General features: G+C 37.8%; 2 protein-coding genes and 1 non-coding gene across 16 annotated transcripts; all 3 read left to right on the top strand.

Moving 5' to 3' along the window:
• The first annotated feature begins 7,185 nt into the window (after positions 1 to 7,185).
• Positions 7,186 to 66,571, top strand: CWC22 (CWC22 spliceosome associated protein homolog). The gene is made up of 20 exons (XM_044242463.1): positions 7,186 to 7,244; positions 25,279 to 25,419; positions 29,958 to 30,025; positions 31,814 to 31,924; positions 35,043 to 35,288; positions 38,128 to 38,256; positions 39,646 to 39,814; positions 40,204 to 40,257; positions 42,240 to 42,375; positions 42,472 to 42,678; positions 42,779 to 42,841; positions 47,069 to 47,173; positions 48,700 to 48,781; positions 52,600 to 52,660; positions 56,332 to 56,409; positions 57,073 to 57,225; positions 58,651 to 58,778; positions 60,910 to 61,011; positions 61,117 to 61,334; positions 65,727 to 66,571. Exons 2-20 carry the CDS (start codon positions 25,393 to 25,395, stop codon positions 66,311 to 66,313), a joined length of 2,724 nt encoding a protein of 907 aa, XP_044098398.1. The 5' UTR covers positions 7,186 to 7,244; positions 25,279 to 25,392; the 3' UTR covers positions 66,314 to 66,571.
• Positions 66,572 to 149,010: 82,439 nt separating this feature from the next.
• On the top strand, positions 149,011 to 550,771 carry ZNF385B (zinc finger protein 385B). 14 transcript variants are annotated; one of them, XM_044242447.1, is made up of 11 exons: positions 149,011 to 149,081; positions 238,311 to 238,462; positions 239,995 to 240,312; positions 462,466 to 462,608; positions 484,542 to 484,580; positions 491,424 to 491,534; positions 520,248 to 520,410; positions 545,886 to 546,131; positions 546,990 to 547,168; positions 547,736 to 547,837; positions 549,294 to 550,771. In XM_044242447.1, exons 3-11 carry the CDS (start codon positions 239,997 to 239,999, stop codon positions 549,510 to 549,512), a joined length of 1,518 nt encoding a protein of 505 aa, XP_044098382.1. In that variant the 5' UTR covers positions 149,011 to 149,081; positions 238,311 to 238,462; positions 239,995 to 239,996; the 3' UTR covers positions 549,513 to 550,771. The 14 variants fall into 14 exon arrangements, with proteins under 14 accessions (XP_044098382.1, XP_044098383.1, XP_044098387.1 ...); XM_044242448.1 differs by lacking the exon at positions 484,542 to 484,580 and having other exon boundaries at positions 149,020 to 149,081; XM_044242462.1 differs by lacking the exons at positions 149,011 to 149,081; positions 238,311 to 238,462; positions 239,995 to 240,312 and adding exons at positions 450,786 to 450,877; positions 458,976 to 459,037.
• Positions 493,529 to 493,635, top strand: LOC122903782. The gene has a single exon (XR_006384008.1). It is a non-coding gene; the product is annotated as a U6 spliceosomal RNA (small nuclear RNA).
• Positions 550,772 to 576,716: the final 25,945 nt, after the last annotated feature.

Here is a 576,716-nt window from a genome sequence, read left to right as displayed (position 1 = left end):
ACAAAGAGGCAACCCATGGAATGGGAGAAGATATTTGCAAATGACAGTACAGACAAAAGGTTGATATCCAGGACCTATAAAGAACTCCTCAAACTCAACACACACAAAACAGATAATCATATCAAAAAATGGGCAGAGGATATGAACAGACACTTCTCCAATGAAGACATACAAATGGCTATCAGACACATAAAAAATGTTCATCATCATTAGCCATCAGGGAGATTCAAATCAAAACCACATTGAGATACCTCCTTACACCAGTTAGAATGGCCAAAATTAGCAAGACAGGAAACAACGTGTGTTGGAGAGGATGTGGAGAAAGGGGAACCCTCTTACACTGTTGGTGGGAATGCAAGCCACTTTGAAGAAGTGTGGAGATTCCTTAAGAAATTAAAAATAGAGCTTCCCTATGACCCTGCAATTGCACCACTGGGTATTTACCCCAAAGATACAGATGTAGTGAAAAGAAGGGCTATCTGTACCCCAATGTTTATAGCAGCAATGGCCATGGTCGTCAAACTGTGGGAAGAACCAAGATGCCCTTCAACGGATGAATGGAAAAGGAAGATGTGGTCCATAGACACTATGGAGTATTATGCCTCCATCAAAAGGATGAATACCCAACTTTCGTAGCAACATGGATGGGACTGGAAGAGATTATGCTGAGTGAAATAAGTCAAGCAGAGAGAGTCAATTATCATATGATTTCACTTATTTGTGGAGCATAACAAATAACATGGAGGTCATAGGGAGATAGAGAGGAGAAGGGAGTTGGGGGAAATTGGAAGGGGAGGTGAACCGTGAGAGACTATGGACTCTGAAAAACAATCTGAGGGTTTGAACTGGCGGGGGTGGGGTGGGACGTTGGGGGATCCAGTTGGTGGGTATTAAGGAGGGCACGTATTGAATGGAGCACTGAATGTGGTGCAAAAACAATGAATTCCGTTACACTGAAAAGAAATTAAAAAAGAAAAGACATTGATGAAAGAAATGTAAAACAACACAAATGGAAAGGCATTCCATGTTCATGGACTAGTAGTACAAATATTGTTAAAATATCCATACTACCCAACAATGTAATCCTTATCAAAATACCAACATTTTCATAGAGCCAGAATAAATAACCCTAAAATTTGTATGGAACCACAGAAGACCCCAAATAGCCAAAGCAATCTTAAAAAAGAAGAAAAAAATCAAAGATATTACAATTCTAAATTTCAAGGTGTACTACAAAGTTGTAGTAATCAAAACAGTATGGTACTGTCACAAAAACACACAAAGAGCAATAGAACAGAATAGAGGTTCCAAAATAAACTCACAATTGTATGTTCAATAATCTTTGACAAAGAAGGCAAGAATATTCAATGGGAAAAAGACACTCTCTTTAACAAATGCTATAGGGAATACTGGACAGCTACACACAAGAGAATGAAACTGGACCACTTTCTTACACCTTACACAAAAATAAACTCAAAATTGGGTAAGGATCTAAATGTGAGACCTGAAGCCATAAAATCCTACAAGACAGCACAGGCAGTAATGTCTGACATCGTCCATAGCAACATTTTTCTAGATATGTCTCCTTAGGCAATGGAAACAAAAGCAAAAATAAACTATTGGGATTACAACAACATAAAAAGCTTCTGTACAGCAAAGGAAACAACCAACAAATTTTAAAAAACAACCTACTAATTGGAAGAATGTATTTGCAAATGACATATCCAATAAAGGGTTAATATCCAAAATATATAAAGAATTTATACAACTCAACACCATAAAGACAAATAATCTCATCAAAAATGGGTAGAAGACATGAACAGAAATTTCTCCAAAGAAGACACAGAGATGGTCAAAAGACAAATGAAAAGATAACCAACATCACTCATCATCAGGGAAATGCAAATTAAAACCACATGAGATATCATTTTGCACCTGATAGAATGGCTAAAATCAAAAACACAAGAAACCACAAGTGCCGGTGAGGCTGTGAAGGAAAAAGGAAGCCTCTTGAACTGTTGGTGGGAATGTAAATTGGTGAAGCCACCATAGTAAACAGGATGGAGGTTCCTGAAAAAATTAAAAAATAAAATTACCACATGACTAGTAATTCTACTCCTGGGAATTTACCAAACAATATAAAAACACTAGTTTTAAAAAATATATGTACCCCTACCTACATTTACTGTACATTACTTAAAATAGCCAAATTATCTACCATCAGAATGGAATCATATGCAGTCCAAGTAACAAATGGAGTTATGGCCAAGTCTGGCTCACACCGGGTCGACTGGGTTCACAGATCAACTCAGTGGTCATTTACCCAATCCCATGTGTATAATTAGAATATATATACCTCACATTTGAAGTCATTTCCATTTACTGTCCTTGGCCTATGGAGTAAGAGCTGTCACAGTGGGAAAGACCAAGTAGACATCTTTGAAACTGTCTCTCCTGGCTAAGAGAGTGTATCTAAAATAATATCACAATGCCAGAAGATGGTGGAAATTAACAACACCCTTAAAGATATAAAGGATGCAGGAACAGTAGTTCCCATCACACCTTCATTTAATTTGATACTCTGGCCTGTAGAAACCAGGTAAATTAGTAGAATGATTGTTGACTACTGGAAGCTAAACAAAGTAGCAATCCCAACTGCAGCTGCCATGCTGAGCTATCATTTTTAAAGCAGGATAATATGGCCTGAGGTACACAGCCACCAATTTTGATAGTGGATTCTTTTATATGGCAATCAATAAATACAATCAGAAATATTGATATACAAATGCAATAAACAGGCAACAATATGCATTGACAGTTTAGCCCTGGGGCTATGTTAACTCTTCTTTCTCTCTCATAATATAGTCCAAAAAGATGTGGATCACCTGAAAATCCTGTGGGGTATCATAATGATCCATTACATCAATGAAATCATGCTGATTAAACAGGCTAAGCAAGAAGTGGCTAGCATGCTGGAGGTTCGTGCTCCAAAAAGTAGGAATTAAACTTATGAAGAATCAGGAATCTGTCCCTTCATCAAAGGGTTTAAATGCCCAGGGTTCTGAGGAGTGCTAGAATATCCCCTTCAAAGTAAAACACAAATTTCTGCCTCTTGTATCCCCTACAAGAAAGAAAAAAGCATAGTGCCTAAGAGGGTGCTTTGAGTTCTGTAAGCAACATACTCCACATCTAGGAATATTTTTTGGGCCTTCATGCCAAGTGACATAAAAACCTGCCAGCTTTACAACCTGGCAAAAGAGCTCTACAGCAGGTCTGAAGTGGTGGCACAAGCGGCCTTGACACTTGTGGTGTAGGATCTGGCACACTCTAGGGTGTTAAGAGTTGCCACTTTTAGAAAAAGACCCATTGTGGAGTTTATAGAAATCACAGTAGGAGAATCACAGTTCAGGAGCCCAGAATTCTTAAAAAAAATTAGATCTCAGCATGCTACTGGGAAAAATAAAGGGAATGTTTGACCATGGGACACTAAGTGATACAAAATGAAATTTGTGTTGTTGAACCCATCATGTCATAAATTCTGCAAGGTCCCACCATAATTCATCATAAGATGAAAGTATTCTATTTGGGATGGAGTGCAAAGAAGATGAGAAGGCACAAACAATTCACATCAACAGACAGTCCAGACCTTGATGTCACCCTTCAGTTGCATCAACACCCCTCTCTCAGCTTGCACTGATGGCTGTATGGGTAGGGATGGTGTCTTGAACAATAAGCTGAAGAAAGAAAATGGCTGAGCTTAGCTTACAGCTGAATCGGTTGAGTCTGTGGATGAAACCTGAAACTGGACAGCAGCTATAACATAGCCTCACTCTCAAATTGCCTCGAAGACAGCAGTGGGACAAGCTTCCTAATGGGTAGAGCTTCAGGGGGTGCAACTGGTAATCCACTTTGTATGAGGAGGAAAAGTGGCTTGATGTCAGAGTATAAATAGATTAACAGGAAATGGCAAAAAGCTTGGCTGGCTGGTCAGAGGTCTGATAAGAAAGAGATTTAAAAAATTGCAGACAAAGCGATCTTAAAGGGCTACATGTAGGTGGATATGAGTATTGTTGTGGGTCAAAAGTGTGAAATTTTGAACACACATCAATATCCACAAGAAAGCATACATTATGGAATAAGCACTAAACAACCAAGTAAACCAAATTACTCATCTAGTTGATGTTAGCCTTTGTTTGTGGCCACTCCGGTGATGGCACAATAAACAATTGAGTGAAATGGTCATGGTGACAAAAATGGAGTCTATGTATGGAACCCATGAGCATGAAGCCCATTTACCATAGGTGACCTACCCACCGCCTCATTTGCACATTCTGCCAGCAAAAGAGCACAATGTTGAGCTTCTAATACGTCTTCACTCCTTTAGGAGATGAACTAGCCATTCCATGGCAAGTTGACCACGTTGGAAACTTTCATCCTGGAAGGGGCAGGAGTTCCAACCCATGGGAATAGATTAGCTATATTGGGTATGAGTTTACACTTCATACCCACCAGTCTATCCAGCACCACTATTTGGGAACTTATACAATGCTGGATTCACAGACGTGGAATACAATACAATATAGCATCCAACCAGGTAATCACTTCACAGTAAAGGTAGTGTAGGAGGGTGCCTGTTGACCATGGTTCCACTAGTTATATCACATGCTGCATTTTCCAGAAGTTGGAGGCCTAAGAATTTTACCTAAGGGTAAAATTCAAGCACCTAACAGGGGACAATACAAGGAAGAGGTGCTGTTCCCCAGGGTGCAGGAGACTCTGATATGGGTTAAAGTCCCCAGTAGGAACAATACATGGGTCAACACGACAGGGATTAAAACGGGATTAGCCCCATTTACCATCAATCCCACTAACCCATTCCTGCAATTCTGCACTTTGTGGAATTAGAGGTCCTAGTCCCCAAAGATGTTATATTCTTGATAGAGGACATAGCAAGATGAAATAAGCTTCATCATCTGCTGCATAGGCACTCTGAACTTCCAGAGTTCAGAGACAAGTAGGCAAAAAGAGGACTCAACACCCTGGTAGGAGAAGTTACCACTGATCAGGAGGAGAATGTAGGCTTGATGTTACATAACAGGAACAGGTAAGAAGATGTGTGTGGCACATAGGTGATCCACTTGGGCATCTCTTAGTGCTACCTTGCCCAGTAGAGACTATAAATAGGCAAGTACAGCAACACCTGCATGAGAAGACAATTATTAATAGGGGCTAAAATTTCTTAGGAACTAGGGTTTTCACACCACCAGTTTAACTACTGAGACCAGCAGAACTGGTAGCTGAGAGGGAGAGGAATTTAGAATGAATAGTGGAGGAGAAAGGTTCAGCGACGGCTCAAGGCCACCTGCAAAGATGGGGACTTTAGTTTGTTCTACTAACTTTTCTAAGTTTCTCTTCAGGAAGAGAGGCCACTGGAATCCTGGAGGAATTACTCTCTAAGTGTATATACAGAGTGGATCTGAATGATGCAAGCAGTGGACTGTGATAGTTGAAAAGAGATACTCGGCTCAGATATCTTTTCAAGAAAAAACTCTGCGAGGAGTATGGTTAGGTGACAGATTTCAACTGTTAACACTTCCAAGCACATCTCAGGTTTTGAATTGAGGCCAAATTTTTCTTAAGGGGGCTCCAGCCAATCATTGAGCAAGAATGTGTTATGAGAGCTGAGCCATTTTATCACAGTGTAGGACTCTTCATCTTTGCTCTGGAGTTACCCGTGTCCAATTCCATTTCCTCCCTTTTCCTTTTACCATCTGACATTCTGAAACCTATATCACAGTTTGCTTCCTGAAGCAAATTATGAAAGGACAAACTTGTCTTGTCCAGCTCCATCTAACTCCCCTAGTTTCAACTCTAACTTTCTTATATCTATTGATAATTGTAGGGGTGGTATTGTGCTTTTTATTCAGATACAGATACAAATGTTTATAAGATTCAGCTCCTGTGCCCTGTGTTGGTACAACTGAAATCTATTCACTTAAATATTTAAAGACACAAAAATGTGCTTTAGCTGTGGTCAAATATGTTAAATATGAAAAAGAATAGATAATACTGTTATGTAGTAGGAATTAAGTCACATACAACAAGTGTATCAACTAATTCAATTCTTGAAAGTATTCTATGGGGTAGGTACTAATTTTTTTCCCTACCTAACAGAAAATGGGCACACAGTGTTGCCCAAGAAAAAATCATCCAGGAGTACCTCAATAGAAAGAGTTAAACATAAGTAGGCCCACTCCAGTGTCTTTATCCGTAATTGCTATACTCTTCTGCCTCAAAGAAAGGGTCAGTAACGTAAATTCTTTAAAATTCTAATAGAGAAATGTTCGGAGAAACCAGGCCTGATGTATAGAAGTTTGAGTAACATAAAGATACAGTTGCTATAGCAAAAGATAATTTTTAAAACAGTAAGAAATAGTTGAGCTTTGATTTTGTTACTACTGTAAGGACTAAGAAAACTATTTCACTGATTACCTCTGATCTCTGCACCGTCTGCTATTTCCAAGTTGGCAGGCCAGTCTCCTTACCCTCGGGATGTCTTGCCACCTGGTACCTTAAACTCAAACAGAGGCATCATCCTCTCTACAAAATTAGCTTCTCCTCATTACTTCACTTTGTTTGTGGTCCAATATTCTCCCATTCCCGTAGGCTTGAAATCTTGGAACATAAAAGATACTTAACGCTTCTGACATTTTCGCTTATATAGATTCTTCATATAACTACTGAAAAGAGTCTGAAAAAGGTGTCTGTTACTTAAGATTTTCACATAAAAGTGACTAGAAAGGTCTATTTTTTGCCAACTGTAGAGAACTAGCTTTAGAGTAAATTTTGCCAGAACCTCATCACTGAGGAGGATGTCCTCGGATGTCCCCGGCTCCTATCAAGAACTACAATTCCCGCCGTACATTGCGATCTTCACAGCCGGGGGAGGGGGGGGAATAGTACAATTGTGACGTAATTTCCGCCCTCCCTGGCGGTGAATGCCGGACTTTGTAGTTTGAGTTAACTTCTCTTTTGTCGCAGTCTTGGAAAGAGAAAATTAAGGCCAGACCAGCTGCTCTAAATTTGGTATCACGAAAGGACTAAAGTAAGTTAATAGGATAACGTTTTAAAGTGAATTTAGCGTCAGGTTTTTAATGTATTTCACGTACCGCCTTCCTCGTACGCCGGACCGGGAAGGGGAAGTGACGTGAATCCGGTGTAATGGCGGCGCGGTGCAGCTCCAGGTAATTACCGAACTCTAGACTCGCCTCAGGCAGCCAACCGAAGTGGGGTTGACGGGTTGCCGGTACTGGTGGGAATTTAAAGGGGACCAGGAATGGATGCCGCCTGGCTGGGACCGCCGTCGGCAGCGCCAGGATATGCGTGGCTTTCCTCTAGGCGCCTGGGGCCCGCGAGGCCGAGGTGTGAGAGCCGGTCGGGCGGAGGAGTCTGAGCGGGTGGGAAGTGCGAGCGTGATCTCCGTCCCTGACTGCGCGGACGAACCTAGCTCCCTGGTGAGGTTCCTGGAGCTGTCTCTCCGCGGTGTCTTTGTTGCGGAAGTCTAGCGCTTAGCTGGGCCTCTTGTCCTGTCTGCGCGGATTACCTAGAGCTTCTCCAGTCGTTTGGACTTCCCAAGGCCCCTTTTTTAGTGTCCGGGCTCCAGGGGGTGGGAGTGGGATTAATGAACTGTAGTTAATTAGAAAATAGCGGAAGTTCCACTCTTATGCCCCTTTCTAGCGTAATATACCTGTACAGCTTCTTTGGAATTTCATTAGTCGTTTCTGTTCCATTCATTTGCCCCATGAATGCCCCTTTTTAAATGAGCTCTCTGCCCTCTTTTATCCTTCCATAAATTGATCTATTTCCAGTAAGGTGATACTCCCCAAGTTGGGTCTCCAGTGTGTCCAGCCATCGAGCTTCGGATCCTACTATACACTTGTACATGTCGGTAATAGTTCATTTCGCTGAGTCTGACTCTAGTAACCACTTTACTTATTTTGACTTAATCCTCACAACGACTTTTGAGATTGAGAAGGAATATTCCAGATGCAAGAAATAAGTGGTGATTGAAAGCATAGTAAGAGTTCCCTTTACATTTTTAGGTGTCCCACAGACTGGCAATAGCAGATAGAAAAACGAGCAGATTTGGCCTTCAGAAAACTAGTTAACCTACCTCCTCCTTCTCCTATTTAAGTTTGTTTTAGGATTGTCTGTGAACTTGGGAGTCAACGTCAATTATGGTCCTACTGAGAAAAGCGAATTTTTTTAGAATTGGCATTGAAAATGTGACTTCGTTCACAGAAGCATTGTGACAAGCATCATCTGTAGGAGGAGGAGACCTACTTGTGTTGATGCTGGATGATGGACTAGGAAGCCAAGACTCCAGTCTTGATTCAGCCCTTACTAGGTCTGTCACTTGGGGCACCTTACCTAACATCTCTAGTCTCAGCTTCTTCATCTGAAAAATGTGAATGATAATATCTAACTTAGTGAGTTGTTTTGAGGATAAAGGAAAATGATGTGTATAAGGCACTGTGCACAATGCCTGACATAGTGTAGCTATTATTGTTACTACTGTGATATAGTTGATGAGTTCTCTTGCCTCAGTTCTTGTCCTTTGGTTTTGAATGTTGCCCTTCCACTGGTAAGTGCTCCTGCTGCTTTCATGGAGCATTTCCCACCTCATTTGGCTGGGGTCTGGTTAACTGTTCTCCCTGATGATTGTACGTTGCCAGGTGGTATACATTAACTTTTTGTACCTGAGACCATCTAGGAGCGCACACATTTATAATGTTTGTGCCCTAACTTAAATATTATCTTCTGTTTGTTACCCACTTGTATCTAGAGATTGAATTTTGTACTACCTGATATGTCCCTAACTTGGTATAAGTTATGGCTGGCCTAGAGCTAGTTTAAGAAAGAGGTGGTTATTTGCAATATGTTGATCCTACTGATGACTCTGTGGGCTTCCTTGTGGCATTTCTCTACCATCTAAACTTTGAAAATTTTAGCATGGGAAGGTGATAAAACAAAAAGGCCTCTGGCATGTTAGTTTCAGCAAATTTCTGGACTTACTAAATGTGTAGCCTAAATATTTTATCCGTGTATACATTTCCCAAGTGGACACTGGAAGAGATAATTCATTGCCTACAAGAAAGTGCAAATTTTCAAAGCATTTTCTTCAAAAATAATACATCAGGAGAGGAAGTGGTGGATTAAAGCAAGCCTTTGCTATTTGTAGCCAAGTTAGTAAGTCTTTTCCCAGAGAACAGATACCAAAAAAATACCATAAGCTGCCTCGGTCTGGAGACATTAGGGCTCTTGTGATTATAGAAGCTAATGGGAGCAAAATTACAAAAGAGCCCAAATGTCCACTGAGTGATTAATGGATAAAGAGGATGTATTATATATATTATATTGTGGTATATATATTACTCAGCCATCAAAAGGAATGAAACATGGCATTTGCAATGACATGGGTGGAGCTAGAGTGCAATATACTAAGCAGAATAAGTCAGAGAGGGACACCTGGGTGGCTCAGTCGGTTAAGCCTGTGCCTTCAGCTCAGGTCATGATCCCAGGGTCCTGGGATCAAGTCCCACCTTGGGTTCCTTGCTCAGCAGGGAGCCTGCTTCTCCCTCTGCCTGTCCCCACTGCTCCTGCTCTCTCTCTCTCTCTCTCTCTCTCTCTCTCTCTCTCTCTCTCACAAATAAATAAAATCTTAAAAAAAAAAAAAAAGACAAATACCATATGATTTCACTCATATGTAGTATTTAAGAACCAAAACAGGAACATAGGGGAAGGAAGGTAAAATTATATAAGACAAAAAGAGAGAGGGAGACATAGTTAAGAGACGCTTAACTATAGAAAAAAGCTGAGGCTTGGTGGAGGGGAGGTGGGCAGGATAATGGGCCAAATAGGTGATGGGCATTAAGGAGGACACTTGTAATGAGCACTGGGTGTTATATGTAAGTGATAAATCACTGAATTCTACTTTTGAAACAAATACTACACTTTGTGTTAACTAACTCGAATTTAAATAAAAACTTGGAAGATAAAAAATAAAATAAAACTCATCTTGAGGGAGAAATGAGGGAGGAAGAAACTCAGTGAAGATTCATATTTTTCTTAACTTTGGGCCTAATTCAAATGAATCAGGATAGACAGAGTTCAGCTCTTCCAGGTGAAAAGTCACCCTGTGACTCCTTCCCTCAGTTATTTTATCAAGACAGTTTTATTCTAGATTTGGTGACAGTTGCCTCAGTGATGGAATATAGTGCTTTGTATCTGGGGGCTACTTCCTAAATTTCTCAGTGGAGGCCACCACTTCCAGGTTTTCTTTAAAAACTTAGATTATGGTTGACTAAATGGCCCTTTAATTAATAATCAGGCCACTTTCAAAGCTGTGCTATGAGTGTTGGCAGAATATCAGCCCATATACTTACTTGGGCAAGCAGAGGAGCACATTTTTGGGGACAAGGAATAAAGTGGTATGAATGTTTGAAGGCATGAAGTATACTCAATAATAGACATGGTTTCGTAAGTTGAAGTAACTATTATGTTCAGGGCCAGATTTCCTCTTGCAGTGCCTTTAAAGGAACTGGTTTGGTTTTTATTTTTTGTTTGTTTTGTTTTGTTTTTTTGTTTTTTGTTTTTTGTTTTCATCTCAGTAGGGAAGTTTATTCAGGGAGCTCTACAGGTTAACATGGATTAAAGACAAGGGATGATGCTTGATAATAGTGCTGTCTTGATGCAATTGATGGCAAACATTTTGGGGGTTCCTCGAAATCAGGGTTGATAGGTGAGACAAGTCTGTTGTGGTATTCTTTGGTAAAGCATCTGTCAAAATATCATTATAGGGAGTTCTGTGTAGGAAGCAATAGGGATAATCATTAGAAATCGACACACCCTCCCCCCATATTTAATTTTAGAATTGGAACCTATTAAGTGGCAAGCACAGTCTTAGGTTCTCGATACACAGTAGTGACCGAGAACCTCAGAATCCAGGGATCTCATGCAAGGTCTTTTCATGCTTTAGCTTTTTGAATCTCATGTTCCATCTCATTTCTGCTCAATCTTCTGTACATACTCTGTACTCTGCTCAAACAGCTGAGAATCCCCTAAACTCTTTTATGTCTGGAGTCTTTACACATGCTGACTTTTCCCCTTTCCATAGGGGAAGTGACCTTTCTTCTCCCCCACCTGTGCTCCTACTTGTTTTAGGTTTCATCTTCTAGAACCACTTCTTTCTGTATGCCCTAGATCCACTTAGTTGCACTTCCTCTTTTCCAGAAGTACTATGTCTTCTGGAAAGCAATTAACATTGCTACAGCACTTGGACTTTTCTTCTCTGCCTGAGGATAGGAACTTTCATCTCTTAGACATTAGTACCTTGTGTGCAGCATAATGTACGTATCTCCTCACTATTCACAGACACTGCCTTTAATCTCTATTCTTTTTTTTTTTTAAGATTTTATTTATTTATTTTATTTATTTATTTGACAGAGAGAGATCACAGTAGACATAGAGGCAGGCAGAGAGAGAGAGAGGGAACCAGCATGATGACCTGGGCGGAAGGCAGCGGCTTAACCCACTGAGTCACCCAGGTGCCCAATCTCTATTCTTGATTCCAAAGAATAGGGAATAAAGTAAAAAACTAGAAAGAAAAAGACCATGACCATACTGCTCTTTCTCTTAACCTTATATGTTCTTATTTTTTTCTGTAAGTACTTTACTGTACAACTTCTCAAGGTGTCAGTTTTCACTCCATCCTCATCGATTTTGTAGTCCTGTTTACCTGTTTGTGTTGTACAAAGTTTCTCAATTTTTATGACCTCACGGAAGAGTCTCTTCTGAACAAATTTGAACTTTAACACGAAATGAACAAGGAAGCATTCAGTGGCTAAAAAGAAACACTAGAGCTATTTCTTGACTACAAGTCTATTCCTTTACTATTAAGCGGTGAGGGTTACAGTATAGATTTGAAATTTAAGGTTTTGTCTCTTTTTTATATTGCTGAAAATTGATATAAACTTAGTTTAGTCACTAGACCAAGAAAACCCAGAATGATAATATTTGTTCAGTGAATGAAGATGCTGGAGTTAGTGAGGAAAGTTAAATCCTGTTGCCATGCAGTTGAATTGTGAACCAAGGGGTATATGGGCAAGATGAGGTGGGCTTTGGAGAATATAAATACAAGTGATTAGGGGTACTGTAGGTGCAGAGAGCTCCCTTAGGATTTGTTTTTATTCAATTACAGGAGCGCTACTGAACAGTAATTATATGTAGAAATAGATTGTTGATAATTGGTCCATTGAGACAGAATTTCCATTTAAAAGCTTAAAAGGTAACTTGAAAAACATGAAATAATATTGAATATATTGTGGTGGAATGTGCTTTTACTTTAAGGACAAGGTTTCCCTGTGGGCAGCTTTGCAGATATTTAAAGGAAACTTTTGTCCTGAATGGGTGAAATATAATGGAAATGGACAAGTTTGATGGATACATAAATAATTAATATTTTAGAAGCAAGTTGGAAAAGTTCTTACAACCTAGACATAAAAAAGACCTTATGAGAAATGTTACTAGAAAGGTCAAAAAAAATTGCCTTCCTCTGAAATGAGATTAAGGTTGTCTAATTATGGAAGCATTTGAAACCGAGCCTTCCCCATATCTTCTTCTGTATACAGTAGCAGAGAGAATGAGGAGGGGGAGTAGATTTGATTCTATGTCCTATTTATAAACTTGAAGGTAGAAATATTAAGATTTGGTACTAATTGGGAGGAAGGAAAAGGAAATTGTCACTTAGCTGGCTTTGTAGGTAGTATCTTAGAGGAAGAGAGGTGGTTTGAGAAGAAGAGGAAATGATAATTACCAAAACTTCCCTAGTTCTGAGGGCCTTTGAGGCGTCCACATGGATTTATTTTTTTTCCCCCTATAGACGTTTGGACATAAAGGTTTGGAACTCTGTAGAGAAGATGAGGCGAAAGTAAAAGTCATTCTTGTAAATGCTAGTTGAAAGTGTGAGGATGGAGATAGTCTTCCAGATACAGTATGGAGAAAGAAAATATAAAGACTGTTCATTTGTTCATTTAACAAATATAGATTGAGGGCTTTCTGTATTAGGAAAATGGAAATGAGCAAAACAGTCAAAATGCATAAACAAAAAGATTAAACTCTACAGGGTAGTAAATGTTAGAGGAGTAGACAGGAGAAGAGAGGCAAGGAAAACCAGATAAATGTGGTCTTCTCAAGAAGAGAGATTTAGCAGTACCGGTTGCTAGACCAGTGTCAGGTAAAAGAAGGAAGTGGCCCCTGGATTTAGCAAAAGGAAAGTCATTGTGTAACTTTAATAAGTACTATGGACTAGTGGGAGTGTAAAAGCAAACTGGAGTGTAAGAGGGGTTAATGGAAGATTAAGAATTATAGGCATCAAGTGTAGACACATCTGTCAAAATAAATATTAATAAAAATTTGACTCTGTAGGAAAAGAGAAAGAATGGAACTTGAGAGGGAGCAGGATAAAGGAAATTTGCCCCATAGATGTCATAATTTAGATTTAAATGAATCGGTAAAGAAGTTCAGTATGTAGAATTTTTCTTCAAAACCAACTCAATTGGAAAATAAAGAAAAAGCCGATAGAAATTTTGAAATTAAAAAAAACTGACAAATTCCTGTTCTTAAAGAACCTACATTCTGGTGAAAAGGAGCACATTAGAGAATCTTCCTATGTACCAACAAAAGAATTTTTTTTTAATTAAGTAGCATGCTGAAATGGTCATCTCCCTTTTCGATTTATTTGGTTAAGTACAGACCATTTTGTGCCAGCTTCGTGATACTGGGAAATGAATGAAGGATAATAACTCCTCATTTTATAATGAATAATTTTAGTATGGCTGTTGGTATCACTGAGTTCATTAAAATGTTAAGAAATTCTATATTTCTCTACACAGAGTCAGAAACTAATCAAAGTCTTTTATATTTTGTCCATTCCTATATAAAGAAAAACAGTAATGCGGGTGCTGTCTGCACAACTTTCATCCCTGTACTTGAACATGGGAATCTTCAGTCATTCAAATGGTTCTAAGTCAAAAAGCACACCTGATTTATTCATTGGCTAGGAAGCAAACAACAGAGAGTACAGGTCTCCCAATTCTTTATTTATAATTCTTGGAGCCAGAACTATTTTGACATTCAGAGTTTTTCAGATTTTAAAGAAATATAATGCACATGTATTTATGAAGTAATCACTCTTTTGGTGGGATCCAGGGAAACATCTTCTAATCAAACACATTAGTATTTCTGGGAAGAGTCACCTTAAGTCTCAGGTTGGTACCAGATGAGTTTCCCTTGAGCTTAAAAATCTTTGGAAGTTTTGCTGACCACAGCATAATGTATAGAGTTGTTAAGTCTATATGTTATACACCTGAAACTAATATAACATTGTGTGTCAACTATACTTCTATTTTAAAAAGGATAAAGAAAAACCTTTGTGTTCTCAGAGTTTTTCAGATTTTGTAATTGCAGGTAAGGGATTGTTACTTGTACCTGGTGACTTTTTCTAAAAATGATAATAGTGTTTGGGGGCTTTTATTTTCTTGAAATTGTAGAACTATGCTGAATCAAATCACAAAATCATTTTTCCTTATGTGACATATTATGGGGCACATTTCTTATTAATATGTGCACATTTTTAAAAATAGCAAGAAAAAAACAGTAGGAAAGCTGTTTTCTTACAAGATTTTTTTGTTCAATACAGATATGTAAAGGCCATAGCAATCTTGTCATAGTTATGACATTATAAGTTAAGAAATGTGGTCAAACCTGTTTGTCATATCTGTTGCCTGGGAAGAAAAATCACCATGTGGAAGGGCCAGGGGCTTGGGTCCTATTTGGGGATTTTCTTGAGGATCCCATTACCACCTCCCACCCCCATTCAGTTTTGCATTTAGAACATATTCAAACTAGTTTTTCTTTTGAATACTGTTTAATATTATCATTTTCCCAGTTGAACAACTAAGTTGGGTTTGTTTGGGTTTTTTTTTTTAACTCTTTTACAATGGTTGAAGTTTGCCAAGTGTGCTGCTATGTAGAATGCAGGAAAGCAAACTAAAGGGAATCTACTTTGTTGGCTCCCTTTTAATTTTTGATAGTAAGTTATAGCAAGTTCCTTTAACATTGGTTGAGGACACCTAAGGGCCAATCGTAAGAGTATTCAACCAAAGTCTTTGAGAAACCAGTGCATTTCAACTATTAGTTGAGTATGAATTTTTGAGATAATTGCAGAATTTACAATTTCATAGTTTCCCGTTAACGGCCTAAATTGCATCCTACAGTTGTTATGAAATATTTTGCATTCTGATGCTTGCTGAACTGATAGGAAAATTATTTCTAAACTTCATCTCCTTATTATAAAATACCCTTGTTCAGGGGAGCAGGTGTGGTTTTGCTGAGTTTCTTACTTGTGACAGGAGAGAGAAATTTAATAATTCATCATAAAATCCACACAATGATACTAGGAAGAGCAGTGAGAGCTATAAACTCTAGATAAATTGCTCTCATTGCTGGAATTTCCAATTAGTCTAAGCATTAAGCATACACATGTTGAACTCTCAGAATTTCCCTATGGGCATATTCTGTATAAATCTGGACGATGATAGGACTTTATGCATTTTGTGTTAGAACTGTAGTAGCAGTCTACTTGATAATACTGTCAATTTCGCAGTTACATTTTGGGACATGGAAATCTAACAGATTGTGTTTGATTACCAGAAAATTACTTGCTGATGATGGGTGAAGGATAGAAAGGGAGAGATGATACACACTGATCAGAAAGAAAACTCACCAAGTTTAGATAAGTAAGGTAATTTGAAATAAAATACACAGAAGATTGCTGTGTATATATATGTTTAGGTAAGTTGAGAAGAGAAGCCAGGTTTCAGAACCAAGGAAAATGTTAAATTTTGCACAATAGAGTTAAACTTATTTGCTTAAAGAGTGAATAATAGCTATGTTGATTAAAGGAATCTTTAAAATATTATTTCGCATGTTTAAAAAGAAGTAGGTAGGGCCTTATATTAATATCAGTACCTCTGCTCTCTGGAACTTTGGACAAATGGATCAGTTTAGGATAGGAAAATTTTCTGTATCTGTTTACATTGTGTAGTTTACCAATTTGGTGTCAGTATATTAATGTTACCATTTTTTTTTTCTTTAAGATTTTTATTTATTTATTTGACAGAGAGAGAGATCACAAATAGGCAGAGCAGCAGGCAGAGAGGGGGAAGCAGGCTCCCTGCTGAGCAGAGAGCTCGATGCTGGGTTTGATCCCAGGACCTCAGGATCACGACCTGAGCTGAAGGCAGAGGCTTTAACCCACTGAGCCACCCAGGTGCCCCATTGTTACCGTTTTCATTGGGTTGCAATACCAGATGGTTTGGGCATCAGAAAAACCTTTTGGATTTTAGCTCTGCCATTTACCAGCTATAATTGACTTGGACACGTTGTTTTAAATCTTCCAACCTCAGTTCTCCCACTGAAAAATGAGGTTAAGGGGCACCTGGGTGGCTCAATGGGTTAAAGCCTCTGCCTTCAGCTTAGGTCATGATCTCGGGGGTCCTGGGATCGAGCCCCACATGGGGTTCAGCAGGGAGCCTGCTTCCCCTCTCTCTCTCTCTGCCTATCTCTCTGCCTACTTGTGATCTCTGTCAATAAATAAAATCTTAAAAAAAAAAATAGAAAAATGAGGTTTAAAAATAAACAAAGCAAGATAATTATGAAGATTGAGTAAGAAGATACAAATGAAATGCTTAGTGTTATATCTTTGTGGCTGCAGTAATTTATCATTCTTTATTGTTGCTGTTATTATCTTAATATAAATTATACATTTCAGAATTCTAAAATGGAAAGTATATGTACTTAATTGGTTAATCTCTGGATATCTCAGGAATCTTATTGTAATGTGCTCTATAGTGTCAATGGTAACTTAGTTTGTTGAAGAGCTACTGTATACATTGACAGCTCTCCTATTGTCTGGTTTTAAACAGTAATGGTTAGCCTACATTCACCAGTGCACATCAGCTTTGGGACACCAACCATTTTATTATTTTTAATGGACTTTTGTATCAATGGAACACGTTTATATAGTTGAGGAAAATACTTTAAAAAATTTTTTAAATTTCTTTATATTAGAGAGCCCCCATGCGTGAGAGTGGGGGAGGGGCAGAGAGAGAGAATCAGCCAGACACCCCCTGAGCATGGAGCCTGATGTGGGGCTTCATCTTACAACCCATGAGATCACAACCTGAGCCAAAACCAAGAGCCAGATGCTTAACTGACTGAGCTATCCAGGCGCTCCAGAAAATACTTTTTAGGGGCGCCTGGGTGGCTCAGTGGGTTAAGCCGCTGCCTTCGGCTTAGGTCGTGATCTCAGGATCCTCGGATCGAGTCCCGCATCGGGCTCTCTGCTCAGCAGGGAGCCTGCTTCCTCCTCTCTCTCTCTGCCTGCCTCTCTGCCTACTTGTAATCTCTCTCTGTCAAATAAATAAATAAAATCTTTAAAAAAAAAAAAAAGAAAATACTTTTTAAAAGTTTGCATATTATTGGCATTAGAGCTGAAAGTATCTCCATTATCAACTTGGGCACAGTACTTAGGTAGCAGGTGATTTTAAAATGAGTCTTATTTCAGGTACATACTAAGATAAGTCCTCACAAATAGAAAATATGTAATAAGGATTTAAATAATGCCAAGAGTCCATATCCAACCCTATCTTTTCTTCCCCAAAAAACCATGATGTGAATATGCTAATAATTTCAGCAAGTTCACAATCAAGTTGGATTAGAAAATGTTCATTCTTTATGCAGAAATAAGAACTTCATCCCATTTTAGAGAAGGGAAATTGTTCAACTCGGGATCTAAACAAAGGCCGCACATTACATTAACTCTGTTAAGTCTCTTTTGTTCTGTAATAACTATCCTGCTTTTTTTTCCTTCTTTTTCTTCTTTTGTCCCCCTGACATTGAATTGTTTGAGAAACTGGGTCATTTGTCATATATGTTAAAGCTCATCAGTGAGTAATCAATCACCAGTAACATACCTAATTAGTAATCAAAGTCAAATTTATTAATTTGATGCAGCAAGGGAGACAACAAACATACTCTTAGGGACCATGGGGTACCTCAAAAAGGGGGTTTAAGAAGGGAACTTACACTTTTGAGAGTAGAGGTAGTTATCAGAAACTCCTGTGGACAGTGAGTTACTGATTAATTTATGTGATAATATTAGAATATTAGAGAGTGGAATCCTCCATGGAAGTATAATATAGTATCAGTTTTATAAGGACTTAGTAATTGATTATCCTGGACATAAGAACAAATTAAGGACACTGACAATTCTCCAGGCTTTTAATTTGTCCATAAAGTATTAGGCAGAAATTGTAAACTAATGAGTTGCTAGAACAGTAGATGTCATATCTTTAGAACATACTGGTTCTTGCAGACATTTCACAATCTTACTTTGGAACAGATGGATCTAAAGTAACTAGAATTAAGAATTTGACCATAGATAATCCATGATAAGTATATAATGACTTAAACTGGCATATTTCTGATTTGCAGATTAGTGGAATCCATTTTACAAGTAGTGATTTACATTTCTTTTGTTAGTTCTCTCTTCATAGCTGTCATCAGGGTTATTTTAAAATTTTATTAGTACCCGTGTTTACTCAGCCTAAGCTGCAGAATAGACCATTATCTTCTGGAGATGCAATCAGTCCATATCTACACTGTTTTTCAGTGGGTCATGATCCTGTATCATGTTTGTGATTGTCATAATATCTCTAGTGGCAGATTTTCTTGCTGTTTGTGTTAAATGATCATTTGACATTATGGTGACTGCACTGCATTTAAGACTCTGGAGATCCCATATTGGTGATTGCAACATAGACCAACTGTACCGGGATTATTATATTGTTCCTTATTTTCCGAAATCTGAACCTTTTAGAAAATAACCAAGTGACTTTTCCTGTAAATTGGATATGAGTTATTTTGCTTTGTCAGTATCTGAAGAATTAACACCAAATCTGGAGATTGTCAAGGACAAGGATCTTGAAGTACCATGATGAAAAGGCCTAAATGTCTATTAATCATTTAGAAATATGTTGTCCAGTATGTAAAACTCTTTACAAAAATGATTTTCTCAAATCCACTGGGCACATTTGAAGTGCTCAATAGCCACATGTGGCTAGTAGCTGTTGTGTTAATGAAGTGGTGATTGACGGTGTAGAATATGAATTTTTCCATCAATGCAAAAAGTTCCGTTGTACAGATTTAGAAGCATCAACCAGCAGAGAGGGAAAAAATAAATAAAAAAGAGGACGAAAACCAAAAATATGCAAAGAAATAACAATGCTAGTGTCAGGGGAGGGAGAGCCTTATTCTGATAGTGTTAGGCAGTAGTAGTTTTCAGTGTTTTCTGCTTCGGGACCCAAAAAGTCCTGGAAATCAGTCACGGGTGATGTGTGGTGGTGATCACAGCAGCAGTGTCCATCAGGTTATTTCCTGTAAATAGTGAACAGTACTGAGTAGAGTCTTTCACACAGATTTCCTTTGATGTTCCTTCTGCATAATTCAGTTCTTAATGTTAGTTTATAGAAGGAGTATTTAGGTGAATGTAGGGAAGCAGAAACTCCTGTGGACAATAAGTAACTGATTAATTTGTCTGATAATATTAGGATATAAGAGAGTGGAATCCTCCATGGAGGTAGAATATAGTATCAATCTTATAAGGACTTAGTACTCATTATCCTGGACATGAGAAAAAATTAAGGACACTAACAATTCTGTAGGCTTTTAATTTGTCTATAAAGTATATTCCAGATCTCACTAATTAATAAGTATATTTAAACCTATAGGCAAAAAAATTTTTACAGGAATTTTTTCAGTCCTTATATATGAATATATGTGAAATTTGTATCGAGTTTACCTAGGAAGGTAGTTAATATAGGTTTTTTTCTCTTTTCTTGTCTCAATTTTTCATGTCTTATATTCATTTTAAGAATAATAAAAGCACTTTATAAACACATTTTGTCATCTGAATTACTCCATTTCAGTGCATAAATTTGTGCTCTTGCCCATGTTGCAGTAGATAATGTTACTTAATTATTATGGCGTAGATCTTAAACTCCCAAAGAACCTGTGCTGTGGTTGTCATTGCATAACCAGTGAGAATTTTCCCCCTATGAGTTGTTGCCAGAATGTCTCAGATTTAAAAATCACTGATACTGATATTCTACTGCATCCATATATACGCTTCTTACCAGTGAGTTAGTATGGATTAATACATTTGGAATGTATGTGTCCCTTTCCAAATGATTGTTGACTTTGTATTTCACTGTTAGGTAGGCTATGAAGTCTCTGTATTTTATCTAACTAGTTCATGGTTTACAACAAATTGAGAACCAAGATTTCTCATCCAAAATTGGAAAGCTGAGGAAACCTGGGGAAGAGATGGATACTGGAAATACCTTGGGGATGCTTTCATAGAATCAGCATGCCTAGGCATGCCCTCTGCCCACGCATATGTATATGCATACACACCTGATGTAGTAAGTCAGCTGAGCCCCCATATAGGTACTAGTACTTATATCAAACAAATGTTCATGATGTAATATAACATAATGACTTAGGGAACCAGCTTTACATTGAGTAATGATTTGAAACTTGCATGTGCACCAAAAAAACAAAACAAAACAAAAACAAACAAAAAAGCCCACAAGCTACTGTGCTTGAGCAGGCTTAATAAAGCTTTGCTTATCAATATAGATTTACTTTTTATAACTAGAATATAAGCTCCATGTAGGGAGGGGATTTTGTTATGATTGCTCACCACTGTCTACCCCATATCTAGGAGATGCCTGGCAAAATAATAGAAGTGTAGTAAATATTACTTGTTGAATGAGTGTATATATAAATAATACTGGTTGATAAACATGATAAGGATTTGTTAGTCATGATATGTTGATTGTGCTGCTAGGGGTAAAAAAAATAACCATTACCTTTAGGCAAGAGTTAATTGAGTAAAATTTTGAATTTTATGGCTCTGTACATTCATAGCCATAAAAACAGGACCTTTGAAGAAAGTCATGTAAAAAATGAAGAGTCCTATGATTTGTATATTTTGGCACAAAGTCATCTTGTTGTGGCACATGGGACCTAAAACCCATCCCAGACAAGGTCTGTGCCTTTGGGGTTGCCTCCACCTGAGAGGAGGGAGAACTAGCTTCTGTTTGTTAGACATGTTTGTTTATTAGTATTTCATATAATTAGCAGCTAGATTTAGGTCTGCCATCCTTTTTTTTATTTGTCCTTTCTGTTTTTTTGTTCCTTCTATCCTGTCCTTTGAAATTATTTAAATATTTTTTAATTCCATTTTAATTTATCTACAGAATTTTTTACATTACTTTTTTAGTCATTGCTCTAGGAAACACAATATGTGTCCTTAACTTCCCACAAGTGTCTTAGAGTTGGTATCATCACTTCACAAAAAATTTAGAAACTTTAGATCATGTAGGCCTATTTTACCTTGTCTTCCTATATGCTACATATCATGTATACTCCCATGTACATACACTGTAACCCTTCAAGATAATAATTTTTGCTTTAAAGAGACCACCATATGTTTTTTAACTTTATTTTTTTATTTGACAGAGAGAGATCACAAGTAGGCAGAGAGACAGGCAGAGAGAAGAGCGGGGGGAAGCAGGCTCCAGCTGAGCAGAGAGCCCGATGCAGGGCTTGATCCCAGGATCCTGGGATCCTAACCTGAGCTGAGCCACCCAGGTGCCCCGAGACCACCATATTTTAAGTGAAGGAAAAAGTAGCATTTTATGCTTCCTGAGAAAGTTACTGTTTCTTCGTTCCTTTTTCAAGTGTCCAACTGGTATCTTTTACCTACAGCTTGAGAACTCCTGCATTTCTTGTAGTACAGGTTTGCTAGTGATACATTCTCGTACTTTTTCTTAGTTTTCTTTTGTTTCTTTTAATTAGTAAATGTCTATTTTCATTCTTAAAATTTATTTTTGCTGGAATTGTTGGGTAACAAGTTTTTTATCTTCAGCACTTTTAAGATTGTTTGTCTTCTGGTCTCCCTAGTTTCTGATGAGAAGTCAGCAGTAATTTGAATGGTTATTTCCTTGTATGTAATGCATTTTTGCCCCTCTTGCTGCTCTCAGGATTTTCTGTTTATCTTTGATTTTTAGCAGTTTGACTATTGACCATTATCTATGACCATGTCCATAGGTGTGGTTTTCTCTGTATTTTTCCTACCCAGGATTCTCTGAGCTTCATGAACCTGTAAATTGATGCACTTTGCCAAATATGGGAGAAATTCCCTATTTTTTGAAATTTTTTTAATTCCATTTTTCCTCTCTTTCCTTCTTGGACTTCAGTTACACAGGTATTACGTCCTTTGATATTGTCCCACATGTCCTTGATATTGTTCATTAAATTTTTTTGTCTGTTTTTAGATTGGTTAATTTCTTTTGATTTTACTTCACATTCATTGGCTTTTTTTAAATCTCCATTTTGCTTTAAGTTTTTAATCAGAGAATTTTTCACTTCATGTATTTTTCAGTTTTAGAAATTCATTTTGGTTGTATTTTCTTTTTCTTTTTGTTTTCTTTTGCTTTGTTTCTGCTAAACTTTCTTATTTTTATTCCTTACAAGCATGTTTTCCTTTGCACTGTTGAATAAACTGTGAAAACCTTGTGTGCCAATTCCAACATCTGGGTCATGTCAGTGTTGGTCTTTGATTGTCTTTTTTTTTTTTTTTTTTTTTTTTTTTAAGATTTTATTTATTTATTTGACAGACAGAGATCACAAGGAGGCAGAGAAGCAGGCAGATAGAGAGGAAGGGAAGCAGGCCCCCTGCTGAGCAGAGAGCCCGATGCGGGACTCGATCCCAGGACCCTGAGATCACGACCCGAGCCGAAGGCAGCGGCCTAACCCACCGAGCCACCCAGGCTAGACCACGGTTTTCTGATAAGTTATTTTTAATTGTATCCTGGGCATTGTTACTGTTACGTTAAGACTGTAGATTCTGTTATATTCCTCTGAGGAGTGGTGACTTTTTAGGTAATTAACTTTGTTAGTCTTAAATTGTAAGTTCTCTTAGGTGGCTGTTCATATCACAGTTCACTTCTTTGATCCTTAGTAATACTCTTGCACATGTGTTGGTTTAGAGGTGGTCAGAGATTTGGGCACCTTGGGTTCCTCTCCTCTGGCTGTTTCCCTGATGGGCATGCCCTAGGGGCATGTTAGTCTGACTGTAGCTACAAATACGAAGTGGTAATGTGCTTTAGATTGCAATTATCTTTTATAGATTATTTGTAAATAATCTCATATATATTGTTTGTAAGAACTTTGATGCCTTGCCAACTGCTGTAATAGAAATTTTTCGTAACCTAATGATTTGTGTACTTCCCTATCTGCATTAAATGATAGTCGCTCTATGTCACTTCATAGTATCAAGATTATTTGTGTATGTGATCTAGTGGGAAAAAAATTTGAGTATCTTTAGGCTAAGTTTCTAGTTATAGGTTCACCACTAACTGGTAGTATAGCTTAGGACAGTGAAAGGACTTACACAACCTTCAGTATTTTTGTCTTTAAAAAGGAATTGCCACTTTGGAGAACAGTGTGGAGATTCCTCAAGAAATTAAAAATAGAACTTCCCTATGACCCTGCAATTGCACTACTGGGTATTTACCCCAAAGATACAGATGTAGTGAAAAGAAGGGCCATCTGTACCCCAGTGTTTATAGCAGCAATGGCCACGGTCGCCAAACTATGGAAAGAGCCAAGATGCCCTTCAACGGATGAATGGATAAGGAAGATGTGGTCCATATACACTATGGAGTATTATTGCCTCCATCAGAAAGGATGAATACCCAACTTTTGTGGCAACATGGACGGGACTGGAAGAGATTATGCTGAGTGAAATAAGTCAAGCAGAGACAGTCAGTTATCATATGGTTTCACTTATTTGTGGAGAACAAATAGCATGGAGGACAAGGGGAGTTAGAGAGGAGAAGGGAGTTGAGGGAAATTGGAAGGGGAGGTGAACCATGAGAGACTATGGACTCTGAAAAACAATCTGAGGGTTTTGAAGGGGCGGGGGTTTGAAAGTTGGGGGAACCAGGTGGTGGGTATTAGGGCACGGATTGCATGGAACACTGGGTGTGGTGCAAAAACAAGGAATACTGTAATGCTGAAAATTAAAAATTAAATTAAAAATTTAAAAAAAAGGAATTGAACTGGATCTATAATCCTTATTCTATAGATAAAGGATCTATAATCCTTTCTGGCATTCAAATACAAACATTTTCCTAGTTGTATTCAGTTATTTTGGTACTAGGGACAGTTCTTTCTGTATATTCTCTACCTCTTTTATTTCTCTTATTTTCTTCTTGTTTGATTTTTGTGATTTCATTACGGTACACCAAACCATAAACCACTTAGATATGCAATTACAATTAAGTACTCAAATGGTAGTTCTCTGTTAACATAAGCAACTATTCAGCATTTTTCAAAAATTCCTAAAATATTAACAGATGGATACTGAAAAAATTTTTGTTTTAGCATTTAATGTTGATGACTAGGTTTATTCTGAGCCAAATAACTTAGTTCTCACACCTGCATCACTAAAGTCATGTGCCTTTGATAGATTACGTTAAAATTTAATTATTTTAATTTAATACCTTATATTTTTACTCAGCATATTTATTTTTGAGTGATCGTTATAAGAACATAGGATAATTCATTCTTAGTTTATATAGAAACATGGGGTATTTTATACTCAGTTTATATAGATTTTATCTTATATAATTATTCTGTTCACTTATTTTTTTATAATATCACAGTACTTTCTTATAATGTGGGTTTAGGTGTCCCTCACTGAAAGCAATTTGAATAAAGTTATCTGACTTCAGTTACTAAATTAATTTTTGTTCCTCTCAGTCATTAGACTAAAATACCTTATGGTGCTTAATAAGCCCTTATTATTTGCTCTCTTATGCAGAGTCTTTTCTGTGATTGTGTTCTTTATACATTGGTATGTGAAACTGTTTAAGGAATTTTTGAATTTTTATTTAATTATTGATTGTATATCTGTGCCTACTAATTAAGAAAAATGGTCAGATGTTCATTGTGTGTAAATAATAAGCTGTTATGTCACATACATTTTATCACTGTTAACAAAGCTTTCTTTGGTATACCTTTCAGGTGACATTTGCAGACAGAAAAAGTTAAACTGTCAAGGAATTCATACCATTTTGTACCTGTTACTTGGAACAACTTAAGGAGTCTTTGATTTATCAGATCAATTGGCAACAGAAAATGAAAAGTAGCGTGGCACAGATAAAAGTAAGTGTTTGAAATTTATAATGAAGAACATAAACTTGTACCTGTCCTTTAATCAAAAAATGCATTTCATAGAATTAGAACATTAGAACCAGACAGTAGAAAGGCATCATACACATATCTAACTTACACAATTCCAGGTGTAGCCACATGGTCACATAGAAGCAGTAGTGTGCAAGAGGGCAGGTGAGAGAACGTGGAAGATGTGTGATGTGTGTGTATCCATGTACATGTATGCATGTATGTGTATCATTGCCTCCACAAATCAAGAAAGTGCAGGTGAGTGAGCACCTGCAAAAGAATAATTAACAGGGCAGGGAATTCCGCCATTCTTCTTAAAGATTATACTTCCCTGAATGAGCATGAAATGGAAGACAGGCATCTCCTTCCTTAGTTAATCATAGTTCCTGCATGTCTATCTACAGGGGAGACTCTTATTGAATTTTAGTGCATAAACAAGCTCTTTATTCTGTGCTCTTCGTTAGACATTATACACTCATTTATTCAACAAATATTCACTGAATTCTTATGTCCTAGTGACTATTCTAAGCACTTTACATAAAATGGTAGACAAAACAGAAATCCAGTGGTCTCATGGAGTTTGTGTTTTAGTGTGGGAAGACAGAAAATAAATTATAAACTTAATCCATAAGTAAATGGTGTAGGATAGTGGTATTGAGAGCTAAGACTTATGCTACAGACAAAAGATATGGGGTAATGCTGATCATTAGCATTGGGGGTTGCAATTTTGGATAGGGAGGGCCCACTGAATAGGTAGTCATTTGAGCAGACTCTTGAAGGATATGAGGAAGTTAGCCACTAAATAACTGGGAAAAGAGTATGCCAAGCAGGTAGAACAGCAAGTATAAAGACAAAGAGTCTAGTGTGGCCGAGGCAGGTTATAAGAAAGGGAGAATAGTAGATGCAGACAGAGCAGTAACAGGAACCAATAACTCCGTCTACTCAGAACTGTTCCTCTGCCTGTCAGTGGACTTAGCAGGAGAGCAAACCATTCCACTTCTATTCAACTGCACAGATCTATAAGCAGACACATCACGCCTTGGATCTTGGAATCAGTAAAGGGGAAGGTATATTTTTATTTAATTACAGATCTAGGCCCTGCTCCCTTCCTCTCTCCTCCACCAGTTCTGCACCCCTAAACCTCCTTCTTTAAAGAGAAACGGTAAACTGAGCTTAGCAGGGGACACTAGGAACTAGCCCTGGTGCCTGGTAAGTGTTTAATAAACAGAATTGATGGACTTACAGACTGGGGCAGGCTCTGCCACCATCTTTGCTAAATTCTGTAGGGTATAAGGCTTTGGTAGACACCCAGCCCATGCTTGCATATCTCTTTTGGTGGGAGTTCACTATCTCAAGCTAGACCCATCTGTCAGTAGATACTTTCATATATTGTTCAGAAATCTGCCTCTTTGGGGCTTGTACTCATTGGTCCAATGGCACTTAAGCAGTTAATTAATTGTGGACCTAGTAGCTGGTAGACTGTGCTGAAAGTTGGCGACATAAAGAAAGCGAAGAACTGGTGTGGAACTGGCTCTTGATTGAACCACGTTAGACGAGAGCACTCAGATTTAGCCGGATACCTTCCACAGAGGGAGGTGTGTCTAGTCTTTTCAGAATCCTCTTCCTGCGCCTCTTACACTGTGCTTTCTCCACCTTTACCTCCTGTGGTCCTGGTGGGTCCTCGATGGCACCGTCCCATCCTAGGAGTGGGTATCTTCTTCAGTCAGCATGCCCTCCAAGCTTAGTGGCTCAGCCCTGTCTACCAGTTTGTAGCATAGTCTAACTCCTTTTCTCTATCCTGTTAGCCACAGGCAAGTCTGCTAGCTGGGTGGGGCCCATTTTTACCTCAGGTAAAGCTCACATCTTCCCTTCAATGTTCTCAGTCATTTGCTAGATTCAGGAGGATTCAGCTGAGGATCTTTGTTTTTCCACTGATCTTTAGCTATCAAGAACCAAGTTTCCTACTTGTTTCAGCCCTTCCTCTCCTTGCTCTTAAAGACTGGTTCCTGAGCCTAGTGGTTGCTCAGAGGTCTGGACTCTGGCTCCCTGCTCCACTCACCTTTTCATACTGCTGTCTTTATATTGTTATATAGGTAACCACATGGTATAAACATTTGTTTTGCTTAATGTACAATTTGGAGAATTTTTAAAGTAGTTTTGACAATATATTATTTTCAGTGCCTACTCTGATTTATAATCTGGACACTATGATTAAGAAAAGAGGAAAATTCAAGTTATTATTTGAATCTCATCTCAAAATGATATTTTACATAGTGAAATCCTGTTTATCTACCAACACCTAGTTCAAATCCCTCTCTACCCACTGTCATTCCTCAATATTCAGTTATTGTTCCCTACTCAGGATGTCCTGTTAGCACGTCTCTGTGTGCCAGTCACGTTAACTTAATCGTATTTACAAAATCCTGATTCACGACTTCAATATTTTTGGTTTCCCCCCTTGCTTACAACAGATGTTGCGGAGATGTGTTAAAAATCATTAGCACAGAACTGAGGCCTTTTCCCTAATGTAATCAAAATAATTGCTGTGCCTTGTAAAAGAAAAAGTAGACTGCAGTTTTGTTCTCTGTCTCTCCCCTTCCCCCTCTTCTTCCCCTCTTCCTTCTCTTCCTCCTCCTCTTCTTTTCTCTCTTACTCTCTCAGGAACACATAATCTGATACGTTTAATTGTGGAAATCTTTATAGCCATCTTTCCACTGTAAGATCATAAATTCCTTGAGGGTTTTTCCTAACTTGTATCCTCCAGATAGTCTACGCAGGACAGGCTGTGTCTTACAATAAATGATCAGTAAATACTCTGTTTGGTGTTGCTATGGATCAGATGAGTCTTGTATTCCATATTTGTTTTGGAATCTTGAAGTCAAGTTTTATAGAAAACTAGATCATACATGTTGAACAGTTTTACCTCATTTGGTTGCCAAGTGAAGTGATTTTTAAAACTTTGTTATATACATGAGAAACAGGATTTTAAGGTGGTTGCATTCAGTATAAAATAGCATCCAAACTTTGGCTATCGTAAATTATAAATTTTGATCAAATGCTTATTACTCATCTAAATAGATTAGTCTAGTTTGTATATACTATTAGAAAAATTCAATAGTTGATGAGACTGTTTGGCAGTTTACTTGTGATAAAGTTAGACTCAAACTGCTGTTAATTAGTCATAAAATAAGAGGAAGTTGGAGCTTGTTTATATTTCTGTGCAGTATAATTTTCTATCCTTAAACGTTTCTTTTTCTCATTAAGGAGCAAGCATCTAAATGTGCAGAACAAGTTGTTCATTATTTTATTTCCTTCTTCTTAGCTTTTAAGGTAAAGCTACTTTTAAAAAACATACTGTTTTTCCTTTCTTATAGTTCAGGTTAGTTAAAATGGTTTTAATCCTTTAAAAAAAAAACTGGACAATATGAATGTTCATCAGTGATGTAAAAATGTTACCTATTTACAGAGATAAATATTTCGCTTTTTAACTATATTTGGATTTTTAAATTAGGATTTGTTCTCCAACTGGATAGTTCATATCTCTGTCTGTGTGACATTTCTCTTCAGTTTCATGTTATAGTGAGTTATTTATTTGTATGTCTTGCTATTTTTCAAAGGACTTGGCATAGGATCTCTCTCTCACAAATCATGTTTTTCAAATCTGTAGAATCTGACATAGTGCCATACAGATCAGACATTTGAACAGTGTTTCCTGAAAGTAAAAATGAATTTTCATAAATATATTAGAGTCGGTTTCTAGAACTAAAGTTTTTTTTTTAATTTTTTAATTTTTTTTATAAACATATAATGTATTATTAGCCCCAGGGGTAAAGGTCTGTGAATCACCTGGTTTACATACTTCACAGCATTCACCATAGCACATACTCTCCCCAGTGTCCGTAACCCCAACACACTCTCTCTAACCCCCCACTGGCCCTCCTCAGTTTGTTTTGTGAGATTAAGAATCTCTTATGGTTTATCTCCCTCCCAATCCCCTCTTGTTCTAAAGTGGTTTTTATAAGCCAAAGTGGATTCAGGGAGATAAGTGCAATATTATAAGACTTTGATATAACCACAAGAGTGAACTCTTCTTGCTAGAAGACCTCTGGCCCTTAGTCATGTTTTTCACCAAAAAAAAACTTTGGTCTTGCTTCTCACCAAAAGGTGTTTATAAAAGTGATGTTCTTTATATTTAAAACAATATAAAGGAATAAAATATCAACTAAGTGGCATTGAAAATTTGAGAATTATTTTCTTCTACTTTGAATTTTTTTTAATTAAAAAAAGTTCATGGTCCATAGTGAAAACATTATCTGCCACAGATACTCACCTTGGAGGGCCTAAAAATACTGTTTTGTCTTACATTCTGTTTAGATAACAATTATTCTTATGATTAAAAAAAAGTTTTGAAAAAATTTGTAAAGCGCTACCAATTTTCTGAGATGCATATTTCATTTTCTGTGTATTTTTAACATAATTTTTTAAAATAACCCCTCCCCCTTTTTCTTTTCCTTTGAAAGCATTCTTCTGGTCATGACAGAAGGGAAAATTATAATTCCTATCAGAGAACCTCTTCTCCAGAAGACAGGTAAATAATTTTATGTGCTCCTGCAATTTAAATTTTTTATAATAAGTTTTTAAAAATTATTTAGCTCTTAGGTTCTTCATTTTAGGGTGAACAATTTCTTTTAGATGGTTTTGCAGTATTACTTGAATAAGCTTGAGGACAAATCATTTTTGAATGGCTGTTCTAGGAGTTTCTAGTAGATAATTCTAGATTTTATCTAATTTTGGAGGTGAGAGAGAATAATTTCAGCATGCCCAATACTCCATAAAAGTTTTATAAAATGAAATGAATCCTGAATGAAACACTGAATGGAAGTTTATAAAATGGAAAACTGAGTTGAAATCACCTTACTTTGAAGTGCTGCTTTTATTGGTACTACTATCTTTTACATAGCTCTTTATAGATTTTAGAGTACTTTTACGTATATATCATATCTTATAATTGTGTTAAGATAAAAGATCTAGAAATATTACTATTAATGTTCATCAGGCATTCATAGTAGTACTTCAGTTATTTCACTTAGTGAGCTATGATCATTAAATAATTTTAAATTTTAATAAATGATCATTAAATTTAATTTTTAATTAAATTCAAATTTTAAATTTTAATAAATCATTAAAATAATTTATGAAGGTAGAAACAATCTCTGAACTTCCTTCCAATGGTTTTCATCTCTTCCTTACCCCATGTGTACTTTCTTCTTATTTCACTCTGTTGTCTCTAAAAACTTTTGTTTCATAGACATTGAGTTAATTGTCATGGTTTGCAAGTACTTAGTACCTTTCATCAATCACCTACTTCCTGTCTTTAAAAGAAAAAAAAAAACCTCTCTACATGCACAGAAAAACATGTATATCTATATGTTATATACATTACTTATAGATGTATACAGCTGACCCTTGAACAGCCTGGGGGTTAGGGGCACTAATGCCCCCCCGCCCAGTTGAAAATCTGCCTCTGTAGCTTTTAACTCCCAAAAAAACATAGCTTCTAATATCCTGCTGTTGGTAACATAAACAGTCAACTAATATTTTGTATATGTTACATATATTATATACTCTATTCTTACAGTGAAGTATAAGCTAGAGAAAAGAAAATGTCATTAATAAAATCATATGGAATAGAAAAATACAATTGTAATTCTGTGCTGTATTAAGAAAAATTCGGTAAACCCACACAATTCAAACCCACAACTGTTCAAAAGGTTAGCTGTATATAAAATATGAGTTAGTATATTTATTACTATGTATATCTATTACGTGCATATGTATTTAACTTCTCTTAAGGTTCTCTGACTTTATTGATATTTAAAGTTCAAATGGCAGATCTTATACTGTCATCCTTGTTTGCTAATCATTTCAATCCTTTCTCACTGCTATTCAGTAAAACAGGTTCAAGAATAATAGCCAGTGTTTTTTGGATATCTCTTGGAATGAGTTAAACGGGTCTTTATAAAGGCCAGCCAGTGACATTGATCTCATTTGTTCATTGCTTTGATGAAGCATTTGCGGGGTGGGCTTTTTTCATGCCAACTGTATATGATGTCCAGATATAGATCTTTTACTTTAGACAGTGTGAATCAGGATGACAGGTTTGGTTATGTGAACTCCCGTAGTTCTTTTGTACACAAGCTGAAAGCTTTTATAATCAAGACTAAATGAATGATGTCAACAAAATAAGCTGTTGAGAAGTTCGGTAAGACATTGTTCAGTCATAGAGTTGCTTCAGCATTATCAATATATGATTTTCGTAGGTATCTATAATATAGCTTTCATCTTATAACTTTGGTTTTCTTATTTTATGTGTTAGATATGCAGAACAAGAAAGATCCCCTCGGGATAGAGATCACTTTGATTACAACAGGTCAGACTATGAGCATTCAAGAAGAGGGCGTTCTTATGATAGTAGCATGGAGTCACGGTTAGTATTGGAAATTTTAACTACAGAAAAATCATATTTGTTTAAATTTTCTTTATGCTTCTTAAAAAACCGTAAAAGTAGCAGCTAGCATTAAATGGATGTTCTTAAGGACCACGCTTTCTAATAAGGACTTCATGCAAATTAACTCCTTATTGAAGTATATGAAGTAGTAATTACTGTGTGTTTTATAGATGAAGAAACTGAGGCAGAGAGAATTTAAGTCATTTGTTTTTGTTTCAGAAGCATGTCAGTGGAAAGTCCTGGTCTATCTGACATTGAGCCTAAGCTCTTATTCATTATATGGGACTGAATTGCATGAGGAGTTGGCAGTGTGAGGTGTTTTTTTTTTTTTTTTGGTTTTTTTTTTTGCGTTTTTTTTTTTTTCCAATTTATTTATTTTCAGAAAAACAGTATTCATTATTTTTTCACCATACCCAGTGCTCCATGCAAGCTGTGCCCTCTATAATACCCACCACCTGGTACCCCAACCTCCCACCCCCCCGCCACTTCAAACCCCTCAGATTGTTTTTCAGAGTCCATAGTCTCTCATGGTTCATCTCCCCTTCCAATTTACCCAAAAGCACATACCCTCCCCAATGTCCATAACCCTACCCCCCTTCTCCCAACCCCCCTCCCCCCAGCAACCGGCAGTGTGAGTTTTTTAGATTCCTCACTGGATGAAAGTCATTTACATCATATGACATAGAGTGATCAAATATACTTTCCTACATGATGGCACTGGGACAGTGAGAATGACGTTACCAGTCTAGTTTTTATCTAAATAGAACTTACTCTTTCTTGAGCCTTGGAGAATTTGGCTACCCACCCTGTTAGTCATCCAGTTTCAAAAACTTGTTTACCAAATGTTATTGTTCACGAAGATCTGTATCCTTTTGATGTCTCCCTCATACTACCCATTCCATGACTATCAAGGCTATACTCCCACTAAAATTTTGATGAAACTCCTCTGCAGTTTGGAGCTAATCACATTATTTGATATCTGCAACCTAAATTTCCTTCTCACTACTCTAATATATACCTAAAAGTAAAATGTCAGATTAAATTAGCCTCCAAAAGCCAGGCTCATCTGCTGTCACCTTAATGACCCCTTGGGAGAACCAGCTACCATAATTGGTGAGCTAAGCATCTTGCATTCTTTCTCAAATACTGTTAAGACTCTTACAAACTAGATACTATTTTTCACAATTTCGCAGGGAAAAAAAAAAGTGAAGTGGGTTTGAAGTGATTATGTAACTTACCTGAGTTTGCAGTTGCCTACCTGGTAGACAATGAAAGTGAGATTTGAACTCAATTTTGACTCCCAAAACCCATTTTTTCTTCCATAATCTCTGACTGTATTACTTCATTGTAACTGTGTTTGGTCCAGTATATGTACATAAGTCTCATTTGATCCATACACTCACACTGTGAATCAAGCAGACTGTGTATTATGTAGAAAATAAAAGCTAATAGTATGAAAGCATTGGAAGAGAAATTTAGACTTGACGAAGACTCTGTTATCTCTGCACTCGACAGGAACAAACAGTGAAATTATAAAGATGCAATTTTATCAGCCAGTTATGTTATGTCTTACCTAGTGTTTCTTAGAAGAATCATAACCAATGCCAGTAAATCCCTGCTGTAGTTACTCTCTTGAAACATTCTACACTCAGTTACTGAAGCAACTCAGTTACAAATCAGTGCCTAGATTGCACCTGCCTTTGTAATTAACTGGTTTGTCTATTTGGAACTACTTTTTCCCCCCTTCTGTTCACTCTGTCTTCCTGTATACAGTGGTATACTTCAGTTTCAAAATAGCTCCTTTGAATCTACCTGGCTAAGTTACTCCTTCTCTCTTTCTTTGTAAGTTGTATTACTATATATTAAGACAGACTATCTCAAATACAGACCCCCCCAGATCTAGCTAAAATCTATCGAACGGTTTCCTGGTAATAATGATAAATGACACTTGTTTTTATTTACTGTATTCATTTAACTAATGGTTGCACAAAGCATGAGCAGAATGATCTAAGTTTCCAAAGCAGTATAGGTTTAAAAAAAAAAAAAAAAAAAAACCAGCTAAGTAGACAAACTCTTCTCTCAAAAATGATAGCGAAAGAACAAGAATTTACTCTTCCTGTTAGTTCTTGATAGTTTCAGAGAGTAATAACCTTGATTTTTTTTAAAAATGTTACCTTAAGAAAGGATACTCAACTACAATAGTCAGGAAGAGTTACAGCAGGAAAATAGTTATTTTTTTCCCATCTCAAATAACCGCATATTTCTGATATTCTGAGGTTTTAAATGCCAGTTCTGTCAAAAAGTAATTTCAAATGTTACAGTTTTTTAGGACATTTTTTATTCCTGAATTGCCATTATTAGAAATACGCTCTGGTTTCTTCTTTATACAGTTTATCATGTACATCATGGTCTAAACAGTCTTCTTAAAACATTGTTTCCATGTCACTCTCATACTCAGAAACTATTAATGAGTCTCCATTGACTATTATAAAAAGCTTAAAGTCTGTTATATCTTAAAATTTCATACCTTAACTCAAACTCATCTTGCCAACTACCATTATACATGATTCTTTATTGTTTCCTGACAGTACTGCTTAATAACTTGAACATCCTGCTCCCTTTTCCAGTAGTTATTCTGTTCTCCACTAGTTGTAGAATGCCCTCCTTCATCCTCCACCTTCCCACCCTTGCCCCAGTATAAATTCTGTCAAGCCTTGAAGCCCTCGTTTAAGTTCTATTTTTTCTATGAAGCACTTCCTAGTTTGGTAATTCCAAACCACTTGCCCTTGTCTGAATTTGTGGCCTGCAAATGGTCTTGCTCATTTGGTATGCAGCTCATTTAAGTATGTAATTTATAGGGCACCTCGGCGGCTTAGTGGGTTAAGCCTCTGCCTTCAGCTCAGGTCATGATCCCAGGGTCCTGGGATCAAGCCCCTCATCAGGCTCCCTGCTCAGCAGAGAGCCTGCTTCTCCCTCTCCCTCTGCCTGCTGCTCTGCCTACTTATGCTCTCTATCAAATAAATAAAAACCTTCGAAAAAATGTAATGTATGTAATTTATATTATCTTTTCTCCATTAAAAAATTTTTAATATTACAGAAGTAGGGACCGAGAAAAACGCAGAGAAAGAGAAAGAGATATGGATCGTAAAAGGTCTCGGAAATCCCCAACTCCTGGGAGAAGAAGCCCAGAACCATCAGTAACCCAGAGTTCCTCTGCTCAGGATGAACCTACTGCAAAGAAGAAGAAAGATGAGCTGGATCCTCTTCTTACTCGCACGGGTGGAGCATATATTCCTCCTGCAAAGCTCAGGATGATGCAAGAGCAAATTACAGATAAAAACAGGCATGTCAATATCACTGAGTTTATAAAGTAATGATACCCTCACTGAAAAAAGTCAACCATGGTCTAATTAACATGGGCTATTGAGAGTTTACATTATTAGTCCACAGTGGTAGAGACCTCAAATTAGGTTTTTCTTCTTTACTCCATAAGCTCCCTTGGAGCTCTGCTTACTGTTTGCCCTGACATTAGCTCAACTTCTTTAAATGAGTGTGGCTCTGTTCCTATGAAGTTTTCTTTACACAAATGGGCTGTAGGCTGCATTTGAGTCATGGATGTAGTTTGCCAACCCCTATACTAATCTATGAAATGAAGCTGAATCTTCTCTACTCCATAGTTTTCTTAGACCATACCATCTCAGACCGTAATTTTTTGCTAAGGCAAACAATCAAGATTCATTTATGAACATTCACCCTCAAAACACCTTCACTTCCTTTTCAAAATGATTGAGATGAGAGGAGCTATTCGTGAAAGTATAGCTAAGTTTTCAGGACCTCTTTCTTTAGGGGCATGAGAGAAGATAATTACGGAAAGTGTGGTCCAGTACTGAAATGGTCACTCAGTTGCCAGTTAGGTAACAAAAGATTGGGACAAAGGGTAGCTACACTTTGTGAAAAATAGATTTCAAAGTGAGCCAACAAAGACTATTCCCACATCTTTCATAGGTATTTTAATGGCAACTTGAAAGTACTTGAGACCCTTATATAAATGAAATCTAAATTTACTTCATGAATTAGTTTGAAGTAGAAATGTCATGTATATAAAGTATAAATATTTGAAATAAAATTTTTAAAATTTATGAGCTAGAAAGGGACATTAGATGACATTAAATTTAAAACTAATTAGTAAGTTTCTCTGTATGTGTCATATTCCATTACATAGTAATAATGCCTGCAGTGTTATGTTTAGAAGGAGTTTGGAGATGGCTTCTGTGGTTAGCAGGAGCTTCGTGAGCATGTAGACCTTCTGCTCTCTGCTCTTAGGAGGAAGCAGTGGTGGCAGCATTAGTGAGAGAGTCACAATCTCCAATCCAGCCCAAAGCAATCCTGATTATAAAAGACCACAGAAACATTGTTATTAAGCCATGTCTTACTTACTTCCTTATAAATAAAGTGGGTGAAGAAGAGTCCCCAGTACATGTAATTTTACACTGATTCTTGGAAGATAATTTCATAGTTTAAATCTGCTCATAGTCTTTAAAGGGGCCAAGGTGAAGTAGAAGTCTCTTAAGAGAAGTCTATAGACTTTACTTTTAGTAGATACTAAGTCAGGAGAATTGTAGGCTTCTTAATTAGGAAGTGCAGTTGTACTTGATTATAGTTTTTGTTTGTTTGACCAAAGTTTAATAGGAGAGATTGTGATTATATATCAGCAGTCTTACTCATTAGGCTAGTTTTTAAGCCATTGATCTTGTTTCTCAAATAGTAGCATACCAAGGGGTTGGGTTGGGGGCCCCTGGAAGTGTTGCACCCAGGCATTTAGCAAGTACATGATCTATAAGGAATTTTAAAACAATATAATTAACTGCAGATCACTCTGCATTTTGTCCTCACTGTCTGCTGAGGACAATGTCAGTGATAAAATACTCTTCCCACCAGGGTAGACTGCTCTCCCTTCCTCTCCCTTAGTATACCACTCCAGAACAGGGATCCTTAACGTACAGACCTTCAAGAGGCCAATAGGTAGAATTTGGCAACACATGAGTGTAAATGGAAAGAAAAAATTGCATCTTTATTTTTACTTTCCTCTAACTAAAATTTAGCATTTCTTTCTATGAGGAATGTAGGCAGCAGACTATAGCATTAACAAGAGTATTTCCTGCAAATATATGAAAATATTGCTTATATCCATGCTACTTGGAAATTAAAGAAGTTATTAGTTCTACCACCACTTCTTGTTATTTAATGTGTTAAGAACCACATAGAATTCTGTATCAAACTTTTTTCTTTGCATGCTTTGAAACATATTTAAATATGATTGATATCTTTGTAATTCTATATATTTATATATATTACTCCAAAAAGTCCTTCAGCTTCACGAGACTACCAGAGAAGTATAAGGAAGATGAGAAAGATAAGATGCTCTACAGCTGAAATCATATTCCACGGAGAAATAAATACGAAACGCATAGAATTACAGAGCTTTAGAAGACCTTAGGTGTTACCAGGTTAAACCTAAACAAATCTAGTTAGGCTAAATTATTTGCCTATGGTGTGAGTTAAAAAACAAGCAATACAGATGTGGGACTACTGCCTAAATGTGGACATGTTCTTTAAAATACAACAGTCCTTCAGCCCCATGATTTCACGTGACTCCATTCTCCTGTATTTGTTGCCATTTCTTTACAGTTTAAAATATTTAATCTTGTTTTCCTTATCATGCTTTTATAAAAAAGGATATAATAAAAATCTCCTTTTAAGGCTTATACTTGGATACTTCATATTATAATTTAAAATTTTTTAAAGTTGTCATTTTAAAATATTTAAAGACAATTTTAACTGAAGTATTATAATGTAAAATAAGTATATATTGAATCTAATAAATGAATGTTATAATTTCCAATATACGTGGATGTAAAAACAAAACATTATACTTATATATCCTTATATAATTTTATTATGTTATTAAAGAGAAGTGATCTGTAGTTGAACATTTATCCAGAACATCAAATATAGGTTTAGGTATTCATATAGTCATTTATTTTACTGCACTTTGAGGTCATTTTGTGAAAATAATGTTAAAAACAAAGGAAACCTAAGTATTTTTTATGTTCTTATTATAATCTCTGGTTACTGTAATTGTTGACTAAGTTTTCATGTTTATTAAAATCAATTCTTTTTAGCTTAGCATACCAGAGGATGAGCTGGGAGGCTCTAAAGAAGTCAATCAATGGTCTTATCAACAAAGTCAACATCTCTAATATAGGTATTATTATTCAAGAACTTCTTCAAGAAAACATAGTTAGAGGAAGGTAAGCATCAGCTATTTTATTTATAGTATTTCATTTATAGTATTTATTTATAGTATTTCATATAGTATAGTTTTTCAAAGGAACATAATACCTACATGGACAATAATTGTTGATTTATGGTGCTACTTCAGTAGTAGTGGAGAGTAATTATATAAAATGAAATTCTTTCAAAAATGTATGGCCACTAACATAAAACTTATACTTCACCATTAGAAATTGTGCAGTTTTTGCTTTTGAAAAGGTCTGATGTCACATAATGATTTTTGTGTAGACATTTGTTTACTGAATACTTCCAATAATTTAAACTCATAAGGAATAATGAACATTTTATTTATATATGTATATATAATTTTAATTTCTAATGAAAAGTGGGAAGGTGTAAGAAAAAAGAAAGATCAGTGATCAATGTTAGAAAAGCCAAAGGGAGGGGCACTTGGGTGGCTCAGTGGGTTGAGCCTCTGCCTTCAGCTCAGGTCATGATCCCAGGGTCCTGGGATCGAGCCCCGCATCGGGCTCTCTGCTCAGCGGGAAGCCTGCTTCCCCCCTCTCTCTCTGCCTGCCTCTCTGCCTACTTGTGATCTCTTTCTCTCTGTCAAATAAAATCTTTTTTTTTTTTTTAAAGATTTTATTTATATTTGAGAGAGAGAGACAGTGAGAGAGAGCACGAGCGAGGAGAAAGTCAGAGAGCAAAGCAGACTCCCCATGGAGCTGGGAGCCTGATGCGGGACTCGATCCCGGGACTCCAGGATCATGCCCTGAGCCGAAGGCAGTCGTCCAACCAACTGAGCCACCCAGGCGTCCCTCAAATAAAATCTTTAAAAAAAGAAAAAAGAAAAGCCAAAGGGAATGACAGTCATTTTTTGTGTAGTTTTAATTGGTTGTGATTTTAAAAGGATCAGGAAATAAAAATATGTCATATATTTTTTTTATTTTGAAATCTGAAGGATATTTTCCTGTGTCATTTCACATGACTCTGATTTATCATTTCCAAAACATTGGTGATGGAGCAAGTAAAGTAAGATATAACATGTTGTGGGGATATAGAAAGTTGAGCAAGAGGCAGCTTGTCCTCAAAGGTAGGTAGGTAGAGTGCTCCCGTTTTAGTCAGAAAACAGCAGAGGCTATATGGGTTGCTTAAGATCTCACAGTTTATATAAGTTGGGTTTTCTTTTCTCATTTTCTACTTTGTTGATTCAGTTGTCAAAGTTAAACCTGGTAACTATTAAGATAAACTGTTTTCCTGCCTTTTGGCAGTCCAGTAATTATTTGTCATTACATTGCTAGAAATAACTTTGCATCTCTCCCTTTATCAAATGCGTATAGAACCATGGTCATTTCAAAATGAATTAGAAGTGGAACCTTGTTGACTTTTTTTTCTTTTATAAACAGAGGCCTGCTGTCCAGATCTGTTTTGCAAGCGCAGAGTGCTTCTCCAATCTTCACCCATGTTTATGCAGCGTTAGTGGCAATTATCAACTCAAAATTTCCACAGATTGGGGAATTAATCCTTAAAAGGTTAATTCTTAATTTCCGAAAAGGCTATCGAAGAAATGATAAGGTATATATGATGGGCGTGTTAAGTCGACAGCTACATAGGGACAGACTAATAATCTAGTATCAACAGTGATAAGCAATGTTGATTGCTACTTAGGAATTCTTTTTAAAAACTGCATTTCATGAGAACATTTTGTTCCATTAAATATCTCTGGCCACTAACAGTGAGCCACAGAAATGATAGCTATAACTGTAGGATTATAATTATTTAGCCAGAAATGACACTATTTCACATTTAATAGTTTTTGTCTTGTAACTTCTTACATCATAAAAATTATCCTTGTGTGCTATGTATTTTAAATAAAGTATGTAATAAATAAGCTCTAGATTTAGTAGTTAAATGAAAATTGATTTTAGTTTATAGTTTAAATTGTCTCTACCTTCACTTTTCAGCAACTTTGTCTTACTGCTTCAAAATTTGTGGCACATCTTATTAACCAAAATGTGGTAAGTAATTCTCAAAATTTGGTACCATGCAGTGGCATTAGACATCACATGCTTGATGCCACTTCATTGACACATCTCTATCTTTATTTTGCCTTGTGGTCTTTCAGAAAAGAATCGTAGATGATATTTTAGTTTTAAAACTGTAATAAATTTGTTTAATATTCTTAAATATAAAAAGGAACTCAGAACAAATATTTTACCAAATTGATCTGACTCTTAATATTGTACATGGTTATTCAGCTACAAATTATTCCTTCAAAGAATGTAATTTAATCATATTTATAAGACAATAAAGTTAATATTTCCTCCACTCTTTTCTCCCGTATCTATTGTTGAGAATGTACTATCTGATATTCTATAAAAAATAATCTTTTCTCTGAAATAACTAGTATATAGTCATATATTCTTAGAATCAGTTTATAGAGGCACCTGGGTGACTCACTGAAACGTCTGTATTTGGCTCAGGTCATGATTTCGGGGTCCTGGAATCAAGTCTCACATCAGGCTCCCTGTCTGGCAGGGAGCCTGCTTCTCCCTCTCTGTCTCTCCACTGCTTTCTCTCACTCTTACTCTCTGTCTCAAATAAGTAAATAAAATCAAAAAAAGAATCAATTTATAAAATGTAAATGAAATAATTTTAATCTGTTTTAATTGCAAGTAATTTTCTCTCTATGTTCAGGTTTTGTGTTTATTTCGTATTCTTTCACCTATTTGATGGTTTTTTTTTTTTAATTTCAGAGTTTTGAATTAGCTTCTATTTAAACTAAAGAAAAATAGGATTTCTCTTATTCACACTCAAAGCTTTCCTTCAGATGTATATTATGTTTAATTATATATAAGAGGAAGAATTGTGAAGTCACATTTAATCTTTATTTACCATTATTTTCATTCTTTCCAAATGAAATTCCCATGTTCATTCTTAAAAACCCATTAGATTTTAACATAATGAGTTAAATTATTATTATAATGATAACTTGTTTCTTAAGACCATGGGGACTTAATTTCACACATCTATGTGAAAGCACAGAAAGCAAGTTTTGGTTTTTGAATGTGTATTCATTTATGTTGAAAATATTTTTGGCATTGCCACAAAACTTACAAATGTTAATTATGTTAGGTCTTCCAGCTGTGGTACAGGGCAATATTTTCTTATCACTGATACAAGACTAAAACTATTAGACCTAGCCACCATACCACAAAATAAAAGCAATATGTATTTTAGATGTTGTGCTCAATGGAAAGAGTGTCTTCCTAAGTTAAGACTTAGACTGTTTACTTCCCCATTTCAAAAAAGTATCTGACCTTAGGAAGACGTAGGTACTGGTGGCTTGAAAATGCTTCCTAGTACATTTCCTTTTCACAGCAAAGCTGCTCAATAGAATTTTATTCCCATCCTACCTGGCATTGTTTTTAAGTACTAAATTTTTAACTTGGCCAGTGTCAATTACTTGATTTAGTTTAAAAAAAAAAAAAAAGAGAGAGAAGTATTTTAAAACCTTCCTTGAGTCCCAGATATTTTCTTTAAGAACTATTTGCTGTATAACAGAATTGCTGAGAGAATGAACTAGGAAATGGATGTAGAGTTGTGGTTGTGAAGAACGGCATTAGAAAAAGTATAGCATAATTTTTAACTTCTATTTTGAAACTAATTATGGCATTTCCTGTAGATATTTTATTGTTTCCTATATATAATATATAAGAATTACTTCTTCTGGAGATAAATCAAGTAGTTGTATTTAATGTAATCAATTTAGATTTTTGGAACAGTCATCTGGAAATTTTTAACAGACATAATAAGTGTGAAAGAAAAATTGTATCCCATATTTGGAGTATTTCTGTATGCCTTCTAAAACTTTGCTCTTCGTATGTATAATATTATTGCTGCAAAAACCAGATTTGCCAATTTTTTAAATTACTATCAATAGTAGGTTAATATATGTAAAAGCATTTTCTCAATTCCATATGTCTTCATTCTATTTAAGGCACATGAAGTTTTATGCCTAGAGATGCTCACTTTGCTCCTAGAAAGACCAACAGATGATAGTGTTGAAGTAGCTATTGGTTTTCTCAAGGAATGTGGCCTCAAATTAACACAAGTGTCACCAAGAGGAATCAATGGTAAGTATATTACCTTGGTTTGATATTGAGCTTTTGTTTGAGTATTATAATATCTTTTGCTTATTTTATTGCTTTTTTCTTTCATTTTAACTTTAGCTATATTTGAGCGCCTCCGAAACATTCTTCATGAGTCTGAAATTGACAAAAGAGTTCAGTATATGATTGAAGTGATGTTTGCTGTACGGAAGGATGGATTCAAGGACCACCCGGTTATCCTAGAAGGCCTTGACTTAGTGGAAGAAGATGATCAGTTTACCCATATGCTCCCTTTGGAGGATGACTATAATCCAGAAGATGTTCTTAGTGAGTTAGAGTTGGGGAGGGGCAGGCTACAGGGTGAGTTGGGAAGTAGGGTACCAACAAATGTAAATAGAGAAAATAAATAATTTTTAATTTTTTTAAGATGTTTTCAAGATGGATCCTAATTTTATGGAGAATGAAGAGAAGTACAAAGCTATTAAGAAAGGTATGTGGAATTTTATAATCTATTTTGGATCAGTAGAAGCAATTCATGTAGATATGTAATACTGGTAGGAAAACTTAAATCACTGACCTAATGAAATCTCTGCTATTATGATCCCATTCTCTTCACTGTTTTCCCATACATTATTTTTCTTTTCATTATTGTTTCTTGTTTGTGGTATTACTTCATTCTCAGTTGTTTACCTCATTGTCCACATCCTCTTTCCCTCTATTTAAATTGTACAGCACTTAAGTCTCATTCCTCTTAAGAAATGTCCATATTGGGGTGCCTGCGTGGCTCACTGGGTTGAGTGTCTGACTCAGTTTTGGCTCAGGTCATGACCTCAGGGTCCTGAGATTGAGCCCTGTGGCAGACTCCGTGTTCAGCAGCGAGTCTGGTTGAGATTTTCTCACTCTCCTTCTGCCCCTCTATCTGTGCATGCTCTCGCGCTCTCTAAGATAGATAAATAAAATAAATGAATGAATAAATCTAAAATATATAAATAGATCTTTTAAAAAAAAAAAGAACTGTTCATATATTACTAGTAGCCCTTATTTTATCTTCACTACCACTTAAGAATTGGTGCTTAAATTGATGTCTGATTTAAGATTCAACTAGATGCTATACTTTTATTATAAAGTGCTATACTTCATTATTTCTTGAGAGCAGATTGATAATCCTGATAAAATCACTCATAATTCCAGATAGGCTATCAGTGCTCAATAAATTAGTGAATTGATTATTATTATCATTTGTACATCATCAGTATATTACAAGCACTAACTTTGGACTGATTTGGGGTTGTATTTTGTCTGTGCCATTACTAGAGAAGTGACCTGGTCATTTCTGATATGAAGTTACTTGTTTGTTTAAGGATAAATAAAATATAGTGCTTTGTATTATCATAGAGCAAGGATTTAGGCAATGCTTTTTTTATTTTTGGACATTTGTATGGTTTTTCTTCTAAAGCTAATTTTATAATTATGATTTTATGAGTTCATTTCCCTTGAGTTGTGATTTTTTTTTTTTTTTTTTTTATGTGAGAAGTACTTACTGTTCTGAAAGCTCGGGAAGACAGTAGGAGGCCTAGAGCTCTGTCATTTCCTGCATTCTGGCTTTAGTCAGACTTGGAAGTAGAATGAAGTAGAAGTAAGGTGTAAGCAGCTTTCCATTTCTATACATTATTCTAAAAATCTGGTACAATAAGTAGATTGCTCTCCTTAGGTGCCAATTTCCTAGGGGCATTTCACTGCATTAGCCAGATTCCTTTTGCTATTACAATTTAGTTTCTAAACATGGAGAATTCCTTAGACCCATTTTGCCTTCTTATGAACTTCTTTTTCTACAGTATCACTCAAAGATTCTAAATGGTTTTATGGAATTTTTATCATACCTAGTAGGATTTTTTTTTTTTTTTTAACTTGGAAACTCCACATCCATTTGTTTAGGATATCTGTGGTTGAGCAATGCCAGGAAAGTAGTACTCTTCTTTATTGTAGCACTTAAACTCTTTGAACTTAAGTTCCCTTTATACTCTTGAAAATTATTTAGGACCCCAAAGAGCTTTTGTTTGTGTTACATCTGTTAACATTTACTTTATTAGAAATTAAAACTGAGAGTATCAAAATCGTTTCAAAGAGTAATAAACAGTGTTATACATTACGTACTTTTATGAAAATAACTACTCGATGAAACAAATTTAAGAAAAATGCCATGTTTTGTATATTTTATACAGTTTAATGTCTGACTTAATAGAAATGGATTTTCATATTGTTGGTGATTTCAATCTTTTGCAATAGGTTGTTTTCATTGAAGTATATGAAGAAAATTGAGCTTCATAGATAATATGTATTTGGAAAAGAGAGAAGCATTTTAATAACCTTTTCAGATAGTATGTATATTCTTCCTTAATACTGTGCCAGTATTTAAAAGCTAATTGTTTCTTCAAGATAAATTGCAGTGTGAAACCTGAAACAATATTCATGAATTTTCATACTCTATTACCTTGAAACCCATTGGCCTGTCACTTTGAGTGCATCTTTTACCCATGTATGATTTTGCAGCATGTTCCATTGGTCATTTAGAAAATACCCATTCATCAGTTATGCATATCTTCTAAGTGTTAACGTTTTAACATTATCAAAATTAAATTAACACATTAACACAGTATCAAGAAATCACATTTATTAGTATTCCCACCTACCTCATCAGAGAAGTCTAAGTATTGGGAAACTATTAAGCTCACAGGAATGGATCCAAGTTCTCTAAAATTCTAATTTTCTCTTGAGAACTCCTCTATTTTATAATGGTAGTAAGTACTGTTAATTATTTTCTCTGAAGTGACAATCTCACTTTGTTTATATTTGAGAAAATGTCTGCCAAATGCCTGACAATTCTAGTTTGCCAGCCATTCTTTCACTAATTGACCTTACAAGTCAAAGAGTCACACAAATGCTTTGTGTTGAGGAAAACATCACCATTGTGCATCTGTCTTTAACAGAAAGGCTGTGTATGAATTCATGTTTTGCTACTCAAATTATTTGTGCTTACCCTTCAGAACTGAGATTCAGTGAAATTAGTGGTTTTCTATTTCCTCCTCGAGGGCATCCTCAGGTCAAACTGGCTCTTTTCCCGCCTCCAACAACATGGCAGTAAAGAGCACAGTGACGGCTGGTGCAGTCTGGTGCCTTGATTTGTGCTCGGGTTGCAGCGGTTTCAACTCCCATTGCTTTCAGACCCATGTAGATGGCAGCACAGAGAAAAGGCAGATAATGTCTGGGTGTTGTTAGGAAAATAGTTGTGATCTCACAGACCACCTGTCAGGTCTAACCAATCCCCCAGGGACTCACAGACCACACTTGAAAGTGCTGCTTCATTCAGTTAGTGAAATACAGTTGTCATTGCCTAAGTGATTTCAGTAAGTAGATTCTTAAGTGGAGAGATGAGGAGAGGATGATGTAAATGACTAGACAATTCATTTGACCTTCATTCTTTCATAAAATGTTCTTCTAGAACTGGCATTAAAAAAATGGCCACAGCAGGAAGTGGGCACAGCTTTAGTAATTAGCACCTTAGCATGACCCAGGTGCATTTGTGTTTTAGGTTTTACAGCATTTGGGAAGACAGCAGGAGTGCCTGTCTTCCTACTATTGAATACTAAATAGTTTCCTCTCTCGTCTGAGCCACATTATGTAATAGGAAACTAGACACTTCAGATTATTTCTTGAGGTCACATTTGTTAGAGATATTCCTGGGATTTTTATGTCAGCTAAGGGCTGAATGACAGCTCTTTGTTTGAATAAAATGATTTATTTTTCATGGTATGATGTTTTCTGATAGCATTAAATATTATATGTGTCTCCTGATTTATAATGCTCAGTTAAATATAAGAAATTAGAATTTCCCTAAAAGTAAGTTCACCCTAAAACTTTATCTTAGAAACTCCGATTTTAAAAGAAATACAGAAGTGAAGTGTTAGACGGGTTTGTAAAATCTTTTATCAGATCAACAGCGTACACAACATTGGGCAAAATATAACTTTAGTTTTTTTTATTTGTTTATTATTAATGTGATGAGTAGCCTTAGGTAGTCTCTTATTTACATCACTGTTTTCATCCAGTTCTAGATGTAAGCTGTATTTTAAGAAGTGATTTTCCAGTGAAGTGCTCATCTTACCAATTTTTTTTAAGGTTTTTAGACTTCTGTTTCTGATATGGAAAATTGTAAGATTAATTATAATATTCTATTTAATAGGTACACACTAGAATAAAAATCTCATTACTGTTTAAAGTAAACACTAAATTATGCAATTATTTTTTCTCCCTTTGTCTTTCATAGCCTAAATTCTTGTTTTCTATATCTACCTTAGTTTTGTATAACAGACTGTCTTCTTTCTGATGCTGAACTAATAATATTTTGACTCCAGTGTACTAGTTTCCAATCTTAACTTGTTTTTCCGGTGCTCTTGCTCTTTTGGAAAACTTCATCTACTTTTTTTTTGTTCTTGTTCTTCTCTTCCTGCCCTTATTTTATGACCATTTTCTGCTTGGCAGAAGAATGATACAGATGGCTCTCTGGCCACCGAAACAATAACACAGGCCCGTGTGCTCACTTTGTTGGGTGATAAACTGTAACCATTGTGGATTTTGGTGAACTGAGAATTATCTTCTCAGAATGAGATTCACGTGTATCACTTGCTCATTAATATTTTCCCATACTTTGTTCTGATAGAAATTCTTGATGAGGGAGATAGTGACTCAAACACAGACCAAGATGCTGGAAGTAGTGAAGAGGAAGAGGAAGAAGAGGATGAAGAGGGAGAAGAAGATGAAGAAGGTAAAAGTATAGCTCATTCAAGTAATATTGTGAAATACTCTGAAATTAAATTAATTCTAAAGTAGTCCTCTAAAATAGTGGTTCCCAATCTGTGGAGGGCTGGGGGCTGCTCCTGGCCTCTAGTGGGTGAAGGCTAGGGATGCTGTTCAACATCCTACAAATCACAAGACTGCCCTCACCACAACAGAGTGTTCTGTAGCCCAGAATGTCAGTATTGCTCAGGTTGAAAAACCCTGTTCTAAAAGTATTAAACAAGGAAATCATTTTGTAATATCAGCATAATTTTAGTTTGACATTTTATGCCTTTGAGTATAAACTGTGAAAAAGATGCATTCGTGTTGAGTGCATGTGATTCTGTAGCCCAGACATGAATGTGACCAATGAAAGTGGCCAAGTATTTATTTGCTGTTCATTTTGGCAAAATAGAGTGGGGAGGCCAAAAGCTGTGTCTGCACAAAGCAGGCATGATGTTCTTCTTCAGCTTCGATTGCTTTAGTTCACAGAAAAATAAGCTCAGACCTTTATTTTAGTTAAATCTTAGTTAAAACATCAGAACATACATAAGACTGGCCATTATTTACTTAAATTACATATTTGAAAATATTAAAAGTATGTCTTTACCTTTTAGGACAAAACATATTTTAGTTCTGTCCTAAAATGTAATTATTCTTCTACAACATATTTTATAAAAAGTTCAATTTTTTCCTGGTGTCTTTCTTACTTAAAACATTTCCTGTGTACTATATTTAGTTTTAGAATTTCTTTACATGAAAATACTGTTCAAATAAGAAATACTAAATATAGGAGAAGTTGTCATGCATTAGATAAGAGAAAATTTTGACAAATACACATATTTATATTGGACCCATCTAGTCTGTCATGATGATCCAGTGTTTTCTGAGACTAAATTTCTAACCATAATTTACAGTTCTTCCAAATTATCAGGCTACTGTTTATAATTCTGGAAATAATATTTTGCCAAACAACAGCATGAGTGCTGCCTTTTATGTCTAAATGAGCAAATGACACAGAAACAAAAATAATATTTCTGGCTTGATTTCGGACTTCTTTGAACTGACAAAAGCTATTAAAATACTTTAAGATATAGCAGAAGACTAGAAATGGCTACTTTGAGCACGCAAATACTATTTTACACTGTAGAAAATAGCATTACTGTTAAACTCATGGATTCTAAATACTTATGAAAAATTAGGGGCGCCTCGGTGGCTCAGTGGGTTACGCCTCTGCCTTCAGCTCAGGCCATGATCCCAGGATCCTGGGATCGAGCCCCGCATCAGGCTCTCTGCTCAGCAGGGAGCCTATTTCCCCCTCTCTCTCTGCCTGCCTGTCTGCCTACTTGTGATCTCTCTCTGTGTGTCAAATAAATAAATAAAATCTTTAAAAATAAATAAATAAAATCTTTATTTTAAAAAAAGGAAAGAAAGGTTATTATCTGGAGATACATTTTTAGTCCTTCACATTTATTTTTGTAGTTTCATAATTTTGTTATGTTTAATTTCTTTCAGGACAGAAAGTAACTATTCATGACAAAACAGAAATTAATCTAGTCTCATTTCGTCGTACAATTTATCTTGCTATTCAGTCAAGGTAAGATACTATAGCCAGTTCATCTTTATTTTTGAAAGAGGATGGACAAGAAGATGGGATTTTTTACAATCTGATGACAGAAAACTAGATGGCACTTTAGGGATTCTCAGACTACCTGCCCAACTTCATAGATCCCATAGATCCCTGCTGTTGATTCTTTGTTTCAAGAGAAAATTATCTTTATTTGTTTGGAAGGTCTAATTGTGTCACAGAATTTAACGTTTTTTTCTTTTTTTTTTTTTAACTTTGTCATTCCTTATAGTTAAATATCACTAATAAAAACCTGAAGACAGCTTGGTGTTACAGAGCTGGCACAGTATTAATTGTAGTGGAAATTTAATATTTTAAAATTTGGTTTCTAATTCTGATTCTAAGCAGAGAAGCACTGTTGTGATAACTTTTGGACACTGATTTTTTTGTGTGTGCAGATGGAAATGAATATATATGGAAATAGGAATTAGGAAGGTTTTGAGGACCCTTTGAAGTAATGTTAAGTAAGAACTACTGCAATGTCTTATGAATATCTTATTCCCTTTGAAGGCTGTGAGTTTGGTTTGGAAGAGAAATAAATGAAATATTAAATGCTTAGTACATCTGTTGTTTTTTATGCAAATCAGCCTATTGATTTAATGGCACAGTGTTTACATTTTGCACCGGAGGAGGAATGTTTTCTCAGTTTTGTTTTCTTACTAGGTTTTGTATATTTCCATTTAGTATGATGTAATAGCAAAAATGATTCATATGTAGGAGTCATCCTGTTTTTATTCTGTCTGAAAACTTTTTGGCTTGGATTCATCTTCAGAAAGAGAAATGTTACAAAGCAAAACATTGGCTAGAAATATTTTTGGTTTATCCTTACCTATTTCTTTGCCTTTTGCATGGAAGAAAAATCTATTAACTATGTTTTCATACAAACTTAAAGTGGAAAATGAAAATTTTTTGTTATAGGTAAAAATTCTTATAGTTTGACCTTTCATTTATCCTTTTTTAGAAATTCAACAGTAATCTGTTGTAAACAGCAGATACACTGTTTTAATATTGGTGTTAACATTAACTTTGAAGAGTTACAGTGGAGCTGTTTGGATAATTACTTAAAGGAAACTGTTTTTTTTTTAGTTTACCAAACCTTAATAGTCCTTGAACCACAGAAAATATTTTAAAAATGAAAGCATTAGACAGGTGACAGTCGGAATTACAGAGTGATACCAACTCTAGTAACGGCAATACCATTTCATGTGTTGGTATTTGTTAAGCGTTTTGAACCCCTAAATGTCTGGTAAAATAACTTATATATGACAAAGTTTACTATACTTAAAAATCTCATACATATTTTAGAAAGAACCACAAAGACTTTGGTAGACCAGATGTTTAAAGGACATGGTTGAGGGATTCATGTAATGGGATCCTGAATCATAAAGTTACTAAACAAATATCACTCTAGACTAAGAAGTGCTATTATTGGTCATTAAAACAGCTGAAGTGATTTACTGTGTGTTGCTTTTTTTTTCTTCAAAGCAACAGCACTCAATATTAATGACTTTAGGGAGATACAGGTAGACATTGGTGGGAATTTAAATTGATATGCTCTTTATGGAAAGTCTTTTAGTAACATGAATTAAGGGCTTAATGTTGATGCCATTTGACCATTTTTCAAAATTGACAGAATTATATAGAGTTGTTCAGTACAAAAAAGAAAAAGACTGTCTTGTCCAATACAAATAATCAAATGTCTAGTTTATGCCACTAGTGAAAGTTAGGCTAATGGGGAATTATTATTGGTATGGTCAAGTGGTCTGATTTAATGTGAAATGGGGCAAAAAAGGTATAGACTATATAGTACTGTACCAGTAGTATTTTTTATTAATTTTATTAATTTTTTTATAAACATATAATCCAGTAGTATTATCTTAAGTGTTTAGATAGGTAGACAGATTCTAGAAGTGACACATTAACATATCAACCATGGTTGCCTTGAGAAGAGGTTGGGTTTTTTGTGTCTGTGTTTTCCAGTTTTTTTGTATTTTTCAAAAGTCTTATGTTTACAATACACCAGTCTCTACCAAATATAATATAAATCAAGAATGGAATATAATCATCTAGTCAGATGGCAGTGAGGGCATTTTATACAGTTTACTTTTGGAAATCTTGCAGAGAGAACTAAGGTCTGACAACTGAACTACGTGGTGATTTTATTTTTTTAATTTCTTTTCTTTTATATTTGTTGACTGATCTCATCAGTACTCTTCTTACTGTTCTGGTTCTTTAATGACCCTCATTTATATAAAACAGAAAATATGTTGGTTTTGTTAATGAAACAGATTTTTTATTGAAAAGTAAACATTCCTGTTTATTCTTGCTTTCAAATGATGCTCCACTCTGATTTTTCATTATTGAAGCTCTAGCATCAGAGTGGTGGGTCTATCATTTTCCCACCAAACTTTCTTAGATTGGAAACATCAATCAAACCATTTGTAAACACAGCTGGAAAACTAACATCACGTAAAATCATTTTTCTTTGCTCTTCCCCTCAGTCACTCTTTATTTGTATTAAACCTGAAATTTATTTGACTTAGCAACCTAAGATAACTGAAATATCAAGCAAATTTAATTCATTTAATATTTACATTAAGTGCAATTTCAAAACAGTCTTGTGTAAGGTGTTACCAGATACTTCTCAAATAAAACAAGAACAAGGAGAATAGACTGCCATACAGCTAACTTTTTCTCACTGGTACTTATTAGATAAGCAGAAAGTTATAAAGTATTTTTCTTAATTAATTGACTCATTTTTCAGATTTTGCAGCGTTTTTTCCTGCATACTAATTCTGTTTTTAAATCAAATCTAGGAAAGTGTCACATCTTTCAAAATACTTTTTGGTAATATTGCTGTATTGTTGAAGTTTATCGATTATAGTTTAATATTTTAATCTTAGTGCCCGATATTGTTTAATATTACCTGTTGCAGAAATGCTTTCTGATATATTTCTTTCTTCATTTTAGTTTTTTTTTTTTTTTTTTTAATTCCTTTACATTGTACCATCCTGGGTTATTACTCTGTTATGCTTACAGAAACTCAGTATCAGAAGCTGAGGAATTAGATGAACCATAAAACTAAACTCATAGTCATTCTATTTCAGTGACTATTTATTTCATACTGCTGATATCAAAAGAATGAAGATTTGAACATTCTACCCAAAGTACAAATACATTAGCATTATTCATGTATTGAGCGTACATTAAATTTGGTAATTCTCTTAAGTATATTGGAAATATTTTTAATGAAACTTAATGAATGTTGTATAAAAGCAAATTTTTTTTCCTTGTAAGTGATTTTGATTATTTACTATTTTTATACTTAGTTTTTGAAAATGTAGAAGCACTGTGGTTGGGTATGAATCAAGATAACTTGTAAAGGTGGTGATTAAGTACTAGATGTCAGGCTGGGCTCTGGAATATCTCTTCCCTCTTCCTGTCTTGGGTCAGAGATAAGTGGAAATATTTAGCAACATCATAAAAATTTGTTTATTTTCTGTCTATGTATTTGCCCATTCTGGACATCTTAAATAAGTGGAATCATACTTTATGTGGCCTTTTATTTCTGACTTTTTCACTTCACGTAAATCAGAGTTCATCCATGTTGTAGTACGTCTCAGTACTCCATTCTTTGTAGATTTAAGAGCTATGTCTTTTCTACAGACACGATGCAGTACTGTGAAGTTATAGTTAAAAAGTTATTTTAAACAATTGTTGAAGTAAGATCCTTATTTATGAAAGAGCAAGTTTTTAACCTAACTGTTGTGACCACTTTGTCTCTACAGTTTAGATTTTGAAGAATGTGCACACAAATTGCTGAAAATGGAGTTCCCTGAAAGCCAAACAGTAAGTCACAATAATATTGTTTATAAAAATGTTTAAGACTGTTAATATAGGTTTTATGAATTGAAATAATAACTCAGTATTGAATATTCATTTTTTAATGTAGATATTCTAAAATTTTAAAATAACTTAAAAATTAGTTCTGGGGTGCTTCATTAATGCTCCTCATTGCAGTGAATTAAATGGGCTGCTTAAACGGGATGTAGGAAAAGGAGGAAGTCTCTTTGATCCATTGCACTTTACAGAAAATTTTGAGTGGTTGCCCGTAAATCAAATGGTAGCTTAAAATACAATAGGAAATTTGTTCCTTAATGAATTGCCTACTCTATATACTTACTGTACTCTATCTCTATCTACTTACTCTACTTACTGTACTAAAGCATCTTTTGTGATAGAAATTATACTGATCACCATACATGTTGTTATATCACTTAAATTGGATATAGAAGACTGTCATTTTTTTCATTCATTAATGCAACAAAATATATTCAGCATATACTACATGTCAGACTCTACAGGATACCAGGGATTCAATAATCCAGTAATGTTAGCCCCCCCCTTAGTCCATGGACTCATAATCTTACAATTTAGAATATACTTCACTGTTCAAAGTATCATAGAACCCTAATGCCAAAAATGATAAAGACTGGATTGAGTAGATTATCTTGGATGTTTTTTCTAATTGCATTTTTATTTAGATTGTTCCCTGCCCATCTCCATTGAGCCAAGGTTTTGGGGGTTTTGTTTTTCACACCCTGGTTTACACACGGTGGACCCAGCAGAGATGCTAGAGTGAATATATCAACTCTAGGCTGTTTCTATTTCTAAACGATTTTGACTATCTGAGCTGTTACCGTTAGGTGTAAGTGCTTTGTCTTAAGGCTCTTAATATGATCTGTTACGGGGATTGGCAGACGGTGGCCCAGGCCCACTATCCATTTTTGTAAACAAAATTTTATTGGAATACAGCCATGCCCATTGATTGGTATATTGTGTATAGTTGTTTTCACCTTATGACAACAGAATTGACTGGTTGCAATAGGCACTTTATGGCCTCTAACTTCTGAAGTATTTACTCTCTGGCCTTTGAAAAAGTTTACCAATCTTTTTCTAGATTATAAATTTCTTCTTGAAATGACATGGTATGTAATTTTGAGAAGAAATTATTCTTTTCAAATTTAAAAAGTTCTTTTTCCCCCTCTTATTAAAGTTTGTTTATTAGTATATTAGTAACAGTGTACCTATTTGTATCCTGGGTGCACTTGATTTGTTCACTTTTGAAAGGAAATAAATTAGTGAATTAACCTTTAAAATTATAATTGAAACTGAAATTACTATATGATCTTGTCACATTATTAGAGGAGTATAATTAAGTCATTTTAAGTTTTATTAATATTAATTCAGAGGGTAGTTGTTCTAGAACTAACCTCAACATATTTTGATAGCATTTGGAAGAATGTCTTAGTGCATCTATTTTCATTCACTCAAAAGACTCTCCTAAAATTGCTGTAATATTTAATTAAAATGTTAAAATATTTAATTATTGTAAGCCACAGGGAATAACTCTTATAATTGCATTTAGTCTAGGGAAGAAAGTAATTTGTTTTGCAAGTAGCATTGGCTTATTTAGCAATGCTCTCAGCATATTACCATGTTATATTGTTTAAAACCTGATTAACTGTTATGTGATTGTAAAATACAATGTTAGTAGAAAGAGTTGAAAATGCATTTTAATACATCAAATTAACATAATGTGGCAGAACTCAGAAAACCTCATTTTAACTTTTTAGTACTATATTAATTTTGACATAGTACATTTTTTCAGAACTTATGCATTAATAAGCATTTTCTTTAATTGAGGTGACTTGTGATTAATCATAAAAAAATAATAATTTAGTAATGTAATGATATCTGAAAACAACTTCAAATTGTGAATTAAGGCCTTTTAAGTAGATTGTTTTATAAGAAGATTATCAACTTCCAGAACAGCGCTATCCAATAGAACTTTTGCAATGATGAAAATGTTTGTGTTCTACACTGTCTAGTATGGTAGCCACTGGTCACATGTGATTTTTGAGTACTGAAAATGTGGCTAGGATGACAAAAGAATGAAAATTTTAATTTTATATAATGGCATTTAATTAATTAGCTAGGGGCTAGCATGCTAAGACAGCACAGTTCTAGAGTATTTGTTCTGTGCTTCTTTAGGACCCTTTTCCTCCCTCTTGCACATGGATATATGCAGTAAATATAGATAGACCTAAGTTTTAAAAATAGTTACAGTACGGTGCCTGGGTAGCTTAGATGGTTAAGCGTCTGCCTTCCGCTCAGGTCATGATCCCAGCGTTGTGGGATTGAGCCCCACATTGAGCTTTTGGCTCAGCAGGGAATCTGCTCCTCCCTCTCCTACTGTCTCTCCCCCTGCTCATGCTGTCTCTCCCTATATCTCTGTCTCAAATAAATAAAAGAAAAGAAAATATATTTACATATTTACTTAGGTTGCATCTCACATTGTTAAATATGACAAAATGTCAAAATTGCTAATTGAAAATACTCAGGTGAAATTAAATAGAAGTAAAAATGAACTGAAAGGGTATATATTATATTTTATATAATAAATATTATATTTATATTTTCCATTTATAGAACACAAATACATTGCAGTTACTATATTTGGAAAAAGAATAATTTTTAACTTTTTGGTAAATGTTTTGTAGAAAAATATATACTTAGTCAATTCTACAGCTGTGGTCAAAGAATGAATTTAGGCCTTTTTAAATTTTGTCTCCATTGAGATGTCCATGTTGTCTGAGTTTCTTTGTCTCTGAAATTGATATAATCAACACATACTTCATTACAGTATTTTAAAATTATAAATCATTTGTGATGATGGTATTTCTGGTCCTGGATTAACTCTTGCATTTATTAGCTCAACAGAATTTTTGCACAGGAGTTGTCAAGGCACAAAAATAGCTGATTAGATTGTATATTACGCCAGTAGTTATGGAATGATTTGATCTATTTGTATAGATTTATCAATGGTTCATACTTAATATAAATGTGTAACATTTATTTTGAGGCTAGAAAATCCAGCCACAGAGGTGTTTATTTCCTTTGTTCTTTTAAAAAGACCTTTTATTAACCAGAGTATCATTTAAGTTAATGTTGTAACTATGCTTATTTATGCTTCTATGAGGACTCATGTTCTACCTTTTCCATACTAATTAAATATATTCCTTAATAATTGAGTTTAAAGGTATATAACTGAATTATTAGGTGGCATATGGATGAGCTGTATTTTTAAAGATTTTGTGTAGACTCTTTTTAGAATATAGTCTATTCAGTAGTCTCTTCATGGTATATCTGTTTCATATAGTAGATATCTTAAGGTGGTTCATACTTAATATAAATTTACAATTTTCTAATCAATCTAATTAGCATGGATGACTATGGAAACTGTCAGCCAGGCTGAAGGCTTTGAAAAACTATACAGGTTTGACATAGATTGAATTTCTTAATTTTGTCCTGATAACTTAAGCTCACAAAGCTTTGGAAGTTTTGTGTATTTAAACCCTTATTTAAAAATTCAAACTGTCTCTATCATATTGATAAATTATCATACAGCATGGATTCATTGTTTTATGAATCACTAATGCAATTTTTTTTCCAAATAGAAAGAACTCTGCAACATGATACTTGACTGTTGTGCCCAACAAAGGACATATGAGAAATTTTTTGGCTTATTAGCTGGGGTGAGTTACAGCCTCATTTTTCTTGTTGGAATTTAGTAGAATCACTAGGGGAATCCATAACATGAATATTGTGAATTAACGTGTCTGCTTTTTGGTCTTGTCTAATATAAGAGCAAGTCTTCGCTAAGAGCTTGTTGCTCTTCCCTCGGGTTTCCCATCCTCTGTAGTTTCCTCCTTTCCTACTTCATTTTGCTGTGCCTTATTAACATTGCTTATGACTCTTCCAGAACTTTTTGAAATTCTATATGCTTTGTAACAGTTTCCCAAAGAGGACAATTAAATGTTGCCTTTTCAAAATGTCAAAGCATTTTCTGAAGTCAAGTACATGTTCAGGCAACACAAATAGAGCATGAGCTAAAATAAGTTTTTAAATCTAAACTCTACCCACAGAGAAATATATTTGCATAGTATATAAATGTATGTGTCTATGATAAGCTACTTGTATAATTTTGTTTTAGTGTATAAATCCCAGGTAAATAGGGATGATATACATTACCTTCTTTTTTAAGCATTCCATCATATAGCACAAAAAGATTGAATGATATTATATGCAAAATATTTACTAATTTTTGATTCAATAAATTTAGAAGGATCTAATATGCTCGTAATGGTATTGAGAGTCAGTTTTTAGTGCTACTGACCTTCAGTTTTTTTATTTATTAGCGATTTTGCATGCTAAAAAAAGAATACATGGAATCCTTTGAAAGTATATTCAAAGAACAATATGATACCATCCATCGCTTGGAAACAAACAAATTGAGAAATGTTGCCAAGATGTTTGCTCACCTTTTATACACTGATTCACTTCCATGGAGTGTAAGTAGATGAACCGATATTTATTCTTCCTTCCTCATCGCATTATTCTCGAATAGGTATTAAGTATAATATAACCATAGTTTTCCTATGTAGGAAATGTACTTTAAAATGAAATGTATAGCAAACTTTTATCGTAATGGCTATTTTTGAGGTTATATTCATACAATGTGGGATTGAGAAGTTAGGTAAATAACGTGAGTGTAAGAAATACCACCTGTGATGATTTTAACAGCCCTTTTTAATAGTGTTTTTTAGTAGTGATGGCTAATGGTCTTTTCAGGGGAAAATAGAGATTTTCCTCTTCTCTGTGTGTGCACACGTGCATATATACTCATACCCATGTACACGAATAGCTTTATGGTCCATGCATCATGTAGTCAGTTCTTTAGAACAAGATAAGATATCCTTGATACACAAATAAATACTGGATTGGAATTTAAAATACATTCGTGATGCTGGAATTTATTGTACAAATGCTGTTCATCCAACAGCCATTCATTTAGTTACCAGCTCTGTGCCCAGTCACTTGAGAGAGATACTGGGCATCCAGAGTGAACTATATATGATCTCTGCTTTAAAGGAGCATACCATATAAGAAATACATAAGGTAAGATATGCCCATAGCGCCAGTACAAAATAACAAGTGATAGGTTATAAGAAAAGTGAAGTTGAAAGAAAGAAATTACATCCAAGAGGAAAGAAAGAAAGAAGAGGATCACATTGTACTATACCACAACCTGATAGTAGAATGAGGCAGCAAAGTGACCTTATAAACGTTAGGTAGATTCTTGTAATATTGTAAGGACTAAGTATGTCTAGCTGCATTAATAGGTATTTTGTAAGCTGGCCTAGGAGCCTGATTATAATAATATTTTTACTACTTTTTTCCCCTCTGGGAATGAAAATGAAATCAAGGTTTTAAACAATCGAAGCAAATGAGTTCCTGGAACATAGAAACTGGAGATTACTTTTAGTTTTATTTGTCCTAAAACATCTCTGTGGCTTCAGTTTTTAAGGCTTAATCTTGGTATTCAGAACAAACCATCACTCTTCCTGTCTTTACCCTTACTGTATATGTACTATTCAAAACTGTAGCCTAATGCATTAAGTGGCATTTTGCCCCAAACCCCTATATATATCCACATTTTGATGAGTGAGTTTTAGGAGCTAGTAATCTTTGCTTCAGCATTATATACTTACAGCAGAATATAAAAGCACATTACTCAAGAAAGAATGAACTCTATTTCTGTAGTGTCTTAGCATTATGAAAATTAGCATAGAGAGATAGTCTTAAACTTTGCCAAGAAATAATACTTACTAGGACAAAGAAAGATACAGATAATTCTTTAGAGATGCTTAAAGTTATAAGTGTTGGTCATTTTGTCTTATCTTTAGAACAAAATAAAATTGTCTTTTAATTTTCAGGTTCTTGAATGTATAAAGCTAAGTGAAGAAACCACTACATCATCCAGTAGAATTTTTGTTAAAATATTTTTCCAAGAACTGTGTGAATATATGGGTCTTCCTAAACTTAATGCAAGATTAAAGGATGAGTAAGTTTATCATTATGCATGTTTTATTCTTACTGTCCTCAGGAATCTTCCTCCCATTGTAGCAACCTAAATCCACACTTGGTTGTAAAAACAAGAGTTAAGCCCCTAGGTCTTTCTTCTTCCATTAATTACTACTCTGAATCTCATGTTCTGTAGCACAGGACAACATGCGGGGTTTTTTTGTTTTGTTTTGTTTTGTTTTAAAGATTTTTATTTATTTGGCAGAGAGAGATCACAAACAGGCAGAGAGGCAGGCAGAGAGAGAGGAGGAAGCAGGTTCCCTGCTGAGCAGAGAGCCCAATACGGGACTCGATCCCAGGACCCTGAGATCACGACCTGAGCTGAAGGCAGAGGCTCAACCCACTGAGCCACCCAGGCGCCCCCAATATGCGGTTTTTAATGTTGGATTTTAGTTGCAGGAGAGTAAACACAGAATCAGTGCCTCTTTTAATTTAGTTAGAACACACAATTATTTTGCATGTTCACTGGAGTTTTCTAATGAGTATTACTTACAGTCTTATTTTCTTTTTTTTCTTATGATTTTATTTATTTATTTGACAGACAGAGATCACAAGTAGGCAGAGAGAGAGGAGGAAGAAGGCTTCCTGCTGAGCAGAGTACCCTATGCGGGGCTCGATCCCAGGACTCTGGGATCATGACCTGAGCTGAAGGCAGAGGCTTTAACCCACTGAGCCACCCAGCCGCCCCTTTATTTTCATTTTTAACCCAAATTTTGAACCTTAGAAAATTAATTAATTTTTGTTATCAATGGTAATTATTAAAAAAATAAATAAATAAATGTATTTAGATGACTCAGTCATGTAGTTGTTCAAATTATTACACTGAATGAGAATCTTGTTCCAGGACTATCATGTAATCCCTACACCAGCTTTCTTATTTCCAATTTATTCAGATTACTGTTGACTTCTACTTCATTCACACTGCTGAATCATCCTTTCAGATTTCTTAGTGACTGCCTGCCAAGTCAAGTACTTTTTCTCAATCTTCCTGCCCCCGGACTTTCTGGCCTTACTAATGCAGTTGGCCACTTGCTCACTGTGGCTCCTCACTTTCTTTTCATTCTGCCTCACTCTTCATGGTCTCTACTCTTCAATCTACCTCTCCTCTTTGCCACAGTTTCCATTCTGGCTTCAACATGCCCTCTCTGGGCTAGTCCCTATCTCCTCTTGGTTTCATAGACTAACCTTACCGGTCCCTGTCTACTTCACCTCTCCTTAGACTTCACCAACATTGCTCAGCTTGTTCATGCTTCCTTACCTCCATTTCCAGAGCTAGAAATCCTCTCTTTTGGTCTGTCCAGCAAAACTCTTAATTATTTTTCCTGTATGTCACTTTTTTCTGTGTTAACAGTTTGTCTTGACCCTGCTGGTTAGTCATTCAGTGTGGCACTCAGAACAACATGTCCAGACCACCTTGTATTGTTCCCATCCCTGGAAATTAATGATTGTATGCAGTCTTCATCCATGATTTCGCCCTTTTGTTGACTGTTTTTTCCCATCCCCCAGTGCTGTGTACAGTGCTGTGTGTGCATGTGTGTGTATATATATACAACAGAGATCTGTTTTTACTTTATTGTATACATTCACAGACTATGTGTATGTGTGTGTGTGATTGTGTATGTTATACAATATGTATGCATGTGTGATGTATAAAAAAGTTTTTAAAAACTTCTGTGGAGCGCCTGGGTGGCTCAGTCAGTTAAGCATCCAACTCTTGGTTTCCACTCGGGTCATGATCTCAGGGTTGTGAGATCAAGCCCGGTGTTGAGCTCCGCACTCCTTGAGGAGTGTGCTTGAGATTCTTTTTCCCTCTCTCCCTCAGGCCCCACACCCTGCACTACCGTGTGCTTAGGCTCTCTCTCAAATAAATAAATCTTTTTTAAGAAAAACCTCCTTTGTTGTAAGTTTAGTAAATTTTTACTTGACCCTACTTATTTCATTTAAATAGCATGTAGCCTAATCTAATAAATTATATAAATCTCTTACTTAATTGTATTTCATTTACCAATTTAAAAATACATAGAAAAACTGAAAAATGATTATATAAGAAATTTGCCTTTTTATCTTTAAGCAATGTGTTCTCTTTTGTTTATTTTCTTTTCTTGTTTTAGAACCCTACAGCCATTTTTTGAAGGGTTATTACCCCGAGATAATCCAAGAAACACTCGGTTTGCCATCAACTTCTTTACTTCGATAGGTCTTGGAGGTTTAACGTAAGGATAGTTTTCAAAATTTTAATTATAATTTAATTTTAATTATAAAATTATCTCATAGGTGCCTTCAAAGCAGAAACTAACAGAGATTATATCTTTAATTAGGGATGAATTGCGTGAGCATCTCAAAAATACACCGAAGGTCATTGTGGCGCAGAAACCAGATGTTGAGGCAAATAAATCCCCTTCCTCTTCCTCTTCCGCGTCCTCCTCTTCAGAGTCGGCCTCCTCTGCCTCTGACTCGGACAGCAGTGACAGTAGTTCAGAGTCTTCCAGCGAAGACAGTGGGTCTTCATCCAGCAGTAGTCAGAGCTCTGCCTCAGGTATGGAAACTCACTTCTAATGGATTGGGCTCTTTGCTAACAAGTATATTGCTGGTGACGTTTACAGCAAGGGAAGAAAATAATTTGATTGCTTAATTATTTTAGAGTTCAGTTGTTTAAAAGCCACAATTAATAATATAAATGATCATCTGTCCCTGCTGGAGCCTGTAGTGAATTGCATCATTTATAATGCTAGTATTACCTATTGGAATCCTCTTCATAGAAATGAAGATATTTCATTGCAAATACTTGTTTGAGTGACGACTAAAATGCCATTCATTCATAGTGCCTATAGTCCAGTTTATAGCTTTTCTAGTAGTTCTATTTTTTAAAAAAATTTTTAAAGAGTTTTTTACTGTAGTGAGGTCATGTTAGCTACTGATAAATGCCATGCGTTCATTGCACACATCGTAAGTGTAAATGTTCATGAAGAGAACACATCCACATGCTAGCTACCCATTACCAGAGTTACTAGCTACTGCCGCTCCTCCCATCCACTGCCTCAGGGCAGCTACTACTCTTATTTGTAATTCTGTAATTCATTGTGCCTGTTTTTAACTTTATAACTGTGTTTTGTGAACTTCTTTGTGTCTGGCTTTTCTTTCACAATTTTGTGAGATTCATCTGTAATACTGCATTTAGTTATAGTTCCTTCAATCTTATTGCTGTATAGTTTTCCACTGTATGACTAGGCTACAGTCTATTTAACATCCCTTTTACTCAGAAGCAATTGAGATATATAAATAATATTCCTATGAATATCCTTATTCATACTCGGTAGGTATGTACATATATGTAAATGCACATATATGTACATGTGCATTTCCGTTGGGTTTGTCCTGGGAATCACTGGGTTGTAGGTTGTGTATATATTTAGCTCTAGTAGTTACTGCCAGCTTGGCAAGTCAGTATTTCAGTTTACACCCCCATCAGCCATGTTTGAGAGTTCCAGTAGCTCCCATCCTCTCAGCACTTTGGTTGGATATCTTCTTCATTTTAACTGTTCTGGTAGATATGTAATGGTATTGCATTGTGGTTTTAATTTGCATTTTCTTGATCATTAATGAAGTTTAACACTATTTTATAATGTTATTGGTCATTTGGGTATTTTCCTTTTTGTGAATGTCTTTTCAAATCTTTTGCTACCTTTCCCCTCTTTCTGTTGTTTTATGAAGTTGTCTCTTCTATAAATTTGTTGTTCTTTAGGTTTTCTGGATATGTATCTTTTGTCACATGTATGTATTGCAAATAGCTAGTTCCATTCCATTCTTGTCTCTCCCAGCCTGTGCAGCTGCCAGAGCTCTGTTGGTCTCTCTGTCCCTCAGCAATAACCCTGGATCAGCAGATGCTCATAGGGAGAAAGTGGCTGTAGAATGTCAGCTTACTTCTCCATGGTTCCGCCCTCTCTAGAATGCTGGCCCTTAATCAACTTAAAAGAAAGTTGCAAATAGTACAGAAAATTCCCATATAGCCTTCACTCAACTTTTCCTAGTGTTAGTATTGTATGTAACCAGAGTTCCATTACCGAAGCCAGGAAATTAACTTGTAACAATACATTAAACATATTCTTACTTGAATTTCACCAGTTTTTCCATTAATGTCCTTTTTCTTATTCCAGGTTCCTACTTGGATTGAACTGAGTTTCTTCTTAGTCCTCTATAACCTATTCCTCTCAGGCTTTTCTTGGCTTTAATGGCTCTGCGACTTTTGAAGTCCTCTGGTCACTTATATTTTAGAATTGGTCCCTCAACTCGGATATCTGTCTGATGTTTTTACATGATTAGAATGAGGTTATGCATTTTTGGACAGAATACCATAGAAATAATGTATTCTTAATGCATCTTATCTTGGAGTTCATAATATTGATATGTCTTATTGGTGACATTAACTTTGATCACTTGGTTAAAGAGATATCTGCTCAATTTCTTTTGAGCAGAAAAGGACAGAAACTCCTTTTCTCTATAAATTAATGTCTTGTAGGGAGATAATTTGATACTATGCAAATCTTCTCTTTCTCCTCTACCTTTCGCTCTTTAATTTTAGCATCCATCTTTGGATCTCTTGTCTGCAATACTGAACTACTGTGGTGTTTGCCGAATGTGATTTTTCCATTTGTCTTTTTCTTCTGCATTTAGTGATTGAATTTCTTCTGCAAGAAAGAATTATCCCTCTCCCCCACCCCCACTTATTTGTTAACTTTACATTTTATCAGTGTGGACTCTTGGGTATTTATCTGAATTAGTTAAAATCCATTACTATAATTTATTTTGTTGTTCAGGTCATTTCAGCTTTGGCAGTTAGGACTCCTTGAAGTTGACCCTCTGTTCTTTCAACATACACTATCCTGTCGTTTTGTTTTTTTTTTTTTTTTTTTTTTGAGCACTGCCTTTCTTTGTAATATCTCAGGCTGTTCAAGATCTTTAGTGCCTTCAAGCAGAAGATTTTAAATTTTTATCTGGCGTTTCTAGTTGTTTTCAGGAGGGGCACTGGCCTTCCACAGCTTTTTCCATCCTTCCTAGAAGTAGAAATACAGTAGTAAAGGATTTTTTTAAATGTGCCATTTTCTGAGAAAGTCTGTTTCGTTTTCCCCAGGATCAACTCTGTTTTCTTCCATCACAGTATCTTAGTCTGAATGAGAGATAGTCTTATTGGCCAAAATGCATATCATTTCTTACTTTTTAATGCATATTTAGTGGCAGGATAAAGTAGTTGGAAGGTTGATCTTTATACTTTTGTTCTCTGGCTTATTGCACTTAAAAGAGTGTGTGTGGCAGCCAGAATTGTGGGACTCTCAGTATTTTATATTATTAGAGCAAGATTGCATTTGCCCACAGGAAGTCTTATTCTTGAATTAAAATACGTTAACATTGTTCATTTAATATTCACCTCTTAATTCTAAAGAATTTGTTATTTCATGATATCTGTTTTGAGAACAGATGATAACACAGCTTGAATTGCTGCAGTAAGGAATCTTGCTGATTCGAAATAAATTTGCCTCATCATACAATTTCAGTAGAGAGTTTTCTGTTTTATTAGTAAAATATTAAGTAGCATAAAAGCAATAGGAACTGTCCCAAAATTAGAAAATTATAAAGCAAACACCCAACAGTGGGTTGGTTGCCTACTATGGTAGGGCTCAGGGTTTTATGTCAGCACCGTCCTGAGAGTGGTGAATAGTAGGGACAGAGACGTTGATTTAGCACACATCCAGATGGTTTCTGCTTGGGTAGCTGCAGCTCAGCTGAGCTGCTTGGTAGGAACCAGAGAAATAAATCCTTATTGGCAAACCAATGGACTATGCCAAGGGTAGGCATTTGGCAGAAGAAATACAGGTTGGTACAGTGAGATTTAGGTGGAGACAGGACGAAGGTAGGCAGTTTTCTACCATATTTTTTTTCTGTATATGTATGAATTTGACAGAACTTTTAGTCTTCTCAGCACCTTTGATTTATGTACGCAAAGGAAATAACACAGATAAACTGATTAAATTTGTTTTATAGCTTAAAATTTCACTGTGATTATTTAATATTTATATTTGTGATTGTATCAGTAAGATTGAATTGTTCTCAGCCATTTCAAAAGAGTTTTCTCAGAAATCAAGATAAGGCCTATGATTATATGTCTTTTTTTTTTTTTTAAGATTTTATTTATTTATTTGACAAAGAGAGAGATCACAAGTAGGCAGAGAGGCAGGCAGAGAGAGGAGGGGAAGCAGGCTCCCCACTGAGCAGAGAGCCCGATGTGGGGCTTGATCCCAGGACCCTGAGTTTATGACCTGAGCCTAAGGCAGCAGCTCAATCCACTGAGCCACCCAGGCACCCCTATGATTATATGTCTTAACAAGCTTGTCTTCCTGGTGTAGATACTGCTTCTCTGATAGCACTGGAGAGCAGAACTATTGTTTTTGTAGGAAGAGGTTCTTATTTGAAAAATACATATTCATGCTATTAAACACAGTAACCCCACTTCCCCAGCTTTAGGAGTGATGTTGCTCACATGTGTGCTCACTGTGTTTTTATTAACATGTCAGATCTGATTACTATTCCATATGACATAATGCACAGGGCTGGAATTTCTGTTTTTGAATAAAATTTGTAAGTGGAAATGTACCTGTTAGTCACTTTATAAAAAATTTTACATTTGCTATAGTTTATTTAAAGTTTCTGTTTATAGCTTTGAGTCTAAGGATCAAAACAGTACTTTGGTGATAAGATACATATTCTTAAAAATTACTCATCTTGTAAAATATCCCGTTGTAAGACTTTCCATTCAATTTAGTTTTGCATCCAGTTTGTCTGAATTAATAAACCTACAGTGGATTAATAAATGTAATTGTTAAATTATTAAATTAAAGATTAAAATAAAAGCTAATGATTTCTTTTACATATGCAGATAAAGATAGAAGAAAGAAGGGACAAGGAAACACCAGAAGTAAGGAAGTAGATAAATTGATCAGGAAACAACAGAGCCATGATAGGAAACAAGAAGAAAGAAGGCCAGAGCAAAGGCATCGGGAAACACGGACTGAAAGAGAAAGAAGGTCAGAAAAACATAAAGATAAAAATTCAAGGGATCCAAATTGGAGAGATCCCATAACAAAGTACACTTCAGACAGAGGTGTTCCTTCTGAACGAAATAGTTACAGTAGAATCATGAATGACAGAGACCAAGAAGCACACACAGATTTGGAAAATAAGTATGGTGATCCCAAAAAGAAGAGAGGAGAGAGAAGAAACTCTTTTTCTGAAAATGAGCACAGACACCGAAATAAAGACTGTGAAAATGTTATAAGAAAAGATAGATCAAAGTCAAGAGAAAAGAATAGAAAACATTCAGGTTCTAGAAGTGATGAAGATAGGTATCAGAATGGTGCCGAAAGGCGATGGGAAAAATCTAGCAGATACTCTAAACAATCCAGAGAATCAAACAAACATCAGGACTGGCGAAGAGAAAAGTCTCCAACAAAGCAAAAAAAATAGTTCTACAAAATTACAGAAACTGAACATGCCTTATATTCAGTTGAAACAAATTATTTTCTACATTAACGAACTTTATAAGAATTCTTGTATAAAGTACTGGTTTGTATTTGTACATTTAAAAAAATTTTTTCATTTTAACATGTTTTATAATTGATACATCTCAAGGCCCTCCACTTAAAATTATTTGAGAAGTTTCACCAGAGAGGGATGTAATTCTTGCTTATATTTTGTTAATAAAATGATCAAATGCTCATTGAATCAGTGATTTTTTTTCATTGACAAAATTTTTTTTCCTGATAATGTTTCCAGTTGTTTATAGAATTATTATAATGAATTATCAGTGGCTTTTTTTTCTTTTTTAATAACTAGAGACCAAAATAGATGAACCATTTCAATGTAATATTTTTGCTTTGTCAGTGAGATGCTATGAACCTTTTTAGGAGTCACTTATTTTTTAAATAGGAATTATTTCAAGTTTCATATTACTTCTTGAACAAAGTAGATATGTATAATTTTTTTAACAAGTGTTTTGATGAAGCTAAGGGTATATTAGTCTTTTAAACAGATGCATAGCTATATTATTTAGGATTAGGACTTCTCTCATCAGTAACATTTCTTCTCTTTGGACTGCTAGATTAATGTTTAATTGAAATTCTTTGTGATTAGTGCTTTTTCTCAGCCTTGAAGTTATATCATTGTTGGTAAGGTAATGTGTATTTAACTTTTAATTTAGGTTAATAGGTCATTGGAAAACATAGTCATGAGAAATGTGAACAGCCTAACTGTGAAATAATTCCAATTTTTTAAAGAATTTTGAAGGTTTCTATCATTGTAACTCTAACCAGTTAACATGTGACCATATTATTTATTACTTTTGAAATAAAATACTGCCTCTGAAATTTTAGATTTGCTGACATTTAACCTACTTACCAAATAGACTGATTATGCTTGTTCACTTTTAAAGTACATAAAGTCCATTTTAGCTCATGTCTGGTTTCAAGAATAATGGGACCACCATCTTCAATGTTTGACTTTTAGGCATTCTCTGATTCAAAATGTTTTTTATTTTTGTTAAAAACTTGAGTATAAATAACAATAAAGTCCATATAAATAAATAAATATTATCCTCTCCTCCTATCCTCCTACCCCTGCAAGAGGGGAAAGAAAAAAAAAAGAAGAGCATTAATTGAATATGACAGCCTGAAAAAATTCTTAGTGTTTTCTCCTACTGTGGTGGTTAGAAGATGCTGAGTTGTCATTAGAAGGTACTGTCATGGACGGAGTGCATTTCATAAAACTATAAGCTCAGCAAATCGGATTTATTTACACGTAGGCTATGAGCCCTAAAGGAAAATAAATGAGAGTTTATTTTTGTAACCGAACACTGGTCTTTGGGGGTGGTAAAAAGGAATAAAAATGGAATAGAAGTTTTAGCTTATTTTCTTCACTTTAAGTTTATAATTTCTAAATGGAGAAATGGGAAATCGTTTGATTTATTAAGTCATTAAGACCTTAAAGATTTGTTAAAAATAATTTTTTAAATGCAACAAATATTGAGCTTCTATTATGTACTCAGACCTATTCTAGGAATATAAATAAACCATGAAGAAAACAAGAGTCTCAACTCTTAACAGGGCTGATACTATGGTAGGGAGATCTGGTGGTCATGATACTGGGGGGTTTGGGGTGGTTGGTAATTTTCCATAGGAAGGTCAGAGATCTCTGATAAGGTGATGTTTGCCCAGATTGTTGGAGGAAGTAAGACCTTGAACCATGTGGATTACTGTGGGGAGAACCCAGGCAGAAGGAATTCCTGAAGTATAGATGTTTATTTATAGCAAATATTGCCTGGGAATTTATGTTAACGTTTCCTATCCAAGTAGTTGGATTTTTCTTCTCACTATCTTATTTACTTTTAACAAAAGCAGTTAATACCTAACTCCAAGGAGAAAAATATCTGAGTATAACTGAGTCATATCAGGGCACAGTCAGTAGGGGCCTGGAGCAGAAATGGACTTTTTTTTTTTTTTTTTTTTTTGCCTTCAGGGTGCATTTCTAGCACATCAAATGTGATGGGCTCAGATGCCCTGCCCTGCCATTTGAGCAGGTTTTTCCACTTTCATCCTTTTAAAATGCAGACAAGAAACATGTTGACTATGTGTGCTGTTTCTGAATTTTTACTTATTAGGATTAGCATTTTTTGAGGATCAGCTGAGTCCTGTGTATTTTGCGTGCCATTACTCACTGTTTTTCAGTTTCTCAACTTCTCGGCGTCCAAGGTTTCTCTATCCCTACTGTATCCCCAACCACCTGCACCCATGGTCATTCACCTTATGTTGACTTCAAAATCCACACCATCTCGGAAAGCTGTTCTTCAAGCATCGTACTTTGACGACTGCCCATCCCACTCCCTCGCTCTAGTAGTGCTGCTAGTCTAGGAATCCGATCATTTCATCAAAATTTCAGATGTACTGACTTTGTTAAAATTTATCATTGCCCCCCCCCCCAATTCTTTCCCTTGCTTTTAGGAAAAGACTCAGGTTCATATTGAGGAGTTTATTACCATTTCATTTGAAAACTATTTGGCTACCTGCACATTTAAGTCTTACTAGGTTTTTATCTGATCTATACCACTTGCTGGCTGTTGCCTTGGGCAGGTCCTTTACCTTTGGTGTCTCCATTTGTGTCCATTTCCTCCTGTGGACAGTGGTAGAATGGTAACTCCCTTAAATAGTGAATGGTCTCTGTGGCATGAGCAGGGCCTGGAGTTAAATGCTCAGTGTTACGGTTTGGGGGGTTTTTTGCTTTGTTTTGTTTTTTGTTTTTTGTTTTTTGTTGTCAATAAATGTTGACATAGTACCAGTAGACCAGGAATTGCAAACTTGAATACAGGGGATAACACAAATAAGATAAATCAGCTTGGGGAATGAACTGGAGTGACTGAAAGACAGCAGTAGTTACTCAGCTCCATCCAGTTTTGCCTATAAAAAAGACCAAAGATTGACAAAGCTGCCTGATTCTCAAGAGAATTGAAGAAGACTCCTGATTTTTAAATGTTGACAGTGATTTTTTTTTTAAGATCAAAACGGCCTGAAGTTGTTAAAAGTCCAAACAAAATGATCCCTTCAGGTGAACTGCCTTTTGAATAGCTAGTTTGTGGTTCCACTGTAGCTCCTCAAAAGCTATTTATTATTTAATCTTGAAATGACAGTGTTCGTTATACAAACCTCATCACCATTTCATTTTCTGCTCTTCATTAGAGTGGGAGGGTAAGTCCTATCATCTTTCTTAAGAAAACCCATTTACTTTGCTAACCTCAGCAGTCCCTCTTGCTCTAAAACTTTTGCCAAGTTTTAGTTCTGTATTTCATTGGCCTACTCCTTAAAATTTCGTATATCCAAAATATAATTCATTTTTCCTCAGATCCTCAGCCTTTCTAACTGCAGCTGATTCCACTAATCTCCCATCACTTTTGAGTTCCCCTTTCCCCAAACCACCAAACTGCAACAGTATCTTTTTAAAAGATCTTTCATTTATGTTAGAGAGGGAGAAAGGGAGGAAAGGGCAGAGGCAGAGGGAGAGAATCTTCAAGCAGACTCCCTGCTGAATGTGGAGCCCACTGTGGGCTGGCTCTCCTCTCAGGATCCGTGAGATCACGACTTGAGCCAAAACCAAGAGTCTGATGCTTAACCAACTGAGCCAACCAGACACCCCTGGATTTGGACAGTAGTTTATGCATCATCCTCCTGTGTACCAAGTACTGCTCCAAGGAGAGAGCAAAAAGCAAACAGGCCCTGTCTTTTTTTTTTTTTTTTAAGATTTTATTTATTTATTTGACAGAGAGAGAGATCACAAGTAGGCAGAGAGGCAGGCAGAGAAAGAGGAAGGGAAGCAGGCTCCCTGCTGAGCAGAGAGTCCGAAGTGGGGCTCGATCCCAGAACTCTGGGATCATGACCTGAGCTGAAGGCAGAGGCTTTAACCCACTGAGCCACTGAGGTGCCCCCAGGCTCTGTCTTCAATTGACCCTAAATCTTCGCAAGGGAAAACAAAGCTTAAAAAATAAAAACTTGGGGCACCTGGGTGGCCTATCCCTAGGTCAACTATCCCTAGTTGACCACCGTAACCATAGACCTAGCACTTAGGAAATACTCTTCAGTGGATCACAATGTTAGTGTTTGTTCTGGATGAACCACTGTGCCTATTCATATAAAGCTATGTCTATTATACTGCCCTCTTCTTTTTGCAAGGGCAAGATTTGTTTTAAGAGACTATTTAATACTCATTTAATTGAGTAGTGGACAGTAATATTCCAATTGTTTTTGTTTAGCAAAATTTTCTGATATTCTAGGGAAGACATTCTAGTTGACATTTTAAAAGGAGGTTTTCTGCAAACGGTAGCATGATTATTAGCCTGTTAATATGATTGAGTCCTATAGGTTCTGGTTTCTCACTGTAACTACTTATTATAACCAACACATTTCAGAAATGGAAAACAATGAGCTGTGACTATTTTATTATTTTTAATCCTACAATACAGAATTAGATTATCTAGTATCCAAACACCTTAATTTTTGATCAAACACTTCAATGACCATCAAATGGTTGCTGAAGTGAATTAACTGGACATTTAATCAGTAATTTCATGTCTTATAAGGCCTAAAAGTTTAGCCAAATGGGATTTTATCTCTGCCAAGTAAGACTATTTCCTGGAATAAGTATCTGGTATGAATTAAAAGTCCTTATGAGTCCCATACTCTATATAGCACTGTAACCAGAGATCTTTCCCTACTATTTCTGTGACCAATACATGAGAAGTCTCTGTGAAGGCTGTACTGAACATTTGCTGTTTCTGTCGGAGGATGATTTCTTCTCTCTGATCCAATCATTTGGGGAACTTGCCAACAAAATCCCTCCCTGGCTGGGCCATACAGAATATCCAACTCCCTGAACAATGGAATTGGTTCAGGAATGAGCATGTGACCCAAGCTGGTCCATTCAGAATCCTTGCCCAATTATTCTTTACTTCGGAGCATGAAACACAGGACCATGTCTAAGGTTACACAGATCAAGAAGGGTGGTTATTAAAGCTGGAGCAACCATAGTCCTGTGGAAAAGGCCAGTCCACAGACCAGTGCACTTAAGAGCAAGCAGCGCCCCCACTGGGTGAGGAAACCATTCTGTTTGAGTCCACAGATAAACTGAACTGTGGCAGAAGCTACACTTCCCAGGTATGAGTTAATGAAGCCTTTTTCTATTTAAACTACTTTGATTCCGATTTATACCACTTGTGATAAAAAAACATCTGTATTAATTCATTGTGATTCCTCTTGATGGACAAGATGGAATCATTTGGGCAGCTATTCCCACCTCACCAAATTTTTGCTTGCATACTTTTACTTACAGAAGACTTGAAGGAAATAAATGTATACCCACTAAAGATGACCTATGGGAAAAAATACAACAAAGTACCTGTGGGTGGCTCTTAATAATTCACAGAAACATCTAAATGAGTGATTTAAATGAGGTTAATTTTATTATCAGTGATTTTAAATGAGGTTAATTTTAAATGAGGTTAATTTTATTACTAATGACCTATTTTTATAAATAACAGAACCTCACTTTTCCTACAGGACTCTCCTCGGGCTTTGAAATGTATTGCACAGATGCAACAGGTCGATTCACAAACAAAAATTGGTTTCATATTACCATGAAAAGGACCAACTACAGCTATTTTGAGGGCTACATTACCTCCCTTAAGCCACAAAAATACTTTACCTTAACAACTAATGTATCCTCCTGATCTTTTTACAATATGAAATACTGAACAGTAAGAACACTGCAAACATTTGCAACCTTACACATAAGCAGCCTGAAAATCCCATTATATACAAATACCTGCAGACTCTTCCTTGAAATATAGGAAAAAAATGTGAAAAGTCAATATTGCCACCATTCCTCAAGTTTTGGGGACAATTTTGCTTGTGTCCTTATATTAATTTTTGTCTAAAAATGGAGAAGATGAAACTCCTAGGGGTATTTAGCCCTAAGAGGGAAAAGAGAGGAGAAAAAACTGTGTTTGCGCTTAATGAAAAATCCTGAATTGCTCATCTAGGCTAGAGGTAAATATTGGAGAAGTGATAGGAGAGGTGGGAGGCACTGGGAAGGAGCTGGTAGCTGCTGATAAAAAAGAGTCATCTTGGGGACACCTGGGTGGCTCAGTTGGTTGGACGGCTGCCTTCGGCTCAGGTCATGATCCCGGAGTCCCGGGATCGAGTCCCGCATCAGGCTCCCAGCTCCACGGGGAGTCTGCTTCTCCCTCTGACCTTCTCCTCACTCATGCTCTCTCTCACTGTCTCTCTCTCAAATAAATAAATAAAATCTTTAAAAAAAAAGAGTCATCTTTTACTGTACATATTTCTCAGAGGTCAGAAGTTCAATCTTACATTCCTTTGTATCCCCAGATTCAAATCTAAAAATCTCCTGTAGATGCTCAATGAGCATTTGAAGAAGGAATGAGGAAGCAGAATATTTTGGTTTATTGCTAAGCAGAATAATCTTATGCACTTCGGGGTTCTTGGGGTTTTGTGAAATTTTAAATGCAGATCAACTACTGTTAACTCAATTGGAATCCAAATGTAACTATTTTGTCGTAGAGCATGAGAAACTAAAACTCAAGAACATATTAGCTTAAAACCTGGGACACAAAAATGAAGATAAAATTTATGCATAAGAGTGTATTAGAGGTAAAATATATAAAATGCTGAGGGAGTATAAATGAGTAGAATCATTTTAAAAAATTATTTGACAGTATCAGCTAATTTTGAATGTACATGTTCCCTATTTACCAGCAATTCCACTCCTATGTGTTCAACAATATAGTAGAACACACATGGCAAGTGGAGAGAGGTTGGTGGAAGGGTACACACTTTCAGTTATAAGATGAATGAGGTCTGAAGGTCTAATGTATAACCTGGTGACAATAGGTGATAATACTACATTGTGTAATTGAAGTTTGCTAAAAAGGTAGAACTTAAATATTCTCCCACAAAAAAAGAAGCGGGATGATAGGTTAATTATCTGTGAGGAGGTACTCACAATGTAGACATAATCCAATTATCATTTTGTATACTTTAAATACCTCATGATTTTATTTGTCAATTGTCAATTATACCTCCATAAAACTTAAAAAAAAAAAAAGAAAGAAAAAGACACTGCATCTTGGGTACCTAGATACACAAACAGTAAAGAACACTGTGAACATTTTCAATCTTTTTCTTCCTAACAGAAATGTGTACACATGTTCACCAAAAGATGTTTACAAGAATGTTCATAATAGCATTATTCTTAATAGCAAAAAATTGGAAACAGTTCAAATGTACAACTACAGTAGACTAGATAAATAAATTAGTAGTTAATTCATGCAGTGGAATACTGTACAGAAATAAAAATGAGACCATAGCTACGTCCAACAACACAGAAATATCAAAAGAGCGTACATGGTGAACCAAAGAAGTCAAACACAAAGGAGCACACACTATATGTTCTCAACTATATGAAGTAAGAAAACAGGCAAAATGAATCTAGTCAGAATAGTGGTTACTTTTGGGGAGAAGGGTAGGAAATGTTGAAAGAAAGAATAAATGGGATTATGGAGATGCTGGCGTTGCTCTAATTCCAGACATAGGTGTGAGTGTCACATTGTCTTTATTTTGTGCCAGTGCATTGACTTGTAAATGCTTAAGATTTGTGCACTTTCTTCACAGTAGCAAAAGCAAGTTAAAAGAAAAAAGATATAGATGTATAAAATCTCCTGTAGTAAGCTGTGCTTTTGACCTTCTTCCCAACTCAAATACAGTAGCAATTATTGCCTGATATTTACCAAAAACAAAGGTGGGTGATGTGGGAGATTGCATCATAGCCATTTCTCTAATCCCTTTCTTCGTGTCCCTTACCATTAAGAGGTATGTTCTGTTACTGTTCTGTTGAGACTAAATGAGATGCCCAACACTGAAGCTGAGTTTTTAATCAGATCCTAGTTACAGTTTTAGCCTTTTTACACTAAGAATCTATTTTACACTAAGAATCTACACCTCTGCAAGAGGTTTGAATGTAGGTATATGACTTACTCTGGCCGGTGGATTATTACCAAACATGGTGCACAGGGAAACATGAATAGTCTTAGGCACTGGGGCTGGTCCTCTCCTGATGCTAGAAATCGTTCCTCTATCAAGTGCATGAGCCCAGGCTAAGCTTGCTGGATGATGAGCAGCTGTGGCCATCCTGTTAGCTGACACTGAGCCAACTGTCACACATAAAAGTGAGCTCTGCCCCGCCACCAGCCCCTGTGCAGATCAACCAACCTGCCAAGCACCAAACATGAGTGGGCCCTGACCTCACAAAACAGAAAGTGACACTCAGAGCTTTAAGAATTAATCAGTGTTTCCTCTTTTAAGTCATCGGTTTTAGAGTAGTTGGCTATAAAACAAAAGATAACTGATGTATACAATAACGATCCCTGAACTTCTTTTAAAAAAAGATTTTATGTATTTATTTGAGTTAGAGAGTGTGAGGGGGAGAGGATCAGAGGGAGAAGAAGACTCCCTGCTGAGCAGGGCGCTCAATGCTGGACTTGATCCTGGGACTCCAGAATCATGACCTGAGCCAAAGGAGCTGTTTAACCAACTGAGCCACCGAGGCACCCCGATCCCTGAGCTTTTTGCACAGAAATTAATATAATACCTACCACACCACTATTACACATTTAACAAAGGTTCTTTTTTTGGAAAATTTTTAAAAATTTATTAATTATTTTTATTAACATATAATGTATTATTTGCCCAAGGGATACAGGTCTGTGAATCGCCAAGTTTATACACTTTATAGCACATACCATTTCACATACCCTCCCCAATGTCCATAACCCAACCACCCTCTCCATCCCTCCCTCCCCCCAGCAATCCTCAGCTTTGTTTTGTTTTTTCTAAAGATTTTATTTATTTATTTGACAGACAGATACCACAAGTAGACAGAGAGGCAGGCAGAGAGAAAAGGGAAGCAGGCTCCCTGCTGAGCACAGAGTCAATGCAGGGCTTGATCCCAGGATCCTGAGATCATAACCTGAGCCAAAGACAGAGGTTTAACCCACTAAGCCACCCACATGCCCCAACCCTCAGTTTGTTCTGTGATATTAAGAGTCTCTTATGGTTTCTCTCCCTCCTGGACCCATCTTGTTTGATTTTTTTCCTTCCCTACCCCTCAAACCCCCACTCTTGTCTCTCAAATTCCTCATATCAGGGAGATCATATGATAATTGTCTTTCTCTGATTGACTTATTTTGCTCAGCATAATACCTTCTAGTTCCATCCACATCATTGAAAATGGCAAGATATCATTTCTTTTGATGGCTGCATTATATATATACATATATATATGTATATATATACATCATCTTTTTTATCCATTCATCTGTTGATGGACATCTAGGTTCTTTTCATAGTTTGGCTATTGTGGACATTGCTGCTATAAATATTTGGGTGCACGTGCCCCTTCGGACATTTGTATCTTTAGGGTAAATACCCTGTACTGCTGGGTCATAGGGTAGCTCTATTTTCAACTTTTTGAGGAAACTCCTTGCTGTTTTCCAGAGTGGCTGCACCAGTTTGCATTCCCACCAACAGTGTAGGAGGGTTTGCCTTTCTCCGCATCCTCCCCAACATCTGTCATTTCCTGACTTGTTAATTTTAACCATTCTGACTGGTGTGAGGTGGTCTATCTCACTGTGGTTTTGATTTGTATTTCCCTGATACCAAGTGATGTTGAGCACTTTTTCATGTGTCTGTTGGCCACCTGGATGTCTTCTTTCCAGAAATGTCTGTTCATGTCCTCTGCCCATTTCTTGATTGGATTATTTGTTCTTTGGGTGTTGGGTTTGATAAGTTCTTTATAGATTTTGGATATTAGCCCTTTATCTGATATGTCACTGGCAAATATGTTCTCCCATTCTGTCAGTTGTCTTTTGGTTTTGTTGAATGTTTCCTTTGCTGTGCAAAAGCTTTTGATCTTGACAAAGTCCCATTAGTTCATTTTTGCCCTTGCTTCCCTTGCCTTTGGTGATGTTTCTAAGAAGAAGTTGCTGTGGCTAAGGTCAAAGAGCTCGCTGCCTGTGTTCTCCTCAAGAATTTTGACGGATTCCTGTCTCACATTGAGGTCTTTCATCCATTTTGAATCTATTCTTGTGTGTGGTATAAGGAAATGGTCCAGTTTCATTCTTCTGCATTGGCTGTCCAATTTTCCCAATACCATTTGTTGAAGAGGCTGTCTTTTTTCCATTGGATATTCTTTCCTGCTTTGTTGAAAATTACTTGACCATAGAGTTAAGGATCTATTTCTGGGCTTTCTATTCTGTTTCATTGATCTATGTGTCTGTTCTTCTGCCAGTACCATACTATCTTGATGATGACAGCTTTGTAATACAGCTAGAAGTCTGGAATTGTGATGCCACCAACTTTGGCTTTCTTTTTCAACATTCCCCTGGCTATTCTGGGTCTTTTCTGGTTCCATATAAATTTTAAGATTATTTGTTCCATTTCTTTGAAAAAAATTGATGGTATTTTGATAGGGATTGCATTAAATGTGTAGATTGCTTTAGGTAGCACAGACATTTTCACAATATTTGTTCTTCCAGTCCATGAGCATGGAACATTTTCTCATTTCTTTGTGTCTTCCTTCATTTATTTTATGAGTACTTTATAGTTTTCTGAGTACAGATTCCTTGCCTCTTTGGTAAGGTTTATTCCAAGGTATCTTATGGTTTTGGGTGCAATTGTAAATGGGATTGACTCCTTAATTTCTCTTTCTTCCGTCTTATTATTGGTGAATAGAAACGCAACTGATTTCTGAGCATTGGTTTTATATCCTGACACTTTCCTGAATTCCTGTGCAAGTTCTAGCAGATTTGGAGTGGAGTCTTTTGGGTTTTCCACATAAGGTATAATATCATCTGCAAGGAGTGATAGTTTGACTTCTTCTTTACTGATTAGGATGCCTTTAATTTCTTTTTGTTGTTTGTCTGCTGAGGCTAGGACTTCTAGTAGTATGTTGAATAGCAGTGATAATAGTGGTGATAGAGGACATCCCTGCTGTTTTCCTGATCTTAGCGGAAAAGCTCACGGTTTTTCCCCATTGAGAATGATATTTGCGGTGGGTTTTTCATAGATGGCTTTGATGATATTGAGGATTGTACCCGCTATCCTTACACTTTGAAGAGTTTTGATCAAGAAAGTATGCTGTACATTGTCAAAATTTTTTAAAAAACATCTATTGAGAGTATCATATGGTTCTTGTTCTTTCTTTTATTAATGTATTATATCACATTGATTGATTTGTGGATGTTGAACCAACCTTGCAGCCCAGGAATAAATCCCACTTGGTGTGGTTAATAATCTTTTTAATGTACTGTTGGATCCTATTGGCTAGTATTTTGGTGAGAATTTTTGCATCCATGTTCATCAAAGATATTGGTCTGTAATTCTCCTTTTTGTTGGGGTCTTTGTCTGGTTCTGGGATCAAGGTAATGTTGGCCTCATAAAATGAGTTTTGAAGTTTTCCTTCCCTTTCTATTTTTTGGAACAGTTTCAGGAGAACAGGTATTAATTCCTCATTAAATGTTTGGTAGAAGTCCCCTGGGAAGCCATCTGGCCCTGGGCTCTTTTTTTTTTTTTTAAGATTTTATTTATTTATTTGACAGACAGAGATCACAAGTAGGCAGAGAGGCAGGCAGAGAGAGAGGAGGAGGCAGGCTCTCTGCAGAGCAGAGCTGGGCTCTTTTTTGTTGGGAGAGTTTTGATGACTGCTTCAATCTCCTTCCTGGTTATGGGCCTGTTCAGGTTTTCTATTTCTTCCTGGTTCAGTTGTAGTATTTTATATGTCTCTAGGAATGCATCCATTTCTTCCAGATTGTCAAATTTGCTGGCATATAGTTGCTCATAATATGTTCTTATAATTGTTTGTATTTCTTTGATGTTGGTAGTGATCTTTCCTCTGTCATTCATGATTTTATTTATTTCGGTCATTTCTCTTCTCTTTTTGATAAGTCTGGCCAGGGGTTTATCAATCTTATTAATTCTTCCAAAGAACCAGCTCCTAGTTGCGTTGATTTGTTCTATTGTTGTTGGTTTCTTTTTTTTTTTTTTTTGGTGTCTATTTCATTGATTTCTGCTCTGATCTTTATTATTTCTCATCTCCTTCTGGGTTTAGGCTTTCTTTGCTGTTCTTTCTCCAGCTCCTTTAGGTATAGGGTTAGGTTGTGTACTTGAGACCTTTCTTGTTTCTTGAGAAAGGCTTGTATGGCTATATACTTTCCTCTCAGGACCACCTTTGCTGTGTCCCACAGATTTTGAACAGCTGTGTCTTCATTATCATTTGTTTCCATGAATTTTTTCAATTCTTTAATTTCCTGGTTGACCCATTCATTCTTTAGAAGGATGCTCTTTAGCCTCCATGTATTTGAGTTCTTTCCAACTTTCCTCTTGTGATTGACTTCTAGCTTCAGAGCATTGTGGTCTGAAAACATGCAGGGAATGATATTGGGATTGGAATCCCAATCTTTTGGTACTGGTTGAGACCTGATTTGTGACCCAGGATGTGATCTATTCTGGAGAATGTTCCATGTGCAGTAGAGAAGAATGTGTACTCTGTTGCTTTAAGATGGAATTTTCTGAATATATCTGTGATGTCCACCTGGTCCAGTGTGTCATTTAAGGCCTTTATTTCCTCGTTGATCTTTTTCTTAGATGATCAGTCCATTTCAGTGAGGGGGATGTTAAAGTCCCCTACTACTATTGTATTATTGTTGATGTGTTTCCTTGATTTTGTTATTAATTAGTTTATATAGTGGGCTGCTCCCATGTTAGAAACATATATATTTAAAATTGTTAGATCTTCTTGTTGGACAGACCCTTGAAGCATGATATAGTGTCCTTCCTCATCTCCTATTATAGCCTTTGCCTTAAAAATCTAATTTATTTGATATAAGGTTGCTACCCTAGCTTTCTTTTGAAGGCCATTAGCATGGTAAATTCTTTTCCACCCCCTCACTTTAAATCTGGAGGTGTCTTTGGGTCTAAAATGAGTTTCTTGCAGACAGTATATTGATGGGTTTTGGCTTTTTATTCATTCTGATACCCTGTGTCTTTTGATTGGGGCATTTAGCCCATTTACTTTCAGGGTAACTATTGAAAGATATGAATTTAGTGCCATTGTATTGCCTGTAAGGTGACAGTTCCTGTATATTGTCTCTATTCCTTTCTGGTCTACTACTTTTAGGCTCTCTCTTTGCTTAGAGGACCCCTTTCAATATTTCCTGTAGGGCTGGTTTGGTGTTTGCAAATTCTTTTAATTTAATTAGCCCTGGAAGCTTTTTTTCTCTTCTTCTATTTTCAATGATAGCCTAGCTGGATATAGTATTCTTGGCTGTATATTTTTCTCACTTAGTGCTCTGAATATATCATGCCAGTTCTTTCTGGCCTGCCAGGTCTCTGTGGGAAAGTCTGCTGCCAATCTAATATTTCTACCATTGTATGTTACAGACTTTTTGTCCTGAGCTACTTTCAGGATTTCCTCTTTGTCACTTAGACTACTGAGTTTTACTATTAGATGACAGGGTGTGGACCTATTTTTATTGATTTTGAGGGGGAGGTTCTCTGTGCCTCCTGGATTTTGATGCTTGTTCCTTTGCCATATTAGGGAAATTCTCTATTATAATTTGCTCCAATATACCTTCTGCCCCTCTCTCTCTTTCCTCTTCTGGAAAAAAAAAAATATATATATATATATGCATATTTGACTAGTGAATAGAACAGAGCCACCCACCTGATTTTGAGTGTGCTTTGATCTCTTAGAAAAAACTACCTCCCTTCTTTTAAAGAAAGAAAAACTTATATATACACAAAAATAAGGGTAAACCAGTGAAGGGATGGACTGTAACTGTAAAAATGAAAGATATTTTTAAATATCAGTGAAATCAGTGAAATAGAAAATAGACAAAAACAGAAAATTTTTAAATGTTTTTAAAAAAAATTCTAAAAAAGGAATTAATAAGGGTGCCTAGGTACCTCAGTGGGTTAAAGCATCTGTCTTCAGCTCAGGTCTTGATTCCGTGGTCCTGAGATCTAGCCCCATGTCAGGCTCTCTGCTCATTGGGGAGCCTGCTTCCTACTCTCTCACTGCCTGCCTCTCTGCCTACTTGTGATCTCTGTATATCAAATAAATAAATAAAATCTTATTAAAAAAAGAATTGATAAGTTGGTTGGAAAAAGAAAGAAGAAAAAAAAGTGTGGGGGATGGAATGTGCTCAGGCTGGAGACTAGAACAAAGCCCTATGCTAGATTTAGAGTCTATTTTGATCTACTAGAAGAAATTGTATCCCAAAATTTTTAGGAATAAAAAACCCTGTATGTATACAAAAAATAAGTTTAAATACAATGAAGGATAAAATATGACTATGATAATGAGTGTTTAATAAGTGTTTGTTTTTTTTTTTTAGAAAGGTATTGTTAAGATAAACTAGTTAAAGAACGTTAAAAGAGGAAAGAGGAAAAGTTTAAAAAATTAGAAGAAAAAACTTTTTAAATTTAATTTAATTTTTCAAGACTAAAGGATCATTGGGAGAAAGCCATGAATTCCATTCTTTGCTTTCCCCTCCTCTGGAATTCCACTGTTCTCCTTGATCAGTGAGCTTGGTCTTGTCTGGATGTTCTTGCTGATCTTCTAGGGGAGGGGCCTGTTGCTGTGATTCTCAAATGTCTTTGTCCGAGGCAGAATCGCACTGCCCTTGCCAGGGGCCAGGCTAAATAATCTGCTTGGTTTTGCACTTAGGAGCTTTTGTTCCCTGATCACTTTCTGTAGAGCTCTGGAGGATGGGAATGAAAATGGCAGCCTCCCAATCTCCAGCCCAGAGGGGCCGAGAGCTCAGGGCCCCACTCCTCAGTGCCAAACCCAGCAGATTCCTGCCTTCAGAGGAGGAAGGTGAGTCTCCCTGGATCTGCCACTTGTGGGGATATATCAAATAAAAAATAAAATATCAAATAAAAAAGAAGAAGAAGAAGAAGAAGAAGAAGAAGAAGAAAAGAAAAGAAAAGAAAAGAAATATATTCCTTTCAGAGAAATGCCAAACAAATTTATTGTAGAGGGTGGAGGAATCTACTTTCCTTTAAGCCTTTGGAAGAAAGACTTCTCTCCTTCTCAAACATATCTAAAGGTAATATTTTGATCTCTACTAATCCAGTGATTTCAGTTTATGCCCCAAATGCAACATAAAGATGAAAGCTGAGGAAAAATTGGCATGCATTTTTGCAGTGTAGTGAGATGGCCAGTAATTTTTGCAATGTTCTTAATCCTAAGAGACTTGTGGTTTATAATTTGAGTTTTAGGAGAATGCTATGTTATCAGTTCTGTTGACTGTACCATTGTGGGCCAAACACCTATCTCTTGACTATTGCCATTCTGGTATGTATTGCCAATCAAAGACACAGAAGAGAGAAACTCTGGTGAATGATTAACACAACTACATGGCCATAATAGGAAGTGTTAGAAAAACTCATGAAAACAATGAACAATATAGGTGAAAAGATGGGAAAATTCAGAAAATATATGCAAACTATCACAAAGAACCAAATGGAAGTCCTAGAAATGGAATTATGATGACCAAGATGAAAGATTCATCAATAGGGTTATAAGCCCAGAGGATGTACCATACATAGGAATGAACTAAAGAACTTAAGGATAAGTCAATAGAAATTAAAGTGAAACACAAAAAGAAAGAAAAAAAAAGGGGGAACACATATCTGAGTAAGTCAATAATACATGTAATTGGAGTTTTAGAAAAAGGACAGAGAGAAAATGGAACCAAAAAAAATCCTAAATTGATGAAAGTCATTAATCTACATATCTGAGAAATTCAGCAAACCCTAAGCAGGATAAATATAAAGTGAACTAAAAGAAGGCACATCATAATCAAACTGCTGAAAGACTCAAAGGTAAAGTATTGAAAGCATCTGGATAATAAAATACATGGCATACAGGTGAGCAGCAATAAGAATGTTGACTAACTCCTCATTAGAAAAAAATGGAGGCTAGAAGAGTATAGAGCAATTTCAGGTGCTGAAAGGAAAAAAAATGTCATCTAATATTCTATATCTAGCAAAAACTATCTTCAAAAATGAAGGTTAACACATCTATCTATGAAGAAAAACTGAGAAAATACTCATCTTCATCAGATCTGCAATAAAAGACATGCTAAGAAAGGTGCCTGGGTGTCTCATTCAGTTAAGCATCTACCTTTGGCTCAGATCATGATCGCAGAGTTTTGGGATCAAGCCCCATGCTTGGCTCCCTGCTCAGCAGCAAGCCTGCTTCTTGCGCTCTATCACGATCTCTATCCCTATTTCTGTGACTGTTTCTCAAGTAAAATAAACTCTTTAAAAAAAAAAAAAAAAGACATGTTAAGAGAATTTCTTGAGACTGAAGAGAAAATATGCCAGGTAGAAATGTTACCAGATAAGGAAAACACACACACACACATACACACACACACACACACACACATTCAAATGTTATTTTGGAAGTTACTGATTCCTTAAATTAAAAAAGTATATTGTGTGGTTTATATAATACATAAAATTAGACATAAAAGAAGAGTAGCATAAAGAGAGGGAAGGGAGGCAACTCCACTGCTATAAGTTGCTTACACTATTGATGAAATAATAGACATTTTGAGGAGATACTCTGTGGAATTTAAAGGTGTGTATTGTAATCCCCAGAGCAACCACTAAGAAAACCACAAAGACACATACATCAGACTCTTCAAAAACTATTCCTAGATAAAAGACATTTCCTAATAATAAAACAGAAGATAATATGTAAAATGCTTGAATTAATTAGTATGAAATAGACAAATCTAGTGGGAAATTTTAGCATCTCCCGTAAGTGAGAGAGCAAGTAGACAAAAAAATTAGTAACGATACAGAAGATTGGGGAAACTCTATCAACTAACTTAACCCACTGAGCCACCCAGGCGCCCATCTATCAACTAACTTGATCTAATTGTCATTTATAGAACACTATGGCCCAAAATAAGAGAATATAAACTCTTTCCAATTGCACATAGAAAATTTATCAAGATAAAAATAAAGAAAATTGGACGCCTGGGTGGCGCAGTTGGTTGGACGACTGCCTTCGGCTCAGGGCGTGATCCTGGAGTCCCGGGATCGAGTCCCACATCAGGCTCCCAGCTCCATGGGGAGTCTGCTTCGCTCTCTGACCTTCTCCTCGCTCATGCTCTCTCTCACTGTCTCTCTCTCAAATAAATAAATAAAATCTTTAAAAAAAAAAAAAGAAAATTTATCAAGATAGATGATATATTGAACTATAAAACAAGTCTCAGTAAATTCCAAAGGTTGAAATCTTTGAAGTATATTTTCTGACCACAAGAATACTAAAGTAGAATTAATAACATTAAGATGTCATTAATGTTATTAATCTAAAAAAAATCTCCAAACATTTTGGAAAATAAACAACACATTTCTAAATAACTCATGGACTGAAGAGGAAATCACAAGAAAAATTAAAAATATTTAAAATGGAATAAGAATTAAAAAACAGCATTTCAAAATTTGTGGCATGCAGTTAAGCTATGCTTAGAGGTAGATTTATATTTCAAATATAAATGTTTAAATTAGAGTATATATAGTCATAATAGAAGGCTGTATTGTGAGCTTATTTTATTTTCTTTTATTATTTATATTTTTATATTTATTTTTATAAGATTCAATATCTTAGGGGTGCCTGGGTGGCTCAGTGGGATAAAGCCTCTGCCTTCTGCTCAGGTCATGATCCCAGGATCCTGGGATCAAGCCCTGCATTGGGCTCTCTGCTCAGCAGGGAGCCTACTTCCCCCTCTCTCTCTGCTGCTGCTCTGCCTACTTGTGATTTCTGTTTCTGTCAAATAAATAAATAAAATATTTTTTAAAGATTCAATATATTAAAAAGAAAGATGAAATAACCTATGTTTCCAACTTAAGACTTTAGCAAAATTAGAGCAAGTTAAAATCAGCATAAGTAAAAGAAATGATCTAGTAAGATAGGAGTTGAAATCAGTGAAATAGAAAATAGACAAAAACAGAAAAATGAACAATGTTAAAAAAATTGGGTTTTTGTTTCCTTTGCCTTTGGATACATATCTTGGAAAACGTTGCTGTGGCTGATATCGAAGAGATTACTGCCTATGTTCTCCTCTAGGATTCTGATGGATTCGTGTCTCACGTTGAGGTCTTTTATCCATTTTGAGTTTATCTTTGTGTATGGTGTAAGAGAATGGTCGAGCTTCATTCTTCTACATATAGCTGTCCAGTTTTCCCAACACAATTTATTGAAGAGACTGTATATTTTTTCCTGTTTTGTCGAAGATTATTTGACCATAGAGTTGAGGGTCCATATCTGGGCTCTCTACTTGTTCCACTGGTCTATGTGTCTGTTTTTATGCCAGTACCATGCTGTCTTGGTGATCACAGCTTTGTAGTAAAGCTTGAAATCAGGTAACGTGATGCCCCCAGTTTTATTTTTGTTTTTCAACATTTCCTTAGCGATTCAGGGTCTCTTCTGATTCCATACAAATTTTTGGATTATTTGCTCCAGCTCTTTGAAGAATACCAGTGGAATTTTGATTGGAATGGCATTAAAAGTATAGATTACTCTAGGCAGTATAGACATTTTAACAATGTTTATTCTTCCTATCCAAGAGCATGGAATGGTCTTCCATCTTTTTGTGTCTTCTTCAATTTCTTTCATGAGTGTTTTGTAGTTCCTCGAGTACAGATCCTTTACCTCTTTGGTTAAGTTTATTCCCAGGTATCTTATGGTTCTTGGTGCTATAGTAAATGGAATCGATTCTCTAATTTCTCTTTCTGTATTTTCATTGTTAGTGTATAAGAAAGCCACTGAAAATAAACTTTTGGGACTTCATCAAAATCAAAAACTTCTGCACAGCAAAGGAAACAATCAAGAAAATAAAGAGGCAACCCACGGAATGGGAGAAGATATTTGCAAATGACAGTACAGACAAAAGGTTGATAAAAACAGTCTGTTCAATAAATGGTGCTGGGAAAACTGGACAGCTATATGTAGAAGAATGAAACTCGACCATTCTCTTACATTGTACACAAAGATAAACTCGAAATGGATAAAAGATCTCAACGTGAGACAGGAATCCATCAGAACCCTAGAGGAGAATATAGGTAGTAACCTCTTCAATATCAGCCACAGCAACTTCTTTCAAGATATGTCTCCAAAGGCAAAAGAAACAAAAGCGAAGATGAACATTTGGGACTTCATCAAGATCAAAAGCTTCTGCACAGCAAAGGAAACAGTCAAAAAAACAAAGAGGCAACCCACGGAATGGGAGAAGATATTTGCAAATGACAGTACAGACACAAGGTTGATATCCAGGATCTATAATGAACTCCTCAAACTCAACACACACAAAACAGACAATAATATCAAAAAATGGGCAGAAGATATGAACAGACACTTCTCCAATGAAGACATACAAATGGCTATCAGACACATGAAAAAATGTTCATCATCACTAGCCATCAGGGAGATTCAAATTAAAACCACATTGAGGGGCGCCTGGGTGGCTCAGTGGGTTAAGCTGCTGCCTTCAGCTCAGGTCATGATCTCGGGGTCCTGGGATCGAGTCCCGCATCGGGCTCCCTGCTTGGCGGGGAGCCTGCTTCCTCCTCTCTCTCTCTCTCTGCCTGCCTCTCTGCCTACTTGTGATCTCTGTCTGTCAAATAAATGAATAAAATCTTAAAAAAAAATAAAAAAATAAAACCACATTGAGATACCACCTTACACCAGTTAGAATGGCCAAAATTAACAAGACAGGAAACAATGTGTGTTGAAGGGGATGTGGAGAAAGGGGAACCCTCTTACACTGTTGGTGGAAATGCAAGTTGGTGCAGCCACTTTGGAAAACAGTGCTTCCCTATGACCCTGCAATTGCACTACTGGGTATTTACCCAGTAAATTAAAAATAGAGCTTCCCTATGACCCTGCAATTGCACTACTGGGTATTTGCCCCAATGATACAGATACAGTAGTGAAAAGAAGGGCCATAGGTACCCCAATGTTTATAGCAGCAATGGCCACAGTCGCCAAACTGTGGAAAGAACCAAGATGCCCTTCAACGGACGAATGGATAAGGAAGATGTCGTTCATATACACTATGGAGTATTATGCCTCCATCAGAAAGGATGAATACCCAACTTTTGTAGCAACATGGATGGGACTGGAAGAGATTATGCTGAGTGAAATAAGTCAAGCAGAGAGAGTCAATTATCATATGGTTTCACTTATTTGTGGAGCATAACAAATAACATGGGGAGTTAGAGAGGAGAAGGGAGTTGGGGGAAATTGGAAGGGGAGGTGAATCACGAGAGACTACGGACTCTGAAAAACAATCTGAGGGGTTTGAAGTGGTGGGGGGGTGGTAGGTTGGGGAACCAGGTGGTGGGTATTAGAGAGGGCACAGATTGTATGGAGCACTGGGTGTAGTGCAAAAATAATGAATACTGTTATGCTGAAAATAAATAAAAAATAAACTATAAAAGAGTAATAAAATTGATAATTATGAAACAGGACTGATTAAGGAAAGAGATAGAGCACAAATAGCTAATAACAGGAATGACAAAGGGGACATCATTATATACTCTATAGCAATTAATGGGAAGAAAGGGATATTAAAATAATTTTATACCAGTGGGGAGCCTGGGTGGCTCAGTGGGTTAAACCTCTGCCTCCGGCTCAGGTCATGATCTCAGGGTTCTGGATCGAGTCCCGCATCAGGCTCCCTGCTGAGCAGGGAACTGCTTCCCCCTCTCCCTCTGCTGCTCCCCCTGCTTTTACCTCTCTCTTTATCTCTCTTTCTCTCACTCTCTGTCAAATAAATAAATTCTTTAAAATAATAATAATAATAATAATTTTATATCAGTAAGTCTAACAACTTAGAGGAAATAGGCAAATTCAAGGTAGATAGAAATTATAAATTACAAAAACTAAGAGGAGAATACATAGAAATCTTTTATAGATCTGTATCTATTAAAGAACTAAAAATATTCATATAAAACCAAATACAAAACTTCCCACAATTTCAGAAATACAGGAAGAGGAAATACTTGCCAGCTTGTGTTATGAGGCCAGATTTCCCTGATATTAAGATCAGACAAGAATATCCAAGGAGAGATAATGACAGCCCACCACACACCCACTAAAATGGCTAAAATGAAAGTGAGTGACAATACCAGTGTAGGCAAAGAGAGAATTAACTTCTCTTCTCTCATACAATTCTCTCAATGTATGAGAGAATCAACCAAATCTCTCATACATTCATGGTGGGAAAGTAAAATGGTACAACCATTCTGAAGAACACTTTGGCAGTTTCCTTTAAAAAACATATTTGTTTATAACTCAGAAATTCCACACCTGAGTATCTAAAACAAATTAAAATATAGTGTTCACTAATGCCTTGTACAGAAACATTCATAGCAGTTTTATTTTAGTTGCTAAAAACTGGAATCAGCCCAGGCAGCCATCAACAGGAAAATGAATAAACAAATCATGGCATACAATAGAATAAAAGGCATGAGGCAATTTATAAAATATGCCACATGAAAGAAGCCAGACACAAAAGAGTGAATATCACATGATTCTTTTTTTTTTTTTAAATTTTTATTTATTTATTTGACAGAGAGAGATCACAAGTAGACAGAGAGGCAGGCTGAGAGAGAGAGGAAGGGAAGCAGCCTCCCCGATTCTTGAAAGATCAAATTCATTCACTGATATTAAAAATCAGGACAGTGGTTGCGTGGGGTTATGGGTTGACAGCATAGAGGTACAAGGGAAAGTTCGGGGGGATGGCAGTGGTGGATATCTTTGTAAGTGATGGAGTTACACAGTTATGTGCATTTGTTAAATTGGGTTGAACTCTATGTATATGTACATTTCACTGTATATGATTATACCTCAATAAATATGGCTGGAAACCAAAAGAATATTTAAGACGACTTAATTTAGGTCACTTAAAATAAAAATTGCAAGCTAAGCTACACTTTTCAAATAGGAAACAGTGTTCACCCTTAGGCATATTATAAGATAGCTTACTTTTTTATGTTAGAAAGACTGAAGCAACTCCCAATGACTTTATTTTGTTTTAATTTTTATCTCATTTTTTCCCTTACATGATTTTGTAGACTCTAATTTTATAGTAAGTTGAATTCAGCACTTCAAAAGGTCTTTCCTCTTTTCTCTTAGGATTTGATTTTTCAACTAGTTATCCAAAATTCTTTGAAGCCTAAGCAAATTCCTTGTCTTAAAACCTACCAGTGTTAGTGCTTCTCTTACCAATGGGCCTTTTTCTAACCCTTTCTTTCTATAAACACATTATGTCCCAAATTAAATCACTGTTATCTTTGCCACTGACTCTGTTTGGAACGAGTGTAAATCTCAGTAGTCTTATTATAATTTCACCAGTCCCAGATCTCTAATTAATTTGTCACTAAATATAATTAAGAAACTGAAGTAATTCAGTTTAAGAATCTGCATAAGTGCCAAAGAGTAATTTAAAAGCTTCCTTGATTCACTGGAAACTTGATGCTATGTTTTTACTCACCAGAGAAAAAAATAACCTAAAGAAGCCTTCCCAACTTCTGTATGCAGCTTTTAAAAAATTATATTTATCTGTAAATAAAAGACAAGGTCCCAGAAAATTGGATCACCTGAGTTTGCTATTTTATGCAAAGACATTTATCATGTTAGGAAACCATATGCTTCTTTCTTTTAAAGTGTGCTTATCCTTATATTTTTATTGTAAATTTAATAGTTTCATGAAAGAAAATTTTTAAGTATCAGAAAAGATGGGAAAATAAAAATACCCATAGTTTGAACTCAAATGTAACTACAATGAACTCTATGGAGTTTTCCCTTTCAGGCTACTTTATAAATAATAATTAAATATTGACAACGTAAAAAAGAGTATTTATTATATACTTTCAGAAAAAACTGAGAAGGAACACTTGTGTACCCACTGACCATTTTTTGTTGTTGTTCTGTTTTGTTTGTTTGTTTGTTTGCCTCTGTGGCGGCTGCCCACACCCTGCGAGGCCAAGCCATTGCTCCCTCAGTTTGCCACCGCTGGCTGCAGCCACCCAGCACCTACAACACTGTCCCCACTGCTAATCGTAGAACAGAGAATATATGGTAATATATTATTTTATATATATATATAAATATATATATATATTTTTTAAAGTTCTATATGCACATGACCCAATGCTTCACTGTGTCCCACACGTAGCTATTGTCCTAAATTTAATACTTATCACCCCCATGCTTCTGTTTATAGATTTACTCCACAGGTATCCCCCTAATCATTCTGTCACATCTCTTAACCTCTCCTACACATTTGCACTTTTGTGACATGTTTTGCTACATTTTGGATACTTTCTTCAGATCTGCCTTCTGATTTTCCAAATGAGCACTGTCTTCAGCTGTGTCTAATACTCTGCTTGAATTCTCCACAGAGGTTTTAGTTTCTATGATTGATTTTTTTAATTTCTAGAAATGTTGTTTCCTTCAAGTCTATCTTTTCTTCTGTTTTAGTAACTCTCTGTTCTCCTATTTACAATTCTTTTATTTCTTTATTTATATTAAACTTGTTTCTAATTTGTGCCCAGCTTAAGTATTTAAAACTTCTGGAGATCTGATTTTACTGTCTTGTTTCCTACTGTCTTATTTTCTTGTGTGCTATTTTCATTCTTTAATATGACCTAATATTTTCCCTTTGGGATAATTTTTGAGGCTGAGTTATAAGTGTGTTGCCTGAGATAGGATTTGCATTGGTATCAGCCAGAAGCCTGGGGATTCTATCAACTGGGACCACACTTTTGAATTTTGGCTTAAAGTTTTGTGAGCCACATAAGCAGTATGTGTTTCAGGTCCTAAAACTTTGGTGACATTGAAGTTTTCAGGGAAGATATCTTGCCCTCCCACCTAGCATCCAGTTTGTTTCCTTGTTGATTCCTTCTGTGGAATAAACTTATTTCTACTTCTTTCTCCTACTAACTGTGGAGCTCTTTGGGGCCTCAAAGCTATGCAGTCCACAATAAGACTCTCAATCATTTATAGACACTTGGATTTGTTTCCTAAATTTGGTAAATGCATAAGGACTGGTCTCTGGGTGGGGCGGGGGGTGGAAATTCCTGATCTGTATCACTTGTCAGTTTTTATGTTACAAACACTCTGAAGGCTGATTTCTAACTACCAGTGTGAAATATTGAACATGAAGTTGGGAAGAGATATGTATAGTCAGCACTCACGGCTGGTGGTAGGAGCTTCACACTCCACTGGTCACATTATACATGGCTCAGAAAATGGAAGCTTAATTGACTAGTTTGGCATATCCTTCAGAGTAGAAAGACCGGTGAATAATTGCTTACCATCGTGGATTTCCTCTTCGGTCTTGTTTTAGGCTATTTCTACCATCTTGGCAGTATGTTTTAAAAGGAGGAGTTTAATATACTTGTTTCATATATTTTTTACCCCAGAAATTTCTCTTTACCCAAGGGACTATTGAGGGTATCTACTCAGCCTTATTGTCAAAAATAGAAGTTCTGTTTGTCTTCTTCCTCTCCTTTGAAAATGCAGAGTATTGGGTCACCTGGGTGGCTCAGTTGGTTAAGCATCTGACTCTTGGTTTCAGCTCAGTTCATGATCTCATGGGTGGTGGGATCAAGCCCTGCATGGGGCTCCTCGCTCAGTGGGGAGTCTGCTTGAACGATTCTCTCCCTCTGCCCACCCCTTCAAATAAATAAGTAAATCTAAATAAATAAATAAATACATAAAAATGCAAAGTATTGTTTTTATTTTGTAATTATAAAGATATTACATGTTAATTATAGGAAATTTGAGAAGTATACAGAAGTACAGAGAATAATGTTAACTCTCATCCATAAGCTCATTACCCAGAGCTAAGTACCAATAATGTTTTGGTATTTATTTTTTCCCATCTTTATATTATGTATATGCATATCTCTGTGTTTTATCTAATTTTTGCCATATTGAAACTACCACTTTGTAATCTGTTTTTTATTTCTTCATAATATTGAATGAATTTTTCTCATGTCATTAAATATTCCAATATTCCTCTACAACCTATTTTTATGGCTACATAATATTCTCTCATATGAGTGAACCATAATGACTGATCATTTATATTGTTTTTAAGTCTTTGCCATTACAAATAATGCTGAAATGAACATAAAAAGTGTGTTTCTGGTCAGTTTCCTGGAGCAATGAATTTTTTCCTTGAGCTTGGCATTGAAACAATCTTCCTCCATGGTGTTAGACCATTTTTCTCTTATTTCTGCCTTGCTCAGCTGTACCTCATTCTGCAGCAACTCACTTTTTCCTATTGTATCTTCAATTCTTCATCATTAATAATCCTTTATAGATCTATATTTTTACTTTGTCAGCCAAACATATTAACCATTTAAAAAAATGGTACCATGACGAGATACATAGTTAAATGCAGTTTTTTAAAAGGCCAAAGGAAAAATCTGCTAAGTACTTTTTCCAGTTATGTATTCACTAAAATCAATTTTGCTTCTGGGTATTGATGACTCTATTAACTATTGATATGGCCACCTTGTAAACTATCAAAAGTATTGCTTCCCAGCAAATAAAGATATTTCCAGTCCATTGTGGCCATCTTTGGCAAAGCTGTAGAGATATAGAACAGCAGCACTCAGTAAAGCCGGTATTTGCAACAGAAGTGAGTCATTGGCTTATGAGATATTACAATGGAGGTCAGTCCTTGCTCACTGAACACTCTACATCTTTCCTTTTGCCCTATGACTTATTTTTTTTTAAGATTTTATTTATTTTATTTGACAAATAGAGATCACAAGTAGGCAGAGAGGCAGGCAGAGAGAGACGGAGGAAGCAGGCCCCTGCCGAGCAGAGAGCCCAATTCGGGGCTCGATCCCAGGACGCTGGGATCATGACCTGAGTAGAAGACAGAGGCTTTAACCCACTGAGCTGCCCAGGCGCCCCCCTATGACTTGTTTTGATTGAATCTCTCTTGGTGTGAATCATCTATCAGGAAAGGACAAACCAAGAGAAGGTGAAGAAATGATTCCAGGTTGACTCCTGTGAAAGAATATAATATTTAATATGATACAAGCTTGAGATAGGAAGAGTAGATGATATTTCCCTAAAGATTTGTGATCAAAATGAGAACATTTGAGATTGTTAGTAGAATATCTCTTATGTTAAAACTAACTCATCTCAAAAATTCAAGTTGTAGAAGTAAATGAAAGTAACTTCTCCAATAGAAATAGTTGGCAAGGGGTGTCTAGGTGTTTCAGTCAGTTAGGCATCTGGTTTCAGCTTGGGTCATGATTTCGGGGTCCTGCAATCAAGTTCCACATCAGCCTCCTTGGTCAGTGGGGCCTGCTCCTCCCTCTCCCTCTACTTGCCACTCTGCCTATTTGTGATGTCTCTCTCTTTCTCTTTCAAGGAAAGAAAGAAAGAAAGAAAGAAAGAAAGAAAGAAAGAAAGAAAGAAAGAAAGAAAAGAAAAGAAAGAAAAGGGGAAGGAAGGAAGGAATAAAGAAAGAAAGAAAAGGGAAAAGAAAGAAAAAAAAGAAAACAAATAGTTGGCAATCTCAGGGCACCTGGGTAACTCAGTCCGTTAAATGTCTGACTCTTGGTTTCAGCTCAGGTCATGATCTCGGGGTCATGAAATTAAACTCCCCCTCAGGCTCCAGTCTCAGCAGGGAATCTGATTGGGATTCTCTCTCTCATTCTGCACCTCCCAGGTGCTCGCTCTCTTTCTGTCACTCTCTAAAATAAATAATCTTAGAGAAAAATAGAAATGGTTGGCAATCTCATATGAAATCAGAAGTTGTTTAAATATCAGGCTTTATGGGGGCACCTAGTGGCTCAATTGGTTAAGCATCTGCCTTTGGCTCAGGTCATGATCTCAGGGCTCTGGGATCAAGCCCTGCATCAGGCTCCCTGCTCACCATGGAGTCTGCTTCTCCCTCTCTCTCTGCCACCCCACCGCTGCTGCTGCTCTCTCTCTCTCAATAAAATCTTAAAAAAAAAAAAAGTTATACTTTAGTTTTAGAAGGATTACAGAAAATATTTTTGACTAAATTCAATTTACTCTACCCCAGGTGAGTGATGTATTTATGAAGACTCTCTTCTACTCACCTCCTTCTCCCCTATCCATGGTAAATGTTAAATTGCTAGTCAGTCTTATCCCTGATATTCAGTTCCATGTACTTGGATATATAGTATGTAACAATGATACATATTTCCTATTTGATCAGTTCTTATTCACCCTTCGTCCAGAAGCAAAAACAACTTTGTTAGTATCACTTGCCCTAGCCATGTCTTAATATAACAGTGTACTAGATGATAAGAATATAGATTTTTTTTAGACAATTTGGATGGAATCCCAGACTGCCACTGGTTATCTTTGTGGCCTTGGTCGAATTATTTGATATTTCTTTCCTTTTCTTCATCATAAAATGGTCATCATGAAGCTTATTTCACAGGAAGTAAATGAGGATTAAATGAGGGTAATAGATGTAAATTACTTAGCATAACTGTGCTAAATATCTTATAACCATCTCAATACCTGTTTTACACAGTCACACTTTATTCAACCGGTATTTATTAAGTACTTATATTTGAGGAAGTGGTTAGTAAATTGGAAGAGTATATGGCACACTTTTTGTATGTATGTATTTTTAATAAAAGTATGTATTTAAGGTATACAACATGATTTAATATAACAGTGAAATGATTACCACAGTTAAGCTAATTAACATATCATCTAACCTAGTTATCTTTTGTGTATTGTGATAAAAGCACTTGAAATCTACTCTCTAAGCAAATTTCTATTGTTTAATATAGATTATTAATTATAGTCATCACGCTGTACATTAGATCTCTAGATATATTCATCCAATATAACTGCAACTTTGTACTCTTTGACCAAAATTTCCCCATTTCCCCCACATCCCTGCCCCACCTCCCTAACCACCGTTTTGCTCTCTGCTTCTTCTAGGTATTCAGCTTTTTTGGAACCTACATATTAGTGAGTATCCTGCTTATTTCACTTAGTATGATGTCTTCAGGTTCATTGCAAATGGCAGGATCTCTTCCTTTCTTAAGGCTGAATCATATTTCATCATATATATTTGGATATATATACAGATATAACATATATGTCATATCTTTATAGATGACATATATGTATATATGTGATACATGTTATATATGAATACATGTGTATATGTATATATGACATATGCATATGTATCTATACCACAATTTCTTTATCCACTCATCCATCAACAGACACTGATGTTGTTTCTGTATCTTGACTATGTTGCAATGAACATGGGAGTGCAGGTATCACTTTAAGGTAATTCTTTCATTTCCTTTGGGGGAAAGCAGGTTGTTGGATCATATGATAGTTCTATTTTTCATTTTTAAGGAACCACCATACTGCTTTCCTTAATACCTGTATTCATTTACATTCCTTCCAACAGTGTACAAGGACTCTTTGCATCCTCACCAACCTTGCTATCTTTTATTTTTTTTTTGATAGTAGCATGGTACATATTAGACATAAGCCAACCTTTATAAAAGTTTACAGTCTAGTTGAAGAACAAATTTTATACACTTCACACATGTATGTAACATTATATAGACCAATATATAATAACAATGTTATATACATGGAAAAAGCTTGGGTTTAGGAAAGGGAATGAGATTTGTGTGGGCTGGAGAAGTAAGCAAGTCTTTTGAAGGAGATTTAACAATTAATAGTACAATGAGTAAGAACTCAGGATTTGGATTCAAAGAGATATGATTTAAATTCGCTCGCACCTTTAACTGTGATCTAGAACAAATTTTTAACTTTCTTATGCCTCGGTTGCCCCATTTGTGGCATGTTGAGTCCTTAGACATAGAGTCATCTCGAATATTAAGGAAGATTATGCATTAGAGTGATTAGTGCTGTTCTTGATTCATGGTGGGTGCTTTACAAACGTAGTGGTGGTGTAGAAATTGCTATAAATGAAGACAGGGATGAGATGAACATAGAAGCTACACTCAGATCAATTTTTAATGCACTCCTCTTTTGTTATTTATGTACTTGATATGATTTTAAGGGAACTAGACAGGAGCTTAATAAATACCAGTTGAAGGGTGTGATGAGCATGCTTTATTTGCTATTCCTTATTGAACTTTTTAATAAAATACCAAGGATTTTTCAGGCTAAATTATTAAATTTAAGTAAGTTTCAGAGCCGAAACACAGCTGTGAATCATTTTAATTTTTTGTAGGGTATACAAATTTTTTAAAACCTTGTGTATCATAATGTTAATTTTAAAATAAATTTACTTCCTAAAGCCCTGTTTCTATTACTAATGTTTACTTTATCCCATTACTTTTAGATATAGTTTCATTTTATGTAGTTTTGTCTCTTTCTTTCATAAAATTATATTTATTGTTCTCATAATAACAAACATACATTTGAATGCAAAACACAAAAGCCTTCAACAGTGAGGCTATTAATATACCTACAAGATAAACATGATTGAATTAGACATTTCCATCTCTGATGGATAATCCAGAGGCAAATATGTTGAATAATAAAACCTGCTTTGGTGCTATATTAAATTATTGAAAATCTGAATGGTAAATGTTAGTATATTATAAGGCTTGATGTTTATTATATTCCTTCCACTTTTATATTTTCTTCTCATTTGGCAAAGTATTATCATCATTTCCATAACGCTGACTATACCAAATATCAGAAAGAAGTATTTTTGAGAGTAATTTCTATCATCAGAACCTGGGCTCTTTTCTTTCAGAAAAATACCAGCTGATTCTTCTTTTAAAAGTTTGGGTAATATCAGCAATTACTCCCAAATCTTTTGGAAACTGAGAAGGAATTAATTAATCAGAAGTTCATAAGTGGTACTTCAGTAGATGAAAGGAAATTCTTCCAGGAGACAGAAACCAATGGCTTAAAGTTGTAATACAGCGTGAATAAAGGAAAATGAAGATAAGCCAGTCACAGACAGTGTTGGGGCCAAGAGCTTTAGATCCCAAAAGGTAAAGGTGACTCTTCAGGATGGTAGTGTCATAAGCAGAATATGTGAGACTTTTTGATGCTCAGAGTCAGCACTGGCTACTGAGACAACAGTAGTCAGACATCATAGGTGTTGCTTTGACAAGAATTAGTAGCAGCGTTTGAACTTTCACTGTGACAATTCATTTATTTTTTGTGTAGCCTCATCACTAATATTGACTTTTATGCTTTGACTGTTCTCTGAATTAAGATGGGATATTCACTCCTCAAAAAGGTAATCTTTGATTTGGGGGTAGGCATCAGGGTCAGAGGGAGTCCTTTACATCTAAGGAGTCTAGAGTTCTATGGACTGGGTACACATACATTTCTTCAGCTCATTATTATCCTTCGGGAATTATCTTTTCTCTGAGGCAGTCCCTACACAGCGGTAGCTGTGTCCTTGAGTCTGGCATTGACAATTGTTTCTAAAATCCTGGCTCTAAGACACTCTTTGGTAATCCATTAGACACACAAGGGAAAACATTACTCTTTCAGGTCACTGGGACTACATTTATTGAATTTCTGTTTTAAGAGATTAAATGCTTAGTCAGTCAACCTTTATTGAGCACACATTGAGTATCCAATACTACATTAGATGCTGTAGGAAGGCAGAAAAGGTATAATAGATGAGGTTCATTCTAATTTTGACATAGGAAAAATAAAAAGACAGAAGAGCCCTTGAAATAACATGAAAACATGTAAAAGCATATTTTGTGTATGCATCACAGTCTATCACTGATCACACATATCATTCGTTTAGCAAATAGTTATTGCACACAAGTTATTGCACACACATGATGTGTAAGACTACATTACTACTATGGTGTTATGAACTGAACACAGCACAGCCTACCTTTAGATTGTTCCTAACCTGGAAAATAGTTGTGACAAATATACAAGGAATTAGAATATGTGCAATGTGTCAAGTAACTGGTACAGATCTGAGATTGTTATAACTAAGGAAAGCATTATTAGAATATGTGATATTTGTGCTGTCTCTTAAGAGATGAGGAAACTGCAATGGAAGGACATATGCAAAAAGATTCCACATGGAAGAAAAACAAAAAGAAGACAAAGCATAGCCTATGTATTAGTCATCTAATGCAGCGTAACAAATTCTTTCCAACCTTACTTCCTTAAAACTATAATAATGTATTATCTCTCATGGTGTCTGTGGGAGGGGAATTGGGATTGGCTTGGCTGGCTGATTCTGGCTTGAGATCTGTCGTGAGTCGTCATACCCTGATCAAGGCTGCACTTATCTATGTGTGACTAGGGCCAGAGGATTGGCTTCCAAGGTGGCCATCTTATACAACTAGTAAGCTCTGGTTTGCTCTGGCTAAGGGTCTCAGTTCCTCATCAGGTAGACTCTTCATGGGCTATGCTAGTGTTCTCATAGTAGGTGGCTGGTTGATGGGCAATTCAAGAGACCAAGGTAGAGACTGTGACACTTTTATGACCTCAGGAGCCATTTCTGTTATATTTTGGTCATGCGGGCTAGCACTGATTTATTTGGGAAGGGGTCTTATAAGAGGATAAAGATCAGGGGGTGAGGACATTGGAGGCCATCTCACAGTTTGGCTATCACTCCATTCAAAGTGAGGGTGATTTAAAAATAATATATGACAGAGTCGGTTTTGGAAACATCTGCAGACCTCTATCAGGGGTTTGTCTACCTTCTCAAACTAGAATGTGAACACCTTGAAGTAAAAATGGTGTCCTTTATTCTGTTTTGTTCTCAGTGCCCAGACACCCCTAGTAAATAACAGACACTTCATGCATGTTTCTTGAAGAAGCGAATTAATAAGCATATGATGAATATGATCCAAGAGATAAAAATATCAGAAGCACAGGGTGAAGTCTTGATTCAGAAGGTGAGAAGCCATGTAAATGAGCCAGGGTTTGCATGGAATCTGGAAAAGCAGGTAAGGTGGCTAGTAAGAATTGTAGATGTTAGCCAGCTTTAGCCAAGGCTTCCTCTGGCAGACATGATTATTTCAGTCATTCAAAAAGTCTATGTTAAGGGGTACAGGGGAACCTGTTGGGTAAAATAGTCCTCGTAACAACTAGGGGGTTTGGATTGTCAAGACAGGTCTCTGAATCACAGCTCTGAATTAGCCATCAAATAAGCCTTGCTTAATGTTATCACAGAGGTCACTGCACTGGTACGTTTACTGTACTGTGATAGATTGCTACTCTTCACCTTAAAGTATCTTTGGTAGAAATGATAAACAATTTGGAGTCCATTACTTGTTTTATTATTTATTCTTCACAACTGTGATAGACCATGGCCAAGCCAGTTGCACTGAAGTCCCAAGTAAACCCTGTGGCTCAAAAAGAAACAAAGGGGGACACAGACCTTAATATAGTTGCAATGCATCAAGATATCCTAGGAGCGCCTGGGTGGCTCCGGCGGTTGGGTATTCAACTCTTGATTTCAGCTCACGTCATAATCTCAGAGTGGTAGGATCCAATCTTCTTGTTGCTCTCCCATTCCCCCACTTGTTTCTCTCTCTCTCTCCTCAAATCAAGAAATAAAATCTTAAAAAAAAATAAAAGAAATCATAAACCTAGAACCTGGACCTTAGGTCTGAGTGTTGTAGGCTGCTAGGTTCCTGCAGCTCACACCAAGCCCATCCCTTTTAGAAGTATAAATGTTAGGTAGCATATCTACGGGATCTTTGACCTGTTGGATTCCTCACTCTGCACAGCTTCCAGAACTCCAAATTTTGGGAACACATCTGCAGAACAAAGGAGCCCTGGGAGCTAAATCTATTTCCACCATTGTGTGTCCTTCATGTGGGGCAGCCTGGTGGCTGGTTCTGCACTGAAACAAAGAGAACTTAGCCCTGAAAGGGCCCTAGGGGGCCACTTGCCCAGCCCTGGAACGTGGACCAGACTTGATGTTCTGTTCTCACTCTACTCCTGAGCATAGGACTAACTAAATTAGACCCCATCTATGTACAAACAGAACTGCAAAGTTACTAGAAACACAGAAGGCTCTGTATCATTCTTTTCTTCCCCCCAACCATCATCTATTTGAAGAAAGTGGCTACAGTTGTTCTTGATAACACCATTAAAATAGGAGAGGTAAAATAGTTTCCTTGTACACATGAGATGCTATTGGGAAGCTGACAGGGATGGCATCTGACAGGTGAAGCCCTGCTTCCCACTCATGCTTCCCTCATGAGGTGTGCTAAGGAGCTACATCCTCTCCCTGATGCAGCCTAACTGAGCAGAGGCGAAGTCAGAGGATGTAGGAAGGAGGCTGTTCTGCTGGGGGGGGTAGGGTGTGGTGAGGGGCGGGGGTGTGTCCAGGTTAGAGTAAATAAGCACAAGAGCTCAAACTTAAAGGTCTAAATGTTCTTTCATTGCTAACAAAACTGAGGAACTCTTCTCATGTGATAGGGCTGCAATTTGCTTTTGACAGTGGTGTTATCACTTTTTAAAAGAAGGAAGTCCAAAGGCAGTGGCAGGAGTGCACATGTTGCAAGGAGAGAGCATGCCCAAGCCTGGGCACAAGGTCAGAACGAGCTTCCTCTGAAACCCAAGTGAACAGAATCAGCATCTATTCATGTACGCCCTCAGCCGGCACCCACGCACCCTTGCTCAACTCTTCCCTGCAACCCACTCTGCGCTGGAAATAGATCGATAGAGTGTGCTGTCAGACTTATGCAAGGCTTCCAGGCTCTCAGCCCTCTCTCAGCCTGATGTTCACAGTGAGAGTTTCCCGATGAGGTCAAGAGTTGAGGTTTCACAGTGTTTCTTTGTAGAAGAAGAACATCTATGGAGTTGAGATGGTAATAAAACAAAGCATATTGGAGACTGTAACAGTATTTGGGTTCTCCATTTCATAAGTCACCTGTCTGGTGCCCTCCCCTTCTCCCTCTCCCCACAAGTTCAGTTTTGCTCCCTTGTTGGGACCAGTTTTGTCCTCTAAAGAGGGCTAGGAAGGAACTCTGGTTCAGCATCATGCCAGTGATGCTGGTGGTCCTTCTCTAACTTTGGTGACCCAGGCTTACAGTGACTATGCACCTGCCGTGGACCCTGAACATCCCAGCGCCAGGTGTGAGTCCCTGTCCGAGGTCCCCTAGAGCGTCCTCCCTGGCCGTGGCCAAGGTGGTCTCTTCCATGATTTGCCTGACCTGCCTTTGCCTCTGGCCTTGGACCCTGTTTAATCCCTCTTTCTCAATTCCGTTACATAGCAGCATTGCCCAAAAAGGGCTTGTGTATGTGTATTTGTTTTTTTCCTCAGTTTTTTTTTCTTTCTGAGAAACAATTGCTATACATCACTGTGGAAGTAGAAGATATACAGCATGATGGTTTGATTTCTATATGTCGTGAAGTGATTACCACAGTACATGTATTAACATCCATTTTTTGTTTTTATTTATGGCAAAATATGCATAACATAAAATTTACAAGTTTAACCACTTCCAAGTGTACAGTTCAGTGGCATAAAATACATCGGTGTATAACCATCACCGCCATGTATCTCTAGAACTTTTTCATGTTCTTAAACTGAGATTCTGTACCCATTAAACACTCACTCTCCTTCCCTTCTCTTCCCCAGACACTTTTTTTTTTAAAGATTTTACTTATTTATCTGACAGAGAGAAATCACAAGTAGATGGAGAGGCAAGCAGAGAGAGAGAAGGAAGCAGGCTCCCCGCTGAGCAGAGAGCCCGACGCGGGACTCGATTCCAGGACCCTGAGATCATGACCCAAGCCGAAGGCAGCGGCTTAACCCACTGAGCCACCCAGGCGCCCCTTCCCCAGACACTTTTTTACTGTCTTCATGGATTTGATCATTGCAGGTACCCTGAGTAAGTGGAATCACACAATATTTGTCCTTTCACGCCTGGTATCATTTCCCTTGGTATAACGTCTTCAAGGTTCATCCCTGATGTAGCATGGGTTGGAATTTCCTTCCTCTTGAAAGCTGAATAATGTTTTATTCTATGTTTATGCCATATTTTGTTTATCCACTCATCCACCTTTTGGCTGTTGTGAATAATGCTTCTATAAACATGGTACAGATATCTCTTTGAGTTCTTGTTTCCAGTTCTGAGTGGATACTTAGAAGTAGTATCGCTGGGTCATGTGGTAATTCCATGTTGTTGTTTCTGTTGTTTTAAGAGGTGACATAGTGTTTTTCACCAGCAATTCACAAGAGTTCCAATTTTTCCACATCCTTGCCAACACTTGCTATTTTCTGTTTTTTGATAATGGCTATGAAGCGGTGCCCAGGGAGTTTAAAAATTATCAGTGTCCATGACTTAGTCCCAGAGACGCTGACTTACTTATTTGGGAGTGAGGTCTTGTCAACAATATTTTGAAAACTTCCCAGACGGTGTTAATATGCAGCCAGTGTGGATAACCTCTAATACATTCTTGGCTTATGCTAGCTGACTCTATCCCATATTCCTAGGCTGCCTTCCTGGTCTCACACAAAGAAACAAAAGCTTAGAAGGACACTCCAAGTCAGCAGTAATTAACAAGGGCTGTCTGACTCCAACCTGTGCTCTGTCTCCTTTACCCTAGCTGTGCCCTAAAGGGCTATTTTCACAGGGTTCCCAATGTAATCTGCCAGCACAGAGCACACTAAATCCTTGGATCTGGAATGTGAGGTGTAGTAGTAGTTCCTAGGGCTGCTAAAATAAATGGCCATAACCTGGATGGCTTCAAACAATGGAAATTTAGTCCTTCACATCTCTAAAGTCCAGATGTCTGAAATCAAGGCATTTGCAGTGTTCGTTCCTTCGGGAGACTCGGAGAATCCCTTCCTTGCCTCTCTCCGCTTCTGGTGGCAGATGGCAACCCTTGTTGTTCCTTGGCTTATAGATGCACCCCTCCAGTCTCTGCCTCCATCTTCACATGGCCTTTCCTGCTTTGTGGATTCTCTCCTCTGTCTCTTATAAGGACACTGGTCATTTATTCAATGTAGGGCCTACCCTGAATCTAAGATGATGCCCTCTTGAGATCCTTAAATTTATTTTATCTGTAAGGATAATTTTTGTTTTGTTTTGTTTTGTTTTGCAGTTAAGTTCACATTCACAAGTACCTAGGGTTAGACCTCGACAGATTTGGCGGGGTGACACATACAACCCACTACAAGGATTTTTCTGTTGGTCTTTCAAATTGTAATCAGTTCCATCACGAGTCAAGAGTTCAGCATTTACCAAAGCTCGATTTCTTAGAATCAAGGCTGCAACTAGACTCACACTGGCATCAGATTACCAAACTAGCTGCATAAATCTTTACCTCATGTCAAAGGGGTTGCCTGATTTTTTTAGTCCATCTCTAAGGGGCTCTGAGGCAAGGTCTAATCCCTAAAATAGCTTTGAGACTTCCTTGGAGCCAGTGAGGCAGTGCCAAAACCCTAACTCAAACTGCAACAGAAACACCCAGACTAGAGCACACACACTGCTTGTTCTCACATCTTGAAAGGATCTGCTAGAGTATGGGATGTTGAGGCTGCTCTACCATGGAAGTATCCAGAGCAAAAAGCACCAGTCATTGGAAGAAACTCCATAGCATTTAATGCCTCCCTGGTTGAGCTCCAAGATGACTATATTTCCATGGTGTCCTCTCTCCCTGTCTCCTTGCTTAAACTTATCCCATGGAGGCTTTGGTATCCACATAGCCTCCTGATGATTTCCAGGCTTCTTGGAAAGGAAACAACAGCAACAAAATAAACCTTTTTCTCATGGAAGAGTCCAGGGCTGCCGGCATGCCCTGTGGTGAGATGGGAAGGCTCCTATAAGGCTATCTCCCTCTTCAGCTAATTTTACCATCCTGTCTGGATGAGAAAGGCCCATCCCTAATGGTCAGTCTCTCCAGACCCTGTGTAATCTGCAGGCAGTTTAGGGAAGAGGAAATTGCATTTTGTCTCATAAATAACTCCACTGTGTGCCAGAATCAGGCCAGCCCCACTTTTCCAACTGTGCAGGCATCTGGGATGTTGGGTATAAAATCCTGAACTGAATTATTTTCAGTTTGGGAATGTTTGATAAGTTGTCTAAAGTGAGAACATTTTCTTTTTCTCAGCTTTGCACAGAATTGCACACGTGATCCTTATTCTCATTTTCTTTCAATATTTTGAATGATTTTATTACAAACTATGACTCCATTAGGAGTGAATAAATCTGAGAACACCAAATGCAGTCTCCCAGTGGACTTAGACATTTGTAAAAACATCAGAGAATCTATAGGCAAAGGTTTTAAGAAGTGAGAGAGGCAATTCATTAACTCTTCATACATATTCTCTTGAATGCCAAGGAAGTTAAATCTGTTTTCACCTACTGAAAACCACAGCACATTTTTATTAGATAAATATAATATGTGTTTAATGCTAATATGCAATCAATTTACCCATTATGGTGAAAACCTAGTCGTACGTTTCTTTTCTCATGAAAAGTTTTGTCTCAGCATGTCCATTGATGATCTAATTTGTGGGTCTATATCCTAATGTTTTTGTCAATTTACAACTTTTTATAGGGAACTGCCAAGTTGATGATTTTTATATTTTATTTTCTCCTGTTAATATGTTATATGGAAATAGTACAAGTGGGTATGTGCCTTATTTATAACACACAAGCTTAATCTCCCCCAACATTTCATTTTCTATTAAAGATTTTTTTTTGAAATTTATTTACTTGACAGAGAGACAGAGGACAAGTAGGCAGAGCGACAGGCAGAGGGAGAGGGAAAAGCAGGCCCTCCACTGAGCAGGTGCCCAATGTGGGGCTTGATCCCGGACCCTGGGATCATGACCTGAGCCGAAGGCAGCTGCTTAACCAACTGAACCACCCAGGTGCCCCTCATTTTCTTCATTTTTAATAGTTCTAAATGAGTTCTTTTATAAGTCCTTTCAAATCTTAGTAGGGTATTTTTGTTAGACATATACAAAACAACATAATATATAAAAGTTGTAGTGTACAAAGTGTTAACTGATATATGTAAAGATGTTCTGTCATATTAATAATAACATAAATAAATGCAAATTAAAACTGCAAGGTAACATCTCTCAGTTTGGCACAAGTGTAAAAGTTTGATAACATTTTGATCATTTAGAGCTGATGGAAGAAATCCTATACATTGTTGATGAGAACTGAATCAGTACATAATTTAAGGAATAAAAATGTTCATGTCACTTAAGAAAGCCATCAGCATTAGAAATCAAGCCTGCAAAAATAATTGCGCAAGTCTGTAAACACACACATACAAAGAACTTTGTGAAAACAAATGATTTGAAATGAGTTCAGTGCCATCTCTTGAGGCATAAATAAAGAAACTGTGGTTCGTACAATAGAATATAATACAACATTTATACAGAACAAGGTCAATCTATATGGCCCAGAAAGATGACCAAGGTATATTGTTACATAAATTATGTAACCAACATGTAGAGAAAGAACAATTTTGGTTTTTTTTATTATTTATGTATGTATGTATTTATGTATTTATTTGAGAGAGAGAGAGAGAACATGCTTGCACAACCATGGAGGTGGGGGCAAGAGACAATCTTAATCATACTCCCTGCTGAGCACAAAGCCCAATGCAGGGCTCAGTCCCGGGACACTGAGATCATGGCCTGAGCAAAAAATCAAGAGTTGAATGCTTAACCAACTGAGCTACCCAAGCACCCCAGTTCTGTTTTTTATTAGAAAAACGTGTTTTTATATATGCATAAGTGTGAGTGCATATAGGAATAAATCAGAAAAGTAGTGGAAGATAGGCCATGTACAACTCCTTCCAATTTTGTCTTATTAGAGTACTGTTTTTCCCACCTTTCGATTTCAGTGTTAGAAGAATAGAAATAACTCAGAGCAAATAGCTAATTTGATACAGTGATTATTAGAAAAATCATATATTTTCTTATACTTTTGATAGTTTTCTTTTTATGGTAAAAAGGCCATTTTTTTTCAGTGTTCCAAGATTCATTGTTTATGCACCACACCCAGTGCTCCATGCAATATGTGCCCTCTATAATACCCACCACCAGGTTTGCCCAACACCCCACCCCCCCACTCCAAAACCCTCAGTTGATAGGTTTTTAGTCACTTATTCTTTAAATCATCTTTAGAATCACCGAGAAGATTTGGGAGTCTGGAAGTTATACAGTCATTAAGAAAGGGAGGATAAGTGAATGTTTTGCAGGGAACTGTAGAGATTACAAAGAATGTTGGAGAAAATTAGGGCTGAGATAGAGGGGCTAATAAATTACAACTCAAAGATGTTTTAAATTCGGTATCTAGTGTTAGAACTGTTCTGATAGGGCTCAGTGATGACCAAAACCAGCACAGTCTGACTGCTAAGTGTTGTGGAAGAGATAGGCTCCTCTTCTCTACCACTTCCTTCTGAGCACCTCCTACTCTTGATCTTGTGTGCACTGAGAATAGGTCAGGCAAGGCTGCTGCTCCTGTGAAGCTGGTGGGAGTATCTGGTGAGCAAATAAACATGGGGTGTTTCTAGTAGTGACAGGTTAGGAAGAAAACAAAGCAGGGACAGTGAGGGAGTGAGTAGGTTTAGCTGAGTTTATGTAGCTACTTTCGATAGAGTAATCAGAGAAGGACTTTCCAGGAAGGGCATTTGCTCTGAGATCTGAACACTGAAAAGGGGTAGCCCTGTGAGGATTGGAGAGAATGATGTTCTGGGCAGAAAGAAAAGTACAAAAAACATACATATATATGTAAAATCCCTAAAGTTGTTGTGGTCAGATGTGGTGGTCACTGTGGTCCTCTAAACAGAGATATTAAACCTCTAACTTTCAACATAGCTATATTTGGAGATAGGGCCTATACGGAGGAAATTAAGGCCATAGGGATGAGACCCTGATACACCAGGAGTGTGTACTTATAAATGCTCTCTCATCCAGCTGTGTGAAGACACAGTGGGAGACTGGTGTTTATAAGCCAAGAAAAGAGCCCTCACCAGAAACCAACTGTCCAGGAACTTGATTTTGGTCTTCCCAACCACCAGAACTTTGAGAAAACAAATTTCTGTCATTTAAGCCACCTAGTTGATGGCATCTTGCCATGGCAGCCCAAGTTGACCAAGACATTAGGTTTAGGGTATATTAAAGTTAGAGCTTATAAAACTTCCTGACAGGTTAAAAGTCCAGAATAGGGGAAAAAAGATTAAAGGTAACATTGAGGTTTTTTGCTTGAATGACTGCTAAGATGCATTAAATTTGATGGGAAGATGGAGTGGGAGGGGTAGTACAAGAAGGGGAAGAGGCAAAATCAGGAGCTTATTGTACACTCATTAATTTTAAGATCACCACCTGTTTGACATTATTATGGAGTCAGACATACAAGTTGGGGCCAAGTTGAATGTCATCAGCATTTAGATTGGGTTTAAAGCTGTGGTACTGGAGGGGTCCCTCTTGGCAGGATGTGTCCACAGGGAGCCCCATGGCATTCCAACAGTTTGAAGAGCACTGAAGACAGAGAAGCCAGCAAAAGTAGAAGAAATCTGTGACACAGGAGAACACCAGAAACCAAGAGCGGGTAAGTATTGCTAAGAGGTTGAGTGAGATGAAAACAGAGATTGCAGCCTGTGTTGGGCAGGCAGAGGTCCTAGGGCCTTTAGATGACAGAAGTCTCAGTGGAGTAATGGAGTATAGTAGAGTAGAAGCCAAAGCCTGATTGAAAAGAGTGAGAATGGAGGTAAAGAAGTAGAGACGAGTCATGTGTGGAATTGTGCTCCAGTGGGAAGCAAAGGAATGAGGCTGTCCATGAAGAAGTTGAGGATCAAGAGACAATTTTAAAAAATATTTTTGTGATGGAAAATTTTAAATGTATAAAAAAAGTAGATCCAATAGTACAATAGACTTCTCATGTATCAACAGCTTTAAGAATGAACAATCTTGTTAGTCTGTACTGCTATGCACTTACATAGTTCTGTATTATTTTGAAGCAAATCCTATGAATTAATTCATCTGTACTATTTGAGAGTATATCTCTAAGAGACACAGATTCTGGCAAAGAAATATAATCACAATATCCTATGACACCTAAAAAGAACTGATAATAATCTCTTAATACCAAACATCTAGCGTGTTTAAAGTTCTAATTATCTCACAAACGTCACAGGCTTGAATGATTTGTTTTAATTAATTCCCAAATAGGATCTACACATTGCAAGTTCTTTTGGTTTGACATTGCTATGTCTTTTGTTGTTGTTGTTTTGTTTGTTTTGCTGTGTCTTTAAAATCTTTTAGTCTAAATATTCTCTCTCCATCTTTTGTCCCCCTTGCAATTTATTTTCTTTTTTTTTAAGATTTTATTTATTTATTTGACAGATAGAGATTACAAGTAGGCAGAGAGGCAGGCAGAGAGGGAGAAAGGAGGAAGCAGGCTCCCTGCCAAGCAGAGAGCCCGATGCTGGGCTTGATCCCAGGACTAGGGGATCATGACCTGAGACGAAGGCAGGGGCTTTAACCCACTGAGCCACCCAGGTGCCCCGCAATTTATTTTCAAAGGAACCAGTATCTCCTGTAGAGTTTCCTATAGTCTGAGTATTCCTGATTGAACTTCTGTGATTTTGATTAACCGAGTTCTCTTCTTTTGTATTTCCCCCAAATTGGTGGTTGGATCCAAAAGCTTGATCAGAATCAGGTTTAAATATTTTGGCATGATTAATTTAGAGATGATGGTATGTTTATCCATCAAGAAGAACATAATGTCTGCTTGTCTCTCTTTTTGTGTTGTTAGTAGCCATTGATGCTCTCTGTCCAGATACATTAATTCCTTAGGGATTGTAAAATGGTGACATTCCAATTCTATCCTTGCTTCTTTATTAGCTGCAATACTTCCCTTATCAATTTCTGGTTACTTACTTACTGTTACAGTTTGGTTAGGAAAGACAGAAAAAATGTTTGATTCTTTCTCTTTAACAGTTCTCAAAAATAATGAGTAAATTCTCTAGTATCTTCCAACAATGAATGATTTTTTAAAAATAATACAATGAACTCATGGATTTAAATCTACTCATTGTGTTTCAATACAGCTTAGTTAGCACCCTGAAGTTCAAATTGCCCCATTGTGGACTATGGGAGCTTCTTCAATTTGGCCCCAGAATATTTTTGACATATCCTGGTAGTTCTTTATAGATTCCTTGCTATCTAGTATTCTAGGCTTATCTTATATGATTTCTATCTTATATTATAATCAGCTGTTTCTTCAAAGAGAAGAATTTTCATTTTAAGTATGAGATACTGAAGCATATTTGTACATTGAGGGGGATAATCCAGATGAGAAGGAATAGAGAAGCACAATCCTCAGTAGGTAAGGGAGGATGGGACAGGTGGGAAGGTTAGCTATAGATGGAACAGAGGCAGTTAATTCATTGTAGTGGTACACGGGGCAAAGCAAAATGCTCTAGAAATATAGGAGGTGTATGGGCGACTAAAAAATAAAACTGCCAGTATAAGTCTGCATTAAGTTGCCACGTTTCCCACTTATAAATTCTACACTTACAGGTATAAAACTCATCTGGTTATTTCCTCAGTCACTAACATGTTGAACACTTTTGTTGCCCTGTAAATAACTTCTACAATCAAAAATCTCAAAATAGGAGCTCCTGGGTAGCTCAGTTGATTGAGCTTCAGACTCCTGGTTTCAGCCCCAGTCATGATCTCAGGGTCATGGGATCAAGCTCCACATGAGACTCCACACTTTGTTCAGAGTATGCTTGGGATTCTCTCTCTCCCTCTCCCTCTGCCCACCCCCCCAACTCTCTCTCTCTCTCTCTAAAATAAATAAATAAAATCTTTAAAAAGAAAACCAAAAATATCAAAATAGATGACTAGCCAACTTTTGAGATTTTTCATGGATTGTTAAGTTTCCAAACTCAAAATGAAAATACTTAGCTTTCCAGATATAAGTAGTGTTTATTTAAAATTATTTTCCTTTTAATTTCCAAGCTGAGTATTCATTTACTCTTGATATATTTGAAAAAGTGAAAAATATTGATCTTGTGGTTTCTTTGCTTTTACTGACTTGAATCATGACAATAGGAGGGTCCCTCTGTAAGTCACAAAGTTCCCGACTAATGAATGTCACTGACATACAAAAGCCTATCCTATCTTCTCTGACTGGGCTAAAGAGGTATCCCCACCCCCTTCCTTCATACTCATTACTGCTGATAGATCTATTCCATTCCTCTCTTTACAGGGGCTGTAACATCATCTCTTCTCCCCATTTCCTTCTCATGTTTGTTTCACTACATTATTAATGCTTTCAAGGAATGTCCAGATATTATAAAACAAAACAAAACAGAAAAATGTGAACAGAAAATAGTGAAGGTCTGTCTTCTTTAGGCCTGTTGTAGATGTGCTACATGAGATGAGCACTCTCTCCTCTCCCCACCAGAATCCCTTCTCCCTTGGATTCTTGTGCCCAGTTGGATGAAAGGGCAATTTGGAAGACATAGGATGGGTTTAAGTCATCTTGAAACCTGAAATATATCTGTTAATGCCATTCAAGCAAGAGACTACAAAAAGATAACCTTAGAACAAGCCCCTGACAAAGGAAGTGGATAGGAAAGGAAAAGAGAAATGTAGGGAGGAGAAGAGTAATGATGGTAAATGTTACAGTTGTGAAATATTGCTTAGAATTATCAAGCAAAGATTGAAAAAGGAAACTGCTCTTCTTTCTTTCTGTGACATCAAGTCTCCCTTGCCCCAGGATCCTGAAATTGATCTAGTTATTTATGATACTAATGTGCTACAGGGCAGCAGCACTAGAGTTAAAAAGTATGATTTTTGACTTGGCTAAAATGATTTGAATGGAAAAATTTTATTCCAATTTTTTTGTAATCAGTTTTCAGACTATCTTTGGAGCCCAGTGTAATCATAAATTGCAAATACATACATAAGCTGTTTATGCAAAGTCAAATTTTCAAAGTTCAAATTAGAATCTAATCACTTAGCTTGCAGAAGTATTCACCCTAGGATTCCTTTACAACGGGAAGTTCTTTAGTGTTTGGTTCCAGACCATTAACTACTTAATAGAGAATCTATGGGTGGGTTAAGCAGCCTAATGTATGAAGTTGGAAATTGTTAGACAAAGATAGAAGAAAAATGAATCTTAAATAAATTATAGGGAGATAAGAAAATAGAATTGATTTATTGATCGCTTCATCTTACAAATAAATCTATTTGTGAAAGTGAGGTAGAGCCTTAATTGCTGTTCACCAGGCACATGGTATAATTTTGTTGTAGTCTGTTACAGGGAAAGAGCAAGTATTTTCTTCTTACAACATGAAATACTTACCGACATTTCCTTATTTCATCCTATAGATTTATCTGAGTATTATATTACACATTTAACTGAAATGTTTATATATCTGCATGCTCCTTGGGAAAGGAAATGCAGTGTCACTGCCACACATATCCCAGAGAATTATTAAAATTTAATGAGCATCAGTTAGTGATAAATCCTAGAGCGATAATATAAACAAGATGGTGAAGTTAGGTAGTTATCTAGGTAATCTGGGAAAATGCAGAGTTGTTTTGCTCAATTCTCCTAGATTTCTGAGAATATTCCTCTAGAATTTAATATTTACAACCCTGAGTGATTTGAAGGGGGGCAGAAGTTTAGCAATCTGTCCACAGAGAGCCTTTGTTCTGAGCTGGCAACTGAATCACATGCATAGAAGGAAACCTCTCTCATTTTACATGATCTCCAGCTGAAGGTTGAAAGCCAATAAACACTTCATAATACTAGTTCATTCAACTCGACAATAGTGAGCTCCAATCAACTGTGCTAGATGCTGGGGTTACTGAGTCTGGAGTCTCATGGGGTTTATGATCTAGTGAGGAACACTAAAATAACAACACATTTTAACTTAAAATATGACATACTCTAAAAGCAGTGTCTAAACAAAATTCCATGGGTATAAAGCAAGTAGACACATTTGTTCAGAGAAGTCTTTGTGGAAAATGCATCGTTTAAGATTGGCCTTAAAGGACATGGAAGTTTTTAATAGGCTGAGATGGTGAAAGATACTTTTCTAAAAGAAAAGTACAGAGGCAGGAAAACACAAGACATCTTTAGAGAACTATGAGATGTCCTGTGGGACTAAAACTTGGGCTGTGGGAATTTGCTGTGGTATTCAGAAATACAGTTCAAGACCCGAATTATAGGTTTTGGCAAACTAAGACAAGAAGACTGCTTTCCTAATTGGCAATAGGCAGCTGGGGAAAGTTTTTGATCATAAATTGTTCTGCTTAGTGAAAGTAGCTCTTGTACCAGTTTGGAGGATTGGAAGGAAGAGAAACTGGCGTGGTGAAGATCCAATAGAAAACTTGCATTTGCCTAATGAGGAGCAAATGGGGCTCTGAATTAGTGCAGGAGCAATGGGAATGGAAAGATGAGGTGTTTCTAGGTTTTATCAAGGTAGGATTATGATAATCTAGTGACAGACTGGGGAGCATGGGAATGGGGGTGATGCAAGAGCCCGCACATTTATGCAGAGGAAGAGAAAGGGAAAAATATGAAGATGGCATAAGTAAGGAGAAGACTTACCCTGTATCTCAGAAACCAAATGAGGAGAGGATTTCAAGAAGAAGGTCAACAGAAAAAAAATTATTCAGAGAAACATATGAGGACAAAGAAGAAATACATAAATTTAACAAAGAAGAAGTTGCTGCTAAATTTTTTTAGATTTGTTTAGAACGATTTTGTTTAGATTTGTTTAGAAAGAGAGAGAGAGGAAGAGAGTCTTAAGCCAACTCCATGTTGAGTGCAGAGCTCGAAGTCAGGCTTAATCTCACAACCCTGATACCATGACCTGAGCTGAAACCAAGAGTTGGATGCTCAAACTACTGAGCCACCAGGTGCCCAAAATTTGCTGTTAATTTTTTATAATGTGATGAGATCAGAAGCTGGATTGCAATGGGTTGAGAAGTAAATGAAAAGTCATGCCGTGGAGAAAACAAAGAGTAGAGAATTATTTTTGAGAAGTGGTGATGAAGTGTAAATGAAAGAGAGTTGTTATTCTTTGAAGAGCATAAGACTGAAAAGGAAGTCTTATTAGGACAAGGAAATCTGATTCTAAGGAGACAGCAAAGGGGTGAAATGGTAGTCTGTTACACTGATGACCCCCTCGCCCCCAGTGAGCTGTGTCTCCCAGTATTCGTGTCCTTGTGTCCCCTTGAACCTGGGATGGCCTGGTGACCAATAGAATGTGATATTCTTGGAAATACTTCCAAGTCAAGGCATTAAGAAGACCTGACAGCTTCTACTTTTGTGTTCTGGAGAAGCCAGATACCATACAAGAGCTTGAACCTGACACTATCCTGCTGTGGGGGAAACCCAAGCTATCCACATGGAAATGCCACATGGAGGGAGAGAGAGATGTCCAGCCAGCTCCCAGATGGTTTAAACATTCCATCTGTGGCACCACACGTGAGGGGAAAAGCCAGTTTAGGCTTTCCAGCCCCAGAAGATGTTACTTGGAGAACTGAGGAGCCCTGCTCTGCCCAAAGTACAGACTTGTGAGTACATGAATCCTGTTTGAAGCCACTAACGTTTTTGAATGCTTGTGATGCAGCAATAGGTGCCTGGAATATGTGGTTAAAGAAAGAAAGAAAGAAACAGTGGGTGCCTGGGTGCCTCAGCTGATTAAATGTCTGCCTTCAGCTCAGGTCATGACACCAGGGTCCTGGGATGGAGCCTGCGGGCTCTCTGCTCAGCAGGGAGTTTGCTTCTCCCTGTCTCTCTGCTCTTCCCCCTGCTCCTTCTCTCTTTCTCTCTCTGTCTTAAATATAACCTCAGAAGGATGGAAGGAAGGATGGAAAGAAGGAAGGAAGGAAGGAAGGCAGGCAGGGAGTGTGGAAGGAAGGGAGGGAAAGAAGGAAAAAATGTTAAGGAGACTGGCTGGCCCCCCTAAAGATGAGGGGAGACAGGATCAAGTGGGAAAACTGGTCTTCAAAGTGAGGACACTGCTTTTTTTGAGGCAGAAATGATTGAGAGAAAGATGGATAAAAATTAGGGGGGAAAGGAAAGCTAGACAAGGAGGCACAGTGTTGAGAATGAGGGTTGCACAAAGGAGCTGAAAGCTAAAGAGGGGCAGGAGAAAATACCAATTCTGCATGAAACAGGGAGTTCATCCAGGAAGGAGTAAATAAAGGGCAGAGTGGCTGTAAGCACCCCCCAGGTGAGTATGGTAGCCACGAATTGGTAATGAGGCCAACCACTCTGGGATTTTCTTACCCACTCTTACTGAGATTGGCTTACCTCAGAGACCAAAACCTATTGGTTAGGTGGGTGAATAGTAATTCCATTTGCTTTAGGAGATGTGGACTCTAATTATATAAACAAATATGAAAAAATGTAACCCAACTGGAATGTTCAAGTGTCTCAAAGTCTTTTAGAGACTCTTCCCACTTTTATAAAAGAATCTATGCACTTGCTACTTTCCCATTTGCAATACTGGAAATGATTTCCATTAGCAGTTGCTGAATCATATACCTGAGATTACAGACAATGCTATTTATACTAAAGAAATTGAGTGCACATCTATTTTAGCTTCCTGTCCTATTTTCATACTTCCATCCATTTGGATATTTGTCCCATATGTTGTCCTCAGCACTCTGTCTTAAACTGCTGTCTAGTTACAGCTGAAAAAAGCTTCTGTTCCAAATGGGACTTTATTTCAGTAGGGGGCTGTACTTCCTTTCAATCTATTACTTAACTGACAGATTCTGTGAAGGTTAATTAGTCAGTTTTTAAAAGCTCTCTGTGGGGGCGCCTGGGTGGTTCAGTGGGTTAAAGCCTCTGCCTTTGGCTCAGGTCATGATCCTGGAGTCCTGGGATTGAGCCCCATATTGAGCCCCACATCAGGCTTTCTGCTCAGCAGGGAGCCCACTTCCCCTCCTCTCTCTCTGCTTGCCTCTCTGCCTACTTGTGATCTCTGTCAAATAAATAAATAAAATCTTTAAAAAAAATAAATAAAAGCTCTCTGTGATGGCAAAGAGAAAAAAGCGAGTTTTATACCCTTGAATGGTACAGAATGACTTGACCTTTTTTAAAATTTATTTATTTATTTATTTATTTAATTTTTTTTTTTTAAGATTTTTATTTTTTTTTTAATTTATTTGAGAGAGAGAGACAGTGAGAGAGAGAATGAGCGAGGAGAAGGTCAGAGAGCGAAGCAGACTCCCCATGGAGCTGGGAGCCTGATGTTGGACTCGATCCCGGGACTCCAGGATCACGCCCTGAGCCGGAGGCAGTCGTTTAACCAACTGCGCCACCCAGGCGTCCTATTTATTTATTTTTTTAATAGCTCCTTACGTGAAAGGTAAACTACTGGAGAGGTTTGGAATATGAATAGTTGTGGAAACCCAAAGCTAAATGATCCAATGACTTCAAAACTCTGATGGGAGTATATGACATGCCCATGTCACCAGTGAATAAAATCCAGTTGCTTCCATCTGGTCCCTCACCTTCTCTTGACCTCTAGGGGCTCCCTGTTCCCTGACCCCTCACTTCTCTGAGCCTCAAATTCATGGTTAGTTTGATAGTTGGCTTTGAACTCCTGATCTTACTGATTTTGGGGCCAGGACCTAACTGTGTCGCTTCCTTCAGTTCTAGCTGTTCATTCCGACTCTGTGACACACTGCCATCAATACGCCTGGAGTTTCACACTTTGACGTACTTGCCACTAGGATGTGACCCCACAATAAGGAAAGAACTTGTGTCAAGATGCAAAATCCATTGACCTGTATCATGCAATGGCTGTTGTCATGGCTGAACACAGAGGGAGTCCAGTGCCCTTCAGGTATTTCTAGAAGCTACTAATTATGTTGATCACCAGGAAGTTCCAACGGGCCCTTTAAAACATGAGACAGCATGGGTTGTTCCAGTGGTTACATAATGTTCCAGTTACATTCAGTGGGAAGATGTGAGTTAGAATTCTAGAATTCATTACTGGTTCTTTCAGTCATTAGCTGGGAACTGATTTAGGACAGCTTTATGCTCATACTTACATGCCGGAAGTTATATATTAGGACAAACATAGACTGTCAAATTAAATGAATATCAGGCTGAAGGAAATCGAGGGTACGTATCATAGTATGTACCATGGATGAGCAAACAAAGCATTTCAACTGAAATAAAAACACATTTTTGCTATCCCAGTCAAACTACATGCTAAATAGATCGGGAAGGAGAAAATAGCATCAAACACATCTATGCTTGGAAACTGGATTGGCATCAACATAGCCGGGGAAGTTCAAGCCAGATTTGAGATGTGCTGAAAACCAAATTTCCTAAAGGCCTGGGAGACTTTGGCACATAATACTGAGCTGTTAAATTCTAGAGCAATTTCATTTGTGCCAGCTACTTACCATCACCAACATCAAACTTGCCTAACTACATTGCAGCTTTACTGAAACTGAACTTTTCTTGGCCTGAATATCTGCAGAGGGTAAACGGCAAGAAGAGATCTGGTCTGCTGTGCAGAAAGCCAAGGAGTAACAGTCGTAGGAGGCTCGAGCATAAAGATCTCCTCAGACATTTGGCAGAATGATTTTCATGTATGGGATAGCCATTACCCCGTTTGCAACAACAGATAAGCAAACTCACTTCATATGAGGCATTCTGAAACCATGATTAGGAACCAAGATGTCCCAAAGGTCCTAAAGTGAAGAGTGATGATCTCAGAGAACCACGTAAGGACAGATAATTGCTACTCTCTGGAATGAAAAGGTCACTTTTGATACATGCTTGCAGTGGAGGCTGTTAGAGACCACCCAGATGCCCCTTTCAGGGCTGGAGTGTTCTTTCCCTCAGCTGCATGGGACCTTGGCTACTATTGGCTCGCAACCAATTTCCTAGCCTTTTGCCATAGAGAGCTGCCTTTCCCAAGGTCATGTCCCCTCCTTGGACAGCCCACATCCAGTGACTGTCCAGTGGGGGCTACAAAGGCCTCTCTGCCCTGTCTTGATTCAAGAACCCTGAAGGGCCATCCCATCCCAGTTAATTAGTTCCCCAGGAGGACCATGGGAGACTTCTTTTCTATCAGCCTCATGTTCCTTCTCTCTCTGCCCTACTAACTTGCTCCCCACATGCCCCAGCAGGTGCTGTTCCTGAGAGCTCTCCTCAATAAAGCTTGTGCAGGCAAATCTCTGTCCCAACCCTTTTCCCCAGGAACCCAACCAAAGGCGATGCTAATCTGATACTAACGGCACGTGGTGGGACAAAAATGATCAGCAGATGTTTGTTCCTGGCTTTCTTTTCTCCTACTCCTCTGAAGAGGAGACAGACTTTTCCTGTTTCATTTCTTGCCCACCTCCCCCAACTTCTTCCCAGCAGCATACTGCCCGGCAGAGTTTTGACAAAGGGAGAAAGATGGTGGGGAGAAGGGTGAGAACACTACGAGAAGAGGTATAGGAGAAGCTGTGCCAAATAATGAAACTACTGGGGGTGGAAGGAGGGGGTTTAAGAAATATCGTTGTGCTCGGCCTGGCCCTTCCGTGGCATTGAATCAATGGAAGCACAGAACATGGATTGTTCAGAAATTAATTTTTGAGACTAGACTGCCATTCCACCCTGAGTTTGGATCACAGCAGTCACAATTTTTAAGCTTTACATGTGAATATAGGCAACCTCATCTTTGGATGTCAATGGTGTTTCAGGAGTGTTTTAAGATGGGGCATAGTTTTACTGAGTATAACCTACATTCTTTGAATGCAAGAATTTAAGTCAACAAAAATAGATTTACAGAGTCCAGGGCTTTAAACAAAAATTTTTATAATAATAGAAAAATAATTATTGTTTCAGCCTTTATCACGAGAGACATATAAACAACTAACTATTAACATATTCTCCCAAAACATCTACACATGTCAGCCATGTGCATGTGGGAGCTGAGGACAGCCAGACCGCAGACTCTAGGTTGTCGGAAATTACGTGCAGGAGATGCTCCACAACAAGCCTTTTAGATTCTGTAAGTTAAAATGTTTGCTGTAAAGCCCAAGACCAATGACACATAAATGGAATTAGTGAGGAGTTTGGCCAGGCTGGAGTACACACAAGAGTACCTGTGGGGGGTGAAAGCAGAGGTCCCTGTCACGATAGGCTCAGCTGGCCCAGGACCACAGCCAAACTAGACTCAAAGTGGGTTTGAGTTGGTTGTAAATCACAGCATCTTGAGTTTAGAGGTTGGATGTTTTTCCTATTTTCTCCTTTTTTTTTCTATTGAGAATTGTCAGTGGTTTTTCTTAAGGGTAGAACATTTCCAAAAATAAGCCTTAAAATACAATTAAGTATATTTTAATGATGAGCTTAAGACAAGTTTTCCAAACATACTATTTTCATTGGGGTATAGTTCCAAAAGCTGGTAGTGATCATGAGCTGTTAGCAGTCTAGGAATCAGATGCAGTGATGTTCCAAATTGACCAAGATGCTCCAATCTGTCATCCTTGGACTTGTTCTTTCAAAGCCTAATAGACAACATGTCCTCTTGAGGTTCTCTGTTCTTGAGAATGGTTGCTAAATCCAGGGACAAAGGACCAATTGGGGAAACTTGGGACAAGAAGATTAAACATTCTTCAGGGAAAGGTTGGGGTATGCTGTGTTGCTGGTGTCCCTTCTGTGGCCTGTGCTCCTGGCACCTTTGAGGTCAATCATTAGCAATCAATATAAATGAGCTTTGATGTTTACTTTTATAATTTATCTTGTAATCGAAATTTTAAAAAATTAGAACATGGATGGAACTAGAGAGTATCATGCTTAGCGAAATAAGTCAAGCGGAGAAAGACAACTATCATATGATCTCCCTGATATGAGGAAGTGGTGATGCAACATGGGGGCTTAAGTGGGTAGGAGAAGAATCCATGAAACAAGATGGGATAGGGAGGGAGACAAACCATAAGTGACTCTTAGTCTCACAAAACAAACTGAGGGTTGCTGGGGGGAGGGGGGTTGGGAGAAGGGGGGTGGGGTTATGGACATTGGGGAGGGTATGTGCTTTGGTGAGTGCTGTGAAGTGTGTAAACCTGGCGATTCACAGACCTGTACCCCTGGGGATAAAAATATATGTTTATAAAAAATAAAAAATTAAAAAAAATTAGATCAGAAGCATTGACATGTCTTTTTATAATGTTATCTGATACATGACATGTGTTTCTGTTCCAAAACAGAAATATGTAGAAATTTATCTCTTTGAATCTTACTTTAAAAAAACCTTTAGGGATGCCTGGGTGGCTCAGTTGGTTGGACGACTGCCTTCGGCTCGGGTCATGATCCCGGAATCCTGGGATCGAGTCCCACATCGGGCTCCCAGCTCCATGGGGAGTCTGCTTCGCTCTCTGACCTTCTCCTCGCTCGTGCTCTCTCTCACTGTCTCTCTCTCAAATAAATAAATAAAAATCTTAAAAAAAAAAACCTTTATATGGAAGTGTAAAATATATATATATACATATATATATGTATATATATATATAAAAATAAAATGGTAAGTGAACTTTTTCCTAGTGTATAGCTCAATGAATTTTCATAAATGAAACACATCCAGTTCAAGGAGCAGAACATGATCAGCATCTGGTAGCTTTCCCTTCACTCCCTTCCAGCCACTGACATTCCCAAGGGTACTTACTCTCTTGACGCTTTATTCTTGGGGTTAATATTGCCTGTTCTTTTGTATTGTATGTAATTGGATACATAAAATCCAGACAGTCCCTGACTTAGGATGATTCAACCTAAGATTTTGCCACCTAAGATTTTGCCATTTTACAATGGTGCAGAAGCAATACACATTCAATAGAAACCATTCTTCACATTGTGCACTTCGATCTTTTCCCTGGCTGGCAACATGCAGCTCGAAATTCTCTCTTGATGCTGGGCAGTGGCCGCCGCTCCCAATCAGCCACACAATCACAATCACGAGGGCAAACGACAGACACACAACTGTTTTGGTTTTCACTTTCAGCACAGTTTTCAATAAATTTCATGAGATAATCAACACTTTACTATAAAGTAGGCTTTGTGTTAGAGAACTTTGTCCTACTGTAGGCTAATATATGTGTTCTGAGCTTGTTTAAGGTAGGCAAGGCTAAGCTATGAAGTTCAGTATATTAGGTGTGTTAAATGCATTTTTGATTTATGATATTTTCAATTCTTAAGTCCAGGGAGATCTATGCATACTTTTAGTATCTGGCTTCTTTCAACTGACATCATGTTTGTAAGAGCCATCCTTCTTGTTGCAAGTGGCTGTGTATGATTCATTTTTATTGCATAGTATTCCACTGTATGAGTAGACCATAACTTATTTATAAAACTTCCACACTTATTTGTAATTTCTTCTTCTAGTAACATTACCCCTAGGACCAGATGCAAAAACCTAACTTCAGTTGCTTTGTCTGAATCTCTGAGGCCTAACGATGCCCTCTGGAGGAAGAGGCTACCCTCTCTCACATTTGTAATTTTTTCAGTGTCAGAAAGCCATTCTGGTCCACTTGGATAGCCCAGAGCTGTACTGTTAATCCAGTATAGCTCCTGGCCAGACACAATTACCGAGCATTTGAAATGTGACTGGTGGGAGTTAAGATGTGCCACATAGGTAAAACACACATTGTGTTTCATAGACTTGGTGTGACGAAAGTAATGTAAGACAATCCAGTAATTTTTACATTGAATGCTTATTGAAATAATAATTTAGGCCAAATGAAATATACTATTAGAATTAATTTCACCAGTGTGGTTTTTGTTTTGTTTTGTTTTTTTTTACTTCGAAAACCATGGCTACTAGAAAATTTGGAATTGCATAGGTAGCTTTCATTTGATTTTTACGGGATAGAGTTGACTGGGAGCACGGTCTCATTTAGGTGGCTCATTTAGCTTCTGTTAGATTCAGAATGTTAGACCAGATGATCCCCAAAGTCTTTTGTTCGAAAAATCTTCTGAAGGTCCAGGTGTCCTTTGGTCGCAGTATGTGGATGCTCTCAGTCAAGGTACAATTGGCCGGTTAGCCGGTTGAGGTTGGTGCAGGTGAGAACAAGTGCACGCCTGCCTCAGGACATGAGCGAGGCCCATGCGTTTTGGGGAGCCAACAAGCGTGGGTAATACATTAAGCACCGCTACCACTTTAATTAAAAATGTGACAAGAGATGTCAGTTATAAAAGTATAGGAGACTTCACATTTCCAGCATTCATAGAGAGACCTCTTTTCGCTTCACTTAACACTGTTTATAGCTGCTGTTGGTTTATATGGAAAACGTGGCAGCTAAAGTTCTAACGATTTATATATGGCAATATAATTTATATGAAGTCATTTTGGAGGCCATGTGAATAATGAAAGTGTCAATTAATTTTAACTTTTTGACGACGTGTTTAGGTTTTATCATCCACAGGCCGCGTTTTAGATCAATTTCTAGCATTCATATTAAGGTGGCCCCACAAGTCCCAGAGCCATAAAGAAATTAAGATGATCCTAGTGAAATAGAAATATGATGTGTAAGAATTGTTTCCAGAATGGAGATAGGTTTCCTAACAACTTTACCGAATATCGTATTCTACTCATATGTGATGTTTTATTCTCACTTACTGCTTTTAGCCTGGAAGAATTTGGGACTATTAAAAATTTCACTGGACAGATTTTTAAATTTCTTGGTACATCTGAGTTATCAGATTTTTTTACCCACATTTTCCTATTCTTCTCCAGTGTCATTATTACTCATTGTTGGCAAATACGCCCACATACCTCTTATCTTTCAAGTCATAAGAGCTTTGAATTATTAAAAACCTATAGAAATACGGCCTCTTGATTGTACATTATATTATATTCCTAATCCCCAGTTGCCCTAATCCCTTAATTAAAACTGGAGCAATTTAAATCATTGCAATGATGTTTTTGTGATTCTATATTTTAATTGCATTTAAATGATGAATATTTGATGCTGTATGTTTGTCAGGCAAATAGGAATAAGCACCTTAATTCCCCTGAAGAGAGTTAACTGCGATTTAAAGTTAGGAAAGCCTTGATTAAATGAATTAGGAAACTAGACATAACATGTAAATGTGTCCAAGGGGCAAATTCAAGGACTTCATTCTAAATACCTTTATGGGAAAAAGAAAAACCATGCTGATTTCAGAAAAGATTAAAAATTGAACAGGCCCAGAGTTTTCATCAGGAAATGATCTGGTTTTAGAATCTCCATTATTTTTTAAGCTACTTTGGGGACTATTTTAGAAACAGCTCAGCTTCTGTGGAATGATCCTCTGAGTAAAACACTGACTAGAATCTGTTTTTCTATCATTGGGTCCTCACATAAAAATCAGCCCATTAAAGTCCTTCTCACCTAATTTTGAGGGGGAATTTAAAACATTTCTTCAAAGCAAGAACAGGAGGTGAAGAATGGATGTCTTGGGTGCTCCTCCAGCCTTGTCACCCACAGCGCTGTGCCAGGGAGGTTTGCAAAGGCCACTGAAGACAGAAAGCAAAGGATGCAGCCATTTGGCATTCTTCTGCAGGCATGAAAATAACCGTCTACACAGAATCCAGAAATGTTAGAGCTGGAAAAGGACCTTAGAGATGATTGTATCCAACTCGCTCTCTTTATGAGGAAGCCAAGGTCCAAAGGGGAGGTGGCACACTCATTCCTGGCAGAGCATTTCCATTTAGAAAGTACATTAAGACAAAGGCAGGAAAATGCACACATACTCTCTCACATGTGCATGTGCTTGCACACACACGTGCACGCTCACGCTCACGCTGTCCTTCTTACTCTTTCACTCTCTCACATGTGTGTGCTCGTGCACCCTGCCCTTCTGACCTCAGTAAATTCCCGGGATGATATTCTTGTGAGGAGAGGAGGCAGCTCTTCCTATGTTAAATTTTATTTTATATTTCCTACTTCATTTCTGACAAATACAAATTGTACATATTTCAGGTGTACAATGGGATGTTTTGATTTATGCATATATTGGGCAGTGATTATTACAATCAAGCTAATTAATACACCATCACCTCACATAGTTACTTTTCTTTTGTGGTGAGAAACACTTAGGATGTTCTCTCTTACCAGATTTCAAGTATATAATACACTGTCATTAAATATAGTCACTGAGTTACCCATTACGTCGCCAGAAGTTATAACTATCTTATAACCAAAATTTCATCTTATGATCAAAATTTCTACTCTTTGACCAACAACTCCCCATTTTCCCTACCCCCTAACAACCACTCTTCTACTCTCTGTTTTTATGAATTCAACTTTTTTAGACTCCACATATAAATGAGATCAGGCAGTATTTGTCTGTGTCTAGCTTATTTTACTTAGTATAATATTCTCGGGTTCACCCATGTTGTCACAAATGGCATGATTTCCTTCTTTTTTAATGGTGAATAATATTCTATTGTTTGTATTGTATATCATATAGTGTGCGTATATGTGTGTAGGTTTGTATACACATACCTACATACATACATGTAGGTACCTACATAAGTGTATATATACCTACATACTTATATCACGTTGTTGGTGAGGATATGGAGAAAAGGGAGCCCCTACACACTGTTGACAGGAATGTGAATTGGTGCAGCCATTATGGAAAACAATATGGAGGTTCCTCAAAAAATTTAAATGAAGCTTTCATATAATTCAGCAATTCCACTTCTGGGCATATATGCAAATGAAATAAATTCACTTGAAGAGATATTTGCCACTCCTATCCTCATTGCAGCATTACTCACAGTAGTCCGGATATGGAAACATCTTAGATGTCTGTCAACACAGAAGGGAACTCCTTAAATGGACTTGGAACTATCCTTTGAAAAGTCACTCATGAGAAATCCTTCAGAGGAAATTTTTCAGTTCCAGCGCTGCAGTCTCGAAGGGAGAAAGACACCTCATTTATCTTAAGCCCACAGTTGTCAATACTGTGTTGTATGCAAAGAAAGATGTGTAACCTTTCTTATCAGCGTTGTCTGTGGCACAGAGGACACAGGTTTGGTTCGCTTACAACTTATATACTGTCTCCTTCCAGAGGGCCCGTGTGTTTGCCTTTGTGTTGCCCCTCTCTGTACACGCACATGTATACGCAGAAAATGAAAGTCTCAGTTAGAGGGAAAAGTCATTAACTACAAGCAGCCATAAGAGAATACTCAAATTTTTACCAGCAATTCGATAGATTGTCCAGTTCTGAAGTAAAATATTCAGTCAAAAACGTCCCACCTTATTTTGAGGTCTCCAAAGCCTCTGAGTTTGACTGAAAATGTCAAACTGCTGCCTCCTCTAGGACTCTCTGATGTATTTGGCTCCCACACATTCTACTTCTCCTGTCCCTCAAATCTCCATGCCCTCATTCCCTTCAGCACAGGGTTTCTCAGTCTTGACACTATTGACTTGTGGGGACAGATCAGTCTTTATGGGGGAAAGGGGGGCTGACCTGAGTGTTATGGATGTTTAGCAGGATTCTTGGCCTCTTTACACACTAGACGTCAGTAGCACCCATTCTTTCAATCATGACAATCGAAAATGTCTCCAGACATTGCCTCCACTTGAGAACCACTGCTCTAGCATGATTGCCTGTGGGGGGGGAGTTGACTGTATGATCCCTAATGTCTGCATACCTTTACCCAGTACTTGTGCCACACCTTGCAGGGGTCTGCAGCAGCCCCAGACCCTTTAGGTATGCCCACGAAGGAACTTGGCAAGGTCCTTTCCTGGTCTTTGGGATTGCTGTGTTTTCCTGTAACACAAGAATTTCTGATTGAGAAATTGCCCTCATTAAGGACAAGAAGAATGTCTGTAAGGATGGAGACCAATGGAAAGAACTGGTATATTGGCACCTTCCTTGGAGGAGTCCCAACCCCCACCACACTTCCACCACTGACCCCACTTCTCAAGCAGGCTGAGCCCTGGGACCCCAGCAGAAGAGAGGACCTCTTTTGGTCTAAGGGCCTAGTTTCTGATTCTCTGGGTGTTGTCCACTCTCCCTGATGGTGACAGAGTTCCCTCGTAGATGGCATGGGGCAATGGCAGTGGGTGACACATTTATAAAAACACACAGTGACCCACACCTTCAATATCATGGACTGCAAACATGTCACACAACAATGAATAAGGACTATGGATATTGGCTCGTGAAACAAGTGTTGATTTCCGCCATCCTAAACAAATTACCATTTCCTTCCTAGCTAACTCCCTTGGTGAGAACAACCAGTTCACAAACCCAAGCAGCTAGAGAAGGTGTGTGGGAACAGGAAAAGAGTGGGAGAAGCAGTTTGCACTCTATTAAAATCCGAGTATCAGCATCTCTTTTTTTGATTAAAAAAAAAAAAACAAAAAGCAATGCATATATTCATGTTTAAACATTTCCTTCTTCTGGGCCATCTCCCAGCAGTAAAGACACATCATTTTATAGGGTTTGTGTTTCATTTTTTTTTTTTTAACCTCAGTGTTTATGCTCAGATTCACAGGGCTGTTGGTAGGTTGGCAGGTACACAGATGAAGAAAATATCAGCAGGCAGAATCTTTCTCTTCCTCCCTCTCTAAACTCCCCCTTTTCTATGTTGGAATGGAGCTCAGTGCTCACAAAGAGATTCCAAAGGCTAAGCCAGGTGAGTGCAGTGAATAAGTTAGTAGGACAGAGGAACGGCCACTGATATGGAGAGGGAATAAAGCTTCTAAGACAGCTAAATCTGTTTGCATAACTCAGTACCTCTCCTGGGACCAGGACGCCTAGCAGGGTCACAGAGATGCTGCCGAAGGGGCACAGAGCCAGGACCCTGAGGGTACCTCCTGCTGCTGTTTGATGATGGCATCTCCAAAGGTAGGTGGTCTGAACTGGATGAACCCTCTCTCTGATACTGAATTCTGTTGCTAGCTCCTTTCCCTGGCTTCAGCCTTGTGTCCGCCCTGGTGTCGGGAGGGAGGTTAGATTATGATTCCTCAATTGTAAACTTTAGTGCGTTAACGGAGATAGTAGAGCTATAACTGAAGTTTTAGCAGCTTATTTATATCTAATGAACCTCAATACAAAGAATTTTTAGCTTTTTTGAAGCAGATATTCTGAATTCCCAACCCCCATCCCATCCGTGGATGGGCTTCAAGGGGTTAAGAAGCCCCTTGAAACTGAATGCATATGCATTTTCCTGAGGCAGATTTCATATCTTTCATCTGATTCTCCAAGGGATCTGTAATTGATGAAAGATTAAGAGTCACTGTCTCAGAGGCAGTTACAAAGGTCTCCTTTTCTGTTTTGTCTAGAATTTTGGCTTGTTTCTTACTGTGTATGGGTGAGTGTGTGTTTGGTTTTTCAATTTTTTGAGACCAGATAATTTCACTGGTTGTCTCTCCGCAGAGATGCTTTCTTTTGTCGTGAGCCAGTTTGGGGTTGTATGATCTCTGAGGATTCAATTCTTAGTTACAGTTGGTTTAGGTCTTGTAGAAAGCTGTGCACTGAAGTTCAAGGGTGATTTTCTGCTAAGATAATGTCAGGCTGAGAAAGGACGTTGAGGAGAAAAAAAAAGAAGGGGGAAGTTAGGTAGTGAGGATGCACAACCACTTTTGTACATTTTCTTCAGTCCTCCTGAGGTAATTAGGTTCCTTCTTGTTGTCTGTTAGGATTACTGCTCCCATTCATCTTCCCTCATAGAAGTGAATACATCAAATGGTATTCCAAGACCAAGGAGTGAGGGTTGAAAGTTACAATGATGACTCCAGGCCTGGGAGACATAGCTTTACCCTCCTATATTGATGGCCTTGATGACAACATCACTACTTCCTTCTCCAAGCACCGTATCCTTTCCTGGAGTCCGGAAACAGCCTTGGGAAGCTAGTTCTTCTTCTCTTCTTTATAAAAGAGTGACTTCTCACTAACCCATTCCCTGATCTCACACCACAATGGCCTTCTTACTGATTTTAGACACACCAAGCACTTTCCTGCCTTTTGCATTTGCTGGGCTAGATTTGTCTGGAATGCTTTTCCCCAGATAGCTTCATGACTGATCTTGTCACATCCTTTGGGTCAAGATGCAGAAGTCATTGTCTCAGCGGGCTCTTCCCTTGTCACCCTAATATATAGACCACACTCTATATGTCATACCTTTATTTCCTGCTTTATTTCTGCCCTTCAGCACACACCTTTATCTTTCCTATTCTACATTTTACTTATTCACATGTTATCTAGTGGAAATTTGGTTCCTGCAGACTGTAAGCTCCACGAGGGCAGGAATGTTTCTCTGTTCCATTCAGTATTAAAATTATAGAACAGTGCCTACTTAATTATATATACTCACTAAATATTCTTTGAATGAATAATCTCAAGAGATTTGGGGATAAAGCTTGCTAAGGAAATAGAGTACTGTGTGACCTTTCAATCCAGTGATTTCCTGATCAAAGCAGTCAAACTAATAAGGCAAACTGATTTAAGGGGCCCAATAGCTTCTATGTTTACATCCATCAACATGCTTATCATCCTTATACCATAACCTATAAATTAGCTGTTGTCCTCAGCAGGTTAAGTTCTGTAGAGGAATGAACTTTAACTCAGAGATGAAGTGTGGAGTGCACAGACACGTTCAATAAATGTGGAGAAAAATGAGGGAGTGAAAGAAAATACAAAAACAGTGAGACCAGCCTTTGAGGCAGATGTACATATCCAATCACAGGATAAAGAATCTCTTGGTGAACATGTGGAGCTCATCCTTATTTGTTTCGATTTAACAAATCCCCTAGAGAGTTGCTAGCAAGATAAGGAAGAAGCTCTGGTGTCTGAAGAAATCTCTGGAAACAAAATTAGGCAGGGTATGTTAGCCACATTGGATCAGGCGTAGACTGAAGAGCCCACGATGCAGAATGGGGGCAGGTGCCATTATAGGAGTCGGAGAGATGGAGATGAAAGTTCAGGCGATTGGGTGGGTGTAGACCATCTTGGAGCAGAGTTCTGAGCTATATTAAGAGTCTTAAGAAAAACAGTGGGGGTGAATACAGCTTGGTTTTATGACATGTTCTTTTTGTCTTTGTGATTTTATGGCTTTTAAGGATTACTTTGTTTTGGTGGAGAATCTCTAATCAAAAGTCCCTAGAAACCACTTTATTAAAGGTTATCACTCAAAGCAGAACATTGTAAACAAAATGAAAAGGGACTTCAAACAGATTAACACTGGTTACTTACAAAGAAGTAACTTTGAAGGCCCACTTTATAATTTGGGACATCACCTTCAACCACTGGGGTTCCCTGAAGGACTAGCCCAGGTAGGTTTTTAAGTCCATACTTAATAAGAGACAACACACTGACAGGCCAAGAAATGCTTAAAAGCACCCTGCCAGGGAGTCTGAATAAATGTTATCTGAATCTAGAATAAGACTTCAATATGGCTTCTCTTTCCCTCAATGCCCTTCTCTTCCCCTGAACTGTTCTGCTGCATTGTGGTTCTGTAATTCATGTATAATAAAGACATACTCAGAAGTAAAAAAGAAAAAAAAATAAGGCTTTCTACAGTGGCTTTGGCTTCAACCTTTTACAGAGGGGCTTGGATATTCCATCTGTATCATCCACACAGTCGTCTTCCAATGCCAGTCAGGACCACTGAGACCTGATAGGGTATGGCTGGTAGATTCACTCACACCAATGTATTTTGTGAACTCTACTATCTTCTACTTCAGCCTTACAATCAGGCTTCCAAAACTGGTTTTATTTAATAGTATGCCCATTATAAAAGTACACCCATGGTTATTAGCACATTCACTTTTCCCTACTCTCTTCAGCATTCCTATTTATATCTTTGCAAATGGCATTTCCTTCAGAAAATACGAAGCTGTCTATCACTTCCCTTCTATACTGTTGTCACTTGTGTTTAAAAAACTTGTGTTTAAAAACCTTTTATCCTGCTATCTTGGGAAAGAAAATATCTACCACACATAAAGGCCCCCTGATCAAGATTTAGAAATCAAAAGGTGGGCATATCAATCAAGAAGTTTCTGGGCCAATGTAGAAGGTTTTTTTCCCCCCTTCTTAGTCTTCTTCTAAGCTTTCTCTTTTCATTAAATCACAATGCCAGGCAAAGTCAGGGCCATGCTGTGCCTGTCATTGTGGTTTATAGATCAAATGAAAGCCAGTATTAATCATCTTTCTTGATTCTGGAACCTATTAATTTTCCAAGAACAGTATCTCAATGACACGAGTCCTTCATTCTGTGATCTGATGCAATGTCATTTGCCTTTCCTCCTCTCAGAGTAAATCTCAGAAAACGTTAGTTACATAAAACCATTTAAAAGTAAACCTTTATCTTTTCACTGGTCAAGTAGATGAAAGTTCCATTTAACAAATCTATACTTTGTAGAGTGCCCGGGTGGCTCAGTGGGTTAAGCCTCTGCCCTCGGCTTGGGTCATAATCTCAGGGTCCTTGGATTGAGACCTGTGTCGGGCTCTCTGCTCGGTGGGGAGCCTGCTTCCTCCCCACCCCCCAGCCTGCCTCTCTGCCTACTTGTGATCTCTCTGTGTCAAATAAATAAAGAAAGAAATAAAATCTTAAAAAAACCCAACAACAAATCTATACTTTGCTTCAATTTTCCTCAGGGCTTTTTAAAATTGAGTTGGTATTCTGGGTCTAGACCTAGTAACTAGAGATAAACTTGAGTTTCTTGACCCCTTATTATCAAGGGCTTTATGAAGGATGGACTGTGATCCCTTCTCAGATCTGGGTCCTCAGTTTTTTTGGTAATGACAGTATTTTTCAAAGTTCTTCCAAGTCTTGAAGTTATGGAAAGAAGGTGATGCTGAGAAAAAAGTCCTCATAATATCAACGTTCTTAGAAGAAAGTCTGCATAGAGTAGACGCTAAATAAATATTGTTCAGTGAATGAGTGACACTGAGGATGGGACATCCTCTCCATCCTCACCCTTGTCCCCAGCAAGTAGAGGATGGTAAAGCAGCTGGGGTAGGCTATCTTGTAAGACCTCAGTATGCCTTCATTAGAACCATTATGTAGTTAGATCAATATTGAATCCTTTTATTAAAGCTTAATTCCGGGTAACATATTGTCAGTGTATTCTCTGGTGAAGCATTTGCTCCCTTTGATCTGACTCTAAATAATCTGACTCTAAATAATCTGACATTATTTAGAGTCAAAGGGAGCAAATTAAACATCCAATGGTGCAGCTCCAGAAAGTACAAGTCAAATGTTTGCTCATTACAAAGTTAGTACAACTCTTAAGTTGCAAGAAGAATTAAGTCAGAACTGGACAAACAGAACGGAGGTTTTCAACCAGGGGTTTATTCTGTATGCTAAGGGCAATTCTGTATGCATACGATATCATAAAAAGTTCAATTTAAAGAACGAAGGTCCAATTATCTTCCAGAGTTATCTATGCAAAAAAAAAATTACATAGCTTTGGTTGTAGTGCAACTGTATCATCTTGTTGAGGTGACCACGTAGTAGAAGAACAAAGTTAATCTAATAATGCATCTGGTTTTCATTTCAGCTTCTTTCTGTCTCTTCGTTTACTGTTATGTTTAATGCTAGGTTCTGTTTTTAGCCTTGAAAGAGGGGGAAAGTTTAGAAGACACTTGTAACATCTGTAGCAATGGACAGAAGAATGGATAATAATAGGAAGTGTCTACATACCATCTGGTATAAACACAGATGTGTGTTTTCTTTAAAAATAAAAATCCTGCATTCTAAAAAAGGAAGATTTACAACACTCTACAGAAAGTCAAGAACCCATTCTTGAGCGACTCTTAATTAACAAGATGCAATTCTCCCTGTTCATTGCAATTTATTTATAGAACTCCACTGGTAGGCGCTGCTCATTTTGTCTACAAATTCTGAATGCAGAGGTCATGATGCTGTCCGAAATCAATGGCATTCCTGGGCAAATGATTTTATATCAAGTATTTCATTTCTTTACCTCTTAATGCACCTTGTACAGTAAAGTCAGAATGAGGATATTCTATCTTTCCTCTAAAACCCCATCATAGGGTCTGAAAGCTTCAAGGAAAAAAGCCTAAGGTATAATTGATAAGGGAGATTAGACATATTTTATAAAGTTACATAATTTTAATTCTTAAGTACACAGTAATTTCTACATCATAAGAGAAGTCTATTTGCAAAACAACAAGCCAGTCATAGGGAAGTTTGTCTTTTTTTTCTTTTTGTAACATTTATACATTTAGTGCCAATAACAAACTTAAATTCATGCGGTTTTTTTTTAAAGATTTTATTTATTTATTTGACAGACAGAGATCACAAATAGGCAGAGAGGCAGGCAGAGAGAGAGGAGGAAGCAGGCTCCCTGCCGAGCAGAGAGCCCGATGCGGGGCTCGATCCCAGGACCCTGAGATCATGACCTGAGCCGAAGGTAGAGGCTTTAACCCACTGAGCCACCCAGGCACCCCTAAATTCATGTTTTTAGTAGGCAACTCATACTTCTCAGATTTGAAGGAGTCTACAATGTATCTTAACAGAATAAAATTTCTTTTTTTTTTTGAGATTTTATGTATTTATTTGACAGAGATCACAAGTAGGCAGGGGAGGGAGGGCAGCAGACTCCCTACTGAGCAGAAAGCCCAATGTAGGGCTCGATCCCAGGATCCTGGGATCATGCCCTGAGAGGAAGGCAGGGGTTTTAACCCACTGAGCCACCCAGGTGCCCCCAGAATAAAATTCCTGAGGATATATCCACTGAGAGAGCACCAACAGGTTAAATTTTTCCTGAGACAAAAGAGTAGATGTAGTTGTAAATATTGATATGTTGAGATCATCCCAAGGGCAATCTGGAGGACTTCCATGGCCCTATCTCTTTGAAAGTCACAGTATGTTGAAATATCTGATAAACATGGAAAACAATAAGAAAGAATCATGAAATGCCTTCTATTATGAATGTTCATAAGCTTCACTCACCAAAGGAAAGGACAGGATCAGTCTTGCATGGATAGGATATATGCTTAGGAAGAGGTCTCTGTTTTTACCTTCCAAAATTTGTCTCAGTGCAGTTAATCCATTTGGCTTGGCCAAAATAAACTTGATATCATTTTAAAAGCCTCTTTGTTTCCTCCTCCCTCTGTGAAAGATAAATTACAAAATTAAAGAGCATTTTCTAGTTATTCAGGTATATTAGTCTGAGTTAGAGCCATATTCCTCGTACTATTTACTTTTGGCACTCTCCCCTGTAACAGATAATGGACATAATTGCAGCTTCATGTTCTGTCTGTCCCCTCTAGGTGTGGTCCCTCTGCTCACCCAGGAGCCCATGAGATCCAGTGGTACATGGAATCTCATTGAAGTCAGAAGATATTCGACAATGGTAAAAATTGGATACTCGGTCTCTAACCTTTTGGCCTACTGCTTTTTGTTGTCTCTGTGTTCTAATTCTTTGATTCTTTTCTAGGCTGTTCTTCATTCCGCAGGTACCTGCTAACTATATGCTCATTTGATGTATTCAGGACTGACCTGTAAAACTGACGTCATCTCTGTTCTTGGATTGTCTTGTTTTGTTTTCGCTGCAAAAGAAAAAAAAAGATACAAAAACAAATCAAAACAAAAAACAACAACAACAAAAAAATACAACTGGTCTCCATAGATAGAATCTATTTATCTTGTTTCTTCAGAGATTTATTCTTTATTGTTTCAAGAACTTCTGACAAATGAACATTAGAGGAAAAGTGCTGACAATTTCAACTTTATTAGTTCAAATGTTATTTTCTCAATTTCAAAACTTAAAAAGCTTATCTGGAAAAGAAATGATGCAAGGCAGTTGTTACAGAATAATTACAGATTTACTCTTAGAGGAAAGCATAATTGCCCATGTACTACATTAAGTGAGTATACACTCCTTCTACATCATATAGTTAAAATAAACCATATACTCTCTGAAAATTACAGTATGAGATTCCTTCGTGTCTACGGGCTCACCCTGGTGTTGCTCGGCCAGGCCAGGAATGATGGAATAGGAAGGGGCCACAGGACCCCTACGTTATTGCTGCAGAGAGTTGCTCCAAGTTGAGTAAGCTGAATGGAGATTTGAAAAATGGGACAACTTCTAAATTGATGCCAGAGCTATAAATACCTGGGAAGCTGCCACCAGAATTCCCAGCCTTGCAAGTCATTACAAGAAACAGGGAAAGTTCTTTTAAACAAAGTTTGCTGCCCGGCTGCAAAAACCGGGAAAGACAAGGCAACAAAGTATGAGCCTATCAACGAGTGGCTAGAGCCAGACCTTGAGAAATTGTCACTGTGTGCCTACAGGACAGAAAGGGCCGTTGTTCTTGTACTGGACTTTTCAGCCAGCTGCCCAGACCTTTTTGTGGCTCAGTTTATCGTGGTTTAAAGTAGTGGTTTTCAAACATGTTTGATGACTCTACAGCAAGAAATACAGTTTACATCACAGCCCAGCACATCCCCACACATATAAAATCATAGAAGTAATGGAAATAAAAATTTAATAAATAGACACCTATTTCCCATTTTTAGTATATGCCATGCATGCACTTTCTTTTGCACTTTATGAACCATTTTATTTTATTCTATATGGATAGTAACTAAATCTGTAAGAAAATTATCTACAAATTACAGTTAAAATTAAAGGTCTATATCTTAGAGACCTATATTACATGAATGTAGATAACATACATCGTTTCTATTTACATGAATGTTAAGCATAACTTGCCAGGGGCCCGAGACTCCAGTTTGAAAACCAGTGAGAAGTTACAGTAAATCCTTCCACAGTAGAGAAAGCTGTAGGGAGCTCCACTGCTTCTCACCTGCCAAAGGGGCGTCTGCTGCTTTGCCTGATTTCTCAACACGGGTGTGCATAGTTTTAACAGAGTTAATCTACGCTTATTATTCGGAGTGTTCTGACATTTTCTCTTTGGTTCATTTTGTACTCTCAGCTTGAATGAAAGCTAGAACAACAGGGGCAGGACTGCTTGGCTCATGCACCTCCTTTCACAGCCCCTCCCAGGATCTAGCAAAGTGTGTCCATTCCACCAGACGGCTGATGGATACTGCTGACTGCCAACACAATTATGTGACAGTGCAAAAGCAATGTCATTGGATTAGCTGTATGGAATTGTATATGCAGGCATTTTCTCCCAATGGAAGAATGTTAGTGCATAAGACTTGTTCAACTACAGATTCAAATTTAAAAGTATAGACTCTGTCCATGATGCTCTCCACCACTCCATCCTTCACTTGTTTACTCATTCATGCCTCAGATATGCATGGAGTGGCTACTGTTTGTCAGACATTCTTTTAGGTGCTGAGTATACACAGTTCATGCCCTCAAAAAATGTTAGTTGTGACACGTAACAGGTGTTTCTCAAAATTTTGGTTTATTAAAAATTAATAGTTGAATTGTCTAATTTTGATTTGGCTGGTGCAGATTTCTTGTGTTTACTTTGTTTTCCTCAAGGTCATTAATGATATAATCTAAAATAATACCTGACTGAAAAAAAAACTTACCTTACCAAAAATGCACTCAGTAGTATTCCATTTACTTCCTGTTCACGGCAACTTTTGAATCTCAAGTGCATAGAATTAAGTTAAACATAATCCTGGGTTCATGAAAACTCTCATTGTTGGTCCACTTGAGGCTCATTCACCTATCTACTTATCTACCTACCCACACTATGTAAACGATCTATAGATTTAAAATGGTGCCAAATATAACAAGACATGATACAGTTATTATAATTAAGGCAGCATTTGTTTTATTTTGTGTTTTTTCGGTGATCATCATAAGCACCATTTTACATTTATTCAGTCACAGGACAACTGAAAGATGCCAGAAGATATATTACATATGTGTCTGGATCTCAGAAGAGACAAGGACTATGTTTTTATATAATAGTGTAGTATAAGATGATTACAGATCAGAAGAAAAATGATTATTCACTAAATTGTGCCAAGAAAATTAGCAAGCAAATCTGAGAAATTCAGATACTCTCCTATTATTTCAACCAAAAATAATTTTCAGCAGGATCAAGTATTTTAGAAATACATGTTCACGTGGCACCTGGGTGACTCAGTTGGTTAAGCGTCTGCCTTTGGCTCAGGTCATGATCCCAGAGTCTTGGGATCAAGCCTGCTTTGTGCTCCCTGCTCATTGGGAAGCCTGCTTCTCCCTCTTCCTTTGCCTGCTGCTCCCCCCTCCTGTGCTCCCTGTCTTTCTCCCTCTCTATCAAATAAACAAATAAAATCTTAAAAGAGAAGAAAAAAGAAATACAATATTCTTCAGGTATTAGAATGGAAAAGGACAAAGAATGAAACTTAGTCACAATAAAGAATAAAACTATAAAGTCACAATTTAATAGCTCCATGAAGTTGGAGTCACAAAAGTCATTACTTTCATGTTATAGAATCTGTTAGGTAAAATTTAAAAAAAATTGGGGGAAATATTTGGACACATATGATATTAAAGGAGTTAGTTTCTTCAACATAAATGTGAGACTGGTAAATCAATGTGACAAAACTCATATTCTATCTATGGGGATGGGGAGGAAGAACATCTCAGCAAAAGTTCAACTTCAAATAAGGAAACCTATGTGACAATTTTTTGCCTGCCCTAAATCACTTTTTCCCTTCCACTGATGGTTGTTCCCTACCTTCTCCATTTGGAAAATGCTTCTCCTCAAATTCATGTAGTTCTTTGGAGGCTCTCTCTGCCCCCTGGGTAGACCTGTGATTCAGACCTGGCCCGTGGGAGACCTGTCATAGAGCCAAAACAATATTAAGGCAGCATTTCAAAGTTTCAGTGGTCAGGGTTATTACTTTTTCAATGGCCAGAAGAACAAAACAGAGAGCCTGAACTAGACTTGTGTAACTGGTAGTATATGTAACTATCAAGCATATATAGTAGATCACTGGGGAAGGACAACTGAATCAGCTGAGCCAAGAAAAAATGTGGACCACCAACACTGATCACAGATGGACGAAGAATTTAAATATCGATAGCTAAGCTTGAAAACTTTTAGAAGAAAATATAGATGAAAGTCTTTCTAACCTTAAAGCAGAGAAGGATTTCTTACAGAAGACACAGAAGTGTTAATCATAAAGAAGAAGATTGATAAATGTGACTACTCTAAAATTAAGAACTTGTGCTCATCAAGTCATCTTTAAAAAATGATAAAAAATGATAGAAGACAACCTAAAGACTGGGGGGGTGCAGCACACATAACTGACAAGGATCAGAATCAATATTACATGAAGAATTCCTACAAATTAAAAATGATAGGCTCCTCTCTATCTTTCTCACAAACTTACCCCTGTTTTCTCCATGTCCACAGACTCCAATTCCTTTATTCATCCAACAGCAAATTAGATATCATCTGAACAAGTTGTTCTCTTCTATCTCTATGTCATTTCCTCCAGCTGGAATGCAGCCACTACCTGCTGGACTACTGACATCCTAAACACCTCCCTGAGTAAAGCCCATTGTTCCGAAGAAACTTCTTTGATGATGCCAACCTATCATTGCTTCTTCCTTCAGAATTCATAGAGTCCACTCATACTTGCTTACTATATTTACATGTTCCTTTTTGAATTCTGATTTTTTAGATATCCTACCTACCCCGTTACATTTTAACTTTTCCTAAATTTAGAACCCCCTTTTTTTGTTTTCTTTGTTAATTGTTTTTGTTAATTTTTTTTGTTTTTTTGCTTTTTGTTTTTTTCCATTTTATTTTATTTTATTTTATTTTATTTCTTTTCAGGGTTCCAGCATTCATTGTTTATGCACCACACCCAGTGCTCCATGCAATATGTGCCCTCCTTAATACCCACCACCAGGCTCACCCAACCCCCCACCCCCTCCCTCTAGTATTCCATTCTACTTCTGTGGTTCTTCCTTCTGCTTGGCTTTTCCATTCCCTAGCTTAGCACCGGGGCGCAATGTTGTAGCTGTCATGGGTACCTAGCAAGTGGCTGACTGACTGCAAACATTAAGATTTTATTCAATTTTATCATGAGCAACTTCAAAAAAGTAGGACAAAATTAAGGTGGATTTATCCAAGGAAATAAAAAGAAAAAGACAGCAGTTCACACACATAAATGCCTAACGGAGATCTTAGGCCAGTTAGAGAGACATATGGAAGAGATTTAAAAATATCCATTTACGAAGAAATTGTGAAGGAGGAAGAAAGCAATGTAAACAAGCCAAATTAAGGAAAAATTACATATTGGAGAAAGATAATAAGCAGCAAGTTTCAGAAAACATTTCAAATGGCAGTAAAAAGTTCAAATGGGATGACAACAAATAAAAGTAAATGACTGAACTAATTAGGACTATAAGCAAAAGATTGTTTAGAAGATAAAAACACAAATGTGTTTATATCTCTTACTTTAGAAAAAGCATGCAGAGAGCTACCTTTATCAGACAACAATTTTCCTGGGACAACAGATGTAGGCAGTTAAAAAAAAAAGTTACCTGCAAACAAATTAGATAAGACAGAAATTCTAGATAGTCCATGTTCATGATTTTTATAAGAAAGAAAAAAAGTGACAAAGCATTAATTTAGAAATTTTTAGGTGATACCAAGGTGATAAGGTTTCAGAAAGATTAGAATATAAGTAGGTAGGAATTAATCCATTGATTACAGGTTACATAGGCTGAGATATCAACAGTGAATTTAGTTTGGGCATTTAAGGTGCTCCAATTTCATTGATTACTCAAAAACACTTGAATGAAGATGGTTCTATGTAAATTGGAACTTCACTAAAATATTACCCTCTAGTAGTGAAATATGTTAAAAGGGGGAGTCTACCTGTTCTTCAGCCTAGAGCTGCTGGGATACTCAGGCACCAAAAAAAATCCCAATTATAAAGCTCAGTCAAGTCTAAGGTTCTTCGGTGACAGGAATCTTGGGGAGAGCATTTCAGTACAAGGAGGCACCATCTTCCCCATCCAGGTGCCCACGGTCAGCAAGCATTTGGTGTTGAAAGCTAGACAGCGACAGTTAATGGGCGTTAATCCCATGCTTGGTGCTGCGTGATGTGTTGTCAGATTAGGTCAGAGAAAGACAAATGTTTTCTGACATTCTGCATTCTGTTTGCACGCAGTTGATTAATATAGATGCACCCAATCATTCCTTCAGTTAGCCATGGAAGGCAGCAGGAGCAAAGTTAGAAGCATGGAGGCTCTGGAATCTGAAACGACGAGATCAAGTCTAGGCTCTGTTGTGCATTTGCTGGGTGACCTTGGGTAACTTATTCTTCCTGAGCCTTATCTGATAAATGGGAGTGGGAGTTTGGGATTGTGGCACGATAGCTCCTTTACAGGCTTCTTGTGAGAATAACTTTTGAGCATACATGTGAAACACTTTTGTAATCATTAACATCCTCTAAAATGAGAAAAGCCAAAGAGGACGAGAACCAAGAAGGTTTGAAATCTGGGATCCGATAGATCCCTGGTTTTATTTGAAGTGGAAATTTGATTGAGGAGAGGATGGGGAAGTTCAAGCAGTTTTTTCTAAGAAATTTTTTGTGTATTTGCCTCCCCAAATTGATTAGGCTTTTTAATCAAAAACTGTATTTTATCTTATTTTTTTTTAAATTTTATCTATATATTTGACAGAGAGAGAGAGAGAGAGACCACAAGTAGGCAGAGAGGCAGGGAGAGAGAGAAGGGGAAGCAGGCTCCCCACTAAGCAGAGAGCCCGATGTGGGGCGCGATCCCAGGACTCCGAGATCATGACCTGAGCCGAAAGCAGAGGCTTAACCCACTGAGCCACCCAGGCACCCCTTTTATCTTATTTTTTTGAACATCTAAAGCCCTGGGGCACCTGGGTGGCTCAGTGGGTTAAAGCCTCTGCCTTCAGCTCAGGTCATGATCCCAGGGTCCTCCGATTGAACCCCACATTGGGTTCTCTGCTCATCGGGAAGCGTGCTTCCCTTCCTCTCTCTCTGTTGACTTGTGATCTCTCCCAAAAAACAAAACAAAACAAAACAAAACGAAAAAAAAACTAAAGCCCCACAACAGAGCTACATATCAGGTTATCCCATATGAATAGTTGCTTAAAATTTTAGTTAAATAATTGTTGATGACAAAAGAGAGAATGAAAAGAAGACAACAGCTTGGGTGAAGCAAAATCAAAGGAAGGTTTTCCATCTATTTTCTTTTATTATTTTGAAAATAGGAGACCCCTGAATATATTAATTGTAAGAGAGCAGACTGAGAAAAATAGGGGAGATTAAAGGTATTTCAGAGATGGAGGTATTATCTTGAATGGTGGAGCCAAACAAGAGGAAATGAGATCAAGAATAAAGAGGACCCCATACTGAAAGAAGCAAGAGAAATTAGCACCAGGAGAGATAAAGGCAGAGAAATGCCAAGGTGTTCCTTGTGATGATGAAGAAGGTTGATGATGCTGAAGACAGGTGGCTTTCACCTTCCAGGAATGCAAGAGATGCATTTTTCCTGTTGGATAAGATGGTGGGTTTGGGGATTTGACATGGTTGAATGTTCCACAAAAAGTTAATATGAGATAGGAAATGGATAGTTGAAAAGGACCTGGTATAGGGCTATCAGGATATCAGGAGTGATGAAAAGGAAGACTGAGTGTGAATTACAGGTTAGGAATCGTGGAGAGGGAGGGCTTAGTGGCCAGATATTTAGTCATCATCTTTGGAGTATATGTGGGGCAAGAAAGGTTTGCTTGTGCCTTGTCAAATGTATACTTCAAACGGCCCAACCGGTTGATAACATTTTTTTCTTTAAGTGGAAAAGGAGAAGCAAGATACCTGATATGCAACTTACAAATTGCTTAGAGGAAATAAGCTTTTGAAACAGAAATGAGGAAATTAATATGTAAATTTGGAATTACTTTGAGGAGGAAACATTGAATAATTGAACCCGTCTAGAGATGGCAGGGTTGTCTTGAGAAGGGTAAACCTCCCAGCAACGGGAAGGTTCCTGTAGGCCAGAGAATATGATGACTGGCTGGGGATTAAAACAAATGTTTAATTTCATGATTCTTGGGATAAGTTTAAGTGGCATCCCAGTGTCAACCTAGAAAGACTATGCCTCTTCCTTCCTTCTCCAAATGGTGCTGAATATTTTTTTATTAAGGAAAAAAAATACATAGATAGGAACTGATAGAATTTAGGTTTCAGAAACTCTGATACATCAGCAGATTTTTGAACTAATTTGAGCATCACTACACGGCTAAACCCAAGTGCATATTACTTCATCCCCTGCCCACTGCTTTTTGAAAGACATTTATTAGTTTTATAATAACAGTTAATGTGTGAATACATTATGCTTATAAAATGTTTAGTTAATGTATAATAGAATAGTTTATTTTACCATTTTTCTGTTGCTGGGCACTTAGTTTGTTACCAATTTTTTTTCTTACTCAAACTATAATGTAATGAATATCTTTGGATCTGCTCCTTTGCTTAGATGTGTGTCTCTGGGATAATGTGGGATTGCTGTGTTGAAGGATATGCACATGAAGAATGTACCTTTCTGAGAGGTTGTATCAATTACAGTCCCATCAATAGTGCATGAGAGCATGCCTGATTGTTTAATAGTCTCATATAACATATAACTATGTCCTTAGTCTGAAGAAGAAAATAAAAAACAAACTCTTTGCTTTCTTGGGCTTTTAAATCAGGAGAACTTCACATATGTGAAAGAAATGAATGGTATATGCCACAAAATACTAGTGAAGATATATCCAAGTGTATTTCATGTGATTATATAGTATGCTTGAAATGTATCAGTCAAAACTTTGTAAATCAATTTATATGGATGGGTTTTACATTTCTTTCAATCTTTTCATGCATCAATTTATTTTGCTCAGTTGTGATCATGCTATATATGTCACAGTTATTTTCTCCTTTCTTCTTTATGTTGCAATCAATAATTTCCCATGTTACTCACTACAAAGTCCTAACAAACATTATTAAAAATAACTACATACTATCCCCTTAACAGGATGTGTTTAACTATTCTTAGATCATCTTCAATATTTTTTTTAACATGAGTAAAGCTATAACAATTCTCTTTGGCCCATTTTTTTTAACCTCTGCATTTTAGCATTATTTCCATAAGATATAGCCCTATATGGAACTGAGTCAACAAGAATAATCATTTTAAGAGTTTGGTAAAAAGGGCAAAATACTGCTTGTAGGAAAAGTTGCACAAAGAATAAGATAACCATTTCACCACACCTTTGCCACAATGTGTTATGTAAATTTAAAAAGTTTGCTAATTTGATGTTACTGCATGCTGTTTTAAATAAATGTTTTTAATGTTTAGTGAGCATGCACACTGCATATACCTGTCTTTTGTCTACACAAGATTGTCCTTGAAACTAATCTCTCTACCTTGGCTATTATTGGATAATCTTTGTAGTGGAGGAATGTCCTTTATGTTGTCCTCTGTATACTATATGCCAGCAACATCCTTAACTTGTAACAACCAAAAAAGTCTCCAGGCATTGCTAATTATCTGACTAGGGACAAAATCAGACCTTCCGAACAATCTTATTTTTAGCAAACAACTTTTCTTTCTTATTTTTAAAACAAAGATTTATTTATTTATTTGAGAGAGAGAATTTCAAGCAGACTCTGCACTGAGCATGGAACCCTACCCGGGGCTTAATCTCAGGATTCTGCGAGCATGACCTCAGCTGATACCAAGAATTAGACCTTTAACCAAATGAGTTTGGTTAAACTTAGCAAGCAAATTTTCGATAATATAGTAAACTACCTTTTTAGTTGATCTGTTTTGAAAGTTCAGATGTTTGTATCTAAAGTAAGAAACATTTATTATGTGCAAAATAACTGCAAGTGAAGACAGACTAAAAAGTGAAACTTTTTAAAGTTTCTTAAAAAGCTAACAGAGGCTCATTGAGGTCAGTCTGGAAAGTCTGTGATAGTGCCAAAGCTGAACAGATAGGGAGACAGAAGCTCGGGGAATTTAATTCAACTGCTCAAGTTCACTGAGTAGTCCGCACTAGGTTCAAGTCTCCAAGCCCCAGGCTTTCGGTGTTTTCATTATCCCAAGCTATAGCTCAGGCCATTCTGCTCTCCACTGTAATTCAGCTGGGTCCATCTCCTTTAAGGAACTCTGTCAGAAAACCTAAGCTACAATGATTTCAATGTCTCCACGGGAATAGGCCTCCTTGATTAGCATGGAATGCTTCAGCTAATGTTTGATGTCCAAGTAATTGCTACACTTGTACTTTAGGCTTGATCCCCATAGCTTGAAAACTCCTGGAGGGTAGTTGGATCAAGGGCTCCGACCATAAAGGGTCCTCACAAAACTGTATCAGCAAGGGCCACTTCAACAGCGTCTTGGATTATTCTGTTAGGATAATGATGGTCCTTTATAAAAAGGAGAAGAGCTTTGACAGGAGTAAGGAAGAAGAAAACGTGGACCAAAATTATTCTCAAATTGAGTAGGTTATTAGTAAATTATATTTAATGAGATATAGGAATAAGTATTGATGAATTAGAAAAAGAGGGGAGGAGTAGGGACTGAGAGGCGAACTAGAAATGTTAACCTACTAAAGGGAAAACAACGGGGGGTTAGTGTTGGAGGGGAAATGGGTCCGGTAACCATTGCTGCGTCTATAGACAAACCATTTTATTTCTACGGATCGTAGAACTCCGAGTTGCTCTCCATTGTATCCCTGGGGCCTAATACAGACTTGCGTATCTAACACATAATATTTGGTGAATCAATGACTGGATGGCTAGATGGCCTAGGCTTCCTGAAAATCACTTCCTCTGCTGCAGCTGAGGCAGGGCTGAATCTGTGCACAGCTGTCGTCCAGCTCACATGGACGCCAACAACCGCTTCATTTCAGTCTTAGGCATTGCGGGTGGGGGTGAATGCTAACAAAAACCAAAAACCTGTCTTTGGCTTTAAGAATGAGACAATCTTATTGGAAAGATATGCTATGAGATAGCTATCATGCGTAAGGCTTTGTTTAGAGAGGTCCAGATGGTTGTCCAAAATAGAATCGTGCAAGGTCAAAGGCTACAACATATTTGGAATTTGTCAAGAAATTAGTCTTCCTCCTCAGCCCTCTCAACTCCTTTCCCCCAACCCTGCCTTAAGGGGACTGAGCTGGAGAATGGCTTCACAAGGTCTATTGATAGGAGTTGCAGCAAGTGCGAAACACAAAGTCAGCAACCGCATACTCTGCAAACAGAAACTGAGCTGCTCTTGGTAAGGTACTGTTTATTAAGTATCATAAGGGACTAAAGAACAAGTAGTATATGAGCTTGAGTCTCAGTAGAACTTATAGTTAAATCAGTCGTTTTGATTAACATCAAACAGCAGCATATAAAGAACCTTTTAAAGATAAGATAACCTTGAGGGGCACCTGGGTGGCCCAGTCATTGGGTGTCTGCATTTGGCTCGGGTCATGATGCCAGGGTCCTCCACATCTGGATCCCTGCTCTGTGGGGAGCCTGCTTCTCCCACTCTCCCTGCTTGTATTCCCTCTCTTGCTGTGTCCCTCTGTCAAATAAATAAATAAAATCTTCTAAAAAATAAGATAAACTTGAATTTTGGCTCGCCAATTTGTGACGTTGGGCATATCACTTCCCCCTCTGTAAAATTGGATTAATTATTTCTCCCTCATAGGATTCTGTGAGAAAATAACGTGAGACGGTGCATGTACAATACGTGGGACACAGTGTTCCTCAGTAAAGACTACACTGTTAGCTATTCAGACACTGAAGCTTTTTAAAAAAATTATTCAACACACCAACTTCAACATTAGTAATTTCTCTGAAATCATGACATAGGTTAAAAGGAGAAACCTTTTTAAAACTATAATTTTAAATCAAAAGATTCTCCTCATTTGGGAGCTTCCCTAGTTAGCAGACAGTTGTGAGGTAAGTGCAAAAGGGAGAGAACTGAGCCTCAGGAGTAAATCAACGTTTGTGAAAGGAATATTACTACATCTTCAGATTGAGAAAAAGGGAAAGGAAATCAAAATTGCTAATGTAGTTCAGAGAAGATTAATTTTTATATCTATCTCCTAGCAAAGAGCCAAACAAGGGAATATGTGCTAACCAGGGTAATCACCTTGCAATCTAATCAGGAAAGGATTTGGGGAGATCGGAAGGTTGGTGTAACCACTGCTTTGGGGCCCAAGGCAGTGCTGGATTAAGTTTCAAAAGGACAGAGACCTAAGAAGAAGCATAGTTATTATTACAAAGCCTGGGTTAAGGTCTAGAAGGAATACGTTTACAATATTGATCATCTCCCGACACAAAAGATATTATTGCCTTGCAAGGGGGCACAGAAAGGCAAGAGTTCACTAGATCTCGACAACATACATTTTTATGAGGGAAGGGTGAAAGCAAGCAGATCTCGGTCACACTTGGGAAAAATACCTAAATAATTAATTTTCAAATATCAAGATAAAGAAATCATAATATGTTCAATGCAAAAGGGGAAGACATATTAGTTAGCAAGGAATTCAGACGCCTGATGCTACTCTGCTGACAGTATTCAAATAAAATAGAAAGGTAAAAGGAAACAACTCAATCTCCAGTTAAAAAAATAATTGCAGACCAAGAGGGCAAATCTTTTTCACAGAATACTAGTGATTCACATAAAAACAATCCCTTAAGACAGGGAGAAAAAAAGACCAGCACAGATCCTCAAGTAAGCCCAAGATTTAGCAATGGGTTTTATATCTTTTCTCCTTCCAAAAGGAGGTACTTCAGTTATATTTAAAAGATACTATTAGGTTCAAAAATGAGACAAATGTAAATCACAAATTGATAGCTCAGAGATCACCTTACAATTTCCATTTAAAACAAGCTTCTTACACTTTGTTATATTGATTTTTTTTTTTTAGATATAAATACCTAGGTCCAATTGGGAATTTCTACATAAAGCCAACTCATTGGCTTTAAATATCTATCTATTCCATTATTTTTTCATCAAACATGAGAAAATGATATGAAAATCATCTGATCAAAAAAAAAAACCCTCAACATTTGTGTTTCAGCTGTTATCCATCTTAAGTAAGCAGACATCCTTAAAATATTATCATGGCTTTGAAGAAATATACATTTTTTGCTGAAATCAAGTTGGCGCTTTTAAGAGAAAATTTCACTACAACGTGGATGGACCCAGAGGGTATTATGCTAAGTGAAATAAATCAGGGAAAGATGATTACCATATGATTTCACTTATATGTGGAATCTAAAAAACAAAACAAATGAGCAAACAAAACAAATGAACACATGAACAAAAAGGAGAAACAGATCTATAAATACAGAGAACAAACTGATGGTTGCCGAGGGAAAGGGAATGAGCAAAATGGGTGAAGGGGGAGGGAGATACAGGCTTCCCGTTATGGAATGAATAAGTCACAGGGTTGAAATGTATAGAAAAGAGAACATAGTCCATGGTATGGTAATAGAATTGTATGGTGACAGATGGTAGCTACACTTGTGATGAGCGTAGCATAACGCACAGAGTTGTCAAATCATTACGCAGTGTACCTGAAACTAAATATAGCTTTTGTCAATGCTACTGCAATGAAAAAAAAAAAAAAGCAAAGAATAGGGTGCCCTTCCCACAAGTCAGGCACAATGACACAATGAGATATAATGAGTTAAAAAAGTCAACTGAAACAACTATTCCATTAATTTCTCATAGTATGTGGAAGTTGAAATAAAAGATTTTCTGGTATTTGTAATATTCAGGTATGCATGTAAACAAATATAATTTAGTAGCCTATTAAAACAAGGTTTACAGTCTTTTATCTAGTTCTAAGTTGTTCTGAAAGTCCCAGATACAATTTTGTTGTTGTTGTATTTCTAAGACGCTTAAGACCTTATTGCTCAATATGGAAATAAAACTCCTATTTACTTCCCAAAGAGCTATGGATATAAATCGCAATGGACATTTATCAGATATTGCACAATTTGCAAAGATATTCTCCTATTTGCTTTGCCCCTCGGGATAACCCTATGAAGACAGGATATTTATTTTCCCATACTACAGATGAGGACACCGAAGTTTAGAGGGAATGGGGCTAAAGCCCTGCTTCTCCAACTCTAGTATGTGTGCTTTCCATGTTACACCATACCCGGGCCATCTGAAAGCATTTATAAGGAAAGATTCATAGCAGAGATTATTAAAAAACTAAATAAGAGTTACAGGATATTCTGAGGGCAAGTTTGCAGGATGCAAAGGTGGAAGAGCAAAATATGAGCAAGACAATTAGTGATCAGTGGTACCTGCATTCCCATAAGGTTTCCAAAGTATTCCGCATAGCATTGCCTCCCGGGGATCACAGTGACCCATTGAGACAAGGCTGCTCCACTTGTTCTGTCTTACAGATGAAAAAACTGAGGTCCCCAGACTTAAAGGTGACGGCTGAAATCAGAATTTGAGTTTTCTATTCTAGTTCCATTTTCTTCCACTGCAAGAATGGGTTTCAAAATATGGCCCTCAGCCCTGAGGCCCGAGTGTTGCTGATGACTGCAAAGCATCTCAAATAGCTGTAGGGCCCTGTTGTATAACATCTTATTGTGGAAACTCTTACCCATATCTTATTGAGTAAAACTAAGTGACTTATGAAGTCTTCTAATTAGTTAATGTTCTTATCACTGAGTTCTTTATCCAGTGGGTAGGCTGATTCTGTGGACATAGTTTAGTTAGGTTTTCTTTTTCTTTTTTAAAGTAATCTCTACACCCACCAAGGGACTTGAACTCATGATCCCAATCTCAAGAGTCTCATGTTCTACTGACTGAGTCAGCCTGGTGTCCCATATGTGGACATAGTTAAAAGGCGTCTGTCTGTTTTCAATATTTAGGAACCAAAACACCACACACCACGTAAACACACCTAGTAGGAAAAAGGCTTAAATTAATATTTCTGCTACATTCCGTCTTACTATTTAGGGACCTCTTCTTGCTACACGTTCCTGTGTTGCTGCTATACTGACAGTCCTCCCAGAGCTCCTTGCCTACAACTAATAGTCCCTCTGTTGGTTTACACCGTCATTGCCAGGAATGAATATTGGTGGTTCTAGGAAAATAATGGTGCAAGAGTTTGAGGACAGGAGGACCCCCCCCCCATATCAGACACCACCGGAAAGGTGGAAGGCGGGCAGGCAATGCCAATGTATCCAATAAATACACACCTGCAGTCAGAAAATCGAGGGAGAAGCTGTTATTTCTATATATTGAAATTTTGTGTATTTTTAATTTAACATTGTTTCCATATTGCACTATATTTAGAAGGGAGGCACTGCAATTGGTTTTAGTTTGCCTGCAGAGACTTGACTCCTATTCTAAGGACACGAAGACACAGTTCTTAGTGGTGGCACAGGTAAGAAATAGGGAGTTGTCTACATGTATTTTATGCTTCTTTCAGCTGTTGTTAGGAAATGTAGCCCTCAAATAATTCTCCACCGTAAGTCTCTGCTATAGGTGATTAAAAATAGAAGGGAGGAGAGAAGGATATAGTTGCAATTTGCAGGACATAAAAAATGCACATGCTGCTAAATTGTGCAAGCCACAGAGAACACTCCTCACAGGTGTTCCACTCGGCAGAGGTTACTTATTTGCCTCCAAGTGCAATCCAAGGTGTTGACTTCAGGCTTTTAAGGGCCCCTGTCCCTTTCCCCTGTACCTTAGAAAGCTAGAGACACCAATACTTATCTGAGCTCAGTAGCAACCACACTGTTCCCAATTCTGACGTACAGGGCACTGGAAGCTGGGTGTTTTTCTCAAGGAAGGTTTTTGCCTCTGGAATTTCCTGCCTGTCCCAGGCTGCCAGAACCCCACCTTACTGGACTGTCAGGGACTCATGAAAGACTTGTTTTCAGTATAACTTTCACTGATGGGAGGAGACCTCAAAGCCATCATTTTGTAGAAGATAACTTCAGCAATTATCATAGCTCATGATATGTGGGTTCTAATAATTCAATTTTGGTGCTTGCTTCTTGTATATAGCAATTTCAAATAAGAAACAGTTTTAAGGATGAACAGACCAGTAAGTGTCTGTCCTTAGTCATGAGTGAGAATGCTTAGTTGTATAGGAAGGTATTTAGAATTCTAAATATATAAAAACTATCTGTCAGATTGATGCTCCTTCTCACGCTGATTGCTCAGGTGTGCTGGTGCTTGTAATAACCCTGAATTCCAAGGTGGGAAAAACCACAACCTGCTCCTTGAGAGAGCTCTAGGATGTTGTGCGTGTGCCTGTCAAATCTCAAACCCATCCTGGAGATCAGTACTGGCTTTGGCTGGACCCTAAGATATTTACTCTGGACGATTATGCCAAGACATTAACAGCGGCAGGCTTAATTATTGATGGTGTTAGTGTCAATCACCTGAGAAGAAAACCAAAGTATAATATTTTAAAATCATTCTGTAAAAAAAAAAAAAAAAGTCTCTGCTGTATAACGCAGCTTTCTTGTCATTTATTGCTCTTGAATTTCTCCAGCCAAAGAGGTAATCTCAGAAAACTGCTCTTCTACAATTATTTTTCCTTTCCTCTTAAATGTTGTTTTCTCAAGCGCTCTCCCTTTCAGAACCCAGCACCTTGGCCGTTGGCACTACTTTTCAGCAGATGCCCCACATCGGGGGTAACCAATGACATGTTTTAGTTTTGAAAACTTAAATAAACACGGAAAGAAATCCCGAGGAGCAGAAGCCCCCCCCCCCCCACCCGCAAGCCTTTCCGATCCGCGGCGTGGCTGCGATGCTTCCCGCGCTGCGGGCCTTCCCGGCTCCGCCAGAAATGGCCAGGCGGCTCAGTGTGGTCTCCGAGCCGAGAGCTGGTCGAAGAGGAAAAACAAATAGTTGGTTTGACGATCTCCAAGAAGAGAGTTTCCCTCTGGCTTGACTAATATTTGACAGATCCGCCCCACCGCGCCTCTTGGCTTCCCGGTTTTGGGACCCCGGCGGTTGCCAAGAATTCTTGCAGGGGCTAGAGCCCCGAGGCCGGGGACCGCGCGGAGCCCAGGTCCGGACGGAGCCTCCTCTCCCTCGCAGTGCGCGCACGCCTGGAAAGGCGGGATTTAGAGGCGGCGATGCTGCGGGAGACTCTGCAGTGGCAACGGGCCCCAGAACGGTCCCGCCTCATTCGCCCTAGTGTGTGTGCCTCCCAAGTCCCTGCCTGGTAAACCGTCACCAGCTTCGGCGCGCGGCGGTGGCGTCGGCGGGTCCAGACCCCGGGGTCGTGAGCCGGACGGGAGGGCCGGGTCCGAGCGCAGCCCCTGGCCGGGCGCGCCCCGCAGGCTCCAGGCACACGCCCCTCACCTGGGCGAGGCAGGGCGCGCAGGCGCTCAGCGCCGGGGCCGCAGCCGGGAGCCTCAGCCCGGCGCCCGCCAGAGTTGGACAGTTCCGGGGCCGCGCCGGGCCGAGCTACCGCCGGCGCCGGCGCCGCCGCCGCCACCGCCACCGCCACCGCCCCGGCTGCAGCAGATAGCGGGAGAGCGTCTGCGCGGAGCCCAAGCGCAGCGCCGGCGGGACCGCCGCAACCGCCGGAGCTCGAGCAACAGCTTCCCGGCTGGAGGAGCCACTGCCCCACGCGCCAGCGGCCCGCGCGCCGAGGTAAGCTCCGGGCGCCCAGCCCGGCGCCCCTGGGACCCGCGCCACCTTCCCGCCCCAGCCCGCCCGCCTCCTCCCGGCGAGCCGACCCCGGGGCGCGCAGCCGGAGAGAATGGCCGGGAGCCCCCTCCCACTGGAGTTTGCACTTTGTCCGGCGGTCCCACTTGTAGAGGAGGATGCCGAGCCGCCGCTTGCCGGACTGGGGCGTGAGGCTCCTGTGAGCCCCTGGAGTTAGGAGTAGGTCGTGGAAGCCAAAGGAATGAAGGAGTCCCCAGTGTGGGCTCCGGGGCTCTGATTGCCAAGGATGAGGGGAAAATGGAGAAAGGAAGAGGACAAGGAGAATGCCCCTCTGTGGTTAGCCGCAGTGCCTCCGCCACCTGGGCGGGAAGTTTGGGGCTGGGCGTCTATCTCTTCATTACGGGGAGATGGGTAGTTTGGGGAGATGTGGGAGGAAGATAGGAGTCAAAACTTGGGGTTCTGAGAGTTCTGCAGCTAAAAGAAGGTGAAATGGGGGCGGTGAGGCAGAAAGAAGGTCCCCAAAGTTTGCACTTGCTGGGAGCCTGGGGTGGGGTGCAGGGGTGCCCGGTGAAGGTGTCGGTGCACGTCGGGAGGACACTGTGGGACTGCGGAAGGGACAGGGAGAAGGGGAGGGGGAGGACCATCTGTTTCGCCGCTGTTATTTGCGGAGGCCCATGGGGGAAGAAGGGAGAGCTGGCAGGACGATGTTCCCCAAATGTTTCCCCAGGCTCTGGAGGACAAACAGTTTTTATGGTGAACCTGGATGACGGAGTGTTGTAGTCTTTCAAGGAAAATAAATTGCCATCAAGCCCTCGGCCCCCATGAGTACAAAATAAACACAGTTTTGGAATGCTCTCAGAAGTTCTTGGATTAGAAAACGTCATCTTCATTTTCTTTATTTTCGTACAGAGATGTGGTTTGCATTTCTCTTTGGTTTTGCTTTGCTCAGGAGCATCACACCAAGGTGAATGCAAACTTAGTTAAGATGTAGCAAACGATGCTCAAATAGAAGAAGTAAAACATTCGTGTTATGTAGGGTCCAGCTTCAAGCTTGGAGACTGGCAGCTTCAGAACAATGCATGAAACTGTAGAAAATGCATTTATCAAATTAAAAACAAGGCTTTTCATAAAGTCAGTAAGCTACATCTCAGATAAAGTGAAAGGTTTTGTCTTGAAAGAGCTCCCTTAAATATTTCAGGACCCTATTTCACCGGTTTTCATAGTCCTTTCATCTTATTTTGACGCCATCTGTTCATTGAGTATGTGCTGTCCCTTCCCTGTGCTAGATTAATGCCCTTAGAATGCAAATGCTGTATTGGAAGTTCTGTTGTTACTTGAGGCTCTTAAGGTAAAAAAAAAAATGTTTATTTACTCAAAAGTGTTGGTTGTAGTTCAGATTCTCTATCCCCATAAATCAAATATTTGTGGATTTATAATTCACACTGCTCCTCATTTCCAAAAGTGATTTGAGGAAGCTTGGAATAAAAACCACAAATCAAATAGCTATTCTTGTAGATCTCCTTGACCTCTCTTGGATGCATTTGAAGTAAAATGCTTTTGAGAAGGTGAGTTCTAACAAAGGAAAAATTCCTGCTCTCCCTGGAATCATCCTAGTGATATCAGTGTTTTGCAGCACAATTCCTATGTATTTCATTTACATTATATTATTTTACATTACATAAGTCATGATGTCTTTATAGAAGTTTAACCACTAAGCAGCATCTATATTAAAGAAAAGTATGTCAGTATTTTAGAGCATTTTACCAAACATACAGATTCACAGAGCAAAAAGAGAACAGTGAACTTAATCTATCTTTCTTGAACTGAGGCAGAAAGGAAACCAAGGGAGGTGTCTCCTTTGCCCTCAAACCAGAGAAGGAACTGTCATTAGTACTCGTCACCCAAACATGGACAATTAGTGAGACCTGGCAGCAGTTAGAGGATAACTTTACCTACCAAGTGTTAACTATTATATGAGGATTTATAAAGCCTTATCAGGTGTTCTCAGCTTTCTTTTTCTCAGCTTAATGACCTGGCTCAGGGAGGGGAAAAAAAAAAAAGCCCCCAAACACCCATCTCCAAAAGGTAAAATGTCTACGTAGAGTAATGCTGTGTGGAGCTCCCATCATAGAAGAGATAAGAATCTTAAATCCCTCAACTGCCTCCCTTTAGATTTTTTTTCTTCCAGCTGAGTTTGAAGATATCATTGCACGATTTTTAACAGCAGCAGTTTATATGAAAAAATATGAATAGTTTACTTCTCACAGGAGGAATTGCTTCATTTATGAAAATCTTTGCTCACAGAAGAGCAAAATTGGCTTTCTGCTGTTCCTCTAAGATCCTATATCTTCCAAGATCTAAAGAACAATGAGCATGTATGTCCCAGTTTCCCACTGCTTTTCCCTATATGGTTTTATTGTAAACCCCCCACCACCATTTCACCATCTCTATTTTGCCATCTCCCCCTGTCCTGTGTCTGTCCCCGGGTGTCTCAATATCACCTTTTCATCTTTCCTTTGCTTTTTTATTTTTTTCTGCAGTTTTCTCTTGATCCTCTTTGCTTTATAGATGATCTCTTTTTTGCATGTTACTTTTTATTCAGTGATGTCCTTTTATTAGTGCTGGATTATATTCCTATCCCTACTGTCCCTCCTAAATTTTATATTGACAATTTGAATCATCTGCAAGATGCCTCTGTATTCCTCTTAAGTGCCTTAAACAGTTTTAAACTCTAATTGACATCTTTCTTCTTACATGAAAGGGGGTGGCTCTGTCAATTTCTGTATTTTTCTCCATCACCCAGGACCTTCCCAATATCATTGCTTTCCTATAATTTTATATATATATGTGTGTGTGTGTATAAATTTTCTAATTTTCTATAAATTTCCTATAATTCACAGATAAACCCTATGGACTTGATGTCTTATGATACCCGCTTCTCCACATTTTTATTCCTATAGGGACTATCTTTCTTCAGACTTTTGTTTCTAGAGACTCACTTGATGTCTTCCTGACTAGTCTCTCAGATCCAGTCTTTCTCACTTCCAATCCATTTTATACTTGGTTTGCAGAATAAGCTTCTTAAGGCAGAGCCGAGCTCAGTCACTGGCTAATAAACTTTTCTCCAGTGCCCCACCAAATAATATATAAACCTCATCTCTGACATTTTAAGACCGTTTGCAGTCCAGGCCAAAAATGGCTTCACATTTTTACTTTGACTTCATTCATTCATTCATTCATTCAATGAATATTTGATTGCCTGCTGCATGCCAGAAACAGCTGTAGGTAATACTTTTAGAAGTGCCTTGTGTATTAGTTCAGTGGTATGCTGCACATTTTATTTTTCAGTGGTGGGACCCGCTGTTAAAATATAATCTTATGGGCCCCAGCAACCCCACTGACCTCTACATTCCTACCCTTCGTAGTCTCTGAGGCATCATCACAGAGTCCTGAGTCTCCTTGAAACAGTTTGAAAACACTGCTTTGGCAGAAGGCAGTATTCCCTCAACACACAGCAGGCTTCTGAGTTATGCATCTTTGCTTATGCTGTTCCCTCTTCCTAGACTCGGCCCTCCCACTTCTGCAGAACCATTTCTACCTGCCAGAGAGTCAGTGCCATTGCTCTGGCATCTCCGAACTCCAGGACTGCAGTGTTTCCTCCTCCAAACCTTGTAACACTTTGGTAGGCATCTTCTTGGAGCACAGGCCAAGTTGTCTCCCTCATTTATCTGTTCCTTTTGCATTCTCCCCTCAGGGCATCCTGCCAACCATGCCTAACCTCAGGCCTTCATTTCCTGAAATACCCAGCTGAGGGCCTGGCAGGTTGTGGGACATCAGCAAGTAATTTAATTAGACTGAATTCTACGTCGCTCTCTAGTCCCCACTTGGGCCTGTGATAGCTACTTGTTTTCAGGATTCAGTGTCTTACAGTAGAGCCAGTGCTTCTCGAATTTGAATATGTATCTCGATCATGAGGAGATCTTATTAAAGTGCAGAGTCTGGTTTAGCAGGTCTGGGATGGGGCCAGAGGTACTGCTTTGCTAAGGAGTTCCCAGCTTACGTTGAAATAGCAGAACCTTGAACTTGAGCAAGGTAGTAGATGTTACTTCACAGTTTGGGGAGTTTCTGGCAGCCCCAGCTCTCTGTCTGGTGGTTTTCCTCCAGTTAGTGTTTGCTTCCATATTACTTTGTATCCTGGAAGTATTTTAGGCCTTGACATGCTTCCCAAACTGAAATGGAAGATGTGGTGATGCCCTTAAGTTTTCCTTATTTTGCTGACCCAGTGTTGCAATGGCTCGTTCTCCCTCTTGTATTTGTCTCTGGCCAGTTTTATTTCTTTGTTGTATATTACTTCTCATTTTACCATTATATCCAGACTGTGGTGGTTCTCCTTGCTCACTCTGCTGATTCTTTTTCTTTCCCGTGCTCTCTTTGGTTCTTAAAATTCAGATGCCTTGGCTGACTCCCCGCCGCAACTGTTTTCCTATTGCTTCCAAAATTTATCTGTGAAAGGAGCACTGAAATCCGGGGCAGGAGACTCCAGTTCTCACTCTGCCTTTACTGTGAGCATGAGATATTGGGCAAAGCTGTTTCTTTCTGGTCTTTTCACTTGTGGATGGAGGTTGTGGATTATACAACTCCTGGCATCTCCTTTAGCACCAGGAGATCTTCTTTACCCCGTGAGATCTTCTTGTGGGGCAGAAGGAGCAGGTTGGGGGAGGAAAGAAGGATCATGTGGTGCTGGTGATGCTGGTGTGGGCCCTCATCTAATGTTTCTGTTTTAGATAAACAATTTGAACTTTTGTTCTTGCACCATTCAGGGACTTATGTTTCTTAAGAAAAAAAGAGCAACAACTATACCTTGGGGTTTGCAAATCCTGTTGTTCTCAACCCTGGATTCACACTAAAATCAATTCAGGAGCTCACAGAAAATAGTAGTGTTGTTAGCTCATTTCAAGGGAATTATTTGATTTATCAGTATTTTTGAAATGTCCCCAAGTGATTCTGATTTCCAGCATGGGTGGAGAACTTCAGTGTCTGGTCTGTAAAGGCAGCTTGGAATGATGGTTAAGAGCACAGTATTGTGCGGAGTCAAATCCTGGCTTTGCTACTCAACAAACTTGAGAGCTTCAGGGGGTTACTTCATGTCTTAGGCCTCAGTTTCTTTGTCTGTGAAATGGGTTGACTTTGTTATTGTGAGGATAGACAGGCGCCATCAGTGGAATACTATGCATATTGTGGTTGTTGAAGAAACAGTAGTGGTTGCCTATCCTGATAGTCATACCATAACAATTTAAATCCACTGAATTACTTAAGGGTCATTTTGCCTCAGAGCTAACACTCTCCTTGCCCCCTGTTCAGTTTCTAGGTATTCTGCATAGTATAATCACTTTGAGGAGAAATTTATGAGCTTATTTTTCAGAAGTCAGTGAAAAAAATACGGAAGAGGGCATATATATTAATAAAAACCAACCACCCTTGTATTTTTGATCCATTTGGTGCCACATCAACTCTATTAGCTCATAAATAGCAGAGATAGATTAAAACACATATAAACTGATACACAAAAGATGGCCAGGCTTTCATACCTACGTCATGAAAAATGATTTTGCTCTTTAATAAAGACAGTTCTGTCACCAACAAATAGAAAGGGTTGAAATTCATGGGCCTAAGAGAGCATTTTATTTTGGAAATAAATATAAATGGGTTAGGCATTTACATTTCTGAGTTTATAATGGGAAATGGAATTTAAAAATTAAAAAGCGCACACAAAGCGATAATCTGTCCTGTGCAGGCTAAATCTAAATCAACCCTTTCTTCTCTTTTTTTGGCTGATATTCCAGAACAGCCGTTATGCTATAATGTTATCATCATATCAGCAAAGCAAAGATTGGGTAAATGGATATAACCCATATTAACTGAGGACCCACAGACCTTTTTTTTTTTTTTTTTTTTCCTGTATACATCTGAAAACAAGTAAAAGGGTGCTTAGTAATTCCAGTGGGCCTGGCCTAGGTACCTCACAGCAAACTTCAGGGGTTGTCATTACTGATGGCCTTCGTGCATAAAAGAAAGACTCCTGGGGACAGCGTCTCACTTTTTTCTCTTAGAATGAAATGTTTCCTTTCTGTATTATTTACTTTTTGATCAGGAAAAGTATTTTTTAATTAAACTGATAAAACTTTTCCAAAGTTTATTTTTCATATTGTGGTGTGTACTTTTTAAATAGCACAATTAAGAAGATACTATGACATTTTAGGGGCGCCTGCGTGGCTCAGAGGGTTAAGCCTCTGCCTTCAGCTCAGGTCATGGTCTCAGGGCCCTGGGATTGAGCCCTGCATCAGGCTCTCCGCTCAGTGGGGAGCCTGCTTCTCCCTTTCTCTCTGCCTGCCTTTCTGCCTACTTGTGATTTCTCTCTCTGTGTCAAATAAATAAATAAAATCTTTAAAAAAAAGATACTATGAAAAAAAAAGATACTATGATATTTTAAAAAGAACCTTTGAGCTACAACTAAGAAAAGGTCCATTGTGAGCGATGTTTAGCTAATTCTTTTTGCAATCTTTGTTTAATATACTTGTTAAAATTGTGTCAAATTCTACAGAGAGCTGTGACTTTTAGTGTGTATTGATTAAAGTGGTCAGTCTGATGGTTAGTCAGCCTGATGGTTAGTCCATTATGTAAGGTTTTCAGAGTCTAGAGGTCTGGATCCTTGATCAGCTTATACTCGTTGCAAACCAGGATTCAGATTCTGATTAATCTCAGGCTTAATAGATTGTTATTTTTGTGAAGTATGAGTTAAGTATATAAGTTAAGGAAATGAGTTAAGGATAATTTAGGGTGAAAAGGGCTCTTTGTGCAAAATCCTCATTGACAAATTGGAGAAATGAGACCTGAGAATATAGATTATTTAAGATTTGACCCTAAAGAAATTAGACATCACAAATAAGGAAGGAAAAGTTCTCGTGGTACTAACAGTGAAATTTAAACTTCACATAACATTTATATAGACCCTGTGATGTCCTTCGAGATGATATGTGAGAGGTGGGAAAACTGTACCTCACAGACTTAGAGAGAGAGGTATTACTTTATATTTTACCTAAAATATAATGCTGTAAGTAAGAATACAAAGCACAAAATGCCATTGTTTGTATATAAAAAAACCCACACTTATATATAAAAACAGGTGTTTTGATCTTATATATATGAATATTTTTATTTTAATGAATTGGTCATTGTATATCATTTTACACGATACCTGGAAATGTTGATGATTGTATTTAATCATTACCCGCTACTGCACTGTACTGTAGATACTGTACATATCTCATTACCAGCATACATTACACTATTGGAGATGGAAAGAAGTATAGCCTAATGGTTGAGTTCAGGCTCCAGAGTCAGACTTTGTGGATGCAAATTTCAGCTCTTCCACTTATTCACTGTCTAACTTTGACCAAGTTACTCAACTTCTCTGTGCCTTAGTTTCCCAAGTGTAAGAGACAATGAGAGAAATTTTCATGGGATTGTTGTCAGAAAAAACAAGTACACATAACATACTTAGCAAAGTTCTTAGGACTTACTAAAGTCCAGTACTCCTAATGGTAGCCATTATTGTACATTATATGGTTAAATAATACCAGATACCTCAAGGATACATTGATTTGTTTGCCAAGAGAACTTGTGCAACTCTTAGGTTTTGCACCTTGAGTCTGAAACTTACTTTGTATTTTTCTAATATATATTATCTCTCCTCTGTCTTTCCTTGTTTACTTTAGGAGAACAATGAAATGAAAGAGAGAATAGAGGTGTGGAATTTTAAGCCCTAAAAGGGCTCCAGATTATTTAACCATGTGAAGCACAGACAGATTTTTAATAACAAAATATATAACTCAGGCCATAGGGTTTATGAAAAGATCAAGTGGCTTAAGATGTAGCTTTCATATGATGTGCTTCCTGAACTTGGTACTCATGTATGAACCTGGAATGTTTGGAAGTGACCTAAATCAGAGTGACCTAGGTATAGGAGCCAGCAAATGGAGTTAGGGTCTGTGACCAGAGTGGACTTATTCAAGGACAGTCTCTTGGGCATTTGAATTGTAGTTGAATCCTCCTGGGTTCACATGCATTTATTTTAGCACTTGCATTGGATTTTCCAAATTGGAATTTAGACAACAAAATAATTAGCAAAACAAAACAAAACAAAAACCCCACAAAACCCACAAAAAAAACCCAAAAAACAAAAAACCATAATTGATAAACTAAATGCAGGATTACCAAGGAGTTTAAGTCCATATATATATATATATGTGTGTGTGTATATATATATATATATATATGCTACATGTATGGTTCTTAAAGGTCAGTCTCATTTCCACAGCAATAAAATCATCAGGACTTGGAAAATCTTAGTCTTGTTCTTTTGCATAAACTTCTCCTTGTGTCTCATGCTTGCGGTCCTGGGCTGATCCTAAAAAATGTCTCTAGTGCAGTGATTCTTGGACTTTAGCATGTAAGGGAATCCCTGGAGGGCTTACAAAAAATGCACATCTCTATAATTCACCCTTGAAGTTTTCTGACTTACCAGGTCTTGAGGTAGGACCCACTAATCTAAATATTTTACGAAAATATTTTGTAAGTGTCCCAGTTGATTCACAGATCAAACAGCCTAGTTCTCTGGATGAGCACTTGTTCTCAACTTGGGATGCCTTTCACAGTTATTGTGGTTCTTTTAGTAAAAGTCCAGTTGAACAGGCCAAGCTCAGTTCTGTGATGCATTAACCACAGGGCTTTCCTTGCTTAAGCTGCTTTGAGTCCCCCATATGAGCCTGTCATGTGCAAAGTCTAGAGAACAAGGCTCTGTTCTCTCATTGACTACCTGGGGCCTTCAGCCACGGGTTTTAGTACACTGTGGTTCTCCGTAGCTGTAGGGACCACTGGTCACCTGCCTCAGTATCCCTGTGAGCTCACTCGGGATAGTCAAATTCCAGGGCCCAAACCTAATACTACTAAACTTAAAAAAAAAAAAAAGAAAAAAAAAAAAAAGAAGAGTTGGGATGTGAGGTCTTAGAGCCTGGATTTTCCCTTGCTTTGCAGAGGATGATGATTGCCTTGAAGTTCTCTAGCTGGTGCTCTGTGGAGCTAGCCTTTGCCTGCATGGGTCAGGGCTTCAGATGGCTCCGGTGCTTGTGGTGACCACACTGGCTGCAGCGACCATAAGGCCAGGACCGGGACCGCCATGACTCCTGAATGTCAGCAATGTCTCTTCCTTCTCACACCTCCAGGCTTCTCCTTTTTCTGCAGCCTGCGAACAGCCATTTCTCTTGTCCTTGTGGTTTTATAATGGGAAACACAGGCTCCTTTCTCTCTGGGCTCTTCCTGTCTTCTCCTTTCCACAGCTGCCAAAGAGAGACCCAAACGATAGTGCCAAACATACGAATGTGATGGCACACGTTCAGGCTGCTGCTGGCCTGGCAGAGAGACCCCGTTAAGCCTTTTCCAATCCTTGAAGGCTTTCTTGCCTCCCTGTGTATGGCTTACATAAGCAGGGTTTAAATTTGTCGAGAATTTCACAGGTTCTCAGATCTGTTGTCTTCCTCTTAAAGTGCTTTGGAAAAAGGAACAGTATAATGTACTCTTGGCTGGCATGGGGGAGAGGCAACCCAATCTTTAGAAATATTTGAATTCTTGAAATCGTGTTCCTGAATTATCAAGAATTGTAGCAAGAAAATTACTGTGTATGTGTAACAGTTCTGTCTCCAGGCCGTGTACTTCAATAGACCCATATAAAAATGTAAATTAGAGGATGTTTTAGTGTTCCTATATAAAATAATGAACAAAAGCGACATTAAAAATTATTAAGTATTATATTGTGAACAACTTTGTCATTGATTGCTTTAAAATCTGAGGAATAGTTTTCTGTCTTGTTAAATTAACCCTTTATCTATAAAACTTCAGAGAATGATTAAAAGTAAGGTGACTTAAAAGTCAATAGTTTGACATCTCCTCATTCCAGGTTCGTATTTTGATGGAACCCTGTTACATCTGACACAGTCCTGACACAGTCCTCCTAGATGTTAACATCTTTCTTCCACAATAAGGAAGGCTCCCTGGTAACCAAAGGAGGCAGGGGTTAGTGAGGTTGGGTGACTGGCAAAAAGGTATTACATCTACCTGGAATCCACCACCAATCAAATTAGATGCGAGAGGGAATTATGCTTCGAGGAGATAGTAGTGTCAGACTTCAAGGATCTTTTCAAGAGATGATTACTGGTGACATGGCAAGCTTATTTTTCTCACATTAGGAAAAGCATTTAAAAGACAACATCTGAACTGTTCCATAGGACGAATAATGATACTTGATGGAGGGGCCCTCCATGGGATGGATTTTTCATCATCTCTTGGACCTGTGCTTAGTTGAGGAGATTGTGCTATCCCAAAGGCCTCTCGGACTAGACCACTTTTTTGTTTCCGTGAAGCCTTGTTATGACCATAAGACAATGAGCACTAAGAACATGATTTCAGCACTGACTGAAGCCACTTGAAGCAGCCTAGCATGAGGAAAGACACAAAGTAGAATTTTTGTGAGTCTCCCCACCACCATGCCGCCATTGTTAACCTCCTTTAGCAATAGGACAAGGCACATGTTTCACCATCTGGTGCAGGATAAGAGGGCTTTGAACTGACACGGAAGCTGCCTACGAACCCTCAAAGGGATGACATGTGGACAAAGACACAGATTCATTTTTCTGAAGTTCCAGCAGGCACAATTAGATTCAGTGGGTGGGATTGGAGGGAGGCAGATTTCCATTCAGTGTGAGAGAGAACTTTCTAATGATTCATACTGTTCAATAGTGGCCTTGAAGTTTCACACTTGTTCCAGAGGAAAGTATGTGACACGTGAGAGGATCAGCCACCAGAAACAACATATAAGGAATTCTCAGATTGAGTGGAAGTTCAACTTGGCTGACCACTGTAATCTATCTGCTTTTCGGATTTTTTTTTTAAAGATTACTTCTTTATTTGTCAGAGAGAGAGTGACAGGGAGAGCACAAGCAGAGAGAGAGAGACGGACTGAGAGAGAAGCAGGCTCCCCGCTGAGCAGGGAACCCGATGTGGCACTCGATCCCAGAACTCCGGGATCATGACCTGAGCGAAAGGCACCCACTTAACCAACTGAGCCACCCAGGTATCCCCGCGTTTTGGCATTATTGGCAAAATAATTTGAGGAGTGCCATAGGCATGGGAGGGGGACATATAAGAAAATAGGTAGGTGAAGAGGTAGGTGTTTCTAGACTCCCTAAAAGATAAAAAAATAATTACCTCATCTTCCCCCTGACTTTATAAGCAAGTTACACTTGAGCACCTATCATGTCCAGAACATCATCTCATTTAACAGCCAAAAGACCCAAATCCCAGCACGTCTTATCTTAGCCAGAGTTCTGCAGTTGCTTTCCTGCATCTTTGATGACGTCACAAAAGGTGTCCTGCATACACATCTTCCCTGAGCTAAGCTCCTGGCTAACCTTTCATGTCACTTCTTCTGTTTCCTCTCTGGTGCCTGCACTATTAGATTGTGGTGATCAGGTTTGTACTGATTGTACTGATTTTTCTCACTAGATTGTAAGCTCTTTGAGAACAGATCCCTTTGACTGATGCATCTAGTCAGTGTCTATCCCAGTATCTGGCAAATAGTAAAAGCTGATGTTTGTTAACTGAGTATTATATTTCTCCTCCCATCATACCTCTTCCCCTAAAGAAATACCTTGGATGACTTTTATCCTCAAGGTGAGGAAATACAGTAGAATATTCTTTCTCCTCCCAACCATGCCTTTCCATTCCTAATCACACCCTAATTACCTATTCCATTTATTCTGTTTCAGGGGAAAGCTAGTGAAGAGAGTGAGGTGAAAAAATCCCCAAAATTAGAGAAGGGAAAACCACCTTTTAGGCAACCCCTTCCTGAGCCCAACTGGATATGTTGCCTTTGGCAGCATTACTGGTGGAATGAGGAGGAAATCCTGCTCCTGCTGTTAACTAGTTCTATGAGCACCTCATTGTTTCTTCTCAGTAAAGTGAGGGGTTTATCCAGACCATTTACAGGGGCTTATTCTGAAATACTGTAATTCCTAATCTCTTTTCCCTTCTGAAGTTTCCTGAGGTCCTTTGCCTAGTATTCTCTGCTTAATATTCTCCTGGGTAACCAAGAATCCAGAACAATGAGGAGAAGCAATGTCAGGAGGTGACACTGGGATAAAGCACTGTTCTCTGTGCTCTGACACACTTGGGTCGAGTTCAGGCTCTATGGCTTTGGGAAAACTATAAACCTCTCAAGGCTAAAGATGCCTTTCCTGCAAAATGGCCAGAATATTCTAAACCTCGAGAGCTGCAAGGCCTCGGTAAGATAACATATATGAAATGCTAATCTTGCCCCTGAAACATAATGAGCCCTTAGAAAATGATAATGGTTATTTGGAAATAGTCCCCTGTCTCTTTTTTCCTTTTCCCTCCAACCTCTGAAAGACACCCACATGCAACTCCTGAAGTTTTCTTGGCATGATTCTGTTGTGTACAGTGCATCCTTTCTCCTCCATTGAGATTTAGTAGAGGATAGTCAAGGTCCCTTCCTGCTGAGGCATTCTGCTGTAGCATGTACAATGGCCAAAAGAGCAACCCACTTCACAGTGATGAGGAATAGATTTATTTTATTTTAACGTTTGCATGGAAGACATGAATGTTATTGAGGAGACGCAGGAAGTGGGTGTGGGGTCGTCTGTCATATAATATATCACATCCAGCCAAGATTCTTTTATTTGAAGAAGCGTTGACTGAGCAACAATGACACAGCAGCTCCTGAGCCTGACAGTAAATAGACACCTTATAAAAATTTATGAAGTTCAGGTTGTAAAGAGCAAACTGCACATACCGAGGAGTAACACTGCTTATTAAAATAATTTCCTCTTTAAGTCTGTTGTCTCCGTATCGCCTATTATGGAAGCTCACGCCATGGCTAGATACCTCAACAGCCTGTAAACTTTTATATGGGCTTTTGGAAAGGGATGATAGTTTTACGAGATGTGATTTTCTCATCTCACCAAATTAGATTATTTGAGATAGCGTCCCTGGATGTAAAATTTCAATCCTGAGTAAATCTGCACCTAAGAGACCCTGTGCAGCCTGCTAGCAGAGTGGAAATTGAGCATAATAAATCTTCCCTGAGCCCATTTCTCTCCATACAACTCCATAATTCATTCCATGCTTGGGACCCATGACCACTTTCTCGCAGCTAATCAGTCTGCGTCCAGGCTGGCTCCTTTCATGAGCAGCTCCTCCTTCGAGGTCCAGATCTTGCCTCTTGCTTATGGGCTTCTTTCTAGAGCTTGTGTGCCATCATGGACCTTGCATCCAAGCTGTTCCTAATAATACGGCAAGCAGTTACCCTAGTTCTAGGGTGGCCAGTTTGTGGTGGTAGACTTCAAAAAGATCTTCTCTTGAAAGCGGATTAAAATAAATGACAGCGTCTCTGAGCATAGTCCTGGAAACCCAGGAAGTATTTTGGTGATTCTTTCCTGAGTCTCCTCTGAGGGGACAGATGGGGGAACGACCTGCTACTGGTTCCAGTCCCTTCTGCTTCATTTATGAGGAATGCTTCTTTCTTGCTCCTGCAATTGTCTTCTCTTCCTGTGGCTCAGTATTGCTCTGGTCCAATGGCACCAGCACCATCTGCTGCCAAAAAAAAAGAGAATGGCTGCAGGTAACTTTCAAGGAACTTAGAGAGAAGGAAGAGGTGAGGAAAATGTCTCTCAATGTGGAGCAGAGGCAGTCAGACTCAAAAGGGAATTAAACACAGTGCTTCTAGGCCTGTTTCCACCCTTACTGATTCTTGTGGTAATGGGCAAAGAGTTTATTTTGACCAGGTCTAACTTTACCCACACGTAAAACAAGCAGGTAGTAACTGGTAAACTTTAGTAGACCCAACTACATAAACTATAAATTATATAGGCATGGAAAGTTAGCTTCTGTTCCTTCCAATGATTCAATTTAATGACTTAGTGTCTTGAGACTGTTTTAATGGAGCTCAGGACTTCGGAAGAAGAATTTTCCAGAGGACCGCTGCTGTGCAAGGTTAGTGCAGGGTCCACTCAGAAATAACTTTGTGCTGAAGGCCAGGTAGTCAATGGGAGCCTGGTGCAAGGGCAGCCACTAGAACAGCAGTTTGAGGCCGAAGTAATGGCATCCGGATGGCTGGTTTCAGGAGCAGTTAGTTATCTTTATGGCCTTCCGTGATTTGAAAGTCATTAATTGAGTAGCCCCTTAAACTTTTTTCATAATGCTTACACCTAAAGTTATTCATCCACATTCTCTTCCACTCCCTGAAGTCGCTAAGGGCCTCTGAGTTTTGTCTGGTTTCAAGAAAAGGAAACAGAAGCACTGAGAAGCTACCTGATGTGCCCAAGGTGGTACAGCTCAGTAGTGGCAGAGCAGGACTGGGTTCTGGCCAGGGAGAGTGGAGTCCCAGCTGCCCAGGGTTGGCCCAGGGACAGGCAGTGTGGGCGTTACTTGGAAGCTTGATAAAAAATGCAGAATCTTAGTCTCCACGTAGGGCCTATTGCATCCAAATCTCCATCTGAAACCTTTCTGTGTGTGTCTTGCACATCAAAGCTGAGGACAGTAATGGGGTGGCACCTTGTGCTTCCCCTGAAGGTTCCTCTCTGCTTCATGCTTCTGACACAGGGTCCAGCCTTCTAGGTTCACGGAGAGGCCATTGTATAAAGGGAAAAACATGCCAAAGCGGTCTTGGGGCAACTTCCTTGATTTTATATGTGAAGTAAAACAGACCAAGTTTTCTTCCCAAGCCTTTTGAAGAGTTATATAGAACCCCACAAACAGGTAAGCAGGCTATAGAGTGCTCATCTCTTCTAAAGGTTTTATAATTTAGCTCCTGAGCAAACTCCTTCCTAATATCACCATACAGCAGCAAATTCCCACTTAAAAATATGCAAATGTAACAGGACAAGTGGGCAGCATCTCTGATTAGACATCCGAGTCATTAGGATGATTTAGATTAAATCTGAACTTTTCTGTTTCTGAGATGACTTTAGAATCCTAAGGCTGTTGGACCCCCTTAAGTTCCAAATTTTGAAAATAGGCATGCTAGATATTTTTTTAAAGATTTTATTTATTTATTTGTTAGAGAGAGAGGGAGAGAGAGCAAGCACTGGCGGACAGAATGGCATGCTATTCTGCATGCTATATTTTACAAGAACAGTCTTAAAATGTAAACATAAAAGTAACTGAATAACACAAAATTTGGGACATAACCATGCGCAAATTACTATTTTGGATAGTCAGCAAGTCATTAACTCGTCTCAGGTGAATTTCTATAGCTAAATGTCACTACCGTGTGCAAGTATATCACAGGAGAGAATATTGGCTGAGAAGAGAATCTTTGAAATGTTCTCTTTGTCTTTCATCATCTTGCAGAAGAACACGTTGGCTTTGAAAAAGTCCTGGCAGCCACAGGACATGACAGCTGTCAACAGTGCTGAGATAGAATGGGACAGATAGTAGGGATGCATTTTGTTTGAAGATGTCCAAGAGCACTGTAAACATACTTTGAATTCTAGGGCACCTGATGTCAAGTTGTAAACAGGGATCACAGATGATTGACTTCTTGCATTCCTTAGGAGGTCCCTGGGATCCCCCAAATGGGGAAACTCTTGCCAGTTTCCTAGCGTGACCATCTGAGAGGGTCATTTGTGCATGTGTGGCTTTGCACTCACAAGCCCAGAAAATAGAACCAGAGCTGCAAGTCTTCGTAAATATGATTTGAAAATATGCATGTGATCCATATAGCTCTTCTATATGAGAGGCAGCTGTGACATGCCCTTTGTATGATCCCTGGCCCCATCAATTTCAGTGACACTTGCTTTCACCTGTATAGGCAGAATGACATTTTTGTTGTGGCTGAAGTACCCTGGGTCAACTGCCTTCACTGACCGCAGTCCATTGATTGCTTTTGCATCTCTTGAGGGTGGCACATTATGCAGGCCCTGGTTTACTTATTTATTTTCATTCTTACCTGTCTTATATTCTGTCACCTTCTTCCATTCATTGCATCATATTCAGTCAGATCATTCACTCACCAAAGAATTGAACTGGGATAAGGCTACGTATTCAAGTCAATTATGTCCTCAGTTTCTACCAGAGCATACCATCTATACAGAGAAAAATATTCTAAAATAGCCTAGGTTTTTCTTCTTCTTCTTCTTTTTTAATATTTTATTTATTCATTTGACAGACAGAAACCACAAGTAGGCAGAGGCAGGCAGAGAGAGAGGTGGAAGCAGGCCCCCTGCTGAGCAGAGAGTCCGAACGCTGGGCCAGACCCCAGGACCGTGAGATCATGACCCGAGCCGAAGGCAGAGGCTTAACGTGCTGAGCCACCCAGGCGCCGCAATATTCTTCTGAGAGTCTCAAACCATTACAAGTAGTCTCTGGATTGAGAAAATCATTTGACCTGAGATAATCCACTTTGTGTGGTGTTGTAGTAGCGAGCATTGCGCTTTTCATATTTGAAGGAAGGAATGGCCTTCATATACGAACATGGTAAATGTCACCAAGACAAGACCATAAAGAAAAGCAAAGGACAAATGAAGTCTTAACATGGTTCTCCAAGTTGAATAGTTGATCATTCATTGGAGAGTTATGATTGTACCCAGTGCTACTTGTATTTGGAATGCCCTTCGTTATTAGATTTTTATTGAGGTTCTGAGAGTAATAGAGCTTGGGATCAATAGTGTTACCTTCTCTTTTTTCTTAAGGTCACAGTTAAACATCCTGTGCATTTTTATGCACCTGGAGGGTCATACTGATTTTTTTGTCTATCCTTCCCCCATGTCTTTGAACTAATGATAAGCCAAATGGATTGATCTTCTTAAAGCATTCCTTTGACTAAAAAAAAAAATGATGTTTTCACCTCGGCTTCCTTCTTTCCTTTCCTTCTTTTTCTTTAATTTCAAATTATGTTCCATATAGAAATAACAACAATAACAATAGCAACCAGAGACCATAGGCTGCCTCACTGTGTGTGATAGTGTTTTAAGCACTTAACATGTATTATATCATTTAATAACACAATAAGCATTATTGTCATTCCTGTTTTACACATGACAGAACTGATGCTTAAGAAATTGAGGCACTTTTCTAGGTCATTAGACTAGTACCAAAACAAACATGACCTTGAACCAAGGCCTCGCTGACTCTAGAACTCACCTTTATCACAAAAACCATAATGCAAGAGTAGAAAAGAAAATTTAAACATCATCTAGTTCAGACTATTCTTTCCACAGACAAATCAGTTAAAAGAGCTTAAAAGCCTTACCCTTGGTTTTATAACTAGCAAGTGAAAGAGCCCATCTCAATGGGTACCACCTTAATGGCAGTTACAAAGGCATGTTCATTCTGTCTAACTGGCTCGCTTGGGTCGGCTGTCTTCCCTGGATCAATGTCCTGTTGTTGCCACAAGGAGCGTGGGCACACTGTACAGAACCATTCAAAATGGCTGCTACCTCACTTGACCCTCTTGCTGCAGGTCAAGAGGAATCTTCACGGCTGGGCAAGGAACAGCTGCAAAAGCTGTTCACCGTATGGGGTTGTTCTCGCCCAGGCTGGAAGCTCCATTCTAGCCAGACTCTCACAGAGCCAGGAAGCAAGACCCTGTTAGGGAATTTTCCATATTATGAGGACTCCTCCTCCCCTCAAAGGAGACCAAATCCAGGGCGAAATCAGTCTGCCTTCGTTGTTCTTTGCTCAGCCAGCTCTCCAGGCCCTGCCTCTCTTTTGAAGATAGATTGAGTTTGACAGATGGAAAACCAGCAGCAGTCCTGAGACTGGCTGCCAAATGGGACAGAGGAGAAGGTGATCTGATGTGTTGTGGCATTGAACTGAAAGGGTATGGACATGGACGCATGAGTGAAGACAATGAATGGTGACCCTCTTGGGGAAAGAGCAGCATTTTGATCCCAGCATAAATGGCGTTGAGGATCTGGAAAAGCAGGCTGCTGCTGCGTGTCGGATACCTGTACTGCAGCTTAACTTGCGTAACGGCTCTTCCACATAAATGCGGGTCCCGATCAGACTTTTTTTTTTTTTTAGTGGTATATTCTTACCACAAAACTAAACCTATTCATGAAAATACGAAGAAGGAAGTGGTGATTCTCCTGAGTCACCCATGCTGGTAGAATTGTGATTCCCCGTGAGACAGTTTGTTTCGCTCTAGGTGTGTACTTCTTTTCCCTTTCCAAGCAGGGAGCCAGGCCTATGTGCTCTCCTGGCCTCAGGGGAGAAAGGTAAGCAGGGAACTAGAAAAGAAAGAGGTTGATTTCTTAGAGTCAGTGGATCCAAGGGTGGTCTGCATCTCCAGGGCACCCCAGGGTTGAGCCGGACGTTGTGAGGGAGTGTGATATGTTTGGGGAAACAATGTATTTTATCATAGGGATCCCCAGCCTTGGCCAAAAATCCTACAGCATGTGAAGCAGGGCCCCCAGCACCAGAGGAGAGGCCTCCAGTCCGGGAGTTTTTCTTTTAAAGATGCAAATCAGCATATTTCTCAGCAAAAGATCCCTTCAATGATAGCACATCTGTAGGGGATAGAGAAAGGTATGCCAAGCAGGTGAACTGGCATGTGAAAAACCATGAAGTTAATAGAACATGTGCTCTCTACCAGTGATTTTCTTCATCTGGATCCTGGGGTTGTGTTTATGAACAGCTGTAAGGATGGGCAAGTCTGCTCATGGGTGGGTTTGACTGCCATCTGGTGGAATCTCTGTGGGCCAATGATTTTCAAATGTTTTTTAGGAACACAGATCACTTTTTCAAATAAAACTTTACATAGAAACTCAATGAACTTTGATGCCATACCCTCCACCATAGAGCCTTGAACTCCTGGGGCATCTCTGTGTGACCACAACTGATCACATGCCTGTTACCTGATCAGATCTGAGATATAAGTGGTAATCACAATGGTGGTATGAGGATACATGGAGGGATAGAGACAGAGGTTAGACAGAGGTTAGAGGTTCGAGGTTTTTTTTTTTTTTTTCAAGGTTCCTTCTTTTGCCTCAAAAAGTGACATTTATTCAAAGAAAAAAAAAAAAAGAAAAAATGACAAGATGTCCATCCCTTGGCTCCCTTCCCTTCCCCCTCCTGCTGCTCTTCAGCCCCCCAGACTGAACCCTGAGGGGCCTAGTAACAGGACAGCCCCTCAGATGAGGTCAGCGACATTGAGGGGCATCTCCTCAATGGAGGTGTTGTAGAAGGTCTCGATGTCTCGGAGAGTCCTCTTGTCTACTTCTGTCACCATGTTAATAGCCACACCCTTATAGCCAAAACGTCCCCCACGACCGATTCTGTGGATGTAGTTTTCCCTGTTGGTGGGAAGGTCATAGTTGATGACTAAGGAAACCTGCTGCACATCGATGCCTCTGGCCAGCAGGCCGGTGGTGATCAGCACTCTGCTGGAGAGAGCTGACGTAGTGAGAAGCAGTTTCTAAACACAAATTGGTAGTGTGAAAATAACTTCATTTTTTCTAGGAATTTCAGTTTCTCTTGTGAGCCTCGTTTGATGTGATGGTAGAAACCAAGCTATATGATTCAGGCTTGTACTCTCCTTCTCTAAGATCTAAGTCCAGGGATTGCTTGTATACATGTAAAAGCCGCCACTTATTCAAAACTTAATTATGTAAAGAGCACGTCCTTTACAAATTTGAATTAATTTAATTACTATAGTAACCCTACATGGTATATGCTGTTATGATCTCCATCTTATAAATAAGGGAACAGGCCCAGAAGTTGAGTGATTTGCCAAAGTCCAACAGCTCTTAATGCCTAGAGCTGGGATTTGAACATGGTTAGCGCACCAACGGCTCTGCTCCGGGATCCTTGTTCTTAACCAGTGCAGATATGATTTGGAGGTATCCATGGAGCGTACCATTTTGTCCTTGGGAGGGATAGTCTTCTCTGGCATCCACAGCCAATGATTTCTGTTTCTATCCCATCTGATTCTAATGTGTCATCCATGCAGGTTGCTCTAGAACCTCCAGAATGTTCCATTCAGCTATTTGCAGCCCATACTGTGCCAGGAGGAAAGTTTTGAAGCTCTTTAGGACTCTCTGTACCTGGCTAGTTGTTCTTAGCTGGGAATCCCATCCCCCCAAGGACATTTGGCAGTGTCTAGAAACATTTTGATTTTCGCAAGTGGGGAAGGGGATTATGTTCCTGGCATCTGGTGGATACAGGCTAGCAATGCTGTTAAACATCCTATAAAGCACAGGATAGTCCTTAAAAGCAAAGATTTGGGGGATCAAAATGTTAATATTACTGATACTGAGAAACCCCTATATAGACATGGATATAGTACATTTTAGCCATTTATTTAAAAAGTTATAATTTATTCTCAGGGCTCCATCTTCCCAGGAAGGTACAGATTCCCAAACTTCTTAGATCCACCAAAGTTCCTAGGGTTTCTGTTACCTTTCCTTCCATCAGGGCTCAGTGAAAGTCTGGTGAGTGGGCTGGGACCTGGGCCCCCTTTCCAGGTACTCATTTACATCAAAAGTTTCTGTGATTACTTTTTTTTTTAATTTAATTTTTTAAAAATATTTTATTTATTTATTTGACAGAGAGAGATCACAAGTAGGCAGAGAGGCAGGCAGAGAGAGGGGGAAGCAGGCTCCTTGCCGAGCAGAGAGCCCAATGTGGGGCTTGATCCCAGAACCCTGGGATCATGACCTGGGCCGAAGGCAGAGGCTTTAACCCACTGAGCCACCCAGGTGCCCCACTGTGATTGCTTTTTAACTATTTCCCTTTCTCTCCCTTTTATTTAGTCTGAATGTCGGAAACTTTGTTCTTACTCATCATATTCTTCCAAATCTGTTGCCCATGAGTTCTCCTAATGTTTGAAACTCAAAGTGCATGAAATGATTACCTTCTTTTCTGCTTTATGCTATGTAATCTCTTTCCTGGGAACAGTAAATACAGAAAAGTCAGCAGACTCAATGAATATTTACTGAAATACAAGAAAAACCTTAGTTTGTCCATGTCAGCATTTTGCAGTCTGTATTCTGAGGTGCACCACTGACCCTGGAGATGTCCCTAGGTTTTCTATGAAAAGGGAGAACTGCTGCCTTCCGTCCCCCTCTCTAGGAATTCATAAGTTGTATAAATAAACTATTTAAATTTGTTTATCTCAAGATTTCCCCAAAGTCTTTGTCAAGAAAACAATTCTTTTTCATGGTAACCTCAAGAAGAGTTTATACATAATTTGAGAAACGCTAGTCTCGTGGTAAATGTGGTCTTTATCAAAGCATTGTCAGAGAGAAGAGATAGGTTCTACAGATGCTAAAAAAGATCAGACTCAACAGGAGTTGGTGAATGACTGGTGCTAGGATTCAAGAAACAAGAGAAATAAATGAGAGGATATAGAAACTTCAAATTTTAAAGAACAAATTTTGTATCATTCCTTACCTATCACAAAGTTTTAGGAACCAGGGATTTTCAAAAGTATAAACCACAAAATGACAATGCTGAACTTGTTTCTCCTGGATGATTGTAATGGTTTTCTGTGCAGTCTCCTACTTTCATATGTGTCCTCTTCTAATCTCAATGCTATAATGCCATCAAAGAAATTTTTTAAAACAAAGATACAGTCACGGCATTGCTCTGATCAAAGAACTTCTGTAGTTCAGTCTGCACATAGACAATCCAGACTTCTTTGCATTGTGTTCAGAGGACCTTGTCAATATCTTCCTGAATATGGATTTCACCTGGTATGGCAAGAAATGAGCAACAGTTTCTTACTCAGCAACATTGTGTAGCACTGCTAGTGCTTATGTGCTTATTTTAGGGACCCTGACAAATAAGACCAGCCATGATGGGGATCTTGCATCTGTTCCTGTCCCATGGGAATACCTTGATTCTGTATATTTTGAAAATATATCTATAATCTAATCTAATCTTATTTCTAAGATTAAGAATTAAGATTAAGATTAAGAAAGTATTGTGTGGTTTGTTTCTGCCTGTGGTTACCTTCCATTTGTCCCTCTGGATCCATGCTAGGCCTGGAAGTCCAGGAAGTAGTTCTGGTCTACTTAATTCTCTGCTCTAGTAGACTGACTTGTACGGACCACATCTATGGAATCCTTTGTTTTCGGTCTTACACTTGGGTTTGGTTAATGGAAAAATGCTGGCAGAAGATAGGAGAAGGAGGAGAGTGAGATCAAAGCATTTATTTCCTAGACTCTACCCTGAAAAGGTACCTCAGGCTGACTGTCCTGTGTTGGTCACTGCCTCTCTCAACATGGCCTCCCTCAAGGTCTTTTCTGCTCTCAGGGTTTAGGTAACTGACTTTTTCTCTGGGGGTTGTAACACCATTCCCACTCAGACCCCTTGTTTCTGTGTATCCTTGTGGTTCTTTTACATCTGACTCTACACTTGTAAATGGTCCTTTAAAAATAAACTCTCTTCAGATTTTCCCTATTTGAATATATTATTTCTTTCCTATTGAGACTCTAATGGCAATCTGAAACAGATTTTTTAGCATCTATGAAAAATCTCAATGATGAAGAATTGAACTAAGCACAGACACTTATCACAAAATGTCCATTTTTGTATTTTACTTTATATCATATGGTATGGTACTTTATATCATATGGTATGGTACTTTATATCATATGGTATCATATCATATATCAAATGGTACCATAACATTATAAAATAGAATATTATATTTAAAAGTAACTTTAGAATAAGGATAAGATTCATTTTCTGGTCAAGAAGGGCCATTTCTTTTGTGATCCATTGACTGGAAAATTTTCTAGTTCACTGACTAATGAAAATTCGTGGAAGAGAGTTCTAAGTTGATTTGGTTTTGGGTGGTAGGAAAGACTCCATCTATGCACAGTTCTCTCTAATAAAGTCCACAGGGATAGGCACGTTGGGACGTTAATGGAAGAAACAGACCAGGATTCATTGAATGGCTCAGTGGTTAGAGCTTTTGCAGCTAGTCTTTAGTTAAGTCCCCAAATGAGGGACACCTGGGTGGCTTAGTCACTTGGGTGTCTGCCTTTGGCTCAGGTTGTGATCCCAGGCTCCTGGGACTGAGTCCCCCATCAGGCTCCTTGCTCAGTGGAGAGCCTGCTTCTCACTCGCCTATGCTCCCCCTGTTTGTACTCTCTCTCTCTCTCTCTCTGACAAATAAATGAATAAAATCTTTAAAAAAAAATAAGTCCCCAAAGAATTCTTAAGCATGAGTGAGAGGCTGTTGACCACAATTAAGCAGTTCTCTTTTAGAGTTGGGCATTAATCTTCCTCAGGAAAAGAATTCTCCAGAAAGAACCTACGTATGAATACCAATCCTAGATCATTTTCCTCCTCCAAATGGTTGTGTTCTTTGAATTAGTATAGAGTACATAGCACTGAAGCTGAAAGGACTTTCACATGAGCCTTTGCTAGGAGCAGCAAAAAGCCTTTTTGTTTGTTTGTTTATAGTAATAACTCTAACTCTTAGTCTATTATTCATATTATTTTTTTCTTTTATGCAAAATTTTAAATGTAGTTTTATGTAAATTAATTTCCTCTTTCATGATTCTGGCCATGAAAACAAATGTCAAATTGCTGATTCTTTTCTTAGGAAGAGTGTATAGTGCTCCAAGATGACAGACTAGAGAAATCATGAAGCTTCCAGTATTCTTCTTTGCTATTTTCTGCTGTAGATCCAGCCATATAGATATTTATATATCTATCTATATATAGCTTTGCATCCCATAGAAGCATGTGCTTTCCTTTTCCTGAGGAAATCTACTTTTGGAAATGGCAATGCAGTAAGCATTTCCTTTAGAGTTGTAGAGGTGATGGAAGCCTGTGTATTACAGCAGTGGTATTGGGGATGTGTAGCCAAGGATAATAAGCACACTTTACATGGGATCAGAAGTGAGGCATTCCATGTGGATGAAAATTTGGGTATGAGGGCTAAAAAGAGCACTCTATTGTGTAAGCAAGGCTTGTGCAGATTTTCTTGGTTTGTACATACTGGAGTACTGGTGTTGTGAACAGCGGTTCAGGCTTGGGCCGTAAGATTAGGAAGGGTCCAGGCAATCTTTTGAATATGTTGTCCTCAAGCTGTGGATTGTTGATTTTGTTGCATTTCCTATACTTGATCAGAGAAAAGTGTGTATCATGTTATGTGGAAAGAGGAACAGCTTTGGAACCTTGATCCATGTAACTCACTAATTCCCACCTTTTTCACCTCTGCCAGAGGGAAACATTTATTTTTCTACCCTAAGATTTGAAAATATTGGAGATTTCTGTTTTTAAAGAATTGATAAATAGGCTGTGGATAGATTTACTATGTAAAATTCTCATTTCCTTTAGCTGGGATTCTGACAATATCAAATTTGATAAAATTCTAATAATTCAAGAACTCTGAAGCTGTACCTTATTTTTTAGGTTATTAAATTATGGTAATGATAGAAAGTTAGTACCTTTCTTTAAAAACTGTAACCTAGTATTTATATCTGACTGTGCTGTCTCAACATGTTAGATCTCAAGCTGTATTTTATAACTACAAGGATCTTTAAAAGAAGGAAAGTTGTCTTGATATTTATTATAACGTCTAAGAAAGATAGTTTTTTTCCTAACATGAAAGCTCCTCATCATGAGGAATGCAAATATAAAATGCATAAACTTGAATATCCTTAAAATACCTTTCAGATGAAGCAGGGTATTTGGAAGAGGGAAACCACGGTGAGTCAGCTGTCTCTTCAGTTTCTGCTCTCAGAACAGTTAGTGACTTGTTTAGTGACCTTGGCCATCTTGGTCTAACTCCATTTTCATTTTCCCTCTTGACAAATGGAGTTTCTTTCTACTAACCTGCTTTCCCTGAACACGCTTTGGAAGAAATATGCAATGAAATACCAATTAACAATGTTTCCTATCTCAGGAGTGAACTTCAATCTGAAATGAAAACACAATTCACTCATATTTTTTGTGACCTTGTAACTGTTAGCAAAAAACAAAAATTAAAATCTCAGTATATTTTAATGAAGTACTCTAGGATAAATGACTGAAATTTCGTTACCCTATAAGAGTTATATTCAATATAGGTTCCTTTATATATGAAAATGTGGCTTAGCAGGTTGGCAGCTTGAAAATTCTTGCTTTATTAGTTAACAAATGATTCTGGGTTTTATCACATTTATTGTCAATCTCAGTTTTTGGGTGCCTAGGAATTCAAAATTACATGCTCAGCTGACCCTTTAATTAGCTCTCATTCTGTCTCACATGATTTATAGCCTGGCGGCTCACATGTAAAAATGATCTATGATTTAATGAAGTGGAAAGGCAGAATAGGTTCCCACCTCTGATGGTTTGATGCTTTCTTCTGTCTGGTGCATGGGACTCTAGGGGCAAACGAAGAACCAGTTCCATCCCTTCGCTCATTTAGCCTCATGAGGAGAGGGACGTCCAGTTTGCTATGATTCATGATTGCTTGCAAATATACTTTTGTTTCACTAGAAAACCCAAGAGTGTTGACTCAGGTTATCTCGAAATTGTCTTTTAAAAGTAATATGAGAGAGGCTATTGACTCGGAATCTCTTGTTTTGCATTTTTGTTTTACTGTTCTAAATGCAAAGATTGCAGGAGAAGCCATATAGCCTTTACTCCATTGGATTGTGCAGTGTTTTAGCACCTGGGTCCATTGAGTCCATTAGTGTTTACAGAGTACATTAGGCACTGACCAAAGCCCTGGGTTACAGCAGTGGCTGAGAGAGACAAGTGTCAAGGGAGAAGAGAGAACAAACTGATACATAAATGCGTAAGTAAAATGTCTGACTTGTGGTTTGGGGTAAGTGCATGAAGAACAACTCTAAGCAAGGTGCCCTGGGGGAGGGTGTGGAAATGAAAGGCTGTTCCAAATCTGCTGGTGTTAGGGACGGATCCTCTAGCTGAGGCGGGACCCCTGGCCAAGACCTACATGATGTGAAGATAGTAGCGTACAGGGATCTGGAGGCAGAGCTCCCCAAACCGAGGACACAGAGAACACAAGTCCAAGGTGAGAAGATCTTGATGGTTATGCGGAATAGAAAAACGAAGAACACATAAGGGCAGGAGAGGGAGGGTTTGAGAACTGAGGTGAGTGGATAATACAGGGCTTTGAAGACCCCAGTAGAGAAGGGACAAGCGTTCCAGCAAATGCCACATTCTGGAGACCTTTGCCGAGGCCCTCCCAGCCCCCTCCCATGCCAACACCCTCTCGAGCACCGTGGTGCACCTGTTTCTACACACCCCATTAGGTTAAGCCCCACCTGAATAACATGGACTGTAGAGTTCCGGAACCAAGCACATATGAGAGTGTCCCATTACCTCAAATGTTCCAACTCTCCTCTGATGATTTTTTTACTTCAAAAAATTGCCAATACACAGAAAAGTTGCAAAAACTCTTCACATGGAGCCATTCAGTTGGTGGCTACTTTTTGCCTTATATCTTTCCTCTCTATAAACATTTGATTGGTTTTGTTTTACTAAAGCATTTCAAAGTTAGTTGCAGACATCATAACATTTCACCCTCAAATACTTCACCATCTGTCTGATCATGTCCAGAAAATTTAGCAATGTCATACTTTTATCTACTATATAACCTATATTGAAATTTCCCAAATTATCCCAGTTATGTACTTTGTAGATGATTTTTGATGGTCATATTTCTTTTTCTCCTTTAATTCAGAACAGTCCCCTAACCACTGCTGCCGCACCACCTCCTCTTACTTCTCCTCCTCCTCCTTCTCCTTTTTCTTCTCTTTTTTAATGGTATTGATATATTTTTTTTTGGTATTGATATTTTTGAAGAGCACAAGCTGGTTACTCCAGAGGGTCTCCTGTGATTTGGATTTGACTGATATTCCCTCATAATTATATTTAGGTTAAATATATTTGGCAAGAATGCTCCACTGGTGGTGATGTGTCCTTCATAGTGCATGATATCAGGTCTTTTATCAGATGTTAGTTTGTTCTAATATTGATGATATTAAACTAAATCATTTAAGATTTTTAAAAAAATTTTTATTGTGTTATATAAGTCACCATGCAGTATGTCATTACTTTTTGATGAGTGTTCCAAGATTCCTTGTTTGCTTGTAACACCCAATGCTACATGCAATCTGTGCCCTCCCTAATACTTATCATAAGGCTAACCCTAAATTTCATCATTTGGTAAAGGTGTATCTGCTCTATTTCCCTATTGTAAAGGTATCTTCCCCCTTGACAATCAATAAATAATCTATGGGGAGATACACTGAGACTCTGAATATCTCGTTTCCTAATGGCCTTTCACTTAATGGTATTAGCGCCCACAGATAGAACTTTCCAGAATCAGATATTGCTGTGGTGGTTGAGAAAATGGCTTTCCATTTCTCTTGGTTTTTCCATCCTCATTAGTTGGCTTACTTTTGTAAAGAAAATTTTTTCTCCCCTTCCTCCCTTTAAAAAGATCAGTATGAACTCAAGGATTTTTAAAGAAATTCATAATGTTTTAATCCACTCCTATCATTATACACTTTGATGCTCTAAATTTCTCAAATTTGACTACTGAGAGCCCATTCAGGCTAACACTTTCAACCAGTTTTTGAGTATTTTTCCTTTTCCCCAGCATAGAATCCAGGCTTAGTTTGTTATTTTCTCTTCTCCAGAACAGGAATTAGTGATTTCTCCAAAATTTCATGGTTTCTTTGAGTGCAGCGTGATATTCAGAAAACAGCATCTTTGAACTAGATGTGTTCATTTTTACCAAGATATCATTGCTTTCAGAATGATGGTATCACTGCTTCTAGAACCATTTAGTGGACAGAGCAAGTAAACACACACACACACACAGACACACACAGACAGGTGCATGCTCAAGTTTTTACTGATACTGGTAATTCTTTTTTTTTTTAATTAATTTATTTTTTTCAGCGTAACAGTATTCATTGTTTTTGCACCACACCCAGTGCTCCATGCAATCCTCTCTAATACCCACCACCTGGTTCCCCCAACCTCCCACCCCCTGCCCCTTCAAAACCCTCAGATTGTTTTTCAGAGTCCATTGTATCTCATGGTTCACCTCCCCTTCCAATTTCCCTCAATTCCCTTCTCCTCTCCATCTCCCCTTGTTTTTCATGCTATTTGTCATGCTCCACAAATAAGTGAAACCATATGATAATTGACTCTCTCTGCTTGACTTATTTCACTCAGCATAATCTCTTCCAGTCCCGTCCATGTTGCTACAAAAGTTGGGTATTCATCCTTTCTGATGGAGGCATAACACTCCATAGTGTATATGGACCACATGTTCTTTATCCATTCGTCTATTGAAGGGCATCTTGGTTCCTCCCACAGTTTGGCGACCATGGCCATTGCTGCTATATACATTGGGGTACATATGGTCCTTCTTTTCTACATCTGTATCTTTGGGGTAAATATCCAGTAGTGCAATTGCAAGGTCATAGGGAAGCTCTATTTTTAATTTCTTGAGGAATCTCCACACTGTTCTCCAAAGTGGCTGCACCAACTTGCATTCCCAGCAACAGTGTAGGAGGGTTCCCCTTTCTCCACATCCTCTCCAACACACGTTGTTTCCTGTCTTGTTAATTTTGGCCATTCTAACTGGTGTAAGGTGTATCTCAGTGTGGTTTTAATTTGAATCTCCCTGATGGCTAGTGATGATGAATATTTTTTCCTGTGTCTGATAGCCATATGTATGTCTTCATTAGAGAAGTGTCTGTTTATGTCTTCTGCCCATTTTTTTACATGATTGTCTGTTTTGTGTGTGTTGAGTTTGAGGAGTTCTTTTTAGATCCTGGATATCAACCTCTTGTCTGTACTGTCATTTGCAAATATCTTCTCTCATTCCGTGGGTTGCCTCTTTGTTTTGTTGACTGTTTCCTTTGCTGTGCAGAAGGTTTTGATCTTGATGAAGTCCCAAAAGTTCATCTTCGCTTTTGTTTCCTTTGCCTTTGGAGACAGCTTGAAAGAAGTTTCTGTGGGTGATATCGAAGAGGTTACTGCCTATGTTCTCCTCTAGAGTTCTGATGGATTCCTGTCTCACGTTGAGGTCTTTTATCCATTTTGAGTTTATCTTTGTGTACGATGTAAGAGAATAGTCGAGTTTCATTCTTCTACATATAGCTGTCCAGTTTTCCCAGCACCATTTATTGAAGAGACTGTCTTTTTTCCACCGTATATTTTTTTCTGTTTTGTTGAAGATTATTTGACCATAGAATTGAGGGTCAATATCTGGGCTCTCTACTTTGTTCCACTGGTCTATGTGTCTGTTTTTATGCCAGTACCATGCTGTCTTGGTGACAACAGCTTTGTAGTAAAGCTTGAAATCAGGTAACGTGATGCTCCCAGTTTTATTTTTGTTTTTCAACATTTCCTTAGCATTTCGGGGTCTCCTCTGATTCCATACAAATTGTTGGATTATTTGCTCCAGCTCTTTGAAAAATACCCGTGGAATTTTGATCGGAATGGCATTAAAAGTATAGATTGCTCTAGGCAGTATAGACATTTTAACAATGTTTATTCTTCCGATCCAAGAGCATGGAATGGTCTTCCATCTTTTTGCGTCTTCTTCAATTTCTTTCATGAGTGTTCTATAGTTCCTCAAGTACAGATCCTTTACCTCTTGTTAGGTTTATTCCCAGGTATCTTACGGTTCTTGGTGCTATAGTAAATGGAATCGATTCTTTAATTTCCCTTTTGTATTTTCATTGTTAGGTTATAAGAAAGCCACTGGTTTCTGTACATTGACTTTGTATCCTGCCACGTTGCTGAATTGTTGTGAGTTCTAGTAGTTTTGATACCGGTAATTCTAATCCAACAGCACGGCCTTTTTTTTTCTCCTTCCCCTCTTCCGTTTCTGAGTTTCCCTTCTCCTACAGAGGGAAGCCTATGTCCCAATAACATGAGTGTATTAATAGTTACTCATTTGTAGCCAACAATAACCCTACCCAAATTTTAGAACTGTTACACCAATACCAACATCAGACAAAGGAAGTTCAGGGTATTTTTGCTCTTCTTGTTGTTCTTAGAATGTATCTCATTGAAGTTATAAATAAGTCATAAGTTGTGTTCAGAAATGGCCTGTATTCTTTTTGTATTTTCTTCTGTAAAGGTATGTTATCTATTTGAGATACAATTAGGTTTGTTTCTGTTTAAAATAAATTTTGGGGCACCTGGATGGCTCAGTCGTTAAGCATCTGACAGCGCCTAACATGCCCCACATCCGGCTCTGCTAGGCGGGAAGCCTGCTTCTCCTTCTCCCACTCTCCCTGCTTGTGTTCCCTCTCTCGCTATCTCTCTCTCTCTCTCTCTGTCAAATAAATAAATAAATAAATAAATCTTAAAAAAATAAATTAAAAAAAGCGAACTTTTGTTTTCTCTATCCTTTCTTTTTTTAAAATTTTTATTTATTTATTTGACATAGAGAGATCACAAGTAGGCAGAAAGGAAGGCAGGGGGGTGGGAAGCAGGCTTCTCACTGAGCAAAGAGCCCGATGCAGGGCTCGATCTCAGGACCCTGAGATCATGATGTGAGCTGAAGGCAGAGGCTCAACCTACTGAGCCACTCAGGTGTCCCTCTCCATCCTTTCTTCCTTAAATTTTTAGTTTATTAATATGTAAAACATTAACATGGTTTAAAAGCCAGAGCTATATAAAAGGTATATTCATTACTTCTCAGTTTTAAAAATACCAGATATGATTTTTATCTTTAATAAGACAGCAGTGTGTGTACTGACCATTAGTAGATAGGACAGCTTTATCAAAATGGCATAATGGGTATTAGTACACTTATAAAACTTTAAAGGACCATGCAAAGAGTAATATTTCTTCTTGTTTTGATTCTGGCATTAATACTTACCCCACTTCATTTTAAGCCTTTTAACTTTATATCTGAGAATTGTATCCTGTTTTTTAAACCAGATACTGTGTGCTTGTGTGTGTGCATCTGTGTTTTACATTGTGTGTTTCCACTGGTTTCTTTTAAGGGTGCATCCTCTGTAGAGCAGTGTTTCTTATGGGTACTGTGTCTTACTGTGAGGTCTAGAAATAGTTTCAAAGAAAAATAAAATTATCATTTTATTCATATTATTTTCCTTTGTATTCTCCTGAAATAGTAAAAGTAAGGGTATATCTGGGGAAACAAAGGACCAGGAACTGGAAAATGCAGTCAAATATTTAATTGTGGCTATACAAATGAAAATCGCACAAAACATCTGAGTGTTTGAAAAGTACACACACACACACACACACACACACACATTCTTCAGTGTATCCGAGGTGGCTTAGCTAGAGAAATGTGAAATAATGGGTTGTACAGAGTTTAGAGAAGCCATAAAATAATTTTAAAGGACTTTTTATATGATGTTGTCATTTTGGACCCAAACCAGAGAAAATTCAAATGAATGAAGTATTTCTTACTGGAGATAATGTCAGCACACCTTCTGCTGTTCACACGGTGCATTTGTTCATGCAACAAAAGTTAATTGCAGTTATATATTGAATATTTTCTCTAAGTATATCTTAACTTTAATTCTTGGGTGCCTTAATTATCAGTATGGAATGTGGTAATTATTGTAAAATGTATACTTGACATCATCTAGGCTGATAATTTAAGTTGTTAGCCTAAAGAACACACATACCTTGCCATCTTGCAGGGTGGCTTAGATTTGGCTTGGCCATCTTTCAGAAGTGGGTGGTGGATTGCATGGTGTCCAGTTTTGTTTTTCTGATTTGGTCAACTAAAGTGGGCTGGGTAATAAAGACAGGAAATCTTAGAATAAAAAAAAATCTTTCCATTACAAAAATCTATTCAAAAAATTTTAAAGTCCTCAAGACGTCCTCTTATTTTCCAAATTTCTCCTTTGGAAGGTTTATGTATATTAACATATTAAAAATGCAAATAAGAGCTGGGAAAGGTTAAGCTCCTTTCAGCCATTTATTCTGTTGTTGGTTAATTTTATTATTTATTTATTTATATTAATTCATTTGTTTTCATTCATTCATTTATTTTCATTCATTCATTCATTGACTCATTCATTTGGGGGGGGGGAGAAAACATGCAAGCAGGGTAAGGGGCAGAGAGAGAATCCCAAGCTGAGCTTGGAGCCACGTAGATGCAGAACTAGATCTCATGACCCCGAGATCATAACTTGAGCTAAAATCCGGTTGGCCACATAACCAACTGAGCCACCTTGATGCTCCTGATTCATCTTAATTTATTTGCTTTCCTTCTAAATCCTAGAAGAGCTGTAGTGATGGTGCATTTTTAAAAGAAGAGGTGAATTTTTTGTAGCACACAGGAAACTTCAAGGAATATCCTGGGATGGGTGCCCAGTAAAGTGGGGAAGCAAGGGAGTAGGCAGCTGAGGAGGGCATTGGTAGGAAGAGGGAGATTCCTTTGCAAATGGAGCATAAGGCCAAACTTTCCCTCTTTTTCTGTTTTACATAGGGCCTCGATTATCCAAAATCATTTGGGATATCAGATGGAACTCATCTTCCTGATGCTAATGCAGGCGAATTAATCTGTATTCCAAGACTGGTCTATGGAAAGAGGCTCTGCTACAGAACTTCAAACGCACTGACCATGTTAGGCTAAAGCAGTCTTGCTTGGGTTAAAATGAAACTCTACACTCTATTGTAATTTGTTTCTGCCTTGTGACTGAGTTATTTTTCTCTGTCTTAAGAATCAGTAATCTATAAGAATCAGTACCAAATCCATGAATCAGAGAACTGGAAGATACTTAGAGATTTTTAGTCTCTTGAAATTGAGGTCATAGGAGACAGATGTGTTTGGCACAGGACCAGCAGAGCTGACCCTCCAGCTCTGGTCTTCTGACTCCTGGCCCAGGGCATGGACTCATGACCTTTGTGTCTATTACTTGCCATAACCAAAGTGACCTCTCATTTTTTCCCTTGGTAGGAGCATTAGAGCAGACTTCTGGGCCATGAAAGCATTGGGATCTGCTTGAAAGAAGTCTGCTTGTAGAAAATTGGAGATCATTCTTTCAGTTCATACGAGTATTGCCAAGTATTTGTAGGTCACAGATAGATTTAAAAAAAAATACGCAATTCAGGTTATAAGCTCATTTTTACTTATTTTTTTTTCAAGTGAATGAATCTGATAAAGTCAAAAGCCTTGAGAGATATTCATGTAATTTTATTGGATCCATACTTTGTAGTAAAATGCAATGTTGCCCTGTGGTCTGAGATGCATAATGGAGTTGGTCAGCCTGCTTACCATGTACTAGCTAAGTGAATGGAGAAAGACCCTGCTTCCTTATTTGAAAAATAAGAATAACAATACTTACCTCATAAGGTCATGTGAGGATTAAATTAGCAAATGAGTAAACTCCGAAGCATAGTGCCTGGCAATTTTTAAATGCATAGAAACTGTTATCCATCATCATTATTATAACTAATACTGCCAGAAAATGACATCTGTGTAGACCAGGCACCTTAAGTTCAGGATTCAAATGCAATTTTCCTGTTTTCCATTTCATGAGTATTATATTTTCCAAAATATTAACTGCCTAAAAATAAAAATCAGTTTCTTTAACTTTTTTAATTAATGGGCTTTATTTTTTTAGAGCAGTTTTAGGTTTACACAAAATCAGAGGAGAAAGTATATGGTTCCCTATACTCCCTAACTCAGTTTCCCACCTTGTTAGCATCTTGCATTGGGGTGGTACATTTGTTACAACTGATGAACCAATATTGAAACATTACTATTAACTAGATTCCATAGTTTACATTAGGGTTTGCCCTTTGTACTGTTCTATGAGATTTGCCAAATGCTTATTATTAACCACCATTACTGGTATCCTCCAGAATAGTTTTTACTGCCCTAAAAATTCCCTGTGTTCCACTTATTTATCCCTTTCCCTTCCCTCCCCAACCACTGAAAATCACTGATCTTGTTCATTATCTCCACAGTTCTGTCTTTTCCAGAACATTATATAGTTGGAATCATGTTGTATGTAGCCCTTCAGCTTGGCTTCTTTCACTTAACAATATGCTTTTAAGGTTCTCTCTCCACATTGTGTTTTTGTGACTTGATAGCTCATTTATTTTTATTGCTGGGTAACATTCTTTCATCCAGATATAAGACCATTTCTTTATCCAGTCACCTATTTGAAGGATATCTTGGTTGCTTCCACATTGGGCAATTATGATAAAGCCATTGTAATCATTTGCATGCAGGTCTGGACACAAGTTCTCAACTCCTTTGGGTAAATACTTCAGCATGATTGCTGGGTCCAGTGGTAGGACTGTGTTTAGCTCTGTAAGAAATTGTGTGTCTTCCAAAGTAATTGTACCATTTTACATTCCTGTGAGGATAAGTGAGCATTCCTGTTGCTCCACATCCTCTGAAGCTTTCGGTGTTGTCATTGTTTCTGCCATTATAATAGAATCACAACTATTCTCAAAGTTATGTAGTATCTCTATGTGGTTTTAGTTTGCATTTTCTTAAAGACATATGATGTTGATCATCTTTTCATAGGTTTATTTGTCATCTGCCTATCTTGTTTGATGAGGCTTCTGCTCAGATCTTTTGCCCTTTTTAAATTGGGTTGTTTCTTACTGTTAGGTTTTGAGATTTCTTTGTATTTTGGGGACACATGTTCTTTGTCAGATACATGTTTTGCAATCATAGCATATGATTTGTCCTTTCATTTTCTTAATGGTGTCTTCATGGAGTAAAAGCTGTTAATATCAATGAAGTTCCACTTATCAGATTTTCTTTTATAGATTATGGTTTTGGTGTTGCATCTAAAAACTTATTGCCCAGTCTAAGGTCACCAAGATTTTCTCTGATGTTATCTTCCAGAAGTTTTAGTTCTGTGTTTTACATTTATGTTTATGATCTTAAGTTTCTGTTTGTGAAAAGTATAAGGTTAAGTGTCTAGATTCAATTTTTTGTATGTGAACATCCAGTTATTCATTTAATTTTTCTCTAGTAAGTGAGTTGACATTTTCTTGAAGATACTTATAATAAGATTTTTATTTTGTAAGAAGATATTGTAATCACTGAAAACCTGGGAGAATATTTAATCCTTTTTCAATGAATGAAGTGTCTTCAACTTTGTGGAGAAATATTATTAAGGACATGGAATTGTTTAATGAGTGAAGCATTTTAACATTTGGTCTTTCATTATATTTTAGAATGATTTGGAAACACTGGGATGGTGTATATGATTTATAGCTGGTTGTGTTTCTTAACTAAAACATAGTTTTAGTTAGATAAAATGTTTTGAGTAGTTATTATTCAAATACTCTCACTCTTTTATAACTTGTTTTTAATTTATTTCATAATTTGAGCTACTGTTTGGGGGACTGTTGAAATGCTTGATATTCTTTCTTTTTCTCTCTCTCTCTGCCACTCTCTCACTGTACTTGGCTAGGAAGCCTTAACATCTGCTGACATTATTGATCCTAGGAATAAAAACATGAGATGATCTCTGGGAAAATTTCCAGGCTTAGAGTGCAAGCAATCCATTAAACCCATATATTTCAGATCATTGTAGTCTTGTGAAATATTTTCAGAAATATAGTTGCCAGTGATTTGGTTACAAAGGCCTGTTTGAAAGAAAACTTTTAAAGTTCTTCAAATGATGTGTATTTTTTCAAACTCAAACTTCAGGAAAAATCAAGAGCCATTTCTTGTTAGATTCTCTGGGTATGTTCTTTTGAGCAGTAATGTATGTACTCACAGTATGATAGCTTGCTTAAGGTATCATAATTGAAGCAAATTACCTGAAAGACAAAATTGAAATTTATTTTTTTTTTTAGATTTTTTATTCATTTATTTGATAGAGAGATCACAAGTAGGCAGAGAGGCAGGCAGAGAGAGAGAGGAGGAAGCAGGCTCTCCACCGAGCAGAGAGCCGGATGCGGGGCTCGATCCCAGGACCCTGGGATCATGACCTGAGCCGAAGGCAGAGGCTTAACCCGCTGAGCCACCCAGGCACCCCAAGGATTTATTTTTTTTTTAATTCTACTTAATCAAGTGACAAAACAGAAATGGGTTTATGTTGTACTTTAAATAAAGAGTTGCCCAAATAAAAGGCCATTATCCCTAAATGATGTTTGATAGAAATATCACAGTGAAAGAATGCATATTTTAAGAAATAATGTTTAAATTTTGGTCTAGATGTTCTCTGGAGAATGTGTTTATGCCTCTTATGTTCTTTTGTGGTTTCATACATATCCCTATCTTCTATTTGCTCCCTGTTTGAAAGTATCAGTGTTACAAACAGTAAGTGACTAAGGCAAACCCAGCACTTCCACAAGTATGTATATCTATGTCTGCAAAGCACAGAGTGTTTACAGCAACATCATTTGTAATAGCCCCAACTGGAAAATACTCAAATACCAATTTGCAGTAGACTGTATTCTCAATGAAGGCAGCACTTAATATTAGGCGGCCAGGAAATGTGGGAAGTTCTGGTATAAGATATGTGTTTAGGTTAGTTTTTTAAAAAGTATATTCAGTATTATTTAAATAGTATTGTGAATTATTATTTTATATGTTGCATGTCAAAATTCAGTATTTCAAATAAATTATTTATATTTTTAAAATATAAATATAAAATACTAATCTCCCACTGAGTCATCATTTCCTTAAAATGCTATATATGCTGTTATGAAATCAGCTATTAAATTTTTGAAATTGTGGAAGAGAGATATTTTCTTAAAAGTCTTTAATGATTTACCATTGCCCATAAGATAGAATTTTAATTTTGAGGGGAAGCATGTAAGGACCACTGTGATCTGAACTCTTCCTGAATCTCTGTTCCCCCTTCCCTCATAATAACTCCTGTCATGTTGTCTTCAAAATACTTAGCTGTTTGCAATTCTCTGAACACCATTTTCCCCCCAAATCTTTAAGACTTTCCTCTAGCTTTCCTTGTGCCTTCCTTGCCCGCCAAGCTCCCATCATATTTATGTATTTTTAATCACTGTATCCCTGGTACTTAACATGATATGGGGTACATGGGGGGGCTGTAGTAAATTGAGGGTGGGTTGAAGAGTTTATCATTCTTTTGTAGTGTGTTATATCTTTTTATCTCCTTAAATAATTATATATCTCTCTTCAATTAGGATGAGCTTCTAATTTGTCTTCTGCACACTATAGTACTTAGAACATGGGAAGGACTTAATACGTGTTGATTGGATGAAGGGTTTGATTGTTCAGAATTGATCCATAAACGAGAAGTCAACTAAATGGGTCTCTAATGTGTGCCTTATAAAATTTTAGCTTCAAACTTACCTTTCTTATTACATTATCAATGCAGGAGCCATTGCTATTTATTTTTAGCATATATTCTGTGCTAGGTGTTAAGCACTGAAAGGAATCTAGGCAAGAATTTTAACCTGGATGCTATATAAGGCAAATGAAAAAGAAACCCAACCCATTCATCTTAGGTACAGATCCATTCTGTGTATTGTGAAGAAATATTTTGCTACTGACCTCCTACTCTAAGGGGGTGTGCTAAATGCCCTCAAGGCTCCGCTGAAGAATAGTTTTGCTTTTCAGAAGAGCTATCGATAGAGCTCTTTGCTTCATAGAGATGGATGGGCATGGGGAAAGTGGTGTCTGAGTATTGTAACAGGAATGAAATGGGTCATCAAGTTAGAGTGGAAGTGTCTTTTTGTTCTTATGAATGAGCCTGGCTTTCACCTCCATCTCTGAGGAAGAAAACCCACGAGTGTGCCAAAGCCCTTGTTAGTTTTGTTGTTGTTTTATTTGTGGCTCTACGGAGTTGTGTTAAGAACAGAGCATCTCAGTCTTTGTGGAAATACTCTTTCCCTTCCTGATGCCCTAGCAAAATTTCTCCCTTGTTCATTTCAAATATTGAACTCCATTCCTGCTTGACAGTTTCAAACCCCAACGTCTGATGAGTGTGAGGGTGGGTACATTCTGGAAAACTGTTTTCCATACTTCAGTTACTTCTTTGTCTATCTTTTCTCTTCTAATTTTAGACTCTCATTTTCAGGTCATGAGAAAATGGCTCACAGAGACAATGCAAAATTTTAAAAGGAGGATTTCCCCAAATTCAGTCTCACTGCAGCCTGCAGAGCTGAGGAAGGAGATGGCATCAGGATACTGACAGTGAATTCTAGGGTCCTGGGAAGAAGGGGATGACAGTGAAAGGGAAGGTTGGGGCTGGCAGATTGTGAAAGCCATGACTTACTTTACCCCCACATGTCCTTGAAAATAGCACTGAATCTCAAGATTTCATGGTTAAGTAGGACTTCACCGTAGTGTAAGGAAATGGCAAAAGGCAGAAAGGTGCATTCCAGGAAGGGTCAGAGAGTCCTCTTCTGGAGACTTTGGCTTTAAAACATTATTAGGGCTTGGGGCACCTGGGTGTCTCAGTGGGTTAAAGCCTCTGCCTTCAGCTCAGGTCATGATCCCAGCTTCCTGGGATTGAGCCCCACATCGGGCTGTCTGCTCCGCAGAGAGCCTGCTTCCTCCTCTCTCTGCCTGCCTCTCTGCCTACTTGTGATCTATGTCTGTCAAATAAATAAATACAATCTTTAGGGAAACAAAACAAAACAAAACAAAACCATTATTAGGGCTTAACTGATAATGTATAGGTGCAGCTAACTAATCTGGGTTTTAAGATAGACTCTCAAGTAATTTAGAAAACGGGAAATTAGATGCTTTTTAAGCTTCGCTTTATTCTTTTAGAAGAGTGGGTGTAGTTTATTTTGTTAATCTCTATTCTTTAGGAGGAAAGGAACCCAAGAACTGTATTTTTATAATAGCCTGTTTGAGGCTATTAAAACAGTGCTTTAGCCACAGCTCAAAACCTCTGAATATTTAGACTAAATTTAGACTGAGTGAATTTAAATTTTAATTTCTGTCACTTAAAAATTTAAAAAAATATAAATGACTAGATAGCCAGCAGAGACTGGACTGGCTTTGCTTTTGTAAATGAGGGATTAGGATTTGTCTGTTCTATAAAGGACACCCCGCATTTAGATTAGACATAATCTGATTGTATTGCAATACAAAGGCCATTCAAGTCAGCTCAGTGTCCAGGGTCTGTAAACACCATATGACCACTGATTGGTCCAGAGAAGGGTATTAACAGAAAGATAATGATGATTTTTAATCCACATCCTAAAGCACAACAGCTGTGGCTTTAAATGAGTTTTCTTTCAGACTTTAGAAGTGATGTTTTATTTCTTATAACATGATAAATTGAATTACTTTTTTTTAACTTATGCAAAGAGTAAATACTATTTGACATTATTTTGATTTGATTAGGTAGTTTTCTTGTTTCAATTTTATTTAGAACACAAAATAGATGTCTGACATTCATTCAAACTTAGAGTGACCATGTAATTTATTGTACAAAGCAGTACTTGCTTGAGAGTGGAAGTATTAATAGATCCCCAGGGACAAAATGCATAAACCAGGAATCTTCAGGATAAGCCCATATGTATGGCCATGTTATTTAAAAGCCATATTTTAACTTCTATTTTCATCTTCCAATAAAATTATAAAATCACAATTAAAACATTAGAGAACCAAATGTTTTTTCCAAGTGTGATTCAAAAGGTGTGGTGCTTTAAGTGTAAAAAAATAAGAAAAAAAATGGGTCTCTGCTCACAATGAGTTTTTTAAATGACAGGTTCGTTTAAATCCAATTTCCAAATTTTATTTTCTTTGCATCTTGAGATTCTCAAATGTATTGAGTTTTTACAGCAAGCATGTCTTCAGCATTTAATCTATGTATGTGTGTGTTCTAATATCATTATTCGTATTGCACCTGCTATATAGAAAATGTTATGCTGTTCTCTGTGGGATGTTGCAAGGAATAAAAAGTACAGAAGAATCACAACCTGATAAATGTCAAGGATTTAGTTTTGTAGTCAACATTTGCTGGTTGACTCTCAGACATCCCTTCTCTCTTCCAAATACAGTGGCCCAAATATCCTAACCATGAATTCTGGGTAACACTGACCTCTCCTTCAGCTCCGAAAGGGCACTGACTGGTTTAAGTAATCCATCTTTCCCATCCCCTTAACCACTATGATATTTTTAGGGATGGCCATGAGGAACAGATGTGTGCAACTACACTGGATACTGGGGTTTTAGTTGAACTACTGGGGAAACAGACTATGAGTTTTCTACTGAAAGTAATTGAAACCATAACTGTAGGAGGTGCCACAGATCATCTGAAGATCAAAACAAGTATTAGGACATCTAAGCGCAGAGGGTTGGCGTAAAGCTAGTGGTGGTGGCATTGTTCAGCTTCTGGATCAAGCCAAATCCTGTCACTGGAGTTCTTGGTTACATGAAATAATGACTTTCCTCACTTTTGAAAAAAACAAAACAGTTTGTTTCGTGAGATTAAGAGTCACTTATGGTTTGTCTCCCACAAACTGTGGGTTGCTGGGGGGAGGGGGGTTGGGAGAAGGGGGGTAGGGTTATGGACATTGGGGAGGGTATGTGCTTTTGGGTAACTTGGAAGGGGAGATGAACCATGAGAGACTATGGACTCTGAAAAACAATCTGAGGGGTTTGAAGTGGCGGGGGGGTGGGAGGTTGGGGTACCAGGTGGTGGGTATTATAGAGGGCACAGCTTGCATGGAGCACTGGGTGTGGTGAAAAAATAATGAATACTGTTTTTCTGAAAATAAATAAATTGGAAAAAACAAAACAAAACAAAACAAAACAAAACAACAACAACAACAAAAGCCCTCTTATTGCAGTAACTTCTGTTAATAACTTCTGTTGCTCAGGGCTTTGAGTTATAGTTTCAGTTAATTACAATCAAAGACTTCCTAACTAATACATGCTTTAAAAATAATTGCAAACCATTTTGATTTGAGAACCATTATTTGAAAAGAGGAATGGCATGCTCTTTCTATAACTGGTACAGGAAAGTCTTCAAGTCTGGGTATTGGATTAGGGAGGTCAAGACAGGATGAACAGTAAAAATGCAAGGAAAACTATCCAAGTCAGGATGCTTCTGTAAAAGGGAAACAAAGGGAACAGAGAGAAAGGAGTGCTAAGGAAAATGTTTCAGACTCACTTGATAGTGGGAAAGCAAAGAAGTTGTTAAAAATGATAGCAGGTTTGTGGCCTTGAGTGTCCTGGAAGGGAGAGCTGGATATGAAAGTAAACTTGACAGGGGCATCTGGGTGGCTCAGTCATTGGTTAAACATTTGACTTTGGCTCAGATCATGATTTTAGGGTCCTGGGATTGAACCCTGTTGGGGCTCTGCACTCAGTGGGTAGTCTGCTTGAGGATTCTCACTCTCTCTGTCTGCCCCTCCCCCCACTCCTGCACTTTCTTTCAAATATATAGACCTTTAAAAAAATTTTAAAAAGTGGGCGCCTGGGTGGCTCAGTGGGTTAAAGCCTCTGCCTTCGGCTCAGGTCATGATCTCAGAGTCCTGGGATCGAGCCCCGCATTGGGCTCTCTGCTCAGTGGAGAGCCTGCTTCCCCCTCTCTCCCTCTGCCTGCCTCTCTGCCTACTTGTGATCTCTGTCTGTCAAATAAATAAATAAAATCTTTAAAAAAATTTTTTTAAAAAGTAAACCTGCCTAATCATAGCAAGCATCTTCATCTTTTTATCCATAATTAAAACTCACCTGTTTATGAGACTTGTATACTACAGCTATGTAGCTGAACACAGCACTTGGACTCAGTATTTTATGGTAACTGAAGAATTTGATATATGGGGACAAGTTCCAGGCAAAAGAATATGTCTCACTATCATTACCTCAACTACTTTATCTCCCTTATAGAATCAAGGTTAGTAAATTAGAATATTCCTTCGGCCAAGACTTCATGACCATTATAAAGTTACCTTTTGTTTCATTATGTATTCTGAGCTCTTAAATATTAGATATTTGTATTGTTTTTAAAAATTTCCTTCTCAAATAGGGAGAACTCATCTGTAGACATTTTCCTTATATAGGCCGAAACCTGCTTTTTTCCCCCTTATAGCCTCCAATCACTAACAGAACTTTAATATCTTCATACCCTTCTGTTCAACAAATTTTTACAAAAAAGTATGAAACTGGTATCATGTCCTATAGACAATTGCTGGCTTATTCCCCACAAGCTTAGAATTTCCATTCTGATGTGTTCATTTTTGTGTGTAAGAAAATAATTCTTTAGAATGGAGTGACTTAATTTTTTAAGGCTTGATGATCTGGGATATTTGGCCTTTCAGTTCTGGGAGAGAAGTCTGGGTTTACTCTGTTCTCTCTTGATAGGCAAATGGTAGTCACTTGCTAACCTCAGGTACAGATGAAAGTTAAAAAATCAGGTCACCTGGGCGACTCAGTTGGTTAAGCATCTGCCTTTGGCTCAGGTCATGACCCCAGGGTCCTGGGATAGAATCCTGCATCAGGCTTCTTTTTTTTATTTTTTATTTTTTTATAAACATATAATATATTTTTATCCCCAGGGGTACAGGTCTGTGAATCGCCAGGTCTACACACTTCACAGCACTCACCAAAGCACATACCCTTCCCAATGTCCATAACCCCACCCCCCTTCTCCCAACCCCCCTCCCCCCAGCAACCCTCAGTTTGTTTTGTGAGATTAAGAGTCACTTATGGTTTGTCTCCCTCCCAATCCCATCTCGTTTCATTTATTCTTCTCCTACCCCCTTAAGCTCCCATGTTGCATCACCACTTCCTCATATCAGGGAGATCATATGATAGTTGTCTTTCTCCGCTTGACTTATTTTGCTAAGCATGATATGCTCTAGTTCCATCCACGTTGTCGCAAATGGCAAGATTTAATTTCTTTTGATGGCTGCATAGTATTCCATTGTGTATATATACCACCTCTTCTTTATACAGTCATCTGTTGATGGACATCTAGGTTCTTTCCATAGTTTGGCTATTGTGGACATTGCTGCTATAAACATTCAGGTGCACGTGCCCCTTTGGATCACTACGTTTGTATCTTTAGGGTAAATATCCAGTAGTGCAATTGCTGGGTCATAGGGCAGTTCTATTTTCAACATTTTGAGGAACTTCCATGCTGTTTTCCAGAGTGGTTGCACCAGCTTGCATTCCCACCAACAGTGTAGGAGGGTTCCCCTTTCTCCGTATCCTCACCAGCATCTGTCATTTCCTGACTTGTTAATTTTAGCCATTCTGACTGGTGTGAGGTGATATCTCATTGTGGTTTTGATTTGTATTTCCCTGATGCCGAGTGATATGGAGCACTTTTTCATGTGTCTGTTGGCCATCTGGATGTCTTCTTCTGCATCAGGCTTCTTGCTCAGCGGGGAGCCTACTTTTCCTTCTGCCCGTTGCTCCTTCTGCTTTTACTCTCTCTCATTCTCTCTCTGACAAATAAATAAAATCTTAAAAAATAATGAAGTTCAAAAATCTAGAGAAGTTAGAGTCAGTCTCTGGAGATGATATTCAGAACTCAAATGTCCTTTATGGCTTTGGAATGGCACCTTCCATAAGTACAGGATTCAACCAGACCCTCTTGACCACTCAGGTTTATATTGTTGCTGCTGCTGCTAATTAGAATTATGCTGACTCGGACAGAATATCAAAATTTTCATCATTATTATCTTTATGCTCTTTTTGAGCTTTAAAATACTTTACTAAAGGAAATTTGTTTTACGTGTTAGTCGATTGCCTTTAGTTCAAAGTTAGTTTTGAATAAAGTGATGTACTAAGCTCCATTAGTTTAATAACTATAAATTGTGGAATGGCCTCACACTTAGAAAATGTAGGCTTCATGGAGTGACAGGCACTCCTCTTTGAAGGAGAGACATAAGAAACCTAGAGAAGGACGAAGTCCTATTAGCTCCCTTGTTCCCACTGTCCTTCATAAATCACTGTTTAGTAGACTTTTACTTAACTCATTACCTCAGTATAATATGTAGTTTAGAAATCTATTGTGTAGATTGTCTTTCATGAAAAATCAAGCATTTAATTATTTAATAAGAATTCTGTCTGCTTCTTTGGAGGTGACCACAGTGTGTGTGTTTGTGTGTGTGTGTGTGTGTGTGTGTGTATCGCTGTTACTTTTTTTTATAGGAAACCTTGTGTTATTCAGCAGAACATGGTGAATTTCAAGTGTATTTTATCACTAATGAATTATCACAGTTTTGTCTCTTAGGACATGATAGAGGTACTTTTTTTTTTTTTTTTTTGCAGCCTCTTTTGTCACTCCAGTCAAATTAATGAATTAAGAACTATACCATTTCATTAGGGTAATAAGAACTGAGAGAAGATGTTTTCCTAGGGGACCTCTGCTTGGAATATATCCTTGATCATATTCTGCAAGAACTATAGTCAAGGCTGAACTGGGAATGTAGTTTATCTGGTTTATACCAAGTGAGGGAGCAGGTTGTTCTTTAGTCTATCTTGGGTAAAGTATGTCTGAGAAAAATGGCTAGATAAGGAATGACCCCTTAAAATTGCCTCTTATTTTGATCTCTGTCAGAGGTCTGAAGAGTTGCATGTGAAACTGTGAAGTATTCTTAACAAAAAGTCAAAGTCATTTAAAAAGAGTTTGTTTTTAGTTCCACGTGTGGTTTTTAAACCAAGAAATATAAAATGTAAAAATGACAACTCGGTGTTGAAGGTTTTACTTACTCTCTGAGCAGCTTCTACCCTGGTCCCAACTCCCTGAACTTCCTATTCTTCCTTTGTTGGAGGAAACCCAAATCTCTAACAGGATATTTTAAAAGATTAACATGAGCAGTTTTGATATTGAATCATTTTAAAGAATTTAAATCATGAGGATCTTCTTAATTGCTCACAAATGACTCACTTTGTGATTACTACTTAAAAAATGGTGTAGCTAGGTGGAAATAGAAAAAGGGAATGCCAGAGGGAGAGAGAATGAGCTGAGCTCTGACAATAGGAAGCTTGTGTCCACTTATCAGTTGCAGAGCCCAGTAACTGAAAAGATTTTTTTTAAAGATTTTTGACAGAGAGAGACACAGTGAGAAAGGGAACACAAGCAGGGGGAGCAGGAGAGGGAGAAGCAGGCTTTCCATGAAGCAGGGAGCCCGACCATGAACTGAGCTAAAGGCTGATGCTTGAGGACTGAGCTATCCAGGCACCCCTGAATAACTGAAAAGATTAACAATCTTTCCTTTAATAAGTAATTTGAATATAAAAAAGGAAAAAAAAAAGTTTTGTAGAAAACATTTGCAAAAAATTCCATTTGAAACCTTTTATTAGTTTTGATGGGTTGGATTGGTAAGCACAAATAGGAAATGTGGCAGTTGTTTCTAGGATTGAAATATTTAAAAGAGGCATAGAGTTGTAAGTTGAGATTTATCAGCAGTTAATAATATTATTAGAGTTTTAATATCTCAGATGCCCCCCCATTCATAAATATCTTTTTTAGACTTAGAATATTTATAGGAAAAAGGAAACATTTCCCCCAGGTCAAAGATGAAACAAAAATACAACTGTGGACTTTTAAGAAAGTAATTAAAGAACAGAATTGCATATCAGAGTTATGCTTTTCAGTCAAAGACATAGTCATAGATACATTTACAACCCTAAGATTTCTTGTTGCTTAAAAATAAAATTTGAAAATTTATGACTGAAATGAGTGAAACATTCAACTGTGGTTATTTGGGATGAAAAGAATCCTGAAACAGAATAACAATAATAAACTAAACTTGAACAATAAGAATAAATTAATATTAGGAACAAAACACAGAATTTAATGTTAGAAGATGGACAAACAATAGAACTGATGAATGATGAATCTAAGATTAGTTTAAAATGAAACAATAAAATAAACATTTGGTAAATGGAATAAGAAAAGAGAGACAAAAACACAAACACATTTAAGAATGAGAAAAGGACTATGGCCACAGTCAGAAGAGATTAAAAACTATACCAGTACCCTGTGTAAATTCATGTAGATACACCTGAAAATCTTGATGAAATCAGCATGTTAATTCCCATTAGTAAAACCAAACCTGCGTAGTAAACCAGAAAAGAGATTTTTTTCAGTAACTATTATAGAAAAGTATCAAGCCTTCATTTACAAAGGAATTAAAAGCTCTTATAGTTCAGGAAAACACATCAGTGGGACATTTTGATTGATATAAACCAATCTACACACACACACACACACACACACACACACACCCTCACACACATTTACTTATATATACCTATATGCACACTACCAGGGCATTTGAAAAGTCTGGAAACATAAGATAAACTCATTTTCAACAGTATGCTAATTGCATTATCAAAGAATATTTCCAGTACATTTTTTTTAACCTCTAGACACCTTTTCGGGGTAAGTACCTGAAGCAATCTGTCTAATTATTAATCTGAAAAAAAGTACTGTCTGTATATCACAGAATGCCCAGAAAGTCTGTAAATTCAAACAAAGCAGTATATTAATAGAATGTCAGCAATTGTGGCTGCTGTTGACTCAAGTGTGCTTATTCCTCATTCTTCCCAGGAAGAAGAGGCCATTGTTATTTATCTTTTTATAAGATTTTATTTATTTATTTGACAGAGAAAGACATAGCGAGAGAGGGAACACAAGCAGGGGGAGTGGGAGAGGGAGAAGCAGGCTCCCCGCTGAGCAGGGACTTTGCAATTATGACCTGAGCCAAAGGCAGATGCTTAAGGACTGAGCCACCCAGGCCCCCTGCCCCTATGGTTATTTTTTAAGAATCTGAGCATCTCACATCTCACTCCTCTCTCCAAGGGGAGAACAAAAACTTTGGGGTTTTATTCCCCGGGGTGGGGGAAATATTAAAGTGGGCTTCCCAAAAGAAAGCTGCAGTTTTAAGACTTGAAAGAGGCATAATGGCCCCATGTAGAGCTGTGGGTAATGAAAGAGTAGAGTGGCAGCCCCCCACCCAACTCCCAAGGGGGATCTTGGAGGTGGTAGGATGATGAGCGAAGGCTGATGGACAAAGGAAATGGCTGAAGAGGAGGTGGGACCACAAGCAGGGGAGACCACTGCATTCTAGGCACATAAAGATTTCAGTCTCCCACTGATGTGGACGGAAAAGTGGGACCCCTACCTTTAATCTGTCCTTGGGTTTTTGACCCCAGATTCTCAGTGGTCATGGCAGACTGAAAGCCACAGCATATCCTCAAGTTTGCTGAATTTCTTGGTGCTCTTGTAAGACTAGGATGGGAAGGCATATGAATAGCAAATACTGTTGGCCGACAGATTTTATTTGATTTAGAAAAACAAAGCAAGGTGACATTAGATGGTGGAGCAAATTTTTATTTGTATGTGTGTGTGTGTTTACAAATGTGCATGTATTTATGCACACATGTCTCTGAGATGCTGGCAGAAAACACTCTGAAATATTAGCTGAGTTCTAAAAAGAAAGCCTGCCTTTGCAACTTTCCTTCTGATGAAGAGACTTTCGGAGCTGGAACTTCGGGAAAGCACTGCTCCCCTGGATGAGTTTGATGTTCTACCCGATTTAGCTTGGGGGTTTTAAAACCTGATGAGCACTAAAGCCAGCATCGAAGATGAGAGCGTTTTTATCTTTTCCATTGACCTGCATGTGGTACATCCCCTCCCAGTCAGCTCTGGGGAGGAAAGCAGAGTGAACTGACCTGAAGTGTGTTATGGAAATCAAAATTCAGTTATAATCTGGCATATGGAGCAGTGCTTCATGGTACTTACTTTTTTTTTTTTTAAAGATTTTAGTTATTTATTTTACAGAGATCACAAGTAGGCAGAGAGGCAGGCATGGGGGTTGGGGAAGCAGGCTCCCCACTGATTAGAGCAGAGCAGAGAGCCTTATGTGGGGCTCGATCCCAGGATCCTGAGAACATGACCTGAGCCGAAGGCAGAAGCTTAACCCATTGAGCCACCCAGGCACCCCAGTACTTACTTTTAAAAGTTGAAACATTTCTGGCAAGGGTATCTTTTATATTTTACGTATAACACTAACATACCAGGGAAGGATTTAATTGTGATCACTCAGAGATTACTTGTTAAGCCCTAATTTAAAATAAAGTGGTGTTTAATCAAGAGACAATCAATTACAATACTGACTTAAAGAGTCTTTTATTAAAAGGAAAATTAGTTCATTATATCAGGTTATTTTAAAGTGAAAGAAAAATAGCATTCTGCCGGTTTATGAAGCGGTCATGTTTAAATCAACTGAAATCTACATGTCCTGCTGCTAAATCAGTTTAGGATATTTTTCACACCTAAGTTCTATTGAATTTAATTAAGACATTTGGAGGTACCTGCCCTTATATAGGAATGGCAAATTTTGATTAAACTATCTTTGCTTTCATAATTTTTAAGAAAACGTTCCCATTATGCAGTATGCAAGAAAATGGAGAATCTAGTCCTTCCACACACACACTCACACACACACACGCGCGCGCGCACACACACACATACACACACACTTGCTCAGGCTAACATACCCATATGGGCATACACATACATGTGAATCCATTCAAGCCAACACACTCTCATAAGCTTATTCAAATTCACACACACACACACACACACACACACACACACAGCAATACCTACACATAGAGGGTTAAACTTTTGCTCTCTTTTCCTCCCCACTGTTTTGTAGCTAACTTCTGACTTTTCTGTCCTTGTTTTATGCATTTCTTTTGATCTTTGACTGGAAGTGGGTGACTCAGACCAATTATTTCATGTGATTACCTTTGGGGTGAGATTGATGATTTTGATACTGGTTCATTTTTATTATTTGCATGTCGTTGAACAGAAAGAACTTCATGAACTTACCCTGCTTTCATATGCCAAAGCAAGTGTTGAGGAGAAGATTATAAAAGTCGAAGAGAAAATTGCCTTTCACACATATTTTTTGAGTTAACAGGGTCAGATGAGAAGGTGGCAAAGAATATATCATGAAACTCAAGAAATAACTCTTTGTTTTGCCATATTGCAGATAAATGTTCTCTCTGTGTCACTTTGTGCTGTGTTTTATTACTTGCTTTCCATGATTATGATAGTTTACTAATGAAGAAATAATGTGGAACGAAATAGTAATAACACCTAGTATTTCCATAGAGGACAAATAAAAAGGTGGGTAATCAACTTGCCTTTTTGAAATTAAGAGCTTTCTGTTTGTGAAAGTATAAGGATAGATATAATGTCGTTGTTCTGCTTTCAACAGAGTTGGAAATGCCCACTGTTCTTCACAGTAAAACCTTCATTTTTGTGTGTAAAAGATTGGAAGGCACCATCTGGGACATATCGTATGTTCATGTTTCTCCAAGAGAATCTGGAAATCATACTTTTGGGATTTTTTTGCTAATGAAGAAGAGAAAGGGGAAAAAAGCTTCCATAAATTGCACCTGGTCTATTGGTGCCTTTCTTGTAAAAATCGAAATGAAATCTAAGAATGGTATTTAGAGTATCCTATGGTATAGCCAGAAGGATACCATTAATATTTCTGAAGTTGCATATTTAAAATTGTGGGACTTTATTTAGATAAATATTTTGTTTGGCCACTTTCCTGGTCTTGCTAATTGGTTAAGAAAATTTGGGGAAATGTGCCTAGGACAAACATTGAACTTTTATTTGGGAGCCCCTATTTGATGTAGTCTTTAGAGAAATTGTTGGTCTCCCATATAGAAACCTAAACAGAAGGAAGATCCTCTTGTTCTCTACTTCCCTCCTTCCCCAGCCGTACTAGAAAAGCCCGACTCACCTTGCCAATAATTCCTTTTTTTTTTTTTACAAAGTGTAGATTTGTTTTCTATTATTTATGATTAAGAACCCTGAGCTAAGTAGAAATCATCAGAATAAACTACTAAATTTCCTATTCCAGCACCCAATACAGTAGTTTCATACATAGTTGGTGCTGAAAAATATTTCATTCACTTCCTCATTCAATAGATATTTACCAGCACCTACTACATAATAGGCAGATGTCCAGGTACTAGGTTTATCAGAGTGAACAAAACAGAAAAGCATCTACTGTGAGGCTTATAACTGGCTGGGAAAATGGGCAAATATATGTATATATAATATATGGGGTGGTGATATGTGCTGTGGAAAAATACATTGAAGTAGATAAAGTGTGATCAGGGAATGAGTTGCTAGTTTTTTGTATAGGCTAATCTTGGAAAGCATCTCTGGAAGGACTTCCTTTATAGGTGCTGGTGTAGAAGGACCCCTGGGTAAATCTGGAGAAAGAGTGTGCTAAATAGAATAAAGAACAAGGGCATGTCCTGAAGCCATAAAGGAGAAAGATGCTTGGCATGTTGAGTGAAGGGGAGAAACGTGGAAATCTCAAGGTTAGACATTGCAGGGCTGAACAGATCATTTGGGCTTTAGGGCTTTTGTAAAGAACTTGGCTTTTACTCTAACTGAAATAGGAAGTCGTTGTAGAGGGGTGAGCAGAGGAGTGATGTGATCGAGCGTATGTTTTTTTGTTTTTGTTTTTGTTTTTTTAATAGAATCCCTCTGGTTGCTATGGGGAGAAAAGACCATGGGGGATAAGAGATGAGGGATAAGGTCCACTGGGGGACTAAGACATCCCAGGTGAGAGATATTACGGCTTGAACTAGAGTGAAAATGGGAAGAAGTGATCAGATCCTGGTGTATTTTGAAAATGGAATAGTTAGGATTTGTAGCTCTACTAGAACAGAGAGCAAGAAGAAACGGGGACCTATTAGGGATGACTACTAGGTTTAGAGCATGAACAACTAGCTGGATGGAGTTTCCATTTAGTTAAGTGGCTATGTAATCGAGGAGTGAGGAGTAGTCTGAGAATTGTTTGTGGACAATTCGACAGACATTTAGAGTAGGCAATTCTTTTTTTTTTTATTTTTTAAAAGATTTTATTTATTTATTTGTCAGAGAGAGAGAGCGAGAGAGCGAGCACAGGCAGAGTGGCAGACAGAGGCAGAGGGAGAAGCAGGCTCCCTGCCGAGCAAGGAGCCTGATGTGGGACTCGATCCCAGAACCCTGGGATCATGACCTGAGCCGAAGGCAGCGGCTTAACCCACTGAGCCCCCCAGGTGTCCCTAGAGTAGGCAATTCTGTATGAGTTTGGAGTTCAAGGGGAAGATTAAAATGGCCAGACTGTAGTGTGTGTGTAATATAATATACATGTAAGTTGTCAGTGTATAAAAGGTATTTAAAGCCAAAAGCCTGGATGAAATCACATCGTGAGTGAATGAGTATCTGGAAGAAGCAGAAAGACTGGGCCTTGGAGCACTCTAACATTTATAATCACATAAATGAAGGGCATCCACCAGGGAGTCTGTGAAGGGTTAACTAGTACAGCAAGAGAAATACCAAAGGAGAGCAATGTCCTAGAAGGAAATGAATTATAATTTTCAAGAATGAGGAATTCCGAAATGTGTCAAATAATAGTAAAGTGAAAAATAACATGAAGCCTGTGAATTGACTGCTGCACTTGCAAATGTGGAGGGTTTTAGTGACCTGCTTATGGGCTTGAATGAGGTCACATGAGTTAAGAAGTCTGAATCAAGTGATCAATCAAGATATGGCATAGATATGTTAATAGAATTGTTGGTTGATGAACAAGATAGTAACTGCACTGTTCCCCAGAATTAAACAATTTCATGATCTCAGTGCGTATTTAGGAAAGCAGAAATACCAAGATAGTTCTTTTTTTTTTCCAATTTATTTATTTTCAGAAAAACAGTATTCATTATTTTTTCACCACACCCAGTGCTCCATGCAAGCTGTGCCCTCTATAATACCCACCAACTGTACCCCAACCTCCCACCCCCCGCCACTTCAAACCCCTCAGATTGTTTTTCAGAGTCCATAGTCTCTCATGGTTCATCTCCCCTTCCAATTTACCCAAAAGCACATACCCTCCCCAATGTCCATGACCCTACCCCCCTTCTCCCAACCCCCCTCCCCCCAGCAACCCACAGTTTGTTTCGTGAGATTAAGAGTCACTTATGGCCAAGATAGTTCTTTTCAGGTTTTTGTTTTGTTTTGTTTTTAAGATTTTATTTATTTATTTGACAGAGGGAGAAACACAGAGAAAGAGGGAGCACAGGCAGGGGGAGTGGGAGAGGGAGAAGTAGGCTTCCCGCTGAGCAGGGAGCCCCATGCGGGGCTGGATTCCAGGACCCTGGGATCATGACCTGAGCTGAAGGCAGTCCCTTAACCAACTGAGACACCCAGGCGCCCCCTTTCACTGTTTGTAATTGGCTCTCTCTCACTCCCCTTTCATAATCTTTATCATTCTTCTCAAATTCCCCAGCCATCCCCAGCCTGTTTGTGTCAGCCTCTGAGCTTGCCTCATGCTTGATTTAGATAGTAAAAGGGAACATTTGCGAGCTCCATGAATGTCCCATTCCCATTCCCTGCTTATAAAGCTACCCTATTTGCCCTTACAGGGTACTTCTTACTTATAAATACCAACGTAAAGCTATTCCTCTTAAACAAGTCTCTCCACCTGTTTTGTGGTTGCCTCTTCCTCACATCATCCTTGTAGCGTCCATTCCCTTCTGTTAAGCCTTTATCCTGTCCCTTTATAGCTTCTTACAGCTCATAAACATGTTTGTTCATAGTTTTCCCATCTTAAAAAGACCGGCCATGCTTAAATTTATATTCTTATCTAGCTAGATAAAAACAATTGAGACGTGTTGTAAAGTATTTTGGAACTAAGGAAATGAAGAAAATAACAAACATCCATAATCTCCTTTCGCAGAGATGATCGTACATGTGCTTACATTCAATTCCTTTGCTATGTGCGTTTTAACTGACTAGGATCCAACCATGTATAGACTTCTTAAATCTTTCTTTTTATATGACAAACATTACATTGTAAGACTTCTTGCATACAATTAAACGGTTTTGGAACTATTTTACATAGCTAGAGTATTTAATATTATTGCTATGCTATGATTTGCATATTTGCAATTTCATTGTACTTTTACCTAGTCTCTATTTTTCATATAAATAAAACTAAGGTGAGTATCTTTATACATAACTCTTTTACTACATTTCAGATTATTTTCTAGGATACAGTCTAAAGGAAAATGCTGAATCAAAGGATATGTACTGTTTAATGACTCTTGTTAGATATTGCCAAATTGTTTTTTAAAATGATTCTGTCAACGTATATACCAACTGAGAAGTGTAAGCATGCCTCTCTCAGATTCTTCTGAGGGCTTTTGAAAAACAATTATTTTATGAAAGTCTTTACTAATTGAACATTTTAGGGTGATCTCATTTCTTAAACTAATGTGTGATTATTAGAGAGGTGGAAATCACTTTTTAATCTTTACTGTTTTTGTTTTTCTGCTGTTTAATGTTTTTCTTTTTTTATGACTTTTCCTTCATGTCCTTTGCCCATCTTCCATGCCCTCCCATTGGATCTTCAGCAGTTTTTTGTTGACTTGTATGATTTATCGTATTAATGTTATCAACCACTTGTCTCTCATATTCACTGCAATAATTTTTCTAATTTGTGGCCTTTTATGATTTATTGATTTAAAGTTTTAGTCAGGTGACATCTTAAAATTAATTAGTGGCAGAATGTTAAGGCCCAAAATAGACCCAAGCAGATGTAAGAATTTGGCATGTGTTCAAGGTATTTAATTCACCGGGGACAAATGTCCAAATTTTGAAGCAAACATTGTTAGAATTCTTTCTCATACCTCATATCAAAATAAATTTCAAGCAGACTGAGGTTTCAAATATTTTTTAAGAAATCATACAAAACATAACAGCATCAGAAAGTGTTTAAATGGAAAGATGATCTTTCTAAGCATGTCAGTAAAGGTAGAAACCAGTAGAGTAAACACTAACAAATGGGACTAATTTAAAACCTTCTACCCAGTGAAAAATACACAAAGATAAAATACAAATGACAAACAGGGAAAATGATTTATAACATATATGGAAACTATTAATTTTGTAAATATTCTAGAAAAGATCTCTTACAAGTGGAAAAAAAATTCCAAGAAGGAATTTAATCAAAGAACATGAAGGGATAACTTAGAAAAGAAGAAATGATGAATAACCATTTAGAAAATCCAACCTGACTAGCTTTCAAAGAAGATAAAACAGATGTGTAGATGTGATACTTGAAATTATAAAAATCTGCTTGACTTCCCAATACTTCTTAGTATATGAGCAACTGTACTGAGCCAGAGTCACCCATTAACCTAAGGAATTTGTACACTATTTAAAGTAGAAGGAAAAAAAATAAAGACTTCCAGGATCAGCTTTTGAAGTCATGTAGTGGAAAGAGGAAACTTTGTGCTTGTGTTTTTTAATTTGAAAGTGTTGCTTTTAATGGAGTAAGTTATATTCTAACCAATGACAATAATGTTAATGACAATGTACATCAATATCTGCTCAGTGCAGAAATTGAAAACTTCAAATTACAAAGCAATAGAGCTTTTCCTGGATGATGAGGAAAATCAACAATCTTTCTAATTTCTTTTTTCATGTATTTAAGATTACTAAATGTCCCACATACTACTTTTATAATTATTAAAAAAGCATTTACATTTTGAAAAAAATCTTTTTTGGGGGGGTTATTTTTCTCCTTACGCCATTAAATAAATAGGTACCTTTTAAAAAGTGTTTTTTTTTATTCTTCCTGTTGGAAATTTATTTAATATATGTTTTGAAAAAAATATAAATCCTCCTAAATAACCAGTATTCAAGTAGTTGAACAAGTGTTGTAGTCCAGTTTATTAGATAATACTTAGATTGCTGATGCTACTCTTATCAAAGATCATTAACTTCTGTTTCCTACTATCTATTTAGTGTAAGTTCTATTCCATTAGGTCACTTGTCTGTTGTTGTAACATTATCTCACTCTTTTAATTATTATTTCATTACACAGTGTTTTATTACTGATAGGACAAATTCCCTCGTTACTTTTTTTTTAGAACATTCTTGTGGATTTATTTTTTTCAGACGAATTTTAGAATCAGAAGCTTAAAATTCACTTCCTCATGCTTCTTAATCAATGTATGCTGAATAAATATCACATTTTTTTCTTGACAATCCAGGGCCTTGACTATGGATGGACTAGAAATAGTGTAGCATTCTTGTGTGTTCTTTAAATATGATAGATCATTGCTTGTATTATAAGTGACTTTAGATTTAGGTTTTATAAAATTTCTGTGACAAATTGTTATTTTCCCAATATCTTCCTTTGCTAATCCCTCCAGATATTATGATCTATCTATGCCTTTTAAGTCAACTTCCATTTGTATCAGTCTAGGATATCATATTATTTTTTTTAACAATTTATGTAAGATAAGAAATTATTGATTTTTTCCCCCCTCCATTCTATTTTTCCCCCCTCCATTCTTTGTCTATTGGTAGTTCCTGGGCCCCTTATGTATATTCTTATTTTGGCTACATAGACTGCCACTTTAACGACTCTGGTTAAGGGTGGTGTTACTATGTCTACACATGAATAAAAAGACATACAATTTGAATAGGCTACAAGAGAAAGGGGATATCTCAGTGGCAAGAAAGACAATGATAAAAAGGGTTTTTCTGAAATCTTGAGTTCTTTTCAGGAGACTAATTACCTTTTGTATTATGCTTCTTCGTCTGGTTTTCTCTATACCTGAATCTCAGAATTTGTAACTGGATCGCTAGTTATCCTGGAATTAACTAACTAACTAATTAATTAATTTTTAAAGCCCTTATTTATTTGAGAGAGAGAGAGAGAGAGCACGAGAAGGGGGAGGGTCAGTGGGAAGAACAGATTACCCACTGAGCAGGGAGCCTGATGTGGAATTCCATCCCAGGACTCAGGATCATGACCTGAGCTGAAGGCAGTTGCTTAACCAACTGAGCCACCCAGGTGCCCTGGTTATCCAGGAATTTATGTGATGGGATAGGAATGCATAGTAATAGGCCAGTGAACTCACAGCCACAAAGTGCCTTTTTTTTTTTTTTTGTCTCTAAGCTTTTACCTTTTGATATTCCAGAGATATTAATCACAACTTGACAGTTATCAACCTGATTCAGAATCATTAACCCTGAATGTTTTCTCTCCTGTTTGAAAGACAAACTACCAAAGCTCTATAAAAAGGTGGCGAAATATATTTTTCATATTTCACTTGCCGTGATCTGTCTTGTGGTGTTTTGCAAGGTGAAGACAAATATGTTGCTGATATTTTTCATAAACATTTTGTCACTAATTTTATTAAGCTGTTAATCACAATATGTGTCTTGGGATTCCTCTTACCTTGTTATTCTGTATAAAACTGTAATGTTATTGCAGTAGTAGAAGTCATTTATTTTGTTAAGTCTGTAAAGGGAAGCAGGACCCATCAAAGTAAAGGACCTAGACTCAGAGCAACAGATGCTCCTGTAAAGCAGTGCATTTCTCAAAAAAGGGCTTTGATGAAATATATGTAAATCACCTCTTTTTAAGTTTATTTTTGAAATGCTCTGTTATGCCATATTTTATTTGTTTTGTATTTTTATTATGAGATACTTTGAATGTAGAGACAAGTATACAAACTAGCTTACCACCATGCACCTGCCACCCAGTTTTATTAAATGTCAACATATTTGCCTTAGCTATTTTTTTTTTTAAGCCAGGACTGTATTACGGATATAGTCCTGTGTGCATTGCCTTATCCCTTTCTCTCCGAGGCAACCATGCCTTGGAATGTAGTGTTAATCATCTGTATTCATGATTGTGTACTTCTTTATACATTCATATATCATTGAAAAATACATATACTATTTTTTCATGTTGTTTAACTTTATAGAAATGGTAGCCAACAGCATCATTTTTTAACTTTTTAATATGATACAATTGTTTAGGATTTATTTTTTATGAAGCTGGGAGTTCCAATTTACCCTTATTAGAAGCTGAATAGTCTACACCAAATTTATACAGTTTTTCACTTATAGACATTTAAATATATCATCAAATATATATAGTTTTTACTATTACAAACATGCTTGAAATGAGCATTTCTCTACTTACCTCCTTGGCAAGTATTTTCCTTTCCATGTATTTGTAGAAGTGAAGTGGCTGCAGCATAGAGAACACACATCTTTCATTTGAGTAAAACCCTAGCAAATGCTCCTGAAATGGTTTGCACCAATTTGTAATCCTTCTAAAAGATCATAGATTGCCATTGCTTTACATCCTCATACAGTCATTGTTGTCAGACTTGTAACGTTTGCTACTCTGCATATTCTATGAAATTCTATGTTGCAAATTTACACTTCCCTGATTACTAGCAGCATCGAGTATCTTTTTTGTATGTCATATGTTTAGAGGCAATAATAACATATGCCTCAGAGCCAGATATAATAATAATGTATAGATGTTGGAGCCAGATAACTCGGGTTTGAATCCTGAGTCTTTTACGTGAACTAGGGCTTGTCACCATTTAGTGGTTCTTTGGCAAAATGGGAATGATAATCAGATGGACCTTGTGGAATTGTTCTGAGTTAATATGTGAAAATTTTATAGAGCCCTACCCAGATCTTACTAAGATGATGTTGTCAGAAACATTTTCCAAAACATGGTAAGTGAGATTCAAAAAAATTAAACAATGTAGAATGTCAGGTTACATTATTGAAAGGTTTATGGCTCTAACCAGCCTGATCTGGAAAGGTTGGGTTGGAAAAATTCTGGAAATTGGAAGACCCAGCCTTCTCATCCCCATCTCCCTGATTCACCCACATTCTTCTCTTCTATGAAGAAGATAACACTAGGTCAGGGCCCAAGCAGAGGATAAGAAGCCAGTTACCAAATATGCAATATCGTGTTTTTTTTTTTTAAGTTAAAGGGCATGGTATCTTGAAGTTTTATTGAATTATATGAGTAACCATTTGCATTTTCCTCATCCAAGCTTGTTTATCATATTGCCCATTTTGTATTGAGTTATTTGGTATTTATTATTGATTAGTAGGCATTCTTTATATATTTTGGACACTAATCCTGACAAAATTCTTTTTCCCAATCTCTGGCTTGTCCTTTAACTTTGTTTATGTTATTTGTTTGTTTGCAAAGAATTTTAAAAGTTTAGTGCGGTCAGATTTAGCAACCATTTCTTAATAGTTTGTCCTTTTAATATCTGGCTTAAGATTCTGTCCCCCACCCCCACCTCGCCAACCAAACCAAGCTATTAAAGACACTCTCCTACTTTTTTTCCCTCTAAATGTTACAAAACACAAACTTTTTGTGTTTTATAAGTAAAATTCTCTTCGGAATTTATTTTTGTTTCAAGCATAAGTTACAGAGCTAGTTGTTGAACATTATTTATTGCCTAGTTCCAGTGGTTACTTTGTCTCTCCATGATCTGAAATGAGAATAACTTCCTTACCTTGCCTTTATGGTAGGAGGAGGAACAGCAGTACCAGCTAGCCAGCCTTACTGACTGTCAGGCACTGTTCTATGTGCATCTTATATACTGACTCATTTGATCCTGAACAGTGTCCTGTGCAGGAGGTACACTCATTATCTCTGTTTTATCAATAAGGAAACTGAGGCACAGGTAAGTTAAGTAACTTGCCATACAAATGTGCAGGGACAGTTCAAACTCAGACTATGAGGCTGAATTTAAAACCCAATCAGCCTGGCTCCAAAGTCCACATTTATAATTCCTTTATTATCCTGCCTCCAAAAAGTCTTTCTGCTTAATAAAACAAGTTTCCTCTCCTTAGTGTTCTTCTTAAAAGATAAATGAGTAAGATAATCTTGGCTGACTTTGGTCACTTTCTCTCCTTCATTTGTTTTTATTTTCTGCCTCAGTTATCAGAAGAAGGTGGTATATAAATAGAATTTTAGATAGAAGTTATAATATTAAATCATCTGCTTATTGTTTTAGGGTGACAAGTCTCACCCTTTCTATAACTTCAAATCTACAAAGGGTTAGATATTGTCAAAACAATAGGTTGGAGCAACTTCTGAATTTTTCTAGTTTGTTACACCTTTGTTCTTTATAAATTTTGTTATTTTTCTTGGAATTTATTCTGAAAACATTTTTTCCCCTTAAGTTCTAGTTACTAGTCTTGAGACTTGTAGTAGAGGAGATAGATGAAAAAATAAATAATTACAATTCAATTTGTTAAATTACAGAATAGAATTATGAGAGCTTAGCCCAAGAAATACCCATTCTGTCCAGCAGTTTCATGAATGATGTCTCTTGGTATTGCTGTAATAAACAACCAATATTATTACTGTAATAAAAAACCAAAATAGAGTGGCTTGAAATAATTTTATTATCCCATTTCAAGCCACTATCATATTACTTTACTATCGCTTATGTTTCTCTGGGCTAACTAAGCTCAGCTGGGTACATGGTAAAGCCTAAGGCTGCAGTTATCTAAAGCTTGACTGGGCTGGACCATTTAAGATGGTTCATTCACATGGCTGAGGGTTGGCACAGGCATCAACTGAGAGGTAAGTTAGGACTGTCCACTGGTGTGTCTGGTTCCCCCTTATGTAACATCTCCATGTGGCATGAGTTTCTGATAGCATGGTGGCTGGGTTCTCAGAGCAGGAAGTGAAGGCCTGGATTTGAGAGTTTCAGAATGGACTTCTACCACTTTCTGTTTGTGGTCCAAGCCAGGCCCAAGGCCAGCCCAGATTCAATGAGAGGACATTAATGAGTTGCCCACCCTTGGTATGAGGAGTTGTGTGAGCATACATGACCAGAGGAGTTTCTGGAGTCCCCCAACTAGACTCTGAACCAGAGAGAGCATCACTCAGAGAATCCACACATTGATACTATGTTATTTTTATTATTTTTTGTTAAGATGAAAACATTATTTTGGAAGTGTTCATATTTACTAAATATGTATTACCTTAGCAGATATATTTCCTATGTCACAAAGATGAATCTTCTGAACCATCACCAATATAAGTCTTGATTAATAATATGGACTCTGGAGCTGGATGCCCTGAATTTAAATTCAAGCCAAAGCATGCATGACTTTAGGAAAGGTACTTAAAATCTCTGAGCTTCAGTTTCTTCATCTGTAACATGAAGATGATAAAAAATGTCTCCCTTACAGGAGCATCCTAAAAATGGAATGGGTTAATATAGATAAAGTATTTACAATAGTACCAGTATCAGAACCAGTGTCCGTACAGTCTAAGGGTTAGCTATTGTATTGCTGTTATTATTTACTATTGGTTTCTAAGGTTAAAAAGGCATTTTCATTTTAGTTCTATTTTACCAGTAGGTTTATTTGCCAAACATTTTGGTAGCAGTAAATGAAAGCAGAATAACAACCCTTCTAATAAGCAGCATAGTACTGTGAACACTCTCCTGGCCTCTTTCCCTGGGACCACTTACCTCACCTCCCAGAAACAGTTCTCAGATTCGTAAGTTGTAAGCAAGGGCTATTTGAATCGATATCATTCAGCTTCAAACCAACTCTACGGTTCTCAAGTATCGCAGGGTGACATGATGGCAATGCTTATAGAAATACTTGAGAAGTGATTTTGTTGAAGTCTAATTTGTGCTAAAAATTCATCAACACATTTCCAGGAAGGCAAATCTTCCCAAGACATATGGAAACTCTTTTAAGGTTTGTTTCATGATTCTGATTGGAGCTGTTTTAATTTTATCATTAGGCACTTCAGAACAAGGAATGAAATGTAAGGTGAATTATTATATTATCTGTCTGTTCAGATGTAGAAAGCAGAATGCCAATTCGATAGGGGAAAGACTTAATGTAGTAACTTGAACTAGAGACATTAACAGAAGGGGCTTGGGGAGAGGTAAAGTTAAGGAATGTAGCAAAAAAAATAAGTGGATGATTTAATATGATGAATTCCATAAAGGATCATTCCCAACAGAATGCATAAGGAAGAGTGTGAAGAGAGCTGCATTATTTAAAGACTGGAATAAGCAGTGCAAATTTGGAGGGTCTCTGAGTATATAAAGAGATCTGCTTAGCATGGCGGCCAGCTGCTCACCTCTCATGATGAGAAAGAAGAAATGTGCTTAAGCTGAAGTGTAAGGGATTGGGGTTCGACTTTCTAAACAATGAAGATTGTTAAACATTGATCTGAATTGTGTTATCTCAGCCGTGCTAAAACTGAAAAATGGCTTACCTGCTAATCAGCCAGAGATGTTCCTGCACAAAGATAGTTATGGATCTGTGCCCTCTATTTAACTAAATTTCACTTGCTCTGTGTTTTAGTATTTTAGAAAAATTTCTTACTTGAAATTATAAAATTTCCCCTTGGACTCCTGCCCTCTGCCACATTTTCCCTTTGTTCCCTTCATAGTCTATAATTTTATGTATTGCCACTTTTCATGCCTCAGTTCCTCTATAGAGGGCTGTGATTTTGTCATGGATGCATTTGAGGAAATCCTCTCAAATCAGTGATAACCTGTCACTTATACATATTCTAAGAGTGGGATGTATAATTGATTCATTTTTTTTATGCCACACATTGTTGTATGTTAGGCAGCGTGGTAAGCCCTGGAGATTTAAAGTTGAATAAGGCACAGTTTTCTGTTGGAATTTACTGTATAGTGCATTGAAGATAGATATGACTACAATTAAAATGCAAGAAGTGTTGTGATAGACATGTGACACAGCATCATAGCACAGAGAAGGGAATTAAGAACTTTGTTCTTAGGAGGATATGTCTGTCAACAAATATGCCCACAACTTACCTTGCAAGGAGCATATTCGTAGGTGAGGGGAAGTTACTGGGGGCATCTGTCATTGGGAAGGGCTTTCACCCAGGCTTGACCCACCTGGCTCAGACTCCTTGGTAAAGCCTTGGTTGGCAGCTGCTTTTCAGCAAAACTCCATACGATGGGGGAGAGAGAAAGCCCAAATTTTGGTAGATAGGTACCTGTGACTGTCACATTATCAATGAGGTTATTTTGAGACCAAATTAGGTAATAAATGCAAAAGTATCTAGCAAGAAATAGGCACTTAAGAAATGTGTATTTTTATTTATTTGACAGAGAGAGATCACGAGTAGGCAGAGAGGCAGGCAGAGAGAGAGAGGAGGAAGCAGGTTCCCCGCTGAGCAGAGAGCCCGATGTGGGACTCGATCCCAGGACCCTGAGATCCTGACCTGAGCCAAAGGCAGTGGCTTAACCCACTGAGCCACCCAGGTGCCCCCCCCCTTTTTTTTAAAGAAGGGTTTCTCATGTCAGTGGCATGGGGAGATATAGAAGCGGCACATTTCTGGATTAAAACAGTCTTTGGAGATGTAATAAATATAATGTGTAGAATTAATTTAGCTCCTAATTTGAACATACCAACCCTGCGATGACTATTTTGAAGCATTTGGGAAATTTTGATTATGGACTGGGTAACAGATGAAATAAAGGAATAATTGGCAATATTCTTACGGTGGAAATTACATTGTAGCTATAAGAAAATGCCCGTCTTTTCTAGAAATGTGTGCTGACGTGGGTCTAAAGTCTGAGATTTGTTTAAAAGCCTTCCCCAAAGCAATAAAGGGAAGGTGGATCAAATGTGGTAAGTTCTTGATATTGTTAAATCTGGATGATAGATATGTGGAGGTGCATTGACCTATTCTCATTGTTTTTGCATGTCTTTGAAATTTTTCGTAACTGAGATCCTCGGCCCTTCCTCCCCCAGTGAGCTGGCCATGACTAGATTGGTGGTGTAGACATATAGCTGTTGGCAGCATGCGGGATTGAAGTGGAAAGAGGAAATAACATGCATTGAGAGTGAAACAATGTATATATGGCATTTTTTGATTGTTACATGTAAATTTGGCTCTAACTCTTCAGTGTGCACTTCCCAAGGCAGATTTTGGGTTAAAAGCAGAGAACCATGCTCAGAATTCATTGGCAAGAATGAATAATTTCAGCAAGGTATGCTTTGTAACAGCCAAAAAAGGGCCAATATGAGCATAGTTGATTTTTAATGCAGTGTCATAAGTCTCTTACTTATTCTGGTTGCTTTATCATTTGCTGAATCACATTCAGAAAGTTATGTCATATAATATTCTTTCCTTAATGAAGTTTATGTCTAAAAAGTTTTAAGAGAACAAGTGATTAATTTTAGGGTTTTATTTTCCCTCAACATAAAATATAGGTACATTTCCTCTCCAACTTAGATTATATAAAAGCTTTGGAGATGAGTTCTCAGAAATGAGTTTCTATCTAAAGATATGTTACTATGTTGAATAATCAAAGTCGGAATTAAAAGTCACTTGAGATTAACAGGTTGCTCCCCCCGCCCCAAAATGTTTTATCTACTTTTAAGGAGTTTTAGCTCTTCGATGTCAGATTAAAATTCTGAAGCATGTTTGATTTGTCTCAGAATTGAATGTCAAATCCAAAGACAGATATTTATAACTGAGTTCTGTTCAGGCAAAAAGTCAGTTTCCAGACAGCAGCTTGGATGATCATAAAGCTCTCGGATGTTACCATCATTTTAAACAAACAAATTCAAGCTTAAGGATTGGATTTTATCAAACCAGCCATTCTAGTCCCTGTTTATTATGCTTTGCATTTGCAGAGTGTTGTGGCGTTTATGTGTTGTATTCAAGTAATTATTTCTTTCTCGTAGCAACACTTTGGCATTAGTAGTATTATCTGTACTTGACTGGTGAGAAAATCGAAGTTCTAAAAGGTGAAGTGATTTACCCAAAGTCATTCAACTAGTTAGCAGGTTGGCTAAGATTTCTAATAAGTCTTTCTGGCTCCAAATTTTTCCATTATAGAATTTCTACAAACAGAGAATGGCAAAAAGAAAAATAACATATGCATTCTCAGACTTCTTACAAATATTTCAAGATTCTAATTGATGAGATACAAATATCTAAAGGGGGAGATAAGAATTAATATGCTAATTTTCCACAAGTGTTCCTGTAAAAGAATACAACACTGACTAACAAAAATAGCCAACTTTTGAAAGAAATAGGTTTATGAATGTTCCCTTTTAACACCGACACTTTAAATGAGGGTGTAATGTATGCTTTTTTATAACTGAGGTATAATTGATGATTTGACATATAACATTTTATTAGTTTCAGTTTTTCAACATAATCATACAATATTTATATATGGTATAAAATGATCATCACAGTAAGTTTAGTTACTATCCATTACCATATGCAGTGAAGCTTTTTCTTATGATGAGAGATTTTAAAATCTATTCTCTTAGAAATTTTCAAATATGCAATGCAGTGTTACTAACTTTAGTAACCATGCTATATATTTATCCCCAGGACTTACTTATTTATAACTGGAAGTTTGCTCTTTTGACCCTGAAATGTGGGTGAAATTGGTGAAGGGAGTCAAAATGTATGCTTTTTTTAAAGCTAATCATGATTGGTCTTTCAGCATGAGACAGGATGCCTATTTCATTTGTCTCACATGGGTGACAGTAATATCTGATAATCATTAGATTACCTTAGCCAATATAAGTAACTGTTCCAATATAATGATTGAGGAAATTTATTTGATGCAGGAATTATTGAGTGAAATAAAGAAGATGTATAAACACATGTCCAGGATATTACCGTTATTCTTTTAAGAAGAAGACGTATTTACTTATATTGAAAGTGTAGAATAGATAAACTATTAAAAATAAGATATGAGGGGCACCTGGGTGGCTCAGTGGGTTAAAACCTCTGCCTTTGGCTCAGGTCATGATCCCAGGGTCCTGGGATCAAGCCCCCACATCGTGCTCTCCGTTCAGCAGGGAGCCTGCTTCCTCCTCTCTCTCTGCCTCTCTGCCTACTTGTGATCTCTGTATGTCAAATAAATAAACAAAATCTTAAAAAAAAATAAGATATGAGTCTTAGAGAGGATGGTGGGACAAGTAGATAAGAATTTCCTAAGTATATTATACATATTATTTTGGAACAATGTAAATATTTTAAATACATATAAAACAAAATTAAATGTGAAAACAATCCCTTGAAGTCAAAAGCAAAGTGAAACAAGTCACCTGTGCAAAAAATTGGTGGCATAACCACATAGAAAAACCTTCTTAATAAATGAAACAGGATGGGATCAGGAGGTAGACAAACCATAAGAGACTCTTAATCTCACAAAACAAATTGAGGGTTGAGGGGAGAGAGTAGGGAGAGGGATGTGGAGTTGTGGACATTGGGGAAGGTATGTGCTATGGTGAATGCTGTGAAGTGTGTAAACCTGTGATTCACAGACCTCTACCCCTGGGGCTAATAATACATTATATGTTAATTAAAAAATAAAAAAAAATTAAAAAATTCTTAAAACTTTAAACCACTGTAATTTGACTATCTAAACCTAGGGATACAAGAACATCCCGAGAACAAGAAATGCAAACAGTTTTTAAATTATTTACTCTGAGTGTATTGTTGGGGGTAGTAATCATATTGTGGTTCTGAAACTAGAATTGTGAGATAAAACAAATGAGTTATTATGTTGGAATCCTTAAGAACTGAAATTTGGACTTTAGAGGAAGAAGATGAAGGTGCAGATCCATGAAGATGAGTGGAGTTCACGGAAAACTTGTGGCACCAGATTTGAATTACAATATTAGTAAGAACCTGTGATAAGTTTTATTTTTTAATTTTTAATTTAATTTTTATTACCAACTCTAATTTTTTTATTTAAATTCAATTGACCAGCACATAGTTCATAATTAGTTTTTGATATAATGTTCAGTGATTCATTAGTTGCACTAATGAATTTTAACACCCACTGCTCAACACATCATGTGCTCCCTTAATGCCCATCACCCAGTTTTTTTTAACTGAGGTTTTTTAAATTAATATTATGTTTAGTTAGCCACTGTATAGTACATCATTAGTTTTTGATGTAGTGTTCCATGATTCATTAGTTACATATAACACCCAGTGCTCATCACAACATGTACCCTCTTTAATACCCACCACCCTGTTACCACACCCCCCACGCTCTCCCCTCCAAAACCCTCAGTTTTTTCCCCAGGGTCCATGGTCTCTCATGGTTCATCTCCCTCTCTGATTTCTTCCCCTTTGGATTTCCTTCACTTCCCCTATGGTACTCTGTGCTATTGCTTGTGCTCCACAAGTAAGTGAAACCATATGATAACTGTCTTTCTCTGCTTGACTTACTTCACTTAGCATAATCCCCTCCTGTTCCATCCATGTCAATGCAAATGGTGGGTATTCATCCTTTCTGATGGCTGAGTAATATTCCATTATATGTATGAACCACATCTTCTTTATCCATTCATCTGTTGAAGGACATCTCAGCTCCTTCCACATTTTGGCTATTGTGGACATTGCTGCTCCAAACATTGTGGTGCATATGCCACTTCTTATCACTACATCTGTATCTTTGGGGTAAATACCTAGTAGTGCAATTGCTGGGTCATAGCATAGCTCTATTCCTAACATCTTAAGGAACCTCTGTGCTATTTTTCAGAGTGGCTGTACCAGTTTGCATTCCTACCAACAGTGTAAGAGGGTTTCCTTTTCTTCCCAATCTTGCTAACATCTGTTGTTTCCTGCCTTGCTCATTTTTGTCATTCTAACAGGTGTAAGGTGGTATCTCATTGTGGTTTTGATTTTATTTCCCTGATAGCTAATGATGTTGAGAATTTTCTCATGTGTCTGATAGCTATTTGTATGTCTTCTTTGGAGAAGCGTCTGCGTCTTCTGCCATTTTTTAAACTGAGTTATTTGTTTTTTTAGTGTTGAGTTTAAGAAGTTCTTTATAGATCTTGGATACCAGCCCTTTATCTGTAGTGTCATTTGCAAATATCTCTTCCCATTCTGTGGGTTGCCTCTTAGTTTTGTTAACTGTTTTCTTTGCTGTGGAGAAGATTTTTATCTGAATGAAGTCCTAAAAGTTCATTTTTGCTTTTGTTTCCCTTGCCTTTGGAGACATGTCTTGAAAGAAGTTGTTGTAACTGAAGTAGAAAAGGTTACTGCCTATGTTCTCCTCTAGGATTTTGATGGATTCTTGTCTCACATTGAGGTCTTCCATCCATTTACAGTTTATCTTTGTGTATGGTATAAGAGAATGGTGGAGTTTCATTCTTTTATATCTAACTGTCCAATTTTCCCAGGCCCATTTATTGAAGAGACTGTCTTTTTCCCATTGGATATTTTTTCCTGATTTGTCAAAATTAGTTGACCATAAAGTTGAAGGTCTGTTTCTAGAGTCCCTATTCTAACAATGAGGATAGAGACTCTAGACTCTAGACAATGAGGATAGAGACTCTATGAGGAGAAGGAAAGGAAAAGTGAATTGTGAGAAATCAGAGTGGGAGACAAACCATGATAGACTATGGACTCTGAGAAACAAATTAAGGGTTTTAGAGGGGAGAGGGGTGGGGGGTTGGGTGAGCCTGGTGGTGGGTATTAAGAAGGGCATGTATTGCATGGAGCACTGGGTGTGGTACATAAGCAGTGAATCTTGGAACACTGGGGCAAAAAAAGATGGAAAAACATTCCATGCTCATGGATTAGAAGAATAAACATGTTAAAATGTCTACCTGCCCAGAGCAATTTACACTTTCAGTGCCATCCCTATTAAAATATCATTGGCATTTTTCAAAGATCTGGTACAAAAACTCCTAAAATTTGTATGGAACTAGAAAAGAGCCCAAATCACTTATAATAATGACAAATGGCATAAAATAAGCAGCCCAAGCTACCAGACTGTGTTATCTAAGTGCCATTTCTTCCTGCAAGGAACTAAGATCCTTGGAGAAACAGTTGATTCTCCAACCATGGGCTCTGACAAGGAATAAAAGAGAAGATGAAAAGCAAGGTTTACATCAAAAGGAGTCAACTTGAACAGGCTCTTATTAAGCAAAGACAGAGTAATTTAATCATCAATTAGAATAATATCAATAATAGATTGAAACACATCGTTAAATACACGAGTTAATAATGATACTTAAGAAAAAAGTGGTCCCTCAGTGGCCACCTGTGTAGGATGCTAGCAAACAAACTCAGTATTCTGGGGAAAACAAAAACAAAAACAAAACAAAAACAGAGGAAATGTAGCAATTTTCCTTGCTTGGAAATCAAGAATTGATAATCAAGACTTGATGACAGGGCTTTTTTTTTTTTGGTAGGACTGTATGAGCTAATAAATATAGGATGAATGATAGAATATTTCTATTTTGCAACAGTGGATTTAGGTAGTCCCCACCAAACAGCTGCTGATGTTACAAAGAGAGACAAGAAGTGTCATATGCCTTCTAATGGAAGTCCACAGTATCACCTGTGAATTACTCATGACAAAGATTGGACCTCAAATTGACCAAGCCGTTAGATCTGATTGTCCGTTTCAGAAAGGAGAGAAAACCAGAATGCATTAAAAGATACCGTAGAAATGCAATGAGAGGAAGTGTAACATTAAGATACCTCTATAGCATGAAGAACATGGTTTTCTCAATAAATACATTTAAAAAAGAAAAAGAAGGAAAAGGGGATTATGGCTTGAAAGACATACCAACAAATTTCAGTGTATGGATCTTACTCAGATCCTAATTCAACAAGCTGTTATGTAAAAACCAAAACAAACAAACAAACAAAACCATACAACTGTTAAGGGAATCTGAACACTTGCCAGATATTTGATGATATTAACAATTATTTTTTTTGAAGATTTTATTTATTTATTTGACAGACAGATCAGAAGTAGGCAGAGAGGCAGGCAGAGAGAGGAGGAAGCAGGCTCCCTGCTGAGCAGAGAGCCCGATGCGGGGCTCGATCCCAGGACCCTGAGATCATGACCCGAGCCGAAGGCAGCGGCTTAACCCACTGAGCCACCCAGGCACCCAATAGTAACAATTATTATTAACTTTAGAAGTGTGGTAACAGTATTGTGGTTTTATGGAGTTTTTTTGATCCTTATCTCTGAAAGACATACTGAAATACTTACAGATGAAATAATACTATTTCTGGAATTTGCTTCAATAATCTGGGGGGAAGAAGTGGAAGGGAATAAGGTGAAACACAAGATCATAATTATCAACACTGGGGAAGAACTATGCTATTCTCTCTACTTTTGTTTATGCTTCAAATTTTTTATGATAAAAAAAGGGACTATCACAAGATCAATCTCAGAGATCATATTGTGGAGAAAAATAGTCATTTATGTGAAATAATTACTATAGTAAGAAGGGCTTCAAGTTAGGGGTTTTTTCACTCCATTCCCAAAAGTACATTCCTAATGAGATGCAATTAACACTTGTTAAATATTAAGTTATGTGCCAGACCATTGTCGTAGTCATTTTACAGGTGTTATCTTCACATTTACCAGAATCCTATAAAGAAATTCTACTGGTGAAAAAATAATGAATACTGTTTTTCTGAAAATAAATAAATTGGGGAAAAAAATAAAATAAAAAAAAAAAAAAGAAATTCTACTGTCTTCACTTTTCAGATCAGGCTGAGATATTAAATATCTTAAACCAAGACACAGCTAGCAGAGGATAGAGGCAGGCTTGCATTGCAGCCCATTTGGTTTTTATTGCTGGCATGCTCCCCATACTCTGTTCAGTCTGAACAGTTAACAGGAGCAGAGATTTTGAGTGACGGTGTCTGCTGGTATGTATGTGTGTACGTACGGAAATATATATATGTATATAATACATATATATGTATGTATATTTTTGCCTTTTCTTGATCAGCATTCTTTGCCCAAATTCAAGCCTTTTGAGGGAGATTGTAATTTGCATGTTGGCTAAATACAGATTCCAAAACTTGTCAGCCTGCTCCAGGCAATACTAGCCATTCTGAATCTTTAATGAGGCAAGCTGCTCCCCTTCCCCACAAGATGGGGTGGGGGGGGGAGAACAGTTCTGTTTTAATATTCTTCTTAATCACTCGTTCCAAGGTGGTTTTCCTGGGTGTAGTGTATTTGCATGGTGTATGGCTGGCAGGAAGAGGATAGTATGTCCTAGAGTGAGACATTTTCCTTATCATGCATATAAACAAAGGAGGGGGGAATCCACGGCAAATAAGAAATGGTGCCTTCATTCTGAAGAAACAAAAACAACCCCTGGATCAAACTCTGATGTTGCCCCAGGAGGATTAAGTCCCTCATCTAGGATCTGGGGGAGTTTATAAAATCTTCTAAAAGATGAACGCTCAAGTCCTCTGTGAACTTTCAGAACATCTTGAATAAGTAATTTCTAGACAAGTAAATGAAGAGCCTCAAGTCAGTAAAACCATTTGTAAAATGACCCTCTCTGTTTCTTGAATCAATTATAATTTGTGATAACTGAAGCTTTATTGATAAAGTAGCAGCCCAGGAGGATGACTACAGTATGTTTTTCTGCTTCCAGCAATTTGCTGACTGACCTCAACCACACAAAACTGTGGGGATTTGGGAAGCTTTGACTGATCCAGGCATCTTTCATCTCCCACTTTGTTGAAATGGAGGCAATTTGGACACTGTTCCTTAAATAATACGTATAAAACATAATAAAGCAGTCCTTTAAGGAAGTTAAAAAAAATACTAGAAATGCCAATTCCTAGTTAGCCAATGACTATTATTTATTGGCTACAAATTTCCCTAAGATTGATATGAGTACATGCCCTTCAAACTTCAGGTTAGTTGCTTCTCTGCTTTTCTGTGGATGGATTCCCTATATCTCCAGCAAGAATAACTAGTTAGACTCTTCATAGTTTCTGTCTCGGGCAGAAAAGAGAGAAATAAATTAGTGTGCTCTATCGCAGTATGTTTTTTTGGTTTAGATCTAAAACTTAATATGCCCATAGATGCTAAGAACTATGTAGTTGTTGAACATCTTCCTGATATATGGAAGGTCATAGAAAACCTCAATTAAATTAAGAATTATTTCATACTTTAAAATATGGTTACTTTTATCAAGAAGTTAATGTTAGCTCTCTGATATTAATGACTTATAAAGTTTGTATGTCACTTATTAAGCTATGGCAACCCAAGTCACAAACACCGTTTTTTCATTTGAAACATTGTGTTATAACAACTGAAATTAGCAATTTTTTTTAAAAAGTTGGCTGACCCATGGAATATAAAGTATTTTAAAAGAATGAAAACTGGGATTTCCTTCTAGACCTTGAAATAGATCTATACTTTATATTATTTACACTTTATGATCTTGAGGGAGAAGCTGTAGCTCTATCTTTATATAAAATATGGAATCTCTATAAGAATAATTTATATAAGATTTAACACCCAGAACAGTGTCACCATGGATGACGAAGATGGCACGGACACCCTGTAAAACTCACCACCACAGTTAACCAGACATTCTCATCTACCCCCACTTCCCTCTTGCCTTTAGGAGCTGATCTCACCTCCCACATGATGAACATGATGGAAACCAACTGGGGTGGGCTCCTTCCTTGCCTCCCACTTTCCCCAGCAGTTTTCTGATCTATATCTCCCTTCTGAGGCGTTTTCTTCCCCCTGAAGCTCTCCTGGCCACTATATTCTATACCCTATCTCTAAATCCTTCTCCTGGGGACTCATGCTACTGTAACCCTTCTCTCCCTTCATTGCTGCCTCTTTGTGTTTGTATCTTCAAAGTCTTTTCTCTCTAGAAGACATTTTTCTATTGTCCTCAGTAGTCTATTCCATTATTAGCCAGGCTCCTTGGGTGTGAGATTTATACTATTCTCTCTTATTCTCTCATTTATTTTCTTTATAAACTTCCCTCCACACATAGTCTACCCATTACATACCTTTTATAACCAAGTCTTATTTTCTTGTTTGGGCTGATGACACCCCTGCATGGACTTCCAGCTTTCACTTCTCTCTCTGTTTCAGGCCACATTTCTTCCCCTCTCCACCCAACCACATTCTGCCCACAAGTGTTCCCATCTCATCCAAGATGACTCTTGAGGTCCTGTTGATCCCTCCTTCCTCTATTCTGATTGTAGGTTCAGTGCAACTTGGCCTAAAACTATGGATATTGGTTTTTATTTCCTCAGTAAGATATTAAGCTTCTTGAGACTCTGTTGAGACACTTCTCACTTCCACCCCTACTCCCAGCCAGATCTAGAAAAATAGCAAGAGTCTAATGGTTATTAAATATTATAAGTCTATAAATGTATTCTTTTAGGGGAGAAAGCTCACTTTAATGACAAATGAGTGATAACATTGCAGATATATTGCCTTACAAAGTTCTGTTTTATTTTTATTCTTTAGTAAGTGCTCATTGACCTTTTTCATAGTACATAGCATTTTTCAGGTGATAGAGTTTCAGTAATTAAATTTTAGAGTATCCAGACACCTTCAGACCCTGAAAATCAGTTTACAAATCTAGCCATGATCTAGATAAATTATTAAGCCAAACAATATAGGGTGCATAAATAATACGTATGCTATACACAAAAGTGTAAGCACAAGTGAAGATTGGTTGTACATAATGGTAATTTGTCAAATATTGGAATGATATGAAGTTAACCAGAACAATTTCCCCATGGGAGATGGATTTCAAGTAGGTTCTGGCTTTAAAATATACAAATGTTAGACTGGCCCAGGAAGAACAGCTTGAGTTCAGGATTAGAGACAGAAGGCACAGAAAGGCAGAATGGGGATAAATCCAGCAATGTAGTCTTAAACTGGAAAACAGGCTCAATCCAAGATTTTTTTCTTCTCTCATCAAATTGTATTATTGTCATATCTATAAATATATTATGTCATTTGTTCATATAATAGCTAACATTGACATAATTGTTGTAGTTCTCATTTTGAATTTCAAACTGCAAAGTAAAATCATTGTATGTGCAAAACATTACTTGCTTTCTGCATCCTGAATTGTTCTGCCTCCCTCTACTCTAGCATATTTTACCCTTTCTTTTCACCTGTGCATACCTCTGACATCTGCCCCAGCCTCCTGCCTTTGCAGCTGTTGACTACCACCTTTAGCTCATTTAGATTTCTTGATATGCTCTGGTGTCCCTGGTACCTGAGAGCAGTCACCTGACAGATGCATCCCTGCCTTTCTCATGAAGTCCCAGAATACAGTGGAACTGCCTGAATCTAGAGTTTGATCAGGGTTCAATTTTTATTTTTCCACTTGCTACCATGTAAGTTTCTAATTTTCTTATCATCTTGGATTCTTCGCCTCGTATGTAAAGAAAGGGGCATTCATTCTTACCTTGAAGGTTATTTAAGGGTGGGGGATTATGAGAAGATGCATTTCAGATATCTAACCCTGTTTCTGGCAGAATGAGTGCATCTCATCCATGTTTCTTAGTGTGTGGTCCCTAGAACACCTGCATCAGGAATCTCTTAAAATGCAGATTCTCAGAGTTACCCTAGGTCTTATTTAATTCCAACATATATGGGTCAGCCTGAGAATCCACATTTTAGACAAATTTACCAGATGAGTCTATATACTTTCAGTTTGAAAAATCCCTGGGATGTGTATTCATCCTCCTCTTTTCTTCCCTTTCTTTCCCTCTCCTTCTCTCTCTCTCTCCCCCTTGATCTCATTTAACAGTGCAATGTACATGAGGCATGCCCCTTGTCAGGTTATTTTCACCTTTCAGAGTTTCATTTTTCTTTGATGTAAAAAGAAAATTGCCTACTTCTCCAGTCACTGCTAGAATAAATTATTAAAATGGTATCAATCACTTAGAAAAGGCACATACACAAATGGTAACTGTAATAGAAATCATTAGAGTTATTGTAGGGGACCCTGTTTATGAGGAATAGTATGCATTAATATTTGTGTGTAGCTTATAACAGAAGGTAAGTTATTTCAGGGCAAGAACTTAGATGAAGTAAAGAAAGAACTTTCCTTGGGCACAAACTTTAAAGCCTTAAAAGAATGCCTCCAATTTCATAATCAATATAAATAATATTTTAATATATCAAAAATATCAAATTCAATTAAATCCACTATGAGCAAAATAGTAAAATTTTAAATAAAGATAAGATCATTAAGTTTCTTTCCCCTTTTGTGTCAGGTTCAAATATGGCTTCCCATGGTACTGTTACTGATTTAAAATATTGCTTTAATGCATTTTTATTTTAATTATGGATATTTTTGGTGCCCCCTTAAATTCCATACCTGAGACAAGTCTCCCTTACCTTACTGTAGTCCTGGCTGACTTATCTCCATGCTGAATCATTTTAGTGTTTAATTAGTTAAGACAGAATGATCTTTTTCCTTTTTTTGCACCAGAATTTCCACTTACGCTTTTAAGTGACATTTGTACAAATACTCCATTTTTAAAAATAGTATTGGGAAATACCCATATTTTGAGACTGTCAGTGTAGATATGAGGGGGTCCAGTGGGTATCAGAAAGAGACATCATTTTGCAAACACAGTGTCACCTTAAAATTCTATTACATAGAGGAAGAAGTAGCAAGTCTATAAATCTAATGTTGGAGGCCCATTTCCGATTATTCTCAATAAGAACTGGAAAACTAGGAGTCAACAAAAAAGGAGAAATGTTCAAGTAGATCAGAATCAGCCTGGCAAGAGACGTGATCGTGGAAGGAGATTTTTATATAATTAAATGTCAGTTTGCATTTTGAAATATTGCCTACTGCCTCCCACTCAATCACCAAGTGAGATGAAAGGGAATATTCTCTACACAAACCTGAAACTGACAGCAGCAACTGTTGGGTTCTCTGTTAAGGATGAGCCTTAGATCAGAAGGATCAGAGCAGGCAGTAAAATTTTGCCAAAAAAATCAAGTCAGACATAATTTTCCCCTATACAAAAAGCAAATAAACAACAAACAAAAATGAAGCTGTATAAACTTCTGGAATTTTAGAACAGAGAGGAATTTAAGAGGTCATCCAGTTTATTCTCCTCCCTTTATGAAAGAAGAATTTGATGCTCAGATAGACAAGTGATTTCTTAACTATCAAGTGACTGACAGAGCTGACACTTTCTTCCACATGACGCTGGGGAATTGGTTAGGTTGAGAAGCAGGTGAGTGGTACAATTAGGAGTAGTACTGGTCTCCTGTTCCCTGTAGGCAAATGGCTTAGAAGTCTTTAGAACTGATGTGGTAAGGCTAGGAAGTGGAGAGATATCCTTGGATAAATGCTCAGGATCAGCTGAACACATAAGTTTCCTAGGATTTTAAGAAACGTTTTACTTCTTTCTTTTCTGTTCTACTGCTACATAAATGCAAAGGTACTGAATCAGAGTCTACGGAGGTAGAGCCAGGACGTACGGATTTTGGCAAAAGTTCCCTGAGTGATTTTGTTTCGTGTCTCCATTAAACACAGTTGTATTGGAGGTTCATTTCTTTCTGACAAAGAGGTCTACATCAGTCAGTAACAACTTAATGTGAACCTACAGATAGGTTCAGAAGGAAGCATAGGAGACCAGAAAAGCAGTTTATGAGAAGGCAAAAGAGGGACATTCTTGCAAAGCAAATAGAGTCTCTTTTCAATCTTGTCCAGTCACTGTAAGAATGGGAGGAGCTTACTTAGATCCATAGTTAACAGCTTTACAGGGACTTTTCTTTCCTTCTCAATCCTCATAACCAGACTAAGCTCTTGAATGCCCCTCTGGGATCTACTCGGGAATCTTTGATGATCCTGTTGTCATGGGACATAATACCTCATTATTCATCATCACAGAGTAATTTCAAAACAAAAATTGTTTTTTAACCTTTGTTCTAATCTTACATATAGAGGGTTGAGTTAATTACTCTCCTCAAGTCATGGCATGTTAACACTCATCACTTGTTCGTGAGAGACTGCTTTCTTGGATTTATTTATTTTCCTCTATTCCCATTTCTTCCCCTCTCATCCCCAATAGGCAAACATTCTTGTTGTTTGGCATAACTCCTTCTAAAATTACCCCAATATACTTTGAATGTGTTTACTACTTTGGTACATTCCTCATCTGGGTCTTTGAGGTGAGAGGAGAGAGAAAGAAAAAACTTGATAGGTGTTTCAGTGCATTTTTTGAACAGACAGACATTTGTGATTGAAAGATGGTCCCTTTCAAATTGCTTGAGGTTCTTCCTTAATTTTTCTTGGTGTTATAATCCTACATTAGTTTTTAAAAATATTTTATTTATTTATTTGATTGAGATCACAAGCAGGCAGAGAGACAGGCAGAGAGAGAGAGAGAGAGAGAGAGAGGAGGAAGCAGGCTCCCCTCTGAGCAGAGAGACCGATGCGAGGCTCAATCCCAAAACCCTGGGATCATGACCTGAGCCGAAGGCAGAGGCTTTAACCCACTGAGCCACCTAGGCACCCCAATCCTATCTTAATTTTTCTTGTTGAAGTAAATGTAGTGTTCCAAGAGTTCAAACTAACAAATCTCGTCTAGCCCAAGTAGTTGAATCCTACCATGCACTGCCCCATCATCTTGCCTGTCACTTTAACCACAATCCCTACGTACATAGGAGGGTTGACTGCCAGCAACTGATAAAGCAAAAACACCTTCTACCCACTTATGCATTTGAAAATGTGAAATTGATCCAAAGTCCACTTTGGTTACCAGTAGATAAAGATTTGGGTAACTAAACAAATTGCATACAGGCTGCTCTTTTTCTGAGTCTTTTCTGAATGTAAATTGGAGTGATTTTAACAAACAACTTCATAATTTTGAAATTAAGAAACTGTCTAAAAATAGTTGGGGGAATATGCTTCATGAACAACTTATAGAGTAAATTTAGCAATTTTGCTTTGTGACAACAAATAAATTTGGTTTTCTTTATCTTTCCACTTTTCTCCTATGATAGAATTAAGTCAGAGTCAGTTATTTCCTTTGCGGGGAGAGGGGATAGTAAGAAAATAAATACTTTAAATATAATTAAATGGAACATCAGAAGCAGTGCAGATATTTATCAAAGAACAGTTTTTAAGATCAATTTTAATAGGACAAAGACCATTTAAAAGAAAATAATATGGAAAGAACAGTTAGAAGAGGCAATAAATTAAAAAATTCAACAAAATCAAGATACTTGTCATCAGACTCTTAGTCTGCACATCCCTTTCTTGGGTCACCTTCACTTGTCTTCTCTATTTCATATCAGTTCCACCTAGCAGTGGAGTGATGACATAATGAACATGGACGTTCTTCTTTCTTTTGAAACCTGCAAGGCTGTTCTTACCCCCAGGAGCATCAGGACACTGATTTTCTGTAAGGCATTTTATTCTTCTCTCTCTGAGAAGTTTCTGATTTTGACTTATAATCAAAATCTGACAATCTCAGTTGTTCTGATATTTGAGTCCTTGTGGCCTGTTCTCATCATTGTCTTTTATATACCTGACCTTCTTCTCGGTAATTGGGTCATCTTCTGCCTGTGGTACCTTTGGGATTAATTTGCCCAACAGGGCTTGTGGGGTCATTGCCTGGCAGCCATATCACACCCACTGAAACTGTCAGCTTCAAATCTTGACCTGGTGTTCTAAATTCTTAAAGGAGCCTTGGGAATTGTTATTTTCTTCTCACATTACTCTTAAGTACAGTACGCTTGCTGTGTGCTTTGACCCAATAGAATGCAATCCCTTGTCTATATCTATCTTTGTTCCCTATTAGTGACAGTACCTCACAATAGGATAACTACAAGGGGAAGATAAGAACCTGCCTAAGGACCAGTTAAAATTACCCATAGAAGGTATTGACTTCAAAGCCACTGATGACTCCATATTAACTGTTACCTAAGTGCATTGTTATGTGTGTGTGCCCACTAGACTATTGCATTTTCAATTATTCCAGACCAAGTTTTAAAATACTCTAACAGAAGAAAATAATGAAAATCACATTACTGTTATAAGCTACACTTCCTAGTGTGAAAAAGTAATCATCAGGGCTGGAATCCTTATAGGAAACTTTTTATTCTGTTATTAAATACCCACAGATGTTAAAACGTTGTACATACTGCTCAAATAATATAATTCTTTTGGCTTTTGAAAGGACAAATGAGAAATGACACCTAAGCTTGGTTCCAAGAATTAATTACAGTGTCATTCCTTTATCTAACAGTTGCTCCGAGCTCCACAGGCAATTTGGATTTCAGCTTCAGAATGGTGATATAGATAAACCTCTAGTATCCACATTTTGTAGATGAAGTAAAGAAAAGAAGTCGACTGGAGAAGCTGGATTGCAGTTATTTACTGAATGTGTGTTCTGCTCCTCTTGAGTCAGAGCACAAAAAGGAAAGCTGGGTGGACTGGTGCTCCTGTCTCTGATAAGATTATACAGGAATGGTCTCCAAGATGTAGTCCCTTTCAGGAAGTTGAGGAGGAGAATAGTTCATCATCATGGCCTTTAAGACTTTTGTCTTTTGACTTCATACTGACTTTATAAGTAATTAATCTACTACCTTTAAGATATTTTTCCTTTTCCAGTGAAATGTATACTTTCATGTATTTTCTTGTTACTAATTCGTGCCCCTTCTTTTCAGCTTAAAGAAGTCCTTTTAACTTTTCTTTTAAGGCCAGTTTAGTGGTGATGAAATCCTTTAGTTTTTGCTTAGAAAACTCTTCTCTCCTTTAGTCCTGAGTAACATTGCTGGATGGAGTATTCTTGATTAGATTTTCTTCTTTCAGCATTTTGAAGCTATCATGCTACTCTCTTCTGGCCTGCAAAGTTTATGCTGAAAAATCTGCTTAGAGTCTTAAGGAGATTCCCTTGTATGAAACAAGCAGTTTTTTTTTTTTTTCTTGCTACTTTTAAGATTCTCTTCTTGTCTTTAACTTTTGATGTTTTAATTAAGTGTGTTTTGGTGTGGATTGCTTTGGATTCATCTTATTTGAAACTCTCTAGGCCTCCCAGATCTGAATATCTGTTTCTTTTCCAGGTTAGGGAAATTTCAAGCCATTATTTCTTCAGATAAGTTTTCTGTCTCTTTATCTCTCTCTCTTCTTTCTTCTGGCACTGTTGTAATGCAAATGTTCGTGAGTTTGATGTTTTCCAATAAGTCCTTTAAGCTATTTTTACTTACTTTTGTTCTTTTTTTCTTTTTGTTTCCCTGATGGGTAAGTTCCTCTGCTCTGTCTTTGAGTTCACTGATCTTTTCTTCAGCCTCATCTAGTCTCCTGCTGAAACCTTCTGGTGTATTTTTCAGTTTAGTCATTGTATTCTTTAATTTCATTTTTTCTCTTAGAACTTTTCAATATTTTCCACCCCTTTGTTGAAGTTTCACTGTGTTCATCTCTTCTTCTGAATTCAGTGAGTGTCTCTGTGGCCATTATTTGGAACTCTGTATCAGGTAAAATATTATCTCTACTTCATTAAAAAATTTTTTTGGGGGGGCTTATCTTGTTCTTTTGTTTGGAACGTGTTCCTCTGTTTCTTCATTTTGCTTGACATTCTGTGTTGGTTTCTATACATTAGATAAGACAACCACTTCTTCCAGTCTTGGAAGTAGAAGCCTTGTGTAGTTGAACTTTATTATTCAGTCCTGTCCTAGCTTTTTATTGTGTCTTGAACTTTTTTGATTGTCCAAATAGACTATTTTATTTTTAATTGCTCCCAGTAGTTGAGGTTATTCCCTATTAAAGGTATTCACATCACTGTTTCTCTTCTTTAGAACACCTTATTATAGTTACATTTGGTTCATATCAGAAGGTGAAAATTGACATCTTGTTCATCAAATTGCAAGTAAATATAATCAATTTAAGAACTCAGAAATGATGTTTTCAGGGGTGCCTGGGTGGCTCAGTGGGTTAAGCTGCTGCCTTCGGCTCAGGTCATGATCTCAGAGTCCTGGGATCGAGCCCCACATTGGGCTCTCTGCTCAGCAGGGAGCCTGCTTCCTCCTCTCTCTCTGCCTGCCTCTATGCCTGCTTGTGATTGTTCTTTGTCAAATAAATAAATAAAATCTTTAAAAAAAAAAAAAAAGAAATGATGTTTTCATATAATTGAGCTCTTATCAAGTATGTACTATTTAACCAGAATTCTGTGAGAATAGTATGTACACTTAAAAAGACTAGAAATAGGGCGCCTGGGTGGCTCAGTGGGTTAAGCCGCTGACTTCGGCTCAGGTCATGATCTCAGGGTCCTGGGATCGAGTCCCACATCGGGCTCTCTGCTCAGCGGGGAGCCTGCTTCCTCCTCTCTCTCTCTGCCTGCGCCTCTGCCTACTTGTGGTCTCTCTCTGTTGGATAAATAAATAAAATCTTTAAAAAAAAAGAAGACTAGAAATAAACAAAATGTGAGGGGCACCTGGGTGCCAAATTGGTTAAGTGGCTGCCTTTGGCTCAGGTCATGATCCTGAAGTCCTGGGATTGAGTCCGGAATCAGGCTTCCTGCTCAGCAGGGAGTCTGTTTCTCTCTCTCCCTCTGCCCTCCCTCCACTTATGCTCTCTCTCAAATAAATAAACAAAATCTTAAAAAAAAATAAATAAATAAAATGTGGCTAACTTTGAATAATGGGAACATGGAGATTTTCCTCCAATGTTTTTCTGCTCTTTATAGTTCCCCAAATTTCTAGAATGATACATTATTTTTATAATGAGTAAAAAATCCAGTATATGTAAAAAATGTATCTAGATGGTATATAAAGGGATCATGACTGGAACTAAAACTAAACTGTGTGATGTGGTCTCTTGAACTATAATTTTCCATGTAGCAAACCCCCCAAAATACCATTCTTATTTATAAACTTTTAAAGATTATCTAAGAATTCAATGAACTGAGATCTGTCCTTGATGGATGGATCTGGCTTGGGTGGAGCCATCTACTAAAGGGCTGCATTTTCTTCCACCCTGGGACGATGCAATAACAGGTCCCTCAAGGAGCCAGGAAAGCTTGTTCTTGCTTCACATAACACTTCACCTGTTGACTGCTGGAATGGCTTCCAGGCTTGCTCTGGATAGTGTTCCAGGTCGCACTCCTGCCCTGGCAATGCTGTAGGAAGAGTAGGGCTGCAACATCTGCCCTTGCCTAGGATTTTATGTTTTGAAGTTTTCTCACCTGACTGCTGCTGACTTAGGCAGAGCACAGGACAAATGGACTCCAGAGTTCCTCACTGTAAAGAAGACTGAATAGCTCAACAAGCATTGTCCTCTCTTATGGCTAGAGGTATACCTTATGTACCTTTTTAAAGCCAAGAATTACAGTCAATAATAGCCTAAGGCTAAAACCTAATACATCAGTAAAAATAACTTTTTTAAAAATTTATTTGACAGATAGAGATTACAAGTAGGCAGAGAGACAGGCAGAGAGGAGGATGCAGGCTCCCCGCTGAACAGAGAGCCCGATGCGGGGCTTGATCCCAGGATGCTGGGATCATGACCTGACCCAAAGGCAGAGGCTTTAACCCACTGAGCCACCCAGTTGCCCCAAAAATAACTTTTGAGATAGGAAACAGAAAATTATATATTATGAGTTTAAGTATTATTTAATCATTTCTCTTGGAGGTAATAATTTTGAGATAGCAAAACTAGCCTTTTGCATTTACTTCATTTTCAGAAGATGAAGAGAATTCCCAAATAGGATTTTCTTTTTTTGTAGACAGGTTCATATCCTAATGGAATTAAGAAATAAAAACTAAATATAGTGCTTCAAGTTTACTTGTGTAATATCATGAAAGTTAGTACACCACAGAGTTCTACAGAGATTAGAATTCTGATCTGATTTTTATCACAACATTGTTAAACTGTTTATAAATATTTGTACCTCAAAATAAGCATGTTTCCTCTATAGCCCTATAGGTAGTGCTAGGTTTAGTTGTCAGTCAGTTTCTCTATATAACTAATTGAAAATTTTTAGTATTTTTAAATCTAATATTAATAGCTTTCATAATTAACATTATGACAACATTTTGTCCTTGCAATAATAAACATGCATTTTTCCTTCTACTGATAAAATCTCAATGTATTAAACATACAAGGATATTTTCAACCCTGACATTATCTGAAATGCACATATATATTTGAAATTGATATTATGACAGAAAAAAATATAATCCTTATTACTATTATTTATTGATATGTATATGATGGTATTTGGGACCACTCAGAACATCAAAGTTGCCAGAAAAAACATTGATCTACATAGTCTTTCAACTATTTAGCCCTCTTAAAGCCAAGATTTAGAACCTATCATAATGAATTAGAATAAAACAACCTTGTTTTGTTTATATTTAGGTAACTCAAATGTCCTACCCTATTTACCCATCACATTACCTAGTTCAAAACATTTCAAATCTCTACCCTACTCGATGCAAGAATTTCAATATTTTACCAACTTGTCCTTCTTACGTATTTTTTGAATCCCTAAGATCTTGTAGCAGTAGTTATTCAACATCTTAAGTAACTGTCTCGTTCTGAGCCACAACTTTTTTTTTTTTTTTTTTTGCCAGTCACTAATATCCTTCAGCACTGTGCTGCAGTCTATGATGTATGGTTTTACCCCAGGTGCCATTCCAGGCTCTTGTACAATTCCCTAAAGTAGTAGAAAGATTGGCTGTGATATTTGCATGATTTTACTAATAGCTTTGAGTTAAAAAAAGGGGGGGGGATCGGGAATCACACAGTTGTTATTAGATACAGAGGTTCTGTGAGTTTGTAGACTAAAACCCTCTGTAAGCATTCTCTATTATGCAGAATCTTCTCTGTCCAATCTCAGGCCTGTCTATCTGTTTCAGGGATCAGTTTATCTCCTAATAGAGGGAATTCCTGGAACAAGTCTCTCATACCTGGATCACAGGTCCCTGTACCCCAGGCCCAGAGACAATCACAGGCTCATTCCTTTCTGTGTCTACATCTTGCCACTCTAAATCTTTTGGTAAGACTGACAGTGGGAATGTCTCTTCCTTTTGTGGTAACACTATACCCATCCAGAGAGGTGTGGTCTTTCTTTAGTTCCAAAGATAATTTAGAACAACAGTACTTTTCCCAAAGTTGAGTTTATTAATCTGGAATGACCCCAAATATGGGGCTTATACAGGATAATCCAATTTGAGCTTCAGCAATCCCAGGCCGTTCTTCTGTCTAAGGTAAGATGCATTCACATCCTTCCTGTGGCTCCCAGTCTCCACTGATCTCTGGTGGTTTTTTGCTTGAACAAGAAAACACATTTATCTCCTAGTGTCTAACCAAAATGCTTTCAGAGACAATACGATTTAAATCCATTTATAGGAAAGAAATATTCTGTGAAAGAAAAGATAATTTGCAGAGATGCAGCTGTGCCACAATGAAGACAACCTTTTATATGATTATGAAAAGCAGATTAAGGTCTTTGGAGCCGTATTATCTGCAGTCTCCATTATAGAATAGAGTGCATGGTTTACCTACACATATTCACATACTCAGAAGATCAAAAGATCTTCTAGGATGTTTTCTCTGAAACAAAGGAGTAGTGTACCCCCAAAACTGAATTCAAATCTTTTTCTCAAGAGAAACAAACTGTAAGAAGCATTTAAATGTCAGTTTTTCTTACTCAGTAATTAGTGTCAAAATCTCTTGGGATTCACATTAGGTCAGGATACCCCATTACAATCTGCTTCACTAACACTCAGCAAAGTGCCAGTAGGTGATCAGAAAAAAAAAAAAATCTGATACTGATGAACTGTCTAGTGAAACAGAAAACTAAGCAGTAATTTCAATCCAATGTAATAAAGCTGACGTGCTGTAGAAGTATGCTGAGTACTCTGGGAACTGTTATGCAAAGAATCTCCACAGTCACTCTCACGAACAATGAGCAGCAGAAGGATTGCTTCTTCTGATTTATTTTAAGCTCTTTATTTTATTCATTCTTTTGGCTGCCATAGGGCCAAAAGATAGTGTGTTGGATATAGTCAATGTTTAATAAATAATTGCCTAGTTGAATTGAACTAATTACAGCCTCCTGTATCTGGATCCTATTATGAAATAGTAAAATATTCCACAAAATGCACATTTATACAGCTGACTTCTTTTTTTTTTTAAGATTTTATTTATTTATTTGACACACACAGAGAGAGAGAGAGAGAGAGAGAGATTACAAGTAGGCAGAGAGGGAGGGGGGAAGCAGACTCCCTGCCGAGCAGAGAGCCCGATGCAGGCCCCGTCCCAGGACCCTGAGACCATACCGGGAGCCCAAAGCAGAGGCCCAACCCAGTGAGCCACCCAGGCGCCTGTACTGCTGACCTCTTAATCTTCCCTGAAACTCTGTATTTGGGGGAAGTGTGTTGTTTGTAGTCTGGTGCCCAAGAACTTGGCTATTGTTTATCATCCTTTAAAATAAAAGTTTAGAAGTCCAGGACAGACGTTGGCAATGTAGTGAACTGGGCGAGAATCAATGTCAGAGTCCTGAGTCTTCCAAATTTGTGTGTTTTTATCTTGCCCAACCCTTTCCTCTATATCCAGTGCTCCATTCTCTCCGAAAGTTGAGCGAGCAGAGGTCATATGGATGTTAGTACAAGTGTGCTCATTTAGTATCTGACCTGCTCCCCAGGAGAATTTGAACTTTAAATTTTGTTTTCAGTTAAAGGATGAAGGAGTTTGCCCAAATAATTGGGATTTTAGTTTGCAAATGAGTGGTTGTATTTTTTTTTTTCCTTTTGGGAATACATGGTTATTGCTGTTTTGGAAATCTCAAGATATAAACAGCTATGTACTCAGCCACCTATAAACTGAAATTATGGGAAAACATTGACCTTGGTTACTGTGCCACACACATAAACAATGCATTCATTTATTCAAATATTTATTGAGGCCCACTTTGTACTAAACATAGTCTCAGATGCTGAGGATACAAAGACAAAGCACTGTTCTTATCCTAAAGGAACCTGAAATCTAGCAAGAAAGGAAACTGTAGACCTTTCCACAGACTTTATCACATTTGGTTGTAGTTTCCTATTTTCTCTTCGGTATTTCTCATTAGACTAGAGAGTCCCTTCAGGCTGATATCTCATCTACCCTGTTCACTACTGTTCCCCTAGCATCAAGTCCTCTGCCCAGATAGTCAATAAACTTGAGTGAATAACTAAAGCCGTATAAATATAATAAAACTTTTAATAAAAATAATTAAAATGTTGCTATAAGGGCTGGGTTCCAGGCTTGCTATGCAATGACAGTGCTTTAGGAATGCAGAGATAGAAGAAACCCTGGCAAGAGGAGCATCATGAGGACGTCAAGACAAATGAGTGAGGAGAGGACTCACTTAGATTTGGCAGTTAGGCAGTGTTTATAGTGACTTTTCAAAGAGAAGGACTAAATCTGGAAAAGGGTTATCATCCGGGTTGTTATAGGTTAAGGAATCAATTAGAATTGGATAAAGCTGGTTGACTTGAGTTGGGAAATGAGATAATAAATCCATGGCGTGGGCAGAGTCTTTCATACTGAAGTAGAAGTGAAGAAATCTCTTCTCATATTCTCTATCTGCTGTGGCAACTTTGTGTAAAGGGATGTACGTTCCATGTGCCTTAAGGAGACGTCTTTACCACTCAATCAGTTTTCTGGTTTATCGTAATTATTATAATAAATTTTTTACTTATTATAAAAAACAATTGGATAACTACACATGTGAGACCCAGTCTTGAGAGAAAGTCAAGTATTAAAGTTTCCTGACACACCATATCCTCGTCATTTAAAAGTCACTCCTTTAGATAGTGACTGGTTGTCCTATCAGTTCTTTCCCTCAAAAGCAGCAACTCAGGGACCAGCTTTCTCATTCCTTGATCTGTTCCAAAATACCTTATTCTTTCCTGGCTGTTAAATGATTGGCCATCTAATCCGTTAAAATCATACAAAATGAGCATAGAATACGTGAACTAGCACTGGCTTCTCTTACCCCCTGCTGTGTGTGCATGGCATTCCAAAGCAGAATGCTGCCCACTGCTCAGTTTAAAATTGGATACCCCTGAAGGTCCTTCTGCCCTATGCAAGTGAAACATGTAATTTAAGATAGTCTGTTAAAAACAAAACAAAACAAAACTTCAAAATAGAAGGTGAGATTTTTCTTTCTTCTTCCACTTAAACTCACTGTTACCTTCCCCTTAGCCAGAAAACTGACATAAATATCACTGCCAGACATATTATAAGCCTAGAAAGTATACTGTCTCAGGCCAAAATTAAATGTTGGGATTCTGATATCTTGCCTCTCTACTACCTCTGGGTCTTCTTCTCTGGAATGAAATTAAGACCTCTGGAATGAAATTTATTCTGGTTGAAAGTGGCTCTTAACAGGAGCTGCAGGTATTTTTCCTGAGAGGGGAAAAGTGTGAAGCCGGAGCTAGGACTAATAAATCAGGACATGGAGCCTGCTAGGCAATGCATCCTTCCTAGAGGGGCCTATGGACGTGGTGTTGGAGGCTTGGGGGAACATCTGTAAGTGAGAGTAACTCTGGGAGAAAATAAAATAGGGATAAAGATTATAAAGGATGCTGGTATTCTGAAGAAGTTTATAGGAGAATTCTAAAATGGCCATTCATTTCATTTTAAGGGTTTCCTTCTTACTAGTTAAAATACACATAAGCAATGAATTTTGGAACACACACAAATAAATTAAATTTTAAAAATAAAATAAAATATGTATCTTTAAATAAATCTAAAGTATAATATATTTCTAAGACAGATGGCAATTAGAAAGTCACAAGTAAGCTGGTTTTATCTGCTATAAGGTAATACAAAGAAGCATTTTTTAGATTTCAATGGAACATTGTGATGTAGATCTTATTTCTGTGAAACATCGTGTGTTAATTGACAACGTGGGCAAGGCCAGCCACCTCCAAGTTGGGTTAAATTTTCAAATGAAAGTGTCATCAGTCCTCAGCTGAGGATTCAAGGATTTTGGTTGCTTGAGTTGAAATATAACACTTAGATTTCAATGATTCATTGAGCTGGTATCTGACCTAGCCCTGAAGAGTTAGAAATGATTGGTTTTCCTCATGTTTTACAATGGATTAGTTTTCTAGATAGGGCATAATATATTAATGATGAGCTCATTTTAAAATTATTTATCTCTATTAGTTCAGATAATTCTTATGATGAATTTTAATATTTTGAGAGGACGTAAAGTATAGTATGTTTGAACGTAACTTTTATGTGTCACTAATATTTTCCAAAGTTTTATGAGTAAAATAGCTTTGTGATACCTTAATGTTTTAGATTTAAGGAATAAAGGCAAAAATATTAATGTATATGCAGTTAAATCACATTTTAATTATAACAGAATTATTTTCTGAAATTCAGCTATGGGACTTGCTTAAACCTGATTTATGTATAATTTGAATAAATTTAAAAATAAATTTTGTGAAATAGAGTTCCTTAAAATGGTGACATCGGGATAAAATACTTATGGGACAGATAGGATTTACATATCAAAATTAGCAATTTTCTTTATTTTTTTGAAAGATTTTATTTATTTATTTGAGAGAGATAGAGTAAGAGAGATAAAGCATGAGCAGGGAGAGGGGCAGAGGGAGAAGTAGACTGCCCACTGAGCAGGAAGCCCAACACAGGGCTTGATCCCAGAACCCCGGGATCATGACTAAGACAAAGGCAGACACTTAACTGACTGAGCCACTCAGGCACCCCAAAATTAGCATTATTCTAACAACTCACTGCAGGTTAAGATTTAGCCTACAGTATAATGCACAGTGGCTCTTTGCAATAGGGTGTAGGGGTATAAATAAGAAGTTCTTCTTGGCACACTGTATGCATAGAATCAACCTCTATCTTTATGGTCGTGCCTTGTGCTATAACTCATTTTCTGATTTTTAAACATTCAACAAGTGACCACCCCTAATGAGGAATAGTCTGTAGCTGCTCCTTTCTCCTCATACAGCTCTCAGCCAACTTGAATCAACAGAATTGTTTGAAGCCAAATGTCTTTCCATCTCTTGAGTTTTTCCCATAGGCAAGAATCCCTCACAAGCCATAATCCTTTCTTTATCTGAATTCTTCATCCCTCATGGCACAATATTGTTCACCTCAGCCAATTCTTTCTCATGCATACTCCTTTTCCCTTAGTTTTCACCCAATTATTGCATGAATACTTTTCTCTTCTTTCTTGTAGGAGAGTGTCTTTTTAGTTGAGAACCAAAAGCATTGCCATAATCACACTGATAAGTATGTGTGAGGTAATGGGACAGAGACCAAATATATTGTCCCCAGTTTCTGGTACAGAGCTTTTCCTAAAACCCTTATGATTTCCTGAGCGATAAGAACACTAGGAACATCTTTTGTTCTAATATTTGGTCTTTGACCCTGGTTCCTGACACAGGGCTCCTGAAACACTTGTAATTTCTTGAGTGATAGGAATGTCTTTTTGTCCCAATGAGGCAAGTCTGGGTGGGCTTCTGGGTGGTCCTTGCAAAAGGGCTGACCACCAAGCCATGAGTAGGAGCTTGGACTTTTCAGCCCTACCCTTGATTCTCTTGAGAAAGAGAAGGGCTGAAAATGGAGTAAATGATCAATCATGCCAACTTGATGAAACTTCCAAAAAATCCCAAATGAACAGAGTTCAGAGAGCTTCTAGGTTCATGGACATGTGGAGGTGCTGGGAGAGTGACACACCCAGAGAGGGCATGGAAACTCCAAGCTCTTCCCCCATCCCTTGCTCTATGCATCTCTTCCATTCGGATGTTTCGGATGTTCATCTGTATTCTCTATTATATCCTTTTACTAATAAACTGGTAAATAATAAGTCAACTCTTTTCCTGTGATCTGTAGTCACCTTAACAAATTGACCAAACCCAAGGAGGGGGTCGTTGGAACCTCTTTGGATTGGTCAGAAGAAGCACAAGTGACAGGCTGGGCTTGAGAGGTGTCTGAAGTATGTGTGTGTGTGTGTGTGTGTGTGTTGGGGAGGTAGTCTTGTGGGGCTGAGTCCTTAGCCTGTGGGATCTGATGCTCTCTTTGGATACACAATGTCAGAATTGAATTACGGTGAAGGACACCCAGCTGGTGTCCCAGGGAATTGCTGGGCTTGGGGAAAAACCACTTCCACACATATGGTGACCAGAAGTGTCAGAGGTAAAGTGTTCTGTGTGACTAAGAAAGTGACTTTCCTCCTTAGGAAGTAAAAATTTGAGTTTTTCTAATAAAGTATAAAAATGCAGGTAATAGTGGTATTAAATAAAATCTAAAATTTACGTATGTTAAAGTGGAACTGTGAAAGTAAAAAACCAAGGCCATCTTCATCAGGTGAAGGTTCTTGAGGTACTGAAAAGTCTCCTTTAAAATCTTCAATGAAAAAATAAAATAAAATAAAATCTTCAATGAGTCATGATTGAGCACCATACTCTTATCTAACTGATCAAAAAAATCAGCACTTAAAAATAAACAAAATTGTATCTTAGTCTGCTATATTCTTTATTTTTCGATTACTAGTTTACCATTTACTGTATTTTACTTTTTATTTCAGATGTTCTGCATTTCAACATCATCAAAAATTAAATTGATATTTATGGGCTAATCTGGAAACCTAAATACAGTTTGTTTCACTACAACTATAAAAAAATATGTTCAACTTCCCATTGGCTGACTTATAAAGGGACTTCTGGACTACAACTTAATGTAAGTTGCAGACAGATTGTGGTTTTTTTTTGTTTTGTTTTGTTTTTTCCAATTTATTTATTTTCAGAAAAACAGTATTCATTATTTTTTCACCACACCCAGTGCTCCATGCAAGCTGTGCCCTCTATAATACCCACCACCTGGTACCCCAACCTCCCACCCCCCCCGCCACTTCAAACCCCTCAGATTGTTTTTCAGAGTCCATAGTCTCTCATGGTTCACCTCCCCTTCCAATTTACCCAAAAGCACGTACCCTCCCCAATGTCCATAACCCTACCCCCCTTCTCCCAACCCCCCTCCCCCCAGCAACCCACAGTTTGTTTCATGAGATTAAGAGTCACTTATGGTTTGTCTCCCTCCCTATCCCATCTTGTTTCATGGATTCTTCTCCTACCCACTTAAGCCCCCATGTTGCATCACCACTTCCTCATATCAGGGAGATCATATGATAGTTGTCTTTCTCCGCTTGACTTATTTTGCTAAGCATGATACGCTTTAGTTCCATCCATGTTGTTGCAAACGGCAAGATTTCATTTCTTTTGATGGCTGCATAGTAGTCCGTTGTGTATATATACCACTTCTTCTTTATCCATTCATCTGTTGATGGACATCTAGGTTCTTTCCATAGTTTGGCTATTGTGGACATTGGTGCTATAAAAATTCGGGTGCACGTGCCCCTTTGGATCACTACGTTTGTATCTTTAGGGTAAATACCCAGTAGTGCAATTGCTGGGTCATAGGGCAGTTCTATTTTCAACATTTTGAGGAACTTCCATGCTGTTTTCCAGAGTGGTTGCACCAGCTTGCATTCCCACCAACAGTGTAGGAGGGTTCCCCTTTCTCCGCATCCTCGCCAGCAGACAGATTGTGTTTTGATCTTTGTTATTCACCTCCTCCCCAGGTTAAGGCATAGGTCTATTGGCAAATGCTCATGTATTATATATGCTTTGTGCCTATACATACCCTTTTTCACAATTCTGGGTTCATAAGCTTTATTCTTTCCTTCAGTGGGTATTTCAATGCCTGTTATGTAAAAAGTATGGGTCTAGACCCAAGGGACATCCAGAAATGAGGGTACTGCCCTCATGGAGCACATACTCTATCACAGAAACTCGTAAGCCAATTTGCACAAATACATATGACATGCTTATGGTGATGGACGCTCTGAAGGGAGTCCTAGAGCACTCTGGGGGCATGTCGTCCGGGATCTGCCTTGGCTCCAGGTCAGGTGGATTGCTTGGACAGGGTAGTTACTCCAGGTGAGATCTAAAGGGTAGGTAGGAGTTAGAAAGGGGAAAAGAATTGGGAGGGAGAGCGAGGACGGGTTGAGGATAAAGGAAGAAGTACTCCAGACAGAGGAAACATGTTCAAAGACCATATTTACTCAGGTAGTTTTGATAAGTTTTTCAGAGTGTTCACTGAGTAGCTGGAAGACTTATAGCTTATCCTAAATCACGAAAATAATTTGTAATCTTACTAGAAAATCAGAAAGCATGTATTTCTCAAACACCTGTACTTTTTTTTTTCTTCAGGTATGAAGTACTCATTAAACCCTAACAATTACCCTGAAGATGGTATTATGAATATGGCAACTTTTCTACGGGGATATGAAGAAAAGGGGATAAAGAATGACAGGCCTGAGGACCAGCTGAGTAAAGAGAAAAAGAAAATTCTGTTCTCCTTCTGTGAGGTGTGCAACATCCAGCTAAACTCCGCAGCTCAGGCCCAAGTCCATTACAATGGCAAATCCCATCGCAAGCGGGTCAAGCAGCTGAGTGATGGGCAGCCCCCGCCGCCCGCTCAGGGTTCAGGACAGCTGCTGGCCAGCCCCAGCACCAACACCAGCGCAGGTAGGTGCAAGGGCCCCAGACTCCGTGAGCTGCTGGGAGAAATGCTGCTGTTCTAGAAAATGAAGGGTTTAGAAAAAGAGAACTTTCACTAAAAAGCTACCACCACATTAATACGTATTCTTTTTCCTACAGTAAATTCCAAGAGCTGTTTGTTATTTCTGTGTCTGTGTGTGCTTGTATAAGAAATTCATATATATTATATTAGATTCGAACAATACACACACACACATACACACAATGTTGCGTATTGGATTGTATACTTGGTCCTGTATTCCCATAGTGTGTGAACATTTCCTAATGTATTTTGAAATAGATCAATGATGACAGTTTTTTGTTCCCCTTCTCTGCAAAATTGGGCTTTCTTGGGTTTCCTTCATCTATAGGGTAGTGTACTATTTGAGAGCATATAAAAAGCTACAGCTTTATTTATAAAATCCCGTGATGCAGGAAAGGAGCATTAATCTTGAGTGTTAGATAGTCTTTTAGGGAGTTGGCAGCTGCGTGCCGTGGTGTTCTAACATTAGGAGCAGGCATTGCCAAAACCAACAAGGCTTACCTCTGAGCTCTGGCTCTATGGCAAGCACCTTCTTGCCTTCCCTCTCACCTCTCACCCTGTCCTGTGGGTGGGTAGAGGCAGAAGCTTGCGAATTTTCACATTTCCTGCATCTGCCCTGAATCTGGGAGATAGTCTTCCAAGTTCTTTATCTTCTCCTTAGACAGCCCTTCCTCCTCCACATTGCTGGTCATTGGGTATCTTCACGAGGACGCAATTAAAAAGAATGTGAATTTTACTGTGATCTGTGGTGAAGATTTCTACAGAAATGGGGGCCTCCTACTCAGGTTTATGTGGAAAATCAAACTGAGCCTCCTTCTAGATGTGGTGGAAGAGCTCCAAGTTGCATCTAGCAGACTCTGGAATGAGGCTTCACTGTGGAGAGCAATGACGCAGACCTGCCATTTCTTGGAATTTCACTCGGTGCTGTTACATGGCTTTTGGTTTTGTGAAGTTATGCCATGACCCATATTAAGCTCCAGTGAAAATTGTGTGTGTTGTAAAGAAATAATTTTTATAGTTCAAGCTAAACCTCACTGCTTTTTACTCAGTGTGTGATTTAATTTCATTAAATTATTTTCCCCAGTCAATACTTGGCATGCTGTGAAAGAACTTACAGGAACTTTGAGGTTGTAAGATACATATTTATTATAATAGTGAAAAATTACTTCTCCATTTTTGTCTTTATTATGATGATAATGTAAATATTCACAGATGCATTAATGTATCGGTATTTCTATAGTAAGACAGAGTTGGTGTCAGGTTAAAAACTGATTTATTGTCTTAGATCTGAATCAGAGAGCAAGTAGTCTTGGGTAAAAGTATGAATTGTGTCTGTCAGAGCCCAAATATGTATATCTCGATTGACGTTAACCTGTGATTTCTAATTAGTGAGATTAGTAGCTAACACTAACTGATCATATTTTATGGGCCATTTTCTGGTCCTTTCTAGGAATTTTCTCCTTAAATCCTTTCATCAAGCCTGAGGTAGGCACTATGATTATCTCTAATTTACAAACTAGGAATGGAGCACAGAAAGATGAAATAATTTGTCCAGGTCATATGGCATGGAAATGGCAGATCTAAAATCCTAACCATATTTAATTAGTTAATAGTGAAGCCATTATTCTTTGTCACTACTTTGTTGCTATTTTCTGCCATGCAGTAACACTCAGGTTAAATTCAGACCTGTGTGCTGTAATGTATTTTTGGTCACAAATTGTTGCTATCATGGTGAACTATCCCACTTTGACAAGTTTTGAAAATAGACATGTAAAACTCCAACTCATGAGTTTCTCTTTGCTAATGAAATTAGCTGACGTAAATTTAGTTAAGACATACACAGACTATTATGGATATATTCTATAAGTAAAATATAGTTCATCATCTAAGTATAAGGCAGTATTAGTATGTGGGAAAATGGATACAAAATGAGTCAACTTATCAAGTTGTACATTAACTGTAAAGGACAGCTTTCATACACTGATAATATAGTCAATTATCCATTGTTAAAAGATGGGTTTAGCATATGATGAAGGCAAGTCACTTAATCTCTGAAAGTGGTTGACATTAATCCTCCCATTTGAAAAAAAAGTAGATATAACAATGTCTTTTTCTTTTTTTTGAAATAGAGATTAGACATAGATATATGTACAAGGATGATCATGACATGATTTATAATTCCAAAATATTAAGTGTATCCTGAATGTCCAATGGAAGAAAGATTAAATATATTAAAGTACATTTATAAGATGAATGATAGAAACCAGAGTCATTAAAAATTGTATTTCTGAAGACTGCCTAATGACAGGGGAATCTGTCCATGATATCATGCTAAGTGAAACAGCAGGAAGTAAGATGAAATATACCTTAGTGCTATGTCTACATGTGCACTTTTCTACTGTTTAGTCTGAACTCACTGAGGAGCAAGACTGACGTGGTTTTATTTTTTCCAGTCACTTTCTTCAGTTTTGATCTTTCAAATGCCTGTTTCCTGCTGGGTAGCAGTTCCCTTAACACTTTCTCAGCCCATAACTTCTCACTTTTGTATATTCAGAGGGACTTTGATTTAAATGACTCAGCTCTATTTATAAAAACATCCATGTCAGAACCAAATTAAGATTTGGCTAGATAGAACCTGGAGTTGAGCGTAGAGGATGAGATACAGTTAGCTCTCAGCTTCTGCTGCTTCAGCTTGCCCTTCTGCCCATGGAAGGATAGAGGGGTGGAAGTGGCCTTATCTTAAAGCCTTGGCAAGGTTTCAAGGCTATTCTTGGTAGGAGGTTGCTATTCTGGTTGTCTTTGAGTTACAAGTGCTCCTGACAGAGCCTGTGGATGAAGAACTTCACTAAAATGTCCCTCAGTCACTGGGAGTCCCTGAGATTTAGTTGTCTCTCTCAATTTACCCCACTTTGTAGCAAAGACCATACCTCAGTTGTTATGCCTCTTTCTCCCACATTGTAGCATTCCTGGCAAGATTGTATCCTCTATTTTTATCTATGTATTGATCAACTCTTAAGGCTTGAGGGAATGTACAGAATACATATGACAAATAACATTCCTCTCCAAAACCTGGAGCTGCTTGGGCATGGGCAGGTAGAAGTGGAGTAGGGTATGAGGGGCTCCTCCACATTTCTCTTCCTGCTAAGGTAGCGTTGGGGAGACTGGGAAGGTAACTGAAAAAGGAGACACTTATTCAAGGAACAAAATGCCAATCTTCCCTTTTTGGCCATTGCTTGGCTTTAGGGAATGTTAGGGGCTGAATTATGCCCCCCATTCTGCCCCAGAAAGGGCTATGTTGGATTCTTCATCCTCAGTACTTCAGAATGTAACCCTATTTATTGATAGAGCCTTTGCAAAGTAAATCAAGTTAAAATAAAATCATTAGAATTAGGCTGACCCTAATTCAGCATGACTGATACTCTTATAAAAAGGGGAAATTCAAATGTACAAACACACAAAAAGAAAAGATGATGTAAAGACACACAGGAAGAAGACAGCCATTTACAAACCAAGGAGAGAGATTTGGAACCAGTCCTTCTCTCAGAATTCCCAGAAGGAACCAACCCTGCCTCACTTTGATATTGGACCGCCAGCCTACAGAACTGTGACTGCTGTATCTTTACTCAGTTTGTGGTGTTTTTGTTACAGCAGCCCTAGCAGACTGACACACAGAGGACAATGGTATCCCATCTTCCCCACAAAGGAGAAAAGATGTGGTAGTAGAGGTAGCCTTCCCAAGAACTGTCAGTTTCAGAGGCAACTTTCCTTCTTCTCTGTCAGCCTTATTATACAGTAGGGGTTGGCAAAGGTGGGAGTTGGGGCCATAGGGTGGTGGTTGGGACTTAAGCCATTTCTCTGAATAAGAAGTGACTGACCCATAACCAGTGGCAGTTCTTTCACTAAGCTTAGAATTCAAAACCTTTAAATCTCAGCTTCTGGAAAAATAGGAGGACCCTTTTGTTCTATTCAGGCCTACAACTAACCAGATGAGGCCCACCCACATTTGGGAGAGCAATCTGCTTTACTCAGTCTATAAATTTAAATTCAGAATTCATCCAAAAACAAACTCACAGAAGCACCCAAATAGAATACGGAATAACCAAATATCTGGGGACCTCATGGCCTAGTCAAGGTTTGACATGTAAAACTAATCCTTACACTGTCATTTTTCTCTTAAGTTTTATAAATCATATTTGATGATTGAAACAAAAATTATAACCATCTGATACTCAAAACGATGATATATAAAAGTGGAGAACTTCAAGGAACCCAAATAGTAGTAAGGTGTTGGTACTTCATTTGAAGTATTTAAATGGTGGTGCAAGGAGATTGTGATAAGTATGTATATTGTTACACCCATAGCAACTACTCTGAAAACTTTATGAAGAGATACACAAAAAGAATATATATAAATCAAGATGGAGTACTACAAAAACTTTCAAGTAACTCACAGAACAAGAAAAGATAAACATAGAAATCAGAATGAGAGGAAACAAAGAACAAATACTAAAAGGTCGACTTAAGTAATAACATATTAATAATTACCTTACATATAAATGCTCCAAATATAACAATCAAAAGACAAGAGATTTTCAGAGTAGATTTTAAAAATGATCTGGTTATATACTGGCAACAAGAAACTCACTTACTTTGAAAGTGAAAAAATGGAAAAGAATATACCATGCAAACAGTCATAAAAATAAAAAAGGCATGAGTATTTACATTAATATTTGATAAGACAGACTACAAGACAAATAATATTATTAGAGACAAAGAAAGATGTCATGTTATGATAAAAGTTCCAATCCATCAGGAAGAAGGAAGATATAATGATTCTAAATGTTCATGTATCAGTTATAGTTTAGGACTTAAGCAATTCTCCCTCAGCAATCGATAGAATTACTAGACCAAAAACTCACCAAGGATACAGAAAATCTAAACAATATAATAAGCCAACAGGATTTTTTTTTTTATAAGCCAACAGGATTTAACTAATTTATTTAGAACTCTATCCAACAGCAGTAGAACACACATTTTTTTCAAATGCCCATGAAAAAATATGCCCTCACTGAGAGGCCATATTCCAGGCCATAAGAGAAACTTTAACACATTTAAAGGAACTGTAATCATATACCATATTACATATGTCAAATACAAAATTACAGTATGTCTATGATCATAAGGAGAAAAATAACATATCTCTTAACTCATGAATCAAAGAATAAAACTCAAAGGAAAGAAAAAATGCAAAGAACTAGATGAAAATAGAAAATAACATGTCAAAATAGATGGGATGTAACTAAAATGGTACTGAGAAAAAAATTTATATCACTAAATGCTTATATTTCAGATAAGAAAAAGTATCCAATAAATAAGTCTCTGCACTGAGAAGATAGAAAAGAAGAGAAAAAATAAACCCAAACCAAGCAAAAGGAAGAAAATAATAAAGCTCAAGTGCAAAAATATCTGAGGTTGAAAATAGGAAAACAATAGAGGAAAAATCAATGAAACAAAAAGCTGGCTTTTGTAGTGGGGGGAATCAATGAAATTTGTAAGCCTCTAGCAAGACTGACAAAGATTAAAGAGAAATGATATAGGTTAAACACAAATGTTGTAGGTGATATCACTATAGAACTTGCCACAATTAAAAATATAATAAACAGGGGCACCTGGGCAGCTCAGTGGGTTGAGCCTCTGCTTTCAGCTCAAGTCATGATCTCAGGGTCATGGGATCAAGCCCTGCATTGGGCTCTCTGGTCAGTGGGGAGCCTGCTTTCCCCTCTCTTTCTGCCTGCCTCTCTGCCTACTTGTGATCTCTGTCTCTGTCAAATAAATAAATAAAGTCTTTTTTAAAATAATAAAAAAATAAAATAAAAAATATAATAAGCAAATATTATAAACTTCTAGTAAGAAATTTCATAACTTAGAGGAATGCATAATAAAGCTCCCAAAAAGAAATTTCTAGATCCACAGGGTTTTACTAGGAATTGCGCCAAGCATTTAAAGGACACCAATTTTATACATTTCTTCCAGAAACTAGAAGAGGAGAAAACACCCCCAACTTATTTTATGAGATTACTATAACTCTGCTACCAAAATCAGACAAAGACAATATATAAAAAGAAAGCTACAAACTAGTCTTTTATGAACTTAAACTTAATGTTTCTCAATAAAATATAAACAAACTGAATCCAGTCACAGAGAATTTTACACTAGGACCAAATTGGATTTAGTCCAGATTTGTAAAACTGGTTCAAAATCATATCAACACCTGAAGAAGAAAAAAATCATATGATCTTATCAATTGGTGAAGTAAAAGAATTTGGGAAAACTCAACATTTGTTTATGGTAAAAAGAAAAAAAACAACTCTCAGCAAATTAGGAATAGAGAGAAATTACCTCAGTTTAATAAAGAGCACTACAAAAAGCCTACAGCTAACATCATACTAGACGGTAAAAGACTGTATGCTTTACCCTAAGAGCAAGAGCAAAATAAGGGTTGGACAACCTGGAAGAAATGGATGAATTCCTGGAAACATATAATCTCCCAAAATTGATTCTGGAAAAAATAGAAAATTTGTATAGACCAATTACCAGCAATGAAATTGAATCAGTAATCAAAAACACCCAACAAACAAAGGTCCAGGACCAGATGGCTTCACAGGTGGATTCAAAAAAAAAAAAAAGAAGAAGAATCTGGTGGTGGGTGTTAAGGAGGGCACATATTGCATGGATCATTGGGTGTGGTACATAAACAATGAATCTTGGAACACTGAAAAAATAAAATTTAAAAAAATTAAGGAAGAGTTAATACTTATTTTTCTCAAACTATTCTAAAAACTAGAAGAGGAAGGAAAACTTCCAAATTCATTCTACGAGATATGCATTGCCCTGACACAAAAACCAAATAAAGACACTACAAAAAAAGACAGCTAAGGCCAATATCTCTAATGAACATAGGTGCAAAAATCCTCAACAAAATTTTAGCAAACAAAATCCAACAATGTATCAAAAAAATCATTCACCAAAGTCAAGTGGGATTTATATTCAAGTCAAGTGGTTTAATATTCAGAAATCAGTCAATGTTATATATCACAACAATGAAAGGAAGGATAAAAACCATGAGATAATCTCAATATATGCAGAAAAGCATTCCCCAATGTATAATATCCATTCATAATAAAAATCCTCAACAAGATAGGTTTAAAGAGAACATACCTTGACATAATAAAGGCCATGTATCAGGATGCTTGAGTGGCTCAGTCACTTCAGCATCTGCCTTTGGCTCATGTCACAATCTCAGGGTCTTGTCATGGAGCCCTGTGTCAGGGCTCTTTGATCAGCAGGGAGTCTGTTTCACCATCTTCCTCTGCCCTTCCCCCCCACTCATTCTCTCTCAAATAAATTAGATTTTTTAAAAAATAAAGGCCTCATATGTAAAACCCTCAGCTAATATCATACACAACAAGAAAAACTAAGAGCTTTTTCCCTAAGATCAGGAACAAGACAAGGATGTCCACTCTTACCACTTTTATTCAGCATAGTACTAGAAGTCCTCACCTCAGCGAACAGACAAGCAAAAGAAATAAAGGTATCCAGATTTGTATATGTGCTGCCAGAGCGAGCACAAAGGTATCCAAATTTGTAAACAAAAAGTAAAACTTATCACTATTTGCTGATGACACGATACTCTATATAGAAAACCCTGAAAGACTCCACCAAAAAACTACTAGAACTAATAAATGAATTCAGGAAGTTTACAGAATACAAAATCAATGCACAAAATACCTTACATTTCTATACACTAATAATGAAGCAACAGAAAGAAATTAAGGAAAAAAAAAAGGAAAGAAATTAAGAAAGAAGTTCCATTTACAATTGCACAAAAAATAATAAAGTATCTAGGAATAAACTTAACCATAGAGGTGAAAGGCCTTTACTCTGAAAACTATAGAACACTGCTGAAAGAAATTCAAGATAACACAAGCAAATGGAAAGATATTCCATGCTCATGGGTAGGAAGAACAAATATTGTTAAAATGTCCATACTGTTCAAAGCAACCTACAAATTTAATGTAATCCCTATCAAAATACCAATACCATTTTTCACAGAACTGGAACAAATAATCCTAAAATTTGTATGAAACCACAGAAGACCCCAAATAGTCAAAACAATCTTAAAAAAGAGGAAAAGAAGTTGGAAGTATCACAATTTCAGATTTCAAATTACCCTGCAAAGATACAGTAATCAAAACCGTATTGTACTGGTACTAAAACTGACACATAGATCAATGGAACGGGATAGAAAACCCAGAAACAAACCTGTGATTATATGGTCAATTAGTCTTCCACAAAAGAGACAAGAATATGCAAAGGAAAAAAGACAAATCTTCATCAGTGTTGGGAAAACTGGACAGCACCATGCAGAAGAATGAAACTGGACCACTTTCTTACACCCGACACAAAAATAAACTTAAGGTGGGTTAGAGATGTAAATTGAGACCTGAAGCCATAAAAATCCTACAAGAAAACACAGGAAGTAATGTCTCTGACATCAGCTATAGCAACATTTTTCTAGATAGGTCTCCTGAAGCAAAGGAAATGAGAGCAAAAATAAACTTGGGAGTACATCAAAATAAAAAGCTGCGGAGTGGAGGAACGAGTCAACAAAACTAAAAAACAACATGCTGAATGGGAGAAGATATTTGCAGCTGACATCTCTGGTATAGGGTAAGTATCCAGAATATATAAAGAATATATACAATGTAACACCCAAACAACAACCCAATTAAAAAATGGGTAGAAGACATGAACAGACATTTCTCCAAAGAAAACATGCAGATGGCCAACATACACATTTAAAAGATGCCCAATATCACTCTTCATCAGGGAAAAGCAAATCAAAACTACAATAAGATATCACCCTGTACCTGTCACAATGGCTAAAATAAAAAACACAAGAAACCACAAATGTTTGTGAGGATATTAAGGGAAAAAAAAGAACCCTCTTGAGGTGTTGGTGGGAATGCAAACTGGTGCAGCCACTGTGGAAAACAGTATCTCCATACTGTTCCTCAAAAAGTTAAAAGTAGAACTACCCTATGATCGAGTAATCTCACTACTATATATTTCACCGAAGAATACAAAACACTACTTTGAAAGGATATATGCACCCCTATGTTTATTGCAACATTATTTACTATAGCCATCTTATGAAAACAGCCCAGGTGTCCACTGATAGATGAATGGCTAAAGAAGATGTGGTGTATATATACAATAGAATATTATTCAGCCATAAAAAGGGGGAAGTCTTGCCATTTGCAACAACATAGATGGAGCTAGAGAGAATAATGCTAAGTAAAATAGGTCAGAGAAAGACAAGTACCACATGATTTCACTCATGTGAAAGTTAAGAAACAAAACAAATGAACAAAGAAAAAAAGAGAGAGACACAAACCAAGAAACTGTTCTTAGCTATAGAGAACAAACTGATGGTGGCCAGAGGTGAGGTGGGTAAAGGTGGTGGGTGAAATAGGTTGATGGGAATTAAACAGTATACTTATCTTGATGAGCACTGAGCAAAGTATAGAATTGCTGAATCAGAATATTGTACCGCTGAAACTAATATAACACTACGCTAACCACACTGGAATTAAAACTAAAAAATTAATAAAATTTTAAAAGCGCAAGAGAAGGGTGTTCATTGTCACTTCTCTTATTCAACATAGTACTGGAAATTCTAATTGCCATAATAAGGCAGGAATAAATAAATAAAAGGCATACAAATTGGAAAGGAAGAAATAAGACTTTCTCACTTCACAGATCACATGCTCTGTCTAGCAATCCCCAAGAATCTATGAAAGAATTCCTAAAACTAGTAAGTGGGTTTAAAACACAGGATTTCAGGATGGAGAATCAACACAGAAATATCAATTGCATATTTATATACTAAAAATAAACCTGTGGAAACTGCAATGTAAAAACAATATAATTTATAATAAAATTTATTATTATCTAAAAAAACAAAACATATGCAAAATGTACAGGATGTGTGTGCTAAAAATTACAAAATACTGAGAAAATAAATCAAGTCCTAAAGAAATGGAGAGACATACCATATTCATGGCTTGGAAAACTCAGGATAGCTAAGATGTACGTTTTAAATTACCCTATAGGTTCTGTGCAATTCCTATTAAAACCCCAGCAAGGCTTTTGGTGACATAGACAAGCTTACTCTAAATGTATATGGAAGAACACAGACTCTAGAATACCTTAAAGTATCTTGACAAAGAGAATAAATCAGTAAATATCTCTACCCAATATCTAGGTCTACTATATAGCTAAAGTCATCAAGACTATTTATGAACAGAGATATAGGCACTTAGACCAATGGAAAAAAATATAGAACCCAGAAACCAATCTACACATTTATGCTCAACTGATTTTTGATGAAGGTACAAAAGCATTTCAATGTAGGAAAGAGTGCTTGCTTCAATAGCACATATATCAATGTAGGAAAGATGGCCTTTTGCTGGTGCAACTGGACATCTATAGGCAAAAAAGCAAAAACAAAAAAAGTCAACTAAATTTATGCCATACACAAAAATTAAACCAGTGTACTATAGATTTACATGTAATACATAAAAATATAAAACTTTTAGGGAAAAAAAATAGAAAAAAAATCTCTGGGACTCAAGGCAGATTAAAGAGTTCTGACTTAACACCAGAAACATGACCCATAAGAGAAAAATTGATAAATCGGACTTCACACAAAATTCAAAACTTTTACTTTGAAAATTACCATCTGAAGAGGATGAAAAAAGTTACAGATGGTAAAGAATATTTGTAAACCAAATATTTAACATAGGACTAATATCTAGAGTATACAAAGTGCTCTCAAAACTCAACAACAAGACAGAAGAAAGAGAAATTAAGGAGTCAATCCCATTTACAATTGCACCCCAAACCATAAGATACCTAGGAATAAACCTAACCAAAGAGGTTAAGAATCTATACTCAGAAAACTATAAAGTACCCATGAAAGAAATTGAGGAAGACACAAAGAAATGGAAAAATGTTCCATTCTCCTGGATTGGAAGAATAAATATTGTGAAAATGTCTATGCTACTAAAGCAGTCTACACATTTAATGCAATTCCTATCAAAGTACCATCCATCTTTTTCAAAGAAATGGAACAAATAATTTTAAAATTTATATGGAACCAGAAAAGAACTCGAATAGCCAACGGGATATTGAAAAAGAAAGCCAAAGTTGGTGGCATCACAATTCCGGACTTCAAGCTCTATTACAAAGCTGTCATCATCAAGACAGCATGGTACTGGCACAAAAACAGACACATAGATCAATGGAACAGAATAGAGAGCCCAGAAATAGACCCTCAGCTCTATGGTCAACTAATCTTTGACAAAGCAGGAAAGAATGTCCAATGGAAAAAAGACAGCCTCTTTAATAAATGGTGTTGGGAAAATTGGACAGCCACGTGCAGAAAAATGAAATTGGACCATTTCCTTACACCACACACAAAAATAGACTCAAAATGGATTAAGGACCTCAATGTGAGAAAGGAATCCATCAAAATCCTTGAGGAGAACACAGGCAGCAACCTCTTCGACCTCAGCCGCAGCAACATATTCCTAGGAACATCACCAAAGGCAAGGGAAGCAAAGGCAAAAATGAATTATTGGGATTTCATCAAGATCAAAAGCTTTTGCACAGCAAAGGAAACAGTTAACAAAATCAAAAGACAACTGACAGAATGGGAGAAGATATTTGCAAACGACATATCAGATAAAGGACTACTGTCCAAAATCTATAAAGAACTTAACAAACTCAACACCCAAAGAACAAATAATCCAATCAAGAAATGGGCAGAGGACATGAACAGACGTTTCTGCAAAGAAGACATCCAGATGGCCAACAGACACATGAAAAAGTGCTCCTCATCACTCGGCATCAGGGAAATACAAATCAAAACCACAATGAGATATCACCTCACACCAGTCAGAATGGCTAAAACCAACAAGTCAGGAAATGTCAGATGCTGGCGAGGATGTGGAGAAAGGGGAACCCTCCTACACTATTGGTGGGAATGCAAGCTGGTGCAACCACTCTGGAAAACAGCATGGAAGTTCCTCAAAATGTTGAAAATAGAACTGCCCTATGACCCAGCAATTGCACTACTGGGTATTTACCCTAAAGATACAAACATAGTGATCCAAAGGGGCACGTGCACCCGAATTTTTATAGCACCAATGTCCACAATAGGCAAACTATGGAAAGAACCTAGATGTCCATCAACAGATGAATGGATAAAGAAGAAGTGGTATATATACACAATGGACTACTATGCAGCCATCAAAAGAAACGAAATCTTGCCATTTGCGACAACATGGATGGAACTAGAGTGTATCATGCTTAGCGAAATAAGTCAAGCGGAGAAAGACAACTATCATATGATCTCCCTGATATGAGGAAGTGGTGATGCAACATGGGAGCTTAAGGGGGTAGGAGAAGAATAAATGAAACGAGATGGGATAGGGAGGGAGACAAACCATAAGTGACTCTTAATCTCATGAAACAAACTGTGGGTTGCTGGGGGAGAGAGGTTGGGAGAAGGGGTTAGGGTTATGGACATTGGGGAGGGTATGTGCTTTTGGGTAAATTGGAAGGGGAGGTGAACCATGAGAGACTATGGACTCTGAAAAACAATCTGAGGGGTATGAAGTGGCGGGGGGGTGGGAGGTTGGGGTACCAGGTGGTGGGTATTATAGAGGGCACGGCTTGCATGGAGCACTGGGTGTGGTGAAAAAATAATGAATACTGTTTTTCTGAAAATAAATAAATTGAAAAAAAAAATCAAACAATCCAATTATGAAATAGGTAAAAGATAGGAAGACAATTTCACTGAAAAGGATATACAGATGACAAATAAGTGCATGGAAAGGTGTACGACATTAGGAAATGAAAAATAAAATCAATGAGGTTTTAATATATATTTGTCAGAATGACTAAAGGAAGAAATAGTGACAACACCAATTGTTGGCAGTGATGGGGAGTAAATGGATCACTCAAACATTTCTAATGGAAATGTAAAATGGTGTAGCCACTCTGGAAAGTAGTTGGGAAGTTTCTTATAAAACTAAACTTACATTTACCACCCAACCCAATAATTGTGCTCTTGGAAATTTATTCCAGAGAAATTAAAATATATGCTCCCACAACAACCTGTATATGAATGCTTAGAGTAGCATTATTGGTAATAGCCAAGAACTAACTATAACTAACTATAAACCACTCTGTATTAGTTTCCTGAGGCTTCTGTAACAAAGTACCATAAACTTGATGGTCTAAAACAGTAGAAATTTAATCTCTCAAAGTTCTGGGGTCTAAATTATTGAATCACTATATTATACACCTGAAATTAATATAATACTATATGTTAATTATACTGGAATTAATATTTTTAAAAACTTAAAGATAAAATAAAATCTGAACTTTGGCAGGGCTTCATTAACCTTTAGGGGCACCAGAGAGAATCTATTCCTTATATCTTCTACCCTCTAGTGACTTGTGGCTTGTGACTAGATCACCCCAGTCTCTACCTCTGTTTTCACATCTTCTCCTCTGTGTGTCTGTGTTCTCTCCTCTTGGACTATTTCAAATCTCCCCCATTTCTCTTATAAGGACACTCACTGTTAGATTTAGGAACTCTTGCATAATTCAAGATTTTCTCCTCTTCTCAAAATCCTTATCTTAGAGCCATCATGAGCTCGTGCACAAGGACAAGTGGGGGGCTAGGGGCAGAGTGAGAGGCAGAGGGAGAAGCATACTCTGCACTGAGCACAGAGCCCCAGGAGAGCCTGGATCCCAGGACCAGGAGATCATGACATGAGCCAAAGTCCACTTACCTGACTGAGCCACCCGGGCGCCCCTTAAATATTTTCTGTCAGCATTTTCCCATGCCTCCCCCACCCCCACTCTGTTTTTCTACACATACACCCGCATGTACATTCATGTGCACACATAAAGCACACATACCACATTTCACCAGTTACTATCATATAATGTCTTATTCCTGCTTTTTCATTTAACATTATTACCATTCTGTGGCAGGGTAGATTAAGGACAACAGTAAATATTGCTGAAATTCTTTGTAATGTTTAAACATGCATTCAGAATAAAATTGTATCTTAAGAGGGAAAAAAAAATCCTTATCTTACTTCTGCAAAGATCCTTTTTCCAAATAAGATGCTTCCAGGTTCACAGGATTTGATGTGATAAACTAGGATCCATCTATACAAGGAATACTACTCTATAATAAAAAGGAAGGAACTATTGATATACACAGCAACTTGGATGAATCTTTAGCGAGTTATGCAGAGTGAAAAAAGTCAATCTCATCAGGTTACCTCTGCCTTATTCCATTGTGCAACATTTTTGTTAGGACAATTTTAGGAATGGACAACAAATCAGTGGTTCTCAGGGGTCGAGGATGGGGGGAGGTGTCAGGATGGAAGTGGGTGTGATTTTGAAAGGTCAACATGAAGGATGTTGTGGTAGTGGTTACATGAACCTACATAGGAGAGACACACATGCACACACACACAAATGAATTCAAGTATAACCGGGGAAATCGGAATAAGAAGATTGGTAGATGGTGTCCATGTCAACATCCAGACTGGTACATTATTCCATTGTTTTTACAAAATGTATGATCAGTGGAAACCAGAATGAGTTCAAGTTCCTTATCTTATACAACTGCCTGTGAATCTCTAATCATCTCAATAAAAATTTCAGTTAAAAACTCTTAAGGTTAAAAAAAAAAATCTTAAGGTGACCACCTAAAATACCCAGTCTTCTAGTAGCATTATCAGAGATGATAATGAGCACAAATTCAGGGGTTTGGCTTTTTAAATACTTCAAGTGTCTGCAAAGATTAATAAAACACAATTTCTTTTTCTTAAGTATCCATGTGGATAGCTAAATAAATGAATGACAAAGTGATAGGCTAAGAACAGTGATAGATTTATTTATAAGGTTGATGACACAGAGAAAAGGAATGATTAACTTTATAGAGGTCAGGGAAGGCTTCCCAGAAGAGGTGATATTTGTGGTAAATATTCAAAGATGAGATTCAGGTTATTCAAGGAAGAACAACATTCCAAATAGAAGTGATTGCAGTGTCCATGCATGTAGGGACAAACCATAGTTTATTATTACCGGAATGAAATATGACTGAGTGAAAAGGAGGGAAGATCCCTCAGGCAAAATAGAAGGTAGCTAGAACAGGAGAGTTTTCTTTGTTCTCTGGGAGCATAGGAAGAACACAGTTTCTCAAACATTAAAAAAAAAAAAAAAATCAGGTGCAGCTGTGGGAATTCAAAGTTCTCTTAAGTTCTTTTGTGCCACTCTGGTTTATGTCAACCAGGAGCCTCCCCATCAAGTCCACACATCTCAGTGTGGTGTTTCCCTAGGATATCAGCTGGCTGTGCAGAGATTATTTTCCACAACCCACATACAACTTCCCAAGTCCAAATAAAACTGACCACATTTATTATCTATGTAGTGTTGCTAGTAACACTCATCTTGCTCTCTGCTCTCAAAGGCTGGGACCTATTATCCTCAATACCTATTGCTATGGTATTTCCCATCGATTCTTATCCCATTTACCATTCTAGTTCCCTGAGGAGTATTTGAATTTAAAAAAATAAATAAAGTGATCGATGTGTAAATAACTGATCATCTAACTCAGCAGTTCTCAAATTTTAACGTGCTTCAGAATCACCTGAAGGGTGGCTTAGCAGGCAGCTTGCTGGGTGCTGTCCCCAAAGTTTCTGATTGAATAGGCCTGAAGTTGATCCTGAGAATTTGCATTTCTTTCTTTCTTTCTCTTTTTTTCTTTTTTTAAAAGATTTTATTTATTTATTTGACAGAGAGAGGGATCACAAGTAGGCAGAGAGACAGGCAGAGGGAGACGGGGAAGCAGGCTCCCTGCTGAGCAAAGAGCCCGATGCGGGACTCGATTCTAGAACCCTGAGGTCATGATCTGAGCCGAAGGCAGAGGCCCAACCCACTGAGCCACCTACGCACCCCGAGAACTTGCATTTCTAACAAGTTCTCAGGGGAAACTCCTGGTTTGAAATCACACTTTGAGAATACCAATCTAACCCATGGAGGAGGATTGATAACCAGAAAAAGAGCTTCTTATCTCAGATAAATCTATACTTAGGAATTGGTCAGGAAAGAGGAAAATGTTCTTCCTGTGTTCCTGGTCTTCTCTGGGGGCATTCACTGACCCATGAAAATAGAGAGGTGATGCCACAGAATTAGAGGGACAAAGCCACCCTCCCCCCTCCCCAATCCCATACCTTACCTCTAGCTGGGAGCTTTATAAGCAACTCTGTGCGTTACACAATATCATAAATACAATGAAGGTAGACCTTCATTAGACCATCGTTAAATGGATGAATGAGGCCTTACCTTTTGCCAGATATTGTGCTAAGGAGGTTACTTTATTTAAATTCTCACAACAGATTTATGAGAAAGGTACTATTATTACATACAGTGAGAATGAGGAATGAAGAAGGTAGTAGCCAGAAGAGGCAAGGCTGGGATTTGAAACAAATTGGCCTAATTCTGTGACCTGATTCTTCACCATGGTGTTCTTGCCTTCCGTCTATGGATATAAGCTGGGTAGGGCAGAAATTGCCTAGTTTGTTCTTAAAGGTTACTGCTCAGACTGTGTACTTGAAGTGGAAGTTGAATCAGAAAAGAGAGGCTGTAAGTGCTCTCTCTGGATGTACCAGCATTTTTGCTCAGAAGTCAGTCAAGGATACATGATATTCTGATACCCAGAAGCAGGTAAATCACTAGATGGAGTAAAAAAATGTTAACTTTACATTTGCCCCCAAGGATCATGGTAGGGAGAATTAATTACATTCTGGGGTTTTGGGAATCCATATTTCCTCAAAATAAGAAGAGTTCTTTCTTAGGCTGTGACTTCTGATTCTGCCCTTGGCACTCATTTGGCACCAATAATATTTAAAGCTATGAAAGGTCAGGCCCAGATTATGAAGGTTGAGCTGAACGGTCATAAGAGGGACACACTGGTACTTGATCTGAGGTGCACTGGAGATAGGGGTTATCCTGGAAAGACTGAAATAATGACGTTAGTTTTTACAACCCTACACGTGAAGTATGACACTCTTCACATTATAGATAAGAAGCTTAGAGAGATTTAAAGGCCTTTCCAAAGGCCACACAAAGATTCAAAGTCTAAGATCTTTCTCATCCTCTGCATTTCCTCTCATAACTTTTTGCAACAAATTCTTCACAAAGTAAAAATGAAAAGAATTCATGACTACTTCCTTGTTATCTAATGTTTTCCCAGTGACTACTAACTGAACTGCCCATTTTCTTTCTCACCTTCAATTAATTCCAAAAGAATGTCTAATCTCATTGAAGTTCAAGCTTTTAAGAATAAACAAGAGTTAGGCCAAGAAAGTGGAGAAACACTGATTCAAAGGGAATAAAGAGAATGTTTAAAATCTTAAACTAAGAAACAGTTTGTCATATCCAAAAAGCTGAGATGTTGGCTGAAGCTGAGTGAGAAAATCAGAAGGAGAGACAAAATCTGAGATAGTAGCTGCTAGACATTTTTTTAAAAAACAATGCTTTATTTTAGCCACGATCCTCTGGGTCAGAGATTGGAGCTCGTCTCACCTAGGTGGTCCTTGTCCTGGACTCACAGGAGGTCACTCATGCCACTGAAGGTAGCCTGCGTGTCAGCTGGATTGGATGGTCTGCAATTGCCGCACACACATGCATCTGGTGGTTGGTACCGGCTGTAGTCTGGATCATTCTCACCAGGAGACTCCTTTTCCACTGGCTGAGACGAGGCCTCCTTCCACAGTCCCAGAGCAGCCCCGTCACTCAGCAAGAGCAGAAGCTGCAACCACTATGGCCTTTTGGTCCCAAGACCAGCTCAAACTCAAGTGCTGGGAACACTGACTCTGCCTCTTGATGTGAGAAGTGGCATCTTTTTATGTGGCCTTAGGAATTTTGTACTGAGTTTGAGTAGGTTTTAAGTTGACACTTTGGGAACCCGGAGAGAGAAGGTGAGAGTGATTTTGCAGCAGGAGGTAGAAGAAATGACTTGGAGGGGAAAAGGGAGAACAAGATCTGAAAGTGGGTTGTGCGTTGGAGCATTGTATAATGCATCCTTTCCTTTGCTGCCATATTCTGGACTTCTCTTTGATGCCTCCAGGATCTTCGAGGATCCTCACCTATTTTGCCCCCTCCCGTCTGAGGATCTACTTTCATTCCTCTTCTAGATTCGAGAATCAGCTACGAGGGTCAGGACACTGTGATAGGTATTACAACTATTGAAATATGTCTATGTGCTTCTAAATTCATAGGCCAAATTTCTCTCACTGCCTCTCCTGTATATTGAAAATGAAATTTTGTCTTTGAGATTGTTCCCTCAGTTTTGAACTTCAAAAATTAAACTTGAAACAGTAATGCTATAGAATCGCCACAAGGTGGTGCCACGAGTATATGGGAAGTAAGATATTTTCCTCCTTTCCATCCCTGCATTTTGCTGGAACTTACTAATGCATATGGAAAGCAAAAAAATTCTCACCAAGGGGTGAGCCGGAGTGTGGACATGCATGTGTGCTTAGGAGCATGCTAGTTTGACAGACTCTTTCAGAAGCTCTTCTGTGACTTAGGGAAGATCTGTAAGGGAGATAGGAGGATGGTAGTGGGTGTGTGTTGTTCCTGACAAGGGGTGGGAGGGAAGAAGGATTGGGAGATTTTTCTTCACTTTTCAGGAATAAAAATGACTGCTTAAATATCATAATATTGCTCCGTGTCTGGAAAAAAAAGTGGTAGTTCATTTTAAGAGACATTAGATTTGAACATTAATGTTTGAGGACACAAACTTAAGTTTGTGTGATAGACGCAGAGATAGGGCTAGAATTCACCAATATGATGTCTTTTACTTCTGTAGTAGAAACATATGGTTTCAAATACTAGCTTTTTCCTCATTTTTGATGATTCAGGTTATCACTTAACTCAGTTATCACTTAACATGGTCATTCATCACTTAACTAAAATACTTCGCAAAATATCGGTACTATGATGAAAGTATAACAAATCATTGACAAAGTATCAGTGAGTTCCTGTTAGTAAGTGCACTAGGTAAGAAAAGCCTTTCACTATGTAAGTAGGTGGATTCAATTATTTGTAATGCACTATTTTCCTAGACATCTTAATTATAAGTCCATAGAAATCTTTTCATGGAATAATTACTATACAGCCCACTTAGTAGATAGAGTCCATATAACTTCCCATAATTTTCTATAGGAAAACCAGACTTGGAAGGGAAAAGGATCGTGGTTTAATATATATTAACTTGGATTTAAGAAGACATTTGCTTTCCTTAGTATAAATCCCTATTGATAGGGCCCAATAATTCTCTTACTTAGAATAATTTAGACCCAGTGATGATACAGTAGAGAAAATATTAACATACTTTTCTGGCTCTTTGTCTTGGCCAGAATGATCATTATAAGTTTCTAAGTATTTTACAAAATCCTGAGTCCATTCTTCCAAATAATCATAGAGTTAGTACCCCACAGTGTTAATCCCCAGGTAAATTCAATTGGTATTTGTATTGTATGGCTTATTGAAGTTCCTTATGAATGAAAACAGAGCAATTTAGAAAGAGAACGAAGGCTCAAATTGTAACTTCAATCCCCCAAATGCTTTAAGACAGAACCTCAGCCATTTTGAATGGTGTCAGAATTCTAGAATATTTTAAGATAGACCTGAAAAAAGTCACTATAGAACAACTCCATGTTCTGTACATGTGGTTAAAAACTGTAAAAAAGGTATTCGTTTTATAAGTAGAAAACTCGAAGGAATTGATATATAAAGGAGTTTAAAGGAACCTTTTAAAATAAAGAATTAAAAGGAATTTCTGACCCTTTTTTTTAGTGAGGACAGATAGTCTTGCTTTAAGAATGCTTTGGTGGACTTTTATGTATTATTCAGTAATAGACAAATGTTATTTTATACAAGTCTTGGCTTTGAGATTTTCAGAACCGAATGCTGATGCTTTTCAGTGTGGAACTGAATCTTAGACAATGACGGAAAGTGTTTGGGTGGCTGAGTGATCAGAATTATCAAAGGTTAACTTAAATCTATTACGTGGCTTTGTGTATGTATGTATGTTACCTGTTTTAAAACTAATCTGTGGAGAGAAGCTTTTGCTAGCTGGCTCAGTAGGAATTTAAAATTAAATTAGTAAGTTCAGGGGCGCCTGGGTGGCTCAGTGGGTTAAGCCTCTACCTTCGGCTCAGGTCATGATCTCAGGGTCATGGGATCGAGCCCCGCATGGGGCTCTCTGCTCAGCAGGGAGCCTGCTTCCTCCTCTCTCCCTCTGCCTGCTTCTCTGACTACTTGTGATCTCTGTCAAATAAATAAATAAAATCTTTAAAAAAAAAATTAGTAAGTTCAGGTTCTCTTGGTGAGTTAAATGTGTTGTCATCCTGACTGACCAACTCTCTTCACAAAGATGTTCCACTTTCATCGCCTTTACAGCATCATAGCCATTGTTGGCCATTGTTGGCCGTTGTTCCAAATTAGACACCCCTGTGAAAGGTTACAACTGACAGTGTGGTTGGCGTTCATCCTTGCGCTTACAGTTTTTCTGGCGCTGGTTCTTCGGCCAGTTATGAAACATGTTTGCTTTTCTCCTGATTACATGAAGACTTTGGAGGATCTGGGTGGGCTGATTACTACATCTTCCTTCCATCCATCCATCCATCCATCCTCCCTTCCTTCCTTCCTTGCGTGTGCGCATTCTCTCTCTCTCTTTCTTTCTTTCTTTTCTTTTGGCCTGAGTGTGATGGCATTCACTTTATGTGGACTCATTTCAAGAGCCTGCCCTCTAGTGAGCCAGCCTTGCAGTCCAGAGACTCTTGGCCTATAGAGGCTGGAAGTTTACGTTCTTATGTGGAGATGATGTAAAAGGTATAAAGAGATATTGATTTTGATGCTGGGGAGTTATGTACTCAGATACTCAGTTGCTTTTAGAAGCGGCAATAACCTCAGCAAACCCCTGGGGCACTATTTCAGTTACTAAAGAAAGAATTCACTAAATTATGTTCTACTGTCAGAAATGAATGAATGCAGTTTCTTTCTTCAGATGGAATATGACTTTGTGACCATATTCTAGATTTTAAAATTGGAGCCACACATTCTGTTACACTTTGTACAGTGAGCGAATAGGATGACGAATATTCTCCTAAATGCCTCTGCAACTCTTCTTCACTGCACGTCTGGGCCCCAAAAGTCACTCAAGAAATGCTCTTCTTTTTAGGTAGAGTATGTAGAGTCTTTTCATTTTTAAAATAAGAATTGTATGTAGTTAATGTGTACAACATGACTCAGTATACATATATATAATGAAATGATTGCTGTCGTCAAGCTAATTAACATACCCGTCTCCTCATATGACCACTATTTTGTGTGTGTGTGACGAGAATGACTGAAATTTCTCTTAGCAGAATTCCAGTATTCAGTACAGTATTGAGAGTCATCATGCTGTACCTTAACTCTCTAGACTTAGTCATCCTACATAAGTGCAACTTGGTACCCTCTGACCACCTTTGAAGATAATGAATGTTCTATAGGCCCAAAGTCTTAAGTCCAGGGTCAATGCTATCCTAAACATCTTTAACGTACCTACTTTAAAAAAGAATTTGGGAATTATACTCCTAGGACCACTCGAAGTTAACACAGCAGATATTCATGTTTGGGAGGGGAAATATTCCTTTTAAAAATGGGTTTTAAAGTTAAATTGAGTATTGATGGTAAAAAACATTACTACATTTTTTTTCTACAAGTGATTTTGAAGAACTCTTATACCAAATAGTACATGACATGTACCAATAAAACAGGGACCTTTACTTCATAAAGCTTAATTTTGTTAGTGACATTTCTCACACATGACGTTATACATTATGGATGTTTTGTTTTGGGGTACAATGAAAAGAGAGTGAGATACATTCTTCCTTTTAAAAATTTCTTTTGAAAAATTTAAAGTACATTGCTAAAAAATTTTTTTGTCAAGTGCCTTTCACATTACTGGGTATAAAGTAGTTCATCGGTGAGTGTTTGACATCATTATAATTATATTTTGGGTTTTTTTTTTTCTCAACACAGTAATTCTGAGTGGCTTCTTCTTACTTTCTGCTCTTGTGCCCTAGTTTCTTCATCCTGCATTACATGTCCATCTCTCCTCTGCTATGTGTCTCAGCACCTTCTCTCATATTTTTTGACTTTCTGCTAAAGCAACGTTAATCTCCAAATCTCTTGTTCAAGCAAGAGAACACATGTTTAGGAACCATTTTCCAATCCAATCCCTTTAACAGTTTAGGTAAACATTTCTACAGGTCTCCTCACCTGTAATTCTCGCAACCCAAGAATCCCTGAAAATCAGAAGGTTTTATAATTCATATTGATGGCAAAACCTGACCTGAACTGATATGAGGTTAATTACAGTTAATTACAGTCTTTATTTATCCCAACTAGTATGAATATGCACAGGTTTTGCTGCAGAAATGTTAACGTGTCTGACTATAGCGTGTTGCCCCAGACCCTACTGGGGACATTACATAATTCATGGTCTATGCAGAGTATTATCTTTCTAAAATCTGAAAGCATTTGAATTCTGAAATGCATCTGGCATTAAGGTTTTAGATTAGGGATTAAGGACCGATAATCAAATATTATGGTTTCACTTTAAACTTTTATCTTATTACTAAGGAGTTGCATGTATGGTAATAACAAAAGGAGTTTTCGGCACACGGTCTCTCATGAACTCTTTTCTAAGATTAATAAAAGAGCACACACACAGAGCCAGAGACAGAGAGAAAGCACTGAGTAGTTGCTGAATCAGTGAATCATGAGGCACACAATGAATGGAAGTCAGGTAGTAGAAGTAACTGCAACAGGATAAGGGCATGTTCCTGGGGCGTGGACAAACATGCTTGTGTGCATGACCGCTCCATGTATGTCTATGATTGTCTCCACGGAAGGGGTTCTAACCAGTGGCCTATAAGGAGTCTGTGTGTATACACAGAGATAAAATGTGGATACCTTTGCGGGTGCCATGTTTAAAGTTGTTCCAAAATGCTGTGCTATGTAAATATATGTTGGGCGCAGTGCTTGTTTGTACACAGATGTTTTGGATTTAGTAGATACTACTGAAAGTGGCACCTAAGAGGTAGTGGTATAAGATCCTCAAATCGGGGTTGCCTTGCTTGGATCCTGCTTTGCTCTGTCTATACAGAGTCTCACTGATAACCTAAAACCCATCTTTAAAAATCTGACTAGAACCTTAACTGTGTTCTTTGTCAATGCTAGTGACTAGGAATTTCTTCCAGTTACTTTTGTGATTTTTGATAAATGTTTCATGTCCTTTTTGCTTTGCACTTTGCATGTGTCAAAGCTCCTTATTTTATGATCTCAAATCATTGCTGCTACTTTCTAGGATAGTCTACCTTGTACCTTTTTAAGAGTTGTCAGCTATGTCTTGCATCTTATATTTTAGTGTTGAGAGAGAAAAGATGGGGAAAGGAAAGGTGAGGGTACAAAGTTGGGGTAGTGAGGATAGGGATTTTCATGAGCTATAGAGTTTTTAAAAAATAATAAGTGATCAAGAACTGTGGGGTTAAAAATATTCTTTGTGTGTTGATTTTCTTGTTACACAGAGCACATTTTAATCTTTATTGTTTAAGAATTTGTCTTAGAGTAAATTGGATGGGCTTTTGCCCTGCTGTTAGCATATTCCTGCATGCTTTTACTTTTATTATTATTTTAATTTAGAGACCAGCAATTAGGGGTTAAAGTATATTTAATTTGTTCTTTACTGGATACCTACATCAAACACATGGAAATTTTTTTTTATTATAATTGTGAGAGACTCTAGTGATTTTATTTGTCTATAGAAAAGTCTCAGGAACCTACAGCTATTTTGAATTTTGCAGCTTTTACGATCAGTCCCTATAATATATACTCCTGATTTCTTCTCTGCATCCTGCTCATTGTTGAAAAGCCCGAGCTATTTTTAACATTTACACAATTTCAGTAGATGATTCTTCCTTCCACAAGGTTTGGTGCTAAATCTGTGGAGCCTTTCATAATCATATCCTTTTTGTGGTTTGCTTGAATTTGATCACAGTGGCTGATTTCATGCATTGATAATGAAGGCTTAGGTTGCCTGTTTCTCGGCATAAATCCACCTCAGACTTGTAGGTTGACAGTGATTCTGGTTTCAGCACGCATGGAGATATAGCATTGAAATTGCTCTGCTTTCTTTACAAATGACTCCGAGTGTGCTTGTCCTTTCCTAAAATGTTGCCAGCGTGTAAAGGATTTTCAATGAGCAGTGCAATAAACCAGCATCTGGGAAGGTTTGGAGCTGCACCGATATAGCGCGGTACCGTCACACAGATAATCAGGGCTGGAGCCAAGTCTTGGGAGCGCCGTGCATCACACTGGTTACATACTGGAAGTTTTGTTTATCCAACTTGGTTGCTCTCAGAGCTGGTGAAAGCCCAGCCAGGATGTGGAGTGGACTTCCTAGCAGAGGTGAGCATTTTTATTCTAAAACTTGGATAGGGGCTCTGGTGTGTCAGTAACAGATTTGTGTGCTGGGTTGAATCCTGTGGAGTTATCAATTGTGTTTATCGTGTCGCGCTGACAGATTGGAAGGGGCAGTACCGTGGAGCAAAATAGACAATTCTTTAATTTTATTGGGAAGTCACTCCTTAAATGCACGGTGTGATAGCATTCTTTTCTTTCTGTGCTAGCTGTTTGCCGAGGACATCTTAACAGTAGGTGACTTCCTTTGCATTTTAAACATTCAGAACAAGTCAGTGATATTATGCAATTTGCTGTCATTACTGAAAGTAGGTAATTAGCAATGCTACGATGTGCTTTAGGTATGTATATACATGTAAAAGACTGTGAACTGAATGTACTTTGTAGAATCTTTGACATGAAAAATAGGAGGAAACAAGTGATGGTTCTGATATAACTAAGAAAGTAAGTGAAAAAGATTACATCTTGGACTTGACACCTTGTTAAGCTTGACATTAATAATTCAAAGTTATGACCAGTCAGGCACTGGGCAACCTATAGTAATTGATTTTTGGAGATAATATATTGAATGAAAGAAGGAGAAAATTAGTAGCATTTCTTCATAAAGCATTTTTAATTAGACGTGACATTTTAAATGTAGCAGATTTTATTACTTAAATGTAAATAAAGTACAGATGCTGACCCGGAAAGTTCAATTAGTAGATCACCATGCCTGGAAAGGTCAGATGCGGCATTATAAGTATAGAGTATTTGCAAGCCAACGAGACAAGGGCAAGCTCGAAGTTAGCCCCGGAGTAGATGGGAGTCCTGTTGCTTAGGCTTTTCGAACTCCCAATTCCTACACGATAAGAAGCTGTTTCTAAAGAAGAAAGGACCGGGAGTTATGATGTATTCACAAAGCAGTATGCTTATTAAGTGTCGGTTTAGTATGTTAGGTCTGCAGAGAAATCTATTTTTATTTGACTGGAAGCTAACATGGCACATGGGGTATGTATTTATATATGTGTATGTGTTTTTCCCTGCTAAATTTATTTGAGGCAGCTGTTTTATAGCTTTCAACTCTGAAGTTATAGATAAGTGTGTATTCGTTTGACAGAAGATTCGAGAACCCCGTTTACTGCCAGTACATGTGAAGCTTGGCTAAGCAGACGCATCAGGAGCAAACCATTTGTGTTCGCCAATCTGTCTCAGCAAGTCCCAGGGCCACTATCTTGCTAGAAGCCACTGTGTGCTTTTGAAAGCATGAAATTAGTTTTATACTGAGCACATGGTTTCTCATTTAGCAGCTCTTTTTATGGTAATGGTCAATTTATGGTTCACTGCCAGGATTTCGGTGTTCTGTCAAAGCTGATAGCTTCTGCTAAGGTGTCCGTATGAGATAAATTTTTAAAAAGCAGAGGGAGGGGGGCACCTCATTAGACCCTCAAGAAGAGACTCTTCCCTTCGACCTTGTCTCTTTTTTCTGAATGCATTGTCATTTGTCCGAAGTTCCTTTATGTTTTTAATCCAGACCCTACAGATTTAAAGTTACTAACGTTTGTCACTTTGGAATTTCCTGGATGTGTGACATCAAAATTGCTATGTTCTGAAGTGTAAGGTATTTTTTCATCTTTTTGTAATGCATTTGGAGAAGACCGCTCTATTAGTGCTGACTATATTGTGCAGGTCATCATTGGACTTACCTGCTTGTTTGGTAACACATCCTACAGCAATGCTGGAAAGAGGACCAGGCTTTTCTATATTTCACAGTTGATATAAAGTACCTGTACCTCATTATACATGCATGTGCTGTGGAATAAAACTAAACAGTCTGAAAGTAAATTAAAAATGTTGAAAATATCGTCTTTCATATAACTGCCTCATCTTGAAAAAAGCTCTCAAATGCTAAAATTATATAAATATTAAAGACAGTTTTTGTTTTGTATCACAGAGTGATAATAGATGAAATGCACTTGTAAATATTGTAGGAATTATTTTCTTAGCCTTTTCTTTCCATCAGAAAATAACCTTTCTTGAAATTTTTGCTAGTCATAATGCATTTTGAAATAGAGGTGGTCAAAACTAACTACCAGCACGTTTAATGAAGTATTTATTCTTGTGTTTTTTCTTTGTATGGTGGTAATGGATATAGACAGATGGATTAGAGTACACATTAGAATGGTGCTATTGTACTTTTTTTTTTTTTCCAAATGGCCTTGACAATGGAAATGAAAACACTTCTGAAATCTTGAATTTCATGATTTTTTTTCTTTTTAATCCATGGATTTTAGCCTACGTTAAGTGATTTCACATGATTAAGCATCCAAGATAAAATGATATTTATTGAAATGCAGGCATATGATATGTCCCATTATAATTAGAAGGTTTTCTGATTTTCAGTGAGGCATAATTTTAAACAACTTATTTTTCTTCTGCTCTTTTGGGGATGTCATGTCACAAGTCATCCTCAGATTGTCAGAGGGATTTTCCTTTAGGTTTTGACTTACAAATAAATATCTCATGTTTCTCACTTCCCGAAGCCTACGAAACAAATTGGGTTTGTGGGTTGAGAATTAGAAGATTAGAAGGGATTGAGATTTTCCCTTTAGATTTCTGATGATCTAACATGTTTAGTAAATGAAACCTTAAAAGAAGTTTTAGAATGTCAGAATTCTTCTAGAACAGTAAAACTTGCCATATTACATAGATCATAGAAATTTACTAGTTGAAGCAAAGGATAATTTAGCATATCTTCCTAAAATTGTTAACAGCAATTTCTCTTTCACAATAACTAGGATTTAGAAAGTTATCATGGGGATGTGAGATTCTCATGTATCTGTGAAATTCACCTGCATCTTTTTGCTTTTATATCAAGAGCTAGCAACCCTGAATTTCCTTCAGCAGATTTTAAAAATGATTAGTTATAAAATATAGCAGATAGTAAAGTAAGTAGTAAACCTACTTTAATTCAGAAACATTATGACAAAATCAAAGTACTATCCATGTTTGGTGAGCTATCCTGTTATACACGTACAGTTGTTAGTTTGGACTAATTATATAGTTGGTAGTTTGTTTTGATGTTTGTTGCTGTGGTATTGAATATTTTTTAATATAAGTATGTCCCAGGCAGTATTTGGACATACTTGTACTAAAAATTATTCATTGTTTAGCTGAAACTCAAATTTGACAGGGTCTCCTGTATTGAACATGGGAACCCTATCTAGTTTCTAAGTAAGAAGGTGAATCTTTATTACCTAGAAAATTGGGTCTGTCAAAGCCAAAATGTAGGCTTCACATTCCTGTAAAAGCAGTTCATACTTTTGGAGCTTATGCCTAGGAACTCCAATGAAAACAAAGTTTCCATTTGAGAAACTTAAAATGGTATAAAAAATAGGATTGTAGAGCAGAAATCATAAGCAAGGATATGAAAGCCTCCTATAATTACTGAGATAAAACAGTAAGGGCAGCATATTAAGTAACAGTTGTTGATAACATTTTAGATAGAGAATAATGAGAATTATATAATTAATGCTCAATTGTTATCCTTTACCAACTAGAATATTTTCAGGATTGTCTTCCTTTAACAAGTTTGAGGTTCTTACAAATTAACTATTTTGTTGTAGTTAGGATGTCTAATGAGAGGTCTCTCACATTATTCAATGTGCCACAGCTGAGTAGAAGAGAGTAAAGATTTACTGTGTACCTACTAGGTACTTCATACAGTATCAAAATATTTATAGACCGGTTTTTATTGAAGAACTACTGTTTAATATATTAATGTAATACCCATTGTACACATGTTATTTGTCAAAAAAAAAAAAAAAAGAAAAGAAAAGAAAAGCAAAATCTTGTTCCCAGCCCAGAGTTACTCCAATTTTAACCTCACCGGAACAGAGCAGAACGTTCCATCCTGGTTCTGAATGCTACTTTTAAACATCTGGGCAACCTCCCCACAGAGAAATAGAGGAATAAAGGTTCATTTTCCTTTATCTCACCTAAGGCTATATTTTAAAATCCTCTTTGCTCACTCAGACTTTGCATTACCTTTCTTCTCACTTTTCACTTCCTAGTATCTCCCTCACTCACTATTTCCTTTTTTAATAAATATCCCCACGGAGAGTGGCTAGACATCAGTTAATAATTTGATTCTCAAGATTAAAAAAATAGAAGTAAACTACTTATACTTTAACAGAATTTTGTGTTCGACTACCTTGCACTTGATTAGTAAATAATGCAGAGGAGATGTTTGGGGTAACTTCTTTAAGTTAACCTTTTTATACCCAGTCTAAAACAGCACCTCGGTTCTCTGTCCATCATGTGACGTGTCAAACCAGAAAACCAATTCTGAGTCCAAACTCATCAGTTGAATGTGGGAGCAATTAACTCAAGTTTTGGAAATGGATTAACTCTTAACTACCCAATAAAGAACTGTTCAATAAACCATATCTTCTTTCAGTTAAATGGTACCTCCCACACCCACAATGATCTAATTCATTTCTCAGAGTCTATTGTTCCATAGGACAGACTCTAATTTACTTTTTTTTAATTTAATTTTTTTAAATTTCTTTTCAGCGTAACAGAATTCATTGTTTTTGCACCACACCCAGTGCTCCATGCAATACATGCCCTCCTTAGTACCCTCCACCTGGCTCCCCCAACCTTCCACGCCCCTGCCCCTTCAAAACCCTCAGGTTGTTTATCAGAGTCCATAGTCTCTCATGGTTCACCTCCCCTTCCAAATTCCCTCAACTCCCTTCTCCTCTCTAATTTACTTTCAGTATTTTTCTGTCTTTTAACAGTATACCACTATTTCAATCTGATTATTTTGAATCTCAGAAGATAGTTTTTGCCTTCTCTTATCAATCTATTTTCTGCTTTCACATAGTCATAAATGTTACCGTATTATGCATTAGTTCTTCTAATTGTTCTGGATTGTATTAGTGGCTTTTTCTGGTGTTTAAACTATGTTCTTTGGGAAACATTTCTAACTCTTGTTTACCTTAATGATCACTACTTTAGTCCCCATGTCAGCTCCAGTGTTCCCCTACTTATGTCAATCCTGTCTGGCCGTGTGGTCTGTTTGTTACAGCAAAATACCAGTGTGAATCCATAATATGAATTTTAATAACTATGTATCCTCAAAAAACATTTTTCCTAACTTGTCCTCAGATTCTTAGGAAAGGGACTAGTAAGTTAAATTTGCTAGTAATTTGAGGAATTCTATTTCTTTTAATTTCCTAAAAGATGAGATTGCTCAAAGCTATATTTTCTCGACAAATGGCAATTGAGTAATAAACAGGTGCCTCCCACAGGAAATGCCTATTCTGTCAGAGTGAGGAATTTTTGTCTTCTTGTTCCATCCAGGGAGTCTGCAATACCATCAGGCTATTTAACCGAACATCTTTTTGCCGACATTTCAAATTGGTGTGTGAATTTCATTTGGAGATCTATGATAATTCTACTTCTATTTTCCCCCCTCTGATTCACTCTTTGGTAGTGCTGGTTTTTTAGAAGATGATGGAGGTAATGACTTTACATCTAGAAGTCCTTTGTTTCTACCAGCAAGTTAAGGTGGTATTTTTTTTTTTTTAAGATTTTATTATTTGAAAGAGAGAGAGAGGCCATGCGCGAGCATGTGCTTGAGCAGGGTGGAGGGGCAGAGGTAGAGGGAGAAACAGACTTCTCACTGAGCAAGGAGCCAGATGCAGGGCTCACTCCTGGGACCAGGGGATCATGACCCGAGCCAAAGGCAGACGCTTAACTGACTGAGTCACCCAGATACCCAAGGTGTATTTCTTTACTCAAGTGTTTTTTCTTGGAGAACAAGAAAGAGGAGCTTGAATTTTGAAGAAATTTCAAAATATTCAGGAGTAAGCAGATTCAGAAATTAATCCACCGGGATTTTTTTCTGGCATTTGTCTACATTTTATATATTTTTATTTTTGTGCAATGGGTAATACAATATTTATGACAAATTAGTTAATTCTTGCTTAACTGAAGTTTTCAAATATTGTGCAATTTAGGTGTATAACAACTTTTATGCAAATTAGGGGGAGTGAGCCGTGGATGTCACTCTGTATATACAATAGTTAGAAATCCTTTAATGGGTTGTGAATCATGCTTAACTGGGGTAGGGAAAAAATAGGGATGGCTTAGACATGATCTCTAACACTTATTTCTTGCTTTAGCTACAACCGATTTAACCAACATTGGACCTCTATCAACAAGTTTTATCATTGTCCTTTAATAAAGTGTTTGCAGTAAATAGTGCATAAAAGGGCTGCAAAACAACAGCAGTGATAATGGACACTTTCAAACCAACTATATGCCAGAGGCTTCATCTCATTTAGTCCTTGTAACACCCTTATCAGTAAGTGCTGTTATACCTACTTTATGAGAGGAGGCTCCAGAATCCATGCTTTTAAACACTGCCCTAGAGACTCGCCTTCTGTAAGACATTTAACCAAATCTTTTTGATATTATTTGATATTATTTTGTGAGTAGAATAGAAAACTGTGGACTGAATGATAATGTAATTTGGTAGATTTGTAATTGGTTGAATCCCTACACCCAAGTGTACCTGGCCAATTATTCACTTAAAGTGAGGGTCTAGGACTCTGCAATGACTTGGGGAGAACATTGATGACTTGGCTATTGCATTTGTAGATGACATGAAGGTGAGAAAATAAGTACATAGGGAAATACAACTAATATAAATCTCAAAACCTAGGCCACATCCCATACAAATAAATCAGAATCTCTAGGAGCGCTACACGGGAAGCAATATTTTTAAAACTCCCACGGTGATTCCATTCCAAGTAATAACCAGGCCCGACCCTGCTTAGCTTCCGAGATCAGACGAGATCGGGTGCGTTCAGGGTGCTATGGCCGTAGACTCCCATGGTGATTCCAATGGCAGTCCCAGTTAGAAGCACTCTTTCAAAAGATGGAACAACTCGAACAAGGTCAGTTTCAACTATAGTAAATGAAGCAGGGAGAGAGAAAAGTTGTAGGAGTATTAAACCATAAACTCATGTATGAATCAAAAGCATAACATGATCACCCCCTACGATCTTAATATAGTATCTTAGGTGGGATTAGAAGAAATTGAATAACTGTATCAGTGAAGTTTCCTCAGTTGGTCAGAGTATGCCTGAGGTTTGGGAGAGATGCAGAGAGCTTTAAGTGCTTTCATTTGAGGGTAACTACCATGGCCAAGGTATGCTCAGTACTTTGCCAAGGAGAAGAGATCATTAGATGATTTATTATAACGTTTGAGTTATAGTGTTTCCTTTCTTTATTCCCCCTTCCTTTTTATTTGAATTTTTTTTCTTTTTCTGTTTGTTTGTTTCCTAAATTTTTTATTGAAATATAATTAACATACAGTGTTATATTAGTTTCAGGTATACAATGTAATGATTCAGTAATTCTACTGAATGCTCAGTGCTCATCACAATAGGTATACTTTTAATCACCTCTATCTATTTCATCAATTTCCCCCCATCTACCTCCTTTTCAATAAAATTTTCAGGTAAAATTAAGATCAGTGGATGGACTTTTCACGAAGAAAGATCTTTATGTGATATAAAGAACTTCTTAAAAGAGTTGTCTGAATATGAAGAGATTCTTTTTTTGGACATAGAGTATGTCCCTGATGAAGCAAGAGGCAGAATGTAACTTAGGTGTGTGATAGAGAAGAATAAGGATTGGATGGATGGTTAAAGTAGATGATTTTCCAGGGGCACCTGAGTGGCACAGTCAGTTCAGCAGCTGACTTGGTTTTGGCTCAGGTCATGATCTCATGTTCCTGTGTCGGGCTCCCTGCTCACTGTGGAGTCTGCTTCAGGTTTCTCTCTCTTCTTCTACCCCTCCCCCTACTTGTGTGTGTACCCTTTCTTTTTCTCTCTAAAATAAATAACTCAAAAAAAAAAAAAGTAGATCTTTCAACTTCAGACTCTGTAATTGCAGGAGCATGTTAAATAAATAAGGTAATACATCAGTGAGAATTTGTTCATTACATTAGTTCTGCATGTAGGAGAAGCAGCAGAGCACAGTGATTATGGGGAAGTTTCAAGGATTTAAAGGTTCAAAGCCTTGGCTCCTCCACAACTTACCTGTATGACTGCACAAATTACTTCACTTTCCAAGTCTCAGTTTCCTCAGCTGGAGAAGAAGAAGAATGGCTTCCATGCATGCATTTTCTGTAAAGATTAAGTGAGAGTATTGTATATAAAGTTCTTGGTGTGTCAAACTGAGGGAAAATGGCAAGAATATGATATAGTCAGAAGTTATAGTAAAAGCTGTAAGATTGCCAATGATAGCTTTATGGTTTGGCATGAGGTACTCAATAAATGTAACCCATTATTACTTACAAATTATTCTTTCTTCTGTTATAGCTGTCTTCTAGTAAAAATTAGAGTTTGAGAGATAAAACCTAAAGCAGGTAAATTTTGGTGGGGAATACAGGGCTAGAGTGTGGGAGACTCAAATAACATGGCCCACGGGGGAGGCTTTGGGAAAGTGTAGGCCATGTAGACTGCTGGGCATAGATACAGAAGGGAGGTTTTGAAAGGAGCTTGAGGAAGCTAATTGCTAATTCTCATCATCCATTTCCACCCATAATTTCACTTGATCCCTACCATAACCCTGGGAAGTAAATAAAGTAGTTAAGTATTTGCTCATTACAGTAATATTAAATCAGCATCTGGGGAATGACTTGCCAAATAGCAGAACTGGAAGTCAAACCTAGACTTCTGAACCCCCGTTCAGCACCTTCCATACATCAGCTTCTTCTGCCTCCGTCTGTGGGCAGCCCAGCTCAAAGGTTTACTTTTGGAGGAGAAATTACCAGTTGGCCATAAACAATGTAATGAAGTTCGGAAATTAAGGTAAAATGTGGAAAGGGAGTATGATCAGTGAATCAAATTTAGTCCAGGAATAAAATTTTAAAGCTTTCCTGTTGATTGGAAGACAGCTTGTAAAGAAGTTTGGAAAGATAATTAAAAGCTCAAGTAGTAACCTTACCAGTCAATAATGTTAACATTATTATCACATTTTATGGGATCTGAATACTTAAAGGGATTTCTGTGTAATATAATTAACTATCCTTAACACACCCTTACTAAAGGGCAACCTTCTTTAGTATGGTATAACAAATCCAACGGTTAATAAGAATCACCATATATTAAAAGTTTAATGGTTCAGTGAGTTGGGAGAGGAGGAAGGGCAGAAGACAAAAGTTTGTGTTTGGATTCTGTTAATCAAAAGAGCTTAACAACATCTGAAAAACAGTGGACAGAGGACAGGCTGTGTCCTTTTTTTTTTTTTTCAGACAAAGCTCTAAGTCCCTAGAATAAGTATCAAGTAAGATAGTTTGATAAATTATTCTGCATATTCTTATTTCAATAAATATAGATTATAAGTATAGATGGGTCACCTAAGATAATTTTTCATTGGATCAGGATCTTTAATTTTTAGCTTTAATTGTCATGGTGCTTCTTGTAGACAAGCATATTATATATTTTTTCCTTATCCCATTTGAATATGTTTATAAAATGTAAAAACAGATTAGTAAGGTATATTTAAGGAACAAGCTTTTTACCCAAAGTTAACCATTTCTGTATCCAATTCATATTCTCTTATTATGCTTATTCCTAAATATTTTTCTCTCCAAGACTGCTTGAGCTAGGAACTATGTCCTAATTCTTTTAAATATGTGAACTTCACTACAACACTAGACACACACATAGTACATAATATATTTAAAACATTGACTAAGAGAGACTACCATTAAGTACAGGATCTGTGATTACTTGTCCAGAACTCAATACATTATTTGATATTGCCACACCTAAAAACATTTATCTAATTAAAAATACAGTGAGACTTTCTTATCAGATGGGCAAGATCAAATCTTATGATAATACATTGAGTTAGCAAATGTATGGTCATGGAAGTACTCTTGTTCATTGTTGGACGGAGTGTAAATTCATTTGTGTATTTGACAAGGCAATGTGGCAATAACTACCCAAACTTAGAATATGCGTATCTTTTGGCCCAGCAATTCCACTACCCCAGATTTAGACTGTGTGTATGCTTGCTTATGTAAACAAAGTCACATAGAGCAGCAAATTTTGTTGCATGTATCTATATACAAATCCATACAGGACTTTATTCTGACATTATTTGTTGCAGGAAGATATAGAAAAAAATGCCCAGCAATGGGTGATGGTAATAATCATGGTTCATCTATGCAAGGTGACATTGTCTTAGCCTGTTTGGGCTGCTATGACAAAATACTCCAGATGGAGTAGCTTATGAACAACAGGAATGTCTTTCTCATAGTTTTAGAAGCTGGAAATCCAAGGTCAGCGGGCAGCATGGTCAGGTGAGTTCTTTTTTCCAGGTTGTAGACTTTTTGTTGTATCTTCACATGGCAGAAGGGACACAGGATCTCTGTGGGGTCTCTTTTATAAGAACATAAATCCCATTTATGAAGACTCTACCCTTGTGACATAATCATCTCCCAAAGTCCCCACATCCTGATGCCATCGCATTAGGCATTAGGATTTCAACATATGAATTTCAGTAACAGTAACAACTGATATGGGATAATGTGTAAGGTATAAGTAAAACAAGAAATATGCAGTACAAAATATATGTTGTTTCCATTAGACATATGTTTGTGTGTGTATTAGGTATATACATACAAATATATGCGGAGAGAGAAGAAGAGGGAGGAAGGAGAAGAAAGAGAAAAAGAAGGGATGAATCCATTTCATAGGGAGTCTAGAGATGGAGTTCAAAGTAGAATTACTTTTGACTGTATTCCCTTTCATACTGTTTGAAGTAGACTTTCATTTAAGTATTATGCCCTTTTGTACTCTTGAATTTTTTAATATACTTTTACTTTGGAGAAGTTTACTTTTGAGAATAATAGATATATTCATATAAAAAATGAAAGATGAAAGAGGCAGAGAGAAAATGATAGGAATGTGATGTAATTAAAAGTTGTCCCAGTGAAAGCTTGTAGAGTTGCCAGATGAGGACTGCATAGTTTCCGGCCACGGTTAATAGGTGAGGAAGGCAGAAGCCATTTTACCGGGTAATTGGATGATGATCCAGTCTGTTGGCCTTTGTCCTCCCACATGTCTGTCCCAATGTGAAAAGCTGCTGTTTGGTCAATTCCTGAGCAGGTGCTGTATTGACCCTCTGTGTCCAGTCCTGGTGTCCAGCCTTAGCCTACCTGATGTGTGTTTTTCCTTCCAGAACTTTCAGGAAGTACACTCAAGTATTCATGCTTGAACAATATCACTTGTGGGTCTCTTCCATAAAATCCATTCAGATGTGTTAGTCCATGTAAAACAGCAGGGACGTGAGGGACCTCAGCTTTGTGAAATGAAAACTTCTGAAGTACCTCAATGCGAGTCACACTAATATATGAAAAGGAAAAGAAGAAACAACAAAACTACATTAAAATAATAGGAAGGCATGCCTTAAATCCACAAACATGACAGCATTCAGTACTGCACTGAGCTCACCCTTTTGTGCAGAGGGTTTGTTTTTTAATCTCATACATTTAGTTTTCTAAGAAATACATAACACTGGGTGATCTTACCTTTGGGACTGTAATACAAAGTCATGATTTGACAATGGATGTCTTCAATTCCTTTGCTTCTAGGGGTTTAATGCTGAGTGTGAATGTTAATTTAACACATTCTTTTTGTTTAATAACTCAAAATCCAAGCTGAGCTGAAGTGGGAGTGATTTTATATTATATTAAATGTTAGCTTGCAGAAACGTGGCATGAAGGACTTGGTTAATATTATGATCAGCTAACTGTTGATCAACTAGACATTTTCCTTCTCTCTTCTAATCGGTCTAAGTTGGCTACACTGCTGCTTTTTTAAAATATGCTCTTGCTTGCATTTGAAGATGATGCCTTTGGATTTTCACAGATACACACACACACACACATATGTACACATTCACATATACACATCTCTATTATGATCAACTGCATAATTGCTGACATTTATGCATTGACTACCCCGGATTAAAGGTGGTTTGGGTTTGTGAATCCAAACAGAGCCAACTAGACGTGAAAGTCACAATATTAGCCTCATTGGCACGGTGCTCTAAGCTAACTAGATATAATCATGGTTGACCTAATACTAATATTCTATGAATTTCCATCTCTCTTTGCCTCATAAAAATGGCAGCAGGAATAGATCAGGGAAAGATGACTTACAAACTTTCCATGTTACACAGTTTTAGTTTCAAAGAAGTGCCCAAGAATCAGTGCAGGAATTGTGATACTCAAACTGCAAAGGCTGAACCTTTGTACAGAAAGGAGATGTGAAGCTGAAAAAGTAGGACTTTCTTTCCTCTGATAGGCATTATTTCTTTGTGTAAAGATTAGTGCTAAATGGTGGTCCGTGGCATGTCTGAGGGTGAGATGGCTGGGAAGAACTGTCAGGAAACAGCGTTTTGGCAGAGCAGACAAGCCAGTTGCAAGGGACCCCTGGATGCAAGTCTCTGGGAGACTTCCCCAGCTGCAGTGGCGTGTTACAATCCATTGGGGAACTTTTAAATAGTGCTGATGCCTACGCTCTACCCCGATCAATTAAATCCAAACTGCTGGCATGTGGGGTTTTTTTAATGCTTTTCAGCTTGTTCTAAAACCACCTTAGAGACTGGTTCAGGGGGTTGTGCTCTACTGGGCAGGTAATGGAGAGTCTTCGAGAAGAAGCACCACAAATAAGTTGATCATGAAGGAGCTCTTCAGAGAGAGATTACAGAGCACAGTGGCAAGGTGTTTGGGATTTGGCAACTGGCAGCCAGAGGTTCAAACCCTGACCCTGACTTTTATCAGCTCTGTGGGAAAGTTGTCTAAAGTCTCTAAACTCAGTGTTTGCATCTGTAAAACGTACCTGATTGGATAGGAGTGATGATGAAACAAAGTCGCATATGCTACAGAACCTAGCATGAAACTTAGAAACAAGACAATTGTGAAAAATTAAAGCAGAGGTACACTTTTCTACATTTATAGCCTTGGCTTCCTCTTTTGTACAAAAGGGGAACAATATTAGCCGGACCTGAACATTACGGATTGAAGGCCAATGTATGCATATTTCACTTGAAGACATAAATGCATTTCAGTCTGCTCAATATTTATTTCTAAAAACCTAATCCATTTTAACAAGTGACTTCCATGATAAAGTCTGAGTTACATTTTTACAGTAAAAAAGATAAAAATATCCCAGTAGACCAAGTTTATAACTTTTGGTGCCTTAGGACATGCTAGTCATTGTGCAAAGCCAGTGGGTGACAGGGATTCTTTCAAACTTAATTACACTTTTGATTTTATGGTTCTTCTCCTTTATCTTGTCACCCTTCTGTCCCTTTCTCTTTGTGGCATAAGAATTTTTCTATTTCTTCACACTAAACCTCCTGCCTATGAAGTCCATTCCTTATCATTCATTCATTGAGGTGTTTTTTCAATGGTATTTATTAACCATTAAATTTTGTCCTAAATTATTCTTTTATCAGTACAAAAGCTGTACCCAGTTTACAAATGAACTGTATTGCAGTAATTGGTTTCTAAGTTACTAATGAAGTTAGTGATTTTAAAACATTGTCTTATAGATTTAATATTTTCAAGTAAGTCTGTGCTTCCAAGCCAACTAAGCACTAAGGGGTTGGAGGACTGGGGGCAGGGAATGTCAGAACAGTAATGCACGATTTCCATAGGAAGAAGCAAAATTCATACTGGTAACAAAGTGGGAAGGGACATGAGGTAACACCTAAAAAGTCAAGCTTGTATATTGAAATTGAAAATTTTCTATTAAGGAGAAGTCAGCATTAATTTCTTTTCTAGTATTAAGTTACATGGAAGAAAGTCTTCATAGGGACTAGGAGAGTAAGGGAAGAAGCCATTTAAAGTTCTATATAGTTGATGGTTATATCATTTATCATCAAAATGAGACCCTTTTAAGAGTTATTTATGATTAAGCCAGGACCCAAGCATAAAGTCGGGTTGCTTTTTACTGTGATGTATGGTCACTCTAATTAGGGGTGCGGACAATTTTGGAATTTTCCCAACATTGGTATTAAATAGATCAAACAGGAATCCAGATATAGTTAGATTTAATAATTTAGAATTAACAATTAAAGTAATTCCAGCCTTGGAACACTATGGTATTCAGTCTTTTGCATTTCTGATCATTAATAGTTCCATGACCCTTGGAAATTTTAGGAAATTGGAGAAGGCAAATATTTCATGTAAACATGATCCAACTCGAAAAATAAGAATGAAGGGGCACCTGGGTGGCTCAGTGGGTTGAAGCCTCTGCCTTTCACTCAGATCATGATCCCAGGGTCCTGGGATTGAGCCCCACATCGGGCTCTCTGCTCAGCAGGGAGCCTGCTTCCCTTCCTCTCTCTGCCTGCCTCTCTGCCTACCTGTGATCTCTGTCTGTCAAATAAATAAAATTAAAAAAAAATAAATAAGAATGAAGTTAGGTAAGAAGCTATACTAGTTAAAAAGATATCTCTAATTTGAAAATGTGAGGTTTACCCTCTTGATTTTTACTCACATATTACCCTGTATACTTGAAAATACTGACAGGTTTACAATGGTTTACATAGTCTGTTTTTGAAGTCCATTTTGTGCCCTTAACATTCTGTTCTCATGGAATCTCCAGCAAGATTGGGTCCACCTCCAGCTGTCTCAAACTGAGTTTAATCACCAGGAAAGTTCTGCTGATTCTCAATGATGTTTGCTTGATTAATTCAGCTCTAGCTGTGGAGCCTTCTTACCTCTATCAATGTGTCCTAGAAAATTAAATGTTTCCTTCTGGGATTTTCAGGAAACTTGAACAAAAAAGAAACTTAATTTCCCATTTTTCTGAGTACAAAAAATATTTTCATTAGTTTTCTTTAATCCAGTTTTTACTCCAGTGGTAAATATTTAATATGAACTAAATTTTGTTTGAAGTCGTATTTTTTTTTAAGATTTTATTTATTTATTTGACAGAGATCAGGAGTAGGCAGAGAGGCAGGCAGAGAGAGAGGAGGAAGCAGGCTCCCTGCTGAGCAGAGAAAGCCCGAGGCAGGCTTGATCCCAGGACTCTGGGATCATGACCAGAGCAGAAGGCAGAGGCTTAACCCACTGAGCCACCCAGGCGCACCAAAGTCATGTTTTAGCTCCACTATGTTATTAGGATTTAACCTTTTTTCTGCCTGATACTCTAGCTTAAAATATAAATATTTGAATCTTTTTAGAAGATGTTACTTTGGGGTTTAGATTTAAGAAAAATTTAAAAACTATTTGTGCTACCCTGTTTTAATAATTTTTAGTAGTTTCCTGATTTAATATTTTATCAAGAATTCATAAATGGGTTATAAACCTGTAAATACATAAAATGACAAGACTACTTGAAGTGTATGTTTCACACTGATTTCTATCACTCATGCATTAAACTAGCCCTGATTTTTTTTTTTTTTTTGTGGTCCCAGAGTTCTCCTGACTGAGAATTTACAGATGTTGTCTTTAGCAATTAAAGACCACAGTTTGCTAACCAATATTAAGGATTTCTGATGACATCAGTCCTTTGGAAAGAAAGTGCAACATATTGAGACCAGATAATAGTAGATTTAAACTAGAATTATTTTTAGAAATACTTACACATATAATAATGCTGCTTTCCATATAATAATGCTGCTTTCTTGGGGGCCAAAAAGGGGCTTCACTATGAGAAAGAAAAAAATTTTAAGATTCCAACTTCACAAATGTGTCTCTTTCACACTCCCTTCCATATGAAAGTGGTCATGGTGTGGTGGAAAGAACGCGAGATGATTTGGGTTTTCTGGGTTCTTATCCTGAGGCTGCACCCCCTGACTTTGAGAACTTGAGTAAGTCATATTAAGTCTCTGGGCTTCACATTCCTTACCTCCTATGTGAGAGATTTGGACATTTTTAGTACTCTTTATGAACCCCTTAAGCTGAACAATTCTAGGGTTATTTTTCATATGACTTCATTTCGTAGTGGCTTTTTTTTAGCATTTGTGTAGATTTTTGAAGATGGATTGCATTTGCAGTTTAAAAAAAAAAAACAAAAACAAGAAAATTTGCAATGTGTTCTGAGTTTCTCCAGAATTAGCTGCCCTGAGAACTTGAGGAATCAAGCGAGAGATTATTATGGAGATGACTCTGCTGCAGGAGTTTAGTGCATTTTGTTCAGGCAAAATTCTCACTGATTTTTGTCAGAGTCAAACCTGACGAAGGGCAGTTGTCCTCGGAGAACAGGAATGAACTGTTTGTGTTTTAAGATTTAGGGCATTCGGGGCGCCTGGGTGGCTCAGTGGGTTAAAGCCTCTGCCTTCGGCTCAGGTCATGATCCTGGGGTTCTGGGATGGAGCCCCTCGTCGGGCTCTCTGCTCAGCGGGGAGCCTGCTTCCCTTCCTCTCTCTCTGCCTGCCTCTCTGCCTACTTGTGGTCTCTGTCTGTCAAATAAATAAACAAAATATTAAAAAAAAAAAAGACTTAGGGCATTCATTGTGTTTGGGGGAGGCTCTTCAGAAATATCTTGATGTGCCTATCTGGTTTAACTTCAATATGCATGCATTTTACTACTAAATATCCTTTCTAGAGACTTCACAAAATGCCCCAGTGATGTGATTAGTCACCCAATGAAAACCTGCTGCCTCCAGGCTAAGTCTAGGCATCTGCTCACAAGTAAGATTTCCTCAATGTTCAAAATAAATCTTTTCAGTCCCTTTATGGTAGCTTTGATGTGCTGCATATGGCTTAAATATGTAGAATTTAGGTGTGACATGTTGTTTTTCCATGGGGGTTATTCAAAAGAGTTTTTATTTGGACGTGTTCATTGGTTACATTTTTAATCAAATAATTCCCAATCCAACCTTGTTTATATATAATTCTAAGTTTTTAAAAATAAAGATTATATCTAAGCAGAAAGACTATATTATTATAGTCTACTTAAGAAATGTATAAATATTTTTGGGTAGTGAACATTAATGTTTTTCTCATGGTTAATCCTTAAAAGGCCAGAAGTATACATTTATAACTGTAGCAATCATTTACTTTGAAGATATTATTTTCCCAATTACATAGAACTTTTCCCAGGTATTTCATTATAAGATAATTCATGCTGTAGGATCCTAATATTGCTTAGCTAACACAACTCCCCTTGAAAGTTCTGTGGACCAGAAAATAACTCAGTTGTATTTTACATTGTTTTCAGTGTTATTTTTTGGAAAAACTAAACTGAAGAATATTTTTAAGTACAATAATTGAGTTAGAGTCCATTTAAATATATTTTCAATTTATAAGAATAATTTTTCAGAATAATAATTCAATTTATAAGAATAATAAAGTCAAAGGAACTGAAATGTTATCTGATAAATTGTCTTCCTTTTGCTGTACCCAAACAAAGGCAGCAAGGGATCTGTTTTTAATGTTGAGTACTTATTCATTTATTTGAACTGATCACGTTAGTCCAGGAGTTCCATGAAACACCCACATGAAACTCTACTTGCTCCAAAGGATTAATATTTCAATATGGAGTGCCATGCTGATTTAAATCATAAGGGAGTACTTGGGTTGTAGTGATGTGGCTTCTGGTCTCCATTTTGCATTCAATGGCCTAATGTGCAGTCAGTGTCCTTTGGGCTACTTTTTCAACCTCTCTGAGGTTTAATTTCCTCATCCTTAAGATAAGGAAAGTGATATCTGCTCTACAAAACTTACAGAGATGCCATGCCTGTTACATGAAATGATGTCTTTGAAAGATGTTTATAAAGCGCAAAGGCAGCATCATTACTAATATTATTTCCTCTTCCTCCTCCTCATCATTATAAATCCCTTATTAAGAAAACAGAAGCAGCCCTTATTTTTCTGGCTGCTTCTTTCATTACTAATATTTAACTTTGCCCTCATGAAGTAATGTAGAAAGTCTAGAATAGGAGCGGTCAAGGGTGACATAAAGAGAAACGTGTACCTCCACCATCACAGTTCATTGAGTTCTTATTTGTGCCAGCCACTATGCTAAATCCTTTTTATATAAAATCACATTTAATGTTTAAAAGATTTCTGGGCTGCCAAATAATGGTAACTAATTTGTTAGGGCAATGAGTAGACAGATTTTAATGATGGAAAACACACAATACCAAAGGTGACCTTCCACACTCTTCCTTTTTTAAATTGTTATTTCAGATTTGCGGGAAGGAAATTTAAAAAGGCTGCTGCAGAGAGAGGGTTCGAAATGACCATTATCTATAAGAATGCAAAAGTGGGAACTATAGCTTATCTCTAGGGAAATAAGCAACTGCTGTGACTGTAAGATTTCATTCTTACGTATCTTTCCCTCTAAGGTTCTTAGGTAGTGTGGTATTTGTCTGGATTATCCTACTTTGATTTTTTAAACATTTGTACATATAGAAGGACTCATGATTTGGAAGAATCTGGGATTCTTTGTTTGAAACATCTCATCAAATTGGAGCATAGTCATTGCTGTCAAATATTTATTTTTCTAGTCTTTCTCAAACATTGTGCATGGTAACTTATTAAAGTTCTATGCTTCAGGTTGTTGGTTTTGCACCATTTCTTGTCAATTTCACACCCTAGAGCATTGTGAAACCGACAGAACTAGAGAATTGGAGAACATTATGACTACATACCAAAAATACATTGTGTAAAAACCTAACACCTTAATTTATAGCATCCAGAGAAAATGTCTAAAATGACTTTATGTACGTATATCTCAAAAAAAAGGGAAAACATATATACTTTTATATGTATACATATATAAACGCACACACATTTACACACATGGAAATATTTATACATATGGTGGGTAATTTTAAGGTGGTCAAACCTTGTTTTTGTTATTGACTCTACAGATCATGTCTAAAAAAGCAGTGTTTCATTTACGACTAACCTTTTCGCTTAAAATTGACAATCCCCTAGACTAATTTCACTTGACATTTCTAAATACTTAGGTGTTTAGAAATCTGATTATTTGATTGAATGTTGTATATTTTATCTTTAATCAGAGAAGCCTTTTTTCTTATTATACTGAAGTTTTGAAACTTGTAGTTCTTGATCTAATGGGTGAAATTGAATATTCATTCTATGAATTTAATTATTGTTACATAGTTTCCCGTGGATATACAGTAGTAATATTAATTCATGGCAATGCTCATTTGTTTATATGCATTGTGAAAATTCCATAAATCATAGATGAGTATATACTTATCAGTAGGGGCATAGATTTGGAATTCATTTAAAATGCATGTTGGTCATTGAATAAGCTTTTTTTAACATCAAAATTATTAATGTTTTAAACTACAGAAATCTAAAATTAAGAATCTTCTGTAAACAGTATTTATATGTGCAGGCACTGCTCTGTGCATCAAGGATGGTAGATACATTCCCTTCCTCCCTAACTTCCTAGCCACAGTGTAAAGAGAAGTTATTTATTAGAATTTGGTTTAAAGGGTCAAAGTAATCATTAACCTCTTAGAAAGAACCTCAATTTCAATATTTCTATTCAGAAAAGCATTACCATAGCCTCATCTGCTGGTCTTGAACTGAAATTATATTTGAATAGTGTTCACTAAATGTGAATTCTTATATTATAAACACTATGCTGAATCAATTTATATGAATGGCTCTATATTATATAAACTCTTACAACTGAATTGCTAACATGTTTGTTAACAAACATGTTTATTAAATAAGGTTTATTTCTTAGTGGGACAAATTTTAGATTGATTCTACCATGGGAGTTACAACTCTGGGAGTTACATCTACATATATAAATATATTTTTTGAGTACCAATTCAGCTGAACCTTCAGACGACTTTGTGTAATTCTGTAGATTTTGCTCTTAATAACCATGTTATCATATATCCTTTACTTGGTTTTCTGATACTTTTAAGTTCCTTTTTAACTTTTCACTGAGATAAAATTATACTGCTATTGGATATACTATTTTTTATATGATATAGAAGCAGTAACATATGTGAGTTTTTGATTTTACTATTTTATTATTTTGACCCAAATTGATAACAAACAAAAAAACTTAGCCCAATTAGTATGTTAAGGACATGTATTTTTTTTATTGTAAAATATAAAATATTTCCAAAGTGTGTATAAAATATAGATGTAATTTTGAAAAGATGTAATTTTGAAAAGATCAAACTCAAAAATAAAACTCTACCTTAGATGCCCCTTACTTCTTTCTTATTGCCTAGAAGTAATTCTTCTGCAGAATTGTCTGTTAGGCTTTTGCTTTTCTTTATAGTTTACTACTAAATATGAATATGTCTTTATAATATGTTTAGTTTTGGGGCTGGCTCAATCAGTAGAGCATGTGACTCTTGATCTCAGGGTTGTGAGTTCAAGCCTCACTTTGGGCACAGAGCCTACTTAAAAAAGATAAATAAATAATAAAATAGATTTAGTTTTTCCACTAACATAATTTTTGAGATTCCTTTTTATATATAGCTGTAGTTTATTCATCTTCAGTGTTTTATATTCTTTTGTATCCCATACTCCAATTTATTTACCCATTCCACTGACAATACACATTTTGGTTATCATCTTTCTTCTTTAGTTTGACTTAGAAGCAGTATTGTTTTGAACAGTCACATATGTAGATTTCTCCAGGTTATATAGTTATGTTCTGTAGGCCATATACTTTCCAGGAAGTGGAATTTTGGCCATAAGAGATGTACATTTCAACCTGAAATGACAATTTTATCTGTTTTGCTCATGCTGTGGTCCCAGAATAGTACCAAATGTATTTTAAGTAAATTAATACACACTGAATGAAGAAATGCCAAACTATTTTTCCAAGTTGAGGTATCACTTCATACTCCAACCAACAACAGATAAGCTTTCCATTGTGTTACCTGCTTGGCAACACTTGACATTATCTGATTTTTAAAAATTGTTGACAATCTGGTGGTTGTGATATACTGTCTCACTGGGTATTTAATTTGCATATCCCTGATAACTAATGAGGTGAAGCATCTTTTCATGTTTACTGGCCATTTGTGTTTCCTCTTCTGTGAAATTTCTATTCCTACTCAGTTACCACCTTTGAGTCATTAATTTTTTAAAAAAGTTTATTTGTAAGCAGTTATTTATATAGTACGAATACTGTACTAATCCTCCATTTCCTATGTTGCAGATATATTCTCAGTTTATAGCTTCAGTTTTCACTGGTTTTTAGTGTCTCTTGTTAAAGTTAACCTTCAACTTTAACATAGCCACATGTTTCTAGTGCTTTCATGCTTTGTACTTTTGTGTTCTGTTTAAGAAGTCTTTCCCTACCTCAAGATCATATAGATCCTCAATGTATTCTTCTTCTACAAGTGCTGTAGTTTAGCTTTAAACTTTTCGTCTACCTGGAGTTATCTTTATATAGTCAATTTTATGCAGTTTCCTTTTTTCTCTATAGATAACCAATTGTTCCAGAGTCATTTAGTGACATACTTTCTTAACCCTGGTTTTCAGTGCCCATTCTGTTAAAAATTAAGTGTCTGTATATGTCCAACTTATTTCCAGTCTCTGTTTTGTTCCATTGGCTCATTTTTCTGTCCTTACACCAAACCCATTTTGTCCTAATAGTACAGACTTCTAAAAAGTCTTTATAACTGTTTCTGCCAAGCACTCCTTTTTGGCTTTTTACTTCAACAATTATATCTATCTCAGCCATTTACTCTTCCATACAAATGTTGAGTCCTCTTATCCAATAGCATGGTCTACCATGCTCAATTTATCTCTTCTTTAAGTCTTTGCTGTAAGGTTTTATAATTTTCTTCAAAAAAATGGCTGGAACATCTTTTGTTAGATATTTTTTATATAATCATATCATCTTACAAATAGTATCCATTTTATTGCATCTTGTCTATTCTTTATACCTTGTACTTTTAAAAACTTTTTATTTTACTGTACTGGTTACAACCAGTAAAAATTTTTTAAGATTTTATTTATTTATTTGAGAGAGAGAGAGAGAGAGAGCTAGGGTTGGGGGGAAGATGTAGAGGGAGAGGGACAAGCAGCCTTCATGCTGAGCATGGAGCCTGACTTGGGGCTCAATCCCAGAACCCTGAGATCATGACCTGAGCTGAAATCCAGAGTTGGCTGCTTAACTGACTTAGGCACACAGGCACTCCTAGAACCAATAATTTAAACAAACAAATTGGTAATTTAAATAGGAATGGTCAAAGTGTACATTCTTTTTTTATTCCTTTTTTATTATAAATTGTGTAATACTCAATATTTTTTTTGTTTTATTGAGGTATAATTGACAAATAAAATTGCCATATACCTTAAGTATCATACAGTATGATGATTTGATATACATATACATTGTGAAAGGACTCACACAATCAAGTTAATGGACACATCAATTACCTCATATGTTTATCTTTGTGTGTGTGTGTGTGTGTGTGTGTGTGTGTATGAACTCTCTTAGGTTCTGCTCTCTTAGGGCACCTGGGTGGCTCAGTCAGTTAAGCATCTGCTTTTGGCTTAGGTCATGATCTCAGGGTCTTGGGATCGAGTTCTGCATCAAGCTCCCTGCTCAGGGAACCTGCTTCTCTTGCTGTTACCCGCCCCCTTCCCCTTGCGTGTATGTGCACAAAAATAAATAAATACAATTTAAAAAAAAAAAAAGTTCTACTCTCTTAGGAAAATAAGTGTTAGACAATGTAGTATTACCAACTGTAGTCATCATGTTAACATTAAATCCATACTCATGGCTGCTGAAAATTTATACCCTTATAGCATTATCTCTTTATTTCCCCCTACATCAGCCCCTGGCAGTCACCATTCTACAATCTGTCTCTAGGAGTTTGGCTTTTATTTATTTATTTTTAAAATTTCACATATAAGTGATACCATGCAGTGTTTCCTGTCTCTGTCCAGCTTTTTTTCCTTAGCATAATGCCCTAACTCCTTTCAGGACCATCCATGTGTTTACAAATAGCAGGATTTCCTTCATTTATAAGGCTGGCTATATTCCTTGTATTTCTAAAATCCATATATTTCTGATAATTTCTAGAGAAATAGAGGCAGATATAGATATATGGATACAGATATTCATATAGATATGGATATAGATATAGATATGGACATAGGTATGGATATAGATATAGACAATCACCTTTGTGATTGTCTAAGTCACTGCCCTTTTTCTTAGTATCTCCCAGTGGTTGAGCACATGCCAGAACTTGTCAGTATTTCAAAGAGGAGAATTGCAGTCAGCACCAAGATGCAGGCCTTTTCAATGTGGATATTTCTCAGTTTCCCTGTGTAGGAGTCACTCAGCTAGTTTCTGAATTTCTCTCAGAGGAAATTGCTCCATGTATAGTCGGTGCATCACATGGAAGGGGGAAATTCAAGAGCCTCCTATATCGCCATTTTGGTCGAGACACCCCATTTTCTGGTAAACATAAAGAGGCAGAAGAAAACAAATGCTTTAGAAATGTTTTGCCTTTATTCCCAGTCTTAAAGAGAATATTCTTAAATGTCACCAAGAAGTATGAGATTTTTTAGGGGTGCCTGGGTGACTCAGTGGGTTCAAGCCTCTGCCTTCAGCTTGGGTCATGACTCCAGGGTCCTAGGATCGAGCCTCGTTCCAGGCTCTCTGCTTAGCAGGGAGCCTGCTTCCCTTCCTCATAAATGATACTGTATCTTATTAGATGCTTTTTCTGTATTTGTTAAAATGTATCGTATGGTTTTACTTTTATTATATATGTGTATATAGTTAATCAATTTTCTAATTAAACCAACTGTGTAAATGTGCCTAGCTCATAATATTTAACTTTTAATCCATTTCTGAATTCAGTAAGCTATTAATTTTTGATTGTTTAATCTGTCTTCATGAGTGAGACTAAATTTTTTCTTGTTATCCTCATATACTTTTGTTATAGGAAATACTAGTGTCATAAAATGAATTGAGGAGTATACTCTTCCACAACTTACAATGGGGTTACACCCTGATAAACCCATGGTAAGTTGAAAATAGCACAAGTCAAAAAGTGCATTTGATATGCCTAACGTATCGAACATCACAGCTTAGCCTAGCCTACCTTAAATGGGTGCAGAGCACTTAAATTAGCTTAGAGTTGGGCAAAATGATCTAACACAAACCCTATTTTATTAAAAAAAAAGTGTGCATTAGCTCATGTAATTGACTTCATACTGTATGAAAGTGAAAGCCAGAATGGTTATATTGGTGCAGAATGGTTGTAGGTGGTTCAGTTGTTTATTCTGGTGATGGGATGGGTCGCTGCCTCTGCCCAGCATCACAGGAGAGCAGCAGACTGCATATCACCAGCCCAGGAAGAGAAATTTGAACCCCAATTTCTACTGAGTTCACATTGCTTTCACACCAGCCTGAAGTTCAAAAGTCATAAGTTGAACAGTTTTAAGTCAGGGGCCATCTGTATCTTCCTTCTTTTCTCTTTGGAAGAATTTGTGAGATTGCTTTTATCTGTCTTTTAAATGACTCGAAAAACTTACTTTAAAACCAATCTAAAATGACTCAAGTTTTCTATTTCTACTTGAGTCAATTTTGGATGATCTGTATTTTTCTAGGAATGTTCCCATTTCATTTATATTTTCCAAATTGTAGTATAAATATATAATTATAACCCTTAATAATCAGTTTGAATCTTTGACACATCTCTAATCTTGCTCTTTTTATTACTATTATTAACATTTGTGCATTCCTTCATAATGTATTGAAACTCTTTTTATTGCATACTTTTTCATCTCTAGTAATTCTTTTCGTCTTAAAGTCTATTTTTTGGATAATAATTACTAGGGGAGTTTTTTATTATTTTTTTCTATGTCTCCTTTAAAAGCCACATAGCTTAAATTTATGTTTTTATGTTTTACCCCAATCTTTATTTTGAAACTATCTGGAGAGTTTAGTCCATTTATGTTTATAGCAATTACTGGTATGCTTGGATTTCCTTTCTATCATCTTATCATGTGCTTTCTATTTCCTTTTTGCCTTCTCTCAATTTTTTTTAAGAGATTTTATTTATTTATTTGACAGAATCACAAGTAGGCAGAGAAGCAGGCAAAAGGAGGTCGGGGAGACAGCCTTCCTGTGGAGCAGAAAGCCAAATGTTGGGTTCCATCCCAGGACCCTGAGATCATGACCTGAGCCAAAGGCGAAGGCTTTAACCCACTGAGCCACCCAGGCGCCCCTTTTCTCGGGCTTTTAGATGGCATGAGCTTTGCCTTTTTGTAAAATCCCATTTCAGATTTTTACATGTTTGGAGGTTTATATTCTACTTTGCTCTTTTAGTGTTTACTCCAGATATTTTTTAACATGGTACTTAAAGTCTAAAATTAATCAGTATCTTTGCCATCATCCTGACATTTGTATTCTATTCTTGACCAGTGTTTTCATTTTGGGTAATTTTGTCAAGCAAATTAGGTATTATTATTATGGTTTTAAATTGTCAATGTATTTTTAGGTTTACCCTCTAGAGGGATCATCAAGTCTAAACCTGTCTTGAGGGGCGCCTGGATGGCTCAGTGGGTTAAGTTTCTGCCTTCGGCTCAGGTCATGATCCCAGTGTCCTGGGATCTAGCCCTGCATCTGGCTTTCTGCTCAGCAGGGAGTCTGTTTCCCCCACCCCCACCCCTTTTCTGCCTGCCTCTCTGCCTACTTGTGATCTTTGTCTGTCAAATAAATAAATAAAATCTTAAAAAAAAAAAAAAAAACCTGTCTTGAATGTCTTGATGGCCTTGGATTTACCCTCTGCCAACATTGTTTCCTTGAAAACGTACTTAGTTAAGATAAATATGGAATGTCAGCTATATTCAATATTGTTTATTGTGGGGTACACTCCTTATTGGGATTAAGAAGACTGTTATCTGACATACAAACCCAAAGGTCCATGTGATCACAAGCATATGAAAATCTGTCAGAAAAAACATAACCTCAGCTTCCTTTGGTAGTTCCTTCATAACTTCGAATGTATCTTGTAGAGACTTATAAAATATACTCAGAGGCGATTACAAGATGTGATTTCCTTCATGTCTGAGGCTTCCTTATGTCTGAGGAGCTTGCATTCACTTGTGGGATCGCATTTCTTACAACTGAGTTGAGTAAATTTTTTTTTAATTTTATTTATTTATTTGACAGAGAGAGACATCACAAGTAGGCAGAGAGGCAGGCAGAGAGAGAGGAGGAAGCAGGCTCCCTGCTGAGCAGAGAGCCTGATGTGGGGCTCAACCCAGGACCCTGGGATCATGACATGAGCTGAAGGCAGAGGCTTAACCCACTGAGCCACCCAGGCACCCCAAGTTGAGCATAATATTTAAAAAAAATTTTTTTTAAGATTTTATTTATTTATTTGACAGACAGAGATCGCAAGTAGGCAGAGAGACAGACACAGGGGTGGGGAAGCAGGATCCCTGCTGAGCAGAGAGCCTGATGCAGGGTTTGATTCCAGTACCTTGGAATCATGACCCAAGCCGAAGGCAGAGGCTTTAGCCCGCTGAGCCACTCAGGCACCCCAAGTTGAACATAATATTAATGGGATTTGGGAAGCAATGCCTGGACTGCCATAAGGGCTTCCACTGAAGATGCATTTGATGAGATCACGCAGACATGCTACGTTTCCCCTATTGTATCTTTCTAAGTTAACCTGGTGGCAGTTAAAACCTTTTATATCCTCTGGGTGTGAAAGCCAGTCTGAAACCAAACCACTGCTGGTTACACAAAGAGAGCATTGCAGCCCACTGCAAATAGCTTAGTTTATCCTTCTGGAAGCTCAGACGTCAGTAAGCTAGGATGTCCTTGTATTTCATCTGCCAATATGACCTCTAGGGAAAACAGAATATAACTTGCCACCTCAAGGAGTGGGTGTGATATATTTATAATGCATCTAAAATGAAAAAGGAGGTGGCAAGCCTGCCCTTTTCATTTGAGTACAGTGAAGGTTAGAAGAGATAGGAAAAGCAAGGGTTGAGAGGTTCATGAATATAATTATTGCCCCCTCTCCATTTTAGCCAACTCATGGAATGGTAGTGACAGAGTTACATGTGTTCATGGGAGAGCCAAAACAAGGGGTCTTTATCCTGATCCCCTTTGAAACATAGGGTCAGATTATGCATGGAGGCAGATGGAGGAAATCCCCTTGATTATGCCATCCATAGGCCCCTGATAAGAGCCTCAGAAGGTGGAAGTGGTGGGACCATGTGGGGAAGAGCAAGAGACAGGCGGGTGTTCCTGGAAGCTCGTGATAAGTTTGCTCCTGAGGAAGAGCAGATCAGTCAAATAAATAAATAAATAAATAAACAAATAAGAAAGGTACTTTTTTTTTTTTTAAACACATTGAGTTGCAAAGTGTGAGTAAATTTGTAACCTCTCCACATCATTTCCCAGTTCTGTTATTGTGTGACTCTATGATTGATTATCTTTAAAATGAAAACAGTGATTTGAAAAGAAACAATATACAGAAGCATTCATTGAAAAGCCAGGCATTCATGATCCTCAATGTTTATTTTGATGATTTAGTGCGTAATGAAATGTAAAAGTACCTTTAAGTATAACTCTGCAAGTGCAGATGTTAGAGTTGTTCTATAATGGAAAAAATATATATTTATCTTTTGAGAATAAATTGAGGAAAACATTTTTAGGACCTACTGTTCAAAACAAGTAAAGCTAAAAATCTCATTATTTTAGAGTTAACATGCTGTGGATAAATAAAATTTGATGATAGATAAATGTATCCTACATTAAATAACAGTACCCTTTGTGTTAGTAAAGGTCATTCTTTAGAAATGCTTACATTTCAAATCATATTTTACTTACAATATTGCTAGAATAGAGAAGTCTCATTAAATCAGCCTTTACTAATTAAGACAGTATGAATGTCACTGGCTCAGCATAGCATAAACATTAGGCTACCTATCAAGAAACCTATTTGCCAAGTAATTTAATAACAAAAATAAGTCTTCAGATGACAGTATTAATCTGTGGGATGAAAAGTTGCTTTCATGATTTTAATACAGTTATGCAAATAATAACAAATGACAAATTAGATATTAAAAATATATCTAGCAGGGGCATCTGGGTGGCTCAGTGGGTTAAAGCCTCTGCCTTCGGCTCAGGTCATGATCCCAGGGTCTTGGGATCGAGCCCCGCATCGGGCTCTCTGCTCAGCAGGGAGCCTGCTTCTTCCTCTCTCTGCCTGCCTCTCTGCCTATGTGATCTCTGTCTGTCGAGTAAATAAATAAAACCTTTAAAAATATATATGTATATCTAGTAAACCTCTTTTTAGAAGCAATATGTTAACTAGAAGTTCTGAATATTTGGGAAAGTTAAGTGTATTATTTAATATAAAGAAAGATTTTGTTGTACTGGTTTCACTTGGACCAGTTTTGGCCCCTTGATTTGAATTAGTCTTCATCATGGCTTTATAATAAGTACCTGTGGAAAATTTTAATTTTTTGTAATTTTTTCTCTCTATGAACATCATATGTTTTTATATGTTAAATGACTCAACTTTCACAGTTATCTCATTTCTTTTTGCGGTATGTGAAAATTAATTGAAAATGTAAGTGACTTGAAGTAAATTGGAAAATTAGTTCACATGAAAATACTCGACCATATAAAAGACAACAGAGTAACGAACTGACTCTGTTTTACCGTGCCTTTCTGGGTCATAGAGGCCTTTCATAATCGTAGAAGCGTAGTTCAGTTCAGTTGAACTAGTAGCTATTAAACACTCCCATGATCTGGGCCAAGCTGGGCCCTGGGCCCTGCAGAGGTGGGCCCTTGGGTCACTGATTGTGAGGGTGGAGGTGGGAGACACGTAGGGTTAGTATCAACCTAATGTGGAGAACCAGGAGCATGGTCCATACCAGCACCCACAACCACGCTGAAAAAGGTCTTAGGTCCATTTGCTATAGTAAAATAGTTAGGTTGTAAAGATTTCCATGTGTGATGAGATTAGCTTCTAAAGCCTAATGGGAGACAGAAACAAGTAACTAATGCGTAAGGTTTCATGGAAAATGACAGTATGTTTAGAATTGGGTCTTACCCTCTAAAATAAATTTTCCTTAGATTTTTTTTTTTCCTCTAAGGTTTGTCACGAGGTTTTAGGTTACATGAACATTGTTTGCTTTTCTAATTATGCAAAGAACACATGCTCAATCTTGAAAAACACAAAACACGATGTAATGAACAAAAAATCACCTGTAATTCTACTATCCTGATGTAGCCATTGTCAACATATTAAAACATATATGTCTTTTCTAATATTGGGAGGTTGGGGAATTCATCCCCTTTATCTACAGGTCTACTAGAGGACTTACTTTTTTCTTATCCTTATCAGTTTACAAGAGTCCTTTATGTATTACCTTTATTCTGTCAGACATATTTAAAATATGATTTTCCAGCTTGTCATTTGTATTCTTATTTTATATTTTCGCTTTGTATTGTTATTTAAAATTTATATTGTGATATTTTTAATTTCTTAAAGACAGATAAATCTTTTTTGACATATTGAATTCAATCTCTGGTATTCCATTTCACCATTCCATGACCACATAAATATTTATTATTTTTTACATTTGCAGCTTTAACTCACATGGAATTTAATTTCACTTTGGATATGAGTTTGGTTTCTTTTTTTTTTCCTTATGTAAGGACCACCACTCAAGTAATCTTTGGTTTTCTAATTGATCTTAACTGCCACCTCCATCCTATAATTTTATAGGAGCATAATATATTTCTATAAAAATATAAAAATAATATAAAAATATAATACAAATAAATATAAATATTTATATGGTTCATAATTCATAAATATAATAATATAAAATATAATCATATGAATAAATATAAATAAATAAATAAATATAAATAAAATATAAAAATATTAAAAATATAATTATATTTGGGGGCTCCCAATCATTTTTCTTTGATCTTTTGTCTGATATTACACATTTAAAAAATATTATATTTTAATACCACTTTCTTTGGATTAGTTAAAGCAAATACCCTATACAAATACCTTGGAGTTAAAAAGATTTGTATTTTAAGTCTGCCAGGTCTATTTTAGTGTATATTATCCTTTGTTTTATCTTAGTTAAAATTTATTAACATGAAATTTAACACAATTACTAGTTCTTGTTTGTGTGTTTAACATTTCTCCCTCTCCCTTGTACATAATATTTCATGTTACTTGTGTTGCCAGATCTGAGAAATTCTCTAAATGATGGAGATATTTATTTATTTTTTATTAAAATTTACATTTTCTGTAATTGCTACATAATAATTGGAACAAAACATTCTAATGTAGTAAAGGAAAGGCTGTAGTATTACTCATGGATGTTTGGGTTGTAAATTCTAAGAATTCAACTTAGTTGAAGAAAGAAGGGAATTTATTGTCTGTAATAAGAGGGAGGAGTTAGAGAGGGTGCACATCTGGTTCTAGAGGTTCAAAGCTTCAAAGTCACAGTAATGCTTTTAAATGCTGGCTTTATTCTCAAACAAGGTCTTTCCATAGAGGGGAAAGTCAGTCATCAGCAGATGTGGGTTCTTTTTTTCTGTTTAGCATCCCCATTATAAAGTGATTTTCCTCCCTGAATAGCCATATTCAATTCTAGGAAATTCTCATTAACTTTTTCTGGATTACATAAACCGATAAGGACTGGGAATGGGTTAATCTGAGCAGCCAGTCTAGGTAAGATTGCCCTGTCTATGGTGATAGGCAAAGACTTGACCTGGAATGGGGAACTCCTCTAAGAGACCTGAAAACTCCCCAACAGGGATATAAAATGTATAGTCATAAGTAAGGTAGATTTACCATGAGCTTTTATGTGTGTGGGCCCCTTCCAGAAATCTGGGGCAGCCTTTTAATTTATTCACAAGATCATATATTTTGTGGATGTTTTAATCACGTTAAGAACATTCATCTTCGGGGTGCCTGGGTGGCTCAGTGGGTTAAGCCGCTGCCTTCGGCTCAGGTCATGATCTCAGGATCCTGGGATCGAGCCCCGCATCGGGCTCTCTGCTCAGCAGGGAGCCTGCTTTCTCCTCTCTCTCTGCCTGCCTCTCTGCCTGCTTGTCATCTCTCTCTGTCAAGTAAATAAATAAAATCTTTAAAAAAACTGAAAAAAAAAAAAAAAAAAAGAAAACGAACACTCATCTTCAACTCCGACTTCCGTTCGCCATATTTTTCTGTATGACATATGACAGTGGAGTTGCTGTGGCATGCTTGAAATCTAGGTAAGGAGAAATTGAGTTGGAGACTCTTTTGTTTCAGTTTGGGGGGTTGCTTAATATAGTTTGTAGTCACTCCCTTGCATAACTAAATTATTATTAGCTCTCCTGGTGTAGCAGTGACTTCTAGAAACATATTGTCCCCTGGCCAAATCACTCTGTGGATCAATATTACAATATGATGATATCTTACAGCAACAAACTGTATGTAAGGTAGAAGAGAAAGAAAGTTTTAAATGTTCAAAGCCAGAAGCTGGTTGGTAGAAAAGTTTTCAGTCATCTGAAGTGCAAAATTTTAAGTGGAGGATTTAGTTCTCACTATATTTATGTATATATTATATACATATACACACATGTGTGTATATATATTCAGTAATACAGCATATATGACTTTAAAAATATACAACTTTATAAACTATTAATAGCAAAAAAAATAGTTTTAATCAACCATGCTAGAGGAAAATATTCTATCTATAGAAAATATTTTGTAATCATTGTTGTATGGAGAAGTAATTAATCTATAAAATACAGCCAAAAGATGTGGTTAAACAGTATTAAGATGTGTGTCAGGCAGTTAATTAACACAAATATATTTTTTCCTGGATATTGTAGTATTGATAGTATTTGTCAGCTTCTTAAAACCTGTGGGGTTTTTTTTGTTGTTGTTGCTGTGATTTCTTTTCCCTGTCTAAATAAATATTTCTTTTCATAGTTAATTTTATATTTGTAATTTTAGATTCCTTTAATTTAGGAGAATCTTCAACTTTGTGTTAGCTTCTGTCTCCACAAAACTTGGATCTGCTCCCAACCATTGCTACAACACTTCACCACAGAGGGTGTGATTTGAAATGATAGAGACTTAAAATATACTACCGATAGACAGTGTTCCATGCTCTCCCCTTTCCTCACCCTCATAATTATTTTTGTAAGCATAATGAGAGGTAAGAAATGGCTTAATTAAAGTTGAAGCTGGCAACCTTTTTCTATCACAGTAGACACAATTCCTTTCAAATCTATGTAAAGTTTTTCCATTTCCCTATCCATTCTGTCTCTCTGTCTTACTCTCTCTCCCCATAGATCTATTTTTCTATCTTAGCAGAACAAGGTAGAAATGATTTTCTTAGGCAAAGGATAATATTTAAGGAAAATCTATAGAAAACTGGAGGTTATATCATCTGAAGTTTAGGCTTTAAGCTTTGAAAAGATTGCTTTAACTCCATTCACTTCACAGAAGCTGAAAATGGAAACTTTTCCGCTTTGAGGAAATAGGTAAAAGGCCACTTGGAAATCATTTGTCTTGTTTTATATGAAAAATTCTACTTTTAGTCTTTTTTTAAATATTAATTTGAGGGCTTTAAATTTTACAGTTTGTTCCTATTATATTGCTGTATAACAAATCACCCCCAAACTCAGTAGCTTAATGTGCAATAGTCACTTAATTATCTCAGAATTTCTATAAGTCAGCAATTCAGGAAAAGCTCAGTCAAGCTGTTTGGATTCATGGCCTATCATGTGGCTGCAGTTAGGCAGTAGCTAGAGATGAAACAGCTAGAGGCTGACTGGTCATCTCTGCGTCTGTCAGTATAGTCTCGGGGGTTCTCTACATGGTCTCTTCATGACAGCTAGTTTGGGCTTCCTGACTGCATGGTGGCCTTAGAGGAATCTCACTCACTTTTCACAGATAGCTCGGGGGGCCAAGTAAAAGTATTTCAGCTCCTATCACTACTGCATCACCTTTTATGACCTAACCTTGGGAAGATATTCACTATTACTTTTACCACATTTTGTTGGTTAAAAGCAAGTCACAAACTCTCCCAAAATCAAAAGGTAGGAAATAGACTCTATCTTTTGATGATGGAACATGAAGTTTTTATAAAAATATGTGGAAGTAATCACATGTAACAGGTACCAAGAAGTGAGGTGCTGCTATAACAAATACCTAAAAATGTGGAAGCAACTTTGGAGCTGGGTGATGAATGGATTGAGGCTGAAAGAGTTTTGAGGTTCATGCTAGAAAAAGCAGAAGTTGCCATGAAGGTGCTGCTGAAGACAGTCTGGTTAAAAGCTCAGAGAGAAAGGAGAGCTAGACATAAAGCCTTCGTCTTCTTAGAAAATACATAAATTATCATAAACAGGTTGTTGGTAGAAGTATGGATGACAAAGTCTGACTTCATATTCTGATGAAATCACAATGGAGATGAGGAATATATTACTGGAAAATGAAGAAAGGGTGATAGTTGTTAAAGAGTGACAAAGAACTTGCCTGAATCCTGTTAGTGTTCTAGGGTGTTGTAGGGGAAAACCTGTCAATGATGGAATTGGGTATTTAGTTGAGGAGATTTCTAAGAAAATTTGAAGAGTAACTTGATTACTCCTGACGCTTAAAGTAAAACACAAGAAGAGATAAGAAATTTGAAGAAGAAATCATTCAGCAAAAAGGAACCAGATCTTAAAGATTTGGAAAATTCTCAGCCTGTCCATATTGCAAAAATGAGAAAATGTGTTTGGGAGAAAACACCAAAGGTATAGTTCACTGGCCTTAGTGTGGCTGTGAAAAATGATTATAATCAGTCATTTCAACAGAGCCCAGGAATGAGATGTGATTATATAGCTAAGACCCTGCCAATTTGAACTAAAGGGAACAGAAGAAGCAGGATGAAAAGAAGGAAGGCAGTTGAACTTAGATTCCGCAGACCATAGAGCTGTTTGGCTGTTACTCACACTATTCTTCAAGACAAGGGAAAAAACCCCAAAGGCAAGTCAGAGATCATCAGGGCTCCCTCCTCAGTTTCAAAGGGAAAGCATCACCTAAGTTAACACAAGCCAGGCAGGGGCTCCTGGCAGAGCCTCCAGAACAAGCAATTCCTACCCTCCACAGCTACAGGGAACCAGGAGTGGAGGAGGGGACTCTGTGAGTCCCGAAGGAGAGACTGCTGCCCCAATAAGTCTGACAGGCAGAGCATCAGACCAAAGAGGATTATTCCTAAGCCTTAAGACCTAATGGTATTTACCTTGTGAGGTTTGGAATTTTCCTGGACCTGGACCCATCATCCTTTCATTTACATTCCTCCCTTTGGAATGAGAATATCTGTTCTCCACCTATCCCATCATTATATTGGAAGCCCCATAACTTGTCTGGTTTCACAGGTTCATGGCTTGAAAGAAATTTTGCTACAGAGTGAATCATACCTCTAATCATACCCATACCTGATTTAGAAGATATTTAAATGAGACTTTGGACTTCATATTTTGGAATTGATGCCAGAACTAGTAAGGTCTTTTGGGGCTGTTAGGATGGAAGGAATGTATTTTGCATGCAAGAAGGACATGAATTTGGGGAGATCAGGGCAGAATGTTATGAACTGAATGTATTTCTCCAGAATTCATATGTTGAAGCTCTAACCTCTAATGGGATGAAATTTGGAGTTGAACTTTGGAAGGTATTAAATGTATTAAATCATAGCTTTATTTTTGCAAACTGATTTTATTAATCAGTATTTTATCTTTGAGGTGACCACATTTGGTACATGTAACTGCAGTTTTATTTTCTATGTGGAATTCCACATGAGCATACAACAATTTATATCTGTATTCTTTTATTGATGAACATTTAGGTTATTCCCATTTTCCATTTTTTGGTATTATAAGAAATGTGGCAATGTGAATTTTTATATGTCTCCTTTTGTACATAGACAAGTTTTTCTCAGAAAAACTCATTATTGGGTGTGAAATCAATTGAGTGGATCTTAGTCAGCATATGGGGAAAAATGAAGTATTATAGAATAGATAATATTAGAATACATCACATATAGTACTATTTCATGATGCTTTGGTTGGAATTATATCCGTAATATATAAATGCATTCACACATGAAAATATATTTTTTTATCCCTGAGAAATATGAGCAAATTAAAATGCTGGTGGAAATAAACCTGTAAAGACAGAGAAGAAAGCAGACGCATGGGGGTTGGAAAGGGGGGGAAGGAAACAAACCTCTTCTAGTAGGGTAGAAGAAAAGGAAATATAAGTTTAGATGATGGTACATTTGTAGGTGAGGAAGAAGAATGTTTAGGGAGTTTCGTCTTGACATATTTTGGTTTTTTTCTTTCTTTTTTTTTTTAAGATTTTATTTGTTTATTTGACAGACAGAAATCACAAGAAGGCAGAAAGGCAGGCGGGGGGCGGGGGTGGGGGAGTAGGGTGGGGAAGAGCTAGCTCCCTGCTGAGCAGAGAGCTTGACATGGCTAGATCCCAGGACCCTGGGATCATGACCTGAGCCGAAGACAGAGGCTTTAACCCACTGAGCCACCCAGGCACCCCTATATTTTGTTTTCTCTGTGAAGTAAATGATAATATGCTGGGAACTAAGTGCTAGTAGAGTAGATTTCTTGAAGAAAATGGAAGAGGTTTCAAGTTGCTACTGGAAAGAATAAGAAGGAAATGGATTAAGGCAATATAAACATTTACCATGAAGTGTTGAAAGTTGGGGATCAAAAACTAGGAATTATAGTACTATCAGTGGGAAAAAGGATGATGTTCTCCATCAGCATTTAGCATTCCAGGAGTCAAGAATGTAGATAGTTGGATGATTCTAAGATTTGAGTTTTTCTGGCCAAGATAACCACAGATACTGTACCAATGGACATGCCAATGCTGACGAAAGAATGGGGTAATTAGGGACTAAAAGGAGGATTAAGGACCAATCAACAGACAGGGAGAAAATGAAGAGAGAAAAGGAGGAGAATAAAGGTCTATGTCAGGGGCCAGCAACCTATGACCTGGGGCCAAACTTGACCTACTGCTTTTGTATATATAGGCCTCTTGTATATAAACCGTTATTAGAACACAGATTCACCTATTTATTCATTCTTCATTACTATCTGTCCTCTGTTGCTGCTTTTGTGCTGCAGTGACAGATTTGAATAATTGTGAGAATAGATCTGCAAAACTTAAAATATTTACTATCTGGCCCTTTATAGATAAACTTTGCTAACCTTAGTCTATTGTATTTCCTTTATTTCTCTCACTGAAGTCTAAGAACAGACATAATGTCAAAGGACAGGGAGGGTGGGAAGATGAGGTAAAAGAGGGGAGAACGACATAGTTTCCAGAGGTTGTCAAGCCCAGAGAAGTCTTGGGGGGAGTGGATAGGTGAGGTGAAGTTGGGTCTCTGAAGTTTGTCAACATTTCCTCAAATAAAAGACCTGAGTGTATTGAATGTGCTTTCCATAAGGACGTTGAAATCACATAGGATGATGATAGGTTGGGGAGTGAGCAGAAAGATGGTGAGCCTACATGAAAGTCCTGGAAATAAATGTTTGTAAGGCTTTGGGGGTCAGAAAAAGGGATAAAGGGATATATGGCCTGTTCATAGGAATTTTCAAGAAAGAGTGAGAAGTAATGGCCTGAAGTTGGAATTAGAGAGAAGGATGGCAACCTACTCCTTACCTTACCTGGAGAGAATGAACAATAATGATCATTGAAAGGGTTCCCAGGGAGTGTTGTCTTCAAAGGAGACATTCAGGGACAAGATGTGGTAGATGATTTTAGGACAGAGATGGAGGATAGTAAGACTTGCATTCTTTCTTTTTTCTCTTTTCCTTTTTCCCCCCACTATGCAATGGGAATTCTGGAATGAAAAATAGGACAATAGGATAATTTCAGAATGAAGATTTAGGTCAAAGAAAGGAAATAGAGGAGTACAGGAATGGAAGTAAAGGGAGGAATAGGTGACAGGAGGCACTTACCTTTGGAAGGTGAGCAAGGGTTCTTTGGCCACAGGCCAGAATTGGCACCAGGGAATGTCTGGTGGACAGAGAGGAACAGGTGCCTCTCTGAAACCACAGCATTCAGCCATGCCAGTAGTGATGGCACCATATGAAAATCCCAATCAGGTAAGCAGTCAGCCCACTGGTATTTGCTCATGCCAAGTATTCTAAATGTTACAAATTGGCTACAGGCCCTGGTGGATAAGAAATTTCAGGCTACCTCATAGTGCCCTTGGGCCCTGGCATCTGCTCACTCATGAGTCAGGGACTCTGTATTCCTGAAGGACTCTACCACAGGTTTCTTAAGCCAGAAACCTCCTGTACTTCTCCCCATTCCTCTTCACTTCCCCCAGGATATGCTGCCATCCAGTCTAACAGGCTCTCTCCTCAGTCTAGTCCCACCAAGTCACTTCCTTTTATATCCTCCAAAATGAAAAGAACAAAAAAAAACATAAAAAAAATGATTTTTTATTATACAAGCTATATATGCTCTCTGTAACATTAATTCAGCTGATACAGAAGGCATAATAAAGAATCTAAAATTTGCTATACATCTTCACAGACTTTCTCTATGTGAGGTCTCCCAATAATGGGTCCATGATTAAAGGAGCGAGACCGATACAAAGCGAAGGTCAAGCAAAGCTTTATTTCTCTCCAAGCATCAAGAATCGAACTGACAGGCCAGGGCCGTACCTCTTATAGAGAGGATGACCACTCTCTGCTTCACAGACTAGCTTTTAAGGGCAAAGGCCATGTGGTTGGGCCAGGCCACACACAGGTGGCCAATGAAATTGTAACACACAGAGAAAGCTGCATAGTCATGTTAGGTCACACATAAGTGACCAATTGAATTATAATTTACCCTAGTAGATATTTGAACCAGCCTATCACCTTGGTCAGAATTGGCACCCAAAAGGTGCCCCAAGAGGCGGGGCCCATACTCCTTGGTAACTAGGGAGACAGTATGCGCCCCCCTACTGATCCGATGTCTCCACCTGGCCTGACCCACCCTAGCATTTGGGCTTTGTTACCTGGGACTGGTTTCCAGGACTTGTTCTTAAGTAAGTCCCCTAGGGGAGGGAGGGCAGGGACAGTTTAAGGGTTAAATAAAGAGGTTATTGTTTAACCTGGATGGAAGTGCTCGGGCTAAAATAGGTCCTTACACTCTACACAGAGATATGTTTTCTTAAAATTCCGCAGGACCACATTTTATGTGCTCTCTTAAAATATATTATTTTCTACTAATGTATCATGGAAATTTTTCTATCAATAAATTCTTTTTTTTTTTTAAGATTTTATTTGACAGAGATCACAAGTAGGCAGAGAGGCAGGCAGAGGTTGGGGGGGGGTGGGGGAGCAGGCTCCATGCTGTGCAGAGAGCCCGATGCGGGGCTCCATTCCAGGACCCTGGGATCATGACCTGAGCCAAAGGCAGAGGCTTACCCCACTGAGCCACCCAGGCACCCCTATCAATAAATTCTTATCTAAATCATTTTTTAATCCTTAGCATGGATTTACCATGATTTATTATCCAACCCCTGTATTGTTGGATAGGCTTCATACTTATTTGCTACTACACATAACAATATAATGAACATCCTTATATGAATGACTTTCATAAAACCAAAGTCTGATTATGTCATAATTTCCTGCTTGCAATTCTTCAGTGGCTCTCTAGTTCCTGACCTTCAGGATTAAATCCAGTTCCTCAGCTTGACAGAAGAGGTCATTTGTAATCTGCTTTAGACCTGTTTCCTGTCCATTCTGATTTCTCAGTACAGCCCTGTCCCTGCCACTCTGGTCAGGAGCCCTACCTAGATACCCCCAAAATGCCTCCATCACATCATATTATCCCTGTGTGTGGATCTGTTCATCTTCCCAGCTGTATGACAAACTCTTTGAGGGACTGTGCCTTACCTTCTGCAAAAAGTGACATGTAGGCCCCTAATAATTGTTTGTTTGCATGAAAGACCGAATGACTGCACGCATGCTTGTGTATTTTCTCCCTTAGTTCTCATTCTCCTTCACTGTGTTTTAATGATTATTTTCTTTTCTGTGTCACAGTTTGTTTTCTTTTGATCTTGAATGCTTTCATTCATCCATTTGTTTCATTTCACAAAACTACTACGTGCCAGTTACTGGTATAGGTACTGGGAAATAGTGAACGCAACCTCTTAGAGCTTACATTCTAGTGAGGAGACATACAGTAAATAAGGTAGATAAGTGACATGTAGGCTATATTAGAGAGTGGTAAGTGCTGAGAAGAGAAAAGAAATGAAGTATAGAAGGGGATTTTTTTTTCCAATTTATTTATTTTCAGAAAAACAGTATTCATTATTTTTTCACCACACCCAGTGCTCCATGCAAGCTGTGCCCTCTATAATACCCACCACCTGGTACCCCAACCTCCCACCCCCCCGCCACTTCAAACCCCTCAGATTGTTTTTCAGAGTCCATAGTCTCTCATGGTTCATCTCCCCTTCCAATTTACCCAAAAGCACATACCCTCCCCAATGTCCATAAGCCTACCCCCCTTCTCCCAACCCCCGGTAGAAGGGGATTTTGAAGGGTCTGTATGTTGCTGGGTTTGAGGGTGTTGATAGTTTAATCAGGGTGGGAGGGAGAACCTGTCTCTCTAAGAAAGGAGGGAGCTAGTCACATAGTATCTGGGGAAGAGCATTCTAGGCTGAGGAAAGAGCCAGTGCAAAGGCCCCAAGGCGGGAACATGCTGAACATGTTTGAAAAAGAACAAGGAGCCCCGGTTCCTGTGTCAGGGAGCACTAGAGGGAAGATAGATAAGGTCAAAATGGGGACATAAACCAGATGGCTGTGGCTTCATCAGAATGTTGGTATTTGCCCTAACTGAGAAGAGAAGCCACTGGGGGAAAGGGTTTCAACACAATCTTCCTCGTTACTGTGTTGAAAAGAGGCTCCAGGTCAATGGTTCGGTGGCTACTGCAATATTTCAGCCAAGAGATTATTCTTTGTTCTGGAGTGGTGGTGGTGAGAGCAGCAGGAAACGATTGAATTGTGGATTTCTTTTGATGGCGATTTGCACATGGAGTAGATAGGGGATGAGAGAGAAAGAATGGAATCACAGATAACACTGAGGTTCTTTATCTCTCAAAACATAGAAACAATACAAATTCTATTCTGTGTACCCAGCAATTAGCTTAGTTTTGCCCTATTGGCCTAATTTCAGACTCACACTTAACCCATCCTAGCTAGATTTAACTGGAATTGTCCCAGAGAGAATTCTCTGTATTTGAACATTTTTGTGTTTGTTTACATGGTGTTACTATAAATTGCAGAGACTCATTTGTGTATGTGCGTCTTACAGAAGTCAGTCTCATTTAATAAGCACATCACGTGCAATACCCAGACCCAGTTTTAATATCTGTCATAAAATTTTTTGGACCATAGTGCTCTAGTAATAAAATTCCCCTGTGTTTTGCAAGTGCATTTGCTTAACACCTGGACCACTCTCCAGAAAATAGGTCCAGATGACTCTAAATGAATTAATAAATAAAGCAAGCCTGCCTTTGACTTACAAATTTTCTAGTGACTACATTAATAATAGAGTACTTAAATAATCTAATTGTTTTCTATTTGATTAAATTATTCAAAATAGTCATAAAGTTATAAATCTTAAAATATAGAACAATATTAATTGAGTTGCACAAACATGATTTTAAAATAATTTGAATATGATGTATTTTGAAGTTAATAAGAATCATTTTAATACAGGAAATGCTACTTTATTTTAATGAAAATGTAAAAAGTCTCTTGAAGTAGCAGCTTGACCTCTCTGAACACTGTTAGATACAACTGCAATTTGCTCCCTTTTCCTCCTATTTATGAATGAATGATTCATCTCTAGAAGACTGACAAAGATTCAGTTGTTGTTTTTTTAAAATATTTATCGATTTAGGATGCCTGGGTGGCTCAGTCGGCTGTCTGCCTTCAGCTCAGGTCATGATCCTAAGGTCTTGGGATCCAGTCCCACATGGGGCTCTCTGCTTAGCAGGAACCCTGCTTCTCCCTCTCCCACTCACCCTGTTTGTGTTCCCTCTCTTGCTATCTCTCTCTCTGTCAAATAAATAAATAAAACCTTAAAAAAAAAAAGTCATGCAGGCAGGACTCTGACCACCAACTATGTAAGTTAAGTGACCCTTTTCTGAAGATCAGCAGTGAGTTTCTTATAAAAATGTATGCAAAAATTTTTTGAGACACCAGTTACTGAATTGAAATGTCCAAGGTACTCAGCAAAGGCCAGTGCCCTGAGATGGCAGGAATCTCGGGCATGGCTGGCAAATGCCAGAGCTTTCAACCAAATAATATACACTGCCACTTACCTCCTTAAAATCTGTTTATAAACAGGTAGACCTGGAAACTGAAAATGAGTTACATGTGGAAAAATAATACTAATATTTAAAATTAGTGATTAAGAGTGTGATCTGGCTGTCTCTAGTGAACTTGAGTAAAGTCCAGGTGACCTTGGCTAAGTAGCTTAATCTCTCTTTCACTTTCTCTGCAGTGTATTAAGTGGGGATAATACTTATTGATAGCTGATAGGATTGCTGGGAGGTTTAAATGAACAATTTAGTGTCGAACTCTCAAGGCAATTCCTAGCATGTTATACACCCTCAATAACTGCTAGCCCAGTATACAGTAGAACTCTTGAGTTTGCGTTTAGATTGCATATTAGAAAGAAACTGCATTAGGGTGAAGAGAGAAAATAATTCCAGAGGAATCCTCACTCTTGGCTATTGTTGGTGTACTGTTTTATTGTCATCAGTAGACAAGTAATATTACTGCCAGAAGCCAGGTGGGGAGGATTTCTAAACCACCTGTAAGATTTTCATAGTGTATGAGCCATAAGATCTATTAATATTAATAACAATATTAGGAAGTTAAGAATGTAGCCAGAATTACCATCCTTTTTAGTTTGTTCTGAAAAATGAGGTGAGAACATGATGTGGTATCAGATCATGATCACCATGAAAATTGGGCCATGCTTTTGAACTGACCCAGTCCCACATTCTTCAAGCTGAATCCATTCTGCTCCCCCACGAAAACTGATGGTCTTCCATTGCTGTCATGTCCACTATCTACCATCATTATTGAGGGTTTCTGGATTTTGTAGGCACAGAGATCTAATCTGGAGATCAAGAGCTCACACTGGAAAAGAGCAAAATTTGCAGAGGGCAGGGATCCCAGGGCACACAGCGTATCAGGGTGTGGTTTGGATTTGAGAGTGGGGAGGCAAAGGCAAGGGTGATTGAATACGGTATGCTCCGTCATGGAAAGTTTTGGTGGAAATGGCTCCCTAGCGTGCCCACGATGGAATGTGGATGGGGTAGAGCAAAGGTGGCCTGGGAGGATGCAGTCAACAGAGATTTGTTCATCCTACAAGGCTACATTTTGGAGTCCTGGGCTGTAGATCATGAGGACTACATAAGTGATTGACAGACAAATATATGCTTCCTTCTAACCAGGTCAGGTCATCCAGATCAGGTGCTTTTTGCAAGTTTCTTTGCCTAAAATAATGACTCTTTTTTACAAGATCTGGTTTATTGTCTTATTGACATATAAAAGCCATTCTTTCTTCATTTATTTTTTAAGTCAATTTTTATGCTAATTATAGAGTTTCCCTGTTTATAGTCATATTTTATATTCATCTACTCAAAAATATGTGCATTTCCTGCCCACAGAGGATATGGTATATAAAAACATAGATGAATCCTTATAAACCCATAGCCTTCCTTAGGAAAACCACACAAAATACTTTCCTGTTCTAGTAAATCAGGATGGTCATGCGGCCATATAAATGCAATAACATACTATTTGATATCCATGTTCCCCATATGTATTCTGAATCTTTTGTTAAAAGGAGGATTTATTAAATCATGTTTGAACTTACTATTCTATAATATTTACAGTATTTTTGCTGATATTTTGAAATAACTGTATAGCCCAAATCCAAAATATACGACTGTCCTGTAAGGTCCATAAATAGGCCTACAAGGGCTTGTGTCACTAATGCACAGTCATTGTTTCTAAAGTGCAGACTGAGGGTTTCTGCTTAAGAGTATAATTCCAACTTACAAATGTATGTGTTTGGTAAACATTATTTAAAATTGTCTCCTCCCAGGGCACCTGGGTGGATCAGTTGGTTAAGCATCTGCCTTTGGCTCAGGTCATGATCCCGGGATCCTGGGATCAAACCCTGCATCCGGCTCCCAGGCTCCCCCCTCTACTTTTGCCTGCTGCTCCCCATGCTTGTGCTCTGTCTCTCCCCTACCTCTGTCAAATAAATGATAATAAATAAATAAAATCTTTAAAAATAAAATAAAATTATCTCCTCCATTGAGGCAGAGGGGAAAAAGAGTTTAATAAGTACTGAGCTTCAGTTTGGGAAGAAGAAAAGGTTCTGGAGATGGATGATAGTGATGGTTGTACAACAGTGGGAATGTTCTTCATGTCCCTGAACTGTACACATTAAAATGGTTAAAATGGTAAACGTATATATTTTATCACAATAAAAATTTTATTTTAAATTGCCTCCTCTAAGCCTAAAGGGATTCCCAGCATATTTATAACATTACTTGATATTGTTTTTCTTGAAAGAACTCTAAATCAGATATGAATATATAAGTGAAAAGAATATTAACAAAAAAAAAAAAACATTGGTCCACTTCAGTTCACTAAAATATCTAAAATATCTCCTCACATTGGGATTGAGGAGAAAAGCACTAAGCATCAGCTAGCAAGTATCAGAAGGATGATCTCTCGATTTTATTCCTATCTTGATGACCTTGTAGTTTAACGTAATGGTTTCTAGCTTTGCTGAAAAGTTTAGAGATGACTTTTTATTGACTTTAGTCAAAGAAAGAGAAGATTATTCAATAAAGACTATAAACATTAAACTTCTGGTATTTGGAAGTTGTATTAGATTGAATTTCAGGTATTATGTGCAGAATAAAGTGCTTTTATTATGATCACTCCTCTTTCAACTCTATATATTTCCAGTTTAATGGCATAATAATAGTATGACTGGGATTTACCAGCCACAGTTATAAATATGTAACATTCATTTCTAGGTAATATATTACACTGTTCTTTTATGAAGAAGTAGTTGCCCTTGATGTAAAAATGGATATTTGATTTGAACAAATGATTCCGGAATTTATGTCATACTCTAAGTTATCTTGTCCTCTTGGATACTGAAAGGCTTTTGTGAGATGTCAAAGTTGGATAAATAATAATTGCCTTCAAGAATCTTCAGTATATATGATGGTTATTTTAGAACCCAGCTAGAAACCTTTGTAACAGAAATACTTTAATTTTTACCATACTTATTGCCCTAGCCATGATTTATTGAAAGCTGTCTAATCTAATAGCAAACTATGTTTCCTTCTTAAAATACTGAGAACTCTCTTCATATGTATCAGTGGTTATCTGGTTAGCAAGTTCATAATGACTTCATTTCTTACAGAGTTCAGCCATACAATTCAAACATTTACAAATATTGCTTCAATTTACTGGAAAAGGCAAAGAGCACATAAAATTCTTAGGATTAGAATCATCTTAAAACCATAGCATTGGTAGGGATTTCACATTCTAATCTCCAACTGGACTGTAAAAAGCCAAAAGGCTTAGCTCACAGTCATGGCTACATGGGTGCAGGTAGTGAGGTGAGTATGAATTTTACCTCCACAAAATCAGTTGTGCAAAAAAATAGCATGTATGTTTATTTTCATAAACTAAATGAAATCTGACCCCAAGGTGGTGGGATATTTAATCTCAGTTAACTGAGGGTTCCCCACCTTGAGGGTCATTTGGACATCCCAGGTTCTTTCACCAACTTGAGCTGGTGGGCTGGGAATACTACTTTGTCTTTAGTTCACACGGGTCCTTGCTGTGAGCCTCCTTTCAGTGCCTATGCTAAGCTTAAACATTTCTCTTTACTACTGTCCATGTTTCCTTTTTCATAAGACTATAATAGGACCTCTAGATGGCCCCAGCACTTATAATATTACAATTAAAAATAAAATTTATATTTTTAAAACTAGTCTATGAATATCATGTTCCATTGGATTTCAGGTATTATATGCACAAGATGCATACTAAGATGAAAAAAACCTTCTTTGTATTTTTTTTTTTAATGTAAACTTCTTGAAAATTTCATTGCAGCTGAACTTATTTGGAAGGAAGGCCCTGGCTTAGTGGGCACCCTAAGCACATGCACAATATACTTGTTAGATGGTCCAAAGCTTTTTGAAAAGGAGTTTATTGCGACAACATGGATGGAACTAGAGCGTATCATGCTTAGCGAAATAAGTCAAGCGGAGAAAGACAAATATCATATGATCTCCCTGATATGAGGAAGTGGTGATGCAACATGGGGGCTTAAGTGGGTAGGAGAAGAATCCATGAAACAAGATGGGATAGGGAAGGAGACAAACCATAAGTGACTCTTAATCTCACGAAACAAACTGTGGGTTGCTGGGGGGAGGGGGGTTGGGAGAAGGGGGGTAGGGTTATGGATATTGGGGAGGGTATGTGCTTTTGGGTAAATTGGAAGGGGAGATGAACCATGAGAGACTATGGACTCTGAAAAACAATCTGAGGGGTTTGGAGTGGCAGGGGGGTGGGAGGTTGGGGTACCAGGTGGTGGGTATTATAGAGGGCACGGCTTGCATGGAGCACTGGGTGTGGTGAAAAAATAATGAATACTGTTTTTCTGAAAATAAATAAATTGGAATAAATAAATAAATTAATTAATTAATTTAAAAAAAAAAAAAAGAAAAGGAGTTTAGAGGCCCTTGTGTATGAGAATATCTCTAAATGAGTCAACACTTTTTCTTCCAGTCTGAAAATTCTTTCCTAGCTACTTCATTAGGACACGTTTTTTTGACTTGTGTTTTCAAACAGGGTCAGTATAAATATAGAACTGATCAAACCTTCTCAGCAGTCCTTTGCTGGAAAGTGAGTTGGTCAGATACCCAGATGAAATGAGAAATGACAGTGCATCAGAATGTTCCCAGGATATTCCCAGTTTAAAATGTTGTCCCACCGTAATTTTTTTCTCTTTTAATAGATTCAGTGAGATATGATTTATATACCATACAACTCACCCATATAAAGTATACAATACACTGGTTTTTAGTATATTCACAGGTTTGTTCAACCGTTACCACAGTCAGTCTTAGAACGTCTTTATAAGCCTAAATTTTAAAAAAACAAAACCCTGTCCCCTTTAGCTACCACCTCTGTTCCGCTATCTGTCCTCCCACCTCCAGCCCCAACGTTAGTGTATTTACTGCACCTATGCATTTCACTATTCTGAACTTTAATATGAATGGAACCAGATAGTAGTCTTTTGTATCTGACTTCTTTCACTTAACGTGTTTTCAAGATTCGTCCATGTTGTAGCACATGTCGGCACTTCATTCCATTTTTTTAAAATTTATTTTTTATTTATTTTCAGCATAACAGTATTCATTATTTTTGCACCATACCCAGTGCTCCTTGCAATCCGTGCCCTCTATAATACCCACCACCTGGCCCCAACCTCCCACCCCCCGCCCCTTCAAAACCCTCAGATTGTTTTTCAGAGTCTATAGTCTCTCATGGTTCACCTCCCCTTCCAATTTCCCTCAGCTCCCTTCTCCTCTCTAACTCCCCATGTCCTCCATGCTATTTGTTAAGCTCCACAAATAAGTGAAACCATATGATAATTGACTCTCTCTGCTTGACTTATTTCACTCAGCATAATCTCTTCCAGTCCCATCCATGTTGCTACAAAAGTTGGGTATTCGTCCTTTCTGATGGAGGCATAATACTCCATAGTGTATATGGACCACATCCTCCTTATCCATTCGTCCGTTAAAGGGCATCTTGGTTCTTCCCACAGTTTGGCGACCGTGGCCATTGCTGCTATAAACATTGGGGTACAGATGGCCCTTCTTTTCACTACATCTGTACCTTTGGGGTAAATACCCAGGAGTGCAATTGTAGGGTCATAGGGAAGTTCTATTTTTAATTTCTTGAGAAATCTCCACACTGTTCTCCAAAGAGGCTGCACCAACTTGTATTCCCACCAACAGTGGAAGAGGGTTCCCCTTTCTCCACATCCTCTCCAACACATGTTGTTTCCTGTCTTGCTAATTTTGGCCATTCTAACTGGTGTAAGGTGGTATCTCAATGTGGTTTTAATTTGAATCTCCCTGATGGCTAGTGATGATGAACATTTTTTCATGTGTCTGATAGCCATTTGTATGTCTTCATTGGAGAAGTGTCTGTTCGTATCTTCTGCCCATTTTTTATATGATTGTCTGTTTTGTGTGTGTTGAGTTTGAGGAGTTCTTTATAGATCCTGGATATCAACTTTTTGTCTGTACTGTCATTTGCAAATATCTTCTCCCATTCTGTGGGTTGCCTCTTTGTTTTCTTGACTGTTTCCTTTGCTGTGAAGAAGCTTTTGATTTGACATCAGCCACAGCAACTTCTTTCAAGATATGTCTCCAAAGGCAAAGGAAACAAAAGTGAAAAATAAACTTTTGGGACTTCATCAAAATCAAAAACTTCATTCCTTTTTATGGTCAAATACTATCCTGTTATGTAGACATACCACATTCTGTTTATTCATTTGTATATTAATTGACATTTGGGTATTTCCTCCTATTGGTTATTATGAATAATGCTGCTGTAAACATTCATGTACATGTTTCTGTGTGGATCTCTTTTCACTTCTCTTGGGTATATACCTCAGAATGGAATTGCTGGGTTATATGGTAATTATGTATTTAATCATCTAAAGAACTGTCAGATTCCTGTCCAAAGTAGCTGCACCATTTTAGATTTGCACCAGCAATATGTGAGATTCTAATTCTCCATATCCTTGCCAACGGTTGTTATTTGGCTTTTTTTTCCTGGCCCTACTAGTGGGTGTGAAGTTGTAGCTTGTGGTTTGGATTTGCATTTCTCTGATGAATAATGATGTCAACATTTTTCTCATGTGCTTCGTGACTATTTGTACTTTTTCTTGGAGAAATGTCTATTCAAATCTTTTGCCCATTTTTAAATTGATGTTTTTGTCATCTTTATATATTCTAGACACAGGTCCCTTATCAGATATATGATTTATAATTTTTTTTCTCTCATTCTGTGGGTTATCTTTTCACTTCTTTAATGCTATCTTTTGAAGCACAATTTTTTTAAAAAGTTGATGAAGTCCAGTTTATCTTTTTCTTTTGTTGCTTTTGGTGTCATATCTAAGAATCCTTTACCAAATCCAAAACCGTGCAGATTTATCCCTATGTTTTCTTTTAGTAGTTTATTTGTGTTAGCTCTTTGATCCATTTTGTGTTAATTTTTACATATGATGGAAGCTGGCATTTTTAATCTTACCTTTCACTCTTAAAAATGGTGGATGATAAATGATATGGTCACTTTAGTTAGAGATGAAGTAAATAAAATAGATTAAACCTCTCTGACCCATGGTAATTAACTCCATATAAAGGCAAGAGTCATATGGCCCTGAGGAAATTTAGAGAAAACAATTAAAAAAAAAATGAGTCAAAGGTTAAGGAGATAAGCCAAAGCTCACACATTTGCCTTCTTTCAAGTCTACAACTGTCAGACTTTAGAGCCCTGAAGTCTAATTACTTTTCCATTTCTAGAATTTTTTAAAATTCAGTTCCTACTTTAAAACAGTATAGCTCTATGCTAACATGCTCAGTAGGGTGTCTATTAACTTTAAAATACTAATTCATGAGAAATTTTGAATTTTCTCTTAAGAATTACATATATAGGGGCGCCTGGGTAGCTCAGTGGGTTAAGCCTGGATCATGATCTCAGGGTCCTGGGATCGAGCCCCACATCGGGCGCTCTGCTCAGCGGGGAGCCTGCTTCCCCCATTCTCTGGCTGCCTCTCTGTCTACTTGTGATCTCTCTCCCTCCATCAAATAAATAAATGAAATCTTTTTTAAAAAGTACATATATATTTCACAAGTAAATTTCAAATCTTGCTGAAATTCGTCACTAATATTTGCATAGTTACTTCAGTGATATAAATCTGGGGTTTACTTGTTTTTAAAAAGATTTTATTTATTAGAGAAAGAGCATGAGAGTGGGATGAGGGGCAGAGGGAGAAGCAGACTCCCTGCTGAGCAGGGAGCCCAAAGTGGGACTCAATCCCGGGACTCCAAGATCATGAACTGAGCCGAAGGCAGATGCTTAATCATCTGAGCCACCCAAGTGTCCTAAATCTACGGTTTTAAAAAAAAGTTAATGCAGCTAAATTGAGGGCTATTCCAAATTCCCTATAGTTTGGCAGCAGACTTGTCATCTCTTTACCCATTCTAAGGATATCAATTTAATTTTCCTAATTGTATAACTCCTTCTAAATAAAGTATAGTAGTGAACTTTAGAACTGATAAAAGATCTACCTGGCTATGAGTTGGTTATCTGCTCAGCTTAGCTATGAGCTGATAATGATGTGTCATAAACTCCTGTGTAGAATTTAATAATAGTAATGAATTTGGATCATTAAGAAATATTTTCTCATTTACCTCTCTTAACAATTGGATATTTCTTTGAGTTTTAACCCTTGAATATAGTACTAAAATGGGCAAACTTCTATATTTGAATATAAATGAATCCACTAATCATTGTGTTGATATTTTTAACCTTTATGTATAGCTGAGCCATTGGATGCTTTTTTTGACATTGTTCTTATAGGAAAAAAGACAATGTGTTTTTTGTTTTTTACTCTACAAACAGGTTATTTGAGAATTCTGTATACAGAATTCTTTTTCTGCCTTTTGGCATCTTATTATCCAAGGATTAAGATTATAGTCAGACAAAAACTGGTTTCTTCATATTTGTTTGCCTTTGTCCCTTGGAGCTAAAAGAGATATAACAACCCAATATCTGTTTACCAAGACAGGCAGTTATTGTTTTGTTGGTTCTGTCAATCTTTTTGTACCTGTGATTATTTCATAAAAAGTATTTTGAATGATGTTACATGCCTGTCAATTTCAGGAACAGTTCTGTGGAGCAGAAAACAAATGTAAAAGATTTAGCCAGTGGAACTCTGGATTGTTTTTATTAGTTATCAAGCTCTGAGAACTTTGAAATTGTAAAGTGCTTTTAAATTATTCAATAAGCATCTCAGTATCAGAAATAATTCATTATTGTATTATCCTCTCCATTTTCAAAATGAGTCAATTTATTTGGTCATATCAGACAGCAAGCACGGATGGAAAGCCATAATTCATATTTTCCTTTTGCTCATGTACTAAGGGAACAGTGTTACAGATATCAAGACTGGAGGGGGTAGTTTTCCCCTTCTTAATGCTGTCATTCAGTGTCCTGGCTGATAGTAAGGAATGACCTGCAAAAAGAGTATGCAGATTAGGTGGGATGAGAATCACTGCAGAGGTGAATCTCTCTTCCTTATGGCAGTTGATGTCATCCTGGGAGTGTACCTTCGCAGAAACAAGTTCTTAGGATGGTCTAATTAATATAGACCAAGTGGTGCAGATCTCCTGGAAAACATGGGAAAATTGTGCCTAAGTCAGGCTTTTCAAACTAAAAAGGCAAGTTCTGGTTCAGTATTCTCAGGCAGAGTCCAAGACTATAAAACACTGTATTTTCTAACCAGCTCACAGGGAATGGATTGCTGCTGGCACAGGAACCACACTGAGTAGTATCCAGGACTGTGTGGTTCAGGCTTACAGGGAGCCCCACAGGGTACAGGACTTGGAACGTGATAGAAAAGGTCTGTCTTGGGAGGAGGCAGGTACTTGCTCCTGTGAACAGAAGGGGCAAGGAGGCAACCCAGTGAGCATGGAGGGAGATGGATGGATGATAGAGCCTGAATCTCTGGAAAATCTTCAAAGATGAGGGCAGACTTGTTTGAATTGAGAGAGGATCTCTCAGAAGGTTGCTAATGCTCATAGAGGTACATACGAAGGATTATGCAGTGGCACGAAAGACAACTTCAGCAAAATTTTTTGAATGGGATTGAGGAGAGAGGTTAATGTATCAAAAGGCAGTAATGTATGGGAAAGCACTTTGTGAACTGTGAAGTGCTACTCAAATGTAAGGCATTGAGCATGAATACTAATAGTGTTAGTCAAGTCAGTCAATATGGGGCTGGGTGTCAGATCAAGATTATTTCCAAGGGACACTGAGAAAAGAAGAGATTGGAGCAGTAGTACCAGAAAATGGACAACCAGTTTGAAAGTTCTGAATGGAGGAAAGGGAGTGGATGAATGTGATGACATGATCTCTTGCTTAGGGAAGAACTGGAACCAGGAAGTTTAAGGAGCCATGAGTGTCCCTTGAACCAGCAAGCTCCATTTATGTACAAGCAAACTGAGGTCCAAAAAATCTAAATTATGTGCACAACGTCACTCAGGAGAGTAGTGACTTTTTAAGGACTGTCATATTTAGCCAACAATAAAATAAGATCACCAGTTAAATTTGCATTTCAGTTAAAAATAATTTTTAGAAGCAACCTAAGAAAAAGAAGAAGATATTTGCAAATGACAGAATAGACGAAGGACTGTTATTCAAGATCTATAAAGAACTCATCAAACTCAACACCCAAAAAACAAATAATCCAGTCATGAAATGGGTGGAAGATATGAACAAACACTTCTCCAAAGAAGACATAAACATGACCAACAGTCACATGAAAAAATGAGCCACGTCACTTGCCATCAGGGAACTACAAATCAAAACCACTCTGAGATACTACCTCATACTAGTTAGTATGGTTAAAATTGACAAGACGGAATGACAAATGTTGGCGAGGATGTGAGAAAGGGGAACCATCTTATACTGTTGGTGGGAATGCAAGCTGGTACAGCCATTCTGGAAAACAGCATGGAGTTTCTTCAGGAAGTTAAAAATAGAGCTACCCTATGACCTAGCAACTGCACTACTGATACAAATGTAATGAAAAGATAAAGATGTAGTGAAAAGAAGGGGCATATGCACCCCAATGTTCATAGCAGTGTCCACTACAGCCAAATGGTGGAAGGAGCTGAGATGTCCTTCAACAGATGAATGGATAAAGAATATGTGCTTCATATATACAATGGAATATTACTCCACCATCAGAAATGATGTATACCTACCATTTACATCAACATAGATGGAACTGGAGGGTATTATACTAAGTCAAATAAGTCAGTCAGAGAAGGACAGCTATTACACGGTTTCACTCATATGTGGAGTCTAAGGAGTAGTGCAGAAGACAATATGAAAAGGAAGGGAAAACTGAATGGGAAGAAATCAGAGAGGGAGGCAAACCTTGAATCCAGGAAACAAACTGAGGGTTGCAGATAGAGGGGTGGGTAGGGTATTGGGTAACTGGGTGATGGGTATTAAAGAGGGCATTTGATTTGATGAACTCTGGGTGTTATATGCAACTAATGTATGATTAACCATTAGTTCAAAAACTAATGATATGTTGGATAAGTGAATTTAATTTTTTTAAATGTTAAAAAATAATTTTTAGTATAAATATGTACAATGAATACCTCTAGTCAAGCAAAATATTTGTGACATACTAAAAAATATTTATTGTTGATCTGAAACTCAGATTAAACTGGACATCCTATAGTTTATTTGGAAACACTAGACTTGTTAAAAATTGAGTACTTTTTGTAAATAGAGATACAGAAAAGATGAAGAAAATATATTAACCTTGTATTTAGAATGTAACATCCATCAGGGTGTTCATTTCTGCATTTTTTATTATCTGGAGAGTCCCCAGATTCTAGGTCTGTGACTAGCACTCAGTAAATACTTATTGTATGTGTGAAGGAACGTATGTTAAGGTTAAAAGTATTGTGGCATGTAGGATGCTTAACATACAAGAAAACAGAACTAAGATTTAGATATTTGTTCCTAAATATATTCTATGTGTCTGATATCTTATTTCTTCAGCAAAAATGATCTTGAGCAATCTTTTCAAGAATGTTCAGTATGGAAAATAAGGTACAAAGGAAAGATAAGTCTTTGAAAATGAAATTTTGAGTCATATTAGGGTTAGGAAGTTTTGCATCACTAGTTTACTAGAATTTTCAAGAGTAATTCTGAGGATTTTAACTGATCAATAACTTGAGGATGTAGGATGTAGTGTGTAGCACAAAATGATGTGGTTTGGAATGTATTTCTGAAAAAAATAAACACTTCAGAGATCGTTTTCAACAAAGGGAAATATGACAGATGAGTGGATTACTGGGAGCTGGCCACAGCTTCCCTGCCAGCAAGGAGTTTATCAGAGTCTTCTTCATCTAGATCTAAAACAGTGCTGAGAGAACTGATTGGGTTCACCCCTATTTAAGTGCCCTTGATAACACCACAATCTGGTTGGATTTCTTAAACTGACACTTGGGGTAGAAGAGGATACAAAAAAGCACAGGAATGACACGTACGACTGTCATTTGTTAAGGGTTTACTGTGAGCAAGCATGCATCCGGTAGGAATCCACTTAATCTCATAAGAATCCTGCAAAAAAGGTATTAGGACCGCCATTTTTCAGATGGAAAAATTGAGATATACAAAGATGGAATAACTTAACACAATGAGTGGTGAAGATGGGAATTGAGCCTAAATCTCTTTTCCATTGTGCAACATTGCAAATCATCTTATTCTAATAATGGAAACCTGCAAAATATATTGCCTTGTTTTACCAAAATCATCATCATAGAAAATAATTATAAGTAGATCATATTACCATGAATCAAGCTTTGGATTTACATAAAGTTCATAAACATCTTCTAGCCAAAGTTATTAGTCCAGTGATTGAGTTCTACTCTCATATTTTCTCTCATCCTCTCTTCATCAGGAGGGCACTGGATTGCCTTTGCATTTTCTCATTGTACAGTCATCATTGTACATGAGTCTATCTGTTGGTGTCTGGGCAGGCAGCAGATGGTACATTCAAGTAGGTAACTGAGAGTTTAAGGAAGGGAATATTTACAAAGGTGTGGACAGGGTTGAGAGAACAAGTGGGAGAGAGAGAAGAGCCAGGAACTAGTAGTAGCTGGAATCAATTACTGTCCCTTGACCCCAAAGTAGCAAGGAAAGGGAGCCAGGAGCCAGAGACAGGTGCAGCTGCAGGAGAGACACAACCAGCAGGCAAGGAGCTGCTCTTTCCTAGGAAGGCTACGGCCAGTTTGTTGCCACCAGGAAGAAGAAAAATCAAAGTCTAGAATGAAAATGAAGAAGTAAACAAATACCTGCCTTCCCTCTCTTCTTGCAGTCTAGTCTCTTGCTGGTGGCCAACATTAACTGAACTCAACCAGAAGCCAGAGGACAAGGGAGCCACTGATCTAGTCCACAAAGGTCAGTCTCCCAGGGTCAGAGCAGGGTGGAGAATGGGGCATATTGACTCTGGAAGGGCAGATGGGAAATACCCGTTGCATAGTACTTTCTTGCCATGGTCACATAGCCCAATAAGCCTATGTTTCCTTCTCCTGCACTCTTGTTTGCCACATTTCTTTCCTTCTGTCTCCCAATTTCTCTCTCTGGCAGATGTCCTCTCTCTGCTCTGCATGGAGGGCTGCCAGTTAGCCCCACTTCTTGCATTTCAGTGACATCAGTGCTGGGCCCCATTTCTATGGAGCTCCTGGTATTTTTCAACCCCAACTGCAGGTCAACTGAGGGGCACATACTCTGGGGTAGGTCTCCTTGGTCACCTGATTTCTGATTTCACTTGGGAAGCCTCTCTTCCTTGTCACACCATTGGCAGTCTTCCTTCAGATCCTCCAGTGTTAACAGTTCTAAAGGCATTTCCCTGGCTACCTTCCTGGGAAATCAAGTAGCCCTGCCTTCATAGTGTGTCTGATTTCCTATGGCATTTCTGCCCTCGGGAACAGCCAAGTCCATAGTGTTTATTACCCAGTAGAAACCATGACTCATTTGGTACTGCTTTAGAGAACTGGCACTCAAAGAACATAGTCCAACAAAAGGAGGTTTTTTCCCTTCTCCTTTTTTTTTTTTTTCTTTTTGTACCTATTTCCCTTGAATATTCAGAAGAGGACACATAAAACTATTCAGGAAATTCCCTTTCCCTCCCTTCATGAGTTTCCCGTGGAAGTCCCAGAGAATTTGCCTGACAACAGAACACCCCCATCCCACCCTCCACCCCACCCAGGGCAGAGAAAGGAAAGAAACTGTGCTGGTAGAGGTAAGACCCTTCTCAGTAGATATAGGATGAGAAAGGCTGGGTGCGTTACTGCCTGAGTAAGATTTCCTCACCCGTAGGAGGATCATGATGGAGTAAGATCAGCTGCACTGAAAGGTATCAAAAGCCTTTTAAACTTTGAACAAGTTGATAGTTATGGCATATGGATTACAGCCTCATAACCAAAGTCATTTCCATCTGTAATTATTACAATGGCTGCCATTTATTGAGTGCTTGTCCTGTGCCAGACATTTTACCAAGGATTTTAATATATTTATCTCTAAACTGCAAACCAAATCTGTAGCATAGTTGGTGCCAACCTCACTTTACAAATGAAGAGATTGAAATGCAGAGCCATGAGTTGAAATAATTATGACTCTAAAGCATGTACCCTTGTCATTAATGGTGGCGTTAGTGTAGTCGCTTACAGCAGTTGAACAAATACTTTGATCGGTCCTCGTGCTAACTTCATGCAGTCAGCATTTTTAATCTTCCCATAAACCTAGTGAGGTAGTAGTGTTGTTAGCACCAGTCTGCGGAAGAGAGTCAGAGAGATGTAGGCACCTGTTGGATACCTAGTACTCATCAGAGTCACAACATGAACCCAGGTCTACTGGATACCAGATGTGTTCTCTTAACCACTGATCCATTCTCCCACGATGTCTGTTTTATAATATTATATATTGGGTTTTACATTGTGGTGTTATTAATGTAGTAGCTTCTTATTTTGCAATTTCTAGGACGACTCTGTGTGGACAGAGGAAGGTATTTCTAAGAGTTGAGAAAGAGTTAACATGACAGGACCTGCTAAGATACTGTTTGAAGCAATACAGGTCAGTTTGTGAGTGCTGGGGTGGAGCAGCATATTCCATGGCAGTCATTTTGAAATAGAGAAATCTGGGGTTCATGAGATGAGCCAAGAGAATAACAAACAGCAACTGACCCTGTGAAACAGAAACCAAGGAACAAATTATAATACACAGGTCCTTTGGCTTGATGTTTATTCGCTAGCCCATTCCTTTAAGAGCAAACCAGTAAGGGGTGCCTGAGTGGCTTAGTCAGTTAAGTGCCTGACTCTTCATTTCAGCTCAGGTCTTGATCTCAGGGTCATGAGTTCAAGCCCCATATTGGGCTTGATGCCCTCATAAGGAAAAAAGCATAATCCAGTAATAGTCATCATTCCTTGGGAAGTCTCTGTATAGTTTGGGTCATTCCCTTTATAATAGGCTCTTATTAAGACAGGACTTAATCAAGCACTCATGTGTATTCTTGATAGCTCTCAACATGCCAATAAAATTGGAATGGGAAGTGAGAGGAGTACACTGCATCTGGTTTAAAATATGACTTGAGATAGTTTTTTGAATATTATTTATTTTTATCTAAATGTTTTTAAAACCAGTATAGTTAACATACAGTGTTATATTAGTTTTAGGTGTACAATATAATGATTCAACAATTCTATACATTATTCAGTGTTCATCACGATAATTGTGTTCTCTATATATGTATATTATACACATACACACACTTATACACCCTACATCTTCTTTATTCAGTTATCTATTGATGGACACTTGGGTTGCTTTCATAATTTGTCTATTGTAAATAATTCTGCAGTGCAAATACCTTTTTGCACTGTTTTCATATTCTTTGGGTAAATACCCAATAGTTGAATGTGATAGTTTTATGGAAGACAAGTCCTGACATTGACATTAGCCTTCACGTTCTGAAATGAATAAAATTCAGCTGTTTTTATAAAACAGTACAGATTTTGGTTTGACTAGTCAAGTTGTCTCATGAGAGAATTGGCAAAAACAAAAAGGGAAGCAATTCTCAGAAGACCACAGATAAACTCTTCCACGACTTCAGGTGATTTCCTAAGATGTATGTTTTTAAACAAAATTTCAATTTGGTTAGAAGAAAACCACTCATTTTTAGCAGATTAAGATAATTTTTAATGTTTAAAAATTATGTTTTGGTTGGGTGATTTCTACCATGATTTCATGAAGTTCCCCCCCCTTCCAGTTTTAGGGGTAGGCCAGTTGAGAGGAGTGTGCTTTTGGGATCAAGGAACATTATCCTAAATCATACACTTAAAATGTTGTCCTCTCTACCAGCTTGTCATTCACATTCTTAAACTTCTGCTTTCCTACTGTTGAACTTTTACCCTGAAGAAGTTGAGACTCAGAGACACAAGTGTATAAAAGATCATTTAATAGGACCAGATTCTGAGCCTTCCTTTCCCTAAGCCAATTTCTAATGTAAATCCTACCTATTCCAGGCTTTTGGTATCATTTTTTTAAATTTATTTATTTGATAGACAGAGAGAGATCACAAGTAGTCAGAGAGGCAGGCAGAGAGAGGGGGGAAGCAGGCTCCCCGCCGAGCAGAGAGCCCGATGTGGGGCTCGATCCCAGGACCCCGAGATCATGACCCGAGCCGAAGGCAGAGGCTTAAACCACTGAGCCACCCAGGCGCCCCTTTTTTGGTATCATTTTTCTTGAATTCCTATCTCATCGAAGCCTTGTGCCAAGCACTCAAAATAAATAGACCACGAAGTAATCCAGAAGCTCACAGGCAGTTTTTTCCTTGAAAAGTGGTTCCCAGTGCAAACTGGTGCAGCCACTGTGGAAAACAGCATGGAGGGTCCTCCAAAAGTTAAAAATAGAACTATCTTATGATCCAACAATTGCAGTACTAGGTATTTATCCAACTGATACAAAAACGCTAATTCATATGGATACATGCACCCTGATGTTTATAGCAGCATTATCTACAATAGCCAAATTATGGAAGCAACCAAGTGCCCAATGACTGATGAATGGGTAAAGATGTGAGATACACACACACTGAAATATCACTTAGCCATCCAAAACAATGACCTCTTGCCATTTGCAACGATGTGGATGGAGCTAGAGAGTATTATGCTAAGTGAAATATGTCAGTCAGAAAAGACAAATATCATATGATTTCTTCATATGTGGAATTTAAGAAACAGAACACATGAGCAAAGTGGGGGAAAAAAAGAGGCAATCTAAAAAACAGACTCTTAACTCTAGAGAACAAACTGGTGGTCACCAGAGGAGAGGTGGGTAGGGGGATGGGTAAAGTAGGTGATGGGGATGAAGGAGGGCACTTTTGATGAGCACCAGGTATTGTATGGAAATGTTGAATCAGTATATTGTACACTGAAAACTAATATTACACTGTAAGTTAACTAACCAGAACTTAAAATCTTTAAAAAAAGGAAAGTGGCTCCGAGACCACAATGGACTGACAGTGTGGCTACTTGTGAAAAATTCAGATTCCTAGGTCCCTGTGGAGGCCTATGGAATCCAAACCTTGGCACCTGGACAGGGAAGGGGAGAGCCTAGAGCCTTCCTAGAGCCACCGAGGAGAATAAGAACATGAACAGAACTGATGGTAACATGATGAGATGAAGGCAGCAGTCGTGTGGAAAGAGCTGGGAAGGGAATGTGAGGAAGAGCTAGCCTTGACTCCTTATTGATAATTAGAAGGCAGCAAGCAACAGCTTCCTGCTGGCCTTTGATGCCAGTTGAAGTAGAACATACCTGTATGCCAATGCAATGTGTGGTTCATCCTGGTTAACTACATTTGGTTTGGAATCTACTGGACTTATTTCTTGCTAAATATCGTTGGCTATCCAAAAACGTAATGTTTAGTATCAGAGGATGAAATTAACTGTTAGCTCTCTAGGCTAAGCCGAGCACTTTAAATTGATTCATTTATAGGTAGTATAAAATGGTGCTGTCCATACAGTCAGGATGATTGCTGCTCCTACGCTCAAATTACATAGTCCATGAATACATATTGACTTCCATTTCTCCTTTTGCAAGATTATATAACTATTGCACTTTTAATTAGGAGGGTGATGATGCTGATACCAAGAAATTCAGTGCAATGAACTTTTTATTATTAGAGATAAAAATTAATCCTCAATTCCTTTGGCCTTTTAATTGTTTAACTGTGGAATCAGTCAAATGTGGAGGCTGAAGAAGCACCAAGGGATAATGTAATTGCAACTCTTCAAACAATTGTATCTGTCTGGAGAATGAAGATTGATGATCTGGAAAATAGATCTCATTGTTTCAGTAGTAGAATTATGGGCTTTGCCAGTGGCTATTAAGAGAGATTCTCTGGGAAACTTTTTACCAAAAGGAAAAAAAAAAAAAGATACTTTTGAGATGAAGGAAATTTAATTCAAACACTTTTCATTAAGCAAGGCCAGAAACCCCAATTCCCAAGTTCATAGTTGACGGGAGGCCCCAGAGCACTAATTATCCATTTTTCAAGTTTCCTGATAGAAAGCTCTTCAATTAGATATAGACAAGGGGAAAATTATGGTAAAAGGAAGGGTATTTTGTCCTTTCTGAAGAGCACTAGGAAAATAGAGACTATATAACAATGTTAAGAGATAATTATATTAAATGAGTTAAGCACTTTGAATTATCTTAAAAGATGTTAAATTACTTTCAGTATTGCTATTTCATTTAAAGGGCTTAAAATTTTAATTCAGAAAGTCAACTTGCATTCAGTATTCATTTGTGTTCCCTAAACTCTCAGAGATGATAGGTTGCCGTGGGCAGCCTCAGACATCTCCTGGGGAAATTGGTCATTCTGTGGATAAACTAGGTTGTGTTTTTTTGTTCAAAGTGCCAATGAACATTTGAAATGTGATTCAGTATACTTGTCATGCTATTAGGAAGATTGATTAGTTGTCTCACTTGTTGAGTCTATATGGTCATACATATATGGGGTAGATAGGGATATAGATGATGGACTTGGTAGGAGGCTATGAGCAATCATGGATTAATAGAAATAAGAGGAAACACCTCCCTCAGTGTTCAACCACATAATGGTAGCCCATGAATATTTTATTTTACCATTTTCAAGTGGAGGAAGCTTAGAAGGTGAGTTGAAGTGACCTCAGTCTCTATGGCTTTATTTATAATTAGTGTTTCTTGTTATTTGCTGCTAAGCAGAGAGTGAAGATATAACTGTTTACCTCAACAGGGTAAATGGAAGCAGTTCTACAACCATGGTCCACCAACCAGCTGAACTCTGAGTATGTATCTGTCCAGGAATTATTTCTAATCCGAGCACAGAGATGATACAGAACATGCATTTAGAATCAAACAGTCACTGGCATTTTGCATGATTTTGTTCTGTTAATGGAGAACTCTGCTAGCGGTCAGTGAATGTAGATGCCAGGTTTCAGAAACCCAGGGCTAGAGAAACAGATTAGAGGTGCTCATTATCAGTACCGGAAGGTTTTAAGGTTCATCTTTTAGAAATGTGAAAAACTATTCTTTCTTATATCTGTAGCGTTTCTTATTTTAAAGGTAAAAAGGAGGTAGTGTCATATGAGAATGGCACTAAAAGATGATGAAGTTGGGGAATTGGGGAGAATTGAAAGCAGGTTAAAAAAAACTTGGGCCTTAACATGATTTGTTCAGGATGTTCAAGATAAAGTAAACACAATTTAAAAACAGATGAACATGAATGTTCTGTAACGGTAATAAATGTGGTTTCTTTGTAAACCATTTCAAAACTAAAGACATGAGAAGAGAAAATAAACTCCAACAGTTGTCCCTCCCCCACCCCCCCAGTGCTTCTCTCCTACTCATAGAAAACTAGGTGTGGCTGTGGAGGACTTTTTTTTTTTTTTAAAACAAGAATAGGATGCTTTTATACCTATAATTCAGAAGGTACTTTAGTCCCACTTAATTATTTGGCATTATTTGTCTGCATTATAAGTCATTAAAAGACATTCAAAAAGAGAAAATGAGAGAGAAGGAAGCTGAGATTCTGTATGTGGGTTACTTCTCCATCAATAAGATGCTGTTCACCCCTTTAGGGATGACTTTCCCTTCCTGATCAGGGTCTCTTAGCCTATAGTAGATGAGCTCTGGTCTCAGCTATGAACTTCAGAGACCCCAGGTATTGATTCTACCTCATGGGGCAGTGGAGTTAATAATAATTATTATTATTATAATGGCAGTGAAGTTAATAATAATAGGATTGGCGACCTCTACCCAGTTGAGGGAAGGCTAATGTTTTTCTCTTGGGTTAAGAAGGAGTAAAAACTCAGTGAAATGATCACAAACCCAAGGGCCAAGAAGATTATACATCTGTGCCATAATCAGTCCAAAGTCTGGTAAATAGGTTTGTTCAGAGATAGAGTTTAACCACAGCGAGTACGCAAAAAGCCATTAAAATGTGGTAAATGAACAAATAAATGATTCTGGGATTTGGAATTGGAACCTAAGGGGTGGGAAGTAGGATATCAAAGAGAAAACTTCTTAAAGCAAAAGGTGGTTAGCTTGTAGTTACAAGAAGAACGGTAGGAAATGTCAAGAAACCCAGAGAAGGACACACAGATGCAACACGTCATGATGGTCATGCATGGAGAAATGGGGAGCAGGGAGATCATCACATGGAAGAGGGCAGGAATTCAAAAATTATGTTCAGAAACTGCTTAAAGGGAAGAGTAGGGTCACAGAAGGCGGAAGAGGGTGGGGAAGTGACCACTCTCGTAAGTAAAGTCAGGTCCTGCTGATGCAGAAAAATGTGTCAAAAAGAACTATTTCTGCTGTCATCAATGTATGAAAAGTCACAGGAGCCTCGGCATAATATCCTCCTTTGTTGGAATCCGCGACAGGCATTCATATCCTTCCATAGCATCACAAGTGAAGGGTGGCGAGTTGAGGACAGAGTATGAGTAGTATTGTTCTGTCTGGCCAAATAGCATCTTACAATTCCTTTACTGTGCTGTTTTTAATGGCTCCAAAGTGAATATGAATATGCCATGGGTAATTTAATAATTTTTTTATTATTTGACATTTATGCTATGGTAAGTTTTTATATTATAAATTATGCTACAGCAAATAACCCTGTAGGCCAATCTTTGTCATTAGTTGTTTCCTTTGAAAAACTGATGTAAATTGAGTACACAGCCTTAGAAATTGCTTATTTTACACTGTTGATACTGCTTGCCAGACTTTCTTCCAGAATTTGTACCAATGGGGGCCCCTGGGTGGCCCAGTCAATAAGCCCTTGCCTTCAGCTCAAGCTCAGGTCATGATCCCAGGGTCTTGGGATGGAGTCCTACATCGGGCTTTTCCCTCTCTTGCTCCCCCTGCTTGTATTCCTTCCCTCGCTGTCTCTCTCTCTCTCTCTCTCTGTCAAACAAATACATCTTTTTAAAAAATTTGTACCAATGTACACTATCATCAACAGTGAAACAGCAACCGTTTCCCACATTCACATGTGCAACTCCTAGCACATCATCAGTTTTATAAACCTCTGAATTCTATTTTTCTAATAATGCAGATGATGTCAATTAAGTCATATGAACTCTTTTTACTGGTAGTCACTGTGACCAAAGGTATGTAATTTTAAAATACCTGGTGGCGGCTCCGTAGCTCAGGGGTTAGAGCACTGGTCTTGTAAAATACCTGGTGGAAGTTAGAGCTGTATTCTATAGTGATCAAAGAATATTTAAGCTATACAGAGTGATCATACTCATAATTTTACTAGCACAGTGTTCTAACCTATTTCTGTAACTGCAGTCTAAAATATTTCTTTTTATCCTTCTAATTGAATAACTCCTAGAAAGGAAACTAATAATTCTTCTTTTATCTAAAACTAGAAAATTCAACTAGAGAAATTCAGAACATAAGGTCCCTGAACAGCTCAATGATATTACTGTATTTTAGTTTTAAAAGAACACCCAAATCAGAATCCACATTTGAAATATATTACTGTAGCTAAGAAAGTATGAAACACTGTTCACACACATTATTTGATGTGGAAAAATATATATTTAAAAAGTAGAAAATGTCCTCCTGTTATTGATCTTAATAAATGCATTTATTTTTAAAACAGGATTAGGAGAAAATTGTCATGACTCACAGTGAGTCTAGTCAGAATCAAATAAAAAACCCAGCTGTTTGAAACAAGATCATTTATTTTAAGTTATATATTATTTTAAATGGCTACATGGGTAGCATAAAGAGCAAGAAACTAGAGATCAAGAATTAAAGTCTTAAACTGAACTCTGTCACTTTCTAGATGTGTGAATTTGGGGAATAAAATCTGAGTCGCAGTTTATACATTTATTTTTTAAAAACCTCATTGCTTGTTGTCTCTCAAACAGTTGTTAACAAATATTGAGATAAATGGATATGAAAATTTGCTATGTACTTGTAACACTGCCTGCTACTTTTAATAATTATAACCATATATTTTTTCTCCAGACCTTTAGATCTTAGATTTTAATATTTAATACTTTAATGTGAAAAGTAGGGTGGGGGTGGATAAAAGAAGAAAATTGATAAAAGACGGATATTTCAAATAAAATTTATTTTGAAATATAGCTTAGAAGAGTTCGTAAATCATAAGTATTTGCTTTAATGAATTAAAATTAATACACTAAAGTAGCTATTACTGAGGTTAAGAGATAGAACATTACAGCAGCCCAGAAGGTCACCTTGTGCCCCATTTTAAGCTAACGACTACACCCCTCCTTCCCAAAGATAACCAACATCCCAACTGCAAGTATTATATACTTCAGTTTTACCTGTTTTTGAATTTTATTTTATTTTTTTTTAAGATTTTGTTTATTTATTTATTTGACAGACAGAGATCACAAGTAGGCAGAGAGGCAGGCAGAGAGACAGGAGGAAGCAGGCTCTCTGCTGAGCAGAGAGCCCAATGTGGGGCTCAATCCCAGGACTCTGGGATCATGACCTGAGCCGAAGGCAGAGGCTTTAACCCACTGAGCCACCCAGGCACCCCTGTTTTTGAATTTTATAAATGGAGTCGTATAATATGTATTTTTGGTGTCAAATTTCTTTTGAGATGCTCCATATAGCTGTACTCGAGTCACCTTTTTTACTGAATAGTATTCCACATTTTCAAATATACCATAATTTATCTACTGGAAAACATTTGAGTTGTTTCCAGTTTGAAGCCATTACAAATACTACCACGAATAAATACAAATATCCAATATATTATATACCTCCTATATATATATCTCCACATGTATATACACATACATACACACACATCCTAGGTGTAGAATTACTTTATCAAAAGTTACACATATGTTCGATAATGAGATTTCTTCAAAAGTTTTTCCAAATTGGAAAATTCATAATTTGTGAGAGTTCTGGTTTTTCCATATCCTCATCCACATTTGGTACTGTTAAATTGTTTTGATGTTAGTCACTCTCCTGGGTATATAGTGGCCTCTTCTTTTAGTTTTAATTTTATTTCCTTGATTATTAATGAGATTGAGAACCTTTTAATAATTTCATAAAAATTTGAATATCTCCTTTTGTGAAGTACCTATTTAAGTCTTTTGCCCACTTTCTATTGGTTTGTCTGGGGTTTTAAGTGATTTGTAGAAGTTGCTTATTCTGAAGATGAGTCCTTTGTCATATTCATGGCTTGCAAATATCTCACACTCTGTGGGCTGGCTTTTTAATTTCTTAGTGGTGTTATAATAAGTAGAAGACCTTAATTTCACACACTTCAGTTTGTTAATCTCTTCTTTTGTGATTAAGACTTTTTCTTTTTATTTAAGTTATCCTTGCTAATCACGAGGACATGAATGTATTTTCTTTATCAATGTTACAGAAATTTTGTTTTGCATTTCATATCTAGAGCTACAGTTTATCTAGGATTAAGTTTTATTTTTTAAAAAAAGGATTAAGTTTTATGTGCAGCGTGAAGGGGTTTTGGGAGTCAGGATTTGTTCGGTTAGTTTTTCTCCCCCACGTGCACGTACAATGGATGCAGAATTATTTATTTTAAAATCTTTTCCTGACATTTCTGCTACCATAAACGCAGTGTCCATATTTGTATTGGATTATCTTAACTATTTGTTTCATTGATGTATTTGTTTAGCTTTATGCCAATACCACACTGTTTGAATTTCTATGACTTCATAATAAGTCTTGAGCTCTTCTCCTCACCTTCTTTTTCTCCAAGTTTGTCTTGTCTATTTTTTATTTGTCTAAATTTTAGAATAATATCTACTAAAAAAAAGAAAGCTTCTGAAATTTTTATTGGGATTACATAAAATCTATAGGTTAATTTGAGAGAAATGACATCTTTACAATATTGAGTTTCTCCAGTCTAAAGTGTTGTATGTCCATGTTATTTCGGTTTTCATTTTAGTAATGTTTTATGATTTTCTGTACAGAAGTTTTACATATGATTCTTGAAATTTATTCCTGGGTATTTGATGTTTTATGCTGTTGTAATTGTTCAGTTTTTTAAATCTATTTTTCCAACTCTTTTATAGATGTTGAATTGATATTATTGACTTTTTATTTAACAACATTGCTAAATTGACTTTATTTGATTATCTGAAATCCTTGAGATTTTTGTACATACACAAATCACATCATCAGCCAATAATTATAGCTTCATTTTTTTCTTCCTAGTCTTACAACATTTTTTTCTTTTCCTTGTCTTATTGCCTTAGCTAGAACCTTCAATATAGTATTGATTAGAAGTATAAAGTACATTTTTGTCTCCTTGCCAATCTCAGAGAGAATATTTTCAATATTTAAACTTGAATTACAATATCTACCTTAGGAACTTTGTAGATAATCTTTTTCTTTTTTTCCCACCTTTACTGAGGTGTACAGGTATTTGACAAATAAAAATTGTGTATATTTAAGGTATATAATGTGATGGTTTGATATATATGTACATTGTGAAATGGTGACCATAATTATTAACACATCCATCACTTCACATAGTTACTTTTTTTGTTGTAGTGGTGGGGGATTTACAAAACATATAATACAGTATTATTAACTAGCATTATTTTAGATCCCCAGAACATATCCATTTTGTAACTAAAAGTTTATAGCCTTTGACGAATATCTCCCTATTTCCCCATACCACCTTCTCTCAATCACCACTCTGTCCTCTGATTCTATGAGTTCAACGTTTTTAGATACTAAATATCAATTAGGTCATATAGTGTTGGTCTTTCTCTGCCGTATTTCACTTAACATTAATTTCTCAAGGTCTATCCATGTTGTCACAAGTGGTAGTATTTCCTCCCTTGTATAGATGAATCATATTCCATATATCACATTTTCTTTATCCATTCAACCATTGGCAGACACTTAAGGTTGTTTCCATAGCTTGGTTATTGTGAATAATGTGGCAATGAACATGAGAGTACAATTATCTCTTTGAGATTTTAATTTCATTTCCTTTGGATATATCCCCATCAGTGAGATTGCTGAATCAAAGTTTTATTTTTAATTTTCTGAGGAACCTCCATATTGTTTTCCATAATAGTAATAGTTGTACCAATTTACATTCCCACCAACAGTATACAAAGCTTTCTTACACCCTTCCCAACAGCTGTTATGTTTTGTCTTTTTGATAATAGCCATCCCAACAGGTATGAGGCGATACCTCACTGTGGTTTTGATAGGCAGTTGCCTAATTATTAGTGATGTTGAATTCCTTTTCATCTACCTATTGGCCATTTTTATGTTTGCTTTGGAAACATGTCTACTCAGCTCCCTTACTCATTTTAATTTTTTTAATTATTTTTTATTTTTATTTCTCTTTAGTACTAGAAATATTTATTTTGGTCCATGTGCAAAAAACTCAAAATTACCTTTAGCAAATTATGCAACTAGCAATTATATTGAGCTAAGAAACACAATAGAGAAACTTCTAAAATAGACTCTATTAAATATTTAAATGCATCTAGCTATTCACAAAAAATATACTGTCTTTCTTTTTTTCACTTCTCACCTCCAGTCTGCCAGTATTTTTCTTATGCACAAATACTGAAATTCTAATGTAATATTTCTGAATCAATAGCTTGTATTTATAATTCAATAATCCTAATTATTTGAAAAAATAGCCTTACTCATTTTTAAATCAGGTTTGTTTGTTTGTTTTTTATTTTTGTTTTTTGCCATTGAGTTCTATGAATTCCTTATATATTTTGGATAGTTACCCCTTATCATATACATGGTTTGCAAATATTTTCTCCCAATCCATAGGTTGTGTTTTTACTTTGTTGTTCATTTCCTTTGCTGTGTAGGAGATTTTTAGTTTGATATAGTACCACTTGTTTATTTTTGCTTTTGGTGTCACTCAGGAAATCACTGCCAAGGCCAAAGTGAAGGAGCTCTTTCTCTGTGTTTTCTTCTAGGAGTTTTGCAGTTCCAGGTCTTACATTTAAGTCTTTTATCCATTTTGAATTGATTTTTGTATATGGTGTAAGATGGCATCCAATTTCATTCTTTTGCATGTGAACATCCAGTTTTCTTAGTACTGTTTATTGAAGAGATTATCCCTTTCCTGTTGTGTACTCTTGACACTTTTGTCATAGATTACTTGACCTTCTATGTGTGGATTTATTTCTGGGCTCTCTGTTTTGTTTCATTGGTCTATTTGTCTGTTTTTATACAGGTACCATATTATTTTGATTAAAGATAACTTCTTTCAAGTTAAGGAAATTTCATTTTATTAACAGCTTACTAAGATTTTTTTGTCAATAATGGATGTTTTATTTTTTTAGATACTTTTTCTACACGTATTGAGATGGTTGCATGCTTTTCCTCCTTCTGTTATAGTAGTAAGAATTAGATTTATTTTAGAATCCTTAACCATCTTTGCATTCCTAGAATAAGCACAGCTTCTTTATCAAAAGTAAATGGAATAAATCTAAAATAATCCCAAAGTAAAAAGCTTATTTTAAAAAAAGAAAACAAATGAGAACAGAAGTAAAGTCATTGCTTATCAGCCAGATTATTTGTAGTCAAAATTCACTTTAAACAAAATTAAGGCAAAATAAAGAGAAATCAGTAATCGGGTTTAGATTTACAGGGTAGCCAAAGCAGTAATAAGAAACATACACTGTTAAAACTATTAAGACTTACAAGTTCAAAATCAATTGATAAGCCATGTTTAGGAACCTGGATACATAAGGAAATGTAGGAACAAATTTTATTTCCACAAATACAAGAAGATACTTCTAATCTGGCAAACTCAGTAAGAAGACTGAGTTCCTTATTCTCTGTCAGCAACAGTGAGAAACTGTCCTAACTTGACCCTGGGTCATAAACATCCTTGGATTGGTTTCTTGCTTTTCTTCAAACTCAGGACAAAGTTTCAGATAAGCATTCTGAGCGTCTAGCAAACTTTAAGCCTTCTTCAGTTTTACTTCTTATTAACAGTTGCTGCTGTTGCTACTGCTATTTTTTTTAGCAAACAGAAGAACAACAGAATGGCTTAAGGAGATTCTTATTCTCTAGACTCTTAGGGAGAGTTCTTGTTTCAGGTTGAGTCATCTCCCACACGCAAAGATTTCCACTCAGTTATGCATTCAGAAGTGCCTATTCAGGAATGTTTAAACAATAGGTGCTTAAATTGGTCCTATAATGGCCCATTAATGTCCACGGGTATAAATATAAAGAAGTTTTTATTGGACATATTTGAAGACAAAACATTTTGCTGTGTTGCTTTTAGTCATTTATTTCACTATCCTTCTCTCTCTTTGTCCCTCTGTCTTCCTTTCTCCTTTTCTGTCCCTCCCTTCTTCACTCTATCCCTTCTTTCTTTCCGTTACTTCCCCTTTCTGTATATTAAACTACTAGCAGATATGTGAGCATCTATTAACTCTAGCAAAGTACTGGGAATACAAGGAAGTGGAAAGTACATTACCTAACCTTAAGGAATTTATCATCTAGTTGGGGAGGGTATATGGTAAGATATTAATAAATATTTACCCACAATATTGTCAAAGCTCAAAATTAGGTGGAAATGTGTAGACAAGTCCTAGTCCAATGTAAAGAAAAATTTCTGTGGAAGTGGGAAGTGGGAAGAGTTCCTAAAAACAAAACAAAACAAAACACCCATAACGTGGGCAGCTGCCTTTGGCTAGGGTCATGATGCTGGGGTCCTGGAATCAGCCCTAGGTCAGGCTCCTTGCTCAGGGGGCAGTCTGCTTCCACCTCTCCCTCAGCCCCTCCCACCCCTTGTTCATGCTCTCTTTCTCTTAAATAAATAAAATATTTTTACTGAGAGAAACTGAGACATGTAGGCTTTGTTTTGGGTATCTATGTATCTAGCTAAGAATCTATTTCTAGTCGTAGGCACAGGAATATAGGCAAGAGGAGAAGTGCAGCACAGGTGTGAAGACACAGAGCGACTGAAACAGATATTTTTTGTATCTCATGGATCTAACACTGGAAAAGAATCTGCCAATGAGTGAAGGAGCGTGTGTGTGTGTGTGTGTGTGTATCTATTTTAAAAAAAAGACTAACATGACTTAATCTGAATTTAACTATGAAGCTGCTGATTTTGGTTTCCTTTTTTGTTCATGGCTTCTTGACAAACAAACAAACACCCCAAACTATCCTTACTGTAGGATATTAATTCTGAACTCTTTCTAGGTTCGTTCTAGTGGTACATATCTGCTTAGATGATTGCGGAATGCAACAACTGAGTGTACTTTACTGGAAGGAATACATCTTGAACTAAAATTTCAAAAAAATAAAGCAATTTTTAAAAATCTCATATTGCATTTAGAAGGTCCTGTGAACTGAAGTGAAAAAATGAATCTCGTTGGGTCAGTCCATCTGGGTTTTGTTTTACTAGAAGAGAGGTTTAACTGATAAAGTAAGGTACCAAGCCCACTCTGAATCACTCCCCATTTGCAGTAAGAGGCCTGGCTCAGCTCTTTCCCCGTTCAACTTTTATCCAAGTCACATGTGGACAATTAGTAGATTTTCTGTTCAAATGAAAATGTTCATTTGCTTTTCTAATTTACCATTGTGACACTGGAACTCTGATTGAAAGCATTTTAACTTTTATAGTAAACAGTAAAAAAGCCTCATAAAGCCCTCACAAAACTTCAGGAGTTAAGATATATTCCTTATGACTGTCTACATTGTGATATTTGTGTTGCCAATTATTTTATCTAGAATCATTCCCTTAACTCCATTTCCTGTTTTTTCTTGAGAGTACTTTGCAGAGGACATGCTTTTAATAGGCTATAATCATCACATGGGCAACAGGGATCTTGGCAAGTAGCTATTAACAGTATAGACAGAAACTTGGAGTGTGATGGTTTTAGACTTCCTGAGCTTCTTGATGCTATTTTAATGCACTAAGAGTATAAACTAAATTTAGATCCTGCTGACTGTTACCAGAGTGAAGTGCGTGCCTCTTTTGCAGACAATGCTAGATTTAGTCACTGTGTATTTCTGTCAAGCTGGGAGTGCAGTTTACGGCTCTCATCCCTTCTCAGCATTTAGTAACTATATGTATGTATTTAATAATTGCTTGGAATTGCACCTGTTTGTTTAAATGTTGTTCCTAAAGCAGTTACTGACATTGTGTTGTTTTTCTTTTGGTCACTGCGTTTTATTTTGGTAAATCTGGCGTTATGCATAATATCATTTCTGACAGGAAGTCTGTGTTACAGGTTTTGTAGTCCATGGTTCTCTAGTCTCTAGTCCATGGTTTCTCAGCCTGGGGACTCGAGTGTTCTGGGTCAGACAGTTCTTTGTTATGGGCGGGGAGCAGCTATCCTGTACACTATAGGATGTTTGGCAGCACCCCAGACTCTGTGCATTAGAGGCTAACAGCTTGTCCCTCTAGCCCAGTCATTACAACCAGAAATGTCGACAGATATTTGAATGTTGCCTGTGGAGCCAAATCACCTCTAGTTGAGGACAACTACTCTGATCTGCCCACTGCTTACAATCTCCTTTGTTCAGGCTCCAGTCCAGACTACTGTCATCTCTCAGCAAACCACTGTAAGAGTCTTCTGCTGGGTTGCGCTGCACGTGCCCCAGCTGTTTTCTAGTTCATACTCCACATTGTAGCCAGAGCGTTTTCCCAAACCCAGATCTCATCACATTACTCCCAGTGACCTAGGACAAAGACAGAACTCTTAAAAATAGCCTCCCAACGTTCATCTGGGAGTACCCCTTTGCTTTCCTCTCAACCCAATTTTTCTTGCCAGTTGAGGGTTTTCTGCGTGCCCTTCTTCCCTCTGCCCTTACCTTGCTCTACTCTCCGTCCACCTGGCCAGCTTGCACGCACTCTTCGGTTCTGGCTCTGGTTGAGCCTCATGCTGGCAGGTTATTCTTATCTGATGACTAAGGACCAAGTCAGATTGACCTGTTATAATAGTTAATTCTAGGCCAGTTAATTCTAAAAGCCAGTTTACCAAAGGGCCAAATTACTAACCGTAGTCACCAAGATAATAGATTTTAACAAACCATTTTATTTTGTTATTTATAGTTTAGTTTCACATGAATTGAGTTTAGAGGGCTATAAAGAATCAGTATTTGCATATTCTGGGGTCTTCAGACTCCCTCCCCATCCCCATAAACCCTGTCTCTCAGTTCAGGTTCGCCTCTCTGGGACTAGCAGACCAGCCCACCCAATGTGCTGTATCTCCATCTTTCCTCAAGTAGGCAGCTGGAGTCAGAATCAAATTTAACATTTCTTAAAATGCAGTTATAATAATAACACATTAAAAATGGAAATCTTCAAAATCTCTGGAAGTATCCCAAACAATCTGTATTGCTTCAAAATTTGTAAGAAACAAAATTTGGTAAAATTAATAAGTTCGCCTATTTGTCATTTGGGATTATAATGAACAGTTCCTAAAATTTCCAAAAATGGGCAAAATCAATACTGACTTTAAAAGGATTAAATAGGTATCAGTATGAGGTAAATATTTTCAATAGGAAATTTGGGTTATATTTATAAGGATAGATCCATAATAAGACCAAAGTAACTCATTTCCCTTTAACTTTCGACAAAGTTAATATTCCTTAAAAGGGTTTTTAGGAGCAGCTGGACGGCTCAGCCAGTTGAGCATCAGACTGGATTTCAGCTCAGGTCATCTCCTGGGTGTGGAATGGAGCCCTGTGTTCCGTTCCAGCTCAGCGTGGAGTCCGCTTGTCCCTCTCCCTCCCCTTACATTCTTCCCCCACTCTTATCCACACACTCTCTCTCTCTCTAAAATAAATAAATAAAATCCTTTACACAAAGGGTTTTAAGATCAATGTATTTGTTGACTGTAGTTAAGAAGAATATATCATGATTGCCCAGTTGCGATTCTACACTTATTTGAGGATTACTCCAGTAATAACCTATGTGTCTCACTTAGTTATAGACTCCACGAGAGCAGGAACTGACTATTTTTGCTAGTAATTATTCACAGAGCATATCATGGTATAAATGTCCATTTAAGTGTTGTCGAATAGATAAATTATTTTAAAAATGCAATATTAGCAACCTAATATGTAACATTGACATTACCAGTAGTCGCTAGCCTTAAAAAAGCTGTTGGTAATTCTGGACCTAATTCTGTAAAAACATTAAAAATATAGAACAGACCTTGATATAGCATTTATTGGAACACTGTGTTTTTTCTAAGACCAAGACCTTTTGCTTAATTTTTTGGTAGCACAATAAACATTTCACTTTTCAGATAGAAGTCTATATGGTTGTATAAAAAGCAAGTTTGTAAATTTTATTTACTACTGTATTCAAATGAAGTAGTATGGTTCTTTACCAAGTTTAAGTAATATACTCTAAGAGTGTTTTAAAATTAATATTATGAAACAATATCTTCAAGTAAAACTAGAACATGAGTATTACCTCTGGATTATAAAGATTCCTGTTATTAGCAGTGTTGTTAATATGGTTAGGATTGGCCTTGATCTAAGGTTAGTCAGAGTAAACTTTCCAATCCCTATGAAGGGGATAGAGAAGAGGGAAGGCAAGAGAAAGATGGTGAAAGGATAAAGGCAGCAGGGGAGCTTGAAGGAAAAATTGCCTTTTCAATTCTATTCAGGGGTTATGTTTTTTCTTTTTAAAATTTCTGTTATTCCAAACACATTTTCCCAAATTCCCTCTATATTTGACCTACATATAGACCATAAATGCCACTTAATTGAATCATTTAATGACCATTTTATGATACACAATCCACAATTTTCCTAATATTTCAGGTAGATTTTATAATTTATATTTAATAATTCTAAGAGATCCTCAAAAAGGTTTAAAGTCTGCTGTTTGCTTCTCTTGTTTATGGTGGCTTCTTTGTGTATTTTATAATTTCTGATTGTTAGCTCATGTTTTACTGGGCTTTCTCTGAGGAAATTCTGCAAGACTTGGATTGAAGGTGTGCCCTTCCAGAAAAAAATTTGTTTAGCTTCTTCTAGTTGCTCTGGGTTGGAACCAACCCTGGTCCATATTTGTTATGTTTCTTCTTTTGGGGTTTCCTGGACCAGATATGTAAAGAATATCTAGGTCCCAAGCCATGTAAGGATAGGACTATGGTTATAAACTCTCAGAAAGCTACCCTCTCTTTTCAGTTTCTGACCAAAACCAGACAATTTTCCTTGCAGTCCCCTTTGCTAGTGAACAGACTTTTTGCAGGGTTGCTCTTCAAAGGACTTGGCTTTGAGTTTCATTTTCAACTTCACACCTTGCAGAGGAGCACAGCTTTGATTTCTGCTCCAACTCAGTGGTTAGAACCAAAGACACCACAGTATCCATGCTAGCAAATGCCCTTGGGGCAACCATGGCAATAGTATACCATCTTACAAAACTGGCTTTCCATTTTTGACCTTTGAAAACGTTCCTTGGTTTCCTTCTAAATCTTCTATGCATCTAAAAGCATTCTCAAAATAATCTTAATCCATTTTGCAAGAGGAGGGTTTCTTAAGAATATTTGGTCAATTTATTTTATTGATGGACATAGAATTCAACAATGATTCTATATTTAAGGAGATACTTCTTTGGGAGCACCTGGGTGGCTCAGTCTTTAAGCATCTGCCTTGGACTCAGGTCATGATCCTAGAATCCTGGGATTGAGCCTTGCACCAGGCTCCCTGCTCAGCAGCAGGAAGCCTGCTTCTCCCTCTCCAACCCCCACTGCTTGTGTTCCCTCTCTCATTGTATCTCTCTCTGTCAAATAAATAAATAAAATCTTAAAAAAAAAAAAAGAAAGAGAGAGAGATACTTCTTTTAAGGAAACAATTTGCCTTCCTTCTCTCCTTTCCTTTTTTCTCCCTCCCTCCTTTCCTTTCTTCCTTCTTCCTTCTCTTACATCTATCTATATAAGATAATACATCATTTAAATAAAATTCCAGAACTACTCTTGAAAGGAAAAGGAAATTCATAGTTCTATAACTTCCTTTATTATGCAAATGATATTCAATTGACAGGAGACAGCAAAGCTATTTTTTCCCTAAACTTTGAGGTTTTCTAATGCTTACAGCAGCTGGAAGTAAATACAGCCAACATATTGATCACCTAGCACATACCTGTGTAGATACAAACAGATTGAAGTACAATGCCTTTAAGACTACCAGAAGGAGGGGCACCTGGGTGGCACAGTGGGTTAAAGCCTCTGCCTTTGGCTCAGGTCATGATCCCAGGGTCCTGGGATCAAGCCCGCATTGGGCTCTCTGCTCAGCAGGGAGCCTGCTTCCCTTCTTCTCCCTCTGCCTGTGTCTCTGCTGACTTGTGATCTCTGTCTTTCAAATAAATTAAAAAAAAAAAAAGACTACCAGAAGGAGGGCGCCTGGGTGGCTAAGGTCTCAAGCCATGTTAAGCATGTTAAATGCTTTTTAAGCATTTGGTTAAGCATTTGTCTTTGGCTTAGGTCATGAGTCCCAGGATCCTGGGATAGAGCCCTGCTTGGCAAGGAGCCTACTTATTCTTCTTTCTACTGCTCCCCCTGTTTGTGCTCTCTCACTCTCTCTGTCAAATAAATAAAATCTTAAAAAAAAAAAGACCACCAGAAGGAAAATTGGGGGACAGCATAGATACTATAGAGTTATGTATAATCCTTAAATTTAATAATTTTTTTTTTAGATTTTATTTATTTATTTGACAGAGAGAGATCACAAGTAGGCAGAGAGGCAGGCAGAGAGAGAGAGAGGAGGAAGCAGGCTCCCCGCGGAGCAGAGAGCCCGATGTGGGACTCGATCCCAGGCCCCTGAGATCATGACCTGAGCCGAAGGCAGCGGCTTAACCCACTGGGCCACCCAGGCGCCCCAAATTTAATAATTTTCACTTTAATACAAACTTCACTTGTGCAATGCCTAGAGGTCCCAAACTTTATGAACCAGACTTTCAGGTGCTGAATAGGTTTTTTAATATGGGTAATCCAGGAGGATTTGAGCTATCACCTGAGGAAGCTGCTCATATGGGTGCAAGTTCTGACAAAGAGTCATTAGTCCTTGAGGAATGATGATTCCAGGAAGCAGAACCACTCACCCTACTTCAAAATGCACATTCCTCTCTTCAGCCTTCAAATGTTTGACCTTAGAACATTTTTTTTGGAACTTCTTAATCACATATTAAGAATACATTAAATATGTTCCTACATAGGACTCTTGAATCATCCATGGTGCAAACCAGTCAGAGAAAGTTAAGAGAAATAGTATAATCTGAATTTAAGAAGCTGAACTTAAAAAGTCATGGCAAAAGTTTATCGTATCAGGTGCGAGTGAGGAAGAGTGTGTGAAAAGGAAAGGATACTTGAAATCTGTTGGTGTGTTCAGGGAACCTTAAGTAACTTTAAGTAAATATCTCAAGTATACATAAGTATACATCGTTAACGTATTTGAAGGCACTTTAAAAAAAATTTGATAGCGATAGTTAACATTCAACGAACATTTGCAGTATGTCCAACATCTTGTACATGCTTTACATATACTAGCACTTAATTCTGTCAACAACTCTTTGTGGTGAGGACTCTTATCATCCCATTTTACAGATGGTCAATTTTTTTAAGCAACTTTCCGGAAACTATAGGGTTATAACTGGGCAAGGTAGGACTCAGTTCCAGGGGTTCTGACCCCAGAACCAACCCTCTTTAGCTACATGTTCTGTAGCTCACAGTGAAGCCTGATTTATCTTGAAGGATTTAATCAAAAGTTCTATTCCTTAGAAACTCAACAAATGAAGAAAGATTATTTTCTCCCCTCTTACTCTATGTACAATATAATTTGGCTTATTATTATTTACTTTATTTGAATAAGTATTGTTCTTCTCCAAGAAACATATATGATTGAGTGGATGTCTTTTTTGTGGTATGTTGGACAGATTTGCAAAAGCTGATCATTAAGTTTTCAGGAATTTTGCAGGCCAGTCATTAAATATTGTATTGTTAAAAATTAAATTCTATAAATGTGTGTTAAATAAGTTATATTTAAAACAAAGGTGATAAATATTTAAAACCCATCGCTTCCTAATTATTTAACTGCATTTTACTATTATCTATGCTCTTGAGGTTTTTTTATGTCGATTCTAATTTCAAGATATATATATATTTATATGGAAATATTGTTTGGTGGTGTGCTACTGAGCTCTACATTCAATAATGCCCATCGCTTTGGTATCTTGAAATTAGAATCATACTTGTACTATGATTTGGTAAACACTACAAATCAGGGCTTTTCCCCAGGGAGTTGGCTGTTCAACATTTACCACACCACCCCCTTCATTCCTTCTAGAAAAGATTTTGCCTTAAGTTGATTCTCAGGAGGGCTCTTTATTATACAGAGAGTTCAGAATGTATAGCAGAGACCTCTGGTGTCTGAATTACATAAGTGCTACAATATTTAAGAGAGGGAATTTGGAAACGTTCATCAGTTTCTCGTTAATACACTTAATTATCTCAGAAAATTGATAATCCATCTTAGTTTGAATAACCACCAAAAGAAATCCTGTCTTTCATGATCCCCAGTGAACCAACACTTTTTGATTTAAGAAATTCAAGTTCATCCATTCCAGAGTAAAACTGTGTCTTAAAGTAGGTGCTACTCTAACGTACAGGAACAAGTTAAAATACCTGGATTCTGCTCCTGTCTCAACTACAGAACAGCTAGGTACCCTAGACTTGGTGCTTTTGCCTCTCTGATTTGAAAATCACCTTAGCACTTTTTTAGGTATTTTGTTGATGGGTCCCATCCAAATCCATTATATGACAATCCCTGGAGGCGGAATCCACATGGTGGTATCCTTGGGATACCACCATATTCTTGGGATGGTCCTAACACTCAACTGATTTGAAAACTACTAGTCAGGTTATTTACATGGAGGGTGAATAGTCTACGGTTAAGGGCTCCAGTTGCAGGACCAGAACTGTTTTCAAATCCCTACTCTTCAACTGCCTAGCTGTGTAACCTGAGATAAGCTGCATACTACCTCCATGCTTCAGTTTCTTGATGTGTAATATTAGAATAATAGTACTACCTTAGTTAAGGGACGGGACTCCTGGGTGGCTCAGTCAGTTGAGTGTCTTGCCTTCTGCTCAAGTCATGATCCCAGGGTCCTGGGATCATGTCTCATATTGGGCTTCATTGCTCAGCGTTGAGCCTGCTTCTCCTTCTGCTCTTGCTTCTCCCATGCTGTGTTCTCTCTCTCTCTGGCAAATAAATTTTAAAAAATCTTTAAAAAACACGGGCACCTGGGTGGCTCAGTGGGATAAAGCCTCTGCTTTCAGCTCAGGTTATGATCCCAGAGTCCTGGGATAGAGACCCACATCTGGCTGTCCACTTCAGCATGGAGCCTGCTTCCCTCTCTCTCTCGGGAAGGATCTGGCACTGAAGCATTTGTTGTATTAGTATTACTACTACTAAGGACACTCTCGTAGTAGTACTACCTGTTGTCTCTATGCTAACATAGAGCCAATTATGTACTTGAAGGCCACATCTTAATGTCCCTTTTATTATACTTTTTGTCTTTCCTATTTTCTAGCCTTTAATCATACTGATATTTCTCTTCTCAAGTGTCCCCAATTTTTTTATTTTCCTTTAATTTAGAAAAGCCCAAAGTAAAGTGCTTCGGATGGTTTAGAGCCATAGCTGAACGACATCTGCATTGTCATTGTAATAGATCTTTTGAATTAAAGCATTTGCATTGACTGAGACTGATATTTTCTTTACATTATAAATAATAAACCTTTTTTCTTGTATATGAGGCGGCAGCAATCATTTTTGTAGACGCTGTTCCCAGTAGGAACACAACAAATACAGAAGAAGCAAAATCTGTTGGGGACAGGAACTGTGTGACAAAGATAAACAAGTAGCAAAAAATACTTCAAATCTTTAAAAGCAAAACAAAGGGGAAAATTCTTTCTCATCCATTCAGTTTGAGGAGGATCAATGTCTAATTAGACGAAGAATAAAGGGAAAAGTCCTCATGTACTTTAGGCACAATATTTATTGGGAGAAATGGCCAGGAAGCACTTTGATAAAGGAGAATGTGAGAGAACCATGGCAAACCAGAAGACTGCTAATTACAGTAGTTTCTCTGAGTGCCTGTTTTCCAACACCTCTGACAGAGAATAGGAAAGAGATGAAATAAGCAGATATTATGAGCATCACCAGAAACTATTTGAAAGTTGAAAATTGGAAAAGATTAATTCAGTACTGTGGTTTTTTTTTTTAAGATTTTATTTATTTATTTATTTGACAGAAAGATCACAAGTAGGCAGAACAGCAGGCAGAGAGAGAGAGAGAGAGAGAGAGAGGGAGGGAGAAGCAGGCTCCCTGCTGAGCAGAGAGCCTGATGCCGGCTCGATCCCAGGACCCTGAGATGATTACCTAAGCCGAAGGTAGAGGCTTAACCCACTGAGCCACCCAGGTGCCCTAGTACTGTGGTCTTTAGTAACCCTTCTAGAATTTATATTTAGAAGGTTGTAAAAATTAACTTACTAAATGCCACTATGTCATTAAATATTAATGATATAGTATAGTAACTAGGGCCCCAAAATGTCCCCTGGAAACACGCTTTGTATTCTGCCTTAATTACAAAATGGAGTTGCCTAAGGCTAAAAGTTGTAGTGCATGTTCAGCACATAGTTACTGCAGAATACTAGTGCTATGCTAAGACCAGGTCTTAGAATTCTTCCTGATTAATTCTTGCACTTCTAGACTGTTACAACATCATTGGTTATTATATAGATATTTCTCTAAATCTTTCACTGAAATCATAACATGATGACTGTTTAATGTTAATGGAGGTACCTAAGATTGAATTGGGAAAGAAACAGCAAATCATTATCTCTGAAACTCAAATTTTTCCCCTCTTGGGGGACATAGAGATTAAAAAAAAAAGAAAGAAAGAAAGAGAGAGATCTTTCCAATTATATTATGCAATTATATCCTAAATATGTTCAACTGATGTAACAGAAAACAATACAGATCTTATGTAAGTTGCTCATTAAAGTACACATAACATATAGATTGGGGGGTATTCTAATTAATATGGATAAATGTGATCACCTCCAAGGAAACCAGTATAGATGAACCTAGGCAGAAAAACACAAAAACAAAAACAAATAAGCATTTTTATCAGATATTGGAGTGCCCTCATAAATTGTATATATTAGCTCTTTTGGTGAGCGAAGTATGTGAGCAAGGAACTTAATGATAAGATTTGAAAAACATTGTTTTTTGCTTTGTTTTTGTTTTTGCGATTCTGTGCTAATGAAGAGCAAACCTTAAAATCCCTTTGGGTTTTATCTCTCAGAGTTAGATGTACCTAAACATTTTGTTTGCAGAATATCATTTCACTTCAGAATTATCCAACTTGTTCGAATTTTTATGGTCTCGTCCATCTCCCTCCAAATATATGCCATAAGCAAACTAAAAACAGCACATTTCTCCCAGCTGGCGATCACTCTCAGGGGATTAACAGTTGCAAAGCATTGTGCTACCCTAAGCAAACTAAGCCTCAGAGGACAAGCTGGCTTTACATTAAAATGAGAATATAGACTGAGTGCCATTTAGGTAGGTAGGTTGTTTTTTTTTTTTAAAAATGAACAAAAATGATAGCATTTCCAATTTAACCCTATTGAAAATCTTAACACATCTGAGCATCTATCTTAAGAAAACCTGCATGGCATTATTGCAAGATCTGCTCTCCAGTGCAGGAAGGGAGCAGGTGCTCTGTCTGGTAGCCTCATTGATAACATAACAATTCTTGTGATGTGTCCAGTTGTACTAGGATCTGATGTGTCTGAACCATGTTAGTTATGTGTTATGAGGTCGTCATGGAATTTTTCTGATGACAATGATAAGAAATAGTTTGATTTGGGCCATGTGATAAAAGGTTTCTGGGAGTCATATCTTTTCAGCCTTTAAATTATTTTTTTTATATAATTTAAACACTTGGGTAAAAATGACAGTGCTACCATAGTGGTTAAAAAGATTTAGCACCTTGAAAGAAATCATGCATATAAGCCTATCTGTGACCTGGATTCCCACCCCCCCCCCCGCCCCCGTCCCCTCCCTGCAGGTTCTTCAGGCTCATCAGTATGCATGCAGGTATTAGAGGTGAAGAGATGAACTCACTGAGGGGCTGTGGGAATTGATGGCTGAATTTCCCTATAAATATTGTATTACCATTATCCTCATTCCCTCTTAGCGTGTTTATTTCACACCACTTACTGTACACTTGCACTGTGACAGTGATCAATGCGAGCCCCCTGTGTGTGTGCAGTCTGCACGCTTGCCCTGGTCTCTAACCTTGCCAGTTGTAGCAGAGGATCATTGGGACCCAAAGGACAGTTGAGAATTTAGCTTGTTCTCAAGATTTACCTACTGTAAATTTTTAAGTGAGATTATCTAATTTCGCTAATCCTGCCTCCAGATTTTTATAAATTATATATATTTTCTTTTAAAGAGCCAAATCCCTTCCACTGCCATTTAAAAAAAAAAAATTATTTGACAGAGAGAGAAAAGCAGCAGAGGGAGAGAGAGAGAACCAATTCCCTGCTGAGCAGGGAACTGGTGCTATGTGGAACTCCATCCCCTGACCCTGGGATCATGAGCTAAACCGAAGGTAGATGCTTAACCCTTAACCAACTGAGCCACCCAGGTGCCCCCACTGCCGTTTTTAAGATGGATTTTTTTTTTCAGTTTAGTACAAAAAATTATAAGGATACAGAAGAAAAATAAAGTAAAATTTCCTCTAAACCTGCAAAAAATGTTAACATATTTTGGAGTATTTTCTTCTAAACATAGTTCTGTAGATATGCACATATTTAAACATTCATAGGTAAGGAACATGTCTTTCTTACACATATGACCTTTACTGTGTAACCAGAATTACATATTTCCCCCCACTTGTTACATAGTGAACATTTTCCTATGTCAATTAATATATTTTATAATATTTCATAATATTGACACACCCATTCCTCTGCTGTTGGGCAGAGGATGTTTAGGATGTTTCTATGTGTTTGTAATTATACATAATGTAATGAACATCTTTGCTTATGCAGCTTAGATTCTTCAATTTAAATTCTTAAATTCTTACTATTTGTCTTTCCTGGGTCCATTTTGGATTCTCAAATTCAGAATTCCCTAAATGTTTACTTTATTCAAATACATGGCAGCCTAGTTAATAGTAATGATCTTTCATCTACAGAGAGCTGTACTTGCAGATAATTGAAAAGCTGATTAGGCTACATTTTTTCCCTCAACATAATCTCACCAGAAATAATAGTAATCAATGCCTTCAAGTGGACTTAAGTAAAAACTCAGCACTAAGTATTAAAAATGAATGTACTAAAAAATTTTACATGTATTTGAGAAACTACAAGAATTCTTGAATTAATACACATGATGTGCTAAAACTTAATATTAAGCATGAGAGAAAAATAATAGTATAACTCAAAACAAAATGATTATTCACCAATATTTTCGTTTTCGCCTGGAGGAAAACAAAAAAGGAAAAACTAATATTTGCCCTGAATTAAAAAAAAAAATCAAAGAAAAACAGAAGGACCACTTGTTTTGTTTTGTTTTTTGAAACACATTTACTTTAAAATGATTTATACTTTTCAGTGGTACCTGGGGGCTCAGGCAGTTGGGTGTCCAACTCTTGATCTCGGCTCAGGTCTTGATGTCCAGGTCATAGGTTCAAAGCCTGCAGTGGGCTCCACATTGAGCATGAAGCCTACTTAAAAAAAAATGATTTAGATTTTTCAATTCCCCCCAAAATATGAAACATTTTACATTCCCTGAAATCACTAGGAAAAAACTTGACTTCAACCCAGCTGTCAGTTCACTGGTTTTTATAAGAAGGGAGCTTGGAAGGAACAATGGATTGGAAAATTTGTGACCTTGAGCAACTGGTTTATACTCTTAATCTCAGTGTCTACCTCTGTTTAATAGCTATATGAGAACTTAATGTAAATGACCTAAAAGAGTGCCTGATGCATAACTGACTCTCAGTAAATGCTAGCTCCTTTTTCTCCTGATTTTTTTTTAAGGTTTTATTTATTTATTTGACAGTATGAGAGAGATCACAAGTAGGCCGAGTCAGGCAGAGGAGGAGGGGGAGGCAGGCTCACTGCTGAGCAGAGAGCCTGATGCAATGCTGGGCTTGATCCCAGGACCCTGAGATCATGATCTGAGCTGAAGGCAGAGGCTTAACCCAGTGAGCCACCCAGCGCCCCTTTTCTCCTGTTTTTAAGTGATAATGCAGAGTATTTCAATAGATAGATTTTTTTAAATAATTTCTTTCCTTGGATGAAAGTCATCAACTAAAACTATACTAGTAGGTGAATGATTGCCATTTTGCTATAAAATTATAAACCTATAGAAAATTTGAGAGACAATAATACACCAAACAAATGAAAGTTTAAAGCTCCAAAATTAAGCCATTCTGATGTCCCCAGGGTTACCCCGTTTTATGTATAGTTAATTCATCAAAAATAATTAAAACAATGGCTTAAATTTACGTACCAGTTTATAGTTTCACATATCATCATTTAGTTGGTGTGATCCTCACACAGACAACATCATAGAAGTTCATGGAAGGCGAGTGATTGACCCAAGACCAAACTAAATTAATACTAAAGACAAAAATAATGTTATTTCTACTCATAGTTTTATTAACCATTAAGTAAAGGGAGAAAAGGAAAATCAAAACTAAAATGACAGATTAAAAGTTAATGGAAGGGAAAATATCAAAACTGTTCTTAGTTCTTAAATGGTTTTTAGTGTTAAAAAATAAAAATTGAAAATAAATGAGCCATGTATGTATCTTAGAACCTAGGAAAATTACTCAAAATTAATCAAGTTAGGAAGCAGACCTTAATAAAGACAAAAGCAAGTCTGAAATAAATCAACAGCTAGTGTTTTGGGGAGGGAAATCTACTTGACTAGACAAATGCATGACTGACCTGATTAAGGAAAAATTAATGGCAGTACAAGTATAAAAATCTGAGTTTAACTTTCCAAACATGGCTTCTCATACTGCTTTTCAGAATTCTTAGAGAAGAGAGTGGTTCTCTGCTCTCCAGTCTTTCTATGAAGTTAGCAGATACTTAATACCAAACACCTGGTGAAGATGCTATATTTGTTTGTTAGGTCCACTGTAACAAAGCAGCACAGACTGAGCAGCTCAAATAAGAAAATTTTATTGTCTCACACTTAAGGAAGCTAGAATTCTGAATTCTCGGTGTTGGCTTCTGTTGGTGTTCCTTCTGCAGGCTGTGAGGGAAGGATCTGTTCCCAGCCTCTCTTGCTTTGTAGATGACTGTCTTCTCCCTGTGTCCCTCCACATCATCTTCCCTCTGTACCTATCTGTATCCAGATTTCTTGGATTTATAAAGACACCAGTCATAGCAGATTAGGGCCCAGTCTGATGGGCCCAAGGTAGCTCAATCCACTCTATAAATACCCTACCTCCAAATAAGGTCAGACTCTGAGATACTGGGGGTTCATATCCTCAACATACGAAGTTGCGGGGGACATAATTCAAACCATCACAGACGCCCTTTGTCTTTGATTAGTTTGTCATTTGCTTTCATGAGGTTTTCCTAATAAAACTTTGGAAGAGCCCACACCCTTTTATAAAAACTTTTGGAGCTGGATTGGGCCATAGAAAGCTATTCTATGAATACCTTTATTCTATTACAAAGTAAACAGGCTCAGAGATATTGGGTGACTTCCCAGTCAATCACAACTAGTTTTCTAGAGTGATCTCTTCTAAGTTCTTCACAACCCCAGAGGGCTACATGGAGACTCCATTTGGTACTGGGCTGGTGTTGGAGTCTCTGAGTTGGCGATGTGGTGCTCCTCCTGTGTACTTGTTCTTCCTAGGATCATGCCTTCCTATTAAGCATGATTGCTTTGAGACCAGTCAGATGAGAGCCTCCACCATTGCCTCTGGCGGCTTCTCCGGCCTTTACAGGTCTATTGGAATATTTATGCAGTTGGGTGTTTGGGTTTATAAAACTTCCCATGGGGATAAGCAGTTGTTCTTGTATAGTTTTAACCATATGGGCACTATCAAGGGTTTATTGTAATTGATTTGGAATCAAAGGCAGATTTTTTAAGAAATATATCATCACCACTAACATTGAGGATTCCTCCAGTCTCGCCATTCTTATTAAATTGTTATTTACTTGAAGGTGAAATTGTCAGTCGTTCTCCAACCAAAGATACTGACTCAATAGATCTCAGGTAGTCCGAGACACCTGCATTTTTAGTGGGGTGATTCTTTAGGTAATTTTCATGCCACACTTTGAACAACAACAAAGAAACCTGCTCTAAATCAACACATTGCTCATCAATTTTTAAATAGTTACTACTAGAGATGATTGTTTTATTTTTCAATAACATCATATTTTACCTAATCTAAGAATTTTGTGTTTGTTTTTTTAATGTAAGTCACATCATTACTTCATGTATCACTAAGAAAGAAATAAAGTCAATAAACTATGACACAGAACCTTAAGGAGAGTTGCTCTGGACTTTTTGTGAATTATTCGTATCAGCAACTCGTCACTTGGAAATTTTTGTTCAGAGGTATCTGGCAATTTCTTTTACCTTAAGTCACATTACCAGGCCTGTGATAAGCAAAACTTTCCCATGTACTACAACTTTTTCCACTTAAGGTTACCTTTCTTATAACCTCTAGTGCAATAGAATGTTACTTTCCAAGGAAATCTGAAATTGCTGTCATTTCTCCAATAATGAACATCTGCTTCACTAATAAGTAACAAAGACATACTTCACACCTGTTTATGTGCCATCTTTGTATGCACCACGTTGTATGTTTAAAGCCAAATCATACTGTGGCTCTTAAAAAAAGTATAGGTTTAAAAAATAGTGAAATGGCAGTTAAACCCCACACATGGTATCACTCAAAAATTCTATCACTCAGCTGAAGAGACCTTCTTAACAGCTGCGACCAAGCCCATGTACACTGTGACATTGACCACTACGCTTGTGAGGGCTGCCTTGTGTATGCTTATCATAAGATGTGATTAATTAAAGACACATCTCCATTCAGAGCTGGGAAAATGTGGTGGACTGGGGGAGAGAGCTCAGAATCCACATAATATGGTAATACAACAGTTTACAATGGAAACTGTCCTTGTGCTGGATGCTAGGGTAACATAATGAGCTAGAGCAGCAGTTCTCAAAATGCAGTCCTGGGACTAACAGCATCAACATCAGCATCACCTGGGAATTTGTTGTAAATTCTCAGGTTCCACCCTAGAGAGTCTGAATCAGAAACTCTGGGAATTGGGCCTAGCAGTCTGTTCTAACAAGCCTTCCAGGGACCTCTGATGCATGCCCAAGTATGTGAACCAGGTTAGAATGAATGGAAAGTCAAAGGGAAGGAGGCTTTCCTCCACATTTATAAAGAAATATTTATTGATATAAATAAATACACATACATCTCTTATTAAAACTTGATTTACTCACTGTAAGAATTTATATGTGCAGTCCTTCAGATGACTACATTCAAATAGAAATATCTGAGAGGCACTGGGTGGCTCAGTTGGTTAATTATCTACCCTCAGCTCAGGTCATGATTCCAGGATCCTGGGATCTAGTCCCATTTCTGGCTCCCTGCTCTGCAGGAAGCCTGCTTCTCCCTCTCCCTCTGCTTGCCTCTCCCTCCCCTCTTGTTCTCTGTCTCTCTGTCTGGCAAATAAATAAAATCTTTAAAAAACAAGTAGATATATTTGGTATACAAAAAGCCTACATCTTATAATGGCCAAAAAATCCTTGGCATATTTTATAATTATTATCCTTAGCTATCACTTCCCTTTGTTCTCTTTGCTCCAAACTGTCCTGTCTTCATAGTCGTTTCCCACCTTCTGCGTATCACATAGATTCAGAAAAATCTGCAGTCCCAGTATAATTCAGAATTTTCTCATTTATACTTTTGTGAGACCCTCTCTCCCTCTCCTTTTCCTGTTTTTAACTTTTCACCCTTAAAAATAATAATAGCTAATCCTATGAAAGTTGAATCCCCAAATTAAGGGGTAGGGAAATACGTTTGAACAAACCCCTCTAAAACGTCACTGCCCAAGTATTTGTATCTGAGGAAGGTATAGTTTAACTGCTGTCCTCTGTCATTATAATATATAAATGGTAATATGTGTTGTAGGATAATTGAAAAACAGTTGCTAGAATATGTAATATTTGAATGTGTCACTTCATTTTCTATTTTAACAAACATGGTCTCAAAAATCACATTCAGCTTACTGGCTTTAGTGTTGTCTGAAGTGCTGTGAATTCTTCTTCTGGTTTGAGATAATAGATTTTTCTCTTTTTCAATTGTTAATACACATCTAGTAGAAAAATGAAAAGAAACGAGATGTTCCTCTGTTAAATGTTCATTGCAATGTCCTTATTGGTTTAAAACTGCAAGGCTTATTCTCTCAGGAGAAACTGATTTCAGAAATAATTACCTTTGTATTGGAGTCAAACAAGTAATCCATTGAGAAGCTGAAATCACATTGGAGGCTCAAGCTCATATCATCAAATAATAAATATATTTGCATTCCACGATCCTTGATGAATGATATAATTTTAATAATCAGTCTTCCCTAAAACATGCATATTACACAGAGTTTATTTTGGAGCAGAATTTCTTTGAAGTATGTAGTGAAATGTGTTTTAATTTCTTAAAGAAAAACGAGGACAGTTAACATTTTTTAAACATGATTTTATAAGCTTATTTGCATAAGTTTACATTTTGTTTCTTTGTGAATTCAGTAGAAAATATTACTGGAATTTTAAAGAAACAGCATAATCAATTCAGAATTTGCATCTCCAACCCCAGTGAAGTAACCTAGTTTTCAATCATTTTTTTTGGCTCTGTTGGCCGAGGAGGCAGCATCTACTGACAGTCACTCTGTTGTTTGCTAGTTTCCACCGAGGTGCACAGTGAGTAAGCGAATGAGTGGAGTCTGTCCAGAGCTCCAGCAGGCGGAGGTACAGGAAGAGTTTGTGAAAGCTCACACTATCTGTAACAAAACGGGTGGCAGGTTCACGTACTTCTCAGTTCTTCATACCTTTATCATAGAGAAATTGCAGACTGGCTAAATTGACTATTGCTGAGAAACATGCTTCTTGGTAAGTAACATAACTTGGAAGCAGTAGAATTGTTCTCAAGTGATAGGAAAAAAATATATATGGAGGTATACTGGGCTTTGGCTGCAATTTTCCAGGTTTGTAAAGATTTCATACAGTGCTGGGCAATACCATGATGATTAGTATTATCTGTCCTACGAGGATTTTGATGAGCTGTGGTTACTTAGAAAGATCTTGGACATGTATGTATAAATTAAAGAGGCAGGATGACTAGCAAAACTGTACTTTTCCCCCTTCCATTAAGATAAGCATAACATTTCAGGGGTTAATTAGTAGTTGTTATAGATGACAGAGTTTGTACAATCTCAATGTTAATATGACTTCTGGTTTAAAAATATGTTGGACATCTATATGTTGTAAAATGCTATGATATGTCCTCAAAAAAAGAGCTGTTTCTGCATGATTATTTTGTTAATATTTAAAATATATGGAAATGCCTAGATTGTCTGTTTTAAAATTAGTTTCAAGTAGAAGAACATTGAAAAAGTGAAGCGGTAAGCATATTTTGGTAATATTCACAATTATATCTTATACATTACAAAATATTTTTTGAAGATGAAATTTGCATGCATTAGTCTTAATAGAAGTCTGGCAAAACCTTTCACAGATCTGATATAGGAAGTTTTCTCACTTTATAGGAGAACATAATTTAATTAGAATTTCATTCGAAGTTACATAAACATTTTAAAAATGCTTCATAGATAAAATGCTTCATTTATTGTCAAGTTAATATTGTGAAGCACTGGCTGAATTTTATGTCTTGGATTATTTATTTGGAAAACAAACATTTTCCAACTAAAATATGTCAGTAAGTGCACAATGCATTAAGGAATTTTCCAGTTAATAAAGGCTAAACAAACATCTGAAACTTCTAGGAAATTAAGCAAAAACATTTTTATTGCAATGGCTGTACTTTGACCAGTTGTACACATTACTTCACATGTGAGAACAATTTTAGCCTTTATTTGGAATTATTCATTATGTCACTATTTAAGGATGTTTGATAACCCATTTGGGACATAGTAAACATAACTGTGTTGGTAGTTTAAGAGATAAATTATATTTGTACTTCATTGTCAGTGTGTTTAAATAATTTAAATATTAGGTCAGTCTCCACAGAGAAAGACTAAAATTGATGATGTATTTTGGAGGTCATTTTTTTCCTGTAATTTCAAGCCTATTTATTATTCTACTTCATAATAGTATACTGTTAGAAAGAAAATACTGGTCTAGGAATCAAGTGACTCAAGCTTGGGTACTAACTCCTCAACACTCCTAAACATTGGGTTAGCTCCTCTATAAATCGATTAGATTATTTCTTAGGGTTTTTTTTTTTTTTTTTTTTTTTGCCATTCTACTTCTGCCCTCTTTATTTTTATTGTCCTGTCATATTGGTGGTGGCATATAGGTGTATGAAACAAACAGAAAATTTTAAACAAGGGTTTTTATTTTAATTCCAGTTAGTTAACTTATAGTGTTATATTAGTTTCAGGTGTACAACATGGTGATTCAGCAATTCTATATATCACCCAGTGCTCATCACAAGTGCACTCCTTAATCCCCATGGCCTATTTCATTCATCTATCCCTCCCTCTGGTAACCATCAACTTGTTCTCTATATTAAGAATCTGTTTCTTAGTTTGTGTCTCTCTCCCTCTCTCTCTCTTTTTTTCCTTTGCTTATTTGTTTTGTTTCTTAAATTCCACATATGAGTGAAATCATATGGTATTTGCCTTTCTCTGACTTATTTTGCTTAGCATTATCCTCTCTGGCCCCATACATGTTGTTGCACATGGCAAGATTTCATCTTTTTCGTGGCTGAATAATATTCCATTATAAATAATATCACATCTTCTTTATCCATTCATTTATCGACACTTGGGCTGTTTACATAATTTAGCTATTGCAAATAATGCTGCAATAAACACAGGGGTGCATGTATCCCTTTGAATTAGTTTAGTTAGTAATTTAATTAGTTAGCAATTATTCTTTGAGTAAATACCTGGTAGTGCAATTACTAGATTCTATTTTTATGTTTTGAGGAACTGCCTTAGCGTTTTCCACAGTGGCTGGCATTCCCACCAACAGTGCAAGAGGATCTCTTCATCTCCACATCCTCGCCAACACTTGTCGTTTCTTGTATTTTTTTATTTTAGAAGAGCCATTTTTTCATATAAGGGCTCCCTTTGTATTATAAGTTTCAATACCATTGATGGAGAATGAGTGATAGAAACAGCTGACTCCAATGGCCCTGACCTCTGGAAAGTGCACCTATTCTTGTGTGACATAGCCACCATTATATTTATCATTTACCAAGGTAGTATATATGCAAACATGCATATATACATATCATATTTTTCACAACCTTCAAAGTCAGAAAATCCTTGCCAATACCCATCTTGAAGACATTTATTACAAAAATGATCCTTGAATCAAAATCATCTAAACAATAGCTTCTCACATGTAAAAAGCACCCCCCCCCCGCAAAAAAAAGGTTTCACTCCAAATCCATTACCTCTCTATTTACCCAGGATTTCTCCATCTGATTGGAAACAAAAAGTTTACAGACTTGATCCTTTCCATCTTTTCACCAAGATAATTTCACTGTGGCTGAAGTGGCAAAGCACGAGTTCAGATAACAGGAGTCTGAATTCTTCTACTTGTTCTTCCACTTCTGAGTGGTTTTAGGAAAATTGCCAATCCTCTCTAAACTTATTTCCTCTGTAAATGTGGATGCAAACATTCATCTTACAGGACTGGTGTTAGGATCGAATAGGTGATATTTATAAATGTCAGCTGTGGTACTTGAGCCTAATATGGTGACCAATAAATGATAGACAATTACTGTTGTTGTCTTATTAAATTATCAACTGTTGAGTTCTCTTAGAATTCACCCTACTTTCTAGGATTATTGAAACTGTATGGGTTTTATGAAGTTATTTACTCCAGTGTTCCAACAAGATGAGTGAATTATTTTCCTGTGTGAATTTAGAGTCAACCAGAGCGAACGCTAAATTACAGTCATGAGCTATAATTACTTCAATGGTTAAGACCATTTTGGCCTCTGGGAATGAAAAGTTATATTTTACAGTGCATGTGAAAGAAGTATTTGTGAATTCATCTCTGTCTTCTATTCATACCTGGGTTAAAATGAGCCAGGGCGTCGAGCTGTTTCTTTGGAACGGTACATAAACTTACTTGTTCTTGGCCACGTAGCAGTTGGGAATGTACAAACAGGCCTCAAAGGACCCAAAGAGCAAATTCTTCATGGGCAGGAAACCCAATATTTACACATTAATCAATAGGGTGAGGGTCACTAAGGTGGCTTATGACTAAGATTTCTTGTTCATCATGAATGGGAGCTGGCATTTTGAAGTCCTTCGTGTTAATGCGTTCAACAGGACTAGACTGAAGCAGGTTGTACCACAGGCATTCCGGCACCAGAGGCTCTCTGTTCTTCACCCTCCCCTGCTCCTCTAGGGAGTGCCCACACAGTCTTCTTCTTTCCCTCTCAAATTGGTTTTCCCATCTTCTAGTCATACCAAAATGTAAACTGCTTATAGTGCCTCACCAACATTTTCTACGTATTTGCATTTTAACGTACTGAAAAACTTGAAGCAAAAAATTTAAGTCCTAATCCCATACAATTTTAAGTAGTAGTCAGTGGATTGGAAGGTGTTGGAATAATAAAGAAAAACAGAGAGATATGTCCTCTAGATTTTAGATTCTCATTGCCCTCTAAGGGGCAGAAATTCATTGTAGAAGGCAAAAAAATTTCAACTCTTCCTATGTATAGAGCATGGATGTACATATATTGTATAGACAGATACATGGTATAGTGGTGTTATTAAAATTTTGTGGGAGGGGTGAGTAAGAAAAAGACTTCAAGAAGGGGAAAGATAACATAAAAAAAAAGTTGAGAAATGCCACTGTAGATGAGAATTTTAAAGGACTCTGTTAAGCCAATAGAGTACAAATTCCACTGAATTGTTGGTGAATGTTTGCAGTATAAAGTAACTTACGTCCAACTTGGTACTTAAATTAAGAACCAGTATTTATGTTCTAAGAAGTCAAATATGCTCACTTGTACCTTTTACTCTTTTTAATTATAAGAGTAAATAAAGAAGAAAGACTTGAGAACAGAAATACTTGAACTTGAATTCTACCTTCTCTCTCTCTCTCTCTCTTTTTTTTAAGATTTTATTTATTTATTTGACAGAGATCAGAGAGAGGTAGGCAGAGAGAGAGGAAGGGAAGCAGGCTCCCTGCTGAGCAGAGCCCAATGCAAGGCTTGATCCCAGGACCCTGAGATCATAACCTGAGGCTTTAACCCACTGAGCCACCCAGGCACCCCTCTACCTTTCTCTCTTATTTTGTGACTCTTGGCAGATTGCTTACCCTCTTTAACCCTCAGTTCTTTTGTCTTTAGTTTATTTTTGGATCATAATTGTGGAATTCCAGTATCATAAGTATTAATCAAAATAAGGTACAATAAACCCTCTGTACATTGCCTAGTATATGATAAACGCATGCCAATTACTAACTATACTTCTATGTGTTGTACATTTTTGTGTCACTTACTATCTTAAAATTCTTATAGAAAATAGATTTAAATGTGAGAGATAAGAGTTTTATTACCCATGAAATACAGAAGTCTCTCTAGGAAAAATATTAATATTATCTGTGAAAGGAGAGATAGATTTCTTGTTTTCCTTTAAGCCAGTGATGACACCTATTGACCTAAGTCAAAAACAGATAAAACATAAAAATCTGACTAGCTCAGTTGGAAGAGCATGTGACTCTCAATCTTGGGGTTATAGGTTTGAGCTACATGTTGGATATAGAGATTAATAAAAAATTGAATATATAAGCTTGAATTTGTTAAAAAACAGATAAATTAACTTTTACAACTTTTACGAAAACAGATATATTAAACTTTTTTTTAAAAATCAGAGTCAATCCTCTGCTAAGTTAAACTTTTAATATCTATAGTTGCTAATGTAGTCTATTACGTGTAGAATGATTAGTTTTTCTGGCAATTTTGTTGAAATATGTTTCTTTAAATACTATTCACCTATAGAGTCATTGTTTTATTGCCCTTAGTACGTGAGAACTGAGTATCCTTTGGAACTGAGGTATGTTTGTGACATCACTTTTGCCTGGAATGTCATCATTTCCTGTCTCTACACAGATAATATTTGCTTTTACATATTCACCAACATGTATGGAATTGTAGGCTAGAGAAGTGAATTAAAAGGAAGGGACGCCTGGGTGGCTCAGTTGGTTGGGCGGCTGCCTTCGGCTCGGGTCATGATCCCAGCATCCTGGGATCGAGTCCCGCATCGGGCTCCTTGCTCGGCAGGGAGCCTGCTTCTCCCTCTGCCTCTGCCTGCCTCTCTGTCTGCCTGTGCTCGCTCTCTCTCCCTCTCTCTCTGACAAATAAATAAATAAAATCTTTAAAAAAAAAAAAAAAGGAAGTAGTGAGAATCATCCAGTATTTCAAATTTGAGAAGTTCCATATTGATACAGCTCTTGAGAATTCATGTAGAATTAGGTGAATTTCAGTATTGATACAACTTTGTGGAAGATTGTATTTGTGTTCTTGGAAAAGGTATCCATAATCTCTTTCTCTCCCTACCCCTCCACAAGTGATTGTTCTGCTTTTGTGATAACTATTAAAAACTCTAACCCACTGACCTATTCCCTGGTTATTTTTATTTTTTTTACTTAGTGCGATTAATACTCTTCAGATGAAAATCCAATGGAGAGAAAACAGTCAGTGTAAGGGGATTGCAATGTGGCAAAACAGAATAAATGAAGAACTCCAAGATTCATGGTATCTCTCCTTGCCTTTTCAGCTTATCTTCTTTTGAAGTAATTTATCTTGTCAACGATGTTTCCATTTTTCTGTGATAGAAGTCCTTTAATAACAAATAGCCATGGAATAGTGTTCTCCATTCCAGAGTCTGGCTTTGTAATTATTGGCTTTGACAGCAGACAATAGGAGTTTGAGGAGCAGAATTAAGAGAATGCTATAGATAGGCAATACATGTATCCAGCAGAAATAGTCCCCAAATAGTGGAATTCAGAAAGCACTAAGGATACAGCTATTTAAGTCTCTTCCTAGCTATCCTGGGAGCTGAGAGAACACAATTTCACAAGGTAGACAGATACCACATTTCAAAAGCAGATGAAAAATCAAAGAACCTCATTTGGAATAAAATATATTGGCTCAGATTCTGTCTCCATATGCTTCAAAAATCATATTCCAAGAGGATTTTGGAAGAAGTTTTGACTTTAAAAAGTCATTAGGATGCAAAGTTGGGTTAAGAATCCATACATACTAAATGACACCATGGAAGTTCAGGCACGCACTAGGTTTTCTCTTAACCCCCACAGGATCGCCTCGTGTCTACTTTCTGTCATTCCAGTGGAAGAAACTAAGAGCTTTCAAGATAGTAGGTGACAAATGTTTCAGCAGAAATGTCCAGATTTTTAAGACAGCTCCTTTGAGGACTGGCAGGTCAAACAGTTTTCCCAAACCTGGAAATCGAAAAGTGTCATCCCCAAGAGATTAGAATAATCTTCACAGACTTCAGACCACAGCATGATGAGGAATTAATATGGTACTTTCCATCCTCCCTATCTCACTTAAAACTGCCAAAGTGCCTTAACCAAAATGTCTCCTCTAGGAAAGTTGGAGTTAGAACCCAACCCACTGCTTCTTTCCATTCATTCACCGTGTTTCCCTCTGTTCCAGGCAGGGTGGGTAAGAGCTCTAGCCCTGGTGCCAGGTTGCTATCTATCTATGCTGGGAGGTCATGTAATTTCTCCTATTCCATCCCTTAATTCTGTTTGCATCTCTAAGTCACCAAATACAAGATCTTCTTGTGTAGTCAACTTCAAAATTAGTGGAGTTAACCCATGACCTTTTTCTGTTAAAAATATTTTTGCCTCCTCTCACTCATGTGCATTTCTCTGAAACTTTCTCCAGAAATATTTCAAAATAATTTAGAGATGCATCTGCAATTACTTTTCATTCCTTTTGAAAGAATAAAGTGGCCTTGACTGATGTGCGGAAGTCACTAGCCCGTCTATATTTGGTCACCAGCCTGGGCATTATTGAAACAAGAGAACACTTGCCGCTGCTGGTCACAAATTGCCTTTGTCTTTTTCTTCTTTACCACTATCTTGAGAGCCTTATAGGGCACTTTAATGTAGTAGGAGGAAATAGAGATGGGTTGGTTTGATAATTAACTTATGCCTGACATAATTAGTTTTAAAGTCTCATCCAAAGTAAGAAGGCCCTGACTGTTCTATGGTGGATCAAACGGTTTGATTGAAAGCCTAATCAGCTGGGCTTTACATAGAGAATTTAATGAAGGACCAGTTTGCTGAGGCGTGATAAGGTGGAAGGGAGCCAACAATATATGTCAAGGATCCTGCTGGCCAACCATAAACAGTCCCATTCTTAAAGGAGAAGGGGGAGGCAGTTCATGAAGGTGTCTTAAGTTTAGTTAGAGTTGAAATTGGAGGCTGAAAGGGAGACTACTCAGCAGAATGTGTTACCATAAAAAGATGCCATCACCAGATGTAGGCAAGAAGGGAGACTAAAAGAAATACTCCAGCTTCTCCCTTCTTCCCATACAGAATGGGCAGAGGATCTAGGAGCAGAGAACAACCAGAACACACAATCTCTTGAACTGTTCTCAGAACAATCTTTCCCTTCCAGTATATACCAGTATATAATTCAAACAATAATGGATGAAAGTGTTCCTTTAGGAAAAGTGAATTGAGGGAAATCGGGGGTGGGGGTGGGGGCAGGAGAAGTGAGGCAAACCATGAGAGACTGTGGACTCTGAGAAACAAACTGAGGGTTTTAGAGGGGAGGGTGGGGGGGGATGGGTTAACCCAGTGATAGGTATGAAGGAGGGCACATATTACATGGATAACTGGGTGTGGTGCATAAACAATTGAATCTTGGAACACTGAAAAAATAAAATTATTTTTTTTAAAAGTATTCCTTTAGTGCATCATCTTCCTCTGTAGGTTTTTTTTTTAATATTCTAGATATTGATTGGCTTTTAAATTTTTATTTGACTCGGAATCCCTAATGCCAATGTTAATTTTGTTGAACTGTGTAGCGATAATGCACAGGGTCCTGTAAGGGGTTGGGATCTGCTTGCTTCTAAAAGAAATGGTTCCAACTTATCATGCTTCTGCATTTTGACCATGTTTTTCTGTAGTCTGCTGGTGTCCTATGATGTCAGCTGCTCTGTGTCACAGATGCCCATGTCTACAGTAACTATAGCTCCTAGTTCTGAGTTCAACTATTTTCATTTCTCTGTTCATTTAGGAAAGACATAACCATCATTGTAGTCATTTATGCAACACATCTTTATTGAGCATCTATTCTGCTCAATAAAGGCCCTAAATATATTGATGTGAGCAAAGCAGAAAAACCTTCTGCCCTTAAGGAGTTTATGTCTCAGGTTTTTTTCTATGCTAAATCTTTGAGACCTCAGGGACTCTCTTAAGAATCTTTAGAGGCACCTGAGTGATGCAGTTGGTTGAGCATCAGACTCTTGGTTTTGGCTCAGATCGTGGTGTCGGTCATGGGATCAAGCCCCAGGCAGGCTCTGCACCCAGCACAGTCTGCTTGGTACTCTCTCCCCACACTCTCCCTGTGCCCCTACCCCTCCACAAATTCTCTCAAGTAGGTAAATAAATCTTTAAAAAAAAAAAGAAAAAGAAAAAAGAAAGAACCTATGATCTTCTGATGCTTTTTTGAGGGGTAGGGGTGGGGGTGTGAAGAGGCACATTTTCTGGTGCTTAGCTGAATTCTGAACTGTCAGGGTTACCAGATAAATATGTGAGGTGTTTATCGTCCTCTAGTGTTCTTGTTGTCAAGCATTCAAAAATTATTCCTGAGTACTTACTAAATGCTTGTATATGTAGCGATTGAGAAGTTAATAAAATATCTTAGTGTTCAGGGTACTGGCCATCTAGTTGGGAAGTAGATATGCAAATAACTACAGTGGCTAAGTGTCAAGAACAATGGGTTTAGCCAATGATTCCATTGTTTTGGATGAGGATGACTATGAGAGTTACAGTAATAGCCATGACTGTCCAGTTTCCTGGCTGCTCAGGCGAGCAGCTTAAAGCCTCACTGTTAGCAATGTGTTGCTTTTATTTAATAGGAGTCCCATAAGTACTTACTTGGAAAAGTAGCGTTTCCCAGAATCTACTGGCACAAACTGTTCAGCTCTTTCAAACACGCATGAAACAGTTTTAAGCTCAGTATTAACGCTGGAGATAAACCACATGATTCCCAATTAGGGAATTCTTTAGAAACTATGGTTTTAGAGATCCTTGAACATGTACTTTATACCAGTAGTGTAGACCTGGACTCTGGAAAAATACTCACCAAAACTATGAAACCACATTATCATGAAAACGTTGTCCTAATAGCGGTTGGCATTATTTATATATCTGAGCAGCTGTAACTGTGGACTCTGTAACTGCTCACAGCCCTCGCCATATTTCCAAATCTCTGCCTTAAAACACTCTGGTTGAGTGTTGACAGGTTGAAAAGGATGCTCAACGACCCTAGTTTTAATCTAACGAAGACTGTAATTTTCTCTGGCAATACAGTTTGGACATGCCCAATGAGGCTGTATTTTTCTAAACAATAGAAACACTCCTATATATATTTTTTTAATTTCTTCCCGATTCTCTTTTCCCTTATTTTTTTTTCTGAGAAGAGATGTCCCTCATAAAGAAAAGGGAAACTAATATATCTACTTCCCATGAGGAAGATAATCTTCTTCAGTTCTCCAGCATTCATAGGGATAGCTCCTACTTTAACCCTAACCCGTACTTGTGGTATTGTGATGTAGGCTGAACACTCAGGACCTAGGAGGCCTCTCCAGAGCAATATTCGGATCCTCCTTTACCAACTTACAGGTCATATTTGGAGTTCTGTAAAAAACTAAGTCTCAAAGACAAGTATCATATGATCTCTCTAATATGAGGAATTTGAGAGGCAGAGTGGGGGGCTTGGGGGGGTAGGGAAGGAGAAAATGAAACAAGATGGGATCAAGAGGGAGACAAACCATATGAGATTCTCAATCTCACCAAACAAACTGAGGGTTGTTGGGGGGAGGGTGGTCGGAAGAGGGTGGTGGGGTTATGGACACTGGGGAGGGTATGTGCTATGGTGAGAGCTGTGAAGTGTGCAAGCCTGATGATTCACAGACCTGTACCCCTGGGACAAATAATATATTATATGTTAATAAAAATAATTTTTTTAAAAATCTTAGTCTCAGAGACTGTCTAATTAGAATTGGGGCTTTGTGTTTTTATTTATTTATTTATTGTGGTAAAGAGGTTAAGGGTTTTTTTATTTTGTTTTTTTTTAAGATTTTATTTTTATTTGTTTGACAGAGGGAGATCACAAGTAGGCAGAGAGGCAAGCAGAGAGAGCAGGGGAAACAGGCTTCCTACTGAGCAGAGCCCAGTGTGGGGCTCAATCCCAGGACCCTGGGATCCTGACCTGAACTGAAGGCAGAGGCTTAACCCACTGAGCCACCCAGGTGCCCCGAGGTTAAGGGGTTTATGTGCTATATAGTACAGTGTGTCCATGAGACTGGAAAAAGTATAAACTTGTTTTTATACTTATGTTAGCTGTATTTTATAATATAATGTTTGTTGCACTTTTCTTCAGCCTCCAGATACATTCTAGCTGAAGTACTTTGAAATGCAAAGCAATATGTCCAATTATTAATCTAGAAAAGGGCAACAAATATCTCCTTTTCCCCATTTTTCCAGACTGTTTGGACACTGTTAGCATATTTGCTCAGTAACTGTTTTTTGTTCCAGACTAACCACTAAATGCATTGCTTTGCACTTAGAAGTTCTTTATCTGAAAACACATTATGGAACATATTGTTTCAAAATTTACCTTACATACTTTAAAAATAAATTTATCTTTACAGATGCTCTCATCATTATATTGTACTCCTGAAGTTAATATAATGTTGCATGTCAATTACAGCTCAATAAGGAAAATAGTTTATCCTATGTTAGTTACCTAACTCTGCAGACAACTTTGTATAATTTGACCCTTTTGTCAGATTTTCTTCAAATGGTAAAACATCTTGGGAGCAGAAATGCACTCCGAAGATATTAAAGTCTTTCACCTATATTATTCAGCTAAATTAATGTATGTCTTTGTGGTTTCCTCCCTGAGTAATGTCAATGACAAAAGGGAATCAATAGGCATTGTTTCCAAATGTTTGATACTGATGATAACTATTATGCTGCTTTTTTTGCTTAATCAATTCTTACCTTGTATCAGGGTATGACTGTATCAATTGTCTAGTAGATTTAATGCCGCTTAGCTGTCTAGCAAGACAGGAAAAGGGTTAGCTATCAGTCAGCCAGGTCTTGTGCTGTGACATATTGATTCAAAGAAAATTGATAATGTTATATAGATAACCACAAGAGACTTTTGTGTCTTGGTTTCTCACCACCTCACCTTACTGATTGGCTTTTCTTCTACTTCTGATAAAGGCAATAAATTACCCACTGTATATGGGATAAATGTGAGTTACTGATACAGCCAAATGACTGAAAAAGGCACAATGCCACTTTCGAAATGACAGTTTGTTATGGGATCCCTTTTTCAACAACAAACCCCACAGCCTGTGCACCAAGCCCAAGCATGAAAGGATATTACGTTATCCTTTCAACATTTAGCAATATCTATTACTTGGGTCTTATCTATCTTCCAGCATGCCTTATTTTGAATAATGTATGTTACCTTCTCTCACATATGCTCATTTTTTCTGTGTGTGCCTGAATATAGAAACCCTATTTATCAAGCAAAAATTCTCCTAGACCGGTGTCCTAAACATGGGGCATCAGTATAATGGAGCTAAATGGGAATCACAATCTATTTCTTTCTCGTACTTCAAACATTCTCCTTTCTTCAAAAACATATTACAGGGGCACCTGGGTGGCTCAGTTGGTTAAGTATCTGCCTTCAGCTCAGATCATGATCCCAGGGTCCTGGGATCGAGCCCCACATTGGGCTCTTTTCCAATAGAGATCTCTCATTCTACTTTCTTAGTCTTGTAATGTCTTCAGAGCAACTTTGTTACTTTGAATAAAGCCTATATATTACAGACATGACAATACATACAGATCTTTGTTTCAAAAAGAAAACAAATAATGAAATCCTATGGCTGGTAATGATTACGTGTATGAATTACAAGTTCATGCATTTGTTCAACAATATGTGATTGTTGCCACCTACGTACCAGGTTCTGTGCCAAGCACTGGGTCTCCAGTGGTGATATTTTTTGTTTCTGCTAGTCTTGTCAAATTTTAGAGGAAGGATACTAGTATTGGGAAATACAAATAATATTATGATCAGAATTATGCTTTAAAATTTTACTTTGTACTGATTTTATTTTATTCATCCAAACTTTAAAATTTTAAAACTAAAACATAATGTGAGAGAACCTAATATAGAAAGATATGTAATGAAAAGTAAAATCTTTCTTTCCTCTCCCCCAAACCCCTAATCTTCATTCCTCCAAACAAACTTTGCTAATGGATTTTGTGCTTTGTTTCAGAGTAAAACAAAACAAAAATCTAAAACAAAACACACACAAACATACATACAGGCACACAATAGTATTATATGATATATTCTGTACCTTAATATCTTCATTTAGTATTTTATTGCACATATCTTATAACTTTGCCATAGGACTTACATATTTATCTCATTCTTATTTAAAAGACATTAAAAAAAAATTCTTAAACACAATCGAATGCATAGAAAATGTGTAATGTAATATCAACAACATTTGTTTTTCTGAGTGAGTTATCCTACTTCCTAGGAATATCTTGGTATTTTTTTTTTATAAACAAGTAAGTATCCTAGAATACAATCACCAGAACTGGGAAATTTAACATAGATGTATTTCTACATCTTCTCTTCAGATACGATTCAGGTTTTAGCGGTTGTCCTAATAGTTAAAGAATCTATTTTTAGTAAAGTGATCTATTTCAAAATCTTTCATTTCATTTAGATACCGTATCTATGTAGTCTCCTATACTTGGAATAGTTTGCCAGTGGTTTTGTTGTTTTGTTTTATTTTGTTTAATTTTCATGATCTTGACTCTTGAAAATTATAGACCAATTTGGATTTTTTAAATGTTTCATCTAATTTTAGGTTACGAATTTCGGACAGGAATAATATGGAGTCAATGCTCTGTTCCTCTGATTGAATTCTGCCAGGTCTCAGGTGATGTTAATTTCTCCTATTAGTGATGATGTTCACTTTAATTTCTTTGTAATGTTGGTGTTGTCCCAGCTTTTATACCACAGAGTTACTCTTTTCCTTCCCTTTTACAACTAGTAAGCATCTTGTAGGGAGATACTTTGAAACCATAAAAATGTCGCATTCCTCATTAGATTCTCCATTTGTTTATTTCCATATACATTATGGTTCCCATTTTATTTATTCAGCTATAATCCTTTATCATTTACTTTGATGTGTAAATTGTCCCAGATTAGGCTGCAAGGGCTCTTTCAAGCCGAATCCTGTGTCCTTATGACTCAGAAGACCCACAATTTTTTGATACCTCCTTGCTCTGTGGCATAGTAAGATATTTCAGGTTTATCTTGTACTTCCCTTACTGCAGTCCTGATTTCAGCATTTTCTCCTGGAGTCCCAGTTTCTTCGGTGGATGGTATTTAGAAACCAAGATCTGGGTGATAGATGTGCTCACTGCTTTGGGGGATATTTTTGGTCTCAAGTCCTCTCAGTGGACAGAGCATACATGTGGCGATACATGCACACACAACAAGTGTATACACATGTACATTACATTTATTTTTGTATCTCCCTTTCACTATTTTTTTAAGATTTTATTTATTTATCAGAGAGAGAGAGAGAGGGAGAGAGAGCGAGCGAGCACAGGCAGACAGAATGGCAGGTACAGGCAGAGGCAGAAGCAGGCTCCCCGCTGAGCAAGGAGTCGGATGCCGGACTCAATCTCAGGACGCTGGGATCATGACCCGAGCCGAAGGCAGCTGTCCAACCAACTGAGCCACCCAGGCGTCCCTCCCTTTCACTATTTTTAACTCACTTCTCCACAGTGAGAAACTGGTTGTCAAGATTTTTTTTTTAAAGATTTATTTATTTATTTATTTGAGAGAGAGAGGGGAGCAGGAAAGAGAGTCTCAAGCAGACTCCATGCTGAGCTCAGAGCCCCACTTGGGCTCGATCTCATGACCCTAAGACCACCACCCAAGCCAAAACCGAGCAGGACACTCAACCGACTATGCCCCCCAGACTGTCCAATTATTTTTTAATGTATCTACTTGGTTTATCTGTTCCTTTGTGACCAATTTCCCATTGCCACTATCATTTTTTCCCCGTACACATGCTTTCTTTACCCTACCTAGGCTGTGATACACCACCAGACTGCCAGTAACCTCACCCACAGTCCGCCCCTCCATGTGGAAGTACTCTTCATCCCACCCATTTCCCAAGAGCCCATTTGCAGGATGAGCCCCATGCCTCAGCGTGGAAGCCCTCCTTACCCTCCTCAGGCTGCAGCACTAGGTTCTGGACTGTTCCAATGTGGGGATACCTTTGTTACCCTCCTGGAGCTTTTATTCCCTATGCTGGATAGTCCTCTGCCAGTCCTTACCTGTTCTGTTCTGACATCCTCTTCTGAATCACCAAGTTTCCTCCTTATCACCCATGCGGACTATACCTTGTTCTACCCGAGTTACTTTAGAAAAATAATTATTCAGGAAGATGAAGAGTGAATTTAAAAAAAATCATTATCTGCCAGTATTTTAACTTGAATAACTATAGAGCAAAAATAAAACTATGATCACTAATAGTTCTAATTAAGAGCATAGCTTAGACCATTTCTGTTTCCTGAGTCTCTCTCAGCCTCCACCTCCCTGCCCACCCCCCGGCTTCCCCCCACATACACAGCAGCTGTGATTGTCGATACTGTTAGCTCTTGTTTTAGCTCTTTAATGTAAGTAGTCCTTAACTAATGAGATTTATATGAATACTCTGTAGACCTAAACATCTTATTCTGGTTTCCTCCATCCCTGGCATCTTCTCAGTTATATAACTACCCTTTTCTGTGTCTGGTATAGCTGCTATTGAAGGAAAACTTACTTCAATACCACAGCCACTAAAGCAGGAGATTATGGCTCTGTGATCACCTTTTTGCTAATTTGGACCTCAATGATCTTGAAGTCTTAAGACTTAGCTCTGTGGTATGCAGACCAGGAGCCAGGGGGCTCTAGACAGCTCTGAGTGGCTCCAGGCTGGGAGCCTCAACGTTGGACATGGCTTGAATTGGCTTTAAGATTAAAAGAGCTTTAGGGACCTGGATAGACATTTCTTCAAAGAAGCTATACCAAGCCAACAGGTACATGAACTGATTCTCAACATGACTACTCATTAGGGAAATATAAATTAAAACCACAGTAAGATGTCACTCCACACCTGTTAGAAAGACCATATCAAAAAGACATGGGTGAGTTTAAACTTATTCAGTGATGTATGTCAACTGTCTCTCAGTGAAACTGGGGAAAAAATAAGGTAACAGCATCTACAAATGGAAATATACTTGAGGGTTCTTTAAAATTAATGCATTTTGTTGAGAAAAATATACATAAAATCACCTGGGAAGAAACCAATAAATGCAGATTCTAAGAATTGAGAAAACAGAAAGATGTTTCACACATGCACACAGAAAGAAGGAAAAGAAAAGAAAAGTCCTTTGGGGCTCAGGGATCTTGAGGGTTTGAGGCTATTACAGGGACAACTTCAGCCATGGTGTAGTATCCTGGGATATTTTGTGCTAACTGGGAAATGTGGGCAGTTTTTTCTGGGGGCTGTTCTGGACTGTAATAGAAATTCACAGCTGCTTCATGTTCTATTCACATATAGATAAAATGTAACATGGGCATTTGAGCTTCTGGGTGCAAGGATGAGTTTGTGTCAGCCTGACCTGGAGAATGGGCAGTCTGTTTCTGTCTGAAAGTCAAAGTTATGACATCTGATACTGGCAACTGAAAAAAAAAATGTTTGTCTGAAATTTTAATCCCTTAAAGTTTTCTGCTTCTTGATTACAACTTTGCTTATTATCTCTGATTATATGTTAAAATAGTATATTCATTCGTGTAACCCCTCTTTGAAATCTTCTCCCCAAAGGAAGACATCCCTGGCCATTCTAAAATAAACAAACAAATAAATAAATAAATCTTTAAAAACCATGATAATAAATTAACTCAATAACATTTGCCTCCTAACCAAGCTACTGTAATCTGTTTATGTGTGACACTTGGACGAGAAGCATATTTTGTTATGTATTCACTTCACTAATTGGAGATTGTGATTTTCCTTTGGCCCAGTAGCATATATCTCATTACACTTACAGCCCAAACCCATAGGTTCCAACGTCTTGGGCTGTCACAGGGAGCAAGTCAAGGAGGTTTATTACAGGGTCCTGGGCTGAGGACTCGGACTATAAGCTGTTTATTCATTCTTCCATTTCTTCGGTGGGTGTTTACTGAGCACTCTTGTGTTCGACACACTCTGAAGTGTGTACCAGATCACAGACTTGAATAAAACATCAGGTTTAAGTGTTTAAAGGATCACTATAGGGGCACCTGGGTGGCTTAGTGAGTTAAGCCTTTGCCTTTGGCTTAAGTCATGGTCTCAGGGTTCTGGGATCGAGCCCCGCATTGGGCTCTCTGCTCAGCTGAGAGCCTGCTTTCCCCTCTCTCTCTGCCTGCCTCTCTGCCTACTTGTAATCTCTGTCAAATAAATAAATAAAATCTTAAAAAAATAAATAAATAAAATAGAGGATCACTCTAGCAGCATTGTGGAACATAGAGTATGGCAGGGGGCAAAGGCAGGGGAGCAGGACAGAAAAATTGCAGTGTTCAGGGGCAAGCGGCTGACCTGAGGTGAAGGCAATGGGACAGAGCAGATGGACTAGATTAGACCTAACATGGTTTTTAAACCCCAAAGGTTAGGATTCCCTTCAATGAGCAAATGAAACCTATGGTTCCCTCTACAGATAGAAAGGGTACATGGGTGAGCATGTCTACAAGTACAGTTTCACAAGGCCTCTCCTTCTCGGTCCCCTTTAGGAAAGAGGAGCACAGACCTGGTCCTAGAGGTCTTCAGGGACACCCATCCATGAGCCCTGAGCTACTAGACTTCAAGAAGGGACAGCACATGTCAAGCTGGACTGATGAGGAGGCTCTGTAGAACCTGAGCTAGGACTTACATGAAGGAGGGGGGTTTCGGCAGGTTGGGGTGGGGAAGCCTCTTCAGATGGCATAAGCAGTTCCCAGGCTTTTGGCACTGTGTGGATCTTCATGAATTGTTTGGGGAGCCATAAAGCTTGAGTCTCACGAATAACAGTATACTACTCAGGGACTACCTTAAAACTCCTCTTCTTATTCAGTGGTGCATGTGAAGCCTTTAGGGTTTTACCTGATACTAGAACACAGTCAGTATTAGTTCCTGTTATTATTAAGTATGTCAGAATCCAAAAAAAGACTGTGATATGTGTTACTGTTTTCCCAGATAGATAGAGAGTTATTTGATAGTGAAGGCTTTCCTCTATCAGCAGTCCAGGAATTAGGAATGAAAACCAGGTAAGAAAGAGCCCTGAAAATTTTAGCATTTCCCAGCCGTGCTGTCAGAGTTTTTCCTTTGTAAGATTGGGTGTCATGATGCATGTCTCATAAGAGTGACCAAAGTTGTCCAGCTGCTGTGCTGAGCCACAGTGAAGTCAGGTGGTTTTCTCATTTGCTTTGTAAATCTAATGACATGGTAACGGGGCGTGCGGCCATACGTATTTTAATGTTTTTCACCAACTTCTCTTCCATTAAAACTCTGACACCTCATTCCCTAACAGGAATTACACACAAGACCACACAAACTCCAGTGAAGCCATCCCCTTGCCAAAAAATAATAATGAGAAATTATAGTTCATTCTTTACAGTTTTTAAGTAGTTCATAACAAACTTTAAAAAAATTATGTGGTTCATGTAAAATGTAACAGAATATACAAAAATGGGACTTTAAGTCAGGAAGTTTGGACAATGAGATCCTATGTTACCATTTCAAACATACTTTGATAGGAAAGATGTTAAAAGGGATGATTTTTAGGAAAATAGGAGGAGGTATAGGGTATGATGAAGTCCAGGAATTGTGAGCAGATTTGTCTGATCACATGATGGAGTTAGACTTTCTTCATGTTTTATTTTAGTCTCCTGTCCCAATCCTATCACCCATAATCCAAAAAATGTTAGGAATATAAAGTTGCCAAATTATCTTCGGAGATTTTGACATCTTGATTTGAATTTTCACAATGATAGTGAATCTTTGATCAAATTGTTTAGAATAGAAAATTCTCTGAAAGTGAGTTCATTTTTTTTTAAGATTTTTTTTGTTTATTTGACAGACAGAGATCACAAGTAGGCAGAGAGGCAGGCAGAGAGAGGAGGAGGCAGGCTCCCCACTGTGCAGAGAGCCCGACTCAGGGCTTGAACCCAGAACCCTGGGATCATGACCTGAGCCGAAGGCAGAGGCTTTAACCCACTGAGCCACTCAGGTGCCTCTGAAGGTGAATTTAAAAAGACTTGTGACTTACAGGACATAGGATAAAAGACAGTTTTCCTGTTACACTTATTTTTGGAAAATATTGGGCCTTGATAACATAGAATGAGGGCTGGCTTCATACAGTGGCTACATGTGTGCATTGTGTGGTCTGACTCTGAGCTATGTGATCTTGGAATGATTTGACCTCACTGGTAGGATTGTTCTGAGATTTAAATGAGAGAATGGGGTATAGATGGGTATTGGCCCAAGACCCAGAGGGAGCAATCACTCAGTAAAAGTTAATAGCTCATCAGTACCTTCATCAAACGCTGGTGGCACTAACAAATGGAACTTTGTGGTATTTAGGACAGTGATGATAGAATGGATTATATCTGCTTTCCTATAGTTAGAAGCAGGACTGGAGGCAAACTTCAGGATTTGAGCTTTCATATTATTTTCACAACACTAGCAGTTCCAAATGTACCTGAGCTTAAGTGTCATCGAGGGAAATATTGGGGGGTTTGTTTTACCTCTAACTATAGAATCTAGTAAAAGAGTCAGATTAAGTAAGTGTCTTAAAAACAGTGCTCAGGATTTTGAATTTTCTACTTATAAATATGGCTATTATTGAGTATTTTCTGTGAACTAACATTGTGCTATGAGATTTTTTTTAACATAGAATAAAATGGACTTCTTTTGTTCTAGAAATTTTAATATATATGTAGATTTCTATAAGTACAATCACAATCATAGTTCAGTTTCATCACTCTAAAAATCTCTTTTGTGCTGAACCCTTCTAGTCTCATCCTCTGTGTGTCCCGAACCTTTGGTGACCAGTGAGCTATTCTCCATAGCTGTAGTTGCCTTCTCCAGACTTTTACATGAGTAGAATCATATAGTACCTAGCTTTTTGAAACTGGCCTCTTTCACTGTCTCGGTGCATAAGGTCTTTGAGATTTATTCTTGTCATCCCATGCATAAATAATTCATTCCTTTTTTGTGCTGTGTGGTATTCCATTTTGTATCCATTTGAATTTGATAAGTGGTAATTTTTCAAATATTAGTATCCATATTGGAGTCTGAAACCATATCAGTGAGCTTTTCATACTGTGTTAATAAGAAATGCATGATCTCTCTATACTTTGAATGGATCTTTTTTTTAAAGATTTTATTTATTTATTTGACAGAGAGAGATCACAAGCAGGCAGAGAGACAGGCAGAGAGAGAGGAAGGGAGGCAGGCTCCCTGCTGAGCAGAGAGCTTGATGTGGGACTCCATCCCCGGACCCTGAGATCATGACCTGAGCCGAAGGCAGCAGCTTAACCCACTGAGCCACCCAGGCGACCCACTTTGAATGGATCTTATAACTATTCATGATTCTGTAAGATCCTGCATTAGTCACTTGAAAAATATTGGTTTGCTGATATAAGCAAATCTTTCAAATACTGATACATTTCTTATAAAATATCCAAAATCACATTTATTAATGTTAGTATCAATCTCATCAGACAAGTCTTGCAAAGCTGGCAAGCTCACAGTGATGAATATTAGTTTTCCAAAATATTAGTTTTTACCTGAAATTTTGAATTTTTTGAAGGTACTGATGAGCTATTATTGACCAAAAGAATTTGTCAATTTCCTTTTGACAATTCACTTCTGCTTTTTTTGGTTAAGTCTGCCAAATTGTCAAGTCTAAAACTATAGTTTGTCTGCCAGTCACTCTCTTAAATAAAAGTGGTGTTCCAGGGAAAAAAGTGGCTATTTCAATTCACAGCTTAATCACACAGCGGTTGTATTGTGTTTTGTTTTGGTTTTTTTTGAAACAATCATGATACTATTCTATACAGAAAATACGTTTTATGTGTACTTTCAATATTGTCACAGAGAATATTCAAAAGATGTTTATGGAAGGGTTGACTTCATGAAATTAAACACTTTTACTGCTTTTTAAAAGATAGTCTTAAGATTAAAAAACTTTTGAACTGTGTGCATCATAGTGAAAAAGACAAGTACTGCTGGTGTAGTGTGGTGTCAATGCCTTTACTCCTCTAAGCCATCGGCAGATTTAGCCACTATTGTTCTTGCACCATCAGTGCAAAGGTCAACGAGGTGAAAAAAGCACACTCAAAAATGTTTGAGGATTATGAAAATAGTTTTGACTTCATAGACCCCCTGAGGGATATCTCCTGACTCTGAGGGGTCTTCAGACCACACTTGGAGAACTGCCTGATAGATTGTGATGCATATTGATTCAAAGAAGAATAAGATCATTGTGGAATACAGGTCCAATGAGAAGCGAGGAAAAAAGAAGGATTGGGATGTTAAGGCATGAGAAGATAGAGGTGAAGGGGAAGAACATCACTGACCCTTAGAAGGAGTGAGGTTGTGTCTTACGCCCTAAAAATTTTCAAAACAGAATCCTATTTACTCTCTTACAACATTTACTATTGCAAATGGCTGAAGGTAGAAAACCAGATCAAATAATTTCTTGATGTGCCTCTAATACTATAATTTTGTAGTCCCAAAGGATTTGCAGTTTATAATATCTCTAAGTATCATTGTCTTTGCTTCAAACATTTTTTTCAGACTGTTTTAGCATTCTAAATCAGTCTTCAGTTTTATATGGTTTCATAGAGCCATGCAAGATGCTGTTTTCAGTAACTTGTAGGTTGGAATCAACTCAGAGTCTTTGTCAGAGCTGCTAAGGGAGCTGCTACGTGCAACTCACACACATGCCAAGGATAAATGCGGACAGGTAGTCATTGGCAGCTTAGGCCTTCTTCCCACCTACATAGAAAGCATCTCTGGACCCGAGAGCCTCTGATTACTGTTCTACACTGTGGCTTCTGAAATGGAAGGGCTTGACCTTCCTTTGGCTCACCAACTGTGAGGGTTGGACAAGCTTTGCCCTGGTTGGCAATATTTCTCTATAGGGATAAGCAGGTTGTAAAGTGATTTTTGACTCCTCTCAACCTTTATATCTGAGGATTATATTATAGAATTAAAAGTATCAGAAATAAATTCTGAATGTTTAGAGACCATGGGAGTTCAATTTTGCTGTATGTATGTGTAACATAATACTTTTAGAGGATAAAATCTAAATTACAGTTATACGATGATAATTTCCAAGAATCCATTTCTACTTTAAGAAAAGACATTTTGTCCCTCAAAGTTTTAAACTATGTTACATTTGCAAATAAAGTTTATCTTTTGTTTAAAAATAAATAACTACTGGAAATCAAGGTCTCAGGAATGGAACTTAAATATTTGGAGAATTATGTTCTCTTCTAGTTGTTCTGCCTCTAGAGAGACTAGAACTAACTCAGGGAAGATTGAAAAAGGGCAATTAAAAGTGAATGAGGTGAGGGACACCTGGACGTTTCAGTTGGTTGAGCGACCGACTCTTGATTTTGGCTCAGGTCATGATTTCAGGATCATGGGATCGAGCCCTGCCTCCGGCTCCCCACTCAGCGGGGAATCTTCCTAGGATTCTCTCCCTCCTCCTCCCCTTTTGCCTCTCCTTTCACTCTCTCTCTCTCTCTCTCTCTCTCTCAAATAAATAAATCTTTAAAAAAGAAATAAGTGAGGTGATATTGAAGTGGCCAACAGCAAGGCCCATTACAAAGATTAGGATGTCATTTCTTCAAGCTGGAAACCCAAAGGAATATTATTGAAAACTATAAAATGTTATAGCATATGGATAGTACTGAACATACTTGTTCATCAGATCCCAGAGAAGGACCACAAAGGAAATTTTGGAGTTCTAAAGAGGCAGATAATATATAATAAGGAAAAAGAATCACTTTCCCATGCAGTAGCCACATTATAAAAATCATTGTAACAGTAGGTGGTTCAGATCTCTTAAAAAAAAAATCAAAGAGGATTTAAGAAAATTCATGTTTAGTAAAGTAATAAGAATATAATTGGGTGCCTGGGTGGCTCCATCGTTAAGTGTCTGCCTTCGACTCAGGTCATGATCCTAGGGTTCTGGAACTGAGACCTGCATCAGGTTCCCTGCTCGGCAGGAAGCCTGCTTCTCCCTCTCCCACTCCCTCTGCTTGTGTTCCCTCTCTCACTGTGTCTCTCTGTCAAATAAATTAATAAAATATTTTTAAAAATATATATATAATAACAAGATTGCCTTTAACTTGTATCTTTTGATGGCTAGAACGCATTTGTAACTTTTAAACTAGAAATTAGAGAACTTTGAACTAAATAATCTATGAGTTTGACCTAAGGTTGTGGCTATCATATCACTGTGTTCAAAAAGAAAAATAAAAATTTAAATTCAAATCAAGGTAACAACCTTATTTTATATTTTTTCCTCTTTCTGTTTTTCATAGTTTACAAATCATAACACTAAACAGAACCTTGTGAGTTCACTCGGTCTGTTCCTCGGCTCACCTGGAGCTGTTTCAGAGACGTGGTTGTCTACTCTGCCATCCACTGTCTCCTTAGCAATATATTCTCCCGCTTAGCAATTTGCTGATCTTTATTTTCAAACTGAACCCAAATATCTCTCATTGTAATAACCCCCAACATTTTATTCTGATCAATCTCAAACCATTATCAAACTGCAAAAATAGTACAAGAAACATCCATATATCCCCTCACCTAACTTTGCTAAATATTAACTTTTCCCCCAAGTATTAGGTCTCTTACTCTAAAGTATATAGAATATGGATTTATGTTTCCTATATTTATGCTCATACATTAATATCATTAATATGCATATATGTATATATATTCTCATGCCAAACGATTTGAGAATTATTATGGACATCAAGACTCTTCGTCTCTAAATGCTTCAGCATGGATATTCTAAAAACCAGAACATTCTCTGCAAAATATCCAGAGTGCTGACAGAGCAATCTTTTTTTATTGTTATTATTCTTTTTTTTTTTAAGATTTTATTTATTTATTTGACAGACAGAGATCGCAAGTAGGCAGAGAGGCAGGTAGAAAGGGGCGGGGTGGGGGAGCACCCACGATGTGGGGCTCGATCCCAGGACGCTGGGATCATGACTTGAGCTGAGGGCAGAGGCTTAACCCACTGAGCCACCCAGGTGCCCCTGACAGAGCAATCTTGATAGAGTAGTATTAAGTAACAGTCTACTCATATTTCCCTGGTTGTCCCAATAACATTGTTTTTATCATTTCCTTCTTTTATCACTAGAGGATCCAATCCAGGCTTATATGCTATGTTATTCATCCTATTTTTTTAGTTTCCTGTAAATTAAACAGGTCTCCAGCTTTTTTTTGATGGTGCTGCTGTTCTATATAATGTTGGTATTACTGGAAGGGCCAGTCTAGTTATGCAGAATATCCTCCATTTTTGGATGTTTTTCATTGTTTCCTCATGATTAGATTTATAGTAAGCATTTTTGGCAGGATATCTGCAAGGTAATGCTGTGTCCTCGGGAGACATAGAATGTCAGTGTGTATCCATTACTGGTGATTTTAAGGTAAAAGGAATAACTGCATGATTTTTCCATTGTCAAGCAAATTTTTCCTCCCCTTTTTAACTCAAATATCTGTACAGTGATACTTTGAGATTGTATGAATTGCCAGTTCCCCACTTTTTTTTTAACCGAGTGCTTTTAGTACCCATTGATGACTGTTACCTGCTCTTGTTATTGCTATGCATGTGTAAATTCTGGTTTTCCATTTTATCATTACTTTTTAAATTTATTTGATTTGCTTTGCTCTTTCTTCTCCTTCCTCTCCCCTTAAGAAAAGATATTTTTAGAGTCACTATGTTCTTATGAATATACTTTTTCAATTCATTATTATCATAATCTACTCTTTTCATTAACCATCACTGTTCGCGTTGTACCAAATTTTACCAGTGGGGGCCCTTCTGAGCTGCTGTCTGTTCCTCTTTGATGCGTTCTCATCAGTTGGAGAACAGTCTCTATGGCACAACTAGGTACTTCAGCCTTAACTTAGACTTTCCTGTCCAGAGAAGCCTCTGGACGTCCCTTTTGGAATCAGGCCTAGTTCTAAAACTTGGACCTGGACACGAGGTTTGCTCATTGCTATTGGTGTGTCGTTGGTTCTAGGCCCTTTCAAAGGATACTAGCGCACACACACACACACGTACACATACATACACCCATATGTGGAGAGCACTGCTGTAGCTCTGTGGTATAGTACTGTTATGCTACTGCTATCAACTTTATTCTAACACCGCAGGTTCCTTCCTCCCTACCCCTGTTCCATACTTCCATTTCCCTTCTCCCAAAGCTTGTACCCACAGTGGCAATATATTATTTCCTCAGTCCTGCAGCACACAGAAAATAGTTTCATATCTGCTACACCAATACTGTGACCAACAACAAACTTATGGTGCCAAATTCAAGATTTCCTACAGTTCTTTTTTATTTTTTAATATAGTGGACACATGATGTTACATTAGTTTCTCCTACAATTTTTTTTTATTATTTTATTTATTTATTTGACAGACAGAGATCACAGGCAGGCAGAAAGGCAGGCAGAGAGAGTGGAAGGGAAGCAGGTTCCCTGCTGAGCAGAGAGCCCGATGAGGGGTTCCATCCCAGGACCCTGGGATCATGACCTGAGCCGAAGGCAGAGGCTTTAACCCACTGAGCCACCCAGGTGCCCCTCTCCTACAATTCTTTTTGTCCTCAGAATATATGTCTCTCTAGATATAGTCAGATGGTCAGAATATATTTAAAACAGCTTATATGTGAATTAGTTCTCTTTTTATTCTTAACAGCTTCATATAGGTTTACATTTACTTGGCTTGTAATATTGATTTAAGAATTTATTTTCCGGTATTGTTGAATTAATCTACTTTTGAATATGTAAGAAGTGCTGTTTTAAAATGCTAAGAAAACTAAACATTAAAAAACCGTATGCAAAATTTGGTGCTGAAGTCATCTCATATAGAAGATCTGTTTAGAAACTAAGAGAGGGAAAGCATAAATGTTTTTCTTTCTTGTACTAATAATTTACATTTTTATTACTGTTCCAAGTTCAGGATCAAGAGAAGTTTTTGCAAGGATACTAGAGCTGCATGGAGGTATAGAGCAGACCTCAACAAATTATCTCTGGAATTGGATTGCCTGAGGGCAAACCCTGGTCCCTACCCCACCCCACACTTACTGATTACAACCAGGTCAAGATCATTGTGCTTTTGCTGTCTTGGTCCTGTTCTTTTGTGAAATGAGGTTACTGTGAAGTTTAGTAGAAAGCACTTAGTTCAGGGTCTGATGAGTAGCAAGTGCAAAGTATTACCTGTGATTTTTGGAGGCACTGGTAGTGATGCTGAGGTTAAATTTGAAACAGTAATCCAGATATCCAGAGTTCCTAACACTAACTTTAATGGCTTATTTTCTTGGCAGCTGGATTTTTTTGGTGGGTTTTGTTGTATTTTTTTTTTTTTCTCTCAGTACTTTTGAGACACAAGGCAAAGTTATGGCTTAGCTAAAAGTTCTGGCATTGAGAATGACCTTGTCTTTGTTTTGAAGCCTCTGAAAAATAAAAATAAAAATTCCTCCTGTGAAACACCGGTCAGTTGCTGCTGCTGGTGCCGGGGCAGGCTGTCTATTGGGATGCCAGACATTACAGCCGCCGTAACCACCAAAGCATCTGTCAGAGATCTCAGGGCTGAAAACTAGGTAGGAAAGTCTGTATTATACCTAATAATAACTTTGGAAATTTTCCTGAAATGCTTGCTGGCAACTCCCAGGCTTGACAGGCACAGCATACTATAACTTTATAAGCAAGTATGTTGTTGCTACTCTTGCTGGTGAGTGCTGTAGCACGAGCCAAAATAATAGCTAGAAATCATTTGCTATGACTTCTTTATGTTTTTACTTGCAGTATTCTTGGTTACTGCCATGTGTATCTAGATATATTTATATAGATGTCCTGTATTTTTAATCTACAAACAGCTTCTTATAAACTATAGGTTCATATAAACTATTGATTCTACCAATGAAGAGTTCCAATCAGAGAAAAATGACACCTGACATTATTACTCTTTCATTGCACATGGGGGCTGCTTTCCAGATGCAAAATTATGATGTGTTTGCATTCACATGGAGGGTTTGTGAATATGTGATGAACGTGAAAAGCACCGACTTCTGTCTGTGTGCACGAGGGTCCCCGGAGAATGGGACCGAAGAGTCAAAGGATGCCCCATAAATGTTTAAGGAGCTGGGAAAAGTTGCAGACAGGAAGAGTCAAATGTTTGGATTAGCCATTGGGAAAGAAAAGCCTGAGTGGTGAGACGATGTTTCTCTCAAGACAGGGCATTACTGTGAAGTTTACATTTCAGGGTCCCTCACTCGTATGGGCCTCCCAAGGCCCTGAGAGGAGCCTGAACCGTGTGCCCAAGTGGTTTGTAATATCTGCTAAGTTAGGGATTTTAACCACAGTTGGTTAGAACCTCTGTTTCCTTCCACTAAAACTTCTCCTCCATCTCTCTTTTCCTCACGGTGAGTGGAATTAGAAGTAGCTGAATGCATGGAAGACAAAGGGTTGGAGATATATTTACTTTGAGTATAGCTGGCTCTGTGTAGGGTCTGCAGTTGCTTCTGTGTATAATTAAGTTACTGCCTGCCATCCCTGCAAAAGAATGGCTTCTAGGTCCTATCACATATACTTGGCCGATTCACCCAGCGGAGCCGAAGCTATGTTGGGTTATTAATGTGTTCTGCAGGACAGCCATGAAAGTATGTAGGCAGTGGAGGAGAAATAATGATTGAAATGTACAGAACCAAAAGCTAATCTCTGTAAAATTTCCTTCTATCACCAGACATTTAAACTTGTAACTGGATGATTGAGTTCTAATTGATCCTTAGTCACAATGTAAGTTCTCTCCTATCAAAGCTATACTAGAAAACATAATTGGTGTGTACGATGATAAATATGCCATACATTTTTCCCTCTTTTGAGGGGAATTGCTTAAGATAGGATTTATCAGAATTTCTGAGTAAGGTACAAAGCATAGTAGTGCTACAGATGAGAGAGTACCTGTTAAGCCACATGCTTTTATGCATTTCTGACTATCAAAAATTAGAAGAAAATCTGGCCAGCCACACGAAAGGGAGGACAAGATCATCTTTCCAGTCCCTCCATAGAATAATATCATAAAGTCATTATCACATGAAAACGTGACCAAAGAGTACACAACCAAAGAATGTAGGAATAATTGTATAAAAACATTATTTTTCATATTTTGTGATTTTTTAAGCCTTTTTACACTTGTAATTTGCATTGCTATTTTTTGTCAACTAAACAAATGTTCACTTTCTTGTTTAGTGTTATATTTGTAATTTCATACTCATTTTCTAAAAGAGACCCCCCTCCCAATTGTTTAGATTTCAGGCCCCACAAAACCTGGATCTGCCCCCAACCTCTCCTAATATATAAAGCATATGTAGTCTTACAGGCAGTCACTCATTCATATGCTTGAGGCAATCAGTAATGAGTTAGGATATGGTGAAGTTTATATTGTATACATTTAACCTGACAGATCCTGTAATAAGATGGCAGTTTTTGCTCGAAGAAATAGAAGTTGAGATGCTGGCTGCAGGACTTGGTACTTCATCTGTAGTCTGTGAGTGCTGAGAGTGTTCTGGTTTAGAATCTCTCATGACTTGAGACAGAATCCATTTAAATAGTGCACAGAACAATTTCCCACCACAAGAAATCAGGCTCCTCAGAAAAAAAAATGTCTGTTTCTAAGATGGGGGCAAGAAATGTACAAGAGCTTGGAATATACCAGGAAGTAAGGAGGCTATCAAAAACTACTGGAGTCATGTCAGAAAGACACGGGAACCAATTTGAAGGAATAAAAAGAAACTGCAATTTATTGAAATACATCAAATATCTTAAAAGGTATGAGTACATAATAACACAAATAAAACCCCCAAAACTTCCTTTATCCTAGGATATGAGGGCATAAACTCATTCTAAAAATTGGTTGATGAAGGGAAAGTAACAAAAGATATATTCCCCCCTTTTCTGACAAACTGTAATTCAGGTTAATCAAAGAGTTGCTAAGAAAAACATCTGCTTTGTAAAAAAAAAAAAAAAAGAATTCAAGCCAGTAATTGCAGAAGGGTTGACAAAACGAAGCAATCATTATTTTTGCAACTTCTTTTGAAGTAATCTAAGAAATGATCGTCAATGGCCGTCTAGACCATTTGTTGAGGAATCTCTAGGAGAGATGAGCTAAGGTGGGAACATCAACACTCATTAATTCCAAAAGAAAAGAGAGAGAGAGCAAGACAACACGCAGCAGGTACACAATTCTGTCTATGAAATATACTTGCTAATAGTAGAACATAAATTTATTCAAACCCTTAGGTTTAACTATCAGTTTTCAAGAAATGCAGAAGAAAAGGAACATGTTATCTGGTACCATGGAATCCAGCCCATAAAATCCAAAAGTTAAGACATTCTATAAAATAGATGACTAAATTTCTTCCACAAATAAATGATGTGAGAAAAAAAAAAGGAAGAGGGGCGATAGTAAGACCAGTAAAAAATTAAGCTAATGAACAGATTAAGATCAATTAATGTTTAAGAGACATTCTCTCCAAGTGTAATATGTGGACTTTGGTTCTTGATTTGAGCAAAGCAGCCTTTGTAAAAGGCTTTGAGGCAATCAAGGAAAACTGAAAAATGTTAAGGAATCACTGATAATTTTAAAGTGTAATAACGGTGGTGTTGTAATGTTTTAAAGTGAGCTTAGTCTCTATTAGGAATACAAACTGATTATTTACAAATAAAATGATAAAATATCTGAGATTTGTTTAAAAATATTCTGGCTTGGGAGGAAAATGTGGCTAGGGAGAAAAAAGTGTTTGGGGAGTATAAATGAAATAAGGCTGGCTATATTTTAGTAATGAGTAAGTCTGGATAATGAAGACATGGAGATTTATTATATTATTGTAACTACTTTCAGGTAACTGAAGGTTTTCTTAACAGGTAGGCAAAAAGCATTTAGAAAATAAAAGCGGGAAGTATATACTGAGAGATAGTATGTCTATATCCTCACTATTATTTGCTTTTGAAAATAAAATAAATTCACTAATAGAAATATCCAATCATGACATTTGTAAGATATTGACTATGAATGTGAGCGGTACCTGAGTCACTCAGTCAGTTAAGCATCTGACATTTGCTTTTGGCTCAGGTCATGATTTCATGGGTCCTGGGATCAAGCCCCCCATTGGGCTCCACGCTCAGTAGGGATTTTGCTTGAGGATTCTTTCCCTCCACTACTCATGCACACTCTCCTCCTCTATAACAAATAAATCTTCAAAAATATATATGAATGTTGTAGGTAATGGTGTGCTGGTAAATGACTATCTGAAGAAGAAAGCCCTGATGTGTAGTGTTTGCCAGCTGGCATGGTCTAAATATTCCCACCATGGCAGATTTCAAGCTACTGGTGTGACCTCACCAAATGTGGAGTTGGGAAGAGGTGTGCACCCCCAGCTCTCACAGGTCTGTGCGGCCAGCCCTAGCCCGAGACTGAGAAAGCTGACAGGGGAATGTTAGTTTCTGCAGATTCTTGGTCAGACCCCAATTTTAACATGCACTCTATCCGTGATCAGCTAACTTAGTTTTTCTGAGGCTAACTTACCCCTCTGTAAAATGGAGATAGTGATTCCTACTACATGAATATATAAGGCTTAAATTACATCATACATGTAATGAACCTAGTCTGGTTCTGGTCACACAGTGAGTGACCCTTCATGCTAATATCCTTTCTTCTCTCCAAGTTAAAATAGAAGAAAGAACACTGGCTTTGGGATGGTCTCAAAGTTTCAAAGGAAGGGAATGAAGCTGATCATCTTTTTAGAGGGCTTCCTGCCCAGAATTTCTATAATTACTTAAAATTGCAGGTTTTAGGGGCTGTCACAAACCTGCCAGAAGCTCACCAAGCTCTAATTTGGTTGGATATTAATAGGTAGGCTGGGAAGTTAATGTGATATGATTGTGGCTAGAATAGAACCATCTGTTAAAGGTAGTGGTTTCTGTCCAATGTGATCTGGCATGGCAAACACAGTTAGAATTAAGTGTTATCTTAGAGTTGACATGGAAAAAAAAAGAAGAAGAAAGGAAGAAAGAAAGAAAGAAAACCTATAACTTACTTAATATTTTCCTAGGGAATGTTAAAACTCAGCCAAGATGTTTCCGGCATGAATGTGTCTGAGGGTTATGTTGGCAAATTGGAAATGCTTCCATTCACAATTTTGATTGCTTGAGCAGTTTTTAAAAATAGTAGCATTGTATTTTCCAAATTCTTTATTTTAAGTCCGATGATTAACCATGGTATCAGTTAATGAAAGAAGGGTTTTTTTTCTGTTTGTTTTCTGAACAGTTTACTTTTTCTGTATAGAAATCTAAGATTAAGGTCATCACTGATTAATCAATAACGATGCAGTTTTCAGAATTATGGAATTATATGCATACATAAAAATTACTTTTAAGTTCATTAAAACCAAGGCTAGAGAAAATGGAAATTATAAGTCAAGCCCATATTTAGAATCTGGAGACACTAATACTAGAGGCATTTGAAATTTGATTTACGTGTGTGGGTTGATATGTTCTTACCGGGAATACAACTTGGGGATGTATTTTCTCTTCTCAGGAAGAGTTGCATGACTCAACTCTACATATTTTGGATTTCTGAGCAAATACTTAATGAGATAAGAAGCAGTATACTCTATCATCCATCTGAAGTTGGCCCAATCTCCTTTGATCTTTAAAAGAATAGTTTTCGTCAGAAAATTAAAACATTTGCCCATTGGAAATTGAACTTCCTATTTTCTTAAAGCAATGTTATTTATTACAAACTTAATTCAAAGGGTCATAATAAGAATGCTTTAAGAAATGAAATGGAACAACATAAGTTAAAAATAGTGTGTCACAAATAGGATCAATAGTGTTTTGTAAAACTTATGTTTTAGTTGTGTATATATATATATATATACACACACACATACATACATTCTCAACTCTGAGGTAAAATTTATCTGAGTCATGTTTAAAATATATCTGAGTCATGTTTAAAAAATTGAAAATTTAAAGTATTTTATTTTTTAACATTTTTAAAGATTTTTATTTATTTGTTTATTTGAGAGAGATAATGCAGGAGAGGAGGTAGCAGGAGGGACAGAGGGAGAAGGAGAAGCAAACTCCAGACTAAGCAGGGAGTCCAATGCAGGGCTCAACCCTAGGATCCCAGAAGCATGACCTGAGTCGAAGGCAGATGCTTAACTGACTGAGCCACCCAGGCGTCCCTAAAGTGTTTTAAAATACACAATAAAAAAGTCCCTGAAGATAAAATAACTCTCCCTTTTGTGGTATATATCAAAATGATATCTAAATTAAGAAATATCCTTGAAATATTGTTTTAGATAGAAGCATCCTAGATTTTGAGAGGATTTTAAGTTTTCTTAGGCCTCACTGGGGACAGCAGAGAGAGGGGAATTGTACTCTGGAGGGGACATGGTTGTGGAGATGTACCTTCTGTCTGAATTTCTATGCTTTCTTAACTTCTTACCCATCATGTGCCTCCCACATAAAGTAGTATGTGCTTACCATTACTGTTAGTAGTAACGATACTACAGTTATTAGTCATTACTGTTAGTAGTGATCACAGCTAAAGTTTACCCTCTGTCTCTGCCTGCTCTCTGCCTACTTGTGATCTCTGTCAAATGAATAAATAAAATCTTTTTAAAAAATGGGAAAGAAATAGAAGTTGTCTAATTTGGGGGGATTGGTTAAGAAACAACTGTATTTTTAAGAAATAAACTTTCTTACTATTTTTTTTAAAGATTTTATTTATTTATTTGACAGACAGAGATCACAAGTAGGCAGAGTTGCAGGCAGAGAGAGAGAGGAGGAAGCAGGCTCCCTGCTGAGCAGAGAGCCTGACACCGGGACCCTTGGATCATGACCCGGGCTGAAGGCAGAGGCTTTAACCCACTGAGCCACCCAGGCGCCCCTCTTACTATGTTTTGTAACCATCAGGGGTTATAGTTGCTAGTCACAAAACTAACTGGCCGTCTACTGCAGAAATTTGTTGAAAAGGCTCTGGGGAGCCCAGAATCACTAAGAAGCCAGCCGAACCAGGTTTAGGACACTGGGAAAAGCTAGAAACAGGGCTTAGATTTGTGGCATGGAATCCATCACGTGGTAAGAGCAGAGCAGCTGGTGCCAATAAGCTCTGGGTGTCACAGCTGGGTCCCACCACTGGACAGGACACTTGTCCTGCCTGCTCCTGGAGATTGTGCTACTTTCTCCAAATGGGCTTCTCCCCATTCCTGTCCTCTGACATCACTAGTTCAAGATTTGGGGGTGGAGGGTGCAGACGGAAGATGAGATATTTCTGACCGGCTGAGGCTGTTGTATGTTCTGACTTTGTCTGTCTGGGCTGCTGTAACAGAAATATCACAGGCTGGGTGGCTTATAAACAACAGAAATTTCTTTCTCACAGTTGTGGAGCCTGAAAGTCTGAGATCAAGGTTGCAAGCATGTAGGATTCTGGTGAAAAGCCTTTTCTGGGTTGCAGACTGCTGTCTTCTCACTGTAACCTTGCAGGGTAGAGAGCAGAGAGAGGAAGCAAGGCTCTCCTGTGACCCTTAAAAAGGCTTGATTCCATTCATGAGGATTCCACTCTCAAGAACTCATTGAGTCCTACTTACTTCTCAGTGCCTTACCTGTTAATACCATCACTTTGAAGGATAGGGTTTTGGAGGTTCATAAATGTTCAGTCCATAACAGGCTCTTAGAGTGAGGTGTGGACTTCTTCTCCCTCCAAAACTAGAAAGATACAAATCCTCAGGGAGACATAAAGCTCAGATTCTGTGTACCACCATCCCTCAAAACAGGCAACTGCCTACTAAAACTTTCGTTCAAAACTCCATATATGCTTGAATTTGGATGGTTTTTAAAGCTAAAATTTCAGGGAACCCTAGAAAGAGCTACCTAATGAGTCTTAATTTTCAGTTCTAGTTCATTTATTTATTTATTTTAACATTTTATTTATTTATTTGAGAGAGAGTGGAAGGAAGGGGCAGAGAGAATCCCAAGTAGACTCCACACTGAGCCCAGAACCTGACACAGGGCTCGACCCCACGACCCTGAGATCCAGACCTGAGCCAAAATCAAGCATTGGACATTCAATTAACTGAGCCACCTGGAGGTCCCATTCAGTTCCAGTTTAAAAGATGAAATTCAGAACCATTGTGTTTGGAGATCTTGCTAAGCCTTGTGCATCACAACTTTTTGGTGTTGAGTGTCAACACTTTAAGTTTTGACATCAAATTTATTCTGTTGTTGGTGCTTATATATATATTTTTTTAAAGATTTTATTTATTTGACAGAGAGAAATCACAAGTAGGCAGAGAGGCAGGCAGAGAGAGAGGGGAGAAAGCAGGTTCCCTGCGGAGCAGAGAGCCCGACGCGGGGCTCGATCCCAGAACCCTGGGATCATGACCTGAGCCGAAAGCAGAGGCTTTAACCCACTGAGCCACCCAGGCGCCCCTGGTGCTTATATTTTAAACAGAAGAATTGCAAACAAATTAAATGTTTGGGATTTTATCATCCATGCCTTCTGAAGTCTCTCAGAGAAGCCCCAACAATGATGGGAGTGTTCTTGCAGGCACCAGCTACATAGGCATGTCCCTCTCTTCACCAGGAGCTTTGCCAGCCACCAGATCCTTGCTACAGCTGCTGTTCTTTCCAAGGGCAGGCCAGTCTTCTTTCTGTCTCTTATTAGTTGACAATGCCAGTTGCAGAGAATCATACCAGACCACACACCAGTGGCAGTGTGTACAGTGTGGCAGTTGTGCAAGTGGGAAAATAGAAATATTACCCCACTAGTTGTGATTAAAAATTCTTATGCTTATAGATGTAGCTTAAAATGATACAAGGTTCTGAAAATACAGAACAAGAACACAAATAGGTTCTGTAAGATTCTAAAATATAGAGTTGGAACCAAAATAACTTTTATAACCATTCATGGGAGGATGCCCTCCCAAGTCATTCTAGCCCACACTTAGAAAATAGGGTTTATTTTTAATTTTGGTACCTTTCTGAGTTATTCTAGGAAGATTTTCTTAAGGATTTTCCAGTGTCATTAGATGCCACAAAGTATATGTTGCAAAAAGCTAGATTTCTTCTGCATATTCTTGAAGATAAATCCAGGAGACTCCATGAGCTTACTGTTTACACCAGCCCAGGCTGGGCTGTAAGATGTCAGAGTGATGTTGCATCTGGTAGTGATGATCCTGAACAAGTTCAGGAAAGGGGCTGTTGTAGCACATTTTTATTAATAGTTGCACATCTTGAGATCTGATTCATTCCTACTCGTGGGTCTTTGAGCCCTTACTAATTTGCGTAAGTGCTCAGAACCATGATAATATTATTTTTTCATTTTATTTCAGCATATTTTGTATTAAGAGAAAAGCAGCACATAGATTTTTGATAAGCAAATGTTGGCTCAATTGATGAAGTATACCAGTAACAGAAAGTTACCTGTTAGCGTAACAATGGAGAAGATAAAAATACCAGTAATTCAGTATTTGCAGTCTTTCTCACGTATAATTTCATAGTTTCTTTAAGATTCAGAGGAGCTAAACTCTCATCATTTTGTCAGATTGAAAGTAACATTTATTGTGAACCAAGTCTTCCTAACATTTTCTTCAGTGGCCTAAAAGAAGGTCGTAGCTTTCATTTTATTTCCAAAGTGATTCTTAGATGGTCTGGTCCCCTGAAAATTGAGGTGGAGAGTATGAACTGGAGGTGATCCATTGTCTCCGAAACACAGTCCCAAAGGGGAACCTGAGAAGCAAAACCTTCCATGAAGCCCTGCTCCTTTCCCTAGACTGGCTATACTCCATCCCTCTTCCTTGGAAGTAAAGGAAGGAAGGTGAGGAGAGAGGGAACTGGCAGTGCTGTGATGGGACCTGTGCCACTGGCTTGGGTGAGCCAACTGTGTGTACCTCTTGCCAAACTCACACTAAGTAATCTGTTGATACCTTAAAATAAGCCACATTGGGGGACGCCTGGGTGGCTCAGTTGGTTAAGCAGCTGCCTTCAGCTCAGGTCATGATCCCAGCGTCCTGGGATCGAGTCCCACATCGGGCTCCTTGCTCGGCAGAGAGCCTGCTTCTCCCTCTGCCTCTGCCTGCTCTCTGTCTGCCTGTGCTCGCTCGCTCTCCCTCTCTCTCTCACAAATAAATAAATAAAATCTTTAAAAAAAAAAAAAAACAAGCCACATTGGAAGTATTTATAGCATTGAAATTGGGGGGTGCTACAAACCAGGAACTCCCTTTCCCACCCCAGAGACTAGGTTGCTAAGATTTATTAGCATTCCACTGATGATCAACTGTTGAAAGGAACCTTGTATATCACAACTTCACCATCATTATCACCTCCTGATTAAGGCTCAGTATAGGTAAAATTTCTAAAGACCTTGACTGTAATCTGCCTTATTCAAACCTTTGTGTAGTAAAGATGCATAGAATTGGAATAATGTGCTATTTAAGTTACTTGTGATGCATTTGCTTCCTGTATAATTTTACCTTCTTAGATTTCTCAGTGTATTGTTAGTTTTCTTTTCACACTCCACTCTTCTTTTTTTTTAAATTCCATTCTCCGTGATCCTTTCTTGATTACTCTAGTTTTCCCAGTGTAGACTCTGACATTTTATGAAGAACATTCATGTGCACGCTGCTTGATTAGTATGATCTAAGCCATCAAATGGTATTATAGACTCATCTCAGCGAACACTAATTGAATATATCATTTGCCTAAGACATCATGCCAGAGAAAATAAGGCACTGTACCTAGTCTCAAGCAACATAAAATCTAGGGAGAAAACCAGACATGTACCCAACTAGGAATGATGTAGAGCCTAATGTGGAAGACAGTATTGGAAGAAGTAGGGAACAATGCAAGCTGGACCACAGAGACTGGAGGTTATTTCTGACTGCAGAAATTAGAGAAGGCTTCATGAAAATGGAGCCATCTCGACTAGGTCTTCCAGAATTGGTATGCATATTAAAGTTCAACTCTATTTATAGTTTTTATGAATAGATGACTATAAAGTTCCCATTAAAGTAGTTTGAGTTAACTCATTGCTTACTGATCTGCCAGAATTAGTTTATCATGATAGACATTGGAAAAATGTAACCAAAGAAAGATTTTAGCATCATAAATGTATGGAATTGCTGCTAGATTCAGCAGATGCCGGTGCAAAAGATGCATTCTACTCACCTTTGTGCACTTCATTGTTTATACTGAGAGCACTGTTTATAGGAGATCATTAATAAAAGCTTCCAAGCAATAAAGACCGAAAAAGACCGTAAAAGTTCAGGCACTTTTACGTATATGATATCATCAAAGGTGAGAACTAGAAAATAAGGAAATCTATTTTATTCACACTATTGCCGTAGGGACAGCAGCCCAGATCCAGAGAACAGAACATGTCTTTACAGAGTGGTTTTACTTTTAGTCTTTTACGGGGAGGAACAGACAAGTTACAGGTAGGAGGATTTAGAGTTGGCCTTTTGCAACCAGGGAAAAAACCTCAGTTGGTTGGGTGAACAAGAAATGTTTATTTCTGTGTCTAGCTAGTCTTAGGGGGGAAACAGTTCTAATCTTTGCTAATTACACATGAGACGCACAACGAAAATTTGACTAGTCAGTATCTAAACCTTACAGTTACCCTGAAATATAGTTCTATCAGCACTTATTTCTTAATTTCTTTTTTAAAAAATCAGGATCTGGGGCACCTGGGTGGCTCAGGGGATTAAAGCCTCTGCCTTTGGCTCAGGTCATGATCTTAGGGTCCTGGGATCTAGCCCTGCATTGGGCTCTCTGCTCAGCAGGGAGCCTGCTTCCCTCTCTGTCTCTGCCTGCCTCTCTGCCTACTTGTGATCTCTCTCTCTCTGCCAAATAAATGGATGGAATCTTAAAAAAATAAAAATAAAAATAAAAAATCAGAATCTAACAGAGAAATTGAGAGACTTGCCAAGGCCACATAGATTGTAAATAACAGAACTGGATTTTTATTTCATATCTTCCTGGCTCCAATATCTTTTATTATGTCATAATGTGTCACATTGTACTAAGTGAAAGTTTAATGGTTGCTTTTAATGTTAGTGAAACTTTCACTTGTTTTCTTTGTGTGTATTTTCATACACACTACCTAATTTGGAGAGAATTGCCTTTAATGAACCAGATCTAATATTTAGAATTGGCAGAAATCTGTTTGCAGACTGTTTTGTTTTGTTTTTTAAAGATTTTATTTATTTATTTGAGAGAGAGAGAGCATGCAGGAGACAGCAGGGCAGGGCAGAGGGAGAAGGAGAAGCAGACTCTCTGCTGAGTGGGGTGCCTGACATGGGACTCAATCCCAGGACCCTGAAATCATGACCTGAGCCAAAGGCGGAAGCTTAATGGACTGAGCCACGCAGGCGCCCCTGCAGGATGGTTTATAATAAGAATGTGCTTCCTTCCTTATAAATAAATCTACTTCTCAAGTGAACGAGTAGAGGAAAAAATTGGAATTGTATCCTAGTGTCTTAATAGTGTTTGTTCATTATGGTATCGTTGCTGCCATATCACCTGTGTTCTGTGGGGCTGTATAGGTTTGCAGGAGGTACTTTGAGAGCCTACTGGGGGTTCTTGCCTGGGTTAGGGGACAGGACAGAAATCAGGCAGAACTTGGTTACTCAGCTTCTGCCAGAACTTTTGGATATGTATTTTGAACATCAAAGTAGAAAAAGGGTCACTAAAGAAAGTAGAAAAAAGTGAAAACCATTGATCTAATAGAATAAATCATTCCTATGAAACAAATGCTGAATACGTTTTACACCCGGAAGCCTGCAAATCCCTGAATTTATTGGCTTTGCCAGCTTTGTGGGGACCCTTGCTGTGCTTTTGATATCCACAGCAATGCAATGTTAAGGTGCACCTGAAAAGTTCATCCACACAGCAGGAGAATCTAACCTGGCTGGTCTGAATCATTTGGCATCTATTCCACACTCAAATTATTGTGGTAATTATAGGTATGAGGTGATCATTTGTGGTTGAGTTTTGTTCTGGGGCCCTGGTTATCCAGGTTTTTTTTTTTTAATTATGTTTTACTTTTATAATATTGTGTTAGTAAACAGACCAGGTGCTATTTCACAATAGTTGTGTAATACATTCTCTGAGCCCTGAAGCAAAAATTAAGCACAAAACAAAACCCACTAACCTTCTGGCTGAGCTCCCTTCCTAAGCATGGTAATTGTGTCTGTTCTAAGGGGAAGAATGAACAGGTTACAATTAGGTTCTGGGGGTCACTGAAGCCAAGACATGTATGAGTGCTTTGTCATTGCTGGCCCTGGGAATGTGGACTCTTTAGAGGCAAGAAAGCCAAGTCTGGTGCTTTCCTGCTTCTCCTTGGTCTCTCATTGAGGGATATCCTGGCTTTGTCCCACCCCATGCATCATTTGCAGAAAATCTCGGGCAGTGACAGAAGATACTATTGTTAGTTTTTATTCTCTGTATCTCCCAGTTTTAGGGGAAGAGTGCTGTGGTCAGAAGATAGCAAAATTAAAAACAGGAAAACAAATCAGAGGCTCCTGGGTGACTCAGTTGGTTAAGCATCTACCTTCTCCTCAGGTCATGATCTCAGGGTCCTGGGATCTAACCCCAAGTTGGGCTCCATGTTCAGTGGGGCATCTGATTCTCCCTCTCTCTCTGCCCCTCCCCCTGCTTGTGTTCTGTCTTTCAGTTTCTCAAATAAATAAAAAACATCTTTAAAAAAAAAAAGATGGTGACAAATCAGCGAGAAGACACTAGAAAATAATAGAAAATGAAATATAAGAACTATGAACTGTGTTTACCCACTGGAAAGCAAAACAGGTGAATTATCTGTGAGTCAGAATTTCTAAAGAAAGACGTTATGGAGGCATTGAGTCTTACGAAACTGTTTTCGAAGCAGGTATGGAAGTGGATAGAAAGGGGATGGAGTGACATTCAGGGCAGGGGAACTGAGAGTGCGCCAGCTTCGGGGCACCTGTGTCTCGGGGTGCCCAAGAAGGTCTACTGAGTGAGAAGTAGGCAAAGATACAAAGGCTCACATCTGTAAAGCTAAATTTTACATTTTGCTGTTAAAATTAAAATCATCGGTAAACTGGTGATGAGTCTATGCCAAGGGTTAGAAATTTCTTTGGTGGTTCTTTTTTTTTTTTCTTCTTCTTCTTTTTTTGAAGATTTTATTTACTTGGCAGAGAGAGAGAGAGATTTCAAGTAGGCAGAGAGGCAGGCGGTGGGCGGGTGGGGGGGGAAGCAGGCTCCCCGATGAGCAGAAAGCTTCATATGGGGCTCAATCCCAGGACCCTGAGATCATGACCTGAGCCGAAGTCAGAGGCTTAACCCACTGAGCCACCCAGGGACCCCTCTTTGGTGGTTCTTGGTAAGTGTCTCTGAAATATACTGAGCATGGAAGTGGTCACTTTCTCAGGCTGAAATTATCAGATCTGAGTACTATTCAGTGAGTGGAAGGAAGAAAAGAGAGAAATGGAGTATGACTAGAAATTTCCTACCATAGCCAGTACTAACACTCCTCCCCTTTTAGGGGGACCAAGTTTTCAAGATTCTTAAGGATCGATTCTCTTAAAGGGTAGTTCTCAGAGTGAAATTCTCGAGTTAGCAGTGATAGCATCACCCAGGAACTTGTTAGATCCTAGGCCTAGTAAATCAGAGACTGAGGCAGGACCAATAACCTCTGTTTTCATAAGCCCTCATCTCAGTCCATATGGGCTGCTATAACAGAAATACCATAATCTGGGTGGCTTATAAACAACAGAAATTTATTTCTCTCAGTTCCAGAGGCTGGGAAGTCCCAGGTTATGGGAACTGGTGTCTGGTGGGGACCCACTTCCTCATAGACTTACCTCACAAGACAGCAGGGACTTGGGAGCTCTGTGTGGTCTCATTAATAAGGGTACAAATCCCATCCATGAGGGCTCCACCCTCATGACCTAATCACTTCCCCAAAGCCCCATCTCCTAATACCTTCACCTGAGGGGCTAGGATTTCACAACATGAATGTTTGGGGAACACAACTTTCCATCTATATAGCAACCCCCAGATGATTCTCATGCATACAGAAATCTGAAATACCACTGCCTGGAAGTATTTGTTTTCAATATAAAAGTGCTCCAGAAAGTAGAAAGTTGATCAGCTTCTCTCCTAAACTCCTTTCCTCTATGTTTTACAAAACTCTGATTTAATCTGGTAGGACAAAGTCTCAGTCAGGTGTCAAGACTTTGACACGTAAGAGTCTCTCTTTGAAAAAGGGAAGTGTAGCTAAGTTCTGGATCTCCCAGGAAGTGGCTGTAAGCAAGACTGCATGCAGGCACAGCATCCATCCCTGCCCTTGAGGCACAAACCCAGGAATGATTTTTTTTTTTCCAGTCAGTTCTTAATCTGAGACTCAGAAATGTTCTTCCTGACGGAGCTTCAGAAACCCGAATCATTCATTATGTCAGGGTGGGAAAGAAAAAAAAAAAATCTAGTGATGCTGAACCTTAATCCTAAGAGAATTTAACAAAAATTTATTAAATACATTGTAATAACCAACAGTTGCAACGTTGGAGGTAAAATAAATATGGTGTCAGTCACCGAACAGACAGCAAACTGAAAGGGGAAACATGGAAGCATGAAGGCAGTGGGCACTGGATGGGAAAAGAACTAAGAAGTGGTTTTTTGTCAAGAGGAAGGAGTGTGAGAATCATGGCAAGGGACCAGAGTCGGATGAGAGAATGCAAGCCCAGGGTGATGCAGAAGAGTTACTATCACTAAGGAGGGACATCTTCTACTTAGAGCCATGGCCAGTGATTTGTTTTTTGTTTTATTTTGTTTTGTTTTGAGCATCATAAGAGAAATGGATTGATTAATATATGACTCATAGAAAATAGGGCTAAGAATAGCTATAAAACCTAGTGCCATAAATAATCAGAAAACATAGATGTCCTTGTACTGCTAATAGCTGACATTTGGAATTCTCATTATGTGCTAAGCACTCTACTAAGTACTCATATGATTCTCACAACAACCTTGTTAAAATGGTTCTATTATTACTCTCTCTGCTTGGCTGATGAGGAAACTGAGGCTTGGGGGAGGAGATTTACACAGCTCACAAGTGCCTCCAGGATCAGGACCCAGCCAGTCTTGTGCCAAAATCTGAGTTTTGCACCCCTCTAATATAAATAATCATGAAAATACATCAGCTCCTCAAGTTCCCAGGGCTCCAAGATAGGTTGATGCTATTCTTTTTGCTTTTATTCTTTTAAAATAACAGCCTTGTTGTTATTTTCTGATTACAAAGGTAATGTATGATCATTGCACCCAACTCAAAAAACTGCAAAAAGTATATAGAAAGCAGAGATCATTCTCAGTCCCATCAGCCAGAGATAACTACTGTTAACATAAGCTATACTTTATTCTATGGTTATCATACTTGGTGCCTCAGAACTGTCTGGTGTACCCTTAAAGAAGCAATCAGCCCTGGCTCAGACACTCTGATTCACTAGGTCCGGGTAGGGCCAAGGCTTACGTATTTTTAATAAGGACCTGTCCTGTGATACTATATGCAGTTCAAACCCAGGTTCTAAAAATGCTGTTCTGTACCTTAGATTTTCAAATACTCCAGTGGAGAACATCTTCTTTTCATTTATCCCTCGATTCTTGAATACCTTAATAATTCTCATCAATACTATCAGACAGCAAGGTGTCTGAGAGAGAAGTTGATTCTCACCCATTACCATGCCTTGCAATCACCTGGAGGACTTAAATGTTAAAACAGAGACTACACGGGTCATGATCTCAGGGTCCTGGGATCGAGCCCCACATCGGGTTCTCTGCTTAGCGGGGAGCCTGCTTCCCCCTCTCTCTCTGCCTGCCTCTCTGCCTACTTGTGATCTCTCTCTGTCTATCAAATAAATAAAAAAAAATTTAAAAAAAAAACAGAGACTACAAAGTTTTGATTTAACAGGCCTGGGATGGGACCTCTATTGACCAGGATACTCCAGAGAAGAGGAACCAATGATATATATGAAGAGAGAAAGGGAGAGAGAGAGAGAGAGATATGAAGAGATTTATAATAGAAATTGGCTAACATGATTATGGAGGCTGAGAAGAGCCATGATCTGTTGCCAGCAAGCTGGAGAACTAGGAAGGCCAGTGATACGATTCAGTCCAAGCCTGAAGCCCTGAGAACCAGGAGCTCTGATGTCCAAGGGCAAAAGATGGACATGCCAGCTCAAGGAGAGAGAATTCACTCTTCTATCTTTTGTTCTATGTGGGTCCCCAACAGATTGGATTATGCCCCCCACGTCAGTGAGGGTACATCTGCTTTACTAAGTCTACTGATTCAAATGCTAATCTTTCCCAGAAACTCTCTCACAGATACACCCAGAAATAATCTTGTACCAGCTAACTGGGCTAAGAAACCATCACAGGGCCCAATAATTTACATTTCTAATATTTGGTGGGTGATGCCAGTACAACTGGTACAGGGACTATACTTTGAGAACTACTTTAATAGTCTCTCAAATGAGATTTCCTGGTAGAAATTGTTCTTGTCTTTGAAAATTCCTTAAAATTCAAAGGTAAGAGTGTGACCTTGATGCAATCATTTAGAAACAAATTCAGTGACAGAGAGTAGCATGGATAATATCACCGCTCCATCAGGAACTCCATATGTAAAAACTCTATTCAGCTGTTTCTGTGTCTCTATGACAACAGTAAAAGTGTAACAAGAAAAGAATAGCTACTGATGTTGTCAGCAAAAAAAAAAAAAAATCTTTAATGTCCAAATGGTTGTTGGTAGCAACGGAAGGGACAGTGAAACCAGGTCAGTTACATCCAATAATAGGCATAACACCTATCACAGAAGTCTAACGTGTGACATTTCTTAAATAGGATAAATACCAGAAGAGGATGTTGATGCTACTGGCAGTTTTAATGAATTAAACATGATGCACTATTTTAAAATTCAGGGGAAAACTGCCATTTACCCTCCATAGTACAAGGTATTCTATGAAAAGTGAAGTACGGGGTGAGTAAATACAGGATGTTACCAATATAATGGATCTTCAGCACACGTCTCTTTGTTCCCTTGTCTCTGACAGAAGACAGCCAGGCTTTAGAAAAGAAGGTTGGCTCTGGAAATCTTGAACTTGATACCTCACTACTGTCTATCCATGCTTCCAAACCAGGAACCAATCCCTAAAATGTAACTCTTACATTTAATTGGCTTTTGGCTTTAACCCCTTGATGTTGGGGTACCAGAACTATATAGCTACATTTGGTGTTCAACATTGTCTTAGTCTGTTTGGGCTGCTATCACAGAATTCCATAGACTGGGTACATTTTTTTAAAAAAGATTTTATTTATTTATTTGACAGGCAGAGATCACAAGTAGGCAGAGAGGCGGGTAGAGAGAGAGGAGGAAGCAGGCTTCCCACTGAGCAGAGAGCCCGATGTGGGGCTCGATCCCAGGACCCTGGGATCATGACCTGAGCTGAAGGCAGAGGCTTTAACCCACTGAGTGACCCAGGCGTCCCACAGACTGAGTACCTTACAACAAATTTATTTCTCATAGTTCTGGGGGCTGGTAAGTCCAAGATCAAGGTACCAACAGATTTGGTTTCTGGTGAGAGCCTTACTTCCTAGACAGCTGTCTTTTGGTATAACCTCACAGGGTGGAAGGAGCAAGGCATCTCTCTGGGGTCCATTTATAAGGGCACTAATTCATGAAGGCTGAATCCTCATGACCTAATCAGGTCCCTAAGGCCCCACATCCTAATATCATTACTTTGGTATCAACACATGTATTCTGGAGAGGAAGGAACATAAGCATTGAGTCCATTGCAAACATTTATGTTGTCACCAGAAATACAGAAAACCCACTACCAGACAATGCAGTTTACCCTAGAATTTTGAATGCTAAAATTAGAATTTTTTTTTTTACCATGACTAAAGATTTAAAGATTTTACCATGACTAAAGTCATTCAGGGGAATTTATTCATTTATTATTCAGTCAACAAATACCTGTTGTGACTTTTCCACATTCTAAGCATTGTTGTAGATTTAAACCATAGAATTGTGAAAACTCTTTATGTAGAAAGAGAGACAAAGTCTTGGCTCTTCAAGGAGCTTACACTGTAGTGGTGGTGAGTTTTGTCTTATTTTATGTCTCCTAGAACCTTGCTGTGTAAAGGAGCAACAGTGTGGATGTCACATGATTGTGAGAAATGCAGCATCTCAGGCTCCATCCCAGGTCCCCTGACACAGAATCTGTATTTTATTTTACAAAATCCCCATGTGATTTGTACCCACATTATGTTTTGAGAATTGCTGCTCTAAAAAACAGAGCCCAAGGTAAAGATTCAAGATCTGATTTTATTTGAGAGTGTGAACGCAGGACAGTATGAACACAGGACAAAGGGTTCGTCAGGCAAGGGAAGCCTCAAGAGCAATGAGATAGGTCGCTGGCGACTTTGTCAGAATGAATGTGGTCCAGCAGCTCAGCGGGCAGGGGTGTTTGCTAGGCCTGGGGAACTGCCTCTACAGACACTGGTTGGGGGGTGGGGGTGGGGAGAGTCCTGTCTGGCTCCCTCCTGACTCCTGCTTTCTGCTGACTGAGGTTCACACCAGTGGGAGGGTCCACTCCTACACTTCTGAGTTACAGTATCCAAATCAGAAAGTGGAGGGGTGGGTGCAGATCGAGACAGAGCAAAAGAAGGGAGCAGTTAAGGGCTTCCATGGAGACATGCAAAGTTCATGTGTCAAAAGGATGTTTATGGAAAAGTCCATCCAGTAAGTCAGTAGAAGTGACTAGACATGGCCTTTGTCAGTCACCAGAAACACAGACTCCTCCACCAGACAAGGTAATTCACCCTAGAATTTTGAATGTTAAATTTTGTCATCATAACTAGGAGTTTTTAAAGTGTTCTTGAACTAGTCACCCAGTCACTCACCAATTTGTGACCGAGTGTTCCTTTGACGGCACATAGGATTTCCATATATCTATTATTCTATTAGCTCCTCCCACCCCTAGCTTCTTAGCTGCTCTTCTTCACATTTCCTTATACCCATGGTGCTTTTGTCAATGCTCATGAGTCTCAAGGCTTCAGGCCCCTCTCTTCTCACCCAGTATATACCAGTGCACCCCACACATGTCTGCCTTAACATCATCACGCCCATAGCCTCATCCTTGGACAAGCCAGAAACGAAGATAGAACCAAACAGTCTGGGTTACTAAATCTAGGTAAACAAATAGTAAGAGATACCAAAGGAGAAACCACAGATCCCAGAGTGAGGCAGAGCCAAGACCCAGCAAACACCATCGCGCCTTCTCTCCCAGAGCTATGCCTTCCCAGACTATTCGCTGTATGAGAAATTCTCATTCAAATCACCCATATTTCACTCTGTCTAGAGTCTATGGAAATTAGGAAAATGTGGCCAATATCTAAACGTCAAAAATAGTTATCCCCAAGTGATGGAAATACAGATTTTCATTTTCATTTTTATCATATCCTGTGCTTTTCAAAATTTCTATAATAAAGCTATACTGCTTTTATAATGAGAAAGAAACTCTTCAATAATTATTTTTAAAATGGTACATTTTGTCAAGGATATTTTTTAAACACAGAATAAAGAAAACTGGGATGACATGTCAGTCATTAAATTTTAACTCATTTGCCTATGTTATAGACACTCCATAGATCTACCTAAAACTCCAGCCTAGAATTTAGAAAACTCTAGATTTCCACAGCTCCCAAAACATAAAGGAGATAATCTTTTTCTCAGGGAAAAAGAGAAGAAATATTTGAAGAATCAGAAAGCAGAAATTGTCCTTTCTGAAGGCAGTACTGTATTGCCGAATGTCTAATAAGGCATTTTTAAGAATGTTTGTGACTCCCACGTCCTGGGGAAATCCAGACACTACAGTAATGAAGGGGACCTCTAAAAATATGAGCGTGTGATATTGGTCAGCTCTAAACTTAAGACACCCTCCAAGGAGGTGCTCAGTGTCACATCCTCTTAACCTTTTTAATTTTTCTGTGAACAAAGAGAGCTCTTTTCAAACTCTCCTTCAAATTCTAACCTCAATTTCCATGCTGCAGAAGTAACAGAAACATGTCTCCTACCAGTAATCATTTGGTCAACTCTGATCAGTACATCAGAGGTAATTGTGTATAAATTTTAACAGATGTGGTTATTTTAACAAATATGGTTAGTGGATTCCTACAAATTCATTGCCTGCCAACTACTACTTGTACTTCTCAAGTTATTACAAAATAATAATAATAATCTCTAATCAGATTTACAAAACAATGGATTCTTGTTTTCCAAAAATGGTTTACAAATTAGTTCAGAATTCATTGGTCCTGAGAAACCCTCCTCGCCTAGATAGTAGTGGTCTGAACTAATCAGAATAGTCAGAAGATTTCATAGGTTTCAGGCTAAATGACCTGTGTCAAAAGAAGGAAAGCTGACTTTTTTATTTGCTGCCCTGATTTACTAGGACAGTGGAGGCCTCAGGCCTCTAATACCACTGACGCTTGCTCAGTAGAACCAGTTAACTCACTTGGGAACACTGTACTTACTGATATGAATTAATAATGGTCTTTTGGACTCCCTGTAATTCTTAAGCTCATTTGATAATGTATGAAAATAAATGCATCTTAAGGATTCCTGACCATTCACTTTTCACATTGAACCAAATCACCCAATAAATATACATATAGTTCCTGCCTGTACACACATTTTACAAGCAATGGGATCCATTGTCACCTTGTTTGTTAAACAAGGTGTGATATTTACTTTAGTGACCCAACATGAATGACTGCTGTTAGGTTCCACCTTCATGACCCACAAATAAACCACGTCTTGGTCTCTCTCTAAAAAAAACAAAAAACAAAACAAAACAAAAACAAAAACACCCAGAAAAACCTACTTACTAACAATTGATTATTCTAGTGAAATTTTCAGTTGTTTCTTATTTAGAAAACAGCTCCTCAGGTGGTAGATGACTTGGGTTGTTTTAAAAACCAGAGAATATGACACAGATGAAATAGCACAGGAAGCAGTATGTCTTGATGTCCTATTTTTTTTTAAGATTTTGTTTATTTATTTGACAGACAGAGATCACAAGTAGGCAGAGAGGCAGGCAGAGAAAGACGGAGAAGCAGGCTCCCAGCCTAGCAGAGAGTCCAATGTGGGACTCAATCTCAGGACCCTGAGATCATTACCTGAGCCAAAGGCAGAGGCTTAACCCAATGAGCCACCCAGGTGCTCTTGATGTTCTACTTTAATCAGAAAATGTTTCTGGTCAGGCTAGAATGGTAAGTAGCATGTAGTGAAACTAAAAGATACACATGTTAAAAAAAGATCATTACCTATCATTTAACATGTCAAAATACATCGCTATGTGCATTTTTAAAAATCACACTTTGTATTTTAAACATACTTCTATTAAGTACTCAAATCCTTGACATGCGGAAAAGGACTTTCTTATATTAAAGATAGAAGATACACCATTTTAACAGATGCGTAATCAGAAACAAAATAACATCACATGAGTACTTCTTAAAATATGCAATGTGGAAAACAAATCACTTCACAATTGCATACCTTGTGTGAAAAGAAAATACTATTTGCTTGTGTTACTGAATATAAAATATTTTTGAATTCAGTTAAAAGGTGTATGTAGGCATAGTGACATTTTACAGTTTTAAATATTATAGTACTCCTTGGAAATATAGTTTGAGAAATTCCCTCCAGAAACCACTTGGACAAAGTTAGTATTTATAAGCAGGCAAGAAAGTTTCCTCCAAAACAAACTTACTGTTTTCCTTTGCAACAAATTAAAATCTGTATAGAATAAGCCCTATAATATAGTTATGAATACTTACAATATGCAAAAATATTGACTTTGGAAAAGGCTTGCCAGATATTAAGGCCTACTGGTATATCATTTGCATTTGAATTTATATGATGAGCAGAATTTAATAAAGCTTACCAACATAAATATTTTTAAATTTTGGGAAGGGTTGGTGGAAGTTTCAAGTTCCAACTGCAGTTTTCTCTTGCCAGCTAACTCAGAAATTCTAGGTAATATGACCATTCTTTTAATGGGATATAATTATTTTTACTATTATTTCTTTTCAGTTCCATTCTTTCGTGAGATCACTCCTTTTTTTCTAATCATCATTAGCCCTTTCTCAGGAATTCACTTTTGAAAATATATTTTCATCATCTTCTATAGTCCATCCTATACTTTTTGCCATTTTTCCAATTGGCTTTTAAATTTATGGAGGGTAGAGTCTCTGTGAGCTCACTCTGGTATCTCCCACAGTGCTAATCCTTAGAGAAGGCTTTCATTAAAAGTGTTCTAAATGGACTCAGCTTTAAAACTCATCACAGATTACCACAGAGACATTTTCTGAAGGAGACCTGCATTCAACTTCTGATAAATATCAGTGTCTACCATAGCCTTTTTTTTTCCCCCTAAAAAGAGGTTTATTTTATTTTGTGTGGAAAGGGAACGTGGAGGAACTACCAGACTAGGAAGAATTAAACTTCATCACAGCTCCATTGGTAACTAACCCTGTGAGCTTTTCTAAGTAACCAAATGCTGTCAATCTGCCTTTATTAAGGGACTGCTGGAGGTACTATTGACTTGGCTTACTTCATAGAATTGCTGCTACAATCATATGAAGTCATTCTTGTATGAGCTAGTACTCTGAGTTCTGTAAATTACCATAAAGTTCACATAACCTGAATGTTATAATATTGTTGTTCAAAGGTTCTTGGCCATTGTGTTGTTGTTGGGATAGAAAATAATTTCTTTTGAAGAATTGAGATCCTAGAAACCTTATTTTGAAAGATCTAAGCTATACCAATGCCTGTACTCAGAACTAGATCCCAATATAAGCCAACTATTATTTGGGGGCTGCCTTGGAAGGCTGTAGTAACACCAGCTAACATATACTGAGTGTGTGTACTTTGCTAAGCACTAGGCCCACTCTCTCATTTAACTCTCAGTACTTTCCTATACAGGCTGGCAGTGTTACCATCCTCGCTTTGTAGGTGAGAAAATTGGGGCTTAGACAGGGTAATGACTCTGAGGCCCCACAGATCAAAAGGAGCAGAGCCAGACTTGAACCCACATTTGCCTTACTCCAGCACCAATGCTCATTTCTTCTGTTCTGCCCTGGCATTACTATTAGTTAAAGCCCATCAGTTTTCTAGCAATCCAAACCCATGAAGAACAAAGTTAAATAGTAAGAATCAGATTGTTTAATCTCACATTGGTTTGAAGATGCTGTGGAATCACACTGATCTTTTGAGGTAGTTAAGGAAAATTTTAGCATCTTTGAACATGAAGAGTTTTTAAAATACTAATCAAGGAAAACTAAATATCAGGATACATTTCTTTAATGAGTTTTTAAAGAAAGTTTATTGAGTTACAACATGCTTATTAGCAATCCATGAATTTTCCAAATAGGTAATTTATGTTATAATGTCAAGATTTTGTTCTCTAATGTAACATTTGAATCATGATGACTTCCACTTAAAAAAAAACAACAACAGTAATATTCTAGTTGCAAAATCATTCTAGTTTTTCAGAGTCTCATTTGTTGGCAATACGTATAATGTTTTCTCTTGAAAAATCGCAGAGTGGTTACCATTAGAGAAGGTTAAAAAAAAAAAAGTAATTTATGACTAGATGGACTAGTAGAGAAACAAACTCTGACATAATATTCAAAGTGGTTCCAGTTTGGCTGTCTTAGTGATTATAGACTGTTTGTAATTATTGTAAAAAAATTTTTAAAAAGGAAAGCCTGCATTTTGTATTTTTGGTTAATAAAACTTTGAATCTATAATCGTTCAATGCCTTAAAAGAAAGTTCACAAAAACAGTCTGATCCCAATTACACATTTTATTAGTGGGCAGTTTTAAGTACTGCATAAATATCTTCTCGGGATATTTTCTAATGAAGTCTCACACAGCTTATAGAATAAAACGACCATTTCTAGAGTAAGTCTAAACAATACACCAGTGGTCAATAATCCTGCATATCCTAATACACCACACTTATTATATTCCTTTTTTCTTTTTTGTAGAACCTACTATAGAAAGACCTTCAATTTCTTTTGATGCTACAGATTTTTCATATATCTCCCATTATTGAAATGAGAATTGTAGGTTAGTCACTAAGTAGTAAAAGTGCAGTCATTTTGATCCTGCACTTGAAATCTCTTTCTGATTGACTCTTTGGATATTGTCAAAGTAAAAGTTTCAGCAGATCATAGTTTTAAACGGAGAAATCGATAATAAAAAAGCAAATCATCCTAATGGCATATTTGGGGGAAAAATGTTTAAACACTTGAACCTTTCCTTTTGATCATGAATTTTAATGTAACAATATCACTGGCTCTGTTGATTTTAAGGGACCTTGTAGCTATTGACCCCAAGGATATTTGTAATGGTTGTATTATAATTAATACAGAATTTCAAATAACTCAGGAACATGCACATGTATCATAGATGTGTCCTAATTTTAAGTGGCATATGTGAGTTTGAAAGTATAAGGTTCAAATAACTTCAAATAACTTGGGCTCAGGTAAAATTGTTTTTTTTTTTTTTTTTTTTTTATATCCAGTTCTATTTTTTACTTACCAGAGCTATTAAAAAAAAAAAAAAAGTAGGGCGCCTGGGTGGCTCAGTGGGTTAAGCCGCTGCCTTCGGCTCAGGTCATGATCTCAGGGTCCTGGGATCGAGTCCCGCATCGGGCTCTCTGCTCAGCAGGGAGCCTGCTTCCTCCTCTCTCTCTCTCTGCCTGCCTCTCTGCCTACTTGTGATCTCTTTCTGTCAAATAAATAAATAAAATCTTTAAAAAAAAAAAAAGTAGAATCAGCAACACACAACTGAAAAATTATTATACACGCTTAGATTTAGAAACTTTATATACTGGGCACCTGGGTGGCTCAGTTGTTACACGTCTGCCTTCAGCTCAGGTCATGATCTCGGGATCCTGGGATCAAGCCCCACAACTGTCTCCCTGCTTGGCAGGAAGCCTGCTTCCCCCTCTCCCACTCCCTCTGCTTGTGTTCCCTCTCTCACTGTGTCTCTGTCAAACAAATAAATAAAATCTTAAAAAAAAAAAAAAGAAAGGAACTTTATAAACTAGTTATTGTTATGTTAAAAGTCAGAAAAATTGTTTATTTCATACCTGCTATCTAGTTTCATAAAGCATAAAAATGATAATCCTAGATTATAACCAAGAATTTTATACATGAAATGAATATTTTATTACTGCTTTGGGATATTTTCGAATATACTTAGTGAACTTCAAAATCTCTTATTCTTGCTTCACCCAGCCCAAAACACTTACTCCTCCTCCCTTAGCATAGAGCTATCAAATCAGCTGGCAGCATCCCCAAATCTAAAAGTAGTTTCTAGTTGTTGCTGAAGAAATATACCCAGAGTCTCTAATGTTTTCAAAGGACTGTAAGAATGTGCAGTTTTGTCTTGTATATTCAAACAAAATGGTGCTGACTGGGATACAAAATGGGTTTTATGCCTTCATTCATCCAAGAGTGGAATGGCCTATGCATTTATAATGCCTCTTTAATCTTGTCTTTTTTTTCCTACCCACATATATTCACAAAACTTTTGAGAAACTTGGCTGCACCTCACCATTTCCTTCTCCAGTGGGAGTTTAATGTTGCTATTAGTAGGGAAGGTGGGAGTTGGAAACATTTTTCCTAAATAGAATGTGGGTCTTTCCGTGAGAGTAATATAATTCTGGGAACTTTTGTTAGGTACTCACCATGTGCTGATTTCTGTGATGGAGGAAGGAAAATAAATATATAGGAATGGTTCTTGCCTTTAAGGATCTCACAGTGTAGTGGTCAGGATTGCTGGGTGAACAAGCAGCATTATATAGAACAAGAAATGCAAGACAGTTACTTTAATTTTGTTATGCAACTTAAATGACTATGCTCTTCTGTAGATCCAATAGAAGGAATTACATTATTCTTTTAATATAAAGGAGTATACCTCCTCAAAGATTTGAAAGATAACATAATTGATCCAAAAAAATATAGAAATGAATACATGATAACTTTCCCGGACTTACATATTTAGATAAACATTTTCTCATTTGGAGTAGCCACCTTAGAAAGCTATGCAATACTCTTTTCATTAGAATATTATTAGATTTCCTCTGGTTGACTTGCTCGCAGAAGTAATTTAATATTGTCAAACTTGTCAGTGTCCAATTTGCATTTATAGTTTTTCAGCAGAAATGCTAACCCCCCCTTATTTAATTGCATAGTAAAATGGTATTTTAACGAAATGCCATATAGTTTTTGAGGGGTATCTTTAGTTCCCAATATACTGGAGTTAGCTTATTTTATTAGAACTCAAATTGGATTGGTTATTCTATAACTCTTTTATTTGTAAACATTCACTAGCAATAACGGCTGGACCTTACAGCATGGCAGACCTCTAAATGTAGTCGGAGCTTGGAGAGTGACACAAATGACGATAGGTTCCATTTGGAGTTGTTTTCACTTAGGTTTACTAAGGAACCAACAAATAACACAACGTATGTGAGATCAGGATTCTAGTTAGCGCTCACACTTCCGATACCTTTCTTGTTCCTCGGGCATGCTCAAAGTGGTCAGTGTCAACCATGCATCCTCTCAGCAGTCCACCTGGGGAAAGCAGCCCAGAACCAGTGGCTTCATCTCAGAGCCCCTTAGGCTGGGGGAAGGGTGATTATCTGTCACCATAGCAGGAATTTCTTCCTGAATCACCATTGTATACTCTCTTTTTGTTACATCATCAAACCTGGCTACTCCGGTCTTCTGAATAGCATTTGAACTTCCAAGAGACTGCTTTGCTCTCCCACATCTATTCTACAGAATCCCTTGGTTGATCTAATCACTATCACCACTGGTATATTTGTTTGTAGTTTAAGAAATGCCCATGGATCAAGCCCTGCATCTGGCTCTCTGCTCAGCAGGGAGCCTGCTCCCCACCCCTCTCTCTCTGTCTGCCTCTCTGCCTACTTGTGATCTCTGTCAAATAAATAAATAAAATCTTTTAAAAGGGGTGGGGCACCTGGGTGGCTCAGTGGGTTAAAGCCTCTGCCTTCAGCTCAGGTCATGATCCCAGGGTCCTGGGATCAAGCCCCACATCGGGCTCTCTCCTCGGCAGAGAGCCTGCTTTCTCCTCTCTCTCTGCCTGCCCCTCTGCCTACTTGTGATCTCTGTCTGTCAAATAAATAAATAAAATCTTTAAAAAGAAAAAGAAAAAAAGAAATGCCCATCAACTGGTGTTGTCATTTAAAGTATTTACTAAGTACTTACTTTGGGGCAAACACTGTACTGACATGTAATGCCATAACATTTAAAGAATATAGAATCTCCTTTAATATAAGAGGTTTTTTAACAGACATAAAGTTTAGGGAAAAAATAGTTCCATATAAAATGATGAAAAGTATTTTTGTTTTTAAATTATTTGGGAGAAATATTAAGTAAGGAAATGTGAAGAGGATTTCTCTAAGTTTTGCCCATTAATTTAGCTGTGACAGAAATTTTGGCAGTTAGTTGAAATGAAACATTTGGCAATTCTTTCTTTGATATGACAATATGTGATAAAAGTTTATGATATATTCTCCCTTTGTTTCTGTTAATTTTCATTGTCAAATACTTTCCATCTACATGAGTTTGGCACTAAATTGTATAAGGAAATAAATACCTCGGGTTTTTGAATCAGAAAGTCTGGGTGAATCTCAGCTTAGAAACTCAAACAGCTTAGTTTTGAGCAAGTCCCTTAGCCTTCATAGAATTTCAGTTTCTAAATCCATACAGTGGGTATGTTTTGAACCAAAAACAAGTGTACCAGTAATTAGATCACTTAAGAGATTCTGTAGAATATAGAAGTATAACACCATGGCAGTCTGTTGGAAAAGTCAAATACCATCTGTTACTCAAGAAGTTCTAAATACCTATTCATTCCTGCAGAGGTGTACTGTTTTCCGTTAAAACACACACACACACACACAAAATATTTACTGATTCAATTATTAGAATGTTCATTTACTCATTTATTTTCTTGACCTTTTGTCAAATAGTGTGCTTCCTTATATATGGATTAAACCATGATTCCTCACATATTTTGGAATTCTTTACACAATAAGTGTCCTGAAGAATCATTTTCTTCTTCACACTGTATATATCTAAAGCACTTAATATAAAAATCCATTGCTTATAGCAAACTGTCCCCCAACTAATAAAAGGAATGAGCACAAAATTCTTTTTAAAAAAAGTAGTTTCCAAGTGTTATATGCAACTGATGAATCATTAAATTCTACCCCTGAAACTAATAATACAGTATATGTTAAGATAATAAAAATAAATAATGAAATTTCCAAACCACAAGAATTTTAATAAACTCTTATGAGAAGCATATGCACTAATTCTAAGGCTAATGTTTCAAAGTGCCAAACAACTAGATATTAGAAGATGTCAGAGTTTGTTGTTATGCAAAGTCTTAATTACAAGGAATTTATTGTGATGGTTGTTATAACGTCATGGCTTTTTCAGAATCCACATTTAAAAACTGTAATAATGTATATGATTCATGTTTTTGACGCATCATGTGCACATTCCCACACACCACCACTCATATTGGTTTTGTTTTTTAATAAACACATACTAGAATATTGCAGGGTTTCTATCTTATAAATGGACTTAATTTTTTGACATATTCAGATATATCACATGATTTATATATCAAGGATAGGCCTGCACATGTTTTGGACACTTAAAACCAAAGTACATTTGAACCATTCCACAATGGCAACAAGGAAAAATCTGTGGTAAGCTCCATGACCTAAGATTGATTAGCTTCATTCATAGGAAAAGCCAATCCATACCTGGCCTAAGCTAGTATCTCACCACAGTGAAGAAGGAGGCAGACTAAACAGCACATGAACTAAATCTCCAGAAAGAGCCATGGCAGAAGGGGCAGTTGAGTCATGTCAGGCATACTCAAGAAAACAAACTCATTTTTATGGATTTTAGGTTTGACTATGTTTTTAAGATGTCTTCCTTGAAACAGCCTCAAGATTTACTAATATTTTTTTTGAGTTCTCAAAACTTTGCATTTATAGACTGTCTTTAATCCTGAAGAACCTAAGACAGAGCCACTATACTAAACACAAACTGGTTTGCAACAGGGTACAAGGCAGTTACCATGGCAACCATGTTATAAATCTTTCTTTTCACTAAGTTGGAAGTTTTTCAAGATTCTTTCTTTGGACTGACATTTTCAATGCTTGAACTCTAGTGAAGATTATTTTTACTTATCCATATTGTGAAAAGTTGAATTAGTCTTTTCAAAGAGTTTTGTGTGTATTGAATTTTTTGTATCAGGACACTTCAACTTAGATCTTGAAGTTCAAACCAAGAAAGAAAAAGGCCTATGAAGCAAAAATATTATCCATTTTTCCCCCAGCTATAAGACTTGAACATCATATATGCTTCACATATATCTCATAAAATATTCCAGTGTTCTCAACCTACATTAAAATGCAAAATAAAATGGTATTAGAATATAGCGTCTATCAACAGGACTTATGAATGATTGACACAAAGATATCTATGCATTGGTTGTGTGAGAAGCTCAGATGGAGTGACCAGCTGAAAGATGGATGGAAAGAACCCAGAAGACTGATGGAAGCTTAATTTCAAGGGTAGAGATACCAACTTTCGGGAGAAAACTGTGAAGGATACAGATCAGCTTTGCATTTGCAATCACTGACATCATATTAAGCTGTGTGCATACTCAAACATAGGTGCTAAGGCAGTTCATCTTATTTGTAAAACACAGTCAAAACAATATATACATCTATATAGTAGCTTTGGCTACTACTGAATTGTGGTAAAGTATTGCTGTGCCTTGTAAGATGGTGCACTAAACCCACAATAAAGATATAAACACCAGATTTGTTCTGTTAAAAACAAAAGAACCAACAAAGAATAAGAGCCAAGGGAAATGGGGTCTTTCTAAAGAGATGGATTGTGTAGCTGGTTGTGGGGTGCTCTCATAACAATTAAATAATAGCTTTGGAGAAGGGAGTGGATAGAGGCTGGAAGAATTTTGAGGAGTATAATAGAAAAATCCTAGATTGCCTGAACAAACTCTTAGAAATATGGTCATTAAAGATACTGGTGGTGGGGGCGCCTGGGTGGCTCAGTGGGTTAAAGCCTCTGCCTTCGGCTCCGGTCATGATCCCAGGGTCCTGGGATCGAGCCCCACGTCAGGCTCCCTGCTGAGCAGAGAGCCTGCTTCCTCCTCTCTCTCTGCCTGTCTCTCTGCCTCCTTGTGATCTCTGTCTGTCAATTAAATAAAATCTTAAAAAAAAAAAAAAGATACTGGTGGTGGAAGTTTAGTAGGGAATGAGGAACACATTATTAGGAAATGGAAGAATGGAGACCTTTGTTACATAGTGGCAAAGTTGAGTGGAATTGTCTCTTTCAGTTATGTGGAAACCAGAACTTGGGAAAGATGAGCTGGGATATGGAGGTAAGGAGATTTTCAAGCCAAGTGTTAAAGATGTGGCCTGCTTCTTGCTACTTAAAGTAAAATGCAAGAGGAGTGATATAAATTGAGGGAAGAAAAGGAAACAGGGCATGAAAATTTGGGAAGTTCTCAACCTATTCAGATGACAAAAGATGCTAAAACTAAGACACCTCTGAAAGAACAGAACAGAACTGGAACTAGAAAAAAAAGCCAAGAGTGGCTCTAAAACTTTTTGCTGAAACATTTCAAAGATCAGATGATCAGTGTTCAGTCATAAAAATTTAAGACTGTGCCTCATAGCTTTTCGCCATTCAATTAGAGAACTTCAAGGAATCTGTGTTGCCCTCACCCATCTCAACAGGAGCCAAAGACAGAGAAGGAGTTATCTCAGAAAAACCTGTGGATATGTCTAATAAAGAGCACTGTTGTATCATCCATAAGAGACACAAAATTTGGGGGACATCTGGGTGGTTCCGTTGGCTAAGTGTCTGCTTTCAGCTCAGGTCACCATCTCAGGGTCCTGGGATCAAGTCCCCTGTCAGGCCCTGCGTGGCTTGTACAGAGCTCTGCTTCCAGCCCTGCATTCAGCAGGGAGTCCGCTTCTCTCTCTCCCTCTCCTTCTGCCCCTCCCCTGCTCATGTTGGCTCGCTCTCTCTCTCAAATAAATATAATCTTTAAAAAAAAAAGACAAAATTTTTAAGAAAATTTTATCAACAGAAACACTACCACTTAGAACTGAAAGGAACAAAAAGAATGAAAAGTGAAAGGACACTGATGGACCCCAAAATTCTATTTACTGGAAGTAAGCTACCATGATTTGGCTGCAAACATATGCTACTGTTTGCAAAAAATAAAAATAAAAAAAGAGACTTCTGAGGGGGCAGAACTGAGATCCTCTGGATAGGAGTACAGCCTATTCAACACCTTAATGTCACCCTTGTCAGACTCTCAGCAAAGAACCTAGTAAAACCCACTCAGACTTCTGACCTACAGAATGTTGCAATATTATGGGTGCTGTGCTAAGCCAGTTAGTTCATTTGGTAACTTGTAATGCAACGATAGAAATCTAATACAAATATTAATAACTAGAGAGCCACTAAAAGATTCTAAAGAGTGGAGTTTATGCAATTTAGAAGAGAATAAAGTGGTTCCATAAGGTTTCCATATAAATTCACTTCTAAACTCTTACAAATGTTTGCTCTGAAAACAGTTGTTCAAATGCTATATTGTTCTGTATGCTTTCTATTAAGTTACAAACACATAAATTTCTGACTCTGGGAACTCCCTGGTTATTTTCTACTTCAAATTTGTTAGTGTGCACTTAGTGAACACTAAGTCTCCCCTTCAGAGATTTAGCTGTTCATCAGTCACTGTGGAATCTCTTACCTTTCTTGTGCACCCACTGATATCATTTCTTGAATTGTTTACTCTGTATAGAAACTTTATTTAGCAACGTGAACCTGAAGTATTACTACAAAGTAAAAGTCCGGTTGGGAAAATTTTGTTTTCATTGTACAAGAACATAACTTTAAGTCTCCAAATGAATGTAAATGGCATGGCCTACATTCTAAGAATGACGAGATCACCACTCCAAAACATACCAATTTGATTCATATTGTTTTCCTTAATAGCAGCAAAAGAAGGTATAGGGAGATAGGAGAGGGATTTGCATAGCGTGCCAAGAATCTGCTAAATTGTTGGAGAAAAATGAAAAGAGGCCAAGGTGGAAGATGAAAATTCTATTTCATAGGAGAAAATATGTTCCATTTATTGTTTTTAATTTTGAGGAAGGAAATGAGCAATTTTGAGTTCTCACTTTAAGGGATAATGCATTGGTTAGGGGTCAACTGCAGGAAACAAGTTCATTTTAGCTAATTCCATAAGAAAGGGATTTATTAGAACAATTTAAATGACTTCCAGAATATTTGGGATAGTTGAAAATCACCTAGCTTGACGTTCTGGATATGACTCTCGGCCTGTCACAGAACATGGCTTTGACAAGGAGCAGCTGTTACTGCCACAATAGAGAAGTTTCAACACCTTGTTCCTCTGCTGCTCTCCAAGGCATCACAACAGAAGCCTGAGGCCCTAAGTCTCTTTGCATGTGACCTAATTAAGCATTCAGAGTTGGTGGAAGCAAAATCCTGTCTAGAACCCTAGCAACAAGAGCATTCAAGAAATGTAGTTTTTAAGATTTTTTTTTGGAAAGAAATAATAGGACAAGGTTGGTATAGCTGTGAAACAACCACAGAATCCCCCTTGAGGGCTTAATATTTAAATCAAGAAAGCCTAGGAAAGCCATTTCCCAGAGGAAGCCAAATTCTGTGTTTTGGAGGTAGTAATGAAAAGGTCAGATACTTAAAGTATCATTTTTCCTTTGAATCCTTCTATATTCAGGTTTTAGTAAAATATTTTAAATCGTTTTCATTTTTGACAATGTGAAGTGTCAATACTAAACGAAGATGAAAATCAGGTTATTGTTTTTCACTGGCACTTATTTTATGCTTAATGAAATATACTTTATCATGTTATAGATCTCCAAAGTCTGCTAGTCATTTTTAACATATAAGAAGAGTTCGCCTATGTCACCTGAGACAGTGGCTTTTTTTCATGGTTTGTATAAGATACTGTTGTCTTGAAATGAGAATCCTACTTAACAAGCTGCTTTTTTTTTTTTTTTTTTTTTGGCATTATGCCTCCTCTTTATCTGAACTAGCTTCAAAAATGCTATCATCAAAAATAACATCAGCTCACAATGGGCTTACAGCAGTGATGGTGGTTTTAGTAACTGAGTCAACCTTAGGCCAAGTGCCATAAGCTGGCCTGAGTCATATGTTAGCGTATTATTTTCTGTGACTTAGGTTCAGAACACTGGGGCTTAGATATAGGCAGACACAAAGAAGACTAGAAACCAGTAGTGGTGAATAATGTCTTCCCTGCTGTAACATACGCAAAAAAGTAGGTATTATATAGTGTTTGTGGTTGAGTTAATAATGACTTAATGAGTGTAGCTGTCATTTAGAGCACTGGATACTTCATAACAGCTTTGAGTATTATAATTCACAATTGAAACCTGACAGAATTAACTACTGCTTATTCTAGTATTTATTTAAATTTATTTGTGTGACTGACAAATTAAGTTGAAATTAGAGCTGCTTAATAACAATAACAGATTAATTCCAACAAACTGCTAACATATTATCAGTAGGCTCAGGGCTCAGAGGAAAACAAGAAGCAAGTAACTGGAATGGCAGGGTGAAATGTTTTTCATTGATGCCCATTTCCAGCAACTGATCTTGTTTTCTTTTGGTCTTTTCGTTCCTTTTGCCTGCTTTTCCCTTTCAAATTTGGAGGAAATCTGCCTGGTTGTTTTATCCCACCCTTTCCTTTGCCATCATTACTTATGGTCCTGGAGGTAGATATTGTAGTTTGGAGAAGGTAACTACTGCACGTGTGCATTTTTAACTTACTGGCAGCAGACGGGTTATGAAGCAAGATAGGTGTAAGTAAGGGGACCGTCCATCCCCATTTGCTTGGGACTGTCCCAGGTTGTGCCTATTAATAGCATCCCCTTTCATTCTCAAAACTGTTCTCCTTTTTAGATAGCAAATTAAGCGATCACCCTAGTAATACCTAAGATGGGCTAAAGAATGGTATAGAGAAATGTAGGAACTCTTAAAAAACAGGTTCATGGCAGTTGAAATTTGGGTAGAACCAGTTAATCTTAATATCTTGTTAAAAATAGCAACGACAGACTTGCCTTTTCTCATATTGGGGTGTCTGTGCCTCTTCAGAACTTTGTTATCTTTTGGGAGTGCTTTCAAATGTTCCTGTTTAGATGCATGAAAATTGAATTACCTAGATTCTTGTAGAACTTTAATAAGTAAGAGGGTATTTTCCATTTGGTAATCTAAAAAAATTCCTAAAACAATTCTCATGGAATTATAGTTCAGAAATATAAATGGATGTTTAATAAAATGTATTCATGATGGATTTGTAAAAAAAATTTTCAGGGATACTATTGTTGTTGGTAACTTTGGGTAAAGAGAAAGTATTTAAATGGAAAATATTTGAAATGTTCAGCAAACAGAATAAAATTAATAGAGTGGAGACTTTTTTAGATACTCTAATATTCTTTTTCATATATAATTTCTGAAGGTGATTTTCTGTTATGTTTCAATGTTTATTATATTTTTAAGAAAATACTTCTTGCCCCAAACCAGGTTTTCATTCCCATTAATAGCAAGTAATTCATTTTTATCATAATTGAAAGCAATATTAATATTTTAGAGACATTTAAATGAATCCAGACAAGTTATTTCGTTTGTCTTCCCTTCTAACAATAACTTTTTATGGTGGGTTGAATAAATAAATAAAGCTCACTGCAAAGACCTTGGTTTTAGAATTCCCAAGTAGATTGTAATAGATAGTTTTCCCATATGAAAATTCAGTGTTCACCTATAATATGCTAAATATAAGGTTGCAGGGATTTTTGAGAAGCCTTTAGAGCCTGCTATCAATAAAAAAAGACACCAAGGAGTAAAATACCTAATGATTAGGGCTGCCAAAAACCCTCCATGAGCACTTTAGACATACAACTTGCAATTAGAGCTAACACATTTTCAGTTTCATATTTTGTTACCTTGTTAATAATTAACATAATGCAACAACTCCATCTGGACCATGAAATAAAAGAATGTAATTCCAAAGGAGTTTTTATAGTACATTTCTTTTTTCTGTAAGAAACATTATACAAAGATCTTATAGTGTGTTTTTGTTCAGTATTCTTTTTCCCAATTACTAAATATTACCACTTTCATGGGTGGGGAAGTCCACTATGGGTTTCTGCTACTGTAAAGATAACATGGGGTTAATCACAATGTCATGCTTTCATTCTCCATGTTTTAATGAGGTGTACTTATTGCCAAAGGAAAGCATTCTATGAAAAGAGTAGAGTCCATGTTATGATTGTAATGACTGAATTTGTGTTTTAGCCATCCAACATACTGAGGCGATTAAATTACAGTGGTCAGTGCTATACTTATGAGTTACTAAAAATGGCAGTTACTTAAGGAAGCAGCCCCCCCCACCACAATAGACATTATGTTTGCCTGTATGAATACAGGAAAAAGGTGTAGAGTGCTCTTAAACTGCATCACTGCTAGGAGATCTAAATTTTCTAGACCATGAAAAGGGAAGAAAGAACAGAGAAAGAGACCAAAACCTGTCAAGTCTCAGATCTGTGTCCTTTTTAAGCCAATTCATACCTTTATTCTTCAAAAATGGCATATATATGTATATATACATATATATATACTTACATATATGTATTTTTTTAATTTTAAGAAAGATATTGTTCCTGCCTACTTTGTAATCACAAGACACCTAGTCACAGTGCTGCTAATACCATGACATTTTCTGTTGCACAGGCTCTGGGTCTTGTTTTCCACTAAGAAAAAAGAAAATAATCTTATACTTAGAGTCACTGGAGCAGAAGAGACCTAAGGGTCTGAGTGGCCTTATAGAATGGACACTGGAGGGAGACCTGAGATTCAGCCTGTAACTCTGACCCTTGACAAACTACTGACAGGCTCTTCCTGTGCCTCAGTCTACCTATTAATGAAGTCAACCCACATATTCCATGATAACCGATTTATGAGGACATGAAAGAGGTAGTAGACAAAATTTATCTTAGGAACCTCCAAGGAGAACCCATTCTTAGTGTTAAGTATGCAGAGTAAAATATAAGCCAAAGCAAAAAGAAAAGGGCCAATTGATTTACTTTTCACCCTAAAGTTCCACCAGGTGCTAAGGCACCATCTGGGGAGAACCGTCTTGAGATGCTTCTGCAGTTAGCCCTCTGTAGGGATGATTATTATGACAAGTCTTCTAAGAAAGTATATAGGCAAAGAAGTATTTGCCCTGCCAACCCCCTGCCTCCCACTGGGTTCTGTCTCTGTGCTTGGGAGTCCTATTCATAAGGCATGTACTATTTATTAATAAGCATGTAAAAGTCTCAGAAGGGAGACAAAAAGGAAATATAAAAAAGAGAGAACTAAAGCTGCTATTTATATAAAAATAACAAAGTCACAAGTAAAATAAGGGGAGGCTTTGGGCTGAAACCCCATGCATACATTGTCTCATATAATCCCGTGAAACAAATTTCAATGTAATCCCTATTTTACAGTGAGAAATCTGAGACACCGATAGGTTCCCTCACTTGCCCAAAGTCTACTGAGGTTGTGGAAAATGAGGTCAAACCCCAGGAGGCTATCTCTAGGATCAGTTCTTTCTCTCCCACAATTCTGATAATACTCACAGAGGGACATCATCTGTTGATGGAGATCATGGTGGCAGGAGGAGCTTAGGTGACCACTCTAGGGTCATACACAGACCCTACACAACAGCAAGGATGTTAACCTTGCCCTTTCTAAATATGTGGTTTCCTCTATACTGTGTTACATTTTTCCTCATTTATAATTTTTGTCCTTGTGATGACAGCATAATGAATGTTAAATAAAAATCTAATTATAATTAGCTATCTCACAAAAGGAAAATAAGCAGGACTAGCCATAAGTAAGTATTCACATCATAGTAACATCCTTTTCTTCATATGGGTTAGTTACGTAGCTTTCCATAAGAATCAGTTCCTGTTACCAAAGTGGACTGGTTTCACAATTTTAAACCTCTGTATTCCAGTAACTAGCTAATGGTGTCTTCATAACAATCTTCCTTTTTTATTTGTGGAGCTACTCTGGTAAGGTAAAACTTGGTTAATTATTTCTAAATTCTCGGACCCGACAGTAAAACACCCTTCATGTATCAGATCCAGTGTTGATGGATATATACAAATAGGAAATAGATATAGAATCTGGGCTTTGACTAGGGTAGGAGAGAACTGCCTTTTCTCTTCCCCCTCTTTGGGGAGCACAAAATTGCTGTAAATTAAAGAAATGCCAGTACACCTTCCCACTTCAGAAATAAATGTATGTTCCCTCTTTTTTTAACCTCCTTTTGTTCTTTTCTTTGCTGCTCTCCTTTCCCTGTGCAATGTGTGTGTCCAGGCAGCTCTGACTGGTTTGGATTTGGTAGGAGAATGGACAGGAACCTGGACCATTCAAGGCACAAATGAAGCCAGTTAGTTAGAACTGAGTTAAGCCCCCTCTTCATTTTATGTATGCCATTGAACAACTAGAGGATAAACTATGATTTTTACTTCCTCCTGGGCATTAAGTCTGAGAGGAAAACTATAAAGTAAAAAGAAAATTCAAAATTGAAGTTGACACACCTGTCTTAATTCTTCCCAAGTTGCCTGAGTATGATTATTTTCAGAGCTTCTTTTTTCCTGTAAATATATGGGGGTACCAGTCAACATATGGAATTGCTCTAGATGATAGAAATCTGCCTGAAAACTAAGACAAAAATATGAAGAGTATCAGAGAGTCTGGAGGTATTGGGTTGGATGGGAAGATCTGAAAGCCTAAGGTAAGATGAAGACAGAGCTCTCTGTAAGGGGTTTTCAAGAGCTCCTATCAATTTGTGAAATTTTTCTTCCATGTTTAGCCCTCAAGCTCAGTTCTACTGGATCATCACATTTTGCTTTTCAGATTCACCACCATTGATGGTGAGTCAGGAACATCAGCCATGTATAGAAAGGACAATGCCTTATAACATTTCAAGATGGAAAAGAAAAGATTTTCAGTCACTAGGCAGGCTGACCTCGGGGCTGTCAAGCAAATTACACCAGCCCAGAGTGTCTGCTCAGAGAATCACTGTGGCATAGCAGGTGATGAATGAGTGGTTTTCATGGCCTCAGGCTCCTTCCTGAGAGAAGAGACTAGGTTGGAAGATGATTTTAGCAACTGTGGTAGGTAAATCTGACAGAACTCAAATACCACCTCCTACCTGTCTGCTTGCATGAGGAATGATGGCAGGACTGGGTCTTGACTTGTGGGATGTTGCATATAAAGATGAGAAAAATCATCTTCCTCATTCATTCCTCCTCTTTGAAATGACAATCTGCCCAAGCAGAAGAGGATTTCTTTATATCGCAAGTTTTGCTGATCCTGAGAAAAGAGCCTGCAAAATGCTGGCCTTTCCAATAGAGGTTAGAAACTGCCATTGACAAAGTGGCTCTCAGTTTTTTCACCTCAGCTCAGCGTGTCAAGTCTGTTTATATTCAAGTACCATCAACTCCTGAAGGAATATGAAAGACCACTTTATCTTCTGAGAGAAACTAAACATAGTGCAAGTTTGTTTTACTTCATAGATTTAGAAATGGAATTTATTATTAGAAGAAACCAAAAGTTGAATATTCATTAGCATCCTAGATCCTCTTTTGAGTAGAAGACTTGAAAGAAGCCTGGGTTTGGAGGGAATTTTTTTTTTTAATCTTTTCTTTTTCTGTTCTTTTGAGGCTGATGTTAAGCTCTGCCATCTGGAGGACCTGTGCATCTTAAACCTCTTTTAGGTTTGAAACCTAAAAACCTTTTAGGTTTAAAAAAGCCTCAGCTCTTTCGGGAAATTGTTTTTGCTTATGTTATCTGAACAGCAGAAATTGGTTTCCATCTCGCATAGTCTCTGCATTATTAAAATAGAGCTTGTTGTGCAGAGTTTTATGGACTCTTCAGGGCCTTTACATATTAATGTTATATACTAAGAACTATTAAAGCATTCCAAATAAAACATATTTACCAGTTAAATGTTCTGTTTTATTTGTGAATAAATGAATGAGAAGGACAAGCTAGTTATCTCTATGGACATGTAGGGGAAAAAAAAACTGTAACCTAATACAAATTTATTCTGCTCAGATCTGGCAACTTAAATCACACAATTCCAAGAGACACTAGAATTTATTAGTCTCTTTTTGATTCTTATCTTTAAACAGCAAAAACAAATAAACAAAAACAATTTCAACCTACTACTAATTATTGATGTATGAAATACGTATGGGAAATTCTTCATTCAAGACAGGTTTTTTTTTTCCTTCTGTCAACAAGAAGAATGTGGTAGCACTTAGTTTGTCTTCAGCTGATACCTACTTTCAGATTTTGAAATTTTTGAAAATATCTAACTGAATGCTAACTGGTAAAGTCAAGCAGGTTGAAGGGGCAAATAGAGAAAAAGGTGAGAATAAAATCAAATAATACATCATTTTGAAACTATCTAGCCCACTCTTCCTCTCAATCAGAAAAAAAAAAAAAGTGTTCTCATCAAGTAGTCACTTAAATATTCAGTATTAAAACATTGTTCAACCAAGTTAGCAAACCACAAAGTTGGGCCTTGGTATCTCTCTTTTCAAACAGATGAAGTATTAACTGGGACACTGCTAAGAGCCCTAGTTTAAAGTCCGTCCACAGCTGCTGTTCCCACTCTGCCACTCATTAGATGGGTGACCTTGGGTAAGTCCTTTAACTTCTCCAGGCCTTTTTCCCTCATTGGTAGTAATAGAGGCTTGGAGTGGATTCATTCAACAGATATTTACTGAGCTCCTGATAAATAGCATGTTTCAGTGAGACAGAAAATAATAATAATAAAAAGCAGCCCCTGTCTTCAAGGAGCTGAGAGTTCAATAGAAACTCACCTATAAAAACTAATGCATGCAATAAAGCAGTTTGATACTATTACAGAAATTTGTATTAGGTATACAAATATAACATACATTTGGGAGGGTACCAAAAGAGGAGTGGTCATTCCTATTTGGGGTCAGATGAGGGAAGACTATTGACTTAGACTTTAAAGAGAAGATGTTTGAGCTGAGTTTGAATATCATTCTCTAGATGAGTAGGGGATGGAGGTCTAAGAACACAGGCCTGTGGGAGGAAGTCAGTATAAAGCCTCAGGATCTAACAGATGTCCTGTACAGCTGGAATATAAGGATGAAATGAAATATGCAAAGGACGCTGGAGCAAATGGAAAAGGCTTTATCTGACATAAGGATTTCTGAATTTTGTGAGAAGCCGTGACACAAGTAATTCCAAGTAGAACTCAGGAACTATTCACATATGTGCTCTAGAAAGATCACTCTAACAAGGTATGGCAAAGGCTTGGAGAGAGCAAAGATTAGAGGTGAGGAAGCCAGTCAGGAAACCATCTAGAGGCACACAGGAGAGATGGTGACAGTGTCAGCAGAAGCTATGGAGTCAAGGGCAAGAACTATAAGACATGAGGAAAGTGATTCATCTAAAATCACTGAGTGGATGAGGAGTAAGGAAGGAGGTAGAAGGTCTCTAAACTCCCTGTCAGCTTTTGTCTCCCATGAGTCAGTTATTCCGACAGCTAGATCAAAACCTCTCAAAGGAAAGACTTTCATAAGCACATTTAATGATAAAATAGTTTTAGAGATTTTATATAAAATGACTTATTGCTCTAAATTCTTGCTTTTAGACTATTGGAATATTGGGGTTTTTAAAGGGAAATCTGTATAGTTAGCGCCCAGTGAGTCGGGGGTTATTGATTCTTTGTTCAGAGGATATACCTTAGACAAGTAAAGAGCTACTGTAAAGTCACCCGGAATCATGTGGTATGTTGTGAAGAGGCAAAAACAATCCAGTTGCGCTTACATTCAGAAATTCTATGAGGTAGCTTAATGTAAATACCCAGGAGACTCTAAGAGCCAAAAATAAGAACAGAGTCTATAAGTAATATCCCTAGCTAACCTGATGTCAGAACTCATACTTAAAATTCTTCTTATCTGTCCCCACTCACCTTTTTGACTCTGGGTGTGTTTGTCATTTATTCTACCATGAGCACTATCTTTACATGATTCCAGTGCTTTCTACAGATTTCTTGAATGTGACTCTTCTTGATACCCTTCCATCTACTCCAGCCCACTGGGAGCTGGCTTACTACCCAGAACATATCAATAACGTGGCTCTTGCGAAGGCCGCCGTGTCTAATCGCCAACTCCACTGGGTATGTCTCACCCTCATCTGTTTGACCTTTATGCCATTTTTATGAAACTCTCCCTATGACATCATGATCACTCTTATTTTCCCTCACTCCTGTCCACATTTCCACTGCCAGGCCCACGGCCTCTCCACTCTCCCTGGGTCATTTCATCTACACATATGGCTTCTATATGTAGATGGTATTCATTCTCTGACCTGAGTCAAGCCCCTACCTTCCAGAAATGAAAATTTAACTTCCTATTGGACATCTTCACCTGGTTGTCCCTCAGGTAACTCAAATTTAACACATCCCAAACTGAATTCCTTCTCTTCCCAATGGTTGCCCGTTCTGATTACAGTCTCTTACCTTCTCCGGACTAGATCTCTCTATTCTTCTGTAGGCACATGCAACTTTTCATAATTCCCTTTTTTATACATACCTCCCATTCCAAACATGCTCGACTACCTTTATTCCCCCAGATGTATTGTATGCATTAAAAACTCTGAGTTTTTGCACATGCTCTGAAGGCCTTCTTGATACACATATAAACACACATATAATTATTTACTTCATCTGGCTACACTTCATGAACTTTCAAGCCACTGTTAAGGATTTACTTTCTCCAGAAAACTTTTCTGACCCAGGTCTTTGTTGTCAAATGCCCATTTTTGTGGTTTTGTGGTGGCTTGTACTTTATTACAGTAGTTCTCAATGACGGAAGGGAAAGGGGAAGATATAGAAGGTGGAAGGGTGATTTTTACCTCTGGGGGACATTTGACAACTGGTATTTGACATTCCAAAGTGTTTGGAGACACTTTCAGTTATAACAAAGGGTTAGGGTTAGGGTGCTACTGACCTCCAGTATGTAGAGGCCAGGATGATGCTAAACATCCAACAAGGCACAGATCTCCCCACAAAGATAATCCAGTACAAAATGTCATTAGGGCTGAATTTGAAAAACCCTGTTCTGTTCTTTTTTTTTTAACATATAATGTATTATTTGTTTCAGGGATACAGGTTGTGATTCATCAGTCTTCCACAATTCCCAGCACTCACCATAGCACATGTCCTCCCCAATGTCCATCACCCTGCCACCCCATCCCTCCCACCCTTTTCCCCTCCAGCAATCCTCAATTTGTTTCCTGAGATTAAGAGTCTTTTACGGTTTGTCTCCATCCCTGGTTTCACCTTGTTTCATTTTTCTCTCCCTTCCCCTATGATCCTCTGTCTTGTTTCTCAAATCCCTCATATCAGTGAGATCATGTGATAATTGTCTTCCTCTGACTGACTTATTTTGCTTAGCATAATACCCTCAAGTTCCATCCGCATCACTGCAAATGGCAAGATTTCGGGGGTTTTAATGACTGCATAGTATTCTGTTGTATGTATATACTACATCTTCTTTATGCATTCATCTCTTGATGCCCATCTAGGCTCTTTCCATAGCTTGGCTATTGTGGACATTGCTGTAATAAACATTTGGGGTGCATGTGCCCCTTCGGATCCCTACATTTGTATCTTTGGGGTAAATACCCAGTAGCACAATTGCTGGGTTACACGGTACCTGTATTTTCAACTTTTTGAAGAACCTCCATACTGTTTTCCAGAGTGGCTATACCAGCTTGCATTCCCACCAAGAGTGTAGGAGGGTTCCCCTTTCTCCACATCCTCATCAACACCTGTTGTTTCCTGACTTGTTAATTTTAGCCGTTCTGACTGGTGTGAGGTGGTATTCTGTTCTAATTGCATATTTATTTTTTTGTTTCTCCTACTGAGCTACAAGCTTTTGGAGAACAAGAGCTGTGTCTTATTGAACATTGTATATGCAAGAAGTAGCAAGTTGTTTGGCATACAGTAGATGCTCAGTACATATGAATGCATAAGTAGGTGGGTAGAGTGATGGGTGGTCTGAATGGCTTCCCATTCTAGCCCAGTGAGAAAAATCTATAGTTATATGTGGGTTGAGAACAGTAAGTTTGAGGTTTCACTCCTGAATTTGCCCTGATGCCATTTGTACCATTTGAGGTGCTAACCATGAATGAAATGAGAGGACCCAAACTATGGATGCACATTACTATTTTGTTGCATACTTAAATATATATCATTTCATTTCTTTAAGTATTATCTCATATTACTTGTTGAGTGAAATAAAATGATATGTGTTCATACCCATTGCTAGTAATCAACATAGGTCTTGGTACCTATGATGAATAGGACATTTTAGCATGCTGTGATGGGAAAGCACAGTTTGGCTTAAATTCCAGTTCAGTTTTTTTTTTTTAAGATATTATTTATGTATTTGTCAGAGAGAGAGAGAGTGCGTGAGCACAAGCAGGGGAGAACAAGTAGCGGGAAGTGGCAGAAGGAGAGAGAGAAGCAGACTCCCGGCTGAGTAGGGAGCCCGATGTGGGACTTGATCCCAGGACCCTGAGATCATGACCTGAGCCAAAGACAGATGCTTTAGCAACTGAACCACCCAGGAGTCCAGTCCCAGTTCGGTTTTAATATTGAGCTTTGTAAACCTATGCATGAGTTTTAGTGCCATTGATCTTTAGTTTCTCAAATTTGTTTTGTCTGGATGATGATGTGAACTAAAGCATATAAAGCACTTGGTACACAGTGCTCTCAACAAATCTTACTTCCTTCTGCCTCTTCTCCAAACTACCTATTAGGAGTTGCATTTGACTCTGAAACAGAGCCCTGATAATAATGGCTTAAACAGATAGTTTATTTTTTCCCACACAAAATAAGTCTGGAGGTCTGTAATCGGGTTTGCCTGATGCCTCCACAAAGTCATTAAGGAATGCACTGCTAAAGTAGGGCCCGGATATTCCAAATGCCTGCTAGAGTACCAGTCACCATTTCTGTGTGCCAAGCAGCAGATTTGAGGACAGAATGAAGATGGGGATGATCTCTTTTAAGGAACCTTCCAAAATGCATTCTGATAGAGTGAGTATGCTTATAATATGTAAGTCTTTAAGACCTAGCATCTTGAATATAAAAGATAGAAATAGAGTATTTAAGAATTCATTTTACCATTCTATACGTAAGATTATTTTATGGCCTATAAGTCCTGTGCATATGTGTGTGTGTATATAAATGTATTCCCAAATAAATTTACTATAGTTTAGTATAGAATTACACAAATGGGGCTTATCTCAGTAGCAAGAAGCACACCCAATATATTCCAACAAACAGAAACAGGAATCCTTAGAGATCAGGATTAACATCACTAGTGACAAGTCATACTGCTATCATTTATCCCTTGGTATACAATGATGAAAAGGGCACTTTACTTAGATATTCTAAACAAACTCCAGTTCAATTCTGAAAAAAAAATATTGGACAACACCAAATTGAAGGACATTCACAAAATAGCTCCTCAAACTTGTCAAGGCCATGATAACAAAGGAACAGCTGAGAAACAGTCATAGACTAAAAGGGATCAAGTAAGCTTAAGAAGTAAATGTAATGTGGTAGTCTGCAACTGGATCCTGTACAGAGAAAGGAAATTAGTAAAACAAGCAAACCAAAAACAAACAAACAAACCCCTAAAAACCGAAACCTAGTGAACCTGAATATATTCTGGATTTAGTTGATCTTACTGTGCCAATATTGGTTTCTTCATTTTCATAAATATACTCTGGTAATAAGATGCTAATATTAGAGGGAACTGAGTGAGGAGTATATGGAACTCTCTGTATCATCTTTGTAATTATTCTGTAAATTTGCAATTATTCCAAAACAAAGTTTAATTTAAAAATGTGAATTACTGGTGCACATTGAAAGCCTGTCACATTCATGTGTATAGGATATTACCTACAGTAGCTGCATTCGGGTAGTCTCCGTGCATGTGGGGACTTCATCTAGATTCTTTCCTCTTGTTTCCCCCAGGATCTAAAGAAGTACCTGACATAGACTAGGCACTCAGTACATGTTTATTAAGTGGTGAGTGAATGCACGTATGGTTCTTTCTGAGAACAAATTTATGTGTTAATATAAGGATAACATTAGGGAAGAAAATGCATTCCAGAAAAGCTGCTGATCTGTTTCTGAGTTATTGTGTTTTTTCCGTGTATTATTTTGTAAGTTATTTGAACATTCTGACCAGCCTTCCATGTCCTAGTCCTGGAGAATCAACATACATTTTCTGTATAATTTTTTTCCAATGCAACATTTTTTGAGGAGTAGGCCCTAGAAAGTTTGGTAACTGTTAGGCACTTTATTAGAAAAATAGGGGTTTGTAGCAGTGATTCTAATTCAGTGAAACTGAAGACTTTTTATAATCCCATCAGATCAATAGATCGGAGATTAGAAAGCTGCATAATACTGATTTTCTATAAATTAGTAATTTTCTCTCTATTAGTATTAAAAAGATCTAATGGGAAAGGCATTTGATTAAAATCCCAGCTTACCGCTTACCACCTGTGTGATTATAAAGAAGTTCTTTAATCTCCCTAAACCTCAATCCTCTAATTAAACTGGGATAGTAATACCTCACAAGGAATATGTATGATCCTCTATTAGTGAAAATACATGATAGACTACTGTAACAAGAGCCCAAGAGCACAGTGGATTTCACACAACAGAGGCTTGTTTTTGTCTCACCCAACAACCCAGAAATGGTATACCGGCTCTTTCGGGGGCCAGGCGCCTCCATTTTCTTGCGTAGCCACCTCTGGTCTGCATTCCCTTTTTTGCATGCTCAGCTCACCACCACATCCACATTCCAGGCCAGCATTGGGAGGAAAGCTAGAGGAAACACACCTTGTCGGCTAAGGGAATGACCCGGAAGTTATCATTTCAACTCGCAGCTCATTGGCCAGAACTTAGTCATGTGGCCCCAGCTAGCTGCAAGAGAAGTTGAGAAATGCTTTCTTTATCTGGGAAGCGCTAAACTAATACTCCTGGTGTCCTGGAGATTGTCAAGAAAACTAGCAGAGCCTGCCCTAAGCACCTGGAATAGTGCCACACATGGAATAAATGTTCATCTAGAATCAAATCATCTGGAAGGCGATTAGTGTGAAAGGAGCAAGTAAGTGGAAATATTTTATCAATTACACTTTGCATTACTCAGATTTTAGGACAGCTCTTCCTAGAAAGCTATTTTTTTCATTTGAAAACTTGTCTGTCTTCTTGTAATTTAAAAATTAAAACCTTGAAATAAGGTTTATATCATCCTAAGGAAAAGAAGCTGCAGAAGTAATATTTCAATGTCTGCTTGTTTTTATGTGCAATGACTTCAGCTCACTACCCTTTTAGCTGAGGAAACCCTGGTAGATTGATTGAGAAATAGCTGTGCTCTGGTGAAAAAGAAAAAGTACAAAGTGAACTATGTTACTTGTTTTTAATGTAGAGATTCTTTCGTTTGTTCAGTTGTAAATTTGTTGATCAGAATTTTTCCACTGTTCTTTTCATAAATTCAGTTTCAAGCTTTTGGCATTAATTTATACTTACAAACATGGGACTGCATCTTTGGAACTTGTCTTATTTTTCTATTGGTTTGGTTTGATTGTTTTCCTGAGGATATTTATTATAATCTGCTAAACTTGAACAGTTTTCTTCTAGGCAAATCAGTTTATACTGAGTCCCCTTCATGCTAAACTTGCCTAGGACATTCTTACATTCCCTGGGTCCTAACTGCAGGTTGTCAGCGGCTCATGTGATCTGTCAGACCACACTCTCATCCAGCTGGCAGTTGAACGGGGCTCAGGTGCCCCTGCTTTTTGGTGATCTTGGTAACATGAGGGGTGAACACAATACTGGCTGTATTAGCTGGCTTGGGATGCCATAGCAAAATACCACAGACATAGACCAGGCACTTAAACAACAAATATTTATTTCTCACACTTCCAGAGACTGGGAAGTCCAATATCAATGTTCCTGCCAATTCAGTTTCTGGTGAGAACTTTCTTCCTGGTTTGCAAATAGCTGCCTTTTCTGTGTCCTCACATGGCAGAGAGAGAGGACACTGGTATCTCTTCCCTCCTCTTGTAAGGGCATCAGCCCTATGGGATTAGGGCCCCATGCATATGACCCCATTTAACTACCATTGGAACTATCAAACCCTATTTCCGATCTATATTTACGTTGGGAGTTAGGGCTTCAACATATGAATTTGGGGAGAATAAAAATTTTCAGTCCTTTAGCAGTGACCTCCCTTTCATTTACATTTCATTCACAAAGGGTGAATTTTTTTTTTTTTTTCTGACTACCCTGTGCCACCCTGGACAACCTCCCTAAAATTTCTTCCAGTAGATCACTCTGGCCTTCCTAAATTCTCTTTCTCTAAGGAGATACCTGGTCTAATGTCATTGTTTAGCCCCACAAAATGCCTTGGGAGTTACAAAATGTGAAGATATTACAATATAACAAAGTGATATTTGTAGAGCACTCTATAGTTTTCTTGCTTACATTATCTCTTTAATCTTCATGGCAACTCCAAAGGAATGGTTGGGATATGTTATTGGCTCTATTTTATATATTAGAAAATTGAAGTTTGGAGAAGTTCAGTAATTTCCCTAAGGTCTCAGGGCTAATAATTGATTAACACTGAGACTCCATGCCAGATCTTACAATTTCTAATTCACAGCAGACTGTATATGAGCTGGAATTGGCTCTGGAGTCACTAAAGTCTGGCTTCGATCCAAGTTCTGTCACTTATTAACAGTAACTGGGCAGGTTACTTAACTCACTAAAATTTCTCAATCTTCTCTATGACATTTCTCAATCTTCTCTATGACATGGAAAGAATAGAGTCCACCTCTTAGGGTACTAATGAAAATCAAATTATGTAATGCATAGTAATCAGTTGGCATACACCTAGTACACAGAGAAATGTTCAGAATTTTGGTTATTATTTGAGCACACATCAAATCCTATTCCATTAAATTTAACTGTGAAACCAAATTTATACATTTTATTGGAATGGATAAAATACTATCCAAATTACATACACTTTTGGCTGACCTCAAAACACTTTACAAGTTTTTAAGTGTTATAAAATTCATAATATGAGATACTAGCACCTTAATTGTCACCTGAATAACTGTCTCTGTGTGTGTCTATTTATTTTTGCCTGCTCAAGCAGCAGATTAAAACAGTTAACAAGTAGCAGGTATTCAAACTCTACTTGAAGCATGCCAATGGAATTTTTTTATCTGGTTTTGGTTTGAGGTCATTTAGTGCTCGTTAATAAAGTAAACTGAATTTGGAATTATTGTTTTTCATTTCACACCAGTAAGCCAATAAAATGTTAATAATTGTGATCAAAGGAACATTAAAGAAGCAAAGATTTAACTGCTTGAAATTTGGTATATGGAAAAGTCCAATTACGTGCAATTGTTCTCCACATTATGCTGGATTTAATCTTTACCAAAACACGTATTTTTATATTAGTCTCATTCTAAAAGCCAAGATACGTGCTAATTGTCAAATAGGTTATGTCAATCATAATGACTGCGAGCAACTCTCCTAATATGCCCAGATTTGTTGGGTCATCTAATGTGTATGTAAGGATAAATCAATAATACATTCCTTAATTTGTTTTGCACACAAGTCCTGATTCTCATACGGAGTGGTTAATTAGAGAATTTCATACATTTCTACATTTAATATGTTTATGTTTCTGTGGATATACAAGTAAGGGAATGTTTTTATTCACATAATTAGTTCTAGTTAAAGTTTCATGCAGGAGGTCAAAAAAGCTTTTCTCAGATAGGAGAAACTACACCAAACCTGGAGTTAACATACTTTGGAGCAAAGGCTATTAGCAATGTAAATGTCATTACCTCTGATTTGTGATCAGCTGAACAAATAGTGAAGGCCCAATGTGACTTTGAGGCTTCAGGAACACAGTCCAGTGACTTTGAAAGGTAAAAGCAGTGCTTCCCACCAGGTACATGTGTTAGAAAATTCTGAACTGTCTTGATTGGGAATTAATAATACTAATGACTTGAGTTGATCCTAAGTAGTTCTCAACATCTGGGCAGAGCAATTATGAATATATAGATAAGTAAGGTGTATGGTATCATAAAATCATCTTCTTTCTATGCCTCCTAGACAGTCTCAGTGTGACTACTCATATGGGCAGACACCCACGCACACCCTGCAATGGTTTTGATTTGAGAAGGCAAGATAGCCATACCTACCATAACAGTTGGCTTTGTTTATAATTGTCATAGTTTGATGATTTGGTTTAAGTTGTGGTATGTACTCAGGAAGGGGAGTTACACATCACCTTGCATATATTTGTTTTGTTTTCCCTACTAGATTCTGGAGAGCAGGGACCATGTCTCAGTCAGGATAAACACAGGGCCTGGCTCATGGTAGATCCTTAAGAGAAATACTTGAATAAATGAATAAATGGATTTGAGCTAAAGAGTGAGTCTATAGTAATTAAATGCGCAACACATAAATACAAACATGTATGAAGAATCTATTGCTGTGTAATGAACACATGCACCAACACACATATGTACACACACACACACACACACCCCATATTCAGAGTACTTTCACTAGTTAAGGAAAGTAATGTCTGAGGTGTTGAGCCAGCAGTAACATCACATAAATATGTAATTAAATAATTAGTAATTGCCAAAGCAGAAAAATGTAATAATTTCTTAATACAAAAAATGGACATAAGTTAGTTTATAAACATTATGAGAATTAAGTATACCAGCCCAAGAAAACTTACAGAAATTCAAGAACACTAACATTTGTTCATGGCCACGAGTTGTTTGGTGTGTGTGTATGTTTTTGCTGTTGTTGTGGGGTGTTTTTTTTTTTTCATTTGTTTCTAACAAAGACAGTCAGTATAGGCCATGAAGCAACTTTTTTATTCATCATTTCTTTACTGTGGGCATAACAAGTATTCATATTAGTAATTTACTAAAAATACTGAAATGTAATTATCTAAATATTTGTTAAAAACAATTATAGTTTTTTCTAATAAGAAGCTACACAACTTACAAGGTTTGGGTTTTTTTTAAAGATTATTTATTTGAAAGAAATCACAAGTAGACAGAGAAGCAGGCAGAGAGAGAGAGAGAGAGAGAGGAGGAAGCAGGTTCTCCGCTGAGCAGAGATCCCCACACGGAGCTCGATCCCAAGACCCTGGGATCATGACCTGAGCTGAAGGCAGAGGCTTTAACCCACTGAGCCACCCAGGTGGCCCACAAGGTTTTAATAAACCCTTACATTAACCTGACTTTTTTCCCTCAAGATCAGTAGTTAAAAAAGAGCACAGATCTAGTTGCCACATTTTCTATTAAAAATATACTGACAGGGGCACCTGGTTGGCTCAGTGGGTTAAGGCCTCTGCCTTTGGCTCGGGTCATGTTCCCAGCATCCTGGGATCAAGCCCCGCATCGGGCTTTGTTGCTCAACGTGGAGCCTGCTTCCTCCTCTCTCTCTCTGCTTACTTGTGATCTCTATCTGTCAAATAAATAAATAAAATCTTAAAAAAAAAAAAAAAGAAAGGAAGAAATGTACTGACATATACAGGCAAGTTTTCTGGTTAAAGTAGATACCAGCTCTATATAATTAGAGAATTATAATAAATGATCTTACAGATAGAAAGGATCTATATTTATGGATAATTTTGGCACTTGTTATTAGAGAAACTTTATGTTTCACCATGAGATTTTATGTCTGGTGTATAACCAACTTTATATTATCTACTCTAATTAGAACTAGAAGTTGCTTAAAATGGAAAAAAGGAAATTTTTCCAAGATCTCATCTGAGGAGGCAGCTTTGGCTTATTTCCACACTAATATTGGCCTTAAAAAACAAGATCCCTCCAATCCAGCTGGACTTAGGATAGCCTGCTTTTTGTCTCATGGAGTGTTCTGAAGGTCTCAGAGAATGTCTTAGTTTTTTACTCTAGAAGCCCAATGTATAGGACTTCACCTCCATATCATAATTGCATATTTGCAGGTAATGATTACTCACTACTGCCTCAATATATTTTTATATACAGTTTTCTCCTGAGTTCTTTATTCTCATATGAAGAATGCTTAACACCACCTGTTAAGAGCTTTTCCTCCAACCCTCTCCCCTAGGAAAAGGACCTGACTTTAACACAACACACTTAATTATTAATACCTCAATCAGGAAGACAAACATACTAGTGCAACAGAGATTACCAGAACAAGACAGTCCATTGAATTTACTCTATATTTGTTGAACCGCCTGAGTTTTTTAAGCCCATCATGAATATGGAATTAGAACTGGGCTCTAAATACCTCCTACCTCTTGCCCTCTTACCTGAATTATAACTCTGTTAATATGAGCATCTCTTTGCCACCAATTTTTTCCAATTTATATAGAACATATGAGTCATTATGTTTGAATTTGGTGATGGTTAAATAAATTTTTGTCTAGAACACAAAATGAATTGTGTTCATACATGTATATAGACATTTACAACATAAGGGACACAGTGGTATGGAATGCAGGTGTTATGTAGGAACACGGTGAAGGAACACTTCACCTCCGTCTGAGAGGGTCAGAGAGAGACTTTCTCTCAGAGATTGCATGGAAGGAGGCAGATCAAGTGGGAGAGGAGAGAAAAGTGTCAGTAGGAGAAATTCACAAAGGTGAGAAAGAACATTGAATGTACAGGGAACTATAAACAGATGTGTGTTGCTAATATAATGTTTGAGACAGGGATGGTGAGAAATGAAGCTCACGGAGTAGTTAGGGGTTTCATCTTGGAGGACCATGTAAGCCATATTAGTATAAATTCAATGGTGAAGGCAAAGCTCCCAATGGTCTCATCTGTGCCGCGTTCCCAACATTGTACATTGATCTGACACACAGGCCTGGTCCTTAACAGATATTATTTGGGTGGATGAAATGAAATAGAATGAAAAAAAGGATTTAAGCACAAGATGTGTGTGAATCAAATTGGATTTTTTGATAAATTGTTATAGCAGCAGCCTGAGAGACGGATCCAAGAAGAATAAAAGTGGAGTAAAGGAGACCAATGATGATGGGAAACGATGAGGATCTGAAGTAGGGCAGCGGGATTCACAGATTCACAGGATGAATCTGAGATGTATTGGAAGATTAAACCTGTACGACCTGGTGTTTTTGTGGCTCTGGCTGTGAGAAGAAAAGGAGTGGTAGGAGGCATGTGTTATGGTAGTTGCCATTATTTAATCTAAAGAACATAAGGAGAAGAGTTGTTTAGAGGAAGAATCAAGTTCAAGTGTTCCTGAAGACTTTAGAATTTAAATATCTTTCACCTTTTGTTTTAAAAATGAACCCATACACTGGGTGTGGTACAAAAATAATGAATACTGTTATGCTGAAAAAATAAAAAATTTTTAAAAAAATGAACCCATGGACAAATTCTAACAAGTTTTCAATGAAAATCTAGAACTTCAAATTTTCAAATATCCCAAGGGTATTATATTAGCATTTAAAAATTTTGATAACACCAAAACATTTTGCTATAATTAATTACCACATATCCTTCTCACAAAATGTTGGGTGGAGAGAGACATGTATTGATAGTTCATTCTTTCCTCCTTTTAGCTTTTCCTTTCTCCCACCCTCTTCCTCTGAGTTGAGCCTTCTACAGTGAAGAGGGGCTGGAATCCGCTCCCACATGGAACTTCTCAGAGTGGCCTTTGAAAGCTTCTCCAATTCACACAGGAAAGGAGCAATGCTTCGAGGCCAAGGAGAACTCCAAATAAACAGTATTTCTACTTCTGTTTCTCAATCTGGGTTTAACATTTGGTGAGGGGCTGAAAACAAATCCAACAGAACAAAGGGCCCCCCCTTCATTTGAACCTGGCGTTCAAATAACGTTAAATTTAATTTATATTCAGATGGTTAAAAATATTATTAAAATATGTAATTCTTGTACACTGAAGATTTATAAGAAATATGGTTAATGTTCTTTCTTTCTCACTCTTTGGCACTGTTCTCTTCCTGTTCTAAATACATCTTTTATTATCTCAGGATATTCTTTTAGAATGAGTAACTCCATTCTCACATTTCGGAGTTAAGTCTTTCAGCCCAAATGAGTTTGGTTTTAGACCTGGTTATGGGGGATCCAGTTGGCAACTGAATACACAGAACTGGGGCTTGGGACAGAGGCTTGGGCTCTGAGTAGTAGGCCTTAGCAGAGACAGTGCCCTGACAGGGGTCATCTGGGGAGAAGGTGTAGAGGACCACCAGCAGAAAACCAGTGGTGAAACCAGAACATCAACATACACAGAAGAGTAAGAACAGGCTTTACAGTGACAGAGCAACTTGATCAGATAGGCCAGAGAAGGGCCTGGAGAGATATATCTCAGGAAGCAGGGCTAAAGGGAAGTAGCAGAAGGAAGGAGGCAGAGAACAAGGGAGCAGGAAGCAAACCCACTTCTCTCTCATTAGCCTTGCCTCTTGAACCTGCCACCTCCACAGCCTTCCCTCTCACCCAGTTCCGCTGAACCACGAGGGAAGGTGGAAGTCCACCAGAGTTTCTCTACTTAGGTTAAGGTTTAATGCCACGTGAAGAGTAGAATTTTCTCTGTGTGCAAGACATTAGATTAGCTTTCTTTAGCATTGCTTCTATCTAGTTTGTTTATGGGCTTTGTGGCTTTTAATGGTCTTTTCCTGTAAGGAGCTACAATTAATTTGACTATAATGCGAGTGTTTCAGTAGTCATTATTTTTGTGGTTATCCAGCCGATTTTACCTTTGTTTACTCAGGGATATTTTTTTGTTCACTCTGCTCCTTGTTCAGGATGTAACAGATAAATACCTTGCTCAGAGCCAAACAGAAATAGTTTAGATTCTGCTTCCATGGACTTTCTACTTTGTTGTTTGCATTAAGAGAACTAACAATTTTAAGAAGGATAAACAGAAAAGTCTGTTTTATTTTTCAGTGTTTGAAGTAAGGACAATGCTGCCTGTCTGATTCATATCGGTTCTGGTCTCTATTTTACCCACAGACAATGAGGCTCTGTTGCCCCCTGAACAGATAGTGGCTTAGACATGTTTTCCTCACTGCAAAATGCAGTTTACATGCAAACCGTTAATCTTCGGAGGCATTCTCCATTGTGTTAATTTTTATTTGCCCGTTTAAGTGATCTTTTTTTTTTTTTAAGAGCTTTTTTTTTTTCAATTTATTTATTTTCAGAAAAACATTATTCATTATTTTTTCACCACACCCAGTGTTTAAGTGATCTTAAAAATCATTCCTTTTGGTTCATAGGGATCCTGGTCTGTATAAGGATAAAATAAGATGGATCTAATAATGCTGTAGCTTTTATTAAGCACATGTCAAAATTCATTATAAACCTTCTTTCTGTGACATTTTGGTGAGTTTGTTTTGATTTTGTTTCTTTTATTTATGAAAAAACTAAGGTATAAAGAAATAGAACTTTATCGAAAGCCACATAGGCAATAAATGTGAATAACCTTGGTAATGTTGCCGCAACAACTTGGCTTTTTCCTCTGTGCTTGCTTAAAATATTGATAGAGCCCCTGAAAGCTTTCTCATCCATTTTTCTTTTTTTCCTTACATAGTATTGATTTCTGGGTTTTTTTCACCTTAAAAATTCACACAGCACAATCGCTAAGAAGTTCAGAAGTAACTTTCTTAAATTTGGCTTTTTCACCTAAATTTTAGATTTTTTTTTTAAAGACCTAACTGTACTACATATGATATGGCTAATAAATAATGCAGACAATGTTCATCAATATTGAGCAGAAAGATACATTTACTTTTGAAAAGTTTGTTTTCAAAAAACTGAACCCATCCTTTGGGTTTTTTGCTTGTTTGTTTTTTGTTTTTGTTTTTGCTTTTTTCTGATAGCTGCTAACTTCATAAAGGATTGTTAGTATATCAGTTGATGTTTAGTCTGGCAAAATAAAAAATAAAATTGCACTTTTCCTTTTATCTGAAACTAAGTACTATTTCTTAAAATTTTCTTCTGGTATAATTAATAACCCATGTGAAATTCCTGGAGATTGAGAAAAGACTACAACTCAGGTGTATGGATAAAGATTAATTTCTATCATTGATGTACTATGGAATGCATGTGTAAAGTCTGAGAAGATATGTTCAGGAAGGATGTGTATTAGCCATTCGCTAAGTAACTTTCTTCATCTTTAAAGGATCAATGTTTTTTGGTTAACATCAAATATTTGAGAGCAAAATCTTGACAGACTGACTAACTCTGAATCCTTGCTGTAATATTTGAGACCCCCCCCAAATCCAACATAACTGAAAATTCTGAAACATTGTCATTTATTGAATAATCCTGGTAACTTTTATGACAGCAAAGTATTTAAAACAAATGATGATCTTTACAGAGGAATTATAAATGCAAGCCTCGTCTAAGAATTCCCTTTCTCCTGGTTGTTGCTCGTCCACCCTTCTTCCTGATGGTGGCAGGGCACAGTGGGAAGAGGAGACCCCCAAAGTCTTAACAGGTAGGCCTTCATTCTCAGCCTCAATGTGTGGTATCCAAAGATGAAAATCAAAAGCTGTGACTTGCTCAGAAACCAAATTCCCCTTCAAGATTTCACCTCCCCGTGTGTTCCTTTTCTGCGATTGATCCCTCCATCTGCCCAGGCTGGGAGCTTCACTTTAGTCCACTGGAGGTTAACTTCAGATCCCACCAGTGATCACATCCTCCTGATTCTACCTCTTTCCTCAGTCTTCTCACTACAACTTGACCCGGAGGCAATTCATGCTAAAACTGTCCCTCCCCTGAATTGCTGTAATGCCTGCTATTCGGACTTCTTTGCACCATCTACCCTGCCCCTCCCTGCCCCCTCTCCTCCAGCAGCAACTCTGGTATATACACATAATCCATATTTCAACCATTGATGTCCTCATATAGAAGTCTTATCACGTCATGCCCCTGTTTCCAATCTACCTTTGACTCCCCATCACATTTAGGTCAAACCTGAACACGTTTCCATGACTTCTAAGACCTGGCTTGGTCTTGTTCCAGTTTATCTCTCCAGGAACATTTCTCACCCCAGAAACATACTTTAGTCACTGCTGAAATTCCTTCAGTTCAGGGCACGATGCTTGCGCTGGCTACAGGCTTCACCTGCTGTGTAATCCCCTCTACTTAAAACAAACATGGAACCAGCTCTTCATCTCCTACTTCATTCCTACCTTTTGCCCAGGTATATCCTACTCCAGGTTTTCAGTTTAGACCTGACTTTCTCAAGGAAACCTTACTGGACACCTGGTGAAGAGTTTCGTTCCCTCAGCATAGCTAGTAATTCTCTGTCATCACATTGTCATGCTGTGTTTTAAGTGCATTTATTTTCAAGCAGAGCTGTCACATGAGGGCAGGGACTGAGGGTTTCTTGTGCATTGTTCTCTACATAGTACCTCTATGGCTTCTAATCAGCCCTCATTACATGTTAGATAATAGATTTCATAGATCATAGGTCTATAGATCATAGATCATAGATCATAGATGGGTTTGATACTAAGTTATCAGTAAAAGCGGAGTAAGGAAAATAGAAATCAAAGCAAATATGGAGCCATAGCAAAGGGATACAAAGACCCAGAAAGCTGAGAAGGAATAGCATCGGGAGGTGGAAAAGCAGACAGGCATGTGTTGTCTTGTCCCATGATATGCAAGCCCTGAGACAAGGATAAAAATTGATGCCCATGTATATCTATTATAAACTATTATAGTTTAAAATCAAGCTGTTCAGCTGCTCAGTAAAGTATATTTCATATACTTTGACAAATACATATTCATAAAAACCTGAGAAGGCTACATATTATTTTAGAATTCCCAGACATATCCAAAGTTCTATGCCAGAACATGGAAGATGCAGCATGGTTTCTATCCCACCTTCTTTTTTTTTTTCCCCACCCCAGCCCTGTCCTATACTACAGGTGTATGGACACCCAGTCCTAGCTGGTAAGCTCCACTTACATTCCCTAAAAGCAGCCATACTGGTCCCACATCTGTATTACCTACCTCAAGGGAGAGAGATCTGGAAAAGAGACCTACGTAGGCCGTGGAAGTAGTTCTTGGGCCATTTAGAAATGAACATATGAAATCCCAGAGACCCAGAATGTGGCTTAGAATGTGGAGGAGGAGAGCCTAGACTCCACGAGGGCCAATCTCCTTGGCCTGCAGCCTGGGAAGAGGTCTGGTCAGAGAGAGTTGTGTCTAATGGTGATCTTGCAAGCAATCGACCTGGATATATTCTGGAGCTTCTAATCCTAGAATACTACAAATGTATATCTGTGAGGGTGTAGTATTATCTAGGACTGTCTAATATTATATTTTTTAAAAACCCATTCAAGTATATACCTTGAAGGTTGTAGAGACATCTTTCCAAACTAACCTCTTGTTTCTACTTCAAGACCATGTGAATCTCTGTTCTGTTGTATTCTGGGAAGCAGCCTAAAAACACAGTCTTTCAAGGCAAAATAGGTTCTGAGTTGTGAGTTGCCCATTTCCAGGCTGTGGAGCCCTGGGCCACGTGCTTCATCTAATGAGTGGAGTTAATAAAATCTTCCTCTAGAGTTGTAGCAAAAGTGCACGAGGTTGAAGTCTTTAAAAGGCTCAGCTCAAGTAAATGCTCAACAGATCATAGTGCTGTCATCATCATCATAATCACTGTCATTATTTTTAGAGCGGTTATTCCTTATTGTCTGTAACTATTGCAATGACCTTGGGCAAGTCATATAACCCCTAAGAACCTCAATTTCTTCATTCATAAAATGAGGTCTTTGGAGCAGAGGATAACTAAGATTCTGTCCAGTTAAGAGCAGGAACTTTTTGGAGTTCCTTCTTTTTCAGTTTTCATTCAACCTGAACTTGACCCCCAGACTACATTGTAAATCGTTAATGGAAGTTACTACTATGCATATAATGTCACTAAGTGTTCTAGTTTAAGCAAACCTGATATTGAAAGTCTAAATCTTTTGTAAAAACCAAAGAGCTCTGGATTGAATATGCAGTTTATAAAACAGAAAGATTCGTGGGAGAGTTTCTTTGCTCACTGGTTCTTCTAGTACATTAAAAGCTAAATTTGATTTACAAAAAAGATATTCACTTTGCCTACAACTTTTCAGAAACATGCACAGAGATTTTTAATCTCTGTGAATCATAGAATCCTTTGAGAATTGACTAAATCTAATTTCTCTTTCCCCAAAATGAACATGGTTGCAAATACTGCACTGAATTCTTGGACGGGAGAGTCCATAGATCTTAATATAAGAATCCAAAACAAAAGCATAAAGGCAAAACAAAACAAAGCCAGTGAAAATGGGATGCGCTGAGGGTTTTGGAGGCATTTCTAAACACAGACCTCCAAACACCTGGCCTTTCCAGTTTCAGAGAAAAAAAGATAGAATTAACATTTATTGAAGCCATACTCTCTGCCAGCCACCACACCAAGCACTTTCTATGTGTTATGATGCTCTTCCCCTTGCAACCCTAAAAAAGGCAGGTATTTCTGATCAGAAAACTGTGGTTGAGAGAGTAATTCCCCCAAGTGACATTGCGAGTTAATAAATAGTAGAAGCAAAATTTGAACTGGAGTCGGACTCTAATCTTACCACACCATGAGAAAATGCCCTAAATTCCTTCACATCTCTCCTCCAGCTCCCAAATCCTTACCAAGGAATAATGGCAGAAATTGAGAGATGTGTCTTCCTGAAGGAACTTCTTGCAAAGGAACACCCTAAGCCACCTTTGTGCTGACAGCTGATCCTTCCCCTCACTCCTGCCCTAGGCCATCTCCCCGGAGCTGGACTGCCCTGCAGGAGGGCTGTGCTGCTGATGGCATGGGACGGGCGGGGCAGGCAGAGAGCTGAGGGAGGAGGGATTCTGGGTGCTGGATGTGATTCAAACATTCTGATCCCCTACGTGCCCCAGTAAGGATTTCAGCTGACATCTGTGTAAAACAGTTGTCAGCTGAGGAGCCGAGAAGTGGCCTGTCAAACTCAGAATGTCCCATTTGCCAGGTCTCACATGAGAAAAGTGAAGACAGGTCCCACTGGGAAAAGACCTGCTTTCCAAAAGATTTATTACCTAAGGGTCAAGTTGCATAACATGTGTTCTGCCCAGTAGACATGAGTCCTTCTTGATTCATTCATATTTCACAGGGTGGCTAATTAATCTCTTTAAGAAGGAGGGACGAGGTGGAAGGGAATAAATGAAGGGCCTTATTGGAATTCTGTCTTGGTTCAGTAAGCTAATATTGAACTTCCTTCATAAACAGCCTGACCAAATACTGTGCAGAAATCACTGAGGTTTATACACTTTTAGACCTTATATATGAAGGTGAGGCCTGTATCCACATGTTCTAACCTGTCAAAATAGAATGTCCTTGGTGAGTTGGGAATAACAATCACAAATCCATTTTTGGTTTCAAGTCATTTTAAGATAGGCTGTCTTATCACCTCAGACTTCACAGTGTGTCCTAGAAAAGCATGCTGTTTTCACAGTGATATTAAAGGCACAGTGAGATTTGTATTTGATTTAGATTATCCTCATGATTTCCCACATGATATAGAGCTGCTTCATGAAGTCACTTGCTGCTAAGCATTTCAGACCTTTATATGGCATAAAGAGAAAAACAACTGCTTGAAAATGCTTAGGAGTAAAATGTGCATATTTAGAAGTAGTTGACATTTGATATGTAATTTTTCTCATATGCTATGTATGATGCAAGACATTCTCTACCCAGTGTGAAGACGATGCCATCTTTTTCCGTCAGGAAGGCAGCGTAACATAATGGTTAAAGTACGGATTCTGGAGCCAGACGATATGGCTTCACCAGCCAGCCCTGCCACTTACCTGCTTTGTGATCCTGAGCAAAATACTTAAGTTTAGTGTGCCCTGTTTTCTCATCTACAGAACGCACGTAGTAGTGAGATCCTCTCTTACTGTGTTAATTGGCATGATTAGGTGAATTAATATAGGCATAAAGTGCTTAGAATGTTGTCGACATGTCATAAATGTAGTGCATTAGCCGTTATTATACAAATGTGTGAAGATGATCGGTAAACTCCACAGTAGGTGTTAGAGGGTTCAGAGAATAAATTGGCTTATCCTTAGTTTAGGCTAAGGCTTCACCTGAGTTTATTCGTATCTCTGTATTGAGAAAGTGCTAAGTAGGATGTTTTCCATCCCTCTGTTCTCTCATATTGTCTGTGTGTTACTCAGTGATCCCGTAAAATCTGTGGCAAAGGATCCTCACGTACCTGCCGACAGAAGTGTGCACCACGTATCTGGTTGATTGAATAAATACCATGTCTCACATATCATACTCCTGCCAAATGTATGTCAGCCCTACTGTGATAATGATAGGTCTTTATTTGAAAAAATGTTCCTGACTTCATAACAACATCATATATAATCAGTGAATACTCATGGGAAAGAAAAGAATAATAACATGTGAGGAGCCCTTCAAATCCTTCGATGTGTAAGAAGTGTCTTCATACTTGAAAAGGCTGGGGGAGGAAAGTCATTCATTCCTTCAAAATCTGTACCAGGTGCCTGTCAGAGGCCTAGCACTGTGCTAGAAGTGAGAAATGAGGCACCTAGAATATAGCTGTTGCTGTCATGGAGATCATATTGTAGTGACAGGAGACAGTAAACAAGTAAAAAAACTAGATAATTTTAGAGACAAAGAAGTAGATGGAGTAGATAAAAACAGAAGCACATAATAGAGAAAACACGTTGTTAAAGACCTCAGCTGAGACACCATTGAATTTAAGGATGAGAGTTCCACTCTGACCGAACAGCAAAGACAAAAGCCTTGAGATAAGAATGAATTTGACATATTCAAGAAAGAGGAAAGAAGCTTGGGTCTTAGAAGGGGGAGAGGTTGGCAAGTGGAGGTGATACAAGGTGTGGTTTTGGAAGTAAGCAGGGGCTTAATCATGTGATAAATGTAGGCCATGGGAAGGAATGGAATTTAATCAGGGTGCGATGGGAAGTCGTTATTGTGTTATGGGAGTAACACAAGGAGATTTGTTTTTAAACAGTTTGGCTGCTATGTGGAGGCCAGGTGTAGGCGAACATAAATGTTCCCAGAAAGATCCATTCAGAGAGATTAGCTGTAGTCCAGATAGACATTGGTGGCTTGGACTAAAAAGTGGCAGTGACATGGAGAGACGTAGAAAGATTTGCAATTTGTGCTGGGAGTACAGACAGGACTTGCTAGTAGTTTGGGTGTAGTTGGTTTGCTAGTAGTTGGGTGTAGGAGAAACCAAGGAATCACATATCTTAAGGTCTTACTTAAGTCCTGCCTTCCCAGTGAAACATCTCCAGTCATTCTAACTCACTTGTCTTTCCTTTTGGTGGAGCAATTGGTTTTTTTTTTTTTTTGGTTGTTTTTTTTTTTTTTTTTGAGCTGGTAACACCTGTAAGACACAGTTCCAAGTGTTGAGGATACATTAGTGAAGAAAGCAAAGATCCCTGTCCTTGTGAGGCTATATTCTCACCTCTGTACATCTCTCTCTGGGCCTATAATTCACACTACATTTTATGTGTCTTTGTATTAGTCTCTAAGTGTTTCAGATTTACTATTTTTGCTCTCCAGATAGTCACCTTCTCAAGGACCAAGGACCCCCATTTTCAGTTTATCGTAATGTCTAGCTCAATACCGGGGGGAACAAAAGTAACAGTGAAAATAGGTCTTTTTCATTGATAATTTCTTGTTTATAGGCTTGTCTGCTTTAAGTAAATTTGTGAAAATCCAAAATTGCAATTCAGATCATTGGAAAGGCAATCATTTTTCCATTAAAAAGGGATTATTTACTCACTGAAGAGTTACTTTAAAATAACAGACTCCCCTAATGAATGTAATTAAAAGTTTGTTAATGGGCCATTATGTATTTGTCAGGGGATGTGGGTACAGGAACTGAAGTTGGAGTATCAGGGGCCACACTGTCAATTTAAAATTAATCCAAAATGAAGACAAAGGAGCTAAATATTAGAATTGTAACTAAAAAAGAAAATAATTTCTGATTTCTGGAAACTTAAATCAACAACTTCATAGAAGACTTTCATTTTCTAAATTTATAATCAGCAATTATAAATTCATTCTTGAACCAGAGCACATTCATCCTGGCAAGGAAAAGTAATCGTTTGAATACACAAGAAAATTGGCTTCTGGCTACAGCTCTTGGAGTATGTCTTAAAATATGAAGAAAAAAAAATTCCTGGTTTGATGTTTCATAAGGAAGTTTGAGCACTTCATAAACACTCATAGAATACCGACTCCTTTTCATGACCCCTTTTAGTAACACTGGCATTGAGGTGTTAATGTAATGTTCTAGCCATGACACCTATCCTATGGGTCAATTACGCTTTTGAGCACCATCTCAGGAATCCAATGAGTGTTTATGACTTTATGCAGAATCTACTTCCGAGTTCTAGAATAACTTTAAACCCAAGGTTTAAAGAAAATGCCCCATTTAAAACTTGTTTTAAAATGCCTTTTAAAACTTGTTTCTGTAATTCTCATCATGTTGAAGACCCTCATAATTATCAATGGGGAAGAAAGCCTCTCACCAGGTAGCACACAGCAGCACAGTTCATGTAAGAATGTAGATGCTGTTCCCTTTACCTCATTCATTCATTCATTCATTCAGTGCATTTGTTGAGTGCCCTCTCTGGGTGAGACACCAAGCAAAAGCAGCAAATCATGTCTGGTCTCTAACCCAGAAGATCTGATAGCTTCCTAGTGGAAAAGACAGATACACAATAGAATGTCTTATATACTGAAAAAGAGATATTGGTGAAATGTTTTGCAGGTTCAAAGGAAAGCAAGGTACTTTTTTGTTTTGGAAATAGAAGGGCTTCCTGGAAGAAATGGCATTCAAAATGCCACTTAAAGCTAGAATATGAGAGGTGACAGAGAGGCAAGAGCTTTGAGGAAGCATAACCAAAGCTATAGAACTAAAAAAAGAAAAAAAAAAATTGTATGTATAAGAACCAATCAGTGCTTTGTGTGGTGAAAAGAACTGCCTAAAAAGCCAGAGACGGAAAGAAAACCATTTTGTCCTCACCCCTGAGAAATAGTTCAGTTGAGCATATCTTAGAAAGTTTTAGTTAAGTTTAAGGATGGTGATGGCTGCTGAACCAGTGTTGGAATTGTATTCTATGGCGATGGTTTTGGTGATGGTAATAATAATGCTTATCATTTGCTAAATCCTTCAGCCTTCTATGCACTTTAGTAAGAATTTCCATGTGTTAGTTCCTTCAGGTCTCCTCATGAGATTTGATTAGTGTTTATTCTTACTTGTCAGCTGAGAAAACGGGCTTAACAAGTCAATTAATTCACTTAATGTTGCCCAGCTGGTAAGTAGCAGAGTAGTGATTTGAACAGGTGCACAGTATTGGATTTCAAAGCCTGTAACTCACTAAGGGGAGCAATGGAAGACATTTGAACAGGGAAATGATTGATTCAAGCTATCCTTCTCAGGAACTTATTTAACCACAGGGGGATTACAGTGATTAAAGAATTATACTAGTGAACAGCTAATGAGGACCTGAATGGAGGTAACAGTAATGGGTGTGAAAAAGGATAGGAGGTGAAAGGTGTCATAAGTGTAACTAACTTGATTCAGGGCAAGGAAGAGGGAAAAGTCAAATAGAGTCAAGATGTAGTCTGTATAACCAAAACTCGTGGTGCTAGGCAGCGAAATAAAGACCACCAGAGGAAGCATGTCTCTTCTAGACATTAGGGGAGTTGGGATGATCTAGTTCAGTTTTGTATACGTTCAAGTTGAGATGCCAGTGGGATAATACAAGTGAGAGGAGTCCAGGGGATGTTTAGAAATACAAAAGTTGAGCTTGGAAAAGAGGTATTTAGACATGGGATCATATTCTACTATGATACAGAGATCAAGGAGGACTGATAAAGAACTTCAAAACCATAGTTTTATTAACATGGAGAAATCAGAAGCCAGATTTATTAACTGAAGGGAGAGTAAAAAAAGTAAAAAAGAAATATAGGCTATGCTAAAAGGAATTAAAGGAAAAGACAGAGAAATTGGTAGACGAAGAAAGCTGACAAAAATCAGGGAAGTTTTACTTGTTTTCCTGAAGAATGAAATGATTGAAGAATGATGGTAACTTACAGAGTAAGACCTTGGGATTGGTAGGGCTGCATTAACTCAAGGGCACACATGACAGGTTAGCCAGGTAAGGGATGCCTAGTGCCTCTTTCATTCATTCAGTCTCTTGCCACTCCTCTAGACCACCACTTAAATGCCACCCCTCTGCTAGGCCTTTAGCTCTTCCATAGTTTCCCCCATGGAGCTTAAATGTTCCTTATCACATTCTCCTACCACTCTTGGTACATACATGCACCATGGACCAGTGGTTCTCCACCATAAGTGTGTGTCCAATCACTTGGAGGGCTGGTTAAAACACAGATTTCTAGGTTCCACTCCAGGGGTTTATAATTCTGCAGGTCTCTGATGGAGCTTGGGAATTCGCTTTGCTAACAAGTTCTCAGGTGATACTGATGCTTCTGGTCTAGGGACCACACTTCGTGTACTGCTGAACTAAACAAAGGGCCTATGGGAGGTATAAGTAAAAGCTGTGAGAGTTTGAGGATGGACTAGTATGCCAGGCCTGGGAATGTTCTGGAAAATACTTCAGGAATCAGGCTTGACTTAAAGGCAGACAAAAAAGAATGGAATATTCTGCCTAGCTGAATCCCTACTGAACACCGAGTTTTCTTTTTTTTCTTTCCAATTTATTTATTTTCAGAAAAACAGTATTCATTATTTTTTCACCACACCCAGTGCTCCATGCAAGCTGTGCCCTCTATAATACCCACCACCTGGTACCCCAACCTCCCACCCCCCCCGCCACTTCAAACCCCTCAGATTGTTTTTCAGAGTCCATAGTCTCTTATGGTTCATCTCCCCTTCCAATTTACCCAAAAGCACATACCCTCCCCAATGTCCATAACCCTACCCCCCTTCTCCCAACCCCCTCCCCCCAGCAACCCACAGTTTGTTTCGTGAGATTAAGAGTCACTTATGGTTTGTCTCCCTCCCTATCCCATCTTGTTTCATGGATTCTTCTCCTACCCACTTAAGCCCCCATGTTGAACACCGAGTTTTCTTAGAATGTTCTAGATTTTGAAATTTAGGTATAGATTTTTTAAAATAAGTTAAACAATAGGGGTGCCTGGGTGGCTCAGTGGTCTAAAGCCTCTGCCGTCAGCTCGAGTCATGATCTCAGGGTCCTGGGATCAAGCCCCGAATCGGGCTTTCTGCTCGGCAGGGAGCCTGCTTCCCCCTCTCCCTCTGCCTGGCCCTCTGCCTACTTGTGATCTCTGACTATCAAATGAATAAATAAAAATCTTTTAAAAAAAATAAGATAAAAAATAAAAGTGAAAACCACAGCAGTGACTATAAGGTTTTTTTTAGAGGGGAGGTGCAGAGAGAGAGAGAATCTTAAGCAGTTTCCACACCCAGCGTGGAGTCCTATGTGGGGCTTGATCTCATGACCCTAAGACCATGACCTGCGAAGAAATCAAGAGTCTGATGCTTAACCAACTGAGCCACACAAGTTTATTTTAATCATGAACAACATATTATATGAGCAAGAAGTGTGAACTGCTGTTTGGGGGGGAAATAAGTATAGAGGATGCTGTGTCCCATTTAGAATGCTACTTTGTTATTATTCATAACAACTGAGATCATGGGGCTTAGAGTTATGAACTCATTCTAAGAGCCAGTATTGTAATTACCATTTTGGTTGCTGCATCTAATTATTCTCTTAGGTTTACCTGTCCCTGACAGTTACCATGCAAATCTGACATAAGCAGATATATCAGATCTCTGAATTTGGGTGGGTGTAGTTTGCTCTGTATGTCACTGAAGTGTTGGCTGTGGTTGGCAAATGTTAAGTTGCACAACCAAAGGTGCAAAATCCTTCCCAACATTTAAAACATCTGTCATTTCAAGTTTCTTTCACTCAGTCAAAATTCCCACCAAGCTAACTCATCAATATCAATGGCAATCAGCCTAGCATAAGCAAAACACCATTCAGTCATAGCCATACGTGTCACATGGATCTATCAGAAACCTTCATGATCAGATGCCACTGAACAAAGTGAGATTAGACATATGAGTGCATAATGTATCATTTCAGTTCCAAGCCTGCACAACTGCTAATTTCACTATGATAATTCACCCGCGTAACTGAAATTAGGCTTCTGGCACTGAAAAGCATAAACATCTCTCTTAATGTATCAACATCAAATTGTTACCTGCTTTAGTCTTTTTTAAATTATATGCTGTGAATCTACTTAAAACTTAAAAATGCACAGGAAAGGAAGGAAATTCTTCAGGCCTAACGGCATGCAAATAAATTATTTCAAACTAAGAGAACATAGACAAAGTTCATATTTTGAGAACACAGTCCTTTTTGAAATAAAAAGCAGTTTTAAAATAAAAATTTAGTTGCCCACCTAGAAAAGAAAAAAATAACCCCTTTAAATCTCAGTGATACCCCAAAATTCCAAATTGTTTTAACAAGTAAGTGTTTTGAGCAAATTGCATTGTCTTGTCGGAAAGGAGAGTTGGGTGGCAGATGATTTGATTTCATTTTTGCCATGGCTGAGTAGTAGTTTCTGAGTAGCTGAAGCTACTCAGAAAAATTACATGAAAGAAAGTAATTGTCAGTCTTTTAGGATATATTTGGTCCGGTGTCGTCAGAAGGTAGTCTGCCCTCTCCCTGGAATCAAGTTGCAAACACTATCCTCAATAGTAATTAGAGCTAAGCGGCAATTACAGGACGTATGATTTGTTCAGACGCAGTGCCCGTTGGCTGTCTCCTAGCACCACATTTCACAGAAACATCAGGTTGAAATGATGGAATTATTTATCTCTCGATGTCATACTTCGCACAGAGCTTGAATGCAGAAGTGAACGTGGACTGTAATCTTAAAAACGAAGGTAAGCATTGCTGGCTAATCAGCATTTACACCTCAGGGAACTTTTTCATGAAGTATGTGACAAAAATGTCAAACAGTTAAAATCAATTTCAGAGAAAAGTAGCAGAATTAGAGCAAATAGATTTGGCTAATTTCACAACTTCCCTGCCCAATATCATCCTAGTTTTCCTAATTTGTTTTTATTTAAATTGTAATATTGGTTCATTTTGCTAAATATAATAAAGATGTGACTGATTGCCCACATTTCCTTTATCTTTTTCCTTTTGAAGTTTGTCTCAGAATAACTAGTTGGTAAAAATGAAATTCATGTTTAATCCAAGGATTTAGAACCGTCTCTCACTTTTCTCTTTGCTAAGTATATTTAAGCTGATGACTATACCTATTTAAGAATTCACAATCAAACTGACAGAATAGTGGCTGGTAGCCTGTCACAACATTAGGTGACGTGGGTTATTTGCACTCGTCACATGGTTTTTATGATAAGCACGTTTTAAGTTTTTAATATTTCATCTAGTTTAAGTCAAAATTCAATGGCTTCAATGTTTATTTAGACCCTTGGGCATAGAAATCTCTCTGGAAACTAGGTAAATTTAGCTCCTCAAGTGGGAGTATTGTTTGTTTTGAGGATAGATGTAGTTTGTATGTATACAATCGATGATGCTGAAATTCTCATTTCTGTTTTAATGTTATCACTTTAGTTTTCCCCACGTAAAATTCCTTTTCTTTTTCAGTTTTGTCATTTTTTAAACATGAATAAATATTACTGTTAGGAAAGAACTTAAGAAGTCCTGGCACTAGGTAGATGTTTTTATCTCGTAGTCCCCAGTAGGGTTTCAGGTGGTTCAGAAAATAGTAAAAGAGCATCGTCGTCTTTTTGTCTACCTCACAGGTGAATCAGAAGTGTAGACACGGAGGGTTCAGTAGACTCTTGCAAAAAATGAATAGATTAAAGCCCATGAGCCTTAATTTTTCCGAGGTGCTAGAGACCCTGTGATAACGAGGCTTCTGAGCAGACACCGGTGCTCAGTGTAGCTATCACAATCAGGCTCATACCTGATTCTGGAAGAACATTTTTTTCTAGCCCTGAGCTCATTGTTGGCTTCATTCTGTTTTTGCTTTGTCATGGAATCATTTCTCCCTGAGCACCATTTTCTTCATCAGAAAAATGTGGGATGATTGATCATAAGCCATGTAACATGTTAGAAGTCTACTTAATGTGTGTTAAAGCACCTTGTGTTCCCCAACAGGAAGCCATGATATTTGTATAACCCAGGACACTGATGATGAATTTTATAAAAATATACCACTGAGGGGTGCCTGCGTGGCTCAGTCGGTCAAGCGTCTGCCTTCTGCTCAGGTCATGATCCCAGGAGCCTGGGATCCAGGCCTGCATTGGGCTCCCTGCTCAGCAGGAAGCCTGTTTCTCCCTCTCCCCCTGCCTTGCCCCCTGCTTGTGCTCTCTCTCTCTCTCTGTCTAATAAATAAATATAAATCTTTATACACACACACACACACACACACACACACACCACTGGATCCCCCTCACCTTTGCCCAAGTGAACCTGGTGAATTTAAGTTCTTAACTTGCTCTACTCTGTTGTGAGTATGGCAGATATTAACATGTGAGTGTATATAATAACAGTCTTCAGAGGTTGCAACTGACATGACTACTTGAGACATAACTAGAGATGTGACCTTCATCTAATTGTTTTATCTTGTCACAGAGACAAACTTGTTCTGATATTAGTAAAATCTGTCTCTTTGTCTTTTGATTTATGGAAGCAACTATTGAAAACACAGTGCATGCTATAAAAGAAGGCAAATGAGAGTCTGAGTACTTTCTAGTTCCTCGGCAATATTATGGAAAGAGACAGAGACAGAGACAAAGAGACAAGAGAGAAAGGTCCATATGCAGAGGTAGAAAGAGAGCGAAACAGAGACCTGAGAGAGACTAGAGGGATGGGAGAAGTAGAAAAGACAAACAGGTGAGAGGCGGGGATGGTAGAGAGACTGTGCGAGATAACAGAGACACAGAGAAAAAAGGTGTCAGAGAAAAAAAGACAGACACATAAGTCAATCAACGTTTGAAAATAGAGATTGTACAATTTTGAAACTTTGGGTTCTTTTTCGTATTTTCTTTAACTGGCAACATGCTTTGTCAAATTAAATACATTGAGCGCAGGTCTGATGTTTTTCCATTTGTGTCCTTTAAGGCAAAGGGAGCTTAAAAGGCTATTTGAAGTTCAGAAGAAACTAAGAGTCAAAACAAATGTTCTTCTAAAAAAAACTATTTCCATTCCTTCCTTGCCTTATAAAGCAAATCATTGACAAGGAAAATGATGAGTATTATGATTAAATTCTCTACTTTCCATGTGGCACCTTATTAAAAAATCATTATGTCTTTAACTTTTGGTGTTCACTGGGGAAGTGAGATGGAGTCATTTAAGAAGCCAAAAAGAAATTCCATAGAAGAAAAACTGGTACAAAGTCAGGATAATGGTACAAAAATAAATATGATACACAGGGACAGGGGCGATCATTTATGATGAATCACTTCCAATGCAGAAAATCCTTGGGCATTCTCTGGACGGGCTTATGTGATGCTGTTTCGCATATCACTAGCGCCCCCAGAAGCTGCCTGAATGACTGAAGCAGGGAGCCTCAGTTTCTAGGATCAGGACAATGGCAAGAGTTCCAAGAAGCTGGGTCAGGGGTCATCATTCCCTTCAATACCCACTAAAGACCCTTAGGAGTGTTAGCATCCCCTAGGTCACAAGACCCCATGTTTCTCAGCATAAGGATGATATGACACTGCCTCCCATTTGCCCATCTCCTTTAAGGAGATTATATTCCTCCTTAACCAAGTTGTTCCTACTTATATTGTTTTTGTTCTGCTCTACTTCATCCTATTTTGACAATCCTAGATCTAATCCTAGAGTTTGACAATACGATTAAAGATAAAAGGGGAAAAAATCATTTTAGATGTTAGGAAACTCCAAGTAAGGAATTGGTGTTAATTCTAGTCTCCTCTCTAAAAGTCAGCCAAACTTAGCTGCTCTTCCCTCCCTCCTCAAATCCCCCTCACCTTTTGCCCAAGTGAACCTCACTGTCTCCCCAGTATTTACAATCTCTGCTCACCCCATTCCTAGCACGTCCACATTAGTCACCCATGCCAGGTTTCCACAGGAATGAAATGGCAGCTTTCATGGTGCCTGGATGCCAAATGGGAGCCATCTCTGCAGTCTCTGGATGAAAATGGCTTCTTGGCTGTTGGAGCACCAAGAGTGGCCTTGTCTATGGTGGTCGCCAGTATTATAATCTACTAGAATTTGTCCTGAATTCTGTATAGTGCACTGTAATATGGAAGCCATGGAATATGTATGCAAAAAGGGAAAAGTGTATAATAGCACAGTTGTTGGTGTCCTGTTTATTCCCGAACTGTGCTTTCTAGAAGCCCATTACTGTTTTTTGGTTTTGTTTTTTTTTTAAACATGGGCAACAGCTTTTGAATAGCTTTGAAATGTTAGTTAATATTTAAGCTAAGGAAACGTCTTTTCTACACCAAGGTGAGAGTAGAGAACACCAGCAGAGCAAATATTAACTCTATTTCTTTAAACTGAGCAAGCTTCTGGAGGAAAAAAATATCTTTTTAAAGGACCATTAAGTAAACCACTATTCCTTTTCCCTGGTCTGGTTCTTAAATGCAAATACCTAAGTCACCGAATGCAAGAACTGAAATTCTCTGAAGCCAGGGTCTAAAACATTTTGTATCCTGGAGCTAGAATTTATAGCAGCAGCTGGATGTGTTGACCTCCTGAGTTGCTGTACGCAGCCCGTTCAGCCTGGCCCTTTCGGGAGCTGCAGAAGAGAGGCCTAAAGACAGACTCAGAGGCCTCCGTGGTCTTGGTGCTTTGATCTGCTCCAATGGAAGGTCAGTTGCTATAGCTTGGAAAAAAATGTGTCTTTTCAGATAGCATTTTTGTTTCAGTAACTGATAGTACTTCAGTATAAAAACCACCAACAAATATATGTGTGCCTCCTGTCACGAGGCTATTTGAATTAGTTTCGTTGACCTAAACAGTATGGTTGAAAGCATAGTTTTAATGGGGTTTGTGGGTTTTTTTTTTATGTCATTGGTAATACTAAAAGAATTCTGTAAAATAAGGTGCTGCAATTGATCTTCCACTGTTCTTTAAAATAGAGATGTTGGCTCTTGACTTCACTAGCTTTTCTCTTTGATTTAAATCTCTTTCTTTCATTATTCATATTAATAAAACATTAAGGGGCACCTAGGTGGCTCAGTTGGTTAAGCATCTGCCTTCCGTGCAGGTCATGATCCCAGGGCTCTGGAGTGGAGCCCTGTCAGGCTCCCTGCTCAGCGGGGACTCTGTTTCTCCTTCTCACACTCTCCTTGTGTGTGTTCTCTCTCTCATTCTCATTCTCTCTCACTCTCTGTCAAATAAATAAATAAAATCTTTCAAAACATAATAATAAAAACAAATAAAACGTTAAGATTAAAATCTCACTGAAAAGGGAATACTCCTAAATTTCAGTCAAAACATAAAAAAAGGGGCACTTGGGTGACTCAGTGGGTTAAGGCCTCTGCCTTCGGCTCAGGTCATGATCCCCAGGGTCCTGGGATTGAGCCCCGAATCTGAATCGGCTCTCTGCTCAGCAGGGAGCCTGCTTCCCTTTCTCTTTCTCTGCCTGCCTCTCTGCCTACTTGTGATCTCTCTTTGTCAAATAAATAAATAAAATCTTAAAAAAATAAATAAATAAAAAGAAAACAGACCAAGTACAAATCTCTTTAAATTTTTAAAGAAGACCAAGACTTCAGTATATGATTCCTAAACATCTTTGATTGTGTAGACGTCAATATTCAAAACAATGTCTCTGGGCAATGTCTACCATCAGTCAGACATCAGGTTGGATTAAGTTCTCTTAATCATTTATCTCATGCAAAACAAAGGGTGAATTCCTCTAAAATTTTATGAACTATAATTCCTCTAGAAGTATTCAACAGTTTGAGAAACACAGTGGTTGCTTTTCCTAGGAAAGTCTGCCTTATTGGGAGGTTTCTAAAATAAACCATGAGTCCATGTGGCCATGAGGTCCTTCACATGCTGGGAAGGGAGAGAAAAAAGTTCCTCTGATACAGGCTTCAAACTCCATGAAAGCATCTTGATGCCATAGACAGGAGTCATTGGGCAAATGTAGCACAGGAGCATCTCCCTACGTCTTTTTGCCAGAAAGTTTCATCAGGCTACTGTGACCTCCCAATCCATTCTTGACCTCAGACAATTTTAGTAAAGCCCTGTCTGGAGATAATTTTGGCTTCTCTAAAGACTTAGTAATTTAGGCACTAAGCACATGACATTCCCTTTTGATAAGTCAGGTATATTAAAAACTATTTCAAAAAAATGACAAAGCATTTGTCAGAATTCTGTTTTCCCTTCTTTAGTTTTCTTCCTTGCATGATCATGCTTAATAAAATCGGGTTACAAATGGAAAAAAAGATAACAAAGCAAAAATGTAATTTCAGCTGCAAAGGAGACTTGGTCCTCAAGACTTTTTTTGAGAACCACTTCTTTACTTAGATTCTGAAATTCTCAGATTTTTCAATTCTGTTTCCAAAATGATGACCACTAATGAAGTATGTTACATGTTTAGTCAAACTGTATTTAGTACCACAGAGTAAAAACCAAAACAAACAAACAAACAAACAAAACTTAACCTTTTTTTCAGGATTTAAACATAAGAAAGTCCATACATAAGCAAAATATTCAGGTATAAATGAATCACCACTTGGCTCTAAGTATTCTATTGTCACACATTCAAAAAGCCATCCGTTGCATCCTAGTGAAAGATTCATCGTTTTGTGTAAAAGCTGGCGTATCACTGCTAAACCCAACAGACACTGTAGCTTAAAATCTATCACGATGTGACTTCTCTGCTGTTTTTTACAGCAGCATTTCATTATTGCCCATAAACTTCAGTGTGGTACTCAGAAGGATTTATTTTTAAATGCAACATTCTGCCAGGATGCTGCTGTTGGAGCTCTTTGGGGGAAACCCTGAGGTGCCCCAAGGGACATTCAGAAGCAGAACTGCCAATTGTGAAGATTTTATAGACTCAGAGTTCTAGATACACATTTTTCTCTTTGGCATCAGTAGGTCCTGTGTCAGTCTCTTCCATCCACTTATAAGTGGATGCAAGGAAGCAGCAGCCTTAAAGGGAACTTTTATTTTCTCACAAATCATTTTGAACAAAATCAAGCTGGCAGTGGGGAAAAAACATCATATTCATCCTAAAAGTACTTGACAGTGTTTGAAGATGTTTTTCTTATTGGAAAATTTTGCCTGTATTTGCCAACAATAGTTTACTAAAATTATTATCATTGAACACATTTTAAAAGTGTCCGTTGGAGAAAACACACAGAAATGTGCACACAAGTGTACAGTGGATGAATGTACACAAGCATAGCAGACCTGTGTAACTGGCACCAAGATCAAGCAGAAAAATTTCCAGCACCCTCTCATGCCCCCTTTCAGTCACTTTCCGCACCCTTCCTGCAAGGAGAGCCTATCCTTACAGTATATATTCGTTTTGCATGATTTCGTACTTTGTGTAAATTGGTATCATACAGCACGTTCACATGCTCCCGTATTTTAGTTCTTTTTCTCAGCATTACACTTGGAAGGTCTATTTGTTGTAGCATCTAATTATAAATCATTTGTTCTCATTGCTGTAATCCATAATGTGAATGTTTTATTGCATGAAGAACCAACATTATTTATTTCTACTGTTGATGGGTTAATTAGCTAATTTCTAGTTTGTGGCTGCTATTAATAGTATTGCTATAAGCATTCTAGTACATATCCTTTTTGTTGGGTAAATACCTAGAGGTGGAAGTTGCTGAGTCATAGGGCATATATATGTTCAATTTTAGTAGATATGCTACATGGTTTTTCAAGGTAATTGTAACAACTGATAGTGATTTGAAGGGGCACATGTACCCCAGTGTTTATAGCAGCAATGTCTGTAATTCCCAGATTACGGAAAGTGTCCAGATGTCCATCGACAGATGAATGGATGAAGAAGGTATGGTATATATATGTACATCCATATAGGCATACCATATATAGATAGGTGTATCATCTAAATACACACACACACACACACACACACACACACACACATGAGTATTACTCAGCCATCAAAAAGAATGAAATCTTGCCATTTGCAAGCAAAATCAGTCAGTCAGAGAAAGACAAATACCATATGATTTCACTTATGTGGAATTTAAGGAAAAAAATGAACATAGGGGAAGGGAAGGAAAAATAAAATAAGAGGAAAACCATAAGAGGCTCTTAACTATGGGGAACAAACAGAGGGTTGCTAGAGGGGAGGTGAGTGAGGGGATGGGGTAACTGGGTGATGGGCAGTAAGGAGGCCACTTGAAGTAATGAGCACTAGGTATTGTATGCAACTGATGAATCACTGAATTCTACTTCTGAGACGAATAATACAATATCTGTTAATTAAATTGTATTTAAATAGCATTTTTTTAGGGACGCCTCAGTGGCGCAGTGGGTTGGGCCTCTGCCTTCAGCTCGGGTCATTATCTTGGGGTCCTGGGATTAAGTCCCACATCGGGCTCTCTGCTTAATGGGGAGCCTCCTTCCCCTCTCTGCCTGTCTCTCTGCCTACTTGGGATCTCTCTCTCTCTGTCAAATAAATAAATAAAAATCTTTAAAAAAAATGATTTTTTTTTTTTTAAACCCACACAATTGTTGTAACAGTAATTGTAACAACTGACACTTGCCAGAGGGGTGATTGGTGGGGGGGATAGGTTAAATAGGTGACAGGGATTAAAGAGTATACTTGTTGTGATGAGTACTAGGTGATGTCTGGAAATGTTGAATCACCACCTTGTAAACCTGAAACTAGTATTATACTGTATACTAACTAATTGGAATTTAAACAAAAACTAAAAACAAAACAAAACAAAAAACTGGGGGAAAAAAGTTCTAGTTGCTCCATATCTTTATTAACATTCTCAATCTTTACTCATAGGAGCCATTCTTATGGGTATGCAGTGATAACTCATTGCAGTTTTAACTTGCATGTCCTTTTTTTTTTAATTGCTAAACTGTATTACTAATGAAGCTAAGTACTGGCCATTTTAGTATATATTTTTGTGAGGTGGCTAATTTTCTCCCCATTTTTTTCCATTATGTTTTCATTTTCTTATTGATATTAAGGAGTTCTGTATTCTAGATTAAAGTTCTTTGTCAAAGTATATATTTTAATTTCCCACTCTGTGGATTGCCTTTTCATTCCTTTGATATGTTATATTCCCAAAGTTTTATTCTTTCTATATTGTCAGTTTTTTAAGGTTAACATCTTTCTTTTAAAGATTTAATTATTTAAGACAGAGAGAGAGAATGGGGGAGGGACAGAAGAAGAAAGAAAATCTTCAGCAGACTCTACTGAATGCATTGCTGGTCGCTGGGCTCCATCTCACAACTCTGATATCGCGGCCAGAGCTGAAATCAAGAGCGAGATGTTTAACCAACTGAGCCACCCAGGCGCCCTTATGATTAATATCTTTTGTTTCCTATTTAAAAAATCTTTGCTGGGCACCTGGGTGACTCAATTGAGCATCTGACTATTGATTTTGACTCAGGGCATGATCTCATGGGTTGTGGGATTGAGCCCCATTTAGGGCTCCGGATTCGTCAGGGAGTCAGCTTGGGATTCTGTCCCACTGCCCCCCCCACTTCCCCCACCCCCTGCTTGTGCATGCTCTCTCTCTCTCTCAAATGAATAACTGAGTCTCAAAAGAAAGAAAGAAAGAAAGAAGAAATCTTTGCTTACTCCAAGGTCATTTAGATACTCTGCTTTTCTCTTTCTTGTTTATGCTTAAGAATATCTTGAATCCTTAAGGTTTTGAATTTTAATACATTCAATTTTCTCCGTGTTTTTTGCTTTTGCATTTCCCCCCACCATTCTCCCATATCTACCTCTCAAAATACCAACCATTCCCCAAGGCTTATCTTAAGAAATAGCTCATCTATGAAAACATTTATGAACCCAACTCCTAACCAGATGCAGTTTCTTTCTTGAAACTCTTTAGCATTTTGTTGATAATTTATGATCCCTTACATATCCTGTCTTTTGCAAGTATTAATGAACTTAAGTATTTATGGCCTTCTGGGATGTGGCATAGTGTGAGAGGAGTAGGAATGGTTCATAACTACAGTAATCGAAGCTTATTGAACACTTGCTAAGTGTCAGGTTCAGGATTAAGCATTTTGCATAGAAAAATCTCAGTTAGTATTTCTACCTGCCCTATGCTGTAGCTACTCTTATTTTCCCCAACTTATAAAAAAGAAGACAGAGGAATAAAGAAATAAAATCATTTGTCCAAGTGTTAGAGGATTTCTTTCTCCTTCGGTGCCCATCGTTCTCGATGATCCCACTTTCAAGAATGAAGAGGTAGATCAGACAGAGTGGTGGGAAGCAAAGGAAGGTGTATTGAGCAATAGCAAAGTGATACCACAGAGCTCCTGAAGAGGGAGGGGACCTGAGACGGTTGCCATCAGATTTTCTAAATCTAGTGGATTCTATGGGCTCCTTTGCAGACTCTTTTGATCTGATTAACCCTCTGTGCGCCTGTCATCCAATCAGGTTTTTGTCATCTATCCATTATGTGGGAAAGGGTGGAGGGCTCCTTCCAGGGTGATGTCAAGTCCTCCTAAGGTTGGTTTCCTCTTATGGTGGGGGTCCCTTATGGTGGGGTCCCTGCCTGCCTTTCTTCCTACTATCCTTCATCACAAATTTGCACAACAAGAAAATGGTAGACCTGAAAGTCATCAGCTTACTCTTGAATTGGTACAGTTCATGTGTGTAGAACAGCATTGCCTGAAGGACATGCCAAGCATTCTAATTGTTCCAGAAGCTCTATGGAAGAAAACAAACAAACAACAACAACAACAAAGTATTGTTCTGTGCTCAAGAAATGGAAAGTAGAAATTATATCTGCCTAGACATGCACAGTGCCTGTTAGTATATTATAAGCTCCAAGATGTCTTGCAAAAAAGAGCCACTTTAAACTTTGTTGAAGCCAGCATTTTCTAAATGTATTTGAGGACAGAATCTTTTTCACTTAACAACTTTACATATAACCTACTTTGTGGAATGATGGCTGGACTTTAGAGCTAGATAACCCAGGCCCTACCACATACTAGATGAACTCAATCTCCTTAAGGCTCACCTTTGTCATCTGTAAAATGGGGATAATAATACAAACCTCACAGAATTGTATTATAATTTAATAAAATAAGGGACACAAATTACTTAGTTATACCTCACATAGAGTAAAATCTCATTAAATAGTAACATTTCTTACCTTCTCTTAAAAAGTAAAATAAATTTTGTCTGATTCAATTTATAATGAGTATATATAGGTATACATGTACAAATATGTATATATTATCTGTGGATATACTTCTATATATGCATATGTAATGTGCTTAAATGTAGTGCCAGGCACATAGTATGAACTATAGAAATGTTATCTCTATTATTATTATTATGTGGCCTTTTCAGAAACAAAACCCTTTATCAGTCACATCTCCAACTCACATAGCCATGGTCTCTTGACAAATTTCTTTTCCTCACATGTTAGACTGATGAAAGTAGGGAAATGATGAGTGAGGGGGAGAGGAGATGCTGGGTAGTGCTTTGTGGTGATTGTGGAGGTTAAGAGGGAAAGTCACTCAGGGTAAGAGGCAACAAAGCTGGGACAGCAGTGAAAAGAGAAAACTGAGTTTGGTAGGACTTCTGAAGTGTCACTCATTTTAATTTCTTCAATGACATCTCTGGGAATTCTATAATTGGCATTGCCTCCACCCGATAGACTTTTATATGTTAAGCTTTTTATTTCAGTACACACTAGGGCAGACATACATAATACTGGCATAAGGAAAAAACCATTTCTTTCGGATATAGCATAGATTTGATCTCATTCTATAAATGCTTCTCCATACAGTTTTTCTATGACTTTGGCATTTCCTCCTTCTAACACTGAGGTGTTTTGTCTGCTCATGTTATGATACATAGAAAAGAGCCACTAGGAAACCTCAGAGCTATCACCTAAATCTTCAAGATTATATCTCTAAAGGTCAAAGACTAAGGCAATAATTTCACGTCTCACCAAGCCCTCAAGTGAGATTTTATTGTGATGGATTACAACATAATCCATTGACATAATAAAGCACCTATTATGTTACAGAGGCAGTTGGCTGAAGAAGAGTTTTATGATCATAGTGGTGAGCTGTCTCTCTCATTAGTTTCATAGTTACAAATAAATACAACTTGGATTTTACAATGAAAATGAAATTTGGGGAGAGGGTTAACTGCATTCTTATGGGAAAGTATATGAACACGTGCAATTTCCATGTGAGAGTGGTGACTGTTGGATCTTTGGGCTAGGCATGCCCACTTGTGTGTATTTCATTTTAGGTCAGTGAGTTTGATCTTTATATACAGCAAATGGTATAAACATCTGGCTCAGTTAGCTGAGCATCCCACTCGTGATTTTGGCTCAGGTTATGATCTCAGGGTCCTGGGATCGAATCCCAAGTTCTGGCTCCACACTTAGCAGAAAGTCTGCTTGAGGTTCTCTCTCTTCCTCTCTCCTCCCAACCCCTGCTTTCTCTCTACTTTAAATAAATAAAATCTTTAAAATTATTAAAAATCTTGATTATCAAGTAAGGGACCTCTATTATGACCTGATTCATTAGAATATATACAAGGTTGTATCCTTTGCTTTGAAATAGAACTACATATAGGAGATGTCTTACATAATGCTGCCGAACAGTTCATACAAAGACCAAGGCTGGTCCTGTCCCATGAGCATAGCAATGTAAAAGATATATTGTATCATGCTTTTATGCTCATTATATTTTCAACTCTTTCTTTTCTCTCAGCAAGTTTTAAAGATACTAAGCATTTTCTTGCAGGGTACAATGTATTCTGGACAAATTTCTGCTTGTACTTCCTACCAACCTTTGGGCATCCCAAGGTGAGGAGAAATGTTTCCCAGCAGCAGGAGTAGCAGCAAAATCTGAAATAAGGTGACAGAGGATTAAAGCTTAACCTCATTTGGGGTGAGGTGGGGAGCACTTTATCGCCATTCATGTCTCATTTGCACAAACTTCCTTTGAAGCAGTGAGTCTGGGTGAAGTGACATGAAAAAGCAGGTTTTAAAAGTGAAACAGCAAGGTTGAGGTGAGGGAATTGATGAAAGCAGTTTATATTTATTCAGGAGATCTACCAGTACTTTAAAACAATCTGTGTTTAACATGGCAAATTGTCTGTCATTAAAATGCTAATGAATGGTAAACAGCTGCTAAGTTTTTATGCTAATGAATGGTGGCAGCTAAGTAGTTCTCAAGCCGTGTCTTTATTAGCATAGATATTTGATTGGGTAAAGGGGATCATTGTGCATTCTGACCTTTGTTGATGGAGCAATCTGTTTGTCAAGTTTCATGTTGCAGTATGTTTGATTTGAGTTTGTTAGTACAAAATGAGTCTTGCCAGGCGCCCCAGTACCTTGTACTATGTGGGCTTAAAAAAGAATTTTGCTTTTGGTAGGGGGAGACCCATGATGGCAAAAGAATTTGTCCATCAGGCTGCTTTAAGTAGAATAATTTTGTATACTTTTTGGACTTTAGACTTATGATGATTATAGTAATTGTGAGTTGTAAAAGGCCATTGGTTTAAAATAAGAATATAGTTTTTTCAATTTAGCTAAGATTTCACAGGAAAGCTTTTAAAATAAAGATTTTAATAAGTGCTTCTGCAACATCGAAATACTGACATAATGTAAAATCTTAGATCTCCAAGCTCTGAAGTTAGCAATGAATGTAACATTACCTAATTAGAAGAAAAATGTGTAATTAAATACAGGGTGGTTATGTGAATGCCAAGCTGAGATCAGAGTATTTACTCTGGCCTCAGAAAAAACCATTACTGCTTGATCTATACTTTCAGTTGATTCTATTTTTGCTGAATCCTCCTCCATATTCCCTAATGGATGGATGGGGCTGACCTAAAGACTTGCCATTACAGATAAATGTTTTAGATGCCTTTTTCTTTTTTTTCTGTTTTGAGGATCAATGTAAATGAGGCATGAGAGTCTATTAAACACTACTACTAATAATGTTCTGGAATGATTTGAAATATAATGCAGTTTATTAAGAAAATCCATTATCAAAAAATATATCATTGAAAGAGAAATCTTAATTATTCTGGAATACTGTGTGAGAACAGTGGAGGAAATTTTAATAGCTGGACCATTTTTCCATGGTGTTTATTTCTCCTTGAAGCCAGTAGGAGATTTTCAGCGTATAATTATCTGCGGTCCTATATAGACATGCTGGGAAAAATTTGAACCCTCGTACACTACTTGGTACTATAAAATGTTTCGGCCATTTTGTAAAACAGTCTGAAAATTCTCAAAAGTTTAAGCTATATGATTACCATACAACCCAACAGTCCCCAATTCTATTCTTGGGTATATCCCTAAGGGAACTGAAACTATATCTCCACACAAAAATTTATAGACAAATGTTCATAACAGCATTATCCAAAATAACAACAGCATGGTAACAACCCAAATGCCCATCAACTGCTGAATGAATAAGGAAAAGTGTTTACATCTACAATGGAATATTATTCAGCCTTAAAAAGAAATGAAATTCTCATACATGCTATAACATGGATGAGCCTTGAAAGCTTTATGCCAAGTGAAAGAAGCCTGTCACGAAAGAACCCATATTGTTTGACTTCATTTATTTATTTATTTTAAGGATTTTATTTATTTATTTGCCAGAGAGAGCACAAGTAGGCAGAGTGGGAAGCAGAGGGAGAGGGAGAAGCAGACTCCTCACTGAGCAGGGAGCCCAATGTGGGGATCAGTCCCAGGACCCTGGGGTCATGACCTGGCCGAAGGCAGATGTTTAACTGACTAAGCCACCCAGAGGCCCCTCTTTGACTTCATTTAAATGAAATTTCCATAATAGGGGCACTTGGGTGACTCATTCGGTTGAGCGACCAACTCTTGGTTTCAGCTCAGGTCATGATCTCATGGTAGTGAGATAGAGCCCTATGTCAGGCTCCATGCCTAGCCCAAAATCTGCTTCAGATTCCCTCTCTCCCTCTCCCTCCCCCCTCACCCCTGCCCCCTGCTCCTGCACAGACACGTGCTTTCTCTCAAGTAAATAAATAAAATCTTTAAAAACAACTTTAAAAAAAATGAAATGTCCATTAGAGACAAACCCAGAAACAAAGTAGATTAGTGGTTGCCAGAAGCTGGGGGTGTTGAGAGGAAATAGGGAATGACTGCTAATGGGCATGGAATTTCTTTTAGGGATTGTGAAAATGCTCTAAATTGATTGTGGTAACGTGCACAACTCTGTGGATATGCTAAAAACCATGGAATTGTACACTTTAAGTGGTAGAATTGTCTGGTATGTGAATTATATCTCAGTAAAGTTATTACATTTTTTAAAAAGCGGGGGCGGGGCACACCAGAGCCTGTATCCCAGAGGGCCACCTGTACCAGCAGCTACTTACTTGTGGTAGACGGAGGCTTCAGAAGAAGAATGCTTGCTGCCAGGGAGGAGTGCTTTAACTCTCCCATACATGGGTTAGCCCAGATTCCTAAAGAGATGACAGCTAATATAATTGTTAAAAAGGGGTAATTGTTACCCTAATACAAATATTCAAGTTGGAGACAAACATTCAAGTTTCTGTCCTAACTTCTCCCTGTCCCCCAGTACCCTGCCCCACCTGGGCAGTAACCATTCCCTTTAGCAGTAATCACTCCCTCAAGCTACTCCAACTACCCAATGTCTAGACTACTTATTTCCCGCAAAGTAAGGGCAACTTTCAGTTTGTTTTTGTTTTTTTTTTTTTTTTTTAGAGATAAAATAGTTTGAGTCATAATTTTCTTGGGAGCAGGCAGTGACTGTGAGTCCAAGGTTTTTTCCCCCCTTGTAAAAAACCTATAATTATCTCTGATTTGCACAAAACATGCCTACCAGCCATTCAATAACTCTGAATAGTAAAGAGCATCTGGCTGCAAGAGGCCCCTCCCCTGGGCTCTCCTACATTTTTGGCCAGTCAGAGACAATGGTTGAACCACAGGATGATCTCATTCAGCCCCACCTGCCAGCAGGATCTGTGTACTACGTACCCCTGCCGGGTCTGAGCAGCCCTTGGTTTTGCCATCAGGAAGTATTCTGCCTCACTGTCTTACATCATGAGCAAGAAGACCCTTTTTAACTGAATTTTCTCCTCCAGTGCCGTTGGCTTACTTTCAGCATAACTCCCTCGCTCTTAGGTCCTGTTTTTGCAGCTCAGCAGTCCTGTTTTTTGCAGGGTAGGTTGGGGAGGGAGATGGATATGAGCAAAAGATTGAATTCCTTTTTGTTTTGTCCTTGGCAGGCAGTACTTGCCACACTACTCCACTTCCTGCTCTCGTGCGCACACCTACCCTGATGATGCAGCCTTCACTGGATATCAAACCATTTATGTCTTTTCCAGTGGACAGTAGTTCTGCTGTTGGGCTCTTTCCAAATTTTAACACAGTGAGTAAATGCACTTTTCTTTTATTTGTGTCCTCCCCAATCCCTTTCATTACAGTTGTGAATAGGTAGTAGATGGAGCCTGTTTCCAAAGTGTGTAATTTTAGACCTTATTTTGGTTACGCTGATCAGCTGTATTATGGAAGACAATCCTCCCATGGGAGTTGGTCCAAACAAGAGCCAGCATATTTATTTTACAAATATTTCCCCAAGCGACTTTTCACCTTTGTCTTTGAGCAATTTTGTAGACTTCAGTGGCTTGAGAACCCATATTATATCTGGGGTGCTGTTCAAATGCTCAATTTAGAGATAGTAAGCCACGCTGATTTTTTTTTTTTCCCTACTTCTGGAAAAAAAAAAAAAAAGAAACCATATGCTTTGATTACCTAGATACACTTTTATTTGGGATGTATTTTAGGTCTTATACAAACAGAATTTTTATTGGGAAGGTATTGTGGGTTATGCGAATGTGACTTTATTATTTAAAAAAAAACTCATTTTACATCTACGTATCAATTGTGCAATATTCTGGCATTCCCTTGAAAATGTACAGTAAATATTAGTGCCTCACCTATAATTGCCAATGTTCTTCACTCAGGTCAGCTGAAAGACATTTTGGAGGCATGCCAGGTGGAGCATGACACTTTTCACCAATAAAATTCAGCATAAATTCAGCCCACAGCCCAATGCTAAGCTTGTAGGAAGAGAAACAGTTAAACAGCTCAGGTGATTGTATGAATTATTTGTTTAGTCAATAAATGCAGTCAGTTGGGGCATGATGGTCTACAGGAGTGATACAGCATTATAGAAGCTGCCGTCATCAAGCAAAAGAATTGCATTATCCACACCACCAGACAGTGGGCATCTGAAGCACTGCCAAATGTTCCCCTTTGCAAACTTATCTTCTGTACGAAGTGAAACAGAAAGAGGATTTTTCCTCAAGGGCTGTAAATAGAATCTGCTGACAGACCTTCTGTCAGGGCTTAGTGTTGCAAGGTAATTAGGGGATAGGGGGTCAGCCAACTTTTTAAGGAGCCCTGACTTTGACTTAATGAATAAACAGTTGAATGTCTTTGTCTTTTCTGGGTTTTTCAAAGACAAGTCAAACAGAAAAAAAGAAAAAAAAAAAAAAAAAAGAAAGAAAGAAAGGCATAAACAGGTGAGCAGCATTTCTAGAGCAGCGGAGCAGCTCAGTGAGAGAAGTCATGCCTGCCCGGATCACGTGAATCCATCAGGCGTGACCACCCAAAACTCATCGTGCCATTTCAGAGAACTTGAACTCAAGTGTGCCTGTTTTATCCTCTACCGAAATGTGGGTGATACATTCCAAACATAACTGAATTAAGCTACTCGTCTTCAAACACTTACTAGGTGTTTGTATTTTGATTAATGTGTATTTGGGAGACAGCATTTTTAGCCACAGCTGGGGTCTGGCCACTGTCAGGAAGCAGCACTGATGATGTGGGGAGGCATGAATGGCTCCTACTGCAGTTCATTGTTTTTAACACAAATAATAATGCATAGATACTTATTTCAAAGATTCAAATAAAACATTACCATTCAAAACAAAATGTGTGAGTCACCATTACCTGCCCCTGTGTACATGTTTATTCCCTTCGTTAGAGAAAGTACCGTATATCCATCCCCCTTCAAGAAGTATGTTATGTGCATACTTAACAGGAACTTGATCACTGTTGTCTTTTTACAGCTGCGATGGGATGATCCGTACTATTCTCTAAGTTACTTTTTTCTTTTTTTTCTAAGTTACTTTTTTCAACTATCAAGATGTCTTGTGTGTGTGTGTGTGTGTATATATATACTATATATATATAGTATATATATATATATATATATCTGTTTTTAAAAGCTTTAAGAAATGGAAAGAGTGTCTTCATAATTTTTTTTAGATAAAAATTTTTTAGATAAAAATTCGGTATCATAATGGTTTGCTAATGTTGTATAGCTGGTAGATACACTCACTGGCCTTTTTGTTTGTTTATAGTAACTATATGAAATATTTGAGAAAACCCAAAGAATAATTCTAATAAAAATTGATTTTTTTCCTTCTTGGAAGAAAATAAACATGTAATTTTTACATGAAAATACTCTTGGTTAAGGAGAAGAATATAGCAAAGAACTACATGAAATAATCATTTTACTCTCTATATTACATTAGATTATATTATATCCAAGCCCTTCGGTGAAGGGAGAACACATCTTGTAGCATACTAAAAATTAAATCATCGCAAGTAGGACCCTCTATCATGTGGTAAATAAATGAATTTTTAGGATCATTGAGTTACCTATGATTTTGCACTGAGTTACCATTTGGATTACTCTAAACCTTTTCCTATAGACTTTTCTATCCCAGTGTCTAAATCGTCTAGTAGATTTCCTAGGACAATTTCATAAAAGTCATTGTCTACATTTTTCTAGAAAAACATTTTTATATCACTAATAATAATTATACTATAGATATGTGATGTTTTATATCCCTCAAAGAACACAAGCCTTAGAACATTTTAGTAGACCATGTCATTTCCCCTGTCTAGAGGAGGAGAGAGAATTAGTAAAGAAAGAACTGACACTTGAATTAGAATCTCCTACCTTAAGGGGCACCTGGCTGACTCGGGCAGTTGAGCATCTACTCTTGATCTCAGGTTTGTAAGTTTGAGCCCCCTCCCATTGGGTAGAGATTACTTAAAAATAAAATCTTTTAAAAAAAAAAATCTCCTAACTTTCAAACTCATGTTCTGGGTCATCCACGCCTTTGGTTCTTTTGGTCCATGTTACCTACCACATCACTCCGTATGAACAAAACCCAATGAGAAATCTTTCATGTTCTTTTCTGGAAGCATGGTAGGCAATTTTCAGCAGAATCGTTAAGTAGGGAGAGGAAAGAATTTTTTGAATATGTAAAATGGACCTCTACAAACAGTATCTCTGAGGCAGAATATATTTTTAAAAGTTAAAATTTCTTGTTAGCAAATTCTAAAGGTATTCTCTATTCAAGAGTCCACTTATTCTTTGAAAAGCAAGGTGAATGCCATTATAATCACTTTACTTTTAACCAAGGATAATATTAGCAAATATAAGAAACAAGAAGTATTTTAATTCATAATTATTATCAGAAGACTAGAAACACTGTATTCTAATACCATATCTGACAGTTTGGGAATTTTGAGTGGATTTTTAAAATACCTATAAAGTAACAGTTTCCTCCTGTTTTTGCAGTGGAGTATGATAATGTTACATGAGAATTATAGCAAGACTGAAAAATGGGATTCTGTCATATTCCGAAATAGAATACATGCTTGTTCTGTACTAAATTGTACACAATGAAGAGATAAGCTTCACATTCTTCATTCAGTGGCTGTCTTGCCTTCTACTCCACAACTGACAGAATCTCTCTCACTGATTATATGTGAACCATAAGCATATAATTCAAGACACTGTCCAAGCAGACATCCAAAGAGGGAAGTCTGGAGTTTAGGGAGGATGGAGTTTGGGTCACTGAGAATTTATGGTGGTCTCTAGGTCAAAGATAGAGAACGGTGATGTGAACTCTGCCCTCCAGCAGTTTTATCTTACCAAGGGGCTGTTTTGAGACAATTATAGGTAAAAGACTCTGCAAACCAAAACCCAAGTTTTTAAAGATCTCAACTTTTGTATCTACAGCCTAATAGGGCTTCTTCACCTGACTACCCACTAAGACTCCCTCATTCCAGCCACGGCCACCCACCTTCAACTCTTTGTTGTTCAGAGCCCAACTTAGGTATCACCTCCCACACATAAAGTTTTCTGTGACCTTCAAGTCTGAGTCAAGTGCCAGGCCTCTGTATTTCCAAAGTACTCCCAGATTACCTCTGTGATGGCAGTTGTCACACCATAATCCCATGACCTGATTACTGTATTCGCTAGAATGCCAGATCCTGGAGAGCAGCGCCTATAGCTTGTTCATCTTCCTATGCCTGGTGGCCCAGGACCTCAATAAAACCTTTCTGATGTGAAGGAGAAACAGAGGGAGGAAAGGGCCCCAGTTGTTTGTTTTCAGTGTATATGCTCCGCCACCCAGCAAAGGAAATACCAACATTTCTGAGCCCTTTCTAAGCACAAGGCGATAAGCCCAGGTGTTCACTTTTTTTTGTTTTCCTGAGAACTGTCATCTTTTTTTCACCCATGGGCAATACTTATTTACAACCTTTTCTGCAGCTATAGTTCCGGCTTTCTCTGTGTGGATGGTGTGGAAGCTTTGCAAAAAATCTCTTACATTTCTTATCTTTGGTCCTATTCTTAAGTGAGGCTAGTTTAAAGGGAAAGTTACTCATTCCTGGATTTTATTGAAAATATATGCACTGAAGAGTACTTGGTTTGAGGAAGAGGATAAACAAAATAAACAAACAAAAATATTCTAGTGCCCAATAAACTTAAAAGAAATTGAATAAAAGACTGGAAAAAGCAAGATAACAAAACCCAAGAAATATAGGCAAAGTGAAAATAGTAACTGAACTTCATAGTGTTAAAGAAAAGCCAGAAAGAATGATTTTTTGGTAACCCAGTAGAGCCATTTTCACCATTTTATTTTTCACTTTATTTAAATTCACCAAATGCCTCGTAGTCATCCTTTAATTACTGTACATAATGTTTTGGTAGGTACCAGATTATACACAATTGTTTCTCCTATTAGAATTAGAATTTCTCATGTCCTTTACTATGGTTTCAATCTTTATCTTCATTCAATGCAGATAATACTTGGTGTTTAATATTTGGTGTTTAACAACCAGGGTAGTACTTAGTACTTAGTTAACTGTAAGAAGAGACAGCTTTAGAATTGAAATGTATTGCATACTTAGCAGGGTGGATAGCATCAGCTTAGTATGATAAAGTAAGGCCATGGGCGCCAGGGATCTCAGTCAGTTAAGTGTCTGCCTTTGGCTCAGGTCATGAGCTCAGCGTCCAGAAATCAAGTCCCGCATCTGGCTCTCTACTCAGAGGGGAGTCTGCTTCTCCTTCTCCCTCTGCCTGTGCTCCCCCTTCTTGTGCTCTCTCTCTCTCTAATGATTAAATAAAACCTTTAAAAATAAAGTAAGTCCCTTTAGAAGATATATCTACATACTGTTATGGACAAAATATTTGTGTTTTCTTTCCCAAATTCATATTTTAGAGCCCTAACACCTGCAGATAGTATTCCGAGATGGGGTCTTTGAGAGGTATTTAGGGTTAGATGAGGTCATGAGGGTGAGGCCGTCCTATTGGGATTAGTGCACTTAGGAGAGACCACAAAAAGCTTTCTGTGTCTCCATCATGTACAGGCATAGTGAGAACGCAGCCATCTGCAAGCCAGAAAGAGAGCTCTCACCAGAATCTGAAGACGCTGGGACACTATCTCAGCTGCCACAATTGTGATCAAATCTATGTCTGCTGTTGAAGCCACCCAGTCTATGGTATTTCATTACGGCAACCCAAACATACTAAGACTGTTATCCAACCTATATATAGTATGTGACAATGAGTAGGTTAAGTTTCTTTTTAACAGCCACATATAGGGAACATGAACAGATGTATTTGCGTGACCCTCTGGAGCTATAGATATGATCCAGAGTCACCTTGAGACGAAAGTCACCTATCAATTTCTCTGCTAATCGGCAGGTACTTCCCATGTTTACTATTTCAGATGTCTTCCTGAGTCCTGCCTTGTTTTTGCAACTGCTCCGGGCGCAATAGAGGTCACTGCTGCTTTATTGTAAGAGGCTCAGCAATCTTAGTTCTGTGAAAAATAATCTGATTTTTACTACATCCCTTGAAATTCATTTTTCCTGACACATAAACAAATATGTGGAAAAGAATAAAGATTATTTCTGAATATAAAATCCAAAATCACTATATGACTCTGAATCATCCGTGACAATCTGTGAAATGATCTGTATGTCTACTATTTTTCATTCTAAACTCTTTGAGATTCTGGATTATTCATAGTTTGACAATTTCAATGAATATTTAAAATGTTTCTTGTACCAAAAATAATAATATAATTATAATATATTTATCAAGGAGGTACAAAATAAAGAAACTGAGAATCAAAATCATACTTACTTCACTATTAATTCATACCATGTGTCTCATGAGATGTCACTGTAAGGAAACCTAAAGTAAGCCAAAACGTTTAACTTTTTAATCTGTCTTTAATACCTTTGCTACCTAATGAAGTTTTTATTTAAACATTTGGATACATACTTCCCTTTTACTTGATTTTTTTCTTTAATTTGATTTAAATAAAATACTTTACCTCTGCTAATGCACTTAATTGTGAATTTTTGCTATTTGAGGCTTCTTTTTTACTCTTATAATGATTTGCTGTCATTAAGAAGTTATATATTCGGGGCACCAGGGTAGCTCAGTGGGTTAAGCCACTGCCTTCAGCTCAGGTCATGATCTCAGGGTCCTGGGATCGAGTCCCATGGCGTTGGGCTCTCTGCTCAGCAGGGAGCCTACTTCCCTCTCTCTCTCTGCCTGCCTCTCTGTCTACTTGTGATCTCTCTCTGTCAAATAAATAAATAAAATCTTTAAAAAAAAAGAAGTTATATATTCCTGTTTCCTAGGAAATTAATATATACAGCTACTTGAAATGATACATTTATCCAAAAGAAAAAAAAGTAAAATAGAGATAAAATAAAATTAAGTAAAAATAAAATAAAAAAGAGAATAGAGTTGAATTTTTATTTTCATGATTATGCTTAAGATATATTGAAGGACCTTATTCTTCTATGTGTCCTAAAGAAATGTATATTAAAATATGCCAAGTTGAAATTTTCCATGGTTACTGAAATTTCTTTGGAGATGATGGTCTGTTATTGGATTTTAAAAAGTCAACAGCAACCCCCTAGGTCATTAGAAAAAAAAAATGTATAGGAATCCATCTTTGAAATGCAGTACAAAACTAATGAAGATTTTTATACAAATATTTAAGCATAGATTCCTGCCCGGAAATTTTTTCATCCCTATTCAATATGACAGAGAAAAAGTATGTAAACATTACCTGGGAGGGAAAAAAATACTGTATAGTGACCATCTGTACTATTGTCTCCCTCTTCTCTTCAAACTACAAACATATCTTTTTAAAATTTGTCATGTCCTTTGCCTTATCAAGGTTTGTCTATTACAGACTTTGTGTTCAGATCTCCTTTTCTCTACGTACTGTTGAAATCCCTTTAGAATATGTGGGTATTATTTATATGGTATGTATGTGTGTATGTGTGTGTGCATGTGTATTTATATAATGTATGGTCATACACCTTCTCTCTCCCTAAATAAATTATTTGTGCATGGCATCTAGGAAAAGGCATTCATTCACAACCTCTTACTGAATGTCCTCACATGCCAGTCATTGTGCTAAGAAAGGGGCTATAACAAATAAGAATCTGCTCACTGTCTGACATTACTACTTCCTCTTGTATAATTCACCGTAATATAATAGAGAATACAGTTCATAATCAATAGTCAGTTCAGTTGATTAAGCTGCCAAGAAACACAGATTAAGACTTTGATGGGCCCTTCCGCAGTAAAAGAACACAAGGTTTGAGAAGCCTATGAAAAGAGGCATCTGTAGTCCCCCCATGCTCTGTCCTCTCGAATGTCTATTTCATTATCCCAGTCTCAACCTCGCATGGCTCTGGAGCTTCATCTTTAGTGCTAGAGTTTCAAGGATTATGTGTACTTGGAGGGCACATGAGATTTTCTGGCGAGACAGGTCTTCAGTCTTGGCACTGTCCCAGGTCAGCATTTTTCAAGAGCAGAGTCAACTTGGAAAAAGTGTCTCTGTCAGGCCATCTTCTTAAAATAATTTACCTTGTTCTTACCAGTTAATTCAAAGAAGAAACCAACAACAGCCTTGTTCTTAGTTTCTCTCTGTGACCAATTCTTCATGTGCCAGTGGTCAAGTAAGGGAGCTTCATAAATCTAAGAAGTAGCAAAATATTATTGTGCAAAACATTCCTACAGCCCAAAAAGTTATTTCTAAATTGATCAATCTATAAACACTAATTGATGGTGCCGTTTTCTGAAAAACTTTTATCAAAAATTTGGGAATCCAGCCAATAGCACAGACTGTGTGCTTCCCCCCACCCCCAGGTTCTTATATTCAGAATTAGGTTTCAAATCACTTTTGGGGAAGGAAAAACATGTTTTGGAATCTTCCAATCCCTTTACTTTCAGAATTGTCATTGAGGGTGTTAAAGAAGAATTGGAGTGCTATTGAGCAATCTGTGAAATTTCAGCATCTTTGTGGAACCACATCGGAATCTTGGAAAAATACTTTTTTCACAGATTTAGCTGTCAATTTGATTTTTATACCTTCCTTTTTATGTTCTGATGCTTAAAATAGGATGGGAAAAACTTAAATTATATGAACAACACCTTATTTTCATGGAATTCTAGTATCAGAAGGTTTTAGCATATTTTAAAGATATTCTACAATTAATCCTTTTAACATACCCACATATGAAAATAGGCTACATGTGTCATTGTTGCACCCTTTTTGCAAAATGGAAGATTGAAGAATATAATCCAGTCTTCACACTTCTCCCAGTAAACAGCTCTGCCATTGAAAAAGAAAAAAAGCTAAGTATCAGACAAGCAAGAGCAGTCTCTATCCTGACATAACTTGAATTGAAATGTGTCTATTTCTAATAGGTTATTCAAGTAGTACATACTTTTTTAAATACCCAATAAATCCTTGCAGGACGTAAAGTCAGATTGAAAAACTCTCCTTTGCAGTGTGTTCTATTTTTTTAATTTAATTTTTTAAGATTTTATTTTTAAGTAATCTGTATACCTAACATGGGGTTCGAACCCATCACCCCAAGATCAAGAGTGGCATAATGTATCATTTGAGCCAGCTGGGCATCCCTGCAGTGTATTCTATTTAGAGGATAGAATTGTCTTGTCAGTCTCATCCTTTTTTCTTCTTGTGAGCAGTTTCTGCAACCAAATAAAGATCTGACTGTTGTAGTAAAAAAGATAGCTGATCTCTTTCACAGGTTTATGATTTACAATAATTTTAGGTGTACATAAAGTCTCCAATAATTAAAAATATGTTTCTGGGTCTAATTTAGTTGATTTTTTTTATGTAGACACCAAATATCCACAATATGTAAATTGATTCTTTGTTGTAATAGTATCAAACCTCCAAAAACTTCATTTCCCAAAAATGAGCTGAAGTTCTGAAGTTATTAGATGCTGAAATTTTTAGTAATAGCTACTATCACATGGTATATACTTAATTTTCAACTTTTGAAGTACTTAGCTTCTAAAGAGGTGGTAGCATTTACTTAGTCACTCATCATCTGTCATATCCCACCTCCCCAAAGCCACTTGGAACGTTCTTTCTGATCTCAGAGAGGTAATTCTGCTTGCATTGCTCCAAAGTAAGCCTCTAACAGTCCTACATGGTCTTGACTCTGCTTCATGCCTCCTAGAGAAGCAGGAGTCAGAATAGAGGAGGGAAGAAGGGAGAGTGATCTAGTGCATTGGGAAGGGAAAGGGCACTGAACTGGGACCCATGACACCGGTATCTACATTCATTTTCTTTGATCTTGAGAAAGTCATTTAGTTCTACTCTTCCTTTTTTTACAACTAGAGTTAATATATGTTCATAATCCTTATCATTATATCATGAAAATTTGGGCTTTATTTTGCTTATGGAGGATTGAGGATATGACTGAATATTTAGAAAACTTCTGAAATGTAGTGCAAGTTCTGTGAAAAAAATCATAACTGTAAAACATATCACCGTATTATTTCTCCCATCGAAGTACTAATATGCTTTACCATATTATTTCTTTAAATAATTCAGATTTTATTCTGAAGTAGTCCCCACTCAGTGTGGGGCTAGAACTCACAACCCCAAGATGAAGTCTCATGCTCTCTGGACTGAGCCACCAGGCATGCCAGCGAATCACCTTATTGTTGTCTTGAACAATTCAGTTTCCATGAATACCAAATGAGATCATGTTTAAGAAAGTACACTTAAAATAGCAAAGCTCGATTTTTATAAACAAAATTAATATTCTTATTAATATGGCTATTCCCTTTATCTCATCTTCCTAGCCAATTGCCTTAAATAAACCAAATTATATTTATCACTGGGGCTGGTTTTGTGCATTCAAGCAATCCTAATTCAGGTAGATGCTAAGGATATATACATGGCTAAGACCTGGTTCTTGACTTTAAGACATTTATACTGTTTAAAGTAGTTCTGCCCGCTACTAAGCAGGTACTCTATTTGTTAGCTGAATGAGTTAGTAGTAGGGCATGCTTAAAGATCAGAATTACCTGGCTGTCTAAAAGCAATGAAGAGAGGCTACAACTGAATTTGAAGCAGGGCTGGGGAGAGGGTATAGAACGAAGGCGGGGAATAACCACACTGGTTTGGCTGAATTCCATTTTGCCGGTTTACCTTCAATAATATTAGGTTATGATAAAGATATTTCGAACCTGAAAGCTGTCCACTTATGCAACATTGTCACTGACTACTAACATGTAACAGTGTTTTCTGTTTTATTTTAAAATATAGTCGACTGGATGGGTCAGTCAGTTAAGCGTCTGCTTTCAGCTCAGGTCATGATCCCAGGAGCCTGGGATCCAACCCTGCACTGGGCTCCCTGCTTAGCAAACGGTCTGCTTCTCCCTTTCTGTCTCCCTCTGCCTCTCCCCCTCCTCATGTTTGTACTTTCTCTTCCAAATAAATAAATAGAATCTTTTAAAAATAAAATAAAATATAGTTGACTTCCAAATATATTATATATATGTATATTACATATACATACTAGTATATATATATACATATACATATACACACATATATATATACATACATACATTGTATTATGTGTATATACTATATATAGTATATATGTGTATTATTATGTATATATATATATACACATAATAAAATACAGTTGACTTCCAAACATATTATATATTTGTATATTATACATATATACACATAATATATATACACAGTGTATATATATATTATATATGTATATAATATATACATATAGTATATATACTATAATATATACATATATACAGTATATATAGTATATAATATATACATATATACACATATCTTATTCTCACATTATTCTTTCAACTAGCAATAGTTAACATAAAAATTATGTTAACATAACAATTAAAAATATTATATTAAAGATTATATTAAAAAAGATTTATATATAGTATATATATACTTTATATAGATTTATATATAGTATAGTATATATTATATATACTATGTATAGTATATATAATATATGTATGTGTATATATTATATATATAACAATTATGTTAACATAACAATTAAAAAAGATTTTAAACCCATTCATAGAAGCCAATATATTAAATTATCCTTCATGTATTGATAATGGAAATGTATTCTAAAAATTCTTTGGACTTCTGCTAGAGATCTCCATTTACCCTGCCTCCCTTTTCTCCTGAATTTCAGTTGCCAGTTGTATAAGAAGGACCCGCTTAACCTGTGTTCTGAGCAGTGACATCTAACTGTAGATTTGATGCTTACTCAAAAAGAGATGAGTAGTTTTATATCCTACCCCAAAATATTAAATAGACATGAACAGTATGCACATATGTATGAAAAATATTTTTTTTCTCAGAGAAAACAAATATCAGAACAAGTAAAACCTTAAAAATTATATAAGCTGAGATAATCATAGTTACGGAGCTATTAGGAACAGCAGAGAAATATATCCATCTTTAAACCTCTAGGAGGAGAAAAAAGGTTTAAAACAGTCATATTTTCAATCAATTCCTTCATAAAAGAACTCTCTGGAAAAACAGCCTGTAGCATACAGCTCATCACTCCTTGTGCAATCAGACATCCCATTGTCTTCAGAGGGAGAGCTGCTGCCTCACAGGCCTGGCCCCTTTAATGGATGAGTAGCTTCTGAAGAAGCATTGTGACATCCAGAGGTGCAGGTCTTTGAAGCGACAGTTCTGCGGAGCCATCAGTTCTTCACAGAGCAAGAGTTATATCAGAATTTCCTGGGAATCGGTCATCACAGGAAATTATCAGCAATTCATGGACTTTCCTTTTTGCGTTTGCTTCGGCCTCAAGGGTAATCACAAAAGATTATAGTCTCCATTTCAGCTTTCATATCACTGAAATATTATTCTCTGCCGAGAGCATGACTGATTTCCAGAGGCCAGCTTTTAACCCCAGCTTCAGGAGGCCAGTGGCACTGCAGTGGTTAGAGAACTGCCAACAATTGTTCTCGTGATATTGTTTGTTGTGTGGCAGAAATCTGGTGACTCCTAGCTAATTATACAAAACCTTTCAAATAGAGTGACATATGAACTTCTTGTGTTTTACATAGAGGTATTTGCCCAATTTTAGTAAAAGTGTTAAAGGTTGAGAGAGGCAGAAAGGGTGAATAAAAATTCCAAATGAGTGTTATGAAGACTTTGAAGGTGCCAAGCATCCCAATAGGTTGAATTTCCAAATGGGAAACAGAAACATTTAGAAACATTTCTAAAAATCTTCATAAGGAGTAGATAGATTATAAATACAAATGGTTTTTGCTCCCTAACATTCGAACTTTTTATGAATGTTCCTGAGGGATTCTATATTTCCTAACAACTCGCTACGTGGTGCATGTAGGTGTTTCTCCATTGCTTGACTAGGGAATTTTGATGAGATATCCATGGCCAAAATATGAGCAAGCTAGACACATTTTTAATGTGATGATTTCATTTACTGTATTCATTTTCCTCCTTTAGATGTTGCTGTATTCAGAATATATAGAGGCAGAAAGGGCTTTATGTATATTTGAAACAAATTTGGTGGATAAAATAGTTTCACCTGCCAGTGACTGCATTTCCTTAACAAACTCAGAAAAGAAGAAAGATAGTTCAGTTCAGACTACTTTTAGTTTGAACTGTAGCCTCCTTGCAGTCACCTAAAAATAATTATAAATTAAATGGATAAATGTTAAATGTCAAGCTGTACCGTTAACAGAGCCTTATTCAATAAAGCAATTATCACTGCAGAGAACAGAGTGAGGCATAATACTGAAGCTCTTTATTTTACTTTACAAGTATGGTACACTTTGTATAATATAAATGCAGAGTTGAACCAAAAATCTTTTTTTGCTGGAAGAGTATACACATATACATCCATACAAAAAGGCAGCAACAAGATAAATATATGACGTAAAATATTTTTGATGTCACTTGTCCACAAAACCATTCAGGGACTACTTTCCTAATAAAAGTCCTAGAATGTTAAGTGTGACAAAGTAAGCTTGTAAAGAGAAGGACCAGTAGAATCAATATTGATGTAGTCATGACTTCTTTGGATAGCAGTCACGGAATAGGGAGGGAGGGTGCCTGGCTGGCTCCATTGGAAGAGTGAGCAACTCTTGACCTCGGGATTGTGGGTTTGGGCCTCACACTGGGTGTAGAGATGACATCAATAAATTAATTTTTTTAAAAAAAAGGAAGCAGGGAGAGACAAAATACAAGATGCCCAGTTAAAGTTAAATTTCAGATAAACAACAAATTGTTTTCAGTATAAGAATATCCTGTACAATGTTTGGCCCATATATTTACTTTAAAAAAATGATTTGTTGTTCATCTGAAATTCAGCTTTAACTGGGCATCTTATACTTTTATTTGTAAATCTGGTGACTGTAGCAAGAGATCTGGGTTCTGGGCTTAGCTGGAGGGGTTCAAGCAAGTCACTAAAATTCTCCAAATCTTTTCTCATTTTCAAGTGAAGAAGCTGGACTAAAATCGGGCCGGTGGGTGTGGGGCCTGGCCTACCAGTTGTAACCAGCATCGTTTTCAGTGTTTATTGTTTTCAATTAGGATGACTTTGGCGGGGAGGGGCGGGGGGGTGGTTTCAGAAGCTCAGACTGAAATTAAAAATTTAAAAACCAGTTTGAAAACATAGATGATCTCTGACATTTTACCACTGTGTAATGAGAGTATGCCATGGAGAGAAGGAACCCGAGATGCTCAGGACTGGACCACTTGTCTTGCCTTGAGCCTTGTCAGTCCTCAACTGTCAGCTTTCTTCTTAGCGCAAGGGTAAGAAACATGGTCCTGCATCTGGGGAGAAAACATTTCATTTCCACTTTGCTTCGCAGAATAAAGAATACATCCAAACAGGCCCGGGTTTCCGCTTGCACTTCTTCTTGCCTGGTGGGGTTTTCTTTTCATCTTCTGCCTTTTTAATTTGTGTCACGGACCTGTTTTGCTTCACCATCAGGATATATCTGATTCGTTACCCAACAGCCTTTCAAACTCAGCTTTGACAGAATGGTTTTGAGAGGATGTCAGTTAATGCATCTTGCTGTTTGGGAGGTGTATTGATTTTTAAATCAAGAAAGCTCAGTGCTTTCCTAGTGTCTAAGGAAGCCTATGTAACTTTTTTTTTTAAGACTGTTTACCAGAACACAGGCAAACATATTCTTACTTACTTGTATTTAGAGACTTTGGACCAATAACTTTTTTTTTTTAAGATTTTATTTATTTGGGACGCCTGGGTGGCGCAGTTGGTTGGACGACTGCCTTCGGCTCAGGGCGTGATCCTGGAGTCCCGGGATCGAGTCCCACATCAGGCTCCCAGCTCCATGGGGAGTCTGCTTTGCTCTCTGACCTTCTCCTCGCTCATGCTCTCTCTCACACTCTCTCTCTCTCAAATAAATAAATAAAATCTTTAAAAAAAAAAAAAAAGATTTTATTTATTTATTTGACAGAGACAGAGGGATCACAAGTAGACAGAAAAGCAGGCAGAGAGAGAGAGGAGGAAGCAGGCTCCCTGCCGAGCAGAGAACCTGATGCAGGGCTCGATCCCAGGACCCTGAGATCATGACCTGAGCCAAAGGCAGAGGCTTTAACCCACTGAGCCACCCAGGCGCCCCTGGACCAATAACTTTCAAAGCTACATCATAAGTATCCGCAAGTAGTCTTTGGTTACTGGTATGGCCTTTTTTTTTCTCCTAAAGTACGGAGAATTCTTTTTTTTTTTTTAAGGTATTTTTCAGAGTTCCTTTTGGCACTGAATTTTATGTTATGGAAATTTAATCTTGAAGACAAAGTTTTGGAGGCAGTTTTCTGGTCACTATTTTAAAAACAAAAAGAAAGGTCAAGAACAAAGTGCCTGTCTTCTATCTCAGATATTAGCCGGTCCTTCCAAACTGCAGGATGGATGTACTATGATGTACTACAGAAAAATTGCTTCTCATGATCTTCTCATGATCTATCCTCAGCTGAATCTCTATCTTCTTGAGTATTTTGCACATCTATTGAAAAATTGTTCTTCAGTCCATATTCCTGATATAATTTTTTTTTATTTCACCCTGAGAAGACACAATACTAAATAGCACAGGAAACAGCTGACCTGTGTAGTTTAGATTCTCTTGGTGAATCCAGTTCCTGTTCCCAACACTCTGAAGCATGTACTCTAGCTTTGTTAGTGGGACTTTTTTGGGGAACAGGGGGTGACATAGTTCATTGTCAACTATGCATATCTTGGGCTGTTTTTTAAATATGGGACTATACCTTATTGAGTAAGGTAGTACTTACCTTTGGACTACCTTTGGAGGTAGTAACTTTCCCACAAGGAAAAATATATTCATAGGATTTATCATTTTATTTCTTCTTTGCTATTAAAATTCATAGTAGAGTTAAATTCTTATTAATTTCCTAAAAGATTCCACATAGTTTTCATTTTTCTTAAAATTTTTCTGAATTTTTTTTGCATTCTCTCATGAGGACATCTAACATTTTCATAAAAAAATTTTTGTTATCTTGTCTTTGACAGATGTTATAGATCTTTCATATCTGTATGCATCCATTGGCCAAAAAATATTATAGTCATAGGAAGGCAACTTTTTTTTTAAAGATTTTATTTATTTATTTGACAGAGAGAGAGAGAATGGCAGAGGGAGAGAGAGAAGCAGGCTCCCCACTGAGGAGGGAGCCCCACGCAAGGCTATGATCCCGGGATGCTGGATCATGATCTGAGCCTAAGGCAGACGCTTAACCAACTGAACCACCCAGGCAACCCAGAACATCAAATCTTGAAGATAAAAGAAAAACCTTTCAAGAACTTTCTTCCCATCTTGATGGAAAAATACCACTCTCTCTCTCTCAGTGGTTTCCAGTCACATCCAAACATTTGCTTGTTTAAGAATGGAAACAAAGGGGGCGCCTGGGTGGCTGAGTGGGTTAAGCCGCTGCCTTCGGCTCGGGTCATGATCTCAGGGTCCTGGGATTGAGTCCCGCATCAGGCTCTCTGCTCAGCGGGGAGCCTGCTTCCCTATCTCTCTCTGCCTGCCTCTCCATCTACTTGTGATTTCTCTCTGTCAAATAAATACATAAAATCTTAAAAAAAAAAAAAAAGAATGGAAACAAAGAAAGAAAAGCATTGGGTTTTCGTAGGAGATAAAATTCAGCTCATTATCTTTTTTTCCCTATGTTGAAAGCAGCAGTTAGAATTGGACTACAGAGTGGTCTGGGCTTCCCTAATAAATCACATTAACCGAATAGACATTTCAGAATGCATTGTTTAACCTGAATATGGGTAATATGCCATTGAATTTTTTTAGCTGACTCATCTGTTGTTTGAATAGGAACATCAACACCCAAAACTGTTGGGTGTGTATGTGTGTGTGTGTGTGTGTGTGTGTGTGTCCACGCAGTGAGGTCTGAGTGAACCTTCAGTTAAGTCTCCTACCCACTGCAGACATAAATTGAAAGTCTTATTTGTTACACTGAGCTTTTTGAAATGTTCTTTGATGTGGCTTCTTAAATTAGCCAATGGCATAACTACAGCGTTGCTGCATGGCTCTTAATCCCTGGTAGCATGGAAAATCACCAGGCATGTGGAGCTGCCAGGAAAATGGAACATTTTACATTTGTACTGACCATATTTGTTACATACAAGGATCTACTGTCAGAATTAGATGTGCGGCTTCAGTAAGGTACACAGGTCTAATCTTGTGGCGTCTCCCATTAACAAAATAACTACTGTCTAAAAAAGACCTTAAAATTTCTTCCTTTTCCTCAGAATAGTTTTTAAATTATCTGTCAAATGCGTTCAACTGGTTTTCCACTAAAGAAAGGGAAGTGGTGAAACCACCCATTCATTAGCTTTTTGCTTTTTTCTTTTACCATTTGGTAACTTTTTGAAGTTCTTAACGTATTAAACTTGAAAAACATTATTTTCTTAGAGTATCTTCGTAAGTGTTAGATCATGGACCAATTCTGTACTTATGTAAAGAACAAGAGAGGTAACTCGTACTCATTTTGCTATTCACTAACTACCAGACCAACCACACTGCACAGAAACCCGCTTGGAAGGTTTCCATGTGAGAGGACATCTAGCACGTAGCACTCCTCTTCAAACAACTTCCAAAATGCAGGTCACTTTCTCCTTGAGGTTAGGACGATCATGGGACTTCTGACATCCATTTGTTATCTTGGTCCTTTCCAGTTGAAGAACATCCACTGTGGAAATCTCACAGGCCACTTTGAAAGCTGAGGAACATGTCCCTTACTTGGACAATTTGTACAATTCGGAATTTGGTATCAAATTTTTCCTAAATCATGGAATAGTGTCATTGCTTTTATGTTTTTGGTATGATTTTACATGTAGAAGTATCTGAATCACAGTTGTGTCAAGACAACCAAAATGTTTTTAGGAATTATCTGTGGTAAAATGTGGTGTTTTTTTTTTTTCCCCCGTTCTCCTATCTGATTTTCTTTTAAGTACTTAAACACTCTGAAAATACCTTATTTATTACTTTAGATTTATAGGTCTCCTCAAATACAACGTTGTAATTTTTTTTGAAGGCTTGTTCTTCATTTTATGTCCAGTTCCTAAGACAGTGAATGATAGCCACTTGATAAACTTTTGTTAAATCAATGAATTTTCAAGAAAATACAGTGTTTGTTCAAATTGAAAATCATGCATTTATAAAAGTGTGATGTGTTGGGAAAGGAGCAAAAATTTCCAAGTACTGAATAGTCTAAGTTGATATGAAACAACCTCTAAAAACGTTGCATCCTTTACTATCAGGGTGATCTAGAAAGTGGACAATATTTTATGGCAGAAACACACATCTCTTAACATTCTATGTTTCTTTTTATTCTTCCAAAAATAAAAACAAGATGGAATTTCTCCAAAAACCGCCGGAAAATGCAGTTCAGTTTTTCTTTCCAAATAGATCTTCAAAATAGATCACCGGGTGTTTTTCCTTACTTAGTCATCCTTTTTGTCAATGGAATATACAATCTCGTTTGATGAATCTCAGAACTTTTCAAAGAGGGCCTGACAATATGGAATTTGAGTGAAAGATGTCGAACCTTCTAAATTTATTTAAACAAAAAAAAGGGAGGTGGATGAAAGGCTAATCTGTGCTCTACTCTGACTGGCTGCTTCAGATCTCTGGGCTGAGGCCACTCATATTTTCTAGAGACTATTGACACCCCAAAGGAGACTCTGGAAAGAGAACCTGGGATCCCGTCTCATTTCTGCAGGAATCACTGCTAATACTTATATTATATTATATACTTATATTATATGTATTTTATATATAATATATATATTATATTATATAATACTTAATACTGCTAATTGTTAACCAGCCTCAAAATACTGAACAGCCTACCATATTTTGATAAAATAGTAGTAGTAATAGTAATAGCTTTATTGGGTTGGAGATAAAGATATAATGTGGCCTATTGCTTATTATTTCCCTAAGTGTGCGTTGTCTTACTTTAGCCTTTATACCCGTTCTGAATGACTGGTTAAACTCCTAGAAGAGGAATGGTATCCCATTGTTATCAGGACACAGAGGATTCGATGAGCAAGTCGCAACCAAGGTGTGGTTCTAGCACAGAGCTGGAGACCCGTGAGGGAAGCACCTTTCCAGACATATGGCTCCCCGCTGAATCAACAACCTGTGGAGAGAGTGGCGGGCCATTTGTCTTCCTTACCATGACAGTGATGGCATCCATGTGGACCCCTGTCAGGGTGTTCTGGGTAGGAGAAGCCATATCGGTGTGGCAAGTCTATGCTTGTACACATTCCAGATGCAAAAATGCAGGTCTCGTGGTCGCGTGCAATTCCAGTGTAATGTTCCATGCGGTTTACTTTTATTGAGCCTTCTTATTTGAAATCCAAAACCATACAAAGCTGTGTGGTTGAGGTGTTGTTGCCAATAATACGCAATTGTTTCTACCTCTTGATCTTTGAGAAAAGAAATGGGTCTTTGTGATAACTGTGTCTGGTCTCTATTTCAGTTTGTGAGGATTTGAAAAAAGTAAAACAATAATGTTAAGGCATGGGGTCAGAGTGCTTAAATATGAAAAAGGCAAAATCTTTTTTTGAAGTAACTCAGAGAGATACTACTCTTCAATGAGGTAGCTATCACTTTTAAATGTGTCACTTTATGAACATTTGAAGTTTTCATGGGACACTGTTGTCACATTCCTTTCCATAAGTCTGATATTGAAAAAGGAAGAGATGAAAAAATAGTCATTCTTTTTGTACTACTGTAATTTGCTATTGTTGCACTTTAAAAAGTGATGCTTTGCCAAACTTCCAGAGAGCCCTGAGTCACCAGGGTTTAGTCGTCAAGGTCCTCTTTGCAGTAAATCAAGGGCAGGTGTAAATGCTGACCCTCCCCGGCTGCATGTAATCTCTAAGTAGTCCCTCTCTTAGGTGTTTTATTCTGTGTGCAAGCCCAGCTGTTACAATGGGGAGAGAGGACAGGACAGCCCCAATGCTTATTTCTGGCTCTCCTTAACTTGCACAAGAAGAAATGGGCTGATTCTAAGAGTGACGAAAATGGATCAGAAAGAGAAAAACCCAGACTCACCTCTCCAGGAAACTTACTTAAGTATCAAGTGGGTCTTACATGTAGTTGGACGAGGCAACTCCCCTCCAGGCTGCGGAGGAGCTAGAAACATCCATCCTTTCTTCAGATCCCACCCCCCCATCCCCTTCAGCAGGAGCCGCAGGCACTACCCCTCATCAGGCTCAGTGCTCCTTTTGCTGGGAACAGTGGGGAGAGACTCTACCTGAGTTTGAATCCTGGCTTCAGACCTTCCGACTCAGGGGTGACAAGCTATTGAAACTCTCAAAGCCTTTGAGTCCTCATTTGTAAAAGAGGATAAAGATCCTATCTGCCTTGGGTGACTGTGGAGACGACACAAAATAATCCCTTAGTATAATTCCTGGCACATAGTAAGAGCTCCGTAAATCAAAGCTGCTCTTATGATGTTTGTTATTGTTATTCCACAGCTAAAAAAGGAATGGAAAGACCAACACCCCCTGGGAGGATAACACATTGACGTCACTGGTAAAGGGAGGGTCCTCGGTGCTTAAAATGTGAGAAAATCAGAAAACGGAAAAAAAGCCCAAAGTAGAGGGGAGGCAAAGGAGACAGACCTCCAAGTGCTTTCTCAGGCCTGTTATTTTGCTTAAAGGTCACTTCTTTTCCCAGCCCCAGTTAAATACAGTTTCTATTGTCTGTTTTTTCATTGGTTAACTTTCACAATTATAAATATGTCCTTATGTGGGACTCATCCTACACCATCTAGTCTGGAACAATATCTGACATATTAGGCTTCCAGGAATGTCTATGGGATGACTGTTAAACTTTAAACATCAAAAACGTGGTTTCTACCTCCATTTGCTACAAAAGCTAGTATTGCCCATTTATTATAAAACAAGTGCTTCCCAAATGCTTTTCAGTACATCGGTTAAAATAGATGACTGAGTTTAAGATGACACTACTCTGTCTTTAAGAATAGTGCAGAAACCTAGCCATTTAGCCACAGAGAAGAAAACCTTGTATTATCCTTCTTGGGCAGTCTCTTTGTTTTTTAATTGGGCGGTGCTCCAATTTTACTCCCATTTTTTTAAAACTTTTTGTTTTTTATAAACATATAATATATTTTTATCCCCAGGGGTACAGGTCTGTGAATCACCCGGTTTACACACTTCACAGCACTCACCAAAGCACATACCCTCCCCAATGTCCATAATCCCACCCCCCTTCTCCCAACCCCCCTCCCGCCAGCAACCCTCAGTTTACTCCCATTTTTTACTCCAACTTTACTCCTAGCCACCCTGGCTGCATAATGAAATCATTTTAAGACTCTTACAAGGATATAAATCAAATTTCAGGCCTCTTGAAAATTACAGAGATAGTCCGAAGTTTGTATTTCTAAGTTCTTTGCCTTGAACCTAAAAATCATCTCGTCTAAAAGCCATTTGATCCCATAGCCCCTGCATTGGTTTGTCTCCCTACCCCCAGTAGGGTGGCTCCTGCCTTTAGTGAGGTACCTGGCAGTTGTTTTTCCCAGTGGCTCGGTTTTATTTGCAGCTGCATATTTTTATGTGATTGCTTACACTGTGAAGATGTAAATTACTTTCTAGAATGCTCAGTAACACTTTTTAAAAATCCACACAAATTTGTGGTTCCATAATCTTGGTGAATACACCAAGGATACCTGTTTGTTCTTATTCTGATATTGACAATATAATAGATGGTGTGATAAGGCCAGCTTCATTAATTCATTTATAAGTACTATAATATAATAGTTAATTTGTCCATACATAGCCTCCAATTATCTCCTCAATTCCTAGTAATAGCCGCAACCCCATCTTTCATTTTTATTACCTCCCAGTTAATTGCACTAATAGGTTTTGCTTTTCATTTCTACATGATTTTCATTAGAAAAAGTGGCAAGTGTTAACTCTTGCTGCTTTTTGGTTAGTAAGCATTGCAGGCTTTTTAATCAGAGATGAATAAGGAAAATGAATTTTTTAAAACTTTCTTGTAAATGTGCTTGCTAGCTTCAAAATTCCAGATGACTACTTCTAACTTTTACTTTTTTAGAAAAGAAGAGGCTTATTTGGGACCAATAAATTCTGCCAGGTAAGGAATATTGGTAGCTAGAACTACGTGGGTTGTTGTTTTTTTTGTTTTTTTGTTTTTTTGATGGGAAAAAAAAAACCTCTCTTATATGAAATTTTATTTTTTAAAATATTTTATTTATTTATTTGACAGACAGAGATCACAAGCAGGCAGAGAGGCAGGCAGAGAGAGAGAGAAGAGAAAGCAGGCTCCCTGCTGAGCAGAGAGCCCAACACGGGGCTCGATCCCAGGACCCTAAGATCATGACCGACCTGAACCGAAGGCAGAGGCTCAACCCACTGAGCCACCCAGATGCCCCGAAATTTGATTTTTTTAAGGGAAAATAAAAGCAAAATTTCTCTAGCATTATTTGCCAATGAATCACAATTTTCTCAGTACATAGATAGCTTTCTTGTGCAATCTGAATGAACATGAGCTAAACAATGAGTATTTCAAGGCACTTGTTCATTTAAAAGTGATATAAACATTTTAACAGAGATGTTTGAAAACACTTGTTTATTTTTAATAATCAAATGTCTATGAGAAAGCCAACTGACTCTTTAAGAAAACTCTTACTGTGGTTAGTTGCAATATCTCCAATAATTTTTCTGAGTATTCTACATATGATATCATTATGATATGTATATATAGTTTTGACTGTATTAAACTGAGTCACATGCATATATCACAATTTAGGATTTATGAGAATGTTTTTATTCACCCTGTTTTATTTACCCTAAAAATTGGTGATTGAATAAAAGAATTACCATTGACTTAGTTCTACGTATCCCATCGTAATTACAGAGAACGGACATGCATTAGTAGAAGAAAAAAATATATTTTTATAAATTAACATCATAGTTACTGTTTTCTTCTAACTTGTAGAGTATTGTAGGACTGCTAAGAAAAGTATATAAGATTTTATCGTTTAATACTTTTTTTTTTTTAAGATTTTATTTGTTTATTTGAGAGAGAGAGAGCAGGAACAGGGAGGAAAGGGAGATGCAGGCTCGCCCCTGAGCATGGAGCAAAAGCAGGGCTTTATCCCAGGGCCCTGGGATCATGACCTGAGCAGAAGGTAGAGCCTTAAGCAACAGAGCCACCCAAGTGTCCCTCACTTAATATCTTAAAAAGGGAAAGGTAGAGATCTGAAGACCTTCTCTATATTCTTCCATGTTTGGATCCCACTGAAATGACTCAGGTAACTGTAGTTACTGTGTCAGATGGCAAATGCTCCAAATATCAGCTAGATGGTAGCTATTTCAAGGTATCAGCTGAATTGGCAAGTGGAGCGATCTTTTTCAGACAATTTAAAGTTTTCTTTCGACTGAAGTGGATTCCCCAAAATGACATTTGAATAAGAAATGTAATTATAGAATCCTGTGATAAACAGCAGAGAAAGACAAAAGAGATTTAGACGGGGGAGGGGGGGAAAGTGGATCTTTTCCTGAAATAGCTTTTTAAAAAAAAAAAGAATCAAATGGAAAACAGAAAAATCTATTCCAAATGAGAAACATAGGGAATAAATTTTTACATGATTAGTGATAAATTGTTAATTTATAGTGATATAAATTAGTGATAAATTGTTCAAAGGATAAAAGGCAACAAGAATTAATAACAAGGAATGAAGTGAAAGGGCTGTGTTTAGTTAGCTGATTTTATAAGGATGGATAGGATTATGTATATAGAGAGAAGCCAGTTCTGGTAAGAGTTTCTTGAAGGAACCTCCTCAGTTCACTTATGGGAGAGCAGACGGCTGGGAGCTTGCCTTTGTACCTGGAGGGCTCATCCACAGTTCACCTTTTGGGACAGTTTGCTCCCAGCCTTGGGGACACTAGGGGATTTTTTCAGGCTGATGTGGTACAAATGTGAGATTTAAGTAGAATAAAGTTGTATTAGGAGCCATTTAAAAAATTATATAAGCAGCTAACAATTTTTTAAATGTAAGAGGAATGTTTATATTCCAGGTCATGTTGGAGCTGTCAGCAAATGTCTTGGTTTATTAAAAACATGGAACTAGATTATTTTAGATAAGCCTTTTGCCTATGTTCGTACATTGTGGTATGGAAACAAGAAGAATATATGCCTTTATTTTAGATAATGAAAGTTTTAAATTTTTTAACGTTAATTTTCAATCTTTTTAAAAATGAGTAATAGGAAAAAAGACATTAACCTATGATTTCATGAATGTTATCATTGTTTTTTAAAAAGTTAATTTAAAAAGAAACAAAAAGTCAATTTTACTTTGATTTAAAGAAAAAAATAAGTAAATAATAATATATGGCTATGGCAAAAATGATGAAAGTGGCATGCAGAAAACTGGTGTTTGGAAAATATTCATATAGTTTTATTCCATGTAGTTCACACATAACCAGCAAGTATTTTTCAGAGCCTGAGAACAGAAAATATCTCAATAAAATTCTCTCATTTTTTAACTTTGCAAAACAGTGTACTTTTTTTTCAATCCTGCTCAATATAGTTAGGCAATTTTATTTTTAGCCTGTTCAAACTGCTTTGCCATCTCTAGTAACAATCAGAAAGTATAGTTTCATGTTTTACAAAGGTATGAATGAGATCTAAGTGTATGCATTTGTGAGTAAACTAAAAAAGTGAACTTAAGTTTTATTTTCTGAACTTCTGAGATTTTCTTTGCCTATGGAGAGTTTTTTTTTAATTTTTTATTTTTTATAAACATATATTTTTATCCCCAGGGGTACAGGTCTGTGAATTGCCAGGTTTACACACTATGGAGAGTTTTTTTTAAAAAGTTCATTAAGTACACTTAATACATCAGTCATGACCTTGAACCAAAGAAATCCCCAGATTTTCCAGTAAGGATATTTTTACATTTGGTAGTTAAACATCATACTCATACAATTTTTTTCTTTTTTTATGTTTTACATTATCACATATAAAATCGACATTTTGCATGTGTATATAGTTCTAAAAACGCTAACACGTGTAAATTTGTGTGACCACCACTACTGTCAGGATATAGAATATTTATTTTACTCCAGAATATCCCCCTCTCCAAATTTTTGTTCTGTATAGTGAGAATACATTGTCCTGTCATCTCTATTAAACTTGTAGCAAAAAAATAGGTAATTCTACTATTTGATAGTTCTGTAATCCACCCCCTTTTCTAATATACTTAGGTTTTAATAGCTAATTTTATACTTTGTTGATTTATACTTCTGATCAAGGATAGTATTCATTTGTCCTCTCTACCAAATCTCATCAACAAATCCAATCCTAAACTCTAACCACAGGAGATTTCCTACATGATGGAGTCAGTGGATCTGTTCTTGTTCCTGTTGCATGTGTTGATAAGTAATGCTTTGTTTATCATCCACAATGTTCTTTGAACTGCCAGTTGTCTGATGTTAATGCTGGAGATTATTTGGAATACGCAAGAGAATCACTGCTCTGTCTCTCTTTTTATAGGCTCTACAAATAGTGTTCTTTCTTTTTCCAAGTATTATCATGGTGTTGTGCCATAGTTTTTCTATGGCTGAGTACTTTCGTCACCATATATTTTTCTGAATATGTATGGAACATGCAAACTAAAGGAAAGAAAGTTATAGGGTATAAGTCAAACTTAATCTTTTTAAACATTTAGATTCACTTAACTAATATATAGTACATCATTAGTTTCAGATGTAGTGTCAGTAATTCCTCAGTTGTGTATAACGCACAGTGCTCATCACATCACATGCCCTCCTTAAAGTCCATCACCTCGTTACTCTACCCTCCTTCCACCTCCTCTCCAGCAACTTTCAGTTGGCTTCCTATAGTTAAGACTCTCTCATGGTTTGTCTCCCTCTCTGATGACTTCCCGTTCAGTTTTCCCTCCCTTCTCCTGTGATCCTCTGCGCTGTTTCTTATGGTCCACATATGAGTGAAATCATATGATAATTGTCTTTCTCTGATTGACTTATTTCATTTAGCATAATATCCCTCCAGGTCCATGCACATCAATGTAAATGGTAAGTATTCATCCTTTCTGACCACTGAGTACTGTTCCATTGTGTGTGTGTGTGTGTGTGTGTGTGTGCATACCACATCTTTACCCATTCCTCTGTTGATGGACATCTTAGCTCTTTCCACAGTTTGGCTATTTTGGACCTTTCTGCTATGGATATTGGGGGACAGGTGCTCCTTCAGATCACTACATTTATATCTATGGGGTAAATACCTAGTAGTACAATTGCCCGGTCATAGGGTAACTCTATTTTTAACTTTTTGAAGAACCTCCATACTGTTTCCCAGAGTGGCTGCACTAGTAGGCATTCCCGCTATCAGTGTAAGAGGGTTCCTCTTTCTCAGCATCCTCACCAACATTGGTTCTTTCTTGTCTTGTTAGGTGTGAGATGGTATCTCATTGTGGTTTTTGTAGTATTTCCCTGATGGCAAATGATATGAAGCGTTTTTTCATGTTCCTGTTGGCCATTTGGATGTCTTTTTGGTAAAATGTCTGTTCATATCTTCTGCCCATTTCTCGACTGGATTCTTTGTTTTTTGGGCATTGAGTCTGATAAGTTCTTTTTTTTTTTTAAGATTTTATTTATTTATTTGACAGAGAGCGATCACAAGTAGGCAGAGAAGCAGGCAGAGAGAGAGAGGAGGAAGCAGGCTCCCCACTGGGAAGAGAGCCCGATGTGGAGCTCGATCCCAGGACCCTGGGATCATGGCCTGAGCCAAAGGCAGAGGCTTTAACCCACTGAGCCACCCAGGCGCCCCGAGTCTGATAAGTTCTTTATGGATCTTGAATACTAGTCCTTTATCTGTTATGTCGTTTGCATATATCTTCTCCCATTCTGTAGTTTGCCTTTTAGTTTTGTTGACTGTTTCCTTTACTGTGCAGAAGTTTTATTCTTGATGAAGTCCCAAAAGTTTATTTTTGCTTCTGTTTCCTTTGCCTTTGGAGACGTGTCTGGCAAGAAGTTGCGGCGGCTCAGGTCACAGAGGTTGTTACCTGCGTTCTTCTCTAGGATTTTGATGGATTCCTGTCTCACATTTAGGTCTTTCATACATTTTGAGTCTATTTTTTTGTATGGTATAAGGAAATGATCCAGTTTCCTTCTTCTGCATGTAGCTGTCCAGTTTTCCCAGCATCATTTATTGAGGAGACTATCATTTTTCCATTGGATATTCTTTCCTGCTGTGTTGAAGATTAGTTGACCATAGAGTTGAGGGTCCATTTCTGAGATCTCTACTCTGTTCCATTGATCTATGTGTCTGTTTTTGTGCGAGCATCATACTGTCTTGATTACAGCTTTGTAATAGAGCTTGAAGCCCAGCATTGTGATGCCATGAGCTTTGGGTTTTTTGTTTGTTTTTTTGTTTTTGATTCTTTTTTAACATTCCTCTGGCTATTCAGGGTCTTTTCTGGTTCCATACAAATTTGAGAATTATTTGTTCCAGCTCGGTGAAAATTGTCAGTGGTATTTTGATAGGGCTTACACTGAATGTGTAGATTGCTCTGTGTAGCATAGACATTTCAACAATATTTATTCTTGTTTTCTTATTTATTGTTAAACAATATTTATTAATATTGCTCTGGGTGACATAGACATTTTAACAATCCAAAAGCATGAAATGTTTTTCCATTTCTTTGTGTCTTCCTTAATTTCTTTAATAAATGTTCTGTAGTTTTTAGAGTACAGATCATTTATCTCTTTGGTTAGGTTTATTCCTAGGTATCCTGTGGTTTTGGGTACAAATGGGATCAGCTCCTTAATTTCTTTCTTCTGTCTCATTGTTAGCATATAGAAATAGAGCTGATTATTTTGCATTGATTTTATATCCTGCCATGTTGCTGAATTGCTGTATGAGTTCTAGCAATTTTGGGGTGGAGTCTTTTGGGTTTTCCACATAAAGTAACATGTCATCTGCAAAGTGAGAGTTTGACTTCTTCTTTGTCAATCTGAATGCCTTTTATTCCTTTCTGTTGTCTGATTATAAAAGAAGGGTCAAGAACCATATGATCCTCTCAATCGATGCAGAAAAATCATTTAACAAAATACAACATCCTTTCTTAATTAAAACTCTCCACAGTATAGGGATAGAGGGAGCATACCTCAATATCATAAAATCCATGTATGAAAAACCCACAGCAAATATCATTCTCTGTAGGAAAAACTGAGAGCTTTTCCTTTAAGTTCAAGAACATGACAGGGATGCCCCCTCTCACCACTGTTGTTCAACATAGTACTAGAATTCCTAGCCTCAGCAATCAGATAACAAAAAGTTAAAACTTTACTTGATCAATATCTAGACAAAGGTTGCATGTTAATCTGCTATGGGTATTTGAGCGTACAACTATGACATGTGTTTCAAGTAAGATGGATTTCAATCTATAGTGCATGAAAAGTAATAAATTATTTTAAAATAATGATAATAGTTTCTATGTTGTGATATGAGCCTGTCATTTATAACTTTGTCATAAATCAAAAATTGAGAAACTGAAATATATGTGTACTGATTGTGACTGAGATCGTTTCAGACCATCTTAACAATCATCACCTCATATAAGGAAAGCATTAACATGTGAATTTGAACCCTGATCTTTGAATCTTAAGTTTTCTTGTTTTATGATTCTTTTAAGGTTTTTCAAGATTCTTTATAGAGGTATAAGATTCCTTGATATGATTCTCCTGTGATTTGGTTGGGAGTGGTTATTTTTTGCTCTTGTTTTTAACTCCTGGAAACAAGTAACTTGCTATTGAAGGAGACTGTTCATTATCCCTCTTTGGGAACTAAGAAGTTAAAACCTTAGGGAATAATACAACTACTTTAACTTGCTCATATTTACTGTCTATCCTTTGAAGCTGTACATTGACTATTTTATCATTTGCTCTTCAGATGGATCCTGTGCAAAAAGCAGTCATTAACCACACTTTTGGAGTGTCCATTCCCCCAAAGAAGAAACAAGTTATTTCTTGCAATGTCTGTCAGCTTCGCTTTAATTCAGATGTGAGTAACATCTTTTTATTATTCTCTGTAGTCTGTCAAGCTCAAAGTCTGATTGTTCTGAATACGTACATCTCTTCATATTTACATCACCTCTAACAGCCACTCGCCTTGGTGGCCCACTTAGTTCAGTGGGCCAGATTTTCCAGGGTTTCGGATTCAACATTAGAAACTTGAGTAATAGAGTAGCTAATATCAAAAACCAAGAATTCCTCCAGGTGATCAATCACACCCATAACATTTTATGCTTAATCTTGCCAATGATACTCACTTTTCAAAAATCACTAAATAGAAAAATTTTTTAAAGTTGAAAATGCAGGGGTGCCTGGATGGCTCAGTTGGTTAAGCCGCTGCCTTCGGCTCATGTTGTGATCTCAGGGTCCTGGGATCGAGCCCCGCATCAGGCTCTCAGCTCAGCAGGGAGCCTGCTTCCTCCTCTCTCTCTCTACCTACTTGTGATCTCTCTCTCTGTCAAATAAATAAAATATTTTTTAAAAAGTTAAAAATGCAATGAATGCTGAAGAAAATTATTGCTATTCCCCTTTATAACAAATGTCACATTTCATGTGTGTATGCCAAATCATATTAAATGCCTGAGGGAATAATTTATTACACAATTTATATTTTCCCCAGAACATGAAAATGCAGGGAAATTTTTTTTAATTATTTTAAATGGCCAGCATAACCATCATGCTAAAAATAATAATAATAATAACAAGAAAAGAGTACAAATCAGAGTAATGTAACGTGAAATTAAAATAAATAATATCAGAATATTTGTAATACTCAGTTACCAAGTGAAGCCAATGGCCAATACATATCTGAATCTGGAACTATATATTATGTGTTATTTCCTGAGCTACTCCACCCAGAAGCCATTTTCCAAAGAAAATGTTCCAGGATTCATGCTTTTTTGCAAATACTAAAACAATAAATACTCTTGTTTGTACATACCAGTAAATGTTTTGCTAATTCTGTATAGGAAACATATATAATAAAAATTGGAAAAGAGTGTTTTTATCATGTTTAACATGATTTGTAAAAGTATATTTAATGCAATTTCCATCGAAAATCCAATAAATTTTTTTGGCACTCAATAAAATCTTTCTCAACTCCTTTTTCAAGAATTAAAGTGTTTCCTAAAAAATTGAGAACTATATGGTATCAATTCATTAGAAGTCTCAACATTGTCAGCTGTCCCCAGATTCATCTATAGACCTTGTGCAATCCCAGTCAAAATTCCAGAGAGCATTTTTGTGGAAAATGCCAAGCTTCTTCTTAAATTACATAGAAAAGAAAAACCCGAGACTAGATAAAGCTTTAAAAAAAAAAAACAAAAACAAATTTTCCAGATTTCACTCCTTGATTTCAATAATTACCTTAAAACCTACAATAATCAAGACTGTAATATTGGTGGAAGGATAGTAGTTATGTTGATTAGTGGAACAGAAGAGTCCAGAAATAGCCTAAAGCTGTATGATCAGTTGATCTTCAACAAAGTTGCAGTGACAATTCAGAGGAGAAAGGCTAATCTTTGTAACAAATAGTGTAATTGGATAACCACACATGTAAGTTTAGAAAAAGAAACTTAAAGGCCGTTTCAGACAAAATTCTAAAATTAATTCAAATGAATTATATATGTAACTATGAACTGAAAAGTAAAAAACTTCAAGAATAAAACATAGGAGGAAATCTACATGAACTTGAATTAGGCAAAAGATTTCTTAGGAAACTAAAAGTGTGAACTATAGGGGCACCTGGGTGGCTTAGTCTGTTAAGCATCTGACTCTTGATTTTGGCTCAGGTAATGATCCAGAGTTGTGGGATTGAGACCCACATTGGGCTCCAGCTCAACATGAAGTCTGGCTATCCTTTCCCCCCACCCCATCAAATAAATAAATAAGTGTATGAGCTCTAAAAATATTGCTATATTAGACATCATCAAAATTAAAAGCTTCTCTTTAAATGACACTGTTACACTCTTAAGAAAAATAAAAGTGCTTGCTTGGGCAGCACGTATACTAAAATTGGAACGATACAGAGAAGATTAGCATGGTGCCTGCACAAGGATGACACTCAAATTAGTGAAGCATTCCATATTTTTGATGGACCATTATTATGCTAAGTGAAGTAAGTCAATCAGAGAAAGATACTTGCTATATGATCTCACTGATACTAGGAATTTGATAAACAAGACAGAGGATCATAAGGGAAGGGAGGGAAAAATGAAACAAGATGAAACCAGAGAGGGCAACAAACCATAAGAGACTCAATCTCAGGAAACAAACTGAGGGTTGCTGGAGTGGAGAGTTGGTGAGGAGATGGGGTGGCTGGGTGATGAACACTGGGGAGAGCATATGCTGTGGTGAGCGCTGTGAATTGTGTAAGACTGATGAATCATAGACCAGTATCCCCAAAACAAATAATACATTATATGTTAATTTTTTAAAATTTGCACCTCAAAAAAAAGGAAAAGTTATAGACTGAGAGAAAATAATATAAAACATGTCATTTAAATATTTAAATAAGGGGCATCTGGGTAGCTCAGTGGGTTAAAGCCTCTGCTTTCAGCTCAGGTCATGATCCTGGGATTAAGCCCCCCATCAGGCTCTCTGCTCAGCAGGGAGCCTGCTTCCTCCTCTCTCTCTCTGCCTGCCTCTCTGCATACTTGTGATCTCTGTCTGTCAAATAAATAAATAAAATCTTTCAAAAAAATATTTAAATAATTTACAACTCAATTAATAAGAAATGGGCAAATGATTTGAACAAGCACTTTACCAAAGAAGAAAAATGAATGGCAAGTTAGTATGCAAAACTGTGTTCAATATCATTAGCCATTAAAGAAGTGCAGACCACAATTACATACCCCTCTACCTATTAATATGATGAAAATTAAACAAATTGATAATACCAAGTGTCAAGGATGAGGGGCAACTGAACTCTAATTTGTTGTTGGTAGAAATACAAATGGTGCCGGGACTTGGAAAATAGTTTAATAGTTATTTATAAGAAGTTTTTAGGAAGTTATAAATTTTCCATACAACCCAACAATCCAACTTTTAGGGTTTTATCTAAGAGAAATGAAAACTTATGTTTATACATATGTGTCACTTATAGTAGCTTTATGCATAATTGCCTCAAACTAGAATTGAGCCAAATGTCTATCAACTGATGAATGGATCAACAAATAAAAATATAGTCATACAATGGAATACTGCTTAGCAATAAAAGAAATAATATGCTGATAAAATCCTACACAATGGGAGAATCTCAAAGGCAGGATGCTAAATGAAACCAATTGAACACAAAGACAAGGTACTGTATGGTTGCGCTTATATAACTTTTGGCAAAAACTATTGGAAAAGAAGTCAGATCATTAGTTAACAGGGATGGAGCAAGGCGAGGTTAGGAAATCAACTACAAAAGGTGTAAGGGGTATGAGGGAGCTTTTTGAAATGATGAAAATATTCTATATCTCCATTTTTGTGGTGGTTACACAACTGTTTTTGTTTTTCAAATCCCATACAACTAAATACCTAAAAAGGAATTTTACTGTATATAAAGTATACCTCAGTAACCCTGACTTGAAAAAAAAAATCAGCATTGTAGGAGCCATGAAATATTTTGTAAGTAGACTAATTAATGATAGGAACATAAATACTAACTGTATTGAGCTACAATATTACTACTTAATTTAAGGTATAATAAGTAAAGAATTTTTGTAGGGAAAGACAGAATAATAAATCCTAAAATAGATCCAAGTATGTTTAATAATTTTGCATTGTCATTATCCACATTTCTAGTCACATCACAGGTCTTCTGCTCTATATTTTGGATGAATCCATACACTGAGAGGCCATGCAGTATAGAATCCTGGGTTAAGAGTCTTTGAGGTGATTTAAATCCTAATTTCGAATTTGATAAATCACTTCACTACCATGGGTCTCAGTTTCCTCTTGTGTCACAACCTAAAATAGACTAGATAATTTTGAGAGGACCATTACAGCTCTATGATTAAAAATCATTTCCATGGCTTTTCTGTTGGAAGATAGGGTATACAGCAATTGCCCTACTAGGTATTTACCCCAGAAATACAAATGCAGTGATCCAAAGGGACACCTGCACCCCAGTGTTTCTAGCAGCAATGTTCACAATAGCCAAACTGTGGAAAGGGCCCAGACGCCCAGTGACAAATAAATGGATAAAGAAGATGTGTGTATATGTACATATATATATATATGTAGACACACAACAGAATACTACTCAGCCATCAAAAAAATGAAATCCTGCCATTCACAACAATGTGGATGGAACTAGAGGCTATTATGCTAAGTGAAAAAAGTCTGTCAGAGAAAGATATTATCATATGATCTCACTCATATGTGGAATTTAAGAAATAAAACAGGATCATAGGAGAATAGAGGAAAAAAATAAGACAAAATCAGAGAGGGAGACAAACCATAACAGACTCTTAATCATAGGAAACAAACTGAGAGTTGCTGGAGTCAGGGGAATGGGGTAACTGGGTGATGGACATTAAGAAGGGCATTAAGAGGTAATGAGCACTGGGTGTTACATAAGACTGATGAATCACTGATCTCTACCTCAAACTAATAAACATATGTTAATTGAATTTAAATTTAAAAACTTATAAATAAATAAATAAAGGACAGGGTATAAATATCTCCTACCTTACAGGTGGAACAATTAAGACCCAAAAAGAATGACTGAGAGGTTTGTTTTTCATTGATGTCATGGGTTGGGTTAATGGCCGGCGGGGAGGGGGGCTGCCTTCTGTCTGTGCCCCAGAATTGCTCTGGGAGTAGGTTCACCTTTGACTTGAGTTTTGTTTGATGTCAATGATTTTCTTTGTATTTACTAATAGGGACATGAGAAATGTACACAGGTGAGCATGTGACCACCAGTTTCCTTGTCACCGTTCAAAAGTTCTGTCGATAATGGAGAAAGAAATTCAATTTCTGAGTCATGCTTAGACTCTGGGCAGTAAAGCTACAAAGTCTGGGTGGCAAATTCACAAGTGTGACATATACATGTTCTTAGTGTTTAGTAATGGTGCTATAATCTGCATAACTGAGCTCTGAAACTGAGCATTTTTTATTTGGGGGAGAGTTTATTATTTTATAATTACCCTATTTACATTTTAATGTAAGAATTAAGAAGATGCTCATCCTTATTTTCTTTAATAACATTTCTAAATCAGCTTGAGACTGCATTGGCTTCACTCTTCAGTGTAGAAAATATGTTTATTGAAAAATCTGGAAGGCAGATTTGCACAGTAAACAGACTGCATTCCTCAGTTCTCCATTAGCCATGTAAAATGTACCAGGACTGGCTTCATGCATTAAAATTCAAAGTGACCTAGTTTAAGTGTCCCATAGCCCCCTTTGTCCAGCTTTTATCATCTCAGTAGAACTCCACTGTTGGAAAGCAAAAGGCTATGGTTTTATTTACACCATATACTGTTATGCAAATGAGCAAGCATTAATCACAAACATTTCCCAAATGAACCTTTACAAATTAACACCATTAACTTTGCCAGGGGCAGGCACTGCAGTCCAGGAATAATATGTCTTCCCAACTGAGTCCCAGACATTTGCACAAATTTGTGCAACACCCAAATACCTAGTTTCTTCTTGGCCATCTTCTTTTCCCTAACACGGCTTAGGCTCAGCACTGAGTGAGGCTGTCCCAAACCTGAATGCCCCTTTCTTCTCCAACAAGTGAGGGCACTCCAACTATAGTGGGGTCACAAACTGATAAGCTTAAATCTGAATCTATACCCTTTTGCTGGGAAATTCATTTCTAGAGTTAAGCCTTGCCAGGGAAATAGGTCTCTATCCACTATGCTCTTCTGTGCTTGACTTTAAAAAAGACTCTCAAAATTTGGGGGCATTCCATTTTCACACGAAAAGACCAGAAACAAGAGCTAGTGTAGACTTTTAAAATATTTTTTGAGGCTAATGTTTCTCTTTTTGGCTAGGTTGAAAGTTGGCAGATCCCAGATATTTTCTGATTTGCATATTAATTTCAATTCTTTGGACGATAATAGCAGAAGGATAAAGGAAACTGATCCTTAAACAGATCTTACACAAAATCAGGGCAACTTGATTTAAAAATAAAGATGATCTCCTTTTATTATTATTATCTCAGAACACGGTTAATCATAAATACCCTTAATATACTACTGGGTCCTTTATGCTTCATAGGCAAATCGAAACATGAGCATAATGATCTTTTTAATCAAGTTTTATGTACTCTAATTTAGGAATTGACCCTGAAATTTTGATACTCAGCATTAATACCACAATTGATTAAGCATGAGATGCAGTGTCCCTAATTGCTGACCCCACAGGCTTTCATTAGTCATTTGGTGCAAACCCATTTGATGTTTCAAATTTAGAGTATTACCTTTGAAGAGCACTATAAACTTCGAATCACTTATAGTTCGCGTTTGTTTTGTCTTACGTTGTGGTTTCTCTAGGCTTCTAATTCTGTTGGATTGTTCTTTGTCTTTGTTTCAGTTTTTGAACTTTGGTTATCCAAATAGCTCTACCTCGCATTTTTGTCCCACTGTTCTTCTTGCTGTGTTCTATTTCCTCATGCCTCAAGGCCTAAACAAATGACCTCATGCCATCTCATTGATTTCAGTCGGACTATGTACAAATGGACAGGAAATTAAGGGTTTGCTTAGAAGTTAAAATGTCAGGTTGACCAACCATTTGTGTGGACATTTGGGTGACTCTCCTATTCCTGACTGAAAATCTGTCTGAAATTTCAGGACGTGCAGTCATTCGGGGATCCCCTCATTTCTCCCAGAACTGCACTCTGCGTGTGACCAGTGCGCTGGCTGGGCCTTCCCTCAGCCTCTGCATCCTTGTCTTCTTAGCAATTTTCCTGTGAATAAGGTTATTTAAGTAAGCCCTCCTGGTTCTTTTGATCTTTCTCTCTCTCTCTCTCTCTCTCTCTCTTTTATTTTAATTTTATGCCCACTTCCTGATTTCTTCAGCAGTTCAGAGTGCAACACAAATTCTCTGTCTTGCATAAGCAGACAGTCCCCATATGCCATCTGTCCCTTCTGAGGCTTTTGCGCCGGTTCTGCTAGAAGCCCCAGAGTCCTCCATCAGCCAGCAGAGATTTCAGCAGTCATGAGATTAGGGAGAGCCACAACCCGAGGCCCGCATAAATGCCCTTTCCCTGTGCTCTTGGCTGACCCTCCATCCCCTTTGGCCACCAGGCCTAATTCCACCTCTCTGCCAGCTGCCGCGGGCTAGCCTGTCCCTGCAGCAGCTGCCCTGCCTTCCCGGGGAAGGGCTGAGCGGCCCAACAAACAGGAACATTCCACGATGTCCCTTGCAGCAAAAGCAGAAGAGGCACTCGAGCCGCAAGGGCAGCTACTCTCTTTTTCTGAAGGATCAAGCCTAGGAGTCGCCATGTTAGTCCTCCAGGGGGGGCCACATTTTGCTCTTGGCTGCCTAATGCTCACCTTTAACTCCAGTAATTCTGTCCATGAGTTTTCATTGTTTCCCTTTGCCTGTCGAAACGTGTTCTCTTCTACTCAGCAACTGCACTCCTCCTTCCTGTGTTCTCTGTCTTCTTTCACCCCACCACTCTTCCAACTCTTCTCTTCCTCCCTTCCTCTTTCTCGAGCACAGAAGTACAACAAAAACACCGTTTTCCCCATGGTCCTGGGACATGCATAGCAGCTTCGTGAAGCCTTGAGTTTTTTGTTTTTTTTTTTTAAGATTTTTATTTATTTATCAGAGAGAGAGAGGGGGAAAGAGCGAGCACAGGCAGACAGAATGGCAGATAGAGGCAGAGGGCGAAGCAGGCTCCCTGCCAAGCAAGGAGCCCATGTGGGACTCGATCCCAGGACGCTGGGATCATGACCTGAGCCGAAGGCAGCTGCTTAACCAACTGAGCCACCCAGGCGTCCCAAGCCTTGAGTTTTATAACTGGGTTTGTTGCTTTAAATCCAGAGGTCCTTCACTTGAAAAAATTCTCTAGCAGGTAGAAACAAAACAAAACAAACACGTTGAGCATATTATTTGAAACTCTAACCAGCATGCTATATTAAATCAGTTTGTCCTGTATTTCCTGAATTCTCAGACATTGCGTTTTGTAGTGCATTACCCCAACTGATCTCAAGGAAAGCTTTGAACATTCTTGTTTCAATATTTGACCTTCCCTACATCACCAAGGTCCCATACATCCAACTACTGTCTACCTGTATTGATTCTACAGATCACCTGTTAACCGTGCCCTCCTCCCATGTACATAGACAACCATTGCCTGCCACCCATATGCATCTGCTCTATTTCTCTTAAAGCCTGCCAAATAGGGACGCCTGGGGGCTCAGCTGGTTAAGCATCTGCCTTCAGCTCAGGTTCTGATCCCAGGGTCCTGGGATAGAGTCCCACATCCAGCTTCTTGCTCAGCGTGGAGCCTGTTTCTCTGCCTGCCAGTCCCCCTGCTTATGCTCTCTCTCTCTCTCACTCTCTTTCTGACAAATAAATAAATAAAATCTTAAAATTAAAAAAAAAACCCTTCCAGATAGCAGCTTTCTCAGTCTATTCATTTATTGTATTTATATAAAAAATATAATATGTATAATGATATCTATACTTTATGTGTGCATATATCTTTATATTATGTATAATTTTATATATAGATAGATAGATATGTAATTTGTTGAGTTTTTGTTTTAAAGAATTGATGCTGATAAAACATGAGGGGCAGAGTTTTAAAAGTACTGGTGCCTCAGTGGCTAGGTTTTGCCTGTGTTAATAGTGTCCTCCCATTCAGAAATGAAATAAGCCCATTGGAGTTGGTCTTCACTGAGAAGTGAGTTTAGGATGAAGGGTTTTGGAGAAAAACCATACATAATCTGAATTCTGCAGCCAATGAGTAAATAAAGAGATGCCAAGTGATAATAATCTTATTGCTGGGTTGGGACCCAAAAAGCTAGTTGCAGGGCTTACAACTATCTGCTATTAAGCAGTACAAATTATTAGATAAATGAATAAATTTATAAGTTTGAAAAACCGACTGATTCAAGAAAAATTCACTGAAGATAGAAGGAATCGATAGCATCAAATGGAAATCTAGAAAATGATAGCCTGCTTTTGTCAAACATTTTACATTTTTCCCATAAATAGGACTATTTATATTGATTCTTAGGTGTGGAGGGTAGTGAGGCAGATAGGAGGTAATTAAAAGCATAAATCTCAGGAGCTTAGGAAGGTAATTCTCTGCTTTGCAGACAGAACTGACAAAATGATGAACATTTTTTGCTTCAACTTGACAGAAATATAGCGAGGTTCTAGGGAAAAGGAACATGCCGAGCTCAAAGTTGTCTTCAATAACTCTGTTTAACAAAGCTCTTAACAAAGTGTGGTCAGCTTTTTTGAAGCATATAGTAGTTACTTATTAAATTTTTTTTTTAAACTTGCCTCCAAAGTAGGTGGATGATATTATAAAAATGCCACCTTCTTTCTCAGCACACCCTGTATTTGGATAATTTTAAATTCATCACTGAAGGAAAAACTGGGATAAAAATGAAGTTTCTTTAAAAGGTGAGCATTAGGGGTGCCTGGCTGGCTTAGTCGGTTAAGTGTCAACTCTTGATTTTGGCTCAGGTCATGATCTCAGGGTCCTGGGATCAAGCTCCATGTTAGGAGACTTTGTTTGTACCTCCCCTTGCCCCAACTTGGATGTGCTCTCTCTCTCTCTCTCTCTCAAACAAATAAGTAAAAAAAAAAAATTTTTTTAAGGTGAGCATTATGACTTAAAAAGATTCATCAGATCCTATATTTAACTAGTGAGAAAATTATGCAACACAAATAATTCAATATCTTCTGACTTTTCTTAAAATACATTGATGCCTCACATGATATGCTACTTTAGGTAATCATACATTTTCAGTAATATTCAATGTTAGGATGATCAGCCAATGTGATGCTGTGAAGAATAATAGTAAGTATGAATGTTACAAGGAAAGTACCAAAAACCACACCCATGTTTCAGAATACATTTTCAACAGAAACCATTTGGTATGTGCAATTCACTATCAATACTACAAGCTTTGGTACATTTCCATTAATAGAGGTTTGCTGAACAAGTTTTTTTTTTAAAGAACTTTATACATTTTAAAGATTTTGTTTGAAAGGGGGAGGAGAGAGAGAGAGGGAGAGCGTGCATGAACGAGCAGGGGTGGGGGGTGGAGAGAAACAAACCAGACTGCGCTGAGCAGGGAACCTGACAAGGGACTTGATCCCAGGACCTGAGTTCATGACCTGAGCCGAAACCAAGAGCTGGAAACTCAAGCAGCTCAACCACTCAGGCTCCCCTGCTGAGCAAGTATTAATAACACCTTTTAAAAACACTGTGGGACTTCTTTCTTCCTGTGTGAAATCCCTGTGTTAGTAATTCTTGTAGGCAAAAGTAAAAGAATCCTGAAGGCATTTCTGAGTCATCTTGTTGGTGATTTTTGTCATCCGAGAGTTCTCTTGCCACTTGGGGGTTGAGGAAGATTGTTGAAGTCTTCTGTATTTTCCTTCTTTGCTTGGTATGGATTTTTTTTTTTTTTTTTTTTTTTTTTTAGTTAAGACAGGTTGTGGAATCCCTAACAGTAAGATACTGTTTCACTCAATTTTTGTGGTTTGGTATTCTTCATTGGAAAACTTATTTAACATATAGTTAGTGATCAGGTAGAGTTTTGAGGCTGAACACCTATAGGTTTCCAAAATAACTAGCTGCTGGTTTAAAGTTTATATTTAGGCTTATGTAGGACATGTTTGTTTTCCCATAGCTTGTCTTATATTCTGTATGCCTGTATGGGCAACTGGCTATAATTTTCACAACCTTAAAACAAGAAAAAAGTATCACTTGTGTAAGACAAAAACAAAACAAAAAGCTGGATGCAATAAGATGTAAATCTGTCTAAAAAAAAAAAAAAAAAGGATGTAAATCTGTCTACCCAGTGCTTTCAAGCAAGTGGCTGAGTTAATGCAATTCAAAACATCCTGCAAAGGGGATAACTTTTAGCTACTTTCATATCTCAAGCAGAAATTTGAATAAAATGTGACGACATTATTTCAAGAGGCCAGAGAACTTCAGATACAGTGGGTCAGCATAAAGATCATTTTGGGGGGTGGAAATCTGAATTTTATAATACATGGCTCAGATTGAGGGTGGGAGAAAATAGCATATGAGGAAGCATTACTTTAACCAATTGCTAAAAATTTCAAGGTAGGAATCTTTGTTGGAAAAAAAAAAAATGTTGCTGGTTAATGTGACTTCTTCAAGGAGAGTAAAGAAGCAGTGAACTTTGCCTGAGACAGAAGAGTGTCAAAATAGTTCCTGCCCAGAAAGGAGGATTCAAGAAACAGAAGACAGTTTCTCCATCCTCATAGACCCAATTATCTTGCTAGGGAAACAAAACGAATACACTTAGAAACACCGCTAAACTGTATAATGTTAACTGTAGAGTAGTGTAAATCTAGAAGAGGAGTCAGCATAGGGGCTGGAATAATCAGAAAGCTAACATGGATGGATGCTTGTTTCTCTGCCGGCTCTGTAGTAGATACTCTTCACATACATTATCTCTGTATTTGCACAGGGGTTCGTGGACAAGATGAAACTAAGAAAAGCTTGAGAGAAAGGCGCCTGGGTGGCTCAGTTGGTTAAGCATCTTCCTTTGGGTCAAGTCATGATCTCAGGGTCTTGGGATCTAACCCCACATCAAGCCCCCCGTGTTGGGCTCTCTGCTCAGTGTCTGCTTCTCCCTCTGCCTCTGCCCCTCCCCCGGCTTTTGCGCTCGCTTGCTCACTCACGCGCGCGCTCTCTCTCTCTCTCAGATAAATAAATAAAATCTTTAAAAAAAAAAAAAAGCTTGAGAAATGGTCAGGATGAGGGAAGAGAATTGAAGAATTATAAAATACTAGAACTAAAACTAATGGGGCTTCTCAAGGAGGCAATCTATGTATAGGCCACAGGGGGTCCATGAACCCCCCAAAATTATGCAAAATGTTGCCTATCTGCATACCTGAAACCAGGATTATTTAACATGATGATTAAAGTGATTGAATCTTTCATTCTTGCAGAGTGAATGTTCCACAGCTTCCTTTGGCAATATGTTCCAGGATTTAATGATTTTTAGTGGCTAGCATTTCATCTAACCTAAATCTTGAAAGAAAGAATAGGAAGGGAAGAAATAAGAGAGAAAGGAAAAGGAATAGAAAGAAAAGGGAACGGGAAGGGGAGGGGAGGACAAGCGAGGGAAGGGGAGGAAAAGAAAAACGAAAAGAAAAGGAAAGGAAAAGGAAGGAGGGGAGGGGAGGGAAGGGAAGGCAAAGGAAGAAAAAAGAAACAAGACCTTGTTTTTTTTTTTTTTTCTCTCTCTCTTCAGTTCTGTCTTCCAGGGCACATGGAGAAAAAATGTTGTATTCACTAATTCTGATGAACAAGAACTCCCAAGAATAAGCCACTCTATTAAGATTATGACTTTTGGGAGCAGAGAATATTATTTGACTCTTACTAAGTGTATTTTAATACTTAAAAATAAAACCATATTACTTTACATAACACTTCTGACACCAGAAGCAGATAATTTTAACATTGCCTCTATAGAAAAGTCCCTTTCAGAAAAAAATATTTTCTAAATTTTTTTTTTACGATTTTTATTTATTTATTTGACAGACAGAGATCACAAGTAGGCAGAGGCAGGCAGAGAGAGAGATAGGAGGAAGCAGCTTCCCTGTCGAGCAGAGAGCTCTATGCAGGGTTCGATCCCAGGACCCTGAGATCGTGACCCGAGCCGAAGGCAGAGGCTCTAACCCACTGAGCCACCCAGGCGCCCCCAGAAAAAAATATTTATGTACATGACTAGTAATAAAAGCCAAGGGCTCCGGGGTGGCTCAGTGGGTGAAGTGTCGGCTCAGTCATGATATCAAGGTCCTGGGATGGAGCTCAGCATCATTGGGCTCCCTGCTCTGTGGGGAGTCTGCTTCTCCCTCTACCTCTGCCCCTACCCCTGCTCATGTTCTCTCTCTCTCTCACTCTCTTTCTCTTTCCCTCAAATAAATAAAACATGTAGAAATAATAATAATAAGATTTAAGAAATAAATAAAAGCCAGAAAAAAACTCAGAGACTTTTTAAAGTTTTAATATACTACTAGACCACTTAATATTATAGTATAAAAAGGGAAAAAGTTAAGGATTGATTCTTCTTACTTGTATTAATATATTTTTAAATGAGAAAAAACTTAAACCAACATATTATTCTGTCACAATAATGAATAATATTATAGTAACAAATGAATTATAATAAAATCAATATTACACAAAAGATATAACTTATATACGTAGCGAATTATACCACTGATAGTTTATGTTCTTCTTCATTGCTTAGTTTTAAAGCACATAACTTTAAAAGAAGCATAAATTTCAATTTTAAAGATAGGAGTTAATAAAATCAATAAAATATGTCATGTATAAGCTAAAATTCATATTTACCAAACAAAAATAATACACCTCACAATAGGTACTGTCTCACTCCTAAATTTTAAACACAAAAATTCTAAGCAGTCATGTAAAATGAGAGAATTGAAGTATGTTAAGCTCTGTTTCTTCATCTTTACAATCACTGTGGTAGCCTTGTTTATTTCAGATCAACTAGTGAAATGCCAGAGTATGAGCTGCACAGTTTTTACAAACTTGAATTACATCTGAAATGAACTTAAATGATTTTTTTTTAAGGATTTTATTTATTTATTTGACAGATAGATCACAAGTAGGCAGAGAGGCAGGCAGAGAGAGGAAGGGAAGCAGGCTCCCTGCTGAGCAGAGAACCCGATGCGGGGCTCGATTCCAGAACCCTGGGACCATGACCTGAGCCGAAAGCAGAGGCTTTAACCCACTGAGCCACCCAGGCGCCCCGAACTTAAATGATTTTTAACCATTAAGAACTTAATTTCCAAATAATAGGTTAGCAGAGTCATTGTGCCTTGGAAGTTCAATTCTGTAACTACAAGTTCTCTACATTAACTTCCATGTAGTTAATTAAAAGAGAAGTGACAAAAACGTGCTGGTTTTGTTTGCATATGTATTATTAAAATTCATCTGTAACCACAGCGATTATTTAGAATGTAGACAAATAGATTTTATTTTCAGAAAGGTTATTTTAAAACTATGTCTAGAATTGCCAACACATACTGATATTTAATCAGAAGGAGGAGGTCTTCTTTTGATTATGGCCACTCTTGATAACCTACATCTTCACTGTATTAGTCACTTAGTCTGAGAGTTTTATTATTACTTTTAAATTATTTACAGACCGGACAACCCCTTATTTCCTGGATCTGAGGTAGGCAGCCTCACTTGCTGTGTACCAGTGACATTTGTTATTCGATTTATAGGAATTCTAGTTCTGCTTTAAATGCATGTTACATTCAACATGCAAGATGTGTAGTGCGGACTTAAAATCAGCAAGTAGTTTTCTTTTTATCCTTGATCCTGCCTGCTGAGTGTCCTTTGATATGTAGCTTTCATTATTTCTGACCTGTGAGCTTGAGGTGATTACCTGGTTTTTGCTCTGGGAAGAAATATCACAGTGTATTATTGAGAGACGCCTATGGAATCTTTTAGGCGATGACTTACTTGTTTATGTCATTACTTTTTATTGACTTTTTTTATATCATTCATGAGGAATGGAAAAGGATTCGTTAATTGGACTGGTTGTTACAGTTTTGTAATTTAAATTGTTTAAGGCAACAAAATGTCCTATATGCACTTTTAAATTAAAAATACCAACAATCTCTTTTTATGATTTAATTTATACATTTACACAGATGGTCATAGAAGGGGGTATTCATTAACATCTGTAAATGCTGAGAAAATTATGAATGTCTATATTTATAAAATGCCAGAGTAGAATTACTAAGTGTGCAGATGTAGATAAAGGACACAAAATTTGAATATCTGAAAGACATTCTCTTCAAGCTAGTTTTCTAAACATCTAAACACTGAGTAATTGTATTTTGCATAAATTTCCATTTTTATAGATGTAATAAATTCTTATTAATTTGGACTACATTAATTAGGAATTTGTGATAATTCAGGTATAAGCTGAATTGTACTTTTGTTTGGTCCAAATTCATTCTTCAAAGATAATGCAAATGAGTGTTGCAAGAGATTGAAGCATAGAGATTCAGAACACCTATGGAACCAATTTTTTCAGGCTTACTTAAGCACTTTAAGGGCACTCATTAAGATATAAACAATGATATCATTTAAAATAATCTTGTTTATTTTAACAAATTACCTAAGAATCTCTAGTAGCTAATAGTCACCAACTAATAGCATTTCTTCAAAAATGTTCTACTTTTCAAATTTTTTTTTACCATTTCATTATGTCCTTTATCCAAATTGGTCTGCTTTATTGAGTTTTTTCTGAAATTATGTCCATTTAGTAATACCTAATACTATTCTCTTTCTTAAAGCAAATGAATGTATTTGTGACTTGATTAACATTTTTCTGAAAGTCTCTCTCTTTTTTTTTGGAGGGAGCTACAGTGTGAGATTGGTTGTGGGATGTGGATGAGCCAGCGGAGGTGGGACAGAGGGAAGGGACAGAAGGAAAGAATCCCAAGCAGACTCCATGCTGAACATGGAGCCTGAGGCAATGCTTGATTCCAAGACCCTGAGATCATGACCTGAGCTGAAATCAAGAGTCAGACACCTAAGCAACTGAGCCACCCAGGCACACCTCTCTGAAACTCTTTTGAGTCAAGTATTTTAGATTAGGTAATATCCACATTTTATGTTTCCAGCCAAAGAGACATTGCTTTGAGGGATGTTTATCCAATTTAGTTGTCTACACTGATCGAGTTAACTGAATGATCAATAAATCACTGATTCTGCGTTCTGACCTGAGGCTATCTTGATAGGCAAGGAAGGAAATCACTGTATTTAAGAATTATTTTACCAATAACTGAGTGATTAGTGTATTATGAAGTTGCTCATTCCACATTGAGACTGATCAAGAAGCCGGACCCCCAAAATCATACCAGATGGTGATCCCCTCTTCAGTCCACTGCTTTGAATCACAGGCAGCAGTCGGTCAGCAAATCTGGAGGAAGTATGAGGTACTCGTTTCATTTTGGCGCCTTTTTACACCAAACTCTTCACTCTCTTAGTCACCTAGAATTCTTAAAATTCAAGTTTCTAACTGGTCATGCACATTTCTAGTCTAGTTCTTACCACTTGCCCCTTTGCTTGTCAGGCTGCAGCCACAATGGATTCTCTTTATTTCTGTATATCTACCAAGCTGCTTCTGCCCCTCCCACTTTGGTCTAGTCCATACTCCTCCTTCAGGTGTCACCTGAAGCTTTTCTAGACTCCCTGGTCTTAGCTAGCCCCATTCCCAGGAATAATTTTATAATACCCACTTATTTTTCTTTATTAAATGTATCACAGTTGGTAAAGAGATTTTTATTTCTGGGACTATTTGTTTAATAACTGTTTCTAGCACACACACACATACACACAACTGTTGACTCCAGAAGGTCAGGGAGTGGGTGTGTTTTGTGTATTGCTGTCTCCCTGGTGCCTAGCACAGAGTGTGTGTGTATATTTCTTGAATTAATAAGTGGTCTTAAAGGGGATTTTTTTGTCTTTGACTTATGACACCCAAGGATTGGTTGAGAATTACTGAATCCATTCTCTACAATAAAAACTATACCTTACATGACCTTAAAGGGCACAACCCCAAACTGGTTTTGCCTCTAGATTTTCCTAAGGAAATGAAGGTCATATTTACCAGAGTGATGAAGGGAGAAAGTTCTGTTCTGTTTTGGATCTTCTCCTGTGAAGGGTTTTTGCGGGTTTGCTTCAAAGATGTACTGGTTAAGAGTCTAATCTTTTAATCCTGGGTTTGAATCCAGGGTCTTTCATTCCTGGCAGTGTAAATTGGACAGTTACTTAACTTTTCATAGTCTCTTGGGCTAATAATACCTGCCTCACATGGCTTTGTGAGGATTAAATGAGGTATTGTCTGTAAAGTACTCAACACAGTGTCTGGTACATAGCAAACAATACTGGTTCACTATTTGTCACTTTTTTTTTTTTTAAGACTTTATTTTTTTATTTATTTGTCAGAGAGAGAGAACACAAGCAGGCAGAGTGGCCGGCAGAAGCAGAGAGAGAAGTAGGCTCCCTGATGAGCAAGGGGCCCAATGTGGGACTCGATCCCAGCACCCTGGGATCATGACCTGAGCCGAAAGTGGAGGCTTAACACACTGAGCCACCCAGGCATCCTTGTCACTATTTTTATTATTGAATTCAGAGTAGTTTTTGTAACCTGATGTTGTGTTTGCAGTCTTCAGGCTGATGTGTTCTGTCTATGACTCTGCAGTCCTCAGTTCTTTGAAGTGATGGGTGAGGCACCGTGATTTCCTTGGGGCTATAGCTATAAATAGATCCCTTATTTCACACAAACATGGCCATTATCAGATATTTCTGAGCGACATTATCAGATATTCTTCCAGAAAACAAAGATCTCATATTACATTATTTTCCAGTTATTTTTTGAGGTTATTATGAAATTATAGAAAAATATTTTAATAGTTAAGGTGTGTTCATACTTCAGTAAGACTATAGTTTGTCTTTGATAGTTGTGTGTGTGTATTTTTATTTTTCTTTTGTTCCCTTAATTATCTGTCCTTTTTACTTCCCTTCACTTCTGTGTTTTATTACTTTCTTGTGTATCCAGCTTTTCTGGTGCCTTTTCTGTACCTGGTGCAGTCTTCTCTTCCTCATATTATCTATTAAATGGAGCTGCTTCTTAAGGTTCTTTCCTCAGATTGGTTTCTTCCCCTCTATTCTTAATTAATCTCATCTGTCCCCAGAGAGTTGGGTCTATCATCTTACCATGTGGTTTCCAAATGGGATGTCTCTAGCCTCAGCCTCTCTGCTCAACTACCATTTGCATTTCCAGTTCTTTGTTGGACCTCAGCACTGCCCCTATTAGAAGCCTAAATAGAAGATGCCCAAACTGAGTTTTCATTTTCCTCTGCATATATCCCCATCCCACCATAACTGAATTTTTTTGTTGTTTTTAATTGCTTCACCATTTTCCCAGTCATTTGGGCCTGAAACTTTTAGAGTAAACTCTAATTACTTTTCTTCTTCAAACTTTACTTTAATTTTTGCCAAATAATAAAGATTCTTTCTTCAGTCACTCATTCTTTCATTCATTCATTCATTCGCCATTGTAAACAGTATCTATGAAATGCCTAACATGTCTCGGGCAGTGTGCTGAGTACAAGGGATACAATGAAGAACAAAAATCTTGTAAGTACAAGCCTAATGAAGGTGTCTAGTTGGGGAAGATGTGTATTGACCAAATTATAAAAATTAATTATTTATTTTTAGTTGTGAGATGTACTATGAAGAAAGGAATTTAAAGAGTTAGGATATGGCCTGGTCTGGGGCATCATGGAAGGCTTCCTAAGGAAGAAATATTTGGGCTGGCTTCTGTAGGAGAAATAGGAAATAATTAGGAAGAGAGAAAAGGATACTGTTTTAGGCATGTGCAAAAGGATGGTACCATAATTATTTTCCACCCACACTCTATTTCAGTTCCTCAGAGAATGAAAGAGAGCTGCTACCAAATGAAACTCGAGGTAGGTAAGAAGTAGGCCATATAGGTCTTGCATATGATTATTTTAGATTTTAAACCACGAATAGTGAAAAAGGTATTGAGGATATTAAGCAGAGGAGTGACATGATCAGATTTGCATTTTGGGAAAATATCACTCTGGCTGCCTGCCATGTAGAGAACAGATGCAAGAGAGCAAGAGGGGCTTTTGAGTGAATCACTTGTCTGGTATCACAAGAGTTTGGTTTTGAACTTATGTTTAAAGTGCTTTGAGTTATCCAGGTGAATAGTCTAGGTCTGGAACTCAGAAGAGAGATGTAGACTGGAGAGGTGGACACCAGGAAATTATTGCTGTAGAGGTGGTTAGGGAATGAGACTGATCTCTTGTTTGGAAGGTTTTGTGTGAGAAGACAAGAAGGCCTACAACTGAGCTTTGGAATATATTAACATTAAGTGACTAAGCCGGGGTGGGGTGGGGGTGGGGGCGGACATCCTGCGACTGCTTCTGAAAGGAAGATGGGGGAAATGCTGACTTGGGAAAGAGCCGGGGAAAGAATACCTTCCAAAGAAGAGGCAAGGGGTCAGCAGGGTCAGGTGTACCCTATTGCTCAAGCAAGATGAGTAAGGGAAGATGTTCTTGGTTTTAGCTTGTAGGGCACCAGTGTCTTGGCGATATCTATTTCAGGGAATTAAAATGGACCGGATTCAAGTAGAGAAAATGAAGATGTGCACACAATTTAACAAATTAGTCTGTGAGAGGGAGCAGAGTGATAGGGTGAAAAGCTAAGGCTGAATGGGGGTTGAAAGAGGATTCATTCGGGTTGGGGAGATTAGAGCTTGTTTAGACTTTGGTCATAAGGATTTATTTGGGAGAGGAGGATTGAATATAAATGTTAAAAAAGAAAAGGGATCATAGACTTGAGGAAAGCAAAAAGGAATAGCATCTCTGGATTGAGAGACGTACCTTAATTGGAGGAATAGGAATATATTTCTATAAAAAGCTCTGGCTTGGGGTGCCTGGGTGGCTCAGTGGGTTAAAGCCTCTGCCTTCAGCTCAGGTCATGATCCCAAGGTCCTGGGATTGAGCCCCGCATCCGGCTCTCTGCTCCGAGCCTGCTTCCTCCTCTTTCTCTGCCTGTCTCTCTGCCTACTTGTGATCTCTGTCAAATAAATAAATAAAATCTTTAAAAAAAAAAAAAGCTCTGGCTTTGGGTGTATAGTGCTCCTGAAATTTGAAATCTGTATATTTAAGAACACTACTACTCCCTGTCTTGCTTTCTAGGTCTTACTCTCCTGTCTTTTCTTTCCTTCTAGCAGGTCTTTGCTGCTATCAGATTTGAACCCTTGTTATCTCTTGCCTTAACGACTGCAACAGCTTCCTTTTAAACTTTGCCTCAACCCCAGTCTCCTCACCCTGTACATGTACACACGTAATTTGTCCTCCACACAAGAACCAGAGTAATCTTTTTATAAACGGAAGTCAAACAAGGTTACTTGTCTGTTCAAAACACTGTAGGAATTTTCCAGCTCTTCAGATTAAAGTCAGAATCTTACATGGCCATTTGCTGTTCACTGGACCTGAAATGCTTTTCTACCATCTAACTACCTGCTTAACTCCCTCACTTCATTTAGTTCTCTCTACAAATGTTCCCTCAATAGAAAAACTTATCTCAATACCTAAAATGGCACCCCATCCCATCAGAGTCTACTTGTCTTAACTTTCTGGATTGTTTCTATAGCATACCCTAACATATTCATAAATGTACCACTTATCACTTAATCACTTAACTATATCTATATATATTTATATTTTATTAGCCATCTCCCATGATAGAATGTAAGTTTTATTAGACCTGCATCCCACAACACTGAGGATTATGCTTGAAACATAATAGGTTTCAATATGCATTTGTTGAATGAAAGACTGAATGAACACTCAGCTTTAAATTCTGCTTTTAGAAGATTTTCCCTGCTCTGTCCCATTTATATATTATATTCAATTCAAAAACTTTTTATTGAGTCTGTACTACACAATAGGTACTTCAGAAGACTCAGAAATGAGTAAGACAGAGTCCACATTAATGATTTTCATAGATTATATGAACAACCAGTATTGTGATTATTACTGGTGAATAGAACTTTTGGACATCATTACACAGAATCAGAAACTAGAAGTCCACTTGGCTGATTATACTGAAATATTTTTATATGTATGGGTAAATCAAAGTCAAAGGAATTTTTATTTTAGTTTTATCTCCAGGCGACCAATTTCACATATGTTAGAAGGTTGACCAGATTAACCTAGAATGAAAATTTCTAGTTTAATCTGGTACTTTAGAGTACAAACAACCTTAATATGACTCAGGTTGGCTAAGTGACTGCTAAATATGTATAGTTTCATTGTTTTTTCTTAGTTTTATCTGTATACTTTGGAAGGATATGATATTAATCTTTATATTTACATATTTTCTTAATATTGAATTATAAAATGTCTGCTCAGTTTTAAGAATTGGTTTAAGGCTTTGGGGTATGAGTTTTAGCAAACCATTCTGTAAAAGATTTTCAAATGAGTAATGACACATAAATAATATATTAAACATATATAAGATATTGCTAAAGCCATTCTTCAACCAATTTTCTGATCATTGCACTTTCAAAGTTACTGTGCCACTTTTGTCTACTTTAGGGATATTATATATCAAATACAAAGAGACATAATGCAAGTTCTAATTTTAGATTTATTTTGTATTATTTATGTAAATTTCCTTAATATGGAAATGGAAGAAAATGTAATACCTTCTAGACTGATTAAAAATTAATGTGTGGAAGCCTGGGAGCCTAATTTAAAAGACCATCAGAAGACTTAAATTAGTTAGCTGGAGAGTCACAGCTTTGGTGCATGGATTTAAATTATATTGCAGTACTTATCATTGAGTACCAAAAATCGTTCTTATAAAGCACATAATGGCAATCTATTTCCCCACTGAAAGATAGCAGCACTCTCACACATGTTAGATACTTAGAATGTAAGTGGGAAATCACTATAAACTCTGAGATACCCTTCTTTATATTTCAAGCTAGCTGAGAATTATTAACTAAAATTTTCCAGTTTAATATAAAATGTGAAAATAATTAGGGATAGGTAGACAATTTCTACTTGGAATACTTTGGGGAAGATCATAAAATAAATGAGTTAAGAATATTAAGTAATTATTACCAAATTCTTAATGTTTGGTACTATATTATATAAAAATAAAAGACAGTATCCATGTGTTTCATAAAAATTCTAAGATTTAAAAGTTCTAACACATTAGGTCCCTAGATGCATAATTCTTTGAAAAAATTAGATATTTTTATAAATTATAAATGTTCTCATTATTTCATACTCAAGATTGTGTTAGTATACAGAACAGTGCTTTCCCATTTTCAGCGTAATAATTCGGAGAATCTGGTTTATAAATGCATTCTGTGTAGAGTTCATGATTTGATCCCCTTAGGATTTGGGAGAGACGTTAAAGGCACATTTCTCCAGGGTTTATTTAAACTTCTCTTGTCTCAACTGAACTCTAGAACAACTACTAGGGGTTTACACATACATTTATCATTAAATTGACTCAGATATTAACCTTCAACCCAGAAGACAAAGTAAATATACCCTTCAAAATTGTAATATGAAATGGAGAAGTAAGCAGTCTTATTTTCTTAGGATAAGCATTTCAGACACTTTCTGTGGAATTTCTAACTAAAGTGTGATGATGGTAAAGAAATCATGGCATTAAATAAATCTCATTTTCTTATCCATTATTTATGTTGGAAAACTTCTCATAAACCTCCTTCCTGGGGCGCCTGGGTGGCTTAGTCGTTAAGCCTCTGCCTTCGACTCAGGTCATTATCCCAGAGTCCTAGGATCCAGCCCATTGGATCAGCAGGAAGCCTGCTTTTCCCTCTCCCACTCCCCCTCTCTCACTTTCTCTCTCTCTCTGATTGTATTCCCTCTCTCACTGTCTTTCTCCCTGCCAAATAAATAAAATTGCTTAAAAAACAAACAAAGAAAAACCTCCTTCCCTTAGATTGCTGGAGGGAAAAATCTTTTTCAAAATACAATCTCTATAATTTGCAATATTCATGAATAGAATTTGGAAATTAATATTCTGGGACAAACTTTACCTTGACACATATATATGGTTGAGTCGTTTTTTTAACTATGGCCTTATTTGAAAAAAAGGAGAGAACAGGAGAGAGCAGAATTCAATGAAATGACATGATTTGGTTTCATCTAAAAGGATTTGGGGGTCACATCACAGCTGACATAGTCAAGCTCATATAACTAACTGTCCCTTTAATGCCCTGCTGTACTCAATCCTAAACTAGAAACATAGGGTATCGTTGGATATTGAGGGAAAGAATCTTAGATTGCTGGGAATCTTCCAAAATTAATAATCTACCTTCACCTAATTGAGATGTAAAACTCACTGGGAAAATGATTTGCAAAAATTTTACTCAGTGGCTATTCTGCAAGGACAATTTTATTTAAAAAAAAAAAAACTTTTTCTTTAAAAAAAAAACAAAACACTTTTGCTGTATTCCAGATGATTTTAAACTCAAACGATAATGTTTTTCTAATTCATTGTATAAATTCTGTCATAGTTCTTAGGTCCATTTATAGCTTCTCCATGTTTCAATGTGTAAAGTAATTCCACCAATGAATCATGCACCAGAAAAGAAACAGTAGCATCAAGACTTTGGCTGCATTTGAAAAATTAACTTGATAACTTGAAGCCCACTCAGGATTTTGGCATTATAAGAAATGAGTTAATTTGCCTACATGAGAATGTTTTGATAATGTGAACAAATATATATGTAATGCTTGTGTATTCAAATAGTGGCATTTTAAAGCAGCAGCAGCCGAAGAACTCCACTTCTGTCTAATGATATTGGATAGAATGTAAATTAGACCCAAAGAGAATTAGCAGTCTAGCGTGCACATCATTTCTTCCTAGACAGCCACTACTTTTCTCTTTAGTCATCTAGAAATATTTGGAGTTGATGGGGTTTTCTACATATGTAGAAATGTAAAGCCATTAAATGTGAAAGTCTGACGCCGGAACCCAGGCTCACAGGAATTCAGGGATCACATTTGCTCACTCCCGGAGTTCTGCAAAGCGACAAACTCTGGACAGGCTCCAGCAACCTGGAGTGTTGCACTTAGCTATAAACTAGAAATTAGCAAAAACATCATGTCCTTCTATGCTAAAGTCTCATATCGGTTATAATTTTTGTCTAGACTTTGTTTTCAAGAGCTCTCAATAGATTGAGGATTGAATGAAATGAATATCAAAGCCGGTAGTGTGTCGTTACTGATACTGTAGACCTTATAACGGCAAATATCAGCAGAAAGACTTACCAGCCATCTCTGGATTCAGTAAGCCTTGTTCTTGCATCTTGCATCTTATGTTTCATACGTTATAGCTCTGTCTCTGAGAGTGTGTGATTTTGTCAATGCAGCAAGTATATGCAAACAGCCTTTTCATAGTTAGTAATAGTCTTGTTAAAGCAAAAATTCAAATAATTATTTAGCTAATACTCAGTAGTCTTTAGTTTTTTCCTTAACATGTTTAACTGTAGTATTTTTAAGTTCCATGCTTTTATCTCAAACAATTATTAAAGCTTCAATAGAAATAATTTAGTTGTTATAATATAGGATTATAGTTTGGAGCAGAGGATAAAATCTGTGATGTAAAAGCCATATCCCACTTTATAATCATTTTCTCTATAAAATGCCTACAAAAAGAAAATTTGTTTTTTTTATTTGTAGAACACTCTTACACATGTTCTTTTACAGGGGATGATCATTTTCAGGGTAACACAATGCAGCGGCCTTTCCCTCTTGTTCCTTATTATCTGTGTCCTAGTGGTGCTGAGAAGCCAGCATGCTCCCAGGAATACAGCATAGTCCACAGGACTTCACTACCCTAGCACATGCTGTTCCCTCTGCCTGAATTACCTCCCTCTCCCCCTTCTACCACAGTGCCCCCCAGAGCCGGCCCCAACTGTGATACCTCTTTTTCCTGAAGCTTCCATGATCACCTCCAATCCGAAGAGATTTACCTCTTGTAACTTCTATCCTTCCTTCTTACTCTTTACATCCCATTTTATCATTCCACTCTTTGGTCTGAGTTGAGGCTATTTGCATGCATGATTTTTCCTTGCAACCATTCTTGTGAGTAGAGGTCTTTGTTTTTAATTTTTCTGGATGTCTAGCACATGGCAGGTATTAAATAATTCTTTGTACAATAATAATGTTTTCCCCTTGTTAGTGTAGCCTGTGTTCATTTGACATCTTTTTTTATTTGACATTTTAGTTTATAGAGTTTCTCTGAAAATTAACTGACCTCTGTTATTTCCCATATAACACCATTTAACATCCTGAAATCTAAGGTCAAAAATAGACACCAATAGTTTTAATGATGAACTTTCTTTAATGAAGGGAAGAGTTCTAATTACTTTTTTAAATGCAACAAGACGAGTTCTACTGGTAAATAAACGGTTGAGGGCTTTCTCTAGTAACATTGCTCTTCCCCAGACACTTTGTAAGTTTGTGTTTTTCTTTCCAAAAAGGTGAGCACAATTTAAAGTTGTGTTTCAGGGGCGCCTGGGTGGCTTAGTGGGTTAAAGCCTCTGCCTTCGACTCAGGTCATGATCTCAGGGTCCTGGGATCAAGCCCCGCATCGGACTCTCTGCTCAGCGGGGAGCAGACTTCCTCCTCTCTCTCTCTCTGCCTATCTCTCTGCCTACTTCTGATCTCTGTCAAATAAATAAATAAAATATTAAAAAAGAAACAAGGTAAAAATCAGAAATGGGAGCACAGTGAATTTTAGATATTTTTAGTGTTATGTTTTTATTTTTAAACCAATACATCATCTCATTCTTTTTCCTTTTTGTTTGGACCACTGGGGTCCTGAGAGATGGAGAGGATTTGGGAAAGCAAAAGGCTGTAGTAACAAACATGGGGATAAACAAATAAGAAAATTCTAGGATGTCATTTCCTGTCAACTCTCTTTCTCAGGTTGCTACTGAGGTGACATGTGAGAGAAGAGCATAGATCCTGAGGTATTCTCGTTTGGAGGTCAATATGGTAGTTTAGGCAACTCTCTAATTCTGACAATTCTTGGCAAGAGGTTTCTTTGCCCATTGCCAGTTAGGGGCACAGAAGTACTTTTGGCAGAGAAGCAGAAAGCAGGCCAGTAGAGCTAGACAAATACGTGCCTGCCATTCAGTCACTGAGGTGTAAAGCAAGTCAGTTTGGTCCACCAGGTCTTTCAGAAGTGACACAAGAGCCCTTGTCGATTGGGCTTGATTTGTGTTCCCTAGTTCATGGGTTTTCTGGCTCTTGTCCTTGTTTCTTTCACTCCTCAACTAAGAAGAGTCCTAGATAATGAAGTCAGGTTAATCGTGTTACTATTAACAGTGTCTCAGTTTCACTTGAAGATTTGCCCAGGATTTGGAAGCTGTTGACACTGCCCCAGATACAGCACTGAGGAGAGCAAAGTGCTACTACCAAGAATACCACATGGCAATTGGAAAGATGCCAAATGTGAATGAGTGGTGCCTGCCACTATCTTTATTCCATGAGTCCTTCCCAAATAACATTGAGTAGAAGCTAAGCTCCCTTGCTGCACTTCTCTCCGTGCCCCAGAACTCAAAAGGAAAGTGGATCGTGGCTCTGGAGAGTTCTTTCCATCTTGGCATCTAGCAAGGTGTCACTTAGCTGGATCTTTATCTCAAGTGCTAATTGATGCTGTTAACTTTCTGCAGTGATGCCAGGAAATTGTAATGAGGAAATGACACTCTGCTTATGTTGTGCTAGGAGGTTTTATTTAGAGAACCATATGTTTATTTAGCCGGAGGGCACTAAAGTAACATCACATATTCAGTATACTTGGAAAGACGAGTTATTAGGTATCCTGATATCATGTAGAAATTGTTATATACCTAAAGGATGGGACTTACTTAGCTCTTTAGGAAGGAGCAGGCCTAACATACTATGTGAGAGTATTTTCCGTGAAGTAGATTTTTCCTACTCATAGAAGCTTCTGTTAAGACATAATCTTCACTGAGTCATTAAAAGCAGTGTGGCTTCCCAGTGTGTAATTTTTCCCTTTTTTAAAAAAAGTTTTTCCTTTTATTACAATTATAATGTTAGCTCAGAGTGAATATGTGTATGTAAATGTGTGGGCATACAGTTAAATAGGAGTGTTCATGTAAGCATTTCAGATGGACAGAGTGGCTGCTACACCTACCTCTGTGACTTTTGATATGTTATTTAACTTCTCCGTGCCTAGTATTTTTTCTGTAAAATGCTAATTAATAATAGTACCTACCACACAGAATATTATGAGGATTAAATGAGCTAATACACATAATACATTTAGAACTGTGCTTGGCAGAGCCTCAGTAATACTAGTCACTATTATTATCTCTTCATGTAATCAATTTTTAAATTTTTATTTGTGTATTTTCTTAATTTGTATCCAATAATTCATATTAGCTGCATTTAAGCATTCTTGGTAACTAGTAAGTAAATAAGTTATGTTCTGCTTTTCTCCTCCCTTGGTATCATTATTTTTTCCAACCTGGCAGAGAACAATGTGAGAAGTCCTTGAGCCAACCAACTAAGAGTAATTATAAGTCAATGATTATCTACAATGAAATTTATGAAAAGATGTTGAGGAAGTTAGGTCCTATGTGCCATCAATATAAGGCTTTTGACCTCGGGTGATCGGTGTTCTGTGCTAAGGAAATCACGTTCATACCATTAGTTGAAATATAGAATTAAAACCTGGCTTGTTCAGTCCATTGTCACTTCTACCCACCTACTTACACATGTGCTCACTCACTCACACACACGCACCCACACACACCCCCTCTATTCTGCTTGTTGAGGAAAGTGATGAAAGTGTTAATATAATCATCTTTAAGTACATACAAATATATAAGGAAAATTGACATTTAAAAAGTTATTATTTTAAAAATTCTGTAATGAAAACTCACTTTATGATAAGTTTATCACCTATTTCACCTTTATAACTAAGCTAATAGGTCATATAATCTATGTCATAATTTGGTTTTTTATTTTTATCAAATGCATGTTTTTATTTTCAGGGTCTACTCACAATGAAATTGAAGCAAATATACTTAGATTCTATTGTTAATATGTGTATTTGTGCTAGATGCCCAAAATACAAAATCCTTATTTTAGACAGAGAGAAGATTTCCAAATGCTAATAAATTGGTTAAATGTTTTCTTGTTTTGCTGTAATTTGTTTTTGTCTTTTAAAGGTTTTTAGTAGTCACTTGTCTTGATCTCTTTTCTTCCTTTTTATCTGGTATTGAAGTCACAGTTCCACCTATGCTTTGAGTACAAGTGATTAGGACACTAACTGCTTTGACTTCAGAATCACTTCTGAGATTAGAAACAAGGACTGTCCCTCCTTTGCGGCTTAAGTTATCCATTCTTGGAACTGGGATCTTCCAAAGTACATGGAGACGACTCTAAAATGTAGCTCTGTTTCCACTCTCCAGCAGCTTGCTGTTACATCAGTTGATCTCTGAGACAGCAGAGCCTAGAAGAAAGTAGATACAGGCAAACCGGCTTTTACCTGAAGGGAAACAAAATGGAGTATTTGTGGAAGGACACTGGCAAGCTCAGTGTTTGAAGAGGAACCCCAACGGGCAGTGGTGGGAGGGCACCAGTGACAAGGCTCACCTTCATCAGAAGTGTGCCCTGGCCCTGGTGTCCACTCATAACAATGTCTGGGTTTTAAAGACACAGGTCCTCTGTGCCGTACTGAGGGTTTCAATACACAAAACCCCCTTAGGAAGAAATGGTCTACCGATTCCTTAAATGCCAAAAACCTTGTTGAGGGCTGAGTTGTAAATGTCCGTGGTGCCTACGATTGAATGTATATTTTCCTGCATGATCATCCATTGTGGTGTTTGTAAGTAGCAAAAAAATGAGCCTGATTTGTTCTCCTTTGTAGAGCCAGGCCGAGGCCCACTACAAAGGAAGTAAACATGCCAAGAAGGTCAAAGCACTAGAGGCAACGAAAAATAAACCCAAAATGGTTTCTTCCAAGGACAGCGCAAAGGCTAATCCCAGCTGCTCCATCACTCCAATCACAGGCAACAGCTCTGACAAATCAGGTCAATGACACTTTTTGTTCTTTACATTCTTTGTGTTTCTCCGGGTCCCCTGCCCCAACCCCGTTCTTCTCTCCTCAGCTGTTGCATGTTACTCTCCATGATTTGTTTTTATAATATTAATATGTTTCCTTCACAGGAAAGGTTATGTGTTTGCACGGAACCTAAGCATTTGATGTTACCATTCCATGTTGTTAAAATACATACATTTAAGTATATATGTGTGTATGTGTGTGAATATATATATATAATATATATGTATATATGCATGAAAGTAAGTAGAGGCTACTTGGTCATAATGTGTTTAGACAAAAATCGAGAAATGGATCTAAAATACTGAGTTTATTACCTTTTATTCATTTTATGTTTGTTTTTTGCTGTAGACTTTTTCAGTGAAGGAATGCTTAAAGTTGTTTATTAATAGACATCTTTATATTCTTTTACCACAGTAAAGGGGGGTCAAAAAGGTGCTGTTTTCTGAAAATGGAATTATTAAATGAGTCTGGAAATGTGTTCAGTAATAAAAGATTTTGATTTTTGAAGGTCTATGGAGAGTTCCCCTCAGAGTTACAAGTGAGCTTGAGGATTTTATGGGAGTTATTTAAAAAGTTGTGAATTGACTAGCAGAAGAGCTTTACATAATTGGAAATGGGCTACTACAGGAAATGCCTCTTAAGAAGAGTCTGTATTTCATAGTCCAATGAATCAGCAGTTTTTCTAAGTAAGTTCAAACTGAATGATTCAGGAAGAAGAGAAAAAAATTCATTTTCTAGCATGTACACCATAAAATTGGATGTTTAGAAGGTTTTCACACACTCACAACTGTCCCTCAGGCCCAGGATGGATAAATAGATAAGTAATCGTGTTTCAGTAACTAACTGAGGAACCGTGTCTATGAAGGGTGACTAAGAGCATATACCCCTTTCTCAATGTTTGACTCTTTTTGAGGACCTTTGTGTTGTTGGAAGCACATGCGTGCCTGCACACACACACAGACACACACTTCTGATTCTCTTCTGTTCTTGAAATCATTGTAGAATTTTAGGAGAAGACTTAAGAATGCTTTCTTGTGGCTCCTCAGGGCTTTGGAGGAGAGCAAACCTACTAGTATTAGAGGAAGTTTCAAAAACCCTGGTAAGACAAAAAGACTATTTGGGAAGGGACAATTATTGATTAGGTCTCAGGAATGGTGTTTCCAACCACCCTGCAGCGTAGGAGTGAGTTAAGCCAAATTTGATAATAAAAACATTTATTCTTGGTTTGATAGAATCACTAAATCATGTTATCTGATGAACAGATGATAAATACTAGATTATTACATCACACTTCTCCCTTTCTAAAGAACAAAGTCTTTTTATGTATATTATCTAATTAATCCTTCACACAGGTCTATCAGATATTAAGGTTTACAAAATGGTAAACCAAGCCAGGGTCCACAGTGCAGGAGTTATTTACTGGAGGTTACCCAGTGTTTGGAAGAATCCATCATCTCCTGACTTCCTGCTTGGTTTCATTTTCTACAGGATATTGTTGCCTCTATGAAACAACACTCTGCCAAAGGTTTTATTACCTGGATTATGCTCCTTAAGCACAGCAGAACTTATGTACAACATGATAAAACAATGGAATTTAGTGTCACTCCATTCTTTCAGCCTATTTTCTGTCTTGAGCTAATAGCACAGTTGGTAGGTATTGTAAATGTTCCAGTGTTGCTGTTGTGTGTGCTCAGTGTTCCCCTTAGTTATGAATTATTTGGGAACTGGGTTTGTCCAGGGATAGTAGTAAAAGTATTGAGCAGGAAAAAAATGTTAAAAATGGAAATTAAGAAGAATCAATGAAAGCAGAATCAATAAAACTATAGAAGACAGTTAAAGAGAGAAGGAAAGGGGCGCCTGGGTGTCAGTAGGTTAAGCCTCTGCCTTTGACTCAGGTCATGGTCTCAGGGTCCTGGGATTGAGCCCTGCATCAGGATCTCTGCTCTGTGGAGAGCCTGCTTCCTCCTCTCTCTCTGTCTGCCTCTCTGCCTACTTGTGATCTCTGTCTGTCATAAATAAAATCTTTTAAAAAAGAGAGAGAAGGAAAGATGTGGAAGAAGAAAGGAAGTACAAAAAAAAAAGTCAAAGACTAGGGGTAGACCCAAGGAAAGAGCAATCTAGAAATAGAAAATCAGGGGCCTGGGCCACAATCACAGCTTTTCTCATACCTACAAGGTACCCAATGAGCATATGTTAAAGTTTAAACAATTCAAAGCATTTATTCCTACCATAAAATACTAGTTAGGTCTCAATGAAAGAGACTTTCTAAGCACTTGTGTTTGCCTTGTAAGCAATAGGGACACACCAGGCAATGGTATAAACAAGGGGAGAGAATTGAGATCTAGAATGATCCTAGGGGATGAGAGTGGGGAGAGGGGAAAACAAATCTCAACCACAGAATCTCTTCCTCAGTGGCTCTGAGGTGGTCTCTAATCCTGCATTGTCTGCTTCCTCTGCCACTTCTCTATCCACCCCAGAGTATTTGGTGTAATAGTATTGGCTTCACTCACTGTGTCACTGTTGAGACTAGGACCAGAAGTAATGACAACCACCTGTGTTTTGGGGTTACTTCATTCTCCATGTTTCCTTACTCAAAATCTGTATAAATGATTTGATAATTCATTGGTTGGATCATTCACATTATTTTTTCTTTTCCCCATGTTTTCCATAAATATTAATACTAATGGAATACACTATTTGTTCTATCATATCAGCAAAGGCAATACCAAAGTTGTCAAAGATGGCACCATTTAAAAATAAAATGTGTTGTGTTTGCTAAATAGATACATATGTTCTTTTGTCACCTTCAAATGAATAAGAATTCCCACATATATGTAGTAGAATTTTCAAGTTGGAAAATTAGAAACCTTGCCCAGATGGGCAATCTGGCCTAAACAATGTGATATGTAACCTATTGCTGACTATCTGTTTCTAAATCCTTAAAAAGCTCCCTCCGCTTTGTCAAAGTTATAGATTTTTCGGAAACTGGTTTTTATTTCGTTTTAAATCCTATTTTAGAGGACTCGTAAGTGGCTTAGTCAGTTAAGCATCTGATTCTTGATCTCAAATCTTGATCTCAAAGTCATGAGTTCAAGCTCAGCATGGAGCCCACTTAAAACACACACACACACACACACACACACACACGCAGAGTCCCTATCTTAGAAGAACAGAGGACACGAAAACCAGTCCTTTATAAATGGTCTAGGTGGAATGTAGAGATGAAGAAGAGGGAGAAGGGAAGAGGAATAGTGTCTGTGGCACTTAAGTGACCAAATGTTTTATTTCAGACAACACTGTTCCTAAGGAGTCAGTCAAAAATCAGAGTAACAGTCAGAGTGGAAAACCATGGTTTGCCTAGCATTGGTCTTTCTCTTCTGAAAGAAGAGTTCCTATCAAGTGGTCTTAAGCAGTATTTACATGATTTTTAGACATTTAAATCAAAATGAATGTATTTGTTACTTGATGTCTCAGCCACCAGATTTCAAATATCCAGATTCACAACATCCATATGATTGACTAATTCAGTTTCCAGTCTCATATTTTAGGAGCAGTAACCTAGCAATAGAGGGCAAATCTCGAGGGAAAAGAAATAGCCAGAAGTTAAGGGAGGGAGCTTCTAGGAGGGCAGCATCCTGGGATTCACCAAATAGCAGTCAAGGAGAAGTGTTATTTCAGAGTATCCAACAAGGAACATGGCACCCACAGATGATCTCTGCCTGTTCCTCAAGAGCACAGATTATTTATTCTAAGAAGTGGCAGCTTTTTTTTTTTTAATTTTATGATCCATTTGGAGATACCATGGGTCTCACATTGTAGCTGGATCTGTGTAATCCAGATAGATTTGTTAGAATGGAGCTATCAGATATAAATATTTCAGGGTATTGTGGCAAGCTTTCCTTTTTTTTCCTCTCAGGTCAGTAAACAAAATTAGTTTAAACAATAATAGTTTCTATTTCATTTATTGTAAGAAGTTCTGACGTGATTGAAAAAAATTAAATATGCTTCATTAAAGGCAGTTAAAAATAGTTGTCCCTGGGGCGCCTGGGTGGCTCAGAGGATTAAAGCCTCTGCCTTCGGCTCAGGTCATGATCCCAGGGTCCTGGAATCGAGCCCCGCATCAGGCTCTCTGCTTGGTGGGGAGCCTGCTTCCTCCTCTCTCTCTCTCTCTCTGCCCGCCTCTCTGCCTACTTGTGATCTCTCTCTGTCAAATAAATAAATAAAATCTTTGAAAAAAAAATAGTTGTCCCATTCACCTTTTAGAAGTTGGTGTAGAATTAGATGTAAAATGCGAAGAAATGGTTTCATGGTCTCCCAGGATCTATCCCAACTTCTAATGATGCATCAGTGGGAGTTTAAAACATGGTAGGAGGGAGGAGAAATGTGCTTTAGGAGAATTAGGGTCAAAACACAGCAAGCATTAAACAGCTTCAGGAAGATGGCTGGAACATATTAGCCAGACACTCAACCCAAATTTCTCCCTGGAGTTCAAGTGTCATAATGCCATATGACAGTACACTTTCCTGTGATAATATGTCCTATACATCAAGAGGAATGCTCTTTGTGACAGCATTTGACCCCTCATAACAGGTTCAGAAAAGCCCAGAGCCTTCAAAAAGCCTTATTCTTGAAAATAATAAAATATTTTTATAATCAACCTAATGACAAAATATTGTGGTAGTCAACCTAATGGTCCATATGTCTGGTCTTAACACTAGATTTTTTTAATTAGATATCAAATGGGGAAAATCCATTTCTAGTTCAAAGTACGTAAAGCTATTTAGAACTAAACAGCTTTTAATCAGTTGCTGTCTAACCAGATGAAAGCAGATGGAATGATTCAAAACGCTATAGATGTATTTATAAATGCAATTAAGAGCAAAGATAATGAAACCAGCATATTCTGCTTGAAATATAACAATAGGAACACCTTAAATTTGTTCAATTTATAAAATCCAGTCACATATGTGTTTTTGTATGACCCTCTCCATATCCCTTTGACTGTTAGGGCAGAAATTAGTATCCATCTTTCATTCACTCATGCAACAAACTTTATATCCATTTATCTACTCAGGAAATATTTATTTTCTATACTAAATGATGTAGTGTATTGCCAGATACTAGCATGCGACAGTGAACACAGAAACATTTTCTTGCCCTCGAAGAGCTTCCAACCTATTGTGTGTGTGTTTTTTTAATGTGTTGGATATTAGGGCTACAGAGAAAAATAATATATGGTTACCACCTTCAAGCTGCTCCCCAAAATATCATAATGATGAGGAACCTGGGTCAAGGAAACGCGAATTAGTTCACATAAGGTCACACCTTTCATATCCCAATAAAGTCAGGACTTCCTGACCCACACATATGTCATTACTCCCATTACTTCTAAACTTCTCTTCCTTAGGAATAAATACAAGTGTCCCAGTGGGCAAAGTCAGAAATCACGAAACCACTTTTTAAAAGAATTAGTGAGTAGGACCATACATTACTTTAGGTAGAATTCTTATTTAAATTCCAGCTGTTAACGTACAGTTTAATATTAGTTTCAGGTGTAGAACCTAGCGATTCATCACCCACGCACAACACCCAAGGCTCATCACAAGTGCCCCCCTTAACACCCAGCACCTGTTTAATCCAATCCTCCTGCCCACCTCCATGGATTACTTTTAAATTACTTGCTGACGGGGGTGCCTGGGTGGCTCAGTGGGTTGAAGCCTCTGCCTTCAGCTCAGGTCATGATCCCAGAGTCCTGGGATCGAGCCCCGCATCGGGCTCTCTGCTTGGCAGGGAGCCTGCTTCCTTTCCTCTCTCTCTGTCTGCCTCTCTGCCTGCTTGTGATCCCTGTCTGTTAAATAAATAATTTAAAAAAATTACTTGCTGGGGCGCCTGGGTGGCTCAGTGGGTTAGGCCGCTGCCTTCAGCTCAGGTCATGACCTCAGGGTCCTGGGGTCGAGCCCCACATCGGGCTCTCTGCTCGGCGGGGAGCCTGCTTCCCCCTCCCCCTCTGCCTGCCTTTCTGCCTACTTGTGATCTCTCTCTGTGTCAAATAAGTAAAATCTTTAAAAAAAAAAAAATTACTTGCTGACTGTTGATATTTTTCAGGAGAAACTATGGAACTAAAAGAAGCATTAAGGCTTTGTTTTATTAAGAATCCTTATTTCCTATGCAGTATATTGTCTGTAGCGTTTAACGGCAACAGAACAAAGCTTTAGACATTACAGATCTTTTCCAGGGCAAGTTTGAATGAAAATACTCATTTTGGGCAAATGACAAATGTCCTCAAAACTCTAGTCTGACAATTATAGAGCCAAATATCCTTGCTGAAATAGAGGAGGACACTAGGGAGGACATCCCCAATATGGCAGAAACCTTGAACTGCCCTCTAAAGGGTCCAGCTGGCTTGTCCTGAAGTCTGTCCACAGCTTCAATAGCATTTGGAATCATTCCATCTAAAATATTCCAACTGGGAGGGGGGCGCCTGGGTGGCTCAGTGGGTTAAAACCTCTGCCTTCAGCTCAGGTCATGATCCCAGCATGCTGGGATCAAGCCCCACATCGGGCTCTCTGCTCAGCAGGGAGCCCACTTCCCCTCCTCTCTCTCTGCCTGCCTCTCTGCCTACTTGTGTACTCTGTCAAATAAATAAAATTTAAAAATAAAATATTCCCGGGGCGCCTGGGTGGCTCAGTGGGTTAAGCCACTGCCTTCGACTCAGGTCATGATCTCAGGGTCCTGGGATCGAGTCCCGCATTGGGCTCTCTGCTCAGCAGGGAGCCTGCTTCCCTCTCTCTCTCTCTGCCGGCCTCTCCATCTACTTGTGATTTCTGTCAAACAAATAAATAAAATCTTTAAAAAATAAATAAATAAAATAAAATAAAATATTCCCACTGGGGATAGGGAAATTGTTTTATGTAGCCCATACCCATGATTGTACCGTGGGAGCTTTTTGTCAGAAAAGACAAAAGAAGGAAGGAAAAGGGATAGCATACCTCAGAACAGCTCATTTTCGTTTTCAGCCATATTGTGCTTCTGCATTGTGGCAATTCCACGGGCTTGAACCAGAAGTAGTTATCAACTAGTAGATTAGTATGATTTACCTGGCAAGGCTGTAGGTCAGCTTTTTCTGGTTACCCTATTGCTTTATGAAAGTGTATTTTCAATTTTGTCAAAGACTCTTTCTGCCAGGGATACAAATGGAGAGACCCTTGCCTCGTCATTTTTATGGGTTCCCCTGTGTGTTTCATAGTTTTTATGTGTTGTTACAAATGGGGCCAAGTTTTCCAAATGACAACTCCTCATTTCCGCTGACTGCCACAGGACTCCATCGATTAGCCAGCAAGCTCTTTGTTACTGCCTCTTCCCCTTTCTGTCGCTGGCAACAAGACCTTGTGCTGTTGACTTGAAGAAAATGATAGTGTTCTGCTTTGGCAGCATCTGTCATTTATAGACAAGTGCCATCATAAATTTGGCATACATCTATCCAAATCCAGGAGGCCGAGATTTAGTATCCCTCATAAAATAATAGATTAACTATATTTATGACAAACATCTTAAGTCTGAAATTCTGGGGTACAATCATGTAGAACATAAATTGAGTCCCATCTGTCTAAAAAGAACAGACCATTATACTAAGGCTCATATTTTCATGAAATGTACATATATCATTAAGACTTTCAAAGTCAATTTAAAAATGGAAACTGCCTCCATCTTTGCCCATCCACCTTGAATTTGACAACAGCATCCTGCCAGGCAAGGCTAAAGGTTCTTAGATAGTTAAGTGTTTGTCAGACTCGGGAAGCCAACTTCTGAAACTTGTGAGGATTTTATATTGCTTCAAAATAAGACTGAGCATTTATTGTTAGTTTCTCCACTTCTGAAAACTATTTTTTTAGCATCATTCTAAGAAAATGAACCAAAAGTTGAGACTCACTTCTGACCTGCTGAGGATCCCTTAACTTATAATTTACTAGGGATATGTTATAAACCATTCCAAAAAGCAAAACCTCAACTATCTCCTCATTAATTATAACACTATTGGAAGATTTTCTCATCTTCAGACGTATTTTAACTGGTATTCATCTCTTTTGATTACATTTATTTACAATCTTTCTGCATTGACAGGATATGGCAATATAAGAGGATTTTGTATGTACATCGAGTAATTTTATAAAGGCACCACCAAAAATGCCCCCTGAGGTTTTAACAAAGGTTATCACAAATATTTTATGACATCCCACTTATTTGCTTCAGGAAGAATTCTCTGACAGTGAAATATTTTTTGAGATGGGTGGATGACCAAATAGAATCGCACAGTAAATATTTGTAGATTCTGTGTTCGGGGCACTGATACTAAGCACTTTGGGGAATTTCAGCTCAATTCTCACTGTACCCCACAAATTTGGCTTTATGGTATAAAACTTAAAGTGTTTTTCATAGAAACATTTATAAAATATTTTCCCCTTCTCTGATTTTTTGCTCCGAGAATCAGGTTCACTGTTGTGGATACTGGACATAATATCACACATTAATAGTATGATGCCCTCGTTTTTATAGGCCAGCTCTATTCAGTAAAATATTCTGCAGTGATGAAAACGGTCTGTAATCTGTGTTATCTAACATGAGTACCATGAGCCACACGTAGCTGTTCAGCACTTGATACGTGGCTTGTACTACTGAGAAACTGAATATTTAATTTTATTTAATTTTAAGTACTACACATGGCTACTGAATTGGACAGCACAACTGCAGACTGTGACACTCTTTGCTCTTTAAGTAGCCATGACTCCAGAGAAGGCATTGCGTTCTCTGAGCCTGTTTTCTCATATGTAAATTGGGAATAATACTCTCCCTGCGTCTCCCAGTGGTGTTTTATGGATCAAATGAAAAGATTTTGCAAGCACTTGGCAGAATGTAAAGCATAAAAAAAATGCCCGTTATTGGTGTTTTTAGTTTTGGGGTTTTTCTTTTTGTGCAGTTATCCCTTCTTGCTGCCATCCATGAAAGGCGACAGGTGCCCCCTTTTTGGGCAGCTATCACTGTCCTCCTTTGTGCTGCACCTATTACAGTTTGTTCTAGAAAAACAGATCCAATCTTACTAGAATTAGATGCAAAAAATTATTTTAACACCCGTACTACTAATAATTAACATGTAACTGAATGATTATTATGTGCCCAAGGCTAATATACGAAATATCCTATAGATGCTAACTTACATAATGATATAGTCCTCTGATGGATACTAGAAGATAAGGGGAAATGGTGGCTTAGAGTTGCTCAGAGAGAAGGTAGCTTCCAGCCCAGATTCTCCTCCAGGCAGCCCCAATCCACTACCATGCTCTGCCACCTTTGGATGAGGGTGTATAACTTTAACTGCACTGCTTCCTTAAGGTTATTTGAGATTTTTTTCACTAAGTGACACTTCTAGATGTCTGACACCTCAGAAAGGTTGTGTGATTTCTATTCCCACCATCTTTTACAACGGGTTTTATTTTTGAGAAATCAAGTTTTGAGTGTCTTTGAATGAGGACATACTAACCAGGGTATGATTTTTGAGTGTCATTTACCTACCTTGTACATATAACATAGTAAAAAGAGCATGAGCTTGAAGTTCAGACATATTAGCTCCCCTTCTCACTTACCAGATAACCTTAATCAAATCATGTTCACCAACCTGTTCCCCCACCTGTTAGATAGGACGGCTAAGACCTACCTCGCGGAATTGTCAGGATTAATGAACCAGTAATGGCAACCTCAGTGCATATCACATACCAGATACTCAATAAATGCTAGTCATAAAAAATACAACCATTCAAAGAAATGTCCCAACTCCGCCCTTTTGATTCCATGATCATTCCATGCCTTGCCTCCATGCAACAGTGACCTGTACTCCATTCCTTTTTATGTACTTGTTCTTTTATCTCATAGTAATTATTTATACTGCGTTTTCCTTCCAGACATTAAGGCTTGGTGAGCGTGACTCTCCCAGTGGGACATGTAAAGTTGTAGAGGGACCTTCTTGATCTTCCTCACATTTCTATAAATGGAGGAAAAGTCTTTTCTTTTTACTCATTCTCCCACTGGTTAATGTATCTCATCTGCTCTGGCCTCCGCAGCTCCCGGTATTTCATCCTGCATGTGGCTGTCACATAGATAGCATATGTTAAATTAATACCATTCAGAAGAATCTCATGGGGAAGCTGTAGCACCTTCTCTAGTATGTGGACAGGGCAAGCGGACACTGGTTAGCTCTTTTTCCTTTGTCTTCAGAAAGATGGCTACCCCACCTCATAGGTCGGCAGTCTGCACTATACATAAATACGGTACTGAAAGAAAGGATATCCCAACCCATCTCCATTTGTGGAGGGAGAAATCTGGGTGCTACCTATGGAGAAGCAGCCCAGCCTGGAGCCAGGGTTGGCTACTGAGCAGGAGAGGGAGAGTGTGATCAGAATAAGAAACACGCTCCTGCCTGACAAGTCCTTGCCAGCATTTATGTCAATAAATGAGAAACTTGTCAGCTCAAACATTTTATTCCTGGCTTCTTGCAAAAAAATTTTCTTAGTGTACAATTTTTTAAAATAATTTTTGTATGCTATTAACTAGTTAGCCTCTAGAAAATATGTGCTTTGTTTTCCTGCAAATATGAAATGACATAAATATTAGAATTTCTTGTCATAATAGAAATTATTTTATTCTTTGCTGGCAAATATTTGAACTTCTGTCATAGTTTTATGATTTTTTTTTATTCATTAATCTAGCAAAATGGTCATATTTAAGTTAAAACAGTTTGTCTTTTGGTTCTCTGCTATTAAAGAAAATATTTTTACTAAGTGGGAAATTAAGGTATCACATTTTGAGTTAAGGAAAAATTATTTATTTTATTCTTTCAACAAAAATTTTATCCAGTCCTTTGGTTAATCCATAAGATTAAATATCCAATAAAAGTTTTTCTGGTGGGAGCCTGCATGGCTCAGTTGGTTGAACGACTGCCTTCGGCTCAGGTCATGATCCCGGACTTCCAGGATGGAGTCCCGTATCGGGCTCCCAGCTCCTTGGGGAGTCCGCTTCTCCCTCTGACCTTCTCCCATCTCAGGCTTTTTCTCATTCATTCTCTCTCAAATAAATAAAGAAAATCTTTAAAAAGAAAAAAAAAGTTTTTTTGAGTATTTTGAAAAACCACTAGTAGATATCTGTTTATGTTACTTATGGCACTTTAAATTGAGAGAATCCTTTTAGAAAGCAGTATCACAGTAAATTTAAAATACATAAAAATGTTCATTCCATTAGACCCGTAAATTCCTCTTCCTATAACTTATACTAATGAAAAAAATCCTAAATACAAAGTAAAAAAAATAAAATGTTACATTTGAAAATGCCTACTGTAGCAGTATTTTTATTAATGAAAAGTAGAAACAAGACGATCAGTATCAGGGAAGTTATTTCGATAAAGTACTTATACTCACTACAATATTATGCAGCCTTAGAGTAAATGAAAGCAACATGAAAATGCATGTCATACACTAGATCAAAAGTTAGAAAATGGTTTGTTCATGCATGTATTTATTTGCATGTATTTATTAATCCCCCACGGAATACAGTGCATTATGCTAGGCACTAGCATATGTGATAGTGAATCAAGCAGACTTGGGCTGTGCCCTCCTGAGAGCATACAGTCTGGAAGAGCAAATGTTGAACAAATAATGACAAGCTAAATGAAAAGAGAGGGGCGCTGACCTTGTCCACGGAGAGGAAGTCCTAGGCAGAGGATTTAAACTCCCTCTGCCTGATGGGAAAGAAGGTAGCCTTGCAAACAGGGGCCCCGGTTTCAGAAAGGAAAGAGGAATTCATCAGAAGGACCAGTATGCCACAGGACTTAGATGTGAAAGACAGCCTAGTTTAAATACCTGAAGTACTGAGAGGACTCTTGGGAACAAGGAAGGGAATTTAGGGTGTTGGTAAAAAAAAGTCGTTGAAATGATGGCTAGGAACAGAAAGAAAGCAGCATGAAGTGATGGGCATAAACACAGAGGTTCTTAACCTCTCTGGTGCCATGGATCCCTGTGGTCTAGTTTCTTCCAATGACTTGATGAGTTTATTGTATGTCTCAGGGCAAGATGGAAAAGAAATTTGTAGCTAAAAGGTCCCATGTCACAGTATTCCTAAGGGATCCAGATGATGAGAACCTCTAGATGAACCTCTTTGGTTGCCCAGGTCTCTTGAATTAACATTAGTTTTAATGTTAAAAGGAGACTGTCTATGGTCAACAGACTTTCTCCTGCAACTGATAGGCCTTAAATAGAAAATTGGCCTTGACAATTTCATAGCAAAGCAGCAGATTGAATTTGGGCACAAATGCTAGATTCAAAATGTAAAAGTATGATTGGCTTTTAGCAGTGTATTTTTAAAAGGACTGGTAGCTTTCTTACACTTGGGCAGTCTAGCCCCTGAAAGTCAGCTGTCTCCTTAGGACAGACAGTATCCCGATAATCCCTCAAGAGTGGCCGCCCACAGTTGTCTCTCTGGAGCAGCCTAAGGCAATGAGCTCATTTGAAGAAAGTAATTTTTTAAAAAAATTTTTCTCTATTAAATAAAGATACATTTTTTAAGATGAAGAAAGACACTGTGTCCTCAATACCTCTCAGGCTGACCTTTTCCTTGTCTAATCAGTCTACCTGGAGCTTCAAAGCTAACCCCTAAATTCTGCATCTAGAGAGGGAAGAAGTGGGAGGAGCAGAATTCACATGTTTTTCCTTATACCTTGTGAACCAATGTTTCCCCTGTAAAGGGCCATTCATTTAGAAGGAAAAGAACTTGCTTCTCATTCTACCTCGAAAATTAGTTTTTACTCTTAGTCCTGGCTTTTGAATCATTACTGGACCTACTCCCTGAGGGACTTGATTTGAGTGACAGGAGTTACTTATTCTATTTTCCATAATAAAGCTGCCTCAGAAAGAGCTGTTTCACATCTCTCAGTGACAAATCGGAAAGGGGGCAATTTTTCAACCTGAAGAAGTTGAAATATGATTTCTCTATTGTACAAGTCAAATGGCTGGAAAACTACACAAAATAGGAGAAAGCTGTTCATTAGTTTCCAGCTCTAGCAAACAAGCCCTCTTTTGTGCTCCCTTAGAAAAGTGACATGTTCACTAGAATCCGTGCCAGCTCATTGATATAGAGTGTGGGCTGCCACCTTTTAACAGGGAGATACTTGGAGATGCCACTGTTTTATATCTGAGTGTGGGACTGGCAGGTTCTGCTCCCCAACAAAGTGGCATGAAGGACAACAGGGCAGTTGTCATGCAAAGCCAGGCAATGACTGCCATTTCATTGGACCACAAAATCACTGCAGGGTGCAGCCCAGTGGCCAGACCCCAACTGACACAGGCTTTCAAAAGGAAAGAGCGGGATATCCTAACTCAGGATCTCAGTCTGGCAGAAGACAGTACAGGGACTATTTTGAACTTAGAAAATTGGTCTCCTAAGTTTCACGGGTCCTAATTTACATCAAATAAATAAGCTTTTGTTTTTGTTTTTTTAAAGTCAGGATCTAGAGGGGTGCTTGTGTGGCTCAGTCAGTTAAGCGTCTGCATTTGGCTCAGGTCACAATCCCAGGGTCCTGGGATCGAGCCTCGCATCTGGTGGGCTCTGCTTAGCAGGGAGACTGCTTCTCCTTCTCCCTATGCTTGCCACCTCCCTCCCCTGCTTGTGCTCTCTCTCTCTCTGTCAAATAAATAAATAAAATCTTTAAAAATAATAATAATAAAGTAAGTATATACAGATTCTGAGTCAATGTAGAGTCAATTTTATAGACAATTTTCCCTGATTCCAGGATTAATCTAAAGACCAAGATATGAAAATCAGTCATAAACATAGTTAATTAGGAATTAGCAAGCTTCACAGTGATCCACCGTGTTTGAAGAGGCAGAGTTTCCGGGCTTTAGCTGGAGGCATGGTACTGTAGCCTTAGGTGGGAAGGGCCCCACCAGCCACAGCTGACCCAGTGTATAATATTTGAGTGCTCTGAGAATTTTTAAAACTAACTTTAGTTTCTGTGTCTTTTCTTGGCTACTTGTGACTCTGGGCTTGTAATTGATATGACAGACAGTACTCTGTTTTGTTTTCCACGTCTGCAAAATGGCATAAGCCATATAGGGAATGCTTTCTGTTTCCAAAGGTTGTTTAGCTATTTATCCTCCAAGTGAGGCATTGAGATCAGACACTTTCCAACAAAGAAGTCCTGTCAACCAATAAAGCAAGTCAACCAACTTAGTAGGTGTTGTGAGATAAACCAGTCTGCATTATGCTGGGTAATGCTTGGGGACATCTGGAGTTAGATCAAATCTAAATGAGGAAATCTACTTGGAAGTAGCTAAACGGTGCTAGAAGACTCCCAAGTGTTCTGGGGCCTTAGGGATCTGAGTAGGCCATGAGTAGTATCATCACTAAGATACAAAGCCTGCAAAATATCACCTTCAGTAATGGACATCTATTACCTAAAACGGTGAAGAAAATGAATTAATGGCATAATCATAGTACTTGGAATTTCTTAAAGAATATTATTGCATAAATATATCAATCATGTAACTGTTGACAATTCAGATGAATATACTGACGTTATTTGTTAATGACTGCTTACAACATTGCTAAAATGGGTTGTTAGCTACAAACATAAGACCCACAGTGTTGCTATGACTGAAACCTTGCCATGAGAACAGGATATCAGTTTACTTGCAAAGAGATAGGCTATACTTTGATTCTCTTTTGTTTTCACAGGTGCTTTAGATTTTTCTGGCATAGGTACAGACTTATTGTTTCTGTGTAAGCTTATGTAGGATTCCTAATAAAGAAGATAGTAAAATCTATAGATTTGTTCATTTTATCAAATCAAAATATTGGACCTGACACAATGTACCTGTTGTTATGACTCTGCCCTAGTACATGTCAAGGAGACCCATTCTTAAGAGAATTATTTCAACTTCAAATGACATTAAATATTGATTGCTTATATATATCTTCAACAACGATACAAGTATTTTACATAATCAACAGCAGAAATGTCTGTTCTCTCTATATTTACTTCACTTTATGATTTAGCCATTAACAGTGAATTTCTGGTATTTTTACTTGTGAGGCTAAAAGGCATTGCATTGAATTGAACATTCCTTATTTTCAACATACTAATTGCCCACCTATAGCTTTCTGTACATTGGGCACAAAGATGAATTAGGACATTGTTGCAGGACTGAAGAATCTCTCTATCTTGGTAATAACTGTAACTGTGGAAAAATTATAGTTAATGCAAGATCAAAATATAATTATATAATAAATATAATTATATTATGAGAACATAGGCAAGGAAAGGAGGGAAGAAGTGAGCTTGGGGACTAGAAGTTGCAAGATCTAGAAAGAAGTTTAATGGCAATCCACAAAGGATGAGGGCCTGAAATAAGGCAGTGGCACATAATAGATGCTAAAGAAATGCGTGCTGGATAAAGAGTGAATAAGGCTGATAGAAGAAATATTTAGAAGATAGTATCAATACTGTAGCCAGATACCATCCAAGGTATCTCAGGATTTATGCTCACACCCTGTATCACCAATGACCAGCAAATTTCCTGGCATAATGACATGATGGATAATTTTTTCTTCATGTGACTAAGATATTCATGCCCACATTGTTTCAATGTACCTCTTCATTAAAACCCTAAGAACAGGGATGCCTGGGTGGTTCAATTGGTTAAGCATCGCCTTAGGCTCAGGTCAAAATCCTGTGGTCCTGGGATTGAGTCTAGCATCAAACTCTGTGCTCAATGTGGAGTCTGCTTCTCCCTCTCCCTCCACCTTGCTCATGCTCTCTATTATCCTCTCTCTCTTTCTCAAATAAATAAAATCTTAAAAAAAAAAAAAGAAGAAGAAGAAGATAGTATCAATAAACTTAGGTCATTCGTTAAACATAGAGGGTAAGAGAAGGAAGAACTTAAGAGTCATTGCTGACAGTTCTGATGTATAACTAGTAATATCATTGATTGATAAGGGGACTATTTAGTATGGCCCCTTCATGGAGATCATTCATTTAGTGTCAGGCAGGTTGAGTTTGAAATACCCATGGAACATCTAAAATAGATGTTCCACAGACTCTTAGGGGAAAAGGATCTTGAACTTCCTGTGAGGAAGGTAGAAATTTCACCTACAGATTTAGGAATCTATGTCAATGTGGTAGAAGTTATTAGAGTGAATTAGATCCTATGACATCCAAAAGAGGGTAAGGGCGCCATCTTGAGGAATGCCAACACTAGGCAAAAGAATAGGAACTGATGAAGAGGACTGTGGTTGACGTTGAAGGAGAACTAGGCAAGGCCAGTGTCTGTGGACATCTAGAGGGAAAAGCACTTCAAGAAGGAATTTGGGGCCAATACAAGAGAAGAATGAAGAGAGACCATTGGTTTTTTTAGGTGGGTAAGGATAAACAGGAAGAGAGGAAGTAGAAGACCCACTTCACATGGCCACTTCAAGTTCTGCATCAAAGGGAAGACAGGTGGAAGATTCCAGGAATGAACCAAGTCAGCGGATGATTTTTGGAACACGGGAATCTCAGCATTTTGTAAATAGAAAGAACCCAGTAGGAAAAAAGTAGCCAGAACTATAGGAAATAGAGAAAAAGTATAAAAGATAGACAGATGGAAGCATACATCTTTTCCTCAGAGAAGTAAAGAAAATAGAGGCAAATGGAAGAAAAGGTATCATCAGGGACAGACTCATCCAGCTTCCTCATTTCTGTAAGAAACAATAGTCCAAGACGTTTGCTAATGAGGGGCTGGTGATATTGGTAGGCAACTTAAGAAGAAGGACAAATTTTCCATGGGGAGGCTGACTGACTGTGTTTATTCCCCTTATAGAATCACTCTTTTCTCTTTGTTTGTCTTATTTATTGACCTGTTCTTCAGCTATATAGTTTTCACTATATATGTTTCTAATTTAAGCAAATCTAATCTGTAAGATTATAAAATTTTAAAATAAGGATATGTGGTTATTGCACTGCCAAGAGAGCCATGCTTTCAAAAAATTCTTTAAAAAAGGGGAAAGAGGGAAACAAACCATAAGAGACTGTTAACAATAGCAAACTGAGGGTTGCTACAGGGAGGTGGCTGGGGATGAACTAGATGGGTGATGGGGATTAAGGAGGGCACTTGTGATGAGCACTGGGTGTTGTTTGTAAGTGATGAATCAGTGATTTCTACTCCAGAAACTAATATTGCACTGTATGTTAATTAAGTAAAATTTAAATTTGAAAAAAAAAATACACTCTTTTAAATAGTGTATTCAAATTATTACCAAGTTTTCCAAGATCTTTTTGTACATTCCTTTCAGGAAAACATTTAATAAATAAAAGGGGGGAACTGACTGTTTTTTCTGATCATTATCTGCGATGTTGGTCTTTTCTTCCTGCTCCTTTAGACAGGTGCAGACCTGTTATACTAGAAATGAATGCCCCTTTCTTTGTGCGTCTACCAACATAGTGATGCTCTAGCATCTGTACACCTTTTATTGCAGATTGTGTGCTGCCGCCTTCCCCCCAACCCCCCACACAAATCCATTAACTGTCTGAATGCAATTCCAGTTTAAACTTTTAAAATATCTGTCATCAGTTGGTGGTTTCCATCAATTTTACTGTGTCAAATGTGTAGATCAGGAAGGGACAAATGAAGCCAATGGTGAGGAAGTCTTCCACAGCACACCAATCAACAAGCATACAGGTTTGCAGTGTTTCAGGGGTTTGGGGTTTTTTGTTTTTGTGTTTGTTTTTGTTTTTTTGGTCTGACACAGAACACCACAGGCTTTTAAGCTTCACTTCTCACAAGAGTGCACAACTCGTAAGGAAGCACACACTGTGACTGACACCCATTAATTTCTCATTATTCAGAAAGTGGGAAGATAAAACAGGAGAATGATTTCAGAATTCCTTATGAAAGTGAGCTAACTTGATTTAATAAGTGGTAAGCAGTAATGCAGACATTGTTTTTTTGGAACAATAATGAGATGTTGGACAAGGTGCTTGTGAATGCAAGGAAGACTATGACCAGCAGTCTTTTCACTGCATGCCTCTGTTGCTAATTCTTTTTAGTGAAATATTAAGTATAAAAAGGAAAATGTAATTATACAAAGAAGTGACCAGGTATATTTCAGTGACCTCAGAAAGCACAAAGAACAATTCTGTTAAAGTTGTGGCCTTGGTTTCCTGAGCACTTTTCTCAGGCTAAAAAACAACAACAACACAAGATTTGACCAAGCATTTCACAAAAAAAGGCATATAATTGGCCAATAAAAATAGGCAAAGGTGTTTAATACCATCAGTCAGTAGAGATCTACAAATGAAAACCTCATCGAGACACTGCCACACCTCCACTTGAATGGCTAAAGCCAAAAGGACTGACAGTGCTGATACCATGTGCTGGGGAGGGGGTACAACAGCTGGAATTCTCATGCATTGCTGGCAGGAATATAAATCACAACCATTTTGGAAAACTGTCTCTAGAATCTACTAAGGCTTGATAGAGATAGATGGTAGACAGATAGGAGATAGATGGGTAACGGCCCAGCAATTCCACTCCCATGTATATACATTGAACAAAAATGAGTATCTATGTCTACCAGAAACACATATAAATAGGCTTATGGTAGCATTATTCAAAATAGCCCAAAACTGAAAACATTCCAAATGCTTATCAATAGCAGATAGATTACTGGTGACATAGTCATACAACAGAATACTCTTCAGCTCTTAGAAACAAAGTTCTATGTACAGCAACGTGGATGAATCTCATAGACACGTTGAGTGAAAGAAGCCATACACTTGGCTTCTGTGAAGTTCAAAAATAGGCAAAACTGATCTAAGTTGATGGAGATGAGAATGGTGGTTACCTTAGAGGGAGAGGGAGTATCAGCTGATTGGAGGTTCAGGGGAGCCCTCTAGAAAGGTGGAAACATCTACAGCTTTATATCTTATGTATCAGTATCTTGCATCCTGTATTTCCTACAGGTCTTATATCTTCTGTTCAACAAATGTATGCATATGTATAAATTCATTAAACTTTATATACTTTACAGTTTATAAGTTATACCTCAGTAAAAAAAGAAATTAAATGGTACAGATAGTAACAGTAAAAACCACATTAGTTTATGTGGAAAATAAATGAGATAATGAATAGAAGTTCTTAATGCAGTGCTTGGTCTATAGTGAGTTTTCAATTCATATCAGCCATTGACTTGGGATTATGATTGTTACTTCTATCACTTTAAGATATAACTTCCTGGAGCAATCATTAGGCCAGTTTGTTGCTTTACATAAAAGCATACTTCTGTAAATAGTATTTAGGCTCAGAATTCAGCTTCTAAGAACCATGCTTCAAACAACATTTCTAGTTGTGTGTAAGAGAAAGCTCGTTATTATGGTAAAGTTTACTTCTTACTATGGGTAAAATTTTTTTAACTGTCAAAAATGCATTTAGTTCAAAAGTTTGCTCCCTTTCAGAATTAAGAAATTTTTTAAAAAATATCACTTTGAAACACAAATCATCATTAATCCTATGAAAAGATATTCAACCCTTTTGATATAAAAATGCAAATCAAATTAGTAAAGAGTTATTATATTTCATCTGTCAGATTGGCAAAGGCAATGGATACTTCAGCTGATAAAGATACAGAGAAGCTGGCACACTCTATGGACAGAGAGCTTTGAGAGTATTGTGTAACCATTCTGGGGCACAATTTGGCAATGTGCATCACAAGTTCAAAAACATATGTGCCCTTTGTGCCAGTAATTCCCCTTCAGAGTTTAGGTCCTGAGGAAATTATTAGGCAAGTATACAGAGATGTTTATATACAATGCTATTATAAAACCAGCTTACTGAATTTATGAATTCAGTGGAGTAAACATGATTGCCTGTTTCCTCTGTTGACTATCCCTTTTTCATTCGTCAAAGACATCAGATATCAGAAAGTCTGGTCTTACTGAAACTGAAAGCTCTTATCCAACTGAGCACTTCCTTCTTCCTGTCTCAGCTTGGGCCATGGGAAGGGGCATTGTCTACTCTTCCCTTCTTCCCCCTCCTATAATTTCTAGTGCTTGCCCTTTCCAATTGTTACAGATAGGTGTAGGAATTAAAGAAGAAAGGACAAATGTTTTTGTACTTAATGACAGTCATTGATGCCCTCTGCATGGTAAGTGTCCAGACGCTTCCTCTCTCTGGAGGACCATGTGTAAGGTCTTCATGTGGTTCTTCTAGTCCTTCTGTAGGTCCTGCCACCAGAGAAGTCCACTCCTCTGCCTCTTGCTACCAGGCTCCTGATGCTCAGCCTTCTTGTCAGTTATCAGTAACAGGGATTAAGCCTGACTGCCCTTCAAGATGTCCTATTGACCCAAAGAAAACTCATTTAACCTTGATATGCCAAAGTGAGATTATAGTTCCCTCAACTTCTGACCATTTTTGGTCCAGCTCATCTGTTCCCAACCTTCCTTTTCCCTACATTCCCTACTGGTATGAGGGGCAGATAACTAACATCCGAACTTGCCAGACTGAAAAATGAAATGCCAGTGTCCTTTCTTACATGTACTTCTGGTTTTACTACTTTGGCTAAATTGAGGAGCATCCAATCAGGACAGAAGCTCATGATATCAGTGAGTCCTCTGATCCTTAGATAATCTAGGAAGTGAGTGATAGGATGTTGGTAACAGGATAAGTTCTACTACCTCATAGAAATGCTACACGTTTGTGTCTGGGGGTTTCCCTGGGGACTTATTCTAAGATGCTGAGATACTTGATGCCAATTGCTTTCAGTTTGGGCTTGTGTCCTTCATTCTGAGGCAACCAAATTGCCATTTGGTATCTTTTTAACATGGTAAAAGTGCAAACCAGAAATAACCCAAATATCAAAGAAGATTAGTTGAATAAATTATAGTATACCCATATAAGTAAGTATCATTTGTTATAAATCATGATCCAACTCTGCATTTACTGACCTGAAAAGATATTGATTTATTGCTAATTGAAAAATGTTAGTGTCCTCATGTTTCCATCTATTCATATATATCTATTCACCTGTTTCTGTCTATTCACATATATTATTGTTTAAATAGTGTGAAGTAACAGTTATCATTATAATAATCTAGGTCAAAGGTTGGCAAAGTACTACCTGTGGGCTAAACATAAATAGGCTGCCTATTTTTGTAAATAAAATTTTATTAGATCACAGCCATGTTGGTCGCTGCTTTCCTGCTATAATGGCAAAGCTTAATAGTTGCAACAGAAACAGTATGACCTACAAAGCTTAATATATTTTTACCATCTGGTGCTTCACAGAAAAAAGTTATTTTAGGGGATGGATTCATGGGTGATTTTTTAAAAATGTTTGTCTAACTTTATTTTCTACACTGAACACAAATTTTTTATATAACATATGTATCTGTTATTAAACCATTGAAACCCGGTTAGAAAAAGCGTAGTAACATTAAACTGAAGAGTAAACTTTGTAAGTGGAATCATAAAAACTGGTTATAGCTTCCAAAGTTCTACTTCAAACTATAAGATCTACAATGTAGTTATAGTATTTCTTTGATTGTTTTTTAAATTAAGACATACAGATGGACATCAGTCTTCTAGTTACCAACAGGATTAGTTTCTGAAAGCTGCTTCCAGAACCCCTGGCATGTTCTCTTCATCTTCTGTGTTAGCTTATTAGTCCTCTGAAGCTGTGTCTGAGGAATAGAGTGCTAAGTTTGATGAACAGGTGGGTTAAACTGGGTAAAGTTTTGGAGTAAAAAATAGCTGTGACAAATAAGTTTTGAAGACTAATTTTCTTCACCTGGTTTATTGATTAGCTATGAAAACAGTTCCAAAATGGGAGGTTTTCAAAATGCTTAGAACTTTGGAAAATAAGTAAATCAACATGGAACCTTCCAGGACAGATACTTTGAAGAATTAAATTCGCTTGGAGGCATAAATTACAGATATTTGTTTTAAAAGGCAATTCTGATATAGCTAAGCAAATTTTGCTTCAAAGTCTTGTAGGATAAAACCTGAAGGCATTTGAGTAATCAGAAAATAATGAAGGCTGTCAGAAGACCTGCTAATTAACACTAGGTGGGGTACTTGAAAATGGAATTCACGTGAACCAGAAGTTCCAGATGACATGTATCTTTATTAAAAGAAACAGAAGTAAACAGTACATTCATTAAACTTTCAAATACACAAAATAAGGAGGCTTTTAAAAAATGCCAAAAGAAACAAAAATAACAGGATGGATTTTGATAACAATATAAAACAAAAGAGAAATTTTAAAAATTTGGCTTTGAAGCTTATAAATTTATACATCTGGAAAGAATTCCAAAGTTCAAATACATTATTGCATTGGTGATTTCAGAATCTGTTTTATTGACTACCTGGTATCAATCCAATGGCAGAATTCCCCAAAGATGATGGAACCATTTACACATTTTCAAGGCCAAAATTTATCCCTGTATTCACAGAGATTATGACTCTGGCCCATCTAGAGGATAAAAAGTAAAACATAATTTATGTAAACATACCATATCACTTAATATTTTTAAAGGAAAATGCTTCCCTTGTTATCCATCTTAAGAGTTTTAAGATATTGTCCACCTTCTGACTCAACTCACTTTTATAATAATATCTCTCATTATACCTGTTGCCATCACCTATGCTGAGCTAGCAGGTATTCAACAAGCAACCCCCAACCTTTCTAACACCTAAGCATTTCCTCGTGTTTCCACCTCCAGCCATTCACTTCCTACTCCTCACCTCCTCCTATGCTTCTCTAAAGCTGACCTTCAAAAACCTGGCCAAAATATAACTTCATTTATGAAGAATGTCTCTTTTTTCCTAACCAGAATTAATTATTTCCTCCTCCATGCTCCCATGCCTCTTACCAGTTTCTGTCATAAATTAGAGATCTCTGAATTGACTATCTCATGTTCCGTGCTATACTTCTATTTTCTTAGTCTATACCCACTTTATTCACTATTCTCTTCCGTGTCTAGCACATTGTCAGCATCTTGCATCTTGTTAATTTCCATTTGTTAATAAATGACCTCTTTTGAAAAGAAGATATGGAAAGGAAATGTTTAATTTTTCTTAAAGAAACAAGAATAGAGAGAAAAAGATAATTCTGTCCATCTTCTCTGAATCAGATGATTATTGAATAGGCTAGATATTTTCATTTAAGGCAAATATGCTTTAAAACTAAAGAAAGCAACAGCATTACCACATCTGCAGTGACTACTGTATGCCTTTTATAATGTTAATGCCATATGAAGTCCACCCTTTGTACAGGAAGATGAACATACTACCCAGTGAACAGTTAGAGAAAACATCATGCTCATTTATGCCACCTACTAATCTGCAGGGCATTATTCAATTTTGAGGAGCCTGAGTTTTCTTATCTTTAAGATGGGAATAATTATTTTCAATCTTACCTATTTCACAAGTTTGTTTTGAGAGATAATAAGATAATGTAAGTGATTGCACTTTGTAAATTGTTAACATTCTATATAAATATAAGAGGATATGAGGGAGATCAATATGAGACAATAAAATAAATACGAACAAGAGAGAGAATGAGTAAAGGACTAAAACAGGTCAGATTCTTTAGGTGAAATTTATTTGAAACATCTTACGAAACGCCTGAAGCAAAGATTTTGCTATGCAATAACTTGAGTTCCATCACAAAAAAACTAAGTAATTCCATAGGGGCAAATGTTAAGATTACTGAATTATTTCACTGCTCTGTGAGTTCTGTAATACTGTAAAATCACTGTGAAGGATCCTTATAGATGAGAGAGTTCCAAGCCTTAAACAATCTTCAATCTAATTTACTTACTGTTACCATTTAGGAAGACTGATTTTATTTCCTTCTCTCATACTACGAAGGTCAGTTTAGTAAAAGTCTAAGATCTTTTCCATCATACTTCATGGCATCCTGAAGTTTTAATAAACTTGCTGAAAAGGAATGTACATTGTGAGACCCAGGGATAAAAAAGGAACCTGAGCATTTACTTATTCCAAACACATCCAGATCTGGAATTCATCTATAGAATCCCTGCTAGTCTTGACCTGGATGTATCCAGTGCAGGAAAAGGAATGGAAATCAACTGCTGATCCTGAAATCAAACTGGTAGAAATATGATCTCCCATTATTTTTGATGCATATCAAACCTTTGGCTTTGCCCCATCTGCAGAAAAGACACACACTATTGTGTTGCTGTTCCCCTACTCTTTCTGTCTTGGTGATCCAGGCCCATGGTACACAGATCTAAATTAGCTAGGACAATTAACAAATACGTTTTCAGTTTTAATTTCCTTCCCCTCTTAATAAGAGTTTATCAACACATCAATAGACATTTTCTGAGAGCACCAGCTCTACTCAACTTAAATGTGTGATGGAGTGGGCTGTTGCCTAGGAAGTTCCAGTTTCTTTCCCAAAGGACCACTGAACAGAACCTGTCTTGAATAGCAAATGGACCCTGAAGAGAGAAATTCTGTTAAAGTCACTCTGAGCCTTCTTATAGCTTGCAACATGGGCCTTGAGAATTAGAAGCATTTAGGAGCTACATGATCAAAATGCCAAGATGTCTATAAATGATTTGGCTAATCTTCATATTGTACTTATGGTTAATGTCATTACTTAAAACTTAAAATTTTAGGGGCGCCTGGCTGGTTCAACTGGTAGAGCATGTGATTCTTGATCTCAGGGTTGTGAGTTTGAGACCCATGTTGGGGGTAGAGTTTATCAAAAAACAAAACAAAATTTAAAAACACCTTAGAATTTAGACTGGCAGGCATAAATATAATGAATGAAGTCTTTGCGTCTTGTATTTCAAATACATTGCTTTGCCATTCAAAGAGCAGCAAAAGCTTAACTAACCATAACCAGAATTAACCATGTTTCTTCCTTCACCTCTATCCCTAAACCCCAAAGTTAAAATGCTAACTTAGTATAAAAATTGAATTTTAACTTTATATTCATGTCATAATGAAAGCATGAATAGTCAAATGAAACTACCATTGATGAATGACTTACTTCACATTACCAACATATCATGTACTCGTATTGGAAAGAAGTTAGTTTTCCTCTACATTAAAAACTTCCCTGGAGCATAATTTACAACTCAAGGATCTCAGAAAATTACCTGCTACCAGTGGGAGGAAAAAAAGTCATTTTTCATAAGTCATCATAATCTTGGGGTGAGGTGACATTGGAAACTGATGGCATGGAGTTCTTTTTCAATCAAGTTCAATGAACTAAAATCTGTGCTGGAGATTAAAACTATATGCGGAAATCCATTTTCTATCGTTAATTCCTCTATGTCAATTTTCCATGTGTTGATACGATATATGAAGCTTCAATATAATCTCTCTGCATCTCTCTTAGAAGACAAAGGGAAGCTAAAAGTCAACAGTTGCAGTCAGCCATCAGGCTCTGAAGGGGGCTCCTATCTCCTCAAATCTGGCACAGCACCCTTGCCACCTGGAGCAGCCACTTCTCCCTCGAAGAGCACAAATGGAGCTCCTGGTACTGTTTCTGAATCAGAAGAAGAAAAAGCCAAAAAACTACTGTATTGTTCACTATGCAAAGTGGCTGTGAACTCCCTGTCACAGCTAGAGGCACACAACACAGGTTAGCAGCTATCACTTGAATTTAAATAGTGTTTATAACAAAATCCAACTTTTCCCAGCAGAATACCATATCTTTTGTTGTTCAAACGTTAGGTTTGTTCATTGTCTTCTCTGCTTTTTTGATTCAAAGGAGTGATTTTAAGAAAAGTATGATACAATAATTTTGGAAGCAGCAAGGCAAAAGTTTAAAGCAAATTGGAGATAAAACTTGCTCTGTTCTTGATTTTCTCAAAAGCATCGAATATTTCCCAAAACTCATTACGATGAAGTGACAGAGATGAAGACAAATATCCATGCACAATATTCACTGCATCACACTTAGAAGAAAAGGGAAACAATTTAAAAGTCCCTCAGTAGGGTAATGTCGAATACATTATAGTAATCCAACAGAGAGAATATATTACTCAGTCATTAAAGTGTAATTATTTTAAAAAGTATATGATTTGCTGTGAAATTTTCAGCATATATAACTAGTATGATCCCAATTTTGAAAATATGTATATTTTTAGTATATAGACAAAATAAAACCTGAAAAAAATAAAATGATAACCATGGTTATCTCTGAGTGGTGAAAATACAGGGTAATCTTTATTTTTTTATGCTTCTCTATATTTTACATATTTTTTCATAATATACTCATGTTTCCCCCTTTTTACACAAAAATGTGTTCAATAATCAGCCTGATTGTTTATAATAAATAAAAAGTGTTTATAATCAGCAGTAAAATGATTTTTTTAAAGCAATGAGAAATTCAGCCTGAAGATAAGCTTCTCAAGGATAAGAAAACACAGAGCTATACATATATTCTATTCGGTTCTTAAATAGCTATTTACTTATTATATGTCTCTTGCTGCCTTAGGTTCTAAACACAAGACCATGGTTGAAGCTCGTAACGGGGCTGGTCCAATTAAGTCCTATCCTAGACCTGGATCAAGGTTAAAGATGCAGAATGGCAGTAAGGGCTCAGGACTTCAGAACAAGACATTTCATTGTGAGATCTGTGATGTTCATGTTAATTCAGAAATTCAACTCAAGCAGGTAATGTATCTTGAATTAGTATTCACTGTTGTTTGGGTCACCACTGGCTTGTGTAACTAATCTATATAATGGTTCCCACTATGCTGACAGATAAATTTACTAATCTTTCTACGATGTATACAATATATGATGTGCAGGTGCTATGGAAGAAAAAGTTAGTACCAAATACTTGTGCATCTTTATTATACGTCAGATCTGGGCTAGGTGAGCACAGCATTCAACCTGGAGTTTGTAGTCAGTCGAGCAGGAACTTCTGGAAGACAAGATGTTCAGCCCGTCTTTCAAAGACCAAAATCTGGTTGGGGAGACAGACTCATCAGTCACGATGGTAAAAACGGGCCAAACAGGGTAAGTACTCCAGAGAGAGGAGAGGAAGAGAAGCATTACACCTGAGTGGGAAGCAGGTCTGAATGCTGAGAGCAAGGTGGTCATACCCTCATCACCTTGGACCTGAGGACCCAGAACTGGGAATGGAGCAACCCACTACCTCTATTTAGGAAATACATTTTACATGGAATAAAGTAAAGCTCACATTTAGATTCAGCTAATGCATCCAACCTTTTTCAGCACATTTCTAGCCGAAGGCATAAGGATCGAGTTGCAGGGAAACCACTGAAGCCGAAATACAGCCCTTACAACAAACTCCAGCGGAGCCCAAGCATTTTAGCAGTAAGTTCACCTCACCTGCTCACCTGTTTTGTGGGTCCACCTTAAGGACTGTGGGTTAGGAGGGCCTGGGGACTAACTGGCCCTGAAAGGTTTTGAATTTCAATAGCCCTCACAGACAGAAGCTTAGAAGGAACGGCTTAGTAGTCCCTGCTATAGGTCACCTTGAAGCAAGCTGCTTTAGAGAAGAGAAACTGAACCTCTTTAAGAGTTAATACCTCATTCTTTACCAGGACCTTTTCAAAAGACTACCTTCTTTAACATATAAAGAAAAATAAAGGCTCAGGAACAAAGACAAGTAATCCTGAGGAATCCTGGAATATGTTGAACCTGGGAAGAGGGCTTGCCTTCCTAAAACAAAACTCCATCCATTTAATACCCTTCCTTCTAGAGACGCTCCCTCTCCTTCCTCCTCCATTCCCCTTTCACCCCCCTTCTCCGGAAAGTAAAGTGGGTGTTTGTATTACTGTCTCTTAACCTGTCTAGCAGGCACGCTGGTATTCAGCCTGTCCTACCTGCTCTCAGATTGTGCTGTTTTCAGTTTCTTTGCAAAAATACCCAGGGGCGCCAGCAATAGATGTCATGTAAATACCCAGATGGATGGATTTCATAATCTCCCTGGGATTTAGTCCAGTCTGGCATTCCATTTGAGGTTGAAGTGGGATTGGCCAGCTGGAGGCGATGCTCCCAGCTTCTGCAAAGCCTCCATCTGATGCTGCAAGCAGGTGTTACCTGCATTAAGCAAATCCAATGTGCAAAGCGTCTCCTGATTGCAGAAGAGAGAAATTAGGGATTGATTTCTTCACAGGAAGATTCCACCTTGGGATTCCTTTAAAAGGAGAACACTTCTAGCACACTTAACGATCATTCCCAACGACAGAAACTTGAGTTAGCTGCAGTTTTTCAGGGAATACTCTAAGTGGCCAGAGAGACAGGAGCGCACTTTGTTTTCATGCCGCTTACCAGGGCCCTAACGTCCCGAACCCCAGTTTCCTCACCCAGCGCAGCTCTTCAGAGAGAAGGTGGAGGTCAGGCATCCCCCTCCCCCCGCCCCGAAAACCTCTCCCTACGCTGCACTGTGGGTTAGGAGTAGTCAGAATTGTAAATTGAGCTCCAGTATCTAAGCAGGAAACCTTCAGGTACGTTTGCTTTTTCTTTGTGAGAAGAAGCGGCACAAAATAGCTTTAGTATCTACTCAGAGAGGCTCCGCCCCTGCCCCCTGCCGCGTCCTAGTTCCCCAGGGGCAAAGACCCCCAGAAAAAGAGTTGAGACGGAAACAAATCAAAGCAAAGGTATGCCACGAGCCTCTGAGAACCAGCTCAGTGAAAATAATTTCTTGACTTCGGAGAGGCACGATCTTTGAAAAGCTGACTTCTGAGCGCGCGTGTCGCGAAAAGCCGTCCGCGGTGCTTACTCAAAACCCTCTCCCCACCCCGCCCCGGTTCTCTCCCTCCGTCAGGCAAAACTCGCATTCCAGAAAGACATGATGAAGCCTTTGGCCCCGGCCTTCCTGTCCTCGCCCCTGGCGGCGGCGGCGGCGGTGTCGTCGGCGCTGTCGCTGCCGCCCCGGCCGTCGACGTCGCTCTTCCAGGCGCCAGCCATCGCCCCCGCGCTGCTGCGGCCCGGCCACGGGCCCATCCGCGCCACGCCCGCCTCCATCCTCTTCGCGCCCTACTGACGGCCGGCGCCCCGGGCCGCCGCCGGAGCAAGGCCCCGCGGGGTGCGGTGGCGGGAGCCTTCGGTGTTGCGGCCCCACCACCTGCCCCGGCCACCGAAGGCGGCGCACCACCCCAGCCCCGACTCCAAAGACTAGCAGCTCACTAGGCTCAAGAGTGCTTTTAGGGACCGCTCCCACCGTTAGGGACCCGAGCAGCCCAGGCTTTACCCCCGCCCCTCCCCCACTCGATCTGTGTCTGAGATAATTGGTTTCTTGCAAATGTATCGGTCAGAAAACAAAACAAAACAATGTATCTATATGCCATTCGCGGACTCCTTTTCCATGGGTGTGATCTGGCTTAGAAACGATAAGGAATATTTTCCTGACAGACTTGAAAACTAGGGTCTTCCTCACACGTCTGTAAATAACTCTGGAATCCAACGGGGCACATTCTAGTGTGGAACAAAACTAGATGACCACAAGTGCTCACTTGTGGATACCATCTTACCAACGGATCACAACGTGTTCTTTTCTGGTGTACTATTGTCGACAGGGATTGTGTACTGTTTTAGACCCAAGTACTGTTGTATCCTGTGTAGTACTAGTTCTGTATCTTCTGTCTGAATTCAACATTTTTAGTTGCTGTGTCAATGTTAGGAAGCAAAGTAGCTTTCAATTTTCTCTTTAAGAGAACAAATTATAAAGTAATGTATTTTCCTTATTTCACGTTTTATTTGGTGATATTTAAAAGAACTAGAAAGCCATATAACATAGCTATAATTACTACCTGTTTGCTACTTTTGTTTAACTTATTTTGTAGCTTCCTCACTAGTTTGAGTTGCTAAGCAAATGTATACAACCAGAAAAAAAGAGCTCCCTCGGCTGCACATTTTTGCACCTCTTGTGCGTATTCTGCAAGGAGACAATGAATCCATGTATTTCTACATTATTATCTTCTTCATTTTTAACCTGTTTTCATTTGTAATGATGCTACATAATTTTGTGGCTCCCTAATGCAATAATGTACAGAAGATTAAAAAAAATTTATAACTGAACAATTTGTCTTTCTGTTCACCGAATATGTTGCAGGTCATGCTCCCGTGCCCCCCTTTCTAAACTGGTATCAACAAGACTGGAATGTTTGTGGTATCAGGGGCAAGAGATATCATAAAACAAAACAGAGTGAACTCTTAGAGCATCTATATCTGCAATCTGTAAATGGTAAAACGTCTGTGTATTTTTTTAAATGTACCTTTTCAATAAAAGTACAAAAAGCAAAACTCTGTTTGTGTTTTCAAAGTTATTTTCTCCTGAGACACCTTCAATTTGAAATCATCTGATGAACGATTTTCAGTAGGCGAAGAGATTGCTCCTTACATATTTAGCATTTTTAGCCCTTATTTGAAGCATTTTCATTTGTCATGTTTATTCATTACTGTTCACAGCATCTGCGTGAGGCAAGACTTTACTGCTCTTTTCCCTCTGAATCCTTAAGAACTCACTTTGTGAGTGTAGCCCTAAGTCACAGTAGTAACCTAATAAAAATCTGTGACTCTTGATTTTTTTTTTTTAATTTGCTGTAAGTCTTCTAAATCCCTAGCCCATCTTTCTTTTGTGTCTGAGGCATTAATGATCTTCTATCCCACTCCTCCCCCATCACCTTCTCTAGTCAGCCCACCCTTTTTTTCTTCCACTTCATTCTCTTTTTAAGGGTAAAGATCAATACATCACTATTTGTTCTGGTTCTCTACTTAATGAACTCCTTCAAAACTTAATGGCTTAAAATAACTACCATCTTATTCTATCATGATTTCAGGGGTCAAGAATTCCAACCAGGCTTGGCTGGGCTCTTCTATTGGAGGAGGCATCAACACAAAGTCCCTTGGCAATACTTGGGGAGTGGCCGTGTCTGGAGGCCCAAGATGGCTTCACTCACATGTGTGCCTGGATGGAGATGGTAGCTGGAAGGCCGAACTCCACACATGGCCTGCCCAGCTACATGGTCTTATGCAATGACACAGTAACTCAGGGCTCCCAGAGAGAGTGCATTTCAAGAGGATTGGGTGGAAGTAAAAAAAAAACTTCTTATAAAATTGTCCCAGCATGTCACTTACACTGCGTTCCACTGATCAGCAAGTTACGAACGGCAATCCAGATTCGAGGGGAAGGAAAGTATTCACTTTCCAATGTAAAAAAGAGCAAAGAATTTGTGGCCATCTTTAATCTACCACTCTGTTACAGAACTTGGAGAGGAGTGGTAACAAAGCTATGACAGAGCCCCTTTTCCCCCACCGTAAGCCCACACCATGCTAATTCTTTAAATGAAAAGAATGCAGGAGGGGACCTAAAACCTCATTTCTAAGAAGTTAAGGCCAGTGGATGGCAGTGTAGCTGTGCTCCCTGGCAATAGGCTTCCATTATCAAAGAGGTTATCCAACTATTTGAAAATTGTTGATCTTAATATTTTAGGTATATAATCAGGTCAGGGTTAGAGTCTATTAAAATTCCAGTTTGATATTCAGAATTTGTTTGCTTGTTTTAATATGAGTCATTCCAACTCTATACTAGTAGCACTAAACCTTGGTTGAACCTTCGGACATGGCTTAGAAATACCACGCTCCGAAAGAAACGTGTTTCCATGTAATACTTTGGAGAAGTTTTTTAATTATTATTATGAACTCCAACGGTGATTATATTTCATTTCTCTTGTATATCCTCTGTCTCATTAATGTTCACTGCCATCCTCAAAAATTTTTAAATGTCAGTATTTAAACAGACCCAGAAATCTGCTGATTAGATTTATAGTTTAAGATTTTGAAAAATCACCTCAGGGAAGAAGTACAAAGGAATAGCAATTAATTAAAATGCATGCCTCCAAAAGTAGCCAAAAAGTAGGGTAATGATATATACAACACTATCAAACAGATAAAGCTTGTGCACCCTCATTCTGAAGTAGCACGGTGGGTCAGTCCTAAGCAGATGTGTGTATTTGAACTAATAGCTCTTCGTGTGCCATTTTTAGTGAGGAAAGGCTACCGCTCTACTTCTCCACTTATTGGGAAAGTTAAAAATGTGCTGTTTACTCTGACACAGTCCAGCTCTGGTCTCTGTAGAGTATGAAAATAGATCTGAGATAGGATTGCCAGATAAAATATAAAACACCTAAACAAATTTGAATTTCCGGTCAACAGTGAATAATTTTTTAATAGAATATTTTAATAATTTTAGTAAGATATTTCACATGGTTTAAGTATGTCCCAGAAATAAGTATGCAATATTTGGGATGTACTTACACTAAATATTTGTTGTTTATCTGAAATTCACATTTAAGCCTGTATTTTTACTTGCTACATCAGGTAACCCTTGTCTCAGGAGCATTCCTCTTCATCTCAAGTACCATAATTCTTCAGGAAAGAAGTGGCCTCTTGGGTATTCACAACTAAATAACGAGATTTTAAAGGCACATTGTTAGAAGTGCTCACAAATAGTCAGAGGAGGAAACTTGTGGTAAATAAAAGTCAATGATATATTGACTTTGGATAGGACCAGGCATGGGAAAAATGTAGTTCCAGGTGCCTCTTACTGACAGCCACACTGAAAACTGCTTAAAACTAAAATATTGTAGGCACCTGGGTGGCTCAGTTGATTAAGCTACTGCCTTCGGCTCAGGTCATGATCCCGGAATCCTGGGGTCAAGTCCTGCATCAGGCTCCTGGCTCCGCAGGGAGTCTGCTTCTCCCTCTGACCTTCTCTCCTCTCGTGTTCTCTTTCACTGTATCTCAAATAAATAAATAAAATCATTAAAAAAAATCTAAACCATTCTAAAAGCAAAAAACAGAATTTTCATTTGTATTATGCACCAAACATACTACCCCGGGTTTGCTCCATCTCTGCCCTAAGAGAATTCCTATATTCTGGAGCAGAAATGGTTATATTTCTATAGAATTTTTCTCTCAGAAAGTGCTTTCAGGAGAACTACACTACAGTGAATATAACTGCAAAAGGGAACCATGGAAATTCTCCCTGGAAAAAACAGCTAAGGAGACAGAGCTGATAGAGCATCAGGGGGACCTCCTGTTGTGCTAACACTCGCTCAGGAATCGAAAGTGACTCACTGAGGAAGTTGAGTTTAGGGATGTTTTGAGAAATGGGCCCCCACTGCCCGGGGTGTGATTAGAGAGAAGGATGATGGCAGGAGAGGAGAGGTGACCAGGAACCCTTTGACGGAGAAAGTCAGCATCAAGATGTACACCCTCGATAAGGATGAGCATCTTCTAGTAACAGGCAGAAGTACTTCATTTCACCTCTGTAGGCTTGGTGGGTGGATTCTGGCCTCTCTTCAGTGTTCCTTCCACAAGATCCTGATTTTGTTAATATGATGGCCCTCAGTTACCCTGAGTTGACATGGCCTCTTTGGGAAAATACCAGTTGATACCTTGGTGGGCTGAGGTAGAGCTGGGTAGTATAAGAGCAAATTCCACCGGGGATGCTCATCTCTGCCTCCTTCCTTTCTCCAAGTAATTAGCTCCATGGAGGAATTCATCAGGGACCTGATGCCGGCTCTCAGCAGCAATGGGGTATGACTGTAGGGAATTGCCCTGATTTCTTTGGCCAAAATTTCTAAAGCAAGGGTGACAATACAATGTATCCTGCTACTCACTAAGTGCTCAAGTTATATCAGCCTCTGGTTGTTAGACCCCTTTCTGGATAAAGTAACAATATCTTCATGCCATATTCATTTTAAGTAGTCACTTATCTACAGATAATTAGACAAGCTAGTCCTTAAATACCTCCTTTTCATTTCTATTAGAGTGAAAAAGTAAAATTAGGATGGAAGATAATTTAATAAGAACAATACACCATTTGGAGTGCCTGGGTGGCTCAGTTGGTTAAGCAGCTGCCTTCAGCTCAGGTCATGATCCCAGCGTCCTGGGATTGAGCTCCATGGCAGGCTCTCTGCTCAGCAGGACATCTCCTCTCTCTCTTCTGCCTGCTTGCACACTCTCTCTCTGTCTAATAATTTTTTTTAAATCTTAAAAAAAAGAACAATACACAATTTATATTCAAGAGACATGAATTCAAGTCCTATCATCAGTTTCTTAGTTCTATGGTTTTTATGTCTGAAAATGATTTCATGTCATTTTCCCAGAGCCCCAGTTTCTCACACATGTAAAATAGATACCATGGTCCCCAACTCACAGGGTGGTTCTGAGAAGGGAATAAAACAAAACATGTAAAATGTCACCACAAATCATAGCTTACTATGCAAATTTTCATCTGTAGACAAATGAAATTTTTTTTCATTTTTCATTTTTAAATTTTAAGTAAATTCTCTCAAATTAGCCAATTTTGAGTCTTTTGCATTAATCTAGACTCAGAAAAATACATCTGTAATGGGAAAGAAACAGTAAATTCATTAGTTGTAAGCTTATGTTCCTACCCATAAGGATATAATTCAAATAAAAGTAATACCAAAATAACAGAATCAAAGTAAATGCAAAGTGTTTGCTTATCACAAATATGGGTGAAACTTATGTCTTATATTTCATATAAGAAAAATAGAGTTTCAAGTTGTAAAAAATAAAAAACTTCCTTATGTTGCAAAAAATTACTATTACCATTCTAAAAAATTTAAAAAAAAATCTTTCTGATGTGAAGAACTAAAAATCACTATTAATGGGATTAAACATAGAAGAAAAACTAAGAAAAATATTTATAATCCACATGAGATATGTATCCTTATTAAACAGAGAACTCATAAAATGGGATGAGGGAACTCTTCCAGAAAAAAAAGACAAAAAAATCCAATAGGAAAATCAGCCAAAAGGCAATTCAGAAAAAAAAAAAAAAAAAAGTATACAAATGCTTAATGTGAAAAGGCGTTTGTTAACACTCACTACAAATGAAATCAACATTTTAAAAATCTAGAATGTTGACTAAATATATATAAAATTTCTAGACCTTGTATCAGTGAGAGTGGGAAAATGGACACATTCAGACATTGTTGGTAGTAAGAAAAATTGCTTCAATTTTTTTGTGGAAGGATGGTTGGTCAATATGTGCCATTATGTCAATTACATATAACATTTGGCCCAGGAATACTATGTTCAAGACTTTATCCCAAGATACTATTCCTCTAAATGTAAAAGGATTTATACACTAATATGTTTCAAAATAATGAAAAAATATTCATCCATAGGGAATGAGTAAATAAATTATGGAATCCATATGTGGTAGGAAATAGCACAACCATTTAAAATGATGACATGGATGGGGTACCTGGGTGGCTCAGTGGGTTAAGCCTCTGCCTTCGGCTCAGGTCATGATCTCAGGGTTCTGGGATGGAGCCCCACATTGGACTCTCTGCTCAGCGGGGATCCTGCTTCCCCTTCTCTCTCTGCCTGCCTCTCTGCTTACTTACGATCTGTCTGTCAAATAAATAAATAAAATCTTTAAAAAATAATAAATAAAATGATGACATGGGGCATCTGGATGGCTCAGTCACTTAAGCATCTAACTCTTGATTTCAGCTCAGGTCTTGATCTCAGGGTCATGAATTCAGGTCTTGTGTTGGGTTCCACAGTGGGCATGGAGTCTACTTAAAAAAATTAAAATGATGACATAATTCTGTCATTACTGACATGAAGAGATGTCCATGATATGCGTCCGAGTGGGAGAAATAAAGGGTTACAGAACAACATATTAAATATGAACACACTCATTATTAAGTTTCAAAACTATACCTGTATGTTGGCATACATACATGGAGAGATGTCTGATAAATGTGGTTATCCAGACTGATGGAAGTTACTTCTGAGTCGTAGATTTCCATATGGCTCTACATTTTGTTTTTAATTTTTGGTAGAATTTGAATTTCTATAAAGAACACATGTTGCTGTTTCAGAATCATGTAACTATAATCAGTTGTCCCATTATAAGTAAACCAATGACCTCCACCACACAATGACACACAATTTCACAAGAATCCAAGAAATTATAACTGAAAAATAAATGGGGAATAAATGACAAATAAGAATAGTTAATTATAAAAACAAAAGCAAGAAAAGAGCTTTAGTGTTATTTCAGACTTTCTTCCTGCCTTGAGAAAAACTTTTTTTCTGGCATGTTGAATACTGCAATTAGATTACTTGGAAAAAAGAAATACTCAATCACTTAACTAATGTAAATAGCCTCTTTTTTCTTAAAGATTTTATTTATTTATTTGAGAGAGAAAGAAATGGAGCGGTATAGGAGGAGGGAGTGGGACAAGCAGACTCCACGCAGAGCCCAGCATGAGCCCTTGAGATGGGCTGATTTCATGATCCTGAGGTCACGACCTGAGCTGAAACCAAGAGTAGGACACTTAGCCCAGAGAGCCACCGAGGTGTCCCAGTGAATAGTATCTTGAGGTTTATGATTCTCAATGCCTGTCACATAGATTCTTACCACCTCTCTTCCATGTGCTGGGCTCTTCTGTTGTTGCTCAACCAATTCTTTGGGAAATGTATGACCAGTGCATAGGTTCACATAGGCTCATTTGTTTTTTGACTGTGAAAGACGGTGCCTATTTATTTCAAGTAATGACTTTCTTATAAGATCCAAATACATTCATCTCTCACTGCTGATTGGAATTGCATTTTTACTATAGCATAAGTATTGCCTATATATAGCATATAGAGTTTGGTGACGAGGGCACCAACTGAAAGAAAAGGCAGGCTTCCTTTTTTCCTCCATCAGAGAACCACCATCCCAGGCATATTTATCTGATGTTTTCTTCTCTGCAGTGTAGGCAGTAGGGAAGAACTGCATGTGAAAAGAACACATACTATATAAGTAGGAATAGCTGGGAAAATTTCCTTGAAGAGTCCCTGACAGCATTTAACCTATACAAGGCCCCAAAGTCTCAAATGATAAAGGGACAATGTAAAATGCAGCCTCCCTTTCCTGACAAAGAGTCAGAATACTATCCATACACTCTCCCTAAGAGAATTCATTATTTGGATGCCAATAACTGTTTCACTTTCCAGTAAATATAAACAGGTGGCACATGAGACAATGTTCGCAATAGAAGCTGAGACGATAAATAGGAAAGCCCTGTAGGGAATAAACCCTCTGCACTTTGATTTCTGACTCTCAGAGACAAAGATCAGTAGGCTCCTCCTTGTAGCTTCTGGTAACAGGAGGCTCTCCTGAGATGCAGTATCACTCTAGATAGCTGGGAGTCAAGTTCACATCTTCGTTAAAACAGAAAGCTAGCTTCAACTCTCACGCTTACATTTCACAACATGGGTGAGCCTGTTTTCCATCAATACACTGAGCAGTTAAGCACTGAAATCAGTTTGGAAGTGGAACACTGAGCATGAGTGAAAAAAAGGCCACTGGTCTCCAACCAGAAAGCAAGACTTTTTAATGAGGGGGTTACTTTGCTTTGTCTACAGGCAAAAAACCTTGAACTAACTGATGAGTTTTCACTGAAGTACAAAGTACAATGCAGAATATAGATCCAGAAAGGGTAGTGCGGAGAAGCATCACCTGGGGAGTTTGTTCAAATGTGTATTACTGGGTCCCATCCCCAAAAATTATTATTTAAGAGGATGGGAGTGATGCCCAGAAACTGCATCCTAAACAGGCCCGCCCCTCCCCCACTCTCCCCACCCCTGGGGTCACATGGAGAAGACAGAGAACAGTCTGGCTCATAAAATCGAAGAAATCTTTATTGGCCTCAGGATGCCAATAGACTCCTGGGTCTATCCAGCACCACACATCAAGTCCACATAAAAGCAGTTAACATTCCAAAGACTACCTTGAGTAGACCAAACTCCAGGCTAAAGCTCCAAGGAACTCCATCTCCAAACAACCAAATACTTTGAGGCAAACAGTAAAGATTTTCAAATTCCCTCGAAATCAATCTGCTTTCTTTTTCTCCCCTTGCAAACAAAATCCGACATCTAACTGTTACTTAAAAGCAAAACAAACAAAACCAAAGCAAATCATCTGTAGTATGTGATTCTAGTGATTCGAGACAAATAGAGGAATCAAAATACCTCTAATTTAAGAAGAGAAAGAAGAGATTAGAGGCTCTGGGTGTATTTGAAAGACTTAGACTACCTTTGTAGTAGCCATTCTAGAAAAGTAAGATTACTGAGGTGGCTTGCAATGTGATCTCTAAAATGTACCCATTATTATTATGGACTAGGAAAGCGTGACTTTACACAAACATAGGAGAACATTCCAGAATACCTTTCAAGGAATCTATCTCATGATTCTAAGAAGCCTACTGTGATACTAAAATTTGGACTATAATACCTGACTTATACATCAGGAAATCGTGTCAACATAAGTTCATTTTTCACATGCATGGATCTTAGTCCTTTCAGAACAAAATGTCTCTTGGTTTTATTTAAATCTTTGATAGACGCTTTCTAGAAGTTATTAGTGGATTGTCCTCCCTTCTTAGAGCACGATATACTGGCTATAATCCTTTCTGGATGACACAAGTTCACCACTAAAAGTGTCCCTGGTGACACATAGGTAGAAGACGTCCTACAGTTATGGAAAGAACAATGGGCTAAAAATCAGAATTCCCAAATAACAGGCCCCAGAGCCTACACTTACTGGGCACGTTCCCTTAAGCAAGTTTGAGGCGCAGTATCCTCATCTCTAAAATAGGGGGGATATTACTTGCCTGGCATAAACCAAAATTTACTGTAAGGATCAAGTGAAAACAATTGTAGTAAGTGCTCAGTACATTTTTAGCGGTCATATTATTGGCATGACACCACTGCAGGAACCGCAAATCCGTGAGAAACAGATGAGGAACCGAGACCACAGTAATAAATTCATCCCAGGTGGCCTCCTGCCGACTTCCCTGTTCGGCCTGAGTGCAGCCAATTTCATGTCCTATTCCTGGGAACCATTTGTAGAAACACAGAGCTTGTGAACTACTTACAGAGGTTCCTGCTGAGACATGACATCTGAGTAATATCATTGGAAAGCGCTTTCAGTTTAGTCCCACTTAACAGCCACTTATGGCTGATGTCAGACACTGGAAAGACAGTAAGTGGGTAAGAATGGTTTCTGCCTTCGGGCTGCTTAACATGCTATAAGAAGAAGGGGGCAGGGGAGAGAGGAGGCCACACATAAAACAGTACTTCAATATATAGTGAGAGAAGAAAAAAAGAAATGTATACACACATCTAAATGTATATGTTGTATATAATAAGAGCAAAGGAATGACAACTAGCTCAGAGGAGGTGGGCTGGGGCACAGAGGGAGGAGATGCCCAGGAAAACTACCTGGAGGACAGAATAGCTCAAATGGTAAGAAGAAAGAGCATTCCAGAAGAAGGAACAACATGAGCAGAAGCACCGAAGTATGCGATACAGAGTCTGGAGGAAACTGTGAGCAGGGCCTCGCTCTAAAGATGAGAGGCAGGAAGAGTGAGAGTTGGCTGGGAAGTTACCTGAGGATCAGTGATGGAGAACCTGGCACAGACTACTGGATGAAATCCTGTAGCTGGTGGGATCATTAGAGGATTTTAATTGGGAGTAAGATGATCAGATTTGCATTTAGGGAGATCTTTCCAGTGCAAATAAAAAGGAGGGATTGGAGAAGGTGATGTGGACCAGAGACAGCTATGAGGTCGCAAAAATAACCTGAAGGACGGCCTCAGTCATTAAAAACTATGAAGCGTTCTAGGCGGCAAAAACCACTGCACAGAAGCAGAGCCGCAGCAGCGGCCAGTGCACTCTGGGCCCCCCACCGCCGCCGCCGCCGCCGCCACCACCGCCACAACTGTGGCCACTACCAGGGCCACCTCTACTGCCCCCGCACGCAGCCAAGGCAGATGCTCACTCCGGCCCGCCTCACCTGGGCCAGCTCCCCAGACCGCGCGTGCGCGGTGACTCCCACAAGTGAGTCCGGTCGAGAAGGACTCAAGGGGCCCAGAGCCAGAGCTGCTGGGCATGGAGAACTCTCTGCTCTCATCCTAGCTAGTCGCAGACGACAATATTCTCCGAGTTCCACTGTCTACTTTTTCGGCGTGTCGTTTTCTTTAGTGTCAAGTTGCAAAGCAGCCATTCCTCACCTCCTAAGTTTCTGGGACTGGGGAACCAGAGGCGACACAGTGTTAGAACTGTGTGCGAAGCGAGAACGCAGCTCCCAGAGCAGCCTGAGGGATGCTCCCAGGAAGCCCGAGACCAGAACCATTCTCAGTCTTTTGGACCTCTACTGTGGCTGCTCCAGCGCAGCATTTTGTTTCCCCTCTCTCACTTTCAGGTGTAGCATCGGCTTTGTACATTGAGGATGTCATTGAAATGGCGTCTGAACATGTGCTAAATCACTTTATACCATACAAGTAAATAATCTTTTTAAAAAAATAACCATCTTCTTCAGGCGCCTGGGTGGTGTAGTCAGTTAAGCGTCTGACTCTTGGTTTCTGCTCAGGTTGTGATCTCCCGATCACGAGATCCAGCTCCATGTCAGACTCCACATTCAACACAGAGTCTGCTTCAGACTCTCCCTCTCCCTCTGCCCTGTTCTCTCAAACAAACAAACAAATAAATAAATCTTTTTAAAAAATAAAATGCTTAAAATAAATAATCATCTTCTTAATTCATTTTAGAAACCATCGTGTGCCAGACACTATATGGAAAATACTAAAACAAAACGAGATTCCCACCTGGTACTGAAGGAGATTACTACGACCTTCAGAGAGCAAAGGCTCAGATACTAGGTTTGTTTTTACACGTCTGTTTATATTAACTGGAATTTTATTTCTGTTAATGCTGAGATGAGTTTAATCTAGAGGACATCATCCTGACTCAGCATCACCTGAGGATGTTTCAAACACTACCAGAGCTGGGGCACCTGGGTGGCTCAGTCAGTTAAGTGTCTGACTTCTGCTCAGGTCTTGATCTTCCTGTCCTGGGATTGGGTCCCTGCTCAGTGGGGAGTCTGCTTCACCCTATGCTCTCTCCCTCTCTCAAATAAAATCTTTAAAAAAATTTATTAACTAATTAACTTTAAAAATCTATCAGAGCCATGGTCTCAGCATCACATCAGCTGAATCAGGATCTCAGGTGGTGAGTCCCGGGCAAACTATCCAGGTCTTAATGAGAGCCAGGCTTGAGATACAGTAATCATTTAGAGCTGAAAAGGAACCACGAATATGAAGGCAAGAGGAGTTGGGTGCCTCCTATCACTGTTATTTGAGAGCAAAATACATCTTCCAAGCCCAAGAAACAAAACAAACAAACCAGCTTTTGAGGTACGTGAGTGCTGGGGGAGGAGAGGATATTTTAGGATGCTGTTAAACAATGTCCTGTTTTTCCTCAGATACGGTCTAATCCCCCCATGGGTGCACCTACAGACCGCTGGAACCGTCATCCGGCATGATGGCACTATGAAATCTGAGGGGAAAATGTTCTCAATGTGTTGTTAAACTTCTGATTGAAAGGTATAAACTCTAGAAGTAAATATCTTAAAATTATTTATCTAAATAGAAAATTCTTGAAGCAGTGCAGAGTAATCTGTTGACCATTGATGCTAGAGCAAAATAATTTAACTTATAAAAATGTCTACAACCTACCTCAAAAATCACCATAGGAAATTGTCAGTGTATTGGATTCAGGTCAGTCAGGAAGGTTTTCACATCAAAAAGCAATATTTGGGTACATTAGGTCACTTCTGCTATATTATGCTGATAATGAGGATTGGGAAAAATGAACCCACATACTGTTTTTTTTTTCTTTTTTTAAGATTTTATTTACTTATTTGACAGGGAAAGAGAGAGAGCACAAAACAGGGGGGAAGCAGGCAGAGGGAGAGGCAGGAGCAAGCTCCCCTCAGAGCAGAGTGCCTTGACCCAAGCCAAAGGCTGATACCCAACAAACTGAGCCACCCAGTTTCCCCTGAACTCACATACTTAATAAATAATAAAAACTAAAGATACTATTTCTAAGCAGTCGTGGACGTTTCTGAATCATGACATATGTTGAACAGTCTCAAGTAGGTTATAAACGATCTTTATGTACTTACTACTGAGTGTGAATTTTGCCAACCCCCACGTGATAATGTTATCTGATTTCTGCTCTGAGACCTCCTGTCCTCATAATCAGATCCTATAAAGTGAGCCATCTGGGGATCCTCACACAGAGCCATGCATACTTGCTGGTGCTGGAGACAACAGCAGAGCTGGAATCATATTTTATGCAACAGAGAGAGATTACATTTTATGAGACTGGAGAAGGAGTGGGTGCTTGCCCTACTTTCTCTTTGCTTCTTTTGAATTTGGCCCCATTTTGCTTGCCAAATATAAATTCTTTGGCAAAGGGCTTTCTCCTTTAGGGGTGTTACTGATGACTGATTACCTTGTGCTCCAACCATGCGTATCTCTGAGAGAAGTAAGGTGACTCCCTTTCCTGCATCCATTACGACACTGACTAAAGCAAGGCTGAAAAACACGCATTACAGACAGAAAAGCAATCCTGTTCAGCAAGGGCTCCAAGTCTTGGCTCTCCGTCATGCAGCTCTGCCCACACGAGCCACTGAAGAGAGCTCAACAGCCCCCCACCCCCACGTGTTTTCATTCTCTTCACACCTGAGAGCTAAGAACCGTCATCTGCGAACATACGGATGCGGAGGCGGTGAGTAGGGTTGGCCCCCACAAAGAATGGCTGGGATGTGCACGGCTCAGGAGCTCAGGGTCACAGGGCATGTGGAGCCTCAACTGTGGGGCTTTCTGGGGACCAAGTTCCCAGGGGATCTCCTGCAGGCGTCCCCCACCCTATGTCTCATAACCACCCGCTGCTTGCCCACTCTCAGAAAGAAAAGTAGGTAAAATGCTGCTTGTTACAAGCAAACACAGGTAGCGAGCCTAACTAAGCTCTTCGTCAACACTGGAACTTGAGAATTTAAAATGAGTCCGAATCTGTAGGGGCGGGAGGCATCTGGCATTTTCTCAAGATCAGAAGTCCTTTTGGAGAAGTGGAGACAGTGCTTAAGTTAAGGTGAATAAATGGTCTGCAGAAACCACTGATGTACTTGGTCGATTCACAGTAGCTGCAGGAAACCTTCATTCAGCAACTGTTGAATGCAATGCACTTTTCATTTCCTTCTCAGGGAGGCAGATGAGAAGCATTTCAATAGTTGCCCAAAGAACAAGACAGTCTGTGGTCTTGCTGTCCCCACAAGTAAGTGGGGAGCATTTTCCTGTGATCCCCAAGGACACCTTGAAGGAAATGGGATATTCTGGGAAAAGACAAACAGGCCATTTATCAATTAGATGAGCCACTTTGGAAGAGGAAAAAAAAAATAGGAAAACGATGGAATTCAGTAAGAATCCTTATAAATTAAAGAAGTATTGAGGATCCTACAGAGTTAATACCTCCTCCCAAATTTCCTCCTGGCCCCTTACCTCCTACTGTCACCTATCTATTAGAGGGTACCCCCCCAGTCAAGGCCATCTCGTGCTTCTTGCTTTACCAATGCCCCCATATTCCCCTGGAGCTTGGTTTCAGAGAGAACCATAGTAGGTGTGCTTCTGAATCCTGGGACCTCAAGATCTCATTAGTATTCTTTGAACTGTCCCTTACACAGTGGTTTCCACAATTTACTAAATTCCTCCTGACTTGATTGTGGGGAATCATGAAGATGAAATGTTACCATTTTATTTCGTTATTTTACCTGTTCCCAGGCGATGCAGATAGACAGTAAAATTAATTGAATCAACACTCTCCATTACCACTATTTCCCCAGAATAAGTTGTCACTCTCTCCAAGAGAGAGGATTTTTTTTCCCCCAAGGCTGTTGTAAAATGGTAATACAACCTCTGCTACAAATGCAGGAGGACTGGCAATAAAATGTGCAAACTTACCTTTTCTAAATTTAATTAAACTCATGTAGCAAAGATGTCTTTCAGATCCACAGTCTTCTGCTGGGTTCTGGAATATTTGAGCACATTCAGAGGCAGGGGGAAGAGGGCTGAAAGAAATACCTATTTGCAGAGCAGAACAAACAGCCTTCTCTCACTGACCTAAGTTGGGTGCGGGGAACAAGGAGGGAGTACAGAGTGACTGGGGTGAGGAGCTTAACCTGACAACAACATCTTAGGGAGTGGGGTGGAGACAGCTCATGGACCCCTTTGAGAATCTGCTGAAAGTATTAGACCCCTCCATGGAAAAATTTACATATGCATCTACAACACTCAGTTTCTTACACAATTGCAGGGACATTCTCAGACTCCTAGAAACTTACCTGTGCCTCACCATCTATGGTTCCGTGGACTCAGGGGGGCACTTTTTTTCAGAGTTTCTACTTCTTAGAATCGAGTGAGGATGGCACCCCTACCCAGTGCCGTGGACACAAGCTTGTTCTTGGCAGAGAGGAGGCTGCTCTACCCAATCCCATAACTCACTGGCCCCCAAATGACATCGCTCTGGGATCCTGTGTCTGGACTTCATTCTGAGAAATAGATAGTCTCATCCCCTCCACCCCAGACACTTGAAGGACAGCCACCAGTCCTGGACGGCTGCCCTGTAGAGCACAGCTGTGCCCCACAGAGCATGGATGTCAAGAAGTGTCACACATGTGGAACACTTATGGGAGACCCACCAGAGTCTTGGGAGCTGGGCAATTGTCTAAGAAAGGAGTCCAGCACCATGTCAGTAAAACATGGACATGAACACTTCAGGGATCTCATTTATTCCCACAGGCCGGGGAGACCCAGGGACATCCAAGTTATTCCTAACCATGACGTTCTTTAAATCATGATTTGGGATTTGGAACTGGGGTTAATCTAAGATACGGAGGCACTTCTAGAGTAAACGTCAGTCTATTGAACTAACGTTTTTAGCATCTCTCCATTTAACATTATCATGATGGTTAAAACAAATACTGAAAGCAGTCCTTAAGGGAGACATCTCTACACACGACTCTTGGAAAGGAGGGGAGGGAGGTGGGGTGGGAGGCAGTTGTCAATGTGCAGGTGTTCATCCAAGCCCATAGTCAGGAAGCCACACAGACTAGGTGATCTTAGGACTAACGCTACTCCAAGAAGCAGGCTCAGTCATGGAGACATTGTTGTCCCTTTGCTACTCTTTATCTAACTCCCTTCTCTGGTTTGCCAATATTTTCTTTCTTTCAATGCACTGAACGATTTTATGACAGCATTGGCAGGAAAGAGAATCGCAACACAATTGTTAGAATTCGTGCTCCCAGTATAATAGGGTGAGGGTGGTACGGGGTGCTGACAATACGGATGGGGCACATGCAGCAAATGAGTTCACCTGTGATCTTGGGCAGGTCAGTTTACCAGTCCTGTTCCCTTAGGTGCAAGATGAAGGTTCTGATAGATTATCTCTAACGTACCTTCTAGTCATAATCATGACCGTAACACCTTGATTTTGTATGGACCTTTGATATTCATGAAACACTTTCCTTAATCTAACCTACTGGTTAAAACATAGGTTGTGAGGGCACCTGGGTGGTTCAGTAAGTTAAGCATCTGCCTTCAGCTTGGGTCATGATCCTGGGGTCCTGGGACAGTAGCTTTGTATGGGGCTCCCTTCTCAGTGGGGAGCCTGTTTCTCTTTCACCCTCTGCCTGCTGCTCTCCCTGCCTGTGTTCTCTTTCCCTCTCTCTGTCAAATAAATAAAATCTTTAAAAAAGAAAAAAAAAAAGGTATAGGTGTTGGAGTCAAACTGCCTGGCTGGATTCAACTTCTCACTCTACCTCTTGCTAACCATGTGACATAGGGCAAAGCATTAATCTCTCTGTGCCTCAGTTTCCTCATCTTCCTCATGTGATTGCTATGAAAATTGAATGAACTGTCACATATAATGAACCGAGAACAATATCTGATATAGCACTGACTGCTCAATAAATACAAATATTAATTGTATTGACTTTTTAATTTAATCCATATATACGTCAGTGCCTCCTTTGAATTTTTCTTTGGACTTTTCTCCCATGCTATTTTCCTATATAATTTTTGGCTCTATTTTATCTCTCATGGAACCATTTAATATGGTTAATAAATTTGAACTTGTGATGGCCAACTTAAATGCATCCCTTATCTGTGCATTAAGAAATAGAATTTCAAGTTCATACTCTTGCAATGTTACTTGTAAGTGTTCTCTTGTTTCATTTGTACCAGTCAAATGTCCATAATTTCTTAACTAGTTTTATTTGTTCCTAAATAGAATCCAGGCAATATGTCCACATACACATGGAACAGAGCCAGTCTTCCATGGAAGCAAAATATTAGCACCTATAACATACCATGTAAGGGGCACCAAGAGCTGCACCCCCACCCCCAACCTTACCCCAGGTGTAACTAGTTCCCTCTGACCACCTCATCTTCCTATAATTGTCAGAAATTTCCTTCTTCTGGGTGGTCTGATGTAACCCTGTGACTGTTCTGGTGACCAAGGTATAAGTCACTGCTTTGGAGCCATAGGCAAGGAACTGCTTCTAGAAAGTACAGATGTCACATACACATGAAAAGTTTACTTTTCAAGGCATTACACTGTGAATATTCTCATGTGTACCTAACAATATACCTGAAAAATCAGATAATATTATCACAGATTTATAGATGAGGAAATAAAAAGTCAAAGGGGTTAACCAAACAAAGTTATAAATACATTAATCTGCTTGCTGAACAACCAATAAGTGCCCAGCATGAACCCTAGGGAGGCTTAAAATAGAAGACCTAAATTTAAAAGAGTTAACAATTTAGCTTTGCTTCCTTTGTTCCCATGGAAGTTAGGAATTATGTTTAGAATGTCTAGATTTCTTGGGTTAGTCACCTTGAGAAGTAGAGAGAACAAACCACAGAAGACAGGAAACCAAATTCAGGTGAGTCTCCGAGGGAAGGTCAAATGAAAGAGAGTACCAATACATGAATCAGACAACTGAGATAATCCACAGTGAAGGTCGTTCATATCCAGAGCTATGAAAAATGACTGGTGGAGGGAAAAATGGACTCTGACACCAGGGTCAGATCCCCAATAGTATGCTCCAGATAAGTAAGGCCAACAACAAACAGTCCTGGGAATAGCCCTCTACCTCACACAGCCCATGAGGTTATAAAGGCCCGTGAGGTTATAAAAGCAAGGCCCTAAGTGCTAATTTATATACAGAAACTGAAACTTTTGCCCTATTCTGACTGGAGGATCAAATGAGGGCTTAGCAATCATCAGGAAAACTGCCCCCCCTGGTATTATCTAATTGTGGTGGTTAATTTTATGGGTCAGCTTGTCTGAGTCATGGTATCCAAGTATTTGATCAAACATTATTCTGGGGGTGCCTAGGTGGCTCAATCATTAAGTGACTGCCTTCGACTCAGGTCATAATCCTGGAATTGAGCCCCACATCAGGCTCCCTACTCAGTAGGAAGCCTGCTTCTCCCTTTCCAACTCTCCCTGCTTGTATTCCCTCTCTCACTGTCTCTCTTGCTCTCTCTGTCAAATAAGTAAATAAAATCTTTTTAATTAATTACCTTTTATTATTATTTAATTATTAAAAATAATTTTAATTATTCTGGATGTCTCCATGAATGTTTTTTTTTTATATGAGACCAATATTTAAATCAGTGGACTTTTTGTAAAGCAGATTACTCTTCATAATATAGGTGGGCCCCACCCAATCAGGTGAAGGTCTTACTAGGACGAAGACTAACTTCCTTCAAGCAACAAGAAATTCTGCCAAGACTTGGATTCAGCCTTTGGATTCAGACTGCAACTCTCCCCTGGATCTCCAGCCTCTCCACCTACCCTGAAGTTTTGGACTTAACAAACCCTGAATGTCTCCACAATCATGTAAGCCAGTTCATTAAAATCAACCTCTCTCTCTCTCTCTTTATTTATGTATTTGTATTCACACATGTCCTGTTGGTTCTGTTTCTCTGGAGGACCGTGATTAATTCACTGATCCATAACTTTAGACATGTCAGAGCAAATTGACTTCTTTCTCTAGAATCAGTAAGTTCCAATATATTTAAAGGTACAAGACTTTTCCATGATCTTGAGAGGCAATGTGAGGAAATATGTAAAAACTTGGGCTCTGCCTAGTTTGAATCCAAGCTCCAATACTTACTATAAATTAACAGCAAATAACCTAGCCTCTCTAGTCTTCAATTGTTCCATCTGATAATAAAAGCTCTATCTCATAGAATTCTTAAAGGTATAAATGAGTTAATACATAAAAAGCATTTGGTAGAGCTATCATGTTCCTTGCTCACCATATCTGGTGAATTCAGATTAAGAATGAACAGGCTGAATGCTCAGAATCTGAAAATGTCTCTATTAAGCTACTGCACCAACATATTGTGTGATTTCCGTGGTACGTCCATTTCTCTGCTATAAAATGGAACAAAACAGATGGGCTGCGAGTTAATGAGCATACAAAGCACTGTGAAATCCTTAGATAAAAGGTGCCCCTGAGCATTGTCATCATATGACAGGCAATTGAGTGTTATTGTAGGGCAGGTTTTATATTTTTAATATATTCTAAGTGTTTCTTTGGTCAACATGTGAGTGAAGTAAACAAAATGGTATTAGAACAGAAACTCATAAACAGTGGTATAATTACCACTTGGCTTGCACGGCCTTATTATATTCAACTCACTGCACAAAGAGTTTTAAAGATAAAAATCCTAATTTTTCTGGGGTTTACATTTCCTGGCCCCTGATTCTGATAAACAAGGTCATGCCAAGTCTACTTCTGTGATTTGGACAAACTCAAGCATTTGTAAATAAATCATGGAACATCCAGCTATTCATTTTTTAATAAGCAGCATGTCAGAATCAGCATCCTTTCTTAACTGGGTTGTTTTTAGAGTCTTTGAAAATGCCATAATACCTCCAAGGATACCAAAATAACCTAACCTATGAATTGCAAAGATGATCTCTTTTCAGTCATTGAAGGGAGTATAATAAAAATAACCATAATTAGGCCCAGTGCGTAATAGACATTTCCAGAGGTAGCATGGTTTAGAATTGAACTTGGATTTTAGTTTTCTTTCTAGCACTAATTAGTTCTGTGACCTTGACAAATTACTAACCTTTTTTTTTAATAAGACAAAGTAATACATAACTTATAAACTCCTATGTGAAACCTATCTAACCAAATGCTTCGCACATAATAAATATTTCCTTTCTTCTGGCTCCATAATAAGAATCTATATCTTCAATGTGATCCTAGAGCACTCAGTTTTTCAGTCATTCTCTTTACAGTTAAACTGAGTTCACAGGATATGAGAGAACTGTGATTTTTGTTACTGCATCCCAGTCTTCCTAACAGAATTAACAGGAAACCCTGAAACTGTTTTCTTCCTCAAATTCTCCAGCTAGGAATTCTATGCAGTTGTGAGAATCAATGGGATTGAAAATAGAACCCAGGTAACCTGCTATTCTTAAACTTTCTCCAAGGTCTGCAGGCCAGGGCCTGAGGCAAGCAAATCCACAGCTTTCTCGTACACCCTGGAGGTTACCAGCACCATACTTCTTCATGCAAGGGACTCCAGTCTTTAAAGGGCCATAAAGGGAAATTCAGTGCCTCTCTGTATATGTATTAAAATTAAAATACATATATCTCAAGTTTTCACCATCAGACACCAAAATCCATTTTGATTTCCTACTATAGAGGGATTATCATTTTTTCCAATATCATTAACTTTCTATGTCTTGAGACGTCTGGCTCCTCTAGAAGAAGTAATAACAAATGTTGGAAAGAAGGTCCTAAAAACCAACATACCAGGCAAATGCAAATCAAAACTACAATGAGATACTACTTCACATTGGTAGGATGGCTACTATCAAAATAACAGAAAATAACAAGTGTTAGCAAGGATGTGGTAAAACTGGAATTCTCATGCATGGCTGTTAGGAAAGTAAAATGGTATCACCATTATGGAAAATAGTTTGGCTCTTCCTCCAAAAGTTAAAAATAAAATTACCATATGACCCAGAAATTACAATTCTGGGTGTGCCCTCAAAGAGTTGAAAGCAAGGACTTCAATAGATATTTGTATACCCATGTTCACAGCAGCATTGTTTACAACAGCCAAAGGTGGAAACAACTCAAGCACCCATCAATAAATGAGTGGATAAACGAAATGTGATATATATACATAATGGAATATTATTGAGCCTTAAAACAATGAAGGAAATTCTGACACATGCTGCAACATGGATGGACCTGAAGATGTTATGCTAAGCCAGTCACAAAGGGAAAAATACTACATCATTCCATTTGTATGAGATACTCAGAGTAGTCAAATTCAGAGAGGCAGAAAGTAGAATGGTGGTTTACAGGGGCTGGGTAGGGGGTACATGGGGAATTGTTGATAATGGGTACAGAATTTTGCAGATAAAAAATATCTGCAGATGGAAGGTATTGATGGTTGCCCAATAATGTTAATGTACATAATGCCACTGAACTGTACATTTAAAGAGATTACAGTAGAGGGCACCTGGGTGGCTCAGTCAGTTAAGTGTCAGCTTTTGGCTCAGGTCACCATTCCAGGGCCCTGGAATGGAGACCCACGTTGGACTCCCTTCTCCTGCTCCCTCTGCCTGCCACTCCCCCAGCTCGTGCTTGCTTGCTCTCCCCCTGCCCAAATAAATAAATAAATATATATATATAAAAATAAATAAAATCTTTTTTAAAATGTTACAGTGATAAATTTTTTGTATTTTACTATAATTACTAAAAATTAATTAGCTTATATAATTTCTTTAAAAACCAACATACCAAGAACAGCTATGTGTCCCATGGAACTAGTATGCAGAGTTCTTTGTAATAACATAACAAATTTTAAACTCTTGGAGAAATGAATACTCATCCCCTGTTGGGCAAATGTATGGGCACATGTGGAGTATAATGATATATACCATCCTTCTATCTATTTTTCTCTTTTTCATTTTAAGAAGAGGACCAGGACCAGTCCCCCCAACTAAACTGTAGTTAGGGAATGACCATCTTTAGCAGCTCCCTTCACAACTAAGATATCTTCTTCCTCTTTTTTTCTACCTAAACAAGTTCTATGGAAAGATATAAAACCCAACCATATTTCAGTGAAATAACTCTTCATAGCTTAAAGAGATACGCTTGCCCCAGGAATGGAGACCTGTATTTGGGCTAGCCTCAAAGCTCTTAGCTAAAGGAATAGCAAACTTAATTGAAATCTGAGACTCTAGCCAAAAGATGAGAAAGAATGCTAGAGGTTTTATTTCATAAGGCACTTGAAATCACACCATGTCACTATTTAGTTATAGGTGCCAAAATCTTGAGTCATGGAAAATCTATTTTAACAATGTATTAATTGTATACCTTCAGTAAATTGAGATTAGGAACAATGTGGTTGACCTGTTTTTTTTCCAAAATAGACCACATTAAGTTCATTCACCAATCTAGGCCTGCTATGTACCCAAAACCACACTAGGCCATGGACATTCAAAAATGATGAGACATAGTCACTTGTCTAAAAGAAACAGGAGAATTAGTCAAACAAAAATTATGAATTTTTGTGACTGATGCCTTTTGCCCCTTCCCCAGGGCCAGTTTGGGTGCCCTCATGGCATTGTTTGTATGCTTTTATTACTGTATTTATTAGATCATATTTAAATTATATATGTTCATGTCTGTTTTTTCTACTATACCATGGGTATGAGATGCAGCAAAGACAGTGTATTAGATTTGCATGTGAGAAAGACCTTTTATGTTTTCTGGCAAATAGTCCTTATCTGTTGTTGTGAAACAAATCACCTTAGAATGTAAAGGCTGAATGCAACAATTTATTATTTCTCATGATCTTGTCAGTCAAGAATTTAGCATAGCTCAGCTGGTTCATTCCTCTTCACGTGACGTCAGTTAGGGTTACTAATGTACCTTCATTTAGCTGAGAGCTGAGCCAGGGTTGTTATGTCCAAAGATGCTCTCTCGTCCCCCAGGGCTTCTCTCCCTGTGGGCACTAATCAGTCTTTAGTCTAGCCTACATTTCTTATAGCATAGTGGCCAGGCTCCAAGGGAAGGAAAGCAGAAGTTGATGGAACTCTTACGATCCTGGCTAAGAAGTCCCAGAATATTATTCCCACCACATCCTATTGGTAAAACTCAGAAGGAGGCAAAACAGATTCAGCTTATTATTGGAAGGAGCAGTGTAAGCATTTAAAAATGGAAGGAGAGGGGGACAAGATGGCGGGGTACTAGGAAGAGGCGTCTTTTCAGCTGGTACCCCAAAGTGAGCTGATTACCTACCAAAGAACTCTGATCACCCATGAAATCAGCCTGAGATCAGAATTATACACGTCTGGATCTCTACAGGGGCAGAAGACGCCAGTGAGCAGGTAAAGCGGAATGGGAACAGCGGACTGATATCGGAAGATAAACAAAAGGGGGAGGGAGCCACCAGAGGCGACCGGTGCAAAAGTAATACCCCGATACGAGCGAGAGTGCCCTGCGTCTGGGGACCAGCATTAACTCGGAGACTGGTTGAAAGCACTCCAAAAGAGCAAAGGATCGCGGGGGCAAATTGTGGGAATCGGGGCGGCTAGGGACAGGGGCTTGAGTCCCCGGTCCCAGACGGCCTCCCCGGCGCGGAGGCAGAGAGAGTGCGGCGGAGAAACCGGCTCCTGGTCCCTAAGCCGCCAGCGTGCCCCAGAGCGCGGGGTTCCGGCTCCTGTGAGGGGATGGGAGCCGGTCTGCAGAACGCGCGCTAGCCCTACCACAAAGCTTGAGATGCGCGTGCACGTCGCTCCAGCTCTCCTGGGTTTCTAAGGCCCTGGGGCGCTTCTTGACCCGCGCCATTGTTTCAAAGTCTAAGCCGCACGCCCGCGAAACTCTTCCCCGGACAGAGGCGCGCAAAAGCCCAGCCTGCGGCTTACGGACCAGCGCCCCGTTCTCAGTGCCCCAGACGCGCGCCCGACCCACAGCCGCCTCTGAAAAGAGGTGCGCGCAAGCCGGGCACTCCCAGCCCCGGCCAGCGGCAAAATCTCAGTGTGCGATCGCTGCTTGGAACCTCTCTGGCGGTCAGGAGCTCCCAGACAGCCGCCACTGCCTTGGCTTTGGGGACGAGCAAAAGATCCTGCGCCCCCAGGGTCTTTAACTTGGAACCTGCACTGCCAGCGTCCAAGGGGGAATTTATTCAGCTTCTGCACCCAGACTGAGGCTTCTGAGACGGAGATCAGGAAGTGTTCCAGGGTGCACCTTGACTGCACCAGAGTTGATACATCCAGCTACATCTGTTCAGTCTTCTCCCACCAAAATGACTAGGAGGAGGAATGCCCAACAGAAGAAAAATACAGAGGATGGACCTTCCGCAACAGAGCTAACGGCTATCAACATAGACAATATGTCGGAAAGAGAATTCAGGCTAACAATTATCCAGGCAATAGCTAGGTTGGAGAAAGCCATGGATGACCAAACAGAATTGATTAGAGCCGAACTGAAAGCGACCAGACAGGATGTTCACAATGTTAGGGCGGAGCTTAAAGCTACCAGGGAGGAGGTCCACAATGCTCTCAATGAGTTCCAATCCAATCTAAACTCTCTCAAAGCTAGGGTAACTGAGACAGAAGATAGAATTAGTGATCTGGAAGACAAACAGATAGAGAGAAAGGATCAGGAGGAAGCCTGGAACAAACAGCTTAGATCCCACGAAAGCAGAATTAGGGAAATAAGTGATGCCATGAAGCGTTCCAACGTCAGAATTATTGGAATTCCTGAAGGGGAGGAGAAAGAAAGAAGTCTAGAAGATGTCGTGGAACAAGTCCTTCATGAAAACTTTCCGAGTCTCGCGAATGAAACCAGCGTTCATGTACTAGAGGCTGAACGGTCTCCACCCAAGATTATACACTCCAAAAAAACATCACGACACCTGATAGTCAAATTGAGAAATTATAATTGTAGGTATAATCTCTTGAAAGCTGCCAGGGCAAAGAGGCTCCTTACTTACAGAGGGAAGCCCATCAGAATAACGTCAGACCTGTCCACAGAGACCTGGCAAGCCAGAAGAGGCTGGCAAGATATATTCAGGGCACTAAATGAGAAGAACATGCAGCCAAGAATACTTTATCCAGCAAGACTGACATTCAAAATGGATGGAGAGATAAAGAGTTTCCAAGACCGGCAAGACTTAAAAGACTATGCAACCACCAAGCCGATACTGCAGGAAATATTAAGGGGGGTTCTATAAAAGAGGAAAAATCCCAAGAATAGCATTGAACAGAAATATAGAGACAGTCTACAGAAAGAAAGACTTCAAAGGTAACTCGATGTCAATAAAAACGTATCTATCAATAATCACTCTCAATGTGAATGGCCTAAATGCACCCATAAAACGGCACAGGGTTGCAGATTGGATAAAACGACAGGACCCATCCATATGCTGTCTACAAGAGACCCATTTCGAACCTAAAGATACACGCAGACTGAAAGTGAAGGGGTGGAGAAGCATCTTTCATGCCAATGGGACTCAAAAGAAGGCTGGGGTAGCGATTCTCATATCAGATAAATTAGACTTCAAACTAAAGACTGTAGTCAGAGATACAGAAGGACACTACATAATCCTTAAAGGGACTATCCACCAAGATGATCTAACAATTGTAAATATCTATGCTCCCAATATGGGAGCAGCCAATTACTTAAGAAAACTGTTAATCAAGATAAAGAGTCATATTGATATGAATACACTAATCGTAGGTGATCTTAACACGCCTCTTTCAGAATTAGACAGATCATCGAAGCAGAAAATCAATAAAGGAACAAGAGCATTGAACGACACATTGGACCAGATGGACCTCATAGATATATACAGAACATTCCACCCTAAAACAGCAGAATACACATTCTTCTCAAGTGCACACGGAACCTTCTCCAGAATAGACCACATACTGGGTCACAAATCAGGACTCAGCCGATACCAAAAGACTGAGATTATTCCCTGCATATTCTCAGATCACAATGCTTTGAAACTGGAGCTCAATCACAAGGAAAAGATCCGAAGGAACTCAAACACCTGGAAGCTAAAGACCACCTTGCTTAAGAATGCTTGGATCAACCAGGAGATCAAAGAAGAACTGAAACAATTCATGGAAACCAATGAGAATGAAGACACTTCGGTCCAAAACCTATGGGATACAGCAAAGGCGGTCCTAAGGGGAAAATATATAGCCATCCAAGCCTTGCTCAAAAAAATTGAAAAATCCAGAACACACCAGCTGTCGCTACACCTTAAAGAACTGGAGGATCAACAACAAATCAAACCAACTCCACACATAAGAAGGGAAATCATCAAGATTAGAGCTGAGATCAATGAGGGAGAAACCAGAGATACAGTAGAACGTATCAATGAAACTAGAAGCTGGTTTTTTGAAAGAATCAATAAGATCGATAAGCCACTGGCTACACTAATCCAAAAGAAAAGAGAGAAATCCCAAATTCATAAAATTATGAATGAAAAGGGAGAGATCACAACTAACACCAAGGAAGTAGAAACAATCATCAGAAGTTACTACGAACAGTTATATGCCAATAAGCTTAGCAACCTAGATGAAATGGATGCATTCCTGGAAAAATATAAACTACCAAAATTGAACCAGGAAGAAATCGACAACCTGAATAGACCGATATCTACTAACGAGATTGAAGCAGTGATCAAAAATCTCCCAAAAAACAAGAGCCCAGGACCTGACGGATTCCCTGGGGAATTCTACCAAACCTTCCAAGAAGAAATAACACCTATTCTCCTGAAGCTGTTTCAAAAAATTGAAGCAGAAGGAAAACTTCCAGACTCTTTCTATGAAGCCAGCATTACCCTGATCCCCAAACCAGGCAAGGACCATACCAAAAAGGAGAATTTCAGACCAATATCACTGATGAATATGGATGCTAAGATTCTCAACAAGATCCTAGCCAACAGGATCCAACAACACATTAAAAAGATTATCCACCATGATCAGGTGGGATTCATCCCTGGGCTACAAGGATGGTTCAACATTCGTAAATCAATCAATGTGATACAACAAATTAATATGAGAAGAGAGAAGAACCACATGGTCCTCTCAATTGATGCAGAAAAAGCATTTGACAAAATCCAACATCCGTTCCTGATTAAAACGCTTCAAAGTATAGGGATAGAGGGAACATTCCTGAACCTCATCAAATCTATCTATGAAAGACCCACAGCAAATATCATCCTCAATGGGAAAAAGCTTGCAGCCT

The sequence above is a fragment of the Neovison vison genome, chromosome 3 (assembly GCF_020171115.1).
Source record: "Neovison vison isolate M4711 chromosome 3, ASM_NN_V1, whole genome shotgun sequence".
Classification (NCBI taxonomy): domain Eukaryota; kingdom Metazoa; phylum Chordata; class Mammalia; order Carnivora; family Mustelidae; genus Neogale; species Neogale vison.
The sequence above is the reverse complement of the archived record's forward strand: the minus strand, read 5'-3'. Positions and strand labels throughout refer to the sequence as shown.

Bases quoted from the DNA above. Each gene is read 5' to 3' on its own strand.
- CWC22 (XM_044242463.1), top strand. From the start codon at position 25,393: ATGAAAAGTAGCGTGGCACAGATAAAA. The intron at 52,661-56,331 runs GTAAGTCACAAT...TTTTCCAAATAG, and splicing joins AGTTCCCTGAAAGCCAAACA to AAAGAACTCTGCAACATGAT. The intron at 56,410-57,072 runs GTGAGTTACAGC...TTTATTTATTAG, and splicing joins TTTTTGGCTTATTAGCTGGG to CGATTTTGCATGCTAAAAAA.
- ZNF385B (XM_044242447.1), top strand. From the start codon at position 239,997: ATGAAGTACTCATTAAACCCTAACAATTACCCTGAAGATGGTATTATG. The intron at 240,313-462,465 runs GTAGGTGCAAGG...TGTCCTTGGCAG, and splicing joins CAGCACCAACACCAGCGCAG to GCAGTACTTGCCACACTACT. The intron at 491,535-520,247 runs GTGAGTAACATC...TCTCCTTTGTAG, and splicing joins AGCTTCGCTTTAATTCAGAT to AGCCAGGCCGAGGCCCACTA.